The sequence below is a fragment of the Panthera tigris genome, chromosome B2 (genome assembly GCF_018350195.1).
Source record: "Panthera tigris isolate Pti1 chromosome B2, P.tigris_Pti1_mat1.1, whole genome shotgun sequence".
Classification (NCBI taxonomy): Eukaryota; Metazoa; Chordata; class Mammalia; order Carnivora; family Felidae; genus Panthera; species Panthera tigris.
The window spans coordinates 79,486,086-79,963,468 of record NC_056664.1 but is presented as its reverse complement, the minus strand read 5'-3'; the positions used below and the strand labels follow the sequence as shown (position 1 = coordinate 79,963,468).

Here is a 477,383-nt window from a genome sequence, read left to right as displayed (position 1 = left end):
AACTGATAATTTAGTAAGGAATTCATTATTGAAAATAATGATGAGAGGGACTTGGTTTCTTCTAATTCTCAATGTGACCGCTTGTTTTATGTATGAAATCACAGGGTGCCTTGGGGGCTCAGTCAGTTGAGTGTCGTCTGCCTTCGGCTCAGGTTATGATCTCCAGGTTTGTGGGGCTGCTTGCACTGAGGGCTCAGAGCCTACTTTGAATTCTCTGTCTCTCTCTCTCTCTGCCCCTCCCCTGTTCATGCTGGTGCGCGCTCTCTCTCTCTCTCTCTCTCTCTCCCCCTCAACAATAAACATTAAAAAAATTTTATATATGAAATCACAGCTGTTGGGGAAAATAATTAAAAACAAAATCTCTTCCAAACCCAGAAAATTTCTCTATGAAGGCAGAGAAAGGTAACAATTTTATTACTGAATTAGCATAAAACCAGAATGTGATGCACATCACAGACAGTGCCCTAAAGAGGTTGCAAAGACAGAAATTTCACCCTTTTTTTTTTTGATTTTTTAACATTTATTTTTGAGACAGAGACAGACAGAGCATGAACGGGGGAGGGTCAGAGAGAGAGAGAGAGAGGGAGACACAGAATCTGAAACAGTCTCCAGGCTCCGAGCTGTCAGCACAGAGCCCGACACGGGGCTCGAACTCACGGATCGCGAGATCATGACCTGAGCCGAAGTTGGCCGCTCAACCGACTGAGCCACCCAGGCGCCCCAGAAATTTCACCCTTTTATATAGTGTTAAAAGATATACCAAGGCTTAATAAAAATTTTAAGAGTGGGGGAAGGGGTGCCTGGGTGGCTCAGTGGGTTAAGTGTCTGACTTAGGCTCAGGTCATGATCTTACTGTTAGTGAGTTGAGCTATCAGCACAGAACCTGCGTTGGATCCTCTGTCCCTCCCTCTCTCTGACCCTCCCCTGCTGCTCATTCTCTCTTTCCCTCTCTCTCTCCCTCAAAATAAATAAAATAAACATAAAAAATTTTGTTAAAAAAAAAAGAGTTGAGTTGCCTGAGTGGCTCAGTTGGTTAAACATCCAACTCTTTTTTTGTCCTTAAGTTTATTCATTTTTGAGAGAGAGAGAGACAGCACAAGCAGGGGAGGGGCAGAGAGAGAGAGAGAAATGCAGAATCCAAGGCAGGTTACAGGCTCTGAGCTGTCATCACAGAGCCTGATGCAGGGCTTGAGCTCAAGAGCTGTGAGATCATGACCTGAGCCGAAGTCGGTCACTTAACCGACAGAGCCACCCTGGCACTCCAAGCATCCAATTCTTGATCTCAGCTCAGGTCTTGATCAAAGAGTCATGAGTTCAAGTCCTGTACTGAGCTCCACAAACAGTGCAGAGCCTACTTAAAAAATAGAAAAAATAAAATAAAAATTTAAGGGTTTATTTGAGCAAAAATCAATCCAAATTGGGCAGTGTTAAACCAGAAGTAGTACTCTGTGACAGAAGCCGAGAGAAAAATTTATACAGAAAGTATAGATGCAAAGAAAGGAATTGGATTTGCTATAGCTCAAAGCTGGGTTGGCTGTTTGTGATTGTCTTTAGTGTTTTGATTTCCTAACCTTCAGGCATTCACCAGACTTAGATTTTGATTTGCTTAGGAAGGCTACCAAGGCATTAGAGCCACCTCAGTCTCATGGCCTGTTTGTTTAATTAACTTAACAATAGCCAAGTGGCTATAATCCATTATATTAGGTAGGTTTTGCAATTCAGAGTCAGGTGACAAGTTAGGTCCATCTCCCCAGAAATTGGGTGACTGAGCATTATCTTCCTTGGTGATGATTTTGTTACAAAGAGATGGCTCCCAGGTCCTTAAAGAAAAATTCCTGAGTTGTAAAACTGGCAAGAGGCTTATTTTTTAAAAAATATACATGTATTTGAAAAGAGCTGGAGAGAAGAGAAAGAAATTCTGAAAGAAAAGAATGAAGTGAAGTAGAGAGAGGAGGAGTTTCCTCCCTTGTTTTCAAGGAAAATTAGGCCTCTTAATTTGTGTATGCTCTTACACAGTTTTTTTAAAAAAAAATTTTTTTTTTTAACGTTTATTTATTTTTGAGACAGAGAGACAGAGCATGAACGGGGGAGGGTCACAGAGAGAAGGAGACACAGAATCTGAAACAGGCTCCAGGCTCTGAGCTGTCAGCACACAGCCTGACGCGGGGCTCGGACCCACGGACCGTGAGATCATGACCTGAGCCGAAGTCGGACGCTTAACCGACTGAGCCACCCAGGCGCCCCGCTCTTACACAGTTTATAAGTAGATAGAGAAATGAGTGCAACAGTCCCCCCCTCCCTTTTTTAAAGATTTCATTTTTAAGTAATCTCTACCCCCAATGTGGGGCTCAAACTCACAACCTTGAGATTAAGAGTCACACACGCTACCAACTGAGCAAGCCAGGTGCCCCTGGTACAACAGTTTCTAAACTTGTTATTTTTCATAATTCGCACAAGTGATTTAATTAAGTTGCTCCTGGTTTTCTCAGTCATCCTGGAAAGGTTGAACATTTATTAAATGCATATTGTGTATGAGAAAAGTATGTCAGCACTGTGTGATATGGCACTTCCTGTGTTCCTAGAGTATTTATTGACTCTGGGAGACAGACACAGAATCAGAACTTCTAGAGAAAAACTGAGGCTTGGAAGTTTAAGTCACTTAACCTAGGTCACACAGCTAGTTAATGGAAAAGTACAACTAATGGTTGAGGTCCTTAGATGCTGTTTCAGGGCTCTCTCAACTTCAAAGAACACTTCTGATATCCTAATGAGACACAAATAATTTTTTTTTAATATTTTACTTTTACTCTATACCCAATGTTTTATTTTTTAAGTAATCTTACAATCCCAATATCAAGAATTGCATGCTCCAGGGGCGCCTGGGTGGCTTAGTCGGTTAAGCGTCTGACTCTGGCTCAGGTCATGATCCTGCAGTTTGTGGGTTCGAGTCCTGCATCGGGCTCTTTCCCGACAGCTCTGAGCCTGAAGCCTGCTTCGGATTCTGTGTCTCCCTCTCTCTCTGCCCCTTCCCCATTCATGCTCTGTCTCTGTCTCTCAAAAATAAATAAACATTGAAAAAAAAATTAAAAAAAAAGAATTGCATGCTCCAGCAACTGAGCCAGCCAGGTGCTCCTGAAGCACAAATAATTTTTTGAGAGCAATAATTTGAAGTTAAAGAAGAGTGCCTGGGTGGCTCAGTCGGTGTAGCATCCAATTTTGTTTTAGCTCAGGTCTTGATCTCAAGGTTTGTGGGTTCAAGACCCTTGTGGGGCTCCACACTGTGCAGAACCTGCCTGGGACTCTCTCTCTCCCCCCCACCCCCACCTCTCCCACTCATTCTCTCTCTTTCTTCCTCTCTCAAAATAGATAAATAAACTTAAAAAAAGAAAAAGAGCACCTGGGAGAAATGAGAACTCTCACCCCTGAAGTGTCCTGAGTTCTGAATCCCACAATGTTTTAGTTTTTATTTACATTTTCTGTATTCATTAAAAAAACTTATATTGTAGAACAATAAAAACATCTATTAATGAAATATTATTAGGTAAATATCATTGTAACTGCCACACAGGTCATGAAATCAAACTTACAAGCTTTTCTATACGCCCTACCCCAAACACAGCCCCTCTCCTCCTCACAAAAACTACTATCCTGACTGTCAGGGTAAAAACTCCCTTGCATTTTGTTATGGTTTGATTAATCAAGTGTGCATTTCTAGGCACTACAATTTAGTTTTGCCTGTGTTATAAAAACTTGCTAAGTGTCATAAGTCTCAGTCTTAGTTCAGGCTGCTAGAACAAAATACCACAGACTGGTGGCTTAAACAACAAACATTTATTTTTCACAGCTCTGGAGGCTGAGAGGTCTAAGGTTAAGGTGCCGGCAAATTCCGTGTCTGGTGAGAGCTCTCTTCCTGGTTTGTAGGTAGCTGCCTTCTTACTGAATGCTCACAAGGCAGAAAGAGAGGTTAGGCTCTGGTTTCTTCTTGCAAGGGCACTAATTCCTTTATTGGTGCTCCACCCTCATGACTTTACCTGAAGCTAATTACTTCCCAAAGGCCTTGCCTCCAAATACCAAATACCTTGCCTCCAAATACCATTAATTTTGGAGGACACAAACATTCAGTCTGTAGCAGTCTCATAATTCAGTTTCCCCTCCCATACCTTTCTTTTCCTTTTTATTTATTTATTTATTTATTTATTTATTTATTTATTTATTTTTTAAACGTTTTTTATTTATTTTTGGGACAGAGAGAGACAGAGCATGAACGGGGGAGGGGCAGAGAGAGAGGGAGACACAGAATCGGAAACAGGCTCCAGGCTCCGAGCCATCAGCCCAGAGCCTGACGCAGGGCTCGAACTCACGGACCGCGAGATCGTGACCTGGCTGAAGTCGGACGCTCAACCGACTGCGCCACCCAGGCGCCCCTATTTATTTTTTGTTCTTGTTTTTTAATATTTTATTTTTAAGTAATTTCAACATCCAACATGGAGCTTGAACTCAGAACCCTGAGGTCAAGGATTGTGTGTTCTACCAAATGAGCCAGCCAGGTTCCCCAGCCTTTCTTTTTTTTTTTAACATTTATTCATTTTTGAGAGACAGAGCTTGAGTGGGGGAGGGGGAGAGAGAGAGACACAGAATCCTAAGTAAGCTCTAGGCTCTGAGCTGTTAGCACAGAGCCTGATGTGGGGCTTGAACTCACAAACCGCAAGATCATGATGAGCCAATCAGATACTCAACTGACTGAGCCACCCAGGTGTCCCCCTTACTTTTTCTTTAAATTCATCTCTTTAGGGACACGTGGCTGGCTCAGTCGGTTAAGTGTCTGACTCTTGATTTTGGCTCCAGTCACGATCTTGAGGTTTGTGAGTTTGAGCCCTGAGTCAGGCTCACCAGTGACAGTACAGAGCCTGCTTGGGATTCTCTTTCCTGTCTCTCTTCCCCTCTCTCCTGTGGGCACCTGTGTGTGCACACATGCACTCTCTCTTTCTCTCAAAATAAATAATTGAAAAAAAAATAAGTTCATCTCTTGAAAAATTGTGTTTTTGACTTGTAGACTCTCGCAACAGTCTGGATTTTGCTGATTATATATTCATGGTGCAGTTTAACATATTTCTCTGTTCTCTTTATTTTCTGCATATTGGCAGCTAGATCTGGAGATTTGATACTTTTGAGAAGACTATTGGTGGTATTACGTTTTTATTTTTAATTTTTTTTAAGTTTATTTATTTTTGAGGGGGTTGCAGAGGGGCAGAGACAGAGAGGGAGAGAGAATCCCAAGCAGCTCTGCACTCAGTGCGGACCAAAGGTGGGCTTGATTTCACAATTGTGAGATCATCACCTGAGTCGAAATCAAGAGTTGGACACTTAAGCCATGCACTGAGCCATGCAGGTGCCCCCAAAGGTAACCAGTTTTTTAAAAATATTATTATGTAGTCATGGATTTAAACATATATAACGTGTCAATTCATTGCAATTGTTATCTTCATTGAAGCTCAAACTGTACCATCATTGGTCAGCGGAGATCTCTTTAAGTTTGTACTGTAAAGGAGGAAAAGAAATAACTTTCCTTACCCATTTTGGGTTCTCTGGCTTGGGCCCAATAAAAAACATTAAAAAGAGACAGATTAACAAGAGAAAAACATAAATTTATTAACATGTGCATCGTGCATACACATAGGAGGACTCAGATCAGTAACTCAAATAGTTAAAACTTGGGCTTATATAGTATCTTAAAAAAAGAACAATAAATTTTTAGAGAAGTGACAAAACAAAGGAAAAGGACTTTGAGTTTCTGGAGGTGGCAAATTGTGAGACGGCAAATATATGGGGAAACAAATGGTAGATAACAGACAGTTTTAGCAAAGTTTGTTATATAGTTTCTTCTGCTGCTCTCTCTGTGCTAATAAAGGTCTACAGTTGTAGAGAAGGGAAGGGGAGACACTCTTAAAAACTTATATCCTGCTTACAGGCAAATAGGAGGGCAGAGAGCTTCTGGATCTGCTTTTCCTCAATTGCGTTCAGTTCAAGAGAGCTTATAGATCTTCTAGAAAAAGAAGCAATAGATTTGTAAAGAAATGACAAGGCAAAAGAGGTTTGGGCTAGAGGCAGTAAATTGTAGGCAAGTAACTAGGAGACTTAGGGAGGGAAAATTAGTGGAAGATAAGGATTATTTTAGTAAGTTTGTACAGACCCATTTGGTGTCAATTATCAGTCTCAGGTGAAGTACCTTCTTTTATTCCTTGTAAAGTCGGGGGTGGCACTTTTCTCATGGGAAATTTTATGCCTTGCTATATGTAGAAAAGGGAGGCATGGTCAGAGAGCCCTTCCTGCATCTTCTGTTTCAAAGGGTCTTTACCTCAAAATAATCAATATACCAACGTGGCATAGTTTAGGGTGGCATGTTCCAAATTCCTTCATGCCTAAGTGGTATATTCTGCTACTGTTTAGTACCTGAGTCCTTTTGACATGACCCTAGTCGTCTTTTTAAAAATACATATTATTTTACCTTTTATTATTGAAATTTTTCTACACAAAAGTAGAAAGAGTATAATGAATTCCCTTCACTCAACATCTAGTTTCATTAATTATCAATATATTGCCAATCTTGTTTCATCTGTACCTACATATCCTATTCCATGCTGATTAGAATAACTTTATTTTTAGAGCTTTTCCTTTTTTTTTTTTTTTTTAAGTAGGCTCCTCACTCACTGCAGACCCCAGTGTGGGGTTTGAACTTACGACCCTGATGCTCAACTGACTGAGCCACCCAGGCACCGCTAAAGGTTTTCTGAGGTTTAACTTATATACCATAAAGTTCGTTCATTGTTAAGTGAGCAATTCAATGACTTTATTCCATTTATAGAGTTATGCCACCATCACCACAATACAGTCTTGGAACATTTCTATCACCCAAAAATGTTGCCTTATGGTTGCTTGAGAAAGGTCATAAGAAAGGGTGTGTAGAGGAGGAAAAATAATTTTTCCTTTACCCTTCTAAGTTCTTGGGTAAGACCACTGTCATATAAGACTGATTAACAAGAAAACAACAACACATAATTTTATTAACAAGTGCACTTCACATATATATGGGATATACCCAGGGGTAAAAATGAGTAATTCCTCAAATGTGGGTAATTTTTCATCCATTGTGCTATGTCCTCAGGGAACCCTCTTGATCTTCTTGGGAATTTTAGAAACATTATTCATGTGGAAACGTTTTTTGCCCACCTCCACAGTTCCCTAGTTCTAGAAGTCCTGTGCTTGAGTTTGAGTTCCCCCAGAAGCTAACGTTCAAACCCTAGGGGAAAAAAATTCAAATTCAAATACATGTTTAAAAAATTTTATTTTTATGTAATCTCTTCACCCAACATGGGGCTTGAACTCACAACCCGGAGATCAAGAGTCACAGGCTCCACCAACTGAGGCAGTCAGGCATCCCTCAAATACCTTCTTAAAATATTGACTCATGGTATACACTTGCTATTAGAGATCTACTCCCCTTTAAAAACACTTTTTAGGAATATAATTTACACAAGGTGCACAAATCTTGTGTACAATTTTTTGCTTTTTAAAATTTATCTACCAGAGTAACACCACCAAGAGGAAGATAAGGAAACATTTCCATTACCATAGCATGTTCCCTCAGGTTCCTTGGTTGTCAACACTTCTCAGAGCAACCGTTAGCTTGACTTTGTCATTATTTTGGCTTCTTCTTGAACATCACAAAAATGGAACTTTCAGGTTCTCTTCTACTCCACCCTTTTAAATTACGTCGTAATATAATATATATGCCCTACTTTACTTAAATATTCCCTAACTGAACACTTATTTCCAATATTTATATTAAGGATGCTGCAAGGTGGGGCGCTTGGGGAGCTCAGTCCTAAGCCTCCGACTTCCTGAATTCCACCCCTGCATCAGGCTCTGTGGTGACAGCTCAGAGCCTCGATCCTGTTTCCCTGCTTGGGATTCTGTATCTCCCTCTGTCTCTCAAAAATAAATAAACATTAAAATAATTAAAAAAAAAAAAAAGAATGCTGCAAGGGGGGGTGCTGGTCATACTTGTGAATTTCAATAGGAGGGAGGCACGGTGGGCTGAGGATCACATGCCGCTATGGGCTCCCTCAGTTCCGGGCCTAGTAGAATCTCCTGTCTCGCTGTCCCGCCACACCTTGTCTCCGGGACCTACCATCACTGCAATGGTCGGACCCGAATCACGATATCGATTCCCGCTTCAAACGTCCTCCCGGAACTGGGGCGGTAGTGACTCCCGCTGTTTCCGCTGCTGAGGGGGCGGGGCTGGGGCCGCCCTGCCGTGGCGGTGGTGGTCGAGGGCTGATGACGTAGGGCGCCGCGTGCTCCCCCACGTGTGCTGCACTTCTCCCGGTGTCTGCGGGGCAGCCGTGGCTGGTTCCCCCGGGGGCGTAGTTGCTGGCACCTCCAGCGCGGGACCTCGGTGGCTCGGGGGCTCCGAGCGCTAAGTAGGGAGCGCTGATGACCGCCGGGGGCGGAGGGTCTGCGGTCATGGAGCACCTTTTCCTAGAGGTGGCGGCCGCGCCGCTGCGCTTACTCGCTGCCAAGAACGAGAAGAGCCGCAGCGAACTGGGCAGGTTCTTGGCCAAGCAGGTAAAAGAAGGAGGGAGAGGGAAAACGCCGGGCCGCCCCCGGCCGCCCCCCTCGCGCGTGCCCTGCGACCCTGAGTGAGACGCGCAACTTTAAGGGAGGGGGGAAGCGGCGTTCTGTCACCCTGGCCCCCTCCGCAGGGCTGGTCTGGGGCGGAGACGTCCGCGCGTGTTTGAGGAAATTGGAAGAAGCCTTTTGTGTGTATCTGAGAGACCCTTCCATTCTCCTCCAACCTACTTCTGTCTTCTCTCTGTAGCAGACGTGGCCTTCCGAAAGAAATGTGGTTTGTTTTTCTGTAATTGAAGTTGTATCTCTGCCCACTTGACATGTGTATTAACTTAAGTGTGCCAAGTCTAGCCGCCCCTGTTAGTCTGGGTGACTGTTTCTCTTTTCTGCTCCATCCTTTAGTTGTGGCCGGCTGACACGTATTGATTGCGTTTCTGCTTTGCGTGAGGCACAGTATGGTTCTGTGAGGAGACAGAGAAATTCGTTACGGTCTCTGCCCCCAGGGAACTTAGCGTCTATTTTTGGAGACCGTTCATAAACACAGAAAACAACTGAAGGACAAAGCAAGACAGCTAATGCTGTGTGACATTAACCGTAGAGACTATGATGTGGATTAGGATTTTCTAAGAAATGGGGTTTTGGCCTTTTAAGAGCCTTCTCTCAACTCCCTGCTAAGTTGAGAACCTTTATCATGCATTTTATTTTCACGGTGTATTTTAATTTCCCATTTTATGCTTCCCCACTCCCAATATCTCTGAACTTCTAGAGAGTAGAAAATGTGTTTAGTTTATTTTTTTCCTTCTAACTCCCGTATCTAGAACTTACTTATTCAGTCACGAATGCATTGTGTACACATACATCCTTTTGCTCAGGAAGCGACGGGAGTATTTTGGGTCTGGAGCTGCAGAGAACTAACATGAGAGGCATTTCTGTTTGGTGACAACAAATTGAACTTGTAAAGGGCAGGGGGAGGGGGAGAAGAGGGGTGGGAGAGAAGGTCAGAGATACCCTGGGGCCTCTGAGCCCCAGTGAAGGGAATCACTAAACATGGTGATTCCCTCTGGTGAATCAGAGGGATGTTGGTGGGCTGGACTAAGGAAAGAGATCATCACTTTGTATGAGCTAGCTTTTGGTGACAGTCCTGAGTTACGGATTGTTGATAGATGTATTTTTCTGTAAGTGGGTGTTAGAATTTAGAGCAGAGGTTCTGAAACTAGGGATCATAGACCAGCAACAGGGGATTTGTGTTTCTCTACCACTGTAATTGGGTGTAACATAGATGTTTATGTACTGGGGGTAGGGAGGGGAAATGGTTTGTAGCCTTTATTAGATACAGTTTTAGAGAATCTGACAGGTGTGAGAATCACTCATGTGAATTCTGAGATTGTATAGAAATAGTATTAGACTTGAAAGCTACTAGAAAGTTCATTTGAATTAAGGAGATTGGGACACCTTTTTTGTGTGTCACATTGTCAGATTCTCTCCTGAGATGTCTTTCGGTTTGTTCCTTATCATTTTCATGATTAATTTCAAACCTTTCACTCAGAAGACTTGATTGTGTTGCCATTCTGTATTTATACTATTTTTTGGAAACAAAGCAATTTTTATGGGAAAGCAAAGCCTTTTGAAACATGATTCTCATTGCAATTGGGATCTGAAGTAAGAATTCTTTAGGATTGTGGGTTTTTTGTTTTGTTTTGTTCTTTATCTCAGCTGGTGACAGCAACTTCTGCCTATCCACTTTAGAGAACTGAGTGTCCTCACTCTTCTCACTTCTTTTCCTTCACATATGGCCAAGTCTTCCGTGTTTTATTTACTGAGTATTGAATCTATTACTTCCTTTTCATCCCTATTGTCACCACCATTCTACAGTTCTGACTCCATTCCAGTGTGGGTTTTCCAACACCTCCAAGCAATTCTCAGACACAAACTGGGTGTCTTATAATTTAACTCAATTCTGACACTGTCTACTTGGAGATAACATGAGATCCCACGTGTTAAGGGCTGAGTCTTTCAAAACTGCCCTCCCCACCTCTGAATGCCATTTGAAAGTCCAGGTTGTCACCTGTACTTCTGACCAACTGGCTGTGGATTGGAGGTTCTCTACAACCCCCTCCTTGGGTTTGATTAATTTGCTAGAGTGGCTCACAGAACTCAAACATTTTACTTACTAAATTACTGGTTTGTTATGAAAGGATAGAATTCTGGAACTGCCAGATGGAAGAGATGCATAGGGACAAGGTATGTGAGGAGTGCAGAGCTTCCATCCCCTCTCCAGAGGTGACACTTTCTCCACATATCCATATTTTTACCAACCTGGAAGCTCTCCTGACCAAGTCCCTTTGGGTTTTTATGGAGGCTTCATTACATAGGGTATAAGTTATGAAAACTTTAGCCATTGGTGTTGGAATTCATTGACCAACCCTTGGCCCTTGAGGTGGAGGTGGGGGTGGGACTGAAAGTTCCAACACTAATCACTTGGTTGGTTCTCTTGGCAGCCAGTTCCATCCTTGGGTGCTTTGCAAAATTCACCTCCTTGGGGCGCCTGGCTGGCTCAGTAGGTAGAGCATGCAACTGTTGATCTCAGTCTAGTGAATTCAAGCACCGTGTTGGGCCTAGAGCTTACTTAAAACAACAACAACAGCAACCCCACCCCGCCCCCCCCACACACAAAATTCACCTCCTTAACATAACAAAAGACACCTTTATCACTCTGCTCACAGGAAATTGCAAGGATTTTAGGAGCTCTGTGCCTGGAATGGGGTTGAGAACCGAACAAAAATGTGTTGTTATAAATCATATCACACATCCTTACCTCCTTGATTACTGTCTATGTTCAAGAAAAGCGGAATGCTTAAGAGCATGCATGGATATTGAAATGAAGTATGGCTAAAGATCAAATTCTCTTTTACATAATTGCTTTTGGGGTTTGAACAAGTTACCTAACTCTCCTGAGTCACAATTTCTTGATATATTACATATGGTAGCTACTACATAGTTGGAGGGGCTCTGGAACCAGACTGTGACGTGGATTCTTGGTTCTCCTAGCTTTGTAACCTTGACCCCTTTTTAATTTTTCAGTTTCCTTATCTGTAAAATAGGGATATATTGCCTGCTTTATGGGTTGCTGTGAGGACTAGATGCCTACACTATAGTAAGCACTCTTTGTAGAAGTGGTTCTTAATTATTATTGCTATTAATAAGGTTGTTGTAAGATCCAGATAATGCATGTGAGGAGCTTACCAAAATGCCTAGCACAGAGGAGGTAATCAGGGGCATCTGACTTCAGCTCAGGTCGTGATCTCGCGGTTCATGGGTTTGAACCCTGTGTCTGGCTCTGTGCTGACAGCTGGGAGCCTGGAGCCTGCTTCAGATTCTGTGTCTCCCTCTCTCTCTGCCTCTCCTCCATGCACGGTCTGTCTGTGTGTCTGTCTCAATAAATAAACATTTTAAAAAATTAAAGAAAAACAGTAATCAGTACATATGAGCTACAATAATACTTTTTTATGTTTATTTTTGAGAGAGCGAGTATGTGTGCTCGCAAGTGGGGGAAGGGCAGAGAGGGGGGAGAGAGGATCTAAAGTGGGCTCCATGCTGACAGCAGAGAACCTGATATGGGGCTCAAACTCACAAACCTTGAGATCATGACCTGAGTTGAAGTTGGACACTCAACTGAGTCATCCATGTACCCCAATATAATAATTTTTAAAAACCGCTTTATTAAGATATAATTCAGGTACCATATACTTCTTCCATTTAAATTTATAGTTCAGTGGTTTTTGCTGTTTTCACAGATGTGTGTAACTGTTACCACAGTTTTAGACTGTGATGTTTAGACATTTTCATTCTTTTGTAATTTTTAAAATTATTTTTTAATTTTTTTTTAAGTTCATTTATTTTGAGAGAGAGAGTGCAAGCAGGGGAGGGGCAGAGAGAGAGGGAGGGAGAGAGAATCCCAAGCATGCTCTACACTGCCAGTGCAGAGCCCAATGTGGGGCTCGAACTCATGAACCATAAGATCATGACCTGAGTTGAGATCAAGAGTTGGACGCTTAGGCTTAGCTGACAGAGCCACCCAGGAGCCCCTCTTTTTTTATTTAAAAAAGTCCCCCAACATGGGACTTGAACTCATGACCCCAGGTCATGAGTTGCATGCTCTTTCAACTGGGCCAGCCAGGTGCCCTGACATTTTCATTATTTCAAAAAGAAGCCCCCATACCTTTTAGATGGTAGCACCCCCCATTCCCACCCCAGTCACTGTGCTCTCCCACAGCTCCTCAGGCAACCACTAACTTAACTTTTTTTCTCTGTGGGTTCCCTATTCTGGTCATGAATGAGACATCTGAATCTATCACCATTCTGCATAAAAGCTCCCTATTATCTCTATAATAAAAATTTCTAAGTGGTATATGAGGTGTTTTATATTATTTGAAAATTTGTCACTTAAAGAATGAAAGAAAAAATTTTTTCTCTCAACTTTTTTTCCAGTTTTTGTTTGAAATACTTTTAAATCCAGTGCAGTGGTTCTCACCTGGGGCAATTTTTCCCCCAAGGGCAAATCTGGAGACATTTTTTGGTTATCACAACTGTTGGTGGGGTTGCTTCTGGCATATAGTGTTTAGAGGGCAGAGATGCTGCTAAATGTGTTACAATGCATGGGACAGCTTCCACAAAGAATTATCCAGCTCCAAATATCAGTAGTGCAAAATTAAGAAAGAAACTCTAAATATATATGTGTCTAATAACAGTATCAAAATATGTGAATCAAAAAGTGACAGAAAAGGAAAAATAGACAAATTCACAATTATAATTGGAGACTTTGACACTCTATCCTGATTAATTGATAGAACAAATACAGAAAATCTCTAAGCATGTAGAAGACCCACTATCAACAAACTTGACCTAACTGACATTTCTAGATTGCTGTGCCCAGTAACTGTAGGATACATATTCTGCACATCTGGAACATTCCCCAAGATAGACCATATTCTGATTGATTAAACAAGTTTCAATAAATTTAGGAGAATTAAAATCATGCATGGTATATTCAGTGATCCCAATGGAATTAAATTAAGGAAGAAAAAAAACAACCAAAAGATAGTGGGAAAAATCCCTAAATGTTAAAGATTAAAAAAAAAAAAAAAAGATGGTTAAAGAACAATCACTGAGTCAGAAAATCATTTGAACTGAATCATGATTTAAACAAATTGAGGGAGGGGGCACCTGGGTGCCCGAATAATGATCTCATGGTCTGTGGATTCAAGCCCCACGTTAGGCTCTGTGCTGACAGCTCGGAGCCTGGAGCTTGCTTCAGACTGTCTCCCTCTCTCTCTGCCACTCCTCTGCTTGCATTCTGCCTCTCTTTCTCAAAAATAAACATTTAAAAAATTTAAAAAAAGGTAAGTTACTAATAATGAACAATTTATGAAATCAGTGTTTGAAGAATATAAATTACCAAAGCCCACTCAAGAAAAACAAGCTAGGAATAAAACAGAAACAAGTTAGCAATAGAATAAAACATCCTCAAGCTGATACAGAGCATCTACAAAAACTTAATAGCTAGCGTCACAGTTAATATGTGAACAACCCAGTTTCAAAATGGATAAAAGATGGGGCACCTGTGTGGCTCAGTCAGTTCACCGTCTGACTTCAGCTCATGTCATGATCTCTCGGTCTGTGAGTTCGAGCCCCATGTCGGGCTCTATGCCGATAGCTCAGAGTCTAGAGCCTGCTTCAGATCCTGTTTCTCCCTTTTTCTCTGCCCCTCCCCTGCTCATGCTCTGTCTCTCTCTGTCTTTCAAAAATGAATAAATGCTAAAAAAAAAAAAAAAAATTAAATGGATAAAAGATTGAACAAATGTACAACAGATGATAAATAAATGGCCATTAAGCACTTGAAAAAATTCTCAACATCTGTGGCATCAGAGAAATTCAGATAAAAGCACCAGATTCCATTCCCCCTTCTCTAAAATGACTAAAATTTCAACTGACCATACTATGTGGTGGTGAAGTTATGTGGCAACCAGAGGTCTCAGACATTGCTGGTAGGTGTAAACTGGTACAACTACTTGTTTTAAAGTTAAACACTGAGGGGTACCTGGCCGACTCAGTTGATGGAGCATGTGACTCTTGATCTCGGGGCTATGAGTTCAAGTCCCACATTGGGTATAGAGCTTACTTCAAAAAAGAAAAAAAGGCTAAGTATCTTGTTTTCTTTTTTTTTAAGTAGGCTCCACACTCAGCGTGGAGTCCATTGTGGGGCTGGAACTCAGGACCCTGAGATGAAGACCTGAGCCAAGATCAAGAGTATCAAGAGTCGGATGCTTAACTCCTTGAGCCACCCAGGCGCCCCTTCCTCATTTCCCTCAGGGGTGGAGAGAATCTTAAGTAGGCTCCACACCCAGCACAGAGCCTGACCTCGGGGCTTGACCTTGAGACAACCTGAGCTGAAATCAAGGGTCCGTGCTTAATTGACTGAACCACCCCACCCGCCCCTTTCCTATTTTTAGTATCTGATTCAACTAACCCTGTTTTCCAGATTATCTTTTTTTTTTTTTAATTTTTTTTTTTAAAACCTTTTTCTTTTTCTTTTTTTTTTTTTTTAACGTTTATTTATTTTTGAGACAGAGAGAGACAGAGCATGAACAGGGGAGGGTCAGAGAGAGGGAGACACAGAATCCGAAACAGGCTCCAGGCTCTGAGCTGTCAGCACAGAGCCCGACGCGGGGCTCGAACTCACGGACCGCGAGATCATGACCTGAGCCGAAGTCAGCCGCTTAACCGACTGAGCCACCCAGGCGCCCCTCCAGATTCAAGAGAAGGTTCATGAAGTGATGTTCTCTCTGGAGATTTTTTTCCCAACTCACAAGTTTCTATATAACATGTCCAGGACAGTTGCACTTTTTTTCATTCATTTTCTAAGTGATGTGTTTCTTTTTCTTCACAATATAACCACTTACTATCTACTTTTTTGAATGATATCTTTTTTTTTTTTAATTTTTTTTTTCCCAACTTTTTTTTTTATTTATTTTTGGGACAGAGAGAGACAGAGCATGAACGGGGGAGGGGCAGAGAGAGAGGGAGACACAGAATCGGAAACAGGCTCCAGGCTCCGAGCCATCAGCCCAGAGCCTGACACGGGGCTCGAACTCACGGACCTCGAGATCGTGACCTGGCTGAAGTCGGAAGCTTAACCGACTGCGCCACCCAGGCGCCCCTTGAATGATATCTTTAGAGGGCTTCATAGCATGCCCCTGTGAATCATGACCAATTCTGTTAAAATTTCCTTGCAGGACTAATATTGATAGAAATTGTTCCAATATAACATCTTTCCCCACTCAGTGCTTTGTTCAGAATTAGGAATTTTTGGGGGCACCTGGGTGGCTCAGTCGGTTGGGCGTCTGACTTCGGCTCAGGTCATGATCTCACGGTTCATGGGTTCGAGCCCCGCATTGGGCTCTGTGCGGACAGCTCAGAGCCTGAAGCCTGTTTTGGATTCTGTGTCTCTCTCTCTGCTCCTCCCCCACTCGTGCTCTGTCTCTCTGTCTCAAAAATAAATAAACATTAATTTTTTTAAAAAAAAGTATTAGGAATTTTTGGAGCACTTGCATGGCTCATTTGGTTAAGCATCCAACACTTGATTTCGGCTCAGGTCATGATTTCATGGTTGTGAGATGGAGCCTCACATGGGGCATGGAGCCTGCTTAAGATTCTCCCTTTACCTCTGTCCCTTGAGTGTGTACTCACACATGTGTACGTGAGCTCTCTCTCTCTTTCTCAAAACAAAACAAAACAAAACAAAACCCTAGGTGTTTTTATGAGTGAATGCCCTATAATTTGAAAGACTTCGTAAGAGCTCAGGTGTAAGGTGACCTTATTTGAGAGAGAACTTTGGAAAAAATTGTTATATTTTTGCATGGGGTATTTAGGTTGTGCTCAAGCTGCAGTCTTAATAGGTAAATGTTTTGTGTGAAATGCCTTAGCATAAACTCATAGCATTGGACTTGGTGAGTATTTTAACCCTGCTGTCTCATTGTCGGCAGCAGGGGTTGTGTAGACCCACGTGCACACTAGCAATATGAGACTGTAGCATTTTACATGGAATTCAGGTATCAGTCCTTTTCCTCAAACCTCAGTGGACTGAAACTTCTTTATAACAGCCTTTCACATTAAATTAACTGCACTCTTCTATTGCAAAGCCCTTTTCTGTGTTTTATAAGATAAACTCATTTATGATATGTGGAAATTGGATGTTTTGATTCTAAGCTAGGACTTTTTCCCTTTTGCAGCAGTGCTAACAAGCAGCATTTACATAAATATATTGTTTTGCCTTTCTCTCAGGTGTGGACACCTCAAGATCGCCAGTGTATCCTGAGCACCTTAGCACAATTACTTCTGGATAAAGACTGTACTGTGCTGGTTGGTCGCCAGCTGCGCCCTCTTCTTTTGGATTTGTTGGAAAGGAATGCTGAAGCCATTAAAGCCGGAGGCCAAATCAACCACGATCTACACGAACGGCTCTGTGTGTCAATGAGCAAACTCATTTGTAACCATCCTGACGTCCTCCCGTGAGTAACAATTTTATTCTTCACTTTTCTCCTTGAGGTAGTAGAACCTGCTGTCTCCTGGAAAGTAAAGGGGTGTGAGCTGAGAAGGGAAGAGGAGAAATACAAGAAAGAAGGAAGATAAGTGGTACGTGTTCTTTGGCTTCAAGAATTATATCATCTGGTGAGATGAGGCAGATTTAAAAAGAGTTTCATCTGAGGCTCTTATAGCATCCATTTCAGATGGCTGCTTGCTGGAGTAGCTGAAGGGTGACGTTAGAAGAGCTGTGGTGTCCTTTCTAACTTTCTATAATCTGTCCAAAGCAGTTTTGTGAGAAGTTATACTAGAACTGGATTCTAATGTATTTCTCTTTTAAAAAAAAAATGTTTTTTAATCTTTATTTATTTTTGAGAGAGAGGGAGAGACAGAGCTCAAGCAGGGGAGGGGCAGAGAAGGAGGGAGACAGAATCCGAAGCAGGCTCCAGGCTCCGAGCTGTCAGCACAGAGCCTGACATGGGGCTTGAACTCGCGAACTGCAAGATCATGACCTGAGTCGGACACTTAACCCACTGAACCACCCAGGCACCCCTAATGTATTTCTCTTCTGATCTGCTCTGTGTCCAGCCTGTGCTGGTTCATCCTTCCTTAGGCAACCTTGTTGTCCCCTACTTCTGAGAGGTCACCATATTGATGCCAAACTTATTGTGCACCAGATCAGCATAGTGCATTGCAGTCAAGAACTATAGCTCAGCAATCCTCCTCCTGCCTCATCCACCTGAACAGCGGGGGCTACAGGCACGTACCACTGTATCTGTCTTTGTCTTTTAAATTAATAGCAAAATACTGTTAGTATGGAGTAAAGGGCCAGCAAAATGAGTATTAGGGTTTTTTTAATTGAGAAGGTGAAGAACTTTCACTCTAAACTTGAATAGTATCTTTGCAACTAATAAGAGTATTCCTTATATCCATTCCTTATTTATTAGTTTTCGTTTGGCTTTCTTAGAAGTATGATCTCTAATCTGGTTCATGAATGAAGGGAATAAGAACTGAACTCTTGGCAGAAAACCATAATTTGTATGAGATTTTCTTTTTTTTTTTTTTTAACATTTATTTATTTTTGAGACAGAGAGAGAGCGCGAGCGAGCGAGCGAGAGCGAGCATGAGCGGGGGAGGGGCAGAGAGAGAGGGAGACACAGAGTGTGAAGCAGGCTCCAGGCTCTAGGCTCTGAAATGTTAGCACAGAGCCCAATGCAGGACTCAAACTCACAAGTCGTGAGATCATGACCTGAGCTGAAGTCGGACGCTTAACCCACAGAGCCACCGGGGTACCCCTGTATGAGCTTTTCTAAAAGGGGAGGGGGAAAAATGGGCCCAGTTTAATGGAACTAGAAGATATACAGCAAATATCATCATTATACGTGGTAATTAGGAACATAAGCTGTGGGTTGATTGAAGGTTGAGATTGTGGCCTCACTTAGTACCCATTGATGTACTTGACTGTGGTACCATTTCATAACGTGTACTGACTGCCCTGTACTTACTATATAGAATTGACGTGTGGGTAACTTGAACCCCCGTTTCTCCTAGGCCTTTGTGGTACAGTGCTTCTGGATTGTGTTTGAGAATCATTAAAATGATGGATTAGTTACATCTGGTTTCCCATCCGCTTTGCACTTTATGTTCTTATTAAATGCATGTGAACACAGAGCACACCCCTACTTTTTCTTCTTTTCATTTTGCCAAGGCACTATATTTTATTTACACTCCCACCTTATTTCAAAAATTATATAATGCAGTTTATGAAGTTTCTTGTGCTAGAGTAACTTAAAAACAAGCCATAAAAAAAAAGAGCTGTGTGTAAATGAATCAATACATGATGTAAAATGAATTATAGACAATGATGTAGAATGAGATTTTGATTTTCAGTTTTAAGAATTGTAGCTCATTAATTCATGTGCCCTAAATTTCCTCTGTAGAGGAAATATACCTAATGTGTTAGGGATATACCAAATATATTTAGATAGGATACAGTCATTCAGTAGATAAATATAGAAGACCTCTCTTGGGGCCACATCATGGGGGTAAGAAAGTCAAATATAATGGGTTCTTGTATTTTGAAAACAATTGAATATAATGCTAATAGAGATGTTAGCCAAATACTTAAGGGGAGCAAGAAAATCGTTAAAGAAGAATGACTGTTATCCTCTTGAAAATCAGAGAAAGTTTTGTATTGTGGCAGATTGTGGAGGAAGAGGGAAGAGAAAAAGAATGAAGAGAAGAGAAATAGGATGGCAATGAAGATCTAGGAAAAAGAGAGAGAGAGAGAGAGAGAGACAGACTGGAAAGGAGGATCCCAGTCAAGCTCCCTAGAATCCTAGTGCTTGCCCTTCATTTACTGGTACATATCTCTTTCTGAGCCCAAGGTGTTTGGGGCTTCCATGAGGTTCTTTAGTAGTCTTAAACATTTCTTTTTTTTTTTTAATTTTTTAAATGTTTATTTATTTTTTTTGACAGAGAGAGAGAGAAAATGAATGAGCGGGGGAGGGGCAGAGAGAGAGGGAGGCATAGAATCCAAAGCAGGTTCCAGGCTCTGAGCTGTCAACACAGAGCCTGATTGCGGGGCTAGAACCCATGAACCGTGAGATCATGACCTGAGCCGAAGTCGGACGCTTAACCAACTGAGCCACCCAGGTGCCCCTTAAACATTTCTTTTTTTTATCTTGCTTATATTATTTGTTCATTACTGGGTTCCCCCTTCCCCTGCCCAGCTTTATTGAGATTCAATTGAGATATTTTTATTGACATATAATATTGTATAAATTGAAGGTAGAAAACATAGTGATTTGATACATGTATATATTGTGAAATATGCCACAGTAAGGTCAGTTAACACATCTTTCACTTCACATAATTACCATTTTGTTGTTGTTTGTTCATTGTTTTTGATTCTAGAATCCTTGAACACGTTTTACTTTTTGGCAAATTTTTTGTCAGGACTTTGTGAGTGCAATCCTGGTGTATTGATTCTTTCTCTATTCTAACATATTAGGTTTCCAAGTTCTTTGTTTTGTTTTGTTATTCCCCCAAAGATTTTACTTTTTGGGGCACCTGGGTGGCTCAGTCAGTTAAGCATCTGACTCTTGGTTTCAGCTCAGGTCGTGATCTCATAGTTTGTGAGTTCAGGCCCCACATCGGGCTCCACACTAACAGCTCAAAATCTAGAGTCATGTGGGGGCGCCTGGGTGGCTCAGTCGGTTGAGCATCCGACTTCGGCTCAGGTCATGATCTCGCGGTCCGTGAGTTTGAGCCCTGCATTGGGTCTGTGCTGACAGATCAGAGCCTGGAGCCTGTTTCGGTTTCTGTGTCTCCCTCTCTCTCTGACCCTCCCCCATTCATGCTCTGTCTCTCTCTATCTCAAAAATAAATAAATGTTAAAAAAATTTAATTAAAAAAAAATCTAGAGTCATGTGTTCTTCCAACTGAGCCATTTAAGCACCCTTCAATCTTTATACTGTAACATCTTAAGGCACTGTTAGTCTTATTTCAAATCTTTAGAGAAGTAAACTAAATAGCTCTGTCAGAGCCAGGACTGCACTGCAGGTCTTACTTCTGGATGCTGGAAAGACTGATGAGTTGCCCGAGTGGCTCATCCAAGATTAGATGTTTAACTGGGTGATATTCCTTGCTGTATTTTAGGCCTTATGACTATCTTACTCCAGGAAAGAGAACTTCTCAATCTTTGGATATTCTCTAAGGCAAAACTGATCATGTTATTCTCTGGCTAAAGATGCTTTATTGTTGTTTAGATCAGAATTTTAGAGCACTCCCTGAAAGTGATGGGTCTTTGGAGAAAAGGCTGTAGTTAAGTAAGTTTGGGAGAGAATATTGACCAGTTCCCCTTTGTATTTTTATGGTGGACCACAATTCTCTTCCTTGCACTGGCCGCACAGATGTAGGCCATTGCCAGTGCACTCGGCTTATTTCCCCCGGTCTTCCTCAAGGAAGGAAGGTCAACCCTGAGTCAGGTTGACCACTTGGTTGCTGCTTCTCTGTTACTGCCGGCTGGTTTCACATGTGCTGCCAACATCATCTGCCTCTCTCCCCCAAAGAATGATTGTACTTATTCTGACAGTATCCTTGTGGAGAAAAAAAAAAAGTCCTGTTTTTGTTTTTAATTTCAAAGGTGATACATTTAAATAATAACAATACAGAATTGCAAAAAGTGGAAGTCCTGGAATTGCACCCTGAAATCCTACTTTTTAGAGATAACTGTTATTAACAATGTGATATGTTACCTCTTAAATCTCTTTTCTTTTTCTCACTCTGCCAAGTTTCTCTCTTTTTCTTTTTATTTATTTTGAGAGAGGTAGTGTATATGCATGTGAGTAGAGGAGGGGCAGAGAGAGAGAATCCCAAGCAGACTCTGCACTGTCCACACAGAGCCCGATGCACAAGGCTCAATCTCACAAACCCACAAACTGTGAGATCATGACCTGAGCTGAAATCAAAAGTTGGTCGCTCAACAGATTGGTTCACCCAGGCGCTCCAGCCAGGTCTCTTCTGAGCCACAGCTGAATCTTCTAAGTCCCATTTGTCCAGTCGTCTTCAGAATATTGTGAGTGTTAACTTACCAAGCCTCTGTTTCTGTTTGCCCGGATTGCTTGTGGAAGTCTAAGCCTTCCCCACCCATCTCCTGAGTTCTCATTCTCTCTCCCTCTCATAACAGTTTTATGTTTGGGGATTTATTGAGCCAGCGATGTGGGGTATGTTTCCCTGGTGCTTCAGTGCAAGTTGCTCTGGAAAGCAGATTCGAATGGCCCCTGCAGCTGCTCTGTCGCATTCCCAGTGGGCTCCTGAAGATTCTGTTACTGACCACTAGTTCACTAAGTTATTGTAAAAGGTTGCAACTCTGGAACAGGCTGATGGAAGAGATTGCTTCCTAATACTAGATTTCACAGTGATTTTTTTTGGATGAAACCAAAAGCACAAGCAACTAAAACAAAAATAGACGAATGGGATATCAAACTAAAAAGCTTCAGCACAGCCAAGGAAACAAGAATGAAGAGACAACGTACAGATTAGGAGAAAATATTTCCAAGTCACCTATCCATTAGGGGATTAATATCCAGAATGTATAAAGAACTTCCTTCCATCTTTTTGTCCATCTTTTCCAGTTTTACTGCCTTCCTTTTGTGTTCCACAGAAATCTGTTCTCATCTTCAGATGCAACCAAAGCATCTCTTCTTGACTCCCCCCCCACCCCCCCGCCCCAGCCCTGTTGGTTTAGCTGAATCTTTTTTTCTTTGTGCCTCTTGTTTCTGTAAGCGACTGTCTTCCTTGGTAGATAGCAAGCTCCTCAAGGAAAGTATCTCCTTGGTTTTGTACTCCTGGAACTTAACAGCATCTGGCTTCTAGTGAGAGGTCAATAAATGTTTATTGAAAACTAGTGCATTTTCAGTGGAAAACACTTGCAATAAGTACCTATGGTTTTGTATTCTCTTAGACATCTCATGCCATTGTCCTGGTTCCTAAATTTGAACAGGATACAGTCTTAGGATTGGGTAGCTTCACTATTTGTCTCTTTATTCTCAGACCCTTGGAAATTCCTGTTGTATTCTGCTGGCCTGTCTCAAAGTGGAAAAGCATACTTTGAAATCCTCACCAACAAATGAAAAAAATTTCTTTTTCTGAAGGTTTGCCCTGAGGTATTTCAAGGACACTTCTCCAGTCTTCCAAAGACTCTTCCTAGAGAGTTCAGATGCTAATCCAGTCCGCTATGGGCGCAGGCGGATGAAGCTCCGGGACCTAATGGAAGCAGCTTACAAGTTTCTGCAGAACGAGCAGTCTGTGTTCCGGGAGCTCTGGGACTGGAGTGTGTGTGTCCCTCTCCTCAGAAGCCATGACACCTTGGTCCGCTGGTGTGTAGCTCCTGGAATTTTCTGGTGCTTCAAGTGTGGGGGTGGTATAAGGAGTGTAGAGTTCTGTGATGAGGCAGGAAAGGAAGCTATGTAAAATGTGTTGTTTTTGTTCTGGTGCCTTTTGGGTTCCTTGTCCCTTTGCTTAATCATGCATCTCCTCAGTGGCAAATGAGATGATACTTAATGGAGTTCTACCTTTTTCAAGTTCTATCAGGTGAATTCATCATACTTGATTTGTATTTTCTACTCTCAAATGTATTGAAATGTATTAATTCTATAAGATTTCCTTTTTTTCTTTTTAAAGTTTTTCTTTTTTTAAGTTTTTAGTAATCTCTACACCCAACATGGGGCTCGAACTTAGAACCCTGAAATCAAGAGTTGCATGCTCTACCCACTAAGCCAGCCAGGCGCTCCTAAGATTCCCTTTTCTAATGTTTAGTTGGCGAGAAAATTTTCTTTTTTCTTGAGAATCAATTGCTTTTCCTAAGTTTATGTATACTTTGGTTTTCTCCAGGTACACAGCCAATTGTCTTGCTTTGGTCACCTGTATGAATGAAGAGCACAAGTTATCATTCCTTAAGAAGATTTTTAATAGTGAGGAACTGATCCATTTCAGGTTAAGGTAAGAAGGAGGATTCCTGGAGATCTTGATGTAGCTTTACTGTGCATTAAAGTAACTAATGAGATACTCATTTTCCTCAGGTTATTAGAAGAGGCCCAGCTGCAGGACTTGGAGAAGGCCTTGGTTTTGGCTAATCCAGAAGCCTCCCTTTGGCGTAAGGAGAAAGAGCTGCAGTACTTACAGGGCCATCTTGTTTCAGCTGATCTCTCTGCCAGGGTGACTGCTGTCTGTGGCGTGGTGCTGCCTGGGCAGCCACCAGCCCCTGGAGAGCAGGTATATTGGCATTAGTGGGATGTGTGTCCTCTTCTCCCCTCTTAAACATTGAGTGTGCTTTTTTCCTTGGCTGGACTGTGTGTTATAGGTGTGAGCCGAGTTGAGTTTTCCAAATTGCTGTTCCATGTACAGAACTATTCAGAACAGATTAAGGAAAATTTACCCAGGGTCCTCTTCTCTGATAGTTTCTTTGTCTCTGTTTGATGTTAAATTAGAAAGTCTAATGATGTCGATGTGATGCTTTTAACGTTAGCAAAGCACTTCCATATACTCTCTTATTTACTTGCTACAGTAACTCTGTGAGGTTGGGTAGCGCATGTTGTGATACCATATTTATGTAAAACAAAGGTAGAATGACTGGCCCGGAGACCCATGGTCTGCCCTTTGTAGAGACGGTGCCAGGCCCAGGTATAACTCCCAGCAACCTCTTTTTTTCAGAATATTCTTTTTGCTTGTTAGGTAGGAGACTAGTAACTGTAGTGAGCTTTCCCCCTGTCATATGAAATGAGCTTCTTTCCAACAATATGGCTCCAGACCCACACTTTGGAAAAGCTTATAGATCAAAATCTAGCTCTGTAATCTGAAGCTATTCGCAGCCAGTTTTTAGTTAGTTGTCACTTTGTGTGATGGTCAGGTTCACCCAGTTTTCTTTTTGGAAGAAGACCTGGGTCATTCCTTGAACCATTGGTTTATCCATTAGGTAGTACAGTTTAAAAAAAAAAAAGCATAATATGCATTTTAAAAATGCACATCTTAAATGTACAGCTCAATGATTATTCATAAACTGAATATATCTACGTACCTAGCACTAGGACACCAGCGCTTCCACAGGCCCTTGTGTTTCCCTCTAGTCACTAAGATCCCCCAAACCCTAACCATTTTTCTAATATAGATAAGGTTTGGAGCATTAGAATTTTAACATAGGGAAAGATTCTAGTTGTGGTAGGTTTGATGTTGAGTACCAGTGGCTAGGCACTGGGGCAGAAGTACAGAATGGTGCTATGGCCCAGCCTCCCTGCTAAGTTGCTGAGAGTAACAGCTCTGCAGAGAGCTCAGGAACTTCGGCCCTGAATCTCATTTTGTCTTCACATATCTATAGGAGACTAGCCATGTTTGAGAAGTTACTATTCCTTAAAAGTTCTTAAAATTCCACTTTTCCAAGAGATCTTTTTTCCTATATTATATTAGGTACATTATTATTTGAAATTCTTTTTAATGCAGTAAAGTACAACATTTACCATCTTAAACTTTTTTTTAATAAGTAAACTCTATCCCCACCCTGAGGCTTGAACTCACAACCCTGAGATCGAGAGTCATATGCTCTACTGTCTGAGCCAGCCAGGCGCCCCAACCATCTTAAACATTTTTAAGTATGCACTTCAGTGGTAAATATATTCACATTGTTGTGTGAATAAACTCCAGAACTTTTTCATCTTGCAAAGCTGAAACTCTATCCATTAAACATATTGGGAGCAGTTATTATTTTTCACATTTTCACATTTTGTTATGGAAAATATCAAACATATTCCAAAGTAGAAAAAGTAGTGTGATGAATCCCCATGTACCCATCACTTGGCTTCAGTAATTATAAATTTATGGTTAATTATCTTTCATTTATACTACTGCATACTCTCCCCACACCATCTTATTTTGAAGCAACTTTCAGATGTCACATCATTTCGTGCCTAAATATTTCAATATGTATAAAGGAAAAGAACTTTAAAAAAGCCATTATTCTTTATTACACCTGAAAAAAATGTAACAATTTTATAATACAAAACATCGTTTTAGTGTTCATACTTCCCTGATTTGATTTCCCTGATTTGTAAATAGTTGTGTGCATTCTTTTTTTTTTTTTTTTTTTAAGTAGGCTCCATGCCCAACATGCAGCTTGAGACCAAGACACATACTGTTACTGACTGAGCCCGCCATGCACCCCTATTGTTTACATTCTTTTTTTTTTTTAATTTTTTTTTTTAACATTTATTTATTTTTTGAGACAGAGAGAGACAGAGCATGAACGGGGGAGGGTCAGAGAGAGGGAGACACAGAATCTGAAACAGGCTCCAGGCTCTGAGCTGTCAGCACAGAGCCCGACGCGGGGCTCGAACTCACGGACCACGAGATCATGACCTGAGCTGAAATGGGCCGCTTAACCGACTGAGCCACCCAGGCGCCCCTATTGTTTACATTCTTGATCTTAGATAACAAAATCTTAGAATGTGGCGAGAGGAAGGAAAACAAATAAAAATCTCTTCATGAGATTAGGTTTGCCCCCATCCCTCATGTGTCAACTTTTTTGACTTCTTAAACTTTGGGAGACTTTCCTTAAATTTGTTAGCAAATTTGTGCCAGGAGGAAAAAGATCCTATTTTGGATAACCTACCTACAGTTACTATAGTTCTGATACTAGTAATTTAGAGGTTTATGTAAAGGTCAGTGGAAGCATTGTTGTAGAAACTAATGTGTACCCTTTGGAGGAAAGACTGTTGACATGCCTTTTATTTTTCACTTGCCTCCTTAGGCTAGTAACAGAAGTTCTTCTCGTGAACAGGAGCTGGCCTTTAGGTCTTATGTGCTGGTTGATTCAATCTGCAAAAATCTTCAGACGCTGGCTATGGCAGTGGCTTCTCAGAATGCTGTGTTGTTGGAAGGACCGATAGGATGTGGCAAAACTTCCTTAGTTGAATACTTAGGTGCAATGACGGGTAGAAGGAAGCCCCCTCAGCTTCTTAAAGTCCAGCTTGGAGATCAGACCGACAGTAAGGTAATTAAGAAATGGCAGGTTTTGGTGGATTAGCATGCTTATAAATGTTTGCATTAAAGTATTGTTTTTGCTAAGGGATGTGAGAATAGTCCTTGGTCTTCTTCATAACTGATGGGACCAAGCTGTAAAAACCTCAAGTGCCTGCTTATTTCTGTATAGAAGTTTAACCATTAATCAAAGGTTATAGCAATTGGTATCTCAGATGTGTGGTGTCAGTAATTACTTTAACCTCTTCCTGTAGATGCTGTTGGGAATGTATCGCTGCACAGATGTCCCAGGAGAGTTTGTGTGGCAACCTGGTACCCTGACACAGGCAGCCACAAAGGGACACTGGATCCTTCTGGAGGATATTGACTATGCCCCTTTAGATGTGGTATGTCATCTCACTAATTATTTGCTGATTCTACCTTTGAAGAGCATTTGGTTAATAGTGATTCTGCGAGGTGTTTGATTTGAGATGGTATGTTTTGCAAGAAGCTCATTCATGGTTGCCTACCTAACCTGGTTTGAGGTAGGATTACTTGGCTTGTCTCTTTTTTGATAGAAAATTGATAAAATTCCACTGGTGCTGTTTCATTCAGTAGAGTAGTCCCCCCTTATCTGCCGTTCAGTTACCTGTGGTTACCCACGGTCCTGAAGCAAGTGATTCTCCTCCTGTGTCTTCAGAAGGTTAGTAGTAGCCTGACGCTATGTCACAGTGCCTCGGTCATTCACCTCACTGTTACCTAGGCATTTTATCATCTTTCATCTCCACAAGAAGGGTAAGTACAGTACAATAAGATACTTTGAGAAAGAGAGACTCCATTCACATATATTTTTTATAGTATATTGTTAGAATTACTCTATTTTACTGTTAGTTATTGTTGTTAATCTCTTACCTTGCCAGTTTATGTTAAACTTTATCATAGGTATGTTTCTGTAAGAAAAAGTATACTGTAAATAGGGATCTGTATTATCCACAATTTCAAACATCCACCAGGGGTGTTGAAACATACACTGTGTGGATAGGGGAAACTACTATAATCGGATATGTGACCAATTTCACTGTAGTTTTTTCCTCCTTTAGTTAAATTATGTGACTAGTTTCATAACCTTTCCAAGAATAGGCCTTGTGGGAAACATCTTACCAATGTTACAGATACACTGAGAACTTTGAGACCCTACTTCCTAGCTATGGCATCCATAGAGCAGTGGGCTGAGGACAGATGAAGAAGAGATGATGTAACAAGAGTATCTTGTTTTGGTTTCATTAAGGAAAATCTACTGGACGTATATTTTTATTTTTTAAAGATTACTTTTCTATGTGTATCAAAATAGCTATGCAGGCAGTCCATGTTTCCTCTATATTTTGTAAAGTATGACAAAAAAATGTATTGCAGAATGAAAAATTCTTCCTTGGGCACATTTTCCTGAGATTGGTTTTAATTTTTTTTTTTTTTTTTTTTTTTAATCATGAACCCTAAAGTACCTTTTGGATAGGAGAATAACGTGAGAGTGTGTGTGTGTTTGTATGTGTAGGTTTAGGAAAATATGAAGGGGAAGGAGTAGCTATAAATACATGTGTATTGCGATGATTTTACAGTCTGATGAAGTAAAGATGTAATGGAATTACTGGCCCAGGTAGGGCCTCATAATATGGTTACCATGTTCTAGGGTCTCTGTCTCTCTCTCTCCCTTTTGTTTTGTTTTGTTTTGTTTTGTTTTGTTTTTTGTTTTGTTTCTTGAGTCTCATTGACATACCATGTTCTAAGGTCTTAATGCTCAGTTTTATAGGACCGGAAACTTAGTTTTCTTAATAAGCTCAGAGCTAAGGCTGACTCCTACAAATGAGACTTAATAATACAACTGAAATATAAACCACATGGCCAAATATTTGCTGAGGGTTTTCACTTTCTTTTCTGTTTTCTTCTTCATTTTTTTTTTCCTCCTCTCCACACCAAAACTAAGGCTTTTCATTTTCTAGTGCTGTCTTCCCTGGCATGTTTTTTAGATACCAGGGTACCTGGGAAGTCATTAGGATTATGGATTGTGGAATTAGAGCCAAAGAAGATAGATGAACATAAGAGATAGTCCATCCAGGCCATGATGGAGCCTAGGGATCCATCCCTGTCCTATAGTTAATTATATTCCTTGATGACCAGGTCCTGATTCAAGACCAAACTGACAGTTTCTATCTTGGTCTCCCTTTGCCAATATTTGATAAACATCATAAAATTCTACATTGAGTCCCATTTTGTATAGACTGGACTCTTTGGACTTCTTACTTTGGTTTTTCTTTTTAAACTTCCTGTATAAACTCATGTTCCCTAGATCCATATGTCTCGTCCACCTTTTTGTCGGAAATATCTACTTGAATGTCCCTTAGCTGGTGGAAGTTCAAGATGTCCAAAATGGAGCTTGTCTGCTTGTTCTCAGAACAACCTTTTCTGCCACAGTTAGCAAGCCAGAAGTTTGATGTATCCTAGTCAGCACAGGAGACCCCTAGTCATTTATCTCTAAGTTTTGTAGTTTTCCACTACTTCATATGCACATTCTGCCCTAACAACAGAATCCTTTTATGACATACTCTTAGGAACAAAGACTTTTATCCATTTGAATATTTTTACATGGAGTTTAGTTTGTGCCATTTCTCTCCCACCAAACCTGGCTAATTCTTGGTCAGATTTAAGACTGAGTGAATATCATTACCTCTGGGATGGCTTCACTGCCCTGCTTCTACACCATTCCATTCTGATTCATAGCCACCCTCTATCTTCAGCTCTGGGGTCATGCTGTATGGTGGTTTGCATGGCTATTCCATCAGATGCTCGGCTGTAAAGCCTCAGTCATGCCTGGATTTTTAGTGTCTGGCTTGTTTCTAGTCCATAGTAGGCACTTAGTGAATGTTGAATGAATAAATCATTCTGTCAGAGTATAGGTGGCTCAGACATTCCTACCTGCCTTTTGGACCCAGTTCATGCTATGAGAATTAAGGTTTCCTTTACAGATGTGCTCATCATTTGGAGAGAAGGGTTTATTGTTGTTGTTGTTGCTTTAATAGCTTTATCAGTGGGGTTTTGTGATTTAGGTTTCTGTGCTGATCCCTCTCTTGGAGAACGGAGAGCTCTTGATTCCCGGCCGAGGTGACTGTCTGAAAGTGGCTCCTGGATTTCAGTTCTTTGCAACTAGGAGGTATGTCCTATTAACCTTTCTGTTTCCACTGTGGAGGCTTTTCCTCATACATTCCCACACTAGAGTCCAAAATCCCTGGAATAGAGTTTCCTGGGCCCACCTTAAGCAAGTGATGATAGATCCAATTTTCATTCCTTACTTATTTTTAAAAATACCTGATTCTATATCAGCACTCTCTATTTTGTTCTGTTGTTCATTTGTCTTTACACCATTTGTCTTTGATTACTGGAGGTTTTTTTTTTGTTTGTTGGTTTGTTTTTAATTTTTAGAGAAAGAGAGTGCTCTAGTGGGGGAGAGGGTCAGAGAGAGAGAGTGGCAGAGAAAATCTTAAGCAGGCTGCAAACTCAGCACAGAGCATGACGTGGGGCTTGATCCCACAAGCTGTGATCCTGACCTGAGCTGAAATCAAGAGTTGGATGCTTAATCAACTAAGCCACCCAGGTGCCCCTGTAGCTTTTTAAAATTTAAGTAGGCTCCGTGCCCAACATGGGGCTTGAACTCACAACCTGCAGATCAAGAATTGCATATTGTACTGACTGAGCCAGCTAGGTGCCCCTTTATTCCTATTTTAAATAGAGATAATTAAATCAGAAAATGAGAGGGGTTTTTTTCCCCCCACTTAAAAATATCCAGTTTTTTAAAACTACACCTTGTTTCATGTTTTCAGAAATAATCACCAGTGGAACTGTTGTCAGACAGCCCTAGGTTTGAGTCCTGACACTACATTTTGTACTTGTGTGTATCTTGCTTGTCTGATAATGATGGGGCTAATAATACCTACTTTATGACTTGGTGTAGGTGGTAAAGATTAAATGAAATAACTTATGTTAAAGACTTTTCACATAATAAGTGCCCAACTAATGGCTAGCCACGATGATGGTGATGATGATGACCTGTAAATTTTAACCAGTGAAAAAATTGAACATAAGCATCAACAAAGGAATAAAACCTAAACGAATTTAGTATATGTTCTTGTCTATCTTTTATAACAACATGGATGTAGTGGTTTATTTCCTACTGCTAGTCTGTGTCTTTACAGCTTTCCCACGGTCTTAAACTGCCCAAGAATGACACTAATGTCACATTGTATTTTAGTGGTGGTTAAATTAGTGTTTGCCTCAGTGAACATTTACAGACGGAGGGTGGAGTTAACCTAAAGGTTTTCAAGGAGCACTTTGCTAGGCCTTGCTTTTTTTTTCCTAAATAACTGGTTTCATTCATAGAAACAGTGAAGTTCTTTCCTGCTATGTTCATGTCTCAGAAAGTCCTGGGACATCATAGAAAGGTGTCAGACAGACTTGAATTCAGTTGTTGGCTCTTCCATTTACAGTCATAGTTGAGTGATCAAAGGACCTTGCCGCCTCTTCTTAAAAAAAATTGTTTTTAATGTTTATTTTTGAGAGAGAGACAGAGCCAGGGAAGGACAGAGAGCGAGAGAGAGAGAGAGAGAGAGAGGGAGAGAGAGAGAGACAGAATCCAAAACAGTCTCCAGGCTCTGAGCCATCAGCACAGAGCCTGATGCAAGGCTTGAACTCATGAACTGTGAGATCATGACCTGAGCCGAAGTTGGACACTCAACCGACTGAGCTACCCAGGTGCCCCATCCTCCTTTATGCGTTAGAAGAAAAGTAGGGTACCATCTCCTTAGGAAGTTGTGAGGATTATGTGAAATGGCCTGGGTGTAGGCTTGTGGCTTGGCCAGAGTCTGTGTTTAATGAATATTCCTTCTTGAAAGTTTTAATAATTTTGGTATAGTAGCTTTTGGTAATAAGCAGTGAACTTTATTTTTTTTTAATGTTTATTCATTTTTGAGAGACAGAGCGCAAGTGGGGGAGGGACAGAGAGAGAGGGAGACACAGAAGCTGAAGCAGGTGCCAGGTTCTGAGCTGTCAGCACAGAGCCCACTGCAGGGCTCCAACCCCTGAACTGTGAGATCATGACCTGAGCCAAAGTCAGATGCTTAACCAACTGAGCCACCCAGGTGCCCCAGCAGTGAACTTACTTTTAATGCTAGCGGCCTTGGATTATGTTTTCTCTTTCCTAAAGTTATGTCTTAAGGAAGAGAAATGTGTATTAAAATACCTGATGGGGCACCTGGGCGGCTCAGTCAGTTAAGTGACTGACTTCCGCTTAGGTCATGCATGATCTTACGGTTTGTGAGTTGGAGCCCAGCGTTGTGCACTGTGCTGACAGCTCGGAGCCTGGAGCCTGCTCTGGATTCTGTGGCTTCCTCTCTCTCTGCCCCTCCTCACTTGTAGTCTATCTCTCTCAAAATAAATAAACACTAAAAAATTTTTTTTAATTAAAAAAATATCAAAACACCTGATAAAATCATTTGCAGTGATTAGAAAATGACTTGATTAACATTGAGCTACCACCTCACAGCAGTCAGTGTCTAAAATTAACAACTCAGGAAACAACATGCTGGCGGTGATGTGGAGAAACGGGAACCCTCTTACACTGGTTTTGGGAATGCAAACTGGTGCAGCTGCTTTGGAAAACAGTGTGGAGTTTCCTCAAAAAATTAAAAATAGAATTACCCTACAACCCAGCAATAGCACTTTGGATTTATCCAAAGGATAGAGGAGTGCTGATTCACAGGGGCACATGTACCCCAATGTTTATAGCAGTGCCATCAACAATAGGCAAATTCTGGAAAGAGCCCAAATGTCCATCAACTGATGAATGAATAAAGAAGTTGCGGTTTGTATATACAATGGAATACTACTTGGCAATGACAAGAATGAATTCCTGCCATTTGCAACAACGTGGCTGGAACTGGAGAGTATTATGCTAAATGAAATAAGTCAGTCAGAGAAACACAGATACATGTTTTCACTCATGTGGAATTTGAGAATTCAACAGAAGACTATGGGGGAAGGGAAGGGGAAAAGATAGTTTCAAACAGAGAGGGAGGGAGGCAAACCATAAGAGACTCTTAAATACAGAGAACAAACAGGGTGGATGGGGAGGTGGCAGGAGGGAAGGGAAAAAAGGGTGATGGGCATTGAGGAGGGCACTTGTTGGGATGAGCACTGGGTGTTGTATATAAGTGATGAATCATGGGAATCTACTCCCGAAACCAAGAGTACACCGTGTGTACTGTATGTTAGCTGACTTGACAATATATCATATTTAGAAGAAAAAAATAAAATATATAGATTAAGAAAATAACTTGGTTAAAGCTCTATTGTACCCCCTTAGGAGAAGAGTCAGACTTGGGTCAGTTGGCAGCCTTTCATTTGTCTTCTGCCCTATGAGCCCAACATACTAGTATCTGGCACCAGAAGGGGTTGTGAGTATTATTCATATATGAGATATTGTCTAGCAAGGGCAACTAGAGGCATAATTAAAGATTAAAATTGGGGGCCGCCTGGGTGGCTCAGTCGGTTGGGCGTCCGACTTCGGCTCAGGTCATGATCTCACGGTCCGTGAGTTCGAGCCCCGCGTCGGGCTCTGTGCTGACTGCTCAGAGCCTGGAGCCTGTTTCAGATTCTGTGTCTCCCTCTCTCTCTGACCCTCCCCCATTCATGCTCTCTCTCTCTCTGTCTCAAAAATAAATAAAAGTTTAAAAAAAAAAAAAGATTAAAATTGGGAATTTTGTGTAATTTTTTTTTTTTATTTTGAAATACAGACTCTTGAGCTGTGGAGGAAATTGGTATCGACCTCTAAATAGTCATGCTGCTCTGCTAGACAAATATTGGACCAAAATTCACATGGATAACATGGATAAGAAAGAACTGAATGAGGTATGTAGTTATTAGTGAGAAAGTACAGATGCTTTTCGTCTTTAGTTTTTATTGTTAAAAGTTCCAGATATACATGTAAATAGAGGAAATGGTGTAATGAATCACCAAAATACTCATTAATAGTTAATGTACTAACATTTTACTGTACTAACTTCATCTGGTATTTATTTGCGAATATATTGGAAAGCAAACGTTTCATACTTATGCATCTCTAAAAACTTAAATTCATTTTCATGCACAATAACTTTATTATACTCTATAAAATGAACAGTAATTCCTCAGTACCATTTTTTTTTAAGGTTTATTTATTTATTTTGAGAGAGAGTGCATGTGTGCAAGCATGAGCAGGCGATGGACAGAGAGAGAGGGAGAGAATCTCAAGCAGGTTCCTCACTGTTAGTGTAGAGCCTAAAGTAGGGCTCAAACCCACGAACTGTGAAATCATGACCTGAGCTGAGATCAAGAGTCAGACACTCAACTGACTGAGCCACCCAGGTGCCCCATCCTCATTACCATATAATTCTCAGACTGTATTTAAGTTTTCTCCGTTGTTTCCAAAGAACTTTTTTTGTTTGTTTACTGAGTTGTTTTGTAACTAATGTCTTTAACACCCAGCAACTTAGTGTACATTGTGTTCCGGGTATTAATGAAAATTGAGATAAATTATTAATTTTTTATTTTCCACATTGATTCACTTTAGTTTTTGCTGGTTATCCTTAATCATTATGAGGTATACCTCTCCTCACCCTGCTAACCTCTTATTTTCCCTTTGTATCTACTCCCTCATTTGGAAAGCTTCCTAATCTACAATGCTTCATCTTAGAGAAATGCATTGTCAGTGATCATTCAGGCATGGGAAGGATGGGAAGGATGCTTTACTCTTGGTATAAGTTTTTATTTAAATAAGTGACAAGACAACGTTATCAAATATTTTAGTTGTTTATTAGCAGAGGGGGTTTTTCAGGGCGGTATCTACTTCACCATATTACTGGAGAAGGCTTGATCGTGCAATCTCTCAGAAGCCTTGTCTTGCCAGTGTGATTTTTTTTTTTTTATAACCCTGCAGCCTGTTTTGGACTTGTGAATTTCTTATCTCACTCTGGTTCCCAGGTGTCTTATTTCTGTGTATGTCTTTCCCCATTTTGCTGCCTGCAACAGTAGCCCCTCCAGTGTCCCCAGCATCCACTATGCCTGGCCGTTTGTAATTGTTTGATGTATTACTCTGTTATCATGCAGCTCTTTTCTTTTGCAGTTGTAGACCTTTGAATGTTTAGTTTTCATTCCTAAATTGCCATCTGTTCTTTAAAAAGGAGTCTGAAGTTCTCATTTAGGTGTGATTTTTTTTTTGGGGGATTGAAAGGATCAGAACAACATTTACAGCTACTTTATTTTTTTTTCACTTGTTTTCTTTACTTAAAGTAAAAGCCAAAGCTCATCTTTCCATTTCTGTCATGAACAGCTGTGAGTCATTCTGTTCACAGGACTTACCATAGGAGCATTCACCTCATCACTTATATGAAGTATATCATATTTAAATAGTTGACCTTGAGAGGCTCACTTGTTATTTTTAAACTTGTGGACTTACTAATAAATTCTTACTCACCTGAATAAGTGACTGGTGGCGAAAACACTTGTGTATATTAGTTAGAAAATACAATAATCTCCTATGCTGACCTCATGGGAAGTACAAGGAATTGCATTTCTATTGCTGTCACCCCCACTCATTTTATGCTTAGAAGGCTGTCTTTGATGTCCTGCTGAAATAACAAATTATATTTTACAAATTAACTATTTACACACTTATATAATGGAATTACTACTCAGCGGTAAAAAGGATTAAACTAGTGATACATGAAGTGGTGTTTAGATGAATCTCAAAAACAATAGCTGAGTAAGAGAAACCAAACTACACGCTCCATCCTATATGATTACATGTATGTGACAGACTTGAAAGCAGAACCATAGGGATTGGATTCTCATTCCTGATTCCCACAGGCAGGGGTGTGGGGGAAGGGACTGACTGCAGAAGCGACATGAGGGAACTTTTTGTTTAAGGGGTGATGAAAATAGTCTATATTTTGTGGTGACCAAGGTCATGAATATATATGACCAATTTTATAAATGTTCCATCCCTACACAAAAATTTATCTTCTGTATTTAAAAAACCTGTGCGTGTATCCATTTAACTGAATTTATTGATTTTGTTATTTTTCTGTTTTAATTTTTAATCCATATTCAATGTTTTCAGCAATATTTGTTGTAAAATCCTTCAATAAAACAACATGAAGAAGTAAAATCTATGAGATCTGCCACTTCAGATGACATTTGTTAAAAGGTTTTAGTTCTTTATCTTTGTAAATATGTGTATATTACGTATACAGAGTAAGTGCATCTTTCATATACAAATTGGAATGACAATATACCTTCAAGGTAACTTAAATGTATTGGATGACAATATTTCTTTTCTTTAAAAATTTTTTTTTGTATTAACTATACACCTGATGTGGGAACTGATGACCCCAAGATCAAGTGCCACATGTTCTACTAACTTAGCCAGCCTGGTGCCCCTGGATGACAGTATTTCTAATATATACATATTTCCCTTCCTTTTAAAATAGATTTGCCTGAATAAGTCCATATCATAAAACCTTGGAACCAATATCATGAGCACTAATTATCATTCTGCAGAAAATTTTCAATAGTTATTGAAGTGAATAGGACTACATCTTTTGCCTTTTAATTTCTGTTGTTTGCTTTTTTTAATTTTAATTTTATTTGTTTTAAAGTTTTTTTTTTTTTTAAGTTTATTTATGTATTTCGAGAGAGACAGAGAGAGTGTACACGTGCAAGCAGGGGAGGGGCAGAGAGAAAGGGAGAGAGAGCATCCCAAGCAGGCACTGTGCTGTCAGCATAGAGCTGGAGGAGGGCCTTGAATCCACGAACTGCGAGATCATAACCTGAGCTGAAACCAAGAGTTGGACAGTCGGATGCCCAGCCGACTGAGCCACCCAGGTGCCCCTGTTGTTTGCTTTTTAAAGATCGATTGCTTTTTATCAGTACTTAACATTAATCGTTTTACTGTGGTTTGGTTTTACACACTTTCTCTTTTTCTATTAACTGCTTCTGATTGCATCTGCTGAGAAATGACATAACAAACCTTACTAGAATTTTGTTTAAAATCAGAGTAAGTATTGGGGCGCCTTGGTGGCTCAGTCAGTTGAGCCTCTGTCTGACTCTTGGTTGTGGCTCAGGTCATGATCTCACCACTTAGTGAGTTGAGCCCCGCATTTGGCTCTGTGCTGGCAGCGTGGAGCCTGCATGGGATTCTCTCTCCTTCCTCTCTCTCTGTCCCTCCCCAACTCACGATATTTCTATCTCTCAAAATAAAGTTAAAAATTAGAGTAAGTAGTACTTGCAGGATTTTTCAGTGAGTCAGTTCCTAGGACTTGGATGTATATGTTGCTTGGACACCCTTTTACCATCTGGCTTCTGCACCCTAGGTTGTGTAAATGGTGAGGTTGCCAGATAACTGCGTTTGGCTAGGAAAAAAGTTGTGGTCTTTGAGGGTGACAGGGGTGTGGGTATTGGCATAAGTTCTTACACAGTAGTTCCCCCTTATCCCTGTCACTTTTTGTTCTTTCAGCTACCCATGGTCAACCTCAGTCTAGATGGTCCTCCTTCTGATGTTGTCAGAAGGCCAGAAATAGCCTGACAGTATGTCACAATGCCTGTGTCATTCATCTCACTTTATCTCATGTAGGCATTTTATCACTTTACGTTATCATAGTACAAAATATATTGAATAAATTTCTTTTTTTTTTTTTTAATTTTTAATGTTTTTATTTTTGAGAGAGAGACAGAGCGTGAGTGGGGAAGGGGCAGAGAGAAGGAGACACAGAATTGGAAGCAGGCTCTGTTCTGACAGCTCAGAGCCTGACGCGGGGCTGGAACTCACAAACTGTGAGATCATGACCTGAGCTGAAGTCGGACACTTAACCAACTGAGCCACCCAGGTGCCCCAGTACAAGATATACTGAGAGACCACATTCATATAATGTTTATTACAGCATATTGTTATAATTCTATTTTATTATTAATTATTGTTAACTTCTTACTATGCTTGATTTATAAATTAAACTTTATCATAGGAATGTCTGTTTTGGAAAAAAACATAGTATTTATAGGGTTTCATACTAACTGCAGTTTCACGTATCCACTGGGGGTCTTGGGACGTATCCCCTGTGGATGGGGGGGGACAACTGTACTTGGTACAAATTTTAGAGGGAAATTCATTTTTTGGTTGACTAATATCAGCAGGAGTTCACATGTGCTTTTAAAAATCACTGTGTCTGCTGCTAAATTTTCTTTGCTTTTTTTCCTCCCTCTGTCAGGTTCTTCAGAACAGATATCCCAGCCTCTTGGCAGTAACTGATCACTTGCTTGACATTTACATCCAAATTACTGGAGAGAAACATCACTCTCAGAATGATAGTTCTGTTACATGTGAACAGGCACCTGAGGAAGTTTCAGAAGCCAGAAGAGAAAACAAAGGACTAAGCCTTGAGGGAAGAGAGTTGTCTCTAAGGTACTGGATTAAACCTTGAGTGTATACGTATATATATTTTTAAATTTTAGAGTGAGAGAGAGTAGGGGAGAGGGGCAGAGGGAGAGAGAGAGATTCCTAAGCAGGCTCCATGCTCAGTGTGGAGCCCGACATGGGGCTCGATCCCACAACCCTGGGATCATGACCTGTGCCAAAATCAAGAGTCAGACACCCCACTGACTGAGCCACCCAGACAACTCAGGTTGATATTCTATTTATTCATCTTTTAAGTAGGCTCCATGCCCAATGTGTGGCTTGAACCCCTGACCCCAAGGTCAGGAGTCCCATACTCCACTGACTGAGCCAGCCAGGTGCCTCTTGAGTTGATGTTTTATTGATTGATTGATTGATTGATTTTTAATGATTATTTATTTTTGAGAGAGAGAGAGCGCTCAAGAGCGCAAATGGGGGAGGGGCAAGCAGAGAGGGGGACATAGAATCTGAAGCAGGCTCCAGGCACCGAGCTGTCTGCCCAGATCCTGATGTGGGGCTGTAACTCAACAAGCCATGAGATCATGACCTGAGCCAAAGTTGGGTCCTCAACCAACTGAGCCTCCCAGGCACCTCTTGAGTTGATATTGTAAAAATTCCTTCCCTTTAAAGTTCTTAGCAGCTAGCACTAAATGGCTATGAGGGGTCAGGTTTTGAAATTAGACCTGTGAACTGCTTCATGGTGTACGATCCTGTTTTCAGATCTTATAGTTAATCATTGAGAAGGCTTATTATAGGTAATGTTATTTTAGCTTTAAAAAGTAACTTTGGGGGCACCTGGCTGGCTCAGTTTAAGAGCATGGGACTCTTAAACTCAGAGTCATGAGTTCAAGTCCCATATTGGGCATGGAGCCTACTTAAAAAAAAATTTAAAAGAAAAAATAATAACTTTATTTAAAGAAAAATCTGTATTTAGTTGGGGGGGTGCAGAGAAAGGGAGAAGAATTCCAAGTAGGCCCTGCGCAATCAGCATGGAGCCTGATGCACGGCTTGATCTCACAAACTGTGAGTCACATGCTTAACTGACTGAACCACCCAGGCACCCCCAAAAAATAACTTTAGAAGGTTGGGACTAGTTACTGACATAATTCTTTCACTAGCTTTTTTTGTTGTTGTTACATTTGGGGTCATAAATAAGACTTGGATTTTGCTTATATGTATGGGTTCTGGGCCTTTGCTTTCTTTTCTTGATGGTTGACTTGCCCTTTGAGAAGTGAGCATTAGAAATGGACAGTTCCCCTCAGTTTGCTCTGAGAACTTATTGGCCACCCCTCAACCTTGTTTGGCATGGATTGGGGTAAAGTGAATGATAGATCACTTCCTGGTAGGGGTAGGGAGTGGGACCCCCTCACTTATTCTTTCCACTGCTCTGTTTATTTTCACAATGTCAGAGTTACAGTGAGACTTGTCTGGTGTCTCCAGACTTAAGTGGATTGAATTTAACGCTGATGTCTTTGTTGTCTATGACCTATGGTCTTTTATTTCCTGGCTTTTTTTTTTTTTTTTTTTTTTTAAAGGGATCTACTGAATTGGTGTAATAGGATCGTTCATAGCTTTGACAGTCTGTCTTCATCAGCATCCTTAAATATTTTTCAAGAGGTAAGAGAATCTTCAGAATCTTCCTGTTTGTTTTCTCTGTACTCTATAAGGCTATTGATTTTCATTTTTATTTTCTGTCTCTTGGCTGCTATCAGGATTTTTCTTTTGTGTTTATTATTCCTAGCTAGTTAAAACCGAACTAATGTCTTAAAACTAATTGTGCATAATAAATGTTTGGTTTTGAAACAGGTTACTACTAATAACAAGTATAGTTTGGATAGAGTAAAACAGACACTGAAATTAAAGATAAATAAAAACAAAATCTCCCAGGTGATAAGAGTGTTGTAAAATGTAGCGTTTCTAAAATGTTTAGTATTTAAGGGTCCCTGGCTGGCCCAGTATAGCATCTTGATCTTGGGGTAGTGGTTTTGAGCCTCACATTGGGTGTGGTGCCTACTGAAAAAAATGTTCAATATTTATTCCTAGATATAATTTCATAGTCTGTCTGATAGAGTTTTATTTGTCTGATCCCTCCACTAGTCTCTGTAGGACCTTTTAACTTTGTTCAGAAAAATTTATGTGGGGGTTGCAAAGTATAGCCTTGTATGCGGGGCTTGGGGAAAAAATGTGTTATGTGGGAGTGAAACCCTATTGAATTACAACTCTGCCATATTTTAGATTTAGAGATTTGTTCCTGCCTGTTTAGGAATAAAAGTGATACTGCCTGAAGATCTGTGGGCTCTTAAAGCACTGACCACTTTTGATTAGAGTTTAGTCCCTGCAGCTGTTTCCAATTTAACACTTTATCTCCAGCTGCTTTTGGGGAGGGGTGCTTTTCCCATATTCTCCCCTCCTCAGTCTCCGTCCTCACTCTGCTCGCAAAAGCACCTCCCTTCCTGCACCTTCTCGTTCCCCAGGTTCACTTCTCTGCGCCGCATACCTGCTGAATTCTGTGGTTCAGGTTGTGCAGATTGTTCTGTTAATCCTCCAGTCAGTTTTCTAGGTGTGTAGGATGGTTTAGTGTTGGTCTGGCTGTATTTCATGGACGCAAGACACACAAAAAACTTCCATGCTGTTCACCATCTTGGCTCCTCTAACCACTTTTGATTATAAAGTGTTCTGGTTTCCGTTAGCTAGGATTGAGGAGAGTTTACAGTGTCTTGTTGTGTTTGGCAGTTAGCTTGAGTAGAAAGAAACCACATATGGAGTTCACACTTACGGGGAGCCGAACCTGAAATGCTGTGTGTCAGTCCTTGCTTGAATTTCGATCTTCTCTCCCATGAACTTGCCTTCTCATTCCCCAGATTTCTCATTTTTCTAAGAAAAAACTTTGTTTTTTATTTAAAAAAAATTTTTTTTTTAACATTTATTTATTGAGAAACAGAGAGAGACAGAGCATGAGCGGGGGAGGGGCAGAGAGAGAGGGAGACACAGAATCCGAAGCAGGCTCCAGGCTCTGAGCCATCAGCCCAGAGCCCGACGCAGGGCTCGAACTCACGAACCGTGAGATCATGACCTGAGCCGAAGTTGGACACTTAACCAACTGAGCCACCCAGGCACCCCTGTTTTGTATTTTTAAAATAAAACTGTGGCATTAATAGGATTCCTATTATCTTTAGTCTCTGTTTTAGAATGTCATTCTGTGTGTTTGCATAGAACCACTTTATTGAGACATGATTCACATACAATAAAATCCACTCTTTTATTAAAGTTTGCAACTCAGCGTTTTTTACTGTATTCACAGAATTATGGAACCATCACCACTATCTAATTATAGAACTCTCTCTAATTGCATCACCCCAAAGGAAAATCATGTACCCATTAGCCATTATCCTCATTTTCCCCTCTCTATATCCCCTGGCAACCACTGATCTACCTTCTGTCTATAGATTAGCTAAATTTGGACATTTCATATAAATGGAATCATATGATACATGACTCTTTGTATCTGGCTTCTTTGACTCCACTTATTTTCTCGGTTAATCCATGTTGTAGCATGAGTTAATACTTCATTCTTTTTTTTTGGCTGAATAACATTTTACTGTATCAATATATCACATTTTGTTTATCCATTTATTCGTTAATGGATATGTGGGTTATCTTTACCTTTTGGCTACCTGAATAATGCTGCCCTGAACATTTGTATACAAGTATTTTATTAATATAGAAACAGTATATATGTATTGTTGAAAATGGGAAAATATAGGAAAGCAAAGTGATAAAAATATTCTTTCATTCAGAGGTACTCCAGCACTTTTAACACCTTGGTGTATCTCCTTCCAGATATTTTTCCTCTTTTTTAAGATTTTATTTTTAAGTAATTTCTATATCTAATGTGGGGCTCAAACTCACAACCCAGATATCAAGAGTCACATGCATTACTGACTAAGCCAGCTAGGCGCTCCCAGATTTTTTTCTGTGCATATAAGCTTAAGAATGCTTTTACTATCAGGGTTCCCCTCTTTACAGATACTATCTTTTTTTTTTTTTTTTTAATTTTATTTTTAATGTTTATTTGTTTTTGAGAGAGACCATGAGTGGGGAGGGGCAGAGAGAGAGGGAGACACAGAATCCGAAACAGGCTCCAGGCTCTGAGCTGTCAGCACAGACCCCAGCATGGGGCTTGAAGCCACAAACTGTGAGATCATGACCTGAACTGAAGTTGGATACTTAATTGACTGAGCCACCCAGGCACCCCTAGAGATATTATCTTGTTGAAGAGATCAGGCCCGTTTTGCAGAACGTTCCACCTTTTGGCTTTATCCTGTTGCTTCTTCATTGCTCTGACACCAGCTGGTGTTCTGTAATTCAATCCAGTTCTGATACTGACTATCTTGAGTTAGTGTAGACCCTACAGGTCAAGGGTGCAGTCCTCTAGAAGACTGCCCCCATTTTAGACTCAGGCTGCAAGTCTTGGTGGCTACTCTCACTTGTGACCTACCAACTATAAATTCAGGGGTTTCCACGACCGTGTCATGATCAGTAACCCACAGAACTCATTGAAAGCACTATACTTACAGTATACGTAATAGTTTTATTATAAAAGGTATAACTTAAAGACAGTCAGATGGAGGAGACAAAAAGGGCAAAGTTTCAAGGATCCTGATTATACAGGAGCTTCTGTTCCTTTGGAGTCAGGGTGTGCTGCCTTCCTGGTTCATCAGTATGTCCACCAACAAGGAGGTTCTCTGAACTTTGGATGTCCAGTGTTGTTGTTGTTGTTGTTGTTGTTGTTGTTGTTGTTGTTTTAATATTATTTATATTCAGAGAGATAGACCGTGAGTGGGGGAGGGACAGAGAGAATCCCAAGCAGGCTCCCTGCTGTCAGCTCAGAGCCCTGTGCGGGGCTCTATCTCATGAAATATGAGATCAGGACCTGAGCGGAAATCAAGACTTGGAAGCTTAACCAACTGAGCCACCCAAGGCTTTTATTGGGGTCTTCTGTCATTGTCCATATGATGGAGCTCAATCTCTAGCCCCTCCTCCCACTCCAGAGGGTAGAACTTTCAGCTCCACCCCTCCAGTAAGTGCTGGGTCTTTCTGGCCAGACCAGCCCCTCCCTTAAACTGCCTAAGGGTCCATCAGGAGTCACCTTTTTTATTAGCATAATAATATGATCCAAAGGGGCCCTAGTAAATAACAAAAAACACTTCTTACTCTTGGTAATTCCAAGGATTTTTGAAGCTCTGTGCCAGATACTAGGGACAAGGACTGGATAAGTTCCCTCTCTTTAAAAAAAATTTTTTTTAACATTTATTTATTATTGAGAAGCAGAGAGAGACAGAGCATGAGCATGGGAGGGGCAGAGAAGGGGGAGACATAGAATCTGAAGCAGGCTGCAGGCTCTGAGCTGTCAGCAGAGCCTGATGCATGGCTCAAACCCACAAACCGAGAGATCATGACCTGAGCCGAAGTCAGATGCTCAACCAACTGAACCACCCAAGCGCCCCAAATTTTATTGATATTTTAACATTTGGTGGTGGCAGAACCAAATGTATTCTTTGTTTGCCACACTCGTGGTATCCTTTCCGTTGTCATTTTATCTCTTATCTTTCCTGTAAATGGAAATTTAACAAATGCTCAATGTATTCAAATTCAGACCTTTTTTAAAAAAAATTTTGTTAATGTTTATTTATTTTTGAGACAGAGGGAGACAGTGCGAGTGGGGGAGGGACAGAGAGAGAAGGAGACACAGAATCTGAAACAGGCTTCAGGCTCTGAGCTGTCAGCACAGAGCCCGATGTGGGGCTTGAACCCATGAACTGTGAGATCATGACCTGAACCAAAGTCGGACGTTCAACCGACTGAGCCACCCAGGCGCCCCTCAAATTCAGACTTTTTTTGGGTAGACTCTTTTTTTGGTGGTGCTATGTACTTTATATTTCATTACATCAGGAGGCACATATCTGGTTGGCCTATCAGAAGTTGCTGAGATTGAGTACTGGATTAGGGTAATGACAGTGTGATTTTTTTATTGTGCACCAAGAATTTACCTTTACAGCTAGAAATTAATCTTTTGGAGTTACTTCCACTGTAGAGTCAGATTTGTAAAATGAGCCTTTTAAAATTTTTTCCCAATTAACTAGTATTTGGATAGCAGAGGCTTCACATTTGTTTGTGTCTTGTCTCTCTTATGATAAGGTCCTTGACGCTAGAGCTGGTACTTTATTTCTACTCTCCTTACTCTTACAGAAATGTTCCTGTTGGGTTTTATGTTCTTTTTGTGGCCAGGATAGTGGTACTCTGTTATTAATACAGTATTTTAAAAAGTCAGTCGGCATTGACCTTGGTTATTTTAATAGGCTCTGGACTGTTTCACAGCAATGCTTTCTAAGCATACAAGCAAACTGAAAATGGCAGAAGTCATTGGAAGCAAATTGAACATTTCCAAGAAAAAGGTACGTAGTACTATTATTTTTGCCTCTCTGTTGAAAGGAAGCTGGGTTATTTAGTTTATTTGCTAGTCTCTGGTCCTTACCTAGAACAGCTCCTTTGCAATAACTACCTCCTCTGAAAGTTGGTAGTTTCATTGCTCCCTTTCATGGACATAAAGCTCTCACTATCTTCTAAATAAGTAATTCTCCATGTGTTCTACATTCTTCTTTTTTTTTAAATATTTTTTTTATTACGTTTCTTTATTTTTGAGAGGCAGAGAAAGACAGAGCACAAGTAGGGGAGGGGCAGAGAGAGGGAGACACAGAATCTGAAGCAGGCTCCAGGCTCTGAGGTGTCTGCACAGAGCCTGATGCGGGGCTCGAACTCACGAATGGTGAGATCATGACCCGAGCCGAAGTCGGACGCTCAACCGACTGAGCCACCCAGGTTCCCGTCATGTGTTCTACATTTTTAAAGTGAGCTGCATTGTGCCTTATATCACATGCATGCTTTATTTTCTCTGGTGTTTTAATGAGCGTGTTCTGTAGATTGTGGACTCAGGACTGGAATTGTTTTACTAACACCTTTGTCTATAGTTTTATGCACAATTAGATTTTTTCCACCTTTTCATTATTAACATCAGAAAAGTTGAAAAGAATAGTACAAAGAATAGTACTTAGGTTCATTGATGACATTTTTAATATTTTGCCCTTCTTGCTTTATTTCAAAAATTGTATTTTTGGAGGAGAGAGCTTTTTAGCAGTGGTGATGGTAGCTAGAGAACTGTCTGAGGCCTGTCTTGTGGTAGGTGGCTGGCATTCTCAAATGAATGATGACTCAAAAAAGCTTTATGTCAGGAACTGCTCCTTAGCATTCTGAACCTGTTGGGATGGTTTTGGCTGCAGGTGACAGAACACCTACTGAAAGGGGCTTACATAATAAAAGAAATGAAGCTGCCTCAGTTGGCTTAGATTGATCATTATCCCTTTTGGTTGAAGAGATATTTACTTTCCCTGAATACTTTGCTACCCCTTCCATTCCTGACCCAAATCTAAACAAAATCTGGGTTCTTAGAGTTAGCAACAAGGATAAGAAAGAATGGCTCTTGGGTAGAGACCCTGGAGCCTCTCTGACAGCTTTTCTGTGTTTTGGCTGTGGTCAGATGTACTATGGTTTATTCAAGTCATTGTTTCCTGCATTATGTTAGAATCTAAAGCAGAGGAAAGCATAACTGAAGAAAAATCACTTTGATTTTTTTCATAAATTATAGGAAAAAAATCATAAATTATAGGAGTAGAACTTTCTGTTCATTCACTATTGGAATATGTTAATGTGTTCACTTTAGAGATAGGCAGATATGGGCTTATTTGAATGAATAAAAACTACCACTACAGGGAAACATTCATGATCAATGTTTTCAAATAAAACCGCAGAAATTTAGAAAATTTTTAAAAAGACATAATTAAAGTTAACTCACCTGTCTTGGAAGTAGAAAATGCTTTTTAGTAAAGGGCTAATTAGAGGGGCACGGTAACAGACATGCATGAGGAAATGTTTGAAGCGTGTACAGAATTGTTTTAAAAGATCATACAGAAGTTTACTCTTTCCCCTCCCACAGGCTGAATTTTTCTGTCAACTTTATAAACCGGAAATTGTGATCAATGAGTTAGATGTGCAAGTGGGTCGAGTGCGGCTTCTTCGGAAACAAAGTGAGGCTGTCCACATACAGAGGTAAATAGGCTCTCAACTAGTCTGAGACTGTGGGACGTCAGGAACATGATAGGAGGGTTAATCTAGCCCCCTGTCTCCAAGCAAAACATGTGTGAATGGTGATCTCTCCCCTGTGCTGGATGGTAAGAAGCAGTACTTTCCCAAAGTATATTCTGTGAAATTAGATGTTAATAGGTGAAGGAGGTGAGGAGGGTTGTTAGGGATTTGGGACTAGCAAAGATGTATCTTTGATTTTATTCATTGTAGTGTATTTAGCAGAGTAAGCTTCCCTTGGAAGTTAGGCTAGATCCTAACGTTAGTCTGTAAATTCCTTGAATGCTGGAATGATTCTGAGATCTAGTTACCATTCATTAAATACTCACTATACTCCTAACATTGTGCTGAGTGCTTTGCATATGTTCTCTCGTGTAGTGGTGGAAATAATTTTATGAATTAATAATTAGTGTCTTACAGCTGCCATAACAAATTACCATAACTTGGTGGCCTAAAACAACAGACATTTATTCTCTCACAGTTCTGGAGGCTTGAAGTCTGAAATCAAGATGTTGGCAGGACCATACTTCCCCTGAAGGCTTTTGCCTCTTCCTGGCTTCTAATGGCTACCAGCAGTCTTTGGTGTTCCTTGCCCCTGTAGCTGCATCCTTCCCATCTCCGTCTCCATTGTCAGATCATCTTCTTTCTTGTGTGTGTTTGTGTTTCTAATTCTCTCTTTTTGTAAGGATACTAGTCAATGGATTTAAGGCTCACCCTTAAAGCCAGTATGATAGGATTTTAACTTTGTTATAGCTGCAAAGACCCTCTTTTCCAAATAAGGTCACATTCACACCTTCTGGGTGGACATGAATTTTGGGAGAAGGCTATTCAACCCACTACAAATAGTCACTCTTACCTAAATTTTATAGGTGAGGAGATGAGGGCTAAGAGAGGCTAAGTAATTTGCCGAAGATGACATAGCTAGTGCAGATAATGTCTTACCTTATGGGTGTTTTGATTCTCTAGAGTCTAGTAAAGTACTAGGTGTATAAATACTCAATGTTTGTAGAATGAATGAATAAATTCTGCGATTCCTAGGTTGTAAGGATATCTGTTTATAGCATCAAGACAGCTATTGTCAGTTCTCTTCTCATTTTTGTGGAGTCCGGAAAATCTGGTTCCTACACTGAAGGAAACTTGTAGTCTGTTTCTCTAACTGCTTACTTGTTTTCCCCTTCCCAGGGAGAAGTTCACTTTTGCTCCCACAAGGCCATCCTCCATTCTTATTGAACAGCTTGCAGTGTGTGTTAGCAAAGGGGAACCAGTATTGCTGGTGGGAGAGACTGGGACTGGCAAAACCTCTACTGTCCAGTACTTGGCTCACATTACAGGTAACTTAGAGGAGAAACATTCTGCCCCCACACAATAAACATTTCACACTGTCTGCCTTTTTTTTTTCTTAAATAAAATGTCCAAAAAATACTGGAGTTTAAAAAGTGCCACCTCACCACTGCCTGGAAGTAACCACTGGAAATTTTTTCCTTGTAAGTAATGTAATTTTTTTCCCTTGGAAATAACTACTGTTACAGCCTAGCATTATCTTTTTCAGTTTATTTGTTTATCTGTTTTTAAGCTTATTTATTTACCTGGAAATAGAAAGCAAGAGCTGGGGTTGGGCAGAGAGAGAGCTAGAGAGAGAATCCCAAACAGGCTCCATGCTGTCAGTGCCTAGCCCAATGTGGGGCTTGATTCCACAACCATGAGATCATGACCTGAGCCAAAACCAAGAGTTGGACACTCAACTGACTAAGTCACTCAGGTGCCCCAACTGTTTCCAGTTCTCACCTATGGTCTGCAAATATATAAACATTTAAGTTTGGGTTTGTGTTGAAACAAATGGGATCACATTCTTATATATTGCATTTAGTTAATAAGCAAATTGGATATCTTTAAAAACAGAACTGCTTTACTCCTAATGGTTAAATAATATTACGTATTGGATGTTTATTTAATTCTAATTTATAGACATTTACTTATTGAAGGATTTTTTTGTTGTTTTCAGTTATCTGATGCTAGAGCAATAATACACAGTGAATCTTCTTGTGTATCTCTCTGGGTTAGGTGAAAATTTTGAATGGTTAAAATTCCTGAAATTAAAATAAGAGGAGCAGAGGAAATGTGCCCATGTCCACACATCTTTAAGGATCACACTGGATATAATCAGTCTTGAAATTTTCAGAGTGACCCTTTTGCCCTTTCTTTTTAAAAGGCCACCATTTGAGGGTTGTCAATATGAATCAACAAAGTGACACTGCAGACTTGCTTGGAGGGTAAGTTTGTTTTAAAATTATTTTCTGGTTATTTTGAGTTCACTGCTTGAGGGAGCAAATAGTGTTTTCTTATAAAGCTCAAATTAGCCTTAGAAAAAGGTTCAAAGACTTGCACTCCTACCCCCCACCACAGTAGGTTATTTATTGGACTTTACTGAGGACCTGTTGGATATATAGATGTTTCTCTTAATTTTAAAGAATGCTTGAGATTCTTGCTCTCAAAGATCATGCTGGAATGGAGAGGGACAAAAAAACCAAGCATGTAATTAATATTTGTGTGTACTGACATTTATCTAAAGTGTATGCACTAGAGTTGCACTGCCTTGGAGCTAGATTCTCTCCTGCAGTTCAGTTATCTTTGAAACATTAAGTAGCTCTCTACTTGGTTAAATGTTGCTCATGGGATTCCACTGTGGTCATTAAAAGGCCCTTCTTCCCTGTTGGTGTTTTTGAATATGTTAGATTCGTGATCAGTTTTAGTTTGTGCCGAAGGCTGTAAAACTGATGGATGTTTTGGGCATACCTTAAGTTGAGTGATATTGGGATCTGTCCCATTAACTCTAAACAATTGCTTAAAAAAACCCTTAAAGGCATAAAGTAGAATTTATTGCCCTTTTTGCTCTTTATGGCATCTGCCAGAAAGCTTTTCATTTATCTCTTTTTTTGAGGGTCACATTACAGCAGTTTTTATTTTTACTCTTTCTTTGTCTTATAGCCCTCCCTGCTGTGGTGGGAGTGCTACTTTGGATTCCTGCTTCCTCCTTTTACTTATATTCTCTTCTATACATATCACTAGTTATGTACTTAATTAACACTTTTAAATATATATTCTGTCTTAAGATCCATTAGCTGAGATTTATCTTTCTTACTTTAATTCTTTCATTTTTTAATTTTTTCCCCAGTGATCTTTCTACCTTGTTTTTAGTTTACTTCTGTTAGTTCATTGACACTTAATCTCCTCTTTCCTTCATTGAGGTACTTGGCAATGTTTTTTTAGTGATATAATTTGTTTCTTAACTCGGTATATCTATACTACCATGTATTTCTTTCTATTTTGTATCTATATATGTCTTCAGGAATGTTCTGCTATTACATACTCCTAACATAAATGGCTAGTCTTACAAAAACTGAACATGGACTAGGTCTATTTCTTCTAAGAATTTATAGTGTTATGTCTCGTCACCCATTATAAGTAGTTTTTTTTTTTAATTAAAAATATTATTTTATTTTATTATTATTTTTTTAATTTACATCCAAATTAGCATATAGTGCAACAATGATTTCAGGAGTAGATTCCTTAATGCCCCTTACCCAATTAGCCCATCCCCCCCTCCCACAACCCCTCCAGTAACCCTCTGTTCTCCCTATTTAAGAGTCTTTTATGTTTTGTCCCCCTCCATTTTTATATTATTTTTGCTTCCCTTTCCTTATGTTCATCTGTTTTGTATCTTAAAGTCCTCATATGATATTTCTCTTTCTCTGACAAATTTCCTTAGCATAATACCTCTAGTTCCATCTACGTAGTTGCAAATGGCAAGATTTCATTCTTTTTGACTGCCGAGTAATACTCCATTTTGTGTGTGTGTGTGTGTGTGTGTGTGTGTGTGTGTGTGTGCGCGTGCGCACGCACACCACATCTTCTTTATTCATTCATCCATCGATGAACGTTTGGGTTCTTTCCATACTTGGCTATTGTTGATAGTGCTGCTATAAATATTGGGGTGCATGGGCCCCTTTGAAACAGCACACTTGTATCCCTTAGACAAATACCTAGTAGTGCAATTGTTGGGTCGTAGGGTGGTTCTATTTTTAATTTTTTGAGGAACCTCTACACTTTTCCAGAGTGGCTGCACCAGTTTGCATTCCCACCAGCAGTGCAAAAGAGATCCTCTTTCTCCACATCCTCGCCAACATCTGTTGTTGCCTGAGTTGTTAAATGTTAGCCATTCTTACAGGTGTGAGGTGGTATCTCGCTGTGGTTTTGATTTGTATTTCCCTGATGATGAGTGATGTTGAGCATTTTTTCATGTGTCAGTTGGCCATCTGGAAGTCTTCTTTGGAGAAGTGTCTATTCATGTCTTTTGCCCATTTTTTCACTGGATTATTTGTTTTTTGGGTGTTGAGTTTGATTAAGTTCTTTATAGATTTTGGATACTAACCCTTTATCTCATAATGTCATTTGTAAATATCTTCTCCCATTCCATCGGTTGCCTTTTTTTTTTTTTTAATTTTTTTAAACATGTATTTATTTTTTGAGAGACAGAGTATGAGCAGTAGAGGGGCAGAGAGAGAGGGAGTCACGGATTCAGAAGCAAGCTCCAGGCTCTGAGCTGTCAGCACAGAGCCCAACGCGAGGCTCGAACTCAAGAACCGCGAGATCATGACCTGAGCCGAAGTCACATGCTCAACCCACTCAGCCATCCAGGCACCCCCATCAGTTGCCTTTTAGTTTTGCTGATTGTTTCCTCCTCTGTGCAGAAGCTTTTTATTTTGATAAGGTCCCAATAGTTCATTTTTGCATTTGTTTCCCTTGCCTCCGGAGACCTGTTGAGTAAGAAGTTGCTGCAGCCAAGGTCAAAGAGGTTTTTGTCTGCTTTCTCCTGGAGGATTTTGATGGTTTCCTGTCTTACATTGAGGTCTTTCATCCATTTTGAGTTTATTTTTGTATATGGTGTAAGAGGGTGGTCCAGGTTGATTCTTCTGCATGTCGCTGTGCAGTTTTCCCAGCACAACTTGCTGAAGAGACTGTCTTTATTTCATTGGATATTCTTTCCTGCTTTGTCAAAGATTAGTTGGCCATACATTTGTGGGTCCATTTCTGGGTTCTCTATTCTTTTCCATTGATCTGAGCATCTGTTTTTGTGCCAGTACCATACTGTCTTGATGATTACAGCTTTGTAATATAGCTCGAAGCCCATGTTTTGCCCATTTTCAAATGAATTCTTACATGTAGTCTCAGTGTATGTTCTCCCAGGTGTCATGCTGGTTCCCATTGAGTATTTGTGTTACAATTCATTTTTTTCTTTTCTGAAGTGTATATATGTTGTCTCATTTTTTTCATCACTTGAAATATATTGACTTAACTGTTTCAGCCACTATGCTCCACTTTAAGTTAATTCTTATATGCACTCATGTTCCAGGCTCTGTTTGGAGTCCTTTATCTGTGTTAACTCACGTGGCCTTTTTAACAACCATGAGGCACAGATTCTTACCCCATTTTACACAACAGAGAACTGAGACACATAGGGATTAAGTACCTAGTACAAGGTAGTGGCTGGTTCATGTTTGAACCCAGGCAGTCTGTACTGAACCCAGGCAGCTGCCTCAGTTAGCTTTGGATTCCATTCGTACTATCATCTTTAAGACTAGCAACTTTATTTAAATAACATGTGTGTTTTGTTTAATTTCTCACTATTCCTAGTGTTCATCATCTTTTGTTTTGGTCCAGTGTATAGGTCTCTCATGTTTGCTTCTACTCTTAACTTCCCTACAGTCTCTTCCATTTAGTAGTTAACAGTCCTTTTAAGGTATAATCAGATTGCATTACTCTCTGTCTCAAATCCTTACACTGACTTCTCAGGCCATTTAGTATACTCCAAAGGCTTTTTTGGGTCTATAAGACCCTTCATAATCTAGCACTGGTACTTCTCTGACATAATTTCCTCCCTTCGGCTCTGCTGTTGAGCTCCAGCCACACACTTTCCTGTGTTGCACCTGGTTGCTTGCTGTTCTCTGTGTGGCATCCCTTGTGGTCCACAGATGTTTGGCTTAACTCCTTTCCTTGCTTGATTTGGGTTGCCTTGAAACTCATCTTTAACAAAACCTTTCTGACTATCATATTTAAATTACCAGTGCCTTCTCCACCCAGTCTCATTTATCTATAATCATAGCACTTAACTACTACTTGATATTTTATAGTAGATGTCTTTTTCTATTCTTTTGTTAGATTGTAGGTGGGGGAGGACCTTGTGGGTCTTGTTTACTCAGTGCCTAACACCTAACAGGTACTCAGTAAATTTTTGTTGAATAAATGGAATTAAATAAATGTCTTTACTAATGTGTTAGTGCTTACTGGTAAGTGTACATGAGTTTGAAGTTCTCATACTTTTTCTCTCTGGAATCAGACTCTTTGATGGATGCTCAGTATCTGGGCATTGGTTTTGCTTATCTCATGGTTTCTCTCTCACAGTCCAATGAGTAAATAGTGTCCATGAGTTTTCTAATTGTGCTTGATTGTTGCGAAACATACTTGTTTTTGTTTTAGTTCTCAAATTATTTTTTGTGGAAATAAAAGTTATGTCATTGTATTTGAATTATAGTATTTAGTATCTTAGGGTATACAAAATTGTATACCTGAGGTTTTCCAGGAACAATTAGTTGCTGCTTGAGCAACTTCTAGCTACAGCAGTGGTTCTCAACTGTTTATTATCACCTGTCACCTCCAGATATTACAATTAATATGAACTAATTTCCTAGCTCCCCAACAGAGAAGTGCTAAAGAATAAGAGAGAATCTAAATACTAAGAAATAAAATGTTGAGCTTTGGAGGGCCACAGACCATTGCAACATCTAAGGTTTTGTTGCTGTCCTCTCTCCCCTAGTTTTTCTCTTTGAGAGCAATTCTCTCCCCCATCAATTGAGAAGGCATGAACTGTGTTCACTTTTCTTAAGCTAACCAGTTTCAGATGTTGTATTTTCTTCTAAGATATTTTGAAAACTTTTTGGTCAGTCTTGATAAAATTGGTTTATCATTGAGTCTTCTACGTGATGTTTATTTAAACATGTTAGTAAAATAAGTGACATGCCTTTCACTGCCCAACTAGGATTTTCGAATTATTTTCATAATACTGTTTTTACCTTCAGTGTAGACTCTTCAAACATTTAGAATGAAGAAAATCGATTATAATTTAAAACTTTAACATAGATTGTTATGTTAATATAGAGAGAGTGAGTCTGAGCAGAGAAGAAGGGCAGAGGGAGAGGGAGAGAGAATCCCAAGTAGTCTCTACACTTGGTGCAGAGCCCCACGTGGGGCTCAGTCCCATGACCCTGGGATTAGGACCTGAGCCAAAATCAAGACTTGGATGCTCAACTAACTGAGCCACCCAGGCACCCCTAAAGCTTTAACATAGATCTTTAAAGTATTTTGATATTATTTCTGATTTTGAGTAAATGAAATCTTGGACCTATTCCTATTTTCTAACACATGATTTCTAATCTCTAGTAGCTTCAGAAGTTTGGGAATTATATTTACCTTTTGTTTCAGTTACAAACCGGTGGACCATAAACTTATTTGGCTGCCCTTACGGGAGGCATTTGAAGAACTCTTTGCCCAGACATTTTCCAAGAAGCAAAACTTTACATTCTTAGGACACATTCAGACCTGTTACAGGCAGAAACGGTGGCATGATCTCCTCAGACTAATGCAGCATGTACACAAGTCGGCCGTCAACAAGGATGGAAAAGAAAGTGAAACTGGTAAGAACAGGACCCATACTGCTAGTGGGAGGCCATGAGGCTTTGGCTTAATTAACAGAATTGAAACCAGTGACCAAAGGGTTAATGGAACTAATAAGCACAGCTACAGACTAATAAACCAGGCTGCAGTGTTTTCCTTTAAATATCCGTGCCTCTTCTCCTTCCGGGAGACAGATTTGAGGCTTGCTCTCCCATCTCCTTGTCTCACTGCCTCTTTTTTTTGTTTGGTTTTTAAGATTTTATTTTTAAGTAATCTCTACACCCAAAGTGGGGCTCAAACCTACAACCCTGAGATCAAGAGTTGTGTGCTGTATGACTGCCAGCCAGGCATCCCTTGGCTGCCTCTCAAGTAAACCCTTTCCTTGCTACATAATCGACATCTTAAATGGCTTTGCTGTGTGTTGGGCACATGAACTGGAATTTAGTTACAAATTTGGTGAGCCAGGCAGGAGCTTTTTGCCAGTGGTTCATGAGCCCCCAGCCGACAACAACAATCTGGGGGAAAGTCTAAGCAGCTGCCTAGGCTCTTTTTCCTAAGGATGACACTCCCTGCCCTGACGGGGTGCTGCCAGCCCTCAGTGTTTAATTTAGCTCTCATGGGCAGGGAATGGTTTTTGGTTTGGGCAGATGTGTCTTGGTGAGGTCATTTCTTCCTTCCATTTGGTTTGGCTCTCTTAACATCCTTCCCTTGCTTAATTAGAAAAGGTTGACTAGGAAGCCATTTGGTTCAGTTGGTGAAGCCCTGACTTTTAGGGAGGAACCAGTGCTCACAGAGGTACTCTGGGTTTCATTCATTTGGTTTGTTGTTGCTTTTTTGGGGATCTTTGGATAAAATCAGCTGCATTGTAATTGGAAAATGGGAAATGACAGTTTGATTCCTGAATGCAGCCTCTTGGGTTATATTCTTTAAAACTGAGCAGTGCTTAGTTATGAACCCATGAAAGGAAAAAGGTTATCTTTTTTGCGACACTGCTTGGTCATAATATTCATTAGACTCCAGGTAATGATGACCAATTAATGAATCCATGCGTTATAATACCATTTGCAGTTGGATTTGTTCTGTAAGATTTTGTTTGCATCTTTTTTGTATATTTATGTGTTCATGTATGTTGTAAATATGAGAAATTTTCTCCACCTTTGGATAGTATTGCTAAAATTAGTTTGTAAAGGAGTTATATATAAGTTGGTTTAAAGGCAAGTGCTTGTGGGGCACCTGGGTGGCTCAGTCGGTTGAACCTCTGACTTCAGCTCAGGTCATGATCTCACAGTTTGTGAGTTTGAACCCCATGTCAGGCTCTGTGCTGACAGCCTGGAGCCTGCTTCGGATTCTCTGTCTTCCTCTCTCTCTGCCCCTCCCCTGCTTGCATTCTCTCAAAAATAAATAAACATTAAAAAAAAATTAAAAAAAAAAAAGACAAGTGCTTGTAAGCTTTAGACATTCTAAAACTCAGAAACTAATGTAAGTTTTTCACATTTACGTGATCTGAAAAAATATTTGGTATTAAAGCTAATTTAAGGTTGTTGGTTTAAGGTTGTTTGTTTAATAGACGTATCTTTAGAATTAACAGCATTACTTTTATTCTGCTTTGATTTACTTAAGTCAAATAAGTTGATACAAAAAAATTTTTTTAAATATATGTTTCTTGGGAGAATGACTTTCTTCTAAAGTTTAGATTGGCAATCTAAACATAACTATTAAGAAAAAAAGAAACGGATATAAATAAGATAAAAAAGTTTATAGGTTGGGGAGCCTGGGTGGTTCAGTTGGTTAAGGACCTGACTTCAGCTCCAGTCATGATCTCTCGATTTATGAGTTCAAGCCCCCTGTTGGGCTCTGTGCTGACAGCTCAGAGCCTGGAGCCTACCAGAGATTCTGTGTCTCCCTCTGTCTGCCTCTGTCTCTCTCTCAAAAATGAATAAACATTAAAAAAAAGTTTATAGGTAAACTTTTAAGTAGTTTTCAAAATCTTTGGTCACCTATAAAGTTTTACAAAGTTAAATGATGGGTTAAGTATATTAATTAAGTATCTATATCATTTCCAGGTAAGAAAACATTAATTACTAAACATAGTTTTATCTGCTTTTGGCTTCCTGTTACAGAGAAACTAAAGATATTTGGGTTTATTAGTAAACATGTTTTATGGTACACTGAAATAAGGCATACATTTCTAAAAATTCTTCAGTGTAGTCATAAGTTTACCAATATAAAAAATGCCAACACAACAAACAGTTTACAATTAGTTACTACTTAGTTTTTACTAGAAACTTAAGATTTTTAAGAGTTAAGAATTCTAATACATATAATTAGAATTACTGGAAATGATAAGGGAAACAATTCATATATTCAAGGAAAGTGAGACTGGGTATGTAAAGAGGAAAAATGTAGGTCAAAATATGAATGTAAAAAGGAAAGTTGTAGAAGGTTTGTGAGAAGGAAATCTTTGGAAAGGAATTTTTGTGCATGGTAGTTACTAAGATTAATGATATTAGTTGTTTTTTTGTTTTTGTTTTTTTATTATTTTTTAATTTTATTTTTTATATTTTAAAATTTACATCCAAATTAGTTAGCATCTAGTGCAACAGTGATTTCAGGAGTAGATTCCTTAGTGCCCCTTACCCATTTAGCCTATCCTGCCTCCCACAACCCCTCCAGTAACCCTCAGTTTGTTCTCCATGTTTATGAGTCTCTTCTGTTTTGTCCCCCTCCCTGTTTTTATACCATTTTTGTTTCCCTTCCCTTATGTTCATCTGTTTTGTCTCTTAGAGTCTTCATATGAGTTGAAGTCATATGATTTTTGTCTTTCTCTAATTTCACTTAGCATAATACCCTCCAGTTCCATCCACATAGTTGCAAATGGCAAGATTTCATTCTTTTTGATTGCTGAGTAATACTCCATTGTATATGTATACCACATCTTCTTTATCCATTCATCCACTGATGGACATTTGGGCTCTTTCCTTCGGCTGTTGTTGATAGTGCTGCTATAAACATGGGGGTGCATGTGTCCCATCGAAACAGCACACCTGTACCCCGTGGATAAATACCTAGCAGTGCAATTGCTGGGTCGTAGGGTAGTTCTATTTTTAGTTTTTTGAGGAACCTCCATACTGTTTTCCAGAGTGGCTGCACCAGCTTGCATTCCCATGTTTTTGTTTTTTTAAAGAGAGAGAGCGTGCACACAGGGGAGAAAGGGAGAGGGGCAGAGGGAGAGAGAGAAAATCCCAAGCAGGCTCCTCCCTTAGCATGGAGCCCGACACAGGGCTTGGTCCCATGTCCCTGGGATCATGAACTGAACCAAGAAAAAAATCAAGAGTTGGATGCTCAACCTACTGAGCCACCCAGGAGCCCCAAGATTATGGATATTAGTATGTAAAGTTTATTTGGGAGTGGTCTACACCTGGGTAACAGAAGGGGGTAAGAGAGCAAGATTAAGCAGAAATTGAGCAGTGACACACTATCAACAGAAGCCATAGCTGATTCTCTGAGGAGTTCTAAAAGTTGGATTTTCTTGAGAACCATCCTAAATTGGGGCTGGACTTCTATAATAGTCATTGGATGTGACCACCTGGGAAGAGGGCATGCCCTTGGCAAAGCAGTTGTCTTCAGTCAAGGCAGTCCCTGATGGCATCTGAGAGTTGAGGACTGAGAACCTTTCATTTCTTTTCTTTTTTTTTTTTTTTTTTTGAGAGAGAGCCAGAGCAAGAGTGTGAGCGCAAGTAGGGGGAGGGGCAGAGATGGGGTGGGGGAGGGGGAGGGAGGGAGGGAGAGAGAGAGAGAAAGAGAGAAAGAAAGAGAATATGAATCTTAAGCAGGCTCCATACCCAGCGCAGAATCCATCAAGGGGCTCAATCTCAAGATCATGACCTGAGCTGGATGGTCAGCCAACTGAGCCCCCCCAGGCGCCCCAAAAGCCCTTCATTTCTGATGGAGATTCTGGTTAGCACGTCACCGCACGTGCCACAAGAGATCAGATCTGTGCAGTGCCCTAGATGTCCTTGTCCCAATAACTATATATCAACATTGGAGATGACAGGGAGGAAAAAAGGAGGGACTGCATACATTTTTAAAGAATTCATCTTGTTGGAAGAGTACGTTTTAATACAGGAAGTATACTGGTATAAAACTGGAATTAGGTTTTTCTGTTAAAATGACAGTTTCCTTCGGTTATTGGCCTAATAAGAAATTATAAACAAAGGTTTTTCTTTATCATTAATGTAACCTGCTTAGAAAAACAAAGTTTCTATGTTTTGTCTCTGTTAGATCCTTGATTATTTAAGAAAAGACTTCAGTGTTGCTAACAAATCTGTAACCTTCTGTATTTGCCTTTAGAATCTCTTATTGCTGCCTTGGCTAAATAGATAATTAAATACTAAATTTTGTAATGATTTGTAATCCTGTTGTGGCATATGCTTTAAAAATTTCTCATATTTCTGACAGACTTCCCAAAATTCAGCTTCTAAATGAAGTCTTTTTTTTTTACCAACTAGGCTTATTTGGTATATCAAATCACATGGGAAGCATTGTCAAATAAGTGATGATAAACCTTCTGAGGTTATAAGATTTTATTATGTCATCACTTGTAATTCTAATTATTGAAATGCTGACAACTTTCCTTGTCAACTGCATTATAATGAAGTCCCATCATATCTTTAACCGTGGCCATTTTGTAATCTTTTGTCATTTATAGTTACTATTTTACTCTGATGATCTTGCAGATACCTTTCACCTTTAATGCAATGCAAGAACTTTTGACAAATACAGTTTTCTCATATCTTTAAGATCATAAAACTGAACTAGGTATAAATTTCTGGAACTAATGAAAAAACTGGATTCAAGCAGAGTAACGTGGGACTGAAAGAATTAAGAAAAATGGTTTCATTTTTTATGACTTTTGTTTGAAACATTGCTGGCTCTTTAATGTTTGCCCTTCCAGATTTAAGGAAAGTTTTTCTCTTAAGCTGTGACCTGCAGAAATTTAATATAGTATTCCTTTTTAAACAAATACGAAACATTCATTTTTTCCCCCTACCTGATTCCTCCAGAATTCAAAAATTCTCAGTGAATATTCTTATATTTTCATGGCAGTTATTATTATTAGCATACGTTCTCTAAGAATCTGTTCTATTTGTAACAGAACACCACTGGAAACATTGGTTATATTACCAAGGCTCTGACTGGAATGTCCTCTATTTGAGTGTAAAATGCATAGACTCAAATGTGACCACATAGCTTTAAGGATCTAGGTTGACTCTATGGAGCCCATAAAGCCCCTTAGGAATACCAACTTGATACCTTGCTTATAGTGTTTCTAGCAGCCTTATCAGGCCTAGCGTTGAGAGCCCACCTGCAGGACTGCCTCCTGAGCTAAGACAACTGTTGAACAGAACTAACCTATTAAGACTAAGACTGGTTTATAACACCTGGAGTAGACCTCATATCTAGGGTCAGAACAGTTAAACTCAGGCCAAGAAGAAACAATATTGAATTGTGAGGTTTTTCTAACAAAACAAAAACTTGTCAAAAGTGGAGAATGTTAATTTTTTTTAATGTTTATTTATTGGGGGGGGGGGCAACGTATAGAGAATGCAGAGCCTAACACGGGGCTCGAACTCATGAACCATGAGATTATTACCTGAGCCGAAGTTGGACACTTAACAACTGAGCTGCCCAGGTGCCCCAAGAATGTTAATTTGTAATGGTATACAAGGACTTTGACTATACTGTGGTAACCCATCAACAAAGCTGAAGCCCTTTCCTTAGTACATGCCCATGGGGCTAGTTGGAAGGGAAGGGGACTTTTGACCTTGGAGAAAACAAGACAAAAAAACAGAAGAGCCAGAATCACCCAAACCTTGGATGACACACCTTGAGCACAGATTTCACCCACCATCTTTGGAACAAAATTTTGCTAACTATTCTTGTGAGCCCCAACAGATCTTAAGGTATTTTTGAGGAGACGGACTAACAGATGAGTGTGATTACTTCGGGTTACTGGTTTTGCTATTTTGCTGAATACTTTATAGCAGTTTGAATCCATAAGCAATAAAGGCTAGACACCAGGTGAAGGTTTTTGCACATGCTTGGAATGCCACTGTAAGAACAGCTGTGTCTCTAATAGAGGAAAAGATAGTGGCCAGATTTCCTGCTTTTTTACTGCATAAGGATCTGAATGTGGACATGCAGAAAAATAGACCAGATGGGTGTACCCACATGGTGGCCCCTGGAGCTGATTGAACCCACCTGGTCAGAGTGGGAGATGCTGTGTTAGCCCTCCAGGATCCACCTGCTACATTATAAGAATATTCTTCTCCACAGTTAAATATTTCCTGAATTCACCTTACTGTGTCATTGGTGTCACAGGCCAACCCCTACCATGAAGTAATGCCAGTTGACTTTGAGGAAACACCAAGACTTCAATCGGGCAACTGGCTTTTAAAGGAATGAGGAGATTCAATAGAATTCATTCAATTGTGTTTGAGACTAGTTCCAACACCAGTGAGAAATTCACCTAACATCAGAGCCTCAGAGCATTGCTATGAAAGAATTGGTTGGTGATAATGCAGTTGTCAGCCACAGCAAAAAAATGGGATGTAGTGATAAGAAAGAGCATTGGAGATGCAGTTCTTCCCCAAATTGTAAAGCCCCTTATTCTTGATGAAGTTTATTTGCTGCATGATGAAGATAAGGACTTTAGCTGTGCCTGGTAGTTTGTCTGGTTGCTCAAGATGTCAGCTTTCCGATGTTGCTTCAAAACAACCAAAGAAGACACTACTAGTTTGTTCAAGCAGAATGTACAGGTTAAGCTAAGTACCAGGGAATATTACCAAGAAAGCACGAAGTTGTTTGATTCCTCAAACCGTGAAACTGCACCCTGTTTCAGCAGGAAGTAGCAAGAGCTGTCATCATCCCAGTTCCTTCAGGAATAAAGCATCAAAAGACAATGGGGATTGAAACTGGTAACCAAAGCGTTAATGGAACTAATGATAAGTGCAGCTGCAGACTAATAACCACAGATGCAACTTTTTACCTACATCTGTTTTCGTTTGCCTTTAAATATCCCTGACTCTTCAGGCTTGCTTTCCTGAGTCTCCTCATTTGGCTGCCTCTTAAATGCATCCTTGCTCTCTGTTTGGCTTTGCTGCATGTCAGGCAGACAAACTTGGGTTCAGTTATAGAATTAGGAGAGGAGTTTGGGGAAGAATGAAGCAATACAAATTGGAGCTTTCTGGGACTTAGGGGCAAAGATGACTAATTCTGAAGTATTGCTGTTCCTGTGATTCTAGGCAAGATTTCCATAAAAACATGGTTGGTGATGTTGATGTACCAGTACCACTTACTGGTCACTCAATCTTATTTCCTTAGAAAATAAGTTCTTCAAAAAGCTAAGTTCTATAGCCAAAGGGGTTTTGGTAGCTTAGTTGTCTTCTATGTGCTTTCTTATCCCTAAAATGGGAGTAAGAGTACCTACTTGAAAGGATAGTTGTGAAGGGTAAAAAAATTAACTAATATACACATGCATATATAAATGACCTGATTAGTATAGTTGCTGGTACATAGCATTATATAAGTGTTAGGACTTATTTTTTAGTATGTCTAAGATGTTTGATTTTTGTATGAGTTTTGTGTGTGTGTAGGTTAAATGTATTACAACTCAAAATGTGTGTTAAATTCTTGTCTTTATTCTTTTCTAGGGTTACTCCTAAAAGAGAAATGGGAAGCATTTGGTCTTAGACTAAGCCATGCTCAGCAACAGATGAAAATGACTGAAAATGCCCTCTTGTTTGCATTCGTAGAGGTATTTTGCTTTGGCTGGCTATCTAGGTTAAGGGAATGTTGATTTGATGCAAAATGCAAGTTTAGGCAGGCTACTATTACTGTTGATGTTTTTAGTGCTTGCTGTTTAAAATTTAATAAATACTAATATTTTGTGGGGAGGATTTCTGAAAAATGTCCTTTATGGAAATTGTAAGGTCTTGATAATCACCATTATTTTTTTTTTAATTTTTTTAATTTTTAAATTTATTTATTTATGTTTGAGAGACAGAGAGAGACAGAGCACAAGTGGGGGATGGGCAGAGAGAGGAGACACAGAATCCAAATTAGTCTCCAGGCTCTGAGCTGTCAGTACAGAGCCTGACACAGGGCTCGAACTCACAAATTGCGAGATCATGATCTCAGCTGAAGTCAGACGCTCAACCAACTGAGCCACCCAGGCGCCCCAGCACCATTATTTTTAAAGTTGCAGTTGAGGATAACTAGTGAAGTCTGTTTCATGACGGGGGCCGTGGCCGGGAGATTTGAGTGTGTTCTCTTTAGGCCTTACTTTCTATTCTAGTAAATGGATAGCTCTATTGTTTTCTGTCCTGTGACCTGTGGGAAAGATCATCTTAATTAAATTTTCATGATGGAAGCTTATTAAATTCTTTTGTGGCATAATTGACTATGCCCTGAGAAAGGTAGGAATCTTATTTGAGATGGTGTTCTGGTGAGAGAGCAAGATCATTCAGTCATATGTGCATCAGTATGGGAAATTTGGTCGTCATTGCTTAATCTTAGTAGGATTTATTTCTAAAATCACCCATTAGGATGTCAAGTGCTTTCAAAATAGGGTTTATACCTGGGAATGCAAGCTGGTACAGCCACTCTGGAAAACAGTATGGAGGTTCCTCAAAAAATGAAAACTATAGCTACCCTATGACCCAGCAATTGCACTACTAGGCATTTATCCAAGGGATACAGGTGTGCTGTTTCGAAGGGACACATGCACCCCCGTGTTTATAGCAGCACTATCAACAATAGCCGAAGTATGGAAAGAGCCCAAATGTCCATCGGTGGATGAATGGATAAAGAAGGTGTGGTGTGTGTGTGTGTGTGTGTGTGTGTGTGTGTGTGTGTGCGCACACACACACACACACACACACACACACAATGGAGTATTACTCGGCCATCAAAAAGAATGAAATCTTGGCCATTTGCAGCTATGTGGATAGAACTGGAGGGTATTATGCTAAGTGAAATTAGTCAGAGAAAGACAAAAATCATATGACTTCACTCATATGAAGACTTTAAGAGACAAAACAGATGAACATAAGGGAAGGGAAACAAAAATAATATAAAAACAGGGAGGGGTACAAAACAGAAGAGACTCATAAATATGGAGAACAAACTGAGGGTTACTGGAGGGGTTGTGGGAGGCGAGATGGGCTAAATGGGTAAGGGGCACTAAGGAATCTACTCCTGAAATCATTGTTGCACTAGATGCTAACTAATTTGGATATAAAATTTAAAAGATAAAAAAGAAAAGAAAATAAATAAATAAATAAATAAATAAAAAGGGTTTATACCTATTTTATGATTTGGCATTACAATAGAGTTCAATACATTTGTTCTGTTTTATTGTTTTCAATTAAATTTATTGAAGATTCTGTCAGGATCATCATGAAAGCAAAAGTACAAAGCCATTTAATAATAAAACAATCCAATTTTTGATGTTCTGTCACCTGAGTAGATTTTAATATTTATCTTTCAGTGTTCTTGGAAGTAGAACTTGAAAAGATAACTCAGTAAAGATGAGAAAGATTTATTTTGATATTCTTCAACAAATGTGAAAGGCTATGTGTTAACAACCACTGTACCTTCTTGATTTAGTCATTTATTTCATCTTTGCATACTTGTCAGTATAGTGACCCTGTATTTGTTTTGGGTGCTTTTAATAACCATTTGGGCACCTATAAACATCTGAATACATTATAAGTTACCAGTTACCTTACCATGTATCTCCTGAGATGATTTACTTTGTTGCATCTCTCTGTTAGGCTCAAAGATATTCCCTTGACCCTTTTGGACATTTAAAAAAGGTTGTTTTGGCCTTAGCTCTGACAACAAGCTGGCAGCCATTGGGCCTTTAGGGTGAAAGCTCATCAAGTACAAGAGGTTTGCCCTTGCCTCTTATTTCTGATCCTGCTTGCATAACTGCTCTTGGTGAGTGTATCTTTATTTGAAATGGATTTTTAACATTTTACTTTATCTTTTTTTAGGGTACACTAGCTCAAGCCGTAAAGAAAGGAGAGTGGATCTTATTGGATGAGATTAATCTGGCTGCTCCAGAAACATTAGAATGTCTCAGTGGTTTACTCGAAGGCTCCTCTGGCTCACTGGTGTTGCTAGATCGAGGAGATACAGGTAGCACTTGATCCCTTTGGGGTTTGATTTGGCACCAGGCCTTGTGTCCTCTTTAGAGTAAGATTCTTTTGGTTAGGTGTGTTACATAGGTCTCCCAGTGTTCATTCCATAGTACTAATTTTCTGCCAAGTTAGGTAGCATGGGGAATGCAAAGAATAAGATAAGTTGTCAAGTTACTTGGGTAGTAGGTAATAGATGTGCATACTCAGTGACAAAATATCTGCTGTTCAATATAATGAACAATGATACCTTAAAAGATGGTGGAATGGCAGCAGAAGATTAAGGGGTATATAGGCCTGGAAACTGTTCAGTGGGATTTCAGAAAAAGCAAGGATGGTTTAAGCAGCCAGCAGTAACAGTCTGAGGCAGGGTGTCTTGGCCTTAAGTTTTGGGGCGTTAGATAGTCTTCCTCTGTGGACCTAAGGCTGATGACTTGATGTTACCAGTAGAGAATTTATAATTTTCTCTTAACAGAACCACTGGTTCGTCATCCCGACTTCCGTTTATTTGCCTGTATGAACCCAGCAACAGATGTGGGCAAAAGGAATCTTCCACCAGGAATAAGAAACAGGTGAGGAGACGTGGACTGGTTCCTGGGGATGGATGGATGGATGGACGGATTTATTTATTTATTTATTTATTTGTTTGTTTGTTTATTAAGTTCTCTTTGTTTATTGATTGGTAACACTAACACAACCAAACCTCATAAAAATGCTTGAAATTTCTTGATCTCTGATAAGCGGAATCCTTCCTTATGTGTCATGAATATTCCTCTACTTTCTCCAGATGGTAGGAATACAGAGGACTCCAAAACACTGGAGAATTTTTCCTTTAGGTTGTTAGTATGACACATAATGGATCATGGATATTGTTGAAAACAAAATTTTTTCCTCCTTCAAATATCTTTGTAGTTACCAGAGAAATTTCACATACTGATAAATGTTTAAGTGTATTTTAGGAATGGAATCCCTTTGGACAAGACCAGTGATTTGTAAAAAGCCTTTTAAGTTTCAGTTTTCATCATTAAGCACTGACTGACACCAACAAGGTACTTAGTTGTTGGTATCTTATATATGTAGCATTTGGGAAAAGGTGAATGATCTAATTTTGTTGGTGATCTTTTGTTGAATTTCGCATTTTAAAATGGTGTTAAAATTTTATTAGATTCCTCCCTCCATTATATGAGTAATAAAACCTTCTTAGGAAAATGTTACAAACTTCATTATGTATTTTCCTTTGCTCCTACAATTTTATCATTTTTTCCCCATGATTTTATTTTTGATGGTGATGTTGATACTGTTCTGTTGTTGTTGCAGCGTGTATGTTTTATTACATGTAGTTAGAATCAAAAACACCTCTGAAAATGAGGACAAATGTCTTACTTTTGTAACTCTTGTAAGGACTGTACATGAAAAACTTCATTACATGCAAATAAATTTTTGGCAACAGTTATCTTTCATTTCATTATGGTCCATATGTATCTACATGAAAGGCTTTTATTTATTTATTTAAAAAAAATTTTTTTTCAATATATGAAATATATTGTCAAATTGGTTTCCATACAACACCCAGTGCTCATTCCAAAAGGTGCCCTCCTCAATACCCATCACCCACCCTCCCCTCCCTCCCACCCCCCATCAACCCTCAGTTTGTTCTCAGTTTTTAACAGTCTCTTATGCTTTGGCTCTCTCCCACTCTAACCTCTTTTTTTTTTTTTCCTTCCCCTCCCCCATGGGTTTCTGTTAAGTTTCTCAGGATCCACACAAGAGTGAAAACATATGGTATCTGTCTTTCTCTGTATGGCTTATTTCACTTAGCATCACACTCTCCAGTTCCATCCACGTTGCTACAAAGGGCCGTATTTCGTTCTTTCTCATACATGAAAGGCTTTTATAGTTTATACTGTAAAAAGTTCAAATGAGTTTACATAACTTCTTGTGTTTTCTATTTTTTTATTGTCAAAATAGTTGTATTCCTCAAAATTTTAATTCTGTAATAATAATTGTCTTCCAGGTTCACAGAACTTTATGTAGAAGAATTGGAAAGTAAAGAAGATTTACAGATTCTTATTGTGGATTATCTGAAAGGACTGAGTGTGAATAAGATCACAGTGCAAGGAATTATCAAGTAGGTTCACTTTGGTTTCTCTTGATAAACTTTTCCCCTGAACAAACAATGTATGCCTCATGCATCTATATTTATTATTTCTTTTTTGCTAGAGAAGAATTATCATTAAGGTTTCTGTTTTAAAGTAGGGACCTTATGATCTCCTTTGGATTTTCCTAATGAAGCTACATTGACAAGCTTAAGAATCACCACGTATGAGAATATTTAAGTAATTAGATAATGCTCTCCTAATTACTTTTGTATTCATAGCTAAGAGTTTGCATCCATGGAAGATGTAAATGGCTTCTCTTTTGATCTGTCTTGATGAAATTTTAATTTTTGCAGTTTGCATACTACTTATGTGGGATATAGGGGGGAAAAGGTTGGTAAAATAAGGGATTCAGGTTTAGAATTAATTGAGGCTTAACTGAAAAACATATAGACTGGCCATGTGGCTTGGTGCTTTCTTGATTCTTTTTTGTTTTTCTGTTTTTGTTTTTTATGCCTTGTGGATAGGGCATAATCTTTTATATCAGATAACTGGATTCTCATACAGGCTGTGTCAGAAACGAATTCTTTCGTCCTGGGCATGTCACTTAGTTAATTTTGTCTGTTGTCTAGATAGAAATACACACTATGTAAGTTGGTTTTGTTTTGTTTTGTTTTTAATTTATAGGGAGGGAGGGAGAGAGGGCGAGTAGGGGAGGGGAGCGGAGGGAGAGAGAATCTTAAGCGGGCTCCATCCTCAGTGCCTAGCCCAATGAGGGACTTGATCCCACGATGTTGGGGTCATGACCTGAGCTGAAATCAACTTGGATGCTCAAACAACTGAGCTGCCCAGGTGCCCCCTGTGTAAAGTTTTGAAATAGGATCATATTAATGTTTTACTTTGCATTTTGTGGTTTGTTCCTTATTTTTTATACAAATAATTACTGAGTTGCCCAGGTACTAGGGATACAGCTATAAATAAGAGACAGAATCCTGGTTCTCCTCATAGACCTTTTAATTCAAGAGGTGAAGGTAACCAATAAATAAGGAGATACATACTGTAATTTTAGGTTGTGTTAAGTGAATAAAAATAACACCACAAAATGGGGATTACAACATACAGGCTTAGAGCCCTATTTTAAATAGGTTAGTTAAGGAGGCATTTATGAAAATGCTTTGAAATGGTTTACCAATACCACGGTCTAAAATTGGAACACTTGGGGCGCCTGGGTGGCGCAGTCGGTTAAGCGTCCGACTTCAGCCAGGTCACGATCTCGCGGTGCGTGAGTTGGAGCCCCGCGTCGGGCTCTGGGCTGATGGCTCGGAGCCTGGAGCCTGTTTCCGATTCTGTGTCTCCCTCTCTCTCTGCCCCTCCCCCGTTCATGCTCTGTCTCTCTCTGTCCCAAAAATAAATAAATTAAAAAAAAAAACGTTGAAAAAAAAAATTAAAAAAAAAAAAAGACTTTGGACAGGAGTATAAATATGTGTGGTTAAAATTCAAAAGTGGAGATAAAACATGTTAGATAAAGCAGAGGCTCTTGTAAAATGCTGATAGTACGAGTAGTAAGTAGCCACTTTCTGCACAAAAAAGAATATATAGCTAAATTGCAAAGAGGCAAGCCAGATCCCATTTGGGCAAGCACTTGGATTTCATCTGTGACACACATTTGGTTACTCTTGATCTTGTGTAGCTGATCATCAGTTTCATGAAATTTTAAATTTCTTGCATTTCATGTTTCAGTCTGAAACTTCTTCCATCTTGTCATCTTCTGGACCCCTAAAGCCTATGGCAATGATAACAGTAACAGTCACCTTATATTCATGCTTTTTAAATTTTGTCATTATTGATTATGGCCACATCTATGACCTTTCAGAACACCATGAGTTTTCTCTGTGCTTATCCATCACTATTATCGCTTACATAAGAACTTTATTTCCCCATTGTATTAGAGCTAACTCTGAAACATTATGTTTGGACTCTATATATTCTTGGTAAAGGCCTCTCCTGTCTCTCTTTTTGTTAAGAATCCAATGTTTCTTACCTCTCCTCTTTTCATCCTAAAGGAAATTGATAGATCCTTTTTTTGAAAGAGTCTGTGAGTGTGTGAAAAATAGATTTAAAAGAGAATGTGAGAGGTTTTGGTGAATGCTCTAGCAAGTTGTATGCAAGCTTAACCATCTAATTCTGGGAAAATGGCTTTGGGCCTTATGTAGAAAAATTGGAATAACAGCAAAATAGTGAATGCTAATCAATTAATAAGTCACCTGAACTCTGTCCTTTTTGTAGCTTGTACACAGCTCTACGGAAAGACTCTGGGACAAAATTAGTGGATGGAACTGGCCATAGACCTCACTACAGCCTTCGGACTCTTTGCAGGGCCCTGCGATTTGCAGCCTCCAATCCGTGTAGCAACATCCAGCGCTCACTCTATGAGGTCTTTCTAAAGTCTGTGTTTTTTGTATGGGAGCTTGGCGGATGGGCTCACCATCAGAAGGGAGGGAGTGATTATGTGTCTGCCAGGTTTGCCTGTGTTTTCCATTTAGTCAGATAAGCCCAGAACATTTCATACCAGCACTACCCTGACCTTCTTCTACCATCCTGTCACATTTAAAAGTTGTTCAGCATGGGGCGCCTGGGTGGCTCAGTCGGTCGAGTGTCCGACTTCAGCTCAGGTCATGATCTCACGGTCTGTGAGTTTGAGCGCTACGTCGGGTTCTGTGCTGACAGCTCAGAACCCGGAGCCTGTTTCAGATTCTGTGTCTCCCTCCCTCTTTGCCTCTCCCCGGCTCGTGCTCGCTTGCGCGCGCGCGCTCTCTCTCTCTCTCTCTCTCTCTCTCTGTCAAAAATAAACATTAAAAAAATAAATAAAAGTTGTTCAGCAGAGGGGGGTGGGGGGATTGCATGCCTGAGTGGCTCAGTCAGTTAAGTATTTAACTCTTGATTTTGGCTCTGCACTGGGTGTGAGGCCTGCTTAGTATTCTCTCTCCCTTTTCCTCTGCCCCTTCCATTCTCATTCTCTCTCTTTCTCTCTCTCTCTCTCTCTCTTTCCCCCCACTCTCTCCCTCTCTCCCTTCCCCCCCTCTTTCCCCCTCCTTCCCTCCCTCCCTCAAGGAAAAAAAAAAATAGTTCTGGGAACCAGTGCCATCTAAGAAGGTTGAATTTTGTTCCCGAAATATGTTGGCCTGTTACTGCAGAAGGGTAATTAGTTTTATGCATATTTGTTTGTTCTTTTTTTTCCCTAGGGCTTTTGTTTGGGTTTCTTAACACAGCTTGATAGGGCATCACATCCAGTAGTTCAGAAGCTCATTTGTCAACACCTTATCTCTGGCAGTGTAAAAAGTCTGCTGAAGCAGGTATGTTTTTTGATGTTTTTGACTTGTTTAATGTAAATGAATGGCTGAATTATCAACTTTTCAGCTTTTTTTTTTGCAGAAGTAATCTGTTGCAAAAGATTTAAATATTAGAGGGTGTCTTAGATGGTGCAAATTCCCAATAATCCTACTCCTACTCTTTAGAGATTTAAGCCTTATAGTCATTTCCACCTAAATTATGTATGTTTTTATTTTCTTATATATTCACATTCTGACTGTGTGTATAGATTTACCAAGGCAAATTCTTTCTTGTTTTTATTTTAATTTCTATTTAACCTACAGTGTTCTATTAGTTTCAGGTGTACAATATAGTGATTCAAAAATTCTATACATTATTCGGTGTTCATCACAGTGAGTTTTCTTTTAATCCCTTCATCTGTTTTACCCATCCACACTCCCGCTTCCCCTCTGGTAATCATCAGTTTGTTCTCTATAGTTAAGAGTCTGTTTTTTGGTTTGTCTTTTTGTTGTTTTTTGTTTGTTTCTTCAGACTCATATGAGTGAAATCATATGGCATTTGTCTTTCTGACTTACTCCACTTAGAGTCAAATTCTAATACACATACCTAATATAAATGATTTTAAAAGGATCATCTTGGGGCACCTGGGTGGCTCAGTTGGTTAAGTGCCCAGCTGTTGATATCAGCTCAGGTTGTGATCTGAGTCATGAGATTGAGCCCTGCATAGAGCACCACACTGAGCATGGAGCCTGCTTAGGGTTCTTTCTCTGTCCTCTATCTGCCCCTCCCCCACTTATTCTTTCTTTCTCTGTTTCAAAATAAATAAATGAAATTTAAAAAAAAATTAAAAAGGACCATCTCATAAGACTGTTCTGTAGCTTCTTTTCTTAGCCTAACTGTATACTGGATATAGTTTTGTTTCTGTACCCGAGATCACTGTGACATGGTTTCTAAAGGTTACATAGTATTTTGTTGCTTGTACCATAATTTGTGTACACACTTCACATCTGATTGATGGTTGGGCTTCCCCCCCCCATTAAACACAGTAACTGGGTTGCCTGTGTCACTCGGTTGAGTGCCCAACTCTTGATTTCGGCTCAGGTTATGATCTCAGGGTCATGGGATCGAGCCCTGTGCTGAGCATGGAGCCTGTTTGGGTTTCTCCCTCCCCCAACTCCTCCCTTTCACTAGCCCCTCCCCCATTTGTGCACATTCTCTCTCTCATGTTCTCTCTAAAATAAAAAATTTCTAAATTAAAATGCAACTATTTCAGTTTGACAAAGGAAATTATAGGATAACATAGGACTGAAAGATGCAGAGTAAGTTTACCAAATAAATGCTTTTTTATGTTGATTCATTCCTTTGTAGGAAGAAAGAGCCTTAGGGACTTAGGACTACTTTAGATTCAATATATTTTCCTCTTTAAAAATTATACAAATGGGGCGCCTGCATGGCTCAGTTAAGCGTCCAACTCTTGATTGCGGCTCAGGTCATGATCTCATGGTTTGGTTCATGAGATCAAGCCCTATGTTGGGGCTTGGAAGTTTTCTTTTCTCTCTCTTTGTCTCTTCCCCCATTCACATGCACATACATTCTTTTTTTTTTTTTTACTTTTTTTTTAACGTTTATTTATTTTTGAGACAGAGAGAGACAGAGCATGAACGGGGGAGAGTCAGAGAGAGGGAGACACAGAATCCGAAACAGGCTCCAGGCTCTGAGCTGTCAGCACAGAGCGCGACGCGGGGCTCGAACTCATGGACCGCGAGATCATGACCCGAGCTGAAGTCGGCTGCCCAACCAACTGAGCCAGCCAGGTGCCCCACATGCACATACATTCTGTCTCTCAACATAAATAAACTGTAAAAATTATACACGTAACACATGAATATTTACTTTTGGTAAAACATGAAAACATTGAAAAAAAGACTCAAGCTTGCTTTATTATCTCAATGCCATTTTTTTTGTGTGTGTTCCTCATGGTTACACGTGATTGGAGGCTTAAATATTCTTTTTCCCCACTGCTCCTGAGCTCAGTAGAGGAGCCCTTAAAAGCAGTAACTGCAATGGTGCTTCAAGTTAGGGAACTAAATGTTTGAGGAGAGCACTTCTTTGTAGTTATAGATCTCACCATTTTTGATCTATGAAAATGAGAGTTTTGTAGAAATCAACTTCATATATTCAAAAGATTATGCTGTCATCCACAATATTATTCTTTTTTTTTTTAATTTTTTTTTAATATTTTTTATTTATTTTTTGAGACAAAGAGAGACAGAGCATGAGCAGGGGAGGGGCAGAGAGAGAGGGAGACACAGAATCCAAAGCAGGCTCCAGGCTCTGAGCTGTCAGCACAGAGCCAGATGTGGGGCTCGAACCCATGGACCGTGAGATCATGACCTGAGCTGAAGTCGGATGCTTAATTGACTGAGCCACCCAGGTGCCCCCACAATATTATTCTGAATAGATTAATTTCTCTAGATGGTGGCTTTTATTATTTGTTTGTTTGTTTGTTTAATGTCTTCCAGGAAGTCCAGGATGTAATAATGCAAAGGCCATTTCCCTCAATTCAATGTTGGTCCTGTTTTTAGGAACATGGTTTATATGAAGTACATGTTTTTGATCAAAGTACTTCATCAGAGTGGGAAATTTAATAGGTGAAAGAAAAGAACTGAATCATAAATTATTTGAGAACTTACTTGATTCAGTTTCTTCCCCATACACACCTACCACCCACCTGGATTTTAACACGAGTATGTGTCACGTGTAATTGTTTTGATCTCATTCCTCAGAGTAATTTATTTTCACATTTCACCTATGGCTTTAATGCTGAAAGCATTCAGAACAGGGCAGCATTCTTGGTGATAATTTCTTTTCCTACCTTACACTCCTTTCTGAAAGAAAGCCATAGTTGTCATTGGACTATGGGGTTATTTCTCTAACTTGTGTCTTTCAGCCTATTCCAGAACCAAAAGGAGGTCGTCTTATCCAAGTCGAAGGATACTGGATTTCGGTGGGAGACAGGGAACCTACAATAGATGAGACCTACATTCTTACGTCTTCTGTTAAGCTAAACCTGAGAGACATAGTCCGAGTGGTTTCTGCAGGGTATGTGGACCTTTTCTCTTGCTGCTCTGAAGCTTTACCAGAATGGGTGTTAATGACATTCTAGTCTTACTTCCATAATTTTCCAAGTGCTGTATTTGTTGTTCGCTGGCTATGTGTCGCTTTTCTCCTGGCACAAAGCATTGTTCTAGTTATACCTTTGGTGGGAGCAACACCCACCAATTATTTTGGCCATCTTTAAAGTTGCTTTCCAGTATTGGGCTGATGAATACTTGTCTCCTCCCATTATTTAAGTGAGTAACAGCTAGTCCCATTTACTGTTTCTCATAAGTACCGCAAGAAAGGTTGAGATTGTTTTCCTCTGTATTTTTTAAGGAACCATTTTTATATAGAAATTTCTCAGAACTTAAGAAACATTCCATTAGTGATGCATAGGTATATAAACATATTCTTTTATGCTGATAAATTCTGTATTCTTTTTTAAAACTACTTGAATTAATTCTGGTTTCTTTCTTTCTTTTTTTTCTTAAATTGGTTTATTGTTTCATGTTTTGAAGAACCTATCCAGTGTTGATTCAGGGAGAGACATCAGTTGGTAAAACAAGCCTGATCCGGTGGCTGGCAGCAGCTACTGGTAACCATTGTGTGCGTATTAACAATCACGAACACACAGATATTCAGGAGTATATTGGTTGTTACACATCTGACTCTTCAGGGAAGCTTGTGTTTAAAGAAGGTAGGATTATTATTTCATTCCATGTGTGTGGATATTCATTCTTTGAAACCCATTTCCCCAGGTAATCTTTATCCTTTCCAATTGAGGTACATGACCTTTGCCATAACAGCTGGTTTTTCTTTTTTTCTGATTTCCCTGGTTAAAGAATGATGGTGAGGGGTCCAGCTTCCTTTGAGCCCCACTGATCTCATCAGTTGTACACAGGACTACTGCCAAGTTTTGTAGAGTGCAGTTGAACTGCTACTTCATTTCCTAGAGACTCAGAAGAACGGGGTGAATGTTGAACAGAGGGGAAGCTGAGAATAGATATGGGAATGTGGTAATTTAAATGAAATTGGACTGCGGGGGGCGGGGTGGAATAAGTTGAAAATGTGATATGTGTCAGCCTTAACTCCCCTTCTGTGTGAAATAAAAAGGATTACTTTGATTAAAAATTGTGCTTCCTTGATAACTCAGTGTCACAAGTTATCTTGAGGCATGACTAACTGTAGGGAGTAATTTGTTTTGAAATTTAATGTTCTAGTATTGGTTGATTTGTATATTACATTTTTTTAAAACCTTAGACTAACTTATGTACTAATTCTCAGTGTTTGTTTTTTAAGGTATTCTTATTGATGCTATGAGAAAGGGCTATTGGATTATTTTAGATGAATTAAATTTGGCCCCTACCGATGTGTTAGAGGCACTGAACAGATTACTGGATGATAACCGTGAATTGCTCATCACAGAAACACAAGAAGTTGTTAAAGCTCACCCTCGGTTCATGCTTTTTGCTACCCAAAATCCCCCAGGACTTTATGGAGGCAGAAAGGTGTGTAGCATTTGCCTTTTACTCCATTTGTTACCCCATTGAGTGGTAAATCTTCCTTGATAAGACTGAAATTTTTTTTTTTGCTTCTTTTGAAGGGTTTTTCTTTTTCTGGTGAATAGCAGAGCCTCTGTTTTGGAAACTGTTTTTTTCTGATGTGTTTCCTAGGTGCTTTCTAGAGCCTTCAGGAATCGGTTTGTGGAGCTGCATTTTGATGAACTGCCTAGCTCTGAGCTGGAGACAATCTTGCATAAGCGCTGTAGTTTGCCACCCTCCTATTGTAGCAAGTTGGTTAAAGTCATGCTGGACCTTCAGGTATTTCACTATCACTTAGTTTCAAATGGAATGTATTGATTATATTTGATGATCAAAATTTAAAATTTGATAGCCTTCTCCCGTCTGTTAATTTTTTTTTTTCTCACAGTACAGATAGTATCTTTAAAATGTGTTCTGTTAATATCCAGTTTTGGGGGGCACCTGGGTGGCTCGGTCGGTTAAGCGTCCGACTTCGGCTCAGGTCATGATCTCACGGTCCGTGAGTTCGAGCCCCGTGTCGGGCTCTGTGCTGACAGCTCAGAGCCTGGAGCCCATTTCAGATTCTGTGTCTCGCTCTCTCTCTGCCCCTCCCCTGTTCATGCTCTGTCTCTGTCTCAAAAATAAATAAATGTTAAAAAAAATTTTTTTAAAAAAAATATCCACTTTTTGGTTTTATAAATGAATAATTTAATATCGTGTTAAAAATTTTCTCATAATTGTATGTGATAACAGTTCCCTACTTGTTGATAATGTTGGAACATTTTGTTTAGGTTGGGTTTTGGCATTGACAAACTATAGTTTTTATTTTTTAAATGGAGCTAGTCCTTGAATGGACGTAACTAAACATACCTTTTTCATGTCTCGGCCTTGTCAACTATGCAAAGCTACACTTTTTGTTTTTTGTATCCCATTTTAAGGTGTTAGAAGTGTTATCAGAATTAATACACATTTACCTTCTAGAAAGCTAATAATAATTAGCAGTTATACTCCTCTGTGTTCCCAAATTATGGGAATAATGTTTGCCACCATTTGTATTCATAACTTTTTCTGTATGATATAGGAGATGGAATTCCTTTTTTTTTTTTTTTTTTGGTGTTGTGATTTGAAATTCCATTGTTAATATTCTTATGTATGAGTTTGAATATTTATCTTCAAAGGATTACTTTCCATTTACTTTAAAAAAAATTTCTTTTAATGTTTGTTTTTGAGAGAGAGACACAGTATGAGCAGGGGAAAGGCAGAGAGAGAGAGGGAGACACAGAATCTGAAGCAGGCTCCAGGCTCTGAGCTGTCAGCACAGAGCCCGACGTGGGGCTCAAACCCACAAGACATGAGATCATGACCTGAGCTGAAGTTGGATGCTTAACCGACTGAGCCACCCAGCCGCGCTGGGATGAACCATTTTCATGGGAGCTTATGTTTGCTAAAAAATTTTATATAGGTTGTACAGTGTGCTTGCCATCACCCTTTTTCATTTGTTTTGATATTGTAATAGTCCTATCGCAGAAGTTCTTCAGTGTTTGCTGGAAAACAGGGCTTCATCACCCTTCGTGATCTGTTTCGATGGGCTGAAAGATACAGATTGGCTGAACAGACTGAGAAAGAGTATGACTGGCTACAGCATTTAGCCAATGATGGTATGTTTTCAATCAGATGTTCTCAAACCGTTTAGTTATGTTAGATATTTAACTTTCTTATTAAAATAAGTTTTTCCCAAATTGTGATCTATAGACATATTTTACTAGGTATTCCAGATTTAGTCTTTCTCCCTCAAGTGCAAAGTGCTTTTGAAAATGGTTCTTTTCTGTAGGCATCTGTGTTAATATGTTTGGATTTTTACAGTTTTCTCTTTGGTTTAGGTGCCTCCATGTAGGAGTCAGATAGGGGCACAGTGCCCATAAGACTTTAGGCAAATGGCTGGTGGTGTCTCTGTTGACCATTTATCTGCGACTCGGTAACCATGGATAGTGCTGCTTCTGTCTTATACAGAAAGCTGACAGGTTTGGTCAGGTAATTTCAGAGTTTTGAGAGAAAGCAGTTATGTCATGAGACTCCTGATTGGTCATTTTGGTTTAATGCATGGGGAGAATTTATATGTTTCTCTATATCCTAGGAAAGAAAGCATTCAGGATTTTCTGATTTGAAAGGTACTAATGAGTCATTAATAGAATCCTTAATAAGGAGAGTACAACTAACCCTTGAGAGTTTTTTTTTTTTTTTTCTTGTAAAGAGTAGATAGATGGAGGAACACATTTTTTAGAAAACTTTAAAGGGAAAACTTTTTAGTCAAGGTATAGCGTACAGTAAAATGAATGCAGTGCTCTATTTTTTCATGTACAAGGAAGATATATTTTTTTTACATATGTATGTGTCCATGTGAATCATCATCTAGACCAAGGTTTAGAATATTTTTCAGGGGCGCCTGGGTGGCTCAGTCGGTTAAGCGTCCGACTTCAGCTCAGGTCACGATCTCGCGGTCCGCGAGTTCGAGCCCCGCATCGGGCTCTGGGCTGATGGCTCAGAGCCTGGAGCTTGCTTCCGATTCTGTGTCTCCCTCTCTCTCTGCCCCTCCCCTGTTCATGCTGTGTCTCTCTCTGTCTCAAAAATAAATAAACGTTAAAAAAAATTAAAAAAAAAAAAAAAGAATATTTTTCAGTGCCTCAAAAGATTCCTTCATGGCTCTTGCCAGTCTTAACCTCCCTTGGAGGTAACCACTGCTTTGACATCTATCACCACTGCTTTGATTTTGCCTGTGCTTGAGCTTCAACTAGTGTCATGCAGTATGTACTCCTTAGACTTGGCTTTTCACTCAGTCTAATGTGAGGTTCAGTCACGCTGCTCTGTGTATCAGGACTTCATTTTTTTTTCTTATTATTGTAACCCGTTGTACAGAGATACCGTAATATATTTATTCATTCTCTTGTTGATGGACGTTTGGGTTATTTCCCCTTTTTAGCTGTTATGAATTAAACTGCCCTGAACTTTCCTCTATATATCTTTTGGTGCACACATGTTTATTTGTGTTTGGGTCTACCTGGAAGTCCTGTTGCTGGGACACAAGGCATCCAAATTTGGTTATTTGCAGTAGGTTTTCCCAATTGTCCAGAGTAGTTCTTTAGATACCCTCTCCACCTGCAAGCTTATAAGAGTTCCTGTTGTTCCGTAATCTGAACATCCCTTGGTATTATAACTTGGCACTTGATGACTTCTTTCTTTGTTTCTTTGTTTCTTTCTTTTTTTTAGGTTTTATGCTGCTCGCAGGCCGAGTCAGGAAGCAGGAGGAAATTGATGTGATTCAAGAAGTTATTGAAAAACATTTCAAGAAAAAATTGTGTCCTCAATCCCTTTTCTCCAAAGAAAATGTCTTAAAATTACTGAGTGAGTAGGTCAAAATATCCAGAGAAAATGAATTGAGTTGTACTCTTACTAGAAGCTAAATATTTATTCTGCCTTTTATAGGTAAATTGTCCACTCGGGTATCCATGTTGGAATCTGAGTTCAGCCACATTGTGTGGACTGAGGGCATGCGGAGACTGGTGATGCTGGTAGGAAGGGCGCTGGAATTTGGTGAACCAGTGCTACTGGTTGGGGACACTGGGTAAGTTCCTCTGCTTCTGTGACTGTAACTCATTATGATGGATCAGTTCAGTTCCATGGGAGTACTTGAGTTATCTCTGAAGGGTTATCAGGAATACAATCTTTGTTTTTTCTTTTCCTTTTCTCCCTTCCTCTTTTTTTTAAAGGGCACGTAAGAGGTCTATTGTTTACTTTTCCTTCAGACTTTTGTGATGGAAAAAAAGGTTTCTTGCATTATTATCATTAGAGCAGTTTTTTTTCTTTGTAATTCTTCTGAATCGTGACATTCATTCTATAGACATATACAGAACAGCAGATGAGATACTATCACTTGAAAGTCTGTAAGGATTGGATTTCTCTCCCATCCATTGGTTGTTGTTATTAGAAGTAGGAAAGAATGAAATTCATGCAGTATTTGCTTTTCTAGATAAGGAACGTTGTAGGGTGTGGGTGTTTGGGGGAAGGGTACCCTTAGCCCAGGGTGCAGAGGTCCTGGGTTGGCCTGCAGTGTCTGCTCTAGTGAGGCCCTCACCAGGGCTCCCCTCTTTTGCTCACTGGGGTGTTTGTGGGTGTGTGTTTGGAATTTATGGTCCTTACTAATCTGGTGTGTATTTCTTAACAGGTGTGGGAAAACTACTGTCTGTCAGATGTTTGCAGGCTTGGCAAATCAGAAACTATACTCTGTTAACTGCCACTTACACATGGAGACATCGGATTTCCTGGGAGGGCTGCGACCAGTGAGACAGAAGCCAAAGGACAAGGTTTGTCCAGTAATAAATGATGTGTTTATTCATTTGAAGAACTGCAGTTGGTTCTGTGCATGAATCAGCTGTGGAATTTGTTTATGGTGAGATTTTTGATTTGAGGTTTGATACGTATCTTTAGATTTTCACTTGTCTACAAGAGGCCTTCATGAGCATCCTGTTGTACAGGCTTTCTTCCTTATGTTTAGACCCTTAATTTCTGCAGAATCTTGTGGAGCCATCTGCTCTTTAATTTCACACCCCTCTTTTCCAAATTGTAGGAAGAAATTGATACATCAAGGCTTTTTGAGTGGCATGATGGTCCTCTAGTTCTGGCCATGAAGGAGGATGGCTTTTTTCTCTTGGATGAAATCTCACTGGCTGACGACTCTGTTCTGGAAAGACTCAATAGGTATATGTGTAAGAGATTTACCCTGTGCTTGATGTTTGTGATGGTCTGGTTATTTATTTATTTTTTTAAACTAATTTAAAGATTAAAAAATTCCCATCTAGTTAACACAGTGTTATATTAGTTTCAGGTAGGTGTATAATGTAGTGATTCAGTAATCTATATGTTACACAGTGCTCATCGTGATACGTATACTCTTAATCTCCTTCAACTATTTCACCCATCCCAACTACCTCTCCTCTGGTAACCATCAGTTTTTTTCTCTATAGTTAAGAGTCTGTTTCTTGGTTTGTCTCTTTTTTTCTTTGTTTCTTTTCTTAAATTCTACTTAGGAGTGAAATCATTATATTTGTCTTTCTTTGACTTACTTAATTTAGCATTGTACCCTCTGGTTCTATCCATATTGTTGCAAATGGCAGGATTACATTCCTTTTTATGGCTGAATAATATTCCATTCTATATGTATATATACCATGTTTTCTCTAATCATTCATCTATCGGTGGACATTTGGACTGCTTGTCAATTTGGCTGTTGTAAATGATGCTAAAGTAAATAATAGAGGTGCATATATCTTTTTGAATTAGTGTTTCCATTTTCTTTGGGTAAATATCCAGTAGTGGAATTACTAGATCATATGGTACTTCTATTTTTAATTTTTTGAGGTACCTCCATACTGTTTTACTGGTCTGGTTTTTATAGATATTAATTCTTGTGCACAGTAATATTCTCCATAGGTGCATAGTAAATATTTGAAAATAATAATGAATTACTGTTTTTGTGTTTTGTTTTGACTTTAGCACTCAGGGTCCTTTAAGGGGCCTAGTTTTTCTGTTTTGCTGTCAGTAATCAGAAAGATGGCACTGTGGTGTGTCGGGGCTAAAACAAATGAGCCCAAGTTACAACTTTTTTTTTTTTAATTTTTTTTTTTTTTTTTTGGTGTTTATTTTTCAGACAGAGAGACAGAGTATGAGCAGGGGAGGGGCAGAGAGAGAGAGGGAGACACAGAATCTGAAGTGGGCTCCAGGTTCCGAGCTGTCAGCACAGAGCCCAACATGGGGCTGGAGCTCATGAATCATGAGATCATGACCTGAGCTGAAGTCAGATGCTTGACCGACTGAGCCACCCAGGTGCCCCTACAACTTTTTTAAGGCAAATTTTATGTGACCATTATCTAAATTCTTTGAAAGAACTAGAATCAGAATTCTAAATGTTATGGCTGCAAGGCCTCAAAGTCTCAGACCAGTATGAATTTTGATGTATATCTATTTTTCTTTTTTGAAGTTTAATTTGCACACCATAAAATGTATCCATGTTAAATGTATAATTCAATAGGTTAGTAAATTTACTGAGTTTTGAGACCCCACAACCCAGTTTTATATTTCTGCCATCACAGAAGGATGCATCTATTTAGCCCCTTTACAGTATACTTCTGATGCCATCTCCTGCTCCAGGCAACTTTCTGCAAAATTTACTTTCTGCAAAAAAAGAGAAAAGATTTGTCTTTTCAGCACATTCATATAAATTGATTCTTCTCTCATTTTGCATCGTTTTGAGGTTCATCCATGTTGTAACCTATGTTAGTAGTTTGTTCCTTTTTATTCCTAAGAGTATTCCAGTGTATAGTTATACCATATTTTTATCTACTCAGCACTTGATGGTATTTGTGTTGTTTCTACTTTTATGAATAATGCCGCCATGAATATTTGCATGGAGTATTTTTTTAATGCATTTTTGTGCATTTTTAAAACAAATGGATAAAAGGAATTTTTTTTCTTTCGATCAGAAATATTGTTCCATTACACAGGAATTGGGATAATGAGTCATGTAAAAATTTGTGGTAGGAAATTATTAAAGTGAAAGCTCAGCAGAAGAGATAACTTTTTTCCTTTTTAAAAGAATGTTGAAGACCACAAAATGAGTACATGAGCCTTTTCTAATCTTAATTCTCCGATTTTTCTTTTAGTGTCCTTGAAGTGGAAAAGTCCTTGGTATTAGCTGAAAAAGGCAGTGTAGAAGACAAGGATAATGAGGTAGAGCTGTTGACTGCTGGGAAGAAATTCCGTATCTTAGCAACCATGAACCCTGGGGGCGACTTTGGAAAAAAAGAGGTAAAATTGTGTTCCTGAAGCATAATTTTTTTCCAGGTTTTGACCTCAGTTCACTGGTAGCTGTAAATATAATATGTAAAAATGCATTTGGAATTTTATATTGGGTAATAATTTAATGCCTAGAAAGATAGTTTAGAATTATTACAAAATTGAAGTCTGACAAAAACATTTCCTTATTTTTACATCTCATGGTGTGTATGTGTCTGAAATTTCATTGTGTCAGTCGCTTTGCCCAACTCAACTCTTTACATGTCACCATAACAAATTCTCACAAGAACTTTGCATGAAAGTTATTTTCCTACTTTCATGGATGAGAAAAGATGAAACTGAAATTTAATCTATTTTTTTAAAGTTTATTTTGAGAGAGAGAGCTCACACATGCACAAGAGAGGGCACCAGCAGGAGAGAGGCAGAGAGAGAGAATCCCAAGAAGGCTCCACTCAACACAGAGCCCAACACTGGGCTTAATCTCATGACAGTGAGATCCCGACTTAGCTGATATCTAGAGTCAGACGCTCAACTGACTGAGCTGCCCATTGCTCTGAAACTGAAATTTAATCTTTTTAATTTAATCTTAAACTCTGCTTCTGGAGTCTCCTTTCTTAAACACGAGTGTGGCTTTGAGTGATTTTAGAGTGACAAAAATGTTGCAGCCAGGAACCTCTTCTGGTTTTGCAGGTGGAGCCTATCTGTTCTCTCCAAGGATTTGTGGGTTATGCTTAGACTATTGGTAAAGGAGAGGGTGGAAAGCAGTTCCTTCTGTTCATGGGGGTAGTGTTAGGATTCAGCCAGGATCCCATACCCTGAACACCATAGCTTTCAGGTTCATGAAGCCTCTCAGTAGAGAAGTCTTCCTCTGTGTCGATCCTGGTCTGTTAGAGTTAGGAAAATGGTAATGTGGTGATAGGTCAGGGATGATGAGAACGGAGGTTGATTGTGAATGAAAGTAATTAAAAATCTTGGTAATTTGGTGGATACCCCTGAAATGTGAACATGATGTTTTGGGCTTGATTTTCCTCTGTAGTGTAACAAGAAAGATTATTGCTGTGCCTCTTGAAATGTTCTTAAGAGACGTAATAAAGTATATCACAGCTTCAAACATAATGTGAAAACTGGTTCCTGGGTTGGCTGGGTGGCTCAGTCGGCTAAGCGTCCGTCTTTGGCTCAGGTCATGATCTCACAGTTCGTGAGTTCGAGCTCTTTGTTGGGCTCTGTGCTGACAGCTCAGAGCCTGGAACCCGCTTTGGATTCTGTCTCCCTCCCCCTGCCAACTGCACTCTGTCTCTTTCTCAAAATTAAATAAACATTAAAAAAACCAAAACAAAATGGTTCCTTGGCAAATGGAAATCTCGTAGAAAGATCTGATTTTGACATTGTGTGTGTTAGCTTAGGTTAAGATAGTTTAAGTTTTTCTTAGAAAAAGATTGCCAACTTTTACCTAAGGGAAAGCTCTTTTTTGTTTTTGCACACCTAGCAAGCAGAGTGAGGTAGAATGCTGAAGACCAGAAGCACTGCTTGTCTAGGATGGCAACAGGAAACACTCACACATTCACTGGGTCTTGGTTGAGCTGCTCCTGGGTATAGGCATTGCTCCTGGTCCTGTTGCAGTAGGCCAGATAGATGGATGGAGCTTATCAAGTTATAGGCAAGCAATGATAAACTAATAGTTATGTGCATATATGGCATTGTAAATGCTTATTAATAGGGGAAGGGTAAGAGGAATCCATTTTGAGAGCAAAGGCCATAAGACTGGAAGAACTAACAATTCTTTGTTATGCAAGAGGTAAAATACGTACCTCCTTACTAATTTGGCTGCTCCTCTTTGAGCCACTTAGAAGATGTTTTCTCTGACTTCAGACAGCTCTCCCCTTATCGCACAATAGCATTTATTTTCTCTAAAACACTGGTTTTGTAACTGAAGGTAAAGGAATGGCCTTTGCTTAGGGGAAAGTATTCAGGTTTGGGAATCACCCACTGGGGCTAGAATTCAACTTACACCATTTACTCTATAAAACCTTGAAGTTCTGTATGTCTATAAAGAAAGTGATGGGAATGTGGTGTTGGGGGGTGTGGTAGAGATTAATGAGATGACATATGGAAGGAGCCAGGACAAAGTAGACGTTTAATAAATTGTACCTTCTAGTAGAGATAATAAGAGGAACATTTGGTATTTGTTAGACTCACAGCTAACATTTCTTTAAAGGATTTGTTCTCTAACTTTCCTCATAAGTATCCATTCATATTGAAATTTTTGTTTCTTGTAGTTGTCTCCTGCCTTAAGAAACAGGTTTACAGAAATATGGTGCCCACAAAGCACAGGTCGTGAAGATTTAATTCAGATTATCAGCCATAACCTTCGTCCAGGATTGTCTCTGGGCAAAGTAGATCATAAAGGTGAGTTTTTTCAGTTGGTACAGGTTGTAATGGTGGTTATGAGGTGGAGGGGATTGTATGTTGGGAATGAGAGGTGTTGTATAGGACATTAGCAGTGTATATATGTTGGCATGTTAAAAGGAGAAGAGTAGATAGAGAAATGGGAACAAATAGATGTAAGAAAATAGGCTATTTGGGGGCGCCTGGATGAGCTCGGTTGGGCGAGCAACTTCGGCTCGGGTCATGATCTTGCAGTTTGTGAGTTCAAGCCCCGTGTTGGGCTGTGTGCTGACAGCTCAGAGCCTGGAGCCTGCTTCGGCTTCTGTGTCTCCCTCTCTCTCTGCCCCTCCCCTGCTCACACTCTGTGTCTCTCTGTCTCTCAATAATAAATAAACGTTAAAAAAAAATAAAAAAAAAACAGGATATTTGTTATCTTCCACTTAAGTGTCCCTTCTTCATATTGCCTCCTTTACCAAGGTTTTTAAATTCTAGCTTTTTTGTTTTACCTATTGGCTCTCTTTATTTAAAGTATATTTGTTCTCCAGAGATGAGGAAGATTTGGTTTAAATTTTAGTCATTACCACCTTCAGAAAATGTTTATAGACATTTTTATGAAAAAATTTTTTTATGTTTATTTATTTTGAATGAGAGAGCACAAGTAGGAGAGGGGCAGAGAGAGAGGGAGAGAAAGAATCCTAAGCAGGCTCTGTGCTGTCAGCACGGAGCCTGATGTGGGGCTCGATCCCATGAACTGTGAGATCATGACATGAGCTGAAATTAAGGGTCAGATGCTTAACCAACTGAGCCACCCAGGTGCCCCAAAAATGCTTATATACTTTTAAACTGCATTTCTTTATCATCAACTAATTTATTATTAACTTTATTTAAAAATTTCATTATAAAAATTTTCAAACATAAGAAAATAAAATAATATTAAAAAACTTCTGTATACCTAAAACCTAGATTTAGCAATTTTTAAGATATCTGGTAAGGGTCAAAACGTTTATTATAAAGTTCTTTAGCCTAAATTGCTTCGATGTATATATGCATATATTTTTTTAAATGCTTATTTATTTGTTTTGAGAGAGAGGGAGGGAGGGAGAGAGGGTGCGTGTGCTGTGGGAGGGACAGAGAGGGAGAGAGAGAATTCCAAGCAGGTTCCTCAGTGTCATCATAGAGCCTGACCCAGGGCTCAAAGTCATGAACCATGAAATCATTACCTGAGCTGAAATCAAGAGTAGGGTGTTTAACCGATGGAGCCACCCAGGTGCCCCTACATGCATGTTTTTTTATTGAGGTATAATCAACACGTAACATCATATCAGTTTTAGGTATACCACATGATTTGATATTTGTACCTATTGTGAAACGATTATAATATGTCCACTTAACATTTATCATGAGATGTGTGTTTGTGTGTTTGTGTATTGAATGGCTAAATTTAGAATCCAGTTCTGGGGCGCCTGGGTGGCTCAGTTGGTTAAGTGTCAACTTTGGCTCAGGTCATGATCTCGCAGTTCGTGAGTTCAAGCCCCGAATCGGGCTCTGTGCTGACAGGTTGGAGCCTGGAGCCTGCTTTGGATTCTGTGTCTCCCCCTCTCTCTGCCCCTGCCCCACTCACACTCTGTCTCTCTCTCTCAAGAAATAAACAAACATTAAAAAAAAAAAAAAAAGAATCCAGTCTGATTTCAAGCCATAATACATAGTTTTTTGGATCTCGTCATTTCTATTCTCTTTCTTCTCTTCCTTTTATCTGTTTCTGAAAGAATGTAAAAGGATATTTGCTTCTTTGAGTTCCAGACTCACCTGGAGGGCTTGTAGAAATAAAGCTTCCTGCGCCTCACACCTAGAGTGTCTGTTTCAGTTGGTCTGGGGTAGGACATGAGAATTTGCCTTTCTATAAGTTCTCAGTTGATGCTAATAACGTTTGTCCAAGGCCCACACTCAGAACTCCTGACTTACCTTGGTTGTGTGCTGTTTGCAATGGTGCATTTATTATGAGAATTTCGGTTAAAGAAGAAAACAAATTACTACACAAGCATGGTTTATCTTTTGGCTCTGTGTTGGGGCTGGATCCCCCTAGGATGTAACCTCTTTATCTTCTATGGGCTGCTTACTTTTATGAGTTATTTTGATTATGATAAGAATGGCAGAGAATGCAACTGCCATTACACTGCCATGTTTGCTCCATCACTAGTGGGCTTCATGCTTAACTGAGCAAACAGTTTCTCCACACGCCATTTGGTACTGGGGTCTCTAGGACTTAACTCTGAACCTTGCTGCTTGATCTTAAGGTGCTTGTTTGCTATAAGCTCTGTAGGCTACAGCGCAGCAACTTTTTTGGGGAAGCATTAGGGTTCCTGAGAGAGCAAGGGAGAGTAAGGGAGAAGTGGCTTGATTTTTATCATCTGGAAATGAATCAGGTTGGCACAGTGTAAAAACATTATTAAAAACTATGCAGGGGCACCTGGATGGCTCAGTCAGTTAAGTGTCTAATTCTTGGTTTCAATTCAGGTCATGATTTCACGGTTTGTGAGTTCCAGCCCCAAGTTGGGCTCTGTGCTGATAGTGTGGAGCCTGCTTTGGATTCTCTCTCTGTCTCTTTCTGCCCCTCCCCTGCTCCTTCTCTCTCTCTCTCTCCCTCTCTCTCTCAAAATAAGTAAACTTTTAAAAAAGGATTTAACAGGGGCGCCTGGGTGGCTCAGTCAGTTAAGCGTCCGACTTCAGCTTAGGTCATGATCTCACGGTCTGTGAGTTCGAGCCCCGCGTTGGGCTCTGTGCTGACAGCTCAGAGCCTGGAGCCTGTTTCAGATTCTGTGTCTCCCTCTCTCTCTGCCCCTCCCCTGTTCATGCTCTGTCTCTCTCTGTCTCAAAAATAAATAAACGCTAAAAAAATAAATAAATAAATAAAGGATTTAGCAAACTGTGCAGTATAGAGGCGCCTGGGTGACTCAGTGATTAAGCATCCAACTCTTGATTGATTTTTGCCTCAGGTCATGATCTCACTGTTTGTGAGGTCGAGCCCTGCATCAGGCTCCATGCTGACAGTGCAGAGCCTACTTGGGATTCTTTCTCCCTTTTTCTCTGCCCCTCCCCTTCTCCATGCGCTCTCTCATTCTCTCTCTCAAAAATAAATAAATAAACTTTTTAAGAAAGGGCAAAAAACTGTGCAGGATAAAATGGGAAACTAGAGGGGTGCCTGGGTGGCTCAGTCTGTTAAGCGTTCACCTTCGGCTCAGGTCATGATCTCATGGTTTGTGGGTTTGAGCCCTGCATTGAGCTCTGCTGACAGCTCAGAGCCTGGAGCCTGTTTCAGATTCTCTGTCTCCCTGTCTCTCTGCTCCTCACTTGCTCATGCTCTGTCTTGTCTCTCAAAAATAATGTTAAAAAAATTTATAAAATGGGAAACTAAGTAAAGATTTTATTTCCAGGTTTTTGTTTTTTTTTCTTAAATGTTTATTTATTTTTGAGACAGAGACAGAGCATGAACAGGGGAGGGGCAGAGAGAAAGGGAGACACAGAATCTGAAACGGGCTCTAGGCTCTGAGCTGTCAGCACGGAGCCCGATGCGGGGCTCGAACTCTCGAACCGTGAGATCGTGACCTGAGCCGAAGTCGGATGCCCAACCGACTGAGCCACCCAGGCACCCCTCCAGGTTTTCTTTATAAAGATACATAAGATTTAATGGATCTAATATTTCAACTAATTATGAATTCTGAATTGAATTCTGATTCTGCTGAGAATACTCAAGATATACTTACTGCATTATCTAAATAAAAATATAAATACCCCTGAGTTCTACTTACTTTCTGTAGGACTTTTGTTCACAAGTTATGGTAGTAATTTTATCTATACATCCACAGTATGAACTAAGCAGAAAAGATTCCATTAAGTCAGTGTTTTGTTTTGTTTTTTTAATGACCTCTGAAGGGCATGTGGGCTTTTCTCAGTCTCACACTCTTATGACAGTACATCTAAAGATACTGTGTTTTTGTTAAAATGACATTTTTTAGAATTATTTCCTTGAATTGTATTTCTAAAAGTGGAAATAAGGAAATTCATAGTTCTCATTGGTTATGGCCAGGTTGCTCTCCAGAAGGATGGTCCCATTCATAATTCTACCAGCAGCTTAGTAAATGTGCATGCTTGGGATAGTTCAACATGGGGTTTTCTTTTTTTTCTAAATATAATGAAATCCATTGTTTTATCCTTGTTACTTTAATGAGTAAGCTAAAATTTCATTTTCTTTATTAGTGATGAGCATTTTCTATGATACATTTTTTTTAAATGCCAATCATTTTATTTTTATTTTTATTTTATTTTAAAGTAATCTCTATGCCCAATGTGGGGCTCAAACTCATGACCCCGCATGAGCATGCGAGATCAAAAGTCGCATGCTCACCTGAGCCAACCTAGTCATTTTACACATTAGCATTTATTATTATATATTTTTCGCGTGGGTTTCTATATTTGGTTACCTTTTAATATTTGTTATAAAAAATCCCTATATGAACCCATCTACCTTAGCTGATGAACTTCTGTTCAATAGTGATGGTTTAATTCCCCTCTAACAATGGATCAGATTGTCAATTACAATTGTCTTGTAAACATTTGTGTTTTTTTTCTGTAGTTAGTTTTTTTCTAAGTAATTCGCAGTGTAGCCTTGAAGCCTATTGCTGAATGGTCTACTTTATATTATAGCAGTGCTGATTCCTCCTCATCATATTTTCTTTTTTTAAAATACATTTTTGGTATTCCTACTTATTAGATAGATAAATGTTTACTGTTGGCTTCAGAAGTTCCATAAAGTGCCTTACTAAATTTAATTGGCTTGGCTTTGCTCTGCCTTTTTTTTTTTTTTTTTTTTTTTTGGACAGAGCCCTCATGAGAGGGAGAGAGAGAATCTTAAGCAGGCTTCTTGCCTAGCGCAGAGCCTGACATGGGGCTTGAACTCAGGAAATCGTGAGATCATGAGCTAAAATGAAGAGTAGGACACTTAATCAACTGAGCCACCCGGGCACCACAAATTGTTTTTGCTTTAAATCTACATTACTTAAGAAGCATTTTATTTCCAAATATTTTACAATATGAAATTGTGATAATTAGAATAGTCCTTTAACTTAAATCATGGAACAAAATTTATGAATCCTCTAATTTGCTGAATTCTGAGGGATGCATCAATTTAATAAAAGAAAAAGCCTGAACTAAATGCCACTGAAAATGTGGCATCCCCATTCCAGTGAATCAGTTTAAAATACAATAAAATTTACGTATTTTCTAAAATCATTGTGTCTTAACTTAAAAATTGTATCTGAACAGGAACCAAATGAATACTTTCTTTGAGTAGTTTTCAGGGCTCCATCTTAGGCTGTAATTCTCAAGGTGATTTTTCTTTTTTGGTAGGTATGGTATGCTATTCATGAACCCCTTGGTAATGTAGTAAAGCTATGGACCCCCTCTCCTTAGAAAAAGCAGTAATGTACATTCACAAAAATTTGCATATAATCTCATGAAGCACAGACCTCTTTTAGGCCATTTCTGGGCCCTCCATTACAAACCCCTATTTTGTAGTGTTTTATTATAACCAGTTCCAAATTGCTTTTTACTTCCTTGTGTCTTAGGGGCTGACATAGCTAAGGTGATGCTGGATTTCATTGAATGGCTGGCCCACCAAGAATTTGGCCGAAGGTGTGTGGTCAGTATCAGAGATATCCTGTCCTGGGTTAACTTCATGAACACAATGGGGGAGGAAGCTGCTTTGAAACGGCCAGAGACCATCTCCACTGTGACATCTTTTGTCCATGCTGCATGCCTGGTGTACATAGATGGAATAGGTTCAGGTATGTTGTCTGTTAGCTGGTGTGGGGACCAGGAGGTTAGGGTAGTGGGGAGTAAGAAATGGAATAAGCCCAAACCTCTGACCTCTGACCCAGATACTTTGTAAAATCACTTAACTCTAGCATTTCCAAGACCCAGAATAGATTTTCTTTTCTTTCTACTCTTTTTGAAAGGTGGTTGATGTAAAAGATAGGCTGAAGCTTCACATTGATTATAGTCCAGGGTAACTGGTAAATGTGAAGTGATTATGAAGAAAAAGAAGACTGTTGGAAATGTCCTTGCTCCTAAAGGACTGAGGACTGGGTAATTCTTAACATGAATAGTCATTTATAGTGAATGGGCCTGAATCCTTTAGTTTTTTTTAAGTTTACTACATTATCTTAAATTTCACTAAGTTCTGTTTTTTCAACAGTGAAGATTAGAGATATAAACCAAAATGATCACTAGTACCACATTAATTACTCCTTCCTCCAGACGGACTTATCATGGAGTACATGGTGCTTTACTGAATAAGCTGCTGCTAATCTGTAAATTATTGGGATGGGAGGGGCAGACCTTTTGCCTTTGGACTGTTTACACTAGCAATCATATTTTGGGTATGCTTCAGTTAAGGTTTAATTTCCCCTGGAAACTGCCCAAGAGCTCCTGATGTGTACATATTTGGGAAGCTTGGTGTCATACTGTTGTTTGATGGTCTGATCTCTCTATTTTAGGGGTAACTTCCTCAGGGTTTGGTACAGCTCTCTTGGCTCGCAAAGAATGTCTGAAATTCCTAATCGAGAAACTTTCCAAAATAGTGAGACTTACAGAGTGTCAGAAAAATGAATTGAAGATTTATGACAGACTCAAGGCCAAAGAATTTACTGGAATGGATAACCTTTGGGGAATTCATCCATTTTTTATACCAAGGGGTAAGAATGATTTTAAATAAATAAAGGTTCTCTTCTTGTAGATCATGGGTACTTCACTTTTGTTGTGACTTTTAGTGTATCCTACTTCTGATTATTTTCAAACTAGTTATCTGAATTAGAATCTGACTTGGCATAACCAATCATAATTGCATGAATGATTAAAAATACATAACTGGCACGTAAAAATAGGGGAAAGTATAGTTTTTAATCTATGAATAAAATGTCTTATAAAATGCATTTATTTTTTATTTGGTGCTTAAAACAAGAGCTTTCCTATAGTGATAATTCAGCCCAGGGTGTATCATCGTGAGGATGACCCTCATCACTGCTTACAAAAACAGTTTTGTGAACTGTTGAGGACTTGAGTCACTCATCTTCCTCTCCCTGGCACCTGACATGAGCAATCCCAGGCATTCAGAAAATGTCTGTTGATGGAGTGAATGGATGAATGAATGAATAAGATTGTTGCTTGTCTAGCAGGGTCATCTGTTTCTTGTCCCTTCCTCCCTCCCTACATCAATAATTGTTGAGTGTCTGAAATGCATAGAGTGGCAGTTACTGGGGGTTCACTGGTGGACAAAATCAGCCCAGGTACCTGACCGAATGGAATATAGCCCTTTTCTCTCTCCCTCTTCAGTACTACTCTTCATCCCTGGTGGTGCATCAATGATTTAAGTTCCCTAAGTCACTGTCATAGTATTTAATTCTCTTATGTAGGAGCTATATGTTAGTGGCATGGGACTGAAGTGGTCCTTGCTTCTGCTTCCATAGCTGAGGTGTAATAGATGTTTTCCTAGCCCTCCAAATTGGTATATGAAAAGTTTATTCCAGGAGACATAGTAGTACAGATGTTAAGCCCTATAAAACTGTTATTAGCCTGCATTATAGTTACATTATGGGTTAAAGATGCATCCTGAATTGTCTTGGTGACCTAAAAACATTGGATGAAATTGCCTATATGGAACCATGTGGCTGATACACCTAGCATACACTTGATTTTTAGGAAGATACCAATTTATAAAGGTAAATCGTACAAGTACTTGAAGTAATTCCAGGTAGGTTGTGAAAGGAAAAGTGTGCTTGCAGTAAGACCTATGTATGTATGCATAGACCTAAGTTATGCATAGGTGTAAGAGCTGGAGAGATCTGAGTAGTAGGCACAGTTGAAGAACGTGTGCTGCTGGCTATTGCTTTAAAGCAGTTGATGAATCTAAAAGTGGCGAAGTGTTGAAATAGGGTTGAGCATTTTCACCACAGATGGTACTTCACTGACTGAAAGTCTGCTTGGTAGGTTCTTAAAATCTTGGCTTGACATGTATATATGATTTGCTGATGTTCATCTTCTATGTGGCTTTTCTTTTCTCTACTTAAGGACCTGTCCTTCACAGGAATAATATTGCTGACTATGCACTCAGTGCAGGCACCACTGCTATGAATGCCCAGAGGCTCTTAAGAGCTACAAAATTGAATAAACCCATTCTCCTGGAGGGCTCTCCTGGTGTGGGCAAGACAAGTTTGGTGACAGCATTAGCAAAGGCTTCAGGCAACATCCTTGTTCGAATCAACTTGTCAGAACAGACGGTAAGCTTAGTCATTCTACAGCTGATGAGGATGAGTGTAGGGAGTAATGTTTGTATCTGTTTATAGTTTCTTATTCAGAAATAGTTAGGACATTTTCAGTACCTCAGATATTTCATGGTGGTAAAGACCACACCAACATGACCTTCAAATTAAGTCTCCTTTTAGATTCATTAATAGCTGATATCTGTAATCTTGTTCCCCTCTAGATGCTTTATTCTAATTCTTTTGAGAGATAGTTACCCAATTCAGTATATATTGTAACCTTGTTTTTTGTCATTTCTAAAAGGGAAAAATTAGTAGAAATAAAATGGCCTTTAAACAGTCTTAGGAAATAATGGGACAAGAGGTGACAAATGAGACTCCCTAGACGTTGTTATTGGTCTTTGTTTTGTTTTTTGTCTTTAAAGCTCACTAATTAATTTCCAAGTATAGCCACAGTTGAGAACTGCTGATATAGAGCTCCAACTCCAATCGATTGATACTTGCAGTATTGTGACAAAAAGGTTTTTGAGGGCATGTCTGGGCTCCTGGTACAGAGTGGTAGGTTGATTAGTTCTGTTGTGGTGGGTATAAAAAGGAAAAGTAGCATAAGGCTCAAGAATTTATCAGGTTAGACTTAAGGTCTTGGGATCTAGTAAATTTTTTAATGTAATGTTTTCCTCCTTTCTACCCCCTCTTAAAGGACATCACAGACCTGTTTGGAGCAGATCTACCTGTTGAAGGTGGCAAGGGAGGAGAGTTTGCCTGGCGGGATGGCCCTTTGCTGGCGGCCCTGAAGGCAGGCCATTGGGTTGTGTTGGATGAGGTGAGAGGTTTGTTATTCCAAGGATAGGGTCACAATGGGAAGAGCAGTCGTACTTTTCTTGTTTCTAGGGCATATCTCAGTGGGTTGTCATGCTTTTTTGCTAGTAAAGACAAATTCTCTAATGAAGAAAAATCCTTCATGGTCTCTTTTAAGAATGAGAAAAGTCACTTATCACAAAGCACATATAGAAGCCCCTGTGTATACAAGCTACAAACCCCGGCTTTTGTAAGCCAGCTACTAGAGAAAAACTATCTCTTAAGTTGTCTTTTTTTTTTTTTTTTTTTGTAATGTTTATTTTTGAGACAGTGAGCAAGAGTGAGTGAGGAAGGGGCAGAGAGAGACAGAAGGAGACAGAATTGGAAGTAGGCTCAGAGCTGTCAGTACAGAGCCTGACTCAGGGCTTAAACTTATGAACCATGAGATCTTGACCTGAGCCAAAGTTGGACCCTTAACTGACTGAGCCACCCAGGCACCCATGTCTCTTAAGTTGTCTTAAGAGACATACAAAACAATGGTGAGAAAACGGTCAGTGGTACATGTGTATGTTAGATAAATGAATGAGTAGAAGAATGGAGCCCCTCATGATACCTGTGATAAATGCTGGATCTTAGTGACCAACAGGCACTGGAGATAGAGAAAAGTGATGCACAAAAATAAAAAATTTAAGGCTGTGGGCCAGTGTGTCTGGTCACAAGATTCCTTTGGAATCTTAAGCTGGAGGGCAGACTGTGGTATTTCTTTTCAGCTGAGCTGCTTCTTACTTACCATGGAGGAGATATTAAGGAGAAGGAGCTGTCATGTGGACCACCCACCCACCTCAGTTTTTAGAAGATGTCTGATAGTATTAAATTCTTTAGCCAGAAAAGAAAAAATGCCTAGTTTTAAAGCTTAAGGCTTGAGACCATTTTCCTACTGGGTAGAAATGCATCTAGGTACCCAAGGCGTTCTTGACTGCAGTCCCATTTAAGAGCAGCTTTTAGAACTTGACCTGTTTGGGAATATTCAGTGGAATTTGTGCTTTTGAGTGCTTCTATAAACATGATACTTTAAATTCTGGTATAATATAGTCTGGGTTTTTTTGGTCCATTTGCATTTTATTGATTTCACATTTTCCCAGTTGAATTTGTCCATGTTACCTAAAAACTATCACACTTCACATCCCTGAGCTCTGAAGTCAGCATCTGAAGACCTCCATTCAGCTATTTTCATTTTTGGCACAGAAACTCCTTGTATTTGTTCTTGTTCACAAAACTCTTAGTGAAAGTTAGTTATGTCTATCCATTAATGTGGTTTATATCATGACTTTGAAGCCCATTTGAAGATTTCAGTCAGTATTTGTTCTGGGAAAGATACTTTTTTAAATATGTAGAGAGCTGTCTTCATCTTTAAAGATCTCAGAGTGCAAAAGTGAGATCTGTGTGTTGGCATGTTTTTTTTGAAAGCTATGATTTACGGGGTGGGTCCATATAGGTGAATACAGTGGATACAGTGTAATTTTAGAGATTTTAACTGCTTTTTTAAAAATTCAGTCTGAGTATTCAATTTACTTAAGTTACTGTCAATTTATATCCTTCAGATGTCTCTACCACATATATATGAAATAATAAGATGAATATACTTGGCTTCCTCCTCCTGAAGATAACACTTTACTTTTGTGCCTATTATTCCTCTGCTTTTTGTTATAGTTATACAGTGTATGTAATAAATGTGTGCACTTTCTTCAAATAGCTCAACCTGGCTTCTCAGTCTGTATTGGAAGGACTCAATGCTTGTTTTGACCACCGAGGAGAAATTTATGTTCCTGAGTTAGGAATGAGCTTTCAAGTACAGCATGAAAAGACGAAGATTTTTGGGTGTCAGAATCCCTTTAGACAAGGAGGTGGGAGGAAGGGCTTGCCAAGATCTTTCCTTAACAGATTCACTCAGGTAAGATTTGCTGTTGCCATGGAGACCAAAGGTGGAGTGTTGGGGGTGATAAGACTGCTGGCACGTGGCTATTAGGATGCTCATTATAAGAATGAGAGAGCTTCAGTTTAATGATGTATTTCTCAATTCCATGTCTTTATATGACAAATACTAATGCATCCAGTTCCCATCATCACTTCCCTCCTGCTGTGAGTCCCTTTGTTTTAAGTCCTAGAGGACCTGATGTGTTATCAGTTAGTGGAGAGTAAGGTCACCATTCCTCTAAGATTTCTATTACTGTGCTCAGGATAAAGGCCAGTATTTGACCTTTCTAGGTATCTGTGTATTGTATGAAAACATCGAAGTTTTTAAATTTTTTTTTTTAATATTTATTTATTTTTGAGAGACAGAGACAGTGCAAGCGGGGGAGGGACAGAGAGAGGGAAGACACAGAATCTGAAGCAGGATCTAGGCTCTGAACTGTCAGTGCAGGGCCCAGTATGGGGCTCGAACCCACAAACCGTGAGGTCATTCATGAACTGAGCCAAAGTTAGAAGCTTAACTGACTGAGCCACCCAGGCACCCCAAAACATTGAGATTTTTTTAATGATGAAAATAATGCATTGTAGTTAAAGAAAAGGGAAAAATAAAATCCAGTATTCTCCATATAAGGGTCAATCATTATTAACATTTGGTGTCTTTTCTTACTGCTTTTATTCTCATTTACAGAGATAGGAGTTGTGTGTACGTATGCTTACTTGTTTTAACATTTATTTGCCAAATTTTGACTAGTCTAGAGGTTTGGAAATGGCCCTAGATGTTAGCTTTCTTTAATGTCCTTTTCTGTTGACAAGAATTAGAGTATCTTTTCAGAATAATTTATTATGAAAAATATCAAATATATTGAAAAGTTGAAGGGATTTTGAAGTAACTGCTCATATACCCTACCATCTAGAGTTCTGAGGGCATTATTACATAATGATAGAAAATTTAAAAAAACACAAATATACTTAATATATTTTAAAAAAGTGGTATGTTATCTTTTTTTCTTTAATTCAGTAGAGTGGAGCTAACAACACTACCAACACCTCTGTGTAAAATGTTTAAAATATTTTATGTGATTCTGTATGTTAAAATGCAAAAAAGATTTCTGTAACTGAATTTTTGTATATAAAATGAGGTTTGATACCTTGGTGTTAAATAAAAACTTTGCATCATAGGTGGTAGTCATTTCTGGTGTTTGGTGAAGAGATGCTGTAGCCTTTCTTCATGTTATTTTTGGATTCTATAGGTCTTTGTGGATCCCCTTACAGTAGTTGACATGGAATTCATTGCCAGTACTCTGTTTCCAGCCATTGACAAAAATATTGTTAAGAAGATGGTTGCTTTCAACAACCAAGTAAGTACCTACTTGTATTAACTGTTCTTTGTTTTGATGGCTGTAATTGAACTATCATTTCATTGTGGGACACTATCAAATTTACCAGTCTTTTTAAAAATAAAGCACATTGAATTGTCCCAGTTTCTAGTGGAATAAACTAATCATCTGAGGATTATAGTAATTCAGATCTATTTTGTATATCAGGTTAATGCTCAGAGAATATTTCTGGTTTAGATGTCTGGGTTGGGTGAAGGAGACATTTGTATCAAACCTGCTAATTTCTGTTTCAGATTATGCATGCATTATAGTACTTAATACAGCGCCTACCAGTGGGACATGTTTCCCAATAATAGTGTTTTCTTTTTAGATTGATCACGAAGTGACTGTTGAAAAGAAATGGGGGCAAAAAGGAGGACCCTGGGAATTCAACCTTCGGGACCTTTTCCGCTGGTGTCAGTTGATGCTAGTTGACCAGTCCCCTGGGTGTTATGATCCTGGTCAGCATGTGTTTTTGGTCTATGGTGAAAGAATGAGAACCAAGGAAGACAAGGAAAAGGTGAGTTTCATACTATTCTTTGGGTTTCTTTCCATCTGAAAGTTGATTTCTTCCTAAGAGAGAGAAAGGGCATACTCACTCATAACATTCAACACGGTAAAGCTGCTTAGAATTAATTAGTTAATTAATTTTTAAATGTTTATTTTTGAGAGAGAGAGAGAGAGAGAGCATGCAAGCAGGGGAAGGGCAGAGAGAGAGGGAGACACAGAATCTGAAACAGGCCCCAGGCTCTGAGTTGTCAGCACAGAGCCTGACGTGGGGCTCGAATTCACGAACTATGAGATCATGACCTGGGCTGAAGTCGGCCGCTTAACTCACTGAGCCACCCAGGCACCCCAAAGCTGCTTAGAATTTAAAAGTTAAACAGACTAAATGTTCACTGACTTCAAAGTTTCAAAGTGCACCTTTCTAAGTTTCTGCGTGATGTATTAGTTTGCTTTTGAGTACACAATTTGCTTATCCATCTGAATTCCAAATATTGCAAACCTTGTTAAAGCAATATTGCCCTTCAGTAATAAAGAACTAGGTCCTTGGGGGGTGGGGGAGAGGGAAAGTGGGTGATGGGCATTGAGGAGGGCACTTGTTGGGATGAGCACTGGGTGTTGTATGGAAGCCAATTTGACAATAAATTAAAAAAAAAAAAAGAATTAGGTCTTCATCTTTCTAGGCATAAAGGAGAGAAACAGGAGGACATAGGTGATACTCAAGTAGAGAAGGAGGGTTTTCTGTTTTTAAATAAACTTTGAATTACAAAGTATTTTATCTAGAAAATATAATTAGATCTATAAGAGGGTATTCTGTATCTCATCGGCAATAAAAATATTCCTTCATAAATGGAAAATAACACTAGAATTCCTAGCCTAATAAACTAATAATGTGTTCATTTTGCCTTGTGGTATTTAAAGTCCGATCTCACAAGATACTCATAATAGCTGCAGGTAGGAGGCACTATCATGACCTCTGAATAGTGAGGATCCAATGCTCTTAGTCATGGGGTATCACCTATAGTAAATAGTAGAGCCAGCACTTCTACATCGCAATTGTAGCTAAATGTTAACTCATTCATTATGTGCAAGTGGCTTTTGGTCAGTATATTAAGACAAAATATTCACCCAGTATTTTTTTTTTTTTTTAACATTCTGTTATATATAATTCATATACTATTAGCTGGTATTTTATTTTCTTCATTCATTAACTAAATTATAGTATATCTATTGTGGCCAGACACTGGCCAGTTTTTGGATAATTGATGTTATTCAGATAGTATGTTACTGTAGAGTGTGGAAGATTTCCATCACTTCTCTAATTCAGTTATTGTAATTCACACACCCGAAAAAGTGAAAAATAATAATAGGAGAAAGACTTGTAAAAGCTGGAAGAATTTGAGTAAATTGAGTCTGACTTTATAAAACTAATCCAATTACGTTGTGAAAGCATTTTTAATTTTAATTTTGGTAGACTGTCAGGGAGATGAGATTATATTCTGCGTTGGAGGGAAATATAAGCTCAGAAATCACCTGGACCCAGGAATATGTGACAGGAGCACTTTCTCCTATGCTGCTTTTTGACTCGTAGTCAATGTTTGGTACTGATAATGATTTTGTCTTTACAGTTTTTTCCTAATGTTTCTGAAACTCCTATTAATTTATTTAGTTGAAGTATAATTGACATATAACATTAGTTTCAGGTGTACAACACAATGATTCAGTATTTGGGTGCATTGTGAAATGATGACTACAATAAGGCTAGGTAACATCTGTCACCTTATGCAGCTACAAAAGGCTTTATTTATCTATCTACTTATTTATTTATTATTTATTTACTGATATTTTTAAGAGAGAGAGTATGCATGCATGCGCACTAGCAGGGGAGGGGCAAAGGGAGAAGGAGTAAGAGAATCTTAAGCAGGCTTCAAGCCCAGTGCTAAGCCTGACGGTGAGATCATGACCTGAGCTGAAATCAAGAGTTGGACACTACTTAACCGACTGAGCCACCCAGGCACCCCAAGACTTTTTCTCTTTTGATGACAACTTTCTAAATCTGTTCCCTTAGCAGTTTTCAAATACATAATATGGTATTATTATTTAAAATTTTTTTAAACTAGTTTTTACAGTTTATTATTTTTAAGAGAGAGAGAGAGAGCAGGGGAGAAGCAAAGAGAGAGTGAGAGAAAAAAATGCCAAGCATGCTCCGTGTAGTCAGTGCAGAGCCTGATGCGGGGCTTGAACCCACTAACCATGAGATCATGACCTGAGCTAAAATCAAGAGTCAGATGTTTGACTGAGCCACCCAAGTGCCCCTGTGTTTATTTATTTTTTATTTATTTTTGAGAGAGAGTGAGCATGAGGGGGACGTGGGGGACGCAGAGAGAGAGAGGGAGACACAGAATCTGAAGCAGGCTGTAGGCTCTGAGCTGTTAGCACAGAGCCCAATGAAGGCTCGAACTCATGAGCAGTGAGATCATGACCTGAGCCGAAGTTGGATGCTTAACCAACTGAACTACCTAGGTACTCCATGTAATACAGTATTATATTAACTATAGTCACTATACTGTACATTCTGTTTCTATGACTTATTTTATAATAATCGTTATTTTTGTTTTCTGACTTTAGTCCAGTGTATGATGATTAATATGAGTATTGCTGCTTTGTTAGAAGCATGCAGCTTTGTATACATATTTTGGGTGGCTGGAATTTTTCCTGCTGCTCTGGGCTAAATTAGTGTATTTTACACACCCGTATCTTTCCCTCCTGCCCCAACTCCTCTTTAGAAGAAACCCAGCAAAGGGGCACATGAGTGGCTCAGTTAAGTGTCCGACTTCAGCTCAGGTCATGATCTTGTGGTTCATGAGTTTGAGCCCCTCTTGGGGCTCTGTGCTGACAGCTCAGAGCCTGGAGCCTGCTTCAGATTCTGTGTCTCCCTCTCTCCCTCCCCCTCCCCCATTCGCACTCTGTGTGTGTGTGTCTCTCTCTCTCTCTCTCTCTCTCTCTCTCTCTCTCTCTCAAAGATAAACATTAAAAAAAATTAAAAAAAAAAAGAAGAAACCCAGCAAAGAAGTAAGGTTAATGGAAAGTTTTCTAATCATATTTCTGGTAAGGGAGGGATAAATGAATGTAAATAATCAGAGATAACTTTGAGTGTCATTCTGTGTAAATATTTATAAACCTAAAATGGTGTTTTGGGATGAAACTGGCTTCCAAGATTTTTTTTTTTTTTTTTTTTAATATTTCTTTATTTTTGAGAGAGAGAGACAGAATGTGAGCCAGGAGAGAGGCAGAGAGGGAGACAGAATCCGAAGCAGGCTCCACTCTCTGAGCTGTCAGCACAGACCCCGCTGCGGAGCTCGAACCCACAAACCATGAGATCATGACCTGAGCCAGAGTCGGGTGCTTAAATGACTGAGCCACCCAGATGCCCTGTCACCTCAAGATTTAAAATCAATTACCATGAGCAAATCCTGTAACTCTCATGAATCCCATTATCCATATTTGTAAGCAGAAATGATACCTATTTTGCAAGGGTATGAGGATCAGAAATCACCTGTTGAAAGTACCCACTATAATAGTCAGTACATTAGTAGAGGCTTAAGAAATGGTCATTTTTCTTCATAATCTTCAGACTGTTATTCTCTTCTACTTCTTTTTAGGTGGTATCTTGAATGATGAAATCAGATTCATTTTTCATCTGTAGATTTGCAATAGTGTCCATGGCTTTAATTTATGGGGCATTCTCACGGGAATCCCAAATAGTTTGAGGTTAGGTGACTACTCTTTGTTTGAGTTCCAGTTTATTTTCATTTCAAGGTTTAAATAAATGTTATCTATCCTTTTTATAAGAGAAAATTCAAAATGATAGGAAAATTGTGACTAGTCTTCACTCAGTTTTATGACCTCTGTTGCTGTTCATGTCTTCTAGAAGGTTTGGCTCAGAATTTGGTGAAATCATTTGTGTTTTGACTGTATTATCATCTTCATTTAGGTCATTGCTGTATTCAAGAATGTGTTTAGTTCAAATTCCAGCCCATACATGGGAACCAGACTATTTCACATCACTCCCTATGATGTTCAGGTGAGGCAAGCAGGATAATCCTCTATTCTTTTATAATTTTCTATGATTTCCTCTGCTCCCACTACTGGGCACACTTGTAAAACCTCACTGGCATATGTTTTTCAGCTGGGCTACTCAGTCCTCTCCCGTGGCAGTTACGCTCCTCTCTTGTCTCGCCATCCACTGTCACTCCTGCACCAATCACTACAGTCTCTGGAGTCAGTTATGAAGTGTGTGCAGATGAGCTGGATGGTCATCCTTGTGGGGCCAGCCTCTGTGGGCAAGACCAGCCTGGTGCAGCTCCTGGCACACCTTACTGGTCACACGTTAAAGATCATGGCTATGAACAGTGCAATGGACACTACGGAGCTTCTAGGTGGATTTGAGCAGGTAAATGGTCTGCCTTCACATTTTCAGGCAAAACATCTGTAATGCCATGGTCTGATTGATGGTCTTTTGTGTTGGTGAGTACAAATAGAATTATTCTTTTTTTAAGTAATCTCTGTACCCAATGTGGGACTCGAACTCATGACCCCAAGATCCAGAGTCACATGCTCTACCAACAGAGCCAGCCAAGCATCCCCTACCCCAACCCCCCAACCACTTTTTTTAATTTAAAGGAGTGTTCATTTGACTCTGGCCAGTGGCTATGATGAGTTTTTGTGCTCTGGAAATTGCAGGTTGATCTTATACGGCCATGGAGGCAGCTGCTAGAAAAGGTGGAAGGCACTGTAAGGGCACTTTTAAGAGACAGCCTCCTTATCAGTGCTGACGACGCAGAAGTAGTGCTGCGAGCCTGGAGTCATTTCCTTCTGACTTACAAACCCAAGTGTCTTGGAGATGGTGGTAGAGGTATCACGATGGAGATTGTCAACAAGCTGGAAGCAGTATTATTGCTTATGCAGAGACTCAACAATAAAATCAATTCCTACTCCAAGGCAGGTATGTGTGTTTGGATGTGTATCAGATACATAGTATTGTGCGTATAGTGTCCATATGTAGGTAGTAATACATTTGTAATGTAATGTCTGCAATTTTTTTTATTAATGTAATAGTTATTAACAAAACTTGAAAATCTTTGTTTTAGAAAGTAAAATGAAGCTGATGTAAAATAATTCAGAATTGATGATCCTAAGTAAAGCAAAAGTAACAAAGAAATTGGTTAGTGAGTTTGATAGTTTATATTGTATGTGATCAGCTATAATGGTAAATCATTTGCATCTAAAGCTGGTTGTATTTTTCTTGGCTTAAAAACAAAGTAATTAAGAAATTGAGAATTTTATTTTATTTTATTTTATTTTATTTTATTTTATTTTATTTTATTTTATTTTATGTTTTTATTTATTTTTGAGAGAAAGAGAGAGAATAAGTGGGGGAGGGACAGAGAGCGAGGGAGACACAGAATCCAAAGCAGGCTCCGGGCTCTAGGCTCTGAACTGTCAGCACAAAGCCTGACGCGGGCCTCGAATTCATAAACCATGAGGTCATGACCTGAGCTGAGTCGGATGCTCAACTAGCTGAGCCACCCAGGCGCTCCTGAGAATTATTTTATTTTATTTTTAAAATAAAATTTATTTTGTTTTATTTTACTTTTTATCTTTAAAAAATATTTATTTACTTTGAAAGAGAGAGAGAGTGGGGATGCACATATACACACGCTTGAGTCTGTCAAGGGGAGAAGGAGAGAGGCAATCCCAAGCAGGCTCCTCAATGTCAGCATGGAGTTTGATTTGGGGCTTGATCCCATGACCCTGGGGTCATGACCTGAGCCAAAATCAAGAGTTGGATGCTTAACTGACTTGAGCCACCCATGCAACCCAAGAAATTGAGCATTTTAAATGGGAGAATAGAAGTCTAGATTTATCGTTAGTATGTCTTTATTAATTTCATATAAAAAGTGGTAGAAATTCTGCAGATAACATGGAAACTTCTCTCATTTTGTGGCGCAGTTTTCTGTGTAGTGATGAGCATATGCCCTTAGGGAAGATTAAAAGGCTCTTTGGTTGTGTCTGTCACTATGATTGTTATCTGTTATTTCCAAAGCCTTTTTGTAACTGGTTACAAAGTCATTCCTTAGGGATAAAGAAATGAGACTCCTTTGTTCTATCTCTATAAACAGTGTATCCATGGCTGTGGGTCAAATAGTTTACTTTCTTAGGCTAGGCAAGAAAATGATTTTATTGTTGGTTTGATTTGTTACTTCTGAATTCAAGCCCATCATTTGGATTTGAAATTCTTTACTTATTCACTCAAATTAATTGTTAGAGGTATTTAGTGGAGTTGTACATTACTTTATATATATGTATGTGTGTGTGTGTGTATATATATATATATATATATATATACACACACACACACACATAAAGTACTTTACTTTTATATTTACTTTTATATATAAAGTATAAGGTATATAAAGTATTTACTTGTATATATTTTAATTTATGTATATTTTAAATACGTATTTTAAAATATATATTTTATTTTATATATATTTTATATTGTAAAACTCACCATTGCGATATGAATTCCTACTGGGAGATAATTCCTATATTAACTATTTGCATTTAAAGCCCCACAACACCACTGCATTACAAAAAAAAGACTATCCTCATTCTATGCTTGCAGAAATCAGTGCTCATAGAGGTTAAGTAATGTGCTCAATGTCTTAAAGTTACAAAGTGGTTAAACTAGACCTTGGACATGATCCTCTGATTGTAAAGCCTTGAGTCTATATATCTGTGCTTCTATATATCTTTCAGCTAAAATTTAAATATTTATTTATTTAGGGGCACCTGCGTGGCTCAGTTGGTTGAGTGTCTGACTTTGGCTCAAGTCATGTTCTCACAGTTCGTGAGTTGGAGCCCTACGTTGGGCTCTGCTGACAGGTTGGAGCCTGGAGCCTGCTTCAGAGACACAGAAACTCTAAAAAAAAAATTAAATATTTATCCATTTAATATTTATTTTTGAGAGAGAGAATGTGTGTGTGAGCTGGGGAGGGGGAGAGAGACAAGGGGACAGAAGATCTGAAGCAGGCTCTGTGCTGACAGCAGAGTGCCTGACTCAGGGCTCGAACTCACAGAACCAAAGTTAGATGCTTAACTGAGCCACCCAGGCACCCCTAAAATTTAAATATTTAGAGTACATGCTCACAGCTCGTTCTAAATACAGGTTTTTATTTAGGATTCACTTTCATACTGAGTCATTTCTTAAGGGTACTAATAGAGTGAGGAAAGGTGAGTCTAAAACAGTCTACTCTTTTATTTTTGGTTAAAAATATTCTTTCTTTCTAAATATATCTTTTAACATTAGTACAAAGGTGTATGGCTGTTAAATATATTCTAGTTCTCTCGTGTTCACAATTTATCTTAAGTGCTTCTGCTTTTTTATAATATCTGTTTTAACATCTTTGCTAATTTCATCATCTATGACTTCTGGGGCTGTTCTGTTGAGTTTTTTCTCCTGGTTATGAGTCCTGTTTTCTTTGTGTGTCAAGTAATTTTGATTGCATGCTGTGAATTTTGAATTAGTGCTTATTGCTGCATTTTTGTTAGTTGCTCCTTGAATATTGAATAACATGGGTTTGAGCTGCATGGGTCCACTTACATGTGGATTTTTTCCAATAAGTATATATACAGTACTGTAAATGCGTTTTCCGTATAAATGTCTTTAACTTTATTCTAAGAATATGGTATATAATATGCAATGTACATAACATGTTAATTGTTATTCATAAGGCTTCTGGTCAACAGTAGGCTATTAGTAGTTACATTTTTGAGGAGTCAAAAGTTATATGTGGATTTTTGACTGATTGGAGGAGGAGCTGGCATCCTTGTCCTTGGTTGTTCAAGGGTCAACTATATTTCTTTAAAGACTTTTGGACTGGGCCGCCTGGGTGGCTCATTCGGTTAAGCGTCTGACTTCGGCTTAAGTCATGATCTCACAGTTTATGAGAACAAGCCCCGCATCAGGTTCTGTGCTGAGTGTGCAGAGCCTGCTTTGGACTCTGTCTCCCTCTCTCTCTCTGCCCCCCCTCCTGCTGCACTTGCTCATGCTCATTCCCTCCCTCCCTCCCTCTCTCTTTGTCTCTCTCTCAAAAATTAAAAAAAATAAATAAAGAATTTTGGATTTTGTGGTAGGCAGCGAAGTTGTTTATGGATTGTTTTGATCTTACATTTTTATTTCACCTATTTAGACTAAAAAAAAAAAAAAAAAGGGTTCCTGGGTGGCTCAGTCGGTTAAGCGTCTGACTTTGGCTCTTGTCATGATCTTGCGGTTCACAAGTTCGAGCCCTGCATTGGATTCTTTGCTGACAGCTAAGAGCCTGGGGCCTACTTCAGATTCTGTGTTTCCCTCTCTCTCTGCCCCTCCCCTGCTCTCTCTCTCTCAAAAATAAATAAAAACATTTTAAAAAATTAAAAAAAAAACAAAACAAACATTTCACCCATTTCTTTCCCCAGCTCCCTCAATCTCCAGTCTGTTCTTTGTATCTATAAGCTTGGTCTTTTATCCCACATATAAAAGAGATCATATGATATTTGTTTTGCTCTGATTTATTTCACTTGTATAATGCCTTTGAAGTCCATCCATGTTGTCACAGATAGCAAGATTTCATTCTTTTCTATGGCTAAATAATATTCCATTGTGTATGTATATACACTACAATTTCTTTATCCATTCATCTGTGGAAAGACAATTAGGTTGTTTCCATATCTTGGCTATTACAAACAATCCTGTAATGAACATGGTGGTGCATTATCTTTCAAGTTAGTGATTTCATTTTCTTAGGATAAATACTCAGAAGTGGAATCGCTGGATCATATGGTAGTTCCATTTTTAATTTTTTGAGGAGCTTCTGTACTGTTTTCCATAGTAGTTGCACAAATTTACATTCTCACCAGTAGTACACAAGGTTCCCTTTTCTCCACATGCTTGTGAGCACTTGTTATTTCTTATTGATAATAGCCATTCTAACAGGAGTGAGGTGATAGCCTGTTGTGGTTTTGATTTGTATTTTCCTGATAATTAATGATGATGAGCATCTTTTCATGTACCTGTTGAGTATCTAAAAGTCTTTGAAAGGGCACCTAGGTGGCTCAGTCGATTAAACATCCGTTCAAGCTGTGCATTGGGCTCTGTGCTGACATCTCAGAGCCTGGAACCTGCTTCAGATTCTGTGTCTCCCTCTCTCTCTGCCCCTCCCTCCACTCGTTCTCTCTCTGTCTCTCTCCCTCTCCCTCTCTGAAAAATAAACATTAAAAAATTTTTTTTAAAAAGTCTTTGGAAAAAATGGGTATTCAGATCCCCGGCCTGGTTTTTAATGGGTTTATATATAATTTTGCTATTGAGATGTATGAGTTATTTATATATTTTGGATATTAGCCCCTTATCAGATAAATGACTTACAGGTATTTTCTCCCATTCAGTAGTAGATTGTCTTTTCATTTTGTTGATGGGTTTCCTTGCTGTGCTAAAGTTTTTTAGTTTGATGTAGTCCTACTTGTTTGTTTTTGCTTTTGGTGTCATGTTTAAAATGTCATCACCAAGACGTATGTTAAGGAGCTTATCATTTATGTTTTCTTCTAGGAGTTTTGTGGCTTAGGTCTTTTATTCAAGGCTTTAATCTATTTTGAATTTTTGTATATGGTATAAGACAGTGGTGCAGTTTTATTCTTGTATATGTGGCTGTCCAGATTCCCCAGCACCAATAATTGAGATTGTCCTTTCCTTATTGTGTATTCTTGGTTCCTTTGTTATAAATTAATTGGCGATATATTTGTGGGTTTATTTCTGGGCTCTCTCTTCTGTTCATTGATCTGTGTGTCTTTATGCCCATATCATGCTGTTTTAATTACTTTAGCTTTGTGATATAATTTGAAATAAGGGAGTCTGATGCCTCCAGCTTTCTTCTTTTTCAAGATTGCTTTGGCTTTTGGGGGGTCTTTTGTGGTTCCACACAAATTTTAGCATTATTTGTTCTATTTTGGTTAAAAATACCATTGGGATTTTGATAGGGGTTGTATGGCATCTGTATATTGTTTTGGTAGTATGATCATTTTAATAACATGTGTCCAGTCCAGGAGCATGGGATATCTTTCCATTCATTTATGTCTTCATCAATTTCTTTCATTAATGCCTTACCGTTTTCAATGTACATGTCTTTCACCGCCATGTTTAAATTTATTCCTAGGTGGTTTGTTTTTGTTTTTGTTTTTTGATGCAATTGTAAATGTGATTGTTTCAATTTCACTTTCTGGTAGTTCATTATTAGTGTGTAGAACCACAATGAATTTTTGTGTATGTATTGATTTTGTGTCCTGCAACTTTACTGCATTTGTTTATTTTCAGGGTTTTTTTTTTTGTGATGTCCTAGGGTTTTCTGTATATAGTATTATGTAATGTGCACAATTTTCCTTTTTCCTTTTCAATTTGGATGCCTCTTATTTTTCTCACTGAATTGCTCTGCCTGGACTTCCAATATTCTGTTGAACAACGTGGCGTGAGTGGACATTCTTATCTTGTTCCTGATCTCAGAGGAAAAGCTTTCAGCTTGTCATTATTAAGTATGATGATATCTCTGAGCTTATCTTATAGAGCTTTTATTAAGTTGAAGCATTTCTCTCTATACTCACTTTTAAGAGTTTATCATGAATGGATGTTGAATTTTGTCAAGTGCTTTCTCTTCTATTGAAATGATCATATGATTTTTATTTTTCATTTTGCTAATGTGTTATATCACATTGATTTACAGATGTCAAACCATTCTTGCATCCCTGGAATAAATCCCAGTTGATCGTGGTATATGCTCCTTTCACAGTATTGTTGAATTCAGTTTGCTGGTTATTGTGTTGAGAATTTTTGGATCTGTGTTTATCAGTGATACTAGCCTGTAATTTTCTTTTCTTTTTAAATTTTTTTAACGTTTACTCATTTTTGAGAGAGCGTGTGCGGGGGAGGGACAGAGAGAGAGGGAGACACAGAATCAGAAGCAGGCTCCAGGCTCTGAGCTGTCAGCACAGAGCCTGATGTGGGGCCCGATCATGACCCAGGCCAAAGTCGGACATTCAACCGACTGAGCCATCCAGGTGCCTCTGTAATTTTCTTTTCTTGTGGCATCCTTGTCTGGTTTTGGTATCAGGATAATGCTGAGTTTATAAAAGGAGTTTGGGCAAGTTCCCTCTTTTTTTTTTTTTTTTTTGAAGAGTTTGAAAAGGATTGAAGGATTAATACTTATTCTTTTGGAATGTTTGGTAGAATTTATCAATTCTGTCTCCTTCTGAGTGACACTGATTATTACAGTCCCATGGGATTAGGAACTCAAGCTCTCCTGGCCTCCAGAGCCAGAGGATCAAGAGGTGTCCCCTGGGTAGTAGCTGTAAAAATCAGGGCTCCAGACTTGTGTAAAAAGCTCTGGGAGGTGCTGGTGCTCTGGAGCACTACAAAGGAAGGGGACAAAGATGGCGCCCAGCAGGCTCTAGGATGATGTGTTATATTAGATGCCTGCCCCTCAGGTTCGTCCTTCCTTCCTTCCTTCCTTCCTTCCTTCCTTCCTTCCTTCCTTCCTTCTTTCCTTCCTTTCTTTATTTTGAGAGAGAAATAGAGAGGAGGGGCAGAGAGACAAAGAGAGAGAATCCCAGGCAGGCTCTGTAATGTCAGTGCATAGCCCAATGTGGGGCTTGATCCCACAAACCGTGAGGAGGTTGTTTCTTTAATATAGGCAGGTGAAGTCTGGGTGGGATTGACTTTTCCTCTGAGCTGGGCCCTGGGACGAGTCTGAGTATGTGAGCCCTTTCTGGGATCACAGTCTTGGCATGCAAGCTTTGATGCTTTTTATTTTTATTTTTATTTATTTATTTTTATTTTTATTGTATTACATTGTATTTTTAGGGAAATGTGTTCTTTTTAAAGTTTATTTATTTTGAGAGAGGGAGTTGGGTCCGCACTGTCAGCGCAGAGCCCAGGACGGGGCTTGAACTTACAGACTGAACTCACAAACCACGAGGTCATAACCTGAGCCGAAATCAGGAGTTGGACGCTTAACTGACTGAGCCACCTAGGTGCCCCAAACTCTGTTGCTTTTAGAAGATAGATATTTTTGAGGGCTTGCTTTTTAGGTACATGTTTTAGAAGTTGAGATTCTTGATGTAGGATTCAAACCTTTTGCTCCATAAGGAGAAGCTGCGGGTTTTCAGGTCCTTTCCAGTTGTGGGTCACTATGCTGGGGGGGGGGTAGTGTTTATGGCGAGATTATTTCCTAGCCACTTTTCCCTGCTTCAGTGTTTTGGGTTTTTTTTGTTGTTGTTGTTGTTTTTTTTTTTTTTTTTTTTTTTTTTTTTTCCATTTGTCTGGTGTATAGTCATCACTCAGCCAGACTTTAGGGTTCTTTTGGAGGAAATTGTTCCGTAGATAGCTATCAATTCAGTGTGTCCATGGAAGGAGGTGAGTTCAGGATCTTCCTACATTGCTATCTTGAAAGGTCAGTTTGATCTTCTCAAGCTTTTTAAGGTCATTCCAGAGTAACCTTTACTGTAGGGCTGGGTTAGCCTCCCTATTGAGGTGTAGCTTGCACGGCATCTCTGCTGAATTGCTGGTATATTCACTGGGGTCTCCTTAGTTTTGCTGGTGGGAACTGGAGTAATACTCAGTCTTGGGTGAGCTCTGGGAATCGTTCCACTCATAGCTCCCCAGGTTTTCCTTGTGAGTGTTCTCATCCTTGTGGAGCTTCACCATTTATAAGCACATGCAGATTTTTTTATTTAGCCAAAGATTCCAGAGGCCTTTATCTAAATTTCTGGAGCTCTTTGAATAGCTCCTTCATCTTGAGTACTCTGCCCTTCAGCGTAGTTGGATTGGCTTGGCCTCCCTGAGTTTCAGTCTGTCCTCAAATCAGTGAGACCTCTGTGGTACATTGGAGTTCCCTCTCCTTGCTTTGCAATCCAGAAATTCCTTCCAGGTGGAAATCAAGGGCAATTTTAGGGCTTTCTTTCCCCAGGTATCACAGAGCTCTGCTGTCTGTTCTCCAGTGTCTGAAAGCAGTTGTTTGTGTATCTTGTGTAGTTTTTAAATTGTTAACAGTGGAGCTGAAGTCTAAACCTTATTGTTTCCTCATGGCTAGAAGCAGGAGTCCAATACATAATACTTTGTGATATGAACAAGGGTCATAAGGCAGTTTCCAGGGAAATAAAGTACTAGGCAATGGATGCCTGGGTGGCTCAGTCAGTTAAGCATCCGACTTTGGCCCAGGTCATGATCTTGCATTTCACAAGTCAGGCTCTGTGCTGACAGCTCAGCACCTGGAGTCTGCTTCGGATTCTGTGTCTCCCTTGCTCCCTGTCCCTCCTCCATTCATGCTTTGTCTCTCTCTCAAAAATAAACATTTAAAAAAAAAAAAAAACACTAGGAAAGTAAATACCCAGTTGTTACTATAATCATGTGATATGGTCATTATAAAAGAAACTTTTGACTTCACGACTTTGATTTCATTGTGCCAACTTAATGCCCTTTCATTTGGTAAAAATGCAGTAATAGATGGGAGTCATTATTCTCCTTGTGCCATGTGAGAAGGTATGACAAAGATTATTTGCGTCTCTGTCAACCTTGAGTTACCTCTACCTAGTCATTAAAAAGTATTTTCTGCCACCAGACCTAAATTTCGTACCTGTTTTGTTTAAACAAATTAAAAAACAAACAAAAAAAATCCTCTTCTTATATATACTCTATTATAAAACTTCAAAAACTTGGACCAGAAGTTTCCTATTTTATTTTAATAAACTCTTAGGGGGTTTCGTTCATTTTTCTTTTGTTGTCTTTTTATTGCCCTCCTTTGACATTAAGTGCTATGGCTGTGACATTTCAGAGTTTGCCAAACTTGTGGAAGAATTCCGAAATTTTGGGGCGAAGCTTCTGCAATCCACCAGTGGTCGCAGCCGTGGCACATTTGAATGGGTTGACAGCATGTTGGTTCGGGCTCTGAAGTCTGGAGATTGGCTTTTGATGGACAATGTTAACTTCTGCAAGTAAGGACATTCTGCTTAAACACCGGATTGAAATTTGGGATATGCTTATCAAAGTAGAAACCCAGTTGGAAGCTCTGGGTTTTGAACCTGTTGTTTTCTTAACCTCAAATGTATCCTCAGTCATCTTCTATAGTCTTATCCCTGTGGTGAACAAAGGTAGTTGGTCATTAGCTGCAAGATTTTAGCTCTGTATGACTGTTTTGGGGTGAACTGAAGGCTAACAAAATTTGTTTACTTTTCCAGTTTTTGAGGTAGACCTTTTTATTTAACATCAAAAATCCTTTTGTTAGGGTCATTCTTCAGTACAGGTTTTTGAAATGGAGGATCTTTTACAAGGTACACATTAGAAAATGTGTATCAGTGTATTGCTTTGATTCTAAAATAACGAAAACGGCGTCATAAAACTACCGTAGTACACAGCATAATAGAAGCCACTCCAGGTTGGCTGATGGTTTCTCTACCTGAAGCATTTTTCAGAATGTTTTCAGTTGAAACCCAGTTGCCTTTAAATTGATTTGATAATGTTGGGAAGTGGGGAAGATGGAAGGGGAAAGAGGAAAGAATTAAAAATCATGGAACCATTTCCCTTAATTTCGTTTATTTATTTAACAGTATTTTGGGTATTTACTGTGTATGAATCTCTGAGCAATGTGCCTTGGGGAGTGAAAAGGGGAGCAGATGGGGAGAGAGAGAGCACAATTCTATGTGGGGGAATGATCCATGCTGAAGGAGGACATGGGTCAGGATCAGTGGGAAGCCTGTGTAAGGAAAGTAGAATGCGTGCAGATGTCAGTCTGCCACCATTTAATTTGACGTCTCTCTATGCAGCCCATCAGTCCTGGATCGTTTGAATGCTTTGCTGGAACCTGGAGGTGTTCTCACTATTAGTGAAAGAGGAATGATAGATGGATCCACTCCCACCATAACACCAAATCCCAATTTCAGGTATTTGTGCCTCTTAAGTTTCTGATTAAGAATCTGACCACCTCAATAGAGGAGGTGGACATTCAGTAGGACGTTGTTACATATTATATTCATACATTCAGTCATAAATATGTTCACTCATTTATTGATTCAGTTAAATATTTATGGAGGCTCTGCTATTTGCCAGACTCTCAGTAAACAAGAGGGGGCACTTGGATGGCTCAGTTGGTTCAGGGGGTCGTGAGTTCAACCCCCACATTGGGCACAAAGCTTAATTTAAAAAAATAATAAAAAAATAGCTGAGGTCTTTGTAGTGGGTTGGTGGTAAAGGGTAGAAGCAGGGACACTGGTCTTAAGGGTTTTGCAATAGTTCAAGCAAGAGATACTATAGCTTAGACTGGGGTAACGTGAGTTGGGATTTGCTGATCAGACATGTGGGTTGAGAAAAAGAGGAAACAAAGATTTTACCTAAATTTTTGGCCTGAGTAATTGGATAAATATGCGAGCCATTTACTGAGAAAGGGAGGACTGGCAAAGGAGCAGGGTTTTGTTATTGTTGTTTTGTTTTGTTTTTATGTTTGTTTATTTTTGAGAGAGAAAGAGAGAGAGAGAGACTGTGAGTGGGGAAGGAGCAGAGAGAGACACATAGAATCCAAAGCAGGCTCCAGGCTCTGAGCTGTCAGCACAGAGCCTGACACGGGGCTCAAACCCTTTAACCATGAGATCATGACCTGAGCTGATGTCAGATGCTCAAGTGACTGAACCACCCAGGTGCCCTGGAGCTTGTTTGATGTAGGGAAGGTCAACAGGGAATCCACTGTTTAGTTTTGGAGATGTTAGATAGCTAGGCAGAGATGTTGAATATATGAAGATAACTGTTTCAGAAGAGCACACTGCTCCCTTTTCTGATCTCTGTAGGTGAGTTAGAATGATGAATTAGCACTATTTGATTTGGGAAATATCTGAAAGAATTTTAACGTTCTCAGATAGCATTAAAGGTGCACTGGATAAACACTAGTTTCTAAGGTGAATAGGTTTAGAGCCACTGATTTTGCTGTATTCATGCATTTTGGCACTACAAGATAGAAGACAGATGAAAGTAGCAGACTTTGAGTTAGTGAGATCTTCTTGATAAGCTCCCTGAAGAGGAGCCATATAGGGTCTGCCTTCACCACTTGTTGTTGAGCAGCCTCATCATTGGTTGCAACTGGGATTTTAATTTTTTTTCCTTTGGATTGCTATGTTACCAGACTTTTTCTCTCGATGGATCCTGTTCATGGAGAAATATCCCGAGCGATGAGGAATCGTGGACTTGAAATCTACATTTCAGGAGAAGGGGATGGGAACATCCCAGATAACCTGGATCTGAAAGTTCTCCTGCACAGCCTTGGATTGGTGGGGGACAGTGTGTGTGACACCCTCTTGGCTCTACACATGGAGATCCAGAGTACTGTTGTAGGTAAGGTGCTTGACTTCTAGGCCTCTGTGGAGTTTTCTTATAGAAATTCATATGCGGACTTCAAGCTGTATTACAAAGCTGTAATCATCAAGACAGTATGGTTCTGGCACAAAAACAGACACTCAGATCAGTGGAACAGAAGAGAAAACCCAGAAATGGACCCTCAAATGCATGGCCATCTAATCTTTGACAAAGCAGGAAAGAATATCCAATGGAATAAAGAGAGTCTCTTCAGCAAGTAGTGCTGGGAAAACTGGACGGCAACATGCAGAAAAATGAACCTGGACCACTTTCTTAGACCACACACAAAAATAAACTCAAAATGGGTGAAAGACCTCAATGTAAGACAGGAAGCCATCAAAATCCTCCAGGAGAAAGCAGGCAAAAACCTTTGACCTTGGCCACAGCAACTTCTTACTCAACACGTCTCTGGAGGCAAGGGAAACAAAAGCAGAAATGAACTATCAAAATGAACTCATCAAAATAAAAAGCTATGCACAGTTAAGGAAACAATCAGCAAAACTCAAAGGCAACTGGGAATGGAAGAAGATATTTACAAACGAAATATCAGATAAGAGGTTAGTATCCAAAATCTATAAAGAACTTATCTAACTCAATACCCAAAAAACAAATAATCCAGTGAAGAAATGGGCAAAAGACATGAATAGACACTTTTCCAAAGAAGACATCCAGATGGCTAACAGACATATGAAGAAATGCTCAACATCACTCATTAGGGAAATACAAATCAAAACCACAATGAGATACCACCACACACCTGTTAGAATGGCTAACATTTAACAACTCAGGCAACAACAGATGTTGGCGAGGATGCGGAGAAAGAGGATTTCTTTTGCACTGCTGGTGGGAATGCAAATTGGTGCAGTCACTCTGGAAAACAGTATGGAGGTTCCTCAAAAATTAAAAATAGAACTACCCTATGACCCAGCAGTTGCACTACCAGGTATTTATCCAAGGGATACAGATATGCTGTTTCGAAGGGGCACATGCATCCCAATGTTTATAGCAGCATTATCAACAATAACCAAAGTATGTAAAGAGCCCAAATGTTCATCGATGGATGAATGGATAAAGAAGATGTGGTATATATATATACAATGGACTATTACTCGACAATCAAAATGAATGGAATCTTGCCATTTGCAACAATGTGGATGGAACTAGAGTGTATTATGCTTAGCGAAATTAGTCTGTCAGAGAAAGACAAATATCATATGACTTCACTCATATGAGGACTTTAAGAGACAAAACAGATGAACATAGGGGAAGGGAAGCAAAAATAATATAAAAACAAGGAGGTGGACAAAACATAAGAGATTCTTAAATATGGAGAACAAACAGATGGTTACTGGAGGGGTGGTGGGAGGGAGGATGGGCTAAATAGGTAAGGGGCATTAAGGAATCTGCTCCTGAAATCATTGTTGCACTATATGATAACTAACTTGAATGTAAATTAAAAAAGAAAGAAAGAAAGAAAGAAAGAAATTCATGTGTTGGGGTGCCTGGGTGGCTCAGTGAGTTAGGCATCTGACTTTGGCTCAGGCCATGATCTCATGGCTCATGAGTTCAAGCCTCGCGTGAGGTTCTATGCTGACAGCTGAGAGCCTGGAGCCTGCTTTGGATTCTGTGTCTCCCTCTCTCTGCCCCTCCCCTGCTCTCGCTCTGTCTCTCTCAAAAATAAACAAACATTAAAAAAAAATCAATAAAAAAAAGATTCATGTGTTATTCCATTTAATTGCTAGTCTAGAAGTTTTTTTTGTTTTTTTTTTTTAATGTTTATTTTTGAGAGAGAAAGCATGAATGCGGGAGGGGTAGAGAGAGAGGAGCAGAAGATCTGAAGTGGGCTCTGCACTGACAGCAGTGAGCCCTATGGGGGGACCGAGGTGGGGGGGGGGCCTCAAATTCATGAACCGTGAGCCAAAGTTGGACACTCAAGTGACTGAGCCACACAGGCTCCCCTAGTCTAGAGGTTTTTAAAAAAATTTTTTTTTCAACGTTTTTTATTTATTTTTGGGACAGAGAGAGACAGAGCATGAACGGGGGAGGGGCAGAGAGAGAGGGAGACACAGAATCGGAAACAGGCTCCAGGCTCCGAGCCATCAGCCCAGAGCCTGACGCGGGGCTCGAACTCACGGACCGCGAGATCGTGACCTGGCTGAAGTCGGACGCTTAACCGACTGCGCCACCCAGGCACCCCTAGAGGTTTTTAAATTTAGTGTACATACAAATAGAAATTACCTGAAAAGTCTTTAAAAATGTAGATATGGTGGTATCCTACTTCGCCCTAAGGGAGTGGGTTCAGCAAGTCTGAGTGAAGCACAGAAATTAGTATTTTAAAGAAGTTTCCCAGGTAATTCTGATGGATTCATTCAGAGACCCATTCTTTGAGGAATACTGCTTTAGACATTAATGTAAAGTTTGTCCTTATCTTCAGGATGGTCATTGAATCTTTTGAAGGTAGAATAAAGAGGGAACTTTGACTTATTCAAAACAGCCAGGTGTTACTTCTTTTAAATGTCCAAATACACAGGAGTAGGCAAGAATAATAACAAAGATAATGCTGAAAAATGATGATACTCCTTATTGAGTGACCATTATGTGTTAGGTACAATGTCAGTTGCTTTTTTAGTCTTCTTCACATTAGTTCTTCAGGGCATGTTTTCATTTTATAGATAGGGCTCAGAGAGGTTGAATAACTCATCAGAGCATAACAGTTAATAATGATAGGTGAGAATTGAAAGTAGTTCTGTTGGATTTTAAAGTGCTTAGTTCTTCATGAGGCCATGCTCTTTCTGGTACCTTCATTGTGTGTCAACTTTAGGTTTAAGGCTATGTGTGATCAGGCTTTGTCATACTTGTAATTGTTGCTTTCCTGCACTGTGCTTCTGACAAAAAGAGGGAGGGACGCAGGTTAGGGAAGGAATATAAACGTTCCTACAAGTCCATTGTGTGCTAGTGAGACACTAATATCCACTTAGATGCCTTTCTAAAATAAGTGTCTGGGTGAATTTGAGTAGAACGAAGCTTGATGTGAAGTTGAATTTATTTGTTTTCATTGGAGATTTTGCAGAATCTGTTGCTCATAGATGGCAATATGTTTTCCTTTATAGGTTCTCCAACATCATCTATTTCAACTTTAATTCAGACAGCCTTACTCATTGTGCAGTGCCTACAGCGAGGGCTGAGTTTAGACACAGCCTTTTCTGAAGTATGCTGGGAAGCATATGTCCGCTCCCAGCATTCACCAGCAAACCAAAAGGTACTGTGAAATGTTGCAAATAGCTTTCTAAGTTATAACACTCTTATGTTATTTAGGTGGAGGAAATTCTATTGATGATAACTTTAATGAACTGAGAGTGGACTGCTTTAGTTACTTTCTAGTAGAGATCTGGTATCCCAAGTAATTTTCTGGTAAATAGGTTAAATACAATATTTACTTCTTGGAAACTTAGCTATCATTAGAAAAAGTGGAATTTACCCTGTAATGTTGAAAATTGAAGGATGTGTATGTTACAATATGACAACAACTACCGGGGCCTGGAAAACTATTATTACTCTGCTAGTTTTTGGTATTAGCACTTACATGTTGTTGCTTGTATACCACGTGTTTTTATCTCCTACCAGCTTGTGCAGTCTTTACTGGAGAAACATATTTTTTCTCTACGAGCCCATGAAACCTGGGGTAACTCCATCCTTGCCATGGGCCTGTGGCCAGATTCTCTGCCCTCAGCAATCTTTGCTACAGAAGATTCTCACCTCTCTAGAGTCCGAAGTGATGGACAAGTCTTAGTATATTGCCTTAACAGGATGAGCATGAAAACCAGCAGCTGGGCCAGGTTAGTGGAGCCTTGAGGTTGTATCTCTCTGGCATCTTGGCTTTTTTTTTTTTTTTTTTTTAAATGATAATGGTCATGACAAAGCATGTCTGACCAGAATGTTGTGTGGTCATTTATCACCCAGCTGTCATAGTTTCCTTGTTCGTTGCAATATTCCTTCCTATTTATTACTCACTTCATAATGTTTTACTTGTCCTCCTTTGAAGGGGACTTAATCTTTTCCCCATTACCTCTTTGATCCATTGTTTGCAAAGTTATTTACCTAGTTCTTTGAAATATAAAATGTAAGTTGATTCTAGTACTGACTTTGCCTTGCTGTTCTAATTAATTTCAGGATTCAGCCTCTTACCTTACCAGACTTGGAGAAAATTATGCAGTCCTCTAACCCTGAGAGCTTGAAATTCAGTTCAATCGAAGTGGCTACTTACTGGATTGATGAACCAGATGTTCTGGCCATGGCTGTTAAATTGCTTATAGAAAGAGCAACCAATCAAGATTGGGTGCTCAGAGTTAAATGGCTTTATCATTTAGCCAAGAATATACCACAGGGGCTTGGTGAGTCAAAAAGCTTACTTTGTATATGTAATAAGTGAATATATTTACCCCTACCCTATTTTTGTGCCTCAGCAGCTGTGTTATTCTGTGAGGACACTGTTAAAATTATATCTGGAAGATCTCCTAGCAAGAAATTTGTGACCTGGTATTTCTGTTTGTATAACTGTTAAAAAATTAAGGAACATATCTGCTCTTAGATGTGTCCTAAGAGAAACTTTGCTCCCATGTAATTCATTTCAGTATCTTTCCACCTATCAAATCCAAAAAGAAAATGTACTATATTATGTTACTATTTATTTTTTGAACATGCTTCTGTACTATTGCTGCACAACATTACTGTCTGGGAAAGGTTGCTTTTGGTCAATTCATTTCCCCTAAAAGTGCATAAGAGACTTGTGTTTTCATTCCAGTGCTCTAATTTTTCATGCTTAATTTCTTTGTACTTCTTTCATTTTAAGAGGAAAAATCCAACAGTAACAACATTGCATTGGTTGCAAAGTACAGAGCATGGAATTTGTTGATACAGCTTGTTGCCTAAAGTAACTGAGTTTATATGAACCTTTCTATCCATGAGAAATTAGCCAGAAGATGTGTATATTGTATGGTATATGTGATCTGTCTACAAATGTATAGAGAATTTATAAATTCTTATCTGCATTGTCCTATATGAGAGCTACTAGCCACAGATGGCTACTAAAATGTAAATATGAGTTAATTAAAATGAAATAAAATCTAAAATCCGGTCCTTTGGGGTGCCTGGGTGGCTCATTCGGTTAAGCATCTGACTTCAGCTCAGGTCATGATCTCTGTTCATGGGTTTGAGCCCCATGTCAGGCTCTATGTTGACAACTCAGAGCCTGGAGCCTGCTTCAGATTCTATGTCTCCCTCTCTCTGCCCCTCCCCTGCTCATGCTCTTTCTTTCTCAAAAATAAATAAACATTAAAAAAAAATTTTTTTAATCCAGTCCTTAGTTGTACTGACCACATTTCAAGTGCTTACTAACGTGTGACTAGTGGCTACTCTGATAGTGCAACTATAGGATGTTTCTTTCCATCATCGCAAAAAGTTTACCTGGACAGCCCTACTTTAGATATTAACATTTGCTTCTCCTTCCTCCACAGAATCAATACAGATTCATTTGGAAGCCAGTGCTGCATCACTTAGGAATTTTTACTCAAATTCTCTCTCAGCTGGGGTCAGTAATGTCATCAAAATATTACAACCAAATATAACAGGTACTGCACGAGATTTGATTTTGAGTTCTCAGCATAGTTTAGGAAATTGCTCCATTGAGTTCATGGAAAAAGACCTGACGGAACTACCACTGTGATAACAGTAATATTTAGAAGACTCAAAGTATCCAGATGCAAATTCCTCTTCTTTGTTAGAAACTATCCATTGTATCCTTTAGTCTTTGAAAGAGGATGATGATATACAAGCATAGAAGGTAGAACACAGGAGTGGAAGACTGGTCTCTGGTCCCAACTCAGCCACAACTGGCTTGTTCATTTGGGACCCATCATTCATACTCATTGCCTGTGTTTGAAAAATATGGGAATTAGGGGCACCTGGGTGGCTCAGTCAGTTAAGCATCCGACTCTTGGTTTCAGTTCAGGTCATGATCTTGAAGTTCGTGGGTTCAAGACCAGCATCGGGCTCTGCGCTGACAGTGCAGGGGCCTGCTTGGGATTCTCTCTCCCTCTCTCTGCCCCTGCTGCACGCGTGTGCATGTCTTTCTCTCTCTTAAAAAGAATAAGGAAATTAGGGACGTTTTGACAGAACCAGGCTTTTAATTTCCCACCCCATCTTCATTTGATTCTGACCAAAACATACCATTGCCATTTGGTTTAGAAGAAAATATGATGCTTTTGTGCTAAACCAATGACCTTATCTACGCTAAAGGTTAACAAGGTAAATGTTGGGAAGAAAACAAACAGGGAAACTACCGTAGTGGTCATGTTGTGGCTGAACTAAATCATGGCTTCCCAAGTATGTGGGATTTTTGGTTATTGGGAACACAGTTCCAGAGTAGAATAGCAGGTTCCCTTTTCAGCAGATATCATTTGCCCATTATTGGAACATACTAGGTATGCCTTTGTCTTCCTTTTCAAATGTGTAGCTCTGGATTGTGTAGTCTTCCTGGACTTTGGAACATGTGCTCCCTCTTTCATGTACTTTGCTGTTCACAGTAGGCATTTGTTAGTCTACCGTATGGTGGATACCGTTAAACCTTGTGCTCCACTGACCTACCTAGCCATCTTCAACGTAATGTTACCGTTGTTTTGTCTTACCTCCCTTCCCTGGGTTCTCACAACCTCTGGAAAGGGGCAGATCTGAGCACTGCTGCTTTACAAAAGAAGTGTCAAGTTTAAGCCAAAGAAGTGTGAGGTAGCAGCAAACACCATATTCTGTTATTGTAAAGAAATGGTTTTTGGCTTTTAAGCGAAATAATCTTGAGTTGTTTTTCTTACTGAAAGCAAACAATGAGAAATATATTCATTCATTTTTCCACCATGTAAGTTAGTTTTTTTGCGGTTAATGAGCACAGATTGGGTGATTAAGCTCATGGATTCTTTTCTGACCCACTGTGGGACCTGAGCAGGTGAATGTATTGGTCATAATGTTTATGTTGTAACAGGAACTACCTTCGTCCTAAAGCAGAATGAATTTTCAGGATTAGTAGAAATTTTGCATTTAGAAAGGAAATAGTGTAGAAGCAGTTGAACCTTACTTTTCTAGTATTATGGGCTGAAACCAACATTTTCCTGTTCTTTGTCTTCCCCATCAGGACTCAATGTGATCAAATTAGGACCAAGAAAAATCTTCAACTGAAATTTGCTAGGCAAGGAGTTTAATTCCAAAATTTCGTTTTTTGTTTCTTAAACCAGATGAATTTGTGATCCCTTTGGACCCCCGGTGGAATATACAGGCTTTGGACATCATTAGAAATTCGATGGACTTTGACCCACAAACCGATCAGCCTGAGCAGCTCTTTGCCCTTTTAGAGTCTGTTGCAAACAAGTAGGTGAAGCCTGCTATTCTGGGTACTGTTTGCCTCACTGTACACCATAGCTTCACAAATCATGCCTTTTCTAAACTCTGTCACATCATGCTCCGTGCTCAGTGAAGTAATTCTGACTCTGATGTCAAAATGCCTATAAATTTTGCAAGTTCTTAATAATTTAACAAGATGCTTTAAGAGGTACTAGCTTAACTTTAATGTTGTGTTTATGTTACAAATAATCCTTTATCATAGGGTAGTTATGTTTCTATTGTTTTCTGTTCATGATTCTTGGCAGCTCCTCCCATTTTCACGTGCTCATTTTCTCGTAGGTCCTATCCTCAGTGTTGTGTCCACATCATTTTCCATCCTCAAATGCTGCAGAGATATGTAGCCCCTGCATGCTTACACACACACTCAACATATAAATTTACTTAATTGTGATATAAGCCGGTCTTTTCTCACATTTAATGTAATGGCCAGAGTATTTTTTTTAATTAAATAATTTATTTTTTATTTACATCCAAGTTAGTGCAACAATGATTTCAGGAGTAGATTCCTTAATGCCCCTTACCCATTTAGCCCATCCCCCCTCCCACAACCCCTCCAGCAGCCCTCTGTTTGTTCTCAAGAGTCAGAGTATTTTTTTAATTAGCCATCAGTGTTAATGTAATAGGTTTTTAAAAATAATTTTATGATGAGGTATAATGTGCATTACAGTAAAGTACACTGTTATTAATAATGAGCATATTTGGTTTTGATGAATTTTCACAAAGTGAACTCATGCGTGTGATGTGAACTAGCACCTCAAAGGCCCCCTTGTCTCCCCTCCCCTTGTTCCTTCCCTGGTAACTTCTAACACCAGAGATTAATTTTATGATGGCCACTTTTAAGAGTTCACAGTGCAGTTTGTCAGATCATGGCAGAGCAAGAGTGAGGCCTGGCAGTCTTCCTAGGTGGAGCTTTTCCAGGCCATCTGTCTTCTGCCCCGTGCTACCACCAACTCAGTTGTCATCACTACACCTCCATGTCTCTAGTCCAGAATTTTCAGGGGCTGGAGAGGAATGGCAGGTTGAAGGAGATTGATGTTCTCAAGATTTCAGCAGGTAGAGGATGTGATTGCAAAGTAGTATTCACCAATAACCAATACTATTTATTATGTTATTAAATCTCATTTCAGGACAATCATATATCTTGACCGGGAAAAACGGATATTTACTGAAGCAAATTTGGTTTCTGTTGGTGGCAAAAAGTTAAGAAATAGTGTTTTGAGAATGTCCTTTGAATTCCATAAAGGTGAGAGGTTTCCCTTTTGTATTCTTGAGTTAATGCATCTGATCACATAATGTCTCTAAAGTGAAGAGACCTTGAGCAGCTGCTGCCATTTCACTAATTTCCTTTTGATTTGCTGGACTGATTTTAAACACATCCCCTTATTCAGTAGTAACACCTAACTGCTTTTTACATGTCTTTGATTTCATTTACTTTTTATAGCAACCTTATGTGGTGTAGGTCCCATGCTGTGAAAGAGAAAAGGGAGGCACAGAGATGCTCAAGGTCACATCTCTAGCAAGTAACAGAGCTAGAGTTTGAAATCTAGATGTTGGCTCAAAAAGTTCATGCTGCTAAGTATTTGGTTATAGGTTCTTTCTTCATCCTTTATTTTTTTTAATTGAAAAGATAGAAGTCTGCCTTTGAAGCCGTTATTGTTAATAGTACATTGATTTGTATCTTCTCACCTGTCTGTGCTCTTCATCCATTCACACATATATACACATCTTGTTTTATATTTAAAGAAGTACTTGTATAAAATATGCATTAATGCTCTATAATTTCCATTTTTCAGTAAGAGGTTATAAACATCTATAGGTGTACATACCTGATCAGTTATGCTTAATATGATAATGGTAGGCTAAGAATTTGCTTTCAATTGTGACCTTTCAAAATTGACCATACTGGAGATGCAGTTAAGTTCATATTACTGTTGAGTTTGAAAATATCTAGAGATGAATTTAAATCTGATGGAATGTTCTTATTTATGTCAACTCTAAGATCCAGAGAGCTATCACAGCCTGCCCCATGAAATTGTGGTCAATCTTGCTGCTTTTTTTGAACTTGGTGATGCACTAATCCTGCTCTGGGTACAGTCCTCCCAGGGGATGGTGTCTGATGTCAGTGTCATGGAGGTGAGGAAATGTATCTATATTAATTTTTGTGCCAAGACAAATGTTTAAGACTCTTAAGGGTGAGATAAACTACAATGTTGTTATATGTCCAATATTATTTGAGAAATTTAGTTCTTAACAGTTTTAAATATATATATACATATTTTAAAGCTTAATGAGTATACAACTGACCTATCATGAAGAGCATATATTTGAAGTGTACAATTTTATGTTTTGACATGTACACACCTTGGAAGCCATTACCACGATAATGAACATATACAATATCCTTGAGCCTTTCTTCATATTCTTTTGTATTTCCTTCTTCTCCCTTGCTCCCACCCTAAATTTGTTCTCCCTATTTAAGAGTCTCCCCAAAAAACTTTCTTAATAGATACCTTTAAGAAAATGAAAACACTGGGAGAAACTTGAAAATTGGGCTGTATTTTGTTTGTATGTAAATTACATAAAAGTATAATTCTAGATTATAGATACCATAAATTATACAAGCAAACTAATAACACCACCCAACTTTTTAAATGAGCGAGATAATTTGAATAGATACTTCTCAGAAGATACATGAATGCCCAGTAAGAACTTCAAAAATTCCAACATCATTAGTTATCAAAGAAATGTAAGTGAGGTGCCATGCACCAAAATGGCTAAAGTTAAAATCACTAACAGTAGCAAGTATTGGCAAGGAAACAGAACAACTGGAATTCGCCTGTGCTGCTGGTTGGAATGCAGCTGCTTTATAAGAAAAGTTGGCAGTTTTTTAATAAAACTATATGTACACTTACCATGTGACTCAATAATTCCATTTTCCCTAAGGAAATAGTTCTGAACTTTAAGTACTTGGGGGGAGAATCTTTGTCTTCTCTGACTGCTTTAATGTCCCTAAAAATATTTCAACTGAATGCTACACCTTTCATGGGTGTGTTGAATATTGATTAACAATTGAAATCTGTGTCTTACTGAGAGGTTTGTGTGAGCGTGGTTTGCTCTGTTTTTAGATCTTGGATTCCCTGCGGTGGCGGGACCGGTTTTGGACCATAGCTGACACAGTAAAAGTGGATGCCTCAGGCCTGGCCCTGCTCGCCCTTCATTGGCACTGGGTTTTAAAACATCTGGTCCGTCAGATCCCTCAACTCCTAATGAACCATGAAGACAAGTAAGACTCCTATTTGGAGTAATAACTCAATATCTACAGTACTGATGATGATAAAGAGAAGAGGGTTTGGAATTGAAACTTTCTTCTTGCTTTATTTTGGCTTATTCCCATGGCCTTTTGGTGAATGGAAATCAAATACAAAATGTTAAATGATGTCTCTTACTATCCAGCACTTCCCCCTTTTCTTACATCCCTCTGCGCCTTTTCCCTTCTTTACAGATACTACAAAGAGGTTCAGACTGTCTCAGAACATATTCAGAATTGCTTGGGGAGCCCAACTGGCGGCTTCACTGGTGTAAAGAAGTTGCAAAAGTTCCTGGGACGGCCATTTCCTTTTAAGGTACAACTTGGAAACATGTAGCAAACACAAAGATTTGAGCTCTTATGCTCAAATCTGGAGTTCTGTAATATGGGAACTGCCATTCATCTAGACTCATAAATGTTTGCTGAATACTCTTAATTGATTTGTTAAGTGTTAACATTTTTGTTTATTCTTGAGAGTATTAAGTCTGGATAGAGTTTTAATTTGATTACTGTAAAATCTCCTGAGAGCAACAATAGACAAACCTTATGTTTTCTAGAAGAATTGTGGAAATATTTAAAATTTTTTGAGACATGAATAGGCTGCTAAAATCTGCATTTCTCCTCTGTAATAGATTCTGCTGGGTTTTGTTGTTTCAGAACAAGCTGGTGGTAGAGTGTTTTTCTCAATTGAAAGTACTTAACAAAGCACTTGCCATGAGGGAGTGGATGCCTGCCCTTGGGGAAAGCGGATGGTGGGAAGACGTTAATCGTCTCCAAGTGGTTGCTTCTAAATGGACTTTAAAGAAAAGTCTCTTGCAGGCGTGGGGGCTGGTCCTCAGAGCTAATATTCTGGAAGATGTCAACCCAGGTAATCTGCTTTAGAGTTATCCTGCTAACAGTTGCTCTAAAAGTATCTGCTGCTCTGCAGCCAAAAAATTTTAAGTTTTTCACATAGATTTTCTTTTTTTCTGTTTCTTTTTTCTTTTCCTTTTTTTTTTTGTGTACTATAACTGTCGTTAAATAAGCGTCAGGCATAGAACTGAACTTTATATATACTGTTTAATTCTGTCATTAGAATTGTGCAGGTAATAATAATATCATTTCACAGGTATAAAACTCAAGCTCAGGCTAAGCTCACAGGTACGTAACTAGTGGTTGGGAATCTGAGCCTATACTACTGACCATTATTCTGTAATATCACTTGTGTCTTTTTGTCCAGATGAGCTGAAGGATCTTGTGAATGCTCACTGTTTAGAACTAAAAGCCAAAGGAATTTCACTTGGTTTTCTGGAGAAAAAGCACAATGAAGCTTCCTCCCTGTTCCAACCAGACTTTACCTCCTTAATCCAACTCACCAGGAGTGTTCAGTTGTGGCCTGCAATGGAGTACCTGGCTCTGCTTTGGCAGTACAAAGTGACAGCTGATTTTATGACACAAGCTTGCCTAAGAAGGTAAGCCATTTTCCTCAGGGGAGATTTTTTTGTTGTTGTTAGGTTATTCTACGTATGCTACGTGTGAAACAAAGCATAGACTTGTCTTAAAGGGGAATGGTCTTACTGAAACAGAGAGAAGTCAGTTGCCACTTTGGAAAGCTGTAACTTCTTGAAGATTCTTTGCCTGTTTTGACTCCACCTCTATAAGTTACTAGGTATTTTTCCAGCAGAATTGCTTCTTTGTGTTTCAGTAAATGCACTGTAAGTTTTGTGTGTTCCATCTTCCCATACATAACAGATTTTTAGCAGTTTATTGATAGCCTATAGTGCATCCTCTCTTTCTCTTTATTTTTGGAACAGGTCCAGCAAAAATCAGCAACCCCAGACAGATCAGGAGAGAAGTCCTCACATCCTATTTTGTCTTAAGCACACACCAATTGCTCCACAAGAGCTTCAAGCCTTTTGGTACTTACTGCACCATCAGAAGGTAAAAACCAAAACCAAAAAGGGAAATAAGCCTTCTTTATACTATAAGCCAATTAGACTTTCTGTGGCAGACTGGTTGCAGAATGGTTTATTTATTTAATTTTGCAATCCCGGGGTGCCTGAGTGGCTAAGTGTCTGACTTCGGCTCAGGTCAGGTGATGATCTCGCAGTTCGTGGGTTCAAGCCCTGCGTCGGGCTCTGTGCTGACAGCTTGGAGCCTGGAGCCTGCTTTGGATTCTGTGTCTCCTCTCTCTGTTCCTCCCCTGCTCACGCTGTGTCTCTCTCTCAAAAATAAGTAAAGATTAAAAAAAAAAATGTTTAAAAAATAAATAAATTAAATAAAATAAAAATTTTGCAATCCCATGTTGTAAACTCTAGTCTTATCTTAATTAACTTTCAAAAGGGAAAATTTTGAATGTCATTTGCAGTAATTACCTGGGTATTTCTCACCTCTTATCACAGAATCATTCTATTTGGTTTCCAGTTAAATGAGGCTAAAATATTTATTTTTTATTGTTTATGTAAAAATATATCATGAGAGTGTTTTACTCTCTCCTCCAAGAATAGCTATTGAATATGAATGGTGGCAAACTATAGTCAACTTCATTACTTAATGTTTATTTTGAGAGAGAGACAGAAAGAGCGGGATAGGGGCAGAGAGGGAGGTAGAGAGAGAATCCCAAGCAGGCTTCGCACTGTCAGTGCTTGAGGTGGGTTCATTGAAAGCTTGAACCCACGAACTGTGAGATCATTACCTGAGCCGAAGTCAAGAGTCAGATGCTCAACCGACTGAGCCACCCAAGTACCGTTCATTACTTAATATTCTAATGATGTTTTATTCATTTATCTGTTTTGCTGGTACATTATAATTGTTTGATTCACTTGTATTTTCTCATTTACCTTCTAAAGGCAGATCTCCGTTTTATAAAATTATAAACAGGATAAATGACTTAACCAAGATGACCGGGTGGCAGAAAATCAGCAACATTAGAATTAATATCTTTAAACCCATGTTAATTTTAGATAAGTCTTCTAAAAGAGAGACCTCATAACTTGATTTATGGATTTTTCTCAAATATGCTCTTATCTATTTATCTCTAGGTGTCTACTGAAGAAATTATTTCCTTGTGGTCTGACTTATTTAATTCCACATTTATGTCTTTCTGGAGCAGTACTGTTACTACAAATCCAGAGTACTGGCTAATGTGGAGCCCTCTGCCTGGTGTACAGCAGAGGGAGATGCCCAAGTCCCTTTTGGACTCCACATTGAAGGTTTGTTGGCATAAAGTCATAAAAATACTTGATAGTGGAAAAAATTTCTTGATCTAGCAACAAACATTTATTCCTAGGACAGAGCAGTGACTAAATAAGTGATGGCAATATTTTGTTTTCAGCAGGAAGTTAAGAAGTATACCTTCAAAAGAAAGATTCTGTCTTAAATCATTTGGGAAATTCTGAATTAAAGTAAAAAAAAAAAAAGCTTCCTTTAAAAGGTCTTCATTTTCTTCTCTAATTAAAATACCATTTTTCCTAGTTACAAAATATTTTAACAGTATAGAAATGTGTATGTATGTGTGTATACGTATGTATATATGCAGTTGACCCTTACTTAACACCAGGTTTGAACTGCATGGGATTACTTACACGTGGACTTTTTTCCGATAAATATGTATTTTATATTGTGACTAAAAAGTAAGGTAGAAGTTGCCAAATGACTAGATGCAAAAGGAAGATGGAGGAAGGATGCAGGAAGGCTGTAACAACAGGGCTATCACCTGATTCTGGCACTCCTTATCCCACTACCTATGGTATTGAACTGAGAGAGGTGTGAAGGAGCCAGGCAGGGCAGAGGTGGGGGGTTGGCAGGGCCAGTCACTGGCCAGAGTTGGCCCAGGACCACAGAATGAGAACCTGCCTCCCTCCTGGGATAAGGAATTCAGGAAAACATCAGGGCAGGATTCTTGGTGGCAGAGGGGACTGCAGGGTGGGTGCTGTCTGTGGTTCTTTGCCTTTCTCTGGACTATACTTGGAAGGAGATTCTGCACTCTTGGGTAGAGAAGCAAGTAGTGAACGTCACTCTAGGATCCAACTTTGCTAACTTTGGGTGAGGATGAGAAGACCTGTGGTGTCTTGTTCTACTGTAATGTACATGGTTAAGTTTGGGGGAGTTAACTGTTAAATACATGGATTTTTTATTGTATGGGAGGGAGTTAGTACCCCTAACCCCTGCGTTGTTCAAGGGTCAGCGCTCATGTGTGCTCTCACTTTCTCTGTCTCCCTCTTCTCCCTCCCTCACCCTCTCCCTCTCTTTCTCTCTATCTCTGTATATATATCAGAATTCTGCAGAAATAACTCCTCTTTGCTTCTTGTTTACATGTATTTTGCATTAAATGTATACATAAACAAAAATAAGATCACTTTCTCTGTTCACATGTCATGGAAACATGTCATTCCAGCTTATTCTTTTTAAGGTATTCCATTGTTCTAGTTGCTGGAATTTATTTGATCACTTGCTTATTCATAAATGTTGAGGTTCCTTGCCTTTATTTCTTCCTTCCTATAGCAAGCATAACTGCATCAACTACTCTTGCATAAATCTTTGTCTCTTTCTCTTAGTATTTCTGTGGATATGTTACAAGAACTGGAATTTAATCATTGGTTAGAATGTCTGCATAGTTAAAGAGATTCATGGCTATTCTGAGAATGTCTGGGCAGGTGGTTTTTGTTTTTACTTTTTTTTTCTTTCCTGGTTTTTATTTGGATTCCAGTTAGTTAACATTCAGTGTAATATTATATTAGTTTCAGGTGTAGAATTTAGTGCTTCATGACTTGCATATCGCACCCAGTGCTCCTCACAGAAAATGCCCCCCTTCTCCCCACCCCCCTAACCCCTCCAGTAACCTTCAGTTTGTTCTCTAGAATCTGTTTCTTGGTTTAACTCTCTTTTTCATACACACCCCCATCCATGTTCATTTGTTTTGTTCCTTGAATTTCACGTATGAGTGAAATCATATGGTATTTGTCTCTCTCTGACTTATTTCGCTTCGCATAATATTGTCTGGCTCCATCAATATCATTGCAAATGGCAAGATTTCATTCTTTTTTATGGTTGAGTAATATTCCATTGTGTGCATGGGTATGTGTATGTAGGCGTACACACACACACACACACACACACACACACACACACACACACACATCTTTATCCATTCATCAGTCGGTGGACATTTGGGCTCTTTCCAATATTTGGCTATTGTTGATAATGCTGCCATAAACATTAGGGTGTGTTTTTTTACTTTTTTAAACATGCTAGGAGCTCATAAAGAGGGAGGTCGCAAAGTTCTGGATGACCACAGGAGAACTTAGGACTAGAGCACAGTTTTACTTATTCGTATGTTTACAAGAACCGGTTTCTTGTATCTTTGGCACACTAGATGTTAGCAACATTTTTAATTATTACCAATTATTCAATTTAAAAAATACCATTTGAATTTGTAGTCCTGTGATTATTTTTGAGATTAGACATCTTTGCACATGTATATTTTCTTCTCTGAAGTTTTCAGTCATGTTTATTACTTATTTTGTTAAAAAAATTGAGTTTATCGCCATTTTCTTATTGAAGATCTTTTTACATGGTATGTATATTAAACCTTGATCTACCATAAGGTTGGAAATATATTTCTAGTGTTCTCTTGTCTCTCAAGTTTTATAATGTTTTCTCTTCAAATATTGTAGTCCCTTTCTTTTGGCTTTGATGTCATGCTTTAAAAAAAAACGTCTTCATTATCCCTAGAATTAAAAACCATTTTCCCATTATTTTCTTGTGTATTTGTTTTATATTTAAGTTCTCAGTTACATCTCGATATCTTGTTTTGTGAGATGGGTATGCAATTTTTTTTTTTATTCTATACAAATAGCATTTCCAAAAGCAGCATAATAACACCACGTTTGACTAATTCATCCTTTCCACTCTCATTTGAAATGCCACCTTTATCATACTTTAATCCTATAGATGTTCATGGATTTGTTTCAGACTCTTCTATTCCCTTGCTCTGTCAAAATTGATTTTTAAAAAATTATTATTATCTTTAGTAATCTCTATGCCCGACATGGAGCTCGAACTCATGACCCTGAGATTGAGTCGCATGCCCTTCCAACTTAGCCCAGCCAGGTGCCCCTCAAAATTGATTTCTTTATTGTAAAACATTTCTCAAAGCCTTTAGTGATATATCTTATGGATTCTCAAGGGTTGCAGAGTATACAGTGTTTCCCATTTTCTGTGTTTAACCACCTTATCATTTGCTGTGGACAGCAATTACAATGTCCCAGGTAAATAGTCCAGGGAGCACAGGTTTGACAAACTTTGTCCCTGGCTCTTGCAGTTAGTTGTCTTCTAACTCTTTTCCTTGCCTCCAAGTCTCCCTGCAGTATGCCTGTAGCTCTGTTGTAAAAATGGTCTTCCTCATGCCCCGGTTGGAAAGATTTTCTTGCATTACTAAAGTACCCATTGTTCCTCACTCCTTGAGAATGGAGTCTATGTTTCTTTAAAGCCTACTAACACCTGACCCCATTCTATCCTTTGTTTGAGGCTTACCTGGTCCTAGCAACCTGAACCTCCTTTTCTTACTCTCTTTCTTCTCTTGGAAGTGCTCAGTGCTGCTTGTTGAAATCCATTTACTTATCTTCTAAAAGATACATGACTCCTCTCCATCCATCAGGGCCCTGGCAGTCTCAGTAGAGCCATCTTCTCCAAGTGCTGCTTTGAAGTATTGACCAGCAGCTGCAGAGCAAGTCCCTGGGATGTGAGCGGCCTCCCCATCCTGTCCTCCTCACATGTCACCCTGGGAGAGTGGGTTGAGAGAGCCCAGCAGCTCCGGGATATCAGCTTGGTGCTTTGGACCAACATGGCTGTGCCTTCAGTCGCAGAGTTCAGGTATTCTCGCCCCCTGGGTAGACTATAAAGCTCCATCTTTTCTATAGAGTGTGTAGAGAGAACCTCAGTCTGTCTGAACTTCATCTGTAGTGGCTAGTTTTGGTGGGTGAAAGCAAGTGTATTTTTTGGCTGGATCAGCAGATTTTTAGCCCATTACAGGCTATCATAAGCTGGGCAGTGCCTCTGTCACTTTTAATCTTCTTGTGATCAAGAGAGTGGTACTTAGAAAAGCATATAAGATTACTTGAGAAGAGAAATTCACCTCTAAGTATTGGCAGTGCAGTCTGCTGTGTCATCTTCTAAAAGAATGATAGTGTGAGAAAGGAATGCCGTTTGATGTAGTGCAAGCCCTTAAGTGCCTCCTTGTTCCTACAGATACACGGATTCCCAGCTCCAGAGACTTGTGCTGTGCCGGCACTTGGCGGGTTTGGCAGAGCTGCTCCCTGAATCCCGGCGGCAGGAATACATGCAAAACTGTGAGCAGCTGCTGCTCGGGGACAAGCAGACCTTCCAGCATGTGGGCCAGACTCTTGGGGACATGGCCGGGCAGGAGGCCCTGCCCAAAGAGCTGCTATGCCTCTTGCTTACCTCCCTGCGCCACTTGTTTGGGGAAGGGGATGGTAAGCGGGACCTGCCCGAGCCAGCACGGCGTGGGAGCCTGTGGGTGAGCCTTGGCTTGCTCCAGATTCAGACATGGCTTCCGCAGGCCCGCTTTGACCCTGCAGTGAAGAGGGAATACAAGCTCAAGTACGCTAAGGAAGAGGTATGGAGGGATGAGAGTTTGGAGCATGGGCTCCATCCCTGACTGGGTGGACTTGCTTAGTATATTACTCCTTTTATTCCCTTTTGGATGCTCAGAACATCAACGGGGTGATTTTGCATAAGCTGCCCTATGACTTCCCGGGAGTTGTGTTCTAAAGACTACATTTTCCTCTTTGAGAATTCCTCTAAGTAAGCTTAGGCACTTGGAGGGGCCCTTCCTAAGCCTCTGATGTATCTCTCCTGTCCAGACTCCCTCTACCTGAACTAAGTTTTGAATATTTGGACTTGGATAATTTCTTTAGATGTGGTATAGGATTCCTCAGGTTTTGAACTTTTGGTGTTCCTTATCTAAAGTTCAAGGATCAAGTAGATTTAGATTATGTGGTATCCCTTGATATTTGAACTTGTAAGCAAATTCAGGAACTGAATACATAAAGATAGTGATAAGATTTTTCTTCTTCAAAATATGGAAGTAGTATATGAGTTGGTAAAACTGTAAGAGCAGAGTCTCATAAATTCAGTGGTATAAACAAGATAGTTTCCTTCACCTAACAGCTCTGAGATGAAGTGGTCCAGGTTAATGGAACAGAATCCCTTGCTCTTGGATTATTCAGGAGCCCAGGTTCCTTCTATCCAGTTGCTCCACCCTTCCCCAGGGCACTGTCCTCTTGGATGTGGGCACAGCTGAGCACAGCAGACCAGCTTCTTCCCTTTCTATTAGTTACACCAGCTGCAGTGTGAGTGGAAGACCCGAAACCTCTCATCCCAGCTACACACTGGAAGAGACCTGGAAGATGAAGTCATTCTCAGTTACTGTCATCCTCACATCAGGTAACAGCAGAGTTATTGTGCTGATGGTTTATTGACTCTTAAAAAAAAAAATTTTTTTTTTTTTTTGAGGTTGACCTTCACAGTGTAATTGCAGTGTTTGAGGTGATGATACAGATCTCTGAACTACATTGGCGATTAGATGCTAAAGCCATTGTTACTGTCAGGAAAAGTTAATACTCTGAAAGGAAGGGCAGATTCTCATGAGGCCAGGAGGGTTGAAGCCAGAATTTATTCTCAACATGACAGAAGTTAGATGTGATAATGTGCACTGTGTGCGTTTGTTGTCTTAGTAAATATTGTATAATGTAGCAGGTGTGAGCTCCAGTCCTGTCCCTGTCCTTTGGCCTTAGATTTTGAAGAGATCACTTAATGTCTTTAAGCCTAAGAGGTCTGGGGTGCCTGAATGGCTCAGTCAGTTAAGCATCTTACTTCAGCTCAGGTCATGATCTCTCTGTTGGTGGGTTCAAGCCCCGTGTCGGGCTCTGTGCTGACAGCTCAGAGCCTGAAGCCTGCTTTGGATTCTGTATCTCCCTCTCTCTCTGCCCCTCCCCCACTCACACTCTGTCTCTCTGTATGTCTTGAAAATAAATAAATGTTAAAAAAAAAAAAAGCCTAAGAGGTCTGTAAGAGTAGGGTAATACAACTACTTCAGTGAGTAGTAACACCATGTGTGGCATGTGATAAATGCTTTTTCTATATTCTCCATTTACATTATAATTGTCAGTATTTTCTTCATGTTATTCCTTAGAAGCTGATGTGTCTTCATTCTGTTTTCCTAGCTAAGGGCTGAGTCTGACAGAATTTGCATATTGTGATAATTTGCCTTTAGATTACTTCGCCAAAGAATAGATCATCTGGAGAACTTAATCTGCAGCCTGTCGAAGAAGCAGGCCTTCAGACCCCAGGTGCCTGCCTATGAGTCATTGGTGCAGGAAATCCACCACTATGTCACCAGCATTGCCAAGGCCCCTGCTGTTCAGGATCTGCTCACACGGCTCCTGCAGGCTCTCCACATGGATGGGCCTCGGTCTGCCCAGGTGGCCCAAAACCTTCTGAAGGAGGAGGCTTCCTGGCAGCAGTCACACCACCAGTTCAGGAAGCGGTTGGCCGAGGAGTATGCCCTCTATCCAGATTCTGTGGCCCCACTGCAGGCATCCATCTTGCAGTTGCAGCATGGCATGAGGCTGGTGGCATCTGAGGTCTACGCTTCATTCCATGGCAGTGTGGTCTGTGCAGACAGGCTGGGTGCCATGGCCACATCCCTGTTGGCTTTTCCATCAGTGGGCCCCACCTTCCCCACTTACTATGCTCATGCAGACGCCTTATGCTCAGTGAAGTCAGAGGAGGTTCTTCGAGGCCTTGGGAAGTTGATCCTCAAGCGCTCAGGAGGAAAGGAGCTGGAAGGCAAGGGCCAGAGACCTTGTCCTACCCGAGAGCAGCTGCTGATGAATGCCCTCCTTTACCTGCGTTCCCATGTGCTGTGCAAGGGAGAGCTGGACCAGAGGGCCCTGCAGCTCTTCAGGCATGTGTGCCAGGTAAGCCTATTTCTAGGGGGCAGCACTGACCTTCTCCTAAAGGGAGCTGGAGGACACTGGCAGTACCCTGTGTAGATAGAGACCATGTGGTTGGGCAGTGGGATCTGGTGTCTGTTCCTTTCTTTCTCCTATTCAGCTGTTAGTTTTGGGGGTATTTGTCCCTCAATTTTTAAGACATTAGAAAAAATTAGTGATATTAGCTCTTTATCTGTGATACACACTGGAAATATTTTCTCCTATTTTGTTGTCTTTTGATTTTATTTATGGTGAGTTTTGCCATGTAATAGTATCAACCTTTATTAAGAAAATAACTTTTTTTCCCCAACGAAAGCAATTTGTTTTTAATTAATTAATTTATTTATTTTTAATTTTTTTTTTTTAACGTTTATTTATTTTTGAGACAGAGAGAGACAGAGCATGAACGGGGGAGGGGCAGAGAGAGGGGAGACACAGAATCGGAAACAGGCTCCAGGCTCTGAGCCATCAGCCCAGAGCCCGACGCAGGGCTCGAACTCACAGACTGTGAGATCGTGACCTGAGCCGAAGTCGGACACTTAACCGACTGAGCCACCCTGGCGCCCCATCAATTTGTTTTTAATTTATACAATTAAAAGAATAAATATAAACAAAACCCACTAAATTTTACCATTGAAAGCTGTATAAACTGCTAACATATTGGTGCATCCCATTCTAGGCTTGTTTTTTTTTTTAAGTTTATTTTGAGAGAGAGAGAGGATGTGTTTGCTTGTGTGTGAGTGGGGTCTGTTGGGGGAGGGGCAGCAGGGGGGAGCAGAGAAAAAGGGAGAGAGAGAATCCCAAGCAGGCTCCATGCTGTCAGTGCAGAGCCCATCTTGGGGCTTGATCTCATAAACCATGAGATCATGACCTGAGCCAAAATCAAAAGTTGAATGCCACCTGGGTGCCCCTTTAGCAGTAGAACTCTTTTAAAAATAAAAATCTTAGAATAGTTTCCCAATATGTAGTAGATAAAAGAGCTGCTTTAGTTGAGAACAATTCTGTTCCCTCCCTGGTCTCTGAGACTGGTCCTTAAATCACTAGAGTTCTGTAAACCACTACTAAAGTTCATTCTGTTTTATACTTTGCTTTAAAAAACCTAACAGCATTTAGTGATTATTTTCTTCCATAATTATGCTATTCTTCAGCTGCATCATGTTGAACGGCTGCCCAGTTTTCTATTGTATGGATACGCTCGAGGATACTTAAATAATTTCTTATCATCGAACATTTGTTTTGTATGTAGTCTTTTTATTGTCTTGGAAAACACCACCACTACCATAAATTGTCTTATACCTAGGTCTTTGGGTACAAATTCTGGAAAGCAGAATTGCTTAGGTTTTTAACACAAATTATCTTCCTGATTGATGGGTGCTCATTTCCTCAGTTCTCATCAATACTGCATGGTTTCTTTAACTTACAGTTTTTGCCAACTTAAGGATCTAAAATCTTAGAGGTACTAGGGAATTTAAGAAGTGTCTGATCAGGCATAGCCCAGTTTTCCTGATGGTTCGCCTCAACCACCCTGCCCCCAGCCCAGGTTTCCCTTTCCCAAACCCTTGGGCCAGCTGCTTGAGTTGTTAGCCAAGTATAGTCTGAATTACAACCCCCACATTGTCTATGCAGAGCCTGTCCTTAGTACAAAACACTGCTAGCTCCTGACAGGAACTTCCAATGGCATTAGCTCTACTGTAGCGAGTTTTTACACCTGTGAAATTGTAGCACTACAGTAAGGGGGTGCTTTGGAAAATGGGTTGCTGCAGATACACAGTTTGAAAACAAAGTTCATTTGCTCTCTATACCTAAAATGTTTCTTGGATGTTGGCATTTACTTCTTTTTGAACCATAGTACTTTTATTTTCATGAGAAATTAACAGATAGCCAATCTTGGGGCATCTGCGTGGCTCAGTTGGTTGAGTGTCTGACTCTTGATTTCAGCTCAGGTCATGATCCCAGAGTCATGCATCAGGCTCCAAGCTGAGTGTGGAGCCTGCTTGGGATACTCTCCCTCTGCACCCTCTCCCCACTCCCTCACCCCCACCCCCACCCCCGTCTCTCTTAAACAAAACAAAACAAAACAAAACAACAACAGATCACAAGTCTTGCTTTGTTTAAGTACTTCAGCAAAAGCAAATAAATTACTTTCTAATATTGTGGCTTTTCAGGAAATTATCAATGAGTGGGATGAACAGGAACGTATAGCCCAAGAGAAGGCTGAGGAGGAAAACAGCTTGTACAGATACAGGAGCAGGAACTCCAGGACTGCCCTGAGCGAGGAGGAGGAGGAAGAACGGGAGTTCAGAAAGCAGTTCCCACTGCATGAAAAGGTCGGGTGGTGGTAATAGGGTTTGTTTGGGAATGAGTTCCCTTGATGCCACCCGTGTTACCTTTGAATGGTTTTATAATCAGTCTTTTTACTATATCTATATGTAAGTTACTACTTCATTTTCTTGAGTGTTCACACAACATCTTTCCTCCTTCCTTTTTGAGTAGAACTGGATTCTGATTTTTAGAAGTTCAATTGCTCTAATGTTATTGGCAGGATTTTGCAGATATTTTGGTAGAACCAACACTGGAGGAGAAGAAGGGAACTTCAGATGGGCAAGAAGAGGGAGCAGCTTCAGATCCTGGCCTCCTCTCCCAGAGCTCAATGCAGGCTGTGATGCTCATTCATCAGCAGCTGTGCCTCAACTTTGCTCGGTCCCTCTGGTACCAACAGACTTTGCCACCACATGAGACAAAGCATTACCTTGGCCTGTTTCTATCCTGCTATCAAACTGGGGCATCTCTTGTGACACAGTTCTACCCTCTGATGGGTATGACAATTCATTTTTGTTATACTCTTGGGAAACGAGGACAAATAAATGTAATTACTACTTAGGGAACAATTAAAGTCATCACCTCCCTATTTTTTTTGCTAAATTCCTTATCGAGGGAGTTTCCTTAGCTTAAGAGACTCCAGCTACTTCAAAAAACTTGATTTAAAATTCTGCAGTAAGGGATTTTTATCATTTGAATACTTTGGGAGGAAGGGATTTAAAAAACAAGGATATGGACTTAGTTTAAATAGTTTTGTTCTTCAGTATTATTTCTAATTTGCCTGTAATAGCTTTAGTGCTTTTCCCATCATTTATTCCTGGGAGAAACCTGGGAATTCAGAAATCAAGCTTACAGAATATTGTTTGGTTCAGTTTCCTGTATGACCTCATTAGTTACTCCTTGATATTAGGCAGGAAGCTTTAATTTTCATTTCTGTCTACCAAGACAACTATAAAAGCCAGGAATTTGAATCCATCAAACCAGACTCTGTACTCTTTTAATAACAACCAGGCAATGTCTGAGTTCCTCTATATGTCTGAGAAACTTAGCAGATTTTGGTGATACTACTATGATACTAGGGTCCTGCTCCTCTAGGCCTATGTTGCTTTGGGCATGATTGGCACTGTGACATAATCTGCTTCATTAGGTCTAGTAGTTCATTGTTTCTGAGCATGTGTTTGACATCTTTGTAACTTGATGGCTCAACCTACTAAGTGCACTGACTGTACTGATGTTAACTTCACAGGAGCTGAACTGAATGACCAACTCCTGGGCAGCCAACTTTTGGCTTGTACCCTCTCCCATAACACTCTCTTTGGTGAGGCAACCTCAGATCTGATAGTGAAGGCTGATGGGCCCTATGACTTCTACCAGCACCCCAATGTCCCAGAAGCAAGGCATTGTCAACCTGTGCTTCAGGGTTTCTCAGAGGCTGTCAGTCAGCTGCTGCAGGATTGGCCGGAACACCCAGCCCTTGAGCAGGTAGGGCAGCCTGTGAGGAGGGAACACTGAGGGTGTGGTCTCTGCCATCTCCCAGGGCAGTCATGTGCACGTTTCAGTATATAAACAAAGGTTTACAGAATCCCACTTGAGTGAGACACTACTCACTTCAGGATGAACATACCAGTTGTACTGCTGTTACATAAATGATGTTTGGGATTCCGCTAATTTTATTTGTTGGTCAGAGTTTGCTGTCGACATGTTAAAATGCTGCTGTATTATTGCCCTCTTTATTCAGACACATATGCACATTAGCAAAGGCCTGTCTTTTCCAAGATTGGCAGTTTTAACGCAGACCTCACTCTGTGGTCTTCAACCAGTTTTTTAGTAAATCTTAACAGCGGAGAGTGGTTAAGAGTTATTATTTTGGGGGCATCTGGCTGGCTCAGTTGAAAGAGCATGTGACTCTTGATTTCAGGGTCATGAGTTCAAGCCCCACATTGGCTGTAGAGATTACTAAAAAAATAAGTAAATAAACTTTAAAAAAAGAAAAAAAAAAGAGTTTCATATCAAAGTCCATCTTCTTTCCAGAGTAATGCAGCAGATAAAGTGTTTATCTTTGATCCACAGCCCTAGAAAGCCTCTGTGGCTTTCACAGGGGCTTGTGAAGCAGAAACTTTGCATAAAACTTTCATCAGGCCTCTTTTCAGTGGCCTGTGACTTGGAGTGATTGTATTCCCACAGAGATGCCTAGATCTTTTCTTCGTTTTCTTTTTTTTTCCTGCAGCTGCTGGTTGTAATAGACAGAATTCGTAGTTTCCCACTTTCCAGTCCTATCTCAAAGTTGCTGAATGGCTTAGAGATCCTTCTAGCAAAGGCACAGGTAAGATAATTCTCTCTCTCTCTTCCTCATTTTAGTTTGTAATCAATTGAAAAAAATGATCTTGGGGCAACATTATTGCCAGAGGGACAGAAAGCTATAGTTTGGGTTGGTGAAGAATAAGCCTCTTTGTTTTTCTGGCATGGGGTCAGATCATTACAGGTGAAGCCATTATCTTAGGGGGCACGTGAGGGGCCTGTGTCACCTGTTTTCAAGGGTAGGACGCAGTATCCACTGGTACTGCAGTCTCCCTCTTCCAGGACTCCCAGGTGGGCCTCCAGACCAGCTACGTGCCTGCACGTCCCATCCCCTCAGTCCTTTCACGGCCTCTGAACTATCTGGTGCTTCCCTGACGATCACGTTAGGGCTCTGCACTTTGGAGGGGTCACGTGTCTAGCAATAGGCATTCACACTCAGGTTCCTAAATCCTTTACTTTTTGCCTGCCTCTAAACTCAGCTCTGCTTGATTCTGTCAGGTGACTAGAAACAACTTGAAGCTAGATATGTTGGATGTACACTCATTGCTATTGATAAATCAGCATAAGAGTTATTTAAGAGCCCAGCAGTAAATTTTATCTTTGTGTTTTAGGATTGGGAGGAGAATGCAAGTCGAGCTCTGTCTCTGCGGAAACATCTCGATTTAGTCAGTCAGACGATCATTCGTTGGCGTAAACTGGAACTGAAGTAAGTGATAATCTGTCACTTCCCTTCCCCTCCTGAACTTGTGCTGTAGGGACGTTCATCTTTTGATAGTTTGCTTCTGCAGGGTTTCTGTAGTAAGAGAATGTACTTTTCAGTTATTAATCACAGAGTTAAATAGCAGGGCATTAGGGGTGCCTGGCTGGCCCAGTCAGTAGAGCATCTGACTCTTGATCTCAGGGCCGTGAGTTCAAGCCCCACATTGGGCATGGAGCCTACTTAAAAAACAAATAGAGCATTTAAAATGACCTCAGTAGAGGGACACCTGGGTGGCTCAGTCAGTTAAGCATCCAACCTCAGCTCAGGTCATGATCTCACAGCTCGTGGGTTCGAGCCCCACATCAGGCTCTGTGCTGACAGCTCATATCCTGGAGCCTGCTTTGGATTCTGTCTCTGTCTCCCCCTGTCCCACTTGCTCTCTGTCTCCCTCTCTCAAAAATAAAATTAAAAAAATAAGATAACCTCAGTAGAGACAATGGCATACATTCCGGAGGCGACAAACTAGGTAGCTTCTCCATCTCCACTTGGAAGGAGAGAATAGTGAATGTTTAGCTTTTGCTTCTGTGGTTTCAGATCTTTCAAATGGGTTTCCTTAAATGCCTGCTTGGCTTCTTCTCTCATGTTTCAGCTGCTGGTCTATGAGTTTGGATAATACCATGAAGCGCCATACTGAGAAATCCACCAAGCACTGGTTCTCCATCTACCAGATGCTTGAGAAGCACATGCAGGAACAAACAGAGGAGCAGGAAGGTAACAACTGTCCATAAATTCCCTGCATATTTAGAAGTTGCAGGCTAATTGTAGAGTGCTGCAGATGTGGGATTTACCTGTTCCCTTGTCTCCTCGCACCACTCCTTTTACATGGGATGCATCATTTGACTTCATGGTATTTCTGAGAGGTTTACGTGATTTGTTCAGAGTCTAGAGAGCTGGTCATAAGGTTTCCTTATGCTCTATATCCAAGAGACAGGCAAAAATGAAGATTTTTTTTCTTGGGTACTAGTTGACCTGCTTGAGTTAAAAGTGTTTCATTTCATACTTAAAACAAGCACCTTATAATTCAGTTTCATAATCTGTTTTGAGTGCGTTTAACACATACCCTGAGTGAGCTGTTTTTATATCAGCTGGGAATTTACCTATGCCTCAGAGTTTCACTTTAATTTTTTTTTTTTCAACGTTTTTTTAATTTATTTTTGGACAGAGAGAGACAGAGCATGAACGGGGGAGGGGCAGAGAGAGAGGGAGACACAGAATCGGAAACAGGCTCCAGGCTCCGAGCCATCAGCCCAGAGCCTGACGCAGGGCTCGAACTCACGGACCGCGAGATCGTGACCTGGCTGAAGTCGGACGCTTAACCGACTGCGCCACCCAGGCGCCCCTCAGAGTTTCACTTTAATTATGGTCTCTCTTTTCCTGCCGTGCCCCAGTATGTCCCATAGTAGATTGCATGCATGTTACAAATATGAAGTGATGGTTGCAGGTGCATATGTTTTCTTCTTTGAATCTTTAAAGATGATAAGCAGATGACCCTGATGTTGCTGGTCAGCACATTACAAGCATTTATTGAGGGATCCTCACTGGGAGAATTCCACGTACGGCTTCAGATGTTACTGGTTTTCCATTGTCATGTCTTGTTGATGCCTCAAGTTGAAGGAAAGGGTAAGGAGGGGTGTGTGTGTGTTTTTCTTTACTCTTACACTGTAATGTTTAAATGGGTTAGGCTTTGAATTCTTCACAAGATAGGCATCTTATTGCATACCAGGTTTTAAATGTTACGCTTTCAGTCATCTCTTACTTTGAAGTGATTCACATTAGATACAGAGAACAACATTAAAGTACAAAGTGGTTATAAATGAAGCCCAAACTAATGAACTCTGCCAGAGGTAAATTGCCAAATGCAGATCTTGGGAACTGGCATGTTGAGGCTGCACATCTTTCTGTATCGACAGTGTAGGTGTCCTGCTAAGCTTCTGCTTGATCCAGGCCATAATTAGATTCTTTGATCTAGCAAGCTCTCTACTACATATCAAGTAACTGCACAGGAAACACTGTCAATTACTGTCCCTGACCACAGGTATTTGGATGAAAATGTAACTAGGACTATAGATTGTATGTGAATGAGCAGTCAGGCTGAACCTCTTAATAGGCCATCTTTTAAAACAGGTTTAGTTTCTGCTGACTTTACAATAAGATTCTGAGAAAGGGTTTGACATTGTGTTTAGTGGAACATTGAGTACATCACCTTTAAGAGCAACAAAATTCAGTATAAGCTGTAATGAAAAAATGGGGTAGAGGTGACAGGCTGCCTGCATCTCAGGGAATTGCTAGACTCAGACTCCCTGATAAGCTGTTAAATAACATGCCTGTGAAATGTTGTGCTGTCATCTCATGGCCTGAAGAGTAAAGAGGAAGGAGCGTCTCTAAAATGTGAAGCCCACAGGTGGAGCCAGTAGCACATGCAGCAAGTGTGGTGTTTTTGTTTCCTTTTCATTTCTTCCAGATTCACTTTGCAGTGTTCTGTGGAATTTGTACCATTATTACAAGCAATTCTTTGACCGGGTCCAAGCCAAAATTGTGGAACTTCGTTCCCCCCTAGAAAAAGAACTTAAAGTAAGATGAACAGCTTTGTAATGATTACTCTTGGGAGAACAAAATCAGCAAATTCTGTTTAGTTCTTTTCTTTTATCCATTTAACTATGAAGCAGGGGGCTCTGGGGAATGGAGGAGAGCATTGCAACTGCCAAGTAGAATGGCAAGATTTATTCTGTGGCATTGGCTCCATTGCTGACCTGTCCCAAGTGTGTGACGGGTTAGTGGAGTGGCCCATCAAAGGCTTCTCAAGAAGATTGCCACAAACTCCGTTAGTGTTCACTCCCCCGCTCTTGCCCTGGCTGATTTTCCACCTCAGAGGAGCGCCATCTAGTGTTGTGTGCCAGCAAGGTGCCCTGGGGGAAAGGAGGGTCCTATCTTTTGATAATTCAGTGGTTGTGGAGGCAGCCCTGGTACAAGCTGAACACATATCAGGTGACATGTTGATCATAGGAGCACTCTCTTTTCATTGCTTTGTGACAAACACCTGGATTCCCATTTTAGACTTGTTTTACTTGTTCACTGGTATACAGTCCTGTATGTGGGATGGAGTGGGCTCTGGTCTTCGGTAAACAGGTGATTTAGAAAGAAACAAAATGCTACCATTCCTTGTTCTTCATATATCTTTATAAAACCGTTCCTTGTTCTTCATTTATCTTACAGGAATTTGTAAAGATATCCAAGTGGAATGATGTCAGCTTCTGGTCCATTAAACAATCTGTGGAAAAGACACACAGGTAATTTATCTTTTAAAAATTCAGAGTGACTAAAGGTGAGAATTTTTGTATGCTAGGTAGCAAGACTAAATTAAATTGTTCAAGTGGCCTTAGTGCTGCTTTGAACTCCTTATGAAGCACTAGATTGTTTGGGTGTGGCTTTTCGACAGCACCCCCTACCACCTGAAGCAAAGTCTGCCTACAAAAAGAATTGGTGTGCCTCGAGACAAAGCAGCCTAAGCACTTCTGCTACATACTAGCTGTCTTCCCTTGAGGGAAGTCATGGCCCCATTCCTGGCTTCAGTTTTTACTTCTAGAAAAAGGAGATGACAATACCTGCCTTACTTTTCCTTAAAAAATAAACAGGATGATTATGAGTATGTAAGGGGTTCATGCGTACAGACGATAAGGTTATTAAGTTATATGTGTGTGCGTTATGCCATTTTACATTTCCTCACTTTCCATCCATCTTTTCCTCTTCATCTGTCATTACATGGGGCCAGGACCCTCTTTAAATTCATGAAGAAATTTGAAGCTGTCCTGAGTGAACCCTGCCGGTCATCCTTGGTGGAGAGTGACAAGGAGGAACAGCCTGACTTTTTGTCACAGCCAGCAGCCACCAGCGAGGCATCCCCCATTCAGAGTCTGAACATGGCACTGAGGGAGACCCTGTTGGCCCAGCCAGTAGCTGCACAGGTATACCTTACGAGATGGTGTTTGCTTATTCTTGGGCCAGTCTAGTGAGGTCTGTGCTTTATGTGGAAGAATGTCCCTAGAACTGGGCAAGGCAATTCCTTTGAAATCTTGCTCTTTGGACAAATATAGCACTTATATGTATGTCTGACACTGCTACCTAATAAGGCAAAAGGCATCAGTCCTAGTGCTGAAAGTTTAATGTTCGCCTACGGGAAATACGCACTTTCTGTGCTTACCTGTGAAGCAGGTAGATTTCATCTTCCTGTGATGGAAGACTTAAAGCATCAGTTGAGGAATATGCCATTGAAGCTGCCTTTGGGCTACCACATGATGAAGCTGCTGTATAGGGAGTGAATGTTTGCAGTGATAGGTTGATTTTAGTGTTTGCTGATGACCATGGTATAAATTCTCTCATCATGACCAACTTCAAGCACCAACAGTTAAGAGCTGGCTTGCAAAATTCCAGAAAATGTAACAGTTATGGAGACTTTGGGTGAGCAGGTCTGTTACAGAATGAGTGGTCCCACATTATATCCTTAGATGTAAAGAGCTTTGGGATCAGAGAGCACACCTCAGGACAGTAATAGCCTTTGCCTTCCTACTGTACTTACCGTCGTGGGTCCATAGAGTAAGCAGTGGAAGTCCTCAAGCTATTTTTAGTATTTCCCAAGTACAGAAAGTGTAATAGAAATTGAGCATGTAGCCATGCTGTGGTTCTACAAATACGGTGTGGGCTCCAAGTTCATTTTCTTTTGATTATATTCATCAGCTCACTGATTTCTGTCATGCTGACCAAAATTTTTGATTTGCTGTTGATGACAGCATAGGAATTTCAGAGATTCTTCGGTGGGGGGGGGCGGGGGAGGGGATGAAAATATGCCCCGGTGGACGAAAGTTTTTCCCATTAGCCAGTATCTGGGTTCCTCATAATTGAATTGAAGAAAGTGGAGGGTGGAAGAGGTGGTGGTAGAAGTACGACTTGTGTGTCCAAGACAGGCAGTGCAGCACAGCACCATAAAGGCAGCAGTTCTAGTACATTCCAAAGTCTAGAATGGTCGCTAGCACAGGTGGTATTGCCGCAGGTGAGACGGGGTGCTTCTAAGTGATCTCACGTGGAGCAGCAGTAGGGTTCTCTAAATATCCAGGACACATCTTAATTTTGGTGATGCTGCTTTTGTTCTTGTGAGACCTCAGAGCTGGGGAGGAGAGGATTTAATACTTACTGAGCTGAGTGTGTGTAGAGGGGTATGGCATTTAAATTTAGCACCAGTGCAGGTGAGTGCTGTTACTGTTCTTGGCAGTGAGGCTAACCTGTGCTCTGTCTCACAGGCTGTGATTCCAGAACAGTGTCAGGGTGCTTCTTTCCCCTTGGAGGGAGAGCTGCTGTGTCGCTTGCCAAAGCTCATGAAACGAATGAGGAAGGTGTGCCTGACGCTCATGAAGGAAAGCCGTCTGCCTTACCTAGTGGAGGGACTTGATCACTTCACTGGTGAGTGCCAGCAGCCAGGGGCAAAGTGTGGGGTTTGCTCTGTTTTCTCTAGTGCCCCCAAGAGCGTGGGAATTTGCTGCCTATGTCCTTTTTTTGACGTCATCAGTAGTGTTGAGCGGTTAATTGAATAAACAAGTGGGCTAAAAAACAGAGCCCAGTCGCAGGAGCCAGCAGAGACCACACAAGCTGTTATAATTTTCACCTTGTCCATCTTGTCCATAGCTAATGCTATGTTATGCCATTTTCTGCAGTAGCCTTGTCTATATCAGCTCTCTTTGGTTGGGGGCATGAATAAAGAGGTACAGAGACAAGTTTCTCAGAGTCTGTAAGCTGTTCCTACCTCTCCAAATATTGTCTCCCTTGAGTTAAAGGAGAAGGAAGATTCACTCACTGTCCTTTTCTTGCTTTCTTCACTGTGGAGAGATGTAGCAGTTTCATCTGCTGGTCGTCCTTGCACAGGGAAGTTGAGAGCCGAGATTTGCTCTGTAGTATAACAGCCGTGGCTGGGGAAGGGATTCCAGAACTTAATAGATTGAGGTCTTGTCATCCTCCAGCACTGTCTGCACCCCTAATCACCCCCCATGAGTATGGTGTCAGAGTGAAACTGGTCCTTCTTCAGTGAGGCTACAATGTGATCTCAGGGAGCTCTTTATTTTTAAAACTTGTTAGGGGGTGCCTGGGTGGTTCAGTTGGTTAAGCATCTGACTCTTGATTTCAGCTCAGGTTATGATTTCACAGTGTGTGGGATTGAGCCCCAAGCTAGGCTCTGAGCTGACAGTGTGGAGCCTGCTTAGGATTCTCTCTCACCCCCTCTTTTTGCCTCTCCCCTGCTTGTGCACATATGAATGTGTGCACTCCATATCTCTTTCTCTCTCTCCCTCTCTGTCTCAAAAAAATAAACATTAAAAAAAAAAACTTGTTAGAACAATAGCCTGTTATATATATCCATTGCTGAAGATGATCTGCCTGCCTGATCCTGATGATCGAAATGAATGGGATACAGGTCCCATGTGCATCTTCTGGAAAGGGTACCCACTCTGTGATGCAAAGAATTCTCTGACTTTCCTACAATGTCTGTATAATGGTGTCCACTACACTTGCTTTCTTCTGGAAGACTAGAATGTCCGTGTTAGTTTGTTAGAGCTACCTTAAAGTATCACATATAGGGTGGCTTAAACAAGAAAAGTTAGTTTTCTAAACAGTTCTGGAAGTTAAACATATGAAATCAAAGTATTTGCAGGTTTGGTTTCTTCTGAGGTCTGTCCCCTTGGCTGCTCTGTTTCCCCTCTGTGTTTTCACATGTTCTCCCATGTCCTACTCTTCTGTTAAGAACATCAGTCAGGTTGGATTAGGGCCCACCCATATTGCCTCACGTTACCTTAATTACCTCTTTAAAGGTCTTATCTCCAAATACACTCATAATCTGAGGCACTGGGGGTTAGGACTCTAACATGAATTTTGGGGGACACAGTCCATAACACTCCCTGTGGCAGGCAGGCAGCAGCCTCATGTTACAGCCACCCATGGGTATTCAGCAGGGCAGTGTGGTGCTGGAGAAAGAATTTGGGTTTCAGAGTCAGTTTGGCCAGGGTTTGTGTCTTGTCTTCTAGTCACTCTTTAGCTGAATGAACTTTAGTAAGTGACTAGACCTTTCTGAGCCTCTCCAAACAGCTGTAAATCAGTGCTCCTGGAGTTGTACAGAGTAAGGGAACATCAACCACGAACCAGGTACAGGATAGGACCTCAGGATGTATCCTATTTATGGGAAATATATGATTTAAATTCTTACTATAAATTGCTGCACATAGTGTTCAACAAGTGCTTTTTTGCCTATTTTTAAACCCCATAAATTAAAAAAAGAAAAACTACTTTTTATTTGGTTTGTTTGTTGTCAAGAGGGATGAATTCCATGAGTATTTTCTATTTCCGTGCACCTTTAATTTAGAATTTACCAAATGCTAAGGACTGTGCTAGTTATCAGAGCTGTAAAGATGAGTGTCACCTGGTTTTCGTGTCCCACGATGTCCTGGGTCTGAGTAGTTTAACATGTTAATTAGACTGTGGGATTTCGGTATTTCCTCCTTGTTATTTCCTTAGGTGAAGTGATTTCCTCTGTGAGGGAGCTGCAGAGCTTGAATGTGGAGCCCTCTGCAGAGAAGGAGAAGCAGCGGTCAGAAGCCAAGCATATTCTCCTGCGGAAGCAGCGAGCTTTAGCAGACCTCTTTCAACACCTTGCCAAAACTGGTATGGTTCTCATTGGAAACCTGATGAAGAATGGTCACCAGCTCTTAGGGAGGAAAACAACGCGGGTGATGTGGGGGGAATTTCTAGAGACGATTGGGGTGGTGGAAAGCAGGAGGCAGTAGGCAAGGTTTTGAAATGCCATTCTGAGAGTTCAGTCACACATATGAAATCCATGTGATGAACCAACCATTTGTGAGTCCCAAATATTTTCACAGTTTTGTAACGAAGGTTCTCAGAAACCATGCTTTGTTTTCATCACCATATGTTGTATGGCACCCACCCTTCCAATGTAGCTTAGAGAGCAAATTCTCAAACTTTAATGTATGTTCAAATGACTCAGGGAATCTTGTTAAATGCAGGGGTTCTGTTGTAGTAGGGGCAGGGCAGGGCCTGTCAGCCTGAGTTCTAACAAGCTCCTGGGTGGTGCTATTCCAAGGACTTTATTTTTAGAGTCACAGTGGCAGTGGGATGGGGTGGGGCATAGCATAGTCATTCTCTTCTGAGTTCCTTTACTTAAATGCATGCTATTTACTTCCTAGGTTTGTCATATCGCAAAGGTCTTGCCTGGGCCCGTTCAAAAAACCCTCAAGAGATGCTTCATCTTCACCCGTTAGATCTCCGGAGTGCATTGTCTGTAGTCAGCAGCACTCAGGCTGATTCTAGGTTTGTTTTTTAAATTATAAATGGAGCAAGTCATTTAAGCTTCATGTCTTCATTTGCCAAAATGGGGATAGAATACCTCTCTCCTAGCATTGCTGTAAAGATAACATTTTAAAAAGTGCCTGGCTCTGGCTCTGGCTCTGCATCTGGCACGTGGTGAGCATTCAGTAAGAGACTTTTTTTTTTTCTTTTTTCTTTTTCTTTCTCCTTGTATTCACCTCTCCCGTTATTTTTTTTTGGTCCTCTGATTTTCCTGAGGGCTCCTCACTTGGTTTGAATTCACAGGCGAAAATCTGTGAGAGAATGGCCACATTTTTAGTGATTGCATATACATAAATTCTTTATAATTTCTAATGTATTCTTCAATTTGAGAACCTATAAATTTTGAGACAGAGTTACCTCTGTGTTCATTAACTGTGGCAGAAGTGGTTGTAAATAGATGATTTACATGAGCTGGGTACACATACATTTGTATTTTGTTTGCTCAGTGGCCCTCTGAGTGCTTTAAAGTTTAATTCAACACAGCATTATAAAAAGTAGAAATTTTATTTTTAAGATTTATTTAAGTAATCCCTACACCCTTCGTGGGACTCAAACTCACAACCCTGAGATCAAGAGTCACATGCTCTTCTGACTGAGCCAGCCAGGCATCCCCAAAGTAGAAATTTTACATAAATAAATAAATATTCTGAATTTCAGTTTTTCAGGAAGATTGGGCCAATTGGATTTGCTTTCCTGTGAGAAAGTTAAACTGTAGCTCCCTCCTTTGGACAGGACACATGCTCTCCAGATCACTACAGTCTGCAAACAGTCCTGTTGCTTTTCCCACATTGAGGTCGGCTGTCATTGCCATGTATCATTTTGTGCTTGTCTGTCCTTAATCATTTATGTTAACTGCTTGGCCCCCGTGGGCATCAGAATTTATGACCTTTAGCTTCCACTCCTAAGATAGTTATAAAGTTTTCATTAAGGAAACTATATTGTCATCATAATTTATTTTCCCTCTATACTTCCAGTGTTAAGTATGTAATACATTCTTTGCATAAAGGACTAATGAGCGCCTGACTGAATGAGACCTCACAGAAATGAATCTATTCGCACTCTTAGCTTTTGGTTGTGACTACATAATACCAATCTCTGAGTCTTCAGGATCTTTGATGGGAAATAGTGGTTTTATTTAAGTATATCATGTTGATTTCTAGGCTGCTGACAGAAATCTCCTCTTCATGGGATGGATGCCAGAAGTACTTCTTTCGCTCTCTTGCACGGCACGCCAGGCTTAGTGCAGCCTTAGCAGCTCCTGCCAAGGTAGGTGAAAGAACCTCAGAATTACCGGGGCCCAGGGAAAGCTCCTATTTTGTTCCTCCAGGGCAGCACTCTCAGGTCTTACCAAGTGATCAGAGCCCATTACAGAACGTGACTGAGCTTTTTGCAGAACATCATTAAACTTACAGTATAAATCAGTGTAATTTTGTGCTTAATCAGAAAGCATTTTATCATAAATTCTATTACTTACGTTTGCCAACAAGACCAAATGCGTAAGAAAAGTTATGTAAGGGGTGCCTGGGTAGCTCAGTCGATTGAGCATCTGACTTCGGCTGGAGTCATGATTTCAGGGTTTGTGAGTTTGAGCCCTTCGTGGGCTCACTGCTGTCAGCATAGAGCCTGCTTTGGATCCTCTGTCTTCCTCTCTCTCTCTCTCTCTGCCCCTTCCCCACATGTGCTCATGCACACACACACTCTTTCTCAAAAATAAATAAAACATTTAAAAAAGAGGTTATATAAGAAAAGCTTCATGTGGAGAATGCCATCTTCAGATAGTTTTCCTCTTGTGAATTGAGAAAAGGCCACTAATTTTGATGTTAAACTAGTTCTTGTTTTGTTTTGTTTTGTTTTAGTTTATTTATTTACTTCGAGCTGGGGAGCAGCGGAGAGAAGGGGAGAGAGAGACACACAGAGAGAGAATATCCCAACTAGGCTCTACACTGCCAGCGTGGAGCCCGATGCGGGGCTCGAACTCACAAACTGTGAGACTATGACCTGAGCCAAAATCTAGAGTCAGATGTTTAACCAGCTGAACCACTCAGGTGTCTCAGTGTTAAATCATGGAACATCAGTGATTTGTGGAAGCACAATTTGAGAAGCACTGCTTAGAAAGATGAATGTGTTGCCTCTAGACTGCAGCATATCCAAAGCTTATCCAATTAAAAGGCACTTTCCCCAGCGAGTTTTGGATGAAACTGCTTTCTGGTAACACCTGCGTGTGTGGTGATGTTTGCCAGTAAAACCTTTGGCATGTTTCCACTTCCCCTTTGCAGGAGTTGGGCATGAGCAACGTCGAGCGATGCAAAGGGTTCTCGGCACATCTGATGAAGGTGCTTATCCAACAGCGGCGCTCCCTGACCACGCTGACTGAGCAGTGGATCCTCCTCAGGTATTCACGAACTAGTTAGTTGGGTTTGTGGCATGAATTAGGAACAATTGTGTGAGTCTGCTCTCAATTTGGAAATGAACTTTTGAGACCCACAGAAGCAGATGGGGTTTCTCTTGGCTCTTCCCCTTGCTTTTGGTGATGTGCTTCTGCCCTGTGGTTGTGGCAGCACCTCTTGGGAGAATGGGCCCTGGGAGATGAGTTCGGGGGCTGAATTAGATAAAATTGCCATGGCTGAAGTACACCTTGGTCTGGAGAGAGGGGGTTTGTGGTTGACAGTCCATCAGATTGCGTGACAGGATTGTGTGTATGGTATCTGTCTCTGGGCATAGATTAGATTTGAGACTGCTTCAGTTCATGGGGGGTTTTGGACCACAGAGTTGCAATTTGCTGAGCCATGCATGGACGTTCCTCAGTGGAATTAAATATTTAAAAGACGAGGACAGTTAGGAAGCCTGTCATCATTTTTTGAATGGATTCTTGGCTGAGAGGTAGTATTTCCAGATTGTAATCACTTTGGCCGCAACCATTTTCTGTTGTACGCATAAGGGTTTATCTAACAAAGTATACCACGTTTACTAGATTTTTTTTTTTTTTTTTTTTAAGTAATGGTTGAAATCACTGCAGTGATTTGACTGTTAGATGGGAAAAAGCTGTAAGGGGGTAGGTGATAAGCAGTGAGTTTTGACACTTGTGTAAGACTGAAGACACTTGCTTTCGGTCTTCAGAAGGTTGTGTTTAAGGATTTCAAAGGGCGTTTTAACAGTCTTAACCATGGGGGTTCTCTCCTTGATTATGTGAAAAAACCCATACTTTGTTCAGAAACAAATGAAGTTATTGTTAAAAACAACATGGCGATGCAGTTTAAGGTGCCACATGATTTCTCCATGGGTTTCTCTGCACAGGAACCTCCTTGGCTGTGTGCAGGAGATTCATGGCAGACTGACTGAGCCGCTGGTCTACCCGGTGGCCTTCCCCCCTCAGGATGGTGTGCAGCAGTGGACAGAAAGGCTGCAGCATCTGGCCATGCAGAGCCAGATCCTGCTTGAGCAGCTCTCCTTGCTCCTCCAGTGCTGCCCCAGTGCAGGGCCAACTCCAGGCCACAGTGGTGCCCAGGTACAGGGTCAGCCTTCTGCCCCCTACCCAGAAGGACCAGAGCTCACCAACGGCCAGCTTTCTGGAGCCATACAGGACCTCATCCCATCAGAATTTAGTTGCCCATCCCCACTACCTCGAAATCAGCTGCCCTCTGGTTGCTGGATGCGGAAACAGGACGAGCTTTGGCAACAGTCAACTGCGAGATTAACAGAGATGCTGAAAACCATTAAAACAGTGAAAGCTGATGTTGACAAAATCAGGCAGCAGTCTTGTGAGACTCTCTTTCATTCTTGGTGAGTATGGCTATGTCTGTACTGTCCCTCTGTGTGCTTCGGTGCTTGCTCAGAGTTTAGTAAGGGGATAAAATGATGAAAGGTTATTTTATTTCAATTCTGTTTTTCTGTGGACCTTCATAGTGCTTTGTAGCGTATGTCTAGCTGTTACTCTTGAGGTACAGTGAATTCTCCCCTGCTCACATTTTAGTGGATGGAAGGATCAGGGTGTGTGTGTGTGTATGTGTGTGTGTGTGTTTATGGTAGCCCCTTCTTGTCAACATTGTTGAATTTCTGTTGTTGCAGGAAAGATTTTGAAGTTTGTTCTTCTGGGCTGAGTTGCCTGTCCCAGGTGTCAGTTCATTTGCAAGGACTAGAGTCCTTGTTCATTATTCCCAGGATAGAAGTTGAGCAAACAGACCAACAAATGGCATTAGTTGAGAGCCTGGACTATTTAAGAGGAGAAATCAATAAAGCCACAGATGACTTTACTTCCTGGAAGACACATCTACTTGCTTCAGGAAGCCAAAGTGGTAAGACTGTCTGTCACTCAGTAAGGGAGTCAAAGCCTGGTGTAGGAGTGATGTCTTACAGATTTAAATCTAGACTATCCTAAAGACACATTATGTTTTGTTCCAGACATATCTGTCCAGGGTTCTAAGGCAGATAGGTGTGGTTGGAACCCCTAGCTCTTAACTCTTTCTGCCTCATTTCTCTTTTTTCTTAAAGTTTATTTATTTATTTTGAGAGAGAGAAAGGAAGAGAGAGACAATCCCAAACAGGCTCCACACTGTCAGTGCAGAGCCCCATGTAGGGCTCGAACTCATGAACCATGAGATCATGACCTGAGCCAAAATCCAGAGTTGGAGTCAACCATCTGAGCCACCCAGGCACCTCTCTGCCTCATTTGTTTGAGTACCTTGCCTTTGAGTTGATCATGTCACTTTGTAGCACACATGTAGGGAGGCAGCACGGGCTCACTCGCTGTTAGCAGACAGTTCTTTCTGAGACTGGAAAGCTGAGGGCTGATATTTGGACTAAATTGGTGGTTATATACAGCATCTTAACTATTTTCATATTTTTGGCATTCTTCTAGCAGAACTTTCAATAAAAGATGATAAACTTGTAATTCATCTCAGCAAGGACTGTGTCTCATTCATCTTTGTATTCAGCACAGTTTGACACTGTGGCTCACTCGTAGTAGGTGGTTAACAGGTGGCTGTTTTGTAAAAATAACAAGTGAGGATTGTTAATGATTTCTAGAGGCACTGGAGCAAATGATTGGGTTTTTTGTTTGTTTTACACCTTCTTACTTACTAGGAAACCAAATGTTAGATGAAGGGTTTGTGGAAGATTTTTCAGAACAGGTGGAAACTGCCATCCGGGCCATCCTTTGTGCCATCCAGAACTTAGCAGAAAGAAACAGTAAAAAGACAGAGGAGAACACTGACCAAAGCAGACCACAAGAAGAGGACGGTATGTCTGAAATCAAGGAAAAGCTATTTTTCTACTTGATTTAATTTTTAAATTTATCCTTCTGGCTAAATATTTTAAAAAATTTTTTTTGTGTTTATTTATTTTTGAGAGAAAGACAGAGACAGAGCACGAGTGGGGAGGGGCAGAGAGAGGGAGACACAGAATCTGAAGCAGGCTCCAGGCTCTGAGCTGTCAGCACAGACCCCGATGCAGGGCTCGAATCCACAAACCATGAGATCAAGACCAAGCCAAAGTCGGGCTCTCAACCGACTGAGCCACCCAGACGCCCCTTTGTGGCTAAATACTTAAGGACAGATATTGGGAATGATGAGTGCGTGAATGGAGATGAAAAGGGTTTATTTTGTGTTACTCATCATGTCTTCCTCTTCTGTGAATGAAAGGGGCAGCAGGCTTGGAGGGACTGCAATCAGGACATCTAACAAAACTGTTAGAGGATGATTTGTGGGCCGACGTGAGCACTCTGCATGTGCAGAAAATCATTTCTGCTGTCTCTGAGCTGTTGGAGAGGCTGAAATCGTACGGTGAGGATGGCACAGCAGCAAAACACACGGTAACCAGCAGTGCTTCAGAAGCTTCTTGCCATCCAGAGTGGGTTTCACTTTGCTCCATGTAGGTGCTCCCAAAGCAGGCCTTTGGGGGCAAAAATCACTCAAAATTTGTTTTCTTTATGCAGGTAAACATGACTGACAAACTGTGAAAAGCTTAGGGCTTGCTAGCTAAGGGTTATAGTTTTAAGATGCGTAGATGCAAAAAAAATGCTAGCAACCCAGAGTATCTGTCATCTTGGGATTCTTTCATACCCTAACCACATATTTTCCTGGGTGTTTGATGTTAATGGTGGATGTTGCTGCCATCAGCTAATGAATCGCCACACTCTGCAAATACCTTCCCCTTCACAACAAGCTAGCAAAGGGGGAGGTTGCCACCTCCATAATATTCCAGAGAAGCAACTTATTTTGTAGGACATTATAAGTCTGTAGCACTGACTCCAGTGCCAACTTTGATTCTGAATAGAATTCGTTTATAAACATCTTATTCAAAAAAAAAAAACCACTACACTTTATTAAGTAAATGGATTGTAAGTGACAGAATTTAAAGCGTACTTTTGTGAAGGTTTGTGTGAAGATGGAAGAAATAGTAGAGGCGCGCGTGTGTGTGTGTGAGAGAGAAAATATACATAAAACTTACCATCAGTGGCATTTAGTGCATTCACAACATTGTGCAATGACTGTTGCTGTTTAGTTCCAGAACATTTTTATTACAGGGAAAACCCAGCACCCATTACATAGTGTGAGCAGGCCTTGTGATCTTTTGCCCGCAGTTCTTCAGCCAATCCTGCTGCTTGTTGGTGCGTCTGGTGCCCATGCTCTCCAGGTACTCAGACCTCGTCCTCTTCTTCCTGACCATGTCTTTGGCAACTCACCGTAGCACTGCAAAGCTGCTGTCTGTTCTTGCCCAGGTCTTTACAGAGCTCGCCCAGGAGGTAAGGACTGTTCATGTGAAGCACCCTGGTGCAGCCAGTACCAAATACTTGGTAGCCATTAAGTGCTTGCTTTCACAGGCTTTTATTTAGGACATTCACAAACAGCAGGAGGTCATTTGCTCTCCCTGTGGATTTTTTAGGGCTTTGTCCAGCACCCTTTCACTATGCCTGTTTCCACTAAGGTCTTGGAACCTGCACGTCCCCCACTGATGAAATCCCTAAACTCCAGAGGCTATCCTTAACCTTAGTTTCCTTGTTTGTAAAATGAGATCTGCCCACACTCCTTAGCATTTTTGTGAGAACTACCTTCAATTGAATATACTTTGTTTTATTTTGATTTCCTTAGTATTCTAAGATTTTCTCCAAATCTAAGTACAATACTCGTAAGAGTCACTTGAAGATAGGAATTTACAAACTAAAGATGGACTTTAGGCTTCTTATAAATAGTCAAGAGTTCTTAATTCTGGGTAACTGGAATATTAGAAAGGGTTTAAAAATGGAAGACAAGCCCATGCAGTGTATATAGAGGACGAATGTGTGTATTTGTTGAGTAATAAATAAATGAATGTCTTATTTGCTCCTTCTGTCTGATGGGCACTGAGCCAGTCTCAAATCTCATCACTCCTTGGAAAATATACCATATGCAAAAGAGCGGTAGGACAGTGTATGGTGAGCATACCCTGAGATTTGGGTCAGTTCTGTTTGTCCACTTGTGCTGTTGCTCTTGTCTGACAGGTTTTAGAATGACTTTGGCCTGTGTTTTGGAGTGGGGTGTGGGGGTTTTAATATAAGCAAAGTGTTGGGAGCCCTTCCGCTATTCCAGATGTAGCTACTATGAGTGATGTGCCCTGCAGAAGGACCTCTGAATCTCCGCCTCGTACAGTCATGTTCTGCCTGTACCTAAACCTATTTTAAATGTTTATTTATTTTTGAGAGAGAGAGAGAGAGAGAGAGAGAGAGAGAGAGACAGAGCATGAGCAGGGGAGGGACAGAGAGAGAGGGAGACACAGAATATGAAGCAGGTTCCAGGCTGTGAGCTGTCAACACAGAGCCCGACGTGGGGCTTGAACTCACCACAAGATCATGATCTGAGCCGAAGTTGGACCCTTAACTGACTAAGTCACCCAGGTCCCCCTCAGTCAGCTTTCTAAGAATACATGTCCTGATAGTGAGTTTGCCTTTCCTTTACGTTTTTAAGTATCCACATTGTATTCATATCCTTTCTGAGTAGTCCTGAGGGAAATTGAAAGTAGGTTAGACTCAGTGCTAAGATAATAGATCTATGTCATAATTATAACACTTAATCCATGGAAAGCTGTTTCTTTGTAACTGAGTCACAATTGGTATTTGCAGGTTTGGGGTCTTAATTCCTTGTTAGTTGGCAGCTTGTTTTTTAATACATTTCTATCCTCAGATTGACAACTTGATAGCTTGTCTGATAAAATTCCTGATTGAGAGCCACTATTTTTGTCTACGGCCGTACCACCCTGAACTCTCCCGATCTCATCTGATCTCGGAAGCTAAACAGGGTCGGGCCTGGTTAGTACTTGGATGGGAGAGAGCCACTATTTTCTTCTACTTGTTTTTCTATTCATTTTTGTCCCACATGCTAGCAGTTGATTTTTCTTTCCAAACTATTTTCCAACACGAAACAGTTTGTTAACACTTGATGAGTGTTTCTGTGTCTGACCTGTTCTTGACTCTAGTCCCTATACTGTGCCAGCCAGGTGCCTTGGCAGAAAACAGCTGAGGCTAGATGTAGCACCTACCCCAGGAATGATAGATTTAGCTCAAGAGTTGAAGGAGGGGCATATTCTTTTTATATTAAAACTAACATTTTACTTGAGAAGCACCATACCAAATTTTCTTCAATTTTTGAAGTAAAAATGAAACCTGTTGTGGCATCTGTTTCAAGTTGCTGAACCTCCAGGGTTACATGTCTTGTCTCCCTCTTTCTCCTCTTAGTCTTACTAATTTGAGAAGTAAATAAAGAATGACAAAATCCCTTTGGGATTTAGACACTGAGAGGCTCTACCCTTGCTCAATGACTTGCTCCTAGGTGCTGTCCAAGTATAATTCATTAAGAGTTTTGTCTTGCCAAATGAAAAATTACCACACACTAAAAGGCCTCTACAGAGTCAAAACCTGATATGTTAAATCTGATGTCAAGCTTTGAAACTGCATAATAACTGTTATCGAGGAGGAAAACAATGTCAAAAGTTTACTGTATCTATTCCCATCAGATTTAAAATATTGAGCTAAAAAAAGCTAACAATTTTTTTTTTTGTATCAGGACTAGAAATCCTTTTTTTGTTTGTTTCTGTTTTGTTGTTTTAATTGCTTTTGAACTTAACTGTTCACTTTTTTATTTTTAAGGGATTTTGCCTGCCCAAAGAATTCATGGAAGATTCAGCAGGAGAGGGAGCAACTGAGTTCCATGACTATGAGGGAGGTGGAATTGGGGAAGGCGAGGGCATGAAGGATGTGAGTGACCAGATTGAAAATGAAGAACAGGTATGTTTTCATATGTGTGAAATACACATACAGTTTACAGAAGCTCACCCCCATTTCCCTTTGTTTTCAATATTAAATTTTACACATCAATGTTTTTACTAAGTAATGGTTTCAATCTGTGATCCATGGAACCCTAAGAATACTAAAGCTTTAGGGAGTCAGGTATAAATAAGCCTAGAGAACAAGGAACTTTGCAGCTCAGTCATTAGTTATGGCTATAATTTGAAAGGGAAATGATTGAGGCGCCTGGGTGGCTCGGTTGGTTAAGCGTCCGACTTCAGCTCAGGTCACGATCTCACGGTCTGTGAGTTTGAGCCTCGCGTCGGGCTCTGGGCTGATGGCTCAGAGCCTGGAGCCTGCTTCCGATTCTGTGTCTCCCTCTCTCTCTGTCCCTCCCCCATTCATGCTCTGTCTCTCTCTGTCTCAAAAATAAATAAACGTTAAAAAAAAATTTTTTTTTAAAAGAAAGGGAAATGATTTAAACTTTTGGTGTTTATTTAATTTTTTTTAATGTTTATTCATTTTTGAGAGAAAAAAGAGCATGAATGGGGGGCAGAGAGAGAGAGGGAGACACAGAATCTGAAGCAGGCTCTGAGCTGTTAGCATAGAGCCCAGTGCAGGGCTTGAACCCATGAACTGCGAGATCATGACCTGAGCCAAAGTCGGATGCTTAACCAACTGAGTTACTCAGGCGCCCCATTAAATTCTCTTATTTTAAATGGGGAGGTCTTTGTTGATGATTTTCTGAAGTGTTTTTGGTAGTGGTTCATTTAAAGATAAAAACCGTGGCTATTTTAAGTGACCACTGCATTAAGTAATAATGCCATTGTTTACTCTTAATAGGTTTTATTGTATGTCTTTAAGACCCATTGAAAAAATTTAATCTATATCCTCTTTTGGTTGGAATGAAGAATGTTTTTGAAATAGATGGCTTGGGCTAAGATTTATCCAAAGGACAAACGAGTGCCGATTCATAGGGGCACTTGTATCCCAATGTTTATAGCAGCAATTTCAACAATAGCCGAATTATGGAAAGAGCCTAAATGTCCATCAACTGATGAATGGATAAAGAAGATGAGGTTTATATATACAATGGAATACTACTTGGCAATGAGAAAGAATGAAATCCTGCCATTTGCAACAACATGGATGGGAATGGAGGGTATTATGCTAAGTGAAATAAGTCAGAGAAAGACAGATACCATATGTTTTCACTCATATGTGGAACTCAAGAAACTTAACAGAAGACCATGGGGGAACGGAAGGGGGAGAATAATTTCAAACAGAGAGTGAGGTAAACTGTAAGAGACTCTTAAATACAGAGAACAAACTGAGGGTGGAAGAGGGAGTGGTGCAGGGAAGAGGGAAAAATGGGTGATGGACATTGAGAAGGGCACTTGTGGGGATGAGCACTGGGTGTTGTATGTAAGCAATGCATCATGAGAATCTATCCCCAAAACCAAGAGCACACTGTATATGCTGTATGTTAGCTAACTTGACAATAAATTATATTAAAAAATTAAAAATTAAAAAATAAAAATGTTTTACTAGAAAAAAAATTAAAAATAAAACCAAGGGGCACTTGGGTAACAAAAAAAGGGTGTGTGTGTGTGTGTGTGTGTTGAGCGAGTGTGAGCAGGGGAAGGACAGAGAGAGGGAGAGAACTCCAAGCAGGCTCTGCGTTTTCAGTGCAAAGCCCAATGTGGAGCTCGATCCCATGAACTGTGAGATCTGAAATCAAGAGTCAGATGCCCAACGGCCTGAGCCACCCAGACACCCCTGTTGGCTTTTTTAAATGCATGTCTCATTTGGGAGTGATTTTTTTTTTTTTTTTTACGTATTATTATTATTAGTCATTTAGATTTATCAACTGTGACTTGAAGAATAAGAGATAATGGAATTTCTTTTTAGCGCCTATATTCTAAGTCTAAAGCAGACCATAAATTTTTATTTAAGGTGTGGTTATAACTTAGAAATAAAGGACCAAACCAATTCAAACTTACTCTCATCCTTAGAAGGGAAAAGTGGAAAAAAAAAGCCAAAAGTGTGGTAGAGCTCTTTTTTTTATTTTTTTAATTTTTTAATTTTTTTTTTAACGTTTTATTTATTTTCGAGACAGAGAGAGACAGAGCATGAACAGGGGAGGGGCAGAGAGAGAGGGAGACACAGAATCGGAAGCAGGCTCCAGGCCCTGAGCCATCAGCCCAGAGCCCGACGCGGGGCTCGAACTCACGGACCGCGAGATCGTGACCCGAGCTGAAGTCGGACGCTTAACCGACTGAGCCACCCAGGCGCCCCAAGCTCTTTTAATGCATAATATATTTCTTTTTTATTTGCCTTTACTCTATTTATCAAATTTAACTTTGTCAAAAGTACTTTTCTCATAGGAAAATATTAAAGCCAAAAAAAAAAAAAAAAGAAAATAGAAAAGTGCAATCCAATGTGAAAAATATTGAGATAAAAGCTATCAGAACAATTTGGCAGTATCTCATAGATTTTGAATTGTGTGTATTCTTTGACCTAGGAATTCCATGTTTCCTGATAGAAATGTTAATGTTTTTTACTCAAGTATGTTCACTATACTATTATTTATAATGGTGAAAATTATAAAAGAATCCAAATACTTATCAGAGGGAATTATTTAAATTATGTTACCATCCATTCAGAATAGCATTATAAGTTAGAATGAGGTAGATTTGTATGTATCAGCATAGAAATATTATCTAAGAGACATTTTTGAGTTAAAAAAGAAAAGTAGAATGCCAGCTTGTGAAGCAATGATCCATTTTTGTTTAAAAAGATATTGGGAGGCAGATATTGCTACAGATTGCCTATATTACTAAATGCTTATTGGTGTATTCATGGTTAAAAAGATGCACCAGAATGTCACTGATGCTGATTTCTTTGGGAGGAGGATGGTGGTGCCATGGGAAACTAACTCTTTCTGTTTTGCTTAAAATTCTTTTAATGGGATTTTATTATTTTTGTATTTTAAAAAAGCATTTTTAAAAATCCAACCATAATGAAAGAACAGTCATGAATCTTTGGCCCAAATATCGCCTAGAGTATATAGAAATACATAGTTTAAGGGAAAGTGGACAAAATTACATTGAGTTACTGTCTATGAGAGACTAAAGTGATAAAAATATTAGAGATATGGGGAATACAATAAGAATGAATTTTTATCCTTAAGAATTCATATTTTTTGAGACTGCATATTCTTGTTAAATCTGGATTTTTTTTAACAATTCACATGAAAAAGAACAACAAAATTCTATATTCTCTAATCACAGCGCAGTAAAACTGGAAATTATAGACATATTAAAGCAAACTAGAAATTGTTTGTGGTTGTCTCTGTTGGTTCTCTTTTTTTCTCTCCCTAGAGATAACTTTATACCATTAATGTTGGCATTTAGGTATTTCTGTTTTATTTAGAGCTAAATAAACATTAGAAAAGTTACAATGTTTATGTTTTCTATAATACTTTTTGATATAGGCAGAAGATACACTTCAGAAAGGCCAAGAAAAGGATAAAGAGGATCCCGACTCAAAACCAGACATTAAGGGCGAGGATAATGCCATTGAGATGTCAGAAGACTTTGATGGGAAAATGCATGATGGGGAACTTGAAAAAGGTTTGAGATTGTCACTTCATTCTTGTTTTTAAAAAATACTTTATCTAGGAAATTACATTTTCCCAATAAGAAGCCTATTATCTTTTTTAGCAAGTTTATTACTCTGCATAACTGCAGATGAAAACATCACCTATATGCATGTTTCATCACTGTCTCCATGGAGGCAGAAGTCTGTAGTCCATTCTGGAGATTCTTCTGAGCAAACTGAGACATTGACTGGTATTTTGGCTGCCTCATGCACTATGTGCAGTGACTTCCCCTTCAGGGAACCTTGAAGGAACAAGGAGAGATGTCCCTAACAGAGCTTGGCTTAAAAGTAAATTGTTCAGGGGAGCCTGGGTGGCTCAGTTGGTTGAGCCAACTTCGGCTCAGGTCATGATCTCGCAGTTTGTGAGTTCGAGCCCCACATCAGGCTCTGTGCTGACAGCTCAGAGCCTGGAGCCTGCTTCAGATTCTGTGTCTCCTCTCTCTGCCCCTCCGATGCTCACGCTCTGTCTCTCAAAATTAAATAAACATTAAAAAATTTAAAAAAAAAAATGCCTCCTTAAAAAAAACTTATATTAAAAAAAAAGTAAATTGTTCAGGGTAGTTTCTTAAAAAATCTTTTTAAAAATTATAAAAATAGTAGAGATTTGTGACAGATGATTTGGAACAAAAGTTCAAGAGTAAAATATCTATATCTACATTTGTAAAATAGATACCTATACACACACCATAAATAGTTCTATAGTCAGCTTTTTTCATTTAACATATAAACGTTCCCCTGTCATTACAATTTGCTTGAGAATATGATTTCTTATAGCACATTGTCATCTGTTGTGTTTATACCATAATTCAGTTCTTACCCCTAAATTTCTCTCCAGAGCTTAATTTGAGATAATTGTGTCTTCTTCTAAGTGAAGATCTTGCAGAAATGAAAATTGACCTTAGAGTAGAAAAGCATATGCTTGCCTAAGCAGCTTAAGAATATAACCTTTGTCACAGTAGACTGAGCAAAAACAATTGCGAAAAATTATGATTGAGTTAGATGTGTGATTTTAAAAGACGGTCAAAATAGAAGTGTAGAGTATGTTCGAGATGGGGAGGAACCTTGGACATCATTTCACAGACAAGAAACCAAAGCCCAGTAAAGTTGCTGAGTCTCATAATGATGAATATCCTCCCCACCCCCCAGCACCAGAAGTAGACATCCTGACAGCTGTTCCATCACCCTTCTGTTTATTAATATCACACATTACAGACTTTTTTTTTCCTTCAAATAGTTTGCAAAACACAGTAGGACTGCTTCAGGAGATCTAAAGGCATCTGTGTGTACAGTGTTCTGTAAATGCAAGCAGTAAATCTCAGGTGGGGCACTTGCCAGGTGGTGGGTCCATGCCTCTTCTGCACATGGCCCAGTCAGTTAGGGGATTTGCCTAACCTCAGTGCTTTCCCTTACAGAAGAGGATGATGGGAAATCAGACAGTGAGGGCGGAGACCTGGATAAACAGATGGGCGATCTGAATGGTGAGGAAGCTGACAAACTTGATGAGAGGCTTTGGGGTGATGACGATGATGAGGAAGAAGAAGACAGTAAAACTGAAGAAACAGGACCAGGAATGGATGAGGTAATTAAAAGATTCTCCCCACCCTGTAATCCCCAGTTTGAGAGACCTTCTTCCAACAAGCTACCACTCCCTGTCATTTACTGCTCTTCCTTTTCTGCCTTTTTTTCTTTCTTCCATCCTTCTTTTTTTTCTTCTTTTTTTTTTCTGTCTTACTTAATTGAACTCAGAGCTAAAAGAATGGTCTGACCTGGGCCATTCCATGTGTAATGGAGGAGGAAAATTAAGGAGACTGTGCAAATGCTCTGATTCTGCTGTTGGCCACTGAACCTCCCCAGCTCTCTGCTTAGGAGAAATCAGGGCTGGGTGTGACACTGCAGCAGCACAGTGTGACCCACCCCACTGTTCACACGCCTGCTAATACTGCTACCATCTGGATGAAGCCAGAATGTTCTTTCCAGGTCATGGAGGACACCCTGTCAGCTGGATATTTCCAGAGGATAGGCTCAACAGACAGAGATTGTACATGTCTAAGAGCTAGTTTAGATAGAATCAACTTACGTGAAAGCGGTTTCTTAGATTGAGAGTAATGATTTTGTTTTTTCTGCCTCTGATATTTAGGAAGATTGTGGACTTGTTGCCAAAGACGACAACTTGGATGCTGGGAAGTCAAACAGAGATAAAAACCGAGATAAGGAAGAAAAGGAAGAAGCAGAAGTTGCTGATGATAGACAAGGCCAAGACAAAATTAATGAACAAATAGATGAGGTAATGAGGATTTGAAACCAGTCTGCTCCTGATTCAAGGTCAGGGCTCACAGCTCCTGGGAGTCTCAAGACATTTTTTTTTTTTTTTCCTATTCATCATTTTCCCATTGGCTTGTAAAAGAACATGTTACAAAGTCTCTCAACAGGACATAAAATATCTAACTATTGGTTACTAATGAGGTCTTGATTCTGTTTGGGCTCATGCTGGAGTTTGGAAGCTAAGTTCTGTGATTCTTTTCTATATATCTTCTCATAAATTTCCGTTTCCTCTTGAAATTAAGTAACACAGTACCTCTTATCAGTGAAGAACCTGCACAGTAAGTGAGGTTTGAAAATCCAAGATGAAAATTCTAGAAACATCAGTAAAATTCTAACATGTGGGAGAAATTTTAGGGAAGAGATCTTGTATTCTCTTAGCATAAGTGCTTAGAGCTAATTATTTGCAAATGCTACTTTTTAAAAAAAAATTAATTTTTTCCTGTTCTCTCCATTGTCAAAGAGGGAATATGATGAGAATGAGGTGGATCCTTACCATGGCAATCAGGAAGAGCTGCCAGAACCTGAGGCCTTGGACCTTCCAGATGACTTGAACCTGGATAGTGAAGACAAGAATGGTAGTGAGGACACAGACCAGGAAGAAGGAGGTGTGTCTTTCAAAACCTAAAGAGACCAGTTCAACTCACTGAAAATGAGCAATAACCTATTTCTTCAGGCCATATTATGGCCAAGTCATAAATCGTGTCTGGTCAGCCCAATTCCAATTTGAGAAAATTGTTTGCTTTTTTTCTATAATCTTTCTCACCTGACTAGACTTAAAGCTTAATCTGAGAAGAATGAAAGTAAACTACCTGGTGTTTGTCATTAATTTACCCTCCTGTCCTGTGTTCTAGTACTGTAGAATCCGGGTGGTGCTTCATTTCCCCACAGCTGTCTCCTGATGGCCTGCCTTATGGGGTGATATGAACACTGCAGTCTGGGTATATCCAGGCCTCTTACAGAGCCTTGTTACAGCTTTCTTAGGGAAATGATTGTTTCAGTTAATGATTGCTGTGCTTATGTTGTGTGTTTAGTTTGGAATATGAAGTCATTTTACTGGGGTATGAAATTGAATAATCAAAAGAAATCACATGGCACTTGACAATAATCTGTCTGTCGCCCATTGTTCAGTTTGAGTGACTTCCCTAGGGAGAGCTGTCTCATATTGGAAGCATTATATAGTGCCCCGTAACAGAAGGTCCCCAATCATGGTGGATATCCAGACAAAAATATGAGCTAGCCTTACTATGCTTCATAATGAATCAGTTACCTATTTAGAAAACCCATTAAAATTTTTTTTAAACACCATATTGTGGGGGGGGGGGGGGCGGGCACCTGGGTGGCTCAGTTGGTTGAGCATCTGACTTCATTTCAGCTCAGGTCATGATCCCAGGGTTGTCGGATCAAGCCCCGCTTGTGTTCCATGCTGAGTGTGGAGCCTGCTTAAGATTCTCTCTCTCCCTCTGCCCCTGTCCGTGTTCATCCATGCTCTCTCTCACAAAAACACAAAACAAAACAAAAAAACCCCACACCTTATTAGAACCAAATTAGCAAGTTACAAAAGAATAAGAGGTATCATTTATGTAAAAACTTAATACAATACTATATATTTTTTTTTAATTTTTTTTTTTAACGTTTTTACTTATTTTTGAGACAGAGAGAGACAGGGCGTGAACAGGGGAAGGGCAGAGAGAGAGGGAGACACAGAATCCGAAACAGGCTCCAGGCTCTGAGCAGTCAGCCCGACGCGGGGCTCGAACTCACGGACCGTGAGATCATCATGACATGAGCCGAAGTTGGACGCTTAACCGACCAAGCCACTCAGGCGGCCCACTATATTATTATTAATGGGTACATCAAATGTAGGAAAACAGAATAAAACACAACTTCAGGTTATGGTGACTTCAGGTTAGGAAGAGCAAAGGCCTCCAGAATCTAGATAGTTGTACCCAGAATCATTTGTTTCTTAAAAACAAGTGGCAGAAGGGGCGCATGGGTGGCTCAGTTGGTTGGGTGTCTGACTTCGGCTCAGGTCATGATCTCTCACTTTGTGAGTTTGAGCACCGCATCAGGCTCTGTGCTGTCAGCTTGGAGCCTGGAGCCCACTTCAGATTCTGTCTCTTTCTCTCTCTCTGCCCCTTCCCTGCTTATTCTCTGTCTCTCTCTCTCTCAAAACTAAGTAAACATTAAAAAAAAAAAATTTTTTTTTAAAGTGACAGAAGTTTGGTACATAAATGGCAAAATTCACATCTATTAAATCTAGTAGGTGAGTATATGGGTCTTTTTATTTTATTTGGTTTTGCTTATTTTATAATATTTATTTTTGAGAGAGAGACACACAGATAGCATGAGTTGGGGGTGCGGCAGAGAGAGAGAGGGAGACACAGAGTCCAAAACAGGCTCCAGGCTCTGAGCTGTCAGCAAAGAACCTGATGCGGGGCTCAAACCCACGAAATGTGAGATCATGACCTGAGCCGGAGTCAGACACCCAACCAACTGAGCCACCCAGGTGCCCTGGCTCTTAAGATTTTAAAATGCATTTTCCATGTTTAAAGTATTTAGTAATTAAAAAACAACAAATTAGTGAACTATTTAACCAGAATCATTTGGTTGAAGATTTGATAGAGGCTTTCCTCATGCTAAGAACAAGTCTTCACTCTTTGAATCTCTAGCTTACTTCTTTTTTTCTTCATTTTCATATAACTTTATTATAGAAGGAAAAGAAAATCTCCCAAAATCTATAAAGGCCAAACTTCTTACATTAAATTCTAGCTGACTTTTTAAGCACTAAGTTGTTGCTTCAGAGGTCATTTCATTACCATATAATTTTGGAATCTGACTTCATCCTTAAATTCAACAAGTAAGCCAGCATGAAATTAAGAAAATTAAAGAATTATTTGCTAACAAAGTGACTGTGATTCTGAAGTGTCCAAAGTATAGGAATGTTCTCTTAATAAAACTTTTCCAAATAAGATTGTTTCCATTGAATGTATGTTGTACTTTCTATTTATGATAAAGAAGGATGTCTACCAGTTATTCCCAAGGATAATGTCATTTCCTATTTTTGGTCTAAAAATGTCCCTATTGTGGCAGCTCTCAGGATTTTTTAGTGGATTACTTAGAGTTTGTTAATGGAATGCACCATCCAAACAACTGTATGTAAAATATTAAGTGTGGTTTAGAGCAGGTGTGGACTAAACTTTTTCTGTAGAGTCAGGTAATAAATATATCAGATTTTACAGGCCATAAACTGAGACAGGGGTTGCAAAAACTCTACTCTGCTGTTGTAGTAGTGTGAAAGCAGCCATAGACAATACAGAATGGGTGGAGTAAACACATAAGGAAATAGATATGGCCGTATTCCAGTAAAACTTTATTTACAGAAATATGTTGGCCAGATTTGGCTCTTAGGACATAGTTTGCCAGTTCCTGGCTTGAGACTAATAAACACTTGTGTTAACTCCATCCCATGTTAAATCATGTTAAATTTGGTGTTCTTTCTTTTTGTTGTTATGTATCCAGAAGATAATCCTTTGGAAATTAAAGAAAAGCCAATGGATACTGAAGAAGCAGGTCATGAAGCTGAGGAAATAAAGGAACAGACCGAGGCTGACCACAGTGAAGGTCAGGGTCAACCTGAACCTGAAGAAGGCCCCAGTGAAGATGATAAGGGTGAGGGAGAAGAAGAGATGGATACAGGAGCTGATGACCAAGATAAAGACACTGCTGAACATCCTGAAGAAAACTCAGACGATGAGCGTCAGTCTCTGGAGGACAAGGACAAGGAAGCCAATGAGGAAAGTGCAGACAATGGCGTTCCTGTTGACCAAGGTCTCCAGCCCCAGGTATTGTAAGGTCTTTGGCTTGTCTCATGTTAAAAGTAATAGTGAGGAAGGGGCGCCCGGTTGGCTCAGTTGGTTAAGTGTCCAACTTCAGCTCAGGTCATGATCTCGCAGTTCATGAGTTCAAGCGCCACATTGGGCTCTGTGCTGGTGGTGCAGAGCCTGCTTGGGATTCTCTTTGTCTCTCTGTCCCTTCCCCACTTGCCCTCTTTCTCAAAATAAATAAATAAACTTAAAATAAAAAAATAATAGTGTGGGGGAGAGTTTACCTTATTCCCATCAGAATCTTTTAGGATACTTCTCTATCACCAGGTGGCGCTGCTGAGCAGCTTTAAGTTTCTGTTTAAGACCCTTTCTGGCCATTACCCTCCCTGCAGTCTCCCCATGGTGAGCAGTGGGGCACCTGCCAGTTGTAGTGGTCCCCTACCTCATATTCTTCCCCCAGTGCATTTTAATGTGGTGTTTGCTTACCCTGCAGAAGCAGGAAGAAGAAGAAGAAGGGAGCGGGGAAAACTCTGACACAGAGGAGCAGGTGCCAGAGGCCACGGAAAGGGAAGAACACGATTCCTGCGGGCAGACCCGGGTGGAGAGTGTGCAGAGTGCACAGGCTATGGAGCTGGCTGGGGCCGCGCCCGAAAAGGAGCAGGGAAAGGAGGTGATAGGCCCTTACTGCTTCTGCCAGCTGCCTCTATTGGGGGGGGGGGGGTCGTCTCTGTTCCCTGTGTGAAATCACGACCCATTTAGCTGTAGTTGGATTATGTGTGATTTTGTTTTGTTGTTGACATCTAAAAGATCATCTCTCATTCTTTGGGAAATGATCGGATACCTGATTTTATATGCCTCTCAGAACAAACCCTAGAATATTTGCTACACTGTATTTAAGTATTGTGCTTAATGAGAAAAAGCTATTAAACTCATAGTTCTTTGTGGGAGAACAGGTTCATGTTAATTTTTAGAAAGCTCCCAAGGAAAGAAAGGTTGCATTTAGACTTCATATAGTAATATGCCTCAAATAGTGTTTCCTTTTTCCTTGCTGTTCACCAGGCTCTAAAAGTTGTAACTTAAAAAGCAAAAGCACTTCTTTATTTCTTGAGCCAGAGTGATGTCCTGTGTATGGCCACAGTGCAGGTGACTGGCATGCTGTGGAAAGAGCACTGACAGAGGACCTGCTCTGGTGACTCTCAACAGCTCCTTAAGCCTCATTGAGCCCAGTTCTCTCACCAGTAATAACACCTGTTTATACTTCTTGTGCCCCCCTCCACCATGTTTATTGAGCACCCATTAGGTGATGCTAAGCATTTTCATTACTTCAGGTCCTCACAGTAGTCCTGTAAGATAGCTGGTTAGTGTTCTTACGACGTTCTCCATTTTATATTTGAGTTAAGCTGCAGTAAAGTGAAATGACAATCTCAAGGGTATACAGCTGGTTGATGGCAGAGTCTGGTTTCTAGTCGAGGTCTGTCCTGCCTTCAGAGTAAGCCATTACAATCCTGGAAACAAGGAACTAATCAGCCTTACATAGCGAAGTCACTCAAGAGGGTAACATATCTGGATATAGTTGCTCCTGTTTTTGCCCACAGGCCAGGCCTTAGTCATGGCTCAGCTCCGGACCAGGGAGGCAGGTATATCATGTGACTCTTGAGAGGAGAATAACAGAGAAGCTATGCGAACTACAGCCCAGTAAGCAGGTGTTTGTATAGCATCTTCCACCCTCACTCTCTCATGGCTTGGATTTCACAGGAGCACGGGAGTGGAGCTGCAGATGCAAACCAGGCAGAAGGCCACCAATCCAACTTCATTGCTCGATTGGCTTCCCAGAAACAGACCAGGAAGGACACACAGGTCTCTATCACTCTTCAGCGAAACTTAGGTGAAGGCTGCATCTGGAAAGGATGTGCTAAGTGTAGTGGTTTTTTTAAAAAAAGCCACGTTCCCAGGCTTTGCCGTCTTACCAAACCTGATGATAGCCTCAGCAAGCAGATCAGGACCGTGGGGCTTTCCCATTGGAACCTGGGGCTTCTTCCCCATGTGGGTGCATGTATACACACACACACACACACACACACACACACACACACACACACACACTCCTCCTTATTCCTGTTATGCAGCCAAGGGCCAGTTGTTGGGTGCTGTTGCCTAGGACTAGCCAGTCTTTTTTCCACCATCATTACTCTTCTGTGTTTTAAAAATTAGGTTTTTTAAAACATGGTATAATTCATGTACATGATTTATGAAATTCATATATAAAAACAATCCCCTAAAAAGCTTCCATCTTATTCCTGTTTTCAAGTCACCCAAGAGTAAATTGGTGCTACCAGTTTTATTTTAAAGATATTTTTGCATATGTAACATATTTCAGATACAAAGTATATCATAGAGGTTATCCTGAATTTGTGTATAGATACATGACCATTCTTCTTAACTGCCTCGTTGAATTCCATTTTTGTATGGCTGTACGTAATTTAGTTAACCAGCCCCCTGTGGATAGACATTAGTTTTTTGGCCATTACAGACAAACCTCTAATGAATTTCCTCATATTTCCCACAGAGTTTCAAGAGGAAACCTGGACAGGCTGACAATGAACGCTCCATGGGTGATCACAATGAGCGAGTGCATAAGCGGCTGAGGACTGTGGATATGGAGAGCCACACTGAGCAGGGGCCAGCCCAGCCCCACGCCCAGGTGGAGGACGCAGATGCATTTGAGCACATTAAACAAGGCAGTGACCCTTATGATGCACAGACGTATGGTATGGTTCAGGGAAGGCTTCTCCTTTGTTCACTGAGCTCTCTGAGAGTTTATGCTGTATGACTGTGTGCCCAGCAGATGAACAAACCCATCTTAGGGATGGGAAATGGCTTTTTAAAATGTTTTCTCTCTAGTTCGAATTATGTGGGAATACGGTTTGTTTTTGGTATAAAGGTATCTGTAGACAAGTGTAGGTTTCGGGGTCTAGTGTAAGTCTTTTATATATCCTTGATAACAGCTGCCCGCATCCAAACCTAGTGCGTATCTCTGGGTTTCTGAGACATGGACATTTCTTCATAGTCACAGTGAGGTCACTTCCTGCAATGGCAGGAGCTGTGAACTAGAAATGTGTTTTTCTTATAAGTGAAAAGGAAAAAAAAACTCCACATAAGAAGGGAGTGGTCAGTCATTAGTCAGTCTCCTTTTTTAGTTCTCTTGGTGACTTCTTAATATTTCATTCCTAGTATATAAACTCATGTAGATAATATTTATCTTTGAGCACAGTTTCAGAAATGATTGCTCTATCATGAATTACCTTATTTCTGTCTTCACTTTTTAGAAAAAAAAAGCAGTAATAATAATTTGCTACCATGAATTGAGCTCTTACTTTGTACCAAACACTGTACTGAGCCTTTGCTGCATCATCATGGAATTTTTACAATAATCTTAAGATCTACGATATTTCCATTTTATAGATGAGCACACTGAGGCCAGACAAATTTAAGAATTTGTCCAAGATCACAGTGCTTGTCTTCAGCGTTGGTCTTTCTGTGTCCTGTGTTACACTCTTACTCATTACAGTATCTCCACTCATAAGTTGGTAAAGGAGGATAATTCCATTAGCTGCTCTGAGTCATGTGTCCTCCCTGTTTATTCTGGTTCGGTCTCTTGTAATAGCAGTAAAAACCTAGCTAAGCATCTTACTTTTGTGGTAGAGAATAGGCAGTTACATCAAAAGGTCAGTAGGGCATCACAGACAAGCCAAGCATTGTGTTCATGTCATATAGTTGGTCAGCAGGAGAACAGCATTAGTAAGATCTCAGAAGTGAAAAGTGAGAAACCACACCCACACATGTTCTATGTGTTTGTATGCTTTATTGGCAGATGTGGCCAGCAAGGAGCAGCAACAGTCTGCAAAAGATTCCAGCAGGGGTCAGGAGGAGGAGATGGAGGACACTTTCATGGACACAGAGGAGGAAGAGCTCCAAGCAGCAGACACAGAGCAGCTGAAGCCAGAGGAGATCAAGTCAGGGACCACAGTGAGCCCCGGTGGGTCCTATGGTGAACACATCCCTCCTACGTTCGCTTACAGTAGTCACTTTCATGTGGTACCATCTGATCTGGTGGTTCTATCTACATCCTGACCCATAGCGTAGGTGTTCATTTGCCTATGAAAATTCCACTCTATCTCACCTAGGAGTCAGAAGGTGGAGGAGTGACGTTGGAGACACTGTCCTGCAGGAGACCTCAAAAGCCTGAGTTCTAGGCAAATGCCATCACTCTTCTTTAAATATGTAGAAGAAAAAAAATAGGACACTTACTTCAGTTATGACAGGAAGACACTTTTGATTATTAGATGTTTTCAATTATATGAAAATACTCAATTTTAGCATAAAATGCAGTAAAATATTTAGAGAAGTAGAATGGGGAAAATGCATGTGTAAAAGTAACCAAACTTCTTGCATATAGTTCCATTTCATAGTTGACCGAGTGTTATTACTGGATAATTTATTTAAAAAATAAAGATATGCATTTAACACATTAAAAAATAACTTTATCAGCAGTGGAATAAACACACATTCAAAAGAACTTGCAAATTGAAAAGGCTTTTTTCCCCTGCTTCCTGTCCTTTCAGAGGTTTTAGAAGCATTGACTGTGTCATTATATGACAGTGGGAATGGCATAGCTCTGATGAAAACTCAAAATCCAGACTTTGCCTCTTACTCACATTATAGGCTGAGGCATATTATCCATATTTTCTTTGCCTCAGTTTCCTCATCTGTAAAATGGAACTAGGATTTATTTATTTAATTTTATTTTATTTATCTTTTTAACATTTTTTTGTCTTTGAGAGAGAAAGAGTGTGAGTGGGGGAGGAGCAGAGAGAGAGAGGGAGACATAGAATCTGAAGCAGGCTCCAGGCTCTGAGCCCCGATGTGGGGCTCGAACTCACTGACTCCGAGATCATGACCTGAGCTGAAGTAGGATGCTCAACTGACTGAGCCACCCAGGCACCCCTATTTATTTTTTTTAATTTGAGAGAGCATGTGCATGCAGGTTGGGGAGAGGGGCAGAGAGGGAGAGAGAGAATCCCAAGCAGGCTCAACGCTCAATGCAGAGCCCAGCGGGAGGCTGGATCCCATAAACCATGAGATCACAACCTAAGCCGAAATCAAGAGTTGGATGCCTAACAGACTCAGCCACCCAGGCATCCCTAGTTTTTATTTTCATCAAAGTTTTACGTGCACGTATTTTAAAGAGTCACACACTACACAGTGCAGTCTCCCCTATTCCCCTCCCTCCCAGAAGAGCCGCCTTCGACCTCACGGTGGGGAGGAGAGAAGGTCAGGGGAGTAAGAATTGGCAGTGAATATCCCAAAGAGAAAGAACATGTAGAACTTGTATGGGGAAACGTGCTGGGGAGTGAAGGAGTGAAGTGTGAGTAATCGTTAAGATCGGCAGGCAATCTCGGAGACTCAATCTGTGTGTAATATCAGAGTAAGTAAAACAGTGTCCTTGTATGCAAATAGGCTATGATGAGGTGGACATGGAGACCCACACTGTTAGAACAGAAGAAGACCAAGATCCCAGGACCGACATATCCCATGGGGAGACAGAGGATATGAAACCAGAGAGAAGCCAAGATTCGACCATTCACACAGCCCATCAGTTCCTTGTGGACACAGTTTTCCAGGTGCTAAAATTTTCACAAATTATTGCTATGATAAGTTAACAAAATGTAATTATAAACTGGTTTAAAATTTTTGTCTTTAGAACTTCATGGAATATCTGGTTATTTGGGGGCATCTCATCCTTGTCAAAGCGTTTAGGAAAACAGTTGGTATGACCACTTCTCTAAACAGATCACACCGTTCCGGCAGTTGATCCCAGGGTCAGAGTGGGTGCCCCAACCTGGCTGTGATGGTGTGTCTGGTTCTCCAGCCTCAGGCTCGCAGATCTAGATCTGCTCTTCCCATGTTCAGCATCCTTATGTGAGGAGCTGTACGTAACAATTCAGTTCATGCTGACGAAGTAGCAAGAATATTTGGCTTAATGCCTGCATTTAGGAAAAGCAGATTTAACTGAGTTGTTTTCCCGAATCGTTTGACTTAATAGCAGTCTAGATTATTCAGAGAACATTTTGATATTGATAATTTTGTGGAGTTTTTGTTTTTATTTTGCTGGATAGATTTCTCCTAAATGGTAAAACTTCCTTTATCTTGTCTCTACACAAAGGGAAATAGAAGAGTAGTTGTCTGGCATCTTATTGTGCCATCAAATTTGCTTACGCTTTGTGTCTCAGGGGCATGTATTTGTAGTTCATACTACTGGGAAGAAGGCAGCCAGTGATATAATGAGTTGGTGATTTCAATCTAGGCTGCCTCTTATCTGTGGCTTTTTCTTCTTAGCCCATTTTAAAAGATGTCAGTGAGCTAAGACAGGAGCTGGAGAGGCAGCTGGAAACATGGCATCCACACGAATCTGGAAACCCAGAAGAAGTAAGTCACCAGTCTTTTCATAAGATAACTTGATTTTCTTTTTTTTTAAGTTACAGCAAGCTTAACAGGTTCTTAGCACCAATTACCTTTGTAAAAGGGACTGAGTATATGAAGACTGTAATTACAGTCTGAAGCCTAAGTCTTTCCAGTGCTTTCTGCCTACTTTGCCACTAGACATGTAGTTTAATTAAACCACAGAAAAGCTGATGTGTTTATTTCCTTTAATTTCTCTTGCTAGCTCTATGAGTTATAACAGATATGACATTGGTTGTGAAATGAGGCAAAATGTGTCATCCTCACAGTAGGCCACCTGGAATATTGCTGGCTGACTTAATGTGGCAGCATAGCTTAAACAGAAGCTTCATTTTTAATGAGTTTGCATCCTGAATTTACTGTATTATCCATGTTTGTATTTTGTGCCTATAATCATCATTCCTACTACACACTGTATGAGGGCTCTGTCATACTTGGAGCTTTGTGTCTGGGAAAGAAGCACACTGTTGAGATTGGCACTCATCATTTTTGCTTTTGAAACTTGACCCTGAGAGCCCACGATTAAGTGGCTAGATCTGCTGGCACCAAAAGTACCCACTCACAGCTCCCCACCCATACAGAATGTGCAGTTTATCCTCTTTGTAGGTGATGAGAATTAGTTGTTGATTTGGTCATGCAATCCAATATTTTCTGCCTTGTTGTTTCACCCTTTCTCATTCGGAACTGTGAGTTGTGGTTTTGGTAGAAGATGAGACATTTTTAGGATGTGGACTGGATGGCAGCCTGCCGAGTTGGCTTCTGTTGACAAGAGTTCACGTGGGTCATTTTCTGCTACTCTGTTTCAAGTGTCTTCTTGCTGTAAATGACTTGGCTGGCTCTGACGTTGTAAGAGTCACTTCTATGTCGTTGTCACAGGAGAAGGCTGCAGTGCAGATGTGGCAGAGTTACCTGGCCGTAACTGCGCCTCTTTCCCAACACTTGTGTGAACAGCTTCGTCTCATATTAGAGCCTACCCAGGCCGCCAAGCTGAAGTAAGTCTTCTCCACTAAGCACACCCACTGTGCCCTGAAAAGATGGCTGTGTCACCTTTTCTATTGAGCTCAGCCCCTAACCAGTTAAAGTACTGGCTTCTAGGTTGCCATTTATGCTGTGTGGATGTTATTCCATACCTTTTTTCATGTTCTCTCTAAAAACTGAAGTGTCTGCGAAGTTTGGTACGAGTGCAGTTCCTTTGATTCATTAGCCTCTGATGAGAAAATTGGTTGGTGGAGCCTTTGGGTGGGTGTGTGGGCTTGCTGCATGTGTTACTCACCTAGATCTTCGCAAAGGTTTATCCAAACTCATAGTTTCAGATTAGAAAAGAGTCAAAGACTTAATCAGTGCAAACATTCTTTTTCCAATTTTTTAAAACTTGTTGCAGCTTTCGTGGAAGGGCCTGATTATTGTCACATATATGACCAGTTTTTCTGGCTGCCCTCCTTTCTCAGTTGATGATGACATTTGAGTGTGTCAGGTTACTGGTTAAAAGGTATTATAATGTGATCTTATTCTTTAAAAAAATTTTTGGAGGATGAGCAATTGTTAACTAATCATTGCCCCATTTGGGTAAATTTAATAGAGGAGACTATCGAACCGGGAAGCGGCTGAACATGCGGAAGGTCATTCCATACATCGCTAGTCAATTTCGGAAAGACAAGATTTGGCTTCGAAGGACCAAGCCCAGTAAACGCCAGTATCAGATTTGTTTGGCCATTGATGACTCTTCTAGCATGGTAGACAACCATACCAAACAGGTAAGGAAACACGGGAGCTAAATTTAATGAGAAATTAATGCCAAGCCATGCTCTGTGGCCACCTAAAAGTTTTAAATATAATCTGGCAAAAAGCACTTTGAAATACCATTACTGTTCTGAGAATGTGCTACTATGTTTGAGAGGACCTAAAATTTTAAAACGAGTTCAAAAGGGCAGTTTTAGGATGTCTCAAATAATTGGATGTCCCTTGAGGATGTCCCATCCTCAAATAAGGATGTCCCTTACTGTTCGAGACCTTAAAAAAATTTTTTTTTAACATTTATTTATTTTGAGAGAGAGAAAGAGCTCGAGTGGGGCAGGGGCAGAGAGAAAGAGAGAGAGAATCCCAGGCAGGCTGCCCGCTGTCAGCAGAGCCCAACATGGGGGTTGATTTCACCAACAGTGAGATCATGACCTGAGCCAAAATCAAGAGTCAGATGCTTAACCAACTGAATCACCCAGGCATCCCGAAATTGTTTTTTAGCCTTGCTGTGCTCCTGTCTAGCTGTAGAAGAGTAACTGACAGTATTTATTTTCCACAAAACACACTGTACTGGTAAACTGTTTTTTAAGGCCTTGTACAACATATTTGAATATCATTGATTTTTAAAAGGTGTTTCGTGTACATCCCTTTAAGTCTGAAATTAGTTAGTGCTCTAATAGTATTCACAAAGCTTAAGAGCCTGAATAGAATTAATTACTTATGATACCATCATTATGGACACAGAAGAGTGATGTGTTTTTGTTTTAAAGTTTATATATTTATTTTGAGAGAGAGAGAGAGAGAGCACAAGCACAGGAGGTGCAGATAAAGAGGGAGAGAGAGAGAGAATCCCAATCAGTTTCCATGCTGACAGTGGACTCAGTCTTACCACTGTGAGATCATAACCTGAGCCGATATCAAGAGTCAGTCACTTAACCAACTGAGCCATCCAGGCACCTGGAAGAGTGATGTTTTTTGCAGCGATGCTATTACCCAGTATGAACCAACGAGCAACCTAAATCCATACTTGTGCTCTGCTGTAAAAAAAAATGTCACCTCTGAACCTAGGTTCAGGTCCAAGCTCCTCACTTACTGCCATATGATATTTGGCAATTTATTTACTTCTTAACATGTCAGTTTCATCTTCTGAACAATGAGGAATGTAACAGTATCTACCTCCTCCAGAGTTGTGAAAACTAAATGAAGTATGTACTGTGTTTAATGCCTAGCACTTGGTATGTATTCAGTAGATGTTAGTTGCTCTAAGTAGCATCATCTTTTTAATGAAATTTAAATTCTAAGACCAGGCTGTCATTTATTTATGGGTTAATAAAATAAACTGGTTTTTAAAATTTTTTGCCTGAGATTACTTTTTATGTAGTTCCCTCACCCCCCTAAAAGGGAAAAATTCTGAAAATTTTATGGACCATATCTCTTAAGATCACTTTTATTAGATGCCTAGAGCAGACCTTTGCTACTGGTGTAATGGACTCTGGGTTTCAGGATTTGTGGGATTAGCCAGGGTCTGAGGCCACCATGGCCTCTGGGTTGATTATGAATAGCCATGTTGACATTCCCTGTATGCCATGCAAAAATAACATTTTCTGTGAGACTCTTGGTATAAAAAAGATTGAGAGGCACTGATCTAGAGGATATTCTGATTCCTTCAACCCTTAACCTTCTTATTTCATAGCTGGCATTTGAATCTTTGGCTGTGATTGGAAATGCTCTAACCCTCCTGGAAGTGGGTCAGATTGCTGTGTGCAGGTAAGGGTGCTTTTTAATCCCAGTGGAAAAATCAACTTCCTTTTGTTACCTTGATCACACAAAAAACACTGCATTTGTTTTTTCTATCCGTAGTTTTGGAGAGTCCGTAAAGCTATTACACCCATTCCACGAGCAGTTCAGTGATTTCTCAGGTTCCCAGATTCTGCGGCTCTGCAAATTCCAGCAAAAGAAAACCAAGATTGCTCAGGTATGCTTGTATCACATGTCCTCTGAACAGCCATTCTTCAGTAGCTGTGGGAGAGACATAATTTTTAGCATTCCCTCCTCCCTAGTATGGTGTTAGGACAGGTAAAAATTTCGAGGAAACAATTTCAGGATGCCAGGGTGGTTCAGTTCTAAACCTCAGGCCATGCACCACTGGAATAGAAACTTCCCTGGCATCCATTAACAAACAGGGTGTGAACTCTTTTTCTGAGTTCCTCAAGGGTTTCTGACTTTACATCACTAATTTTCAGGCTCCCTACTCTTTGAGAGATTTGGAACTTTTGTAGTAATAAACTGTCTCCCCGTACCCTTAATCGGGCCAATTTCTCTCCCCCATTTGACCTAGAGAAGAAATGATGTAAAATAGAGCCAATGACTTGCTCAGGATGACATAAGTTCAAAACACAGCCCAGGATAATGATTTTGTCCTCTTCATTTTTGCCCTCATCTAGCCTACTTTATGTTGCACTAGACATTTTATGTTTTCTTGCCCTTTTCTGCTCAGCTATTTTCTTCTGAAAGACAACAGCTGTTCTGTTCATTTGGGGGAGTTACTGATGTCTTGTCTTCACCCCCCAGGGGAAGTATTTCTTTTCCTCTAGGGTGTGTTACAGAACACGAGTGGTGTGTGTGCCAGAGACGCATGTCCGTGCTGGAGAGTGCCATTGCCCAGGGGTAGATGCTAGCACTGCAAGGATCATCATCCCCTTTGGATGGGGGGCGGGGAGGGACGGTTTGATTGCCTAGAGATCTGAGATGGTTATTTTGATAATCTCCTGAGTGTCAAAAGTAATTTCAATCTCTGTGACAGTGGGAAGGGTTTTCGTGGTTTTCTAACGGCCTGTCTCTGGTTCTGGTCTAGTTTCTCGAGTCTGTAGCCAGCATGTTTGCAGCTGCTCAGCAGCCCTCCCAGCACGCCAGTCCAGGTGAGCTGCAGTTCTCATCTTTATCCACACAACGCTTTTCTACTGTGTGCATTCACAAGCCACTTGTTTCATGCCACAGAACCCATCTTTTAAAGTGGACGCTGCACAGGAAAAGTTATAAGCAGGAGCTGGAGAGATATTACGCATTCCTGTAATTTGTTACTCAGCCATTTATCCATTCAAAAATTTGTGTTGAACCCATACTCATGAGGCTTATAACCACTGGAGGAATTAGATACTAATTAACTACACCTGGCCCTTGAACAATGCGGTAGCAGGGTGGGGGTGGGGGGTAGGAGCACCAAGCCCCTGCACAGTTGAAAATTCGTGTATAACTTTTGATTCCTCAAAAACTTAGTTACTCATAGCCTACTGTTGACCAGAAGCCTTTACTGATAACATAATGAGCAATTTTGCATATTATATGTATTTTATACTGTATCCTTACAGCAAAGTAAGCTAAAGAGAAGAAAAGGTTAAGGAAATCATAAGGAAGAGAAAATATATATGCAGTGCCATACAGTAAGATACCCACATATAAGTGTTCAGACCTGTGTTGTTCAAGGGTCAACTGTAGTTTGTTATAACAGAGTTAAGCGTTGTGAAGGAGGAGCAAGGTGTAGGATTTTAGTATAAAGAATATTTTGTAATATTTTAATAACGGAGGGAAGCAGGGGAGGACATAATTCAGAAACCAGCTAATCCAACCATGATTGACTTAGGGCTTGAAACACACCAGTTCTGTATCTAGCTCTTCCTAAAATCTCTCAATCTTGATCGTTTCATGGAGAACCTTCCTATTTGAAGCATGTCCTTCACACTTCTCAACACTCACTAAACTTCCTTGAAAGACTGCCCTCATGCACTGTATGTAGTCTTCCAATGGAAACATTATAGGTAAACCATGAATACAAACGTTAAAAAATTATTTTAATGGCCCCTTCTACTTAAGTTTTCTTTTAAATGAGTCAATTTTAAGAGGAGAAAAATACCCAGATTAGGTACAAGAAATTTGGAAGACCCAGTTCCAGGTTTCTGATTTAGGCACTTTCTTCTAATGGCCTACTCAATATTGCCATTTTTATACTTTATAGCCATGAGTATATGTTTAATTCTTGTATGTTGTTATACAATGAAATTGATCTAATGTGATAGGGAAATTGTTTTATTGACCGAAGCTTCATATGTCTGTGTAGCCTTGTGTCCGACTGTGGCATCTAATGTCCCATCTTAGAAGTCACTTTTGCTTATGTCCAGAATTCATCAGTTTCAGATGTCTGTTTAGTGTCGGCTTTCTCTGTGCTATTAACCTATTTGTCTTTAGGTAGCTTGGAGTTGTTAACAGTGGGATCTTCATTTTGTTCCCTTCCTCTCCTGCTGTATGTTCTACCACAGAAAACGCACAGCTCCTCCTGGTGGTCTCTGATGGACGCGGCCTTTTCCTCGAGGGCAAAGACAGAGTCCTGGCAGCAGTCCAGGCTGCCCGGAATGCTAACATCTTTGTCATTTTTGTTGTATTGGACAATCCCAGTTCACGGGTGAGTGATTACTAAAAGCTGCTTTTGGGGATAAAGTGGGGATACCCTTCATCATGTTCTATCTGAAATATGGCCTAGGTCACACCTTAACTCCTTATGTTCTGCCGGACACTATCCTAGGCACTGTATTTTTTGTTAATACTCCCACTTTACAGTGAAGGACAGAAACACAGGTCATAGGTCAAGAAAGCCAGAATTCGGACATTCCAGAGACCACCCTCTTAACCACTTGCTGTGTCAATTCCTGCTCTAGTGGGTCATCCTTTCCCTCTGTACTGTGTCATTTCCGGTACTGCAGCCTTGATGATGGGCCTTGTCTACTTCGAACTATACACCAGCCCTTTCCAGTTACTGGTATCCTAGCAGTGCCCTTCTCAGAGCAGGAAGCATCAGTTGCTAAGTGAAAGACCCCCACAGGCAGCTCTGTTCCAGGCGAAGCGTGGTCTCTGCAGGTCACATTAAGGCCTGGATAACAAGTAGGAAGATTTAATGTGAATTACTCCAAGTAGAAAATGGGAAATTGGGTTTTTTGGTCTCCCCCTCTCTTTTAGTGTCCATGCTCCTGGAAGGGGTGCTCAGAGATCTGCCTCCTCTTTAATGAAAGTTCTGCAAATTGTTTCTTAATAATAAAAGCTAATTTTATATTAGGAGTTAGATGCAGGAGACCTAAAAACTATTAGCAAAAGAGATCAGGGAAGAGCTAGCCAAGGATATTGGTTTGGTTTTTATTTCAAAATGTCTCCTGTTTACAGGATTCGATCTTGGACATCAAAGTGCCCATATTTAAAGGACCTGGAGAGATGCCTGAAATCCGATCCTACATGGAAGAGTTCCCATTCCCATTCTACATCATCCTTCGCGATGTGAACGCGCTCCCTGAGACGCTCAGTGATGCTCTTAGGCAGTGGTTTGAGTTGGTGGCAGCCTCTGACCACCTGTAGGGAAGGAACACAGTCTAAAGTGAGACTTTACACCACTGTCAGACTTTGGCGCCTCCAGGCCGTTGCTCCCTCTTTTGGACAACTGCTTCCGAACTCACAGCTCTAAAATGTTATTTTATCTTAGATCTGATTTATAAAGATTCATCTTATAGCTGCAGACAGTTTTTATTACAATGTACACTTTATCTTACAATGTGCTTTCAGAGCCTGGCCGGCCTTGGCCTCTGCTGTTGCCCCGGCTACAGCCGTAACAAACCCAGGGCAGCGGCCGGTGTCTGGACCTGGAAACCCCGGCCCAAGAGGAGGCCAGGCAGGGCCCAGCTGCTGCCCCCCTGGAGGAGTAGCTGCTGGGAGAATGGGACCGTCCCAGTCCTTTGGACAAAGGACCACAGGCAGCTGCCCTTGTGACCCTGCTCTGAGGCTCTGCTTTGCCGATCCCACAGTGTGTATCTAAATGCCGTCAAGAGGCTGAGACAGCTGCAGCTTTCTAGAGGCTCGAGTGCGTGTGTTTTGTCATTGTGCTTCATGTGCAGGGAACTACCTTCTCTTTGAGGGTTAGGGAGGTCAGGGTGTGTGTGCTCTTAAAAAGCAACCAGATAGCATAGGAGCCCAGGTAAGCCGAAAAATGACCCTCGGGCTGTGTAAAAATGAAGTGGCTTTTCTGCCGTCCTTTGCATTTGCTGCTGCGGGAGACTATGCAATGATGGAAAAGTGATTTTCCCTTTGGTTATTTCATTCTCTCAGCGCCACGGTCCCTGGTGTCGTAGTAATTTATTTCTTTAGTTCATTTTTTCTTAACCATTAAGGGGAAGAATATTCCTCACACTGCTTTCAAGCTGGACTGAGCCAGTCTCATTCTGGAAAAGAAATGCCGTGTTTAAGAAAACTAAGCTACTTTTTTTTTCCCCCAGTTAAACTACATCAATGATTTTTAGACAGTTTTTACTTGGCCAGAAAGCACTGATTGAATACTTGAAATTGTTGCTGTATTCTATTTAAGTTGTCAGAATGTCGTTTTGTAGACAACATGCCATCACGTAATCGTCTATCTCCCGTTTGTTTTCAAGTTACACTGTGAAGTTTGCCACATTTTTGAGGTGGTCATCGAAGACCCAGATTGCTTGTTGTTTAACCAAGTGTCCTAAAGCATGTACCTGAAGTTATATCATTTTTTATTCTAAAAAGCTATGCAGCTTATATTCTGAAAATTATTAAATATATACCACTGTTGTAATTTGTGACCAGTTTAAGTGTTTGAGAGGTGGAAAGTGTAGAGAGTGAGTGGGAGAGAATCTGAAGCAGGCTCAGTGTGGAGCCCAATCTCACAACCCTGAGATCACGACCTGAGCCAAAATCCAAGAATCAGACGGACTCACCAAGCATCCCTGCAACCATTCTTAATGGGACACAACAGGTGTGTAAAAGGTGTGCTAAGGGAATGATCTTGTCTGCTGGATCAGCGGTCACTAGCTTACGCTGGACCCACCACCTTAGTGGCTTCCTGAAATAAGGGTTTATTTCTCGCTTGTGTTTCATGTCCATGGTGGGTGAGCTGCCCACCATGCTCTGGCCTTGTGCTCTGGCCTTGTGGCACAGGAAAGGGTAAGTTGGTGGAAAACAATGGCTTGTACAGATTTTGCTCCAAAATGACACGTTTCATTGGCCATAGCCGTCTATAATGGGTCTGAAAGGGAAAGACACCAACATTCTGATGTGGTCTGTCATATGTACCTTTGAAATCGGACCATCTAAACTGAAGCCTCCCTGCTGATACCCAAGAGTCTCATTTGCAGTTTGTGCTGTGATGGGAAACGTGGGAGCAGTCCCAGGAGACCTATCGGAACTGTGACGGGGTGAGGGTAAGCAGCATGATGCACTTGAGTCACTGAGCAGGAGTTAGAGGGTATGCTTGCTTTCACTTGGAGCTTAACCATTATAGCTGCCTTACATAGTCTTCATCCAAACCCCAATCTTGTCTGGTCTTTTATCCCATCTTCCCTTCTCTCCTGACTACACTGCACCTGGACACTCTTAGAGAACCCCAAGCAGGCTCCATGCTCCATGTGGAGCCCCCCACATGGGCGCCCACAACCCTGGAATCATGACCTGGGCCAAAAATCAAGAGTCCGATGCTCAACTGACTGAGCCACCCAGGTACCCTTGGAGCGCTTTTAATCTGTAGTCTGGACTACTTTGGTGGTAGCCCAGACAAGTTGCGTTGCCTGCTTCATCTTCTCATAACATCCAAGAAAGAGATCATGCTTCTAGGGTGACCTCTCCTGTCCCTTCTCTCACAGAATCCCCACCACAGAAGGTTCTGCTTACAGCAAATGAGAAGTCCTAGAATCTGCTAGCATCCTAGGTGTCCTTTGGAATTTTCTTACCTAATGTGCCTTTCTGGAAACACCTACCTAGCTCAGAATAAGCCCTCAGGTATGAACCCTGACACCATCTGTAATATTGCATTGGACTTGCACTCCCACTTTAGGCAGGAAGACCTAAGACAGGGGAGCATCTATGACTCATGACAGTATTTCAGGGTCTAGCATGAGTTCATGTATAAAAATGTCTTTTCTAATTTCTAGATTCAACACTATCAATTTTAATAAAGATTTTATAATGATCTGTAGGGAAAGGATATAAAAGATTCTTACAAGAAACTACAGGGGAGTAGTTCTGCCATTTAATAAAACATACTAGTCCTATGTGAAATAATCCTGAACAATTTGTTTAGACCCTAAAAAAATTTACCATATGGGCATCATTTATTTATTTAGAGCACATGAGCCAGAGGAGGGACAGAGAGGAAGAGAGAATCCCAAGCAGGCTCCATGCTGTCAACACTGTCAGCACAGATCCTGATGTGGGGCTTGATCCCCTGGGATCACGACCCGAGCCATTATCTAGAGTTGGATGCTCGATTGAGCCACCCAGGTACCTCTGAAGAATGATCTAATAAATGGTGTCCAAATTATAGTTTAGCAGCTGGCAAAAAAACTGACATCCACATCATGCCATAAATCAAAATTAAAATATTTACACCACCTAGTTTAAAGTTAACCAGGAAGACATAAATACAGAATTACAAAGCTCTGAAGGGGAAAAGATGAAATTGAGAAGGTTTGAAAGAATAATACATGACTATATAGAAACTTCTCAAAGCTATATAAACAGAAGGACTAAAATTGCTTTTAGTTTTGAGAGAGCACAGGGGAAGGGCAGAAAGAGAGGGAGGGAGAGAATCCCAAGTAGGTTCCTCGCTGTCAGTATGGAGCCTCATGTGGGGCTTGATCTACCGAATTATGATCATGGCCAGAGCTGAAATCAAGAGTCAGACACTTGACTGAGCCACCCAGGTGCCCCCAAAAGGACTAAAATTGTTAAACAGGCAAACAACCCATATAAAATTAGAATAAAAACCTTGATCACCATCAATGGACCAGTCATGACAATTCATAAAAATGGCAAGGGATATTTAACTTCACTTTTATAAGAAAAAAAGGAGTTGCTATTGCAATTACACAAAACTTCAAAAGTAGTCACAGCATCACCCATACAATGCCTGGTAATGTTCAAGAAAGCTAATCATCAGAGTATAGGTGGCAGGTCCTGTTTCTAGTAGGACTCAGGTCTTACTTCACTTTACAGATGAGGAAAGAGGCTGGGAGAAATCAAGTTGCCAGAAAAACACAATTAGAAAAGGGGACCACACCAAATAATTCCAACAAGTGACACAATCAAGTAAATGCTCACTAAACAGGTAACCAAATGAACATTTCTGGCTATATTCTAATTTAGAACAATTCTATTTGACAAAAAATACAGCAAAGATTCACTAATCCTACTTACATAAGGGCAGTTATGTGTTGTGGGGAGGATAAAATTACAAGGAAATAAAAGCTTAAAAGTGGGCATTTTCAGTGTCTCATTAGTGATACAAAATTGTTAAAACTCCAATGGGGCAGCCATTTAAAACCTCTTAAGAACTAATGTGAAAATTAAAGGGAGACTTCACAGGAGTCAGGAGGCTAGAAAGGAAAGCTGTACCACTCAATGTCCCTCCCAGGAAGAATTGTCCATTACAGACTCAAAACAGGTCAATAGAAAAGAATCCTAAATTACAGGCGCCAACAGGGAAAAGCTGGAAGAGGTGCAATGTACAAGACTTCAACCTCCCCTGAAACTCAATGAGAAATCATCACCCTCAACTCTTATTTTCCAATGGACTTTTCAAAACAACCCCCCTCAACCTTCTTCTCCATAAAATAAGATCCACCCCCCCCCCCATGTTCATTGAGCTTGCCTATGGTTTTGCCAGAGCTTGTAGGTACCCAATTGCGAATTCTCTATTCCCAAATAACCCCATTTTTACTGATAAAATAACCTTTATGTTTAAGATTAACATAACTAATGGCAACCATGAAGATTACCACCATGAGGAAATTGCTTGCAAACAGAAAACACCAGGATGGAACAGCAAAAAAAAGTAGATTTTAAAGTAAACATATCCTCATTATTTCTAACTATGCACGTTTAAAAAGCCCAAAAGGAATACACTAAATTTTACCCCTCACTCTCAAACTTTCATTTAATAAAAACCACAGTGCCAGGAACTGGGCCAGTTGCCTTGCCACTCCTTTTATCACAACTATTTATGGCACAAGAACTGTAATCCCCTCTCACCCAAAAGAAAATTTAGTCGAAGACAAAACTGTCCAAGGTTATACATAGCTCATTACTGGTTCCAACTGCTGGGGCTTCAGTTTAGACACACTGCAGGGGATTTGGGGGCCAAGTGTAATCCACAGGCCGTATCCCAGGAAACCGAGCTCCCTCCCCCCACCGCCTGCTGACCACGCCCCCACTTCCGCTCCTGCGCATTGGAGCTGTAGGGGAACCACGCTGCCTGGAGGACATGGCTACTTCCAGGTTACCCCCGGCGACTCTAACACTAAAGCAGGTAACACCTGTTCTCGAGAGCCTTCTAGGACAGCTTCCCACGGTCTGATTTCAATTATCAGTCTCTCCCTCCACACCCCCCTACAGAGTGGGGCTCGGGGGCAGCTTAGCCCTCCGGGGAATTCTGACCCGGTGCGCACTCCCTCTGAGATTGGCCCGGCTTGGGGCGGGGCTTCCTGCTGCGGAAGCTGGGATGGGGGCTGACCTCTGGCCACGGATTCGGCGGGCCACCCGCCAACCCGCTGCCTATCTCTTGACGCTTTGGCCACGGGAAAGATTGCTCTGGCTGTTATACTGAGCTATTGTAAAGAATGAGATTACCAAAGGATTTTAACAACTGCATTGGTTTAGAAAAAGTGCTGTTACAGTAATCACAGGTTTTAGTAACTGGTAGCCCTTTTTCTGCCCAGTGGTCATCTTTTGATGTTAAAGATTCTTAGGTTTGACAAAGGAGTAAGCAAACAGCCCAAACTTTTTGCCTTCTTCTGAAAAGGAAAAAGTTTTTCTTTGGTCCTCAGTTTTGAAAAAGGCAAAGAAAAGTCATCTGTTTAGTTTGGTTTCCCAAAGCAAAGCCCTCTGGGCTGTAGGTTTTGCAGTTGTATTGACATTTCTCCTCCATTCTACAGTTCATGAGAAGGCAACAAGTTCTACTTCTCTACAGAAGGATTTTGCAAGTAATTCGGCAAGTTCCAAATGATTCTGATCGCAAATACCTGAAGGACTGGGCAAGGGAAGAATTCAAAAGAAACAAAGGTGCCACCGAAGAGGTGAGAAAGAGATCACAGGCAGGACAGGCCCTGACCATTTTGTATTAATTGGCATTTTTTTTAAAAGATGAGCAGACGTCTTGGAGTATGTCACAGAGATGATATATCTTCGTCATTGCTTTTAAAGTTACTATTTTTCTACCCCAGTGATATTTAAAATTTCCTAATCTTTGCTCTACAGTAGCATCACCTGTCTGTTAACTGGACATACATACACACCCGAAAAGGTTATAAATAGGACAGCATGATGGTTTGGGAAGTGTGATGACTAGGGTATCTGAAAGCATGCCAGACACTGTGCACCCATAGTTGTCAGCTTGGAGCTTTCCTGATACCCAGAAGTTCCAGTTCTCAGTGTTGGTTCCTGACTAACAAATAAAATGATAAAGTACAGCTCTATTTAATCAGGTAGAACAATGACCAGATTTCACTTTCTTCTACAGGATACAATCCGGATGATGATTACTCAAGGCAATATGCAGCTCAAAGAGTTAGAAAAAACACTTGCTTTGGCAAAATCTTAACTGTAGCATTATCCTGAAAGATTTTCAAAGTCTCCATGTATATTGTTGAGCTGATTCGACTCCATGATGGACAGCCTAACACCAAGTCAAACTGCACAGTACTTGGGAAAATACAGAACATGGAGCATGGCATGTCAAAGAAAAACACATCAGAACAATTGCCTTAACACTGAAAAATATACTTTGTATTCTGAAAATGTTTTTGGATATGTCAGCAGTTTAAGCAGCAAAAACCAGTACAGGTGGTCAATGCAGAAGGTGATCCCTACCATTAACTATCTGGGAAATGCAAGTCTAAACCACACTGAGACACTACCATATCAGCTGAAATAACTAGTTAAAAAGATAATAACAAATGCTGGTAGAGATACAGGAAAATTGAACCCCTCACACATTGCTGTGGGAATAGAAAATGGCACAGCCACTTTGGAAAACAGACTGTCAGCTGCTTAAGAGAGTAAATTCGACAGTTCTGTTCCTAGGTCTGTAACCAAGAGAACTGAAAACCTTTCTACAAAAAAACTTGTACAGGAATATTCACAGCAGCATCATTCATAACGGCCAAAAAATAGAAGCAGTCCCAATGCCCATCAACCGATAAGTGATTAAATACGATGTCTATAGATTTAGTAGTAAAAAGGAATTAAGTACTGATACATGCTACACATGGATGAACCCTGAGACCAATCGCAGAAAAGCACTTATTGTAGGATTCCATTTACATGAAATGTCTGAAATAGGCAGAAAGAGGTGGTTGCTCAGGGCTGTGGATAGCATGGAGAGGAATTTAATGGATATGGGGTTCCTGTTCTGGGTAATGAAAGCACTCTAAAGTTAGATTGTGGTGTTAGATGCACAACTCTGAATATACTCAAGTCCACTGAATCGTACATTTTGCATGTATGGTATGTGAATTCTGCTTCAACAAAGCTAGGTTTGGTATGTGAATTCTGCTTCAACAAAGCTAGGTTTTTCTGATTTTTTTTTTTTTTTTTTACTGATATACAGCAGTACTATGCGTCAATTAAATAAGTCAATAAAGCTGTTCTAAGAAGCAGTAGGAGATTTATGATTGGAAGCATACTGACCTCAGGAGATACCCTGGACCTTTCTTGAAAAAAGTCCTTCTGTGTTACCCCTCAGAGTTGTTGAGGTAGGGTCTTCAGATGTGTTATGATCTCATAGCAGAGGACTCTCCGAAAAGTCACCACTGGGAATCTAGATCTTTGTTGGAAAGAGGAGAGAGAGAAGCCTCATGAACACATTGAAGCACTTAACCAAAAAGAAGAGACAACTTCTGGATGAAACTAATGCAATTACCTTAGCATCCACAAAGAAAGAAGTAAAAGGATCAGGGAATATCCTTGGTGCATTAGGTTCTCCTCCAGTGACAGGAAGAGAAAGAGTTTTAAGAATACATTGAAGACAAGAAATTGACCTGAGCACATTTTGAGACCAAAATGTGTAACACAGTTTAGTGAAAGCTTATGGAAGAGGCTGGATTGACAGTCCTGCAGACTGACCTCTGTTCATTTACAGAACAGATCTAAAAAATTAATCCAATAACCTGACCAACACCTGGAAAATGTAGGAAAAATTTTGCAGAATGGTTACCTAGTACTGGATTGTGTGCCAAAGGCAAGAGAAGCAGATGGTGGCATTTGTCAATGACTTACATTATTGCCAGGGTCCACCTGACCCTTCCATAACCTCAAAGTCTGCAAGACAAAATCATTCTTCAACAGGATAATCGAATTCAAAATGCATGAGCTAATTATCAGGTTTGTATATAGGTGTACACATTAGTCAACCTATCACAAGGCCATGTGATGAACCAGAAGCACTTGTGAACAGTTTCTAAACAGAATTCTTTGTACAACATGATATACACGCTCAAGTTAGGCTATCTCTAATAAATCTAAGATCTTGACACTAAAAATCATCCTTTTATGAGGTGTAGAAGTCAGTGACCTGGGTGACGTTTTTACTAGCACTGGTGTATGTCAAAGATGTAAGTTCATTTGTGGTTTAGATTTGCAAGATGCAAAAATGCCAAGAAAATCTAACTTGGGTTTGTTTTGATTGTTTAAATTGGGCAAAACACTGCAAATTTTCGTCTTCCAGAGGCTAGGATTTTTATAATCTTATATAATAATGGACAAGACTTTAGTGCTAAATACATCTTAGCCTAAACAACAACTTCTCTCACATATGGAACCATGCTCGTTAAGATGTTGGCCAGATTAGAACTGCTGGTGAAACACATTTAGCATCCTTATCAGTGTTCTAGATTAGACAACAAATTACCTTTTTGGATATTCCCTATAAACCATACTCTTAAAAAAACAACAACAAAAAAACGTTATTTGAGAGAGAGTGAGTGCATGCAGGGGAGGGGCTGAGGGGGAGAGAGAATCCCAAGCAGGCCCCACACTGCACACTGTCGGTGCAGAGCCTAACGTGGGCTCAATCTCACAAACCATGAGATCATGACCTGAGCCAAAAATCAAGAGTGAGACGCTTAACTGACTGAACCAACCAGGCAGCCCAACCATACTCTGGCGAGTATTCAAGTTTTATTCCTAAGGTTTCATTTTCAGATGTTTGGATGTTCAGTTTATGTATTTGAACTACAGTAAGTCAAATCTTTATATTAAAAAATATATATTTTTTAATACAAAAGCATTCTAGCATGAGGAGAAGTGGCTAGGGCTATTTGCATACTGACTGTCCCTACGTCATTTCCTCCTTTTAAGTGTGCCATCGCATAGGAAATTCAAAACCAAGGCACAGGCATTGCTGTGGATGTGCCTGCAGAGCAAAGGGCTTGAACATTTGAGGAAAGCAGAACATTCTCCCTGGTATTTGCATTATTGTAGACACACCAGCAGCCATGCAGGAGAGGGGGGAGACCCACACTTACCTAACTTGTCTCTTCTGTGGAAGAAAACGAGCGACGCAGCTCACGTCTACTGTGGGAAAAAATTGGGCTTATGTAGAGTTAAGGTCCAAGCAGGCTCAAAAGCAAATGTCACTTTGCCAAACTAGAAATCGCCCAGCCGGTTTCCTTCCTCCAGTCAGGCATTTAAGAAATTCTGTCAGAATTAAATTTACTATTTGTGTTTACTATGTCGCTTTCTTACCCATTCTGTTTTGCATTAGAAAAAGTGTTGTGCTGTTTCTTAGGTGTCTCATGGATTTAATGTTAACATTTATTTGTCATGGTATTTTGACAGTATTACAGAAGAATATTTCCCTTTAAAATAACAAAAATTTTTCTTACGCATAAGTATTCTAAAAGGGCAGTTTTGTTTGTCTTTAAATCTTATTTAATTGATTTGGCTTTTATATCACAAGAAGAAATGTATTTAGCTTTTATGAACAGTTTTGTCAAAAAATGTTATTTTGCCTGCACACAATTAAGAGGTTTTGTTCTGTTCAAACTGTTGACCTTTTAGAAAATACTAAGCAAAACATTTAAGCTTGCACTAAGAAGTATTTCCATATTATGGGCTTCTGAAAAATTTATTTTTCATGCAGTGCATCTGACCTCTACTTTGAAGCAAATGTATTTACCAGAAATCACACTTCTATAGAAACAAGGTAAAATGTAGCTGGGTGAAGGCACTCTTTCTGGGAACATAAATTTGGTCAACCACAGAAACAAAAATGTACACTAAACAAAGCAGTCATACTTGCATTTTTTAAATAAGGATTTCAGTATCCATAGTGTTGAGAACCATATTTAATGCTTGGAAGAGACAAATTCAAATTAATAAAAATATTAAATAGAAGACAACATATCTCTGCAGTATCAACGCTTGACTGAAAAAAAAAAGATTTAAATGTGAAAACATCACTTTATTTTGGGCCCCCAAAGTCAAATGATTAGAACTATATTCAATCTAATCACAGATATTTACTATATTCAATGCAATAATTCACCAACAAAAAACCCCACTGCAATATTCTGCAACTTTTCTGTGTTTTACATCATTTTTCCCCATAGCTATTGAAAGCTCCAATCTCTGTTTCAAACACAACCCACATGACAGCCAATAAATTAATAGTTTTGCTTCTTTGGAAAAGTACTATTGTGGCATTTGCTCCTTTTAGCAGATAGCACAAGGGAAAAAAGGAAAAATACACATCAGACCCATAGTTGAGTTTTTGACAATACTAAGGAACAAAAACCCAGTTGTTTAAAACAAGCTATTGCAGTGGCCTTGAGATGCTGCCATCTCTCTGGGTTAGGAGGCAGACTGATCCCGTTTCCTCACCTCTACTGGTTTTCCGTTCTAGTAGAGAAAGATCCATGTAACCTGTCAGACTAGGTGCCTTTGACCCTTCTCAGTCCTCCCTAGTCTCTTCCCTGTGACTTTGGCAAAAATATCCAGTTCACAATGGTAAGCTGCCTGCTTCTGATGAGTAGGGGTTGCATAATCAAAATACTTCCTACCACAGCACTCCGTAGTCTAGATAAAATTTGTCTTCATTTCTCAACAAGGATACTCCTTGAGATAACAGCTATTTTGGTAAGTGAAAAGAACTCCTGCTTAGACCACAACTTACTGAACATCTTAGGATTTCCTCTCTCAGTATTCGGCAGTTCTTAAGAAACTGATGTATATTGAGGAAAGCTCCTGAAGATTTCAGTGATGCTGGATAAGGGAAAGATTTAAAAAACTGAAGGTACCACCTAGCTCTGCAATTCTGTGGTTCTGCATTAGGAACGGAGATGAGAAAAGGAAAGTACCTCTACATGAGTGCAACAAGATCCTCTGGGGAAGAATCAGACGTTCTTAACAGTAGCTGAGGAACAAGACTAACACGCACATGAACATAAACTTGGGAGAATATTAAATTGATTCCCTATCCAGGTTGTGTAATGGTGACCTACATCTAGATCTATAGATTTTCACTGTTAAGAAAACAAAAACTGAGCTTGTTAGGCAAGAACAAAGGGACTAAAAACATACTTTGTTTTTCTGGGTGTTCCCATGTCAGGAAATCATTTTTTCTTTGGCTCAGTGAGCAACATTTTATTCAAACTTAGAGACAACAGTTTCTCAGTTCTGGGGTTAATGGAAATAGAATTGACATTTCTTTGCATACATGGAATTTTGAGGAGATGAATATAATTCCACATACCAAGGGGCAAGAAGCTTAAAAGATAACTAAATCCAAAGTTTCAACATATCCAAGCTACTTTTACAACTTATATACTCCACAGAGGAGAGGAAAATCCTTGGGGCTTCACAAGATGGGGAATTGTGGGGTCTAGACTGAGTTGACAATTTTTACCTTGACATAAAGACTGCAAAGCAGTGGGTAACTTCTGAGGTTCATCAATGACCGTATACAATTAGAAGTGAAATACTTTTAAGAAATAGCCTTATTTCTTTATAAAATGTAGACTGAGAAGCTCAAATTTAGAAAGGTACTCTTGGTTAACTGGGTTTGATTATGGATAGCTTATAGAAGTTTCAGGTAATTGTTAGGTGAATGCTTTTCCATTAATCTGCTTCAAAATTGGTAGGATTAATCAACTGTAGTGTTTCTGTATTTTGACTGAAAATACAGAAATCATGACCAAATGATTTGAACCTTTCTCATTTGAGTTTATTAACAAATATTCCCAGTGCTAGTAGCCAATTACTCATCATTTAAATACCCTCTGACTGCAAAATATTTTAACATATATTGGATCTAGTGACATCATGAAAATCTTTTTCTCCTCAAAATCAGTTTGGTGAGTTTTCATCTGGTTAAAAGGTCAGCACTTTAAGAATTAGGAATTCAAGAGAGGATTCAGCACATCTCAGCCATAGCTCGTACAGAAAGATGCTCTCATCTGGGCACCACAGGAGTGCTCACATGAATGACTAAAGTTCACAAGGGATTAATTTTTCTTCCTTTTGATTTATGTTATTTCACACATCCTGAATTTTAGGCTTTAGGCTTTACACATCTTTCCGTTTCTTAGCGTGGCTCACTTAATCTGAGCTTTTGAACCTCAGATGAACCCAGACCGAGGTTTTAAGTTTGTAATGAAACCTAACACAAAGCAAGCTTCCCCTGGCTTTGGTGGTCACTGTTGAAGTTTCATAACTTCAGGGCGCAGGAAAGCGTGTGCCTGGCACATTTCAGCAATTTGACTTTTTGTTTTTAAAGGCAAGTCTGCTACGTGCACAAGAATGGACATCTTGGGCACAGCTGTTCTATAGATGCAAAAGCAGAAATCATCAAGAATCCCTTCTCAGGCCACTTCCCAGATTCTAATTTTCCTTCTGCACTTTAGTCCTTAGTTTAGCAAGTTCTTCTTCTAAACTTTTAATATGTTCCTTCAGGGTGGCCTTGTCTTGCTGGGCTTTCTGACTGGCTTGGCTTCGCGCTTCTTGAATCTTCCTCTCATACCACTTTTCCATCTGGGTAGAAACAGCCTCAAAAAAATACTGGGTAATCTCCAGAGCCTGGGAGGTGTCTCGAACGTGAGAGGCAGTCTGCTCACTGCCCGCTGCCGGGGGCGGCTGCCCACCGGCGGTGCCGGGTGCCGGGTGCTGGGGCCGATGCCTCGTCTGCCCACTTTTCCCAGACTTCTTGGTTTGGGTGCCTCTGTCAACACAGGGCCCAGCCTGCTGATCACACTTGGCCGCCTCTTTCAAGGGTAGCAAGGCTGTCTGGACCTTGACATTCCTCAGTCGGGACGCGGTACAGTCTGAGGAAGACAGCTCCTGCTGTAGTCTGTGCGTAGCAGTGGAGTTGAAGGCCTTTTCCTTGGGCCTAACCACCTGAGGAGAACTGTCAGAAGCCGCTACCGGACCTGCAGTGGCCACAGACTGATCCACGCCTAGTTGCAGAAGGAAAACAAAACTCAGAGTAAATCCACGTTCACACAGTCATGTGGCTATGGGCTGGCGTTCGAGAGTCCTGATAATCCCGTAAACCATCAGGCCTTCTCAATCGCCAACCACCATGTGCAGCTTCTGCTCTGCCCTTCCCTTCCACTTGCCCCTGGTTATCATTTTGGCTTGTCAGGGCTTTCATGGGAAATGATGTTAACCACACTGGTGGCATCTAAGCCAAAAGCAGCTGCTGGCCTTTCCTTTAGCCAGTTTCATTAAAAGGCTCTGGGTACCATTTTGTGATTGCTAAGGATGACAGCTCACCAAGTGTGTCCCAAACAGAACTGGGCATGTACTGAGGGAAATAAATATACCCATTCCCTGGGGCGCCTGGGTGGCTCAGTCGGTTGAGCGACCGACTTCAGCTCAGGTCATGATTTCACAGTCTGTGAGTTTGAGCCCTGCGTCGGGCTCTGTACTGACAGCTCGGAGGCTGGAGCTGCTTCAGATTCTGTGTCTCCCTCTCTCTCTGCCCCTCCCCTGCTCATGCTCTGTCTCTGTCTCAAAAATAAACAAAAACATTAAAATTATACACACACACACACACACACACACACACACCCATTCCCTAATTTCTGGGCCTTTTCCACACCATAGGCCCAGTTAGTAGTTGCTTGACCCAAGCTCCAATTTGGAGAGGTGGTCATATTCTCCATACCCAGAGCTCCAGCCAAGCTCCATAACTAGACCGATCATGAAAAATTTGCCCAGGATTTCCCCAATGTTACCACAGTTCCAAAGATGGTCTATGGTAACAGAACACACTTGACATGAAAATCCCCCATGGAGGCCTAATTACAAAGGCTCTGATTATCCTCAAAATTATCATCATGGAGTATAATCACTGTGGCTAATGAAAAGATGCTTTGTCTGAAAGGTCATGTTATCTAGCACCTGGGGCAGCTTTAATACATGAACTGCTGTTTAAGGAAGTTTTCCACAGTTGGACAAAGGCAAAAGGCTGATGAAAGAGAAGAAAGGAGAAGCAAGAACAAGAGCCAGAGCAAGAGACCTGCTGAGAAGACCAGTGTCCATTCATCAATCTTCATCTTTGGGGCCCACTCTGACACCATCAACATCATACCTCAAACACTGCTGTCACCAGTCAACAATCCTTTTACTCTATGTTCTTTTACTCAAATATTCTTGAGCACTTAACTAGGAGTGCTTTATCACCATATAGAAACTGAATACACAGCAGTAAGCAAAATATGTCCTTGCCTCTACAGAATTTACAATCCAGTGTTTTCCACAGACCTATCCTAGGTCCACAGGATACAGCAAAGAACAATATCTGGGGGTTTTACCACCTTTGAATGGAATGGCTCTCTCTGCACATGCGTTACCTGTAGACGACTCGCAAGTAGATGGTGTGGATTTGGTCCTAGAGGCCCTAGAATCTCCAGAAAGTTTCAGCTCCAGATTCTGAATCTTTAACATGCACCAGGTTTTTAATTCGTCAACCAATGACATCTAAAAAGAAAAACAAATGACAGCAAAAAAAAACAAAAAACAAAACAAAACAACAACAAAAAACACACACCAGATGAATTGGATCCATGGTTTATGAAGTAAACCACCAAGAGTGGGTTTTTCAATTATGATAGTTCGAGATACCATCTTGACCAGCCTAAACGTTGTGGACTACCTCTCCCTCCCTTCCCACAAGCCACACAGCCTTCTCTGCTTGCCCTCTGTAGACCAGGATGCACATAGCACTAATGGTGATAGTTTCTATAATCTTCATTGAGGGACTCAGACCTACCTTGAACACCCAAAGCTTCCCAAATCTTACAAATCAAGAATGTCTGGCCGCTTAGGAGCATAAATTCTCACATACTCAAAAAATACTCATTTTATGGCTGTTGTCTTGGGTAGACCACAAACTCCAAGGGCAGGAACCAAATCTTGTTCAACTACAGAGCAATACCCAGCAAATGTACAATACATAGAAATGATTCAAGGCAGAGACCACATTTTCCTGGTGTGTTCCATTAACTGTTCTGTCTCCACCTATTACCAGAATATTCAGCAACAAATGAACTGAATTACATGCTCTTTCCTATTAACTTCATTTCAGAGTTAGAAAAGAAGGACACACTATGTAATAAGAATGCTATTAGGGGTTCTTGGCCTCTGGGTTTTCAATGATGGGTCTTAACTCAGTGGAGATGTGTGGTAAATCCCCAGTTAAGGGCAGATCCTGGCTCTCACCTGTCGTCTCTCCCCTTCATGCTTCTCTGTATCTGAGTGCTGTTGCAGGCGGTTCAGGCACTCTGTTCTCTCTGCCGACAGCCGCTCAACCATCAGCTTGTCCAGAACACGCATCTAGGATTCAATGAGCAAAAAGCAGAGGATGGAGACGATCTAAGGATGGGCCCTGGTCTCTTGACCTCTGGGGCTCTGGGGGACCAGCAGGGACCAGTGAAAACAGAGGCAAACCTCAACTTCTTTTATTCTAGTTTCATCCAGTATGCATCCAACTCCTGGCTTTTCACAATCCCTGAGCATGTTTTTGTATAAGCCAAGGCCTCTTTCTTATTGTTTACCTCCTAAGGGGTTGAAAAGACTGAACATGGTAAATATACAACTTGAGCCAATGCAGACCTTGTGCATAGAAGGATTTTTGTAGGTCTTACAACATTATTTCCAAGACTATTATTGAAAGGAAAACTATTTCTAGAAGTATGGAGCTGTTCATTATTTTCATTACCCTTTTCAATTAATTTTTAACACCCCTCCAAGCCCTTAAAATGTTAGTAGCTGCCCATGAGATAGCAAAAGAAGCAGAATGCTCAGGGCTTTTACCCAGTGTTCCTAGTGAATACATCCCTTCAGTGCTTCACTGAAAGTAATCAAACCAAGTGTGAAGAAGGGTGAGGAAGGAGTACAAGGGGAGTGCTCCAGAGAACCAATGATGGTCACTTTCCAGTCATGCCCTCCTGGATACCCCTCCCCTCTTTATCTTGATATTTCCCATTAGGACCCTACACCCAGGAAAGCCAAACTTTCACTGTTTTGACAAAGTCCATACCAGGGAGAGAGACTTTGTCAGCAGGGGCCAGCTCACAAGGGTTGTTCCACAATCAGATGTTCAAAACACAAACACAAAGAAGGGCCAGTTCTGGAGATGTGAGGAGGGCTCACAGGTGAGCTCTTCTCCTGTCAGGGACACACATGATGTTCAAAAATCAAAAAAGCAGCAGCAGTTCTGGAGATGTGGTGAGCACATTCTGTTTTGTTTCTTCAGCCCTCATGTTTTTTCTGTGAGCTGCTCTCCTGTTTTCTAGTATTGGCCTACTCCACCCACGTCCTTATCCTCTGTCAAGAGCAACTGTGTTGACGTACAGCTTTGTTCTGGGGCACGGCTGATTGCTTCAGGCATGGACTCATGCCGCACCAGAGCCCATGCCAGAGTCCTTCACCTAGAACTGGGAATTAGGACTAAGGTTTTACACACCCATCTGTCACCCTCCTTGAACTGAAGCAAGGTCCTTGAGATGGTTGGTCCAGCACTCATCTAATACACTCCTCACTGGGCTTAGGCCAGCTGAAGTGGGTTTTATTTACAAAACAGTCTTAACTAATATACTACGGCACTAGGAAAAGAGTTCTTAAATGCGCTTTCCATGAAGGGCAAATAGCAAATAAACCTAAAACATTCTACCTCACCAACAAACAAGGAAATAAAAATTAAACAATATACTTAATCGATTTGGCATAAGCTTTAAAAATAATATTAGTGATGGCAATGGTTTGAGACAGAGACTCGACTTATATCCTATCCTACCTGTAGGATGTAAATTCATACAACCTTTTTATTTAGTAGATTATTAATATTTATGAAGAGATTTAAACATCTTAACTATGGACCCAATTATCCTAAAAAGGAGCAAATAACTTGAGAAGCAAATGTTTATACACATAAGTGTTCATCATAGCATTATTTATAAGAGTAAGAACTATAAGCAACTTTAAAGTCTAACAAAAAGGAAGACATAGAAAAATGCTTGGGATATCAAATTAAGTGAAAAAATCTGGAAGCAAAAATATGTGTAATTTAGGGAGGTGGGTGTGGGGATGGGTGAAATAGGTGAGGGGGGTTAAGGAATGAACTTGTTGTGATGAGCACTGGGTGATGTATGGAACTGTTGAATCACTATATCGTACACCTGAAATATAACACTGTATGTTAACTATACTGGAGGTAAAAATAAATAAGTAAATAAACCATATACTAGACAAAAAACAAATTATATGTGTAACTCCATACCCAGAACAGTACATCGCCATTAAACAGCATATTGAAACAACACACCTAAGACATATTACTTAATTTCAGTGTAAGCTACAAAGATGACCAAGGCTCTTTGCATCCAAGATAGCTAGGTAGGAAGACTCGGTAATCCTCTCCTCCACAGACACACCAAATCTATACCAATTTAAAGAAGAGTTAATACCTAGTCTTTCCAAACTGTTCCAAAAAACAGAAGAAGATGGAAACCTTTCAACTACATTCTACATGGCCAGCATTATCTTGATACCAAAACCAGATAAAGATGCCCCCCAAAAAGAAAATTACAGATAAATCATCTCTTGAACATAGATACAAAAAAACCTCAACAAAATATTAGCAAACTTCAACAATACTTCAAAATGATCAATCGCCACAATCAAGTGGGATTTATTCTGGGGATGAAAGGATGGTTCAATATCCACAAGTCAATATGATACACCACATTAACAAAATGAAGAATAAAAATTCTATAATCATCTCATTAGATGCAGAAAAAGCATTTGACAAAGTTCAACATCTGTTCATGATAAAAACTCTCAAAAGAGTGGGTTTAAAGGGAACATACCTCAAAATAATAAAAGCCATATATGACAAAATGACAGCTTACATCATACTCAGTGGTAAAAAACAAACAAACAAACAAAACAAAACAAAAAAACACCTGAGCTTTTTCCTAAGATCAGGAACAAGAAAAGGATGTCTACTCTCACCACTTTTATCCAACATAGTACTAGAAGTTTTAGCCACAGCAATCAGACAAATAAAAGGTATCCAAATTGGTAAGGAAGAAGTAAAAGTGTCACTGTTTGCAGTTGACATGATACTATACATAGGAAGCCCTAAAGCCTCTACCACAAACCTATTAGAATACATGAATTCAGTAAAGTTGCAGGATACAAAATTAATATACAGAAATCTGTTGCATTTCTATATACCAATAATGAAGTAGCAGAAAGAGAAATTAAGAAAACCATTCCATTTACACTTGTACCAAAAAGAATAAAATACCTAGGAATAAACTTAACCCAGAAGGTAAAAGACCTATACTCTGAAAATATAAAGCACTGATGAAAGAATTAAAGACAACACAAATGGAAAGATACTCCATGCTCATGGATTAGAAACTCAATATTTTAAAATGTCCACACTATCCAAAGCAATCTACAGATTCAATGCAATCCCTATCAAAATACCAACAGCATTTTTCACAGAACTAGAATAATCCTAAAATTTGTATGGAACTACAGAAGATCCCACATAGCTAAAGCAATCTTGAGAAAGAAGACAAGGCTGGCAGTTTCACAATCTGAGATTTAAAAATATACTACAGAGCTATAATAAAATATGGCACTGGCACAAAAACAGACACATAGATCAATAAACAGAGAGCCAAGAAATAAACCCACACTTATATGGTCAATCTACAACACAAGAGGCAGAAATATATGGGAGGAAAAAGATAGTTTCTTTAAAAAAATATTTTTTTAGGGGTGCCTGGGTGGCTCAGTGGATTGAGCATCCGACTTCAGCTCAGGTCATGATCTCGCAGTTGGTGAGTTTGAGCCCCACATCGGGCTCTGTGCTGACAGCTTGGAGCCTGGAGCCTGCTTCGGATTCTGTGTCTCCCTCTCTCTCTGCCCCTTGCCACTCACACTCTATCACTCTCTCAAAAACAAACATTAAAAAAAATTTTTTAATTAAAATTAAAAAAATTTTTAATACTTGTTCATTTTTAATATTTATTTTTGAGACAGAGTGAGAGCACGTGTGCACGCAAGCAGAGGAGAGACAGAGAGAGGGAGACACAGAATCTGAAGCAGGCCCCAGGCTCTGAGCTGTCAGCAAAGAACCTGATGTGGGTCTCAAACCCACAAACCTCAAGATCATGACCTGAGCCCAAATCAGACCCCAACCAACCGAGCCACCCAGGTGCCCCCAAGACAGTCTCTTTAATTAACGGTGCAGGGAAAACCACACAGCTACATGCAAAAGAAAAATCGCACCACTTTCTTATACCATACGCAAAAATGAGTTTAAATGGATTAAAGACCTAAATGCGAGACCTGAACTCAAAAAACATCTAGGCGAAAATATAGGCAGTAATCTCTTTGACATCAGCCTTAGCAAGATTTTTCTAGATAGGTCTCCTCAGGCAAAGGAACAAAAGCAAAAATAACTTTACTGGGATTACACCAAAATGTAAAGCTTTTGCACATGAGGGAAATCATCAACGAAATGAAAAGGCAACCTACTGAATGGGAGAAGATATTTGCAAGTGATATATACAATAAGGGGTTTATAACCAAAATATATAAAGAACTTATACAACTCTACCCTCAACAATTTGATTTAAAAATAGGCAGGGGACCTGAATAGACATTTTTCCAAAGACAACATACAGATGGCAGACGGCACATGAAAGATGCTCAACAACACTAAGAAGGGAAATGCAGATCAAAACCATGAGATACCGCCTCACACCAGTCAGAACAGCCAGTATCAAAAAGAAGTAAGTGTTGGCAAGGATGTGGAGAAGAAGGAACCCTCGTGCACTGTTGGTGGGAATGTAAATTGATAAAAATCACTGTGGAAAACAATATGGAGGTTCCTCAAAAATTAAAAATAGAACTACCATTTTTGATCCAATAATTCCACTACTGGGTATTTACCTGAAGAAAACAAAAACACTAACTCGGAAAAATAGATGCATTCCTATTCTTATTATAGTACTATTTACAGTAGCCAAGATATAGGAGCAACCCAAGTGTCCATTGATAAGATGAGTGGATAAGATATAGTGTGTGTGTCCACACACACACACACACACACACACACACACACACAATGAAGTATTACTCAGCCATAAAAAAGAATACCTTGCAGGGCACCCTGGGTGGTTCAGTTGGTTAAACGTCAGACTGTTGGTTTCAGCTCAGGTCATCATCTCATGGTTCATGAGTTCAAGGCCCACCCTGGGCTCCACACTGACAGTGCAGAGTTTGCTTGGGATTCTCTCTCCCACTCTCTCTCTGCCCCTACCCTACTCATGCTCTCTCTCAAAATAAATAAACTTTAAAATAAAATAAAATGGTAAATCTTAAAAAAAATATATTGCCATTTGTGACAGCATGAATGGACCCAGAGGGCATTTTCCTAAGTGAAATAAGGCAGACAGAGAGACAAATACCATAGAATTTCACTTATATGGAATCTAAAAAACAAATGAACAAAAAAAAAGCAGAAACAAGGTATGAACTCCTCTGGTAGTTGCCAGAGAAGGGGTGGGGGGATGAGCAAAGTGGGTGAAGGGAAGTGGGAGGTACAGGTCTCCAGTTACGGAATGAAGAAGTCATAGGGTGAAAGGTAACAGACGGTAACCACACTTGGTGGTGAGCACGGCAGAACATACGGACTTGTGCAATCATTATGTTGTACGCCTGAAACTAATGTAGTGCAACCTGTGTCAACTTTACTGCAGTTAAAAAGCTGAGGAAGAGGGGTGCCTAGGTGGCTCAGTGGGTTAAGCGTCCAACTTCAGCACAGGTCATGATCTCACGGTCTGTGAGTTCGAGCCCCGCATCGGGCTCTGTGCTGACAGCTCAGAGCCTGGAGCCTGCTTCGGATTCTGTGTCTCCTTCCCTCTCTGCCCTTCCCCCACTCGTGCTCTGTGTCTCTCTCTCAAAAATAAACATTAAAAAAAAAAAGCTGAAGAAGAAGAAAAAACACAGCATAGTTCCATTTTTGTTTTAAAGTGGTAACTATATAAGTACTATCTATAAAAGAGAAAATCTATGGGAAAATACACAAAACCAGGAATGGAAGGTATCTCTGATAAGTATCGCTATATTTCATATTTCTGTAATGTGGATTTTTTCCTATTAATAGGCTAGGTTATACATTTTTTAAAGTGTCTTTTGTACTTAAAAATCTATATCCACCATACGTTTCTGATTACAAAGAGAAAATATATTCTTTGATGGAGAAAGATGGTGGTTACTCACTTAGCCAAGTAATCAAACTTATCATTAATAAGGAGACATCCTGGCATTATGTGCCTCCTGATGTGACATAATTTGAAGTTTACGCCATTAACTATGACATTTTCTTGCCAAAAATACTTAATCTGAACCGAAATAAGCATCTAGACACTAGTGGTTCTCAAACTTGGAGGTCTTGTTCAAACACAGGTGGCTAGACCCCATCCCCAGAGGTTTATTCACAATTAAGTTCAGTAGATCTGGAATGAGGCCCAAGAATTGTCATTTTTGCCCCCACAGCTCCCAGATAATGCTGATGCTACTGGTCCAGGGATGACACCTTTGAGACCCACTGCTCTAGACCTAACTTTCAGTTCACAGAGATACAGAGACAGAGCAAGTTAAATAATACCATGAAGAGCCTATCAGACATGTCTAGAATATTGAACATCCTATATAACAACTGGCCTAGACTTTTTAAAAAGATAATATCCTAGGAATAAAGAAAAAGATGGAAGAAGGAATCAGACTGTTGTAGATGAAAAGAAACCAGAGAGACATAACCCAGATGCACAAAAGAATCACTGGATTCTGAGCTGGAATTTAAAACAAAAACAAGCTATAAGAAAACCTTTTGGAAGAACGGAATAAATCGCAATACGGACTGGATATGATGCAATCATTGTTAATTTTCTCATACATGATAACGGATTGTGCTACAAAGGAGAAAGTCCTTACTCTTCGTCAAGATGCGCTCTGAAGTATTTAGAGGTGAGAAGTCAGGACAGGCTCCAACTAAATCTCAAAGGATTCAAGAGAAAGACAGGTGCATGTGAGAGACACAAAACAAATGTGGCAACATATTAACAAATGGTTGAGTCTAGGTGGAGAGTAGACATGCTTTCATTGCACTGTTTCACTGTTTCTCTTCTTTGAAAATTTTCAAAATAAAGAAACCTAGAGACAGGATTGTTCTGATTGTGTGTGCAGTGGGAAAGGGGCCAGGATACAAACATAAAGAGACTGGAAGAGAATAAACCCAAATGTTACTAGTGATTTCTCACTGTGGTGGGCTTGTAGGGGATTTCTTTTCCTTTCTAAATTTCACATTTAAAGAAAATGCTCTGTAATAGGTATATATCATTTTTATAATCAGAAGCAATTTAAGCAGGTTCTTAAAAACTTTGAATAAATGCGCTTGGAAGAAATCACATAAGCCTCTTCCCTGAGAGTCCACCCGAGGCACTCAGCTCAGTCTGCAAAATACAAAGGGTGCTCAGTGTGGGCAGCTTCTGATTTCATTTCCTGACAGAACATCTGGCCATGGGGGTTGTGGGGGGGGGGGGGCAACTCACTGACCTGGTGCTGGGTTTTGTTCTCCATATGCCCCAGCTTTGTGTTCATTTTATCCTGAACCGAACCCAGCTCTGCTCGGATCTCCTCCACAGCTGCCTCCAACTGGTTCTCCAGCTTGTTGATTAGGGGTTCACATCTACAACCATTTATTGGTGCCTAACAGGGGAACAATAAAGGAATCAATCCACTCATTCCCTCCTTCAACAAACTGGTTTTGAGTGCCCATCCAGTGCCAGTCAGTATGCCAGGGGGATACAGATGACAGAGGAGGCATAACTTTGGGATGTCCAATGGGCCAAGCCGTGGGTCCAACAGGCACTGAGAAGCTTCAGAGAGGGTAAGACACGGTCCCAATCCTTGTGGCTTTTATCTACTCTGGAGCCTCAGGATTACCTAGTCACTTAAGGATGGTGCACAAAGGTTTGTAACTACTCGTTTGCCTGGGCCTCAGCAGCAGCGGTGTATCTGCAGTGTAGGGAGGGACATCTGGTTTATCTTCAAAGCTCATTGCCTTCCCAAGTCAACACTGCAAGTGGATATTAGCCCCCAGGAATAGTGTTAAACAGACAGCCTTGCTTAAGCCTACGGTCCTATGACCAGACAGGGCTCATGAAGTACCTGCATCACCTTCCCGTCCTTGCCCCGGTACAGCGTGTAGAGCTGGTACGCTCTGAACTCATGGGGAGGGGGTGGCGGTGAACATCGGTGCCTGGGCCTCTTTTTAGGGTGACTGTGAGCATGTAAGTTCTTCTGGTGTCCAGGCTGTTGGTCTGCTGGTGGAGTGGGGTCAGAAAATGCTGACGCCTGTGGGAGAGGAAGCAACAATACCCCTGAGCACTGTGACATGGGCAAGACTGGGCCCCATCCAATGGCTCCCATCTCACCCTCGTCTTGCTTTGTCTCACGGCACTCCACTGTAAGCACCGCATGTCCAAAGAAATAGATCAGCACATTAACCTTGTGTTTGAAGTTACCCAGATTTAATTTTCGTGCTCTGGCTCCAAACCAGCAAGCCAAGTCCAGTGGCATTTTAGCTACTGGACATGATGCGATCCCAGGGCCCTTGGCCAACCTGCCTCCCGGCCCTCCCTTGGCTGCCTTCACGTGCCTCCTGACCTTGGGCCTTGACTTTCTCTGCCTGTTGTCCTTCGCCTTGGGCTCTGGGGAGGCAGACAGGACATCTTCTCTGGCCTCTTCTTTTCTGGGTGCAGCCTGTTCACTGCTGGGGGTGTCTCCTGCGGAGACACTTCCCTACAGAGGGGGGGAAAAAGAAGTGCCCAGAAACCAGTTCTAATTGCCCCCTCTGCCTTCTTCTGTAATGGTGTAAAATTCTGTTTGCAAGATTGCATCCACTAAAGGACCCACAGGAACCTTAGCTGATGACAAAGAGGGAACACTGCTTGGTGGTCTAAACTGAACATGTAGGACTTTCCCAGTTGGTTAAATATTTTGCTTTTACTTCATTAGGTGCCAAGGTAAACAGAGTCTTGGGTCTAATTCTATATCTTAGAGCTTCCGGAAGCTACCACAAACAGCTCAGCATTAGAAATTTTTAAATTTTTTTGCATTTCAACCACAGAAACAACAACCAAAAAAACCATTTATTCTTTGAACTTGGACTTCACAATTCATAATGGAGTAGGAGAACCCCCTGAAATGAAAACATCACATTTCTAGTCCTTATAAGAACTTTTACAAATTAATATGTACAATTCACCCACAGGAACTTAATCAGAGTTACAATGCCTTAACCCTGAAAACTGATAAGAGGATTTTGAAATAGAACAATAAGCACTCGGTATAAAATTTTATGTGCCAAAAGTTGTCTTTATATCCTAGTCTTTTTCTTCCTGCGAGAGCTGAAAGGCATGGTTCGTTCCAGTTGTGCAAGCTGTTCACTGCACAAGGGCACCTAGCAGAGGGAGCTGAAATCCGGCTCTGGCTCTCTTCGCCTTATGCACCCTGAGCAGGGCTGGGCTGCCCAAGGGGCATCTTTTTCTAAATTTGCAACAGAGGAATCACATGGGCTAGTGCAGCCTCAATCCATTCCCCAAGCCGAAAGAGAAGAAGCGACCCAGGCCAGTGGTTGTCAAACTTTAGTCCACACCAGAATCACCTGAAGGGCTTGTTCGAACAGATTGCTGGGCCCCCTCCCAGAGTTTCTGATCCAGTGGGTCTGAGGTGAGGCCCCCAACTCTGTGTTTCTAACAAGGTCCCAGATGGCACAGTGGACACTACATTTTGAAAATCACTGCCCTATACCATTAAGGGCCCAGCATTAGAGGCAGTGCTGTCCACACAGTAGTGATGAGGCCCCAGACACATGGGGCTAGAAACTATGCCCAGACAAGGATGCCGAGAAAGACTGGCAACACAGGCACACGATCTGAAATCCTGGAGGAGTGGAGGACATGAAACCAAAGGGAAAACACGGACAACAGTTTGAAGAACCAGCGGAAAGGAGAGACAGAGGAGGGCACGGCCGCTGCCAGATGAACCCAGAAGGAACAGCCAGATTGTTTCCCACCCTCTGTAAGGGGGTGACGTTTGGGAGGGGCGGGAGAGCTACCCCCCACCTTGCTTTGTGCCACCTCATCTCTTGGCACAGACTGAGCTCTCCTCTCTTCCTTGAGCCTCTCTCTCTTTTTCCTCAGGCTTCGCCCACGACTGAAGCGCAAGACCTGAAGGAGGCAAGAGGCACGGTTACAAACCACGGTGTGTGCAGCGTCGTGACAGCATTGTCCTTGGACCTGGTGCTCTGATCTAGTGGAACTTCCAGCCTAGGGAGAGACCAAGCAATCACATCAAACACGCATCTCTGCCTGCCTGCTGGGCACCGAGGTCTTGTGCTGGGCTCCTACAGGAAGTAGGACATGGTCCCCGATCTCAAGGAGCTTATGGTCGAGGACAACAGTAGGCATTTGTGTGCCAGGCCACGGTCGCCATAGGGGGGTGTGCAGGCTGTGCACTGCTTAACTCCAGGGAACACCACTCACAGACGAGGATAGGAACGGCATCCCCTGGACATCGCACAACACAGCGGCCCCACGCCAGGCAGTGTCTCGTTATCTTGGTACGCTGGACCTGAACTAGCCCATCATATTTTCTCTTGACCAAACTGTATTCAAGCCAGTTTTTAGTTTGCTTCAAACACTGAGGTACATCTGTGAACCATGGTACCAACCATGGGGCAGGAATCTGTTCCCCAAAAGGAAGCATTTGGCCTGCCCGAGAGGGCAGGAAGGTGGAACAGACACAGGCAAGTAGACATGGGGTCCCATAGCCCGATTTTGGAATTCAGCAGCAGCTAGCTGTAGGATCTTCTGGCAAGTTATTTGCCCTTTCTGTATTCTGTAAATACGGGGAGTTAATGGAATTAACCAAGACAAAGCAAGTGGCTGGCATACCCTGGACTTTCAGGCACTGTTAGGTGCCTCCCTCCTGCCTTGGTCCCTCGAGTTGCTTAATTGGCCAGAGGAAGTTTAACCAGAGTACAGAGCTTTGAGCTGGCAGAAGCTTTCAACCCATGGCCTTTTACTTCCAGCCCCAGAGTCACTCCCTCTCACTAAGGAGGTCCAGAAAGGGAAAACACTTCTTCAAGCTCTAATTTTTTTGCAATAAAACATTTTATGGTCTTCATCTGTAGATAGAGAAGGGTTCTCTGAAGTTCAGCATAGTGCTTTCATCTAAATGTTCACCTTTCTTGTGTTCATTAAATTCAAGTGACATCATATGACAAGAAGAACCTCTATGGACAGCGGTACAATCTAAATGGAGAATTCCTGACGACATCTGCCTGTGGCTAAACCAGATTTTTAAATTGTATTCTCATCCTCTAAGCCAACAGCTCTGAAAGTGTCCAGGGAACCCCGGGTGCATGAAACTAAAATTATTTTCATGACAGCGTAACAATGTCGACTTTTTCCCTCTCACTGATTGTACAGCAGTGTTTACCAGAAGCTGCACACGACACCCCAGTGGGTCACGTGCAGACGTAGAGGGCAGCCCTCCGACTTTCCACTAAGACGGTAAGGAGATTTGCAACAATGTAACATAATGCTACCTACTCTTCTCCCATAACTTTTGTTTTGAAAAATAGTTATTGCTCATAAAGACGATGCTATTTGTTACAAAATGAACTTACCATCTTTAACATTTCTCAAATTTCAAACATGGACACTATTAATAGATATAATTCACACACAGCTCTTAATGGGCCTCTAGAACGTTAGATGTCCCCAGATCAAAAGGTCTGAGAACCATTTCTGAAACTAAATTCAGACTCACTAGGAAGTCAAGTCTGATGAGAAGTGACTAATGCCCACTGCTCATTCGGTTTATGGGCTCTTAGAACAGGATACAGCCCCAGCATCAATCCAAAATTCACTTTCAAAAGCATTTGTGAATATATCAATCTAAAATGAGAAGGGATACTCAGAGGTCACCCAAATCATCAGAATAATTCCCTCCACAGACCAGGTTATTAGCCAGTGCAAATAACTTTCCATGGCGTACAGCCTTTCTCAGCGAACCATATCATCTACCAATGGAACGTCATCAATCTTTTCTAGTTCACCGAAATCGGGGAATATGGATCTTTAGAAAGATCTTAGTACTGCTGTGAGCCATTGAAATCCACGGTCCACTAAGGTGCCAAGGCAAAGGAATTTCCTGTTTCACACAGAGAGGAAAGCTAGTTCTGTAACTTGAGAACAAAAGAACAACATGTATACAATTTTATGCATATTCCAAAGTTCCTCGTTCATATTGAGAACAGGGTTTAGCATATACAATCGTGTAAAATACTTCCATAAGATGTCATCCTATTTGCTATTCAAATGGGCATGGAAAAACTGAAGTCATTTTTTAAAATGGAAACAGTAAAGGAGAACCACATAGGAAAATGGTCCATGGGAAAGCCTCTCCCCTAAGAACACAGATCCTTGAGTTCTGGAGACAAAGGACAGGGGGATCAAAGGCCTGTAAGTCTGTACCTTGGGGGATACTACACCCCACAAAATTTGATGATCTTCACATGGCTGAGGACACAGCTGGCTGTCCAAACTGCCAATACTGAAATGCCAGATAACAGAGATAAATTCTGACATTTATTATAGCATCCTGTACTTTTTGATCTGTAAGAGACCAGCCTTTTGCTATCAGGATTCATGGATGTGACTCCAGTAATAATTTGTTTGCAAATAGTTGGAAAGAGGTGGAAACTTTTTCCAAAGGACCACCTGACTCATGCCTGTCAGAGGCTCCAAGGATGTCCAGACGCTACTGAGAAGCACTAACTCCACAGGGAACAGGGTGACCAGTTTTCCAAAGACAAAAATCTTAACTACTTCCACAAACTGCTCATTATATCAGGTAGGTTTTTAAAATTTAAATGACCCGAAGGCCATTCAGACCCTTCGGTTGACTGGGATCAGGCTCTGATGCAGCAGGCTGGTATCTGGAATCTTCCTCCGGCTCTCCGAGACTTTATCTTCTCACAACATTAGTCAGAATAAGGTAGAAAACAAATCAGTTTTCACTGTAATGTAATACAGAGCGGCTCCGATGGGGAAACAAACCATTTCCTTAATGTTGGACATTTAGGTTAACAAAATATTGGACAGCAACAACAACAAAAAAAGCATACTGGCTTCCATTATGATGAGTAATTTTGAGAACTACAGAACGTTTTTCTATTATAGTTAAGATAAAGGGCAGCATACAAAAGGGTAGGCACAATTGTACAAATCATGTGTCTGAAAGGGAATATGAACAAAAACAGTTATTTCAGGGCACTAAAATGATGAATAGCTTATAAATTACTAAATCTGTTAGAGGATTTCAATCTCAGCTCAAATGATATCAATTTTTTAACTTAAATGCCTAAAATACCATTATTCAATAAAAAAAGGAAAGAAAGCTATTTTATACTTAACTGCCTCTAATGGACGTGTGAAACATTGTGAAAATATTAAAAGAATCTTGTAACTTTATTCTTTTTTCTCCTGCTGAAAAAAAATTAAACCAATCGTATGAAAAAAATTTTTTTTTTTTTTTTTTTTTGTTCACCCAGACCGGGATCCCTTCCTCCCACCTTTCTCTAGAAAAGGCTCCTCCCCTCTAACCATACAGTCAGATGGACGCAGCTATCTTCCTAAAGTGCCTGTCCTGCTCATTCAGGCCGTTTGCCCCAAGCTCGCCAATCATGATCCTCTTCTGCAACCAGAACTTCTTCCCTGAGAACCTGTGGAGTTATGGTCCACAAAGCTGGTAATGCCAATGATCCAGCCACGGGGAAGAAATGATGCCTGTGTATGAAGACAAGCCTACTGAACTTGAAGTCTCTTGTTCTGGTTATTTTAGAAGCCCCAAATGGATTCCTGCCTTTTCCACTGCCTGGTTGTGAGCCCATCAGTTTCCTATTTAAGTTAGTTTGATTTGGCTTTCGTAGATGGCCAGAGAATCACAACAACTTTGCAGCCCCACATAATCAATAGAATGGAAAATGTAATCAATCCTACCTGGGGAGCTTTAGTGAGGAGAAGAGCAACTTCCGGATTATTGTGGTAGCGGGCAGTCTCCAGTGGAGTCTGGCCTGCCTAAGGAAAGGCAAAGTGGGGGACAAGTGAGTAAGAGAGACCAACCCTGCACCCTAGCCCAACTGGGACAGCAATTCTGTGCTCAGTCACACCAGCACCTACACGTGCCCAACAAAATACAATCGCACAGAAGACCTGGCCTCACTCTTGAGCCTCCTCCATTCGACGAGGGGGCCAAATCACACCTGAGGGCCCAACGATTAATAACAACAGAGGGTAAGTGCTCTAGGAAGCAAAGCTCTGGAATACCTGCCCACCAAGGAATGCTTCCTGGAAGAGAGAGGAGAGAATGTAAACATCAGACAGGGCCAAAGGGGAAGATTTAGTTGAAGAAACACAAAGGATCATAAAGTCCAGCCAAGCAATGAATTTTCCCTGGAGAAGTGGAGAAGGCACTTGGAAGGGCAGACTGGGGCACAGCCACACAGTTTCAGGACCTGGACTGTGAGAGACAATTAGGTAGCTATGGCCATAATGGAGGCTCTAGGGAGATGAAGCCAAAAAGTAGGGAGTTCCCTTCAAAAGAAGGGAAAGGCACCAGGGGACAGGCACAATGGTGCACCACCCAATACAGGTCGAAGAGGAGGAGGAAGGCGGGGACTTCCTCCTCCATACAACGGTTCCACCCCCAGCCTTTCTTAGTCTGTCAGTCTGTGCTACTTCAGACCACAGGTCAGCCTTAAGGAAGAAAGGGTGCCTGAGCTGGTGCCTGCCATAGGACCTAGGAGAGAGAGGGAACAATGGTGGGGTGGGATATTAAGAGAAAGAAGGAAGGAATAAGGTGATTTTGGAGAAGGGAGTTCGAGTTTTGAGGATGATTAATCTGATGGTCATGTGGCCACTTTTCTGAGGACCCTGTCTGTTTACAGGGCAGGAACTCACTTTCAGTAACATCCACTTGTCAGTTTACTTAGACACCCCTGACCTTCCTTTTCCTGCCAGGATATGCTCACTTGAGCTAGGAGTCTAGAGATGAACCTTTAGGGCTCATCAACTCATGGAGCTGCTATGAGCAAGGGTTCCCTCAAGCCGGCCTCTGGGGTTCTCCTGTTAGCAGACCTCTAATCTCTTATAAAGTAAGGCTAAGGGAGGCTGTGTGCCCTGCAGGAGGTGAGGTAAGTAACAACACACTCCATTCTGGAAAGGGGTGGGAATGATTTCTAGAAACACTGTTGCAGCTTAACTTACATTATTAACAATGGTTCCATCTGCTCCAGCTTCCAGTAAGATTTTAACCACCTTCTTGTGATTTAGGGCAGCAGCAACATGAAGTGCTGTGTCTCCGGCCTGAAATTAAATCAGAAGAAAGGCAGCTAAACTCCATCTGATCATGGCTCACAGCCTTCCGGCTTTTCATCCCATGGCCTGGTAAGTAGCTTTTCAAATTAGGATTGGCCTTAGACTGATAGGGAACCCTTTGCTCAAGGGTTACGTGGTTCTCCTTAAAGAGATCGCTTTAAAATGACCTATGTACAAAGATCGCATTCCTTTCTGACTGAGGATACTAGAAATCACAGGGAAGGACAGAGGGGCAATCTGGGGTTGTTGAGAATGGGGACCTGAAGCTTTACACCAAGGTAGGATGACGGACAGATAGCCAGGGGCCAGCAGGCTAGCCATCACAGAGCTCTGTACCATATCCCTCTGCCCAGAGGGCCCCTTGATTTCTGAGCGCTAGAATGAGCAAAAGCTGTGAAAGTAGTTACTTCTACAAACACGGGGGGAGGATCCCACGTGGGATCACATTCCCACCTGCTGGAATGTGAAGGGCCCACTAGGAATCACTTTGCAGGCTCAGGGTATTCTTCGTTTGGGTGGAGTCACTGAAAAAAATCAGTGTTCACTTAAGACCAGCTGTTTTCAACCTCTTACCAAATAGCCTATAATAAAGTTCATATTTTCTTTATATATCAAAAAAAAGTTCAGACAATCAACCATGAAAGGAGGCTATAGACAAATGGAGCTTGATGGGCCAATTCCATATGTAAACTCTGGTGTTTCCCCAAGCAGAAGGCTATGAATAAACCAGGCCAATACAAATGTTAAATAATCCATCCGCTCCCATTGGGTGATCAAGTAAAGCTCCAGATAACTTGTTTTCCTGGGCAGCATGAAAACGCCACTATCCCATGGCCCTCCCCCACTGAAAGTAGCCAGGGAAACGTTTAGTTCGTTGCCAAGTCACTTAGTTGTGTGTACTGGGCAGTGGTTTCTAATCCTGGCTGCACGCTGGAATCAGTGGAGGAGCGTTACTAACTACTGATGCTGGGGTCCCGCCCCTGGCATGCATTTAATTGTTCTGAATTGTAGGTTGGACGTGGTGATTTTTAAAGCTCCCAGGTGCCTGAAACATCCTGCCAAGGTGCAGAACCACTGGTTAGTGGGGGCTGGGTACAGGTAATCTGATGGACCAGAATCTGTTGGGGGCTGCAGAATGACAGGATGTATTTAGCTGTGTCAGTGGTTCTCAATCCTGACTGCACACTCAGGTCAGGAACTTTCTAACAATCCCATTACCTGGATTCTGGTCATTTAAACTCGGGTAGAATTCAGGAATGGTATTTATAATTGCCCTGTTGATTCTTATGTGCAGCCAGGATCAGAAACCACTGTTATGGGGCATGGTTAACCTGAATAATGATTTTTAAAACTTCAAATATATGTACCCAAATGCAGAAATGTCAAACAATTTATCATTCAGGTATCAATAAATGCCAAGACATTTAAAAAAATCTAAACTACTGAAAATCATGCACATTTCCATGGAACACTGTGGTAATCACAGCTTTATTGCACACCCCCCACTATACGGACAGATACAGACCACATACCCAATTTTACAGAGACCAGAGACTTCATCCGATCAAAGTGGCAGGGCAAGGAACAGAACTCTAATTCCCTTGCTTATTTACTAAGCCACAGTCTTCTTTGTGGGTTTCCTTTGTAAAAAGCATTAAAAGCAAAACCTGCCCCAAGATCTTCAGAATATGTTTAATATGCAAATGTGGAGATACGCACTGGAATAAGAGCAGGCTCTCTTCCCTCTAGGAGGCCAGATAAATCAGGACCACGGGGACTCAGTGGAACACACATGCAAAGGGCAGCACAGGCCCGGTCCCAGACCTCTGCCCCCATTTGTGCTAACACACCTGTCAGCCTTGTGAGAATGGGGCCTGGCGGCCATGGGGAGGACACATGCACTGACCTGGTTCTTTTCATGGACAGAACAGAAAGCACTGAGGAGGAGCTTAATGATGGACAAGTGATTATAGCGTGCAGCAACGTGCAAACAGGTATCGCCTGCCTGCGGACAGAAATCAAACTCTGAGCACAATCTGAGCAATTACAAAAAGTTAAAAAAAAATCATTAAAAAAACTGGCAGACTAGCATATGTTCTTTAGAGGGTATCAGCCTGAATTGAAATGATTCCTTTTACCGTAGACACTACTCCAAGACTCGCAGCTCCGTGCTGTCTGCAGCCCCACCTGCATTCTGCCATGCAGACTCTTTCAGGTCTCATACACTGGGTGCCTGCCCCCCACAAGGCCGTCACAAGAGCTAAGGCAGGCTCTGCTTACCCAGCACTTGATAAGAATCCACTGACCACAGCCTCTCCTGCAGCCCAAAGGCTCCAGAGTATAACGAATTAAGACCAACAGCACCACTTTGGAAATGAGCCCTTTTCCATCATGGGTTCCTCATGGCTCAAAGGACAGGGCAGCAGGGAGAGCGGTCAGATTTTAAGATCACATGTGCTCTAAAAAAATTAGAGCTGCATTCCATTTTAGCAGGACTCCAATATCTCATATGGGGCAGAGTAGTCTGGGGAGCTGATGAGGAAGCAATCACTGGGCATAAAACAGAACATTCAGAAAAACTCAGGATCAAGATCTTCCTTGGTGGTCACAGGCTAAGCTGCTCCCAGAGAGACAAAACGGGAGACAAAGTCATGACATTCTGCAGTGTTTTCTTGAGGTTTTCATCCTAACTTTGTCTAGAGATGGCAACCACTCAGCATAACCTTCTCCCCTGGATTAAGAAGGAGCACACGTGGGAAGCCTGGGTGGTTCAGTCAGTTGAACATCCGACTTTGGCTCAGGTCATGATCTCGCATTCATGGGTTCGAGCCCCACATCAGGTTCTGTGCTGACCGCTCAGAGCCTGGAACCTGCTTTGGATTCTGTGTCTCCCTCTCTCTCTGCCCCTCTCCTACTCACACTTTGTCTCAGTCTCTCAAAAAATAAAACGTTAAAAAAATTTTTTTAATAAATATTAAAGAGAAAAAAAAAAGGAGCCAAGCCCAAAGCCAAGGTTCAGGGCATTCTGAGACCCACTGTAGAAGAGTCTGCCTTCAGGGAGACCTCAACTAAGCCTTTTTTTGTGTGTGTGTGGGTGGGGGTGGGGGAAGCCTCAATCTCTAGTTGAGAGCCTGAGGCATGGGACTTACCAAGGAAAAACGGCTGCTTTAGAGGGAGGAGGTACACCCATGTGACCTTGAAAGTTAAGCATTCTCTAAGAACTACTGACCCATCGGCTCATCTCAAGGGCACCTGGGTAATCGATTTGTAGATGCTGGCCAAGGAGCATCAGACCTCCCCTGGATGGCATCAACTGTACAACAATATGTGGGCAGGTTTCTTAGGCTCATCTGCCAGCACACGCTGTGAGAAATGTTAAAACAAACCCAGGCTGAGGAGTGAAGGGAAAAGAAGGGGGGAGAAAAATAGTGTTTGAGTCTTGATGACTCTTCCGACCCTAGAGAACCCCTTAGGACATAGCAAAAAAAAAAAAAAAAAAAAAAGAATACTTTATAGATAGTCCCCAAATGCTTTTCACATTTTCATTTTCCAGATGTTAACACTCAAGTATGCTTTCGGAGTTATTTTCCTAGGTGACACAAGAGAGCACAAGAGAAGCCGGTGTTGTTCACCCACGTTATTTTTGAGGTCGGCTCGGGACCCGCCCAGCAGGAGGACTCGTGTGCTCTGGGAGTGGCTGTTCTGGCAGGCCAGGTGCAGAGCCGTGTTCCCCGCCTTGGAGAGAGGCAAGAGAAGGGAGGACACGTTAGCGACAAGCTTCTCGGCAGACCTGCGCCAGACCTGCGCCGGGCAGGCTTTGCAGAGGGGTGACGCTTACAGGGAGATAGTCAACGCTCACATTCTCTGCTTCCTGATTGGTGATCCCAGCAGAGGTGTTTCAGTGGCAAGAACATTTAATGTGGAATCCAAATGGGCACAAGAGGCACATCTGTCATAAAACCTTGGTTCCAAGTCCCAGCTCTACAACTTACGAGTTGAAAGTCACCCACCGGTCAAGGCTCTTAACTATTCTCAGTCTTGAATTCCTTACCTGTTAAATGGAGTGTGACCCCTACGTCCTGAGGCTGTGAGGATGAATTCAGAGTGCCTAGGAGAGTATTTACTTAATGGTAAAATGCTGTGCACACAGCACCACGTTCCATTCCTTTTGAAGAGGCCTGCATCCTTCCTGGCCAACACAGATAATAGCTGTGGCTACAAAACACCCCTGGAGTAAAGGCAAAACAGGCCACTTCCTATAAGTGCAGGTAACTGAGATTCAACTTGTAAGCCTCTCGAAAATCATCCATTCTTGTATTCTCCTTGAAACATCAAAATTTGAACTATGGATGAGGTACCCACATAGCAGGAAATACAATTACATCCATCACTTACCATACAAATAGAAACCCTCTAGCTTTTTGGACTCTATCCTCAATATGCCAAGTAAAAGTGACAGACAAGGGTCAGAATAATGTCCACAGTAATCTTACAGAAAGAATTCATGACATGAACAGAACTTTTTAAAACCATGCAAACAGTGCCCACAAAAGCTGCTCATAAAGAAAAGTAACAAGAAAAGCAGGCAGCACAAGAGGAGATTCAGTGTTAGAGAGGGCCTAGGAGCATACCGGAGGTTAAATCTATAAGCTCGGTGATTGTTCGGCTGAGCTAAAAAGCTGGGTCAGGACTGCAACTGTGTGGGCTCAAAGCTATTTCATTGCCTGTTTACAGCTTTGCCTCACCCAGGATCTGGATCACACAGCACTGTCTGGACACACTCACAGATGTTCTGTTCCTCACCTCTTGAAAAGAGGAATGAGTTTTATTAAAACACACACACAACAAAACTGTACGTCACTGGTTCACTTACCTCCCCTCTCATACCCTTAGCTCTAAGTAGCCTGGTAGAATCTTTCTTCCTCACTGCTCCCTCCAGGAAGTTGGGGGTTGTAAACCTGAGGGTTTAGTGAACTCAGTGGTTATCAACCTCCTGCTGCACCTTAGAGTCACCTGCGGGAGCTTTTAAAACTATCAGTGCTCAGCTGCAACGCTTCCAGGGGCTCTGATTTACTTGGCCCGGGGGGGGGGGGGGGGTCTGAGAAGCTCAGGTTTTAGCACTAATGAAGTCCCAAATTCCAGGAAACCCCTCAGTTCAGGGGAAACTGGGACAGCCCGTTACCTTTGGCCTGGTCACCAGGTAGGTTTGTTTTTTCTCCCCTCTCTTTTTCGTTTGTTGAAAGTTTTCCAGGAGATTTTAAAGCACAGCCAGGTAGAGAGCCACTGCTAGCTTCCCTCTCAAAAACAAAGGATCTGCCCCCATTTTAAACCCTCCATTCCCTGTGGAAGGGCTCAGTGCCTCGCTTGCTGTGTGATTCTTACTGCACAAGTAGTTTGTCTCAAAGGTGTTGGCTTCGTGGGATTATTAACTGTATTGAATAAACGAATGAAATAAAAGAAATCTGATGGTTCTAGAACTATGTACCAAACTGCTTTGCTAATAAGAAAATATTAATTATGCCGAAAAACATTTGGATCAAGAAAATTAAAAACCGTGGGTTAGCATAAACAAATTATGGTATGTTCATACACTGGAATATTAGCAATAAAAAGGAATGAATTAGGGGCACCTGGGTGGCTCAGTCAGTTAAGTGTCTGACTTCAGTCAGGTCATGATCTCGCGGTTCATGAGTTCAAGCCCTGTGTCAGGCTTTGTGCTGACAGCTCAGAGCCTGGAGTCTGCTTTGTGTTCTAGTCTCCCTTGCTCTCTGCCCCTCCCCCACTCTTACTCTGTCTCTTAAAAAATAAACATTAAAAAAATGTTTTTAAGGAATTAATCACACATCTAACAACATGGAGGAATCTCAAAAACATTAAGCTAACTGAAGGAAGTCACTTGCAGTGACTTAAAGAAGTCAGATACAAAATGCTGCATACTATATGATTCCATTTGTATGACATTCTGGGGAAGGCAGAACAGGAGCTGGGGGTGGTGGGTGGGAACACCGCCACCAAGGGGCACAAAGGAAGCTTTGGGGTGATGGAAACATCCTATTATCTTGATTGTGGTCGTGGTTACACAACTGTATACTTTTGCCAAAATTCATACAACAGTATACCTAAGACAGATGAACTTTATTGTATATGGATTATATCTCAGAAGCTGACATTTCGAAAACGTGACCTAGGTAGATCTATGTAGCAGGCATTTTTCCCATCCTAATAAGTACTTATTTCCAGACAGGGGCTGATCTACTAAGAAGAACCTTTCTTATATAACAGAATATGATTCACTCTTAAAGAAAGAGAGAAACTCTATCATTTGTGACATGTATGAACGTGGAGCACATTATGTATGCTAAATGAAACAAGCCAGACAGAGAAATAAATACTGTATGGTATCACTTAGATGTGGAGGGTAGGGCAAATAGGGAGAGGTTGGTAAGTACAAACTTTCAGTTTTTCGATGAATAAGGTCTAAGGATCTAATGTAAAACATGGTGATGACAGTTGGTAAACTATATTGTATAACTGAAATTTACAAAGACTAGAACTTCAATGTTTTCATCAAAAAAAAGTTTTAAAGGGTAAACGTGAGGTGATGGGTGTCTTAAGACATGTATACATATATGAAGCCATCACTTTGTACATTTTAAATATCTTATAATTTGATTTGTCTGTTATACCTCAATAAAGCTGGGGGGTGGCAGAGGACTTTTCTAGAAGCTTCCTCAGAGGCTGTGGCTGGTACAGAACATGGAAGTCCTTCTTCTGGGATAATACCTACCTTTGCTTCTGCTGTTTTATCCATAGAGAACTTGTGGCTTTCCACAATACTTTTGGGGCCCTACACAGGATAGGAAGCAGTGTGGTGGAGTAGACAGACTCAGGATAGTTTATGGCCCTGACTGTGTCACAAACAAGTCAGGTGTCTTAGATAAGACTACCAGCTCCCAGCTTAGGCTTCCCTATCCATTAACTAGGAACCACCTACTTCTCAGAGTTCGAGGATCTAATGTACACCATGGATTCACCTACAACTCACATTCCACACAATGTACGACAGTGAAGAAATGAAGAAGCCACCAGTCCAACAGGCATTATTGGAAATATTATGATGCATGGCTTGCTTCTTTTATTCAAGCTTCTGTCCCATGAGGGAACCATGAGAAACATTTAACGAGTAGATGACATCACAGAGCAGTGTGTGGTGCCAAGGGAGCCCTGTAGGAAATACCCTGATGCGCCTTTGGGGAGGGTGCGGCCACGGCCCTGGAAGCCTGAGTTGGAGGTCTACAGGCAGGAATGAGGAGGGAGATACCCCACAGGGAGCAGGGGTAAGCCCACTCTGATAGCACAGGAGGCACATACTAGGAAAGGCACAGGGAAGAGGCTGCAGACATAGACTGAGGCCACTCCAGGGAGGCCTGAGGCAGTGCCAGGCTAAGGAGCTTTACTGGAAGGTTTCTGGGCAGGGGAGGAACAGGATGCAGAAGGAGGGAGGCAAGCTGGCCAATCTGCTGTGAGGCTTCTGAAATAATGCTGGGATGCATTCAGTAATAATGAGCACATGAAGAGGGGGATAAGACCTGAGCAGTGCTGGGAGGGCAGGTAGGAAAATGAGGGAGAACAGGTGCTACTGGCCTGCTTGCCTAACCGCACTCCAATAAACCAATGGGAAAGCAGGGAGTCCCAGGAGAGCTCAAAGGAAGTCAAAGCCACTCCAGTTCGTCTTGCTCACCACGGAGATTATGTTCACTATGGAGTTCCAAGTTTTCATTTCCCCTGCCAGGTTCCACATGCTCTCCTAAGCTCTTGCTCTGCTCAGAGAGGAGGTTCCCACAGGGACAAAAGCCCATAGCCATCCTCACCTGTGAATGGGGAGTTCTAGCACCTGCTGGGCCTCACCTTGTTCTTGGCAAGCACGTTGGCTCCTGCTTTAACGAGCAATTTGGCTGACTGGCTAAAACCGTGCCAGGACGCTTCGTGTAGGGCCGTATTCCCATCCTGAGGAACACATACAGAGACAGAGGACACATTACCCAAGACCGAAGTCATCTCATTATAATCAGTACATTGTAGCGTATTTCTAGGCCACACCACAGGTCCTTTTGATTTCAAAAGAGGCTTGTCGAGGCACCTGGGTGGCTCAGTTAAGCGTCCGGCTTCGGCTCAGGTCATGATCTCACAGCTCAGGAGTTCGAGCCCCGCGCTGGGCTCTGTGCTGACAGCTCAGAGCCTGGAACCTGCTTCAGATTCTGTGTCTCCCTCTCTCTTTCTGCCCCTCCCCCGCTCATGCTCACTCTCACACTCACACTCTCTCTTTCTCTCTCTCAGAAATAAACACTAAAAAGAAAAAAAGCTTCTCATCTGAACCAGAGCCCAGAAAATGATTTCAGTGGCTAGTTTCTCCATTCTCCCAGAAATAGTACATAACAAGTACCATTTTAGATTTATGATGTACAATGGATGCCTTCAGGCATTAGGGCTCAAATCTCCCTGGGAACCTTGGCTGAAAAAGGCTCATCCACAGGTCACATTTAACAGAAAGCAACATCAAGACGGCAGGCATGATGTTCATTCCTTCCCACCTCCATCACTCCTTGGGGTCTGCTCTGCTCTGCTCCTGGCCCCAGAGAGAACCCTGCAAAGTCCAGGCAAATGAAGAGTCCAGCTCTGTAAGTTGCCGGGCCCAAGGACCAGGGAGGCAGATTCCTCCTCTCTTTTTCTTTCCCCGAATTTAATCTGACCCAGCTTAATCCAGCGTCTCAGGGACCGAAATAAATAAGCAGGCACCAAGAAAGCAGTGAGTTGTAAATAATATAAACAAGTGTCCTCAATATGTGGCTTTAAAAAAAAAAACCAATCAATTAACAAACACAGCTGTATTCGGTTAACTTCCTACAGAAAAAGAAATATTAAATGCAGTGAAGTGTGTGGGGTGGGGCTGAGAGGGTTGGGGTTACAGGGAGAGAGAAGCACAGAGAGGAGAGGTAGAGAGACCACCTGTGCTGTTCCAGGTCAGAGTGCAGGGCACTGTCCAGTCATGTCCAGGCGCTGGCTCTTTTATTTGTCCATACCACGAGACAGGCTGAATGGTGTGGACAACCCACAAGTGGAAGTCAAGGGTCTCAAAGGCCATAGTCGGGGAGTGACCCTACAGAGTGAAATGGTGCTGGGAAGGTCAGTGGTGATGTGCGGCCTGGGCAGTGGGACTGACTGCACAACGCAGGAAGCAAAAGTCAAAGTGACTGGACGGGGGCATTGTTGAGGGGGCCTCCAGTGTGCTGATGTGATCTGCTTCTTGATCTGGGGGCTCACATAGATGTGCTCTGTTAGTGAACACTCATGGAACTTTACACGTCTAACGTGCACATTTTTCTGTATATATATTACATGTAATAAAAAGTTGTCTAAAAAAGTAAGCAGAGGCTGAACTGCACCTAACTGTGAAGTTCCATGTTTTAAGACTGTTTAACAATTTATTTACTTTTTTATTACATTTATTTATTTTTGAGAGACAGAAAAGACAGAGCACAAGCGAGAGAGAGGCAGAGAGAAGAGGAGACACAGAATCCAAAGCAGGCTCCAGGCTCTGAGATGTCAGCACAGAGCCCAACGCGGGGCTTGAACTCACGAACCGTGAGATACGACCTGAGCCGAAGTCGGTTGCTTAACCGACTGAGCCACCCAGGCACCCTGAGGCTGTTTAACAATTTAAAAGCAACAAGTCAGGGGCACCTGGGTGGCTCGGTAGGTAAAGCGTCAGACTTTGGCTGAGGTCATATCTCACAGTTCATGAGTTCAAGCCCCGTGTCGGGCTCTGTGCTGACAGCCTGGAGCCTGCTTCGGATTTTGTGTCTCCTCCTCTCTCTTCTTCTCCCTCACATGCGCTCTGTCTTTCTCTGTGTCTCAAAAATAAATAAATAAAAGCAACAAATCAATATGTCATTGGGATTTGTTAAAGAATTGATTTTGCTTATTGTTTTTCTTCCAATATTGTTTAAATAAATTAACTTGCTCACTTTCCTTCAAAAAAAAAAATTGGAAATAGAGTCCGGGGCACATCCCTTTCCCCACCCAAGCCTCCACAGATCATTATTTCTAGACTTTTTTCTTTACCATTTATACATATGTGGTTGCCCACTGCTGCCACAGAACAGGGTAAAGGATCAAAAAAATTAATATTTATTGGGATATTAGATACTCTTGCAAAAGAAAGGCTGAATTTACCATGTTAACTCACGATAAATAGGACTCAGCAATGATAACATATTGAGTCGTCACAAGTTCCCCAAGCAGGGTCCTCAGGCTGATATGCCCCATGTCACCTTGTCTTGGCGGTCCAGAGCACAGCCCTCCTGGATGAGCGCCGCGATGACTTCCGTGTTCCCCACCACTGTGGCCCGGTGCAAGGCGGTCTGATCCCCCTGCAGAGTGACACGTAGGCAGGAACAGCAGTCAGCTCTCCCAACCCCTCACTGCACCACTCACTACTCTGACACAAGGACATCTCCATCCTCGATTGCAACAGACTGGTCACCCTGCCAGGTGGAGCATTTTTGTTCACAAACTCAGTGGGAATCTCAAACCAACCACAAAACAGCTCCAGAGCTGACCTTGGAATGAGGGTCAGGCACTCACCCGCCACCCCAAGGAAAGGCAGTGTTCAGAGGGAATATGCCTGTCACATCTGTGTAAAGCTAGACTGTGTGTGTGATGCAATTAAACCAGCAATCTTTACTCCCCATTGAGTCCTCTACTCCCCACTTTCTCTCAGAGGAATCACTATCCAGCCATGCCAGTTAGCAACACTCATGATTTGATGATGGGTACGTATTTTTTTAATTGACTTTATGGGCCGAGAGCAATGGAGGGGTTTATGCTGTGTCATCTGAGGACTCCAGGACTACAAGCTGTGTAAGTCATTGTGTAAGTCTATGAAGCTTCTTCTGATATTTCATGACAGCATCCTCACTGACTTATGATGTATTTGACCCCTTTTTCTATAATCAGATGCCTGGGACTGCCGACCTTCTCTTTCTCCATCAGGGCACCAAAGGGAACTTGACTCTTGCCTCAACTGCATTAGAGAGGAGGTAAGATGGTCAAGATAAGAGAGAGTTCTAAAGTCTCTAAGAGCAATCTCATCTCTGACATGTACGCAGGAAGTCCAGTCAAGACAAATCAAGTCTAGACTGGGGTCCAAACTGAAATGGGGAGAAAGGTGAATAGTGTGGAAAACTTCTCGTAGGAAGGAAGGGGTACGGGGCAAGAGGGTCAGGAGATGTGAGTCTTACACAGCCTTGGGAAACACCGGTCACCTTGCTGTGCCTCGGGTTGAGGGGTGGATGACCTCCAAGGTCTCTCCCTTCCCTTCTTGGGTTCTAGGATTTGGTTGGTAAGAGTTTTGCATACATAAAATGTTCTGGTGGAGCACCAGAGGGGCAAAGGCACCTCCTGTGGCATCCCTTGTCCTGAGCCCAAGAGAGGAAAGAGAGACTATTATAAGACAGAAAACATGGGGATTTTGAAAAGAGGGACGCACTACTACCTATAAATAGCCTTAATGAAATGCTGAGTTTACTTACCGAACACCCTGGAATCTATAACCAACAACAGTGCACATTAAAAGCACTTAATCCAAGAATAAATTCTGGAGATGGATGGTGGTAATGGTTGTACAACAACGTGAATGCACTCAACGCCACTGAGTGTACAGTAAAAAATGGTTGAAATGGTAAATTTTATGTTACATGCATTTTATCACAATAAAAAAGCACTTAATGCTATTTAAAACTCAAATTCACTTTCTTAAAATTAAAAAAAAAACCCTCCATTTAAAAATCCATGAGGGGAAATGATTTGTATTTTCTTCCTTATAATTTTTAATACTTTCCAACTTTTTATATTTAACACATATTAATTTTAGCAACAGCAAACACTGCTATTTATTAAAAGTCTAAGCTGTAATAATATATATTAATAATGGGATTGTCCACATCTTATAATCTTTTCTCACTGTTCAGTTGTAGAATTTAAGGGATTTACACAGTGATGGGTCAGGACATCCAGCTCCATTATTATGATTTATCCACTGTCCACAGCATTTCTATCATGAACCCTCCCCTTGGCATCCTAAATCCTTATTCCCAGTATAAATTAGGTTTGGACATGGCTTTCTTCTCATGCATCTTCCCAGACCCCTCACTCAAAAAGAACCCTTTCTGCATGCCTTGTAGTCACAAGAGAATGTGGCCACTGGATCAGTGGCTGCAGGAGGTGTGTAAAGCCATTAATGTCCGTCTCAGACATCTTCAGGAGTGTTTCCAGATGATGTACACTTAATGTCCAAACAAGTAATACTATGAGAAACTGCCCAAGTCTTAACTTTATAAGAATTTCCAAGACTGGCATTTCCCCATCAGAATGGTGACAAGTTTTCCCAAAATGGACCTCAAGTGCAATTTACGACCTGATGAGAAAGATGGTGCTCTATTCTTGGCAAGAAAGAAGAGACCACAGCTCACTCCTCCAGAGTAAACACCGACAAGCCCTTTTCATATTCCCACAGACTGCTGGCACTCTACTCAGCACTCCACCAACCTTTTTGCATAATAGGTTCTGTCCCTGTCATGCATAAAGCCTCAAACTCATGGGTCATGTTGGCCACTCTTCCATGCGAGTCATGGCACAAAGGGCCTCTGCTGGTTAAGGCACAATCTAACCTAAGCCTTGCTACAGGTCAATGGTTTGTTGTGTTTCACAAGCTGCCACTAAATCACGAGTTGAGGCAGCTTTGGAGCCAGAACATCACCATTATTTATTACTTGCTCTCAGCATGAATCTACTGTTTTTGCTTCCCTGTGGAGAGGACTTTCCTTTGCGAAACTCTAACTCAGTGAAAGAAGCTAAATCTAACTTTCAGTTTAGCCTTTGGAAATTCCCAGGTGGATTATCAAGACTCAAGGAGATCTAACGACTTCTGTGAGGTTGTAGTGAGAACACAAATTGTCCTAAGCCACTGGCACTGGTGTCTCCTGTAGTGACCTTTTAGGGGCACTGCCTGTCTCCAGGCTACAGCTTCCCTTCCGTCTTTACTCCCCTCTGAGACCTCACTCAGCCTGGGTCCTGGCCTCATGAGTTGGATAAACACTGCTGGGAAGGCATCAACATCAGCCTTCCCACCATAAGTGGCTGCCCTTTAGCTCTATCATTAGCTTTGGGAACACTACATGGGACAATTCTGGAGGACTGAATAAGACACTTTCTCTGGCCTAAAAACCCAGCTACCCTAAAGTTACCAAGATGAGAGTTAAACTCAGAGAGACATGAAATACATAAGCAAAGGGACACCTTGGGCTATTTATCTCAGGCTACTCTTCCCAGAACACAATACAATCAAGCACCGGAGACCCTCAATTGAAACAGGGCCAATTTCCTGGAAATCACCTTCCTCCTCTAAAATTTACTGTGGAAACATTTCCTCTGTGAAATAGGACCCAGAAGACAATAAAATGTGTCCTCAATACATACTTATTAACAGACCCAAGCAGCATCTTTGACATAATCCTTATTTCAATGATATAAATAAACCCTGAAATTCTGAAACTTTGAAAAAAGATGCTAGAAAAAATATGACACTCTTGTCAGCAGTTACTTGTTCAATGCATATTTATTGACTCTCTACTGTACTCCAAGTGGCATCATTTTATTGATCAAAACAAAAAACTAAGGCTCAGGGCAGTTCAGTGCCTAGCCTAGGATACCAGCTAATTTGGGGTAGCATGGTCAAGCCAGAATTCAATCTGTCAAGGCTCTTTGCACTTACTCCAAGCTCGTTCCACCCTATGAAATCAATTAGCCCCAGTGCAAGCCTTAAAAAAGATCAGCTCCCTCTGTGGGGTTGGAGCTGCCTCTTTATGGCATCATCTAGCTAAGTGCTTTAGCACAGTGCCCTGGCCACTACAGGTGCCCAAGAAGTATTTGCCAAATGATTAACTACAAAGAAGCAGAAGGAAAAACACTGCAGTGGGAAACTCGGAGAGCCAGCAACCTTGCAGTTTGGCATTTTGATTTGGAACATGCTGACCTGTTTGCAAAGTGCATGAACTGCCAGCTCTCAATTTTTCTGACTTCAGTGTTTCTCACTTTGGGAACTTAAGGCGTTTGGAACCTCTGACGTCTCAATATTTGTTTCACAATACTTATAGTTCTCTCTCCTACATGGTGAAAAAGAATGAGCACAGTGCAGACAGATTTCAAAGCTAAGCTCATGGAAGAAACCCGAGTCATGCAAAGGTGGAACATGTCCCTCTTCAGGAGGAATCCTTCCCAGGAGGCACAGACAGACATGTTGCAAGGAAGCCCGAGACAGCGTAGGTGTGCAAAGCAAATTGCTGACCTCTTGTTCTCTCTCTGATCTTCTAGGGTTCTTCCTAGCCTTTCTTCTCTGTTTTTTCTTATTTTTTTCTTCCTTCATGGCTTTTATCATGGCCACAGGGTCCTGGGCTATTTCTGAGGTAGGGGCCATGTGGTTGCTCATTGACCAATCAGAGATGGCATTAGAGCTCCAATGTGTGTTGACAGGATTGGCAGGAAGCCAAGGGGAATTTTCTCCTGGAGTTGCATATTCTAAAGAACTGGTTTCCACAGGTTGAAATTCATAATAATCCCACTCCAGGCCACTGGAGGTCATTCTTCAACTAATTCTCAGTCCTTACCGTGACATAAGGAACATATCTGTAGAATATGAAGTTAGAAGTAAATTCTTCATAATATTAACATTCTCTATTTCTACCCATCATCCAAGACAGGTAACTTCTGAACTGATTATTTCCAATAATTAATATCCCAGCTTCTTTAAAAAAACACATATAGGGGCGCCTGGGTGGCTCAGTCGGTTAAGCGGCCGACTTCGGCTCAGGTCATGATCTCGCAGTCCGTGAGTTCAAGCCCCACGTCGGGCTCTGTGCTGACAGCTCAGAGCCTGGAGCCTGTTTCAGATTCTGTGTCTCCCTCTCTCTGACCCTCCCCCATTCATGCTCTGTCTCTCTCAGTCTCAAAAATAAATAAATGTTAAAAAAAAATTAAAAAAAAAAAACACATATAGTTTTCTTCTTCAGATTCTTGCATTAAGTTTCAAAGCCGATCAACAGGCATGGTAAATACGTAGAAGAGAGACATGAACAATATTCTGGTGAACACATTACTTCAGAATTCTACCTTCTCCATTCCCAGCAGCTTTTACACTGTTTTGTTCTGGTGTTTCTGTTTTGTCTGTCTTGATTTAAGTTATCAGGGACAAGCAATGTACAGATTGATTAGGGCAAGGAGAAGATGCAAGAAAATACATTATTCCAATAAATGAAACACATCATTCCCATCTAAAAGTAGAGGTGAATTTCCTTCTGCTGACATGTCTCCCCTTAGCTACCTTGTGAAAACTCCTATTTTACTTCCTACCTTGCCTGATATAAATGCCCACAGTTCTAAGAAGTTAGCATGGCTCTTGCTGCATGAGAACACAGTGATTCTTGGAGCTCAAGAGCTGAGGCAGGAGTTGGTGGACCTGGCATGGTAGCCTTGCCACCATGGCCAGTGAGGACTTCAATTATGCAAGGAGAAGACCAGAGGCATCCCAACATGTTTGCACCAGCATCCCAATGCCCTGCCTTTTCTGTGGTTAGAATCTCTTCTCTCCCCTTGTATTTTCACTCCTGTCATCTAAGGATATGATAGAATCAGGAATGTTATCATGGTTACAAGTGTAGGGAAAATATATTATGACCCAAGGCAGAAATCAACAGCTGAAAGTTAAATCAGCATCTTTTGAAAGTAACATTTTTGATGACCCAACGATTCCAAATATAACCAGAGATTTATGAACGACACTGGATAGCCTTCTGCCTGTACATAAAACAATGACATTTAGTTATTTCTTTGTGAATGCTGTCCTTCTCACCATATGTTTGCCAAGTTTTAGGACATTACAAAGATACCTACAGAAAACTAGATGCACTTTGGTAACCTATACCCTACTAGCACACCTGAGGGGCTAAAATTTGATTAACACTCCCATACCCTCAGTTATCAAAGGTCAATCAGGAAGGGATTATGATATGTGCAAATTCTGTAAGACTCTCTGTTCCTCACAAAACTTCTTGTTTCTTAAAGTCCTACCACACAAATTAGAGTTGAAATTAGGAACAGTTTCTGAAAATAATTTCCAATTACATTATCATAAGGCTGTTTCCTAATAGCTCACTGGAGGACAATTCATTTCATCTTATTTATATCCTCTTCTTAGAGAATCTACTTCCTCAAAGATCCAATAGGCAACCCTGTGCACCACATGACCTCATCCTCACCATTGGTGATTGAGTCAGGAATGAATACTTGACTGCAGAGGAGCCAATTGGAGTCTTTGTCTACATAATCTGAATGAAGAAACTCAAAGTCTTTTTTTTTTTTAAGTAGGCTTCATGCCCAGTGCAGAACCCAACGGGGGCTTGAATTAATGACCCTGAGATCAAGACCTGAGCTGAGATCAAGAGTTGGACACTCAGCTGACTGAGCCGCCCAGGCGCCCCCAGAGACTGGGTCTTAATAAAGGCATAACATGAGAGGAAACTCTTTCAGGATGCTTCCTTTTTCTTGGATTCCATGATATGTTAATTTTTTATTTGAACAGGTCCTTTTAAACTAAACGTATCCTAAGAGAAATCAAAGTGAGAAGAGGAAAAAGTTAAGTTTTTAAGCCCCACTTTTTCTCTAACGGTAAGCTTGGTCAATGACACATTTCCAACAGGCTTTGCCCACACTCACTCGTGTGTGTGTGTGTGTGTGTGTAGTGTGCTCCTTCACACCAAGACAGGACATAGACAATATGCCTTTGAGGCTCTATACGTAGATGATACTAGATAGCACATGAACCATGATGGGAAAACCACCCCAAACTTGCAAACTATAGCTTGGTACTGAGAATGGGTCCCAGGATAGGTCTTCAAGAAGAAGGTCCCCGTAGGGACCCCATGGGGACCAAGATGGAGCTAAAAAGCGCTAGGAGAGCATCTTCTATCCTCCCACTGCCTAGCTGCTTACACACTATACTGTGTATTTCCAGATAGACAAGCTCCCAAACAACCCCTCCCAGTAGAGTGTGGTTTCTACTCACATCATCCTGAACATCAAGGTCACAGCCAGCCTTCAGCAAGATCTGGACCACAGAAAGATGGCCCTTATTGGCAGCAAGATGAAGGGGGGTCCGGCCATGCTGTTAATGCAAAGGAAACACTGATTTCAGAACAGGATATCAAAACCACTTCCCTAGAGGCAGGTATGGCCCTAGAGCAAGCTTTACACAGTCGGAGCCCCCTTCCCCTTCAGTTCGGCAGGAGATCCTTATATATTTACTCAGAATTCAAGTTTGTCTCTGTTAACCTTTGTAATTGGCATTGTAATGAATGAATAAAATATGCTAAAAACGCGAAGATTTCCTTTGGTGTATAATTTCCACTCCACACTCATCAAACAAATAGGAAAATGAAGAGTTTCATGTTTTCTCTTATTTTCTCCTTGGTGCTAACACTCAGGGATGATGAAGTGGTCACAATGAATCAGATGGGGCAAAAGATGAAAGAACAGCAAAAGGTCAAGCTAATCAGCCCCAGAAAAATCTGGTTAGTAATTATTAAAATTTGAAACTACTGGCCAGACTGTTCTGAATAGGTTCTCCCTTTTTTGAAACAAAATTTAAAATTACAAAATAGGGGCGCCTGGGTGGCTCAGTCCGTTAAGCCGTTGACTTCGGCTCAGGTCATGATCTCACATTTCATGAGTTTCAGCCCTGCATTGGGCTCTGTGCTGACAGCTTGGAGCCTGGAACCTGCTGTGTATTCCGTGTCTCCCTCTCTCTCTGCCCCTCCCCGGCTCCCACTCTATCTCTCTCAAAAATAAGTAAACATTAAAAAAAATATTTAAATAAAATAAAATTACAAAATATTTCAGCCATTCAAAAATATGAATATTTTAAAATGTACATACCTACAAGTCACTTTAAGAAAACCTTAGAGAAATTATAGATGTTCCTTGTGAACCCCTCCCAGATTTTATTTCCCTTCAGCTCCAGAGGTAATCACTCTTTTTAAGATTTTATTTTTAAATAATCTCTACACCAAAGATGGGGCTCAAACTCACAACCCCAAGATCAAGAGTTGTATGCTCTACCGACTGAGCCAGCCAGGCACCACAAGGTATTGGTATTCTTAAATTAAAGTAAATTAAATTTGGTATTTTTCATTCCTTTGCCTTTAATTACATATTTTGCTACGTGGGTATAGCCATAGATAATAAATATTGTTTTGCTTATTTTAGAACCTTACATAAATAGCATTAAACTCTTAAAATATCACTTGGCAATTTTTGTCCAATGTCGTATTTTTGAGATTTCTTCTCATATTGTCACATGTAGTTCCAGATCATTTATTCATTATTCACCCATTCCCTACTGATGGGCATCCAGGTTCTTTTCAGTGGTTTGCAGAACGCACTTGTGTGCACGTCTCCCTGTGCACCTGAGTAGGCTTCTTAGCCTTGTGATCGGGTCACAGAAAGGACTGTTTCTTCAATAGCCCTCTAGTATAACACAGAGGGTAACACCCAGAATAACTCATCAGTGTAAATCAACTTCTATCCAGAGAACTGACCTTGCGAAACTCCAAATTCTAAAGGGGACATCGTATTTCCTTTGCTTTTCCCTTCAAGTTCACTGTGAAGAAATCTTCTACCTCCTGCTTCAAAAATCATTTAGCCACTGGCTCCCATCCATACTGAAACACACCCTGATGGGCTCATATAGGTCTCTTAATAAGGGAGAAATAGTCTCTTACATCCCTCTACACCGCAATAAAATTCTCCAAAGACCTTTATTGATATTCTAGCGGAATAAACTCATTTATGATCTCCATAAAGTGTCAGTTTGCCATGGGTAACTAGCCGTGGAGGAAAACACAGATAGCAGACAATAAAGGATCTTAATTTCTACGCATGAAATGCAATCAAAGCACTAGAATGATTCTGTAAAGAAAGAGGTCAGAGCTCACTTTAAAATTAGAATTCTTAATTAAGAAAAAAGTTACTCCCAACAAAGTGGGCTATAAAAAGCCTTCATAAAAAGGCAATGTCTGAGAAGAGATGGAGTGACCTTCCTTGGCTAGCAACTGTCTCAGTGCACACTGCTTAACCTTGATTCTCTCCATGAAAGTCCACAGCTGATCAGATGGAGCAAAATAAGCAGGTTCCACTCACTGGGCCTGGTCCCAGTTTCCATCTGTCATCACGTGTCCTTGTTAAGGACATCAGAAAATGACCTTCACCAAGTTTCTAGGCATTATGACACACAGGAAGTTTGTTACTCTCGTGAGGAGACGGATGTGTGTGCTGTGAGGAAGGCTGACAGGACGGTAGGACACAAGTGCTTCTGAGCAACTGAAAACATAAACCATGATGAAGAGAGTTTGCTGGAGAGAGCCTGGAAAAAGAGGACAAAGGACAAGGAATCTCAGGGTGTCAGATCAGGGAAGCCTGAGGAACATCCTTGTCAGGAACCAGATGTGACTGGTTGGAAGCTGAGGCACAAGGAGGCAAAAGGGTTTGCCCAAGTGGACACAAATAAGCAGAAGACAGAAGGAAATGGTGCTGTGGTTCAAACCAGGTCATACCTGGGAAGGTGCTTTAGAAACTATAAATTACTAACAAGATGCCTTGGACTGGCATCCAAAGTCAACAGAGAATCCTCTCTCTGCAGAAAGGACAGGCTGGAGGCAACGGAGCCTGATGTGCCCAGTTCAAATCCCAGCTCTGACTAATCACCCCTATGGGACTTTGTCCACAACACTCTCCTGAGCCCATTTTCTCACCTATAATATAGGAAGAGGCTGGGGTGCCTGGTTGGCTCAGTTGGTTAAGTGTCTGACTCTTGATTTTGGTTCAGGTCATGATCTCACAGTTCATGCGATCAGGCCCCCATTTGGGGAGTGCAGAGCCTGCTTGAAATTCTCTCTCTCTTTCTCTCTCCACCCCTCCCCTGCTTTCACTCTCTCAAAATAAATAAATACACATTTAAAAAATTATAAAACAGGAATAGCCTGCACTATCCACCCCATTATGCTTGAAATAAGACTAACATCCACCATCGAAGACGGGGTTTTTTTCCCTTCCAGCTGTCCTGAGCCCTCACCCCTGAAGACACCCCAATTGTTCCCTCCCCTCCTTGACACCTTTGCACCTCTGCCTTAACAAAGACCAATGAGATATTTTCAATGGCAAACAGACTTAGGTGAAGGGTTGGAAATCAGATCACTTGGATGGCCAAATGGGCCCCTAGCTGAAGGGTCATTTCCTACTGGCCAGTCCTGATCCACATGTCCACTTCCATCTTTGAAATACAGCCCACAGTTTCCCGTCTCTGTGTCTCTGCTGAATGGGCCTTCTTTCCTGGCAATGCCCTTCTCCAAACTTTGCCTTCTCTGACTCAGCAAGAAACATTCCTGGTCTTGTCTTCTCTGCTCCCACAGTGCCTCAGCTTCCTCCTAGGAAACCAGCACATTCTGTTTTGAATGTCACCCTGGGCACTGGCATTTTCTTCCAACCAGGCTATAATCTCCCTGAGGTCAGGACTGTGCCTTCCATGACGAGGAAGCAAGTTGCTTCTGGGATGGTACAGGGCCATGTCAAAGAGAAGCCAGTGTTCCTCAAGCACAGGCAGGCTGAGGCTACCAGGGACATGGGAGCAAATTCCAATTCCAGGCTTGGCCTCAAAGAAATAGAGAGCCTAGGGGTGCTCTAGGTTCTTGGATGTCTCAGCCCCTCAGGGGAAGTGTAAACAACTGGGGGTTTCATTAGTACTTAAGCAGGTGCAACAGTGACATGAGGACTTTTCTGAGAAGGGTGAATGTCCTCCTCACATGTCTGGCTCCCTTTCTAGCACCAGGTAAAAGTACAGCAGCATCAAAGGCAATAGGAATCAGTTTCCCACCGAACCTGAAGCTGTCCACTCCTGTTCCCTGGGTTTCCTAACACAAGACCAACTCCCTTAAACACACACATACACACACACACACACACACCACACCACCACCACCACCACCCAAAGGTGGAGAGAAAGAAGCAGGTATGTAATTGTTTTCTAGAACATTCTATTGTGAAAAGCAACAAAAGTAGAGCCAATCAGGGAAGTGGCTGCTCCCAGCAGGGATACCCCAAGGTCAAGCCTGACAAATGGGGAAGGCTGCAATCCCCTTAAGTGTGAGGGGGCAAATAACAACTGACCCTTAGAGGGGTATTTGAATGATTTAGACTCAAGGATGCAACTGCCATCATTTTCATGCCCTTAGGAATGGCCAATGAAAGAAATGGGAAAAGGAGAAAAGACTGTGAACTATGAATAAGACAAAGACATTTCTGAAGCCTCCATTTGTCCTGGGACCTACCCCAGTTCAATAACCTGTTCAACTCAACTCAACCCAGGCCCTAGAGGGATTAGGAAGACCACTAATAATAAGGACATGAGCAAGAGACAGCAGCAGCTAACATTTATGGGATACTTACATGACAGGCACTATCTTAAGACTTTTACCTGTATTATTAGCTCATTTAATCCCCCCCCCATGACTCTATGAGGTAGGCACTATTAATATGAGGAATTTCCATTTTATAGGTGATGAAACTGAGGCATGGAGGGACCCTGTCACCTTTTCTATGTCATACAGCAAGTAATTAGAGTCTGGTTTCACCCCTAAGCCGTCTGACTCTGGCCCCCAAGCTCTGACCCACCATTCTACCTGCCGCCTGCTTGCTGGGGGGTGAGGTGGGTGAAGCTCTCTTCTAGCAGAAGGGTTCCATGTCTCAGTGTTAGGAAGCTCCCAAGACGCCCAGATGATGACCTCTGGATATAACCTGGTTTCTTTAAATCTCAAGGATGAGGAGAGAGGTTTTCTACTCTCACTGTACATCCAAATCACTTGGGCAGGTTGGTCTGTTCTTCTGTCCATCTATATTGATGCCTGAGCCCTGTCTCCAGCATTTCTGGCTCAACTTGTGGTGGAGCCCAGGCATCTATTAACAAGAGACCCTCCTCAGGTGATTCTTTCTTTCTTTCTTTTCTTTTCTTTTTTTTTTTAATGTTTATTCATTTTTGAGAGACAGAGAGAGACAGAGTGCAAGCAGTGGAGGAGCAGGGAGAGAGGGAGATACAGAATCCAAAGCAGGCTCCAGGCTTTGAGCTGTCAGCACAGAGCCCAATGTGGGGCTCGAACCCACAAACTGTGAGATCATGAGCTGAGCTGAAGTTGGATGCTCAACTGACTGAGCCACCTGGGCACTCCTCCCCAGGTGATTCTAATGAGTGAGCCAGGCTGAGACCCATAGGATGAGATGAAGAGGACCTAGGATAATTCTCTCCAGGGAAGCTATAGGCCCTCAGGTGAAATCTGCCATGTCGGGCCTGTCCAAACAAGCATCATTCCTCTTGCCACATTCTTCGTGATGCTCTCAACCCCACCTGTCAGTACAAAACACTAAAATACTGCACTGCCACAACCCAGTTCCTGTTTCTTAAAAGAATATGTGAGCAATATAATGACATTACTAAAAACTTTGAAAATAAAAGCAAATAATCTGTAATTCTACCATCCAATACAACTATTATCATTTTTTACAGCTATTGTCATTTTCATCCAATCTTTTTCAGTGCATCTTTTCTACTGATGCTTTTGCATAGTTATATCAATAGGTCACATACAACTATCCTGCTTTCTATATTAATATTATACCTTGAGCCAGTTGTTCTCAAACTTTACTGGGCAGCAGTACTGGGCCTCCTTCCAGACTTTCTGATTCAGTAGGTCTGGAGTGGAGAATTTGCATTAAAAGTATGCATTTCTAACAAGTTCCCAGGAGAGGTAGATACTGCTCCTTGAGGATGACATTTTGAGAGCCACTGATGTAAACCACTGGTTTTCAAGCTTGGTTGCACATAAGAATCACTTGAAATCTTAAAAACAAACCCAAAATTTACCCCCAAAGGATTGGGTAGGGTGGGGATGATATGAATATGAGGTTTTTAAAAAAAAAAATTCCAGGTGATTCTAATATGCATCCAGAGGTTATGAACCCCTGCCTTGGGCCCTTTAAAGGTCCCAGTTCCTCCACCCTGCCCTGCTATCAGGATAGGCCATCTGAGACCAGGAGTAAGAGGGCACAGGACCCTGCAGGGAATGCACATTTCCATTGCTCTACCTAGGATAAGACAGAGACTCAGCCACTTCCAGGGAAGTAAACAGCCAAGGGCCTTGTGATGTTACCAGGCCATAACCACAAAAAAGTGGCCTTACTGTCAGCGATTCTGGGGCTCCGGTCTGGAGTGCTGCTTTGTTCTGGCAGGTCAGCCTGGTGGGTCCCAACTTCCAGCAGAACTGCTGCATGGAAATGGTAGAGAGAGTCCTGTTCTGGCAGGCGACCCATAAATTACACTCACAGGTGATCATGAAGGGTGTGCAGAATGATGCAGTCCCTGCTACTCATTCTGAAGAGGCCAACTCCCAGCTGGAGAGGCAGGGCTCTGTCAGAGAGCATTCCAGGAGCAAGATTCCTGTTCAGATAAAGATCTCCTACTAGTGGGGATGACAAGGGAGCCCAGTTAAAGGTTGCCGGCTTAAATACACCTTGATTTTGTTCTCAGCAGGTGTTCAGACATGCTGCTTAACCTTTTTCACCCAACAACCCCAGGCAGAGGGAAGCATTTATTGGAGAGACATCCTATGGAAGGGCTGAGCCCCAGGGAGGGGGATCGGGGACCGTTTGAGAACCACAACTGACAGAAACCTGGAAAAGACTCCTTTTCTGCAGACTCCATGGGGCCACCACCCTGGTCACTCATTACTGTAGCCAGAATCCAGACATTGGGTCCCAGCTCTTCTCTCGTGCTTTAGGTATCTTGGATCTTCCTTAGTAGAGAGCAGGCCTTTCAGACTGACAATACCTGCCCCACGAATGACAAACCCTGGCCCTCATCAGGGCAGCTGCCTGGTCTAACAGAGCAGGCTTGAAAAGTGAGAAGGCAATACATACAAATCTCGAATCATTATGTTGTATACCTATAAGTAATATAATGTTATATATCAATTGTATCTCAGTAAAAAAAAAAAAAAAAAAAAAGTGAGAAGTGTGCTGTGCTTACCCATTCCTGGAACACCGTCTTTGTCCAATGATATGCTTAAAACCAGAGTCACATAGAAACCTGGGGCAGAACCCAAAGGAATAAACAGGCTAGAAATTCTGAAGAGGTTGGGGGGTGGGCAGTTAGGCAAGGATGAAGGAACCAGGAATCAGTAGCTCAAAGAAATAAAACAAACCATCTTAATTGGAGATTGTTACAAGGTGGGCAGTTGCACAGATGTTAGCCACACAAAGGGAAACCATTTAGGGGAGAAGAATTTAGGTTAGATCAATGTAATAACTTCAAAATGACAATGCTTCCTTTCTTCAGGAGATCATAAGTTCGATCAGGGTCATGCAATCTTTACTGAGGCAAGTAATGTCTGTCTCTATTATCTGTAACATTAAACAAAGAAGCAAGGAAAAGAGGTAGGAGGCAAGAAAGATGCAATGATGGTAAAATAAGAGTAACATATTTTAGAAACAATACAACGTTCAGGTCTTTGAGGGTCTTTGAAAGTTTAATTTGGATGAGGATAGTAAGGCTAACAGAGGTTCTTTGATTTTACAAGATCACAAATCTCATTTCTGGTAGAACTACATGTAGCTAGAGTCCTGGCCACTTGGCCCCTCATTTAGATTTAAATTGTAGAAAACTCCCACCAACTTTCTTAGATGCTCCCAGGGTCCTCATGTTATAGACAGTATTCCCCAAATCTCAACTGCCTGGAATGGTGTAGATTTGGATTAAAAAATAAAGCATTTCTCAGGCTTATGATTCAATGCAAACAAAGTCATGAAGACATTCAGAAGAAAATGGACAAAGAAAAATTGCCATGGATCAAAGGAGACTGAGACAATAAACCTTTTAATTTTCAAAAAGTTGATAGTTTAAAAAGCCTTCAAGGCTTTCTTTCCTTGTTGGAAAAATATTTTGTCCACCTGTCTACTCGGATGAGTGACTTATCACATCTTAAAGAGATGATAGGTGACAAAAAGCAGTGAGAGACTAACTTCCTTGGATGACAAAAATCAGGATCCAAGACAATCTCAGATCAGAAGAACAGGCTAATTTTAGTAAGACAAAATGTAATAGAAGCAGAAGTAAAACTATGCTGAGGATCAACAGTCCAATCACACAAGGGCAGTAGGGTACAGGAATTGTCCCATTAAATGATCCTTCCTGGGGTGCTTGGGTGGCTCAGTCACTTAAGCATCTGACTTCTGCTCAGGTCATGATTTCTGGTTTGTGGGTTCGAGCCCCGCATCAGGCTCTGTGCTGACAGTTCAGAGCCTGGAGTCTGCTTTGTATCCTCTACCCGCCTCTCTCTCTGCCCCTCCCCTTCTTGTGCACACATGCTCTCTCTTGCTCTCTCTCTCAAAAATAAATAAATAAACTTTTTTTTTTTAAGTCCACTAGCAAGAAGAACCAAAATACTTCAAGCAACTTAACTAGCTGTTAAGGATTCCGTTGGTTCCTGTAATACATCTGTTCGTAAGTGATAAAGCGTCACTTAATGGCCCCCATACTCCTCACAGGGAGCTGCTTAGACAACATTTTCAATGGGCTGATGCACTGACAGAGCAAAGCATGGTGATCCAATGCATGATGAACTATCATCAAGAGATAAGAACTGCCCTCTCATATTTTCTGGGTTTTTTTATTTTTTAATTAAAAATCACTGCCTTTTCAGCAACTGGTAACCATGTGGTTGGTTGGGTTTGTTTGTTTGTTTGTTTGTTTATTTATTTATTTGTTTATAAGAGAGTGCAAGCAGGGGAGAGGGGCAGTGGGAAAGAGAGACAGAATCTCGATCCCACAACGTTGGGATCAGGCACCCCGTTTTCTCCTTTAGTGTGTTAGTATATCAAATTATGGAACCATCTTCCATTCCTGGATCAAACTCCACATAATCACACTGTATTATTCTTTTGATAAGTGCTGTATCTTTCTAAGTAATGTTATTAAGAATTTTTGAATCTATATTTATAAGTGAGATTGATCTATGTACTGTATCTTTCTCTCCCTCTCTCATTTATATTTACCTGGTTTTGGTATTCAGGTTGTGTTTGTTTCATAAAACAAATCTAGCTTTCCATTTTGTTCTATGCTTTACACTAGTTTAAATAACAATGGAGCTATGTTTTTTTTCATTGTTAAAATATGGGACAGAGTTAATGATTTGGCCCAAGTACTTTTTTAAAGCTGCATTTTTAATCATGTTTCTACTCTTATCTATGGTAATCAGACTAAGTTTTCTGCTGCTTCTTGGGTCAATTTGTTCCTGATTTTTTTACTGTGGTAAAGTACACATAATATAAAATTTACCATTTTAACCATTTTTAAGTGTACAATTCAGTGGCATTGCATATATTCACAATGTTGTACAGCCATCACCACTATCAAATTCCAATTTTTTTTCATTATCCTAACAAACTCTGTATCCATTAAACAATAACTCCATCCCCTCACCTCCTAACAGCCCCTGCTAACCTCTATTCTATTTTCTGTCTCTATGAATTTGTCTATTCTAGGTACTTCACATAAGTTGAATCATACAAAGTTTGTCCTTTTGTATCTGACTTATTTCACATGGCACAACACCTTCAAAGTTCATCCTTGTTGTAGCATATATCAGAATTTCATTCCTTTTTAAGGTTGAATAATATTCCATTTCATGAACACACTACATTCTGTTTAAGCATTCATCTGTAGACGGACATATGGGTTGCTTCCACTTTTGCTATTGTGAACATGGGTATACAAACATCTGTTCGAGTTCCTGCTTTCATTTCTTTTGGGTATATACCTAAAAGTGAAATTGCCAAATTATATGGTAACCCTATGTTTAATTTTTTGAGGAACCACCATACCATTTTCCAGAGTAGTTGCACCATTTTACCTTCCCACCAGCAACACATACATGCTCTAATTTCTGCGTGATCTTAAAACACTTATTTTCTGTTTTTCTTTATTTGATAACAGCCATCATGATGAATGTGAAGTATCACATTATGATTTTGATGTGCATTTCCCTAATGACTAGTGCTATTAACCATCTTGTTATCTTGTGCTTATTGACCATTTATATATCTTCTTTGGAGAAACATCTATTCAAGTCCTTTGTTTACTTTAAAAATTGAGCTGGGGAGCCTGGGTGGCTCAGTTGGTTGAACATCCAACCAGCTCAGGTCATGATCTCACGGTCGTTGAGTTCAAGCTCTGCATTGGGCTCTGTGCTGACAGCTCAGAGCCTGGAACTCCTTCGGATTCTGTGTCTCCCTCTCTGCCCCTCCTCTGCTCATGCTCTCTCTCTCTCTCTCTCTCTCTCTCGCTCTCTCAAAAAAAAAAAAAACATTAAAAAAGAAGATATAAAAAAATTGAGCTGTATTCACAAATTAATCAGTGAGATACATGATATCAATAAGAATAAAAACCATATGATCATTTCAATAGATGCAGAAAAACCATTTGATAAAGTACAACATCCATTCATGATAAAAATCCTTAACAAAGTAGACTTAGAACATACCTCAACATAATAAAGGCCATATATGACAAACCCACAGCTAACATCATACTCAATGATGACAACCTGAGAGCTTTTCCCTTTAGATCAGGAACAAGACAAGGATGTCCACTCTCACCACTTTTATTCAGCACCATACTAGAACTCCTAGCCACAGTAATCAGATAAGAAAAAGGAATAAAAGGTATCCAAAGACTGGGTGGCTCAGTCGTTTGGGCATCTGACTTCGGCTCAGGTCATGATCTCATGGTTCATGGGTTTGAGCCCCACATTAAGCTCTGCTGACAGCTCAGAGACTGGAGTCTGCTTCGGATTCTCTGTCTCCCTCTCTCTCTTCCCTTCCCCCACTCACACTCTGTCTCTGTCTCTCTCTCTCTCAAAAATAAACATTAAAAAAAGTATATGACACTATATATAGAAAACCCTAAAAATTCCACCAAAAACTACTAAAATTGATACATGAATTCAGTAGTCACAGGATACAGAATCAATGTACAGAAATCTGTTGCATTCTATACTCTATATAATGAAGTAGCAGAAAGAGAGATTAAGAAAATAATCTCATTTACAATTGCATGAAAAATGATAAAATATCTAGGAATAAAACTTAACCAAGGAGGTGAAAGACCTGTACTCTGAAAACTATAAAACACTGATGAAAGAAACTGAAGACATGGGCACCTGAGTGGCTTAGTCAGTTGGGCATCCAACTCTTGATCTTGGCTCAGGTCATGATCTCATGGTTCATGGGTTCTAGCCCTGCACTGGGCTCTGCACTAACAGTGTGGAGCCTACTTGGAATTCTCTCTCTCCCCGCTCTCAAAGTAAATAAACTTAAAGAAAGAAAGAAAGAAAGAAAGAAAGAAAGAAAGAAAGAAAGAAAGAAAGAAAGAAAGAAAGAAATTGAAGACAATACAAACAAATGGAAAGATATTCCATGCTCACAGACTGGGAGAAAAAATACTGTTATAATGGCCATACTACTCAAAAAGCAACCTACAGATTTAATGCAATGCCTATCAAAATACCAACAGCATTTTTCACAGAACTAGAACAAAAATTCTAAAATTTTTATGAAACTTCAAAAGACCCCAATTAACCAAAGCAATCTTAAGAAAAGAGAACAAAACTGGAGGTATCACAATACCAGATTTCAAGATATACTACAAAGCTGTAATAATCAAAACAATATGGTACTGGTACAAAAAGAGACACATAGACCAATGGAACAGAACAGAGAGCCCAGAAATAAAGCCCCTCGATTATATGGCCAATCTATCACAAAGGAGGCAAGAATATACAATGGGAAAAAGTATCTTCAACAAATGGTGTTGGGAAAACTGGACACCTACATGCAAAAGAATGAAACTGGACCACTTTATTACACCATACATCAAAGTAAATTCAAAATGGATTAAAGACCTAAATGTGAGACCTGAAACTATAAAAATTCTAGGAGAGAGCACAGGCAGTAATTTCTCTGACATTGACCATAGCAACATTTTTTAGGTATGTCTCCTAAGGCAAAAGAAACAAAAGCAAAAATGAACTATTGGAACTACATCAAAATAAAAAGCTTCTGCATAGCAAAGAAAACAATCAACAAAACAAAAAGATAACCCATTGGATGGAAGAAGATATTTGCAAATGATATATCCAACAAGAGGTTAGTATGCAAAATATATAAAGAACTTCTAAAACTCAATCGCAAAAAAAAAAAAAAATCCAATTAAAAAATGGGCAGAAGTCATAAACAGACATTAGTCCAAAGAAGATGGCCAGCAGACACATGAAAAGATGCTAAACAACACCAATCATTAGGGTAATACAAATCAAAACTACAATAAGATATCACCTCACACCTGTTAGAATGGCTAAAATCACCACACAAGAAATAACAAAGGTTGGTGAGGATGTGGAGAAAAAAGGAACACTTGTGTACTGTTGGTGGGAATGCAAACTGGTGCAGCTACTATGAATGACAGTATTAAGTTTCCTTAAAATTTTAAAAATAGAATTACTATATGATCCAGTAATTCCACAATTGAGTACTTACCCAAAGAATATGAAAACACTAATTCAAAAAGGATATATGCACCCCTATGTTTACTGCAGCATTATTTACAATAGCCAAATTATACAAGCAGCTCAAGAGTCCATGGATAGAGGAATGGATAAAGATGTGGTGTGTGTGTGCGCGCGCACACACACACACACACACACACACACCCCACAGGAATGTTACTCTGCCATAAGAAAGAAATTAAATCTTGCCATCTGCATCAATATGGATAATACTAAGTAAAATAAGTCACAGAAAGACAAATATTATATGATTCCACTCATATGTAGATTTAAGACACAAAACAAATGAACAAAATAAAAAAGGGACAAACCAAAAAAACCAGACTCTTAACTATAGAGAACTAGTGGTTACCAGAGGGGAGGCAGGCATAGGAATGAGTGAAATAGGTGAAGGGAATTAAGAGTACACTTACTGTGATGGGCACTGAATAATGTATAGAATTGCTGAATCACTATATTGTACACCTGAAACTGATATAACACTGAATGTTAATTATACTAGAATTAAAATAATAATAATAAAAATAAAAATTGAGTTGTTTTGTTGTTGTTGTTGAGTTGTTGGATATGAATCCCTTGTCAGATGCATGATTTGCAAACATTTCCTCCCATTCTGTGTGTTGCCTTTTCACTCTGTTAATAGTCACAGTTTCACTTCCCCATCTCTCCGAAGTTAGGTGTGGCCACAGGACTTGCTCTGTCCAACAAAATGGATGTGTGATGTAAGGAAGCATTTTGGAGCTAATGGGCATATCTCCACCTTCCCTTCCTCTGCTGCAGCACTGGAACTGACAGACACTACTCTCAATGGCAGAGCCTCCATCAGTTTGGTCCTGAGCGAAAGCCTTGAGGAGCAGAGCCCGCTCTTCTACCCACCCCTGTAGACCCGCAATGAACATACAGCATGAACAAAAAATAAACCTTAATAAAACTTTTTTTTAAGCTTCTGAGATGTTGGGTTTCTACAGCATTATGTAGGCTATCCTGGCAAATTTAAGGTAGCTATTATTATTGCCCCATTCTACAGATGTAGAAACCAAGGCACAGGGGGGTCAATAACTTGTCAACAACACAGCTGCTAAGCAGTACAATGATATTTGAACCCAGACTGTCTCAATTCAAAGCCCTTGCTCTCGATCACCAGTTTTCACGTGATGGATCATCACAAGACCCCTCCGTGTGGAATTAGTCCTGGTGCTGGGAAGTGAGGAGCCCAGCTGTCTCCCAGAACTTGTGGGTGCTGGGAATAAGCTAGCTATTAGAGAAGAAGAAACTTGAATCAACACAGCTTTGCTTTTTTAATGCTTACATTGTCTTTGTCTTCTTTCGTGTTTGTTCTCCCTTAGTATCTGGGAGAGTTTCAGCCCATCCGAGTTATGCTAAGAGAACCAAGAACTGGCACTGTTTTTATGAAGGACCCTGAACCAGGTATGAATCCATACCAATCCTATTTTATGAAATGCAAATTTCATGAGGCCCGAAACATACAATGTTGGGAGTCTTTCCTTAAGAAAAAGATTAATTGCAAAATTACAAATGCAAAATTAGGTAGAGGGCATTGAAAAGGGTCAGCGCAAGGAAGGACCCTAAAACCTAAACCCCATCAATTTTCAGCCACTTCTGTCTTAAAAGTGAAGCTATTAACCCCGAGGTCAGGCTGTGGCCAGCAAAGTGACAGAACTGCACAGGGAAAACCCAGGGCCCAGGGCCCAGGGACAGAAAGAATGGAGGCTAGTCTTACCTCTCAGACAGTCTTCTTCCAGGTCTACAGCTCTGAACATGCTGGGACTTTCTTTAACTGAAGCACTTCTCTGGCAGAGGTCTGAATTTTGAAGGTACTACTGCATGGGTGTCTAAGAATTGTCTTCTGTAGTTAAGGTAGTAGGTGTAATTTACCTGGTGAACATTTTACTGAGTGCCAGGCTAAGTACTGAGAATTCAAGGATGATAGAAACAAGGTCATTGCCCCTGCCAGTTGAGTGCTCACCCACATTTCCTATCAGCCTTTCCAACAACCAATCACAGCTCCTTCTCCACAAGCAGAGCAGCCCAGACAAGGCACCTAAGAGCAGTGCTCCAATGTGTGAAGGTGTCAGGGTGGGGGTACAATGTACAAATAGGACATAAAATGCCAGAGATACACCACCAGAACTCAGAACCAAGCAATGCAAAAACCAGACAGATGCAGGCCTAGCTGACTGGGCAGGGAGAGTCAGAGATGTTCCAGATCTGCACAAACCCAACTCAGATCCTGAGACTTCCAGCTCCGCCTTAGGCTTAAGGTTGTAAACCGTGGCCCTTAAGACAGGAATAGCTTTTAATTGTAGCCTTTTATTGTTCTCTGCCATCCCCCTTTCCATTGTAATTTTTAAAAATTAAGGCTTTTATTTTGAGAGGAGTATGGATTTACATGCAGTTTTAAGAAATAATACAGAGTGCTCCCATGTACCCTCCAAGTGTAACAGCTACACAATTACTGTGTAATATCACAATCAGAATATACACTGACATCGATACAGTCAAGACACACGACTCTATTACCAAGGACCCCTCCTATTACGCCTTTCCAAGTACACCCACTTCTCTCCCCTCCCCTGCCCCCCAATCCCTAACTCCTGTGAAACCATTAATCTGTTTTCAATCGCTTTCATTTTTTCAATGTCATGTAAATGGAATAGTAGAGTGTGTAGACTTGCATATATTGATAATCTTTTTTACTACTGAGCCCATGTTCTATGGTATGAATGTATCATAATTTTTTTAAATTTTTTAAAGTTTATATATTTTTGAGAGAGAAAGAGTACGAGCAGGAAAGGGGCAAAGAGAGAAAGGGAGACACAGAATCCAAAGCAGGCTCCAGGCTTTGAGCTATCAGCACAGAGCCTGACGCGGAGCTCGAACTCACGAACTGCGAGATCATGACCCTAGCCGAAGTCAGAGGCCTAACCAACTGACCCACCCAGATGCCCTGAATGTACCATAATTTTTAACCATTCACCCACTGCAGGACATTTGGACTGTTTCCAGTTTGGGGTTATCATGAATAAGGGTACTATAAACATCTGTGTGTATCTTTGTGTAAATATAAGCCTTCATTTCTCTTGGATAAATGTCCAAGAGTGCAACTGCTGCATTATATAGTAGTTGCATATTTACTTGTTTTTTTTTTTAAGTTTATTTATTTATTTTGAGAGAGAGAGAGAGAGAGAGAGAAAGAAAGAGAACGTGCGTGCCTGAGTGTGGGAGGAGCAGAGAGAGAATCCCAAGCAGGCTCCATACTGTTAGTGCTGTCAACACGGTGCACGAACCCACGAACAGTGAGATCATGACCTGAGCCAAAATCAACAGTCAGACACTTAACTGACTAAGCCACCCAGGTGCCCCACTAGTTGCATATTTAGTTTTATAAGAAATGGCCAGAGGCACCTGGGTGGCTCGGTTGGTTAAGCATCCAACTTTGGCTCAGGTCATGATCTCATGGTTCATGAGTTCAAGCTCCACATCAGGCTTTGTGTTGACAGCTCAGATCCTGGAACCTGATTTGGATTCTGTCTCCCTCTCTCGCTGTCTGCCCCTCCCCCACTCGCACTCTGTGTCTTTCTCAACAATAAACATTAAAAAAATTTTTTTAAAAAGAAAAAAAGAAATGGCCAAACTGTTTTCTAGAGTGGCTGTATCATTTTATATTCTCACCAGCAACATATGAGAGATCCAGTTTCTCCACATCCTCATCAGCATTTAGTGTGTCACTATTTTTTATTTTAGCCTTTCTGATAGATACAGTAATATGTTGCTGTGGTTTTAATTTGCATTAGCTCCTACTTGCTAATATTTAACATCTTTTCATGTGCTTATTTTCCAGCTGTATATTCTCTTCAGTGAAATGTCTCTTTATGCCTTTTGCCCATTTTCTGATGAGAGTGTTCATTATTTTACTGTTGAATTGAATTCAATTGTTGAATTGAATTTTACTATTGAATTCTAGATACAAGTCCTTTGCCAAATGTATGGTTTACAAATATTTTCTCCCAGACTGTTGGTTGCCTTTTCATCTTTTTAACACAGCTGCCCACAGAGCAAAAGTTTTAAATTTTAATGAGATCCACTTTACCAAGTTTTCTTTTCATGTATCATGTTTTATGTGTGAAGTCTAACAACTCTTTGCCTGGCCCTAGATCCTGAAGATTTTCTTTTCTGATTTTTTTCTAAGAGTTTTATAATTTTATATTTAAGGACATGACCCATTTGGGGTTAATTTCTATATATGGTATTAGGTTCATTTTTTAAAACTATAGACGTCTAACTGCTCCAACATCATTTGTGTAGAGTTCCTCTACTGAATTACTTTTGCACTTTTGTGAAAAATCAGTTGAACATATTTGTGTCGGTCTATTTCTGGGTTCTCAGTTGTGTTCTATTGATCTCTGTGTCCATCCTTCTACCAATACCTCACTCACTCTCCCAATTACTGTAGCTACATCGTGGGCCTTAGTATCAAGTAGAGTAATTCCTTCCAATTTACTTGTTTTTAGCTATTTTAGGGTCTGTGCCTCTCCACACACATTAAAAAAAATTTTTTAATGTTTTTATTTATTTTTGAGAGAGAGCGAGAGAAACAGAGTGTGAATGGGGGAGGGGCAGAGAGCAAGAGGGAAACACAGAATCCAAAGCAGGCTCCGGGCTCTGAGCTGTCAGCACAGAGCCCAACATGGTGCTGGAACCCACGAACTGTGAGACCATGACCTGAGCCGAAGTCAGACACTTAACTGACTGAGTCACCCAGGTGCCCTCTCCTCATACATTTTAGAAAATTCCTGTCTATGCAAAAAATTTTGATAGGCTTTTAATAGAAACCACGTTCAACATATAGATCAATTTGGAGAGAATTGTTTACTATATTGAGTCTTCTGTGAAAGTGATGTGCATCTCTATTTTAGGCCTCCTTTGATTCCTTTCTTCAGTATTTTCTAACTTTTCATATCCTGTACATGTTTTATTAAATATAACCTAAGTATTGGGGCACCTGGGTGGCTCAGGGACTCATATTCTGTGTCTCTCTCTGTCTCAAAAATAAACATTAAAAAAATTTTAAAAATATATTTTTAAAAAAATATTTTAAAAATATATAGTCACTTTAAAGTGACTATAATGGGTATTGTGTTTTAAATTTCCATTTCTACACGTTCGTCATTAGTATATAGCAATGCAATTGATTTTTGTGTGTTGATCTTCTATCCTGCACATTTGCTAAACTCTCTTACTAGTTTTAGGAGTATTTTGTATTTTCGTTAGTATTTTCTTTTTTTGAGAGAGAGAGAGAGAGAGAGCGCGCACTCGTGAGTGGAGGAGAGGGGCAGACAGAGAGGGACAGGAGAGGAGAGGAGGAGTGGAGAATCTCAAGCAGGCTCCATGCTCAGCGCCCAACTCGGGGCTCAATCCCAGGACCCTGGGATCGTGACCTGAGCTGAAATCATCGAGTCGATGCTCAGTTGACTGAGCACCCCCAGGCGCCCCTCCTTAGTATTTTCTATGTAGACAATCATGTCATCTTCCAACAAGGACAGTATTATTTCTTCTTTTCCAACGTGCATGCCTTTTTTTTCTTCTTGCATTGTTGCAGCGGCTAGAATTTGCATACTATATTGACTCAGTGGCATCCTTGCCTTGCTCCTTAATTTACAGGGGTGTTTGTTCAGTCTTCCACTGTTAAGTATGAGGTCAGCTATAGGTTTTATGTAGGTGATCTGAATCATGTTGAGAAAGTTCTCCTCGATGCCTATTTGCTGACTGTTTTGTTTTGTTTTGTTTTGTTTTGATGATGTATGGGTGTTGGATTTTGTCAAATGCCTTTGCTGCATCTGTTAATATGATTATATAATTTTTCTTGTTTAGCTTATTGTTATGGCCTAAATGTTTGTCCCCCCCCCCCCACCCACCCAAATTTATATGTTGAAGTTCTAACTCCAAATGTGGTAGTATTTAGAGAAAGGTCTCTGGGAGGTAAACAGGATGAGATGAGAAGGTGAGTATGGTGACCCCATGATAGGAATTTTCTTCATAAGAAGAGGGAGACCAGAGCTCTCATTCTCTCTCTCTGTCATGTGGGAACTCAGCAAGAAGGTGACTGTCTGTAAGCCAGAAAGAGGAATTCTGACCAGGAACTGAATCTGCCAGCACCTTGATCTTAGACTTGCCAGCTTCAAGAATTGTGAGAAATTAAGTATCTGTTGTTCAAGCCCCCCAGTCTATGGTATTATATTATAGCAGCCTGAGCAGACTGAGATAGGGGAATTATATTAATTGAACCAGCTTTGCATACTTGGAATAAATTTCATCTGCTCATGGCATATAATTCTTTATACATTGGGGGAGGGTCGATGAAAACATGGGCTAAAAGAAGACCAGGCACAGCTGCCACCCACTCACCCATCTACCCTAGATCCTTGGTTCGCAACAACCTAAACATACAAGAGCCAGTTCTCACTGAAAACACACTGAGAGGACCGATAAGAAAAAAATGTCACTTTCTGAACGAGTTTCTAGACTAATTTATTTTCTGAAACCCAATTCATTATAGCTTAAGAGAACCAAGAAAACTAATAGGAGGGACTCCGGGAGTTCACCAATAAATCACCTGCACTGGCATCTGGGCTGCTTCTAAAGCTCCCTCCCTCTATGGCCTCTTGATGACATTCCTCAATTCGGATTAGGTGATGACACCTCGGAAGCATCAGGCTTGCAACAGGCTGATTACTGCCCTGGAAAACACTAATCCTCCAACGCACTGTGTTCAGAAAAGATGTAGCCATTTAGGGAGGATTTTTAAAATACTGACACCCAGGTATGCCAGGACATTTAAAATGTCTCCTCTAGAGTGGTTAAGAACTATTAACTACAGAACTTCAGGGTTTGTTTTCTTTTTTTAAACTTGGGGGGGGGGGTTATGGCACATTAATCTGGATAATAAAATACTCAGCTGTTAGAGGCTTCGATTTTAAGTGCAGACTAATGAGGCAAAGTGCAAACCACACGGGCAGACCACAAGCACAAGGAAGGGTGGATGGTGAGCTGCCTGAACACCCGGGGCCACTGGGGCGAAGCACCGGCCTGGCCCCGCCTCCACCCCCACTGAACACCACTGTCAACAGGCATGAGGGAGACTGAAGAGGAGCCACTCCGGAGACTTCCCCGAAGGCAGTGGAGGGGGAGGAGAGCAGCTGAGAGACTCAGGGCCAGCTCCGGTGCTCCTTTTCCCCAATGGCAGCTTCAACAGTCCCTTCTCAGATGCCGAGTCAGGTTTGAGTGTCCACCCAGAAGTTCTAAGACTTGCTCTCCTCAGTGGCAGGCTGTCTCTCCACAGGCTCCTGCAGGGACTCGTGTCTGACCTGCTACACCAGTACACTGTCTGAGAGCGCCACTTTTCCTTCCTCCAAGAGCATCTCCTCAGGGTATCTCCTACCTTTCTCAGCTAGAAACATGAGTCACTGTGCTGTCTGCCTAATCCACCCCCTCATCATAAGGTAACACTTGCTGAGACTTTTCTAGTATCGACCCAATAAGTTTCCATGCACTGTCTCATAGGCAAGCCACACAATTCACAGCATGCATTTGCCTACCCACGTCTGAGACATTTATTTCCTGCTAGTAAACATGTCTTTAGTTTGGATTATGGCATTTCAATTATCAACATTTCATGGTGCTCTGCAAAGAGCACCAGACTTCCAGGTGTCTAACCACAGAGTCGGCCGGATGCTCAACAGAACATGCTGTTCTACCCCACATGCAAGGCTCTGGGACCTCAGGGAGAAACATCCAGAGCAGTGAGTGGTTCCCCACTCGGCTGCTCATTAGAGCTTTGAAAACTCTCCAAGCCCAAGCCACACCCAGACCAGTTAAATCGGAACCTCTGAGTTGGGACCTGGGTATCAGTATTTTCAAAGACTCTCCAGGTGATCACATGTGCATTAGAAACCGAGAACCACTGACCCAAAGGAACGTCTGTGTCTGAGGACCATGGACTCAAGTGAGAGAACAGTAATTATGATAATAGCTACCATCCGTTGATCTTTCTACATCCTTATTACACTATACAGTAAAACCTTGGTTTGTGAGCATAATTCATTCCGGAAACATGCTTGTAATCCAAAGCACTTGTATATAAATCATATTTCCCCGTAAGAAATAATGGAAACTCAGATGATTCATTCCACAACCCAAAATATTCATATAAAAATGATTACAATAATATAATACAAAATAATAAAGAAAATGCAAACTATAAAGAAAAATAAATTAACCTGCACTTACCTTTGAAAACCTTTGGGGCTGGTGTGAGGGAGACCAGAGAGAGAAGGGTTATTGTGTAGGACAACTTTCACTAATGGAATCACTGCTATCTTTTGGATCAATGGACTCTTTTTCTGCATTGGTATCATTGTATACGCTTGCATGGATGTTGGCGACAGTACAGTATTAATAAACTCTTGTCACATACTGTATTTAATGTAACTGGCAATAAGGCAGCAAGAGGGTCTATATCTGCAGGCAACCTGACCTAGAATGGAGCAAAGCATTCCTAAGCTTATGGAAAAGCAAAGGACTGCTCATAGGTGCTTTGAAGTGACAAAAAAATACACTAGTGCCAGTTGTGGGCACCTTCCAACATGCTAAAAAAATCACTGATGTCTGCCAAACACCACAGCCTGAGACCAAGCATCTGAGCATGGAAGATGATCACCCACAATCCCGCAGATAGAGACAGAGACAGAGAGAGAGAAAGAGAGAGAGAAGGCCCATTGGCTCAGTTGTGGTCATGTGACGTTCAGTGTCACGTACTGCTCATATTGGAGGACATCGCTTGTTTATCAAGTTAAAATTTATTAGAAATGTTTGCTCATCGTACAGAACAAGTTGCTCACAATCCAAGGTTTTGCTGTACTAAGCACCCTGCACAGACTATCTTATTTAATCCTCACAACAATTCCCTGAGGTAGGTATTGTTAGGCTGATTTTACAGAAAGGAAACCAAGGCTCAAACTTGCTAATAACTTGGCCAAGCTCAAGAGATGGTCACAGAGATGCCTCCACTCCTGGTAAGAAAATAATGGGAAAGATTTTTAAATGGGTGACAAATTCAGAGAGACAGAAAGTGGAACAGTGGTTGCCAGAGACCAGGGGCAGGGGGAATGGGGAGTTACCATTGAACAGGCACACAGGTTCAGTTTGAGAAGGTGAAAAAAGTCCTGGAGATGTATGGTGCTGACGGTTGCCCAAAATGCGAATGTACTTAATGCCATTGAATCGTACACTTAAATATGGTTCGGGGCACTTGGGTGGCTCAATCAGTTAATTGCCTGACTCTCAATCTCCGTTCATGTCTTGATCTCAGGATAGAGAGTTTAGGCCCCACGTTGGGCTCTGCGCTGGGCGTGAAGCCTACATACATACATACACACATAAATAAATAAATAAAGGTAGGGGTGCCTGGATGGCTCAGTTGGTTGGTCAGCTCAAGTCATGATCTCACTGTTCGTGGGTTCAAACCCCGCATCGGGCTCTATGCTGACAGCTTGGAGCCTGGAGCCTGTGTCTCCGCCCCCCCCCCCCCCCCCCCCCGTCTCTCTCCTGCTCATGTTCTCTCTCTCTCTCTCTCAAAAATAAACATTAAAAAAAAGGTAAAAAAAAATATATGGTTCAGATGGTAAATATCATGTTATGTTTATTTTGCCATAATTTTAAAAAAACAAAAGAAGAGAAATTTAAAAATAAAATAAAAATGGGTGAAAGAGATACAGAAAGAGAGGGGACTAGGTGCCCTGGCTCACGCAAAATGCAATTCCAGGTTATCTCCCACTGTCTTCATTGTCTTTTAGTTATTTTATAGCTCTAAGTTGTAGAATGCTGAGGGTAATGCCAATAAATTGTGTCTAGAAGAGACCCAGTAGATACTGGCCGGCTTCATATCCAATAAGCAAATATATTTGCACTTTCCTGATGGCCTACACAATTGTAATTGTTTGAATTCTCCTCTGAACCAGTTGCAACATCTCAGTGGTTCCCTCATGAATTAATATAATAAAATCTTAACATGTGTTTGTTTTATAACTGTTGCTCAGAATTACCAGCATATGTCAGGTTTCCCTGATGATTTCTGATGATAAACTACAAAGGCCTAAGTTCTCCTGGTTGAGATTTTCGTCCCACGAGGCAAGGCTTGTAGTTACTGCAGAACAAAAAGCAGACTTTTCTGTCAGACCTGACTTGTAACTGTACACCCTGGTTGCCCCCCCCCCCACCCCCCCGGTGGAGTGTGCAGATCTAAGAGTCCCGAGCAGGACCAGGGGCTGTTATCAGCCCTGTGTAGTAGGCTCCTGCTTTCATTCGGGAGGTGAGAACACACTGGGCCACTGGGTGTGAGGTGAAAACTCCCAGGCAGCCTTGGGAGGGAATCCTGTTTTCCAGCTGAGTGGATGGTGAGGAAGGGGAGGGGTGTGGAGACCCTCCCACTGCTCCCCTCCCATCAGCCACTCCCATGCTTTTCTCCCTGACTCCCAGCAGCAGGCCCTAGACACAACCCAGACCACGGGAAAAAGAAAATCCTACAAAACCCAAGCTGAAGTAGAGAGGAACAGAGGCCAAATTAGTCACAGCAGAGAGCTCCTCAAGAGAATGCTAGAAAGGCAGGATAAATTCAGAAGATGAAGAGCTAGGAAAATAGAGAGAGGACGGAGCAGTCAGGAAGAAGAGGCCAGGAAACCACTGGTCACGGTGCATCCAAGCATGGGAGATGATCACCTACAATACCACGGCTGGGGGGGCGGGGAGCGGGGGAGAGAGAAGAACCATTGGCTAGGTAGACCTCCAAGCCTCTCTCGCTGTGCTGGTGGAGGGTCCACTGGCACAACCTCAGTGCAGAGCAATTCCGCTCTGGCTGTCACAATTTCAAGGGCACATGTGCCCTGACCCAGCAGTGCCAATTAGAGAAATCTGTTCCACAGATATAACCACACTGTATAATAAGACCTTAGGACAAGGTTGGTCACTGCAGCATAATTTACAAGAGAAGATTAGCATAATCTAAATGCCCATCGATAGGGAATAGGGTAAGCCAATTACAGTCCACGGAATAAAGCAAAGTGAAGAATCATATGTCCAGTAGCCTACAATTTGTATAAAAGGAGGGAAACAATAGAGATACTTCCATTTTTTTTATATATGCATGAAATATGTCAGGAAAAAATGCAAGAAACAGGTAACACAAGTTGTCTTCAGGGAGGGAAACACTGAGTGGGAGACAGCACAGGAGAAAGACTTGTCAACTTTTGTATCTTCTGTATCAGAACCATGTGAATGAGCTACTTATTCAAAAACTGAACAATTTTTATATCTTTTTAAGCAAATATATGGAGACTTCTGGAAGAATCATGCTACACACAACATGTTCTCTCTCACATGAACCTCTTCACCTGAGCAACATTCTTGTAAGCATGTATTTCCCCCACCGCCTACCTCTCGGGGACTGACAGCTTTCAGGAAAGGACTACAAACCCAAAGGCTGGCAGACACAAGTTCAGACTCACACCATTTCAATAAGTCCTAATATTAAATACACACCCACAGAACCAAAAACAAAGCAAATGAATAACAACAAAATAGGTCCTTGGTTTCCACTGCTTCCCTGTGCCCTGGAAAGCTGGCTTCACAGACCCCTCCTGGAGGTTTTGACCAATGGGAAACAGGTTCAAGAGTAAGAAGTCCAGGCAGTAGCAGCAGGAGGGATGACGTACGCAGAGCCTGCTCTTGTTCTCTTTCCTAAACCATGAATGTACATCATTTACCTCCAGCCTTTCTTTGGAGTGACTGCCAGAAAATATCTATCAGCCCCACATGCTCTTCATTTCTGCAAGAACTATCAAGTGTCATGCTTGGGTTTACTACAATCAAACCCTTTGCAAAGGGTTTACCTTCAGGAATTAACTCCTGCCAATTGTGGAGGCTTGGCAAGTCCAAACTCTGCAGGGTAAGGGAGCAGAGTGTGGACCTCAGCAAGAGTGGCTGTTTCACCTCAAGCCCGAAGGTAATCTGGATGCGGTATTCTCTTTTCCTCACAGGAATCTTTTTCACTTAAGGTCTTCAACTGATTGGACAAGGCCCATCCACACCATGGAGGATAATCTGCCTAACTCAGAGTCTACTGATTTAAGTATTAATCTCATCTATGAAACACCTTTACAAAAACATCTAGTTTTGACATCTAATTTTTTACAAAAACATCTAAATGTGTGACCAAATATCTGGGTGTCATGGCTTAGCCAAATTGAAACATAAAATTTACCATCACACAAGATCACAAAGATTTTATCCTGTTTTCTTCTACAATTTTTATAGTTTGTAATTCCTGCATTTAAGCCTATGATCCCTTTTGAGTTAATATTTACATGTGGTACATAACATTCACTTTTTTTGCATCCAATTGTTCCAGCACCATTTGTTGAAAAGACAGTTCTTGGGGCGCCTGAGTGGCTCAGTCGGTTAAGCACCTGACTTTAGCTCAGGTCATGATCTCACGGTTCGTGGGTTTAAGCCCCACATCGGGCTCTGTGCTGACAGCTCAGAGCCTGGAGCCTGCTTCAGATTCTGTGTGTCCCTCTCTCTCTCTGCCCCTCCCCTGCTCACGCTCTGTCTCTCTCTGTCTCTCAAAAATAAGTAAATGTTAAAAACAAAATTAAAAAAAAAAAAAAGACTGTTCTTTTCCTGCTGAATTGCCTGGGTATGTTTGTCAAAAATCAATAGACCACATGTGTGTAGATCTATTTGTGGACTATTTATTCTGGTCTCTTGACCTTTTCTGTCTTGATTACGACAGTTGTATAGTGGACCTAGAAATCAAGCAGTGACAGCCCTCCAACTTTGTTCATCAAAATTGCTTTGGTTAGTCTAGATCCTTCAAGTTTTCATATAAATTTTAGAATCAGCTTCTCAACCTCCACCAAGAAAGCCTATAATGGTCATTTCTTTAATGCTAGAAATTGTGCTCAACAGTTGTCCTCCCATTTAACCTTCACAGCAACCACATAAGGTTGGGATTATCCTTATCTTTCAGATGAGGACATTGAATGGCTTTGTATCCTCTGCTCAGGACTCCTGCCTGGTACTCAGACCAAAACTCTCAGACCAAGAGGTGGACACTGTGCATTGTCAGGATCTCCTCCCGATGGCTACTGCACTTGGCACTAAGCATGGTTTTAAGTTCTTTGCATACATTGATTTAGTTGCTTAAACAACCAAATGGGTAGCTACTATTATTTAATACTCATTCCAGAGATGACAATATGAAACAAATATGAAGTAATCTCCCCAAGATAGCAGAGGTGGTAAATATGCTGGCATCTGAACCCAAGGCAGTCTGGTTCCCATATCCATGCTCACACCCTCTACACTACACAGCCTTGGTACGGAATTTCGAAGTTGCTACAAACCTCCAGGAATGGTATGCACGTGGCATGGGAAGGGGTTGGGGGAGAGTCGGTGGTAGAAAAGTCCCTTTGGCCTAACCCCCTCCCACAGGACAGCCTCGTTCTTTGTGTGTGTTGAGGGGGAGGGGGAGCAGGAAGGGATGGCTGGGGCTAATGCTGGAAAGAGCAGGGATAGTGCAGGCACTGGAAAAAGGGGCAGGCAGTGCCCTGAGCGTAGGACTCAGAGCCACACAGGGCTAATTCCCTCCCAGGTCAGCTTCTATGCTTAATTGGCCTTGACCCAGTTACTTCAAGTTCAGCAAGTCCCTTTCCTTACTAGTATGCCAGAGACAAGAGCACACAGCTGTTGGGAGCAATTCACTGAGGCAGTATTTGCGGAGCAGCGGTCCAGTGCTGCTAGAAGCACTCAAACACAACTTCAATCGACTTGATTTTGCTTGGCAAATTACTAAAGTTAACATATGCTTATTTTAATAAGTGGAATGATACAATGGGAGAACCTATAAAACAAAGCTAATCATCTTCAGCACCAGGTAACCAAAAGGAGCAGTCTCCTGTGTTCCCTGCTCAAGCAAGTACAAGCATGTTCACCTAGAGAAGTGGATTTGTTTTTCAACCAAAATACATCATACTGTACCCATCACTTGCTACCTGCCTTCTTCACTTATCAATGGATATAAGTGGTCAACATAAGTTCTAACTCCCCAATTTCTTTGTGCATGAATATATGTATATATATATATGTATATATATATGTATATATATATATATATATATGCAAATTGACACAAACGAGATCTATATGACACTGTATACATTTGCATATTATCTTTGGTTCCCATTTTTGTCTTGCTTCCGGGCCCTCCTTCCCTACCTCCACAATCAGTCCCATGTGGCCACCCCCAGAGTTTTCTGCCTGCTCACTCTGCAGTGAACTCTGGGGGCATACTCTCTGAACAAGCTCCTTGAGGCCCTGATCTGTACTTCTTAATCATCTAAATCCCTATGTTATTACTCAGGGGTAGTGGTAGAAATCAAATGGAGTTCTGGTAAGCATTAATTTTATGAATAAAACCATTTTTCTTCTTCACTAAAGTTGCATCAAATAACCTTTGTCTGGTTGCTTTGGGAGGGAACAAAAGCTGCAGTGAAACATCCCAAGGACCTGAAAGCTCGATAAAAAGACACTTTGCCTCTGGATTCCTAGAGGCTCATGACTCTTACTATACAGTTGGCGCTTGGCATTAAGGAGAAGTACAGAGGGTTTATTCAGACAAAAAAAAAACCTACTGGCATTGAGGTAACAAAACTAAGTTGTGTGTAAAGATTTTTAGCTAAAATGTGAGGTGACTATGGAGAGAAAAACAAAGCTTTCTTGCAAAGAAAAAAAATCCCACTTTCTGTTTTAATGCCAAATACGTCAGGCAGTATCTATGTGTGGGGCAACTAGAAAGGCACAGAGGAGAGAGAAAATTAGGAGGCAGACAGGGCCACGATAGGTCACTGGGAGCATGTGTAGGCAGAGGCATGTGAAGGAGTCAAAAGAAGGGAGGGTGGCTTGGGCTTCCGCTTGAGACTGGGCAAATGTGTGCATCCATTGGCAAAGAGACCGTGGAAAGAGGATTGGGTTTCAGGAGGGGCATAGGGACGGTGCTGGGTATTCAGATGTGATGTAGCTGTGAAGTACCCATGGATCACTCAGATAAAGATGCCCATCAGGGTAGCTTGGCAAGTCAATCAGGAGATACAGCTGAACTGGTGCCTGGCCAGAGCTGGTAAGTCAAGGCAGGTGTGCAGAGTAAGAGCAGATGAGGGCTGAGAGCCCCAAGGAAAGCCAGCTCCAGAGGCAGAGATGGCGAAAGGAGGTGGATGAAGCTGCATCAGAGAAGAAAACCAGAGGCAGAGCATCGGGGGGGCCAAGGAAGCTTCATGGAGGGGAGGGTGGGCAACATGCCAACTCTAGCCCATCTCCCCAAAATAAACAGACTTTTTTTCCCCTGTCTTGTTCACTGGTGTAAAGCAGGTGCTCAATTAATATTTGCTGGATAGGTGAGGTGACAGGTGACCAGTGGCACAGAGGTGAGGGGGGTGAGGAGCCAAATTACTTGGAGGTCCTGAGCCTCCAATTCTAACAGCCAATATACTCCAGGGACACATCTGATTTCACAGGATACCCAATGTTCATGTCAGATTACCTGATCTAACTGAAAATGTGTTGGTCAATACAACATGAAAAATAATTGGTCTAAATATGATAATTATGCAAATGGCTAATCAGAGTTCTTAGTAAGCTTCTTAAAACATGAATTTTAAATGTTTGTATGTAGTTTCCACACCAATTCCCTGCTCCCAATCCCATTAACTCTGAGGACTTGTCCTGTGCACAATTCCACCCCTACATGATGGATAAGGCATCACAGCAACACACTATTAGCTACTAAGTAAAGTTCCTATGAAAACAGAAGAGACTGCACTTGTCTGAGCCCTGGTGTAAAAAAGAGGACATCTGCATGAGAGCCAGGAGATCCAGGCTCTGGTCCCAGCTCTGGCACTTTCTAGCTTGTCCAGTCACTCCCCTTTTATGGCCTTCCATTTCCTCACAACTCTAAAAGAAAAATCTGTGGGGTGTGTGTGTGTGTGTGTGTGTGTATGTATGTGTATGTATATATACACAGGGTTCTGGGGCTGAGCAACACATATGTGAAAATAATTTGGAAAGTGTAAAGTGTGACACCATATGCAATACAATTATTGGGATACTGGCTTATTAAAGTGCCTGTATATGGAGCGCCTGGGTGGCTCAATCGTTTAATGATCTGACTCTTGGTTTCGGCTTAGGTCAAGATCTCACAGTTCGTGGAACTGAACACTGTGTCGGGCTCCGCACTGACAGCATGGAGCCTGCCTAGGATTCCCTCTCTCCTCTCTCTCTACCTCTCCCTCCCCACCATTACTCTCTCTCTCTCTCCCAAAATAAATAAATAAACATTTAAAAAAATAATCAAGTACCTATGCATATGAGGTCCCAGGCAGGAAAACATTTGCAGATTATATCTACCGTGTGCAAGATGCCAAGGAAGATAATCTAACAAGAAGTAGTTCACAGCGAGTTCACAATCCAAAATTATAAACCCACAGTTGCAACATGCTGGGTCAGAGCAAGGATTCTGGAGCCAGATGGCCAGGATTTGAATCCCAACCCTGACACTTTCTAACTGAAACTCTGGATGGGTTAGTTACCTAACTTCTTCTTACCTGTTTCTTCATCTGTATAATGAGCTGAGGTTTAGAATATTTAATCACTGAATAGCTCTTGCAAGAGTTCCAGGCACCTCATAAGCACTATCTAAGTGCAAGCAGTCAACACTCAACATTATTCCCCTCATTGAATGTACACGGGGCTTATTGTGTGAATAGTGTGCTGGGCACTGCAGATTTTGTGCCCACTGAGATTTTATAACTGTGACAACTCATGTTCTCATACTTAGTCTTTATGGAAGCCCTTTAAGTTTGGGGAAAAATTTGGGGTGCCTGATTGGCTCAGTGGGTAGAGTATGTGACTCTTGATCTTGGGGTTGTAAGTTTGAGCCCCGCATTAGGTTTAGAGATTACCTAAAAATAAAATCTGAAAAAAAAAGTTTGGGGCAGAATTTGAAATTCATGAAGTAAAGAGATTTGCCTACATCAGTGGCTCTTAGTCAGGAGACTAGTCAGGGGACGTTTAGCAATTTCTGGAAACATTTTTGGTTGTCACAAACTAGGGAAAAGCATCTTTTTTTTTTTTTTTAATATATGAAATTTATTGTCAAATTGGTTTCCATACAACACCCAGTGCTCATCCCAAAAGGTGCCCTCCTCAATACCCATCACCCACCCTCCCTTCCCTCCCACCCCCCATCAACCCTCAGTTTGTTCTCAGTTTTTAAGAGTCTCTTATGCTTTGGCTCTCTCCCACTCTAACCTCTTTTTTTTTTTTTCCTTCCCCTCCCCCATGGGTTTCTGTTAAGTTTCTCAGGATCCACATAAGAGTGAAACCATATGGTATCTGTCTTTCTCTGTATGGCTTATTTCACTTAGCATCACACTCTCCAGTTCCATCCACGTTGCTACAAAAGGCTATATTTCCTTCCTTCTCATTGCCACGTAGTATTCCATTGTGTATATAAACCACAATTTCTTTATCCATTCATCAGTTGATGGACATTTAGGCTCTTTCCATAATTTGGCTATTGTTGAGAGTGCTGCTACAAACATTGGGGTACAAGTGCCCCTATGCATCAGTACTCCTGTATCCCTTGGATAAATTCCTAGCAGTGCTATTGCTGGGTCATAGGGTAGGTCTATTTTTAATTTTCTGAGGAACCTCCACACTGCTTTCCAGAGCGGCTGCACCAATTTGCATTCCCACCAACAGTGTAGGGAGAAGCATCTAATGAGTAGAAGCCAGAGCTGCTGCCCCTCTCGCTCCTCTCTTCCCTCCCACTCCTGGGAAAGAGAGAAGCCACCACTGCGGGTGGGTAGAGAAGCACTCAGCGCCTCCGGGAGGGGACTGCGCCCGCCCCTTCTGAACCTCTGAGTATGGCTGGACCAGGCGATGGGGCCAGCGGGCAGCCGAAGGTGCGCAACAGGGCCGGCGGGTGGCCGTCCTTGACCTTTGGTCTGGTGGCCCAGCAGAACCCCTGGAAGCCCTGTGGTGAGGCCAAAGATTGTACAGAAACAGCTTAAGACCACTCAGTGGTCATTACTACCCATTCAGTGGCCTGAGCAGTGGGAGCTGCACCCCAGTCTTCAGCTGGGTGCTGAGCACTCCAGTCTGCGGTGGGGAATTGCTGAAAAGGCACAGAGGGACATGCCTACCTGCAGAGCAGGTCTGGGACCACAGGTGGAGTAGCCATGAACTCGGGAGCCAGAGTAGTCTGTTCACCCTAAAATTCTTCCTTGATTTAGATGGCAGAGAAGTGGGGGGATCCATACATCCCGTGTCTCTCAAACAAAGAAGTGTAGAAGCCAAAGGACTTTGAACACCAGAGCCTGGGAGGAAAAGAGACTGCATCTACTAGGAAGAAAATGGGAAAGCTGGAAAAAAGATAGGGCTACTCCAAGGAACAAATCAAAGCATACCTGGTAGAGGGTACAAAATATTACTATGAGTAGGGTAATAAAATAACCAAAGTCACAACAACAGAGAGCAAGTAACAAGCCCCGAAAAAATACCTCCTGAAAGGCCAGACCCTGGACAATGTATGACCCTCCTTCAGTATAGCAGTGCTTGCAGGTGCAGAGCACACAAGCTTTTAAAACGCATAAGGGACAGAAAACTAGCCAAAATGATGAAACAGAAGAGTTCTCCTCAAAAGAAACTCCAGGAAGTAGCAACAGCTAACGAACTGATCAAAACCAATTTAAGCAATATAACAGAACAAGAATTTAGAATAATAGTCATAAAATCAATCGCTTGGCTTGAAAAAAGCATAGAGAACAGCAGAGAATCTATCGCTAGACATCAAGGGACTAAAAAATAGTCGTGATGAATTAAAAAATGCTATAAATGAGGTGCAAAATAAAATGGAGGCAGCCATAGCATGGATTGAAGAGGCAGAGGTGAGAATAGGTGAATTATAAGATAAAATTATGGAAAAAGAGGAAGCTGAGAAAAAGAGAGATAAAAAAGTCCAGGAGTACAAGGGGAGAATAGAGAACTAAGTTGATGCAATCAAATGGAACAATATCCATATCATAGGAATTCTAGAAGAACAAGAAGAGAGAGAGAAAGGGGCTGAAGGTGTACTTGAACAAATCACAGCTGAGAGCTTCCCTGATCTGGGGAAGGAAACAGGCATTGAAATCCAAGAGGCACAGAGAACTCCCTTCAGATGTAACTTGAATCGATCTTCTGCATGAAGTGAAATTGGCAAATTTCAGAGAGAATTCTGAAAGCAGCTAGGGATAAACGGGCCCTAACATACAAAGGTAGACACATAAGGGTAGTAGCAGACCTATTTACTGAACCTTGGCAGGCCAGAAGGGAGTGGCAGGTAATCTTCAATGTGATGAACAGAAAAAATATGCAGCCAAGAATCCTTTATCCAGCAACTCTGTCATTCAGAATAGAAGGACAGATAAAAGTTTTCTGAAACAAGCAAAAACTGAAGGAATTCATCACCACTAAACCAGCCCTACCAGAGATCCTAAGGGGGACTCTGTGAGTGAAATGTTGCAAGGACCACAAAGAACCAGAGACATCATTACAAGCATGAAACCTACAGACATCACAATGACTCTAAACCCATATCTTTCAACAGTAACACTGAATGTAAATGGACTAAATGCTCCAACCAGAAGACACAGGGTATCAGCATGGATAAAAAAAACAAGACCCATCTATTTGCTGTCTACAAGAGACTCATTTTAGACCTGAGGACACCTTCAGATTGAAAGTGAGGGGATGGAGAACTATCATGCTATTGGAAGTCAAAAGAAAGCTGGAGTAGCCATACTTATATCAGACAAACTAGACTTTAAATTAAAGGCTGTAACAAGAGATGAAGAAGGGCATTATATAATAATTACAGGGTCTATCCATCAGGAAGAGCTAACAATTATACATGTCTATGAGCTGAATATGGAAGCCCCCAAATATATAAAACAATCACAAACATAAGCAACCTTATTGATAAGAATGTGGTAATTGCAGGGGACTTTAATACTCCACTTACAACAATGGATAGATCATCTAAACACAGGATCAATAAGGAAACAAGGGCCCTGAATGATACATTGGATCAGATGGACTTGACAGATATATTTAGAACTCTGCATCCCAAAGCAACAGAATATACTTTCTTGTCAAGTGCACATGGAACATTCTCCAAGATAGACCACATACTGGGTCACAAAACAGCCCATCATAAGTATAAAAGAATTGAGATCATACCATGCATACTTTCAGACCACAATGCTATGAAACTTGAAATCAACCACAGGAAAAAGTCTGAAAAACCTCCAAAAGCATGGAGGTTAAAGAGCACCCTACTAAAGAATGAATGGGTCAACCAGGCAATTAGAGAAGAAATTTAAAAATATATGGAAACAAATGAAAATGAAAATACAATAATCCAAATGCTTTGGGATGCAGCGAAGGCAGTCCTGAGAGGAAAATACATTGCAATCCAGGCCTATCTCAAGAAACAGGAAAAATCCCAAATACAAAATCCAACGGCACACCTAAAAGAAATAGAAGCAGAACGGCAAAGACACCCCAAGCCCGGCAGAAGAAGAGAAATAATAAAGATCAGAGCAGAAATAAACAATATAGAATCTAAAAAAACTGGAGAGCAGATCAATGAAACCAAGAGTTGGTTTTTTGAAAAAATAAACAAAATTGACAAACCTCTAGCCAGGCTTCTCAAAAAGAAGAGGGAGATGACCCAAATAGATAAAATCATGAATGAAAATGGAATTATTACAACCAATCTCTCAGAAATACAAGCAATTATCAGGGAATACTATGAAAAATTATATGCCAACAAACTAGACAACCTGGAAGAAATGGACAAATTCCTAAGCACCCACACACTTCCAAAATTCAAACAGGAAGAGATAGAAAACTTGAACAGACCCATAACTAGTGAAGAAATTGAATCAGTTATCAAAAAACTCCCAACAAATAAGAGTCCAGGACCAGATGGCTTCCCTGGGGAATTCAACCAGACATTTAAAGCCGAGATAATACGTATCCTTCTCAAGCTGTTCCAAAAAATAGAAAGTGAAGAAAAACTCCCAGACTCATTCTATGAAGCCAGCATTACTTTGACTCCCAAACCAGACAGAGACCCAGCAAAAAAAGAGAGAACTACAGGCCAATATCCCTGATGAATATGGATGCAAAAATTCTCAACAAGATACTAGCAAATCAAATTCAACAGCATATAAAAAGAATTATTCATCATGATCAAGTGGAATTCATTGCTGGGCTGCAGGGCTGGTTCAATATTCTCAAATCAATCAATGTGATACATCACATTAATAAAAGAAAACATAAGAACCATATGATCCTGTCAATCAATGCAGAAAAAGCATTTGACAAAATTCAGCATCCTTTCTTAATAAAAACACTTGAGAAAGTCGGGATAGAAGGAACATACTCAAACATCATAAAAACCATTTATGAAAAGCCCACAGCTAATATCATCCCCAATGGGGAAAAACTAAGAGCTTTCCCCCGGAGATCAGGAACATGACAGTGATATCCACTCTTACCGCTGTTGTTCAACATAGTGTTGGAAGTTCTAGCATCAGCAATCAGACAACAAAAGGAAATCAAAGGCATCAAAATTGACAAAGATGAAGTCAAGCTTTCACTTTTGCAGATGACATGATAATCTACATGGAAAACCTGACACACTCCACCAAAAGTCTGCTAGAACTGATACATGAGTTCTGCAAAGTCAAGGGATACAAAATTAATGTACAGAAATCAGTTGCATTCTTATACGCTAATAATGAAGCAACAGAAAGACAAATAAAGAAACTGATCCCATTCACAATTGCACCAAGAAGCATAAAATACCTAGGGATAAACCTAGATGTAAAAGATGTAAAAGGTCTGTATGCTGAAAACTATAGAAAGCTTATGAAGGAAATTGAAGAAGATACAAAGAAATGGAAAAACATTCCATGCTCATGGATTGGAAGAATAAATATTGTTAAAATGTCAATACTACCCAAAGCAATCTACACATTCAATGCAATCCCAATCAAAATTGCACCAGCATTCTTCTCGAAGCTAGAACAAGCAATCTTAAAATTTGTATGGAGCCACAAAAAACCCCGAATAGCCAAAGTAATATTGAAGAAGAAGACCAAAGCGGGAGGCATCACAATCCCAGACTTTGGCCTCTACTACAAAGCTGTAATCATCAAGACAGCATGGCATTGGCACAAAAACAGACACATAGACCAAAGGAATAGAATAGAGACTCCAGAATTGGACCCACAGATGTATGGCCAACTAATCTTTGACAAAGCAGGAAAGAATATCCAATGGAAAAATGACAGTCTCTTTAACAAATGGTGCTGGGAGAACTGGACAGCAACATGCAGAAGAATGAAACTAGACCACTTTCTTACACCATTCACAAAAATAAATTCAAAATGGATGAAGGATCTAAATGGGAGACAGGAAACCATCAAAACCCTAGAGGAGAAAGCAAGAAAAAACCTCTCTGACCTCAGCCGCAGCAATTTCTTACTCAACACATCTCCAAAGGCAAGGGAATTAAAAGCAAAAATGAACTATTGGGACCTCATGAAGATAAAACTTCTGCACTGCAAAGGAAACAATCAACAAAACTAAAAGGTAACTGATGGAATGGGAGAAGATATTTGCAAACGACATATTGGACAAAGGGCAAGTATCCAAAATCTATAAAGAACTCACCAAACTCCACACCCGAAAAACAAATAAGCCAGTGAAGAAATGGGCAGAAAACATGGATAGACACTTCTCTAAAGAAGACATCCGGATGGCCAACAGGCACATGAAAAGATGCTCAACGTCACTCCTCATCAGGGAAATACAAATTAAAACCATACTGAGATATCACCTCATGCCAGTCAGAGTGGCTAAAATGAACAAATCAGGAGACTATAGATGTTGGCGAGGATGTGGAGAAACGGGAACCCTCTTGCACTGTTGGTGGGAATGCAAACTGGTGCAGCCGCTTTGGAAAACAGTGTGGAGGTTGCTCAAAAAATTAAACATAGATCTATCCTATGACCCAATAAATAGCTAGGAATTTACCCAAGGGATACAGGAGTGCTGATGCATAGGGGCACTTGTACCCCAATGTTTATAGCAGCACTTTCAACAATAGCCAAATTATGGAAAGAGCCTAAATGTCCATCAACTGATGAATGGATAAAGAAGTTGTGGTTTATATATACAATGGAATACTACTTGGCAATGAGAAAGAAAGAAGGAAATATAGCCTTTTGTAGCAACGTGGATGGCGCTGGAGAGTGTTATGCTAAGTGAAGTAAGTCATACAGAGAAAGACAGATACCATATGTTTTCACTCTTCTGTGGATCCTGAGAAACTTAACAGAAGACCATGGGGGAGGGGAAGGGGAAAAAAAAGTTACAGAGGGGGAAGGAGGCAAGCCATAAGAGACTTTTAAAAACTGAGAATAAATTGAGGGTTGAGGGGGGTGGGAGGGAGAGGAAAGTGGGTGGTGGGCATTGAGGAGGGCACCTATTGGGATGAGCACTGGGTGTTGTATGGAAACCAATTTGCCAATAAATTACATATTAAAGAAAAAATAAATAAAATTCATAGAAAAAAATAATAAAAAAAAAAAAAAAAGAAGAAGAAGAAGCCAGAGATGCTGCCAAACATTCTACCATGCATAGGGCCAATTCCCTCAACAAAGAACCGTGTGACCCAAAATGTCAATAATACAGAAGTCAAGAAACCCTGGCCACATTAACAAGTAGTTAATAAGCAATGGAGCCTGTACCAAGGTCTTTGGATTCCAAATCCATTGCTTTTCTTCTATGCAAAACACACAGAAATGTGGGAGATAAACTCAGACCCAGGTCAGAGTGATAGTCTGGTGGGGGGTTCGGAGTAGTCACAGATACAGAAGTATCCAATTATTAGAGACACAGAGTGAAGGGGTAGCATTTCATCAGTTGAAAAGAGACAGAGTTCCATGCAGGATACTTCTCTGAGTGCAATCCCTGAGCCAGATTCTGAATGAGTAGACCTTACAGGGGCAGAGTGGGTGCATAAGGCCTTGAAAGAGGTCTTGCAAGGAAGAATCTATAAACTGAGTTTCCCAGGCAACACTGTGAGCTCAAAGACAATAAAATATTGCCCTCAAGGTTCTGAGGCAAAACAATTCTCGGCCTAGGTTTTATACCAAACTGTCACTTAAGTGATTAGAATAAAGATATATTTTCAGACATGCAGACTCTCAAAACATTTATCTTCCTGTTCTCTTTCTTCAGAAGTTACCAGTGACCATGCACCACCAAAGGGAGGGTGATGTGGGTTGTGGCAAATGGGATCTAACACGGGGAGAGGTGAATGGAATTCTCAGGATGACTCTGTTCAAGTAGAACTAGAGAGAAACCCAGATCAAACTGGAATGGAGAGATGGGTGACTCCAGAAGGGATATCTATCTCAAGGGAAAGAATAAAACTGATAAGTACATGATGGGATTAATCATGGAAAATTGTACTAAGAACCGTTTTACAGAATTGCTGGAGGATAGAGGGAAGACTTAATTATAAGTCTGAATAAAACTAAACAAATAAAAAATCAAGGCAATTATCAAGTCCAGGAAAAACAGCAAGTTATATAAAAATGGAAATGTAATTAATTATAGTACAACTCTTGGCTCACCAATGAACAGCAATTACATAATCACAGTAATCATGAATCTGCTCAAAAACTGTGATGTAACAAGACTGAGACAGTGTGGAAGAGCAAGGGGCAATAGATTATGTCTAACACTGATCAATCTTGGGGTGCCTGGGTGGCTCAGTCAATTGAGCATCTGACTCTTGATTTCAGCTCAGGTCATGTTCTCACAGCCATGAGATCAAGCCCTGTGTCAGGCTCTGTGCTGAGTGTGAAGTCTGCTTGGGATTCTCTCCCCCCCCCCTCTCTGCTCCTTGCCTCCTCGTGCATGTGCACACACACATGCTCTCTCTCAAAATAAATAAATAAACATTAAAAAAAAATAAAGTTGATCGATCTCTCCCATGCATTCTTTCTCAAGAAGATATAAGTGCTGTGTCATTCAACACAGTAGCCAACAGTCACATGTGGCATTCAAATTTTAATTAAAATTAAATTTGAAATTAAGCCACACTAGCCACATTCTAGGTACTCAATAGCCATGTGTTGCTAACCTAAATATAGACAGATATAGAACAGCACAAATATAGAACATTTCACTATCATAGAAAATTCTGTTGGACAGTGCTGTACTAGGGGGTGTACCACATCAAACCAAGGGAGTAAACCAAGAAAGAAAAAGACACTGAGGTCCAAAACCAAATCAACATATACAAAAATGGTAAGCGGAATCCCTAGGATAATAGTGAAGAGTGATATCTGTCAGAAGGCCTGAAGGGCCACCAGTCCAGACTAAAATAGGGGAGGGGTCTCCAGAGAACATCTCTGCAAAGAGACTCAGTGGAGAGATTTATCTAACACATCTGAACATCCAGAGAGAAGATCAGGAACTGGGGAAGAATTTGGGGATGACTTGTTATATGTACACACAAAACCAAGGGAACAAACATGGGATAATTATTAACATCATAGTAAGGAAATTACTACCAAAAAAAAAAAAAAAAAACAGGAAACATAATGATACTACATACTACATGGCTCAGCTATAAATAAACTTGTTAAATTAATGTAAAGACCAAATGCTGATGTCACCTAAGTAATGACACAACTATATTATGACGGTAGAAACTGTATCTGAGAGCAGGGTAGAGGAAGAAAGCTATATCTTAAAAGCATCGGTTTTTATATTAAGTCAGTGGATGACGCCTAAAATGGAAAAATCAAAATCAAGCAATGTCAGGACATCATTTACAAATGTAAACACTAAAAGAAACTACCAAAAGACTTGCATGTAGTTGCCTATGGAGACTCAGAAATGGAAGACAAACATAGTAAAAATACTTGACACTTTATGCGTAGGTGTAACATAAACATTAAAGTAATACCTAAACTGCTTTTTGTTTGTTTTTATTCTAATTCCAGTTAGTTAACATTCAGTGCGATATTAGTTTCAGATGTATGAGATAGTGATTCAGCACTTCCATACAGCACCCAACAAGTAATCCCTATCACTTATTTAACCCATCTCCCAACCCCTTCCCTCTGGTAACCATCGGTTTGTACTCTATAATTAAGAGTCTGTTTCTTGGTTTCTCTCTCTCTCTCTCTCTCTCTCTCTCTCTGTCTCTCTCTCTCTTTCACTTTGCTTGTTTGAATTGTTTCATTAATTCCACATGAGTGAAATCATATGGTATTTCTCCTTCTCTGACTGACTTGTTTCACTTAGCAGATACTCTCTAGCTCCATCCATGTTGTCACAAATGGCAAGATTTAGTTCTTTTTTATGGCTGAATAATATTCTGTTCCAGAATATATAAAACACCTTCTTTATCCATTCACCTATCAATGGATACTTGGGCTGCTTCCATATCTTGGTTATTGGAAATAATACTGCTATAAACATAGGGGTGAATGTATCCCTTTTAATTAGTGTTTTTCTTTTTTTAATTTTAACTTTATTTAAAAACTTTTTAAAGTTTATTTATTTAGTTTGAGAGAGCGAGCACAAAAGCACAAGAGCAACAGGAGCAGAGAGAGAGGGAGAGAGAATTACAAGCAGGCTCTTTTGATGTAGTCCCAATAGTTTATTTTTGCTTGTTTCCCTTGCCCCAGGAGACATATCTAGAAAGAAGTTGCTATGGCCACTGTCAGAGAAGTTACTGCTTGCAGTCTTATCTAGGATTTTTATACTATCAGGTCTCACATTTAGGTCTTTAATCCATGTTGAATTTATTTTTGTGTATGGTAACAAAATGGTTTCATTCTTTTGCATGTAGCTGTCCAGTTTTCCCAGCACCATTTGTTGAAGAAACTTTTTCCCATTGCATATCTTCCCTTCTTTGTTGAAGATTAATTGACCATATAATTTTGGATTTATTTCTGGATTTCTATTCTGTTCCATTGGTTTATGTGTATATTTTTGTGCTGGTACCATACTGTTTTGATTACCGCAGCTTTGTAATATAATTTGAAGTCTGGAATTGTGATGCCTCTGGCTTTGCTTTTCTTTTTCAAGATTGCTATAGCAGCTATTTGGGATCTTTTGTGGTTCCATACACATTTTAGGATTGTTTATTCTAGTTCTGTGAAAAATGCTGTTGGTATTTTGATAAGGATTGCATTGAATGTGTACATTGCTTTTGGTAGTATGGGCATTTTAACAATATTTTTTCTTCCAATCCATGAGCATGAATGTGTTTCCATTTCTTTGTGTAGCCTTCAATTTCTTTCATCAGTGTGTAATAGTTTTCAGAGTACAGGTCTTTCACCTCTTTTGGTTAGGTTTATTCCTAGGTATTTTATTATTTTTGGTACAATTGTAAATCAGATTGTTTTCTTAATTTCTCTTTCTGCTGCTTCATTATTGGTGTACAGAAATGAAATAGGGGCACCTGAGTGGCTCAGTCAGTTAAGTAAGCGACTCTTGATTTCGGCTCAGGTTGTGACCGTTCGTGAGATTGAGCCCTGTGTCAGGCTCCACACTGACAGCATGGAACCTGCCTAGGATTCTCTCTCACCCTCTCTCTCTGCCCATCCCTCCCTCTCTCTCTCAAAATAAATAAATAAACTTAAAAAAAAAGAAATGAAACAGATTTCTGTAGATTGATTTTGTATCCTGCGGCCTTATTGAATTTATCAATTCTAGCAGTTTTTTGGGGGACTAAACACTAAAGGTTTTCTATAGAGAGTATCATGTCATCTGCAAAGAGTGAAAGTTTTACTTCTTCCTTACCAACCCCGAGGCCTATTTCCCCCCTTGTCTGACTGCTGTGGCTAGGACTTCCAGTACTATGTGGAATAAAAGTGTTGAGAGTGGGCATCCTAATCTTGTTCCTGACCTTAGGGGAAAACCTCTCACTTATTCCCCATTAAGGATGATTTTCACTGTAAGTTTTTCATAAATGGCCTTTAATACGTTGAAGTTTGTTCCCTCTAAACCTACTTTATTGAGGGTTTTTATCATGAATGGATGTTGTACTTTGTCTAAACTTTTTTAAATGAAAAATTAAGCTGATTAATCAACTTAGCAGTATATGCATATTCATTATAGAAATATGGAGATAAATGCCAGCAGGAAAACAGCTAAGAGATCTGAGAGTTTGTTCTTTTGGGGAGCAGAGTCGAGGGGTGGGCAGGAGACAGCTCTTTCTGTTAAATGCCTTCCAACAGTATTTGAACTTATACTTTTAAACCTCCTATGTGCCTGCACTACTTTGAAAAAGATAACTATTAAAGAACAAATGATGTAAAAAAATAAAAAAGATAGGCAACAACAAGCATTGGCAAGGATACAGAGAAACTGGAACCCTTAAACACTGCAATGGGAATGTAAAATGGTACAACCACCCTGAAAAATAGTTTGGCAGTTCCTTAAAATGCTAAGCACAGATTTATCGTTTATTCCATCAATTCCACTCCTGGGTATTTACTAAAGAGAAATGAAAACACGTCCACACAAAAACCGTACACCGGCATTCACAGCAGCATTATTCATAATAGTTCCAAGCTGGAAACAACCCAAAACATCCACCAACTGATGACTAGGTAAACAAAATGTGGCGTATCCATACAATGAGATATTATTCTGCAATAAAAGAGAATGACATACTGATGTAGGCTATAACATAGATCGACTCTGAAAACATTAGGCTAAGTGAAAAAAGTCAGACACAAAAGGCTACATACTATATGATTCCATTTATGGGAAATGTCCAGAAAACAGATATTTAAATTTTTTTAGGTTTATTTATTTATTTTGAGAGAGACAGAGAAAGCATGAGTAGGGGAGGGGCAGAGAGAAAGAGGATGAGAGAGAATCCGAAGCAGGCTCTGCACCATCACTGCACAGCCCGATGCAGGGTTCAAAGCCATGAAACCACACAATCATGACCCGAGCCAAAACCGAGAGTCAGACTCTTAACCCACTGAGCCACCCAGGCTCCTCTAGAAAACAGACACGTAGAGACAGAAAGTAGATTAATGGTTGCCAGGAGCTGGGGGTGGGAATGGGGAATGACAGCTAATGAGTAGAAAGTTTCTTACTGGGATGATGGAAATGTTCTAAAATTAAAACACGGTGATTATTGCACAACTCTGTAAATACATCAAAAATCACTGAATTGTATACTTTAAATTTTTTTTTTTTAACATTTATTTATTTTTGAGACAGAGAGAGACAGAGCATGAATGGGGGAGGGGCAGAGAGAGAGGGAGACACAGAATCGGAAGCAGGCTCCAGGCTCTGAGCCATCAGCCCAGAGCCCGACGCGGGGCTTGAACTCACAGACCGTGAGATCATGACCTGAGCCGAAGTCGGCCGCTTAACCGACTGAGCCACCCAGGCGCCCCATGAATTGTATACTTTAAATGGATGAATTTTATGACATGTAAGTTATACCTCAATAAACCTGTTTTTAAAAAAAGCAAATGATGAAGTCTGTTTTAAAAAGAAAAGAAAACTTTCAGGGCACCTGGACAGGTCAGTTGGTTAAGTATCCGATTCTTGATTTCAGCTGAGGTCATGATCTCACAGTTGTGAGATCGAGCTCCATGTCAGGCTCCACGCTGGGTGTGGAGCCTGCTTAAGATTCTCTCTCTCTCCCTCTCCCTCTGCCCTCCCCTTCTTGCACATTCATTCTCTCCCTCAAGAAAGAAAGAAAGTTCACGTTAGAAAGAAAAAGAAAACTTTCAGACTGTGAGCTAAATGTTTATCAATAATTTGTTATTATAACAATCCTGAAAAGATGGTATCATTAAGTCTTTTACAGTAAGGAAACTGATGCTCTAAGAAGTCAAGCAAGTGGCACAACTAGCAAACATAGCAAAGTGAAAATATGTGAGCATGCACCCTAACTACACAGTTCATGCACCTTCTTGCAGGTGTGATTGCCCAGACCCTGAAGAGCTGTGGGCGAATCACACCAAAGCCTGAGCTATGGCTCCCTTCACCGTCAGTTCCATACAAGCTTATCACCATTTATGTGCAGGGCATTATTAGGCCAATAGGTGACCTCTGCATAGCCCAATATTTTGTCAGAGACAAGCATCGTGATATTGTTTATAATGAATATATATCTGGTTTTAGTGTCCGTTCCTGGCTCACAGCTCCCCAAATCCTTGGAATTTCCTAAGTGATAAGAACAACAGGAACATCTTTTTTTACAGTAGCTGGTCTTTGTCCTCATTCCTGAAATAGCTCCAGAGACAAAAAAGTGAAACTAATGTGTTCTTCATAATAAGCCCCTTCCAACCACACCTGAATTTATGTTAATGAGGGAACTTTTAGAAAGCCCTAAGGATGCTGCTGGTTGCCAGGGCAACCAACCATAATTAGATGGTCACATTTTCAGTCCCATCCCCTGACCTCCAGGGAGAGGGGTGAGGCTGGAGGTTGAATGTCAATGAGCAATCAGCAATGAAGCCTCCATAAAAATCCAAGACAAGCCAGAAAACTTCTGGGCTGGGGAAGACATGGAAGTTCCGGTAGGGTGGTGCACTCAGAGCGCATGGAAGCTCTGTAGCCTTTTCCTCATACCTTGCCTTATGTATCTCTTCTATCTGGCTGGTCCTCAGTTACAACCTTTCACAATGAACTAGTAATTTGGTAAGCAAAATGTCTTCCTGAGTTCTGTGAGCTGCTCTAGCAGATCAGTCAAACGCAGGGGATCGGGGGATTGTGGGAACCCTTGATTCTGTGTTGGTCAGAAGCACAGGTGACAACCTGGACTTGGCGGCTGGCATCTGAAGTGGAGTGGGGGGGGGAAATGCAGTCTTGTGGGACTGAGCCCTTAACCTGTGAGGCCTGATGCCACCTCCAGGTAGACAGTGTCGGAATTAACTGCTTGGTGGGGCCAAAAAAGCACACGTCAGAATCATAAAATGCAGAGACCGCATGTGAGTAACTGAAAATGCGTGCTGGCCAATCTGTGCCACAGGTGGTCAGACATTAGCATTTGAAAATTAAGCTTCGCTTCTCTCCACAGCTATGTGGGGTGGCCTGGAGGGTGGGCTTTGGAGCCAGACTCTGTAGGTACAAGTAGCAATTCTGCCACCCAACAGCTGAAGAACAGACCCTGAGCAAGTAACTCTCTGTGCCTCAGGCTCTCTACATCTCTACAGTGGGGATGAAAAAAAGAACCTCTTCTAGAGGACTATAAAGTCCTTAGAGCAATACTAAGTGCTCAATAAGTGTCTTCCATCAGCATTATTTCATCTATATATTTTAACTTGTCACCTAACTATGCAGCCTGACTTTCCCCACTTTTGCTACAATATCGCCCTTTAGCCAGTATGTTTTCTCATCTACCGTGGAATTATCTGTTTCCTGACCCATATGAAATGAAAGCCCAAAGAGATGGTGGCTGTCATCTGGCCCAAGTCTGTTACTGTACATATGGGAACAGTGAGGTTCTGCACAGCCGATGGGCTGCCCTGTTCCTGTACAATAATGAGATTACTGTACATTTTTTCCAATAACTTTTTATGCCCCCCAACTTCTCCAGAAACACCTCTTGTCCATTTAGCTAAAGAAGTAGGTGAGAAAAGGCCATACTGTGATTTTTTAAAGACTGTCAAATGCTAATTACAAGTCACTCCAGGGGCACCTGGATGGCTCAGTTGGTTAAGCATCTGACTTCGGCTCAGGTCATGATCTCACGGTATGTGAGTTCGAGCCTCACATCAGACTCTGTGCTGACATCTCAGAGCTTGGAGCTGCTTCAGATTCTGTGTCTCCCTCTCTCTCTCTGCTCCTCCCCCACTCTCACTCTGCCTCTCTCTCTCTTTCTCCAGAATAAATAAACATTAAAAAAAAAATAAGTCACTCCACTTGAAAGATAGCATTGAAAACATTTTAATCCTCCTTCCTGTTTCCCAAACTGCCACCACTGGAAAAAAGAAAAAGCTAGTTCCATGAAAGCTTCAAACCAACACAAAAGTTGTACAGACAATGGTTATTAAGAGGTAGGCTTTTTCCCAGGGAATGGCTAAAGTGTTAGTTTTTTTTTTCTTGTTACCTTGGTAACTGCTACCTTGGCGCCCTTGTTGATGAGCTGAACCACATTCTCTGCTTGGCCTTTGTACGCAGCTATGAGAAGGCGTTCAGAAAGTGCAGCGACCGCATCCTGCTGGCTCATGAATTAGGAGAAAAAGAGGTTTTCAGGAAAGCAGTAGACAAGTTCCTTCAGCTCAACACGATGCCACTGGCCCGGGCAGGCACCCACGGGTAAAGACGCTCCCGATCATCAGAAGGTGCCTGTATTACTATGCCATCTTCGGGACCTAGGGATTACAAACAAAGTTGCCATCAGCACCGCTCAGCACACAGGACAGGCCACACACCTCCTCTCTCTGATTTTAGGGCATCTGCTGATCGCTCACTGCAGGGGACAGAAGCTGAGTAAAGATAGGACGAGCAGGAAGCACATACTCTGCACACCAAGCCCCTGAACTTGCGAGTAGAAGGCAGCAGATGTGCCAACCTCCCTCCCTTCTTCCTCCTTCAGGGACATTCTCCAGAGGACTATGGCCAAAACTGTGAGGTCTGCTCTGTACTTCCATCCCGGGTAGCAGAGGCCTGATATAACCCCATCAACATCACCTGGGTTCCAGGCCTGCCTTTGGCAGGTAACTGAACTGCGCATGATGACGAAGGGCCTTCTGGCCGTGTTTTGTGGGTCCACCACAGCCGACATGCTGATTCCCCTGGCAGGTGAAGATGCCCACGGACCACCCCCCACAGAGACCCTCAGGGGTGGGTTAAACCCTTGGGTGTTCCGCCAGCATTTACTGCAGGTTTTTTGCTTCATCCTTGTCTCACTGGGAACAGTGCAGCTTCCTGAGTTCTGGGACAGACGAAGAACTGGGCACAGGCCCGGGCCATCGCCCAGTTCCAGTTACTGCCGGAACAACCCACCTTGGGAACAACGCAGATGCTAGAAACCCTGACAGTGCATACTGCCAACTGCATCAGGAGGGCCTGGTTTTGTTGCTTCCATGCTTAACAAGAAATAAAAGGCCTACTGAAACCACCTACAGGACGCAAAACCCCAGTCAGAGCAGTGGTCTAGAGGTAGTAGTAACTGTAGTAAAATTAAACTCTTTTTTCCACCAAATGACAAATGAACACAATTTTAAAGACCGACTTCTCCCAGGAGCCCTGGGCCACCATTAGAGCAAACCAAAGCCATTGGTAATTTATCCAAAGTAAAGTGTTCTTTGGAAGGAATGCTTTCAAGAATTGAACCCACTCAGGGTGCCTGGGTGGTTCAGTCGATTAAGTATCCGACCGTTACTTTGGACTCAGGTCGTGATCTCATGATTTGTGAGTTCAAGCCTCACATCTGGCTCTGTGCTGTTAGATTCTCTCTCTCCCTCTCTCTCTCTGCCCCTCCCCCATGTGTGTGCATGCTCTCTCTCTCTCAAAATAAATAAACTTAAAAAAAAAAAAAAAGAATTGAATCCACTCCTACTAGGACAGCAAGTAAGTGAAAGCTTCTTTGTGTTTTGAAACATACTTATTAAGAATACCTATGGGGCACCTGGGTAGCTTAGTCAGTTGAGCCTCGGCTCGATACAGGCTCAGATTGTGATCTTATGGTCCTGAGATCAAGCCCGGCATCAGGCTCCACTCTCAGTGTGGAGCCTGCTTGAGATTCTCTCTTACACTCTCTCTCTCTCTCTCTCTCTCTCTCTCTCTCTCCCTCCCTCCCTCCCTCCCTCTGTCCCTCTCTCCTGCTCGTGCACTCTCTCTCTCAAAATAAATGCTTTAAAAATATTCCAATACATGCAAATACAAAGAAAATGCTGTGCCAAAAGGACTGCACTCTTCACCCCAGACCCTACCACACATTCTAATTTTGAAGGCCTGGAAGATACAGACGTCTTTTACAGTTGCTTCCAGGCAAACCCATTGCTCCTTTCAACCTCTAAGATGAAGGAATTGGCCATGAGACGACTAGGAAAGATCTGGACTCTATGTGCCTTGCTCTCACTCTTGTTCACCATGACATTCCAGGCAATTCATTTTGCCAACAGCTCTGAGAGGCTGGGGTTAAATGATCACACATAAAACAGACACAGACACACACACACACACACACACGCAAAGAGGACCATGGTGGGATTAAAGATGGCAGTTTACTATGTGAAAGTATTGGCCAAAATGTGAATAACTTCAAAACAGTAATTATTATCCCTCCTGCCCCAACTTGTTAATCATCAACTTTTCTCACTTCATCTGTATGTTGCCCAAAATGTGGTTAAAGAATAGCAAGGAAAGAAAGAACCTTCAAATCCACCTGCTCTGCTCATTGGAAATGCAACAAATCCGGAGAAGGTATGCTCCAAAGAGAGGACTCCTCTCTTAGCCATGGTCAGAGACCCCTGGGATGCATGAGGAATTTCGGTTGAATGAATGAGCCAATGAAAGAATCAAGCTGCAACTCAAAACAGAGAAACAGAGCTGGAAAATCCACTGGAAATTCCCAGGGTCCCACTGAAAGACTAGTTTAGGCTTTATGTTTCCCAGACTGTTCTACAGTGTAGAAGTTGTTTTTGTAAACGTTGGATACATTCTCTCTTTATTCAGGTAATCTGTGGTATCTGTAAACCAATTATACTGAGCTTCCCAATACTGGGTTTGCCCCAATATTGCAAGAACACTCCAGGCACAAATGGCAGGAAGCTACAATGTTAGCCATGACTTCCAAACTGCTCTCCCTCCACAACCACATTGTTCATTTACTCATTTGTTGTCTTTGCACACTCAGCCTGAACTGCCACCTTCCCCTGTATCCAAACTTTCCTTGCAGTGAGCATCTGAACGTCTCAATACAATGGCCCAATTCATACAAATACTATTAAAATTTCACTCATTTTACTTCAGAGCTTACCTCCTGGAGATAGAGACATCCTTGCTGCAAACTAGTGCAGCCCACCAGCTGAGGTCATGAGCTCCAGTCCAGCAGCACTGGCCAGTCTCCCCAGCAACAGATGCAGGGGTCAGCAGGCCTGTAGTACATGGACAGCCACTCCCCTCCTGTCCCAGACAATAAATTCAGCTCTCACCCACCCACTGCCATGGTTGCAAGCTACTGAGATAGCCTCGTTTATATAACTACCTTTGGTAAACAGCCCTTTATAAGTCTAGCACACATTACTATTCACTTTGTTTTAAGACAGAAAAAAACACTACAGTTGAGAAATATTGTCCAGACTTTTTTTTCTTCAGTTACAACTACTTAAGAATGAAATGCTCCCCACTCCCCACCCTATCCCACCCCCTCCACCATGGCCAATACACAGCCTGCCTGAGGCACAGGGATTTGTTGCTCACAGGATTTTGGATACCGCTCCCACCCCCCCCCCTACCCCCACCCCCCCCCCCCCACCCCCAACTAGAATTACATAGAAAACTGCCTGCAAAGTCAGGGACAGAATCCCAGGTTTCCAGTTCCTAGTCTGTGGTTAGTATCATCCCTATGTGCTTGGCCATCTCAAGTTCATTCTCAATTGAAACCCAGTAATAGCGTCACTGGTAGGACGCCCAGTATTCACCTACAGTTGCATATACACACAGGGTGGGTGGGAAAGAATCAAAGTGGCTGAGTCTTCTTTTCTGTTTCCTCTCTGTACCTCCATCCTTTTGGAGGAAGGGGTTTCTCATCTGACACCTCTGAACTGACAAATCAGGAAGGCAGAGGCGGGTTGAGGGAGAGGAATAAGGAGGATAGAGGACCTTCACCAATGAGTGGGGAGGGTAGAGGAATAGAGACGTAGCAACTAGTCTGCAATCAACGAGTTAAACTTCACTGCCAACCTGTTGGGTACCTCGGCTGTAGCAGCCCCATTCCCTCATTCAATCTGAGCCTCCTCTTCCAAGTAGATCAGCTATCATTCAAGACACTTCCCACTGTTGGCAGTGAGGAATTTCTTCTGCCCTATATCTATCAATCACATCCTTCTTTGTCACAATGCTCACTTTCACGGCATTCTGGAGAAAAACATTAAATGCAAACATACTGCCAGCTCTTTAAGCAGAAATGAAATAAATCCATGATCATAAATATTCAATGAGCATCCTGAATCCAGAAAGGTATTTAGCTTCTAAGAAAGATTTCCCTGCTTTGTCCTAGCCCACCGCCCCATTTTCACTGCATTCCAATTTGCAAATGCTTTTTTTCTCTCATCACGAATGCTAGAGGGCCACACGGCTGCTTGGTCTGTGATGCGATCTGTTTTATTTTTATAGCAAAAGGTCTATGAGGTTTGCTTTTGCTGCTTTCTTGAGGATTTACAAGGAAGTCTCCCGGTACCAATATCCCCAAACTACTACATTCAGTTTCCTGACAGGCAACATATTTTAGAAGAGACCTGCAAACAGAAGTCCCAGCCAGGCATATGCATACCCCACCCAGAGACAGTCCACAAGCACCCAGAATCAGTGGTTAGGGGAGCACCATCAGTTACAATAATTCGCTTTGCTCCCACTGCTTAAAACTCTGTAGTGAAGAGAGATCGTACTCACATCCGGGGGTCTGTCCTCCCCATTCTACATGGTGTTCTGTTGCTGGGTAATTGCTGTCAATTATTTCCTGGAGACATGATTAGCTTCCTAGGGTTGTCACGCCCAGTGGGTCTGCAATCATTTACTTGCCTTTTTCCCTCGAGCTCTCTCTGCCAACTCTGGCCAAATCACATCTGAAAGCTTATTAAGACATCCATTCAGCTCACAATGTCGTGGCTTCCTCCTAGTCTGCTCGTCACAGCTTCTGAAAGTCTTAGGGCTTCAGGTTTTGTCAGACTGCTCCCTTCTGCCGGCAGAGGACCTGTAACACTGCCCTATCGAAGAGTCAGGGAATAATTCACAAATGGGAGGAATGCTTTTGAATGAGAGAAATGAAGTCTGAACTCTGCCAGCAGTAATGCCAGGAGAAGAGAGGGATGTGCATGTTGTAAGGGAGGGAGAACGAAGGAGGGGTCAAGATCTATAATGAACCACCTTTCTGGTGACAACAGTCCACCCTCCTTGGCAGAGAGTTCCAGCACAGTGACTGCAGCCGCACGGGAGACAAGAGGCTGGGAGAGCAGCTGTTTCAGTGTTTGTAAGTCCAGAGTCTGTCTCACAAATGCTCCTCTGAGTCTCTGTGGGGTGGGGGAAGGGAGAAGACAGGGAGCAAAACTGTTCAAGTGCTGTCAGTGGTCCTAAACATCACAGGGGTGTCCTCCAGACCACTTGTAGAAGCGACAGAAAACTAACTCCCCAACTGAAGCAGTCCTAGAAAGGAAGAGTAGAAAGTCAAATTTCATTTTGATGAGCCGCATCACCACTTTTTCCTTATTTCTAAAGCAAGAATTATTGGTCCTGAAGATGGGAGAATTAATGTCAACGTAAACCTTCCCTGATCAAGACCTTGCCCCCATCTCCTTGAGGGTAGCAGCTCTTATGGGCAACAGGCTGGGATTCTGCTGTGGCCATTATCTGGTTTATACCATTATCTGGCAGAACAGCCAAACTCACAGCAGTGCGTTACAGGGAGACTGAATTCCGCTGGGGAGACAAAGGGCCAATAGAACAAGCTTATTTTTAGCATACAACAATTGTATTAGTTTATCCAGAGGTGGTGACTGCTGGATACTGCCATCACCCCTGGGGGATAAATCAGGTTAGAACAGAGACTAATGTGACTGACTCCCTACGTTAAAGAAACCGGCCCTGATGAGTCTCAGCGAGGGCCCAAAGGCCAGAGGCCAGATGAGAAATGTAAACTGAATGTGACAGGAGTGGTTACTTTTCTCAAAGCTTCTGGGACATTTCCTTCTTCTGAGAATATGTATTCCACAGGTAGGGACCCTCAACATAATACTATCAATGAGAACAGTACAGCACTGGCCATTCACAGAGCCTGGTGTCCACAAATGCTATCTCCAAAACACCAGGAAAACAGGCGCAGAGCAAGCCCATGACTCATTTTCTATACCTCACTATTGCAAAGGAACGCGTATGCTACCTGAAGTACAGTACTTCTGACACTTACTGAATCTTTGAAATAATCACCTTTGCAGGAGGCATATGGAAGCTGTTGTAGTAAAAAGCTGAGTGACATCAGGAAACCTGTGACATACTCTACCATAAAGAAAAGCTGCTACAAAATGTAAAAATAGTACCAGAGGCATAAAAATATCATTGAATGAAGTTATGACTGTCAGAAAGCTTGTGGTGTAGAGACCTCTTCTTTTCACATGGGACAATAATTACTTGCTGACTGCCCAGCACTGCTACATCACCAGAGCCACCAAGCTGGGGCTACTGAAATCACATATGCTGATATCTGCATGCTCAAAATCCAGAACAGGAGTCATTGCTGAGCTTTCTGCGGTCCCTTCTTTCCCCAGATAAGGCAATCATGACTGTATCTGTGCTCTTACAGTTTTCTATAAGCTTCCGCTATGGGCTGATTTGTCTCCCTCCCAAATTCATATGTTGAGGCCTAACCCACACTGTGACTGTATTTGGAAATAGGGCCTTTAGGAGGTAATTAAGATAAAATGAGGTCTTAAGGGTGGGGCTCTGATCTGATAGGATTAGCGTCCTTATAAGAGAGACATCAATGGAAGTCTTTCTCTCCCTCTCTTTCCCTCATTCTCCCCCTCATCATACTCCTATCCACCTCACCCCCCACCCCCATTCTCAGAAGAAAGGCCATCTGAATACAGAGCAAGAAAATGGCCACCTGCAAGCCAGGAAGAAAGTCCTCACCAAAACCCAAACCCTCCTGGACCTTGATCTTGAACTTCCAGCCTCGAGAACTGTGAGAAAATAAATTTCTATTATTTAAGCCACTCAATCTATTGTATCTTGTTATGGCAGCCTGAGCTAAGACAGCTCCCCTCATGGTGGAATTGCTGGCATGGACTCAAGATCAATATTCCTACTCAGACTAAACTCCTTGAGGACAGGAATCCTGTTTTGGTTATCTTGTATTCCAGTACCTGGCATGGTTCCTGGAACATAGCTCGTCTTTAATGTGTGTTATGTGGATGTCAGAAAAAACTAATAACTAATTGCTTTCCCTAGTCATTAACTGGTCTTCAGGAGCCTGTAGATCCCATGAGAAATAGAGAAGTGTCACCAAGTCAGCAAACCTTTTTCTCCTTCCCCCACAGATGAGGCAGGCTATGGCTCCTGAACCTCCAAGAGATAATAAATAGATGTAGTCCTTCTCCTGTCTCCCTCCCTCCCCAAAATAGAGGACCACAGCTGCTGGGAGAAGAATTACCAGCCTCAAGACAAACCCGACCCAGTGACACAGGTCTGTCAGCACCCCCAAGGACTGGACAGCGCCACAGCCCCTCCAGGAATTTTCGTCTCCCTACCCTCAACCCCTGTTGGGTAAAACCACAAACACTAAAGACAAACCAAAACAAGCAATATCAAATTATAATAAAACCAATCCCCACACATTAGTCTACCTTCCATGCATACATTTCTCCCTCCCACTTCTTAAATCGTTTTGATCAGGCTTCTTTCTGCCCCCAATTCTCACTAAACTGTTGATGTTGAAGACTGTGGGCACAAAGAACTATAGAATCAAGGAGAGGATTCTTTCTTGCTTAGTGTGCTATGGGTGAAAGGGAACAGCAAAGTTCTCACAGAAAAGGGTAGGTCTGGGATGTGTGATGGAAGATATGTAGGATTTTGTTAGGTAGAGAAGGGTAGAGGAGATAGGCTGAAAAAACCAGCAAGAGCAAAACAGGCAGCGTGGTCTGCAAGTGCACATCATGAATGGGAAAAACACGCAAAGAGACTGTTGCAGCTGAAGCTTATAATACATGGGCAATGATCCAGAGATCACGTTGCAAATTTGGGCTGTGAAAAAAATTTCATATCATGCCAAAGACATTGGTTTGTATGTTGCATTTGTTATGGGAGCCCTAGAAGTTGGTAAGCAGAAAAGAAACTAGTTATTTTTTACTCAACTTGGAATTCAAGAATTCCAAGAATTGGATTAAGTATAATTATGGGTTGATGCTACACTTTCCAGATTGTAGGCACATGGCTTTCTTTCTCTTTCTTCATTTATTTCTTCTTTAATTCCTTCCTTTCCTCTCTCCTCCTTTCTTTTTATGTTAATAGGTTTAGGTTTACAGAAAACTTAGCAGAAAGTACAAAGTTTCCATGTGCCCTCCACCCATTACTGCCCCCACCCCCTGCCAGTTTCCACACATTTTGCATTGGTGTGGAAAACATTACGATTGATGAGTCAATATTGATACACTACTATTAAATAAATCCATGGTTTACATTAGGGTTCTTTGTGTTGTATAGTTGCATGGGTTTGGACAAATGTAAAATGAGGTATATACACCATTACAGTAACAAACAGAATAGTTTCACTGGCCTAATGCTCCCCCTATTTATCCCTCCCTTCCCCCAACTCCTGGCAACCACCAAACTTATTACTATCTCTATAGTTTTTGCCTTTTCCCAGAATGTCATATAGTTGGAATCCCACAGTTTATAACCTTTTCAGTTGGCTTCTTTCACTTGGTAATATGCATTGAAGTTTCCTCCATGTCTTTTCATGGCTTGATAGCTCAATTTTTAATCACTAAATAATATTCCATTCTACAGATATGTCAGTTTGTTCATCGATGCACCTATTAAAGGACATCTTGGTTGCGTCCAAGTTTTAGCAATTATTAATAAAGCTGCTATAAACATTCATGTGCAGGTTTCTGTGTTATACTTAAAAAAAAATCTCATTTGGGTAAATACTAAGGAGTACCACTGCTAAATCATATGCTAGGAAATGTTTAGCTTTATAAGAAACTGCTATACTATCTTCTGAAACAGCTATAACATTTTGCATTCCCATCAGCTGATTTTACATTGACCTAATTGCCAAATGCAATGGTGACTTTCAGTTCTTACCTTATATGATTTCTCTGTTGTATTAGGCACTGCTATCATTCCTTCATCACACTTCCTTCTCCTTTGGTTTCTGTGACCCAGTCTCTCTTCATTCTCCCACCATCCCTTAAATTATTTCTTTTTCTCATTCAGGGGCTCTTCTTTCACTGGTCCCTTAAGTGCTGCAAGTCCCTGAGATTCTATCCCTGATTGCCTTATCTTCTCATTTTCTTCTCTGGAAAAATCTCAGTTACCCACCTCCCCACCCCCCGCTGCTGCTGCCCACATGCTCCTCTGCTGCCTAGATACAGACTTCTTTAGCCTCAATCACTTACTCTGAAGCTCCATATTTTAAGCACCCAACCATTTAACAGACATTTTACTTGGATGTCCCCCATCAACATGTTCACAACCAAATCATCATCCTTCTTTCAAACCCATTCCCCTTCCTGTGTCCCCATCTTGGTGAAGGACTCCACCTTTCATCTACCTGCCTACTTCTCTAAACTGGAACATGCCTCCCATGCCTGATTCTCCTTCCCCCACTTCCCCATTCCATAAATTACCAAATCCTTCTGATTTGAGACAGTAATGCACAGAGATTAAAAATGAGAGTTTTGAGGTCAAGATTGCCAGGGCTCAAATCTCAGCTCTGCCACTTACTTTGGGCAAGTTTCTAATGACTCTAAGCCTGTTCTCTCATGCATAAAATAGAACAGTTCTTACCTCACTGGGTTGTTGCAAAGATTGAATGAGCTATTACACACACTATACAATGCCTGGCACATAGAAAGCACTCAGTAAATATAAGCATGGCTATATGGTTGCTGCTTACAGGTGCTTTGATCTGTTCTCTCTTCTCTAGTTGCATTGCCACTGCTTTCAGTATGTCATCATTTATTTTTTTTAATTTTTATTTGTTTTTTTAATTTACATCCAAGTTAGCATATAGTGCAACAATTATTTCAGGAGTAGATTCCTTGGTGTCCCTTACCCACTTAGCCCCTCCCCCCTCCCCCAACCCCTCCAGTAACCCTCTGTTTCGTCTCCATATTTATGAGTCTCTTCTGTTTTGTCCCCCTCCCTGTTTTCATATTATTTTTGCTTCCCTTCCCTTACGTTCATCTGTTTTGTATCTTAAAGTCCTCATATGAGTGAAGTCATATGATACTTGTCTTTCTCTGAGTATGAAACCTTTCTTACCTGAACTATCACAGTGCTCTCTGACTGGATGCTAAAGATGTTTCTTGAAATTCTGCTTGTGATCATCTAAACTTGGAAACTGGGATAAGAAAAGTGAAGGAGTTTTCAGCTTGTGAAATGGAAGCTGCTGATGCAGATGAGATTTTAACAAGGGAAAAGTAGGCCAGACTAATGTCCAGGATGCTGACAGTGAGTGTACTTTGGCTCACAGTACATCTTCAATAAAAGATAACTTTGCAGACATCAATATAACCTGCCTGGATAGTTGTTGGGATTTATTAAACTAGACCCTCAGGAAAGATAGAGCCATTGAGCCCATAGTGTTAAATTCTCTCTCTTTGGACTGGGCCTTAGAAGATCACCGAGCCATTAAGATGTAAGTTCCCCTTTCTGATATGTCAATGATAGAAGAAAGCGAGTAATGAGAAACTTCTCTTCTAGTTTGTTTCAAGATGGCAAAGATGACAAACAGACAGATGAGCTGCACTGCAGGAGGAGTCATTAACACTGTGCCCATCTGCCAAGCAATAGTCTGCTAAGTGGCGGCACCTAGGCCTTTGGTACAGTTATTTTGCCTTTGTTTATGGACCTCTCATCCTCTGTGCCTCTGGACAAAGAGCATCTTATGACCAGACCAGTCAGGGGTTATGGAGACTGTTAATCACAGGACAGAAGTTTGCATGCACTCCTTGTCTCAAGTCCTGCCCACTCCCTCCCCGACCTTAATATATGTGATTGCTGTCAGAATGCTCTTTTCACAACAACTGTGATAGTGCTTCCTCTTTGCTTATAACCCTCATGACTCACGTTACCCCAGAACAAAGTCCAGTGAGACATGACCTGGTCTTACCTCTCTCTCCAACCACCTCCTCTGCTGACACCCCACCCACCCACTCTGCACTCTGGGTTGGCCACAAGTGTACTCAGAACACCTTAAAAGAACCATCCTGCCATTTTTGCTTATAATACTCTTTAGATCTTTCCCAAACTCTTTCTTATCCTTCAAACCTGATTCAAGGTGTCCTTCTCTCAGAAGATTCCTCCAATGTTACTCTATCATCCAGGCTCCCAAGGCCCAAATCCAAGGTACTCTGAGCTCAAATCCCGGCTTGGCCACTTATTTTGGACAATGTATTTAATAAATCTAAGCTCCTTTCCTCAGGGTACCTGGGATGTGGGAAAGATCTAAAAAGCATTGTAAGCAAAAATGGCAGGATGGTGCTTTCAAGGTGTTCTGAGTACTCTTGTGGCCAAATAGGAAGAATAACAGTTTTTACCCATTGGGCTGTTACAAACATTGAATGAGACCAATACAAAATAATGTAACGTTTAAACCTCACTGTAAATATTTACCAAACCAGACTGCAAGTGTGTGATGTCAGTACTCTTGGCCTCTCTTCCTACCTTCTGATTAAAAAGCCTTTCTGTTCACTTCCTCTTCTCTAAGGAGAATGTCCTAGCCTAGCCAGAAAGGCTCCTGGACTTTAGGATGCAGAATTAGAGACAGCAGAGAAGAGAAAGGAGAAGGTTGACTTGTCAAAGGAGGCCAAACTAATCTGTACAACAAAGAGCTGGGAGAGAAAGAAAGAAGTGCCATGCAGGACAGAGAATGGAACAAGAGTTTCTGGAGGGTGGTGGTAAACAATAATAGACTTCTGAACATTGTGGAATGTGAGAGAATTTGGGGGCATGGGGGAGGTGGGGAAGGGGATGTGAAAATTGTTACTGGGAGTTTAGGAACTGGGTTTCCTTTAATTTTGTAAGAGCAACAAGTAAATGATGACTATTTTTTAAAATTACTTTTGGTCTTTGGATTATGATTCTTTGACTGTGTCCCTACAAACACTAGCCCACATGAAACTGAAATTCTTTAGGGTTACACTTGTTTACAAGGTCTTTGCTCTCAGACTCAGCTTCTCCAGACACAGGGACTGTGTCTCACTCCTTTCTGTAAACCCAATGCAAGCACACAGCATGGCATATGAACAATAAATGCTTGCTGAGCAAATAAACATATTTATGCTTATACAACTGGATCATAGACTCCTATGAACAAGTCAATGCTCTTATTTTTCCAGGTGTCCAAATAAATCATTAAATGCTGGAGTTCAATGGTGGCACCCAAAAAGATATGTCATTGTCCTAATCCCCAGAGCCTGAGTACTAAATTATATGACAAAAGATATATTATGTTAAGGATCCTGAGAAGAGACAGTTATCCTGGATTATCTGGGTGGGCCTGAAATGCAAGGACGTGAATCCTTATAAGAGAAACAGAGAGAGTTTTAAGACAGGAGAGGAGGCCATGTGACCCCAGAGGCAGAGATTAGAGTGATGAGGTCACATGCTACCTGGAGCCATCAGAGGACAGATGAGAAAAGGAAGAATTATCCCCTAGAGCCTCCAGAGGGAGTACGGTCCAGCTGACTGACACCTTGATTTTAGACTTCTGGCCTCCAGAACATGAGAGAATAACATCCTATTGTTTTAAGCCATTGAGTTAATGGTGATTTGTTACAGCAGCCATAGGAAACTAATACAAATGCCTTATACATAATGGATGTTCAATAACTCTTTGTCAATTACCTGTCTGGGTCACTTAGAATCACAAGCTGTGCTTCCTTTTCAAAGTCACTCACCCACACTTTGTGGTAAAGAGCCAAGGGTTCTACTGTGTCGCTTCAACACTTGTGATGGCTGTTGTAACCAAGGGGCCCCTCACTACCATCCGAGAGATCATCAGGTTCCAGGGTCTAAGTGTTTGCTGACTGCATATTCTTACAGAATGTCCTTCACTCATTTCTTCAGGAAGGATAGTACAGTAGGGAAGCACCTGACAATGGCATGATGCCAACAGGAGAAATGTGTCATGCCATGGAGGGTGGACAGCCACCCTTACTGGGACCACTCCAACGGGCAGCCAACTCAGACTGAGTACTCAGCAGTCTACCTACAGGAAACACCAGTGAACTGAAAGAAAGCAATGTCAGACTTTCAGTTCCCAATTCTGTACAACAGCACACACACACACACACACACACACACACACACACCATAAAGTTGCTTAGGCAACCCTGCAGACGCAATTTCAATTATGGTAAAAGGAAGTCTGAGATTAACATGAGCATCTGCTCAGAAGTAAACATCAAAATATGCTGCCACTCTAATTTCAGCATTATTTCTTCTACTTTGTTCCTCAGAGGACAGAGGCCTTCTTCTCTCAGGGCTGGAGGAGGTCTCCCAGCCATCAAGCCCATGACCCTTGTGGGAGGCCATTCAAACTCCCCCAGCCACACACACAGTGTGCTATGTGATCCTCCAGAAATTATTAAGTCTGCTGGACCCAGTTTTCATATGAGTGATCCCATTTTAATCAATTGCACTGTCAGTAAAGTATTAACATAATATCCTTCCGATACTAGAATAAATACTATGATGCATCTCACTCCTCCTTCTCACCTCCCATTTCCCCTTATCCACATGACTTTCTTCAATAGCTCTTTCACAACCAGCAGCTTTCAGCAAGCATGGCTGGGTTAGATGTAATTTGATAGTAATAGTGTCTACCACCTATAAAAGGAGACATCCAGTGTGATGGAAATGCTGATACGACATCAACTGTTTCCACACCACTGTTTGCAGAAGACTATACACACATGGATTTCCCATCTCAATTCCCTTTTAAGAGTGGCTGAGGTAGGAGTGGGTAGAAGTAAGGGCAGAAGAAGGTTATTTAAACACTCCACCCACAGAGTGTGCTTCATGACTCTGGGCAGGTTATATAACTTTCTCGAGCCTTAATGTCCTCATCTGTAAAATGGGAATAATAATGGTAGCTACTGGCTTCATCAGGCAACTGAAAGAATTACCTGTGGGAGTAGATGACAAGCACTTAATATAGCACCTGGCACAGAGTAAGCACTCAGGAAATATTAATTGTGTCTGTGCACATGTATAAAGTCGACCAGAGGCTAAATTCTCGAATTAGATTTCCAAATCTTTTCCAACATTTAATCATTCTTCCATTTCTTCTTTATAGTTCCGAGGGGCTGCCCCAGGAAGAGCTTGGTCCCTTCGCTTTTTACTCAATACACAGCATGACGCGGTGTTCAGTTTCAGCACAGACCTTTGCTGGGATCAAATGTCCCTGTAGAGGAGGAGAATTAGGATTTCAAGTAGAGCCAGTCATCAGGGAGGCTCTGCAGTCTCTCCCCATACTCAGGCCATCAAACACTGACAATCAGACACGTGCATGCTCGGTAAGATGGACTCTGACCTGTTAGACTCCACACCCCAGGAACGTGAGGACCTATGTATTAGACGGAGGGCAAGCTTCAAGGGAATGCTCTGCCTGAAGTCAGTTTTCCTCACATTCAGCCTCTCCCTACCCCTGCTCATTTCCCAGCTCAGACTTTGTCTCAAATTAGTTACTGTTCCTATTTGCAGTTTCAGTTATAGATTAACCATAGGCAGATTTGGTCCTACAATCTTTTGCCAATAATTACATTGCATGACAAACACACCCAGTTGTCATCAGCATCAGTTACGGTGCATTATTTATTATTTATTTATTTACTTTTAACGTTTATTTATTTATTTTTGAGAGAGAGAATGAGAGAGCACAAGCAGGAGAGGGGCAGAGAGAGAGGAAGACACAGAATCCACAGCAGGCTCCAGGCTTGGAGCTGTCAGCACAGAGCCCAATGCAGGGCTCAAACCCAAGACTTGTGTGATCATGACCGGAGGTGAAGTAGGATGCTTAACCAACTGAGCTACCCAGGTGCCCCTATGGTGCATTATTTAAAGTTAAAATTCTGCCACATCTTTACAAGGAGAAGAGATTCCTCCAGTGAAGGCAGCAGGAAGAGAAATGACACTGACCTTGAATTGCTTATATATGCCCAGAATTAGCCCCAGAGATATTTATCCCCAAGAGTTTTAAACAATCTTAAAATAGTTAGGTATCTCAGGAATTTCTCATTATTATCATAGTCAAACTATTTCCACAATGAAAATATATTTAATTAGTTGAGCTTCAGCAGTTTTCAGGAGACGGGGTCAACCTGAGAAATTACGAAGCATGAGAACCTCTGTGTAAGCACCCTAGGTGAAGCCTATGCCCTCCCTCTTCTGATAGTTTTCTCAGGGAATGAGGCTGTGCTTGTCTTCAGTGAAGGGTGTGTCTGGATTTGCTGTGATAGATGAAGCTTTCATTCTGGGGCTTCAATCACTCTTCTTTGGGACTCAGGCCTTGGGAAGAATCCACAGACCCCCTCCAGCCCTTCTTCAGGGGGGTTCTCCCCAAACCCTGGGTGAGGGACAGTTCCACACGTTCTGGGCAGATGGCCTCTTTGGCGGTCATTTGTATCTAGCCCAATGTCCAAACAAAGAGCCTGGTGGGAAGAGGGCAATAGAGGAAAAAGGAGAAAGGCGGGGAGGAGGAGGAGGAACACAGGAGGAACATGAGAAGACTATGAGCCACCAGAGTGACAATGCACCCAAGAAGGTGGGGGGCACACTCAAGCTCAATCCCTTCCAATCTACAATCTACCCGTTCCCAAACTACAAGTGTTCCACCCAGCCCAATCTCTGCTCAGTGGGTATTTGGTAAATTAATGCAGGGATTCCTTCTGACAGAACATATTTATTGCATTTTCATAGTCGATATCATGTTTAGCAATATTTTTAGAATTAAAACTAGAGGTAAGGAAAACTTGAAAACAACTATGTATATGTATATATTGTGTGTGTGTGCGTATCCATTCTTTCTCTTTAAACTTTATAATATACAGGGGCACCTGGTTGGCTGAGTCGGTTAAGTGTCCAACTTCAGCTCAGATCAGGATCTCACCATTCATGAGTTCGAATCCCACATCAGGCCCTTCCCCATTCAGGCTCTGTCTGTCTTCTCTCTCTCTCAAAAATAAATAAACATTAAAAAATAAATTTAAGGGGCACCTGGGTGGCTCAGTTGATTGGGCATCTGACTCTTGGTTTCAGCCCAGGTCATGATCTCACAGTTTTGTGGGTTTGAGCCCCGCGTCAGGCTCTGCGCTGGCAGCTCGGAGCCTGCTTGGGATTCTCTCTCTCTCCTCTCTGCCCCTCTGCCACTCAAACTGTTTCTGTCTCTCTCAAAATAAATAAATAAACTTAAAAATTTTTTTAAATTTATAATATACAGAGAAGTGTACAATGTGTTGAACTTTCAGAAATAGAACAGACCTGTGTACCTAGCACCTTAGTCACCTAAATAAACCACCAGTAACCCAGAAGCCCCCCTCGTGCACTTTTTTTGACAGAAAGAGAAAGAGTGTGTGTGCAAGCACGCAGGGAGGGGAAGAGGAAGAGGGAGAGCAAATCCTAAACAGGCTCCGCGCTCAGCATGGGGCTCGATCCCACAATCCACAACTGTGAGCTCATAACCTGGGCTGAAATCTGAGCTGAAATCAAGAGTCAGATGCTTAACTGACTGAGCCACATAGTCACCATCCAACCCATGCACTTCTAATTACTACTTTTACCCCCAAGAGTAGCCACTCTCCTGATTTTTGACAAGTTTTGCCTATTTTTGAGCTTATATGAATGGAATCAAACGGGATGTCCTTTTCCGCCTGGCTTCTTTCAGTCCCCATTTTATTTGTGAAATTCATCCATATGGTTGCAAATAGTTCTACTCCATTCACTCTCATGGCTATATAGTGTTCCATGGTATGAAAATTCCACAATTCATTTATCCATTCTTCTACTGATAGGCTTTTGGTTAGTTTTATGTTTTGTGTATTGAAAACAATGTGGCTATAAACATTCTTACATGCGTGTCTTTTGGTGAAGACATATATGCCATGTGTACCTACGGAGTGGAATAGCTGGGTCACAGGCATCCATGCGTGTATTCAAATTCAGCAGATGTTTCTACACATATTTCTTACCATCATGTATATCCTCTCGGTCTATGTGAATCATATAAGGCATGTGAGAGTTCCAGAGGCAGGAGTGCTGGGCACTGGATTTCTGTCTATTCCTCACTATTCTGGGAGGTACTCTGCCTTCAAAAAGTCATATAAGGAGAATAAACCTTTAACTCTAGTTTGCTTTTGTTATTTTTTATAAACTATGTTAGAGCAAAAGAACTATCACTGCCTGAATATCATTAACTGGAAAATTACCTGCAGAGGAGGCTGACCCCGGACGGCACAGCCCTCTGTTCTAGGTCAACAGCAGTCTTGCCCCCTCTACCACTGGAACAAATCCCTCCACCCACTGGACGCACATCAAACGCCCCATGGATGAAAGGACGAGGACACCAAGGACAGCCTTTTATTTAGTTCATGACTTGTTTTTGTTAAATTAGACTTAAAAAGCAGTTGAGTATATTCCAATGGTGAGAGATGAAAATGGAAATGGAAGCATAATTGCTCATGTGTAAATCATGTGCTCCCTGGCCCACACATGGAGACTCAGGTTCACACTGCTTTACAAACGTCTGCATGCCACCAGACAACTTTATGAAAACAGTAACAGAGCTCCAGAGGAGAAACCCCCTCCAGGAGACGGCTTCTCCATACTATGATAGTCTTCTAAATCACTGCCTCGGAAACTTCCTTGTTTTACTTTCATACGTGAAAAAGACTCCAGAGTTTTCAAGTAAAAGTCCAGGGAAGTCACAGACATACCACGTGAATCAGCACTTCCACCTCCCAACTGTATACATACACAAGTGAACTGAATACACATGATCACACAGAAACCTGCATACAAACCTGCATACATGCATACCTGCATTCACAGCAGCATTATTCACAACCAAAAAGTGGAAATAACTCAAATGTCCGTCAGCCTGATAAAATGAACACACAAAATGTAGTATATCCTTACAATGGAATATTACTCAACCATAAAAAAGAATGAACTACTGATATATCCTATAACATGGATGGACCTTGAAAACATTAAGCTAAGTAAACGAAGCCAGACACAAAAGATCACATATTGTATGCTTGCATTTACATAAAATATCCAGAATAGGCAAATTCCATACAGACAGAAAGCACACTGGTGGCTGGCAGGAGTGAGGAGAGAAGAGAAAGGGGAATGGCTACTAGTGACTATGCGGTTCCTTTCTCTTTTTAAGTTTATTTATTTATTTTGAGAAAGAGAGTACATGAGTGGGGGAGGGGCAGAGAGAGAGGGAGAGCAAGAGGAAGAGTGAGAGAGAACGTCCCAAGCAGGCTCCACAGTGTCAGTGCAGAGCCCGACGTGGGGCTCAAACCCACCAAACCACAAGAGCGTGACTGAGCTGAAGTTGGATGTTCAACCTCCTGAGCCGCCCAGGCGCCCACATACGGGGTTCTTTTTGGGGTGATGGAAATGTTCTGGAATAGGTAGTTTGATGATTGCACAACTTTGTGGATATAGTAAAAACCACTAAATCTGTATACTTTATAAAGGGTGAGTTTATGATACATGAGATATTTCTCAATTTTTTTTAATGTCAAGTGAAGATCAGGGCATTGAAATCAGACAGCTGCTACAGGCACTATGCTGTGGGCAAGCCATTTAAGCCCTCTAAGACTCAGTCTCTTCCTCTACAAAATGGAGATAATAAAAGAATGATCTCAAATGGCTATTGTGAGACTCAAGATGATAGTGTTTGGCACAGTGACCACATAGAAAGTGTCCAAATAAACTACTGCTGATGTTAAGATTACAGAAATAGTAGAAATTGGCTTATAGCAAATGCACCTTTTGACATCCCCGGGATACACTCACCAATTATTTCTATCAGACAAACTAAAGGACGTAATTTTCTATACAATATATAAGGAGTTTCACTAGTGAGCTTTGCCGCTCAGTCCTAAGGGGGAAATCCTGCCATAAAGGAAGACATATCAACAAGGAGAAAAACAGGGATGCCAAGAGTTGTCCCCAGAGTTCCTGAGGATAAGCTGTCAAGGAACCTTTGTTGGCTGAGAATCAGCTGAGCAGGATGCCATCCCTCCCAACACCCCCAGGGCCTGGGAACAAGGCACCATGCTTGATGGCTTCCCACCTTACCCCGTCGTCCTCAAGTATGGGCAAACACATGAACACTGGGGCCACAGGCCAAAGAAGAGGCGGGTTCCATCACTGTATCTCTGAAACTGCTCAGCATGCTGCCTTCCTGGAGGTGGCAGGAGGAAGGTGTGATATTCTGGTTTCCCATCTCCAAGATCCACCTCTTACCAGAACAACCACTGCTCCCTACACCTGCCTAAATTTGTTGCTGGAACGCATCAAATTCAATCTCCTAAATAACAAGTTGTAACAGGATCTTTTTAGTTATCAGTTTTAGCAATGCCAACGGTCCTCCATAAATCAGAAACTTCCTTGAAAGTAATATTTCAGGGGTGACAGTTCAAAATTAATCCTATAATTACCAAGGACTGAAGAAACACCGACTGCAGGGGGTGATCCTCTTCATGGTCCTGGGGACTGCTCATCTTGGTGAATGCTAATCACAGTGAGAAGATCCTCTTTTTTTCTTTTACTTTTTTCTAATTGTGGTTTGATGCAATTTTTAAAAAAATGATGTTTTAGAACATTACTGATTTGCTGTACTGTTCCTTTCTCAGAAATTATTTACATATGTATAAAAACTTTTGAACTAGTATATACATTTAGCAACATAGCTGCTAAAAATCAGGTGATTAACAATGGAGTGGGATAAATTTAGGATTCACTCCTTACTGGTTATTTTATTATGGAGAAGCTACTTAGCTTCTCTGAGTATCAGCTGCTGCTTTTGTAAAATGGACATATTCTGTATGTAACAGAATGGTTAGGAACATTAAATAAGATAGTGTTAAATAAGATAATCGACACATTATGTTATAGAAATAAGATAATGAATCCAGAATGTACACAGATACCAGCTTTTAGTAACCACTATTATTATTGCTATTATGGAATTAGGCAACCATGCTTGACTCTAGTTCAATATTGCTTTCCTCGAGAGTTAGTCCATCTTTTGGGGTTGGAGACACTTGAGGAAACTGGCTACCTGTGAACCCTGTGAATGTATCTGTCACACAGGAAGTTCTGGATTTAAATGATGGATTTCTCTGACCTTGTCTTGTATATAAAGTCTCACGGAAACCTCCTGTTTCAGTCACTTGTGTGTGCCACTTCATCATTCTCTTGATTTCGCCTCACCATCCACTGCTGCTACAACCAAAACCACCGACCATAGACCTACACAGCACCTCACTTGGGATGCAGTTTTTTTGACAACATGGAGTGGGTCTCCCTCAGGACACCTCTTGGCACAACCTAGGTGTGTGGTGAGTTTACACAGATGGAGCCACCCTGAGACTTGCCATGGGGACATTTTGTGGGCAAGTCCCAGAATTCTGAACTCCCCAATTCCCCTGAACTTTCTGAACACCCAAAGCAACTTTTACTTGCTAGAGGAGAGTTGCCTCTTCTTGCCTAGAGACCAAAGACCTCACCTGAGGCCACTGCCTCATAAGGTGATGCTCCCCTTCCTCAAAATCCTTCCATCCCAGCCAATAATTAGGGTCAGATTTCAGCACCATGTGAGGAAACAGAGTCCCTGCTCTTGCAGGAACTAGCTTCATAGTGAAGGACTTTCAGGTTCCAATGTTCCGTACTGATGGAACTGAGGGAACACATGGGTCCGAAGGAGGGTCAGTGGGGTGAATGTCAGGCTTGATTGGTGAGAATTTATTGACACAAAAGCACTGTCTTGTAAGTTGTGGTTTCATACCAGCCACAGACACCTGAAGCTGGCATGGTTCCTGGAAGCCTGGGCCCAATAGTGGTCTACAGAAACTAAGAGAGATGCTGGAACAGCTGTAGCAGAACATTGAGGGAGGAGTCAAAAGGCAAAAAGGTGGTGTGCTAGACTGGATTTATTATGAGAGAACTAAAGAACTCACTATCTGAACATGATCCTAGAAAGGCCAAGAGGTCACTTCCTTCCCTAAAGGGATAAGGGCACTAATGAGGGGGATGGCATCATGGAGAAGTCCAATGGTTCTGTTCTCTGTTGATGAGTTGACTGTAGAAGATGCTGCCACAGTATTGGGCTCATATGAATTAAAGAGAAATGATAGGATTCCAAAATAGCAGGGGCCAGGTGGTGACAAGTAACCATCAAAGGCTAGGTGGATGTAAATACCATAACTGACAGCAAGGCCACAGTGGCAAACAAGGGGCTCTGATCATTAGGAGGGAATCTGTGGCAAAGTTAATCGGCCATGGGCAAGATGGGTAGACAACTGACTAGGATGTTACTTGATTTGTATAAAAAAGACAGTGAGCTGAGAGCAGAAGGTTGATATCAGTTGCTGTATTCATAGGTTCACAGGTCACTGGCTGAGGAGTGGTCTTGGGGAAGGACCCTGCAATACCACCACATAGTTCATATGATAAAGATTCCTCTGATCCTTCTATACAAGGACACGGAACCATGTACTAAGATTGTTGGTACTGAGGAAAGTGGGGTGCCAGATTTTTCCTGTTGGCTATGGGTCCAAGCTGACCCTGATCCCATGGGACCAAAATGGTAGTTCTCCAATTGAAACAGAAATTTATGGAGTCCAGGTGATGAATAAAGTTGTCACCATGTCTATTTCACAGTGGGTGAACCATCTAGCAGGTCCACAAAACCATCTTGTGGTTATTTTCCCAGCCTCCAAGTGTATAGATATACCAAATATATATATACCCCAAGTGTATAGATACGCCTAGAAACTGGCAGAACTCCTGTAATGATTCCTTGTCGAAGAGTCAGGACACTCTCTCTGTAGAATAGGAAGACCTATCGATGTTATTTTTCTTGTTATCTGTGAAGCAAAACATAGTATACTGTCCTTGGATTATAGCTGGCAGTCTGAAAAAGTAAAGTAAAAGGTAGTATATATTCTTTTACAAAATTATATGAAGGAACATTCACATTATATTTGCCTTTCATCATGTCTGTTATTCCTTATCCTTACGTGTCCATGATATTTAGTGACCTAACTTTTGCCCAGTATCAGGCAAGTTGAATATAAAATACCATAAAAACCCTAAGAATGAATACACATTTGGCAATTTGAGATTCAAAAGTTAAAAGATATTTATTTGGGCAAATGAAATCCATACTCTCCCCACAAAGTTACCTTTTTTTTTTTTTAATGAGCAGAAATACAAATTTGTTAGACAAATAGAAAGAAAAAAATGACACCAGCTTCTGAAATTGTATTGGCAAGAATGCAGAGAAAGGGGAATCCTCTTGCACTGTTGGTGGGAATGCAAACTGCTGCAGCCACTGTGGAAGACGTTATGGAGGTTCCTCAAAGAGTTAAAATACAAGTACCTTATGATTCAGCAATTGTGCTCCTGGATATTTACTCAAAGAATACAAAACACTACTTCAAAGGGATACATGCACCCTGATATTTATGTAGCAGCACTATCTACATTAGCCAAATTATGAATATAGCCCAAGTTTCCACGAATTAAAGAATGGATAAAGAAGTGGTATTGGTGGTGGTGGTGGTGGTGGTGGTGGTGGTGGTGTGTGTGTACAATGGAATATTATTCAGCCACAAAAAAGAATGAAATCTTACCATTTGCAGTGACATGGATAGAGCTACCAAGTATAATGCTAAGCAAAATAAGTCAGTCAGAGAAAGACAATTACCGTATGATTTCACTCATACATGGAATTTAAGAAACAAACAAGCAAAGGGAAAAAGAAAGAGAGACAAAGCAAAAAAGACTCCTTTTTTTTTTTTTATTTTAGAGAGATAGAGAGAGTGTACACATGCACACGCACACGCATTGGGAAGGGGCAGAGGGGGAAAGCGAGAGAATCTCAAGCAGGTTCCATGCCCAGTGTGAAGCTCAACTCAGGACTTGATCTCATGACCATAAGATCATGACCTGAGCTGAAATCAAGAGTCGGAAGTTCAACTGACTGGACCACCCAGGCACCCCTGGACTCTATTATAGAGAACAAACTGATGGTTACCAGAGGGGAGGTAGTGGGGGGATGGGTTAAATAGGTAATGGGGATTAAGGAGTGCACTTGTCATGAGGAGCACTGGGTGATATCTGGAAGTGTTGAATCCCTATATTGCACACTGAAATTAATAGAACACTGCACATTAACTAATTGGAACTGAAATAAAAAAAAAATTGGTGAGAGCTATTTCTCTATGCAAGAAATCACTAGAAAAGCACTACCAAGTACAAGGACTTTGAGGGTGTCAAAAGGATTTTGTGTCCTATACTATCCATGCCTCCTATGCCTCCGGATGATCAAATAGTTGATGAGATGAAATTTCTCTTTGTAGAAGTATCTCATAGTACAGAAGCACAGAGATAAATGAAGGAAGTATGATAGAATATGACCACTGTATATTTCCTAATGAATTCATGGATCTCAGCAATCAACAGGTAATAACATCACAGAGAGAGACAGCAGCAACTGGACACTGTATACTTCCTGCCGGAAGTATATAACACCAAACGTTCCTCCCGCCCTCCAAAAAGAGCCTGACTCTGACCAAGCTTCAAGGAGATCTAACTACCAATAAACAGGAAATACAAAGAACAGAGGGACATGTTAAAGGACACCATGGGGATGGCTTTCTTCTAATTTGACTTTTTATTTCTAACATGTCTCAGTTTTTTAAATTATATTTGTAAATATAATAAAATTGCACTAGCAAAAAATTTTAATATATAAAATACAACCCCTAATTTTTATTCATAGATTAAAAAGACATAAAATAAGAATTAGGAAAGCTATACAAATTATTCTTTGAAAATGTGCATATAGGCAATTAATAGAAAACTGCTATTACATTCCCAACTTTCTGCCATTCTGCAGTCATAACTAAATAAAGTTATGAAAAAGTAGCAATTGCTCATATTATGAGGAATAAATGCTTACATATACACTTTGAATAAACACTCTGTATATCACTATTTAAAAATTTTAATGTGAAAAATCAGCTTGCTTCAAGTCTGTTAACCAGTGTGACCTAAAATGGATTAAAGACAACACTACTGGGGCACCTGGGTGGCTCAGTTGGTTAAGCATCTGACTTTGGCTCAGGTCATGACCTCACTGTTTGTGAGTTCGAGCCCTGCAACGGGCTCTGTGTTGACAGCTCAGAACCTAGAGCCTGCTTCAGATTCTGTATCTCTTTCTCTGTTCTTCCTCTGCTCATGCTTGCTCACTCTCTCAAAATTAATCAAAACAAAAAAATAAATAAAACACTACTTACTGAGGATATTTATATGAATTTTTTCCAGGTTTAATAAAAATCATAGCAGAAAAAACAGTCTCACAAAGGTGTGACTTACAGGAATGGAAGAACAGATTTTAATATAACTTTAGCAAGCTCAAGATATTCACTTTTTAACCTTTATCTAAAATGAAACAACAGAAGTTGCATTTTCAAAATTTATCTTCAATCTATAGTAGCCAATTCTAGTAATTTATCTTGTAAGGTTAAATTTAAGTTATCTTTCAATGAAATAAATGGACTTCTAGATTCATGACTTTCCTCTGCATGCATTTTCTTTTGATGGACAATTAAATTCAAAAATGTTTGGTAAAATTCAAATGATGTTTAGTGACCACTTGTTATATATGTACAATATCATATGGATATTCTTCATTGATTGTGGTTGTAATTAATGGAATATGTCATAACAATCCATTGAAACTGCTCTTCTGGGGCGCCTGGGAGGCTCAGTCAGGTAAGCGTTAGACTTCTGCTCAGGTCATGATCTCAGTTTGTGAGTTCGAGCCCTGTGTTGGTCTCTGTGCTGACAGCTCGGAGCCTGAAGCCTGCTTCAGACTATATGTTTCCCTCTGTTTCTGCCCTTCCCCCACTCTCTCTCTCTCTCTCTCTCTCTCTCTCTCACTCACTCAAAAATAAACATTAAAAAAAAAATTTAGAAACTCTGCTCTTCCAAGCTTTTATTTCCCTTTTGATCTTATTTGCCATTGAAAAACATGTTATTTTTCTTCTTTGCACAAAAGTATTAAGGTGATTAAAATACCAAAGATATCACATAAATTTTATGTGGCTTCTTATCTTGAGGAACACTAGGAGTTCTTACACTTGACAGAACGTTTTCCCTCAAAAACCATCACACTTCTGTATGCAATAACTATTGTTTATGATTAGCTTCCACTTAGCACATAATAAAGACAATAAACTCAAATTTAATAGATTAGTCTTTATGTAAATTCATAATTTTTCTTATATCACTAAGCCTACTGCTTAATTCTGCTGACATGTTTTCATAGCCAAGACATTAGTGATGAAGGAAGCAGCATTTATTTACTTTCTGACACAAGCTTCTCCATCATCATAATTATTCTGGAATGTTTTCTTATCACCCTAGCTGCAGCATTAGAATGTCCTCAATACACAAAATTTAAGTCCAAACCACATTTGCTGATAATACGCATGTGACTGAATGTTACAGCAATGTCTAATTGCTAGAACACTTTCTAAACATTTACTCTGTACTTGTCACAAACCAGCACCAGACCACACTTTGAGAAACTTTGCTCTGTTTCTGACCTGATTTCTTCAACAATAACAACAAAAAACTGCAGAAAATAAAAAAGAGAAAAGAAATGTAGAGATTAAGAAAGACTTAAAAGACACAGCCAATTGTTACATACAGCCTTTTTCGGATTCCAGTGAGGAGAAACTTAAAATTTTATGTGACAGTCAAAAAATGTAAATAATTACTGAATATTTTATGATATCAAGGAGTGATTGATTTTTGAAAGTATGATAAAGACACTGCAGTTATTTACCTTAGAAGAGTGCTTTTAGATATACAAACTGAAATAGTCACAGATGAAATAACAGGCTGTCTGGATCGGTACAAAGCAACCTGGTTTTGGGGGACACAGGTGGAGATGAAATAAGATTGGCCATGCTCTGAAAACTGTTGAAACAGAGGGGATCTGTACAGGTCCATTTGCTCTTCTTTCTACTTTCATATGTGTTTAAAATGTTCTATAATGAAACTTTTTTTAAGTCTTCAAGAAAATACCCAGTGACAAAAGATACAATGAATTACTGGTATTTTATTCTTGATCTACAGACATTAAAAAAAAAAAAATAGTAGAATATATGCACAAATTATCCAGGCCACGGATAATGGTTGGTGCCGTGTAGATTCACAGAGGACCCATAGCTCTGAGACATCCATGGTCCTTAGCTTTAAGCCTGTTGGGTTTTTTTCAGTTTAAGTCTTTTTTTTTTTTTTTTTCCCGAGACAGAGAGACAGAGAGAGAGAGAGAGAGAGAGAGAGAATGAGAATGAGTGCGGGAGGGGCAGAGAGAGAGAAGGGGCTCTAAGCTGACAGCAGAGAGCCTGATACAGGCTCGAACTCACAAACCATGACATCATGACCTGAGCCAAAGTTGGATGCTTAACCAACTGAGCCACTGAGGCACCCCTGAAGTTTATTTATTTATTTTGAGAGAGACTGAGAGAGAGAGAGAGAATACATGCGAACTGAGGAGAGGCAGAAAGGAAGGGAGAGAGAATCCCAAGCAGGCTCCACAGTCAGCACGAGACTCAATCTCATGACCCATGGGACCATGACCTGAGCCGAAATTAAGAGTCAGACTCGCAACTAACTGAGCCACCCAGGCACCCCCACTTTAAGCTTGTTTTTGGGTAATTCTTAATCTTTTAAAACTCAGGTCTCTTATGGTGTTTTCTGGGGATTACAACCAGCCTAGAAGATGTTGTTGAAGTTTTTTTATTCCTTTGTAATACAAACATAGATATCTAGAATATGCTTTTCAAAACTCTACAGTCTACTCCCATCCCTCACTCACACACTGTCTCTCTCCCTTCAAATACATCCTCTTCCCTAGTGCAAATCATCATTCTAGGATACTCAGGTTCAAACTGCCTACAATTCAAGCCACCTTCAGAAACATCCCCTCTGAGGGGTGCCTGGGTGGCTCAGTCGGTTGAGCGTTCGACTTCAGCTCAGGTCATGATCTCACAGCTCGTGAGTTCGAGCCCCGCAGCCGGTTCTGTGCTGTCACTTCAGAGCCTGGAGCCAGCTTCAGATTCTGTGTATCCCTCTCTCTCTGCCCCTAACCCACTCGCATTCTGTTTCTGTCTCTGTCTCTCTCAAAAATAAATAAACGTTATAAAAAAGAAAGAAATATCCCCTGTGAGCTTGGACTGAGGGAGAGTACTTTACCTCAACTCGTTTCTACCTAACAACTAATAACACCAGCTTCTCCACTTCCTTCCCTCCTCACTGCCTCACCCTTTTCCCTCTTCCCTCCCTCCTCACTGCCTCCCTCCCTTCCCTCCCCCCTCACTGCCTCTCCCCCTTCCCTCCTCCCTCACTGCTTCTCCCCCACCCCTCCTTGCTCTTGCTTCCTAGGAAGTTGGTTTCCCCCTTCAATGCCTAAACCCAACATTTATTCCCTTAAAAGCACAACTTTAGATTTGAAGCCAAATAAATCTAGCTCTCACAGATCATGTGCCCTCATGTCTGAATCTCCTGGGTGTTTATATTGCCTTCTTAGTCACACCCCTTTTTACTAACCCAGATTTAAGTCATTTGACAAAGATATCCAGCTTCGTTGGCCAAGTCAGGCCCTCAGAGCAGATTAAACTCCTTTGTAGACCAAGGTCTAACTACTAGTATGCTGTTCATTTTATTTAGTCATCTAAACACTTAGAATTTGAATTGAACATGGATTTTGGCTGAAGACTGGCAATTGTGTCTGAAAATTACCAGTGTCCAAACTCTAAAACCTTGTGTGGGAGGCCAGGAGGGAGGTTCCTGGAGTGACAATGGAATGTGGTATCTTCACAAATATCCAGACTTACGCTCTGCAGTGGGGATTTTCAGAGACCTTACAGACTGGTGCTACAGATGAAATATGTGTGTCTCCCCAAATTCTCATAATGAAGTCCTGATCTCCAAGGTGATGGTATTAGAAATCAGGGCCTTTCAAAGGTACTTAGGTTTGGACGAGGTCATGAGGGTGGTGCCCCCATGATGGGATTAGTACCCTTATAAGAGAAGAGAAGGAGACCAGAGCCCTCTCTCTCTCTGCCAAGTGAGGACACAGCAAGAAGGCAGCTGTCTACAAGCCAGGAAGAGAGTTTTTTCCAAAAACCCAAATCACTGGCACCTTGTCTTAGACCTCCCAGATTCCAGAACTGTAAGAAATAAATGTTTATTGTTTATTTGTTGTCACAGAAGCCCGAACTAAGATAGCCTCATGCCTATTTTAGAAATTATTTTAAATTTAATTGCAATACATGCAATACAATACATGCATAAATTCTTATTGTAGGATAAAATTCAAATATGATATATAAAGCAATATTCCCCTTGACCACTGCCTCTTTTCCATTCAATTTCCCTCCTGTAGGGAACCATATTCGCAGTTTGGAGTCATCCCTTCCAGATTATTTCTGTGGGTGCACACACTTGTGGAAATACAATGGTACAGAGTTGTGTTTATGTGTGTGTGTGTGTGTGTGTGTGTGTGTGTGCATTTTAGTATAATTACTATATGTATTATTTACAACTTGCTTTTTTCAAAAACTGCTCTTATAGTATCCTATGGAATACTTTAGTTTATCTAGGCAATTCTGTATTGATAATCATTTAGATTGTTTCCAATTCTTTTTTTTTTTTTTGTCACAAATAAGGTTGCAATGAATAAATGTTTCTTTGTGTCTGTCATATTCATTTTCAGATGGGTCAATGAAGGTAAAAGGTAAATGTCTTGCCCAAGTTTGCAACATGGCCTGGGGCAGAACAGAGAAGACGCACACTGGCCTATTGGCTTACTTCCCAAGGATCTCCCTACATAATATAAAAGCTTTCATTTTGCTTAATTAGTTCTTTAAAAAATTTTTTTTTAATGTTTACTTTTGAGAGACAGAGAGAGAGCACGAGTAGGAGAGGGGCAAAGAGAGAAGGAGACAGAGAATCCCAAGCAGGCTCTGCACTGTCAGCACACAGCCTGATGTGAGGTTTGAACCCACTAACTGTGAGATCATGACCTGAGCCAAAGTCAGACACTCAACTGACCGAGCCACCCAGGCCCCCTGCTTAATCAGTTCTGATGCTTTAATATATTTTTAAAATAGGTATTTTTAAAAAGTATAAACATAATATAATTTACACATAATCTATATACACTATATATTGCACATTTATATATTACATAGAACATATATATGTACACATTCAAGTTAGCCTGACAGAGAAGGCTTTCAAGACAACTCCTACTGGATCAGCTACATTCCTTTAAAAATTCCCAGGCATGTCTTTTTCTGCACACCAGGCCCACGGAGAGGACAGTCACAGCAGCATTCCTCCAAGAGCACATTCCATTGTTCTGAGACTGAGAGCAATGCTGCTTTAAGAGTTAAGTTCACAGCAGCACATGTTTCCTCCCAGCTGTAGCTCCATTTCCGGGGATCTAGCTTTCATGCTGCTTTACAGAGAAAAAGGTGAAAACACAAAAGGGCAAAGGGAGCCCCATATGGGCACCAGGTGGACCCCACCATGATGATGGCGGAAATGACAAGAGAGCTAATGTTGAGCTTCTTACCCTAAACCATATATCGTGGTAGGGTCTTCACTTAATCCTCTTGGCAAGCACAAGAGGTTGGGGCTATGATTACCCACATTTCATAGATGAGGAAATAAACCAGAGGGAGGTCAGGCTACTTCATCAGGATTACACGGCCAGTAGTGATCAGGTCAGGATGTGAACCCCGGCTGTCACATATCAGGGCGAACACTCTGAACTGTTGTGTGATGCTACCTTCCCTAGTTTCAAGATGGCATCAACTTTCCATGTTAGGACAAGTACAGGCCAAGTTCTATGGTATTCTTTCAGAATAAATGCATTTTTGACTTAAATTTGCTCCCCAGTCTTTGAAGCAAAACCCTAAATCAGTGGTCACTGCTGTCAGTTCTCTGCAGAATATCCTGTTGAACAGAGAAGTGTACTTTATGGCCTGGAACAGGGCAGGAGTTCACCCAAACAACTCTATGTGTATCACGTGCCATATTCATCAGTGAGACCAAAAGCACAAACTACGATCTTTGCATTGCTCTTTCCCCACACAGTGTGTGTGTGGGTGGGTGGGTGGGTGGGCGGGGGTATGTTAAACTCTTGTTTGGCTTAGTCTTATTGTCTCAGCTCTCAAAATACAGTGGCTGGAGGAACATGCAAACAGTCTATGATAGTAGTTTTTCAAACCAAGTATTTTTTTCCCCAGAGTGGCTAATTCTTAGAAATTATATTTTAAGCATTTTGGGTCTACTACTTACAAACACTTCATGAAAGCCAAAGATTTACATTAGGGGGCACATTTCTCCCCATCTCCTAAATGAAGATACCTTTAGACATCATGGAGGAATTAAAATATTATTACTGACATTAAAATAAAGTTAATCATAAGCAAGTTTTAAATATACATTTGGTTTTAATGAACTTGATTAAGGCAGCGATTGGGGAACCTTACTCTTGTTTAAGACTTTAAATGCCTTCTCCTCTTTTCCCTAAAGAAGCTATGTGTTCTACTTAGAACTGAGCCGGGAGTCCAAAGAGAATCCTATTAATGGTTTGCCAGGTTCTTGCAAAGGCTTCCATTTCCATTTGTCACATGAGCAGCACCACCTCGCAGAGACAGGTGGGAGGGGGGCAGGAATGGAGCACGAGCTCCCTAAGTCTGTAACGTTTTTGTGGGTCTGAATGGCCTAGTTGCCTCCCTCCCCTAAATCCACATACTTTATCACATTGTCAATTTCTATTTTTTTGCACGAAGTCAACACCATTGTTCATTCATTTATTTACTCGGATATTGTTTGCCTCCAGTGACCAGCATCCCATAGGAGCTCCAAGACAGCAGGAGCCTTTTCCATGCTTACTACTTTATCTCAAAGTCTGCAACATTCCCTGGGCACAGCAGCACTTAGAAATATTTGTTGAATGAATGAATGAATCAGTTGGATATGAAATGGCTAGTCAAGAATGTAAAAATAGGGGCACCTGGGTGGCTCAGTTGGTTAAGCATCCAACTCTTGATTTTGGCTCAGGTCATGATATCACTGTTGTGAGACCGAGCCCTGCCTTGGGCTCTGCTCTGTGCATGGGGCCTGCTTAAGATTCTTTCTCTCTCTCTCCCTCTGCCCCTCCCCTGCTTATTCTCTCCCTCCCCACCTCTTCAAAAAAAAAAAAAAAAAAAAAAAAAAAAAAAAAAAAAAAAGAAGAAGGATGTAAAAATAGGATCTAAAGATTGTTCTAAATAATCACCCTATTCACCAAAAAGTACTTTATAAACTCACTGGTTAGGAGAAAGTATAGGCCAGAAGCCTTTATTCCTCCCTACTCCTCATTCTGGAGGATGGAACATGGTCTTTTTCTTTTCTACTTGTTTTTTAACCTATACTTTTCAAGTTCAGAAAAGAACTTTCCCATAAAACAGGTTTTCAATTTGTTTTTGGCAAAGGCAACAACCACAGAGTAATTACAGGCTTTACACCTAACAGAATCATCAATTAATTGAAAAGCTTTGTACTTCCCACAACGTATCTCTCCTTTGACTGTCAGCAAGAATCCGTTAGGGAGGCAACATGATATCAACTCAGTGGTTACAGACAAATGCTTCAAGTCAGCCATAAAATTGTCTAATTGTCTTTGAAAATTAAACTCTTTTACAGAAGACCCACATGTGACTGCATTATTAATATTGTGACTTGGTATAGAAGAAAAAAAGACCTGCCCCATCATCTGGGGAATTAGTTCTAGGGTATGGGTTTGTAATTTAACACAATGAAATAGCTATAATATCCCCGAATTCTGGGAGTGCAGATGTATTTTCAAGTCTTCCAGAGAAGACACAGAGCCTTAAAACATGTAAGTATAAACCGGATTTCAGAACACCAAATCTTATTTATTGGCAGTAGGTACTGACACCCCTCCCCTTCCCTCTCCCCCTCCCCCTTCTACAGGTCACTAAGATGTCAGCTCAGAGAATACGGCTTACCTCACACACACCCCAATAGGTTGATCTAAATGGAAGACAGGGAGAAAGGGTTACTTTTTGAAGATACAGTGACTATGAAGAGAAGCATTTCTCCACCCATGCTTATTCATGGTGGCTGGAGGCAAGGGGATTCCTATACAGACTAAGGTAACTTCAAGAAGGGAGGAGCAGCATTCTGTTCTTCAACTAGACATCTGCTTGGCCAGCAGACTTGCTAACTTTCCCCTATTTACTCGGGCAGAGAAAAAGAGAACTGAAGATGGCACAGAAAGACCACAGGGTGAAGAACGACCAGCTTCCCCATGAATTCCAGATTCCAGGTTCCTGAGATGTATGGAAGCGGACCCTCCAGACTGAAATCCAGGAGGCATGGGCGCCTGGGTGGCTTGGTCGGTTAAGCGTCCGACTTCGGCTCAGGTCATGATCTCACGGTCCGTGAGTTCGAGCCCTGCGTCGGGCTCTGTGCTGACAGCTCAGAGCCTGGAGCCTGTTTCAGATTCTGTGTTTCCCTCTCTCTCTGTCCCTCCCCTGTTCATGCTCTGTCTCTCTCTGTCTCAAAGATAAATAAACGTTAAAAAAAAATTTTTTTTTAAATAAAAAAAAAAAAAGAAATCCAGGAGGCAGAGAATGCCACTTATCTCATTAGGTTGCTATGAGTTGTCAAACATATAGAATAGTACCTAGCTTATTGAATGCTGTAAACACGAACAGTTGCATTTATTATTATTTTATTTGAAGCCCAGATTCTATACAAATAGTCCCTAACCTCTGTGGGCCTCTATGTGGAAAAGTGAAGATAATAATGTTTACCTCACAGGTTGTATCTATATGTAAGAGACTTATACCTTGTAAGCTTTTAATGCGGTGTAAACTTGCAATACATTCATTCATCCACTCATTCACTGGATGATCTGTGAACAGCTAGTAAATGCCAGGCATGTGGCAGCAAAACAGATACGTCTCCTGCCCTCATGGAGCTTAAAGTCCGGCACTAAACAAGTGACTCTCCGTGTGATATTACAGGGGAGTTCAGTGTGCTCTAGCAATATGTATCTGAGGGAATGAATGTAGCCTGGGAGGATCTGGGAAATTCCCTTTAAGGAAGTGGAATTTCAGCTGACACATGATGGGTAAATAAGAATGGGCCAGATGAAAAAGCACTCTGGGTGGAATAAGCAGCATGTGCAAAGGCCCAGAGTCCAGAATTAGTGTAGCACATCAGAAAAGCTAGAAGCAGTCCAGTGTGGATAGATGACAAAAAGCAAACAGGGAGGGAGATAGTTAATTCATGTGTCTACTTGGCTGGGCCATGGGGTGCACAGGTATTTATCAACATAGTCAAACATTATTCCACATTTCTGTGAGGGTTTTTTTGGATAAGATTAATGTTTTAATCCATAGACTTTCATTTATTTTTTATTTTGAGAGAGAGAGAGAGAGAAAGAGAGTGCGAGTGGGGGAGGGATAGAGGGAAAAGGAGAGAGAGAGTCTCAAGCAGGCTCCACACCCAGCACAGAGTACAACTCCAGGCTTGATCTCATGACCATGATATCATGACCTGAGCTGAAATCAAGAGTCAGAGGCTCAACCAACTGAGCCACCGAGGCACCCCTTACTCTGTAGACTTTGAGTAAAGCAGATTGCCCTCCATGATGTAGGTGGGCCTCATCTAATCAGCTAAAGGCTTGAATAGAACAACGACAACAACAACAAAAACAAAACCCCCGTCTCCCCCAAGCAAGAGAGAATTCTCTAGCAGACTGCCTTTGGACTTCATCTGCAATATCAACTCTTTCTGGTTCTCCAGCAGTCTGCCTTCAGACTAGAACTAAAACATCAGCTCTCCTGTGTCTCCAGCCTGCTGGCCCACCCTGTAGATTTTGGACTTGCCAAATTGTGAGCCTATTCCTTATAATAAATTTCTTTCTGCATATATACACATAGCATTGGTCTCTTGTCTCTGAAGAACCCTGACTAAAACAGGATGTAAGGAGAAACAAGGTGATGGTACAGATGGGAGCCACACGAGGTCCAGGAAATCATGGATGTGAGGGCAAGGAGGTGTATGGGGCAATGCTGAGCCCTGGGAGGGCATTTGAGAGGAAGTGCCATGACTAGATCTGTGATTTTTAAGTGGTCTGCCACGTACAGCATAATGAGCAGAGGGATGGGGCAATGGGGGAGCAGGGGTTATCAATAAGGTTTGTTGCTGCTGCAGCACGAGCAGATGTCAGAGGTTTGGACTGGGTAAGGATGGAGTGAAGTTGACCTAGAAGGACCTATGAAATATTGAGAAGTTTTGATCCACATGGTTGGATATTAGCATCTTTTCTTTAGAAAAGGGAGATAAAACATTTTGTAATTCTCCTTCAGCAAAGTGCTTGCCACTACAATGGATTTGTTGGTTCTTCTAATTTAAAACATATTTATTTGCCCATATCCTCCATTCTATTGGTTCTTCTATCTCCTTCCCTCAGTCTAACAGTGATATAACTGTAAAAACAGGAGCCAAGAGAAAGAACGGATCAGAACTTTGGCTGAATTCCCAGAAAGGAATGCACCTTCCCACCCACTGGGGAGGTGGATGCATGGTCACAGGTACACACAGCCAGCTCTCATTCCCAGAGACAGCCCTCTGGGGTGCACAGCAACAATAATTGATCAGGTATCCTTCACTTACAACTGCTAAAGCAAATTGAGGACAATACAGCCTCCCATGGATTCCCATGATAGCACTTTGTATGTGTGTGGTACAAACAAACCCAACCATCTTTTTAACTCTTGACATTCAAATGTAGAAGTTTAATAAATAGATTTGCTTTTTGAAGCAACCTCTGTGAATTTTAAATGGTCTGCTGCTGTGCAGCATGAAGACTGAGAAGATGGGGTAATGGGGGAGCCAGGAGACACTGATGCAGGCTGTTTCTGTAACCTTTCTACCCCCAACAAGGTAAGACTCTCAGAATCAGATTATATCCTCACCTTGGGAACATTTTCAAAGCAAGCTCTTCTGGCCGGGTACACCAGAGGGGCCCTTCCTGCTGGCTTTGCCTGGCCTGGAGTTGGAGCGCTGTGAGTGACCAGGCTGATGTCTGGGCACTGCCCAAAGTGAAGACCACTGATGGTCTGTGTCTCTGAAAGTAAACTAGGCTACTTAACTCCTTGCTGCCAGGCCAAAAGAAAGGGATTCCAAATAGCCCTTTGGTCCCCCTTCCTGTATGATATTTAATTAAGGAGCCCTCGTCCCATGCTCACTTCAGGAGACAGTAAACAGGCATGAACTTCCCTGCAGAATCTGAACCACTGAGATATGGACAAGCTCCGCTAGTCCCTCTCTCTCCAGCTGAGGCCAGAGCTGCAATCTGAGGGGCCAGGGGAACAGGACTGACTACTGAGACTGGCAACTGCTGTCACTCTATTTCTCAGGGGCTCATAGACGAAAGGATGTTTGGGCAAGGCTGATAGGAGGGCATGGGAGGCTCGGAACTCCCACTTTCTGGCATCATCATAGAGGTTTAACTGTCTTTGGCTCTCTGGATGTCAGCACCAGGGCATACGAGAAATATAGCATGGACAAACCACTCAAGTTCATCTGACATGCATGGTAACCAGAGGGCATGCTTACACTCACACACAAACACGCACAATTAGTACCTCTCAGAAGCAAACCAACAGCTCATGGCAACAAGGGGTTCCTGCAAGAAATATTACAAGCACACAAGTGATAGGATGGAAATGCTGATTTCCCAGTGAAAAGGGAATGGGACAGGAGGAAGTACACCTGCTGCCAGTGAGGGTCCTCAAGGCTAGGGTGCAAGTCTCCAGGAATGGAGAGCTGGTCACAGGCACTCATTTTTAATTTTCTTAAAACAGCATAGAAAGAGCTCCTGGGGTGCAAAAGTTGAGCCAAGGGCATTTTCCTTTCCTGATGAAGGTTATTATTTTACTCTTGTTATTTGGGCTCCTCTTACATAGGGTGAAAAGCATATGAACTGACATTATGCACCTATATCCAATTCATATGAGCTAAGTTCATTATAGAAACAGGTTTTGTACTGGAGCAGATTGCACCGTTATTAGATACCAGAGGTAACAAAATTTAACATTAGGATTATTCTCTAATAGTAGATTACCCACTCAGCCAAGAAAGATTCATTCATGCTATAAACTCCTTGAGGGTAGTGACTTCAACATATTTACTTTGGCACACTCAGCACCTAACACGGTAGTATCCTAAGTGGTTGTTGGATGAATAAATGCAACTAAGTTCTTTAGCTGCTAAGAAAAGAGTACAGAGAAGTAAGAGGCGGGGGGCCTTGGCACGTACCACAAATCCTGCCACAGCAGGATTTGTGTGGTACAAACAAACCCAACCATCTTTTTAACTCTTGACATTCAAATGTAGAAGTTTAATAAATAGGTCCAGGAAATCATGGATGTGAGGGCAAGGAGGTGTATGGGGCAATGCTGAGCCCTGGGAGGGCATTTGAGAGGAAGTGCCAACCTTTCACATCATCATTTATGGTAAAGATGGACCTAAAGCTCCTCTCTGGGCAGGATAAGAGTGAGTCACCAAGATGATAAACATAAAAGGAACTGTCCCCTTGTGGCACAGAGCAGTACTTCTGAGCTCTCATAAAAGATGCAGTGCTTGGTTGCATCACTTTTGGTGGCGTACCTAAATATGCATACCCCCCTAGAAGAGCCTGAGGGTCTTCCAACGGTAAGCTGGTCCAGTAACAGAAAAAGTCTTCTTGAAATATCTTCTATTTAGATCCTCTGCATGAGTCTTCAAAGGCAAGTTCTCTCTTTAGATTGACCAAAAGCCAGCCTTTCCCCTGCCTCTCCTATGAAGACAGCTGCTCACCAGTGCAAAGAAGCAAGCAGCCTCTCAAAGACAAAAGGAAGATGCAAATCTTGTCCACTGCAGAACGGACAGCCTGGGGCGCCTGGGTAGGTCAGTCGGTTAAACATCTGACTATGGCTCAGGTCATGATCTCAGAGTTCGTGGGTTCGAGCCCCCTGTCGGGCTCTGTGCTGATAGCTCGGAGCCTGGAGCCTGCTTCAAATTCTGTGTCTCCCTCTCTCTCTGCCCCTCCCCCCGTTCTCACTCTGTCTCTCAAAAATAAATAAACATTAAAAAAAAAAACAAAACTGATGGCCTGATAGTGCCACAGCTCCTGAAACACCCTCTTCTGAGGCCTACAATCCGGTACTTTGGCACCCATAACACCATTAATTAAGTGAGACTAAAACAACAGAGTGAAGAGGCTATTCCAGCTCTCAGAGGGAAATCTCCTGTCTCTGTCTGACCTAGGCAGGCTGAAGGCACAAAATGTCATCCCCGCATCTCTGCATAGGAATACTTGTGACCTGAAGCATTCTGAGAATGTCTCTGTACTTTTGACTCCCTGTCAAGCTGAAGGCTGAATCTCAGGAGGGTTGGGGCAGGGCTTTGGAGCACTAGAATGATCCCTTCCTCCCCTTATGCAGTTCCACTGGGGCCAGATACCAAAGGCCAGCAAGGGTACACTTCTAAGTAGGCAGAACTCTTGACCATGAGACTCTCCCTCCTAATCTCTTCTGGAAGAAAAGAAAAGAAAACAAAAACAAAAACAAAAAAAACCACCTATGAGAAATTTCTCTAGAACCAAGATATGTTATTCCTTAAATCTTCTGTAGCTGCCCTAAAAAAGCTTCCCAGACTACTGGTGTATACTGCTGACTCAGGAAGCTAGAATCCCTTCCACAGATTTTGGAAAGCATCAGTAAGCATTGTCAAAATGACAGACAAACCAAGCAGGGCTGACAATTTCCAATTGAGAAGGGTATCAGTTTATTTTATGACCAGTCAAGAAGGGTCATCACACCATTTCAAGATCATACAATAATATTATTTCATTTTTTTTATTGAGAGATAATTGACACATAACATTATATCATTGTTAGTATTTCACTTCCTTGTTTCCCCTTCAGCAGGTTCTGAGGGAGCATGCCTGCTTCAGCTCGTTCTGCAGGAAGCCACTTGGCGATTCATTCTCATAACAGGATGCCCTTTTCCTTTGACTTGTCAGAGATGCAACTGAGCTCCTTAAGCATCACACCCGCCCCAGCAACAGCCTCAAGAAGCCCCTATTGGTGGTTGCCTGCCCTTCAACAGAGCTCTGGAAACTGGAGCTTCTACAAGCACCTCCCAGGGACCCTTCTCCTATCGTTTAGATGCCAACATACTGTGTAGACATTGCTGCAGGCCAGAAATTAACAAGATTCAGGACCATGAATGGCAGGCTCTGAAAACAGGCCCCAGGTTTATCCATATACACTGATAGGGGATTCTTTCTGGGGACATGCACAAATTGATACCGAGGCATTTCATTTGTCGACACAAACCAAAGAACTTACATTGGAGGCTAAAAAGGATATTATCAGAAATGTAAGTTATAGGGGCACCTGGGTGGCTCAGTTGGTTAAGTGTCTGAACTTGGATTAGACTTATAATTACTTGTTTAGGGGCACCTGGGTGGTTCAGTCAGTTAAGCCTCCAACTCTTGATTTCAGCTCAAGTCATGATCTCACAGTTCGTGAGATCGAGCCCTGTGTCAGGCTCCATGCTGAGAGCATGGAGCCTGCTTGAGTTGGGATTCTCTCTCTCCCTCTCTCTCTGTCCCTCCCCTGCTCTCTCTCTCTCTCTCTCTCTCTCTCTCAAAACAAATAAATTAACATTTAAAAAACTACTGGGGCGCCTGGGTGGCTCAGTCGGTTGAGCGTCCGACTTCGGCTCAGGTCACGATCTCACTGTCCGTGGGTTCGAGCCCTGTGTCGGGCTCTGTGCTGACTGCTCAGAGCCTGGAGCCTGTTTCAAATTCTGTGTCTCCCTCTCTCTCTGACCCTCCCCCGTTCATGCTCTGTCTCTCTCTGTCTCAAAAATGAATAAATGTTAAAAAATTACTTATTTAATAAGTCTCTTGGGAAGGACCATGAGCCTTGGAAGGGCAAGGACCACTAGGACCCCAGCTTGACGCACAGTAGGTGTTCAATAAATATTACATTTGAATACTTCTTTAAAAATGAAGTTCTGAAAACCAGGGCAACATTAAATAAAATCTCTGTACTTCTCAGCATGTTATCTCCTGTGATATTTTAAGAATTACATTTTAAAAGAAGAGCATGTGGGAGGACAAACATTTATTGTGCCAAGTCTTCCTGTATCTACATACCTACTGTTATCTAAGACAAAACAAACAGCAACTACTATCATAATTAAAGCTAATATAATTACTGCCTTATAAAAACATGCACCATTCGGGGCGCCTGGGTGGCTCAGTTGGTCAAGTGGCCAACTTCAGCTCAGGTCATGATCTCACAGATTGTGAGTTTGAGCCCCATGTTGGGGTCTGTGCTGACAGCTCAGAGCCTGGAGCCTGCTTCAGAAACTGTGTCTCCCTCTCTTTCTGTCCCTCCCCTGCTCGAGCCCTGTCTCTTTCTCTCTCTCAAAAATATATAAATATTTTAAAAAATTATAAAAACATGCAGTATTCTTACTTGCATGAAACAAGAAGAGCTGGACTCACTCACCCTTTCCACTCTGCAGCCTAGATTTCAAAGTTCAAGGGGATACTTCTTTCCCCATCTGGCCATCTGGACGCCAGGTCTGTTCTTGGCTCAGCAAAAGCCATTAATGATCCAGGAAATATGGAACAATCCAGGAAAAGACGTGAACTGTTGACAGAAGACCATTTTGATAGGACCTTGGGCCCTGTCTTTTTCATCCTTTGTGGTTTAGCTGTGATAATTACGGCGATATTTTTTGAGTCTTTGCTATTTGTTGTGCCGCTGACAGATCTGCAGCCAAGCATATGCAGCACACTTCTGTTCATACATCTGTGCAGGTATTTGCCTGATGGGCCCATGGCCCATGCAACAGATGAGACAGGTGTCGGCTGCAGAACTCTCAAGAAGAGAAGCACCAAATATCCTTTTACTCTCATAGCTTGAGTTCATTTTCCAACCTCGTTCCAAAATTCTTTTTTTTTTAATTATTACTTTTTTTAATGTTTATTTATTTTTGAGGAAGAGACAGAGAGAGACAGAGCAGAAGCAGGGGAAGGGCAGAGAGAGAGGGAGACACAGAATCTGAAGCAGGCTCCAGGCTCCGAGCTGTCAGCACAGAGGCTGACACGGGGCTCCAACCCACGGACCACGAGATCATGACCTGAGCTGAAGTTGGACGCTTAATCGACTGAGGCACCCAAGTGCCCCGTTCCAAAATTCTTGTAAGAGAAGTCAATTTCCCCCCCACACATGATCCAAAGAATCATTTCTGTTTGGTTAGAGATGCATTCTACTATTTTCTTCTCCAACTGATAGCTTTCCTAAGGAGACGATTATGCACTATCCTTATATCCTACTCCATCTCCTATGAAACACTTTAGACTATAACTTGTTTTTTATTCAAAAACATTTATCAAAAATCTAAAATATGCCAGATAGTGCACTAAGTACTATTACCATCTGTAAGCCCAAGACTTTCAAATTCATATCTCAATTCCAAATCTCTCCTCCAAACTCCTGACCCACATATCCAACTACTCATCATTTCCACATGGATCTCAAGAGACAAATCTACAAATCTAAGACCAAGCTTATCATTCTCCAACCTAGTCTCCTCCAGTGTTCCTATTATAATTCTGCAAGTCTAAAGATTTGGTGTCAATCTTGAAATCTCCCTTTTCCTATTCTCTCAATCGAATCCATCAATCCGTCATCAGTGCATCCTGTCAATTTCGCTTCCAAAATCTCTCTCACATCCATCTCTACTACCAAAAATTAATTTTCTTACAGTTCTGGAGGCTAGAAGTTCAAGACCAAGGTTCAGGCCAATTCCGTTTCTGGTGAGAGCTCTCTTCCTGGCTTGCAGATGACCACCTTCTTGTTTTGTTATCATAGCAAGGCCATGTCACACGGCCTTTCACTGGTGCATGGGTGGGGAGAGATGAGGTAGGGAGGAGAACCGGGCTCTCAGATGTCTCTTCTTACAAGGACACTAATCCTATCAGATCAGGGCCTTACAACCTCACTTAACCTTAATTACTTCCTTATTCCAAATACAGCCAACCACACTAGGGATTAGGGCTACAACATATAAACTTTGGGGGACACATATATTCAATCCATAACACCTTTAAGAAGAAGAAACACCAAGGATGCATGCACAGAGAGAAAAAGTCCTATGAGAACACAGCAAGAAGGCAACTATCTGCAAGCCAAAAGTGAAGCCTTGGGAGAAACCAACACTGCCAGCACCTTGAGCTTGGACTTCCAGCCTCTAGAACTGTGCAAAAATTCATTTCTGTTGTTTTAGCCACTCAGTCTGTGGTATTTGTTTTGGCAGACCAAGCAACTGACACAGATTTCCATTGCTCTTAAGATACAGATCTATGTTTCTGGCTTGATTTAAAAGGTTCTGCATGAAACCACCCTGCCAGGGTCATCCCTCCCAACACAACTCAACTTTCTGGGAATTGGTCACACCGAGTTTTCCTTCAGTTCCTCACTGGCAATTTGCTTTCTTGCATTGTAGGACTTTGTGTGAGCCCATCTGTCTGCCTGGAATGTTCATCAGATATCAGGTCATCTTCAGCCTTTCCTGATCTCCCAGACTAGCTCATGCTGTTTTTCCACGTTCTCATAGACTCATGTTCCTTCCTTTCAGATCACTGGTCTCAGTCTGTATAACACATTCATCTTAACGACTTTTTGGCTGTCTGTTTCCCCTTAGATTGTAAGCACCATGAAAGCAGGAATCATGTTGGGTTTTGCTGCTCAAATGATCTTTAGTACCTGGCACAGCACTTGGGACAAGGCAGGAGAGTAACAACAATGTAATAAATGAATCAGTGAAGGTATGAAGACGTGGGCTTTACTCTCAAGGGCCAGAAGATAGGCTTGTATCTAAAAAAATGGTGAAATAACTCTACAGGGGCTATGACCAGTGAGATCCCAGGATCCAAGCTGGTGTTACCATGGTAACCACATCCCATTATGTATCCCAACAACCTTAGGAAAACAAACAACTAGGCTTCTAAGCTTCTAGTATATTTAGTCATTTTAAACTGACAAAGGACAATTTCTCTTTTTTAAAAATGTTGCCACTAATTTAGAAGTGGTCAGAATAAACATAACTATCAGTTTTTCCTTGTAGGAAATCATAAGAATGATTGTTTTGGTTAAACAATCTATCTGGACTATAAATCCAAATTTCTTCATCTATGATGTTCCACTAAAGTTGTTTTTTCACACTTGGTGTTTTTATTTTTTATTATCATTTTTAATGTTTATTTGTTTATTTTGAGAAAGAGAGAGCACAAGAGTAGGGGAGGAGAGAGAGAGAGAGAGAGAGAGAGAGAGAGAGAGAGAATATCCCAAGCAGACTCCAGGCTGTCAGCACAGAGCCCAACGCAAAGCTCAAACTCACGAACTATAAGATCATGACCTGAGCCAAACTTGGACAATTAACTGACTGGGCCATCCAGGTGCCCCTCAACAAATTTAAAAACAACTTTTTTAATGTTTATTTATGAGAGAGACAGAGTGTGAGCAAGGGAGGGGCAGAGACAGGGAGACAGAATCAGAAGCAGGCTTCAGGCTCTGAGCTGTCAGCACAGAGCCCAATACAGGGCTCAAACCCACCAACTGTGAGATCATGACCTAAGCTAAAGTTGGATGCTTAACCGACTGAGCCGTCCAGGCACCGCAAAAAAATTTTTAATAAATATACTACACTTTACTAGGGAAAACTAATGTGCATCAGATTTTCAACCTATGTGAATTCCATCAAATGAGTTGTTTGATTTTCTTAGTAGTAAGAGACCAGCTCTATAGTAACAATAGAAATCATCGTACTTCTTTTCACAATGTATTAAAAATTACATACTTGTCATCACTATAATCAAAGAAAGAACTGCATTCCACTAATTTAATCTGAAACAGCAATTACAATCTAGAAATTGACCACAATACAGTTATTAAGGTACTACTCATTAAAAGAAGTTATGGACAAACTAACCTCTATCAGGACAACTGTATTAGTTTCTTGTGGCTGCTGTAACAAATTTCCACTTAGGGCTCACCATTTAGAGTCCATCCAGATAATCTAGGATAAGCTCCTCTTCTCAAGGTCCTTAATCACTTCTTTTTTTTTTTTTTTTTTTTTTTTTTTTTGCCATATAAAGTAGTAGTCACTCTTTTATCATATAAGTAATATTCACAGGCTCTGGTGATTAGGAAGTGAATATATCTTTAAAAGGCCATGTTGTCCACCAACCATACCAACCCTACCACCAAAAACAATAAGAAAAGCCCAACAAAACATTAAAAAATCTGTTTGAAGACATCAAAGAGCTATCAAGGCAGCAGGGACCTAAGTAGCCAAGATCATGAAGGGAAGGTTAGTGCAAAGAGATGAGCTAAACATTTGGGGTCACATTTTCCTTTCTGGCATTTGCTGCTTTGCAAGCAGTTGTTAAGGGAGTTCAGGAAACACTAAGGTAGAAGGGCTTGAATAAATACTCCACACTTCAGCTGGGGAGCCCTGAAAAGACTCACTGCCCTAGGAATAAGGATAAACTAGAAAGAACCTATCCCTTACAGAGACTGAAACCCAGGTTGGAATCTATTCCAGTGAAAGCAAAACTGAAGAGTGAGAGAAGAAATTTACAGTTCATACATCCAGTTAAGGTCTGATGTCCAGAATACATAAAGAATGCCTTCAAAATCAGTAAGAAAAAGACAGACAATCCAATAGGAGAATGGTCCACAGTCTTTCACAGATAACTTCACAAAAAGCATACGGAAAGGTGCTTAACTTCAAAAGTCATCAAGGAAAAAGAAAATAAAACCACTACACCCTCACAAGAATGGCTAAAATTTTAAAAGACTGAAAATACCAAGTGTTGACATAGATCTGGAGCAATGGGAGCTCTCCCACACCTGTCGTTGGGGTGTAAATCGGCTTCACCACTTGAGAAAACTGTTCACTAGTGCCAAACACATACACACCCTATGCCCAAACAATTCCAATTCTGTGACTATAACCATCAGAAATGCAAACACATGCACATCAAAGGATATGGGGAATGTTCACGGCAGTGCCACTCTTAATAAACTGCAAAGAAAGTTATTGGTAGCCAGTCCCAAAACAGGGATGATGTGAATTGTCTCTGTTTCCACAAAATGTATTATGACAGGCTACTGAGGATGTCTTACGTACACTGTAATTCCATTTATGATTTGATTACTTATGTAACTAAAATGTGACAGAGTTTGATAATTCTTGTTGTCACAAATTGGAACATTAAATTTTCCTGTGTTATGATTTTCACAATTTATCTATAGAATAACAAATGCATCCTGAATCCCTTTACCATGACATAAACAGGGAAACATTTAATTACTTTATAACCTGTCTCTTCTGTGAAGTTCATTGCCACCTAAAATAAACATTTATGCCTTTCTATTCTAGAATGAAATTAACCAGAATATTTGAGCTATGTTCTGAAGTAGTTGTTGTTTAGTAATTGCTTAGTACTTTAGCAGCACACAAAATTGAAAATAAAGTTTAAAATATAGTGTAGATAATTTTAAAAAGCCATACAACAACTTAAATGTCTATCAATAGCAGAAGGGACAAGTAAATTGTGATATATTAAGACTCTTATACCAATGCAAATCAATAAGCTATTACTACCCACAACCACATGAATAAATCTCACAAACATTCTGCTTATTAGCAAAAGAAACCAGACACAGAAAAGACACACTGTATGATTCTTATATAAAATTCAGACACAAGCAAAACTAACCTACAAGTCAGGACAATGATTTGGGGAGGAAGGGAGGCAGTGACTGGGAGGGACATGAAAGAGGCTTCTGGGCCACTGGCCACATTCAGTTTCCTGATCCAAATGGTAGTTACATTTACTTTGGAAAAAATTCATCAATCTATAGGTTCATAATTTGTGTACTTTTCAGTTTGTAATTATACTGTAATTTAAAAATTTAAAGCTCTAAACCTCTAGTTCTGGACTTTCTGAAAGGAAGCCACTTACTTTTCTAAGAAAAAGAAGGCAAAAAGGATTATTATTCTTTCCAGAGTAGCTGAGAAATCTCCCCCAGTCATCGTTGATTAAAATTGATACTGATACAAAGTGCTGCAGCAGCCATTTGCTAAGTGTCCTGGCATTTCTCACACTGCTAAGAAATTAGTTTCCAAGCTTCAGGAATACTGGTAAAGTGCTGCCAGTATCTTGTTGCAGTCAAAATCGAAGTGCACACAAATAGCAGAAGGGGCAGAGAAATCCAGATGCCGCTCCTGAGGAGACTCAGGCCTGCAGCCTCGCACAGGACTACACAGCCAGCTCCAGATGACAGCTCAGGAATTCTAGGACTCCTATACAAGAATTCTATGCATCCTAGCACTGCACCTTCTGCCCCAAACTTAGATGGAGACACTCACTGTTTTAAAAAATGAAACCAACAGATGGCTTAGATTTGCCTCATGGCAGTTCATGAGGGAGTAGAGAGTCAGGTACTACGACTGACATATCCAAAAGAGAATTAAAAAAAAAAAAATTTTTTTTTTTTTTCAAAAAAAAAAGACAGAGAGACAGAGAGACAGCAGAGACAGAGAGAGACAGCATGAGTGGGGGAGGGGGCAGAGAGAGAGGGACATACAGAATCCAAATCAGGCTTCCAGGCTCTGAGCTGCCAGCACAGAACCCAACGCGGGGCTCAAGCTCACAAACTGTGAGATCTAAACTGTGAGCCTAAGTTGGATGCTTAAACAACTGAGCCACCCAGGCACCCCGCTCTTTTTTTTTTTATTTTTATTTTTTCAAAAGACAAAGTTTAACACTGCCTCTTTGTTTGTTGATCCTGAGAGCAGGCTTCTCTATTGGATGTGCTTGGAGTTTTGCAAACATAAAATTTACTAATGTTTTAAAAATAATTGCTGTAAGTTTCTATTGAGGGTAATGATCATCAAAGTGGAAGATATTTGTTACCCTTCTACAGCATCTGTGCACTGAGGTTTAAATGGCTCACACAGGCTTCTACTGTGGCCATGTAACTACTTTCAACTTGGCTTCTTCAGGACTCAAAGAACAATCAGAGTAAGCCTAGGACAGAACCATCCTGAAGATCAAACAGTTAGGCAGTGTGGTCTTTGCTGTCACGGCCATCCATGGCCTTTCTATTCATTCCCCTCACCTCCCTTTCAGGAGATGACAGACACAGAAATTCAGTTACCTGCCACAAATCATCTTGCAAATCTTAGGGCAATTTAGAAAAGACTAATTTAAATTCAGTTATTTTGTTCCCTAGGGAATAGTGACATTGACAATATCATGGGACACCTGGTTGTCTCAGTGGGTTAAGTGTCAACTCTTGATTTCGGTTCAGGTCATGATCTCATGATTCGTGGGTTTGAGCCGAGTTGGGCTCTGCACTGACAGCGTGGAGCCTGCTTGGGATTCTATGTCTCCCTCTCTCTCTGGCCCTCCCCTGCTCATATTCTCTCTCTCTCTCTCTCTCTCTCTCTCTCTCTCTCTCTCTCTCTTTCAAAAATAAATAATTTTTTTTAATGTTTATTTATTTTTAAGAGAGAGAGTGAGACAGAGTGTGAGCAGGGGAGGGGCAGAAAGAGAGGGAGACAGAATCCAAAGCAGTCTCTAGGCTCTGAGTTGTTAGTATAGAGGCCGACACAGGGCTCAAACCCATGAACCATGAGATCATGACATGAGCCGAAGTCAGTCACTTCACCGACTAGCCACCCAGCTGCCCCCAAAATAAATAAACATTTAACAAAAACAGTATCATGACCACATTTTCTATTTATTTATTTTGAGAGAGTAAGAGAGAGAGAGAGAGAGAGAGAGAGTACATGCAAGCAGGAAAGGGGGCAGAAAGAGAGGGAGAAAAAGAATCCCAAGCAGGCTGCACAGAGCCTGAAACAGGGCTCAAATTCACAAACCATAAGATCATAACCTGAGCCGAAATTAAGAGTCAGACGCTTAATCAATGGAGCCACCCAGGCACCCCCTCATAGTCTTGAGTATGTGGGCTGAGTCCTTAAGCAAAGGCAAACAGGCTGCCCAGGCCTGGGTCTGCAGGTGGGGGTAGGAATTCCACATGCCAGCAAGCCAGCAGTGCCTACTCAGAGCTGCAAGAATCTCCCAACACCTCAGTATGTGCCTGCGAGAAACAGGTACAATCCATGGCTTTAGGTCTCATCTCTGGCCAGGTATTCAGGGAAGGAGAGCCATGGACAGGAGGTTTCCCTGGACGGGAGGGAACCCAGTGAGTTCCTGAGACAAGCAGGGATTTGAGAGGCACCTGGGTGGCTCAGGTGGTTAGGCGTCCGACTTTGGCTCAGGTCATGATCTCATGATTCGTGAATTTGAGCCCCACATCAGGCTCTGTGCTGACAGCTCAGAGCCTGGAGCCTGCTTCCGATTCTGTGTCTCCCTCTCTCTGCCCCTCCCCTGCTCACACTCTGTCCTTCTCTCTCAAAAATAAATGAACATAAAAAAAATTAAAAAACAAAGTATGGATTTGAGAAGTCTATGGAGGAAGAGGAATCTAGGACATGGTGGGTTTGTACCTACTCCTTCATGACCTCAGCCATGCAAAGGAGCATTTTATTTAAGACTCACCCAATGTCAAGGGCATGGCCTTCATTGGGCCTATCTTTGCAACTTCATAATGAGCCCTGAGACAGAAGTTTCTGGATGAAAAGGAGACAGAGATTATCAGCAGGTTATTCTATTGCCCCCTTAACTCTTCATCCAGGGTGACACTGTGCAACACCCAGCTATCACCACCCTGCTTTCAGCCCTTGCCTTTGGCATCATTCACTCATCCAACGGATACATACTGAACACCTAGTATGAGCCACGCACTGTGCTAGGTGCCAGAGTCACAGCAGAGAACACAGAAGGCAAAGATCCCTGCCCTAGAGGAACTTACATTCTATGATTCCATATACACAAAATGTCCAGAAAAGGCAAATCTATAGACAGAGAGGCGATCAGTAGTTGCCTAGGATTGGGAGGTTTGGAGGCCGGGAGGAAATGGGAGTGACCGCTAATGGGTAAAGGGGTTCTTTTCTGGACTGATAAAACTGTTCTAAAATTGATTGTGGTGATGGCTGCACCATTCCGTGAATATATTAAAAACTAGTGAATTGTACACTTTAAATAGGTGAACCGTATGGTATGTGGATGGTATCTCAATAAAGCTATTGTATTAAAAAAATAATAAGGACCAAAACCCAGAACTTTCAACCTCAAACTCCATGCTGTTTCCACAGTCCTACGCTGCCTTCTGTATATAAGGGAAAAAATGCATGCCACCCAGTGAGGCTAAAAATATAAATTATTTGATGGGGCGCCTGGGTGGCTCAGTTGGTTGAGCATCCAACTTCGGCTCAGGTCATGATCTCACAGGTTCAAGCCCCGTGTAGGGCTCTGTGCTGACAGTTCAGAGCCTGGAGCCTGCTTCCAATTCTGTGTCTCCCTTGCTCTCTGCCCTTCCCCCACTCACGCTCTGCCTCTCTCTCAAAAATAAATAAACATTAAAAAATCGGTGCGCCTGGGTGGCTCAGTCAGTTAAGCATCCAACTTCAGCTCAAGTCATGATCTCACAGTTTGTGGGTTCGAGCCCCATGTCGGACTCTGTGCTGACAGTTCAGAGCCTGGAGCCTGCTTCCGATTCTGTGTCTCCCTTGCTCTCCCCCACTCACTCTCTGCCTCTTTCTCTCTCAAAAATAAATAAGCATTAAAAAATTTTTTTAAATAAATTATTTGGGGGAAAAATGTATCTTTGAAAATACTACAAACATGCATTTTTATTTCCAATAAAATATATTTTTCCATATCCTATGAAAATTTATAATATTCTATGAAATTATATATTTCATATAGGCTATGTTCTTTTATATTTATATGTATCTCATTATTTAAAACTTTGAGGCCTAAAAAAATTATTTGGAAAGATCTTTAAGTGTCCAACTTATTTACTACTGTATCCCTTAAAATATTAGGCACGTGATAGATTACATGAGTCAGGATAAGCTGGGTAACAAACAAACCCAGAATCTCCATGGCTAAACAACACAAGTTCATTTCACATTCATGCAATGTCCACGGAGGCTTGGTGGGGACTGTTTCCTCTCTGACTTGCCCAGGCTAACAGAGAAACCAACATCTGGAACTTTGCCAGTCTCTATGGCACAGGGAAAGACAGATCTAGTGACCACATTATCATCCAGAAGTGACACAACAACATGCTTTTCACAACTCCCTGGCTAGAATTGTCACATGGCCCCCAAAACACAAGGAGGCCAGGAAGTGCAAGTCCATCACATGCTTAGAAAATAGAAAGCGTTGAATATTCAGTAAATAGCATTAATGTTTGCACAGGGAATTAGGGTATAATGTGGTTAAGAGCATAGATTGTGAAACAGCCTGCTGAAGCTCTGAACTCCAATGCAGCCATGCACTAGCCAAATACCACACCACAGCTTGGAGGAGTTAACTTGATCTATTTGTGCCTCAGTTTCCTCTTCCATAAAATGGAGGTAATAATAGCATTTACCTCATAGGTTTGTTAGAAGATTAAATGAGTGTTTCTATCTGTAAGAAACTTAGAACAGTACCTAGCAAGTACTAACACCATAAGTACTACAGAGCTTATATTTACTTTGAAAATAATTTTTAAAGGAAATGCTTTTTATTTTTGTATTACAATTAATAGATGGGCACTGTGTGAGGATCAACACAGAAGCCAAACATACAAAGTAGGTACAACATAAAAAGCAGCCTTTATTAACAGAGAACTAGGGGGCCCAGACTCTCCTTGGCCTGGCCTCTAACCAGCTGCCTGGTCTTTGGCTTCTGGATTTATTTCTTATCTTTAAAAGAGGAGCTGTACAAGGTGACTTCCAAGGTTCTCCAGCACTAAAAGCTTGGAATTCTTTGATTCATGGGTCACTGACTTGGCCTGCCAAGGTATTTTTCATTGTTTACTCTTTATTCTTCTACCATGACGGATGATCCTCCCCTTCAAATCAAGAGGGCACTAACCATTCCTGACCTGGTTCTGCAAGGCAAACCTCACTTGGATACTCCCCTCTAGGCAGACCTACCCTGACCCTACCAATTTGGAAAAGTGCCCACCTGCTGCCAACTGACACCAGGTAGCTGCCAGGAGAGAGGCAGGTCCCTGTGCACACTTGACATGAAATGCCTCCCTTCTCAAGCAGAGTGGAGAGAGTGGTAAACAGTCACCTAGAGGGCAGCCGGCCTCCACTCTGACGGCTCGCCTGCGCCCACAGTTGAATGAGGACTTCAAAACCCTCAACGCACCACTCCTCACCCCACCCAGCAGACCCTCCCCACCTTCACCCTCCCCCCAACGTCCTGCACCTGCGTGCTGAAGGGGCAGGAGCTGTCACCCTCATGGTTTAAGATGAGCCAAACATTCCCAGGGACCTTCCTATTGTCCAGTCTGGCGGTCAGGAACAGAGGCACAAATTTAAAAATGAGGAAGGTGTGCTCTGAGTGGGGGTGGGAGGGGGGAAGCTCTCAGTAAAACAAAGCTTTAAAGAGTGGGGAGTCATCCACAATATCTCAACCTTAGCTGAACACACTGAATGCATGAAGTAAAATGTGTGTGTGCCTAGGAAAAGAAATCTCTCAGTGCCGTTTTTCAAACGTTAATGACTACATCAATTATTTCAGTCTCAGTAGCTGAGGCCCCTCCTTTCCAGGAGTCTTTAAAGCCACCTCCACAAGTGTAATCTATAAACTCAAATCCTTTCTGCCTCGCAGGATGTGTCTCCAAGTATGCTCTCATTCTGCTGTGCACTCCATATGAATCTCTCTCTCTCCACCTTGTGTTATCATCTCTCCTGGCTAGAATGCCATGCTCGTGGGTTTCAGCTCAGCCAAGTGCCACCTTCAAGGTAAAGCTTTCCCTGAATTCACTCCAGCACCTCTGTCACCATTTCTGAGCCACTTACTGTCAATAGCACCCATGTGACACAGCCTTGTGCCATCTTTTAACATTTAAGCCAATAGCCATGTGAGTGAGCCCTCTTGGAAGTAGACTGCTCAGCCCCAGTCAAGTTGCAGATGACAGAAGTCCAGGCCAATGGCTTGACTGCAACCTCATGAGGGATCCCAAGCCAGAACCACTCAGCAAGGCCACTCCCAGATTCCTGATTCACAGTAACTGTGTAAAGGAATACATGCGTATTGTTCTAAATAAGCTGCTAAGTGTGCGGTAATTGGTTATGCAGCAATAGCTGACTTAGTAAATGACAAAGCACCTATAACTACAGGTGATAAAACAATTTTAATAAGATGTTGAATTTTATTTAGAATTCAGGTGATAGTTATACAGTGTTCCCTGTAAAATTCTTTCAATGTTGTATGTAGAAAATTTTTCAGGGGCTCCTGGGTGGTTCAGTCGGTTAAGCAACTGACTTCGGCTCAGGTCATGATCTCATGGTTCATGGGCTTAACCCCGCATCAGACTCTGTGCTGACAGCTCGGAGCCTGGAGCGTGCTTCTGATTCTGTGTCTCCCTCTCTCTCTGCCCCTCCCCTGCTCCTGCTCTGTCTCTGTCTCTATCTCTCTCAAAAATAAACATTAAAAAAATTCTTTTAATACAAAATTAAAATTAAAATTAAATTAAAAAGCAAAAGTTTTTCATAATCAAATGTTGGGGGGAAAACAACATAAACCATAATATAAAACTGGCAGCTGGATCAGTCCATAACACAGCTGCAGTAATGTTTTCTGAACAACAGAAGAGAATGATTTACAAGGGCTACCAAGGAATATAGTCTACTTTTAAAGCAGACATCTTTAGAGCATTATTTGCTATATATGTTTTTAAAGAGCACATTTGTGGGGCGCCTGGGTGGCTCTGTTGGTTGAGCGTCCAACTTTGGTTCAGGTCATGATCTCATGGTTCATGAGTTCGAGCCCCGCGTCGGGCTCTGTGCTGACAGCTCAGAGCCTGGAGCCTGCTTCAGATTCTGTGTCTCCCTCTCTCTCTCTCTCTCTCTCTGCCCCTCCTCCATTCACACACTCTCTATCAAAAATAAACATTAAAAGTTTTTTCAAAAAAACAAAGAGCACATTTGTATGTATGGAGTAGTATTAGACATATGTTAGTCATTTTTTAACTCAATGTCAAATTTTCAAAAAGACACAGATCTTCCAGTTTCAGTTTTATCAGTCAGGGTATTTATTTTTTTAGGAGCCCCATGACTGATAAGAAATTACTGTTATATCAACAGTAACCTATTTGTTCAGTTCATTCTGATTTAGTTTCCAAGCTAATTAGGCTAGCTGAATTCCCTGCTGCCTTATCAGGTAATGGCCAGAGAAATTCGATTAACTCTTACAAAACGTACTCAGCACAAAGCTGCAAGAAATGGATACTTCTGTGCTCCAGAGAATTTGGACTGGTCAGACCAGTGTCCACAGCAGTTTACGTTTTCCTTAATCTTTACCTGGACCTGACACCCACCAGTTCATATTTTTATAGCAAAATTAGTCTGCTAATATTGCTCTTCGTGCCAAATGTTGATAATGTATTTTTAGATAAATAGCGCAACTAGCCTATTTTTTTAATGTAATGACACGAACCATAAAAACATTTTGTGATAAACAGAAACCCAGACTTGTTACTTTCTCCAAATGTAAATAAACTGAATCTGCCTGTTAATGACGGAGGCCCGCTTTGTTTATTTTACAGACATCAGAGAGGATCACCACAATGTAACTAATTATAAGAGCTCCTCTATTACAAGGTACACAGTATTGTGCTAAAGATAAACTTGGAAAATATTGACATTTGGATTCGGTGTTAACAGAGTTGTGCGTGGTATCTTCTCAATACAGGCCAGCACCAACATATCTGGTATTCACTGAGGACAAGTGACATGTCATGGGGACTAGGGATTGGCTTGTTTGACCTCACCACATCCTCCACCTCGCTGGAGGACAGAAAGCTACAGTTTGTAGTTTCCACGCCGTGTAGCTAGAGATTGGGATGTGAAACAACTGAAGGCGCCTGTGCAAAATTAGGAAGCTGGGAGTGAACTGGAGGTCTCCTCTGTGCTGCTTTTGGCTCACAAGCAAGGTGTGGAAATGGAGGTTTTCTGGTGCCACATTGTAGGACCTTTCTCCTGGGTGCTGAGAGGCATCGTGCTGGCAGCCCTCCCTGGACTCAGGCTTCCTGGTCCCTGGAACCCAGGCAGTGAGTAGGTTCTCGAACCCACAGCCCCAGTTCATGTCCTCTGAGTTGGGAGCCCCCTGGTAGGTCAGTTTCTCACTGTTCTGGGAACCGCCTGGAGGCAGCCTGGGGTGCAGCCCAGAGCTAAGTAATGAATATTCAGTGCCCATCGCTCCTGCTTAAAATACCTGGAGTGGTTTCTGTTTCCTGCACTCAGCCCTTACGTATTCACAACAAAAATCCTGTGTCTTTTGAAAATACAACAAAATGCAAAGGCAGCTGTCGTCCTGTCTACTTTCTAACCACCCAATCTCTGAACACTTCAGGATGGGTGGTAGGTGCTGAAACTGCACACGCCCCCAGAGGAAACGGAAACACAGAGACCTGGTAAGGAAATCGAGAACTAGCACAGTGCCAGGGCTAGGGTCAGGCCAAGTCTGTCTGCACAGAAGGGACAAACAGAAGAGGGGAAGATGGCACAGAAAAACCCAAACCATAAAGGCTACATTTAAATACAATTTAGTTTGGGGCGCCTGGGTGGCTCAGTCGGTTAAGCATCTGGTCATGAGTCAGTTCGGCTCAGGGCATGATCTCACGGTTCGTGGATTCAAGCCCTGTGTCAGGCTCTGTGCTGACAGCTCAGAGCCTGCAGCTGCTTCAGATCCTGTGTCTCCCTCTCTCTCTACCCCTCTCTTGCTTGCAATCTGTCTTGCTCTCTCAAAAATAAACATTTAAAAAAATTAATAAATAAATACAATTTAGTCTTAGATGAAACAATTTATTTAAAATGATTTAAGTTAATCAATTTATTAGCTTCATTTAAATTATTTTATTAATCAATTGATCAACCAATCAGCCACAAACATGCCTGAGGACCCATGTGACTTAGGGGAACCAGGCTTGCTGCTTTGGAGTCAGAACTCACACTGCATACGATGAGGCTAGGGGGCACCTCCATGGCTCAGTCGGTTAAGCATCGGATTTCAGCTCAGGTCATGATCTCATGGTTTGTGGGTTTGAGCCTGTGTCAGGCTCTATGCTGACAGATGGGAGCCTGGAGCCTGTTTCAGATTCTGTGTCTCCCTCTCTCTGCCCCTCCCCTGTTCACACCCTGTCTCTCTCTGTCTCTCAAAAATAAATAAAAAACATTTTAAAAATTAAAAAAAAAAATTTAAAGATAAGGCTAAAACAAGGTGTGCCAGCAGCAGCTCTCCTACGTGTGTGTGATTTAACTGAGCACTTCCAGGCTGTGGTTTCAGAGTAGTTTAGATTTTCAGTTAAAGGGAAAGGCAGGAAGCATGCTTTTGGTTCAAAGCCAGCAATTCGGAGTTCCACTCCCAGTGCTGTTACTGCTGACTGGACAGACAAATCCCTGACCGGTTTCCTGTGCATATGTCATGATGTCCTACAAGACCACAAGCCCCCCAGTAACAGTAACAGGAGTAGCAGCTGCCCTTTTTTGAGGACCTACTATATGTCCGTGCTCTCTGTGCATCTTATTCAGCCTTACAGCCATGCCATCAGGTGGATATTATTAAAAAGGCCCAGAACTCCATCCGCTCTGCTCCTTCCCACTCCCACCCGAGTCCGAGCCTCCATCCTGTCTCACCTGGACACAGCACAGCCTCCTGCCTGGTCTTTCTGTTCCTGCCCTTCCCCACACACTACTGACTATTCCTCATCACAACTGGTCCTGTTAATTCTTAAATCGGAGCATGTCTCTTTTCTATTCAAACCTCCTTTCCCTGAACACAGCTTCTAACATTACCCAGTATAGAAACCCAGGTCTGCATCATGATCTACAAAGCCTCCCTCTTTCCTCTCTGATCACACCTCCTACCTAGTCCCCTGGCTCTCCAGCTACACTGGCCTCCTTGGTATTCTTTCAACACACCAGGTACACTTCTGCCTCAGGACATTTGCACTGCTGTCCCTCTATATAAACTGTTCTTCTTCACTTAGATATCTAAATGCACTGTCCTTGAGCACCCCCACAGGTGTTTACACAAATGTTACCTTATCAGTGATGCCTTTTCTGACTACCTTATTTAAAATAGCAGTCTGAGCATTTATCACTACCTACATATTTACTTTGTTTACTATTCTTCACCCTCTTCTAGCTCCGTGAGGGTAGGAATTGTTATGTTCAAGGCTGTATCAGCCTCATAGTAGGCACTTAATAAATACTTGTTGAATTTAATGGATGAAGAATCTAAGGGTTACAGAGCTTGCCCACATGTACACTGGTACTGAAGAAGGAGTGCAGGGGGCCAAACTCAGGTTCTGACCCAGATGCTCACACTCTATCCAGGCCACCTGAAATCCTCCTTCCACATCTCAGGGGGCTATGAGAGACACAGCACATGTAAGTTTTGAACTGATAGGAGTCTAATGGTTTCCTGTTCTCTACCCAGCAGAGGTGCTCACTATGGATGCACTGGGCCCAATCAACATTGCTTCCTAACTAGGCAGAGAAGCAGGGGAGCCCACCTTCTGAGGACTTTCCTTGTCCTTCCAATCCTTCCTTGAGAGCCCCAGCAGCCAAAACGCATCAGACCCACCCACAAGTCTAATGCAAAAAGATGGGCACAGCCCCATAAGTTCTGTACTTTTAACCCAATCACTAACCTCAGCAAGGTGGCTTCTACAAATCACCTTATATTTAGGCATAAAGGACTGTATGGGTCCAAGCCAAGCATTGCAGCCTGTGGGAGGGAGGGAGGGTGGAAGGGCTTGGCAGCACTAGGAGGGGCCGAGGGAGGGAAGCAGTGGATAGGTTACAGCACAGGCTTATATAGAAATAGGAGCAGCAAAGGATGGCTGAAACCCTGTTAGAATCACCTGACCTGCACCCCTCCCTCTGTCGAATGAAATATGTCTGTGAGGAGGTGGACCATTAGCTAGAGATTGGCAGCCTTTCTTGTTATACCCTATGTTGAGAATTCTGCGTTTCTTTTAATTAAGTGAATTAATATAAGTAACAGACTTAGAATAGTACCTGCCACACAGGTACATGTCCATAGCTATTATCATAATGGAATTTAATCGCTGTATTTTCTCAACAATAGCCAGAAACACAAAAAGGGTCCTGTCAGGTACGGAAGACAGGATCAAGTCTGCATATGCCTTAAAAGCTGACTTTAAAAAATATTTATTCACCAGCCCAGATTGTTCTAAAAAAATAAATAAGACTAGGCTGTAAGCCTGATTAGACAGGGATCTGGACCTATTTCTTTTCCTATCTTTATTGACATGATGAAATGGTAATTCTGCATGAGATAATTACAGTTAGGTTACTTTTATTATGGTTATGTTCATATTTTTAGTGTTTATTTTTGAGAGAGAGAAAGTGAGCTGTCAGCCCAGAGCCCAATGCAGGAACCCATGAAAGGGGGGGAAGATCATGACCTGAGCCAAAGATGCTTCACAGACTGAGCCACACAGGGGCCCTATGGTTATGTTAATTATGGTAATGTTATTTAAAATAACCATATATATGAAATCAAAAACCACTTTAAAAATAAATAGGCAGTACAAAACCCACATCTGGCTACTATCATAATGATCACCATTGCTGCTGTGAAGAGATGTGGCAGACCGCAGAAGAATTACAAACTTCTAATAACCAGTGAGAGAAATGAAATAAAAAGTTTTAGGGCAAGTGTAATTTAATGTCAACAAGAATGCAGGGGGGACTGTGCTGTGTACAGCAGCTGCCAGCTAGACCTTCCAGCTGGAAACCAATGAAGGTGAGCAACTGAGAAACTATGCCACCCATTAAAAAAAAGACCTGTCAAAAAAAAGAGAGAAATTCTGTGGGCTAGTGGTGGGATGGGGCATAATGTCATCTGCACCATTCAGTTCAAGTCTCTGCTTCATTTAGTTTTTGAAATCACTTCCTCACAGTAAAGACCCAGCACCAAGATGTCTTTTCAGTGAGAAGGAATGAAAACGAAGAATTTTACAGCACTAGATGTCATATAAAACACAAATACCCATTCACTCCAGTGTGAGAAACAGATTATTTCCAAGCATCTCCAAATGGATATCACCCAGAAAGCCCCTCCCCAATCACTGAATTAAGTACGTTTCTTTAATGCAAAGATACTGCAGGATACAGAGTTGATAGGCATTTTGTTAAGTTTGTTTCCTTCGAGAGAGGTGCCTTGCTGGTTAGTGACAAAAACTAAATGCCTTGAATAAGCTAAGCGCTCTCATAGCGGGGAGTCCTGTCAAGCTCTTCAAAGGAATGTGTTACTAAGGAATGTTTAAGTAAGCTTAAGGCGTTCCAAGTAACCCAAGATTTACGGTGCAGTGTGCTGTATTTGCCAAGAAGGCATTTCCCTTTTGAATGTAAATGTAGATCGAACCCCATTGATTTGAACTTAAGCTGTGGAGGGGAGACACAAGAGAGTTTTTGCTGAAAGCATGTGTCTGTTTCTATGAGCATGCGCTCCTTAAAAGACAAAACACTAGAAATACTTAGAAACAAGCCTGGTGCTTCCAGAAGAGAAAACAATTAGATAAGTGTAAGTCTTGATTTTTGTGGGCAGGATTTATGTACCCTAAACCTCAATAAGAAGCATTCCTCCGAGAATGTGTTGTGCAATTATGATGCAAAAAGAATCTACTCCTGAGAAATGGCTTCAACTGCAAGCCCCATCTTGATGCACATTCCCAGCAAAGTGTCTTTCAGACACAATAAAAGCTGTGCTTTTCTGTGCTGGAAAGAAGTATGACTCAGCTGGGTACAATCCTCTTCTGACTTTGCTAAGTGCATACTTATTATCTTTATTGCTTCCTTAACCCACTGCCCTGGCCTGAAATAAATTCCGTTGTACCTAATAAATCAAAATACAACACGAATCAACACAAACTTAAACCATGACCCACAGTCCTGCTGCACAACCTTGACTATTATTAATGCCCAAAGCCACTAAAAGCATCACTGCTCTCATGAGAACGGTAATTAACTTTGGTATAGCCATTCGCTAATTCCAAAGTGCTTTCCCATCCCACATCCCCTTTAATCTCCACTTAGGAGCTAGGAGATGGTTGTTATACTATTACCCCTATTATCTGCAAGGACTCTCAGAAATTCGGAGGCTTACCATAGAAGACACACAAGGACTTTTTCAATTCCAGTTACTATCCAGTTTTAATGCATTTTTTGTTGGTATTTAAAATATATATCTGGTGAAAATTTTGCAACTTGATGCATCTTTCTTCCTTCCTTCCTTCCTTCCTTCCTTCCTTCCTTCCTTCCTTCCTTCCTTCCTGAGAGAAGAGAGTGAGCACAAGTGGGGGAAGGGCAGAGGGAGAAGGAGACAGAGAATCCCAAGCATGTTCCACATTGTCAGCACAGAGCCCGATGCAAGGCTCAAACCCACAAACCGTGAGATCATGACCACAAATCGTGAGCTGAATCCAACACTTAAGTGACTGAGCCACCCAGGCGCCCCCGATGCATTTTTCTAACCACGGTGTATCTCACTTTCACTTTTTGGTGCCAGCAACTTCAGGGCAGCATTTCTATCTTGGATACTGCAGGGCAAGCAGCTTCTGTCCTCCTTCCTTAGAATCTCACCTCTGGGTAGAGGGGCAGAGAAAGAGAATGGCACCTGACTATCTCCTGGGTGGCCAGGCTTGAAGCCCTGTGCTGCTCCTTGAGGGACAGAAGCTGTCTAGGTGACAAGAACCTTTGTTTCTTGCGTCTGCCGGCACCAAGACCATCGGCTGGAGCAAGATGAAGCCACTGGGGGCAGAAAGGTGACCCACAACCTCTCTCATGATCACAGTCATCAATGTCACCCCAGCCCAGGCCTCATAAAACCGGGAGATGATGGAACATCTGGAGACACTGAACAAACTCTTAGCCCGGATGCCTCAGAGACTTTTCGGAAGTGTGGTTTTGTAGAGGCTTTAGGGATCTCAGTGGGCACTGCATGCTTTCCCCCCTTACTCTCTAGTTTGCAGTGTAGGCGCCTTCCTCTTGGAATGCACCCCTGGTGCTACAGGCTTGTGGGATTAAGGAGGGTGCCGAAACAGAGACGGAAGGCAAGCAGGCTAAACTGAGGAAAGGCATGGGAAAGGGACTTGGGGACTCCCTCTAAATTGCCCAAACCAGTGCAGCAGGGTCTCAAGAACCCTGGGTGGCATGCTCCCCGTGGAGGACCAAGTCAGGGAAGTAGACTGCAACAGTGTTTCTTACCATGCACTACGGGCATTTTGAACAGGAACATTTTGTGCCCTGAGACTGCCCCACACAGCACAGGCTGTCAGCTCCCCTGGACTCGACTTGCTAAATAACAGCAGCACCTTGCAGACAATGAGTTCCACCCCCTGGCTGACAACCACCGCACTAGATAATTTCTAGGACTTCCCATGCTTAAAATCTCCCAAGTCCACGATTAGACTGGCATGGTATTAGGTGTGAAAGCGCTCTAAGGTGGTAGAAAGGTGGTTTGCAGTTATCGGCAAAGAACACATTTAGCTGCAAACAACAACAACAAAAATAGACTAACCAGGCTTCACTAGATCCGGCTTATTTTTCCCCATCTGAAGAAGCCCTGAGGAAGGCAGAACATTCAGATTGTCAGACTCTGCAGTAAGAGGAAGGCAAGAGAGAAGCCAGCTGAGAATGAAGAAGCCGGCTTATGTTTTATATTCAATAAGTCTTAAAAAATGTTTTTAACGTTGCGTTTATTTTGAGAGAGAGAGAGAGAGAGAGAGAGAGAGAGAGAGCATGCACACCTGAGTGTATGCAAGCGGAGGAGGGGCAGAGAGAGAGAGGGAAAGAGAGAATCCCAAAGAGGCTCCACACTGTCAGCCAGGAGCCCAATGCAAGGCTTGATCCCACGAACTGTGGGATCATGACCTGAGCCAAAATCAAGAGTTAGGCGCCTAACCCACTGAGCCACCCAGGTGCCCCATCATCTCTCCTCTTAAAATAAAACTTGATTTTTAGCATAAAAACAAAATATACATGATTAAAAAAAAACAGAAAGGAAACCTATTTTTGACACAGAGTGATGTTTGAATTGTTATTTTATATTGCAGAACCAGTGGACATACAAGATTTACATATCATCATATCCTAGATTGCCACAGGTAGTACCTTGAACATAGCAGGACTGTTACATCTTAGTTAAATTAATATTTAGCTCTTTTATCCCCCCCTTTAACCCAGTACCCACATTTTCTAAAAACTATTTAGCTCCTTGGTTGCCTGGGTGGCTCAGTCAGTTAAGTGTTTCACTTCAGCTCAGGTCATGATCTCACAGTTCATGAGTTCGAGCCCTGTATTGGGCTCTCTGCTGTCAGTATGGGGCCTTCTTGGGATCCTCTATCCCTCTCTCTCTCTCTCTCTCTCTGCGCCCCTCCCCTGCTTATGCTATCTCTCTCTCAAAAAATAAATAAATAAACCTAAAACAATATTTAGCTCCTTAGCTATTGAAAAGCAGGAGATAAATACAAATGCATCTACTAAACTATTTATAAATTAAGTGATATAGCATCTGGGATTGGTTTCAAAATAATCAAAGGGGGTGGGGAAAAGAAAATGGGGAGGGGGGAGATGAAACAAGATTGATTATGAGTTCATAACTATCGAATCTGGGAGTGAGGTACATGTGGGGGACTTATACTAGTCTCTCTAATTTTGAAATGTGCCACAATAGAAAGGTTTTTTTAATACCTCTGGAACTAATACTGATATACATACGTCATGGATAAACCTCAAAAACAGGCTGAATGGAAATAGTCAAACACAAGAAACCATATACTGTATGATTCTATTTATATGAAATGTTTAGAAAGGCACATTTACGGAGGCAGTTGTCTGGACCCAGGAGTGGGAGTGAGGACTGACTGCAAAGGGGCACAAGCAAACTTTCAGGAGTGATGAAAATGTTCTAAAACTGGTTAGGGTAATGGTTGCACAACTGTATAAATTTGCTTTAAAAATCTGTGGGGGCGCCTGGGTGGTGCAGTCGGTTGGGCGTCCGACTTCAGCCAGGTCACGATCTCGCACTCTGTGAGTTCGAGCCCCGCGTCAGGCTCTGGGCTGATGGCTCAGAGCCTGGAGCCTGTTTCCGATTCTGTGTCTCCCTCTCTCTCTGCCCCTCCCCCGTTCATGCTCTGTCTCTCTCTGTCCCAAAAATAAATAAATGTTGAAAAAAAAAAAAAATCTGTGAATTGCTCACTTATAAATTTTGTGGTATATAAATTATACCTCAATAAAGCTATTTGTAAAATAGCTCTGGGGGGGCACCCAGCTGGCTCAGTCAGCAAAGCATGCAACTACACCTCCTCGGGATCATGAGTTCAAGCCCCACATTGGGCCTAGAGCTTGCTTTAAAAAAAAAATGGGGGGACCGCACCTGGGTGGCTCAGTCGGTTTGAGCATCCGACTTCAGCTCAGGTCATGATCTCACAGCTTGTGAGTTCGAGCCCCACATCGGGCTTGCTGCTGTCAGCCTGTCAGCACACAGCCCACTTCAGATCCTCTGTCCCCCTCTCTCAGCCCCTCTCCTGCCTGTGCTCTCCCCCAAAATAAATATTTTTTTAAAAAGTGGGGTGCCTGGGTGGCTCAGTTGGTTAAGTATCTGACTCTTGATTTCGGCTCAGGTCAAGATCTCATGCTCTGTGAGATCGAGCCCCGTACTGTGCTCCGTATGCTGACAGCATAGAGCCTGCTTGGGATTCTCTTTCTCCCTCTCTCTCTCTGCCCACTCCTGCTCATGCTGCCCTCCCTCCCTCTCCCTCTCTCTCTCAAAATAAATTTAAGAACTAAACTTATTTTTTAAAAAAGCTCTAAAACACACACATATGCGGGGGGGGGGGGAGAGAAATGCACCCATTTCTCCTTGCTAGTACTACACTTAGGAAGACAAGACTTGCAGGAATTTTAAAAATAAACAATTTTGAGAAAAGGTCACGTGGCAGGGATTTCAAAGGTCCTGAACCAGCATCATAGAAAAGCAGTGTCTAGTCATATACACCATTTCTTATAACGTTTCTATACATCTGAAAATAAGAAAAACAAAACTAGCAAACAGGTGGGTGCTGGGTCCAGCTGAATCAGTGCAGGTGCTTCATGCAGAGCAAGAACTCAACAGGAGTCAGAGCTCCACAGAGAGGAGGTAATTAGATACCTTTGTGTACAAAGTAAAAGAGAAAAACAAAGTATGCCAAGTAAAGAAATAAATGCAGTTTACAGTTTCAAATTCAACTTTTTTAAAAAAGATTTTCATTTTTAAGTAATCTCTGCACCCAAACAAACAAACAAACATTAAGAAACAAAGAAAGAAAGAAAGAGAGAGAAAGGAAATGGGCAAAATGAAAACAAGAAACCTTATTTTCTTTTGCAAAAGGAAGCACCTCTGGCAAGTTAGAATTTACATGAAAACAGAATAAAGGAAACTACAAAATTTTTCATCAGTATTGTCTATCAAGCAATAGCTGATAGAGTTTATGCTTAGATGTTGTAACAAACCTCTTATTATAAACCTCATAAGTTTCCCAATTCTGACACTTAATAAAAGTTTGTTCTTTGTCACTTGACAGGAAGATGGTAGGATTTAAATTTTAAAATTCCCCAGGGCACATACCTGAAAGGTGAAGTGGGGAGGAGGCAGATTTCCTGGTCCAGGATGGCACCATGCTTCATACCTGTACCCACATCTCTGAGTTTACACATGGACGTCAGTTAATGTCCTGCAGGTTTGTCACAAACAGGATCGTGGCTGGTGATTTACTCTGCCCTCTGACAGCCATAATCACTGCAACAGAACCTCACCTTCTATGTACCCCCAGATGGCCCAACACATCTTCATACACAGAATTCTGTTCTGTTTCCAAATGGAACTCCTAAGTACTTAAAAAAAAAAAAAAAAAAAAAAAAAAAAAAGCAACTTGCTAATAAGTCCTCTCTTCAGTGTTCCTGAGACATGGAGAAGTATAAATCCAGAGTTTTCTTTTTTTTTCTTCTTTTTTTCTTTTTTTGAGAGTGAGAAAGAGAGTGCACACATAAGCAAGGGAGGGGAAGAGGAAGAGAGAGAATCTTAAGCAGGCTCCACACTCAGCACAGAGCCCAACACAGGGCTTGATCCCATGACCCTAGGTTGGTGACCTGAGCCAAGATCAAGGGTTGGACACTTGGGGCATCTGGGTGGCTCAGTCAGTTAGGTGTCTGACTCTTGATTTCAGCTCAAGTTATGATATCACAGTTCATGGGTTTGAGCCCTGCATCAGGCTCTGTGCTGACAGTGCCTGCTTGGGATCCTCTGTCTCCCTCTGTCTCTGCCCCTCCCCTGCTCATGCTCACATTCTCTCTCCCTCTCAAAAATAAATAAATTAACTTTAAAAAAAAAGGAGTCAGACACTCAACCGACTGAGCCACCCAGGTACCCCCAGAGTTTTCATTTTTCAGCAGGCTTAGTAAGATATCCTGAAGACCTGAAGGTGGCCATCAGTTAGCTCCAGGGTTCTTTCCCTTCTTTACCGGGGCTGCACCAGAGCACACACACTGGTCTGGATTCCAATCCTGATCCACAGTTACCAGATGGGAGAACCTGGGCAAGTTAGGTTTGAGCCTGTTTCCTCACTTTAAGAAATCAAGACAAGGGGTGCCTGGGTGGCTCAGTAGGTTGAGCGTCCAACTTCGGCTCAAGTCATGATCTCACGGCTCGTGGGTTCGAGCCCCGCGTCGGGCTCTGTGCTGACAGCTTGGAGCCTGCAGCCTGCTTCAGAATCTGTGCCTCTCTCTCTCTCTGCCCCTAAGCCACTCGCATTCTGTCTCTGTCTCTCTCAAAAATAAATAAACATCAAAAAAAAATTTTTTTTTAATCAAGACAATACCTATAACTCACAGGTGTAAATGAGATAAAGAAAAGGTGCCCTAGACAGCATGTAGCACAGGACTGGTATTTAATAAACTTGAGCTAAATGTAATATAATTAGTGTAATGAATTCTGCTAAGCTCTATGAAAGAGTCTCAGTATGACAAGTAAAAAGCACTACTGTCTCATCCTGTAGTAGAAAAATGAGCATACAGAAGAGTACCAGAAAACACTATGAAAGCAGGGCCTCCGCTCCCTAAAGCACCAGTGCAACTATCTGCAGAATGGCCAAGTGGATTTCATTTATTTCCTACCTGTCAGAGTCTGAGGCACAATACAGGCCAGCATCTAACTGCCCAGAGGTGAGTCCAGCAACAGGTCTGAGGCACTAGGTCAACTTGGGGTTTGGAGGCGGACCCTTCCTCCCCTGCTATGGTAGAGATTACTCCCCAGATGCCTAGTTTTGAAACTGCACCAGCTCTGCTCCCACTCCTAAAGCCAGAGTTCATGCTAATCAGGTCCTTAGAATGGCCACGAGGCTTCTTATCAGTCACCAAATGTTCCTAGTCTAGGCCCAAAACCAACAATCAATTTCCTCTTCCCACATCACAATTTATCTAACATTCTCCCTGATGTTGCAATAAGTTTCCTAACATCAGCCCTCATGGGTGTTTTATTTTTCCTGTAGGTTGAATGCAAACAATAACATGCAGGCAGAGGCAGGTGCTGCATTATAACCCGGGGGGCTGGGGAGCCGACTGCCCTGTAAACTGACCCTCCTACGGAAGGCGGCATGTCCACATTGCTAGAGCAGGTCCAGAGGCAAGAGGAAATGACTGCAGGAGACAAGGGAATCCTGCATGGAGCCACTTTTCCAGTTAGGAAGCTGCTGCATAAGGCTGCAGAAGCTTCCCCATCATCAGCACAAGCTTGGTTGCTGGTAATCTGGGTCGGCTTTTAGGGTCTTTCTGAGTCTGGAAAACACTGTTTAGAGGGCTGTGGCAAATACTCTCTCCTTGACCCAACTCACTTGGACCCCCATCCTTGTCAGGTCTGCATAGCCCAGTTTAGCAAGAATCCTGCTAAGTCAGTTTAGAGAGAATCCTCCTACCCTTTCAGATCACCCTCATTATCTGATCAAATTCCTCATCCCCTAAGGTCCTTTAGGTAACACTTGATCGCTCTGGCCTGCCTCCAGCAAGAATCCTGTTAGCTTAGCAAGAATTCCCCCTACCCTAGATGTCTCCTCTTAGTAACTTTCCATCCACCTCTCCAGCTGGCTCCTATACTAGGAACTGCCACTTGTTCTTGCTGTATTCAAAGTTGAGCCCGATCTCTCCCCCACACTGCAACAGTCCTGAAAACCATCACAATTCTGCACCTATCACAACAATCCTGAATAAAGTCTTCATCATTTTAACTTATGTCAGAATAACTTTTTCTTTAACAATGGCTAGCAGTTAAATGGTGGCCCCTCAAAAGTTATGTTACATCCTAATGCCCAGAACCTGTATGAACCTACACAGCAAAAGAGTGGATACTGCCTTATTGGGCCCTAAATGCAATCACATGTATCCTTTTAAGATAGAGGCAGAGAGAGTCTGGGGACATGCACACAGAAGAGGAAACAGCAATGCAAAGACAGAAGCAAAGATTGGAGTTGTGTGGCCTCAAGCCAAGAAATACCTGTGACCTACAGTAGCTGTAAGAGTCTAGGAACAGAATCTCTAGAGCCTTTGGAGAGACCCTGCCCTGCCAACAGCTTGATTTTGCACTTTCAGTTTATAGAACCATGAGAGAATAAATTTCTGTTGTTTTATGCCACCCTGTTTGTGGTAACTTGTTACAACAGCTACAGGAAAATAATACAGGGATAGAAGTATGTCTCAGTCCAACAAAATACCACAGGTGGGTGGCTTATCAACAACAGAAATTTATTTCTCACAGCTGAGGAGGCTGAGAAGTCTAGGATCAAGGTGCCAGCCGGGTCAGTGTCAGGTGAGAGCTCACTTTCTGTTTCACAGCATCTTTCCGCTGTGTCCTTACATGGTGGGAAAGAGAAGGGAGCTCTCTGGGACCACTTTTATAAAGGCATTTATCCCCTTCATGCAGGCTCCACCCTCATGAGCTAATAACCTCCCAAATGCCCAACCTCCAAAGATCATGACCTTGGGGATTAGGTTTCAACATTCAGGACAAACATTCAGACCATAGCAAAGTGAGAAGTGGGTTTTGCAGCCAGCTGAAGTATTAAGGAGCAACACATTCAAACCTACCACTTGACATTTTTATAATAAGCTTGAATTATTTTTGTAATGAAAATCAATAATTAAAAACCATAAAACATTGAGTATATGTGAAATTTGGGTCATGGAGGAGAGCAAAGATATAAGAAGATATTGTGCAGGTCAGAAAGACAGCTGAGGAGACACAAGACTGTTAGCTGCTCTTTCTCAACCCAAAGAAATAAAACTTAATTTGATCCCCAAATGTATTCATTTCTATCCCATTAAAGAAAAGAATAAGGTATCAAATGTTCCAGTTCTTCTCAAAGAAGAGCATGATGTGGGAGAGTCTGTTCTAGAATCTGAACCCCCCGACTCTCTGAAACCATAGACTAGTTCTGTGTTGAGGAACATGATTTTTTTCATCTGGTTCAAAGATGTTCACTACACGTTCCAGGAATGATTATACATTAATTGATTATTTCAAGGAAATAAAATGCCATGAAAATAGGGGCGCCTGGCTGGCTTGATTGGTGGAGCATGCAGCTCTTAATCTCAGGGTTTTGAGTTTGAGTGCCACACTGGGCGTAGAGTTTAGTTAATATATATATATTTTATTTTTATTTTAGTTTATTTATTTATTTTGAGAGAGAGAGAACACAAGCAGAGGAAGAGGGCAGAAAGAAGGAGAGAGAGAATCTCAAGCAGGATCCGCACTGTCAGCACAGAGACTGATGCAGGGTTCAAACTCACGAACTGCAAGATCATGACCTGAGCTGAGATCAAGAGTCAGATGCTTAACTGACTGAGCCACCCATGTACCCCTAAAATATATTTTTAAAAGCCATTAAATTATATATATATATATATATATATATATATATATATATATATGTGTGTGTGTGTGTGTGTGTGTGTGTGTATACATACACACACACACACACACATACATATATATATATATATATATATATATATATATACATATATATGTATGTATATATATATATATATTTTAGGAAAATGCAGTGAGAACTGCAAGTTCAAGAATAAGATGTGTAAAGGGACTAAAGCAATCCTCCAGTGGGTATGTATGGGTTTCTCCAGGGACAATAACCAGGGAACATTTACACTCTCCCCATATCCACACAAGAATGTAGCCACCTCATTCTGTGTTTTTTGTAACCCAGTGTTAAAAGCCATTACCTAAGAGGCAGTGCAATATACTATCACATGACCCTTTAAAAACACATTACTCAAACCACCACAAAGGCAAAGCGTCAGGTACAAACTTTCCAGCCCTATATCCCCTGTTACTTCTGCTCACAAAATGTGTGCTCCAGCCAGACAGCTTGTCTTTTTTCAAATAGGGCTTTGGCTTCTCTGTACTTTCTCCAGATTCATCCTCCCTTTAGCAGGTTATGGCTGTGGAAATCAAGGCTGTGTTTTTTTCTTTCCAGGAAAAAAAAAAAAAGTGTTTGCATATAGAATTACAATTTTTGCATATTTTGATGAGTTTATGGATTTCCCTAAAGCAGATCTATGAATTATATAAGGATCTTTATATTCCATGTTAAAATCATGCCATAATAGTGTTTTTCCCCCAGACTACTCTTCTTTTTTTTTTTTTTTTTTTTTAATGTTTATTTTTGAGAGAGAGAAACCGCGAGCAGGGGAGGGGCAGAGAGAGACGGAGACACAGAATCTGAAGCAGGCTCCAGGCTCTGAGCTGTCAGCACAGAGCCTGACTTGGGGCTTGAACTCACAAACCATGAGATCATGACCTGAGCTGAAGTTGGTGCTTAACCTAATGAGCCACCCAGGCACCCCCTCCCCCAGACTACTCTTCTATATTAAAATTATTTTCAGAGGCATCTTGGTTAAGTGCCAACTTCAGCTCAGGTCATGATCTCACAATCCATGAGTTCGAGCCCCATCTTGGGCTCTGTGCTGACAGCTCAGAGCCTGGAGCCTGCTTTGGATCCTGTGTCTCCCTCTCTCTCTGCCCCTCCCCTATTCGCACTCTGTCTCTCTGTCTCTGTCTCTGTCTCTCTCTCAAAAGTAAATATTTAAAAAAAAATTTTTTTTTAATTATTTTCAGAAAATTTTATGCCCTGGCCAGGATCCCTAAGATAGAGGACTTAAAAAAAAAAAAAAAAGTTTCCCAGGACTGCCGTAACAAATTACCATGAACCTGGTGGCTTACCACAACAGAATTTTATTCTGTCACAGTTCTAGAAGCCACAACTCCAAAATCAAGGGGTGGGCTGGCCTGCACTCCTTCTGGAAACTCTTGAGGAGAATTCCTCCTTGCCTCTGCCAGTTTCTGGTGGCCACAGCATTTGGCATTCCTTGACTTGCAACCTCATCACCCCAATCTCTGCTTCCCTGGTCACATGGTCTCCTCTCCTTCTGTCTCCATCAAATCTCCCCCTGCCTCACGCTTAAAAGCATGCTTGCCATCGAATTTAGGGCTCACCCAGTTAATCCAGGATGATCCCATCCCAGAATCTTTCCCTTAATCACATCTGAATAAACCATTTTTCCAAATAATGAAACATTCCCAGGTTCCAGGGATTAGGACATGGATTAAATTTTCAACCCACTACAACACAGGCCAAGCTGAGCTGTGACCTCTCACTGGAAGCCCTCTCTGGTCATATTTTCTGACCACAGAAGATGGTTTTCTCTTCTCTCAGACACCGCCTACAGCTTCTTAGCTGTGCTGGGTCCAGAGGGATCAGCCGGCCCACTGTTTCTCCAAAGTGAACCTCACCGGGTAGGAAAGAGGTAAGTACGTATCTTCCTCACTGCAACCACCACACTGTCACACTAACCTCTGTGCCTATCTCCCCCACTCTCACCTGAGCATCTCGAGGGCAGGGCCCATGGCTTACTCACCTTTGGATCCCTGCCCCTGACTACAGTACCTGTAAATAATAGGTGCTGAAATGTCAAATAAAAATGACTATATCTGAACCACATGAATATCGCTACTCACCAGGAGGTGATGCATATCTGGGACACACCATGCCTGGTAGGGAAGATAAATATTTCTGGGGTTCTCACCCATTCCACCACCAACAGTCTCTATCAGTAACACCCATGAAGCTGTTTTAATGACCCAGTAATGGGCAGATAACAACAGCTTGAAAAACACTGACCCAGGTGATCACCAGGGTCTTTTTCAGTCCTAAATTCTATGATAACCAACAACTGGAAAAACAAACCGGTGTGCAATAGAATTATGGTGATCTGAGCACTTGGAAAGCCAAGATTCAGAAAAAATGCCTACATAAATGCAAGGTGCTTAGAAAGGACCAGACAAAATAAGATGTGAGCTTTGGGTAGTATACTTTGGTCATGTTGTTTGCAGGGAATAAATGTGTTAAACAAAACCACAAACCCCTGCATGATACTGGCCATGAAACCCCTGAGTAGCAAGTGGCTGTAAGGGTTCTGGCCACCTTTGGTGGCTATCAGTACCCTCAACCCTAAGCCCTACTCAAGTCCACCCCAAGCCACCAGGTCTTCACAACATTTTCACAAAAATATTCAAAGAGCTCAGCAACTTCAAATGACCTTCAAGTTACCATTAGACACAGAAACTTCCCCAAGCCTGCAGCCTTCTCAGTTCCTGTTGACAGTCCTCTAAGCCCCCCATACCCCCTCCTACACCCCCCACCCCTGGCTCTCAGCAGCTTTCCAAATCCCCATTAAATGTTATCTGATACAATCTTAAGGTATTCTTTTTATTTTTAATTTTTTTAAGTTTACTTATTTTGAGAGACAGAGCCAGCACAAGCAGGGGAGAGGCAGAGAGAAAGGGAGAGTGAGAATCCCAAGCAGGCTCCCCACCATCAGCACAGAGCCCAACGTGGGGCTCGAACTCACAAACCGTGAGATCATGACTGAGCTGAAACCAAGAACTGGATGCTTAACACACTGCACCACCCAGTCGCCCCTAGAATAATCAGGCACTCTTATATCGATCTGGAATTCTGGGAAACCAAAAAACTTATAAAATTTAAGAGAATGAACTCTTAATTATAACATTTTAGGCACCCAGGGATCAGTAGACATTTTAAAGAAAATCTTTTCTGGACCCCTTCAGAATGCACCACCTAGGGAGGCACCTCTCTATGTACTTGAAAGTGAGCCAGCACTGGCCACAGATAGATCAATCCATGGGCAGCTGGCATCCTTAATAATGAACAACTTCCTTCTGTTCTGTCAAGAGCAGAGACAAAGACATGATTCAGGGACACTCAAATTGAATTATTGTCTTTGTTTGAACCTTCCCTCTCAGGCTGAGCTGCCAGCTGCAGCAGCCAGTCCAGAGAAGGATGAAAGTCCGCAAAAGCAGAGCTGTTTAAGTGACCAGGCGACCAACACAAGGCACTCTGCCTCCATCTCCTGCCAGGCCCCATGGCACGGAGACCCTTCCAGAGGTGATGCTCCAGGCATGGAAAGCCTGCCCTGGACCCAGCACTAAGAGGAAGGCAATGTGCTTTCCACCATGAAAGGGCTGTTAAGTCCCCACCAAGGTTACCAGTCAGATCATGCTCAACAAACCACCTCAGGAACACAGTTTCCAAAGTATGGGTGGGTCATGGCCTATTTATGGGTCATGAAAATAAGTTAGTGGACAACAAGCAGCATTTTAAAGAATGAAACAGAACAGAAAAGGGGTGCCTGGGTGGCTCAGTCGGCTAAGCGTCTGACTCTAACTCAGGTCATGATCTCACAGTTCATGAGTTTGAACCCCACATTGGGTCTGCACTGTCAGCACAGAGCCTGCTTAGGATCCTCTGTCCCCTCCCTCTGCCCTGCCCTGTTTACACGCATGCACTCTCTCCTTCTCTCTCTCAAAAATAAATAAGCATTAAAAGAAAAAGAAATAGAACAGAAAAAATCAAAATCTGCATATATTTTAGGAAACAATTTTCTTACTTGTGTGTGTATTTATACTTGTATGTGTACATACTAGGTTACTATGTAAAATGCATTTCTTACAGTGGGTCATAGTCCAAGGTTGGAAAGTCACTATTCTTGAGCAAAAATGAATCAAGTATTCAATCGAAAAAAATAATAAAAATATAAGCAACATTTCTTTTTAGAACACAAATAATTATCAAAAGTACCTTGGCCAGCCTTTCCCAAGCATAGTTCTGAGGTTCTAAGAAGGATTTTCAGAAACTTGAGAATTTTCAATGAGAATTTTGTGTTCTTAATGAGAATCTAAACTGAGCATATTTGGAATCATCTGGATGTCTCCCGCATAATTACGTTCGGTCATGTGGTTTAAATGTTCATGTTTGCACTTGTGTTTGAAATCAAAGGCAAGTGGGTGGGTAGCTGAGAAGCTTCATCTAGCAACACCATGCTGGATACACAACAAGGCTATGGCGTGCCGTACACGGGGTCTCAGTCATCCAGACAGAAATGATGTGTGGAAGAACTGAGTCATCACCCAGCAACTGGTAGCACAGCCCTGCTGAACAAGGACCCTGGGCCACAGCACTCACTACAAAGTCAAGTAGCAAAGAGGACACGAGTACACTATGGATCCCATCTCTGTATATACCAACCTGCAACAACTTCTTCATGGTAAAAGTAAAAACTGCACAATGAAATAAGTAACGTTTACGTACCACAGAATGAAGAGTTGACAGTGTTTTATAAACTATATATTTTTCATGATGGTCACTTAAAAGCTGCATAATGCTGCATTATGTTACTATATCAATAAGTTGCTAATTCTATCCTTAATATTGAATGTTTAATACACAACCAAATACTTAAAATGCATGTTCTTAACTAATAAGATTTATTGGTTTGTTCTGGTTATAAGAGTAATATAGTTCATTATAAAAAAAAAAAATTAGGAAAGGGTGCCTTGATGGCCCAGTTAGTTAAATGTCCAACTTTGGTCACATTTCCTACATTTTTTTTTCCTTCCAGTATGTCTACAAGTTAAATTGGGTTGGGGGAAGAGTGTGTGAAGACCACTTGCGGGTTACACACTCACATCCTCTCACACACAAATAATTCTTGATCTACAAAGAAGTTATAGCACAGAAAATACCAACTGGCAGGTGATATACCTTGTTTTTTTATTTGACTATGGAATATTTTATTGACTTTGTCTTGTGGCTGATTCATTTCCCTAATTATGCTTGCCCTAGAGCAATATTAAATTAGTTTATATTCCCAATTATTGGAAGGGGTGGGGGTCCCAGAACACACAGGCTATTAGAAGGAAGCCAAGCTAAATTTTTTGCTTCAGCAGAGGAAAGTTGTTAGGAGTGAATATTGAGACAATTTTCCTGGGAGGCAAGTCAGCAGTATGTATCCAAAGCCTCAAACTGTTGTTTGCTCTTTGGCCTAGAAATTCCACTTTGAGGAACTGATATGAAAGTAATAACTCTGGATGTCAAAAAAGATTCAGTTGCAAGAATGTCAAATACCAGGGGATTGGTTAGCAGAGATGGTATGGTCATATAATGATGCCAGTGCTGAAAACATGATGGTACCTCTCAGATATTGAGTGCTTACTTTATACAAGAGTCTTTTCTAATCACTCAACATCTATTATCCCATTTAAGTCTCAAAACATTCTAATGTAGTCGGTAATATTATTCTCCCCATTTTACAGAAGAGTAAACCAAAGCAGAAAGAAGTGAACCGTCCAGCTAATAAGAGGCAGGGCTGACGGAGGAAGCCAGAGTCTGACTCTAAAGTATGTGCTCTTTGATTCCATTCTCCCAACGGATCACCAGCAGTCATGTAAAATTATGTAGTATCTATGTTAGAGAAATGTGCTCATGAGATAATGTGACATGAACAAAGCAGGTTATACAAATCATCACATACTGGGGTGCCTGGCTGGCTCAGTTGGTAGAGCATGCAACTCTTGATCTCAGGGTTATGACCCACATTAGGCGTAGAGCCTAGTTAATTTAAAAAACAAAACAAAATATAACATACTAGAACTCCATTTTTGTCAAATTTGTAAGACTGGCATGGTATATATACTGGAATATATATATATATATTTATATATATATATACACACACACATATATAATAATTATTATATAGTAGAGAATATATATATATATATATATATACATACATACACATATATAGTATTTACTGGGTTTTTTGGTTATTTATTTGATTTTTTTAGTTAAATACATTATTTGTGTAATTACAAACAACACATCAATTTAAAAATATGTTCCAGGTAATCTTACAGTTTAGTTATTGAGAGTTGGATATATGTGCAACATCATAGCAAGTTTCTGGTGAGGATTTGTAACTCACATCTCTATTGCCTTTTACAAAAAAGACAATCCTAAGAGAAGTTTTTATGTGAGACTTTGATTTAATAACACTTCAATGGCAAATAAAAAGTAATTTAATCACACCAAACAATCTAAGAATTCAGAAATCCAGGAATTTTTATTCCAGCCCAAATCCCTTCTGCCTCATCAAGGCCCCTGGTCTGACCTCTGACCACTGGCAGGCAGATTTTCAGGGCACCACCTGCCTCCACAATGACCCCTTCCCAACAGACGGTGCCCTGCAGCAGGGCAGTGCGATGAGACAGCTGCCTTCCTCTCAGCGGAAGAGGCCAGGCCCTAGATGCCAGGCCTGTGGCCACAATAAACCCACTTCAACACTCTGAGGAAAAAAGGATGTAAAGGAAAATCCAAAGCCAACCAAAAAGCCAGGCCTGGCTCTGCACCTGTTTTTGAACAGTATCAGTATTTTTTTTCCTGTGCTTAGAGCAGGGACTTGACCCCAGCAATAAAGCTCTGAATCCCAGTTGCCATGGCAGGAGTAGCTTACCCCAGCATTACTGGGTCTAACTTCACTTCCAACAACACAGTGCTTAATGCTAAATGTGAGATACAGACACTAAGTGTAATAGTTCAGTAACACTTCTGATGTTTTCAATGCTCTGCTTACAAACTTGAAAGAAATAGAGCTGACGGAATCGTAGTGATCATCCCCTCGAATGTTTCTCGGTTGGTGTGCCATCGGCATTTGGAGTGGGCCAATTCTTCACTGGGCTAAGTAGCATTTCAAGATTTCTAATTTCTGGGGTTCTCAACCATTAGTGTCCCCATACACTGTGACAATTAAAAATGGTTCCCCCCACGCACGTTTCCAAGTGTCCTTTAAAGGACAGAACCACCCCTGCTTGAGAACCATTGATTTAGTCCATCACTGAGGTCCAGAGAAGTTAGTCATTTGCCCACCGCCACTTGGGTAGCTAGACACAGATCCTGTATCTCACAACACTTAGTTTTCTGTTCTTTCCACTGTACCAAACTCTCTTATGTTCATTAGAGCATAAGACACTTAAAAATAGACTTTATACTTGGGGCTCCTGCGTGGCTCAGTTGGTTAGGCACCGGACTTCAGCTCAGGTCATGATCTCGTGGTTCGTGAGTTTGAGCTCCGCGTCAGGCTCTATGCTGACAGCTCAGAGAGTGGAGCCTGCTTCAGATTCTGATTCTCTTCAGATTCTCCCTCTCTCTGCCCCTTGCCTGTTCATTCTCTCTCTCTCTCTCTCTCTCTCTCTGTCTCAAAGAATAAATAAATATTTTTTAAAAATTTTTAGATAGACTTTATAATGAGAGGATTTATGCATCTAAGACTGATTAAATGAGCTTTTTTTTCAATTTCATTATGGATATTCTAATATAAAAGCATAATTCTATTACTATAATTACTTTTAAAAAGAGCAAAAAAGTATCTGAACTAACAACCACCAATCAAGGCTTCAGGATGCATTGTGTACTGAAGTCATACTACAAAGATGAGTATCTATGAGACAGAGAGAGAGAAAGCAAGAGAGAAGGAGAAGGGGCAGAGAGGTAGGGGGACAGGGTCTGGAAATATTTGCATTTTATTAAGAAAGTATTTTCCTAAAAGCATCATCTCTGCAAGCAGTCAGAAAAGTGGGTCCTATGTGGGATATTTATTTTACAAAATAAAACTCTTTATTTCAAGACTTTTTAAAATTAAGATTCTTCTCTAACTCAATCGAGCACTCATTCCAAATGTAAAATCTAAACTTATATTTTAAATAATTCCTTGCTAGTTCTTAAAGGATCTGTAACAAAATCAGTCCAAAGCATGACATATACCTTCTTGCATGATAAGAGCACCAAAAATTTTATAAGTCACTTTGTTACATTTAGGACATTAGCACTACATAAATATGTCCACTGAAGTTTCAGAGGGGAAAAAAATCAGCATATCCCCATTTTTTTAGCAGTGGTTCATTCATGTGATTCTTCTAATGGTATGTGACTTTCCCCTTGTTTCTCTAACTTATATAGAGCACATAGCAATATTTCCTTTATGAGTTACGCAATTTACCGTCACTACAAGGAAAGGGGAGGGGGGAGGGAAGGTAATTAAGTTTAGAGACAGAGAAGGAGAGAAAAAGGGAGAGAGAACTGGCCTCCAGAAAACACAATGAGAAAAATAAAATTATCCTACAGAAATTTCAGGTAAAATTCAAAAAGTTCTTGTATATGCACATACATATGGGCAAATGTGATTGTTTCTTTTCAGTATTCTTTTTCATTTCAAAAACATTTATAGGGCCTATGTTTACATCGAGGACAGAGTGAGGTCCAAAGAGACCACTCCCACTGCATGTGGCTGGGAGAACTTTCCAGCCCACGATCACTGCCCCAAATGGAACAGTTTTATAACACAGCTAATCTGGGGGCTTACCTCTGCAGCCAGGATGCTCAGGAGCCTCCCTGCAGCCCTTCCGGGGCTGGGGCTTTGTGTGGTTGGAGAGCTTGTGGGAAGGTCTGCTGAGGATCAGCCCTGGGGCCCCTCAACAATTTACATGTCAATGATCAAACCAAAGTTCCTCCAACTCCGGTGGCCAGGGCCCCTTTGGACAGCAAGGCTCTGAGTTTTGTCCTTCTCTCTTCTCCACGGGGCCTTGAATCGGCTGCCAGCAGGCATCTGGCAAACTCATTATGAGGGATTTGTCACCCTCTTCAAGCCCTGAGCCTAGGTAAATACATCAGCAATGGGCAGGCAGGCTTTTCAAATGATCCGACTGACACCATGCTGGGAGAGATGAATGCTTCAGATAAGATGACAGAATCAGAATTCCAAAAGCAGTCTGGGTTGAGAAAAATGAGCCGAAAGGAAAAAAGATTTCAGAGAAATAGACGCTACATCTTTCATTTAAGCTCAAAGAGTAACTGCTCTGGGGTTTTAGTTTGTTTACAAGTCGATATGAGACAATGGCGTGATGTGGATGCCAAAACCAACCAACCAAACAAACTTACTTGTAGGATTCATTACCAGAAAGGCAGTATTATAAACATAGATGGATGAAGGAGAATAGGTGGCCTGCATACTATTCTACAGAGAAGATTGGGTAACCAAGAGAGCAAAAATTCTAGGAATCCTGTCCTATGAGAAAGAAATGATTTGGACAGGGAGGGGGCGGAGAACAGCCATCCTCCACACAAGGAAGGTACCAAGAGTAGATTTATTCTGGGGGCTCCAGACAGCAGAACAAAGGATTGATGGTTGGATGGAGACAGCATCTGCATAAGCACAGGAGAGTTTTCTAACAATGAAAATCTCTGGCCCCAAGGAGTCAGTGGTAAGGGAACTTTCCTGCAGGGCCATGTGTGGGGACTCCCATTCTCACCCGGAGGCCGACCGGCTTCCATGACTTCCTCTTAGCATCTAATGTGAGAAGATCACCTTGAGTACAGATTCTCAAGATTTTTAGAGCTGGAAACAAAAATGACTATGAAATAAAAATATGGATTTTTAAAAGGGGCAACAAAATCTGTGTAATGTAGAAAGACTGATTTATATTGGGATGGACCGCTCTGATAATGCTCAAAAACAGTCCAAGCATTAGTCATTTCTGAAATTACAAAATGCAGATCATTGACCCATTTATTGTGGTTTGAAAATGCCAAGGTTGGCTCCCTGGATCCCATTCCCTTAAATTCCTTTTCCTTTCTCTCTCCACTTCTCAAAAAGCTGCTAATATAATTTGGATCACTTACAGCACTTACATTTAGAAAAGGTTTTACAGTCAATTGAATTTTATGAATATTTCATAGGGCAGAATCTCACTGCTGGTCTAGGACTTTAAAAGCAGAGAAAAGGAGGGAGTTCCTAGGGAGTGCCTTCCAAATGTGTCTGCAAGGGCCTGCATGGCCCCCTGACTGTTTCCAGCTTACAAACGGAAGGGTAAAAGCCCTTCCTTCCCTGGGAAGTGGACCTTTCTGCCTATGTTGTGGAGAATCATTAAGAACTGCTTTGACCCACACTGCCCCCTTGGCACCATTCTGGGTACAAAGCTGACTCGGATGTGACTTTATCAAGCCTCCTCACATAGGAAAAGACACCCTCACCACTGCCACCAACACCACCACAATACCAAATGACATTGTTTATAGAAGTTATCGACACTCTTATTTTCCTAAAGTTAGCAGAGGAAATGCATAAGGTATGGATGGATGGAGATATATATATATATATATATATATATATATATATATATATATATATATACATTCACAATTTTGGTAATTACTGACAAATTACCCTCCAAATAGATTGTTCCAATTTATACCCCCACCAACAGCATATGGAAGTGCCCATTTTCCTACCTGTTTTATCTTTGAGAACTTGATGGAGGGGAGAGAGAATTGGATTCTTGTTAAAACTCTGTATTTCATTTATTGTTAGTGAAGTTAAGTATCATAATATTTTTTACATGCTAGGAAAAAAATTTGGTGAAATACCCTAAATTGCAGACCATGGTTGTTTTCATTTATTTATTTATTTTAAGTAGGCTTCAGGCAGGAGTGCCCTGGGTGGCTCAGTCAGTTAGGTGTCTGACTTAGGCTCAGGTCATGATCTCACAGTTCGTGAGTTCCAGCCCACTACATGTGAGCTCGAGCCCTGCTTTGGGCTCTGAATTCTCTCTCCCTCTCTCTCTCTGCCCCTCACTCACTCATGCTCTCTCTAAAAAAAAAGAAGAAGAATAAAAAAGAAAAAGAAACACCTATATGTAAAAAAAGATATACATTACATGATTATTTATAACAACAAAAAACATTGGAAACAGATATCAGGGGAACTTTTATACAGTAAAAGAGCATGATTCAATAAACCAGGAATCCTCCATCTGGTGGAATATTACATTGCCCTAAAAATGTTGTTTCAAGGTTAGTATCCTTATCTCAGTAATGCATTATTGGTAATCTACCCTAAAGAAATAATCCAAAAACACAGGAAATTGAAAACACCCTAATGTTCAATCAACAATAGAATAGCTAAGTAGGCTCCTATTGGTTCTTCAAAACTAAGCTCACGTGGTACTTCTGGCAAGTGGGGCCTCACTCTGGCCTGGCTCTGGGCTCCTAGAATTGATTTGTTAATAAATTTCACTTAATACGCATTGCCCATCATAGCATGACCCCAGGGTTGTTACGTGCCAATCTCAGCACCTTAAGGACAGGGAACTTGACTTCGCTGACTTGGTATTCCCAACATCTATCACAGTGCCCCACACAAAGTAATTATTTATCCAAATGTCTATATGACGTAAGATGATAAAATCCGCGAACGTCTATATCACGTAAGATGATAAAATCCGCGAACGTCTATATCACGTAAGATGATAAAATCCGCGTACTGGTTTGTTAGGGCTGCTGTAACCAAGCACCACAAAGTGGATGGCTCCAAAAGCAGAAATTTACTGTCTCACAGTTCTGAGGCTAGAACTGTGAAATTAAAATCCCAGCAGGATCAGTTCCTTCTGAGAGTGATACGGGAAGGGCTCCTCACAGGCCTCTCTCCTTGGCTTATGGATGGCCATCTTCTCTATGTCTCTGCACAGCATCTTCCCTGTGTGCATGTATGTCTCCAAATTTCCTCTCTTTATAAAGATACCTGTCATGTGGATTAGGATCCACCCTAGTGCCTTCACTTTAACTTGATTACCTCTGTAGAGACCTTATCGGCAAATAAGGTCACAATATAGGGTGATGAGAGTTAGGACTTCCACATATGAATTTTGAGGGAAACACAATTCAACCCATACCAATCAGCAAATTTAGAGATTCATGAGAATCGACAATGATACACAAATACTTATTTCACAATGGTTAGTAAGAAAAAAAGAGTTAAATATATTTATGTACACAATGAGAGTTATTAATTTGTATTTTTAAAGTTTTTTCAAAGGGTCCATGACCACTAAGAACCATTAATGGTATAATATCTCAAGTATTTTTTTTTTTTAATGTCAAGGTAATAAACCAAAATGTTGAAGGTGTTTGCTGCTGAGTAATAGGATTTGGATGTTTGGGATTATTTCCCAATTTCCTGTAACAGTTTCAAATTACTTTTACAGATGAGAAAAAAAAACAAACCACCTTTCACTTTTTATAAAAAAAGGAAAATTTTTTTTATTATGCTCTCTTAAAAGGACTTAGAAACAAAGGAAAATGAATATGTTTTATACAAATAGTATAGCTATAAACTGTACAACAAAGAAATGAAACATTAAGAAAAGGCAGGAAGGAAATATATAATGCTCACAGAGTTTATTAACAGAGGTTATAGAAAGAGTTCTGTGTGTGTCTTCCTATCAAAACAAATTTTTGTTTTGTTTTTAAATGTTTATTTTTGAGAAAGAGAGAGAGAGAGTGCATGTGCACGAGTGGGGTAGGGACAGAGAGAGAGGGGGACAGAGTTTCTCACGTAGGCTCTGTTCTGACAGCAGACAGCCTGATGTGGGGCTCAAACTCATGACCAAAGTCGGACACTTAACTAACTGGGCCACCCAAGCACCCTTCCTAATTTTTTTTTTTTTTTTATAATGAACTATATTACTCTTATAACCAGAACAAACCAATAAATCTTATTAGTTAAGAACATGCATTTTAAGTATTTGGTTGTATATTAAACATTCAATATTAAGGATAGAATTAGCAACTTATTGATATAGTAACATAATGCAGCATTATGCAGCTTTTAAGTGACCATCAGGAAAAATATGCACAAACAGAAAACAGCTTATGAGACACTTCAGTGAAAAAAGTAAAATATGAAAACATATATACACTAATTATCACTTCTTAAGAGTTGGATTATGCATTATTTTAAGACTCTTTAATATAATTGTATTTTCATTTTTAAAGTATGAAAATATTCTTTTCTAAGAATATTTGTATACTGTTTAACACTGTCTAAAACATCTTATAACTTGGGGTGCCTGGGTAGTTTAGTTGGTTGAGCGTCTGACTTTGGCTCAGATGCTGATCTCACAGTTCATGAGTTCAAGCCCCACGTAGGGCTTGCTGCTGTTAGCACAGAGCCTGCTTCAGATCCTCTTCCTCTGTCCCCTTCTCTCTGCCCCTCTCCAACTTGTGCTGTCTCAAAGATGAGATGAGATGAGATAAGATAAATTTTAAACATCTTATAACCATTCCAAGAATCAACTTCTGGACTAGAAAATGGCTGGCAAAGATTCAGACTTTCCCGGTTCCCCACACACAACCCCTCAGTACCCATTACCGGTGGTTGGTTTCACTTGCACATGGGTACCTTGTTTCTAGAGGACAATTTGGCAGCATCTGCTAAGCCTAAAAACGTTCTCTCCCTTTGAGCATTTCCACATCTAGAAATCTGTCCTACAAAAACAATTGTACACATGTACAGATGTAAAGGTAACAAGAACAAACAACTAGTCTACCTGAGGAGGGGGCTCTTTTATAGAGGGCACTGGGGGAGGAACAATTTCATTTGAAAAAGAAGCAGAGACACCTAGAATAACTACTAAATGAAAAACCCATGCAGCTTTGATTTGCTGCCCAGTTTGTCTCTTTCCTTTGATGTATTTATTTCTGGCAACTGACCAGAAACAAGGGTGCTGATTCGACTCTCCACATTCCAATCATATGCATGCCAGTACAGATGCTAACTGAACGGAAATAAGTGTGTTTGAGATTGCTTTCTTTTTAGCTCCCAGCTTCACAAACAGAATTTAGAGTACAGCAACTCTTAATATGAAAACAGTCATGGAATGAGAGCCATATGTGCTCTCATCTTTTCCTTTTTTCTTGTTTAAACAGGAAATGTCCAGATCTTAAATTCAGGCTCTTAGGATTTGTTCCCTAAATAAGTTGTGTTTCCATGCATCTACTCATATTTACATACACAGTGTTAGGATTGTCGCTTTCTGACAATTTATAAACTAGACAAATTTCCCCCTTTACGTCAACTCTCTTTATGGTTGACTCAAAGTACAAAAATTCTGATCAGGTCAAGAATACAGTTAAATCAGATCTCCACAGTGTAGGCTGCAAAGGAGCCAGATTAAAAGCACAAATAATTTCAAGCCAAAATGAGATGAATGAAACAAAACACTAGGTTTGTTTCTAGACTATATTCATTGTAACAATGTGGTGGGCAATTTTTCAGATTAACAAAGAAGAGAAGAAATTCTATAAATTATCAATATTTGAGTTCCTCCCGATGAAAATATCTTCATGAACTCTGATGATATCTATTTGCGGACCACAGTACATTATGAACATTTTTTTTTCTGTACATCAAGTTAATGACAGCTTTAGGGATGTGAAGAAAAAAGAGAAAAGGAAGTTAGGTTGGCTGTGCAGTAGCACAGTGCAGCCTACCTGGCAAGGTCTGACACCTTATGGGACACCTCCTGCCATCCCTGCATCAGCAGCTTTAGAAGTTAGCAGGTGTAGGGGGCGCCTGGGTGGCTCAGTCGGTTAAGCGGCCGACTTCGGCTCAGGTCATGATCTCGCAGTCCGTGGGTTCAAGCCCTGCGTCGGGCTCTGTGCTGACAGCTCAGAACCTGGAGCCTGTTTCAGATTCTGTGTCTCCCTCTCTCTGACCCTCCCCCGTTCATGCTCTGTCTCTCTCTGTCTCAAAAATAAATAAACGTTAAAAAAAAAAATTAAAAAAAAAGAAGTTAGCAGGTGTTACAGCAAAGGAAACAACCAACAAAACTAAAAGGCAACCAACGGAATGGGAAAAGATATTTGCAAATGACATATCAGACAAAGGGCTAGTATCCAAAATCTATAAAGAGCTCACCAAACTCCACACCCAAAAAACAAATAACCCAGTGAAGAAATGGGCAGAAAACATGAATGGACACTTCTCTAAAGAAGACATCCGGATGGCCAACAGGCACATGAAAAGATGTTCAATGTCGCTCCTTCTCAGGGAAATACAAATCAAAACCACACTCAGATATCACCTCACGCCAGTCAGAGTGGCCAAAATGAAGAAATCAGGAGACTATAGATGCTGGAGAGGATGTGGAGAAACAGGAACCCTCTTGCACTGTTGGTGGGAATGCAAATTGGTGCAGCCGCTCTGGAAAGCAGTGTGGAGGTTCCTCAGAAAATTAAAAATAGACCTACCCTATGACCCAGCAATAGCACTGCTAGGAATTTATCCAAGGGATACAGGAGTACTGATGCATAGGGGCACTTGTACCCCAATGTTTACAGCAGCACTCTCAACAATAGCCAAATTATGGAAAGAGCCTGAATGTCCATCAACTGATGAATGGATAAAGAAATTGTGGTTTATATACACAATGGAGTACTACATGGCAATGAGAAAGAACGAAATATGGCCCTTTGTAGCAACGTGGATGGAAGTGGAGAGTGTGATGCTAAGTGAAACAAGCCATACAGAGAAAGACAGATACTATATGGTTTCACTCTTATGTGGATCCTGAGAAACTAACAGAAACCCATGGAGGAGGGGAAGGAAAAAAAAAAAAAAAAAGAGGTTAGAGTAGGAGAGAGCCAAAGCATAAGAGACTCTTAAAAACTGAGAACAAACTGAGGGTTGATGGGGGGTGGGAGGGAGGGGAGGGTGGGTGATGGGTATTGAGGAGGGCACCTTTGGGGATGAGCACTGGGTATTGTATGGAAACCAATTTGACAATAAATTTCATATATTAGAAAAAAAAAAGAAGTTAGCGGGTGTTATGCCTTGAGTCTCACTATTGTTTGCACTAACCATTGACTGGGACACAAAATTTTTAAAGACCACTCGCATTGGTGATGTTAGTTAGATGTTACTTTCAAAATAACATTAGTACTGGGGGGCCTGGGTGGCTCAGTCGGTTGAGCATCCGACTTCAGCTCAGGTCATGATCTCACGGTTTGTGGGTTCGAGCCCCGCCTCGGGCTCTGTGCTGACAGCTCAGAGCCTGGAGCCTGCTTCAGATTCTGTGTCTCCCTCTGTCTCTCTGCACTGCCCCCACCCCCTTCACACTCTGTCTCTCTCTCCTTCAAAAATAAATAAACATTGAAAAAATTTTTTAAAAAAATAACATTAGTACTGGTTATACATTTGGTACACAGAAATTTTCTGGTGGGATTTAAAGTTAGTCAACCCTTGAAGGATAAGAATAAAGATGAGATTGGGGCAGCTGGCTTGCTCACTAGGTGGAGCATGTGACTCTTGATCCCAGGGTTGTGAGTTCGAGTCCCACACTGGGTGTAGAGATTGCTTGAAAAAAAATGTAAAATAAATAAATAAATAAATAAATAAATAAATAAATAAATAAAAAGAATAAAAATGAGATTTAGGGGCGCCTGGGTGGCTCAGTTAGTTAAATGCCAACTCTTGAATTCAGCTCAGGTCATGATCTCACCATTCATTAGATTGAGCCCCATATCAGGCTCTGTGCTGACAGCATGGAGCCTGCTTGGGATTCTTTCTCTCCCTCACTCTGCCCCTCCCCTGCTCATTCTCTCTCTCTCTCTCAAAATAAATAGACTTCTTTTTTAAAAAAGATAAGATTTAAAAAGGAAAGAAAAAACAAGAAGTAACATCTTTAAGGTAAAATGTTTTCAATGATGTAATAAACATATGTTTTTAATAAATTTTCTAGCCCTACAGCAGTGCTTACATTAAGGTAAAAGACACAGGCAAGGGAGGAAAAACTTACAGTGTGCCTCAATTTGAAATTTAGGATGCCAGGTTAGGAAAAAAAAAATCTAATAATGTCTGATTTAAATTAACTCTATTAGGGGCGTGTGGGTGGCCCAGTCGGTTAAGCGTCTAATTTCAGCTCAGGTCATGATCTCACGGTTTGTGAGTTCAAGCCCCTCATTGGGCTCTGTGCTGACAGCTCAGAGCCTAGAGCCTGCTTCAGATTCTGTGTCTCCCCCTCTCTCTCTACCCCTCCCCCCCACTCACACTCTGTCTCTCAAAAATGAATAAATGTTAAAAAAATTTTTTTAATAAAAATTAAAAAAAAAAAGAAACTCTATTAAATACAAAGAAAGTACAAGCAGTACAGAATGACAACACAGAGCAAGCTCAGTGACTATGAGGACGGATGAGAGGTCAGACAGCAGGCAGTGGCCTCTCTTCCTCTGGGGCTTTTCCTCACCAGATGTGAGCTCAGGTACCGGGGGCACGAGAACCTTCTTATGAGGATAAGACATGACACAGCAAGTTGGGCTGAGCAATCTGCAGACATGGGGGCAGGGACTGAATGATTTTCTCTGCTATTCAGAGGGAGACTGTGGGGCAGACGGCCTGAAACAACATGATTCGCCTTGGCCTGCAGAGAAAGCCACTCACCGCCAAAGAGGTACAAAACAAGGAGACCAGGTGAGATGCTGAGATGTTAGCAGCGATAAGGTCCCCCTCTTTATAACCTACAGCCAGGTGCCAATCAACACCCTCACTCCAAGGTTTTCTGGAAGAATCCACAGGCGACACATTCATACTCCCAGCACAGCGGTCCTAAGAGGAGCCAAAAGTAAGGGTCCCAGCAAGTTTTTAACAGGTATGCAATGAAGCAGAACTACTGCCAAAGACAAGGGAAGACCTGGGAAGTGCAGTGACTCCAGTAACCACTGCCTCCTGTTCCTCTGCAGGTTCCTCCACCCTCAGGCACCTGCAGTGAATTCACTAGCTCTGGGCAGAATCACACTTAGACTTTGATGGTATGGGGCTGTTCTGGAACTCTAGAGAATAAGTCTGTGCATACACAGAGATGCATTTACATTTATGTATGTGGAGATATAAAGGAGGAAGGAAGAGCTGGGGGAAGGAGAGTTATTCCTCATTTAGAAGGAACAGGAGGTGGAACCACCTGACCTCTTAACTAATCCATCATCTATAAGACCTTGTGAAAATCTCTATACGTTTACTTGAAGGGAAGGTATTTCAAGAAGATATTCCAACAGACTCTGTGCTCTGGCAATAGACTCTCTTGGAATAGTTTTACTGTAAGAAAGGTTCTATAAAAACTAATTGATACGGGTTCCTGGGTGGCTCAGTTGGTTAGGCGTCCAACTCTTGATTTAGGCTCAGGTCACGATCTCATGGTTTCATGAGCTCAAGCCCCACGCGAGGCTCTGAACTGACAGTATGGAGCCTGCTTGGAATTCTCTCTCTCCTCTCTCTGCCCCTCCCCTACTCTCTCTCTCTCTCTCTCTCAAAATAAATAAACATTAAAAAAACTAACTGATAAAAGAATTAAGGTTTATCCTGCCTGTTTTATTACAAACTGCACCCCTAGTAGCCAAACAGTAAATGAGGTAGAATTTCTCTTTATACTTCAGCTAATAAATAAAGAAATGATGTAATCAGAATATCCATTTAGCAGGGTGCCTGGCTGGCTTAGTTGGTGGAGCGTGTGACCCTTGATCTCAGAGTTGTAAGTTCAAGCCCCATGTTGGCTACAGATATGACTTAAATAAATAAATAAATAAATAAATAAATAAATACTAAAAAAATCCATTTAGCAACACCTAATGGATTAATAGATCTAGATTTAAAGCATCAAAATTTGTGAAAAAAAGAGAAAAAAAAACAAACAGTACATTCCTTCTGATAAAAAAACACACCACCTCTTATAAAGTGGTCTTGTCAATATCAGATAAAGGGTTAGTATCCAAAATCTATAAAGGACTTATCAAACTTAACACCCAAAAAACAAGTAATCCAGTGAAGAAATGGGCAAAAGACATGAATAGACACTTTCCCAAAAAAGACATCCAGATGGCCAACAGACACATGAAAAGATGCTCAACATCACTCATCACCAGGGAAATACAAATCAAAACCACAATGAGATACCACCTCACAGCTGTCAGAATGGCTAAAATTAACAACTCAGGAAACAACAGATGTGGGCGAGGATGCAGAGAAAGGGGAACACTTTTGTACTGCCTGTGGGAATGCAAACTGGTGCAGCCACTCTGGAAAACAGTATGGAGGTTCCTTAAAAAATTAAAAATAGAACTACTCTACAACCCAGCAGTTGGGTTACTAGGTATTTATCCAAAGGATACAAAAAGGCTAATTTGAAGAGGTACATGACTAGCAGCACTATCGACAATAGCCAAAGTATGGAAAGAGCCTGAATGTCCATTGACTGATGAATGGATAAAGAAGATGTTATAATATATATACACACACAATGGAATATTACTCAGTGATCAAAAAGAATGGCATCTTGCCATTTGCAACAATGTGTATGGAAGTAGAGTGTATTATGCTAAGCTAAATAAGTCAATCAGAGAAAGACAAATATCCGATGATTTCACTCATATGTGGAATTTAAGAAACAAAACAGATGAACACAGGGAAAGGGAAGGAAAAATAAGATAAAAACAGAGGGAGACAAACCATAAGAAACTCTTAAATACAGAGAACAAACAAAGGGCTGCTGGTGGGGTGTTGGGTGATGGGCATTAAGGAGGGCACTTGCTGGGATGAGCACTGGGTGTTATATGTAAGTGATGAATCACTAAATTCCATTCCCAAAATCATTATTATGCTACATGTTAACTAACTTGGATTTAAATAGAAAGAAAGAAAGAAAGAAAGAAAGAAAGAAAGAAAGAAAGAAAGAAAGAAAGAGAAAAAGAAAATCAAGTGGTCTTGTCAAAATAAATTGAACTTACATATGACTACTTTCAAAGACAACTGCCAATTTACAAGTACTGGGGACACAAAAAAATATGTTAAATGCCACCACAAAGACACAACCAGAAAAACCCAAATGGTGTAAAGCTCTACAGAACAAAGAACCTGGTTTCATCAAGACATAGTTCACAAGGAAAGAGACACAGAGAGAGAGAACATACAGGCAAGTAACAATAAAACAGTCCTAAGAATCACAATGACCAATCCCATATGTGAACTTTATTTGGATCCTTATTCAAAACAAACATTTAAAAATCTTATATTTTAGACAATCTGAAAACTGAAAACTGATAATATTTGATGCATTAAACAACTGTTATTTTTTAGATATGATAATAGTGTGCTTATTTTCAATAAGTCTTTATCTTTTAGAGCTACATACTGAATTATTTACAGATAAAATAATTCAATGCCCAGGATTTACTTCAAAATAATATGGGGGTGGGGAGAGCACCTGGGTGGCTCAGTTGGTTAAGAATCTGACTCTTGGGACACCTGGTGGCTCAGTCAGTTGGGCGTCTGACTTCGACTCAGGTCATGATCTTGCAGTCTGTGAGTTCAAGCCCCATGTCGGGCTCTGCACTGACAGCTCAGAGCCTGGAGCCTGCTTCAGATTCTGTCTCTATCTCTCTCTGCCCCTCCCCTACTCTCACTGTGTCTCTCTCTCTCTCAAAAATAAAATAAAAACATTAAAAATTAAAAAAAAAAAGAATCTGACTCTTGATTTCAGTTCAGGTCATGATATCATAGTTGTGAGATCAAGCCCCATATTGGGCTCTGCACTGGGCATGAAGCCTGGTTGGGATTCTCTCTCCCTCTCTCTCTCTGCTCCTTCCCACTTATGTGCTCTGTCTCTCTCTAAAATAAACAAAGAAACTTAAAAAAATAAATAAAATAATATGGGGGCAGAGGGCCTGGCTGGCTCAGTCAGTAGAGCATGTGACTCTTGATCTTGGGGTCATAAGTTTGAGCCCCACATTGGGTATAGAGATTACTTGACAATAAAATCTTTTTTATTGTCAGAAAATATAATGTTTGATGCTATTCACAATAACAACTTTTAAAAAGTACAATACAAATAAAGATATATGCACCCCTATGTTTATTGCAGCATTATTTACAATAGCCAAGGTACGGAAGCAACCCAAGTGCCCATTGATAGACGAATGGATAAAGATCTGGTAGGCAGTTAGATAGATAGATAGATAGATAGATAGATAGATAGATAGATAGACAGATAGACACACACACACACACACACACACACACACACACACAATCGAATATTATTCAGCCATAAACAAGAATGAGATCTTGCCATTTGCAACAATATGGACAGATATAGAGGGTATTATGCTAAATGAAATAAGTCAGAGAAAAACAAATAACATATGACTTCACTTATATATGGAATCTAAAAAACAAAACAGATGAACAAAGAAACAAACAAAAAACACTCTTAAATATAGAGAACAAATTGATGGTTGTCAGGGGGGAGATGAGTGTGGGGATGGGTGTAATAGACAAAAGAGAATTAAGAGATACAAACTTGTAAGGGCACCTGGGTGGCTCAGTCTGTTAAGCCATCCAACTCCTGATTTCGGCTCAGGTCACGATCTCACAGTTCATGAGATTGAGCCCTACGTTGGGCTCCACACTGAGTGCGCAGAGCCTGCTTGGAATCCTCTCTCTTTCTCTGCCCCTCCCCTGCTCATGCACTCTCTCTCTCTCTGTCTGTCTCTCTGTCAAAATAAATAAACATTTAAAAAGAAAAGAAATACAAACTTGCACTTTGAAATAAGTCACAGAAACGAAAAGTACAGCATAGGGAATATAGTTAACAATATTATAATAATGTTGTTGGTGACAGATGGTGACCACACTTACCATGGAGAGCACTAAGTAATGTACAGAATTGCTGAATCACTATGTTGTACACTTGAAAGTAATATAACACTGTATGCTAATTATACTTCAATAATTTTTAAAAACTGTAATACACCTAGGAATAAATTTAATAAGAAATGGACAGTCCCTGTATGAAGAAAACTAAAAACTGCTGAGGAATATATGTGAAAGATGACCTAAACAGGAAGAAAAATCTTGTTCTTAGATAGGAAAACTCCTTAAAGGAGTTGTCTATGCCTACAGCTCAGATTTCTCTCCTCCTCTCCCTTGAATCCACCCCAATCATGTTTTCACTCTGTCACTCCACTACAAGTGCTCTTATCAGGGTCACTGGTGATCTCCACAGTGTTAAACTCCCAACATCACTTCTCAGTTCACCACTAACTTGACCCCTAAGCAACATCTGAGGAGGTGGACCCTTTCTCTTTGACTTTACTTGGCTTCCAGGAAAACACACACACACACACACACACACACACACATACACTCACTCACTCACTCACCTAGTTTTCTTCCTATCTTTCTGGCCCTTCCTTCTCATACTCTTGCTTACTCCTCCTCATCGACCCACCTATAATGTTAGGCAATCCCAGGACTCAGTCCTTGGGCCTCCAGTCTATCTATACTCATTCTTTAGATGTCTCATGCACTCTCATGGCTTCAATTACTTTCAAGTGCTGATAATTCCAGCAACTGACTTTCTAGCCTAGATCTCTCCTCTAAACTCTAGACCTATCTGACCTTGTCTCCTATTGTCTGCACCAATCTAACCACAATGGCCTCTGTTCTTCCTGTTCTTTCAAACTTTCAAAATACCAGTGTGGGCTCACCTCAGGACCTCTGCACTTGCTGTTTCCTCTACCTTGATACTCTTTCTCCAGACATTCACATGTTTGCTTCCTCCCTTCCTTCAGAACTTTACCCAACAGATTCTTCAATGAGGTCTTCCTGACCATCTTACATAAATACTTATATTCCTCTTTTCCTCTTTAGCCTTTCCTCTTTATCACTTTGGCCACCTAATATTTTATATTACTTATTTATCTGGTTCACACTCAGCCTCTCCTCAAATACACATCTCCTGAAAGATATTCTAGATTAGAAGAATGTAGTAAATAGTCTAATTGAAGGAACACACACACACACACACACACACACACACATACACACACACACACACGGATATTAACTTACAAAATGATATTCAACTTCAGTCTTGAAATGCAGAAAAAAAATTCAAACCATAAAACTGGCAAAGATTAGGATGCTTTGACACTATCCATGTTGGTAAGGGTAGTGAAAAAGCCGCTCACCACTTTATGTGAGTACAATTTTCCTTTCTGATGGGCAACTGGGCAATAACATCACCTAGAAAACACATACATTTGACCAAGCAAATTCATATGCAGGAATTTATCATAAAGAGATAACAGGGAGATGGGAGAGTTTAAGGATATAGCTCTATAAAGATATTCACTACTGTGATGATTAATTTTATGTATCAACTTAACAGGGCCCCAGGGTACCGAGATATTTGGTTAAACATTATTCTGGGTGTGTATGTGAGGGTATTTCTGGATGAGCTGGACATTTGAATCAGCAGAATGAGTAAAGCAGACTGTCCTCCCCAAGGTAGGCAGGCCTCATCCAATCCCTAGCAGGCCTGACTAGAACAGATGGCTAAGCAAGAGAGAATCTGCTCTCACTGCCTTGAGGGTCTTCAAGCTGGGACATCAGTCTTCTCCTACTTTTAGATTTAGACTGGAACCTGCACCAATGGCTCTGCTGATTCTTAGGCCCTCAAATGCAAATCTTGGGACTTCTCAGCCTCTGTCATCCCATGAGCTAATTCCTTATAATAAATTTTTGCATGTGGTGTGCATGTGTGAGTGTGTGTGTGTATGTGTGTGTCTTCCTTTGATCCTCTTTCTTTAAAGAACCCTAATGAATTAAGCTACAGTGTTAGTTATATGAGCAAAAAACCAGGACAGAATGAGTGTGCCCATCAAAAGGTAGTGAATTAAATAATTTTGGTTCAATGGAATACTTTACAGCCATTTACAGTGATGGTGAGAATTAACATAAACTGAGAAAGATGTCTCCAGTGTATTGTTGATTTTTTTAAAAGCAGGTTATTGATCAGCATGAATGTGTGATTTCACTGATATATGTGTGAAATGGAATGGGATGTTTAGTGAAAGGCAATTTATCCCTCTAAGTGATGGCATTTTCAACAATTTTTATCCTCTTCAAATTCTCAATTATTTGCGTTTTCCTCCAATGAGCTTCTTTATCAGGAAAATCAACAACGCTATTCTCTTTCTCACACACACACACACACACACACACACACACACACAAAGTCCAGAGAGGGAAGAAGAACCGTGGCTGCAGCAAGAAGAGGATTTGGGTAAAGAGAGAGTTTGGGGGGCATCTGGGCAGCTCAATCGGTTAAGCGTCTAACTCTCGATTTTGGCTCAGGTCGTGATCTCACAGTTTGAGAGTCTCACTGAACAGACTGAGCCACCCAGGTGCCCCTCAAATACTCCATTTTATAGACAGGTATTTCCTCTTCTCCTTCTGTAACCTACTGAGCTGGGTATAAGAAAGTGAGGCAGGGGCACCCAGGTGGCTCAGCCAGTTAAGTGTCTGACTTCGATCTCACAGCTCATGAGTTCAAGCCCTGCATCAGGCTCTGTGCTGACAGCTCAGATACTGCCTTAGATTCTGTGTCTCCCTCTCTCTCTGCCCCTCCCCTCCCCTCACTTGTGCTCTGTCTCTCTCAAAAATAAATTAAAAAAAAAACATTAAAAATTAAAAAAAAAAAAGAATGAGGCAGTAATAATTAACAGTTATCCTGGGTGCCTGGGTGGCTCAGTTGGTTAAGCATCTCACCTCGGCTCAGGTCATGATCTCACAGTTCCTGAGCACAAGCTTCACTTCGAGACAGCTCACTCTGTCTCTGTCTCTGTCTCTGTCTCAAAAATAAACATTTAATATATATATGATATATATAACATATATATCATATATATAATATCAGTAGGGGCTCCTGGGTGGCTCAGTTGGTTAAGCGTCCAACTTCAGGGGTGCCTGGGTGGCTCAGTCGGTTAAGCATCTGACTTCGGCTCAGGTCATGATCTCGCGGTCCGTGGGTTCGAGCCCCACGTCAGGCTCTGTGCTGACAGCTCGGAGCCTGGAGCCTGTTTCCGATTCTGTGTCTCCCTCTCTCTCTGACCTTCCCCCATTCATGCTCTGTCTCTCTCTGTCTCAAAAATGAATAAACGTTAAAAAAAAAAGTGTCCAACTTCAACTCAGGTCATGATCTCATGGTTCATGAATTTGAACCCCACATCGGGCTCTCTGCTGTCAGCACAGAGCCCACTTCAGATCCTCTGTCCCCCTCTTTCAGCCCCTACCCCACTCGTTCTCTCTCTCTCTTTCAAAAGAAATAATCTTAAAAAATATTAATAATATTGGTAAGAACTTGATTTCTGCTCAGCTGATTTATACAGATTTTATGTATTTCCCCACAGTCTATTCTCACTTTCAAATAAAAGGTTATAGATAATACAGAACATTCCATTAAACTTTTTAAAAAAAATTTTAAATCCATCAACTGATGAATGGATAAAGAAATTGTGGTGTATATACACAATGGAGTACTACGTGGCAATGAGAAAGAATGAAATATGGCCCTTTGTAGCAACGTGGATGGAACTGGAGAGTGTGATGCTAAGTGAAATAAGCCATACAGAGAAAGACAGATACCATATGGTTTCACTCTTATGTGGATCCTGAGAAACTAACAGAAACCCATGGGGGAGGGGAAGGAAAAAAAAAAAAAAAAAGAGGTTAGAGTGGAAGAGAGCCAAAGCATAAGAGACTCTTAAAAACTGAGAACAAACTGAGGGTTGATGGGGGGTGGGAGGGAGGGGAGGGTGGGGGATGGGTATTGAGGAGGGCACCTTTTGGGATGAGCACTGGGTGTTGTATGGAAACCAATTTGACAATAAACTTCATATATTGAAAACAAAAACAAAAACAAAAAAAAAACAACAAAAATAAAAAAAATTTTAAATCTTTATTTATTTTTGAGAGAGATAAAGACAGAGTGCAAGCAGGGGAGGGGCACAGAGAGAGGAAGACAGAATCTGAAGCAGGCTCCAGGTTCTGGGCTGTCAGCACAGAGCCCGACATGGGGCTCGAACAGCAACCCGAGTTCATGACCTGAGCAGAAGCTGGATGCTTAACTGACTTAGCCACCCAGGTGCCCCTTCATTAAACTTTTTTTAAAGTTTATTTATTTATTTTGAGAGAGACAGAGCACGAGTTGGGGAGGGGTAGAGAGAGAGGGAGAGATCAAGCTCCACCAAGCAGGCTCCGCAGGTCATTGCACAGAGCCCGATGTGGGACTTGAACCCATGAAAACTGCGAGATCATGACCTGAGCTGAAATCAAGAGCCAGATGCCCACCCAACTGAGCCACCCAGGTGACTCATATTTCATTAAACTTTGAATAAAAAGTCCAGACAAGTAAGATAAGCACCCTCATTATAACCTATTAGGTAAAATGTGAATGTTTAGACTCCCCGACCAGAACTTCAAAACAGTCCACAGAGAGAATAACCTATTAAGAAAAAAATCACCTGTGATACCTAAGCCATGGATGCCTGGTATGAGTCACCTCAAGGTTTTTAGACGGCTTTTCTGCTCAGTAGCAATGTCTACTTAGACACCTGGGGGGACTTGCGGTGGGTGAGGCTTGGAAAGTAAAGAAGGTGGAACACTGCCATATAAACTGCAAATTCTATCAGTGTAACAGGAATTTTTGCAGTTGTTTTAAATTGCAAAATGTGTTTATAGGTATGAATAAAGTTTCAAACTGCACTAAGGAAATGCACTTCAGCTCCAGGTTTCACAAAAATATATACTTCCTGCTCAAGCCTCAAAATGCTACACGGATGAATGAGTCCCCCAACATGAGATGCTTTCAGGAGTGTTCAGGAGGCCTGAGCAACAATGATCTTCCCTACACAGGGTGAGCTCTTGTGATACTTATCAAAGAGGATCAGTGGAGCGTAAATCTTTTGCAAGGATTCCAATCTTTCTAAGAATCCCATCTTTCAAGTCATTTGGATACTAAACATCATGACCTCAGTTCTAGAATCACAATAATCCATGCACCTTCCATCTTGACTTTTGACCTATCTACACAGTGAGCCCTTGATAAATACAGGGCAAAAACAATGTGTCTGATTATAAAAGTTTAAATACTAAGACAATGTCCAGTAAATAGCTGAGGAATCTATCAAGATATCATAGGTGTAGCACAAAATAGGATTCATAATATCTAATCAGAATGAATGAAGTATATTCCACCCAAACCATAAATCAACTTACCAACAAGCATCTGGTATACTCAGAAGGAAAAAAAAAGACTTCCCTGTTATATCAATAAATAATATGCCGGGGCACCTGGCTGGCTCAGTAAGTTAGGCGTCCAACTCTTTTGATTTCAGCTCAGGTCATGATCTCACGGTTTCTGAGATCAAGCCCAGCGTCTAGCTCTGTGCTGACAACGTGGAGCCTGCTTGGGGTTCTCTCTCTCCTTTCTCTACTCCTCTTTCACCCTGCCCTCAGCATGCACTCGGTCTCTATCAAAATAAATAAACATTTTTTTAAAGTTTTAAATAAATAATATACCATTATAAGTATCAATTGATTTGTAGTTTTTCTCTCAGAGAACTCATGGATGAAGCTTAATTGACCAAGCTCAGAGTATTAGATTCATTAGCAAACTTGCTGAAACTATTTCCTGGGGAAAAAAATCTTAACAAACTCAATCAACAGCTTTTCATATAAAGATCTCTTACAAACTGATAGTTTATAAGAAGGTGAATACTTAAAAAAAAGTGCACAAAAAATTCACAGGCATTTCACACACATAGAAGAAAATGAAATTCAAAAGCTAAAAACCACATACAAATGTTTGGCTTTCTTCATGATCAAACAAAAATAAAACAATGATACAATTTTTTTTACTTCTAAAACAGGATGTAAAAAATTTAGAATAATCAATACTGACAAGAAGGCAAGAAAACAAACACTCATGTATTGCGAGTAAAAATTTCTGGAAGGCAATCTGGCAATATGTGTCAAAGCTGTAAAAATATAGGGGCTCCTGGGTGGTTCAGTCGGTTAAGCATCTGACTTCAGCTCAGGTCATGATGTCACAGTTGTGAGTTCCAGCCCTGCATCAGGCTCTGTGCTGACAGCTCAGAGCCTGGAGTCTGCTTCAGATTCTGTGTCTCTGTCTCTCTCCTCCTCCCCTGCTTGCTCTCTCTCTCTCATAAGTAAATAAACATTAAAAAAAAATTTTTAAACTTTAAAAATATAAATAATTACATTTTCCTTCAGTAATTCCATTTCTCTTTAAAGAAAGTAACCTCAAGAGTGAGATTAATATGCAAAAATGTTTATTGAAGCATTATTTCTAAAAGTGAAAAACTGGAAGCCACCTGAAAGCTTCAACTATATGGGAACAGTTTAATAAATTGAAATATATTCAATATATTCCACTCAATGAAGTTCTGTTTTTTAGACAGAATGATTTTAAAAACTGAGTAGTTTGGGAAAAGGCTCATAATATATTATTAAGGGGGGAAAGTTACATAATATCATGAAAGTATGATCTCAATGTTGTGTACAAAAATATATATAAGGATATTTACCAATATATTAATAGTAGTTAATTATAGGTGGAAGGATTGGAGATGTTGTCTTCTTTTCTCTAAATTTCCATATTATCTACTTTTCTACAATGAATATGTATTAATTTTGCTGAGTAAGCACTTTATCCATAACAAACCAAAAAGGTAGATACTATTATTATCTCCATTTCAAATATAAGGAAACTGAGACGTAGAGAGGTTAAGTAACGTGTCCAAGGTCACACAGCTGGTATGCCATGGAGCCAGGATTTGTCTTAGCTGACCTAGCTCTAGAGTCTGATCTCTTAACCACTTTGCAATGATTCACTTTTTAAAAAATAATTTAAAACAAAATGCCAGATAATCTATAATTACATGCACTACAGATTCTTTAAAAAAGAGGATCTCTGTGGGTCCGAATTTTCAAGGCATATTAGGAGGCAGCCTGTAAAGCCAGAAGTTTTCTCCTGTCTCACTGTGTTGTCCCTTTTCTGTTTCAGGTTTTTACCCAAGTTATCTAAAAAGTCATCTATTTACTCTTCTATGACCATTCACCCTCCCTTCACCACACACAAACACAAATTATCAAAAGCTCACACTGAAATTGGCAACACTCTCCTGCTCCCTTTCCAGCCCACGATAATTCCTGAGAATTTCTTTTCCTGTTCCTAATAGCCAAGGTGGGTCGCACACAAATCACTCCTCATTAGTCTATCCAGACATATTAAAATTTAACTAATAATCTGGTATAAAACAAAGTATTTTCTGTTTCCCTTACAAATAAAAATGTATGTTATTTTCCCCTGAGGATGTTCCAGGGTAGTTTAGATGGAAGCAATGTAAATTCTTGGAAAGGTGCTATTAAAATACAAAAGACTCTTGACAAACTATGGTGCGGCACATAAGAATAGGTAAGATTACAGGATCTTTTCCTGTGTATCATGTGTCGTTCCTGCTCTGGCCTCTGAACAAAAGCCTGACAGATGTAAGTGCTTGTAGATAACACTCTGAACACTCTGTAGATCCAGGGTGCACTGCGATTTCCGTAAGGGTGTGGATGATCAAGTTGCAAGAGATTAAAAAAATGTCTTATGTAACCTAGAGGAAAAAAATATTACTAATCAGTATAAAGCAAGCTCAGACATCTGTTGTTCTAAAATTAGACACTTGATCAGGTTAAAAAGAAGAGAAGTTCCTGCTGGTGGAAGCAGGAATTTAGACTACAAGATAGAATATCACCAGTAGTGATGAAATTATCTAGTGATGAATTACAGAACAATGGCAGCTTTTTAACTTCAGGGACCAATAATAGTTCTCCTCAGTTACAGTTCATAAAAAAGTATTTTATTCTGTTATCCCAATGCTTCTTAAAGACAAGCTCCTGTTACCAAAGGGTTGTGTTTGATAAATTAGATTAATAAATTAGATTGATCCATATATCTAGTACAAAGATATCTTTGTTTTCAGAAGTGAACCTAACTGCCTTACCAAAGAATGAGACGAGTTAGTATGAGCTCCTTCAATGATAAAAATTTATCGAAAAGCAATCTTAAAATTCATATGAAACCCCAAAAGACCTCAAATAGACAAAGCAAAAAGAACAAAACTGAAAGCATCACACTACATTATTTCAAAATAATGTACAAAGCTACAGTAATTAAAATAGCATGGTACTGGCATAAAAGCAAATATATAGACCAATGGAACAAAATAGAGAGCCTAGAAATAAAACAAAGCATTTACAGTCAATTGATCTTTAATAAAGGTGACAAAAAACACAATGGGGAAGGACATTCCTTCAATAAATGGTGCTGGGAAAACTGATTATATCCACATGCTAAAGAATAAAATTGGACCCTTATCTCACTCCTTATATAAAAATCAATTCAAAATGGATTAAAGACTTAAATGTAAGAAATGAAACTGTAAGACCATTAGAAGAAAATATAGGGGAAAACTCTTCTTGACATTGGTCTGGGCAATGATTTTTTGGATATGACCCCAAACACAGAGGCAACAAAAGCAAAAATAAATAAATGGGATTGCATCAAACTGAAAAGCTTCTGCACAGCAAAGGAAACAATCAACAGAGTGAAGAGATAACCTATGGGATAGGAGAAAATATTTGACAATCACCCAAAGTATATAAGGTACTCAAACAACTCAAAAGCAGGAAAATAAATAACCCAATTTAAAAGTAGGCAAAGGACCTGAATAGACATTTCTCCAAAGAAGACAAATAAGCAAATGCCAACAGACACATTAAAGATGCTCAACATCATTAATCATCAAAGAAATGCACATGAAAACCACAATGAGATATCACCTCACACTTGTTAGAATGGCTATTATTAAAAAGACAAATGATAACAAGTGTTGGCTAGGATGCGGAGAAAAGGGAACCCTTGTACATACTTGGTGAGAATGTAAATTGGTGAAGCCACTATGGAAAATGGTACAGAGGTTCCTCAAAAAATTAAAACCAGAGCAACTATATGACTCAGCAATCCCACCTTGGGTATACATTCAAAGAAAATAAAAATGGAATATCAAAGAGGCATCTGCTCTCCTGTATTCACTGAAGCATTATTCACAATAGCCAAGCCATGGAAACAACCTAAATGTTCACTGATGAATGAATGAATAAAGAAAATGTGGTGCATATATATATACAGTGGAATATATTTCAGCCTTAAAAAAGTAAGTCCTATTTTAACAACATGAATTAACCTAGAGAGCTTTAACTGAAATAAGCCATAGAAAGTGTCTCACTTCTATGTGGAATCTTTGGTGGACACAAGGGAAAGGTGAAGTCATAAAAACAGAGAGTAGAAAAGTGGTTGCCAGGGGCTGGAGGGTGGGGAAAATAGCAAGAGGTTGGTAAAAGAGTAGAAACTGTCAGTTATAAAGTGAAAAAGTTCTTGGGAATGCAAGCTGGTGCAGCCACTCTGGAAAACAGTATGAAGATTCCTCAAAAAACTAAAAATAGAACTACCCTACGACTGAGCAGTTGCACTACTAGGCATTTATCCAAGGGATACAGGTGTGCTGTTTCAAAGGGACACATGCACCCCCATGTTTATAGCAGCACTATCAACAATAGACAAAGTATGGAAAGAGCCCAAATGTCCATCAATGGATGAATGGATAAAGAAAATGTGGTATATACATATATATATACAATGGAGTATTACTCGGCAATCAAAAAGAATGAAATCTTGCCATTTGCAACTACGTGGATGGAACTGGAGGGAATTATGCTAAGTGAAATTAGTTAGAGAAAGACAAAAATCATATGACTTCACTCATATGAAGACTTTAAGAGACAAAACAGATAAACATAAGGGAAGGGAAACAAAAATAATATAAAAACAGGGAGGGGGACAAAACAGAAGAGACTCATAAATATGGAGAACAAACTGAGGGTTACTGGAGGGGTTGTGGGAGGGGGGATGGGCTAAATGGGTAAGGGGCATGAAGACATCTACTTCTGAAATCATTGTTGCACTATATGCTAACTAATTTGGATATAAATTTTAAAAAATAAAAAATAAAATTAAAAAAAAGCAATTGTAAAAATTTGCTAAACTTTTAAAAAGAATTCAGCAAGATAAAAGCTTAAGAAAAAAGCAAATGTGGGGCACCTGGGTGGCTCAGTCAGTTAAGCGGCCGACTTCGGCTCAGGTCACAATCTCGCGGTCCGTGAGTTCGAGCCCCACGTCGGGCTCTGTGCTGACAGCTCAGAGCCTGGAGCCTGTTTCAGATTCTGTGTCTCCCTCTCTCTGACCCTCCCCTGTTCATGCGTTGTCTCTCCCTGTCTCAAAAATAAATAAAACGTTAAAAATTAAAAAAAAAAGAAAAAAGCAAATGAATAAAATAATCATTTAAGAAAGAAAGAAAGAAAGAAAGAAAGAAAGAAAGAAAGAAAGAAAGAAAGAAAGAAAGAAAGTTCTGAAGATCTAATTAATGTACAACATGCTGACTATAGTTGATAACACTATGTATAACTGAAATTTGCTAACAAGGTACAATTCAAATGTTCTTACCAAAATGAAAAAAAGAAAAAGGCAACACATGAGATAATGGAAGTGTTAACTCCACTGGGGGAATCCTTTCACAATGTATACATATATGAAATCATCATGTTATACACCTTACATACCTTGCTAAAAAAAACTTACATGGGCACCTGGGTGGCTCAGTCGGTTAGCCGTCTGACTTCAGCTCAGGTGATGATCTCACCATTTGTGGGTTCAAGCCTCACTTCGGGCTCTGTGCTGAGCTGTCAGCACAGAGCCTGATGTGGGCTCGAACCCACGGACTGTGAAATCATAACCTGAGCTGAAGTCATACACTCAACTGACTGAGCCACCCAGGCACCCTTAGATTGTTGTAGATTTAAATAAAACTATATGGGTAAAAATGTATGGTGACTCTGGGGGTGCCTGGGTGACTCAGTTGGTTAAATGTACGACTTTGGCTTGGGTCACAATCTTGCTGTTAATGGGTTCAAGCACCGCATCAGGCTCTGTGTGGACAGCTCAGAGCCTGGAGCCTGCTTCAGATTCTGTGTGTGTGTCTCTCTCTCTGCCCTCTGCCCCAGTTGTGCTCTCTCTCTCTCAAAAAAAAATGAATAAACATTAAAAAGAACTTTTAAAAAACATAATTTTACTTGTCAGTTATACTTGAATAAAGCTGGAGGGAAAAAAAAAAGACAAAATGCCTCAACAATGGTTTCTGATTAAAAAAAATTTATTAAACACCTCCCCAATCTTCTCCCACCAAAGACCCAGCCAAGGTAAGAGAAAAGGAATAAAGACAAGCTCCATTAAGAAATAGAACATGGGAGAGGCGCCTAGGTTGCTCAGTCAGTTAAGCATCAGACTCTAGATTTCCACCTAGGTCGTGATCTCAGGGTCCCTGGTTCCTGAGTTCGAGCCCCGCATCGGATCCTCGCTCACAGTGTGGAGCCTGCTTGTGATTCTCTCTCCCCCCCCCCCACTCTCTCTCTGTGCCCCTTCAGCATGGGCTCTCTAAATAAGTAAATAAGTAAGCAAGAAAATAAAATTAATTAATTAATTAATTTAAAAAATTGAACACAGGTAGGCCACCGACTTCGGCATAGATCATGATCTCATAGTTAGTGACTTTGAGCCCCTTATCGGGCTCTGCACTCTCTGCGCAGAGCCTGCTTCAGATCCTCTGTCTCCCTCCCTCTCTCTGTCCCTCCCTCTCTCTCTTTCAAAAATAAACATTAAAAAAAAAAAAAAAGAAATAGAACAGGGTTGTGGCCAAAAGTGGAGGAGAGATTTCAGGGGTTATACAAGATGGAAAGCCAGCAGAGAAGTGGTAACTACTATACCAGTGGTAGAAAAAGAAGCCTCAGCATGTGTTTACACAAGGGGACACTTGCAGAAAGGGACAATTTTGCTCTGCAAAACCCTGCTGAGGTTTGGAACTTAGAACCACTTGGTACTGGGGTAGGCACAATACACAAACTGGGGAGAAACTGAAAACGGTATTTGTACCCGGTTATGAGTGCCCAACGTGCACTGATCCATTAGGACAATCTCTGTCTCAAACATTGTAATATTAAAACCTATGTACACACATCCACCAGGACACAGAGGTGAATTGTTCCAGTACTGAAGACTGAGAGGAAGGCAGACAAGCACCTCCTGGCCATGCCCCTCCCTTGAGCTCCCAACCAGTGAGCACTAAACACAATACCACCCTTTCTCACCCAATCACACAACTTTACTCCGCTGAGGTTTCTCTTTCTGCCTTTATTTCATGTGTAGCTGAATGGTTTTGACCTATCATGCCTTACAGAGAGGTGTAAGTGGTAGCAATAAAGGTGTGGAAGTGCCATGAAGAACCCTGCAGAAGGCAAAGAATGGAACTTATGACCAGCAGGCAATCAGGGACCCGTGGAAGTATCTCTTAAGCATCACTGGGGAGACTGATTAGTGTCTAGAGGTACCTATGGCTAGAGGACATCAGGGCTTCAGGGAACATGGTGCCAAAAACATCTCCAAAGGAATTATGTATAACCCAACCTGTTCATGCTGATTCATTTCACACTGTTATTTCTCAAAGAGTGGGTCTTGATTATGAACAGTCAACTCCTCCACTCCAGGCATAGAACACTGTCAGTCAAGCAGCTACTTTCTCAACATGGATTGAAAGGAGCTTCCTTCCAAACTTCTCATTTTTATTATGAAATATTTGACACATAGAAAATACTGTATGTAATAAATTACATATATGTCAGTAATGGAAATGATAATAAAACTCACTTCCCAATTTAGAATGTAATCAATAACAGTGAAACTTTATGCTCACCCCAATCACATCCCGAAAATGCAAGCACTATTTGAATTTTGTGTTTAATTTCCTTTGCCATTATGATGGTTTTGCCATATATGCATATATCCACAAGCCATATAACGTTTAATTTTTTCAACTTGTAAAACTAATATTAATATTATATTAATTCATAATTAATATTATATTAATTCATCTGTGGATTGCTTTTTTTTTGCCAACATTATAAGTTTCTAGAGATTTTGAACAGTTCCTAAGGCAAGTGCTTCACATACACTACATTTTGCCCATAGAGCCTCCAATTGTCTTTTAGTCTTAAACATGAACACAAAACCAAGATCACCAGACATTCAAAGTTTCCAAAAATGAAAAGGAGAGACCACAGTAAACAAAAAGAAATAACCCTAGAGTAAGCCCCTGAGATAATGTTGTTACCCAACAAGAATTTTTAAAAACCCAAAAACTTGAATTGATATCCTCAGAAAAATTAAATAAAGTATTACAGAACAAGTTATAATGAAAAAGAATGATCAGAGAACAAAAAAGAGTTCTTGGAAATAGAAATGTGATTGACAAAATTTTAAAAATTCAACACAAGGACTGAAAGTTTAAAAAATCTCCCAGGAAGTAGAACCAAAAGACAGAAAGATTCAATCCAATAGGACCAATATCCGCATATCAGAAGTTTTTAAAGAGAAAACAAAGAAAGAGGACAGAAGAACTACCAAAGAAATGATAGAAGAAAATTTTCCAGAAGTGAAGAGCAAGTCTCCATATTGAATGAGCCAAGCACAATGAATGGGGAAAAAAAAAATCAACCACATCAAGTAGTTGGCATTTCAGAGTTATCTAAATTCTCTAGATGGAAAAGGAAAGATTATTTTAATTTTTGTTACCATTTTTAAAAAAGATAAGCATCCATTTCATTTGATAAGCATCATCTCACTACTCTGAGATGGGTGTAACTATTTGAAGATATACAAAGAAAGGCATCCAATCAATTACACTAAAAGCCCCACACTGTCCTAGAATTAAACAAGTTACAGTTTATTGCTAATATTAACGTGTGGGATCTGGTGAGTTTACAAAGCACTGTAATAGAGTTAAAAGCTACAGCTATAAATAAAAGGTAGTCTTGGAAGGGATTGATTTTCTAGTCCTGTTTCCCACAAGTTGAAAGACTTTATGCTGAGCATAATATTTTGTGAAGCAGGAAATCAAGTTCCCATCATGAACATGTTAAAAACTAAGAACTCATCTTGGTGGCCAATTCAAGGGGGTACCTGTATACTTTTCTATTTTTATAAATGTTTCTAAAAATAAATAAAAGGGCTCAAATAACAAGAGATTTGTTAACATAGCAAATCTGTTATAGGAAGTAATTGCCCAAAGACAATCTTTCATTGTCATATCCATTAGGCGTTATTCTCTCTGAAACAAAATACTATATATGAAATAGAAAAGACAGAACATAGACTTGTGAACCCTACTCCAGTCAGGAGTAGGACTTGAGAGTATTGAGAGTTCATAAGCCACCCAGTCACCATGCTAAATCCCTGTGATTCTATGCCCTGTACATGCTCTTTAGCCTCTACCAGGCTGTCACCTCAGTTCAGGTCTCTATCCTGAAGCACAGAGATATCTTTGTTCCTCAGGCAGACAGACAGAAGCCAACAGCAAGCTCGTATTACATGTTTGCAAAGAACTGTTTATTATTCACCCATCTCCACCACAAATAAGTTTCAGACATTTATTTTGTGTCTATAAAACAGCCAGATCCCAAATGAACACAAACACTTCTCCCTTCACTACATTTTTGAAACTAGCAACCAGTTACCTCTCATGAGCCTATGAAGTGAGGCAGAATATAAGTAAATTAATTCTTAGTTACATTTTCAGATATGAATTGTATGCAACTCAGCGTGACAAGTATTCAATTTATTAGACGAATTTCCACAGGTGTAAAGGTTCAATAACAGCATTTCTTTTTGTAAATTTTTTTTAATGTTTTTATTTATTTTTGAGACAGAGAGAGACAGAGCATGAGCAAGGGAGGGGCAGGCAGAGAGAGAGGGAGACACAGAATCTGAAGCAGGCTCCATGCTCTGAGCTGTCAGCACAGAGCCTGACGCGGGGCTCAAACTCACAGACTGTGAGATCATGACCTGAGCTGAAGTTGGACACCCAACCTGACTGGGCCACCCAGGTGCCCCAATAACAGCATTTCTAATATTCTATTCACAAGAGTTTGGATTGAATATTGCACTCATTTTTGCAGCCACGTGAAGTCCAATCAAACTACAATACATTAGGAAGCTTTTTAAATAATGTTGCTAATTTTCCTTATGAATAAACCCCAAACATCTTTATTTAACAAATGATATTGGGACACCTGGGTGATTCAGTCGCTTAAGTGTCCAACTCTTGATTTTGGCTAAGGTCATGATCTCATGGTAGTGAGATTGGGCCCTAGGTTAGTCTCTACACTGGGTGTGGAGCCTGCTTAAAAGTCTCTCTCTGCCTCTCCCTCTGCTTCTCCCCCTGCCCCTCTACCACATGCTAGCGTGAGCGCACACACTCATGCACACACATTCTCTCGCTCTCAATCTCTCTCAAAAAAAAGATACTGAGTTGTTGAGTGAATGTGGATTGCTAGAAATATTTAGATCCTAGAGTCTGGGCGTCAGTTTTGCAATGGACATAAGCTGATTAACATAAAGCCAGAATCTCATACTTCTTCATACTGCAAAGTTACTTGGGTAAGCATAGATCTTCCTACAAATACCAAGTGATACTTTAGCATAATCTGTCATGAGAAATCTCATCTCACACCAATTCTACTATCTCCCCTCAACTAACAGACCCTCCCTACTACTATTCACCATCACCTCTGTTTAACTTGTTTCTCTTCCTTTTTATATTCTTCCTGTTCCTTAGCACATGCTCTGCCGTCATTTCTAGTACAGTCTCCTACCCACACAAAGGCATATATGATACCTGAAACTGTTGATCCCAACATCAAGAAACTCAGTAACTTCTGAAATTTATATGAATCTTTTGGAACTAACATTCCACTTTGTGAATTCCTGTACAGTGATATGGCATTAGTACAACGCAGTAAGGGTGGATAATGTGACTCTGAGATAATTATTTCATTTCTTTCTCTACTCCTCTACATGTCTCTCATTCTGAAATGATCCTAACTAGCAAATTTAACAGAAACTTTAGAGGAAAAATTCTTAAAAATGTATACTTTCTAAAAAAAAAAAATGTATACTTCCTAAATCTTGTTAATGTATAAGGCATGGCTTATCTTAGTTGGTTTAGTTTATAAATATTGCCCATATTCTTTCTCTTGTAAAGAAAGGAAAAGGGGCGCCTGGGTGGCTTGGTCGGTTAAGCATCCGACTTCAGCTCAGGTCATGATCTCACGGTCTGTGAGTTCGAGCCCCGCGTCAGGCTCTGTGCTGACAGCTCGGAGCCTGGAGCGTGTTTCAGATTCTGTGTCTCCCTCTCTCTCTGCCCCTCCCCTGTTCATGCTCTGTCTCCCTCTGTCTCAAAAATAAATAAACGTTAAAAAAAAATTTTTTTTTAAAAAGAAAGGAAAAAATGAATTTGCTACTCATTAACGATAACTACATTATTATCCAAATAGATCCAGGCAAGTTTTCTGTCTTTGTGATCATGATCTTTCAGGTACCATTATTCACATATCTGGGATGCTGTTTGGGGCCTCAATTTGAAAATGTGAAGAAGAGCTCCAGGACGACAACTCTAAAAGACTGCCACAAGGGAAAGTGAATTATTTGAATTAAAAGCAAAATGCTTTATTTCCTAAAATGTATGCTCTCTAGGGCCAAGGATAATATTTAATCAATTTTACGCAGTAGCACTATACAGAAACATTAGAAATACTTACATATTATCTGCTTTCTTCATCTGTAATAATTAAGCAGATAAATATTTACAGAAAGAAGTAAGGATGGGGCCTGATACATCTGCTTATAATTGTCATCATATTTAAATAAAACCAACCCTAATTCTCAAAAAGCTGCTTAAATAAATGATCTTTAGATGGCAGTGGAAATAGAGGCTGCAGGACCAAGCCAGGAAGGGACATTGTAGAGTCCAGTTCTTGGGAACAGAAGCTTTTAATTCACTTGAGGCTGATTTCAGTTACTGCTAGATTTATGGAAATTGAAGCGATCAACTTAAAGGCCTGGTAATTTGGAAGAACAAAGACTATCAGAAAAAGGAAAGACAAATGAGGGTGAAATTTGTGATACAACAGGATATGAGGCACCTACATCCACAGAAGTGCACACCCCCACCCCCACAGATTGCCTTGGGTTGCTCTGCCACCAGTCTGCAAATCAAAGGCTGGATCCAAGGTGGACCAGCAGTAGTAGCTCCCCATGGTACCGAACCCCAAGGCACACCACAGGCCAAAGACTAGGCAAGACCACTGTCCCTCAGTGGAATGTCACATACATTCTACTCCTCCATAATATTAGAGCCCAAAATCATCACCAGTTTTCCCCTATAATTTTCATTTATTAGTTGTACCCTTCAAATAGATTAATTAGGGGTGCCTGGATGGCTCAGTCGGTTAAGCATCTCACTTCAGCTCAGGTCATGGTCTCACAGTTCACGAGTTTGAGCCCCACATCGGGCTCTCTGCTGTCAGTGCAGAGCCCACTTTGGATCCTCTGTATCCCTCTGTCTCTGCCCCTCCCCTGCTCTCTCTCTCTGTCTCAAAAATAAGTAAACATTAAAAAAAATAGATTACTTACTTAGAAATCCTCTTTTCAGGGGCACCTGGGTGGCTCAGTCAGTTAAGCATCCGACTCTTGATTTCAGCTCAGGTCATGGTCCCAAGGTCACAGGATCAAGCCCTGCATGAGACTCTGTGCTAAGCATGGAGCCTGTTTATGATTCTCTCTCTCTCCCTCTGCCCCTCTCAAAAAACAAACAAACAAAATCCTCTTTTCACATAACAGACTAAAAAATTTGAGAAAAAATAGTTCAATTAGTTTAATTAGGGTTAACTCATAAAACTTCAGAGTTATAGCTTTAACCTATGAGTCACACTGTTTCCTAGTAACATAAGCCAAAATTCCTACTGCCACATTTTAGAGTTCAGAATCCACCATTTGATTCAAGATCAGTATCTCAGATGAATGACAAAGCTGAAGAGAAATCTATTAAGAGATAAATGTAGGTATTTGGACTGATATAATGCTTTTAGTCAGACACAGAAATTGAGCATAAAAAGTTATTTTGACAGGTGCCTGGCTGGCTCAGTCCATAGAACATGCAACTCCTGACCTCAGGGTTGTGACTTCTAGCCCCACATTGGAGTTTACTTTTAAAAAAGTTATCTTGGGGTGCATGGGTGGTCAGTCAGTTAAGTGTCCAACCCTTGATCTTGGCTCAGGTCATGAGCTCATGGTTGGTGAGATTGAGCACTGCATCAGTGCTGACAGCACAGAGCCTGCTTGGGATTCTCTCTCTCCCTCTCTCCCTCATACCCTCTAAAATAAATAAATAAATAAATAAATAAATAAATAAATAAATAAATAAACTTTTTTAAAGTTATCTTGAAAACTTTTAAAAACATGAACTCATTGGGGCACCTGGGTGACTCAGTCTGTAAAGTGTCTGACTCTTGATCTCATTTCAGGTCTTGATCTCAGGGTCATGAGTTCAAGTCCCACACTGGGCTCCATGCTGGGCATGGAGCCTACTTAAAAAAAAACAAAAACACTATTTACAAAAAAACACATTAACTCATTAAATGTGAAGTATGAAATAGAAAGTTAGCATTTAGTAATGTTTAATTTTTTTTACTAAGCTCTATGCCAAATGTGGGACTTAAACTCAACCCTGAGATCAAGAGTCTGTATGCTCTACCGACTGAGACAGGCAGGTGCCCCTAGTAATGTTTAATTTTGATGACTTATCTGTAAGATAATCAAGCATTTGAAGGTGGAGATTTGCAAACAGGTTTCCCAGAAGTGAGATACTTTTTCCCCATTTATGGCAGCCAGCCTCCAAGATGGCTCCCAATAATCCATACCTTGTGGCGTTCACACCACACCCTTGTGGCGTTAACACCCTTGTGGCGTTCCCTTATACAGTGAATCAAGGCTGAATCTATGTGACCAATAGAACATGGTGAAAATGACAATGCATTGCAGCTTCTGTCCTGGCCTCTTGGATTACCTTACTCAGGGGAAGTCAGCTGCCATGCCATCAGAACACTGTAGAAGGCTACTGAGGCCTCCCACCAGCAGCCATCACCAACATGACAACCATGTGAATAAGCCATTTTAGAGGAGGATTATCTGGCCCCAGTCAAGCTTTCAGATGAGTGTAGCCCCAGCTAGTATATGACAATAAACTTGAGAGATGAGAGTCAGAACCTCTCAGCTGGGACACTCTCCAATTCCTCACTGAAAGGCTATGGGAGATAATAAGTAATTATTGCTGTTTCAAGCTGCCAAGTTTTGGGGTGATTTGCTATACAGCCTTACAAATGGAACATATTTTTACCCAACATAATCGGGGCCTAATCTTTAACAGTGTCCTTCATGAATGATCCTGAGTCTTTAATGAAAAGTTTATGTAACTATAATTTAGGCTTTATGTGATTAGTGGTCAAACAGCCCAACTATTTCAATAGAGAAGTAGTAAAGGAAAGAAAGGGATAGTTTCATATGTTGAAACTCTAACTCCCAGTATTAGGAATGGGACTGTAGTTGGAGACAGGGTCTTTAAGGGGGAAATTAAGTTAAAATGAAGCCATTAAGGTAAGTGCTAGTCCAATAGGACTGGCATCGTTATAAGAAGTGAAAGAGACACTAGGAGCGCATGCACACAGAGGAAAGACCATATAAGGGTACAGTGAGAAGGTGACCATCTACAAGCCAAAGAGAGAGGCCTCAGGGAAAACCAAATCTGCTAACACCTTGATCTGGAACTTCCAGCCTCCAGAACTCTGAGAGAATAGTTTCTGTTGTTTAAGTCACCCCATCTGTGGTACTTTGTTATGGCAGCTCTAATAAACTAATATAGAAGAGAAACGCATAGATTACAGAGAGAGGAGACATAAAAACAATTTAAGGAACAACATTAAACCATAGTTTCTAAAGATGCACACGTGGGTAATAGAACTATAAAAAGGTAAATAAAAGAAAATGGTTACTATAACAGAATAGTACATGCAGCCTTCATTTTACATGGTTCTAAAATGCACAATTTCAGTTCCTAGAGTTTAGTTAAATTACACCACTCCTCCAAACCTCACTCACCACAGTGTATTAACCAAGAAATTGCATAAAATACAAACTTCACTAATAGCTCTTCAGCCTACAAATCATTAATTAATAGAATGTGCATCATGATCAGTGACGAATCATGTCACATCTCCCAAAGTCTGTCAGTGATGGGTCGCTCCTCATCTGTTACTCAGCTCACATGCAGACAGCAAACCATGTATTTGTATTGTCTCCTTGTCACCCGCTGATAAACCCACACAATATTTTACCAAAATGAACAACTGACAGCAATAATTGGCCAAAAAAGAAAGTACTATAAAGAAACGAGAAGTGATAGCACTGGTGTGCAATCTGAATGGAATGCAATGGAGTTACAGAAGCAATAGCCGACCAAGGGAATGTGGACATTGACACCACATGACAACTCTCAATGTGCAGCCAGAGGAACTTAATGAAGGCAGCTCATCAACATAAAGGAGGAAAAGGCCAAAGAAACGATGCCGGCACAAACTTCACATTAAGGGCACCTGGCTGGCTCAGTCGGAAGAGCATGTGACTCCTGATGTCACAGCTGTGAGTTCAAGCCCTACATTGGGCATAGAACTTACTTAAAAAGTAAATTAATTAATTAAAAGACAACAACAGCAACAACAACAACACAGGGGTGCCTGGGTGACTCAGTGGGTTAAGGGTCTGACTCTTCATTTCAGCTCAGGTCATGATCTCACAGTTCGTGAGTTTGAGCCCTGTGTCAGGCTCTGTGCTGATACCATGCAATCTGCTTGAGAGTCTCTCTCCCTCCCTCTCTGCCCCTGCCCTGGTCCCCCCCACCCTCTCTCTCTCCCTCCCTCCCTCTCTCTCTCTCTCTCTCTCTCTCTCTCTCTGTCCCGCCTCTATGCATGTGTATATGCTCTCTCTCATTTTCTCTCAAAATAAATAAATAAGCATACATACCTGCATAAAAGTGCAAAAGATAGGCTGACAGGCTCTCTGCTGTCCTGCTTGTTGCTCCCTTGCAGTGTATTCAATAAACTTCCACCTCCTTTAGGGGCACCTGGGTGGATCAGTTGGTTTCGCGTCTGACTTCAGCTCAGGTCATGATCTCGGGGTTCGGGAGTTCGAGCCACATGTCAGGCTCTGTGCTGACAGCTCAGAGCCTGGAGCCTGCTTCGGATTCTTTGTCTCCCTCTCTCTCTGCCCCTCCCCCACTCACACTCTGTCTCTCTCAGTCTCTCAAAAATGAATAAACGTTAAAAACATTTTTTTCTATCTCCTTTAAAAAAATAAAAATAAAAGCACAAAGGATAAAATACCAGAAATGGATCCAAATTTCAAAAGGACTATGAAAACATTTAAGACACAGAAGGGTACTTGTATCACAAGTTATAGGATGGGGAGAAAAAGGAAAGCCAAACCACTCTTGGTAAGTTTTTACAAAGCAATAAAAGCTTAACTCTCAACGTTGCTAATGTTTTAAATTACAGGTTTTTTTTTTCATTTCTCTATACAATTATAACGGACAGTAAGAGCATTTTTAATGTTGAAGCCAAATGTCTAAAGGTCCCAGGATAACTGCAGTTTCCCTCGCTGATTATTAAGATCGCCTGCGAGGGCTTTGGCACACACTATCATCCTTGCGGATCCACAGCGCCATGCCATGCCATGCAACGGCTGCCTGCAGTCACTCTGGAGGGACAAAGGGACAGGGTCGTGACTGAGATCTGACACAAGGAAAGGCTTCTGGGGTGATGGCAGAGCTCTGTTTCCTGACCACAGTGCCAATTATAAGGGTATTTTCCTTATAACAATTTGTTAAGCTAAAAAAATGTTTCTGTGACTTAAATCCATGGGAGCAGGGGACTCATAAACGAGGACCCATCGGAAACATCAGGCCTACGGTCACCTTTCTAAGAGAAAAGAAACGCAAAGCCACAGAAGTAGCGAAGTGACTTGGCAGAGGGCACAAAGGCTGCTGTCAGAGCTGAAACCAGAGCCCAGGCCTTCCTGGCAGCCAGGTGTGCACTCCTCTCTTTCAAGCCTGCCAGTCTCCCGTGAAACGGACATCCCCTAAAGGGCATCCTTATTGTCCACTTCCAACCGAGGTAATTCAGCCAGGTTTGAATGTGGGGGCCTGGGGTTTTAAGATACATTACCTAATGCTAACCAGAAAGAAAAAGACAAATAAATAAGGAGGCCAAAAGAAGAGTCTCTGACCTTAAAACCTGCTTCTTCAATTATTTTTCAGGTGGAGAGATTAGGCTTGCCGAGCATCCTCAAAACAGTCTGCATCCTGATCTTAGGGCAACCATACACTCAAATTTAATGAATGGCATTTATTCTGTGGGGCTAAATAAATTCAATGCTGCAGTGGATTTATGATACCTGGTTAGGTGATAATCCATACTTGGTCTTTCCTTCTACATTTAGTACTGTAATGTAACATTTTCCCCCTCACTTAAACACCCTAGGAGCCTCTGATGTTGCTTTTTTCATACAGAAGCCATCAGGCATTACATGGCTCCTATTTGCTGACTGATGTGGGGAGTATGTTTCCCCTTCATTTTACACACAGCCTTAATTAATACTAACAAGAAGCCCGCCTTAGAACAAAGAAGCAAACAAAAAACAGAAACAGACTCATAAATACAGAGAAAAAAAACTGTTGGGGGGGGGCGGTGGGCAAAATGGGTGAAAGGGATTAAGAGGTACAAGCTTCCAGTTATAAAATTAGTCACAGGGATGAAAAGTAAAGCATGGGGAATATAGTCAATAATATTGTAATAACTTTGTGTGGTAACAAATGGTAACCACATTTGCCATAGTGGCCCTTTTGTAATGCACAGAATTTTTTTTTTTTTTAAGTAGCCTCCATGACAAGTGTAGAGCCCCATCGGGTGCTTGAACTCATGACCCTGAGACCAAGATCTGTGCTGAGATCAAGAGTTGGATGCTTAACCGACTGAGCCACCCAGGTGCCCCGTAATGTACAGAATTTTCAAATCATTATGTTGTATACCTGAAACTCATATATGTCAACTATACTTCAGTTTAAAAATTTAAGGGGCACCTGGCTGCCTCAGTCGGTAGAGCATTTAACTCTTGTTCTTGGGGTTGTACGTTCAAGGCCTACATGTGGGTGTGGTGATTACATAAAAATAAAAGCTTTTTTAAAAATTTAAAAAAGAGGGGTGCCTGGGTGCCTCAGTTGGTTAAGCGTCCAACTTCGGCTCGGGTCATGATCTCACAGTTTGTGGGTTCAAGCCCCGCGTCAGACTCTGCACTGATAGCTCAGAGCCTGGAGCCTGCTTCAGATTCTGTCTGTCTGTCTGTCTCTCTCTCTCTCTCTCTCTCTCTGTCCCTCCCCTGTTTGTGCTCTCTCTCTGTCCCTCAAAAATAAATAAGTGTCAAAGAAATTTTTTTTAATTTAGAAAAGAAAAATACTAAATGATAATAATGACGATGATGTCATGCTAACATAAAAAAAGAACACTTTATAGAACTGAGATGTTGTTGACTTCCATCCAATTTAATTGGGTAGTAAATTCAGAGCAAATATTAAAGATATTTAAGATTTATTCTTTTACAGTCAATGTACCTGACATTAAGGGAATTCCAAAGGCTGGGGACAGAGAGAAATAATAAGAAACTGCACAGAAGTCCTGGGGCAAAATCTGACACAATATTTTATGTTCTATATTTAGATGCACAAAAAACATGGTCACTTTTAACACAACCAGTCAATGATTAGCGTTAGTGTTTCTGACTCTTTACTAAGGCAAGGGGGACCTGCGTGGCTCAGTCTATTGTGCATAGGACTCTTGATTTTGACTCTGGTGGTGATCTCACGGTTTGTGAGTTTGAGCCCCATGTGGGGCTCTGCCCTGACACCGTAGAGCCTCTTGGGATTCTCTCTCTCTCCCTCTCTCTCTGCCTCTCCCCTGCTCTCGCTCTCCCTCTCTTTTTCTTTTTTTTTTTTTTTTTTTTTAATTTTTTTTCAACGTTTTTTATTTATTTTTGGGACAGAGAGAGACCGAGCATGAACGGGGGAGGGGCAGAGAGAGAGGGAGACACAGAATCGGAAACAGGCTCCAGGCTCCGAGCCATCAGCCCAGAGCCTGACGCGGGGCTCGAACTCACGGACCGCGAGATCGTGACCTGGCTGAAGTCGGACGCTTAACCGACTGCGCCACCCAGGCGCCCCTCCCTCTCTTTTTCAAAATAAATAAGTATTTTAAATACCAAGGCAAGATATAAATTAGTGAATTTCGGATTTAAAAAAAAGGAAATGCACCAAGCATTAAGAAAATTGTTTCTTGGTATATCAAAATAATAATTAGCTTTTAAAGATACAAGCTTTATCTTCCAAGGTGCCTGACTGGCTTGGTCTGTAGAGAACACGTGACTCTTGATCTCATCATCATGAGTTTGAGTCTCACATTGGGAATAGAGTTTACTCTATCAGTCACATTAGCTAAAGACATAAGGTTTATCTTCTTCAAAATGGCCTTTTCTTTAAGGCTTTAGTAACCAAAAAGAAACTCTGGTATCTAGAGATAAATTAGACCGGTTACATTTTTTGGAGGGGGGACAGGAATGATCTAGAGCCATAATTTTAGTAACAACAGAAGATGGTTATTCAGTTTACAACCTTTTGAGAATGGGTTCCTCAGTGGTGTTCCTACCTCCTGGCAAGGATGGGCCTGAACAGAGGGTATACTTTGAATTTTAGTAATTCTAATCATATATCAATATCCTTGGTCTAAGGGAACTCATTATTTAAAGGAATCCTTTAATAATCTTACATAGGATTTTAAAAATCCCTATTAGCACGTCTTTGAAATCAATTTCCCTAGATGTCCCTCAGCAGGAAGATACCTAATTAGCTGTAAATCCTTCATTGGATGATAAAGTGTTCACTTTACTTACATTTCAAAGTACAAAATACCCTGGCTTACACCCAATCAAGCATCCATATTTTATTTCAGCTGAATAGCAAAAATGGGAAATGTTTAAAGGTACCTGACTATTCATTTTAAAGCAGTGCTTGTGAATGGCAGCAACACGGCTCCATTCATATCAAGTACTGAAGGTGTGAAGTTCTTTGGCTCTTCCCTCGAGTTTTCATTTATTTGTTTTGTTTTGTTTTTTGGTCTGGAGGAGTTGGGGGGGGGAGGGGTCTTACTTTTTTTTTATATTGTATAAAAACCCCAAGGTGCCAGAGGATTTTGCTGTTATTCATGACTGGTTCTGCAGCTCTTTACTAAATTTTTGAATAGCAAATGGAGAGAAACAAAGGCTTCAGTGAGCAAGCCATTCATTAAGTATCCCCTAACCCAGGATAATACATTCTGGAGATTAAGGGAATTATAAACAATTAAATAAGCATCCGTTCCTAAAGCGCCTATAAAGCACCAGGACTTAGGTTCTTCCTCTCTGGGTAACTCCCTCTGCTATTAACTTTTACCTTGATTTTAAAAAGAGAGAGCTAACCCAGGGCCATAATGCTAATTTTAGCTTTGATTTGTTCTCTCTTAGCATCAAGAAGCATACGGAGCTCCAGTGTAAACTAGTCACATTCACTAAAGCCCCAGTGCCAACTTTCTTATCATTATTTCTATTTAGAAGCAAAGCAGCAGATGGCTCTATAGGTGAGGTCAGGCAGTGAATGATTTGATTTATAGGATAAACCCACTGGCTGAGTCTCTCAGCACATGTTCAGAATGCTGAGGATTAACACCTGCTGGGCATTCTCCTTTCGGTTGCAAGCTCTCCCATCAAGTAGGCAAGGCTTCTATGCTGGGTGAGACAAGAGGCGTATTTAGAGCTGCCAGAGAAACTAAAACTATGTCTAGGGACCAAAAAACACAAGTTGCCACGAGGGTCTGAGTTCCATCAAGTCCAGGCCACTTGCGTGAGAATTTGGGGTACTCATTAAATGTGCACCTCCCCAGCCCTACTAAGTTAGCATCTAAGCTGTGAGGGTAAGAATCTCTGAAACTTTAAAATTTTTTTAATGTTTATTTTTGAGACAGAGACAGAGAGACAGAGAGTGAGCGGGGTTGGAGCAGAGTGAGAGGGAGACACAGAATCCAAAGCAGGCTCCAGGCTCTGAGCTGTCAGCACAGGGCCCAAGGCGGGGCTCAAACTCATGAACTGCGTGACCATGATGCTTAACCAACTGAGCCACCCACATGCCCTAGAAATCTCTGAATTTTAATAGATTTCCCAGATGATTCTCAGCAAGATAGGTTTGAAAAATATTGGTCTAAGGAAGCTAACTGGAAGACAGAGAGGCAGATAGCTGTCTAGAAGATAAATTTAGTAACTTGCCTCAGGTCATTTAATTTAAAATCTCCTTTCTTTACTGTATTACATAGGTCTTATTATCCCCACTGTGATGGTGAGAACCCTATGGGCCAGAGAGATTAAGTAAAATTTAACCAGGAGCAGAATTAACTTTCAAAACAAGTTAGAGTAACTTTAGTGAAGGGTTAGCAAACTTTTCCTGTAAAGGAATAGACAGTAAATATATTAGGTGTTGAGGACCATATGGTCTCTGTGATAACTACTCAACTCTGTCAGTGTAGTGTGAATGCAGCCACAGGTAGTATATAAGTGAATGAGTTTGGCTGTGTTCTTCTAAAACTTTACAAGAACAGACAGTGGGCTGCATTTGGTCCATGGCTATAATTTGCTGACCTTGGGTTTGGTGCACCTTTAATTCCAACATGGGTACCATGAAATATAACTCGAAAAGAACTAGGACTTGGGGCTCCTGGGTGGCTCAGTCGGTTGAGCGTCTGACTTCGGCTCAGGTCATGATCTCGCGGACTGTGAGTTCAAGCCCTGCATCGGGCTCTGTGCCGACAGCTCGGAGCCTGGAGCCTGCTTCCCATTCTGTGTCTCCCTCTGTCTCTGCCCCTCCCCCGTTCATGCTCTGTCTCTGTCTCTCTCTCTCTCTCTGTCAAAAATAAATAAACATTAAAAAAAAAAGAACTAGGACTTAAAAGATGGTAAATATTAATCATGTGGACCACTTCCTCAGGTAGAATGGTCCAATCTCAGTTAATAATGTGTAAGTGAATCATTACTATAGTTAGTGTATACCACTAAAGTTGTGGACCATTTTCTCCATGACTCCAACTGGGTACTGGGATCTTTCCTATAGCCTTGTATTAATCCCTCAATATGTTCCATTTGCAGTGGTCGGATGCTGGACATGGCCAAATGGTGCCCTCCTAGACACAAATTTACCTCAAGCAAATAAGACAAATAGGTCCAAATCTTACAACTTTAGTTTCCCTTAATAGCAAATAAGTAAAAGTGATACATATACTTGTGATTGTGTAATACATTCCATAGCAAAGACAGCCTTTTTTTTTAAAGAGGAAAAGAGTTTCACACTTTATTGCCAGCAGCTTGAAGTAGTTTTAAACTGTTACGATAACATTCACGAAGCCAATAAAACATGCATATTCTTGTTCTTTGCTAATCTCCCTCTGTTCCACCTTTCTCAAATGCACAGTTCTCTACATAGCTGGATGACTCTGAATAAATCAAATACGCTTTGTTCCCTAATAAATTTATGAACCTAGATGGCTTAATCCCATTTTATTTATTTACATGGCAATTACGATACAACTGCTTCCTGTATGGAGGTCTCATCCATACGTTACACTATAAAGACATACTACGTATATACAGATATTTGGAAAGTGAGAAATAAATCATAAGAAGGCAGTTACACCTAACTTCCCAGTAAAGAGACTAGCATATTTATAGACAAGATGGCTACTTATCCACCAAAGAGTTCCATTCCCCTTTCAAAGTAAATAATTATTGCTCAGAAATAATTGCCCAGCCAGGGAGTGTATTTCCCAGCTTCTTTCAATCTAGGTGGGGCTGTGTGACTCCCTCTGGCCACTGGGATGTGAGTAGAAGTGATGTGTTTCACTTGCTGGTGAAGGTAGTTAATCTAGTATGCCTTTCCATACTCTGTTCCCCCTTACAGTGACACTGGAGACCACGTGCTGAAGATGGTGGCATTGGGAGATGGAAGAAGCCTTTATCCCTGAGTCTCATGAAGGACAGCTCACCAGGAGAACTGCCCAACCAGGAACAACAGATTTGGACTTTGTGTGAGCTAGAAATAAGCTTTTACAGGATCAAGCCACTGACATTTGGAGATGGTTACTTCTTATAGCACTTAGCTTACCTTAACAGAACATATTTGAGTTGGATAAAAGAGTCAATAAACATGATTTACTGAAGGGTTTCTGAGATAAATTCAAATACTGAGGAGTCGTATGTATAAGAAAAACTTGAAAATTATAACTTGTACTATTTATGCAATCTATTCATATGAGCTACAAACCAATCTGAATATATTCTAATATTCAACATCTTTTATAGCAATATGTCAATGCATTAGCTACCTAGATCACTGGATTACTACACAAGATAAATTATTGTATGATATATTTATAATACATTTATAACAGAAAGTGAAGGCAATCTTAAAATTAAATTTGCATTCCCCAAGGCAGAATTTACTGAACTTTAATCATTTGGTACCACTTCATGAGTAATTCCTTCCTTTTTTCTGAGGAAGGTGGAGAGGGAGAGAGGTTGTGAGGCTAAGTTCTGCACAAGACTTTAGTTCCACTTGTCTACTGGGGACTCCAAAATAGTTCATCCTGGGGCAGCTCTAGCCCTTGAGGAATGGATCCTGAAGTTTGTAGGACACACATGAATGACCAGAGGCCCTAAGGGTAAAGAACTGTTGAGGCTTATGCCAGGTTTGAGCTGAGAGAAACCCCCTGGGGGAAAGATACACCAGAGAACTGAAAGGGGCTAAGATACCCAAGTGAAAGAGCCTATTATGGGGTAGGCATATCTCTGTAAACAATATTTTCTTGTACTGCTTATTAACCATTTGGGGATTAGAGAACCATTTGAGAATCCTGATGAAACCCTGGAACTTCTTTCTACTCAAATATACATATGAACATTTATTTATATATTTATATATAAATTCAGGAAGCTCAGGGCATCTGTAGCCCATGGATGAACTTCCAGGTTAAGGATTCCTATTTTTAAGGCAGGTTTAATAGCTGCCCCTCAGGTTGATATAAGAACTCACTAATAGGGCCCCCTGGGGGGCTCAGTCAGTTGAGTGTCTGACTCTTGATTTAGGCTCAGGTCATGATCTCACAGTTCATTAGTTCAAGCCCCATGTCAGGCTCTGCCCTGGGGTTGTGGAGCCTGCTTGGAATTCTCTCTCTCTCTCTCTCTCTCTCTCTCTCTCTCTGCCCCTCCCAGAATCAATCAATCTCTCTCTCTCTCTCTCTCAAAATAAATAAACTTAAAAAAAAAAAAAAGAACTCACTAGTAAATAATATACACTTCGCTATACAAGAGAAACATTGCTATTACTTACATCTTTTTTCCCTATGACTAGGGATAGGAGGAGAAAGAAAAGAAAGGTAATGTCACTCCTCAGCTTTTCTGGCAATCCCGCACTGTCCCTAACCTCAGTGCTTTGGTACAGTCCAGCAGTGGGATACCATCAATGGAATTTTTTTTTTTTGTAAACTTTATTTTGATATAATATTGGCCTCATATAAAAGTTGCAAAAATAATACACAAACCTCAAAGATATTAAGAAAGGTAAAATAAGCCAACCAAAAAAGGAAAAATATTGTATGACTGCACTTATAAGTTATCTAGGGTAATGAAATTCATAGAGACAGAAAGTAGAACAGAGGTTACCAGGGTCTGGGGCATGGCAGGGAGAAGGAGAATGAAGAATTATTGTCTAATGTATCCAGAGTTTCAGATTGGGATGATGAAAAAGTTCTGGAAATTAATAGTGGTGATGGTTGTACAACATCATGACTGTAATTAATGTCACTGAACAGCATACTTAAAAATTATGAAAATGGATGGGCTGCCTGGCTGGCTCAGTTGGTAGAGCATGTGACTCTTGATCTCGGGGTTGTGAGTTCAAGCCCCATGTTGGGGGTAGAGGTTACTCTTCAAAAATTATTAAAGTGGTAAATTTTATATTATGTATATTTTACCACAATAAAAAAAATTACAGAGTTCCTGTGTACCCTACCCGCCAATGACGATCTTACATACACAATACAATTATCAAAACAGGGAAACTGGATTGGTATAATTCTATTAATGAAACTTTAGACCTTATTTGAATTTCACTTTTTCCACGCACTCTCTGTGGGTGTGTGTGTGTGTAGTTCCATGAATTTTATCACATATGTAGATTCATGTGACCACCACCACCATAAAGGTTTGAAACTATTTCAAATCCTCATTTTATAGTTGAAGAAACTGAGCCATAAAGAGGTTAAGTAAATTGTCAAAATTTTTACAACCAATAGATGGCAAGCCAGGCATCAAACTCAGTAAGATCAGCAGTGAAGTCCATGGCTCTTAACTATTGGTGGCTCTAAACACAGCAGATATCTAGGAAACTCAAATGCATCCATAAATACCCACTCAGGAAACCTGCTCTCCAGTACTTGTACATTTTATACCAACTATGGAATAATATAAAATATAACTACAACTAAAATATAAATAAAATATAAAATGCAATGCATCTCAGCATTCTACCTAAGTTGGGTTGAATTCAGAATTTCATGCTGGGATTTATAGTTAATTCCACATTTTCTAGCTAAAAAATAAGTTTTAAAACTGGCAAGAGACATGTTCTCCCTGCCAGAGAAAAGGAAATAATAATTTTGTTTTGTGAAAAACCTGAACTGAAATTTTCCAAGTTGATTGCTCATAGTTTGGTTTATTTTTTAACCTTAATAATAAATTCAAATCACTGTCATGATTGGGGGGTGGGGCTGGCTGGCTCAGTCAGAAGAACATACAACTTTTTGTCTCAGGGTTGTGACTTCAAGGCCCACCTTGGACACAGAACTTACCCTAAAAAAAAGAAAAAAAAATCATGGGCTTCTGGGTGGTTCGGTCGGTTAAGCGGCTGACTTTGGCTCTGGTCATTATCTTGAGTTCATGGGTTCGAGCCCTGATGCGGGCTCCGTGCTGACAGCTCAGAGCCTGGAGCCTGCTTCAGATTCTGTGTCTCCCTCTCTCTCTGCCCCTCCCCTGCTTGCACTCTGTCTCTCTCTCAAAAATAAACATTTAAAAAATTTTTTCTAATTAAAAAAAAAGATTCTTAAAATAATCACTAGCATATAAGCATGATAAAATAGGTTATCACAATTTCATGTCATCACAATTTCATGCCATGTCATCACAATTTCACTTCTTATTAAATACATATTTTAGTTACTAGAACATCCAAACAGTCCCACTATGGGAACAAAGTATTTTTTAATACTAATTTGATTAATATTGAATTTTATTGTGTAATTTTTAAAGCTTTTTACCTGACTTATCTATTTTTCTGATTAAATGTAATATGTGTTCATCACAAGGAGTCTTTACAGTTCCCATAAAGATGCAGGGGGGAAAACCCCAATACTTCTAAAAGTCACTATCTAGAAGAAATTTCCTTGTATATCAGATTCCCATGGGACTTTACTAGAGGCACAATAAAATGCAGAAAAAAAGAAACTGAATAATTTTTTTATAAATATTTTTTTAATGTTTATTTTTGTGAAAGAGACACAGTTACATCAAGAGTTACATCAAGTTAACAACCTCATTGGTTCCTTTTGTTCCACAGATCATCAGGTAGACCTGAAGACACCTATCACTAGAATTATGGGGAAACAAAATGGTGCCACTTTGAATATGTATCATTTCAAAAAACTACATTTAAAAAAAAATTTTTAAAGTTTATTTTCCAGACTTCAAGCTGTATTACAAGGCTGTAATCATCAAGACAGTATGGTACTAGCACAAAAACAGACACTCAGATCAATGGAACAGAATAGAGAACCCAGAAATGGACCCACAAACGTTGGCCAACTAATCTTTGACAAAGCAGGAAAGAATATCCAATGGAATAAAGACAGTCTCCTCAGCAAGTGGTGCTGGGAAAACTGGACAGCGACATGCAAAACAATGAACCTGGACAACTTTTTTACACCATACACAAAAATAAACTCAAAATGGATGAAAGACTTCAATCTAAGACAGGAAGCCATCAAAATCCTCGAGGAGAAAGCAGGCAAAAACCTCCTTGACGTTGGCCACAGGAACTTCTTACTCAACACGTCTCCGAAGGCAAGGGAAACAAAAGCAAAAATAAGTATTAGGACCTCATCAAAATAGAAAGCTTCTGCACAGCAAAGGAAACAATCAGCAAAACTCAAAGGCAACCGACAGAATGGGAGAAGATATTTGCAAATGACATAGCAGATAAAGGGTTAGTATCCAAAATCTATAAAGAACTTACCAAACTCAACACGCAAAAAACAAATAATCCAGTGAAGAAATAGGCAAAGACATGAATAGACACTTCTCCAAAGAAGACATCCAGATGGCCAACCGACACATGAAAAAATGCTCAACATCACTCATCATCAGGGAAATACAAATCAAAACCACAATGAGATACCACCTCACACCTGTCCGAATGGCTAACATTAACAACTCAGGCAACAACAGATGTTGGCGAGGATGTGGGGAAAGAGGATCTCTTTTACATTGTTGGTGGGAATGCAAGCTGGTGCAGCCACTCTGGAAAACAGTATGGAGGTTCCTCAAAACACTAAAAATAGAACTATCCTATGACCCAGCAATTGCACTACTAGGTATTTATCCAAGGGATACAGGTGTGCTGTTTCAAAGGGGCAAATGAACCCCAATGTTTACAGTGGCACTATCAACAATAGCCAAAGTATGGAAAGAGCACAAATGTCCATCGATAGATGAATGGATAAAGAAGATGTGGTGTGTACACACACAAACACACACACACACACACACACACACACACACACACAATGGAGTATTGCTCGGCAATCAAAAAGAATGAAATCTTGCCTTTGCAACTACGTGGATGGAACTAGAGGGTATTATGCTAAGTGAGATTAGTCAGTCAGAGAAAGACAAAAATCATATGACTTAACTCATATGAGGACTTTAAGATATAAAACAGATGAACATAAGGGAAGGGAAACAAAAATAATATAAAAACAGGGAGGGGGACAAAACAGAAGAGACTCATAAATATGGAGAACACACTGAGGGTTACAGGAGGGGTCGTGGGAGGGGGGAATGGGCTAAATGGGTAAGGGGCATTAAGGAATCTACTTCTGAAATCACTGTTGCACTATATGATAACTAACTTGGATATAAATTTAAAAAATAAATAAAAATTAAGAAAAAAACTTAAATAACATATCATTATATACCTATTATGGATAAAACCACAATAAAAACCTGACAGTACTAAAAAGGTGATGAGGACCTACAACAATGGGAACACTCAGGTATTGCCAAGTGGAATGAACTATAGTACAATCATTTGGGGAAAAGACTGAACAGTTTCTTTTAAAATTAAATAAATATTCACAATGCAACTCAAAAAAAGAAGTTTATTTATTTTTGAGAGAGAGAGAGAAAACGAGAGAGCAGGGGAGGGGTAGGGAGGGAGAGAGAGAATTCCAAGAAGGCTCCACACTGTCAGTGGAGAGCCCCAATGCAGGGCTCAACCCACAAATCATGACACCATGACCTGAGCCAAAATCAAGAGTCGGATGCTTAACCAACACCAGGCACCCCTGAACTATGCATTTTTAAAAGAAATATTTTGGTCTAGTCCCCTTATTTAGGGAAGAAAAAATTGAGGCTCTAAGAAATTGAGAGTGTCTAGAGCTCCACAGTGAGCTGGTGGCCAGAATTATACCAAGTGTCTTGATGTCCATCAATGTCCTTTCATCTTCCCCAAGCCCCCAGGATTTGGTCCACCATCTCCCACTGCCTCACCCAACCCAGCCAGATAGGAGAGAAGATTCCTAAAGCTAATGTGGCAAATGTCACCACCACAAGAGAACTAAGTTCTATACTCATCTTTCATCTACTTAATATATGTAAGAAAAATCAACCTTATTCTAGTCTATTGTATCTATTCATCTTAAAAAATTTATTCAAGCATATGTCCTTTATAAAAACAAAGACAAGGGTACCTGGGTGGCTCAGCTGGTTGAGCGCCAGACTTCAGCTCAGGTCATGATCTCACGGTCCATGGGTTCGAGCCCCCCAATTGGGCTTTATGCTGCTGGAGGCTGTTTCAGATTCTGTCTCCCTCTCCCTCTCCCTCTGCCCTTCCCCTGCTTGCTCTCTCTCTCTCTCTCTCTCTCTCTCTCTCAAAAATAAACATTTTAAAAACTGTGCTATTAAAAAAAAAAAAGTCCTTGCTCATTCCTGTTTAGCTATTAAGATTAGTTTACTTCGGGCTAATTCTCCATTATTGGTTATTATTTACTGATGGGTTCATTAAATTCACTTTTTTTAAAGGACGTTTTTTACCATCACAGGTAGAAATATTTCCCATAATCTCCATTCTTATACCAAGAACAAATCAGTGATACAAGAATTAAGTCCATACAGCTACCAATAAGCTCCCAAATTTAAATACAATGTTTTAATCTTTGTTTGCCTTTTCCTAGTTTTTCATGAAAATACTGAGTCAAGTGTTTCCCAAAGTACTTTGTACCTAGTACATCGAATTCTAATAGTTAAATAGATGCTCAAACTTTCTGACTTTCAATTTTAATTTTTTTAAATGCCTATTTTTGAGAGAGAGACATAATGTAAGCAGGGGAGAGGCAGAGAGAGAGGGAGACACAGAATCCGAAGCAGTTCCAGGCTCTGAGCTGTCAGCACAGAACCTAAAACGGGACTCAAACCGACAGACCCTGAGATCATAACCTGAGCCGAAGTCAGACGCTCAACTGATTGAGTCACCCAGGTGCCCGTAATTTTTTTAAAGTAATCTCTACACCAAATGTGGGGCTTGAACTCACAACCCTAAGATCAAGAGTCACATGCTCAGGATGCTTGGATCACACAGTTGGTTAAAGCTCAGGTTGCGCCCCATGTTGTGAAGCCTACTTAAGATTCTCTCTGTATCACTCCCTCCCCCTTTATTCTTCTCCCCCACTTAAGCTCTAAATAGATAGACAGATAGACAGACAAAGTTTTTAGAGGGTCACATGCTCTGCACAATGAGCCTCCAGGCACCCCTCAATTTTAAAATTGTAAAAGAGTAACAGTAAAAGAGTAACAGATAACAAAAGGAAAAACAATTCATTCTAACCAACGTTTTATTATCTATAATGTAGTTTTCTACCTTGTACCCTGAAATCTTAAGATTTTGAATATTAAATATAACCAGTCTAATGCAGGGAAAGATTTGAAATTCTTATTTATTTTTTTAAAGAGAAATTCAATGTTAAATGAAAATAATGTTGACAATTTATTACATGGGCATCAAATGAAAAAAAGAGAACAATTAGTTAAGAAGAATCAAAATAGTTTCTCCCACACACATATGTCCCCAAATTTTACAAAGAAATTTAAAACTCTCAACATTAGGAACCAGAGATGCCTGGCTGGCTCAGTTGGTAGAGCATGCAACTCTTGATCTCGGGGTCCTGAGTTCAAGCCCCATGTTGGGTATAGAGCCTACTTTAGAAAAGAAAAAAAAAAAAAAAAAACTAAGAACAAACACAAATAAAATTGTATCCAGTAATATTTAAGTCAACCTGGAAGCATCATCATCACCTATGGTTCTGTACAAACTCCCTAACGATAAATGACCAAAGAAAGCAATAATAAAAATCAACAACTACACTAGGGAAATATCACTATTGAATGTATTGTCACAAACTGTCAAAGTATCACCAAGTTCTAGCTTAGGGTTGGGGTCTGGAAAATGAACAGGACAAGGGAGTAAAGGTCTGTGTTTCCTAAAAGACATCATGACAGCCATCTAAGACATCTTTTTTTAAATATTTTTTTTTTTAATTTGAGAGAGAGAGAACATGTTCAAGAGAGAGGGGGGAGGAGGGGGAGGAAGGGGAGGAGAGGGGGAGAGAGGGAGAGAGAGAGAGAGAGAGAGAGAAAGAGAGAGAAAGAGAGAAAGGGAGAGGGAGAGAATCTTAAGCAGACTCCACGCTCAGTGCAGAGCCTGACGTGGGTCTTGATTCCACAACCCTGGGATCATAACCTGAGCTGAAACCAAAAGTGGGACGCTCAACTGGCTGAGCCACACAGGCATCCGGACCTCTTTATTCAGGTCAGCCTTTCTTGGAGGATTAGTAAATACCACTTATTGATAGGAATTATCATGTAATGCTAATCAGTTTAATAAAACTATTTCATCTGAAAAGACTGTCTGCCTCTCTGTGCTGTAAGTATATGCAAAAATTAAACCCTACATGAAACATGTTCAGGTCTGTAACCTGTAGGGGAGAAAGACCTTCCTCTGCCCTATGGTCCTTCTAGCTGCACTTAGAATCAAATTGACATGAGACAGGTTAACAGGAGAAAATCAAATTTAATAGGCGTACCAATGGAGAATCCACACAGACGTGAGATTCCAAAGATAAGGAGGCAACATGAAGCTTATAGAGGAGCTAAGGGAAAAGGTAGGGGCTTGAGGACACAAAGTGGAGAAAATTCATTAACAAGAAGGTGAAAGAAGATGTTTGGAAAAAAACAAAAATTTCTTATTATGCAGATGAGTTCCTTAGTAAAAGGGGCCTCTGATAACACTTTTCTTCTGGTTACACGTTCTCCTTTCCAATGTAAATTTAGGCAGTTATGGGGAGGCAGAGTGCCTTTCCTATATCTACTGGGTTTCTATTACTTTTAACTCTAAATAATGGGGGGGGGGGGTTCTTTTTTCATTTTATTTAGAGAGAGAGAGTTAGGGAGAGGGGCAGAGGGAGAGAGGGAGAGGGAGAGGGAGAGAGGGAGAGAGGGAGAGAGGGAGAGAGGGAGAGGAGAGAGAGAGAGAGAGAGAGAGAGAGAGAGAGAGAGAATCTCAAGGAGGCTCCACCTTGAGCATGAAGCCTGACACAGGGCTCAGTCCCACAGTCCTGGGATCATGACTTGAGCTGAAATCCAGAGGTAGACACTCAAACAACTCTCCTAACTCTAAATAATCTTTATGCCAAATTGGCACATTTGGGGGCAGCCTGCCCTGGGCCCCTACAAACCAAGACAAAGTCCCTTCCTCCTGAAATAAAAAGTCAACTTGTCCAAGCTCAGGCCTTCTCCCTCCAATCAGTTATGACCTCCTCCTCAAACCTGGGCCCATGTTGGCAAATGAGCATTTAAAATGAGTATTTCAAAGATGGTGTGCAGAGTCAAAATGTACCACAATGGGACACCAGAGTTCGCTGTTTGAAAATGGTAAGTCACTTTATATTGTGAACCAACTAGTTCATAATTTATTTGCTAGCACTGAGATTTCAAGCACTGGCTGTTCTTAAATAGGGACTATGATATATTTACCAATTACTGGACTATTGAGTACTATTAAACAATCATAAAACAGCTACCATTTCTTGAGACTATTGTATTCCAGGTCCTTTAGAGATGCTTCTCTGTACATTATCTAGTTTAATCCTCTCAACAACCCAATGGGGCAGGCTTTAGACATTCCATTTTATGTAGATGAGAATCCAAGATTTAGCCCACTCCACATAGAAACTTAACCTGGGGCTACTTCAAGTGGACCTCTCCTTTAATAACTGCTCTCTCCCAGAAGAGGATTTTACCCCAGGCCATCAATTCCCAAACTGAGCACCAAGACACTCTGGATACTGTAGCAAATTCACAAGGGCAATTTAGGATATTTGAAAGTTTCAAGGGAAACCTGGTATATTCAACATATTGGACACCACAGAACCTATAAACCAGAATTCAAAGTTTCAACGTTAGATCACGTTATATTCCTATCAATGACATCATACACATCTTTGCAAAACCTGTGTTTTCAGTGGATGCTGTGATAAAAAGTGAGTGCTGCAGAAAAATTTATGTGGAACAGGAAATGAGAGTGGTGATATCCAATCTGATCCCAAGATTTAAGAATTAGTACAGGCACACACATCCTGCTTGTAACTGTGGTTATTTAAGAATGATAGAACAAGATTTTTTCTAGGGGTACCTGGGGGGCTCAGTTGGTTGGCCATGTGACTTTGGCTCAGGTCATGATCTCACGGTTCGTGGGTTCAAGCCTTGAATCGGGCCCTCCACTATCAGCACGGACCCCGCTTTGGGCCCTCTGTCCCGTCTCTCTCTCTGCACCTCCCGGTCTCACACATGCTCTCTCTCTCTCTTTCTCTCAAAAACAAAAAATAAACATAAAAAAACAATAATTTTTCTCAGTTTATTTGTATTATTTTTAAAAATACCTTCTATGGAGGCATCTAGGTGGCTCAGTAGTTTTAAGTGTCTGACTCTGATTTTCAGCTCAGGTCATGATCTCACTCATGGTTCATGAGTTCGAGTGCACATGGGGCTCTGGACCGGCAGTGTGGAGTCTGTGATTCTCTCTCTCTCCTGCTCTCTCTGCCCCTCTCCTGCTCTCTCTCACTCTCAAATTAAATAAACTTAAAAAAAATAGCTTCTATGTTGTTAGGACATAAATACTTAACTATGTTGCTTGAACATAACTATGACTAACTACTTACAATGAGGGGCACTGTGAAAAAATTACTAAGATACTAAGGGAGCCATGAACCAAGTTTAGGAATCTTTTGCCTTAACCAAGAAGTGATAGAGTTGTGTAAGATTCTCTGAGCTGACACAGAGCTGTGTGACCCCAAGAAAATAACTTAAGACAAAGTCCATAACACAAGCATAATAACCAGGAAAGGGAGAATTTGGGTTAAAACCATTTTTAAAGGTTGCTCTCAGTCAGTTTAATCCTTCAAATCTCACAAAATGTTTCCTGGGATAATTGGTATTTAAAAAAAAAAAAAAAACTTCTAAAACACATGCACACAAATTACTATTTTTCTAATTCTTAGCAACTCAAGCAAAGCTTTTAAAAATTATAGCCTCTAGGCTATGTTGGAAGAGACAGGGCCTCCCCTGCACAGACAGAACACGCCCATGGAGGCTGTGCCAAGAAAACCTGAGGAAAACCTTGAAAGACAGACTGCCCCATCCCAGTACTTTGAGATTGTCACCTTTTTTGTGGTTTGCATCCTACTGTCAATATCCTGCTTTTAAGTTCAATAAGAATGCTCCAGGTTATTGTGGAAATGCTTGTTTGGAAACTTCCCTTTCACAGAGCTTTTTACATAGCATATGATGTGTGCAAAGATAGGAAAAAATTAACACAAAATCCAGACTAATGGTTCCTTGCAGGGAGGAGAGGTGGAATGCCATGGGAGGGGTACTAGAGTGTGGTGGGGGTAGGGGTGGAGGACTCCAAGGTTCGGGGATGCTCTATTTCTTCAGCTGAGTGATGAGTACTTTGGGGTCTGTGGGTGCTATTCTTATTCTTTAAATTTAAAGCATAGTTTGATATTTTGTGCAGGTATATTTTACAGTGAGGGTAAGGCGCACCAGAAATTCTATGTGGGAGGGCCTCCAGAGTTGAAAGTATGCCTTGTCTCTAAGTTGAGCTGGATCACTTAGCCATCAGCCTTTACTTGGAATAAATGTTTAGCGGGAGGGCTCTGGAGAGGCTGACAGGTTGAAGTGGGAAGTTAAGGTACATTTTTGGTAAAAACAAGGAGTCAACAGATGAGCATTTCTCTCTTTTTTTAATATTTAGGGATGCCTGGATGGCTCAGGCGTTTAAGCATCTGACTTCCACCAGGTCATGATCTCACGGTTGGTGAGTTCAAGCCCCGCATCCAGCTCTCTGCTATCAGCACAGAGCTCACTTCAGATCCTCTGTCCCCCTCTCTCTCTGCCCCTCCCCTGCTCTTACATGCTCTCTCTCTCAAATATAAATAAGTAAACATTTAAAAATATATATTTAAAGTTTTCATTTAAGTAATCTTTACCCAGCGTAGGGATGGAACTCACAACCCTGAAATCAAGAGTCACATGCTCCACTGACTGAGCTGGCTAGGTGCCCCATCTTTATCACCCTTGATTTACGCTGTCCAACAACGTGCAGCTAGTTGTTTTATGGTCTCTTATTCTTCTTTACCCTGTCCAGCTCTCCCCTCCCCACTTATGACCTAGAGGACAGAAAACTCTTCCAATTTTAATTTATATCCCTAATTCTTAAAAAATTATTCATTTGCCAGATGCTAAGCACCTGCTGGGAATGGCAAAAGGAAGTTAAACATGTATGGTTGCACCTGCTATATGCAAGAACAAAAGATTGCTATTGCTATTTTAGGAATAGGAAATATCACCTCAGAGATAGACTTGTGGCACTGCCGTGGACCCAGGTGTATTTGTCTTCATTGCCGAGTTCTTTCCACTTACTTTGGCCTAATAGGCATTACTATAAACACGAATGGATATCATCATCCGACAGGTTCACAAAAAGGATCCCTAACGTTCAAGAGCACTATGCCAAGCATTTTACTGGCATCATTTCATTTATGAAATATACCCAGTTATGTATAATACACCAAGTTTACAGTTTTAAAAACTAAGTTTAACAAAGCAGGTTTCCCAGGCTGGTCCAAGCGCAGTGATGTTTACAATGAATTGATCACAGCCTGTTACAGATGTCTTTGTTCCTTCTCCACTCCCACTGATTCATTTGACAAGCCTTAAAAGAAAAAAAGAAAAAGGGAGGGAGAAGGAAGGAAGGAAGGAAGGAAGGAAAAAGGTAAAAAGAAATGGGTTTTCCAAAAGAAAGAAAGAGAAAAAGTAGAAAGAAATGGGTCTTCCAGTCACAAACTTAACAAGTGGTGGAATCAACACAGTGTCATAACCCTAAAGCAGATCTAAACACTACTTGAATCATCTCACTGTGCTGCCGGGAAAACATTCTTGACCAGCTTTATGAAATTCAAGCCCCTCTCAGGTCACAGATAATGCTCCACACTTCCCCTCCCGCTCCCCAAAATACCGGAAGCACTACACTTAAATCCCCAAGACAAACTGGTGTCCGAACTCAAACCAACGTGCTCGCTTCCTCCGCCCCGGCCCTGGGAGATGCCACCTGCTAACTCTTCACAGGGCTTAATTCCGGCCAGAGCGAATCTCGCTCCCATTCTCCCGGGTCTGCGCCTCTTGCAGTCCTCAAAGGGGTAAGGGGATGGGAGGGGATGGGAGGGGATGGGAGGGGATGGGAGGGGATGGGGCGGGATGGGGCGGGATGGGGCGGGAGGGGGGGGGGGCGGAAAGGCTGCTGGCGCGAGCGAGCCGAACCCGGTCCCTCCGAGGCCGGCCCGCAGGCCCGGGGACCCCGGAGAGCGTAAGGCGACCAAAGGAGACCCTCCTTTTCGCCCGCAGACCGCCAGCCACCTCATCCGGGAGAAAAGCCGGTGACCCCCACCCCCCTACCACCACTTTCTTCAAACTCTGAGCTCAGTGGAGAAAGAGGAGGGGGACAAGCAAAGACGACAAAGTTCTCCGCCCCCACCCAAAGTTCTCTACTCTGGGGAGGCGAGTGAAGCAAAGCGGTAAGGGAGGCGTCCTAGGAAGACCCCCTCCCGTCCGGGCTTTCCGGAGGCCGCAGGAGAGGGGGCAACGCGCTCCCTCTGGGTCTCTTCCCCAGGCAGACGCCGACAAAGGGGGGGGGGGGGTGCCGAGGGAGCAGCGCCCCCACCTCCAACACCGTCCTCCCCGGCTCGGAGGTTCTCCGGGAGTGGGGGGCGCCGGCCCTCAGATGAAGGGGTCTCCAAAGAACCGAGCGAGGTCGCACCATACCTTTCTCGCGCGCGCCGGACGTCCGCGCCGCAGGGACCGCGGCCGGCGACAGGGTGGGGGGCGAGGCGAAACGACGGGGACGCGTTCCCGCAGGCTCCGGCGGCCCCTGGGCCTCGGCGCCGCGCAGCGCCGCGCCTCCAGCCGCCCGCTCGCCAGGCTGCGCTCCCCGCTCCCGCAGGTAACCTGTGGCCGAGCCCGCCGCGCCCGCAGCCCGCACGGCCCTGGCCCCGCCCCGCCCTCGGCTCCTAACCTGGGGCCGCAGCGCCCCGCAGCGGCCTGCTCCCGGCACGGCGGGGACCGGGGGGAGGTGGGGCCCCTAAGGCCCTGGGGCTGGCCCTGGGCTGCAGGCCCCTCCCAGCTCGGGCCGAGGTCCCTTCCTTGCCCCCCGGGGAGGCCTCCTTCCAAAGAGTGGAAGGAAGGGGGGCTGCAGCGGGGTGATCTTGTCCGGGCACTGGTCTCCAGGAGGTTTATTGGAGGGAGAGGAGAATTAGGGAGTTAGGGAGGAGAAAACCATGCCTCACCCCGTGGTCAAACGGATATTTCAGTATATTCGTAGTTCACTTAACTGGAAGGGCTCAGCGGAAGCTCAACAATGATGAATGATGCAGATTCATGAGAGCTAGAAAAGGGAAAGGAAGCCCTTATTCCAAACAGCTTATCTGTCAGTAGCTTGTCAAAACCATCCATCCCATATGACACTGACAAAAGCATTGCGCATTCCTGACTCCTATATTCAAATCACACTCTATACACCATTAACTTGGTCAGGTTTTGTCTGTTTTTCAGTTACTTCTTCAGTACCTAGAAGAGTTCCCTGAACAAAGTGAGCATTCAATAAGGTATTGTTGCATGAATGTGTCAATGAATGGAACCTCATTCAACCTTTTGAAGACAACAGGTAACTGCTGTCCAAACACAGCTGGAGGGGGAGGTGGAAACCTAGAATGGAGTCTCCGTCTTACCCAAGGTTTGGGACAAGCTTATTTTGAACCGGATTTTTCTTATCTGCTTTGAAAAAGGCCTGGTTTCCAGAAGTAAAGAAATATGATCATCTCTGCCTTTTTCATGAGACGTCTGTCTCCCTTTCTCTTTCAGGGAGCATTAGGTAGAAGAAATCCAACCAGCTCCAACTCACACCAGGGAAGTGCTTGATTTTCCTCTACAATTTCAGAACTTCCACACCCTATAGCCATAGCTGCAATTTTTCTTGGCAGGGTGTGAAACCTGTTCTGAGTGTCATTTGACCCTCTTCAGATTTGTTCCCCATCCCTGTCACTCTGCATCTAGAGCTGTTAGAAGAACACGTTTCCCCTCCCTGCCCATCAGTAGCTCTGGATTTCTCTCCAGGGAATCACCAGTGACTTACAGGTGACCCCCAAAGTCAAGATATGTATGCATGACCTTTCAAACCGATCATTTCTTTCTTTTTATTTTTTTTAAATTTTTTTTAACATTTATTTATTTTTGAGACAGAGAGAGACAGAGCATGAACGGGGGAGGGTCAGAGAGAGGGAGACACAGAATCTGAAACAGGTTCCAGGCTCTGAGCTATCAGCACAGAGCCCGACGCGGGGCTCAAACTCACGGAACGTGAGATCATGACCTGAGCCGAAGTCGGCCGCCCAACCAACTGAGCCACCCAGGCGCCCCCGATCATTTCTTTCTTATACATTTCCAGATTAAAGAGTTTTCCTAGTAGCTACTCCCTTGAATGAACTTCCAGAGATACAATGCTGCATTCCTCTGGGAGGCTTTTATAATATCACCATAAAGTCAAGATGGAGTTTTAAGTTACATTTGTGGGCAGTCAGAGCAATCAGGCATTAATTCTGCTGAAAGGAACAGAAAGCCCAAGCTGGCCTATAAGACATGTGAATGCTGCTGGAAGCCAACCGGCCTGTAATTGTTCCCAGACCTTGATTAGTGGGAATTCCTGACAGAGGGGCCTCAGGAGAACCAAAGCAGAAGGTGGGTGAGCTGCCTGGAGATCTTGTTTGCTCGTCTCCAAGTGGGCACACAGTCTTTGGAAAACTAATGAAAAGAGACTCTAAACCTCCCTCCTAATGAGGAAGGCTCCCAGCCTACAGCTCCATTCTTATGCCTCAATTCAGCTTAATCAAAGCCAGCCTCATATATCCGCCTCACTACTTTCTCCTTCTGCCTCGTGAGAAAGAAGTCTGTTCTGCCAATGATAATTTTCCCTTCTTCCTGAGAATATAATCTGCTCTGATTTCTAGCAACATTTGTTTAATGAGTTGACTGCACTAGCTATTTTTCATGTCATTAGCTTCAATTCATCCTTCAGTCCACCATTCCAGCTTCTATCCCTGCCACTCACTCCCTGAAACTGACCTTGCTAAGGCTTCTACCCAAGGAGCCTTCAATGTGCCTCACTACAATCATATCCTCCTTCTCCTCCGAAGGAAACCAGCATGCTAAATTTTGTGTTAGCTTTTATGGCTTTCCGCTCAGAGCAGGTGAAGGTGCAACTCTCCTCAGTCATCCTGAATCCAGGTTCCTCTGCCACCAGCCACCTCCACCAGGCCACCTAAATTCAACCCCAAGAAGGTCAAAGTCATATACCTGAGGTGCACCCTTAGGGAAGTCCGTACCACATTGGCCCTGGCCCCCAAAATTGGCCCCCTGGGCTGATCTGTCTCCAAAGAGTTGGTGATGACATCACAAGGCAACCTGTAATTGGAAGGGTCTAAGGATTACAGAGAAACTGAACATTCAGAACAGATAGGCCCAGATTGAAGTAGTACCTTCTGCCTCTGCCCTGATAATCAGAGCCCTCAAGGAACCACCAAGAGACAGAAAGAAGCAGAAAAACATTAAGCACAGTGGAAATATCACTTTTGATGAGATTGTCAACATTGCCCTACAGATGCAGCACCAATCTTCAGCCAGAGAACTCTCTGGAACCGTTAAAGAGATCCTGGGGACTGCCCAGTCTGTGGACTGCAATGTTGCTGGCCACCATCCTCACAACATCATAGATGACATAAATAGTGGCATAGTGGAATGCCCACAGCTCCTTAAGAACTGCAGAGGAAAATATTTCAATAAAGGATCATCTGACAACCAAAACAAAACTTGTGTGTGTATTAATAATTCTCTTATCACAAATATATATATATCCCTAATCACTACATTGTACAGTTTTGCTAATTTTTGAACTTTTTGTCAATGGAATCATTCCACACTTCCCTATGCAACTTGGTTTTTCCACTCAGCATTCTGTTTCTGAGATTCAGCTATTCAATTTCTCTGCTATATAGTGTTTCACTGTAAGAAGATACCACAATTTATTTATCCAGTCTACTTTTGGACATTGGGTAGGCTCCAGTTTTTGCTGTTGCAAACAGTGTTGCTACGAACACTCTTAAATATTTCTCCTGACGCATGCGTTTAAGAGTTTTCAGGATCTTTATGTAGGAATGGAATTTTGGGGTCTTAAGGTATATGTGTGTTCAGATTTACTAAGTAATGCCAGACTGTTTTCTAAACCAGTTTGTACCAATTTTCATTCCCATCAACAATGTATTAAAGTTCTGCTTCCTCTACATCTTTGGCAGAGCTTGTTTTTGGTTTGTGTGTGTGCTTGTGAAATTATTACTTATTATGATGATTTGTATTTCCCCAATTACCAGTATAATTGGGCATCTTTAATATTTATTAACTATTCTTATTTTCTCTTTTGTTAACTGGTCATATCTTTGGCTCTGTTTCAGGTGTTTTGTGAAATCCTTCCTGACCGTGAGGTGTACAAATATTCTCCCATATTTTCTTCTAAAAGTTGTAAAGTTTTGCCTTTCGTCTTTAAGTCCATATTCCATCTGAAATTCATTTCTCCTCTCATTTGCTGTGCCAAAGAGATCTTATGAGTTTCCATGTATGATTGGGTCTGTTTCAGGTTCTCTATTTTGTTCCATTTGCCTATTCCTGTACTTAGTACCACACTGCCTGAAAATCTGTGGGTTTTTTGTTAAATCTTGATTTCATAAAGAATCTCAAGTGTTCTTAGCTCTTTTCTCTTCCACAGGCATTTTAGGATTGTCTGTCTGGCTCCATGAAAATTTTGTTCCTTGTTTTTTAATTTTTTTAAATTTATTTTAAATTTATTTATTTATTTAATTTTAATTTTGAGAGAGGAAGGGAGAGACTGCGAGTGGGGCAGGGTCAGAGAAAGAGGGAGATACAGAATCTGAAGCAGGCTCCAGGCTCTAAGCTATCAGCACAGAGCCCAATGTGGGACTCAAACCCACAAATCACGACATCATGACCTGAACTGAAGTTGGACATTTAACCAACTAAGCCACCCAGGTGCCCCTAAATTTTTAAACTTTTTTAAGTAAACTCTCCACCAAACATGGGGCATGAACTCAACAACCTAAAGATCAAGAGTCACATGCTCTATTGAACCAGCCAGGCACCCACCCCTCCATGAAAACTTTGTGATCTTGATTTGAAATCACAGTGAACCTATGTGTTGGGTGGCAATTTTTATTCACAATTATTTGTTCTGTTCCTATATTTGCCATACTTTCCTATAGTGACATAGACTCCTCTGCCCCGCTGGTTTGGGGCTTGTGTGACTTACCTTGACCAACACCATGTTGGAGCAGAAGCTTTAAATATGTCGTGGGCTTTAGTGATTCTTCTCCCCTGCTTCTCTCACCTTGAGCTTTTGCCCTATGCCAGGAGAATATCATGCCACAAAGAGTGGCTGCCTCTTTAGCTGGGGTCTCGCTATGAGAAAATACATGGAATCACACAGAGCCCAGAGTGGCTACAGGTGGTCTGCAGTCCTCACATAATGGAACAAGAAATAAATTTTTTGCTGCTACTGTAATTTCGAGAGAATTAACATCTTTACACTGTTGAGTCTTCCTATCTATGAACATGTGTGACATGTATGTCTATTAGAATTTTAGTGACTTCAAAAGTTTCAGAACTTTCCATTTTCTGAGATTTATTATCTTTTTTTTTTACCATTGCAAGTGTATCTCTTAAAAAGTACATTTTCTACCCTTTTTGTTGTCAAGAGAATGCAAATATCTTTGTTTACTAAACTTATACCCAAAAAGATTGCTAAATTCTGTTATTAATGTAATTTATAGATTATTTCATTTTCTATGTACCTATAAATAAGGATATTTTATTTTTTCCTTTGTAATCCTTATATCTTTAAAAAAAAATTTATTTTGAGGAATGTCTGGGTGTCTCAGTGGGTAAAGTGTCCAACTCTTGATTTCGGCTCAGGTCATAATCTCACCATTCATGGGATCAAGTCCCATGTCGGGCTCTGTGCTGACAACCAGAGACTGCTTGGGATTCTCTCTCTTCCTCTCTCTGCCCCTCTTCCTCTCTCAAGATAAAGAAATAAACATTAATTTTTTTTTGAGATAATTACAGATTCACAAGAAGTTGCAAAATAGTATAGAGAAGTCCTTTGTATCCTTCACCCAGTTTTCCCCAACGGTTACATTTTACATAACTATAGCACAATATCAAACCAGGAAATTGACATTGGTACAATGTATGTGCAATTTTATCTCATGTGCAGCTTCTTTTAACCACCATCACAATCAGGATAAAGAACTATTCCATCACCACAATGAATTGTACTCACACTCCAGACCTTCCTTTTTCCCCATACCAGCCTAACCCCTGACAGCCACTAATCTGTTTTCCATCTTTACAATTTTATCTTTCAAGAATGTTATGTGAATAGAATCATATGGAATGTGACTGTTAAGACTGTCTTTTTTTTTTTTTTCCACTCAGTGTAATGCCCTAAAGAGGCATCCAAGTTGTTGGCATGTTTCAACAGTTCATTCCTTGTATTGCTGAATAGTATTCCATGGTATGGATGTACCATAGCTTGTTTAACCATTGATCTTTTGAAAGGCATCTGGGTTGTTTAGATGTTTTGGATGTTGTGAATAAAGCTGCCATGAACAATCATGTACAGGTTTTCATATAAACATGGTTTCATTTCTCTGAGATAAGTGTCCAGAAAGGCAATTGCTGGGTTGTATAGTAGTTGCATGTTTACTTTTATAAGAAACTACCAAACTGTTTTCCAGAGTAGCTATACCATTTTACATTCCCATCACCAATGTATGAGACCCAGTTTTTCCACATTCTTGCCAGCATTTGCTGTTCTTTTTTTTTTTCTTTCTTTTTTTTTTTTTTTTTTGGCCATTTTGATGGTATGGAGTTGTCTCTCATTGTTATCCCAATAATTTGCATTTCCTTAATGGCTAGTGGTATTGGACATCTTTTACAGTCTGGAGGGTTTTTTTATTATTATTTTTAATTCTTTTTAATACTCATTAAGCCATGAATTCATAGGGAATGGATTCCAGCAGCTCAGGCTCCACTTCTCACAAAGTGTGCCTCCCTGCGGGGGCAGGTGGATGCTCCAGTTTATCCAATCATCTTTCTCTTGGGCTTCCTTCTTTTTCTGATCATTTTCTTTCACTTTTTCAGGAAGCTCTAAGGACTCTTAGAGCGCTCAATACAGACATTAATTCTCTTGGCAAGAATGTTGCCTTTAACCCGTTTGTTTACAACAATGCCAACAGCATGCTGGGTAACACTGCAGACTTCCAGTTTTGCCATAGGAACATTCGTGGGACATTCCTTTTTGAATAGTGCCCATTGCCTTAATGTCTACCACGTCACCTTTCTTGTAGATTTGCATGTATGTGGCCAAAGGAACAAATCCATGTTTTCTAAGGCCTAGAGAATATATAGTGGGTGTCTCTCCTTTTTCTCTTTGGGTTGGTCATTTTGGAAGACCAAAAGATGGTGGTTCTGGCCAGAAGACTGAACATCCTTTCATGTGTTTATTTGACATCCCTATATTTTCTTCAGTAAAATACCTCTTCATGCTTTTGTCTGTTTTCCAACTGGATTTTATGTTTTGCTGTTGAGTTTTGAAAATTCTTTACATATTATAGACGTGAGTCCTTAGTCAGATACATGGTTAACAAATATTTTACTCCAGTCTATAGCTTGTCTTTTATTCTCTTTAAAGAGAGAGAGAGAGAGAGAGAGAGAGAGAGAGAGAAAGAAAGAAAGAAGGAAAGAAAGAAAGAAAGAAAGAAAGAAAGAAAGAAAGAAAGAAAGAAAAGAAAATTCTTTTTCTTCTCTAATCTCTATGCCCAACATGGGTCTTGAACTCACCACCCTAAGATCAAGAGTCTCATGCTCTATCGACTAAGCTAGCCAGCTGCACCTTGTCTTTTAATTCTCTTGACAGGGAGTTTGCAAAGAAAAAAATTTAATTTTGATGAAATATAATTTATCAGATTTTTTCTCTTATGGATAGTACTTGTTTTTGGCGTCACAATCTTTTTGTTTCTTTTTGCTATCTTATGCAATCAAGGATGTACAGAACACTGTGGAATAAGAGCCGGGCGGGGGGGGGGCAGGCAGTGGGCATCCTTCTCTGTTCCTGATTTTAAGCTACTGAATATCGGATTTGTCTCCCTCACTCACGTTCAGCTCCAAAGATAAAAGGACCACATTTATCAGTTAGAATGTGTTTGGCTACAAGAGGGAGCATACTTGACTAGAGCGGTTTAAATCACAAAACACATGGTAACTTACAGAAAAAAAATATCTGGGTTTAGGCTCTTTCTAGATTCTATTGTATCACCCTCAGTGTTGGTTTTGTCTTTAGCTTGGCATTTAAGCAGGAAAAAGGGCCAGACCTTCTCACTGTATTTATTTTAATTTGGGAACAAATTCTTCTCAGATGACCCTTAAATATATTTCCTCTTATGTATCATTGATCACAACTGGGCCACAAGGTGGGAGGGGACGCGGTTGCCATTCTTAGGTGAATCATGAGTCTTAATTCAACCTCTAGGTCTGAGGTTCCTTCTAGCCAAGAATATTTAGGTATACCAAACTAAGGGAAGGGGGAGTGGAGGTGTTAGTTATGCCACCAACAATGTCTGCCTGACGTTTGTCTGACTTTGCATTTCTTGTGCCTGACCATGTGAGGTATGTGGTGGACACATTTAGAGGCTTCTGTTCAGATTATTCCCCTTTGTTAAGACCTACCTATCTACTTATAAGGGTAGACTTCTGCAGCCATCAATTGCACCCCAGCCATTGTGGATTGGACCATTAATTCAGCATATTTCTTGGGACTGATGACCATCAAGCCGCCATGTTGCAAATAGAATACAATGTAAATGGTGTGCCCTAGAATTGTGCTTCATGGAGTTCTGACCACTGTGCTAGGCACTTGAGGACAGAAGGGGGAGGAAACCAGATGGTCCCAGAGTCTAGTGGTGAATACAGTCCTCTATCAAATATTAAATTATAGCTGAAATAAATGCTCTGAAGGTATAGCAGTACATGGAACTATGTAAAGTATGATTGGGGGATTAGGCCAGGAGTGGACCACTGGCCCAAACTCAAATAATCAGATTTTCTTGCCTGGGAATCAAAGATAATAAACACTAACATTTATATAGTGTTTGCCTTTTAAATATGGATATATAGATACACACACACTTTAGTGGGTTTAATTCCTACAACTCTATTAAGGTATATAACATTATCACCAGTTTAGAGATGAGGAAATTGAGGCACAGGGAGTTAAGTAACTTGGTCCAGGTAACACAGCTAGTTAGTGGTGGAACTAGGATTTGAACCCGGGTAGCCTGGTTCTAGAGCCTGGGTCCACTATCACTGGGACTGGACGGGTGGGGTAGCCTTCTTCAGTCACCTGGCATGAAAAACAGAGAGAGCCCGTTTTCATGCAGAGATTAAAAAATGAAGTGAGAAGTATGGAAAGAAGCAAAAATGAGTTTCCTTTCTAAGGAAGCCTCAGTTATCCCCTGTAATATCCTGAGACACCTTTACCAGGATCCTCTGACTATAACATAACTTCTGAACTTCATCACCAACTATATGATCAGGTTTTATCCATCCAATCCTCCCATCTTCCGTCCACTCATAGAGGGTATATATTGCATCAGTTAGGACACATTCTACTGCAAAGTTCAGAACACCCACCTTCAGTGTTTTTTTAAAGTAAGCTCTAGCCTAATGTAGGGTTTGAACTCACTACCCCGAGACCAAGAGTTGTATGCTCCACTGACTGAGACAGCCAGGCACCCTCACCCACCTTCAGTGGCGTAAGCAGAACTTCCCAACTGGTTTGCTGTTACTGCTTGTGTGCAAATAAATGGGTTATGGATATGGCTAAGTTACTGATACCTTCAGTCTTTGGGGCAGCTGGGGGGACCTGAGGTGGCCAAAGTCTCTGGGCCAGTCACCTCTGACTGCAAACAGCCTGTCCATTTAGGTAACTGTGCAATAAAAATAGTATCATTTCCTATTTGCACCTTGACTATACAGGGTGGGGAAGCACTGGCTTCAAGAATGGACTTCAGGGTGGGGGACCTGGGTGGCTCAGTCGATTGAGAGTCCGACTTCAGCTCGGGTCATGATCTCGCGGTCTGTGGGTTCAGGCCCCTCGTCCAGCTCTGTGCTGACAGCTCAGAGCCTGGAGCCTGCTTCGGATTCTGTGTCTCCCTGTCTCTCTGCCCCTCCCCTGCTCGTGCTTTGTCTCCCTCTCTCTCTGTCAAAAATAAACTTTAAAAAAAAATTAAAAAAAAAAAAGAATGGACTTCAGGGGCACCAGGGTGGCTCAGTCGGTTAAGTGTCTGACTCTTTGTCTTGCTCAGGTCATGATCTCACATTTTGTGGGTTCAAGCTCTGTGCTGATGGTGCAAAACCTGCTTGGGATCCTGTCTGTCCTTCTCTCTGCCCCACTTGTGCTCTATCTCTCTCAAAATAAATAAATAAAAAAAAAAAAGAAAAAGAAAAAAAAAGAATGGACTTCAATTGTCTCATGATATAAGAAGTTTGGACATAGGCCTTTCCAGGTCTGAGTACACTAGTTCAGCAAGGTCATCCAGTCTCTTTCTATTCTATTCTGCCATTCCCATGACAGGGTTTTGGTTTTAGGCCTGGTACCTCATGTTGCAAAATGACTTCCCTAACTCTAAGTACCATATTCTTACACAACTGTGTGCAAAGCAGGAAAGGGTAATGTCAAGGGGCTCTTCTGATTCATCGGCCTCTCTTATCAGAGAGCAAACTCTTTCCTAGAAGTTCCCCAACAAGATTACTTCTTACTGACCAAATATGAAGGTGTCATATGAGTACCTGACTTTTCCCATTTCTAGTTTGGGAAGTAGGCACAGGGAAGAACAGGGAAGCGGGTTTTGGAATGGCTGATAAGTAGCTGACCAACCATGTCTGCCACTTTTGTAGGTGACATTAAGTGAAATGTATAAGTGACAGTTCCTAGATCTCATTCTACTAGATATTTATTTATTTAGTAAACTCTACCTTCAATGTGGGGCTTGAACTCATGACCCTGAGATCAAGAGTTGCATGGTCTATGGACTGAGCCAACCAAGTTCCCCTCTTACCGATTTTTAATAAGGTCATTTGTCTTGGAGAATTTTGTATCATTGAAAGTATAATTTGGTGTAACCTCCCAGCCAAAGCAGGAGTTGCCAAGTCCAAACTAATCTACAGATACATAGAGCTGTTAATACCTCTGTCCAGTTGACTCTGTTGTCAAGAGGTTTCTACCCTCATGTTACAGCACCATATACATCAGAAGCTTGTCCTTAAAAGTCCATATGAATAAAAAGTTGATTTTTTTAATAGAAGTCCACATGTAGCAATTCTATCTCACTACTTTGGGACTTTTCAATTACAAATGTCATCTTCAGGGGTGCCTGGGTGGCTCAGTAGGTTGGGCATCCTACTTCAGTCCAGGTCATGATCTCGCAGTTTGTGAGTTCGAGCCCCTCATCAGGCTCTGGGCTGACAGTTCAGAGCCTGGAGCCTGCTTCAGATTCTGTGTCTCCTCTCTCTGCCTCTCCCTTGCTGGCACTCTCTCTCTCAAAAATACACAAACATTAAAAACAAATGCTTATCCTTTAAAAAACAAAAACAAAACAAAAAACACAAATGTCATCTTCAGGAGCCCTGGGAGCACTCAGTAGGTTAAACGTCCGACTCTTCATTTTGGCTTAGGTTATGATTTCATGGTTCCTGATATTGAGCCCTTCATGGAGCCTTCTTGGGATTCTCTCTCTCTCTGCCTTTCCCCGCTCATGCTCTCTCTCTCTCTCAAAATAAATAAATAAACTTAAAAAAACAAAAAACAGGGGCACCTGTGTGGCTCAGTTGGTTAAGTGTCCAACTGTTGGTTTTAGCTCAGATTATGATCTCAGTTTTGTGAGGTTGAGCCCCGCATCGGGCTCTGGCTGACAGTGCTGAGCCTGCTTGGGATAGTCTCTCTCTCTCTCTCTCTCTCTCTCTCTCTCTCTCTCTCTGCCTCTTCCCCACTCATGTTGTCTCTCTCTCAAGATAAATAAATAAACTTAAGAAAAATGTCATCTTCAGTACATTCATGGCTCTAAGTTGGAAAATATCATTATTTATTCCAAAGACAACATGATAGACATCTAAGAAATAGCCAAATCACAGGATTAAGAGAGATTGTCCTGTGACAATATACAATAACTAGACTGTTAAAAATCAAGGACCTTGGGGCACCTGGATGGCTCAGTCCGTTAAGTGTCCAACTTCAGCTCAGGTCATGATTTCACGGTTCGTGGGTTTGAGCCCTGCGTCAGGCTCTGTGCTGACAGCTTGCTCAGAGCCTGGAGCCTGCTTCAGATTCTGTGTCTCCTTCTCTCTCTGCCCCTCCCCTGTCCGTGCTCTCTCTGTCTCTCAAAAATAAATAAGTGCAAAAAAAAATTTTTTTTTAAATCAAGGACCTTGATTCACATCTTGCCCCCCAATCCTGTTCCTATCTAGGTCTTACTTATTTTAATAAATGGCATTACTATACTTCTAGTTACTCAAACCAAATGCCTGGGAGGAGCCTTCTCCCTGACTATCATGTTAAATAAGCTATCAACAAATCTTATCTAGTCTACTTCTGAAATTTATATAAAATCTACCCACGTCTCTCACTTTCCACTGTTATTTTCTTCCACCCTTAAATCTGCAATCCATTTTCCCCACATCAGCCAGAATGTAGGCATCAGTTATCTACCGCAGTGTGACAAATCATCCCAAACACTGCTGGATTTAAAAAACAGCCATTTTAGGGGTGCCTAGCTGGCTGTCAGTAGAACATGCAACTGTTGATCTAGGGGTTATGATTTCAAGTCCCACATTGGGTGTAGAGTCTAACAAAACAAAACAAAACAAAACAAAACAAAACAAAACAAAACACAAAACCCAGCCATTTTGTTTGCTCATGATTCTGTGGATTGGCAGAGCAGGGTTCAGCTGGAATAGCAAGACTGTGTTCCATGTGGTGTGGACTAGACTTGCTCATGTGCCTGCAATTTGGGCTGGAGAATCCAATATGGCTGGGATGGCTCATTGGAGATGGCTGGGATGTTGGAGCCTTTCTACTCTGGCATCCTTCAGGGCCTCTCTGTACGTGGGGATTCTCCAGCAAGCTAGCCCAGACCTCTTTGCATGGTAGCTCCAGGCTCCAAGAAAATAAAAAAGGATGTAGTAGCAAGGCCTTTTATGGTCCAGTCTCAGAAGTTGTACACTGTCACTGTCACACCTACCACAATCTATTGGTTAAAGCAAGTCACAGGCCCTGTGCACATCCGAGAAGAGGAAAAATAGGTGGAAGGAGTGGCAAAGTCACATTTGCAAAAGGGCGTGTGGGATGACGTGGAGGGTTGTAGCCATCTTTGGAAACAATCTACCAGCAAGGGCTTTTAGAAAAGCAAACGACACATCTCCTCTCCCTTCTTAAAACTTTTCAATGCTTCTAGAGGTACTTAGAATAAAATCCAAACTCCTTATCCTGAAAAGATGGCCTGTCTCTAATGCCTACTACTGTCTCCCTCTCTCATCACACTGACATTTTGTTCCTCCAATGCCCTTTCTTTTCTCCTTGGCCTTTCCAACTACTGAGAAACCTTCAAGGGAACACTTTCCATTCCAGCTTTAACTTTGCTATCCCCTCATGCTCAACTCAAATGTCATCTTTTCATCTATCTATTTATTAATTTTTAAAATATTTTACTTTTTTAAAGTAATCTCTACCTCCAATGTGGGGCTCAAACCTACAACCCCTAGATCAAGAGTCACATGCTCTACTGACTGAGCCAGCCAGGCATCCCTAAAAAAATTTTTCTAAGTAAGCCCTATGCCCAAAGTCAGGCTTGCATTCACAACCCTGAGGTCAAGAGTCACATGCTCTACTGACTAAACCAGCCAGTTGTCCCAAATGTCATCTTTTTTAGAGAGGTTTTCTCTGGCCATCCCATCAAATTCAGGCTCCTTCTCTCATCCTCACATACTTTCACCTCCCTCTGTTTATCTCCTCCAAAGCACAGCCCTAAAAATCTAATTGTCTTCATGGTCATTAAAAACAAAACAAAACAAAAAAACATATTTGGGGCACCTGGGTAGCTCAGTCAGTTGAGCATCTGACTCTTGATTTTGGCTCAGGTCATGATACCAGGGTTATGGAATCGAGCCCTACATTGGGCTCCATGCTAAGCATAGAGCCTGCTTAAGATTCTCTTTCTCTTTTTCTCTTTCTCTCTCTTTTTCTCTTTCTCTCTCTCTTTCTCTCTCTCTCTCTCTCTTTCTCTCTCTCCCCACACACACACACCCCCTGGCCCCTGGGTGGCTCAGTTTGTTAAACCTCCAACTCTTGGTTTCGGCTCAGGTCACAATCTCACAGTTCGTGAATTTGAGCCCCTCTCTAACTCCACACTGGAGTTCCACACTGACAGGGCAGAGAGAGAGGAGAGGATACAGAATCCAAAGCAGATTCCAGGCTCTGAGCTGTCAGGACAGAACCTGACGCAGGGCTCGAACCCACAAACCATGAGACCATGACCTGAGATGAAGTCGGATGCTTAACCAACTGAGCCACCCAGGTGCCCCTCAAAACATTATATTAATAAAATCTCTATAATGATGGATTGCTTCAATGAAAATGATTTAACAATTTTTTTAAATGATTTCATCAATTCATTGACTGTCTTAGGAGTACTGAAGACTGTAAGCTGCCCTTTTGAAAAATTCGATTGGCTTCCCTGGATAAGCAGGAGTCCAGTGAGATTTTGTAGAAGGCTCTTTCCTTTGTTTACTTCAAGAGGGAATTAATGGCTTTAAATACATATTTTAAAAGAAAGCCTAAAAGGCTTTCAACATATGAATCCCAGGAACCAGGCATAATGCCATCAGATGCCTTAAAATATCCTAAGATGCAGGATGCAGGCTGTATTTAATTGCTTGCCCTCTTCAGGACTGCAATTATTCTGCCTAAATTGTACAGGTCTCTTTTATATAGCTCTCATGTTCCTTGTCACAAGGCATCTAATTGCAAACAGCAAAATAATTCACCAAAATAAGGGCACAAACTTGTGGCCTTTAAAATTCAAATTTTAGGGCACCTGGGGGGCTCAGTTGGTGAAGTGCCTAACTTCTGCTCAGGTCATGATCTCATGGTCTGTGAGTTCGAGCCCCTCATGGGGCTCTGTGTTGACAGCTCAGAGCCTGGAGCCTGCTTCAGATTCTGTGTCTCCCTCTCTCTCTGCCCCTCCCTTGCTTACTCTGTCTCTCTCTCTCTCAAAAAAAAAAATTTTTTTTTTAATTTTAAAAAATAAAATTCAAATTTTAAATAAAAAACCCACTTAGATATCATACTTTAGCTTAATGTATGGTACAATATAAACCAGAAGGGGTATTAAATCACTTGCTATTTGTGCTCCTAATAGAAGGAGCCAAAATAATCAGTATTTTTTTTAAGTTTATTTATTTGGGGGAGACAGAGAGAATGTGAGCAGAAGAGGGGCAGAGACAGTGGAAGGGCTTGAACTCACAAACCGTGAGATCATGACTTGAACCAAAATCAAGAGTTGGAAGCTCAACCAACTGAGCCATCCAGGTGCCCCAATCAGCAATTTTCTTGTGACAAGTAGTTTTCTAACTTTTGTGGGTTAGGAAACTTTGCATTTTTTTTTCCTCCTTTCAGTGAATCCTGTAAATTAAATGGCCTGAGACAGCAGACCCATTTTCTGAGTGTATATGTGTTTTGATTCTTTACCTAGGAGATTGGGAGCCAGTTCTTCCCTTCCCTTCCCTTCCCTTCCCCTCTTTTCAGTTTAAGGCTATAATGTAATTGACTGTAGCCTTTATCTTAATTTTATTAAAAAATTTTTTTTAACATTTATTAATTTTTGAGGGACAGACTGTGAGCTGGGAGGGGCAGAGAGAGATGCAGAATTCAAAGTAGGCTCCAGGCTCTGAGCTGTCAGCACAGAGCCTGATGTAGGGCTTGAACTCATGAACTGCGACATCATGACCTGAGCCAAAGTCGGACGCTTAACCAACTAAGCCACCCAGGCCCCCCTTTACTTTGTTTTAAGTTTATTTATTTTGAGAGAGACGGAGATAGCACAAATGGGGAAGTGGCAGAGAGAGAGAACCCCAAGCAGGCTCCACGCTGCAAGCCCAGAGCCTGTCGTGGGACTTGAAACCACAAAGCTGTGATGTCGTAACCTGAGCCAAAACCAAAAGTTGGACGTTTAACTGAGTGAGTCACCCAGGCATCCTGACTGTAGCCTTTAAATAAGATCTAATGTCTGAGTTCCAAAGTGGTTCCACTGTCCACTCCAGGTCCACTCCATGTGGTACCTTGGGCAAATTGTTTAACCTCAGTGTTTTTACCTGTAAAGTAAGAACAATCACATTACTTACTTAATGGGAATATTTCAAAGGTCATATTATTTTGGAAGAGTGCCTCATTTATGGAAAATCTCAGTAAATATTAGTTGGTTAAATTTTAGTTATGTTTTAGTGGGCGATAGACAAAGTTTTCAGGATGCTACAAAATACCTCTGAGTTAAGAGTTTTTGTCAACTATAGGGGCACCTGGGTGGCTCAGTTGGTTGAGGGTCAGACTCTTGATTTTTGCTCAGGTCATAAGCTCATGGTTTGTGAGTTTGAGCCCCTCATAGGGATCTGCTCTGACAGTGTGGAGCCTGATTTAGATTCTTTCTCTCCCTCTCTCACTTCCCCTCCCTCTTTCTCTTTCTCAAAATAAATTTAAAAAATGAAAAAAAAAAAGAGTTTTTGTCAACTATACTCAAATAAAAATAAACAAAATAGGCACTCCTGAGTGAGTCAGTCGTTTAAGTGTCCGACTTCAGCTCAGGTCATGATCTTGTGGTCTGTGAATTCAAACTCACCAGTTTCTGTGCTGACAGCTCAGAGCCTGGAGGCTGTTTTGGATTCCGTGTCTCCCTCTCTCTCTGCCCCTGCCCTGCTCATGCTCTGTCTCACTCTCTCTCTCTCTCTCTCAAAAATTAACATTTTTTTTAAATAAACACTACAAAAAACAGTTTTTAAAGGGGAAAAAAGAGTTAAGAGTTTTTAGAAGGAAGAGTTAGTAAAAATAAAATAGGTATTTAATAGTCATCGGGCAATGACTAATCATTCAGCAAAGTCTTTAGGCAGTCCTGAAGGGATGAAAACCTAAGAGTGATCATCTCTCGTAGGTCAGCTCCTTCCTGATTACACTCTAATAACTCACAGTTTGTACTTATCTCACTGTGGCATTACCCAGGGTTTAGAGTAAGCAGAAAATTTAGCTTCTGTCTCTTCCTGAAGTTTCCCTCAAAAATATGCCAAGTCTGTGCAGAGAGCTGGCCTGTACTATCTTTCTTCTTCTTTTCTTTCATTCACTCCATAGGCATTAAGCACCCATCATGTACATGGCAACCCGAAATGGTTACATTCAACAGCAAAAACCATGGGCAACCCAGAAACAGATCCTCATATTTTTATTATTTTTTATGTTAATTTTTTTTTAATGTTTATTTATTTTTGAGAGAGAGAAACAGAGCATGAGCAGGGGAAGGACAGAGAGAGGAGACACAGAATCCAAAGCAGGCTCCAGACACTGAGCTGTCAGCACAGAGCCAGACACAGGGCTCGAACTCATGAGCCCTGAGATCATGACCCAAGCCAAAATCAGATGCTTAACTGACTGAGCCACCTAGGCGGCCCAATTTTTTTTTATGTTTTTAAAGTAAGCTCTACACCCAACATGGGCTTGAACTCACTCATGACCCTGAAATCAAGAAAGAGTTGCATGCTCCAGCAACTGAGTCCACCAGGCACCCCAAAGTCTTTCCATTTTTATTTAAATTCTGAAAGAATCCATACACAGGACTTTTTAAATTAAAAAAACATCTCTAAGATGTTTTTTCCAACATATCCCTTATTTGAAAGCTGACAATGTTGAAATAACAGCAAAAGAAAAGCAATAAAATTTTTTCTTGTTGTTTATCAATACCGTACATGTATGAATGACAGTGAATTAGAAGCTCTTAAACCTGTCTGCGACTCTTCTTTCTACCTGAGGGTGGAGCATAATTCAGGATTTGGCTTTTATTGTTTTTTTTGTGGATGTGTTCCTTTTTTCTCAAGAATAGCCCAGTTTTCAAATGTTTAGGGTATGCTCCAGTCTACTGCTGGTGTTTCCTCTAAAATCTCTTTGGGCTTTGGGCATGGTGCGCCTGGGTGGCTCAGTCAGTTGAGCATCAGACTCTTGACTTTGGCTCAGGTGGTTATCTCACAGCTCACGGCTTTGAAGCCTACTTGGGTTTCTCTCTCTCTCCCTGCCCCTACCTCTGTCTTGCGTGCTCTCTCTCTCTTTCTCAAAATAAATAAAATCTCTTTGGGAGAAGGCAGAGGATCATCAAAGATCTCCATCCTTTCTGGGTCTCAGGCACAGTGGCGCTATTGGCTTAGCAATTGTCCTCTCTTGAACCCCTGGGTCCCTGGGGGCAGACATGCTCAGCAACCAGCCCAGGAATGCTCTGTTTGGGTTGACCTTGGACTGTCTGCTGGGGTCCCATAAGTAGGCCTCTGCAGTTTGAATCAGGCCAGCTGAATGTCCTTCCCAGGCTGGTGGGTTTGTTCTGGGATAGCTGAAAGTCTTTAAACCCCCTCTGGGAAAGGACTTCTTCCTTCCCCCGGGGATTTCCTTTTATAAAACGGATGAAAATGGGCTAGGAAAATTATCTCAGAGTAACTTCTGATAAAAGCGAATAGAAGCTTCTTGTGGGGGCTATGCCGGTTGCCTCCTACTCCAGCCACAGCCTAGGACCCACTATCTGCCCTCCCTGCCCAATCTCTGTGTCCTGGACTAGTTTCCAGACTCCCTTGCCCTCTGGTTTCCAGCTGGGTATAGCCGCTGGGAGGCAGGCACTTCCAGGAGAATTGGAGAGATTGGAGAGAGAGGTCCGAGTATTTCTTCCTACTGCTGTCTCCTTGACAGTGAGATGGTTCTGGCAGTGGTTGCTTCCTCATCAGCTATAGTTCCTGCTTTGTGCCCCCCTGTCCAGTATGCTAGCCTCTTCCTTTACTCCTACTAGTTTTGGGGTGATAATCTCTTCCCACTGTTGCTAATCCCTGTGTTGATTCTCTGAAATCTGCCCATGCCCCTGTGCTTAAATCCCTTAGCTTAAAGCTTTCTAGAAGTTAAAAATCTTTGCATGTGCCATCTATTTTCCTCCTGAGAAAGACCCTGATGGATACAGTCATAGCAAGTTATGTTGCCTCCACTTGTAAAATCTCAAGACCTTTCCAGTTAGAAGCAGCTGTCTCCTAGGTGTCAACATTCACCTTCAACACACACAACTACTACAAACTCCAGAACATGAGTCATGGTTGGCTAGACTGAGAGTTCTTCCAGGGAAGGGACACTGTTCTGAGTATAGGTGGATTCAGCCTCCCCCACCCCTGCACTTAGCCCAGCTCCTGGCATATAGTAGGTGTTCAGTAAATGTCTCTGACAGAGGCAGCACCCTTGGGCCCCAAGAGCTTCCACTCTCAGCTCCCTGCCTCCTCCCCTACACCACCTGCAGCATTGCTGGCACCTGTAGGATCTGGATCACCATGCTGGCCAGCTGGTTTATTTCTTATTGTGCTTGACAGAAGGAAGTTCATCCACGTGATTTTTGCAGTATCCAGAAAGGGTGGGTACAGTATGTCCTGTGGTAAAAAGCTTGTGGAGAAATGCAGGTTTTAGTTTTCACCCCCACATAGTTGCTATTCTTATGTGAGAGTTGCCCCCCTCATCCCCCCAAGCCTTGAAACATTTTATTTTGAGATGTGCGATTACAGTCTATGAAACAAATGAGACAGGAGGTGGTCATGAAGAGCCCCAGTATGTTGTACCTGCGACCTAGTCCCAAATGCTGCAGAGGAATTATTATTTAGTCTAGGCAGCCATGAGGCATGTTATGTTTTTAAGAAACATTTACATCCGGGTAGGCCTGATTTTCTAATATTCCTGGTGGGAAGCACTTTGAACCATAAATGCACACTGAAAGGCAATTGCTATGGAGACTGAACCTCTGCAGTGCATTTCTCGGAGTTTTCTTCTCTGAGAGCTTCAGCATGTGTCCTAGGCACGCTGCTCTGGATGGGGGGCCTGGGCCCTGCAGTGTTGGGGGAAGGAGGAGGCAGCCCACTTGGGACTGGAACCCTCCCCAGGAGGGAAAGCTGGAGAAAGCCACCCAAGGTAGGGTGTGTGTGTCGGAGGTGGATGGGGAATAGGTTCTTAGGGTGTGCAGGTCCCCAGCTCGCCGGCCTGTGCGGGGACTACGTGCACGAAGCGCGCGTGGGGGCCCCTGGCGCGCAGCCGCGGTGGGTGACCGTGCAGCGTCCCAGGGCCCGGGGTACCGGGCGTGTGCCACCCTGCGCTTCTGGTTAGGTGGAGGGCCCGCGCCGCCCTTCCTCCGTCCCCCCCCTTGCCTGGTGTGTGCGCGGCCTCGGCCCAGCACCCCGCTGAGCGGTGCCAGAACCCGGGAAAGCGCGCGCGCACCCGTGCGGGTGTGTGTGTGTGTGTGGTGTGTGTGTGGGGTGTGTGTGTGTGTGTGTGTGTGTGACAGTGTGTGTCAGGTGACTTGGGTCACGCAGTCTCTCTCTCCCTCCTCAGGGAGGAACTGCCGCGCTCCGGCTGACTCCTCCGCCGGCAGGCGGGCGGGGCGGGGAAGGGGGCTCCGGGCGCGGTGGGAACCGCGAGACCCAGACCTGGACGCCGACCGCCGCGGGGGGCGCGCGGCCCTGCCTCCGCGGGCTCCAGCGAACCTCCAGACAAAACCCCAATTCAGAAAGAGGTTGCGAGCGGCAGGCGAGGAGGTTTGGCCCCCCATCAGGGTCCCCCGCCGCCCCCGGGACGGCCGGCCGTGGGAGCGATGAGCCAGGTGCTGGGGAAGCCGCAGCCCGAGGAAGAGGACGACGACGAGGAGGATGAACTGGTGGGGCTAGCGGACTACGGGGACGGGCCCGACTCCTCGGACGCCGACCCCGACAGCGGGGCGGAGGAGGGAGGTGAGCTCGGAGTCTCCCGCCCGGCCCCACGCCCCGCGCGTCCTCAGCCCGCAGCCGGTTCCTTCCCTCTGTGTCTTCCAGCCCCGGGCCAGACCAGGCGCGCGGGCCGCGGACTTGGAGGGGGTCCAGGAGCACAGAGTTGAGGAGTGGGGGTGGGGAGGGGCGCCCGAGGAGCCACCGCGGGCTGCAAAATGGGGGATACCAGGTGCAGGCGGCAGAGGGGGGACCCGGATTCGTGGAGAGAGCAGAGAGGAGGCATCTGGGCAGGAGGAACGTATGTTGTCTGTCCCCTTCCAGGGCCAGTATCTCTCCCCACCCCTCAGCCCCAGCTCTCCGCAGGGTCTGGGGGTTGGGAAGGGGAGGGGACCGCCCGGCGCGTCCTGGGATCTCTTACTGAATGCTGCTGTGAAAGCCTGGTCAGATGTCGTGGCTAAAAAAGGCAGCCGGCGGCAGCGTGACTGGCAGGGTCGTCGGCAGCTGCGGGTGTCAGTCTTACCCCGTGTCGCCACGGGAGGGGTCCTTGGGCTGCCCAGGTCTGTGGAGTGGGGGCATCCGTGGAGCCGCGGGGGGATGCGCGCAGGTGATGTGGGAGTCGCCGAGTGGCCGCGGGTTTCCCGGGATCCAGGCAAATACGGTTGTTAGGACACCTTATCTCTGCTCAGTGTCACCACCTGGGCATGGCGGTGCCTGCCCCGGAGTGAGCGCGGGCGGGGAAAGTCGTTACCGCTCAGAAGCAAACTCTATTTCCTGTTTAAGAAGCGGTATTTAGTAATTGTTCAGTCTGTGGGGGTTCCTGCATTTAATTCTTAGGGCCTAAGGAAGTTGAGAGTTTTTAGGATTCCAGAAAGGTTTATCTTTTTTGTCCGCCTCCAAAGCAAGGGAAAAATTCTCTATCGTAGGGTCACTTGAAAAGGTCAATAGAATCTGGCTGTTAACATCTAGATGAAGCTGTATGCTTCCAAAAGAAAGAACTAACTTCTAAACATTTCACTTTGAGGAAATTGTGTGAGGGATAGAACTACCTTTGTGACTTGATTTGGAAGAACTTTTATTGAAAATTCATTGAACTTATTTTAAAATTCCTACACAAAGCCTTTCTCTGGAGAACAGTTGCCATTATTTGACATATGATAGGTGCTATTTTCAATTAATCAGAAAGGGAAGAAAGTTTGAAAAAAGGGGGGGGGGGGCGGGGGAAGAAAGTTAAGTAAGCCTTGGGCCTGAAAGATTAGAAAGAAGCTTTCTAAGTCACACTTTTTCATAGCGTCCTGTCTCCAGAGAGGGTTTGTGCTAATTCCCCATTTGCTTAAATTTGGTGTGTGCACCTGTGTGCTTCTTTCTTCTGCACTCCCCATAATTGGTCCCACAGTTGAGCACGTGGCCACGTTTTTGTGGATAAAGGCTTTCAGTCCTTTTGTTGGAGTCTCTAGGGCTACCTTTGGTAATTAAATTGTTCAGTCGCTTTGTTATTATTCAAATTGCTTTCATTAGCTCCTCCTAGATTCTTAGTAGACTCTAGAGATTCAGAATGGGGATGTATTTGCAAGATATTTGAAATGGTAGACACACAATAGGGTGCATGTGTGATACTCTTTTAAAAAAAGAAAGAAGAGAGGCTATAACTGGGAAGAAAAGCCCTGTAATTCGATATTGTCCTGGGGACCTGAGAGGTTCCATGGAAAGTACCGGAACTGCTTATTTATTCTGCAGTTCTTTAAGGGGGCACTTTTAAAATTTGATTTGATGACTTGAAATTGAAATGAAAAGAAAGCTTTGCCTGAGGGGTGGGATTTCCTGAACAAAGGGCTTCCCCAGAGCCTGGTCTTGAATGCTCCCCACTGCTCCTAACCTAAAGGCAAACTCATCTGTAACTGATGCTTTTCATTACTTCAGCAATAAAATCATCCCTCGTGAGTTCTTGGGATCAACCTGGAATCTTGCTATAAAAGCATTGAGTGTATTTATGTGGTAAGAGGAGCAATTAATGAATATTTGCTCTTGCAAACATTACTGAAGCTAGGTCTTTCTCCCTCTGGGCCTGCTGTGGGTAGTGGTCTGTTCTCAGAAGACTTCCTCTATTATCTCAGGTTCCTGTTCTTTCCGTGTCCCTGACTTTGATTTTGGGGTGTACGCCCAACTGCAGAATCATTATCAGGGCGTTCACTTTCTAGAGTGGCAGATAGGGTCCTCAGTCAGCAGTTCTAGCAGCAATTATTCCTGACAGTGTCATGCCAGCCAGTATGGTCCTGGGGAGTCGAGATGAGGGTGGAGGCCAGGAGTTGTGACTTCCCTTTCTGGAACCTCAGAGTGCCACCAAAGGGTCATCCCAATTTCTAATGGGCCCTGGGCACATGTTGCATTAGAATCCTGTATTATTTTTGGTGAATTACGTTTACCGACTCTGTAAAAAATGAAATGTGAGGGGAAAGGGATTTATTTACTCTAAGGAAAGATGGGTATGGTATATTTTGAACCATGAACAAAGCATTTCTCTAATGAACCCCCTTCCCCCTTTACCTTCCTAATGGACTTTGTTTAATGCCTTTGCTTAGTAGAGACCTGGGGCTTTTGGAACCCTGAGGTTTAGAAATCTCCCCTGCAGGTGGCATGCCCGACTAGGTGGCATGCCTTACCTAGCATCACTAGGTAAGTTGCAAACCAGTTTATCAGGAGCTGTGCAAAAGAAGGTAGATTGAAAGTGGATAGCGTGAATTTCATTTCCGTTAGTCTTGGAAGGAACCTCTGATCTTATTTTTAAGACGAGGGCCATGTAAGTTTTACCACATTGTGCTATGCACTTCTCCGGCTTGCACTCCAAATTTTACTCATGAATAGCAGGAGTGTTATTGGGCACTTTAGTTCTGGTAAAGACAGATTTGGGCACCTCTCAACCTCCGTTTGAGAGTTGTTAATCAGAGATAAGGTGAGTCTCACCTTCAACCTCCAGGCTCCAGATAGAACTCTAGAGAATGGAAGCAATCAATAAGCCATTAAAAACAATTGCAGCAGAAATGATTTTTAGACACATGGAGTTTAAATCTTTAGTAAATTACTGTGCTTAAAACACTGCAATAACACGCGGCGCCTGGATGGCTCTGGCAGTTGAGGGTGCGTGTCCAACTCTTGATTTGGGCTCAGGTCATGATCTCACAGTGAGTTCGAGCCCTGACTCAGAATCCTTGGGATTTTCTCTCTGCCCCTGCCTTGCTCATTTTCTCTCTCTCTCAAAATAAATAAATAAACAAAAAAAAAAAACTGCAATAAGAAGGAAAGCAGTGAAAAGATCATATTTGATCAGAAAGTGAAATTGTTTTTTTCCCAAAGTCTCTCCCAATTTTTAAGGGAAAGACATTATATATACTTGGCTAAAACAGCTGCTCATCCACAGCCCAGCTACATGTGTGTGGTCTTATTTCCACAGCAGCCTGTGAAGTCTCTCCTAAGAGAGCAAGTGACAGTTTAGGTCGTTACTAGAGGCATGAAGAATCCACCGGTCAGCAGGTGATACTTGTAAATGCAGTGAAACCACCTGTTTGCATCTATTAATCATGAGTGTCAGCTTTTTTTTTTCTTTAAAGTAATTTAAAAGTTATTAGTGAATTCATCCTCTCACTGTTCCTTGAGTGTAAGTAGAGGTAGATAATTTTTCTCATGATAGTGAGACTGTGGCTCAGGGGTGCCAGGACTTTTCTGCAGCCACATGAGCTACACCTGATCAAAGTTTAGGAGCGAGACAAGTTCGTGGATATGTAATCCCTTTCCTTGTAGTTCTGTCTTGTCCAAAAAGGGTTGGGTTGACCCCAGGCCTGGCTATGCCTAATCTCTTGGGTTTCCCTATAGCCCTGGAAATACAGAGATACAGAAGAATTGGAGTAGATGAAATACAGAATAGTTAATAGTGACCAAAGTCACACCTTAGACACGATGCTTGTCCGAATACATATATTTAGAGAGCATATTTTTAAAAGTATTTTTAAATTTTAATGTTTATTTTTTTAGAGAGAGAGAGAGTGTGTAAGCAAGGAAGGGGCAGAGAGACGGAGTCACAGAACCTGAAGCAGGCTATAGGACTCTGTGTTGTCAGCACAGAGCCCGACATTGGGCTCAAGCCCACAAACCTGTGAGATGGTGACCTGAGCTGAAGTCAGACGCTTAACCTACTGAGCCACCCAAGCACCCTATAGACGACATAGGTTTATATTAGATGATTTGTAAACATGTTGCAGTGATTCATAGAATCTTGATTCTATACTTTTTTCAGAAATCTCTCCCATTTTTATATCAGAACACATAAGGTAGTCTGATGGGGAAAAAAGAGGCAGAAACTAAGTTCTGGAGTTCTGGATAAGGGATGTAGCTCTGAGTTTGAAAGATAATCATGGTCAGTCCCAGGTGTCTCTCTGTTTACCCTCTGCTTCAGTCAGTCCCCTGACCCTCATAGCTGTGGTTGGTGACACAGATTCATTTCCTACCTACCACAGCCACTTCTTCTCTGCTCATTTTTCTTACTTTCTTCTCTACCTCCTTTATTCTTCCTTATCTTTTTTTCTTTTTCAAATCTTTTCTGTTCTTCCTCTCTGTGAAAGCCCTCAAGCTCTCTTGTAACTGGCTTTCCCTGGTTCTGCTGTGATACTCAAGACAAATGGGTTTTTCACTCCTGATCTAAATCATTCAAGATGCTGTCGACTTTCTCCTCTTGAGGACCTTCCGGGGAGACTCCTACTCAGTTTCTCAGTGTGTAAAGTAGAGGACCACAGAAAACCCACCTGGATCACTCTCAAAGTGATGGTAAAAAAAAAAAAAAGTTCACAAGAACTTCTTGCAAAAGTGTTGGTAAATCAGAACACATCAGAAATGTTACTGAATATATATGTCAAGGAAAAACTTATGTATGGGATTATGTTTTCAGTGACCTGCCAGTGTGATGTGAGAGGATTTCATAAAGATTTGGTGTTCACACATAAATAAAAATTACCTTCAAAAATTTTCATGCCTGGGGCACCTGAGTGGCTCATCGGTTAAGCCTCTGATTCTTGGTTTCAGCCCAGGTCATGACCTCACAGTTTTGTGAGTTCCAAGCCCTGCGTCAGGCTCTGTTCTGACAGTGTGGAGCCTGCTTGGGATTCTCTCTCTCCCTCTCTATTTGCCCCTCCCCCACTCATTCTACCTCTGTCTCTCAAAAATAAACTTAAAAAATTAAAAAAAAATAAAGGTTAAAAAACAAAACAACCCCCCCAAACTTTCATGCCTTTGAAAATATATGTTCTGTTTTCTGTTTGCATTTCATTCTCCTAAGTCTTAATCAAATGGACAACGAATCTTTATGATTTTTGTATATTCTCTTATTAGTGGTATTATTATCATTCATATATTTAATTTCCATGTGGGATGGAATTTCTCACTGAGCTCCAGGGTCCTTTTTTTTTTTTTTTTTTTTTTTTTTTTAATTAAGTAGGTTCTACACCCAGCATGGTGCTTGAACTCATGCCCTAAGATTGAGCCATGCTCTACTGATTGAGCCAGCTAGGTACCCCTGAGCTCCCGGCTCTTGAATGTATAAATAGTTCCATTGATCAGAAATGTAAAGGACCACATATAGTGTTGCAAATAGAAACAAACCAGAGGCTTCTTCCTAAAACTGTTAGTATATAGAAACTTAAGCCTTTGTTGACCCCACAGAATACTAATAGCAAAGAAATTCTAACTTTCCCTGAAGGCTATGTGAGCCTTAATGTGGCCACATTCCACAAAAGACCCTCTCATTACCTAGGCTAGGGCTGGAGTAAAAAAAAAAAAACAAAAACAAAAAGAAAAAAAAGAAAGAAAGAAGGGGGGTGCACCTGTATGCACAGGCTGATAGAGACTTATAGATAAGGACTGGGGTCACACAGCTGGTACATGGCAGAGCTGGGACTTGAACCCCAGTTTGTCACTCTCCTTATACTTTTGTTTTTTTGAGAGAGAGCCTGCACGCAAGCACACCACACATTATAAGTAGGGGGCAGAGGTAAAGAGAGAGAATCCCAAGCAGGCTCCACACTCAGTGAGGAGCCCACACAGGGCTCGATTCCACAAAGGTCAGATCATGACCTGAGCCGAAACCAAGAGTTGGACTCTCAACCTGCTGAGCCACCCAAGCACCACCCCCCTGCCCCAGTATTTTTTAAACCATTTCACTTACCATCACTTTGCCACCATGTTATCCTCATTTTTCGTTAAATCTTTGTTTCACTTTCCCATTTTGGACCCGTTCAAAGGTTATCACCTGTTGGGGAACTTTCCTTAATTATAGTAGTTTTCAATTGTATAATACTTAAGAATTTATGAAGTACATTTCATATGATGTCTCATTCTCTCCAAAGAGACCTCTTGAGGTTAAGGAGGCAAGGCCGATGTGTTAGAAGGGCATCAGGACTTTAGTTCCCATTTTCCTGATTTTTGGTTCCTTCTTTGTTGTGAACATTCCCAACCCACAGATGAGTCAAGTGTGGCTCCTAGATAGCCCTGTGCTCAAGGTGCGAGGCATCTGTCCCTTCCTGTGTATGTATCAGTCCTATTGGGTTTTGACAGGGATCTGTCAGTTATTGATGAGGTAATTAACCTGTCCAGTTACGTGGTGCCTCCCCATAATGCTGTTCCATGGATGGTGGGGTTTCCCTAGTATTTTTAGCAATCTAGTTACAAAGCCAGACTGTTTGGAAAATTTGGGTACTGACAGGACCCAGTACAAGATAGCTAAGTTATGTTCAGTGCCCCTGACCACAGTAGATAAACTACCGAGGCACAAAGTTCATACTCTTGATACTCGAGTGCTAATCTGGGCCAAAGTCAGATATGAAGTTTCCTTTTAAAGCGTCTGTTAATTTAGCTTCAAATCCTGTTTAGTGGCTCTGATTCATTTTTCCTAACCAACAAACATCTATTGAATGTTTATTGTAGTAAGTATTGAGGCCTCTGTTTTTACATCTGTAAAGGGGAAACATTATCACCTTGAGGATTAGAGGTGACACTGTTTTGAGCATGGTGGCCAAGGCTGAAACCTTTCAAAAATGCCCTCACCGAAGCCAACAGGATTAGAGGAAAATGAGCCATTGAGGCATGGGCTTGCATCAAATCTGCATTCCCACATCAAACCTGTCTGTGACCTCATGTGTTCCCACTCTTCCTCCTCTTGGGAGTTCCTGGATTCTTTCCTCACCTGAGCTGCTGGTGGACAGGCACCCCACACTCCGCAGCTTCAAATACCTGTTCATCCTCTTTCCCTTTACCATCTTTGTGAATGGGCCCTTGTTGGCTTGGTCTGCCAGGTTGGGAACTCGGGGCTTCTTTCTCCCTTGTCCTCTGCGTCCAGGGGATTACTAAATACTATTGAGTCAATTGGAATTTCTTACAGATTCGTTCCTTCTGACCGTTTACGTGGCCTGTGCCTAAATTCTTTCATTTTTCATTTGTGTTCTAGAAATGTTGCAGGAGTTTTTACCTCAGTACCTGGGGTTCGTTGTCTTGCTGCTTCAAAGAATGAAGAGGTGGACACAAAATGAGCAGCAGGCAAAAGTTTATTAGAGTAGAAGATCGGAAAGGGAGAATAGTATGAAAGCTCTCTTTACAGAGAGGGGCCATTCAAAAGTGAATGCCTGCTACAGTAGGCAAAGGTGTTTGTTTTACAAGGTTCTGGTCAGCCCTCCCTTCCCTTCCCCCTCAGTCCTTCCCAGGTCCTACCCTTACTGGATTGATAGCTCTAGGTGCTGGGTTGTCCATTCCTGATTGGCTCGTTTTCATTGTATGAGGGGTGGGTCTACAGCCATGTTCCTTGTGGGTCCTACGTTTTATGGTCTACTACTTATTTTTAGTTAGGTCTTTAGTCAAATTCCAGAGGGAAACTTAAGGGGGAGTAGGTGGTATCTGTTACATTCTTAAGAGGAACCTTATGCCTGAGGGGGTTTGCTGTGGTTAGGCAATCCCAGCATTGTTCCAAAATACGTGTTTTTCCCCACCCAGGAACCTCAGGTTCTAATCTTTCCTTGTCTGCCTACTGAATCCTATCTTTTCCTAATATAGAACAACCTAACTGCTGTCAGGGGAGGAAAAACTTATCCTCTTTTCTCTTAGGTTCTGAATTGGGAGCCTGCAAATTAAACTTTTGTCAGTTGACAAAAGATAGATTAACAAGAAAAACAGATTTAGTTCTATACTAATGCATGAGAGTACACAGAAAATGCAATTTAAGAGGTGTTTAGAGGGGTGCCTGGCTAGTTCAGTTGGAAAAGCATGTGACTCTTGATCTGGGTGTGGAGATTACTTAAGTGAATAAATTAAAAAAAAAAAAAAGAGAGGTGTTTAGAATTCCAGGCTTTATTACCGTCTTAATAGAGGGTTGGGAGGAGCTGAGGGGCAGTTCTGTGAGAATGAATGACTTCTTGGAAGGGAGTTGGGGAAAGGGCATTTATGGGAAAGCAAAGGACTTTTTGGAAAGATAATGGGCCCGCCGGAGAAAAGATGGGAGGTAGGGTTATTTGGGGATGGAGGAAGTTTTGGGGTGATGGTGGGGTGTCTGGAGCCGACAGCCAAGAAAGAATTCTTGAAGACGTCTTTGGTGCAAAAAGGTGATAAAGCATGGGGTCTGGGGACAGGACCCGTGGGCTGGAAGAGCTGCACTGCAAGCATGGGGGTGACCAATTTATGGAGGCGGGGAGATAAGGTCAAGAGGGAGTTTCTAAAGAGACTTTCACATGCTAAAGACTTACTGGAGGTCTAGCTATTGTCAAGCTAAGGTTGTTTTTCCTTCTAGCAAATCAGTAACCTGAAGACCACGGGGAGTTCCTGGACTTCAGGCTGTGATGGGATGGCCTTTTTTTGGTAAACTGGTGCAGACTCTTATCAGTTTAATCCTTTGTTTTTTGCCCTTTCTTGTTTTGGCGTAGCCGGAGTGCCCAAGGAATATCATACATGTCCCACCTGGGGGGCGGCAGGGGTCGGGGGGCGGACTGGTGCTGTTAGCCTGCATTGTGCCCTTAGCTTGCCCCACGCTCCTTCATCAGGGACCACATCTGTTTGGGTGTGGTGTCAACTTCTCTTCTGACTTGTCTCCTTCTTCACTGAGAGATTAGAGTTGTTTCAGGGAAGATTTGTGGCAATTGAGTTCTTTTGGGAGGCTCTGCTTTAGGCAAATAAGGGATTTCAGGGACTCCAAAAACTTTTCACTCAATATAATTTTTATGCCACAGTGGCTTATTCCAAACCCCTTCACTGTCTCCACACTGACCCCGCCTAGGGAGTCTGTTTCTGGAATGAACTTCTTGAAGCGTAAATCTGATCATACTAGTCTCCCCTTAAAATCCTTAGTGATTTCCTCCTGGCTTTCAAGGTAAAATCTAAACTTCTCAGCATCTCATTGATGAGCTAGCAGAGTCTAGCAGTGGTTGACAAAATATTTTTGACCGGGATCCACAATAAAATGTATATATTGTGAACCTAACACCACATAAGTCTAAGTAAACCTAAAAGAGTTTCGCTAGCAGTGTGTACTCATATTATGCATGAGGTACGCTGGTATTTCCCAGCTTCTTCTATTTGTTGCAGTTTTTGTTTGCTATGGAGATAACAGACTTCTGTATCAACTAACCTATTCAAAGATATTTATTGGACTCATGCCATATGCTTTGTAATTTGCCTGTGTATATATGGGACAATACATACAATATATACAGACAATAAACAGACAAGAAGACAAATGTACAAAGTAAAAAGATAGTTTTGTATGGCAGTAAGAAGACACAGGATTATCAGGAAGTGATGGGGCCTCATTCAGCTGAGAGGAGGTAAAATCGCTGCTGGGCTGAGTGGGAAGAAAGCTAACGGAAGCCTGCCAGGCTGAGGGAGGAGCAAGTCCAACGGGGAGGTGAGGAGGAGGTGAGGAACCATAAGGCCAGTCTGGTTGCAGGATAGGGAATCAGTAAGGAAGATAAACCAGGCCCGGGATGAGAGGACAGCCCATGTAGGGCCTTTTGGGGGAAAGAAGGTGTTTGGATTTTATGTGAAATGCTGTGGGAAGCCATTGGACTCTGTGCAGCCCTTTCTTGCCTTTAAACTACATTCCTTAAACTCCAGGAAGGCCAGGATCTCTTCCTGGCATGACCTTTACCTCATTCATCACTTTTATGCCTCCTTTTCTTTAAGACTCAGATATTTCTCCAGGGAGCCCTCTCTCTGAGCCCGTAACACCTTAGATAGCAGTGCACTGTAACTGTCAGTTTTTCTTGTCTGTTTTCTCCTCAAATCACTAAGGAATGAATCATTTCTTTGTGTCTGCAGCCCCTGGCTCAGCCCCATCTAACACACACTTGGCAGATGATCAGGGAACCTTTATGAAACTGAACAAACTGCCCTCTGGTAAATTTCACCTCCTCCGGGAACTTCCTGCACACCTGCTGACACTTTTTAAAGAGTCCTCCCTGGGATTCCATCTCCAGTCCCAAATCCTGTGGTTCCTTTCTGATCTTTCTTTTTTAAATAAGTATTAGCCCTTTCATTGCAGCTCTCATCCTTCATTCTTCTCCACACTTTTATCTTTCTCACGATGTTCTTTTTTTTTTTTTCCTTATTTATTTATTTATTTATTTAAGTAATTTCTGTACCCATGTGGGACTCGAACTCATGACTCCAAGATCAAGAGTCACATGCTCTACCAACTAACCAGTCAGGTGCCCCTCTCAGGATGTTCTTGAGCAAGTGGTGATGCACAGGGAAAGGTTAATGGAGACAGCCAGAGGTCTAGAAGGCCAGGAGGTTGGCTGCTGCATTTCCTAATGTGCACTCCTTGCTACCTCTCCCAGAGTGGGATGAGAGGCTCTGCAAACCCCCACAGGGTTTCAGAAGCAGAGATACTTGAGGGGAGGTGGGAGAGGATTAGGGGAGAGATTTTTTTAAAATACATACATGATCTGGAGGCCTGGGTGGCTGAGTTTGTTAAACATCCGACTCTCTTGATTTCAGCTTGCTCAGGTCATGATCTTGAGGTGCATGAGTTCAAGCCCTGAGTGGGGCTCTGCACTGACAGTGAGGACCCCGCTTGGGATTTTTTCCCTTCCTCTCTCGCCTCCCCTCCCTGACTTGTTTTCTCTCTGTCTCTCTCTCAAAATAAATTTTAAAAGACCTTAAAACATACACACACACATACATATATATATATATATATAATATATATATATATATTATATATATATATTATATATATATACGTATAAACATATATATATACATATACGTATACATATATATTTACATGATCTGTATCAGACCCTAGAGGCCCATCACCCTTGAGAGCAATGGCAAATCAATTTTTTCTTTGTTTTCTAAAGTAACCTCTATGCCCAACGTGGGGCTTGAACTCATGACTCCAAGATCAGGAGTCACGTGCTCTACCAACTGAGCCAGACAGGTGACCCTAGAGGAGGGATTTTTGTCAGCAGTCCTCTGTGCTGTAAAAAGCCTCTCCTGATCAATAGCAAAGTGTTTTTCACTGTGGTTCACATAACAAATACATTTATATTGTAAACTAGCACCACATATGTGTAAGTAAATTTAAAAGAGTTTTACTGGTCGTATGTGCTCTTACTATGCATGATGTACTCTGTTATTTCCTAATCTCTTCTGTTTTCTTTGTTGCAGTTTTTGTTGAATGCCATCTGATTGTTGGCTAAGGCCTAGGTGAAGATACCACATACCATCCCTATGAGCTTGGGCACCTTCCTTTTCCCAGAATCCTCAGGTGCAAACAGACTTGTACCTCCTCATTGGATGGGGGTGGAGGGAGTATAAAAGTTTGCAGAAAGGTCTAGCAAGGTACCTGACATGGCGTATATTTCTGTCCATATCAGCTAAATGTAAAATGCATCTGTATGGGTCTGAGGAGTCTCCACAGAGTTGATGGTACCCTTGCTGACCTGGCCTACCATTGCCCAACAGTTTACCGTTGGTGGCTCACGCTTGAATTGGCAGGAAAAAGGAAATATTTCTAACTGTGTGTGTATGTTGCAGTGGCATGTGTATCTCATTTCCCACCCTGTCCGTGTACATAAACATGCATATACACCACCTCCTCTCTGCACAGTGGCCTCCATCACCTCCCCACTCTCCCAGGAGGAGGAGGTCCATCCTCCAGGGCAACAGTGTGGATGATCATGCCGCATAGACACTTGCAGACCCTGCTGAAGATAAGTTAAAATCTAGACTGACATTCAGCAGTATAAATTGGGAAGAAACAAAGACGCTTACAGACACTTAGATATTTTTGTGTTTGTGCATAATTTGGTGTGGAGTTTTGCTTTCTTTGGTTGGATTGAGTTTTGCACAGCAGGAAAGATTGGATAGACTTTTGGATGGGCCAGCCCTCAGTCTGAATGCTACTTGACCTTCCTAAGCCTGAAATTTGTTTAACTGTGAAGTGGAAATAATACTATGTATTCCTGAAGGAGTTAAATGGGATAAAGAGTGGAGAGTGCCTAGCACAGTACTTGGCATATGGTAGTTGCAGAGTTTTCAGCGCTTGCATATTTTCCTGTTCTACAAAAGGCATTGTGCCTTTACCTGCATTTGGGCTCTGCTCCTTTACCTGCATTTGGGCTCTGCTCTTCTTGGAGAGCATCCTTCCCCTCCATCCCCATCAACCCCATCCAAATCCTGCACTGCTTTGTCTGCGTTCATAACCCCTATAATACACTGAGTACAACCCACTGCCTATGGACATTTCTCTCCTACTCTTTGCATTGATCTAACACTAGCTGTTGGTGAGGTGATAATAGAGTAACTACAGCTCTTGAGGTTTCCATTTTTGTCCTTGAGAATACATTATTTTTTTTTTCCTTGGAGGCACTGGGGTGGCTCAGTCAGTTTTAAGCTTCCAACTCTTGATTTCAGCTCAGGTCATGATCTCACAGTTTGTGGGTTCAAGCCCCATGTCTGGCTCTGCATTTACAGTGTGGAGCCAGCTTAAGATTCTCTCGCTGTCTGGGGGCACCTCAGTAGCTCAGTCGGTTGAGCGTCTGACTTCAGCTCAGGTAATGATTTCGTGGCTTGTGACTTCAAGTCTCACATCAGGCTCTGTGCTGACAGCTCAAAGCCTGGATCCTGCTTCGGATTCTGTGACTCCCTCTCTCTCTGCCCCTCCCCTGCTTGCACTCTGTCTCTCTCTCTCTCAAAAGTAAATAAACATTAAAAAAATAATAATAAAAAGACAAAAACTTTATGACAACCACTTAAGAGAATGTGGAATTGAAATCACAACTTAAAGAATATTTAATATTTTGAAATATTTTTGTGTCTTCCATGACTCGCTATACATTAAACATTTTTTTTGAAACTAATTTTAATAATATATGTATATAAATGTGTTTCCTTTTTAAAATTAAAGCCAGGGGGGTGCCTTCCTGGCTAAGTTGGAAGAGCATATGACCCTTGATCTCAGGGTCATCAGTTTGAGCCCTATGTTGGGTATAGAGATTACTAAAAAATAAATAAATAAATTAGCCTAAAAATTTTTAAATGAAATCAAAGCCAAATCCCTTTGATGATTGCCCCCAAATCTTTCACTCATGCACTCTTTGTTTGCTGCACATCCTTCTGGATCCTTTTCTAATGCATTTTCACAAGTATTTATATTTTCTACGGGTTTGAGATGACTATTCCTGATGTCATTTTAACCTTTGCCTCATACTTCCCAGCACTCTATCCCTTTGTACTACGTTCTGAGAGGATTGGATGTTCTAGTTCACTACTGCCCTCTTAATCTGTTCTTATTCTGCTTTTCAATCCATATATCTAACCTCCCCCCTACAATTACATTTTTATTTCTAAGGTCTCTAAGGCCATATTTTCCATGGTTGCTCTTGTTCTGAAATTGTCTGTTCCTGTTTTGTGGATACCACCTTTTCTCTGAAGATTTTAATTATACCTGAAACTTTACTCTGACTCCTTTATGAACTCTGCTTCTTCAGATGTATGTTCAAGTGTATGTATGTTAGACATTTGAGGAAATGTCTGGAGAGAAGATAGTACTGCTTCTAGCTGTTGAATCCACACACTGTAGTGAGTTAGGGAAGATCAGAGTACTTGAAGGGTGGAAGTGTGGGTAGCCCCCCGTCTTTCTGGGCATCCTGAGCTCCTAGAGCACCTCCTCCCCTCTCCTACACAAGCTTCTATAGTCTGCTCCCACCTGGAAGTGTGCACTGGGTGGTAGGAGTAGTGCACAGAGTTCACCTACTGGCTTCTTCTCACTATGATTCTCCAAATAACAGCCCTGATGGTTGTCTTCATGTCCTTTCCGGTTTGGGCTTCCACCAGTTCTACCTTCTGCAGCAGAATCTTACTAATTCTGGTCAAGGGCTACAGGTTCCCTCTTCAGTCTGACCTTGGTGTTTCTTAGGGATTTCTCTGTAATCTCAACTTTGAGGGGTTTTGTTTGTTTGTTTGCTTCAAGCTCAGGTATCTATGTTTATTTGTTCATCCATTTATTTATGGTTTATACCTTTTCTGTTATTTTTAGGGATTCACTGAGGGAGGGGAAGACCATGACATGTTATCAGTCTGAAAATTTTAAAACTGGAAGCCCTGTTTTCTCTTTTAATTTATGCCCTGCTTTTACCAAGACTGACTTGTAATGACAGTACTGAGAGTGAGTAGCATATAATGACTGATGAAGAAGAGAGCTGGTGACTTTTTGGGTGCTTTACTTCTGCATTACTGCTTCTATAGTATATTATCAGCAGATTGTTGAATTGGGTCGAGCTGGACTGGAAAAGAATGTGTGGGTAGGGTGGGGGTGAAGTGTTACATAGAGTGGAATAGTGGCTGCACACATCTGTACCTGCTTACTTTTTTTCAGTTCTTGTTTTACCTGAAACTTGTGTGTTTACCTAAACCTGCTGCAAATTAAAACATCAAAATATTATATATAGTAAATGAAATTCACTAAGACATTATCAAGTATTAATGTGTTCTAGATGATTGTTATCATTGTCTAGACAAGAGTTATCATTTCATGTGGTTATTGTTAGTTACAGTAAGAGAAAAAAGAATCATTTTCCAGTTACTATTGAATTAGATTGGGACCAGGGAGTGAGAAAGACATAAGAGGTGTTGTCAGAAGGAATATTGGACACGTTTTCATTTCTTTGAATATATTGCTAGGAGTGGAATTTGTAGGTCACGAGGTGACTCAGTGTTTAACCTTCTGAGAAACTGCCAAGCTGTTCAAAACACATCATTTTACATTCGTACCCGTACTGTATGAGGGTTCTAATTAGCCCATAGCCTCATCAACACTTGTTACTGTTGATCTTTTTGATTATAACCATCCTAGTGGGTGTGAAATGGCATCTTACTGTGGTTTTTATTAGTATTTCTCAGATCGCTAATGATGCGGGGGCCTCACTTCATGTGCTTTTTGGCCATTTTTGTGTCTTTGGAGAAATGTCCATTTAGGTACTTTGCCCATTTTTTTTTTTTTAATTAGGTTGTCTTTACTGTTGAATTGTAAGAGTTCTTTATATATTCTGGATACTAGGCCCTTATCACATACATGATTTGCACGTTTTCTTCCATTCTATGGGTTGTCTTCACTTTCTTAACAGTGTCCTTTGAAACACCCATGTTTTAAATTTTGATAAAGTCCAAAATTCTCTATTTGATGCATAACTCAAATGCATAAGCATCCCTTTATGGCATAGAGACTCTGATGATCTAGGCAAGGAAGACATTGCTATGGAATGCTAAGGCTGGATTTTTTCCCTGCACAGTTTGCTCCAGGAAACCTCTACTCCTCACACTCCAGATTTGCTGGTTGTGATGAGGAATTGTACAGGTTTTCTGGCCCTCCGGAATGGTGTGACAGGTAGTGACACAGCATTCTTCAGTGTTCTGCACTTCCTAACAGGCCCTCCATGAGTGGAGTGAGGTAGTTAGCACTCACGGCGTTTGGAAGAGTAGCACTGTCAGTGAATCATAAATCCCATCTGAGGTGGAAGTGAAAGTCCTCTAATTAACCACTGTGACGGCGACTCACCCTCATTCTTGTTTTGTGGTTTCTCCAGTTCTGGACTTCAGCGATCCCTTCAGCACTGAGGTGAAGCCGAGAATCCTGCTCATGGGCCTGAGGAGAAGCGGCAAGTCATCTATTCAGAAAGTTGTCTTTCACAAAATGTCTCCCAACGAAACACTGTTCTTGGAGAGCACGAACAAGATCTGCAGGGAAGACGTTTCCAATAGCTCCTTTGTTAATTTTCAGATTTGGGACTTCCCAGGACAGATTGACTTTTTTGACCCTACATTTGACTATGAGATGATCTTCCGGGGAACAGGAGCGCTGATATTTGTCATAGACTCCCAGGTAAAGCTCAGTCTCAGGTACATGGAAGTGCAGCCCCGCCCCCCCCAGCCCCCCCCCCCCCCCCCCCCAGTTCAAACCAGTTCCTTTGTGATGGTTTTGGTTTGGCGTTTCTAGCTGTCTGAGTTCTGAGTTCACAGCTTGGCTCCACTCAGCTTTCGGTGGGGGTGGGGGAGTTTGTAAAGGGGAAAAGGCTCCCTCTGTGCATTCCTAACCAGTGAGCAGTGGGCAATGTGAGTTGAGTTGAGTATGTCTCAGCGAATCACAGAAACCTCACAACCGGAGGGGACCACCATACGGGCCAAAGACAGCAAATACGTGTCCCCCGTGAAACTCTTGGCAGACATCCATAAAACTGCACAGGTTCTCTGCAACAAAAATATGTGTATAAGTCTACATCTGAAAATGTTTACTCTTAGCTAGGAAGGCAAAGTTCTAAGGGTGCAGTTTTGCTTCTGAATTAAATTATTGTAATTATTACTAGTACACAATTGATTGACAGTGTAACTGTTAGGTATTTTATAGGTAACTATTAAATATAAAAAGTAACATTTTGATGAGTATATCTCTTAAGATGCTGGATATTTTCCCACTTAATTATTCATGCTTGAATAAGAATTTAGGATCAATTCTACTTTTGTTTGTGTAGATGTAAGCACTGAGAAACCTTGTTCACATAAATAAGTACATGGATTTGGTTGAGTTACAGCATTTGCTCAATTATTTAAACTCAAGTTATATCCTCTAAGCTGTCCTGTTTTCTACCACAAAGGATTGTTTTTAGTAGTTTACCAAGAGACATCCTGATTGGGCTTTCCTTTAACTTTGAAAGTAAAGACATGGGGACCCCTTGGCTGGTGAAGACCCTTGTTACCTAGGTATTAGTTATTCACTTTATCAGTATTCAAACTAGTCTTCTGAATTGTCTCTTTTGTACTCTGGGCCTTTCTCCTGTGAAGTAGGAGGCCAGCAGTTAAAGGGGAGGAGGGGGAAGGGAAGCAGCAGGACAGCAGGTGCATCTCAGGCATGCCAGTATTAGGAAAGAGTACAGGTAACAGAATTGGGACAATGACACTCTTCAAACTCTCCATGTCCATGCTCTCTTAGAAAGTGTCCTGGAAGCATAGCTTAGCCTCAGGTTTGTTTTGGTTTGTTTGTTTTTTTTATTTTCTTTTTTAATGTTTTTATTTATTTTTGAGAGAGAGAAGGTGAGAGAGAGCATGTGGGGGAGGGGCAGAGAGAGAGGGAGACACAGAATCAGAAACAGGCTCCAGGCTCAGAGCTGGCAGCACAGAGCCTGATGAAGGGCTTGAACTCATGAACCCCAAGATCATCACCTGAGCTGAAGTCAGACGCTTAACAAACTGAGCCACCCAGGTACCCCCCAAGGGCCCTCTTTTGTAGCTGTGGGGGAATAAATGGCAGTAAGTCCTTCAAGAATGCACTAAACCAGCTCTAAGTTCAGGACATGCTATTTCCCTGAAACTGGACCAACAATCAGACAGGTGGGCTCAGCACACCTGCCCCTTCCAGGAATGCTGATGGTGTTAGGGAGGAAGGGATGTGGAAACTGTTAGTAACAATGGTTCTGAGCGCGTGCTTGGAAAACCATTCTCTGAGAAGACTGCTCATGCCTGAGAGCATCATAAATTCATTCAGGGAACTAGGTGCCTGTTTAATATAATAATGAAATTTTCAGCTAAGCCTTTTAGTTCCAAGTGATTGCACTGTGTACTAACAGTGTAGCTGTAGGAGTGTGGCCATATGTTAGAAGGGGCTCTTTCTTTATTTTTCGGTGGGGGTGTGCAAGGGAGCGACTTTGCATTCTGGTGCCTGATCTGTGAACAACAGTGCCTCCCCTCCCATGGGCCCATCCGGAAATGCATGCTGTAGACACCTGCATCAGGTCCAGGGCCTGCTGTCAGTTACTGCTTTCCCGGCTGTCCCACTTGTGCTGACCCGTTTTCTGGCCCATCTGTGGCCTTGGCAGGAGCCCCTACCTTCCTGCTGAGGTCTGCCAGCACCATAAATTAGGGAGCTTGATCTTAGAAGAGCAGCTGGGTTGTGTGCACGCTGCTGGATGGAGGGCGAGCTCTTGGATGTGTCCCACTCATCTGTCTCTTCTAAGCTCCAGTTTTTCCCACTGCTGTTTCTGGACTTGCTGAACTAGGTAGCAGCAGTAGTAGCCGTACCCTTGGGGAAGTAGATTCCAGTCAGATGACTCATCTTTTCAAGACAGTAGCTTAGTAAGTACTCACTTCAGTACCATGTTGTGCTTATGTAGCAATTTGCATTTATAGAATTCAAATGTCCAGTGCAACTCTATCCTAGGTGTTTGTGATATGGCTATAAGGTGGCTAAAATAGGTTCACTTGCCTGTTTTTAAATTGCAGCTGTAATTTGGTTTTATTTTTTACCTGAACATGAAAAATGGAACTTAAATTTGGGTTGGTAAATATGTGTTTTGTTTTCTTTTTTTCCTTTTCCTAGCTGTAGGGCAGAGAAAGGTGTAAGAATGTTTGAGAAATTGGTCCTTTTAGGTTCCACTTTTTAAAATGTAGGAAAAATATTGTTGAGGGCTGTCATTTACTAAAAAGAAGGAATAACTAGAGAAACTGTTTCAGAGTCTAATATATACTTTTCTATTGGAAGCAGACTGTAAAAGCCATGTTTTGGGGAATATTTATAGGATGTGGTTTCAAGCACTGAAAAGAAAAGCAAACTTCAAGGAGTCTTGGCAGCCTGAAGTCACTGCCTTTATTTCTAAGCAGGGCTCTTTTGGTCTGACGCCTCATATTTTTATTTTTTCCTTGTGAATCCCTCACAATGCCAGTATTGCCAGATAAAGATATCACCAAGGAGAACATGTGTCCTCACAGAACGTTGTAAAATAAATGAGAATGAAAACATCAAGAGTGATTTCCTGTGAGCTAAATGCATGACACTGCCGGCCCCCCAGGCAGAGCCCACAAAATGTACCCCATCTCAGGGCCCCTGTTGGCCCCCTGAAGCCATTTCACATGTGCCTTGAGATCCACCATGGAATGTTGGCTTCATCTGCATTGGTGATTGTGACCTGCCTGTAATTCCTAGATATAATTTTTTTTAACTTTATTTATTCATTTTTGAGACAGAGACAGAGAGAGTGAGTGGGGGAGGGGCAGAGAGGGAGAGAGAGAATCCCAAGCAGGCTCCGCGCTGTCAGCACAGACCCTGATGTGGGGCTCGAACCCACAAACCATGAGATCATGACCTGAGCCAAAACCAAGAGCCAGACGCTTAACCAACTGAGCCACCCAGGCGCCCCCCCTAGATCTAATTTTGGAATAGAAACAAGGCAGTGTATTTTCCCCGAATTTTTATTTGTTGTAGAAGATAGTAACCAACACAGTGGGTAAAAATCATCCATAATCCCTCTGCCCTAATAAACCAAGTATGTTCTTCTTTTAAATGTTATTTTTAGTCCTTGTAGGTATGTGCCACTTCATCACTTAGTTGGTAATCAGATCATTTTATATGCCTGGCAGGCAAGTTACAGTAGCAATTTCTAATCTTTTGATGTGATACTCTCTTGACATTGGCTAGTTTTGCTCACCAACAAGGTCGCTTAACTGCTTGACTCCCCTCTTTAGTTAAAGACATAAACAAGAACAATTTTTGAGGTGTAATTTACATACAACAAAATGCATTCATTATGAGTGTACATGCAATTCAGTGAGTTTGATGAATGTATATACCTTGTAACCACTTCACAGTCAAGATATGGAATATTTCCACCACCCAAAAAGGTTCCCTTGTGTCCTTTCTCAGACAGCCTCCCTCCACATTTCAAGATGACGTAAATGAATTCTGTCTGGTGTTTAGAGATACATATGTATATAGTAACGTATAGAGAGATGACTGAGAATAAACACTAAACTCAGGATAGTGGCTACCTCTGGAGTGTGGGAGGTAGAGTGATGGCGTAGGCTGGGAGGATGGAGAGAGACACACGGGGCTTCAGTGTCTGTTTGATTTCTTTCTTTCTTTCTTTCTTTCTTTCTTTCTTTCTTTCTTTCTTTCTTTCTTTCTTTTTCTTTCTTTCTTTCTTTAAGTTTATATATTTAATCTGTATACCCATTGTGGGGCTTGAACTCATAATCTTGAGATCAAGAGTCACAAACTTGGGGTTCCTGGCTGGCTCACTTGGTAGAGCATGCAACTCTTGATCTCAGGGTTGTGAGTTTGAGCCCTGTGTTGGGTGTATAGCTTACTTAAAAAAAAAAAAAGAGAGAGTCGCACGCTCCTCCAGCCGAGCCAGCCAGGCACTCCTACTGTTTGATTTCTTAAACACGGAGATGTCTATGCAGATGTTCATCATATTGTTACAAACGTGTCATTGGTAGGAAGGAGAAAAAAGTAGTATTGTGTTATTTGGGGTCATTACTCTAGATGAGAGGTCAGCAAACGGTTTCTGTAGAGGGCTAGATGGTAAATATTTCAGGCTTTGCAGGCTGTACCATTTCCAAGGAGTTTCCGTAGAAGAAAACCAGTCATCTCTAACAATGCAACACAAACGCAGCCATAGACAATATATATAAATGAGTGTGGCTGTGTCCCAGTAAAACTTTACTCGTAAACAACATGCAGTGGGCCCAGTTTGGCCCATGATTTGCTGACCTCTGGTCTAGACTAGTGGCTCCTAAACCTTTCCTCCTGGCTCCTTCCTTATCCTCCCAGCGACCCATATCATGTTTTCACCTTGAACTGTTCATCACAGTTCACCAAGGGACTAAAAAATTGGGAAAGAATAGTATCCCAGGGAAGGTCCTAGGTATGGAGTCGTTTTGAATTCATAAAACTTCAACTCTGATCTTAATGACTGTCATCAAGCTAAATCATAACTGCCTGTAGCAGTGTTTTTCCAGCCTTTCTTTTTCATCTCTTTGTTAATGAAACTTAAGTTTTCAAACTTGAATTCCATGAAACTAGTTTTTATTTGGGCTTTTGCAAAATATTTTGGGGGGTTGTACCCACACGATTTACAGATTAGGAGTGTGTATGAAAGAAAAAAAGGTAACTGTGAGATAAGGTAATGGATAGATTAATTAACTTGATTGGGGGGATTGTTTCATGACATATACGTATATCAAAGCATCACATTGTACACTTTAAATATATGGAGTGTTTATTTGTCAATCAAAGTTCAATAAAGCTGGGGGGAAAAAGAGTGTCTGTGGAAGGCAGCTTAGAAAGGTTTGGCCTCCCTTGACAGGAATGTGCCTTTGTTCCCAGGACGATTACATGGAAGCCTTGGCTAGGCTCCACCTCACCGTGACAAGGGCCTACAAAGTGAACACCGACATCAACTTTGAGGTGTTTATTCATAAAGTGGATGGTCTATCAGATGACCACAAAATTGAAACCCAAAGAGATATTCACCAGAGGGCAAATGATGACCTTGCAGATGCTGGATTAGAAAAAATTCACCTCAGGTGAGAACAGAAATTTCTCAGCAATCACATTAATTGACAGAAGTTAGCAGGTGTGGAGTCCAAAGTCACAATGAATGATTTGGCATGGGCAGTAATTCACCTGTTTACCCTATTTTGTGTTATACACATTAGGACAGTATTTGGGAAAAGCAAACTTTGCATGTGTTAATTCTAATTTTTGGTGATTTTTTTTTTTTGGTTTTTGTTTAAATGTTTGTTTATTTTTGGGAGAAAGAGCTTGTGTGTGCATGTGTGCACATGCAGAGGAGGGGCAAAGACAGAGGGAGAGAGAGAATCCGAAGCAGGCTCTATGCTATCAACACAGAGCCCAAGGTGGGGATCGAACCCACAAACTGTGAGATCATGACCTAAGTCAAAATCAAGAGTCAGAGGCTTAACCAACTGGGCCACTTATGTGCCCCTTTGTTTTGTTTTTGTTTTTAAAGTTTATTTATTTATTCATTCATGTATGTATTTATTTTAATTTATTTTTGAAAGACAGAGAGAGAGCGAGCAAGCATGAGCAGGGGAGGGGCAGAGAGAGAGGGAGACACAGAATCTGAAGTAGGCTCCAGGCTCCGAGCTCTCAGCACAGAGCCCGGCGTGGGGCTCAAACCAGCGAACTATGAGATCATGACCTGAGCCGAAGTCGGACACTTAACTGACTGAGCCATCCTGGCGCCCCCCCCCCCCCACCCCCAACCTTTGTTTTTGTTTTTTAAGCAAATAGTCAAACCTAATGTTTTTCCCACATGTGAAAAACACTAGATAAAACTCAAGAACATAATCCAGGAAGTTAATCAATGCCGAACTTTACAGTTTGTGATGAATATGATAGTATCTATATGCACAAGTAAAAGAGAACTCTGAAAACACTTCAAATAGAAGTACAGAGGAAAATCATTTCTCTATTAGTTGTTTTTTAAGATTTTATTTTTAAGTAATTTCTATACCCAGTGTGGGGCTCAAACTTAAAACCCCAAGATCAAGAGTCACCTGGCCAGTCAGGCGCCCCTGTATTAATTTTTTATGGGGAGGTATATGCATCATTCAATTTGCAAATTGGAAAATGAAAAAATTAGATGCTTCAATACCAATAATGTAGCTGTTACTAACCTAACAGGTGTTTGTAAAGATGATCTGGTGTGGAATCTTGGAGAACTAAGAAAGCTCATACGGGCACATACCACTGCATCTTTAAGCTTTCCAGTCCAGCCAGTCAGTAGAAAAATGGGTATAATTCTTGCTTTTTGGGAGTTGGGGAAGAATGCCTTGTTAAGACATGTTCACTTTTTTACCGAGTTCATATTGAATTCTACAGGGGGCTAGAATGTGTGTGTACGGACTTAGATACAGAGGGCTGGGTACTGGTGTCATGACATGGCCTCAGCCATCTGTTCCCTAGTCAAAAGGAAAACGTGATGAAATATTTTCTCTTTCAGCTTCTATTTGACCAGCATATATGATCACTCAATATTTGAAGCTTTTAGCAAAGTGGTTCAGAAACTGATTCCACAACTCCCCACCCTGGAGAATTTGCTAAACATCTTTATCTCAGTAAGTACATAATTATCATCCTTGTAGAATCATTTGCAGAATTTTAGACTAACATTGCAAACAGTCTTATTTTTGAAGTGAAAACAGTCTTATTTTTGCTTGCTCTCACAACATTGCAAGGTCACTGAAATATTACTTTGGAAGATTGCTACTACATAACTGTTTCATAGTCTTTAAAATTTAACTCCCCAAACGATTCCTGTACTTCACTGATACAGTGTTTATTCAAGTTAGGCAGTCATTCAGTGTTGATAGAGCCCTACCAGATGTAAGGAACATTAAGGGTGGTTTTGGTGATGGTGTGCCTGGGTGGCTGAGAGGGTTAAGCTTCCGACTTTGGCTCAGGTGTTGATCTGCCGGTTCGTAAGTTCGAGCCCCACATCAGGCTCTCCAGATCCCCTGTCCCCTTCTCTCTGTGCCCCCTCCCCTGTGCACACTCTCTCTCACAAAAATAAATAAATATTAGAAAGAAAAGATATATTGTTTTAAATATTTGTGTATGTTTAACACTGTGGATGATGTGCTGGCTGAATGAGTCCTATAAACCGGCAGCTCTAGGCAAGCTCTTCTGTTCAGTTGAGTCAGATGTGATGGCTGTATGCATATTTACTCTGTCACTGTATAGTGGTGAGTTTGTTTAGCTTTTTAAAATTTATTTACAATCTACAGTCAGTAAAATTAGTGTTTTTACTTGCCTTTTCCTAACTGCAGGTACATCTCTAAGAGCCAGGAAACACTGCCCAGTTTGTTTACCTAAAGTAAATAATTTATGAAAAATAAGAATTTTCCATTTCATATGCAAATCCATTATAAAGGTTTATGTGAGGTTTTTAAATTTTTTATTAAAATTTTTTTTGTTTTCTTTTGATGTTTTTATTTATTTTTGAGACCGAGAAAGCACAGGCTGGGGAGGGCCAAAGAGAGAGGGGGACAGGAACTGAAGCAGGCTCTGCACTGACAGCAGAGAGCCTGATGTGGGGCTCAAATGCTTGAGCCGTGAAATCATGACCGGAGCCGAAGTCAGACACTTAGCCTGCTGAGCCACCCAGGTGCCCCTATGTGAAGTTTAAATTGTAATAAAAAAGAACAAAATTTTAGCAAATTAATCTTTGCTCATTTATATTTTACACTGAGGATGGCATATAATTTTTTTATGTAACAATGACATGTTCTGAAATCAGCTGTACCTTTAAGATAGCATCTTCTTTTTGTTTCAGAATTCTGGAATTGAAAAGGCATTTCTCTTTGATGTGGTCAGTAAAATTTATATTGCAACTGATAGTACCCCAGTGGATATGCAAACCTATGAACTCTGCTGTGATATGATCGATGTGGTTATTGACATCTCTTGTATTTATGGGTAAGTAAAATATTCTTTCTTTTTATTATCCTTTTTCTTCAATAAAAAAATTTTTTTTAATGTTTATTTATTTTTGAGAGAGAGAGAGAGAGAGAGAGAGACAGAGCGTGAGTAGGGAGGGTCAGAGGGAGAGGAAGGCACAGAATCCGAAGCAGGCTCCAGGCTCTGAGCTGTCATCACAGAGCCCAACGCAGGGCTGGAACGCGCGAACTGTGCGAGATCGTGACCTGAGCCGAAGTCAGACGCTTAACTGACTGAGCCACGTAGGCACCCCATATTTTCCTTTTTTAAAAAATGTTTATTTTTATTTTTGAGAGAGAGATGGGGGAGGGGCAGAGAGCGATGGAGACAGAGGGTCTGAAGTGGGCTCTGTACTGACAGTAGAGAGCCCAATGCAGGGCTGGAACTCATGAACTTGTGAGATTATGACCTGAGCTGAAGTTGGATGCTTAACCGCCTGAGCCACCCAGGTGCCCCTGGGTAGGAAAAATATTCCTAAAGGCTATGATCAAGCCATACTTAAGATTAGAAAATGAAACCTTTCACAACCTTTGTAACATTTGCATTTACTTATTTGATTTTAATACTTTTGTTTTAAATAACTGAGATCTATAAATATACCATTTAGCATGCAATAATAAAAAAATTATTGAGTAAATGCTTGGTATTCTGCTAATAAACATATTACGTTACATCATTAATTCCCTGCTATTCCATGGGAATAGGGAAATGGGAATTACTATCCCCATTTCACAGATGGGGAAACTGAGGTTCAGAGTGGTTAAGTTTAAGTTTCTAACCCCTGCTCACACTGTCAATAAAAGATAGGACTAGAATTTGAACTTAAGTCTAACTGATTCCTGGTTCTTCTACTGATCTGTCATCATATCATAATGTCATATACACTTGGGAGAGACTAAGATCCTAGAATTCTGAATACATATCTCTTATTAACAACACTTCTATTACCTTCTTCATTATAGGAAATAACTTCTGGATTCTCTTTAACACACTTTGTCTTCTTTTATGAGCAGCAGAGAATTATAAAACCAAGCAAACAATATTACCTGTTTATTATTATGGTCTTAGATTCTTAGAAAACAGAACTTGCTGTACATTTAGAATAATATAAAGTAAACCAGGAGTGGGGAAAACTGATTGTGGTACCAGACATAGAAACATTTCTACATGACTTTAAATTTCCTGAATGGGTGTTGTATACAGTGAATGGATATGAATTAGTTTGTCTGTCTTAAGATAGCAAGTTGTTGCCGTTGATTTATATTGGATCTACATGCTTATCCAGTCATTGATGAGGTAAAGCTCGTGTTCATCTTCCTTTTTACTCACCAGCTGTCACCTACCTCACACAGCCTCCTTCTTCAGCCTTTGTGAGGGTCTCAGTCTTCCCATTTTTCTTTTCCACTATCTGAAAATCCTTTGCCCCCTCAGTTCAGATTCTCTCTGTTATACACATGTGCATGCATGGTCCCTTCCATTCTGAAATAGGGAAAGTGATACTTACAAGACTGTAGTGAGGATGAAGTATCATTAGGCTTTACCTGGTAGACCCTGGATAAAGGTAGCTTCCATTATTATTATTGTTGTTATTGTTATTATTGTAATACATTGCCATCTGGCTTTAGAAACAGACCTTATTTCCCAAGTTTATTGCCTTTTTAGTATTATTATTAAACACTGCCATCTGGCTTCAGAAATAGACCTTGTTGCCCAAGATTACTGCTCTACAGCATTCTATTGTTTTTCAGCTACAAGTGGATGACCTTGAAATAGTCATGGAAACTGAATATACCCTGATTACAGTCTAGATTGCTGTGGTAATCAAATACAATAAACACAATTAATCTGGCACATATTTAATGATATGCATAATCATTATTGTGCCATATGGTAATTGGGTGTAAGTGGTAAGCTGTTCATGTAAATGATGTTAATCAGAGTTCCTTTCACCCAGCTAAAACAAACACGAGGCAGGCGGAATCGGGAGGAGTCAGATTGTTTTTCTGAGGTGGAGTGCAGTGTTCCTGAGAACCTGGGTCACAAATCGGGCGTGGGCTCTGGAGTTTCCTTGGTGCTTGTTGGAGCCACAAGGAGCCAGCGCAGTTAACTGGCAGCAGCCAAGGAAGCAGACTTCTGCCAGTTCCCAGCTGCTCCTTGGAGACCAGCAGAGCCAGAGGCAGGTGATCTGGTGCCTCACTCAGTCTGCTCAGGAATCTGCTGAGCTTCTGTTCACCAAATATACATGCACGCGCACACACACACACACACACACACGCACGCATGCACACTTTACAATACGTTACATCGTCCTGTGTTTTCATTGCTTTGTAGCTAGAAACTTGAGTGGTAGAAAATGGATAGCTGTTGCAGTTGTAATGCTTCACCAATTTTTACTTGTTATTTTTTGGATCTTTTTTGTTTTTCCAATTTGTTTAATGTTTATTTTTTTCTGATTATGAATGTAATCCATGCTCATTGTAGAAAATATGTAAAGCATAAGGAATAAAATTAAAATAGCCCCTAACCTCATCATCTAGAGACAGTCACTATTAACATTTTCATATATTTTATTCTTATTTCTCTGTGTAATTTTTAGGATGATGTGGTCACTTTGTATATGTTATTTTATATATATCCTGCTTTGTTCATTTAACATTACCACCTAAGAATTTTCTTGTGTTACTAAGTGCTGTTGGCAAACAGTGCCTGGTGTCTGTTTACTATTATATTTACTTGCAAGTTTTAAATGCAGTTTTCTTCATTGGGCGAAAAAAGTCCGGTGTTTCAGTTTATTGTTCTCAGAACACTCCTTATTAGTAAGGGAAATACAGTATAGAAACACAGCAGCTAAAAATGGTACAAAGGAAGTTAAGAATTCTGATAAAGCGTTTTGAACATCAGAGATCCAACACTTCTTAAAGATTTTTCTTTCACGTTTTGATAGATTATAGTGAGTCGAATCCTTTTTTTAAAAAAACTACCTTCCACGATTTACTTTTAAGCAGCCATGCGTATATGTGCCGGTTTAAAATAATCTCAAAACTAAAAGCTTGCATTTCCTTTGAAATACTCTGCAATTCATGCTTCTCATTTAATCTGGTTTGGCACGCTACTTCCTTGTGATATTTATGAGATTAAAAGCATTAACTCTGAAATTACATTAGTTTGAGTCCTGGCTCCACCCCCATCGTCAGCTTTGACCAAATTATCCTATTTCCTCTCAATACCTGGCTTAGAGGATTCTTAGGCCAGACAATAGATAATTCCTGGTAAAAGCTAAGAATGGTGCCTGTCACATAGTAAAAGCTGGCTCTTATAATGCAAAGGGATTGGTTTAGCACCAGCTGAGTTATTATGTTGAATTAATAAGGTCTAGCACAATTCTAGTTAATCATTTCTGGTCAATTATTCATTAATTTGGGAAGCAAAAATACATACATGCATGCATACACACACAGTTGCAGAAAAGGTGCAGGGAAGTGCTCTTTTGCCTCTGAGGAAAGAAATCATAACTCTGATTACATTAGTGTCTTCAGAGGGTCCAGTTTTGATCATTCAAGGCGATACTAGTAATAATAGTTAACACAATAGTTAACATTCATTGTGCATTTTACATGTTTTCAGCACTGTGCTCAGTGCTGTGTGTCTATTATTTCATTGCATTGGGAAACTTTGAGGTAATTTCTGTTAGGATACAGGTAAGAAAATTGAGGCTCAAAGAAGCTACTCACATTGCCCAGTTCCCATAATAAGTGGACTAGGATTCAAACCCAAGTCATCTGTGTCTGCAGGCCACACTTTCTTAAATAGACCAGTATACTTATTTAACGTTTTATTTTGAAAAAAATGTCAACCCTACAGAAGATGTGCAAAGATAGTCCAGTGAACTCCTACGTACCCTTCACTGGGATTCACCAATTTTTACCAATTTCCCGTATTTGCTCTTTCTTTTTCTAATACAGTTGTTGATTTGTTTTTGCTAAACTATTTGAAAGTGAATTGCAGACATCATGATTCTTTGATCCTACATAATTGGGTGTTTATCTCTCCAAAAAACAGACATTCTTTCATAGGACCACAGTTTATCAAATTAAGCATATTTAGCATGGCTACATTAATGCATTATCTAATATATTGTCCGTATTCAAATCTTAACCAGTGGTTCCAAATCTGTCTTTTATAGCAATTCTTTCCCCTGATTCAGGCTCTAAGCCAGTCCTTGGCTGTTGTGTCTCCCTAGGCTTCTGTAATTTGGAACAGTCATTCAGCCCTTCTTGGTCTTTCATCAGACCATGCTTTTGACAGCCTGGTTGTTCTGTCAGAAGAAAACAAGAAGCCCCGTGGGCTAGGGAGGCGAGAAGAGCTAACCTTCATCCCTCACCTGTGTACCTCAGGTGCCTGAAGAGTTGCCCACCTTCCCCAACAGCCACTCATTGTGTCAGCAGGAAGGGACTGTCATACACCATGTACATTCTTGTGATTGTGTGTTTCTGAGACTTTTGCTGTAAAGCACTGTAGTTGTAAACAACTTTTCGTTACGATTATCATTCTGTGTGTTAAAGCTGGTCTCTGTTGCTGGGTTACAGTTTGTAGTTTTTCTCAATAGTCAAATATGTTCTGGTTTCTGTCCCTATTCAGCCTCAAAGAAGATGGAGCAGGAACCCCCTATGACAAGGAATCAACAGCCATTATAAAGCTGAATAACACAACAGTTCTTTATTTAAAGGAGGTGACAAAGTTCCTGGCTCTTGTTTGCTTTGTCAGAGAGGAAAGCTTTGAAAGAAAAGGTAATTTTGTGTGTGTGATTTAAATGAAATATTTCACTTCGGACTCCTATTACTTCTGCTCGTTGAATGTGGGCCGTTAGCAGCATGCCTGTGGAAGCTTCCAGGCTTTAGTCACCATGCCCCCTTGGCTCCTACCCAGCTCAGTCAGGCTTTTGGGATCTGTGAGCCAGCCTGCCCTCTAGTGACGCAGCTGCCAGAGGAGGAGGTGGCACCAGACCATCCTCCCAGGAGCTTTTGCTTTTCTGGCAGTGAAGCTGGCCAAAGCCTTGTTGCCAGACTGTAAAGTCCCTTCCCAGGGAGGGCCCCAGTGGCCTCCCTCTTGGTCCACTCTACTGCATGGTGTTAGGGACCATGTGACCCCTTGAGATCCCTGTGTAAAGGAGGGGATTTGTACAACATTAAAGTTAGATAGTATTTAACTTCTGTTCAGCCTTTGTACATTATTAAAAAAAATTTTTTTTTAAATGTCTATTTACTTTTAAGAGAGAGAGAGAGACAGAGTGAGAGCTGGGGAAGGAGCAGAGAGAGAGGGAGACACAGAATCTGAAGCAGGCTCCAGGCTCTGAGCTGTCAGCACAGAGCTTCACATGGGGCTTGAACCTGTAAACCACAAGATCAGGACCTGAGCCGAAGTTGGACACTTAACCAATTGAGCCACCCAGGTACCCCAGCCTCTGCACATTCTTTAAAGAGTCCTCAAAACACAGGGCTGGCATCATGATTCTGAAAAGGGAAGACATGAATATGCTCAATAGAGTCACCAATAAATAAAAGAAAAACAAATAATATATGAGTAAATGATAAATATGACATAATGTAAATATATACAAATACATATTATATGTGAATGTAAATGAGTAAATAAATAAAAATAAAATAAAGCCAAAGCAACTAAACTCACAGAGATACTTATTCCTCCCCCTACTGTTTAAACTGGGAAATACCAGCTTACTGACACACTAGGGATTTTTGCTAGCAACTAGGGCATGATTTACCAATTTTTTTAGGATAAAAAAATTCCCAACAGAGTGCCAATAGTCACATTTACTAAAATGCCTTTTTTTTTTCTTTATAAACAACACATGTTCATTATAAAAATACTTTGAAACTTTGGGAAAATATAAAGAACAAAATAAAACCATTCAATTTCACCATCTGGAGCTAAATCCCCATGTTAAATTTCTGAGATTTTCTTTCTCCCCACCTACCTCCCTCATCCCTTCTTTCCTTTTGACAAAAGTGGGGCTATATTGTTTATATAGTTTTATATCGTATTGTTTTTACTCATTTATATCATGAAAATTTTCCTAATTCATTAAGCATAAAAACACAATTTAGATTTTTATTCTTTTTTTTTTTTAACGTTTATTTATTTTTGAGACAGAGAGAGACAGAGCATGAACGGGGGAGGGTCAGAGAGAGGGAGACACAGAATCTGAAACAGGCTCTAGGCTCTGAGCTCTGAGCTGTCAGCACAGAGCATGATGTGGGACTCGAACTCACGGACAGCGAGATCATGACCTGAGCCAAAGTCGGACGCTTAACCAACTAAGCCACCCAGGCGCCCCTATTGTTTCTTTTTTAAAATATTTATTTGTTTAAGTAATCTCTACACCCAGTGTGGGGCTTGAATTCATGACCCTGAGATCAAGATTCCCATGCCCTTCCCACTGAACCAGCAAGGTGCCCCTTATTGTCTCTTTTTATTACAAAATAGATTCAGTTAGAAAACTTAGAAGTAACAAATAAGCAAAAAAGAAATAATTATTGACAAGCTTCTCAGAGATCACTCTCAACATTTTCTTTATAACGTTTCAGACATTTCATCTATAGCTATGTCTCTATCTATATGGAATGATATGATAAATACTACTTCATAACCTTTACTGAATTTATTACAGACCTCTAATTCACTAAATCTTTTTTTGTCACATCATTTTAATGATTATGTTAGCTTCTTTTATTGTTCAAAATTTGTATTGTTTCTAGATTTTAATGTTGTAAGTAATCTCTGATGACCTTTTTTTGCACTAAATATTTGTGTACATCTTGGCTATCCGGAAAAACTTCAGCAAATGGAATTAGGTCAAAGGGTAGGGTAGACAAGTTTTGGTGGCTTTTTTTTTTTTTAATGTTTTATTTATTTTTGAGAGAGGGAGAGACAGAGTGTGAGCAGGGAAGGGGCAGAGAGAGAGGGAGACAGACCCCCCAAACAGGCTTCAGGCTCTGAGCTGTCAGCACAAAGCCTGATGTGGGGCTTGAACTCATGAACCGTGAGATCATGACCTGAGCCAGAGTTGGACACTTAACTGACTGAGCCACCCAGGTGCCCTGTGTTTTGGTGGCTTCTGATACATATTGCCAAAATGTCCTTCTGAAAGATTTTATGGGCTTATGCTATTAAGAGAATATAAGTGTATATATAAGAGAATATAAGAGAATAAGAAGAGAATAATATAAGAGAATATATAAGAGAATATAAGAATATCCATTTTGCTATATTCCTATTAATATTGGGTATTAGCATTAAAAAATTTGATTATTGGGGTGCCTGCATGGCTCAGTAGTTGAGTGTCTGACTCTTGGTTTCGGCTTAGGTCATGATCCCAGGGTCGTGGGATTGAGTCCCATGTCAGGCTCTGCACTGGCGCGGATCCTGCTTGAGATTCTCTCTCTCTCTCTCTCTCTCTCTCTCTCTCTCTCTCTCTCTCTCGGGCCCTTTCCCCCTACTTGTGCTCTTTATTAAAAAAACCTCTTTTTGATTATTAAAAACTTAGTATCGTTTCAAGTTACATTTCCTTGCTTCTTGGTGAAGTTGTAGGTTTTTCCTGTATTTACTGACTGTTATCAACCAAATTGCCTTTTGGGTCCTTGGCTTTCAAAACTTTTAATGAAGTAGTGTTAATCTTTTATTCCTTATTTTCATCTTGCTAAAAGTAAGAGCAGGTTATATAATAGATTCATGGAATTTTGAACATGTACAGGACCATACCTTGTTTCATTCTCTCAATTATAGATGATTCTACCCAGACCCAGGAACTAGGAGTGACTTTCTCTCAAAGTCATACTACCAGTGTATGGCAAGTCAGAGCTAAGATTCCTGGGCTTGTCCCTACATAGAATCAGTTCTGTTTAATTTATTTATTTTAAGAGAGAGAGAGAGAGAGAGAGAGAGAGAGAGAGAAGGGGAAGGGGCAGAGAGTGAGAGAGAGAATCTCAAGCAGACCCTGCACTGTCAGACTGTCAGCGGGGAGCTGATGACACAGGGCTCGAACCCATGATCCGTGAGATCATGACCTGAGCTGAAGGCAAGAGTTGGGTGCTTAACCAACTGAGCCCCCAGGTGCCTCTGTGCATATTGTGTTTTAAACCATTATACATATATTTCCTTGGTTAAAGATATTTTTAGAATTTATATTTGGTGATTAATACTTCATGTTGATTTTGGAAGCTAAATAAAAGAAAAGTAATGCAAATAGTACAACTAGAGCCCCAAAACAATCTAGGCTAGTGGCAGGTCCTAAAATTTAGGGTACATTAGTGTCAACCTGGAGAGCTTGTTTATTTTGAACTGATTTTAGACTTAACAGAAAAGTTGCAAAAATAGTACATGGTTTACACATATTCCTCATCCAATTTTCCAAATGTTAACATCTTACATACTATATAGTACAGTATGAAAAGTAGGAGGGGTGCCTGGGTGGCTCAGTCGTTTGGGTATCCAACTTCAGCTCAGGTCATGATCTCATGGTTTGTGAGTTTGAGCCCTGCATCGGGCTCTGTGCTGACAGCTCATAGCCTGGAGTCTACTTCAGATGCTGTGTCTCCCTCTCTCTCTCTGCCCCTCCCCCATCCACGCTCTGTCTCTCTTACTCTCAAAAATAAACATTTAAAAATTTTTTTTTAAAGAAAAGTAGGAAATTACCATTGGTATAATACTATTAATGAAACTGTAGACCTTATTCAGATTGCGCCATTTTTCCAAAAATACCCTTTTTCTGTTTTAGGATCCCAAATTGATTTACTGGTCATTCTTCCAAGTCTCCTCCAATCTGTGACAGTTCTTCATCTTTCATGACCTTGACACTTCTGAAGAGTATCGATCAATTATTTTGTAGAATGTTCCTTAAATTGGATTTGTCTATTGTTTCCACACAGTTGGAACAAGATTATGTACTTAGGCAAGAATGTGTCCTTCTCAGTGTATCATATCAAGTGGTTCATGATGTTGATAAGTCTTATTACTGGTGATGCTGACCTTGATTTAGTTAAGGCAATCTCTGCCAGGTTTTTCCACTGGAAAGTTCCTGTCTTTCCCTTTGTAGTTAATAAATACTTTAAAACTATGTAAATTTTGTTCCTCCTCACACTTTTGCCCATTAATTTTAACATCCATGTATGGTTATGGAAGTAAATTTAAGCAGGAATTTATCATGTGGATCTTTTTTTTTTCTTTTAATGTTTATGTATTTATTTTGAGAGAGAACACAAGCAGGGGAGGGACAGAGAGGGAGGAAGAGAGAGAATCCATGCTGAGCTCACAATCGATATTGAGATCATGACCTAAGCCTAAATCAGGAGTTGACATTCAACCAACTGAGCTGCCCAGGTGCCTTGTGAATTTCTACTTTTAAAACTTCAAATGCAGCAAGATACTGTTAACATTTTAAATTGCAAAGATGAATTAAGTTAAGATTTTTCAGGAACTATCAATAGAATATTTCTTTTTTGTTTGTTTAAAATGTTTATTTATTTATTTTGAGAGAGAGTGCAAGTGGGGAGGAACAGAGAGAGAGAGAGGGAGAGAGAATCCCAAGCAGGCTCCACACTGTCTGCACAGAGCCTGACTCAGGGCTCAATCTCATAAACTGAGATAATGACCTGAGCCAAGATCAAGAGTCGGATGCTTAACCGACTAAATAGAATATTTCTGGCACCCCGATAGAATATTTCTGCAAGTTGAATTCTCACTGAGCCAGTTTTTTTTAGCTAAGCTTTCTTCCATAAGTTGGTTCCATATACAGTAAAACCTTGGATTGCAAGTAACTTGTTCTACAAGTGTTCTGCAAGACAAGCAAATATTTCTAGTAATTTTTAACTTGATAAACAAGCTATGTCTTGCAATATAAGTAGTATGTGATGCCGAACCTCACATGATCACAACTGAGGCAGTAGTTCTTGAATTTGTTTCGATATACAGGTGCTTTGAATTACAAGCATGCCTGTGGAATGAATTATGCTCACAAGCCAAGGTTTTACTGTATAGGCAAAGAATTTTGAGGTTGTTCTCACATCTTGTATCCAAATTCCCACTAAATAAAATCATTTATTTGCTCCTTATTTTCTTTTATATTTGAAATTTATTCCTTTTATTCTTCACACCCAGTGTGGGGCTTGAATTCATGACCCTGAGATAGAGAGTCGGATACTTTACTGATTGAACCAGCCAGGTGCCCCTATTTTCTTTTAATTACATACTTTATATGAAAAATGGTCCCAAAAACCAAACTGATGAAGTGGGGAAATGAGTTGGGAAGGTAGAAAAGCCCCCCACAGTGGTGTCAATGAGCCGTTTTATGCTCACTCCCAATAGGAGAATCTCTGAGAAGCTGTGTGGAACAAATTCAGATCATCCCAGTTGAGTATGGAAGACTGAAACATTTATCCACCTTCCCCCAGGCCCCTCTGTTTGAGGAGTACCCTTAAAACGTTCATTCCCATATCTCTGGTACCTGTCTGTGTGCGGTTGAGGAAGTTCTGTGGTACTAAAGAAAGCCTCAGGCAGAAAAGAGCTACTTTTTTCTTTTTTAAGAATTTATTTTTAAGTAATCTCTACACCCAACATGGGTTTCATACTCACAGCCGAGATCAGGAGTCGCATGCTCTACCGACTGAGCCAGCCAGGCACCCCTGGACTTATTTATTTATTATTACTTATCCCTTTATTCTGGTAATTGTCTTGAGGGAGATCACTTGGAGGTTTTATTGCACTGTGGTCACTAATGCTGTAGAAGCACCAGAGGGCGCCTCTGAGAGGGTTTCCAGCTCCTGGGAGCTGAGATGGTGTTTGCTCCAGTGCACTACGACTGTTTGGAAGAATTTCACTCCTTGGCTGGAATCCCAATTCTTTTATTTTGGGTTTGGGCTTTGGAAGTATCACCTGAGTGGATGGAAATAACCACTGGGCTAGTTATTTCAATAAAGTTAAATAGAACCAACTGCCTTATCCTAATTGGTATAAACATAATGTTGCTCTCAACACTTTTACACATTAGTGATGATGAAGAATGCACTCAAGACTTTGGATTATCTTTTATTCTATTCTTGTACCAATAATTTCAGAAAACACAAAAAGATTCTCCCTTACTGTTTTTGCATTTAAAATTTACTTAGTATTGAAAAAACTCGAGTGTCATTGATTGTTGAACTTGTGAGCTTAGAATTGACCGGAGGTGACTGTTACCACTCTAAACTTAGGACTTTGCTTTCCCCAGGGCTTATGACTATGGCTTAAAGATAATAGATATTTGGTAAATATTGATCGATTGAATCATTGATCCTAAAGCTTTGAGATCTCAGCCGTACTTCAAGTCAGGGTCTGCCTCCACTCAGAGTCAATTTAATAATCCCCTTTGGGGAAAAATAATAAATATTTCATGGAAGATATGTCTTAATTGTAAGAAATTTTGGATTCTGATATGTCAGAAAAATGTGCACTTTAGTTGGTTCTTCAAATGTTGTGGATCATAGACACTGTGGAAATGTGGTCTATCATCTGGAAACTTTTTTTTTTTTTTAGAGAGAGAGAGAGAGAGCATGAGTGAGGGAGAGGAACAGAGGGAAAGAGAGAGAGAATCCCAAGCAGGCTCCACCCTCAGCACAGAGCTAGACTCGGGACCCGATCTCATGACCCCAGGATCATGACCTGAGCTGAAATCAAGAGTCAGTCGCTCAACTGACTGAGCCATCCAGGTGCCCCATCTCTGGAGCCTTTCCTTAGGAAAACATGTCCATTTGCAAAATCTTGCCTGCAATTCCTGAAGCCCAGCTGCAGAGTTCCTCGGGAAGTCTGAGAACCTTCTGTTACGGCTGCTCTTTTGCCTCCCCATAGTTGCTTGTCTTGGCCACGCAGACATGAAAAGAGGAGATTGTTTCTAAGTGTCTTTTTAAAAATTTTCTTTTCTTTTTATTTCAAGTAGGTTTCATGCCCAGTGCTGAGCCCAATGCTGGGCTTAAACTCAAGACCTTGAGATCATGACCTGAGCTGAAATCAAGAGTCAGATGCTTAACCAGCTGAGCCACCCAGGTGCTCCATGAGACATTTCTAAATATTTTTGTTTTCTTCTCCAGGGCTTATTGACTATAATTTTCATTGCTTCCGGAAGGCCATCCATGAAGTTTTTGAGGTGAGAATGAAGATGGTGAAATCACGAAAAGTTCAGAATCGGCTACAGAAGAAAAAAGGAGCCACCCCCAATGGGACCCCTAATGTGCTGCTGTAGTGAAGTTTCAGGAGTATCTTTTTAAGCCAGACCTTCCAGTGAGGCCACTGAGCTGTGTTGCACTAAAGGAAAAGGAAAAAGAATACGGAACACATGATGTATTCAGTGTAAGAAAAGAAAAATTCCTGCAACCCTCTTGATCTTCTCTTTTTTAAATAAAGTGAGCACTTTGAAGCCAAAACTTGTATTTTAACAATGAAGTAAAATCTGTAATTTCGTTACACAAATGTAAACTTTTATGGTCTGTGGTCAGAAACTCCTGTGTGAGGACTGCCAGGAACTGTATATATTTTGCTCTTTTTCATGTTTTTTTTTTCTTTGAACTTTGATAAAACAACTTTTCTAAGCTTTTTTCTGTACTTGGTGTCAAGGACATGCATACTGTAGTGTAGTTCAGATCTATATGGCAATCAGAAATCAAAAAGCAATGCACTGGCAATGACTTTTTTTTTTTTTAATCACTTTGGGAATCTTTGCTAACAATTGTCGAGAAAAATCATTTTTCAGTGGAGCTGGAACAGATTGGGGCAGCAAGCTCCAGGAGCAATAAGAACTGTCTCCTGTTTATCACTGGTATAAACGGGAGTTTTGTAGAATACTGTTAGCACCAAACTTAACTAAAAATTTCTATAGCTGGGGCAGTACTTCCCGACTCAACAGTTTTTACAAAGCTCTTTACCTCAACACACATCTCTATAATCATTTTCTACAGAGAGGTTGTTCCTTTTTGCTGCATTACTGTTCTTTAGAACCTTTGGGACCAGATTTCCAAAATGGTGCCAATCACTGGAGATTGGTCAAGGTAACATCAGAGGCCACATGGTTTCCCAATTGTAGGTGATTGGTACCTACAGATTTAAAAATATATATACAATTCTGTATGTTCGGCCCTGAGCAATGGGCCTGTTGTTGTGCAACATTTAAAATGTTTGTTGAGGATCATGACCGCAGGGAATGTCTCAGAACTTGAGCGGAGAGCATAATCCTGGTGAGCATGTTTGTCGCCACTGAGCCTCCTGCTCATCTGTGATCGTGTGCCTTGTGGACTCTGCCTGTTCCCACCTTAGGACTGAACTAGAGCTCAGCTTGCTAGCAGCACACTCTGCACAGCTGAAAAGCCATCCTGCAAACCCCTAACGATCAGTGGGAAGAGGACAGCCAGAGGAGGCGTTACAGTTAGCTATGTCTTTGTCTCCATGAAATTCTTCCACTTATGCTTACCTTAGACTATCAGGATGTTAAGAGACTTACTAATCACCCCTCACCCCAGACCATTCCAAGTAGGTAATTCTATGTCCATCCCCAGGGTCAGTGCCCTAAAGCTACTTGTGGGTATTAGAAAATAATTTTATTTATTTATTTATTTTTAAACAGAGACTCCTGAGGAAATCAAAGCTGGTCCTAGCAAAATGTACCAAGTTTCTAAAGTTACTTGCCCTTGAAACTATCTCACTTCCATCTGTAGCTTCCTTCCATCCTCTCTCCTTTACTCCCCAAATCCTATTCCTTTGAGGCTGCTAACTGCAAATGCAAGACTGATTGCGGTTTAAGATTTGAGTCCTCCCAAGGGTCTGTGCATTTTGGAAGGAAATTTCCAAAAATCATTAAGGCGCCCAACTCCCTTCCTCATGATTCCTGCTCAGAAACCTGGGTCAGTAGGAGCCCAGGGTTCCAAAGGAGCCTTTTCCGTAATTTCTAGACCTATATCCTGTTGGATCTTTGGATCTTTGCCAACAGGCTTGGTACATATGGGTTATTCTTATAAATTTAATGCTCTAATATTTTTTACACAATGTTTCTTTTTGATTAAGCAAATAAAGAATCACTTTTCTAATGTGACTTTATCCTAAAGGTAGAGACACTTGCCTATCTGGTAAATCACACATTACTTAGCTATATATATATATATATATATATTGTTGTAACCAGGAGGAGCTTCCATTTTTAAGCTGGGTATATGATGGGTTTTTGTTAAAATGTGCCTTAAAAGTCTATTACTTCAGGAGCAAATGGTTCTTTTGGAGAAAGCAAAAATAATCCTATGGCATAGGACCCAAGTTCATGGTAGTAAGTGCACTCTTTGATTAATCACACACTAATCCATAGATTACTGCCTCAAACCTGTAAGCATGGTAATGACCTCTTAGTTAAAGACAGATGTAGGAGTTATGTCTAAGAGTTCAATTTTTGAAGTCTGTGCTATTGGAATTACAAGATCTCTTTGATTCCTTTCACATTTTATTTCTGATATGGAACTTGGGTTACTGCGATTCGTATGACCATATTTAGGTCTCAAATCTAATGCTATAAATACAAAGCCCAAATACATGGCTACGGTGATGCCCTGGAACATTTTTGCTCCTTTTCAAGGGTTGAGAACTTGACCTACAGGTTTCTGGGGCAATTAGAACTTCTGTGTAGAGGTGAGACTGAATTACCACCTTTGGTTATTTTTAGTGATAAAAATTAGTGTGTATGACCAGGGTAGAGTGTTTCTGAAGGAATAAGTAAAAAACTGATTGGCATTCACAGTGTTATTTTGTGAACATAATATATTTTGGACCCTTAAATATAAAATGACTAAGAACTCAGCAATATTGTTAAATACGGGTTATATGCTAACTCTGTTTGAGACATACTCCAGAAAAATGGCTAAACTGTCTTGATTATTAAAGTATGGTATGCATTTAACTTCTATAGACTGGTTGTAATTTGTAATCAAGCATCGTATTATGTTTTACTTTAAGCCATACATCATTTGTAATTATTGGTAAACCGTTGCTTTCAAGAATGTTAACAGCCAATTGAAAAGCATGTGTCATGCTCATGATTTGGGAAGGCTCTCATTTTATTTCAAGCATATTCATAACTAATCATTCTGGGAGCAGAATATTCTCTTGGTGAAGCGTAGGTATGGTCCTTCCTACTTGTGTGGTTGTATCCCATACAGGAGTATCATTGCTTCACTGGCCCTGCTGGGTCCCTTTAGTAAAATGTTTGTCCTGATTAATTTCCATTTTATGGAAATGAAGGTAAACTACTCTACTTACATTGGATTTACACTTTTATTTTTATATTGTGAACACCCTTATCCATATTTTTGATGGGAACGTGACTGTTTGGAATGTAGAACTGGTTTTTCAGTAAACTTCAGATATTAATTCTTGCTTCTCTGGCCCTAGTCCCTAGCTACCTGGGAATTATTTTCCAAACAGTCCACCTTATCGATTCTGCCTTGCTTAGTAAGATTCCACTCTGTGATGACTTTGACAGATACCTAAGAGTTCCCAGAAAAGACTAGCCTTTAGATGTTACATCTTCTATATGAAATTCTGTTTCTGGTTGGAAAACCTACTAAGATAATATTCTTCTATGGTTTTTTATCAGTGGTGATGTTGAGTTTAGGAGAAAGAAAATTGTCTTGAACAGAATTACTTACTGATAACATGATTGAGTGCACACAATATTTCATAAGTGCTTTTATGTAAGTTATCTTCATAAACCCAAGAGGGGGTACTATTATCACTATCTTACAGATGAGGCAACTGAGGGTAGAGGGATGAAATCCCTTGGTCAAGATCATATAAGTAGTAAGACAGAAGGGCCGGAGTCTGCCTGGAGAGTCCACCCTCTCAATACTGCTCTAAGCAGCCAGACCACATGTCCCTTTAAGTAGCCTCCCTTCACAAATCTGAAGACGGGGACTTGAAGTTTAGGATTTACTGCTGCGTGGGCTTATGAAGGCTAAAATGCTGGGATATTAAAAAAAAACACCTTTTCTTACACGAGAACCAATATGAGCAGCTCTAAATGTACTTCAAGATTATGCGTTTTTCTTCCTAATCCATTAAATAACTCTACTGCCGAAAATCATATTAACAGATAGTGTTTAAATGTCAGAAGAGAATTCAAATACCTTGTCCAGACTTTTGGTCTTCTAAGAAACCAAAGTATATGAAATTCTGAGAAAACCAAGAGAGAATAAGCCTTTGAGCTTAGCTGTATTTAACCTTTTACTTCATTTTTAATATGTGTAACCATATTTATAGAAAACAAAACACTGATCTGGATTAAAATCCAAAAAGATACTTTTCAACCCTAACCTTTTCTTGAGATGCAGACCTATATTTAAAATTGCCATTAGCATACTTTTGCTGTCATCTTCTATTAGGGGACCCTTAAATCTAACATGTCCAAAAATTGAACTTGCTTCCTTCTTGCTAAATCTCCTCTTTCTATGGTGGTAGGACTATACTCCCTGTGGTGCCTGCCAGAAATGTAGGCCTCCTTCTTGGCTCTTCCTTCCTGTTCACCCTTTCAACCACCCAGTTCTTTCAGCTCAGCCTTACAAGCTTTTTTTTTTTTAATAGTTTTTTTTTTTTTTAAGTTTATTTATTTTGAGACAGACAGAGACAGCATGAGCAAGGGAGGGACAGAAAGAGAGGGAGAAAAAGAGAATCCCAAGCAGGCTCTGCACCGTCAGCACAGAACCCGATGTGGGGCTCAAACCCTAGAAACTGTGAGATCATGACCTGAGCCAAAACTGAGAGTCTGACCCCTAACCAGCAGCCTTACAAACTTCTATTCAATCTATTCGTCTCTTTTGCCATTATCCTGCTTTAGATCACCATCTCCTCTCTCTGGATCTTAATAACCTCTCAACTAACGTCTCTCCACCTCATCCATCCATTCTCCACACAAGACCCAGAGTGACTGTTCTACACCACAGTTCTGACCACATCACTCCCTTGCTTAACACCCCTCATAACTCTCCATTATAGATCTCAGTCATACTCCTCAATACAGTTTGCAAGAACCTGCTTCCCAGGTTTTTACTTCCCTCTTCAGCCATGGCTCGTTTTCCCTCAACAGAGCTGAACCAGAATGCCCATACAGTGCATGGTAAATAAGAGGATCCATGAGTTTTGATTCTTTTCTTTGTTAGTCATTTTCTGAGGGAAATGATAATTGTTTTTCATTCAATAGTTACTGATATGACACTTTTTATATGCTACGTGTTTTTTTTTTTTAACTTTTTAATGTGTATTCATTTTTGAGAGAGAGAGCGAGAGCAGGGGAGGGGCAGAGGGAGAGGGAGACGCAGAATCTGAAGCAGCATCCAGGCTCTGAGCTGTCAGCACAGAGCCTGACACGGGGTCTCAAACCCACGAACCATGAGATCATGACCTAAGCCAAAGTCGGATGCTCAACAAACCGAGCCACCCAGGCGCCCCTACGAACACCTATTAAGGTGTTCTTAATAAAATACCTAAATGGCAGATTCTGGAGATGCAAGGATTTTAATAATAGAAAATAAAGCACTTTATAGAACTGTAGGAGTTGACCCTTTATGGAATCCATTTTAAACTTTTTGTTGTGAGCCACAATAAATATAATTCACATTGCAAACTATCACATACTCACACTTATAAATATTACTTTTTAAAAAGATTTTATTATATTTTTAAAGGGTTTATTTTTTTAAATATTTTTAATGTTTATTACTTTAAAAAATTTTTTAATGTTCATTTATTTTTGAGAAAGAGACAGAGCACAAGCAGGGGAGGTGCAGAGGGAGAGGAAGACATAGAATCTGAAGCAGGCTCCAGGCTCTGAGCTGTCAGCACAGAGCTTCACATGGGGCTTGAACTCAGGAACCACAAGATCATGACCTGATCCGAAGTCAGACATTTAACCAACTGAGCCACCAGGCGTCCCAAGAGTTTATTTTTAAGTAATTTCTACACTCAGTTGGGGTGCCAACTCACAACATGGAGATTAAGAGTCACACTGTCGGGGCACCTGGGTGGCTGAATTGGTTAAGCCTTTGACTTTGGCTTAGGTCATGGATCTCAATGGTTCGTGAGTTCAAGCCCCATGTCTGGCTCTCTGCTGTCAGAGCCTGCTTTCAGATCCTTTGTCTCCTCTCTTCCTTACGCCTGCTTGCACTCTCTTTCTCTTTCTCAAAAATAAAATAAAACATTAAAAAAAAAAAAAAGAGTTGCACTGCCCACCACCTGAGCCAGCCAGGCACCCCTTATAAATATTACTTTTTCAAAAATCTCACAAAGTAGGGACGCCTGGATCTTAACCATCCAACTTCGGCTCAGGTCACGATCTCACATTTCCTGAGTTCGAGCCCCACATCGAGTTCTGGGCTGACAGCTCAGAGCTGGAGCCTGTTTCAGATTCTGTCTCCCTCTCTCCCTGCCCCTCCCCTGCTCGTGCTCAGTCTCTCTCTCTCTCAAAAATAAATAATAAACATTTAAAAAAATCTCACATAGTATTATTCCTTCTACATGCAATGCATTCTAGTATTTTTTTATTTCCTTTTTGAAAAAGATGTCACAATTCACTAATGGGTCATGCTCTATTTGTAAAGCATTGCTGGAACGAATGAATCCATTTGCCAGATCAGAGATACCTGAGGACTTTCTTTCTAGCCTAAAATATTTTCTTTCCCTAATGTTTATTTATTTTTGAGAGACAGAGACAGAACATGAGCAGAGGAGGGACAGAGAGAGAGGGAGGCACAGAATCCAAAGCAGGTTCCAGGCTGTGAGCTGTCAGCACAGAGCCCGACGCAGGGCTCGCACCCACAAACCATGAGATCACCACCTGAGCCAAAGCCAGACACTTAACTGAGCCACCCAGGCGCCCCTCCTGTTAATTTTAAAATCTTAACAAACCTAGGGGAAATTCTGAGGAAGTTCTTGAATTTTCCTTTCACTTAATCAGGGCTTTCTGCTGTTTACCAGAGTAGTTGTACTTTCCATTGCCATCCCTTGGACTTTTTTTTTTTAATTTTTTTTTAACGTTTATTTATTTTTGAGACAGAGAGAGACAAAGTATGAACAGGGGAGGGTCAGAGAGAGGGAGACACAGAATCTGAAACAGGCTCCAGGCTCTGAGCTGTCAGCACAGAGCCCGACGCGGGGCTCGAACTCACGGACCGTGAGATCATGACCTGGGCCGAAGTCGGCCACTTAACCGACTGAGCCACCCAGGCGCCCCGCTTGGACGTTTTTGTATGCTGGGTTGTAGGGGATTTATGAGGCTGCTGTCCTGGCAAGATCATCATTTACTGTAGACTCTATCCTTGACTATAATAAATAGTTAACTTTACCGGGATTTTAGGGACTCATGAATTTACATCTGACTTCTATGTGGTCCTTTGTTAAATCAGATGATACTGGTATTACCCAATATGGAGGTTGCATGAGTTTTGCCCTTTTGTAGTATTTTGAGACTCCCAAGAAGCAGGTGAGCAAGGCTCTTCCCCATGAAAGAGACGTGATCTGCTGCTACACTCAGGGTGGAGGAGGGCATTAACTAGTGTTGGGCTGCCTGAGGTCTTGACCACCCTGCTTCTTCAATCTTACTAATCAACGGCTGGGGCAAGGAGGATCTTTCTAGTTTCTCAAAACTGAGCAAAAAAAAAAAAAAAAAAAAACAACAAACCCCCCCCACACAAAAAAAACCCACTTAAGACCCTTCCCCTGAATGGCCAACTACAGTTGACCTCAGTTTCTTCCAATGCTAATGCAGGCCACCCCAAGATGAGCCACTCTAGTGTGAAGACTGAGCTGAAGGCAATCAAGACCTTTCAGGCTCAAGAGAAACTTCTGTCCTTTCCTTAACCACAGAGAAGAATCTAAATTGGGGGTATTTCCCAGAATAAGCATAATTATCAGAGATAGTTTTTATCTGAGTGACCCATCTGTATGGTAGGGCAAACATTTTATTACCAAACATCTGCATTACTTTTTATTGCCCTGTTAAGTGCATTCTTCCCTTGAAGCTCCAGATCCCCACCCACTTCTCCTTAGTTCAGAATGACATATAGAACTCATTTTGCCTGACTTTAGAGTTTCCATGTCTGTGTGGATGCCCCATACACATGATATAAAATTTGATTTTCTTCTGTTTATCTGTCTCATGTCAATTTGATTCTTAGTTCAACCAGAAGGACCTTGAAGGGGACAGGAGTTCTTGCCACCAACACTTGCCCTCACCACCTGTGTGGAGAATTCCATTTCTCCTCCTACAAGCTGATTCTGGTTGCTGCCACCTTCCATTATTGCCTAAGTCCCTGTGACTGCTGCCCAGTCTTTGCTTGCCTCTGGCCTTGCAGAGAGCTCATGACGGTAATGCCCTGCCTTCATCAAGTAGTCAGTAACCAGGAACAAACTCCGGACTTCTCCCAGACTTCTACAAGCGACCTCAGTCACCTCCCTTCCATGGGAAGCAGCCAGTAAAGGGGCTGACTGGGAGGGGCCAGTCCTAGATATCTTTCCATCTCAGTGGGAGAGGAAGGAACTCAGATTAATAAGGTGCAAGAAAAAGCACCATCAAATTCATGTCCTACCATTTCATTTAATGCTCAAGGCCAGAGCTTTCCAAAGTTCTTGGATCGTAAGAATCACCTAGGGTGTTTAAAAACATAAATTCTCATCTCTACTCCAGCCTTCTTGAATCTGAATCTCTGGGGAGAGGTCTAGGAATTTGTATTTTAAATATGTATCCTAGGCAAGTCTTATAAATTGGGAGACATTGTTTGGCCTTATAGCTGTTAAAAGGGATGAGAAGCAGAGATGATGGAAGACTAGGGTTAGAATCACTAGGGGAGCTTTCTTCACTCTTCCACTCCTCCATTAACACACATACACACGCACACAAACATGTGTACACACACACACACACACACACACACACACGTCTCCAGCGTTAGTTTCTTTTTCCAATTGGGTTATGTAGCTTTTAAAATCCAATTTATTTAATCAACAATGTGAATGTAAACTTTTTTTTTTTTTTTTTTTTTTTTTTTTTACGAGAGAGAGCGAGCGAGTGTGCAAAAGCAGGGGGCGGGGAGAGGCAGAGGGAGAGAGAGAATCTTAAGCAGGCTCCATGCTCAGCTTGGAACCAGATGCTGGGCTCGATCCCATGACCCCAGGATCATGACCAGAGTAGAAATCCAGACTCAGGCACTCAACTGACTGAGCCACTCAAGTGCCCCTTGAATGTAAACTTTTATAGATGTAAATTAAATAATTTAAAAAGTCTGGTTAAATTGTTAAATTTTTTTAATGTTTTATTTATTTTTGAAAGAGAGTGCGTGAGCGAGCGGGGAGGGGCAGAGAGAGAGAGAGAGAGAGAGAGAGAGAGAGAGACACACAGAATTCCAAGTAGGCTCCAGGCTCTGAGATGTGAGCACACAGCCCAATGTGGGACTTGAACTCACAAGCCGTGAGATCATGACCTGAGCCAAAGTCAGATGCTCAACCAACTGAACCACCCAAGTTCCCAAACCATGCGTTACTTTAGATAGTTAAATATTTATTCATATTAAAATAACAAATTATAAAATGGTATTACAAAAACAAATTAACAAAATGGTATTAATAAAAAAATTTCTTCCCCACTCAAATCATTTTATTTAATTCTTCACAGGCATCTTGTACAGCAGGGTTTTCATCATCATGGGAAATTTTGAATCATCTAACAGTTTCCTCTTGGCTGTTTAAGAAAGAATGTTTAAAAAAAAAAAAAAGAGTATTTCCCCCCCAACCCAAATTCTAGTTAGGTAACATACAGTGCAGTATGTTTCAGGAGTAGAATTCAATGATTCATCACTTACATACATTGCAACAGCTGCCCCCTTAACACCCATTAGCCCACCCCTACCTACATCCCTTTACCAACCCTCAGTTTGTCCTCTATCTTTAAGAGTCTCTTAAGGTTTGTTTCTATCTTTCTTCCCCCTCCCATACGTTCATCTGTTTCGTTTCTTAAATTCCATGTGCGAAATCAGATGGTATTTGTCTTTCTCTACTGACTTATTTTGCTTAGCATAATTCCCTCCAGTTCCATCTGCGTAGTTGCAAATGGCAAGATTTCATTCTTTCTGATGGCTGAGTAATATTCCATTGTATATATAAACCACATTTTCTTTATCCATTCATCCATTGATGGACATTTGGGCTCTTTCCATAGTTTGGTTATTGTTGATAATGCTGCTATAAACATCAGGGAGCATGTACCCCTTCAAATCTGTATTTTTGTATCCTTTGGAATAAATACCTAGTAGTGCAATTGTTGGATTGTAGGGTAGTTTTATTTTTAACTTTTTGAGGAACCTCCATGCTGTTCTCCAGAGTGGCTCTACCAGTTTGCATTCCCACCAACAATGCAAGAGGGTTCACCCAAAAAGAACATGTTTTAAATTGAATAGGATACTGTCAGTGGAGATATTATGGGGTCTCCAAAAACCATTTGTTAAACATCAAGCAGGTATGTTTCCCCCCTCTATATTCACGATCTCCACAAATAAGTACTTCTTACGTTTCTCTTTTCAGTGACTTTTTAAAAAGCCTACTAATAATGATCTCCTATGCTTATTCTCCAAGGTCGTACCCTCAGGAATGTCTTCACCTTTCCCCCATAATTTTTTAGGTAACCCTTATTAGAAAACTGCCATTGCTCGAGGCCCTTTCAAGACATATTGTCTTCCTGAAGAGTACTTTGTTCAAAAAGGACAAAGACAAAAACTTAAGGCAACTCTTTTTTCTGAAGAATGGTATCTTGGAAAAATTTTACTTCCTATTCTGGCATATATGCTATATGTTTCCATTTAAGAACATCTGCACCTAAACCTAACATCAGTTTCCAGGGAAGTGAGACTGGCCCGGCCGTTCTCTCACAAGAGGCTAGAAGGTAGGCGGAGTGGTGGCATACCTGCACCTTGCGGTTATTTTGTGCTAAAAGGATAAACTGTAGGGAAGTCCAGGACTGCTTTTTAGAAGATGATGACTTGGCTGTTATTCAAAGCTTGCAAACTGGATTTTAATGGGAAGCAGCATTGAGTTGTTAGTTCTAAAGATGGTAATAATATTCCTGAAATGCCTTGGGGCTGCAGAATTTCTCTACAAAGTTTTGTAATTTGTGTGTGCGTTGAGCATTGTCTGTAGACTGAAGAAAGTTTCACATCTTTATCAACTATGACTTTTTGGAAGATTGTGGATGCTGCAGTGGTGAAAAAAACACAAATTTGTTTAAAAGTATTCGACTCACACTAATTTTTTGCCATTTTGCAATTTCCCAATGAATAGAAACTGAAACTGCTCTCAGGGTAGACAGCAGAGTTCTAAGTTATTCAGGCGAGTTTGTAGATGACCAAGTTTCTTCCATCAGCAAGTGCCTAAAAAGGTTCAGAGAATGACACATTGGCGTGGCAGGGTAGGGGCCATAAGAAAAAAGGCATAGGCAGAGTGGCAGAGGGACAGCAACCATCTGTCCTGAAGAGCAATTCGGAGAGGACCCAGGAAGAGGGAGAAGACACAGTTGCTGGCACATCACAAAGTACCTGTTCTTTCATCCATGAGCAACTAGCTTTATCTTAGTGGCAGGTGTTTCCTTAACAGCTAAGATTAGAAACGAATGATCCCTTGTTAAACTCATCAGTTCGTCAGAACTAGGGAGTAAGCAATATGAGCACTGTAATTTTTGCTTTTAATTTTAAAAGCGTCTATATTGTGAGGGGCACCTGGCTGGCTGAAAGAGCATGTGACTCAGTCTCAGGGTTGTGAGTTTGAGCCCCATGTTGGGTGTGGAGATTAAAGGAATAGTTTTTAAAAATGAAAGCACTTTTATTGTGAAAAAAAAACAAAAAACAAAAAACCAAAGATATGCAATCCATGTAAACAAAGCAAAACTACAGTACTAAGCAGGTTTCTTTTTCTTCATTTTTCATATCAAGAACCATAATTTGGGGGAAGATGTCAGATAATTCAAAACTATGGCAGCAAATTGGGTCTCCAAAAAAGTGTTAAAGAAAGTCACAGTAAAAATGATTTTAATAATGTTGCAAACAAATGTTTACTACTATATTTACTACTTTTATTAATGGGAAAAATATTTTTAAAAAAATGTTTATTTTGAGAAAGAGAGAGAGAGGGAGAACACATTTGGGACCAGGGGAGGGGCAGAGAAAGGAGAAGAGGGAGAATCTCAGGCAGGCTCTTCACTGTCAGCGTGGAGTCCGACACGGGGCTTGATCCCATGAACTGTGAGATCATGACCTGAGCCAAAATCAAGAGTTGGCTGCTCAACCAACTGAGCCAGCCAGGAGCCCCAAGCATTTCCATTTTCAAATGGTGGTGGGAAAAAAGACCTTGCATGACACAAAATAGCCTGATTCCTTCCTAGTGTAGCAAAAACAATCCAGGTTTCAGACCCAAAAGACCTGGACTTGAATCAGGGTTCTTCCACTTCCTAAACAGCCTTGGACAAGATGCTGAAACTTTTAAGATTTCAAAGTATTCAAATCGAGAAATAAATAAAATTCTAGAAAAATTTGTTTTCATCAATATGATAAAAAAAAAATAGCATGTTAGAAGTAGAAGAACTTGTAATGTAGTGGAAAAAACTGAGAATTAAAGTAAACTGCTTTGGGGAGCCTGGCTGGCTCAGTCAGTACAGAATGTGACTCCTGATCTTGGGGTTGTGAGTTCAAGCTCCCAGTTGGATACAGAGATTACTTAAAAAAAAAAAAAAATTGGGGCGCCTGGGTGGCGCAGTCGGTTAAGCATCCGACTTCAGCCAGGTCACGATCTCGCGGTCTGTGAGTTCGAGCCCCGCATCAGGCTCTGGGCTGATGGCTCGGAGCCTGGAGCCTGTTTCCGGTTCTGTATCTCCCTCTCTCTCTGCCCCTCCCCCGTTCATGCTCTGTCTCTCTCTGTCCCAAAAATAAATTAAAAAAAAAAAAATTGCTCATGGTGCCTGGGTGGCTCAGTCGGTTATGTGTCGGACTTCGGCTCAGGTCATGATCTCATGGTCCATGAGTTCAAGCCCCATGTTGGGCTCTGTGCTGACAGCTCAGAGCCTGGAACCTGCTTCAGATTCTGTGTCTCCCTCTCTCTCTGCCCCTCTCCTGCTTGTGCTCTATCTCTGTCTCAAAAATAAATTTTAAAAAAATTGCTCATTTTTCTGAGACCTCAACTGCCTTCATCAGTAAAATGGGTATAAATAACCTACGCTGCTGTCAGTATTGTTGTGAAGAATAAATTAATTGATGTATATCAGGTGCCCAGTACTGGGCCCAATACACAGTAGATGCTCAGAATAGTCCTGGCCTTGCTCCTAGGATGCAAATGAAGATGAGTGGTAGACCTGCACTTCACAGGACTTCTTTAGAAAAGAGGAACCATATAGGGCAACAATAGTAGTTGTAAATAAATAAACTTTTCTCTATAAACGTTTCTGCTGAGAGAAATCTTTCAACTGGCTTGCTAGAGGTCTTTGCTCTTGCAACAACTTTAATAAACTTTAACATGTGCCCATGAACTACACTGTCAGAATAAATTTTTTTGTTTTTAACCAAGAAAGGAGAGATTATAATTCCTATGGAGCCAGTCTGGTGGGGGAAAGAAGCCTGTTAAGGAGCAAGAATTCTTTGTCTCTTTTCAGGGAGCAAGAACTCCTGTTCCCTTCAAGGTCCTTCTAGCAGGACTAGGAATCAAATTGACACGAGACAGATAAACAGGAGAAAATAAAAGTTAACAGCGTACATACAGGGAATTCACATAGACATGGAAACTCCAAAGTCAGGCAAAATGAGGCTTGTATGTCATCCTGAACTAAGGAGAAGGGCTCCAGGTCTGGGACTTCAGAGGAAAGGAAGGCACTTCACAGGGCAATAAGGAGAACAGATGTTTGGTTATTAGACGTTTGCTCTGCAATACAGATGGGTCACTCAGATAAAATTTATCTCTGCTAACAATCCTTTTTCTGGGAAATACCCCCAATTTAGATTTTTCTGTGTGGTTAAGAGACGGACAAAAGTTTCTCTTCAGCTTGCAGGGTCTCAAACGCCTTCAACTCAAAATAATCCATATGTCAAGTGGCACATTCTCGGGCCGGGGGGGCTATCTTGAACCTCTTCAGCACTAAGGAGCAGACTAGGTGGTAGTATCTTCTAAAAAGAAAAGAAAAATGTCCCACTCTCAGTGCAGAGGAAATAAAGGAGGAGAGCCCCCAGAGACTACAGCATTCAGAATTTGACCGACCTGCAGGATGAGTAACTGAAAGGCTCCTAATGCTTTCAGAACTCTGTTTCCTTAGGTATCAGATAGGAATGATAATACCTGTTTCACAAGCCTCTTCATTGTGAGGCCTATTGCCACTGGCTTTTGCAAAACTGTCAAATGTTAGACAATTTGAAGATCTAATAACAAAGAATGAAAAAATGAACGAAGCAGCACATTGGGGTTTGGTTTGGTTTGCGCATCTCAGCCAATCTGATTATCCCTTTACTTTTCAGAAAACAACAACATGGAAAGGCTTGAAAGATATCATCTAATTTTATTTTAGATATCCTCCATTTCTTCCCTTCCCTCCCAATTTCACTCTTTACAAAAGGTTGCTGGTACAATTCTTCATATAACAAAATGTAACTTGGCCAGCAGGATTAACCCTTCTTCATCTCACCTAGAATTCCTTCCTTCCCTCTTCATCCTCCCTAGTCTGCCAATCCCTCCCTCTTTCCTAAATTCTCGCCCCTCCTTTAGGCCTTCAAGAACCCAAGCCCTCTTTCTCTTAATCCCATTTTTTCCATAATGAAGCATGAACTGTGTCCTCTGAGGTTCAACCTTACGTATTTGTATGCTTTCCCGCAAATTCAACGTAATTCCCTTAGTTTTATTTGGCAAGTCACAATTATTTATAACTATAAATAAGTGCTTACAAGTGTCTTGCACATGATGACATTATCTTAAAAAAACTGTTCTAAAAATCCTACTCCATTCCTTTATCACTGGATTTTTCCCTTCCGCACGTAACTGTTCCCACTCCCATCAGCTATACTGGATCACAGACAAGGCTGTGCAGCGCGCGGGCAGCCGGAGCCCGGGCCCCTCTGGACTCTCAGGCCCGGGCTCCAGGAGCCCACCGGCGGCGAGTAGGCCTGGGCCGCTTCCGGCCGCGCCGTTCTTCCGTAATACCCGCGAGCGCCGGGGGACCCCGGACAGG

At 41.1% G+C, this 477,383-nt stretch overlaps 4 protein-coding genes across 8 annotated transcripts; 3 read left to right on the top strand and 1 right to left on the bottom strand.

The window, feature by feature from the left end:
• Positions 1–8,370: 8,370 nt before the first annotated feature.
• On the top strand, positions 8,371–181,550 carry MDN1 (midasin AAA ATPase 1). Its single transcript, XM_042986808.1, has 102 exons — positions 8,371–8,625; positions 16,969–17,195; positions 22,866–23,090; positions 23,605–23,712; positions 23,793–23,985; positions 26,510–26,752; positions 26,994–27,125; positions 29,820–29,923; positions 33,558–33,672; positions 38,064–38,257; positions 39,784–39,865; positions 44,608–44,703; positions 46,299–46,411; positions 47,627–47,775; positions 48,654–48,714; positions 53,981–54,192; positions 61,885–61,988; positions 64,231–64,375; positions 64,850–64,946; positions 66,389–66,502; positions 68,757–68,904; positions 69,713–69,823; positions 72,751–72,902; positions 73,418–73,596; positions 74,199–74,407; positions 74,573–74,719; positions 75,936–76,077; positions 77,684–77,818; positions 77,900–78,038; positions 78,639–78,777; positions 79,041–79,171; positions 81,133–81,277; positions 83,542–83,671; positions 89,272–89,490; positions 90,202–90,399; positions 91,772–91,980; positions 92,663–92,785; positions 94,514–94,711; positions 95,982–96,089; positions 96,439–96,627; positions 100,606–100,695; positions 100,801–101,064; positions 101,355–101,616; positions 110,528–110,687; positions 111,516–111,632; positions 112,862–113,070; positions 116,202–116,350; positions 116,716–116,927; positions 117,262–117,482; positions 118,605–118,718; positions 120,372–120,504; positions 121,665–121,780; positions 122,537–122,670; positions 123,663–123,820; positions 124,040–124,160; positions 124,502–124,712; positions 125,064–125,295; positions 125,638–125,764; positions 126,865–127,035; positions 130,482–130,696; positions 131,072–131,459; positions 132,180–132,289; positions 133,119–133,824; positions 136,005–136,166; positions 136,382–136,655; positions 137,405–137,640; positions 138,386–138,481; positions 139,068–139,162; positions 139,806–139,927; positions 140,690–140,836; positions 141,678–141,787; positions 142,430–142,503; positions 142,986–143,178; positions 144,508–144,667; positions 146,765–146,911; positions 147,451–147,574; positions 148,774–148,879; positions 149,890–150,005; positions 150,908–151,393; positions 151,679–151,905; positions 152,693–152,848; positions 153,250–153,419; positions 154,191–154,352; positions 156,729–156,866; positions 160,363–160,501; positions 161,942–162,108; positions 162,667–162,813; positions 163,312–163,456; positions 166,371–166,693; positions 167,169–167,345; positions 168,431–168,532; positions 169,242–169,443; positions 170,547–170,711; positions 172,193–172,356; positions 173,072–173,161; positions 174,071–174,186; positions 174,774–174,948; positions 176,625–176,698; positions 176,792–176,906; positions 177,786–177,849; positions 179,245–179,387; positions 180,140–181,550. The coding sequence occupies exons 1-102, from the start codon at positions 8,494–8,496 to the stop codon at positions 180,326–180,328; spliced, it is 16,815 nt and encodes a 5,604-aa protein (XP_042842742.1). The 5' UTR covers positions 8,371–8,493; the 3' UTR covers positions 180,329–181,550.
• Positions 181,551–185,222: 3,672 nt separating this feature from the next.
• On the top strand, positions 185,223–188,967 carry LYRM2 (LYR motif containing 2). Its single transcript, XM_007076930.3, has 3 exons — positions 185,223–185,288; positions 185,914–186,054; positions 186,498–188,967. Exons 1-3 carry the CDS (start codon positions 185,244–185,246, stop codon positions 186,576–186,578), a joined length of 267 nt encoding a protein of 88 aa, XP_007076992.2. The 5' UTR covers positions 185,223–185,243; the 3' UTR covers positions 186,579–188,967.
• Positions 188,968–190,418: 1,451 nt separating this feature from the next.
• ANKRD6 (ankyrin repeat domain 6) lies at positions 190,419–273,318 on the bottom strand. 5 transcript variants are annotated; one of them, XM_007076929.3, is made up of 15 exons: positions 273,199–273,318; positions 228,188–228,286; positions 221,343–221,441; positions 218,920–219,018; positions 214,648–214,746; positions 212,918–213,016; positions 210,901–210,999; positions 209,635–209,712; positions 205,690–205,794; positions 204,230–204,364; positions 203,732–203,917; positions 203,117–203,269; positions 195,698–195,811; positions 194,830–194,956; positions 190,419–193,428 (listed from the first exon to the last, which is right to left on the bottom strand). In XM_007076929.3, the coding sequence occupies exons 1-15, from the start codon at positions 273,316–273,318 to the stop codon at positions 192,857–192,859; spliced, it is 2,184 nt and encodes a 727-aa protein (XP_007076991.2). In that variant the 3' UTR covers positions 190,419–192,856. The 5 variants fall into 5 exon arrangements, with proteins under 5 accessions (XP_007076991.2, XP_042842739.1, XP_015390694.2 ...); XM_042986805.1 differs by lacking the exon at positions 273,199–273,318 and adding an exon at positions 225,416–225,753 and having other exon boundaries at positions 228,188–228,276; XM_015535208.2 differs by lacking the exon at positions 205,690–205,794.
• Positions 273,319–424,891: 151,573 nt separating this feature from the next.
• RRAGD (Ras related GTP binding D) lies at positions 424,892–465,054 on the top strand. Its single transcript, XM_042986804.1, has 7 exons — positions 424,892–425,280; positions 441,366–441,661; positions 446,933–447,132; positions 448,575–448,689; positions 449,907–450,049; positions 454,709–454,857; positions 462,208–465,054. Exons 1-7 carry the CDS (start codon positions 425,145–425,147, stop codon positions 462,357–462,359), a joined length of 1,191 nt encoding a protein of 396 aa, XP_042842738.1. The 5' UTR covers positions 424,892–425,144; the 3' UTR covers positions 462,360–465,054.
• The last annotated feature ends 12,329 nt before the right edge of the window (positions 465,055–477,383 follow it).

Excerpts from the sequence above, each read along its gene's own strand:
- MDN1 (XM_042986808.1), top strand. The coding sequence starts at position 8,494 with ATGACCGCCGGGGGCGGAGGGTCTGCGGTCATGGAGCACCTTTTCCTA. Across the intron at positions 96,090-96,438 it reads TGGTTGCTTTCAACAACCAA|ATTGATCACGAAGTGACTGT; the intron begins GTAAGTACCTAC and ends TTTTCTTTTTAG. Across the intron at positions 125,765-126,864 it reads ACTTACTGCACCATCAGAAG|GTGTCTACTGAAGAAATTAT; the intron begins GTAAAAACCAAA and ends ATTTATCTCTAG.
- LYRM2 (XM_007076930.3), top strand. The coding sequence starts at position 185,244 with ATGGCTACTTCCAGGTTACCCCCGGCGACTCTAACACTAAAGCAG. Across the intron at positions 185,289-185,913 it reads CGACTCTAACACTAAAGCAG|TTCATGAGAAGGCAACAAGT; the intron begins GTAACACCTGTT and ends TCCATTCTACAG. Across the intron at positions 186,055-186,497 it reads ACAAAGGTGCCACCGAAGAG|GATACAATCCGGATGATGAT; the intron begins GTGAGAAAGAGA and ends TTTCTTCTACAG.
- ANKRD6 (XM_042986805.1), bottom strand. The coding sequence starts at position 225,709 with ATGACCTCCAGTGGCCTGGAGTGGGATTATTATGAATTTCAACCTGTG. Across the intron at positions 211,000-212,917 it reads CTGTCCATGAAAAGAACCAG|GCCGGAGACACAGCACTTCA; the intron begins GTCAGTGCATGT and ends ATTTAATTTCAG. Across the intron at positions 204,365-205,689 it reads ATGAGGTGGCACAAAGCAAG|GGAAGTGTCTCCGCAGGAGA; the intron begins GTGGGGGGTAGC and ends CCCCCTCTGTAG.
- RRAGD (XM_042986804.1), top strand. The coding sequence starts at position 425,145 with ATGAGCCAGGTGCTGGGGAAGCCGCAGCCCGAGGAAGAGGACGACGAC. Across the intron at positions 447,133-448,574 it reads TTAGAAAAAATTCACCTCAG|CTTCTATTTGACCAGCATAT; the intron begins GTGAGAACAGAA and ends TTTCTCTTTCAG. Across the intron at positions 448,690-449,906 it reads TGCTAAACATCTTTATCTCA|AATTCTGGAATTGAAAAGGC; the intron begins GTAAGTACATAA and ends TTTTTGTTTCAG.